The sequence below is a fragment of the Thunnus maccoyii genome, chromosome 2, assembly GCF_910596095.1.
Source record: "Thunnus maccoyii chromosome 2, fThuMac1.1, whole genome shotgun sequence".
NCBI classification, from domain to species: Eukaryota; Metazoa; Chordata; class Actinopteri; order Scombriformes; family Scombridae; genus Thunnus; species Thunnus maccoyii.
Genome location: NC_056534.1, coordinates 13,829,761 through 14,388,827, shown reverse-complemented (window position 1 = coordinate 14,388,827; position 559,067 = coordinate 13,829,761). Strand labels below are relative to the sequence as shown.

Sequence of the window (559,067 nt, the reverse complement as noted above, 5' to 3'; positions counted from 1 at the left end):
TGAAAAATAATATAATATACTACACACTGCCAAATCTTGTATTTACACTTGCACTGCATTGCATTACTGATTAATTTAACATTAATATATTTACATTATTTATCAGGCATTTAGAATGCCATTGATAATATCTTAAAAAAAAATCTTATAAGTATACCATATGGGCGGCTGTGGCACAGGAAGTAGAGCAGGTCGTTCACTAATCGGAAGATCAGCGGTTCGATCCTCAGCTCCTCCAGTCCGCATGTTGAAGTGTCACTGGGCAAGATACTGAACCCCAAATTGTTCCTGATGGCTGCGCCAGCAATGTGTGTGTGTGTGTGCATTAGATTAGATCCTGATGAGCAGGTTGGCACCTTGAATGGCAGCCTCTCCAATCAGTGTATGACTGTGTGTGTGATTGTTGACATGTATTGTAAAGTGCTTTGAGTGGTCGGAAGACTAGAAATCGCTATATAAGTGCAGTCCATTTACCATATTGTAATCATGTACCAAAAATACGAACATTTAGTTTATAAATCCAGTAAATCTTTTACACAATACACGCTAAGTCTGTTCAGTAAAATCAGTAAAAAGCTGAGCTCAGCTGACGTTTAACTTCAAAAAGCTGCTGTTTTACAAGGAATTTGTTGAAGAAGGAAGGAGGCGAACTAAATTTCTCACACAGCATGAACAGAAGTATCTTCTTCTTCCACTGCGGTCACTTGAGTTTATGAGTCTTTCTTCGATCTGAAAAAGAAAGAACGGCACAGAACAATGAAAACAAAGCATCCTGTCCCACAGTCACGTGTCCTGCAATCACCTGCTTTTTCCACTTGTAACTTCTGCTTTGGTCAAGTTTATGTGGCCTTTGCCATGACCTTTGACCTCAATGGAGAAACATCTGTTTGAGGAAAAGGATAGCTGACATAATCCCACTCCATGTCTATTGATGTGATTTATGCTTGACCAGTAAGTTCCTGCAAACCAGTGCAGTCCCCGAGGATGATGCAACAGCAGCACTGGGAGGGTTCATCTTTGGATTTATCCAAATATTTGTCTAAATAAAGACGTGATTAACTATTTCTGTTATTTCTCTCTGCTAATGCTTTCAACAGGTTTTATTCCCTACTGATATATTTCACTTTAACAATCATTCAAACCCAATTGTATTGTTTCAAAGAGGTATTTTGTTCTCACAACCCCTGATCTCAAATTTGACCCGAGTTAATCCAAACTGCTTCCAATATAAAGGAGTTTGGTTTTAGACCAGTAATGTGACTACTGAGGTTCAGGTTGCAGGTAAGACTTCACATTGATCTCATAGTCTATATGGCTGTGCTGACTTGAACCACAGGTAGAGATAGGAATCTGTGGAGACCAGTTAGCCACTATAGTGAGACCTGGCTGCTGAAAGACTGAGCATTCCAAGGGGGATTTAGTTTTGTGTAAGAAAATGCTCAACTGAATCCTGCGCAAGGATGTTCATCCTTCTCAGTCACCCATAAAAAGCAAAAACTCACAAATGCCATTCAGGTAAAACAATGAGAGTTTTTTAAAACCATTTTAGGTTTGATGTTTCTTCTAAACTCTGAGTGTTCTTTTTTCTTCTCCCATTTTAATCTGAAGGAAACATTTTAATCAGAAAAACAATTTTCATAATTTAACTCGGAAATAACAAGACATTAGACACATAAACACATGATTACAATACACTACACAAACATTACATTATGTGTCACTGAAAGAAACTTGTATGTGTTTTGTGCAGTGATGGATGTCTTTATTGCGGCTATTGACTGGACAAGGGGCGTGTACAAAAACAGAAGGAGAAACAACTGGAGCGATAAAATGCATCAGACCTGACGGATTGATTACTCCAAGGTTAAGTTTCCTGTGCTAGAATGCAGACGTATGTTTGTTCACAGGGAGACAAGATTCAGATTTATGTGTCAGCAGCAAATAATCTGAATATTGGTTCAAGTAAATATCTAACATGTAAGAAACAACATCCTAGAAGTATTAAAGTAATGCTAATATAACAGAAATGTGTCGTAACCAGAATAGTTCAGCTACAAGTGATCATATTGTGTCTTTTAAAATGAGCTTAAGGTGGTTAACACAATAGTGTAAAAATATTTAGATATTCTGTGTCTAATTTAGCGTTCATTTCAGAAGTGTTACTGAAATGGGGTCAGGTCCAGGTTTGGATTAGATTTATGTTCAGGTTTAAGTTTTAGTTTGGGTCAATATCAGAGTTAAAACAGCAAAATTTTGCAGCGAAATGACTTCATTCAAGTGATATTGCCACAATCAGTGAATTCACTTGTGGGGGCACAATACATTTTCAAGTACTTTTTCATGTTGAGTTCAACTTAGCTCAACTTTGACATGCAAATTTGTGCTGTTGACCAGTAGCATACTGCATTGAAATTGCTGACCTTTGAGGGAACAGAGAGTTCAAATGCAGGAAGCTATTGTAGCTTATTGGCTGTGCTGTACTTTTATTTAATCCTCCTCTGTCGGACTATTAACGGCTCCATACATGAGGAATGATTTGCAGACAGTTACGAGACAGGAGCTGATGGTACAAAACGTGTTTTGACATTATTGTCCTGTTAGCAATCAAGCTAACCATACTGCCAGCTAAGAGAGCTTTCGTTTCGACAACACGTCATTGAATGAAATGTTGCACAAACCTGAGAACAAATTGCCAGGGGAGACTGAGCCCAGTACAGAGAAAAAAGATATAATTTGTAGGCAAGCTGATGAATTTAGCTGTGCCACTTTAAGGTTAGCAATGCAAAAAAACCACCAATAGCAACAAAAAAGCAGCAAATGACCTTGCGGCAAATAAAATTTAGAGACCCCATCAAATTTAGAGCATTGGATTGTTTTCAGGCATTGCCACCTGTTACCTTGTACTCATTAAAGCCTGGTGGTGTAATGTAGTGTGGAATATACTGATCAGACTTTAGATAGATTTTATGACCATTCTTAGATTTTATGACCGTTCTTGGATTTTATGACCATTCTTAGATTTTATGACCGTTCTTCTTCGTTGTTTTCTCATAAATGTTTCAGCACCAAATAAGTCCACACAGCAAGCCTCATCACATGAAAGGGAACATTTTTTAGGAACATTTTTAGTTTATGATTTTTAGGAACTTTCATTCAACATCATCTGAGATTCCACCTGAACTTGCTTTAAACTGTGTGTGAATGATGAGAGACAGAGATGTAATAAAGCCACGGTGTAACTCTGACAGTTTGACGCTGCCGGAGGAATGTGGAGCCGATGCCGGAGGCGATACCAGCAGGTGAATGAACGTCCGTCTGTCAGCGGGCCTCTTGATCAGAGCAGCTCGGCCAACTGCACAAAGCCAGGCCAGGAATGTCTAAACCAGCCTAGAGAGGACAGCAGGAGAGGAAACTGTCCCTGCAACTATAGACCTCATTGGGTTTTACATTCTAGGGGAGTCGCAGGTCATCGAAAGACGTTTTGGGATCTGGGCACATGGTCATGAAAGCAGTTGCATCTGTATGCTGTGCTCATCTTTTTAGTGAAAACTTTAACTTTTTTAGCCATGCTTGTGTCATGGCTCTAGGGGTGGCAACGTTAGTCTATCGATCAGTCAGCTGGTCCATCACTTTGGTCCAGTTTGAAATATCTCGACAACTATTGGATGGATTGCCATTTTGGTGCAGATTCAAGGTCCATAGAGTTAAGGAGCTCCCAAGAGCTAATGATAATGCAAACTAAAGGCTAACATGCTTGTCAGCTAGGAACATGCTAGTGACTGTGGTGATCCCCTGATTTTTCTTTCGTGGCCACCAGCAGGTCAAATTTTCACCTTTTAAATGAAATAGCTTGACATCCACTTGATGGACTGGAACAAAATTTTGCACAGACATTTGTGATTCCCAGAGGATGTATCCTAATTACTTCGGTGATCCCCTGACTTTTATCTATCCCTACCAGCAGGTTGATATTTTTGGTTCAGACGAAAAATTGGATGGACTTCCTCTAGTGCTATCATCAAGTCAAAATTTCAGTTTGTCCAATACTTTAATTTATAACCAAATAACTGGAAAACTAATGACATTCCCATCAGCCTCAACGAAACTTTGTGTTTAGTCCTATTTAACGGATGTTAGCATGCCAACAGGCTAAACCAAGATAGTGAACCTGGTAAACATTATCTTCTAAAAATCAGCATGTTAACACTGTCACTGCGAGCATGCTAACATGCTGAGGTTAGTGTTTAGCTGAAAGCACAACTTCTGATGCATGAAGTACAACCTTACAGAGCTGCTAGCATGGCTGCAGACTCTCAGTCTGGTTCATTACAGTGGTTTATGTAATTTATGAATTTTTAAATTCTAGTCATGAAAAATATCTAGATAAGTCAGGGATTGTTAATGCACATCCGAGCTTATATCCTGATTTATTTTACAATGAACATATAAATAACTGATGTGTTATGCAGCTTACATACCTGTACACTCACACATTTTTGGAGATAATTGATTTCTTAGTTCTCAAATCCAAAAAATGTAAACATTTATCTGATCCTGTCTCCACGGAATAACCAACATAAACAAAGTTTAAGAGGCTTGTGCACCGGATGATGATGACAAATTTCAGTACAACAGTAACTTGTCATTAGTTTTAGAAGAACCATACAGCTGTTTCCTCAAAGAGACAACAAATGTCAAACCTAACCCATCATTCACAGTTAATCCATTTTGACTCCATGTAGTCCGACTGGTGATATGTTTGCTGAGTGCTGACTCTATTTCTGTATTCTCTACAAATTGTTTTCACTATGTACCCCCCTCCCACCCTTTTCCTTTGTGGGGAGACGTGCAGCATGGTGTAAAGAAGCGAAACATGCACTACTAAATGAAACCCTGTAAATGTTTTGCGGGCCACCTGCCAAAGCATGGACTGAAGTACAAAGAAAGAATCCAGAAAATTTGACACTCTTGTTGTAAAATGTCTATGGTGTAAATAGGTCAAGGCCTGGCATACTTTGACATCTCTTAAAATAAAATGATATAGGTTGTTGCAAAAGGGAAAGTAGTCTTTTAGAAGATCTCTTTCTTTTATCTTGCTTCAGGACCATTTTCTAATAAGTCACCCTCTATAAAGAGTTCACGAGTCACAACTCATGGCTTTATTAATTAATCATCTACTTATGCTTTATAGGCCACTTATAAGCTATTAATCAGAGCAAATGTTGGGTTGCCAGGTTGTCATTCCTGCTCTGGAATGACACTTTGTCTTTTTATCTTCTTATTGCATCAGGAAGTCTCATCAAATATAGCCTTTTTGCAGATATATAGCTTATTATTATCATCATTACTATAAATTATAAACTCATGGTAGACTTGCAGACCAGCCAAAGGTACTTTTCACAACCTGGCAACCCAAAAGTTGCTTATACCTGACCTATTAAACACAGAAGCAATACAGCTATTAGTTACAACTTGTAAGTTCTACTTTACAGCCAGTAAATAGTTTTTCATGTCTTCTTGTATGTTTCTAGCAGATATTGTTTCCTTTTTTTAGGTTCTGTCATGTGCAGTGGACTTCCTTGATGAAATATATGCTGGTTTAGGCTACACACCACAGCAACCACAGCACATCCTGCAGATTCTGCAGAGACTTGCTCAATGACAGGCGAAGAATGTGAGCGAGTTGACTCTGACATTGAAGCTACATTATTCTCCTAGCAGTCACTGTGTACCCTTTAATTAGGACTGCATGACCTACAACCTTTGGAAAGGACTTCAACCAGAAGCCTCAGCAGGTCAAGGAACCGAAGGAGGAAGAGGACACGCCTCATGGTTTTGATAAGGAGCCATGAGATGGGAAGCTGACATAAGGTGAACATATAGTGTGCATACAGACACAGAGGAAGATGTCAAATCAACAACACACCCATCTCTCTGCTGTATGTTTGCAATGACACAACGCTGAAAAGTTCTGTGTTGGTTTCAGTTTAAAGTTGATCATGTTGACCTTGTTTGTCAACGTCTGAGGCTTTTTAAAAAAAGCATACTGTGACCTCATAAGGGGCTCAGTTTCAAAACAAACTCACTGAAATTGTTTGGAAAACAATCAACTCATCTCCTTGTCCATTTTGTTTGGTGCACACTTTGTAATATGTTTAAAAAGAGTGGAATCCTCAGGCCAAGTCAAAGGCCAAAACCCAACTGACAGATTTATTCTCTCTATATTTTGTCCCGTAACTGATTGGAATGACTCTTAAATATTTTTTACAAATACTTTAACAAGTGAAATTGAACCTTGTGTTCAACATGACCTCCGCCACAGGATGTTGCACGTCTAACAGCTCCGTTCCTGCAAAGGAATTCCTGACAAGTGATTTAGTTTTGTTTTGATAAAATATAGATAGGAACATAAAATATGGGTTTGCTGGCCAATTGTTTAAAATAACAAATTGATTCCAAGAAACTTGTACCTGTTTATTGCTTTAGAGGATGGAAATGTAAAGCTTCATTAATCAATATTTTTTATTTAAAACAAGCACTTAAAGGAGACTGAGTATTGGACTCAGAAACACAAATCCGATAAATGCCAATGTAGCTTCATGTCTGCTGAACGTGTAAAAAGGCAACTATTTGCTAATTCTTCAACCATTACAACTTAAGGAGGTGATCATATTTTGTTTTCAGCAACAACAAAAAAAATCAATAAATGAAGCTTTAAATGGAATTAATTAAGCCCCTGAGTGACCTGGACATAAATTAAACCTCATGTCCACATTTATGCATCCCGAATAAAATGTTTAGTCATTAAAAAACGTCCGTCGTAATACACATACCTCCCCTTTCTGAGATGAATACTCTGTGTCTACACCTGTATACAGTATCTTACCAACCACATGTGTATGTTTGTTTGAATGAATGCCTACTGGTGTGTGTTTGCCTGAATGAGGGTGTGTCTAAGTATCGCTGTATATCCCAAAACACTGACAAGAATGAATCAAACTTCTCAGAGGTGACGACTTTATTTCTAATTTACCTCTTTAAAAAGTGGCAGTGATGTTAAGGCTGTGAATATAGGTCGTCATTAGCTTATATTTGCGCAAGAATATTGCATAACAAAACAATGTCAACTGTTCTGTGACCAATACTAATGCTGAGTGACACTGTCTTATTGTTGAGTCATTTTAATCCAGTCCTGACATGATGCCATCCAAGCGCTATCAACACTTAAACACCGGAACATGGAGAATCAAATAACCTCTTCCTCTACACTTAAAGTTGCAATGTAAACACTTTTCACTAACCACACCTACATGTCATCACTGTTGGGTGAAAATCTTTTGGTTTGTGTTAGAACACGCAAAGATAAGATATTCACATGAAAAAAAACCCCAAAGTAACGATGACACACCAGCTTCAAAACTGCATGTTCAGCCCATACTACAGATGCAAGCCTGTAATGATGCAAGTGTAATAGCTATCTTCACAACATCGCAATTGCAAGCTTAAGTTCTCAATTTCTTGACCAAAACTTGATGGCTTGCGGTAGGAAGTGTAAGGAGGAAGGGGCAGAACCAGCCTCCACCAGCTGTTCTCTTCTAGTAGGAGTGTCAGTCTGCACTTTCCGACAGTCCCTCCCTCCTGTAAAGCTACCCAGGTGTAATGGCCGACCTACCCGTCTGAACCACATCAAACCTCGCAAGCAGGAAGTTTTCTCTCACTGTTATTACTGAGATAAAGATCCTGCATTTACCACATGCGCCATTGTCATCCTGTCGGCCATAAATTTGTATTTACATTGGCAATATTGCTCAAGGAAATGACTTGTGCTGTTTGCGCTGGAAAAAGAGACAAACACCTAAAAAATAAAGTGAATCTATTAATATTTTACACACTTCAATAACATTTATGTTTCTAAAGCTCATGATAGACAAACTATAACCTTCAGCTTCAGATCTGTGACCCTCCTCGTCTCAATGACCTGTCTCTGAACCAGCACCCGTAGCCCCTTCCAATAAGAGACTGTGCAAATAAAGCAAGCTGCTTCCAGCTAACTACTAGCCTCGTTTGTCTCAAACAGTTAATTCTCAGTCCGTCACTCTCTTTCACTTGCCTCCTCCTCACTGTGAAATATTCATCCCAGGCGGTAAAGACAGTTTCCTCCAACATTAGCCATCAAACATGAAAGCTAAGCTCTGACTGGAAAATAACACAGTGAAGTTCCAGGTCTAATTATGCTGCTTTAGTTTATGACCTGTCGGCTCATATCTATTATCCTGCGTCGCAGAATGACGAGCAGCCTTTCAACTTCAGCTTCCAGCTTGCTCATCACTACCTAAACCAGGTGGGAATAAGTGAAGAGTTCACTTTTTCTTTTTCTCTGCTCTTTTTAAAATTGCGTTATTCACTGTTTTACAACGTGTGCTCATTGTGTTATTTTAGAGGATGCTTTCTGTTATATGGAGTTTAAAAATCTCTTACAGACTACAGATGATAAATGTCTGAAATTGATCTAAATCATTGGCTTTGCAAGTGAACTTTTTGGTCACCAGATATGTGCTTTAGATGGTTCCAATGAATTTTCTATAAAACTATTTGTGCATATTCACAGGAGAATCACTCAGACGATGGTGCAAAGTGAAATATGTATACATTTTGCTCGGAAAAGTAATCTTAATCTTAATCACTCCTGGTGGTTTTCTATCAGGAACAAGGAATTCAAATCCATATCAATAGCATGTTTGACAGCTTACTTGCAGGTTTTGCTCAACTATTACATTACGTGGTGTCAGTGGTTATCAGAGACTACAAATCACTGACCAAAGAGACTGAAACTACAAAATATTGCTTTGCATAACCACCCACATTTTGTGGGCTTGTTTTGTGATAATTAACTTAACCTCATAAAATACACTCAGAGTTATTTTAACTTTATCTTCCAAGACAACTTTAGTAAATTGAAGAAAGGGCTTGCCACAGCTCTAGTTTAAAGTTCCTTGTACTTATTCAAACATTTTCTGCATGTAGAAGGGCCTGGGCCACCATCCATCTCAATTATACTGCTACTATACTACACTTAACACCATTAGATACAAATACAGCAAGATACACTTCATCTAAAAAAGATGCAACAGTCACTTGAGACACAGCCTTCCTCTCACTATGTGAACAGCCATTAAGTTTTATAGAAAGAAAACAGACTGCCTCTGCTGAAATTGAGATGCTTGGGATTTCTGAAGCTGGTGTTTTTGTGAGAAGGGAGATGATCCGTGACTGCTAACACTGAACATCTGAGCGGTTAGCTTCTCAGATGTGAGCTTATCATCAGCTGTTAAGAGCAGTGTGAATTCCTTGGGCCTTGGGCTCCGTCCCTGAGTGTTTCTAAGCAGAGAGGCAGGGAGGGAGTGCAGGTGCAAATGTGGGCCTTACATCCTGAAGCACATGATGATTAGACTGAGAGGGCCCGTGTTACTACTCGTGTGAGAAGAATCTCATTCACCAAGGGAAGATAGAGCAACCAGAAGGCAACATAAGGATGAAGGTATGAAGCTAAGCATTGCTGCAGAAATGGGTCATTTGGATAGAAAAGATATGATTTCAGTTTCCATGCTCACCAGGGCATAATTGTGCTTCTTACAATAAAATAAAAGAGCAAAGGCTTTTTTTTCTGACTCACAGAGAAAATGGACCTGTAGTTGCTAAACTCTCACAGGTGCAATTAAAATAACTCGGTCAGAAAAGCGTTAAAAAAGTAAAAACAAACAGATCAGAAGAAGGATATACTGCATGTTGTGATACTATCTCTCGCAGTCAGCCTCACTTTTGGATTCAGCTTCTATAGTGCATATTTATAAACCACTGGACGTCAGAGTGATTTACAAAAGGCAAAGTGACATTTTATAACTTTAGATTTATTGTTTATGACTCCTCTATTTTTAATATGTTAATTCAGGATACGGAGCTGTAACACAGCACTCCCAGTGGTCGTATGTGGACTGGGATTTGTGGTGGGGGTTTTCCCTTTACTAACACCTGAGCTGGCTGAGCGGTGAAGCAGCTGCAGCAGAGCAGTCTGTCCAGTGTGATCTTACCACGTGTCTGAAGACCAGAGCAGAAAGGCAAAGATGTCTCACACCGGGTTGTCCAGGGAAACTTCCCAAAAGACATTTGTAAACTTCCAATCTGTTCAAAAGACAAAACAAGCAAGAGGTTAACAGTCAGTGGCTCGAGAATCAGAATGTAAAACTCAAAGAGACACTTGGTCCCACTGACAAATTCAGGTTGGTTAGTGATGGAGGTTCAAAAGAAGGCATAAAAATGTACATTGTTGTTATGGGACATGATACACAGTTGCTCGTATAGTAAACACACGTGTTATTGAATCAGTGTATTCATAATCACTGGTAGAATTAACTCAATTTTCATGGGTAACACAGTTTCAGTTATCATGATATCAATAAGGATAGTTTCCAATATTGAATACAATATCAAATGTAAAACAAATAAATGAATGGTTAAAACAAGTAATTTGATTCCACTGCTAAGCATTACTTGAAAACTCTTTATATACTGTATGTGTAACAGTAACTTTGATCACTAATTTTTAATTACAGCTTGCTCAGAACATATTAATTTAGTGAAAAAAAAAGATAATGCAAAAACAGCTTTCTGTTTGCAAAAAAAAATGAAGTTGCACAGCCAGCTGTCCTCTGTAGACATTTTGATTTATCATAGTAGGAAAAACACAGGTGTTACTAATAACGTTAACGGTGGCTCTGGTCTATTCAAGTGTCCCAGTGAGCCATGACAGAGTGACAGTGAGCCACCATGCAGAATACCAAGTCCCTGAAACTAAGCTTAAGGAATTCGGCCATCATTAATTTTATTATTTACACCTGTGTTTTTCCTACCATGTCAAAATGTCTTCGGCGAAAAAGGCCTATTTTACTTGGAAACAAGGATTACAAACATAAAGCTGAACAGGAAAGAAGATTAGACTCTTTAGGTGTGGCTCACATGCACAACTAGATCTGGACTGGATTTTGTCAAAAGTACAGTTTGGTTTGGAAAATATTAGAATAATAGAATGACTGCATAGATGTAAGTTCTCTTTTTTGTCACCCTAGTGGAAAAAGTGTTGAAATTAGATATGTTGCAGTAAGGTGGAACTACGATATGAACAAAGCAAGTCACAGCAGTAGCACAGGATACTGCTCAACCTTCAGCCCCGAGTGGATGAAGACATACAGTATAATCAGTGGATGAGTGTATGCTGTAAACTCTGTGTGACTGTGGAAGGTTGTAAAAATCTAAGAGGACCATTTGGACAATTGGAGAGGAAAGAGTAATTAAAGATCCCCCCCAGACATGTTTTAAGACTTAAGTACTCTGCTTGTAATAAAAGTTTGTGTCTTATATGTTCTTTCCATGTTAAAAAGTTCTGTTAACAAGTTAAAAATTCTTAAAATTCCATTTACTCCTTCTTCCTCATTGAAAAATCCCAAATCTATGAATATGCAAATATTTCTGTGTTCAAAAGTTTCACTAATGGACACTTTATGTCTCCTAAAGTCCATTCTCAGTGTATGTGGCCCACTGCACCACGATTGGCTCCAAACTAGCTGTAATGTCACATATCACACTTACATGCTTAAACTCAGATTTAAGGTGAGCACAGCAGACACACATGCATCATTCTGCACAATGAAACTCAAACATTCAAGTGAAATAACATTAAGCAAAACACATTTTTGAGTATTAGGGGACTTTAAATACCAACCTTTCTTCTGAGTCACGTCAGCATTGTTGCTGTTGTTCTCATTTGTCTCCTTCAGTGACTCCACTGAGGTCTTGTTGGAGACGATGCCTTCATCATCAGTTTTCTCTTCCGGGTTCGGCCCCACAGGTGCGGGAGGACTCTGCTCAGCGACATCCTCTTTGGGTTTGTCCCCAGAGCTGTCTGCAGACTCAGCGCTTGGATCAACAACAGATTTATCAGCCTCAGCTGTGAAGGACAACAAAAGCAGATTGCTCTTTCAGAGGTTCCCAAGAACATTAATGATTTTAATATATTATTATATATATATAAAATCCAGTTATAGTATTACTAATGTCAATGAGAGCATTATGTGGAGGCTTAGTTATATTGGAATATATCGGAAAAACCCAAAACTCACGCCATGTGATCTCAATAGGAAGTTAAACTGTTGCAATCAATTAATTGTGTAATGTTGCTGAGACATTTCTCCATCATCTAAACCTCTATGACAGTGCAGATTTATGGTTTGGGTCCCTGTGTTCTGTATTTGGCATTTGACAAAAGCATTTTCACTCATACAGCCTGAAGTAGTTTTGCCCTCTCTGACAGTCGGGGGGAGGGGGGGGATGATTTCTCCTGGGCAAAGGCATTTGAGGGGGCCACCATGTTGGTAATGAGGCGGCTGATTACTGACCAGTTCCTAATGAGCCACAGCCATGCAGCTGTTGGAGGCTGTGGGAAAGTAGGGCAGCCCCATCATTATCTGACCCAGGGTTAGGTTAAGGGAAAGCGGAGACGAAGGGGAGAGGAAGGTAACCATTGTTCTAGACATAATTCTGCCATGACTAAGATGGCTCCTCAGGCGACTGTCACTCCAACCTTCAGAAAATCATCACGTGTGTCTGGTTTATGGAGGATGACTAGACTCTTTGTCACAGGTAGACCCTTGACCTGACTGTCAGCTGAGCATTATCATTCAGTACTTGAAATTTTTTACTGTACTGGGCAAAATTCTCCAAACTATACACCCACCTGATCAGCCTAGATCACAAAATGGGTCGACAGTAGAGAAAGGCATATACAGTATATCATATATTTACCTTGTTTACTCTCATAATGTTTTATTTATCTGGATGGTGTTATATGTGCACCTTAAATGATATGCTCTATGATCCTGTGTGTAAAATAAAATAGTTTTTTTGGTCTGTTTATGTTGGTTTTATTGTTGTAAAAAAGTGTATTTTTGGCCCATTTAATGCCTTTATCATTTAGTGACAATAGAGGGATAACAGGAAACTAGGAGAGGGATAGGGAACGACATGCAACAAAGGTACGCTGCCAGAACCGAACAGCAGATGTTGCAATTATGTGGTATGTGTCTTAACCAGAAAACTACACACATAGAAAAAGAGATTTTAATCTCAGTGAGACATTTACCTGGTTAAATAGAAGGAAATAAAGAGGAAGAAACGTATGAGCACTCAACTCACTGGAAGCACTCACAGATAATAGAACAGGAGGTCATCCACTAATCAAAGGGTTGGAGGTTTAATCCCTGGCTCCTCCTGTTCACATGTTGAAGTGTTCTTGGGCAAGACACTAAACCCCACCTTCCCAATGGTCAGGCAGCACCTTACATGGCAGCTTTGGATAAAAGCACTATATAAATGGAGCCCATTTACAAAATAGTGGCAGTGAAATACTTTTCACCTGCAAATGAGCACTCCACCGAGATAAAACTTAACTATTGATATGTTTGCCTCTTTTGTTACTTTCGTATTTTTTGGTAAAAATCATATCAGACCAGCTTTGTGCAGTTTGCCAATCCCCTAACAGAGTTTCTGGGTACTAACAGTCAAATTTTCCAGTTACATTTCAATAGTTGTCAGTGTTGCTTAAGTCTAGTCATTGTTTTGCATAGTGATGTAGATTTTCCATTAAGACCTCTTTTCATGCTTATCTCATTCTGTGGTTTCAAGATGCCACACGTCACTGGAGAAAACAGCTTCCACTTTTGATGCAAAAACAAGTTCTCAATGTGATACAGAAGTCAACTCAAATTATAGTTGCTCATTGCATTACAGTCACATAAACATTTTACTACCCAAATGATTCTAAAAAAAGAGGTGACTACCATTCTTCTGTTACCAAAAGGCCAATGAAGATGAGAAGAGACTGTGAGTGTTTCCATGAGGTGAGTTGGCTGAGGCTGTGGTTATTGTGTAAAGCTCAGCTGTGGTTATTTTTGGTGTTATCTTGCATGCTCAACTCTCTAGTAGGTGCAGCAGAAGACCGGGTTCAGGGAAATTTCTTGACACACAGGTTTTGTAATCATGGAATCCAATTTGCAAAGTTTTTGGGTGGTTTCTTCAGTGTTCATTTCATTTAAATTGAACCACTTGAGATAAAACAAATGAGTCTGAATGCTGGGAAAGAAACAGTCGTCATAAGCCAAATCAGATGTGTCTTCATGCCATCAAGTTAAATCAAAACAGCAGGCGCGCAATTACAAATCTGTCTCTCTTCTCTGATTACTGTGAATTCTCCTGAAGACAAAGTTTCATCATAACTTTCCCATGAGAGGAAGCGAACCATTTGAAAGGTAGCTGTTTTTCAAAGCGGCCATCAACACTGTCCATTTAAACAAAGCGTGGCCCAAGGCAGAGAGGCAGGCCCAGACATGAAATGTACCTTTTGCCTTTCTAATTCAGCCTGGGAAGACCTCTGACTCAAACAGGAACAAATCATTCACTCTCAGACAAAAGAAAATGCCAAAACAATAAGACAAGAATATGCAATCAAGCCTTTTTTTGACTGCAGGTATGGTAATGCATGCCAACATATGCCTGGTTAAAATTTTAGCATAATTTAGGGAGTAATCATATGGCATTTACAAATATTGTGGCTTAGCTAAACCTAAACTTTTAAACTGGCAAATAATAAAAACCAAAATGAAAATACTGACCTGCATCATATAGAGACAAAGTCTTTGGCATGTTGTGATCACTTGTTAACTGTATAGAATAATGCCTGATAATACTGTATAGCAAAATTACTGCAGGCTTAACAACCACTGCAAAAGATGTTAGGTGTAAGCTTGCAGTTGTGGCAAACTGAGTAGGCAAGTCATTTGTTAACTAGGCTTCCATTTCCATCCAGTGGTGGACTTGAGTACTGCAGGCCACATTTCAGCTTGTCTCAGGGTAAAGAACTTGCCAGTTGTGAATACACTTTCCGTCACAGACATTTCAAAATTTTCAGTGGAAGTCCTTAACTGATCTGAATTTATTTGTGAGGGTTGTTGTTTTTTTTGCCCTGTGTGAGTCATTCAGCTGTGCATAATTTTAGATTTCCTTCCTGTAAAATTCACACTGACTGTGCTTACAATCAATTCCTAAAAGTGTTATGATTTCTTATTTGACAAAGTTGTTTGGCATACAGTAAACATCTAACTATTTATTTTGTATTTGTATTAAATCAATGCATGTAGAAAAACACATTTTCTCCTCAGGATTAAATACTCTATATGCCTGCAAGAATCTCTTGTGTACAATCTCTGTGTTAATTTATGGTGCAGCAAGCTGTCACGAACTGTACTTCCTTTTATTCAGTTTAACTGATCTTAAGAAAGAGGAAAAGGAAAATATCACACAGTTAACCCACAAACCCTTTCAGATTCAACACTTTGTTTGCAACTGCTTGGTCATGTTTCTCTAAACTGCATTCATACAACACACACACACACACAAAATAACACGAGATCTCACCTTTTTGCTCCTCCTGTACTAAAGGTTTTGCCTCTGGTTCTTGAGACTCTTTCGCGTTAGTTTCTATACTTTGAAAGGTTTGCAGACCTGGAAAGTTTATATGGAGAAATCAGAATCTGTTTAGATTCATGAGGTTTTTGGTTTTTGTTAATGTGTCTGGTGATGTAAGTGGGTGTGTTGGACTGACCGTTCTGAGGTGCGTTATCAGGAGGCATTTCAGACGGTATGGTGCTGAGAGGGATGTTGGCTTCATCTGGTCTGGAGTTGAAGTCAACAGAGTAGCGCTGTAGGAAGAGAGGATTCAGAACATACACAGACATTTGTGTCACAACATTAAATGAATAGTTTTTTCAGGAAATACCATTATTAGCTTTCTTGTCGAGAGTTAGGTGACAAGATTGTCACACACTCTGCACTCGCTCATGTCTAAGCTAAATATAAAGCTACAGCCAGCTGTCAGTACTGTATCTTAGCTTAGCATAAAGACTAGAAGTGGAGGGAAACAACTAGCCTGGTTCTGTCCAAAAGTGAAAACATCTGCCTACCAGCACCTTTAAAGTTAACAAATGAAAACATTTTACCTTGTTTTTTAATGTATAAAAAAACTAAAGTGTAAAAATGATGAAATTGTGGTTTTACAGGATTAGGCCTTGCGCAGGCGCAGTGAAGCCAAAAAAGTCTGTCACATAGCTAATTGAAGTCACTGTGCCAAGCCAAAAAAGTAGTTCAGTATGTAACTCCCTGTTAAAACAACACTTGTCAATTTTATACATTTTTTGACAGATTAAACAAACAAATTATAAATGTGCTAATTAGTGAGCTTTCCAGGTGCTTGTAAGTGGATTTTTTCACCTTTGGACAGAGCCGGGCTAGCTGTTTCCCTCTGATTCCAGTTAGCTAAGCTAACCATATCCTGGCTGTAGCTTCATATTTAGCATACAGACAAGAGAGTGGTATCAGTCTTCTCTAACTCTTGTAATGAAAGTGAATAAGCGTATTTCCCTAAATATCAAACTATTCCTTGTTTAGTAGTGAAAGTGAATTGCTACTCTACTTACCCTTCCTCTCTTCCTCGCAAAATAGCAGGCAATTCCAAATCCAAGAGCTACGATGATGATCACGACAAGGATGATAATGCCTTAAAGTGGTAATAGTTATTGTTTAGTTAATGTTTCACACTATGCAATGATGCCACAGAAAAGGCATCAATATGTTGCTTATGATATAATTTGAGATAAAGGTAACTCACCAGTGCGGTCAGTTGTTGCAGTGTTCTGCCCGTGTTCGGTAGCTTTTAGAAATACAAAAGAAAGTTTTTTTTTTAAAGAGGAAAACACCAAACAGTGCCACCAGTGTATGAAGTTTTGATGAACACAAGAGTGACACATAAATCACCTAACAAAGCTGATATGGCAAACTGGTTGGCAAACAATTGCATATACATCCAGCAGACATGGAGCAACATCTGCATTAATCTTTTATCTCTGCTTCTGTTTCTGTTAAAGGTGCAGTGTGTAGGATTTCGTGGCATCTAGCAGTGAGGTTGCAGATTGCAACAAAGTGAATATCTCCCTCCTCCCTCTCCCTTTATGGTGGCCGCTAAACTCACACAAAACGCCAAAGGCTCTCTCTAGAGCCAGTGTTTAGTTTGTCTGTTCTGGGCTACTGTAGAAACACGGCTTTGCAATATGGCAGGCTACATGGAAGAGGACCCGCTCCCTATGTAGATATAAAGGGCTCATTTTAAGGTAACGAAAACATACCAATTCTTAGTTGGAGGTGATTATACACTAATTAAAACATACCTATGGATATTATATTCCATTTCTGATGCCACTAGATGCTGCTAGATGCTCCGCTATATTCACAAACTGTCACCAACTGTATCTGTATCTGTAACTGTATATCTGTAGTTTACTGTCATGTAGCTTACAGGTTTATCAGCGCTTTTGGACTAACAGCAGCTTTCTAATGAGGTTGGAAGTTGATAAGAGCTGTGAAAGTGAATCAAAACAGCAAAGTTGCAGATTATAAAGCCAAAACAAGGAGATGGAAGATGCTAAAATGCTTCAAATGAAAAGAACTGTGGAGTTTGGTGATTTTTCTCTGTGGGTTTTGTCACTACAAGTGACACCCCTCACATTACACATAGTTTTTTGATCCATTGTTAGTTCAAAATATTATTATATTGCAGTATATCTAACATTTATATTTGACAAGAGAGAATGTACAGCAGATTTCTATAATTAACTAACTCACATTATAGGGCACAAAGCTATGAGTATGGTTCCTAGTCACAATAAATGGCATATGTTTGTCAGAGATTTAGTGGCCACTTCATTGCAATTGTGGTAACGTGAAAAAGTCAATTCCTCAAGCCAATCAGGGAACACCAAATTGTAGAATATGGTTTATTCATCAGCAGTTTTAACTCACTTTTGCCTTTTGTTGTGAGGGTGCTTTGAGAAGCAGAGAGGGGTGTAGATGTGGTCATCGGGCTTTGGGTAGATTTGGAGGATTCAGGGCCTTCATTCCCTGAATCAAACAGGTAAAGCATGTTATTCCCCAAGAAAACAGTGATACAAGCAAGCACAATCATAAAACAAAGAGGACATGGTGGTAAATGGATTGGTTTTGAGGTCACAATCAGAATTAGCTTTTAAAGGAGGAATCCAACATTTCTGGGTTCACGCATGAGGCTATGAATATTTCAGATTACAACTCTCACCTTTCATTGTCAAAGTTGTGATGGTACTGGTGAAGTTGATGCTTGTGGTACGGTTACCAGGCTCACTGGTGACGTTGGCAGTATTGTTGATGGCGATGGTGGTGTAGGAGGTTTTTTCAGAGATCAAAGTACTCACAGAGGCTGTGTTGGTCATGCTGCTGTTTTGGTCATTTGATTCTGTTGTTGTGACGGTTATATCTGGTGATGATGATGTCTGTGCTGCTATGACAGTAACCATAACGACACCTGCGGAAAAGGAGACAAAATTTTCAAAAATATCCAATAGGCAGACACCAAAAAAAACCAAAGGATAGATTCACAATTTTTCAAATGTGTCTTAAAACAATAGTCAGGTGCCCACTGAAAAAGGTTTTGCTCGCTGTCATCATTCCTCCTGTTCATACTGACCATTTCAAGATCCCCTCTAAATGTGTTTACACATTTGGAAGGGATCTTGATGGGGGCCAAAATACACAGCCCTCATTTTGTGCAGAAATGTATTTAAAAGTTTATCTGAAGCTAAAATGAAATGAGGCTTCAGCAGTCTGAGTTAGACAAATAAAGTGGTTATATTCCAAAGTTATTGTTTTGTCATTTAAAATTTGTCCATTTGCCTTTTTGTATTTTGCCGTACAGTATTTCCCTGTTGAGCTATGGTGGAAGGACCGTAACAAAAAGAGGGAATATGGCACTAAAAGTATTTTAACTTTGAAAGATATCCACTTGATTTGACTAATTTGGACGACTGAAGCTTCATATTAGTTTAGATAAACATTTGAATACCTTTTGTCCTCCATCACTTTAGGAAGCGCATTAGGAAGCAATTTCTTAAAGGTAAGTGTGAACAGGAGGAATGATTACAGCAAGAAAAATCTTTTTCAATGTTCATTTGGGCACCTGGATATTATTTTAAGACAGAGGGAATTTTCACTTCTTTGTCACCGTCAACTTCAGATTCAACCAACATTAACTGTGGATTAATTATTTTGTTTATCCGTGAATCAACCATTCACTGCAACATCAAACTACAGTAGAAAACTTGTAGGGAACCAGCTATGTATGTCTGGGTGTGGCCCTATTTGCCTGAAGAACAATATATAATACTCTGACTTCACACTGTTATTCATCAGTTATAATTTTTTATTAAATTAAGCATTTATATAGATTTAAAAAAAAAATTTATTATTGAAAACTACAATCAATTACCAAAACCAGCATTTGAGTAAAGGTTTACCAGAGCAAAATTTAACACTTTTACATTGAAAACACAACCTAATGCTTTGTTAGTTCTAAAATAACTTTTTAGGTTAGTATTAGCAGGTGCATTTCAGTCACACACATAAACATATAAAGAGCCTTACCCAGAATAAAGAAGGAAGGACCAATCGATGCCATTGTAAGTTTGTTTGATGGCAACAGCAGTAGGTAAAAGCTACAAAGTTGAGATATATATATTATCAAAACTCTCTGCCTGAAGGTGGTGCTTTCACACGGTGCTTTTCTTCATTAATGCCCAAGAGTGTTGCATGCCTTGAGAGGAACCAAAAAAGAGGATCAACGCCTCTGACCACAGCAGGATGCATCAGAGAACAGTGTTGCTCAAACAGTATAAGTGAGAGGAAATGCTCACACGTTGACTCTCCTCTCACTACCTAACAATGTGAAGTAACACACCTTTGGTGAAAATATTAAACACATGCTTATTGTTAACTTTTCTTTATCGCCTCACTGAGAATCTAGTGTTAATTCCTTTGGTGAAAATATTAAATATTAAATATTTGTGCCAGCTTTTAAAACCTTTGAGAGGAAACATTTTATCTAATATGTATCCCCAGGGGATTCATTTATCATTTCATATTTTCAATTTATTTCCTCTAAGCAACACATGGTAAAGGTATACTTACCTATTGTGTGACTTTTTCTTTTTTTGCAAAACAGATAGTGTTTCAAAATAGGTTTGTTGGTCCACTGTTAGTACTATTTTCTGCTCACTAGATGTCGCTGTGACTAAGGGGAAAGACACCACATGGGGATGAGACAGTTGCCCTCTTTTCTTTCTAAAGGTAAGACTAACTGAAATTTACTTCCCCTCTATTAAATTGTAAAAAAAACAAAAAAAAAAACAGAGGGTTCACAAATTCACAAAACAAGTCATATATTTAAGTTTCATTGCACCTAGTTAAAGATAAAAAAAAAATAACATGGTTGAGGGCAGAGAGGACAAAACCTTATGGCATTTTTGTGCTGAAGAAGATATTGTGATGATAGCAAGAAAGCAATACAAATCTGTAATCCTGTGATTTTTTGAATGCATATGTGGGTGACTTTTTGCAAGTGTGTCAGCAGTACTTGTCTTACGTGGGTGGAGTTGTTGTAAGGGTGTGCTCAGCCTTGTAGGTTCATTTATTACTGTTTATTTCCCCATGCCAGTGGTAATCAGCAGCAGGATTAGTGTTAACTGCCACCCAGTCACTGGCAGGCTCCACGTGGGCCACTGCAAGCCCCTCCTGCCGACTGGCCTGACCGAGTCTGGCCGGGACCCACTCGCAGTGACGAGGAACTGGGAGTCCGCTAATCCTGAAGAAAGACCCCCGTCTGGCTTCCCCTGGCCGGGCCACCTATCACCACATCACAGAGCCTAGGCACCAGCACCAGGCCTGGCCCAGAGGATGAGCTAATCATTGAGAGGAGAGAAGAGGAGAGGAGAGGAGAGGAGAGGAGAGGAGAGGAGAGGAGAGGAGAGGAGAGGAGAGTGTTTCTATGTGTATGTGTGTGAGAGAGACAGAGAGAGGCAAGAGAGCTGGACCACCCACCCGGTGGATTCAGAGGCACAGGATTCACAGCCCATTCTGTTGACCTGCCACACCGCCCCAGCTCTGGGCAAGGCCCTCCCCAATTGTTCCGCCTGCTAACATGAGGAGGGGGGTTAGACAAGGGGGGATGGGGGGTGGACGAGCAGTAAACAGTGGGCTGAGCTTCTCTCCTTCAGCGCACAAAGGGGCTGAATTGTGTCGAGACTGGAGCACTTTTTAGAGTGGCCCTGCCATGGGGCCTGAATGAAACATCTGTGGAGGCTGAGCCCGAGGGAGAAAATGCTATTTTGCTGTTCAACCACACTGACAACCTGTTTTCTCTTTCTTCACCCCCTGACACACACACACACACACCACCACCCTCCCCTTCACTGTTATTTCTCCCTTGGCCTTGTAAAACTATTCATACTGTATACTCACATTTGCCAAGCAAGTAACAGAGAAGCAACAGTAAATGAGAGAGAGAGACAGAGAGAGATGACTTAAAGGTTTGGTTGAGAATACAGTCAAATGGCAACTGGAATTTTACATATTTTTTTCTATGTGCTTATGAATCTGCATGTCAATTTTTTTTCCAATACTGCTTTTCAAGGAGTCCCAGCTTCATATATTAAAAACAAACAATAAAACAATTAAAACACATCAAACAATAGTAGCCTGTAGTTCAAATGCTGGTATCCAGATTTATGTTTACATTTGGAAGCTTGTAGACTAGTTTTTTCCTTTGTAGACCTGTCCAGCTGATTCCATCTATATGGTATAAAACACTGACATTGATTGTAATGAAAATAATGAGAATGCAGTAGCAGTAGTGGAAACCTGATCAGCTATATTAAAAAACGTAGTATCAGTTAGCAAGTGTGTGGGTACCATGTTGCATAAAGAGACTGAAACGTATGTAGGAAAAAGTGATAAATATACTAAAAATAATTTAATATTTTTGTCATATTTTTATTTTTGTCAGTTTATCATTGTCATTGCATGAGACCTGGAAACATCACTACAACAAAGCTTAATGACCAAAAAACAAGTCAAATAGCTTAGCCAGATTTTCTCACTACTTTTTCATTTTTATAAGTACAACAGAAAGTGAGTGCACTCAAAAGGTAGCTAATATTCCCCCATTGCACAGAAAAACGGTGTGAGCACAACTATGGCAACTATGGTGGGTCAAAGTTGGACCGAGGGCTGTAAGCTGTGATGGATATTTACAACAAATAGTTACTATCATAGTTTTACATTTTTCCTTTGTTTTTCCTCCAAATACATTTGGATAACATGGGGATTTGTTTACAACCTGTTAAATAATGCTTTTGTTGCTCTGTCATCTTTTTATCGATGTTGCTACATTTCCATGTCTCAGCAATTAATATGGTGAGTACAGTGTTATTATTACCGATACCCAAACTTATGAAATAAAGACCAAAGTTGTCCTTCAATTCTTCACAGGCTGCAGACACCTGATGTCCTTTCATTAGAAGGATACGGTGACTACAGTATGGAGGCTATCATGAGTGTCAGCCTCCACAGAAAGTGCTGCGAGTCCATCCATCTATCAACATCACCTCTGTAAACCCCGCCTCTCCCAGAGAGAACCCCCACATTCTCAAGCCCTCTTTCCCGAAAGTCCCGCTCCACCATATGCAGCTCAAAGAGAGACCACTGAGACATTTCAGTTTAATTGAAGGGGAAACAAAGATCCCTGCTTACTTCCTGGTCACCCATTTTCTTTAATCAATTTCCTCCCTTTGGTCCTATATCATCTGTAATTACTTTCCCTTTCCCACCCCTTGTGGGTTCCTCCTGGAGCGAAGGTCCACACACACACAAACACACACACACACACACACACATAAGGACACACACGCACTTATTGCTTACCCCCTACCGTAAGCAGGCAATACCTTCGGCATCAATACTTGGTGCCCCCCTTTGGGTCCTCCAGACTGAACAATGGAGAAGGCCCACTGGCTCCAGAACCCCACGAAGCAACCCCTGACCCTGCCCACCTACCCTTCTAAACCCCCGCACACACACACAGGTTCATGTGGTATGTAGCCTACTCTTATATTCAAGTCGTAGACATTGTCACATATGCACACGTAGCTCACATGGGCCTGCAGTGAATGGGGGGAGGGAGAAGAGGAGGGGAGTTGGGGGGGGGGGCACTTTAAATACCAGCTCAGCTTGTAATCACTGGAGTTTGAACTTAGAAGACTTCTTATGCTAAGAGGTCAAGAAGCCAGAACACTCATTCGCTCCTTTCTTTCTTCCCTGCTGCCCTCTGTCACTCATTCCTCTCAATGGGTCTCTCTGATCCATAAGCTGACTACATACAGTGACACCGGCCAAACTAAACCAGTATTGATTTCCTGAGGAAATCTTCCAGCAAAACAATGAACATGTTGTCTTCCCAGAGATTTAAACAAGAGTACATAAGTAAGACAAATTCATTGTGGCACAAGCTTTACTTCCTCCTGCGTTCAAGCAACACAAAGGGAATCTCTTGCCAAATGGAAATTTTCTGGAAGAACGGTGCTTTATTTGCATGTAGTTCCCAAAGAGATTTGTTAAATTTAAGACTTACCTGCCAAAAGGGAATATGAAGACAAAGCCTGTAAATATAACATCTAGTGTAGCACCCACTGCTTACCTCAGGACATTTGTGTACATCTTTTATAGGCTGCATGGAAATGCCCTTCAAATTATACACCTTTATTGGACTTCAAATTTCCCAAATATGACCACCCAGAGAACCAAGCCCATACCACCCACACACTATTGAGTGGATTTATCACTCAGCTGATGCCGGTGAGCTTGATGAATGAAAGCGGCTTACAGTATTGGCATCGTTACCATGTTTGATGGGGAAGTGAAAACATCAGAAACTCCTATATAAATAGGTATTAGCCATGGGGAAAGGAGAGGAAAGGTGTTGCCTGCAGGCAACAACCGCAATGTAAAAGCCAAGGAAAGTGCTGTTGCAATATTGTAAAAAAAAATGAAAATAAAGAACTGAGGAGGAAATGTTATTGTGTGGTAGAAGGCTTAAAATTGACTTCTAGTTATTCAGTAGTGTGGTGATACAGTTAGGAGGTAAACAGTGTTTTCATCCAGAGGATACAGATAGCGCTGCAACTACTGTAATGGTTATTTTCATTATCACTTAATCGTTTCATTATTTTTCAATTCATCTGTTTATTACTTTGTACAAAAATGTCAAAAATAATGAAAAATGCTCAGCAGAATTTCCCATAGCCCAAGGTGACATCTAATTGTTTTGTCCAACCAACAGTCCAAATCGTATTCAATTTGCATCAATACAAAACTTCACTAACAAAGACTATGCCATTTGTATGGCATAAAAAAATAGTTTATTTGGATTGGCGAGATGATTTGGGAAGAATTGGATGAGGGTAATAAACGGTGGGATGATTGGGGTCGAGAGTAGGGATGAAGGGGATTGATTGCATGGGGATGAACAGGGGCCAAATGGAGTCATGATGTGCCTGGAGTGTCTAGGAACCTGGAGTCCGAGGCTCAGGGTGGGGGCAGGTCTTGCTGAGCTTTCTGCTTCATCATCCCTCCTGTGGTTCCACAGAAGGGACCTGAGATGGCTGGAATTCAAACCCAGGACCTTCTTGCAGTGAGGCAACAGTGCTAACCACTCAGCCACTGTGCCACCCACTGAAATGGGAAAGGAGGAAAAGAAAGGGGTTTATGGGGGAGGGTTATGAGAACTGAGACAACTGGGAAAGAAATGGGTTAGACACAGCTATATAGGTATGCACAGGTGATTGAATTAGTGAGGCACAGGTGACTGAATTAGCGAAGCACAGGTGATTGAATTAGTAAGAGAGTGTGAGGGGTGGTCTTGTTCCTGAACCTTAGTTATAATAACTTCACTAACAAAGACCACGCCATTTGAGATGAAGAGGGTCTATCGCCATGGGGATGAATGGGAGCTGAAGGTTGGTCAAGGTCTTGTACCATGGGATGATTAGTTGTCGAGGGGAGAGATGAAGGGGTCGATTGCTTGGGGATGAACGGGGGCCGAATGGAGTTATGATGTGGCTGGAGTGTCTAGGAACCTGGGGGTCGAGATTCACGGTGGGGGCATGTCTTGATGAGCTTTCTGCTTCATCATCCCCCAAAATTAACTTCACTGCACTACTTGAGAATGGGCTCTTTAGATGTTGCTATGGATGTAGCTATGGTAAGCTTGGGAAGACCAACGGCCGAGAATTTTGATTGTGTGGTCTGGGATTCCTTGACTTGAAGCAGTTGAAGCGGCTCCGATGCAGACTATAGCTCAGAAAAAATCCCTAACTTCGACAGAACTTGGTGGAGTTGATGGCGGAACCAGAAGTGCATAGCGACTGCCTGATTTGGTAGTGAAGAGTGGGTCTTCAAGGAGAAGCATGACGGACAGATTTGAATGGTGTCAAAAGGGCTCAGATATGAGAACGGAAGAAATGGAAACGGAAGAGAAAAATGGGGCGAGAGAGGCCAAGCTGGTTAGTTTTGCTTTGTTTGAGGTTAAATCTGAGGATGTCTGGAGAGTGGATAGAAATGTCGGAGAGGCTAATGTGCTGTGATGGGTCGTAGGTGGATGAGGTGGTGGTGAATTCTGAGCACTGTAAAAAATTGAAGAATGCTAGGAGGAACATGGACTCAAGGGTTGAGTCGATGGATGGGGACAAGTATCCTGCACAAAGGGTTTAGATCCACTGGATGAGGATGTATGCTGTAAGGGGTAAAAGTTTTGGGGTGTGCTGAGGTTTGGCCTTTTATAGGCCTGAGGAAGTAGTTAGAAATGTACAAGGAGATATGGTGGCATTTCTCAGGTGGGAGGGATGCCTGAAAGGTGAGTGAATCTAAGGTGATGCGAAGGAGTTCAAGGGAAGCACTTGATCCTGTTGTTTTCCCTGGGGAAAGGGGAACACCAAGCTGAAAGAAGGTGGACATGAGGATGGAGAGCCCATATGATGGAGGTGAGGATGACAGTGTGAGAGTTAGGAAATCGTCCAGAAGGTGGATGACATATGGAAGTTTTTGGTTGAGTAAGATCCATCAGAGTGCTTCGGAAAGGGAATCAAATATCTTGGGACTGCTCTTGCATGTGAAAGTGAGAGAGATGGCAAAATAGAGGGAACCTTTCCAAGAAAAGTTGAAGAACGTCCAGAAGAAGAGAGAGCTGAATCCAGGGGCTGCAAGTTGGTTGCTGTGCGGCTGTGGGTTGAAGGTTGGGAGGCTGGCCAGTCAGACGTATGGTGTCTGGAAGAGTGGCTATCTCCTGAAGGACGGCAATGGCATCACGGCCTCTGTGTGGTTGTGGTGGTGGAAGTGGTGTCTGACAGGAGCTACTGGACGCTTTACTGAGGAGCATGGTTAATGGATGGAGCGTGGACGTGATGGCTAGGTGGCTTGCTGCATTGGGGTGGAGGTGACTATGAACATGACTATGGACTATGGAGGTTCAGAGACCACGGATTGGTCATTGAACAGATCACTGTTGATGAGATAACTTGAATAATGTGTGTGAGTCACAGTGCAAATGAGCGATTGTGAGAACTGAGACAAATGGGAGAGAAAGGGGTTAGACATGCCTATATTAGTATGCACAGGTGGTTGAATTAGTGAGAGAGTGCAAGGCGTGGCCTTGTTCCTGAACCTTAGTTAAAATAACTTGATAAATCCTCAAATTTGAGAAGCTGAAGCACAGGTTTGCCATTTTTGCCTCATATTTGCACAACTAATTGATTATGAAAATTGTTTTAGATTACTTTTCTGTAGAAAGACTGTTAGATACAGTTACAATTCTTTCGGACAGTTAGAGCTCAAGCAGTGTGTTGCTTTGCTGATTTGTTTTAATTAAAATAATAATCATCAGAATCACAGACAGTTTGAACATCTATAATTCCATGACAGCTGAGCAAACTCGAAAGCTGCAGAATGGGCCAGAAAGTGGACCTTGAGGGTAGATTGTGTTTGTCAACTGCTGTTTTTAGGGGTAAAAATGAATTGTAAAGCTCAACTGATTAGATGATCAACAGAAAATTAATTGTCAGCTATTTTTATTATCAATTATTCATTGTAAATAATTCATCAGATAAAAATGCCAAACATTTGCTGGTTCAGACTCCAGTTTTTTCAGCTTTATGTCAAAGTAAATTGGTTTTCTTTGGTTATTCTGAAGACATCACCATGAGCTCTTGTACATTTTGATGGATGTTTTTCACTATTTAACATTTTGTAGATCAATTAAATGTAAAAATAAACAGATTACTCAGTTTTGAAAATAATCTTCATCTAATCACAGCAGTAAACATAAAAAATGTGAAACACTTGAACGAGTGTCACAAAGATGTAACATTTTTCAGCTTTGAAGAAGAAGGAAAAGAGCAGTTAAATCCCAAGCAGTACACAAGTAGGCTACTAAAGGAAGCACTTGGACTCCATACAAAACCACTATTGGACAACTAATCCTTAGTTGCAACCCTGCAGTCAGTGATGAGATACTTGTGTGCTGGACATGTGGATACAAGACGGAGGCTACACTCTCTGTGTCTGTCAGTGTACATTTACCAACCAGCTGTATTTAAATTCAGGCACACTGGAAGAAATCCAGCGCTTTCAGCATCCCGTCATCTGTACTGTGCCACCTAGGCAGCAGATAATACCAACTGGTATCTATCTTCTCACACACACACTTGACAGACCATTGATGTGGGCCTTCTTGTGTGGGATTAAAGAAAGAAGACAGCAGGAAGGAGAAGAAGGACAAGACGGATTTTGGCCCCAGAATTTCTGGAGTATTTTCAAGAGTCTAATGTGCAAATGATAACGGTTCATCAAAACAGTGTGTGTGGTCAGGTGGTGACACACACGCGAGTATGTTCATGCACAGCCGTGCCCACACACATACTGTGCAGCATGCGCACACACACATCGACTCAGTGATTGGAGCCTTTGGTCTTCATCAGGTCAATCAGTGGAACCGTGAGACCTGGAGGCTGTGAGGCTGGATGTCCTTCTGCTTCCAGACTTCATTGTGGCCTTTTCCAGTAATTCCTGAGCAAATACAGACCTTCAGAGAGCAAGTGTGTGTGTGTGTGTGTGTGTGTGTGTGTGTGTGTGTGTGTGTGTGTGTGTGTGAGAGAGAGAGAGAGAGAGAGAGAGAGAGAGAGAGAGAGTAGTTGAAGTAGTAGTATTTAGGAGCTGGGAACAAGCTCTGTGGTGGGTACAAAATGAAAATTAGAGGGTATGACCTCATTGTCATTTACTGTAACACACATTACACAGAATCCATCGAGGTCATTAGCCCAGCCATCAGCTCTGAGGCACCCACGATGCTCAGGGTCTGCTTGGACATCACATACAGGATGTGTGTGGTACATGTGATCAGTGGCTGCATGGGAATATGCTCTGACACGGTATGGAGTTTGTTCATTAAAGACTAAGAGACGTTTGTTGTTGCTATCACATTGGGGCCCACCTGCAACTGTCTGTGAGCATGTGTGCGTGTGTGTGTGTGTTTCATGTGCATCTGCTCGCTTGTATTCACACACACTCACACACACACACACACACACACACACACACACACCAGCAAAGCCCACCACAGGCAGAACCCACCACAGAAGGTGCACAGATGTGCCGCTGGCTACAAGCAGAGGTAGGTCTTGCATTCAGAAGTGATAGTTCTCATACGGCATGTGGCAGTAATAGTGGAATCTGACATCATTTCCATTCTGAAATATACGGCCAGCGAAGGAAAACAGATTGTATTGTAACACTATTTAGTGTAGAAGGAATATTCATGACCTTTAAAAAAAAAAAAAAAAAAAAAAAAAGAGGTTACTTATGGACACTGATAAGGAAAGAGTGTAATCATAGGGTTCCACTTCACTGGTGGTTTGTGTGACAGCTGGTGATTGATTTTGTTTGTGTTGGGAATTTCTGAAAAATATATGTTTAGCCTGAATTCAAAACCACATCATCAAAAGACGACCAGCTCCATCCTTTACATGAAGCTTAACACATTTCTGTGCTCCACACGCACATATCCAAAGCTTCGTGTCTGTATGTATGCAAAAATACACATGCAAATGAGAATATCCATTCAAGTATAATAACTGTTTTCATAATTGCACATTAAAGGGCTAGTTCACCCAAATTACAAAAAATATTTTCTCACTTATCTCTAGTGGCTCTGCATCTATTCATACAGATAGCTTTGGTTTAATTTGTCTTGCTTTTGCTTGCTCATTACGCACTACATGAAAAGTCAGAGGACCACCAAAGTAATTAGGATTCATCTTTTGGGGACAATGCATGTCTGTACAAAGTTTCCTGGCAATCCAATCTAGCATGGTTAAAAATTCAAGAGCAACTGTGTCCCTGTTACCCCAGACAATTCACAAAAACACCGTTAACAGTTTTCTTTGAAACTTTTTCCATCAAAAAATAAAAAACTGATGTTTCATGTTGTGAGCACCACAAACAAATTACAGATGGTGGTATAAATCTCAAACACTGTTATCTCAAAACCTGGCCAATTAAAACCAAAACGTAACCAAAACAAAATCTGCATGGCAAGATAATTAGAGAAGGTAATTTAGAGAATGTTTTTTATAATTTTGTGGAGTGAACCAACTCTTTACTGCATTTCTGTCCTGCTGTGCTTTTGTATGTCTGTAAAATTACAAATGCAGATGAGTGCATCCAGTTAAGTACAGTAACTGCGTTTGTGATTGCACAGCCTTCCCTGGATTTCACCAACAAACACCTCTGAGTGAATTCAAACCAAATGGCTTTCAAGCATGATGAATGTAGGAAAAATATCACTGCTCAATGCCAGAGCAGGGAATCGCCCCTTTTCTCAGAGAAAACCACAAATGTAGCAGATAAAAGCTATAGCACACCAGGCCTGCCAATACCAACTAGCTTCATCCACAATTTAAAGCCCTCTAATCCATCATTAACAGGAAGTTAGGTCTGCCGCTGTCACAAGCTTTTCTTTGCGCTGGAGTACTACCATGAAATCTGCTCTGACTTGTTGCCACCAGGTTTGATACTTTCACTGAAACGCGCACTCACACAATGGAAATTGTCTCACTTCCCGACAACAGCATGCCCCTCTCTCCACCTCGTAAAACTTGTTTATCTCATTTTAAGTTCCTTCAATAAAAATCATTTTTATAGAAAGTCTCCCTGCTTGTTTATTCCCAGCAATCTCTTTATGATCTGGTCCTGCAACAAGTGTCACGCTGAGGGCACAATGTCAGTCTTACTGTGAGTCAGGGACCGAGCTTTCCTAGTGTCATGACACACGACAAAACCAGTAACGACCATGGGGTAGGCAGCGGTAGAAATGGGGGTGAAGTGGGAGCAGAGAAGGGGTGTCCAGCAATGCGTCACCGATCCCCCAAGTGCTTTCATCTCCTCTGATAAGTGCCATACCTAATCAGGTTAAAGCAGCGCATGCCACGGGAAGGAGAGGAAATTCCGGCCAAAACGGTAACGTATCTGTTCCGCTCTCATGCGTCGCATTCCTCCAGCTAATTAGGAGTAAATATCTGACCCCGGAGAGAAAATGTCCACATTAGTCGGTGTGGTCCATCTGCACTCTCTCTCTACTCGCTCTCCTCACCCTACCCCCCCTTCTCTCCCCTCTCACCCTAATTTGGCACACAGATGACAAAAAACATAGGGGAGTTCTCAGTAGGTTTCTTTCTTTCTTCTACAATTCCCCTCCTTTTTCTTCTCCAGCATTAGGCCCCATCATTACTGACAGGCTATCAGTTGTTCTCATACCAGATTATCTACTGCCAATGACCTCCAGGTCATGGCACCGTGCTCTCCGCCACTTTCTCTCTTTGCTTTCCCTTTGTCTTGCCACAGATACACTTCAATGAGTTTTTAAGCTTTGCTGACTCCAAATCAAAGATGCTATTAATCGTAATAGCAATTGGAGGTGTGGCAGTTGTGGTTAAAAGATTAGCTTTTAACCAAAGCCTGTTATTTTCTAAAACCATCTCTAAGTTAAATGATAAAAAAGATATTCATCACTGACTAGAATAATTCAAGGTTATTATTTTTATTTTTATTTTTATTGTTATTCTTTCACCAAAATATCACAAAATTATCATCAGACATTGAAAATGAAGCAGAAGGAGATGTCTAGCTAGGTAATTTTTTATCCGAAAGAAAAAACAACAAAAAATGGGACAACAATAAAACTAAAAAACAAGACTAAGAATTGCCACGCTTGCTCTGTGAGGCTGTATTTGTATTTGTATAGCAGTGCTTTGAGCTAAAAGCTAACATCAGCATGCTAATATGCTCACAATGACAATGCTAACATTCTGATGTTCCACAGGCCATAAACACAAAGTACAGTTAAGGCTGATGGGCATGTCAGTAGTTTTGCGGATATTTGATCATAAACAAAATTATCTGACAAAGTGAAATTTTGACCTGATGATGGCGCAAGAAGAAAAGGGATCACCAAAGTTGGTTCAGTTCATCCTGAGGGGGACACAGATGTCTATACCAAATTTCATGGCAATCCATGAAATTGTCATGGATTGTTGTCATGACATTTCAGCCAAAAATGTCAACCTGCTGGTGGTGCTAGAGATAAAGCCAGGGAACCAACAAAGTAACTAGGATGCATCCTCTGGGGACTATGAATGTACATACAAAATTGGCAATCTGTCTTATAGTTGTTGAGATATTTCAGTCTGGACCAAAGTGGTGGACAGACTGACATTGCTATCCATAAAACCACACTGCTTGCATGATGAGAGACACACATAGTGGATTAAAAAGGTAAATATGGTAAAAATGGTAAATACATAAAGAATATGGAGATGGATGACAAACAGAGACAGAGATGTGGAAAAAAATGTTGTGGTCCGAGGCATCCTTCACCATGTTCTGAACAAGTGATGTTGACTCTTTTATGCTGTGGGGGGCATTTTCCTGTCATGGTTTGGGCCCACTTGTCTCCTTAGAGGGAAACGTCCCTATAAAACTACAACATTATGCTGAGTGGTCACTTCTATCCTCATGGGAGTGGTACCTTCCAACCCTGCCTCCTAAAAATGATGCTGATATTACTATTAAAAGGTTTTGTTTAATGTGTTTTTGAGGAAACATCATTGCTGTGTGGATTTTGTTCACTGGTAAAATTTCTTTCTAGTCCATACAAAACACTAAAACCACTTTAGTTGAGGTCAAGTTATAGAAAAATTGTGGTTTTGGTTAAATATTGAAAAAGTAAATGAATGCTGTTCAGTGTTGCCACTAACTTTTTAATTATCAAACCAACACAACAATCTTGCCCCTTACAAAGTACTTAGTTTTGCCTAAACATAACCATAAAAAATTTAATTAAACTTAAGTTGCTACGACCAGTGCAAATAAATTGTCACTGAACAATTTTCTGATATGTCTATTATGAACATTTTGTGACTGAAAATGTAAACCAGAAAACATTAGATTTCTCTCAAAATGTATTTGCTGTTGCAAATTAATAGTATATAAATGCAAATATCAGAAGACAGGGATGCTTCAAGAATGGCAATAGCCTCCTACACACTACACAGGGTATAAGGAGTCACTAAAAGGTCTGATAAGCATGAAAATAATTTCCATCATATGCTATGTTCTTCACTGCCACATCACAATCCATTTGCTCACCTACAGTGTGGGAGATTTAGATTTTTGTTAGACAGCACTAACATCATCATCATCAAAACAACAACTGGGGGAATATCTCTTGGAGAATTAATCTCCATCCCTCTCGCACTAGAGACTTGCAGAATCTATGCAGAGGAGGACTGAAGCTGTTCTGGTGGCTTGTGGTAGAACAACACCTTATTAAAAATGGGATACTTAATCATTTATCATCAGCAAAACATCTAACAGTCTTCTATTGTTTGTTTAATAGTTAACTGTAATTGTCAATGATAAAGAGGCACACTACAGATAATGTTTCTCATTGAGTGTATTTCCATGGCTGACTTTGGTATGTGGCGTGTGACAGAGTGTGCCAAACATCACCGTTATTAGTTGACTTTCATGCTTTAGATAAAAAGAGGAAACAAGCATGGATGAAATCAAATGAAACCTGAAATCCATTTGTGTCTGTGACAAACACCAGCTTTTTCCTGTCAGATCTTTTGTGCTTTGTTGATTTCATCAATCTGCAGGCAAAACTGTTCAATCCTGGCGTCCACGCTCAAAGAAACAATAACTTATCCAAAAATGATTTTCATGTCATTGTCAACTTCATGTCATAATCAATTTCTGTAAGATTTTCCACACCACACTCCGACAGTTAAATCAAAACAGTCGTTGGTAATTTGGCTGCTTCCATCCACAGTCCATGTATTTATAACTGCGCAAACAGACTCACTTTATGTCTCATCAGCTGACGTACGCAGCATGCCACACACATTGCAGCAGGAAGCCGCCCTGTGTAATACACTTGAAGTTGTTTACATTACATTACAGAGAGAGGAAGGTGCTCGAGAGGCACATCATCATCCTGACCCATGATCCTGACCTGTGTGCAAGTGGATGTCAAGCCGCAGTCCACATGTTCCAAACTGGACTGCAGTCAAGAGCAACATTAGCAGGGGTTTGGCAGGAAACTCCAAGATTGTGATTGAACTGCAGTGGGAAGACAGAGAAGTCCAGACAGAGTGTGTGTGTGTGTGTGTGTGTAGCACCAAGGGTCTGTCATCCACCAAAAAAAAAAAAAAAACCTGTCATACTCTCACCACCTCCTTTATGTAACGCTGCATTTGCATGTCATGAAGCATAAAGTTAAGCTCGAGCAAGATGTTAAAGTCATCTGGAAACATAAGATTCAAAACCGTGTAGGAGTGACAAATGTTGCGGAGGCCAGTGACGGATATTTACGCATACAGAAGCTGTCATGATCCTTGATTGTAGATACAGTGTAAAGCACCAAAAAAAGGCTGCATCAACTGCTGTGTGTTCAACAAAACATTAGTCAACAAGTAGGGGAGGACAAAGTGGTGATGATATAATATGGCTGGAATATGTAGCTGTGGCAGCATTATGAACACTGGAGTTAGCAGCCCACATAAAGTGCTCATGCATTTAGATTATAAAGCATCTGAAGACCACATTTGTGTGTAACAGCTAGCATTTACACCAGGGTGGCTCACAATGTTTTTCTACTCTTTTTTTAAAACTCATATTTACTCTGGAAGGTAATTAGTGAGCTGATCAGAAACCATATTTATTCCCCTGTGGTCAACCACAGCACTCTTTCCACTTTGAAGTGTTTGCTGAGCAAAAACAACAACATCTAAATGTTTCCAGATATTAAGACCTATTCTCAGCTCGCTGTGTCTTTTTTTTTTTTTTTTTTTTTTTAAACCTGCTTGTTCTTTTAAATGGGTGAAAATTATGGCTGACTGAAATAAAGTAATTCATATGTACACATGTGCTATATATAGTCTACAATATGGACAGATACCATCTCTGTGGTGTTCCACTCCATTCATTTTTCTATACTGCTCGCAATTACAACCAATCATGGCCATAGCTGCTCATTATGTGGAACATTACTCAGCGTAGAAACACTTCAAATATTATGATTAAGCTGAGCAGAAATTATGCACGTCCACACCTAATAAATAATTACAAATTAAGCACATATAAAACACTGCTTTGGAGGACAACCAAGCAGCCCTCTTTTAAGTAAATGGCTACATTCATTAACTAAAAGTGTCTCTTGTGCAATAATGGTTATTAAAAGAAGAGCAAAGCATGTAATACTACTTGGGAATACCTTATGAAAAAAATCTGATGAAAAACAATCTTCTAAGGATTGCTATGTTACAGTGCATGTTTACAAGATATGGATTTAGCTAAAATATGAATTTGTATCCCGTGAGACACTTCCTCAGGATGTACGTCTGGCTGTTTTGTGTTATAGCAAATATTTGTATGGTATGGAGTCAGCCAAATAATAAATTTTCTCTTTTCTTTTTTTTTCTACATATGTTACTGTCAAAACAAGCTCACCCTAAAGCCTCTTCAAACTTGCTTTTAATACAATCAAAGTTAATGGTTAGAAAAAAACATAATTACACCAGAAACACCAGAAAACCATCACATAAATGTCACCACATTCTGAATTAAATGTTGCTAAAACGTGATTGATGCACACAAATATGTGTCACCACCATTTCAAAGCACTGTGAAGAACACAGGCATTTACAGAAATACAGAAATCTCACATGTGAAGTGACCAAAACTGTTCTAACTTTGGCAGAAGATGATGGACCCCATCAACCATGGTAAGCTGGCGTTACGACCAGTTTATAATATTCATAGACAGGATTTTACAGCTCTCACAGCAGCAATTATTTTATTGTTTGTCATGACAAACATGAGGTTAACCATAGAAGTATGGCATTCACGTTACAAAGTAATCCGCCATTATTGTGCGCTGGCATGTCTGTAATTGGCCATCATCATTGCCAAATGATGTCGGGTTGTGGCAAAAGTTGAGCAAGGTTCAACTTTTTTGATGGATGACCCTGCATTGTTTTCTCAGAGCCCTCTGCTTTGGCATCCCGCTGCGCTGTTGGACTGCCCCCATTGAAATGAATGAGAGGGCTGCATTTTTTTTTTTTTTTTTTAATGGGGCCTTAAAAACTGGTTTAGAAAATTGTTTTGCCTTTAAAGTATATTTGGTAGCTGTTCTGGAGCTTTTGATCATATCATATGATCATCATCAGTATCAGTTGCCATGGAATTATAGATGATCAAATTTCCATTTTTCTCTGAGCACTTTAAGGACCCTTTAAGTTTGTTTTTGAGCTTGGAAACAGCAATTGACAAAACAATCTCACTTCAAGGTCCTTTTAATAGCTGTTCTGGAGCATTCAGTCACATCACATGATCTTCATCAGCAGACGGAGTAAGGTGAGATCTCAGTTTTAGTTATCGTTAGCTAACATTAGTCATCCACTACATCAATTAAGCAACTCAAAGCACATCAATGTCAAACTATAAGCAAAAGTTTACTGATTTATGTTCAAATTCAAAGCTTACATATAATCCACATACAAGTGCTGCTTTTTTGATACACACTTGTCAGCGGTGTGTGTTCAGAGCCTTGTTGTAGTCAGACAGCATGATGAAGTGTGTAGAGACCAGAAGAGAAAGGAAAGTGCTTCCTGTGCAGTGATGTGTGACAGAAGATATCAGGGAACTGGTGCAGGGTCAACCGTCACTGACAGCCACCACACCTCTTGACATCCACTCTCGACTCCGGGAGTTGTGCTCAGCAGATATGGGTCAGTGGAGGCTGGAGATGTGTGGGTTCATCACCTCAGTGTGCGTGCGTGTGTGATCATCATTTAGTTTTTGTGTGCAAGCTCTTGTGTGTCTCTTCGCTTGTTTCCAAACTATCTGATTCCTCGAGTAGCAGCAGTGCTGGCTACCCAGGTGGTCCCAAGCCGCGGGGAGAAGAGTCCATGTGTTCAAGCAGCAAACAGGTAACCTAAACCTTTACACCCCCTGCCTGCAGCTGCCTGTTCTCCTCCCTCAGGAACCCGGGCTTCTTTTACATGCTCTGCGCTTTGTTCCCCACCCTGCAGAACATTAGCACTACAATGACCTCCACAGAGAAACCCGAGTCCATAAAAACCTAATGGAGTAGGATGAAGGAGGGTAGCTGAACAAAAAAAAATCTTGTCAGATTTATATTCTTCCAAATTCTTGAAACATGGGTCTTCTTAGTGCTCAGCTGGACTCTGTGGAGGGTTTCGTTTTTAAGTAGCAACTGCGGTTTTCAATGTGGGTTTGAACAATTTTCAAAAGTATCCCCCCCCTAACAATGTTGCAGTTGGGGGGTGAGGAGGGGACAGCCATAGCATGTAATAATGGCCTGTCATTCCCGACAATGCATGACCCAGACTGGAGCCAGAACACACACTTAGGGAGCTGACACACAGCACAGAAATACATCACTTGGGTCAGAGGGTCGACCAGCGTCATGATTACTGGGACCAGGAGAGCCTGTGTATGTGTGTGTGTGTGTGTGTGTGTGTGTGTAGGGTGGGGGGTATAGTCCTCAACATCATGGCTTGGAGTTTTAGACAGGGGGTTCTGTTATAGTTTGTAGGGAAAAGAAAGCAGAAAAGGGATATTGGACTTCTCTAATTCATCTCTGTTCCTGCATGTTGCTCTTGTACTTGCATTCGTAACATCAGGATGTATTTCTTGAGAGAAAGTCAAGCACACAAGCCCTTGAGCTGAGGGCCCTCTGGGAGAGGATGGCTGCGCCACACAGACCCCCACACCCCGAAAACCCACTCTTAGCCCCCTTCTCAAATTAGATCCCAGGTCTAATCAGAGACAGCTTGGCGTTGTGGGTGGAAACTAGCCACAAACCTCATCTTCAAATGACTGTTGGTTGCTGTGAGAGGCCCCCCTGTTCTGTTGACTGGGCAGGATGGAGCACTGTACGAGGCACTCTCAATTCTCTTGACCACACAATGGAAAATAGGAGAGAGACCACACAACAATGAATGATTTCCAACATAGTGGCTGACCTAAACCCAGTTTCAAAGTGAAAACCCTACTGGAATAATACCCGAAAAAGAACAATATTCAATGCTGTGTAGTGTAATATCTTTCTTTCTCTTGGATGGCAGCTCAGGACATCAAAGACAAAGGTGGGAGAAAAAGTTGACTCAGCTTTTACAGATGGAGGAAAATAGAGAATGGATGGATGGATGGAAGATAGATAGATAGACAGATAGATGGACAGATAGATAGATAGATAGAAAACAGACATCCTGAATCCTGTTATGCTCATTAAAATACAAATATAGTAGCAGCTATTTGACCCTGGAGGACTCAGCAGTTGTCGATGTCAGCACTAAATTAGACAGCAATAAGCCCTCCTAACCCGCTGGGATAAAACAGAAAAAAAAGCAGTAGTGGATTTCTGGCAACCTCTCCTTTGGCAAGCCCTTGTGATTATCACTTTGTGTGGAAGCATTCATTTTGCTCTCAATTGTAAGACAGAAAAAAAGTCAGTTCCCCTTATTACTCTGGTAATGATAGATTGCTCTGGCTGAAAGCACATGTCCGGCCAGCCGGCCTGCTGCTTCGCTACCTACACCACTGATTCCAGAGCAAATGGGTCCTTATTTAAATCTTGTCAAGGGTAAAATTGGGGCCGTAGCTAGTCATTACAAAGTGGCATATAAAGTCTAATTTGGGTCACGCTGTGGTGGCCTAAAAGCAATGTGAGTGCAGTTTTTTTTTTTACTATTCCCTGTGTGTCTTTGTGAAAATGAAACAAATGTGCTTATTTCAACCAGTGACAAATGGAAATTTGTAATGGCAAGCATTCTCTCTCCCTAAGGATGTTTTTCTAGTCTCTAACCAATAAACATTAAGAATTGGAGAACTCCCACCAGTCAGATGACTCCTGGTGGATGTAGATATTTTCATAACAATGAATGAATTATGTGAACAATAGCTTCAAGTAGACATGACACTATGACATTCAGCAGGGTATCCAGTAGATCGGCTGTGAATAAATTGGTGTGTAAAACGTCATCCAAACCACAAAGTATAAGATATAGTATCGACTGAGCTGATATTACCGTCTCAATTCTTTTTCCATTAATAAAGACTCCATCTAGCCAATCTCTCTCTCTCCATAGTGAAGTTATTAATGTTGAGTGCTCATTACAGCTGTTCAAACAGTGGATGGCCAAATGACCCATGCTCTAGGAAAACACAGAGATCTACTCTGGCAGCATGTGCTAAAATAATGTGAAAGGAGCATAATAACGTTTGTCATAACTCATAGGACACGGAGGACCTGCCGAGAGGCCTTCAAACCCAAACACTGTGTGTATGAATGTTTGTATGTATGACAGAAACCAAAACAGGCAGCTGTTCACGCCAGTCCAGCAAATAGAGGAGTGGGTCCAGTGACTGAGGCCCTCCTCAAAGTGCCTGTTTCATCTGTTGAGGAGGTCCAGAGATCAGAGGGACAGAGAGGGGTAGGCACGGAGGGGAAAGTCTCTTATGGGGCCGATGTCAGGGGCCAAAAATAGCGGAGAACGCCTCTCTCTCGGTCTCTCTCCCTCTGTGACTCATCTGGAGTGCGGTAATTAGCAAGAGACGGTTCACCACCATCGTGGCTGGAACCACATAGTGCATGGTGGTGACAAGGCCCAAAACAAACGCTCCTTAAAGAGGGACAGGGTGGCAGGAGAGGGGAGGCGAGGGGGGTTGAGGGGAGGGTCAGAGAGCAGGAGGATAAGTCACACTTGGAACCGATTGGTATTACCAAATCCTTCCAAGGACCAGGAAGGAGCATGGCAGGAGGAAACCAGAACGGCAAGAGGTGAGACACAGAAAGAGAGGAGACGGACAAGAGCTGTCTCGTTGCCTGGATGTTCCCTTCCACATTTTTTTCTCAGAATTTTCCAATTATAACGGAAGTCAGTTGAAAAGTGGAACTCCCTACTTTTCTCCCTACCTTTGTTGCATTTTCTCTCCGTGGCACGCAGTAATGAAGGTCTGTTCAGCAGCTAACTCAGGAGCTATACCATGAGAAATCCCCAGTCGACTATAATGGGCTCAACAGGCCTCTGGACATTAAATTACACTGCCTGCACATCAATTAATTCACCTCCATTTTCTCCGCAAACAAAATGGTCCATTCACATATCATCGCAGACCTGCTGAGCAAATAAATGCCTTCATCATCTCTGTATGTTTTGGGTCAATGTTTTCTTTGCATTTTGAGTCATATTGATTTATGTCTGGACCTGGTAGCGTGTGTGTGTGTGTGTGTGTGTGTGTGTGTGTGTGTGTGTGTGATAGAAAAATAGAGAGATACAGCAAGAAGACAGAGACAGAGCATGTGTGTGTGTCTATGTGTACATTTGTGTGTTTACTGCAGACCTATGAGATGCTACTGGAAATAAGCCATTAAACCGTACATAGCTCGCCATATAAAAACCACATAATATGTTTTGTGGGAGGGATTGTTGGGGATCAAAGATAGAGCAGCAGATATGAGTTTCTGTTCCTGGCTAGTCGAGGAGGGGGGTTGTCATACCAGACATGGTGAGCACATACATTTCCTTGGGCCCTGGGCGTGTGCTGAGGTTCTGCTGGGTGGACTCATTACTCACTGTGAGCCCTGAGCCTGGGGTTGACGGAGAAGCCTGTGTCACACCCACTATGCACTGACCGTTGTGTAATCCCTCCTGGGGTTGTGGAATGAGCTTGTAATGATGACTGGTTTGATACGGCTTCACCCTCTGACACACATGGAGAGACACTCAAGAGGCATTCATGCAAACACAGACACTGAAACCTGCTGCGATGTAACTGATACTACCCTGCAAGAGCTTCTGTCCATATCAGGAGGCACTCGATAGAGATGCACAGTACATCGATGAGCCACCCAGTATTTATAATATTAACAGTGGCTCAAATGACATGTGGGCGTGTAATGTGACAGGTTTTACTCATAGCGGTGAACCCACAGAGAATTATCGTCTGCAGTGTCACTCAGCTGACAAGCTTTTGAGCCTCTTTTAGCTAATTGTTTTGGTTTTACAGCCCCATATTTAGCAGCAGATGGCAACTGTTTTAAAGGAATAGTTCAACATTTGGGGGAATATGCTTTCTTCTTGCCGAGAGTTAGATGAGAAGGTCGGTACCAGTCTCTTTTCTGCACGTTAAGTTTGAAGTTACATCTAGCAGTTTAGCGCAAAGACTTGAAATAGGGTGAAACAGCTAACCTTGGTCTGTCTGAAGGTATCAAAAATCCAAAAATTATCAAAAATGAGGTAACTAGTGGTGACTACAGGAAGTTACTGCACTCTGCTAATAACCTCACTCCAGCACATAACGCCCTGTAAAACCAAAATGGGCCATGTTTACACTTTGTTTTTTGTTTGATAAAACAAATGTGATCTAACATGTTAATTTGTGAGCTTTAGAGGTGCTGGTAGGTAGATTTTGTTACATTTGAAGAGAGCCCGGCTAGCTGTTTTCCTGTGTTTCCAATCGTTATGGCAAGCTAAGCTAACCTGCTGCTGGTTGTAACTTCATATTTACTTTACATACATGAGAGTGGTATCTATCTTCTCACCTAAATTGCATTGAGAAGATGAATAACTGTGTTTCCCATGATAAGTCTTTTAACGGCAGACAAAGTGATCGACTGCTTGAAGGAGAAAGTTGAACATCTAGCAGCTAAACCCCAGATATTTTTCTCAGGAGTTGGTGGAGACCAAAACAGAGCGACTCCAGTTGAATATTAATGTTTCTCCATGTTTGTTTGATGTGTAAATAGCCACCTTCACCACAACAACTTTATATGGTTCCTCTGCCCCCAAGTGGCCAAACAAAGAAAACTGCAGCTTTAACACAGAATCCTCCAGATGGACAGAGTGTACTGAATCATCAGTGTCACTGACGAAATCATGATGTGATGACTGTGTTGCAGATAGATGGTGGCTGAGCTATCAACCTTATAAACAGTCTTTATCTTGGCTCAGATTTGTACAGAACTGGACAAAACATTTGAAATCAGCAACAGATTGAACTAACTGATAATCCATGACTGAACTACAGACAGTCAGGAGCAGCATGCCACAGTGATAGGAACAGTGACATGGTTGCTTATCTTAAAAAAAACAACAAAATCTACATATTCAGTGACTACGCATCTTTGAATTGAACTGAGCAAAATGTTTTTAATATGCCTTCTTCACAGCAAACATTTAGACATGTCATATATAATAGGAAAAGCATAGGTGTTACTAATGACATTAATATGGCTCTGTTCTTTTCAGGTGTCCCAGTAAGACATCGTGCCAGTGTGCACAATACCAAGTCTCTGAAATTGAAGCAGCTAAATGGAATTCAGCCAACATTTACCTGGCTGTGTTTTTCCTACTGTAACGTGTCAAAATGTCTTCTGTGAAAAGAACCTATCAGCAGTCATTTGTTTTAATTTCAATTGTTCAACAGCTTCTATAAAATGTTCTCAGATTCACATGTTCCTGATCTTTAATATATACAGGAAATATTTCATTTTTCAAAAAGCAAGGTGATCCAGGCCTTTCCGAATCAAAACAAGGAGTGGTATAGCTTTCTGACCTGTTCACACTCGGGCAGCATAATTAGACTCAGCCCCCTGATTTTGTCTCTTTATCAAGAATGTTCACAAATCCCTGTGAATGACATCATCTTGTTCTGGGGTGTTGTAGCCAAACAGACAGAGAGAGAAGCAGCACCAAGCATAGCATCCAGATCCAAGCCCTCAGCAGTCACTCTCTTGAGCCAGCAGACCTGGACACCAGCAGAGAAAAATATGCCAAATCCCCCCTGAACCACCACCCCACCCCAACCTTGCACCCCCCCTTTCCCGCCCCCCCACCTATTATTTCTGCCCCTCTCCCTGTTCTTGAAAGCTTGGTTACATCATCCTCAGTGTCCACATTTCAATAATGCCTCTGAAATCTCCCACTGGCTACAAGACATGGGGGGGCGGGGGGAGGGGGGGGGGGGGGGGGGGGGGGTTTGGTTGGAGACAGAAAAATAGCAGAATGCGTGATAAAGAATAACAACACGCACACGGGAATCGCTGAACATTTGTTGAAAGACAGGAGTTTAAAACATTTGGAACATGCCAATCGGATGTAGCTTTCTGTCTGTCCTCTTCTTCCCTCGTAATCCTTCCAAGTAGATGTGTAGTGGTAAGCGTTTGTATTGACTCAGGCCGGTCAGCCGAGCTCTCTTTTCAAACCCCCCCCCACCCTCCCCACCATTCAGCCAGTGGGGGGGCTCTGAGTTCCATGCAGGCCCAGCCATAGCAGACATTTTTGTGGTGAAATCATTAAACCCACGTGCAGCTCTCTCTCTGTGGTCACTGGGGGTCGTGCTCCTCTGCCTTTAGCTGAATAAATCATAAAGTTTGCCGGGGGACCACACAAGAAGCCAGCCCAGTGCAGCCAGCCCATCCAGCCTATGCAGCCAGCGCAGAACACATGCACACGCACAGCCCCAGACCTTGTTATTTTTCAGAAAAACACCAGCAGTGAGACAGAGACGGAGGGAGCGAGACAGAGAGAAGCGAGGAGGCAAAACTGCAGAGGCACAAAAAAAACAAGAGAGAGAACATTGCGTAGGAAATGATATCAAAGAGATTATAAAATGTTTAAAATTAACAGGAAAAAGACTAAATCTTCTAAAATAGAAAAGACAGAGGGGAAGGTGGAAATAAAGACAAGAGAGGGAAAGATTCAAACAGGTCACAGTGAAGGAAAAACTGAAGCTGAAGCACAAAAAGCACAGACAGAATCTGAAAAAGATGTCAACAACATTTGCTAGTAACATCAGTTTGGACGGAACTGAAAAAACACAACATTTTTCTGGCCGGGCTCAGGAGCATCATAAAGGAAAGAGATCCTCTCTCTGTCTGGATGACCTCGCCAGACTGATCCTTCAGACAAGACCTCACTACTAGAGGAGGAAGCACTGTCCTGTCTGAGGATCACATACTGTCTGGGGAACACTTAAACGGGACCGGCTGAGAATGTGTATGTGTGTGTGTGTGTGTGTGTGTGTGTGTGTGTCTGTTGCTGTGTGCGTGTCTGTGTCCGTATTTGTGGGATACACCAATTAATACAATAAATTACTAGAACAGATTACTACTTAAACTTCCACTGGGATTTTCAAGGAAAGAAGCTTGTGTTTGTGGACACTTCAGAGTCACTTTTCCATGTTAATTTGTGCACCAAATGAACAGTCTTTGCTCCAGTGGTTGAAGAAGTATTGAGATAATTTCCTTAAAGCTGCTCGAATAAATGTTTTTACATTAAAATGGATCAAATGAATACCTGTAATGTGAAAGAAGTCGTTTCTTTTGATGAACCCACAGAGAAATATCACCCGACTCAGTTCCCCTCAGCTCTGTAAGCTTTACAAGAACTTTCGGCTCATTGTTTTGGTTTTACGGGCAACAACTTTTCTGTTTTGGTTCACTCTCACCGTTCTCATAGCATCATTTCCAGACGCAGCAGGCAGCTGTTTTCAGAAAAAGAAAAGCTCTGATTAACTCACTGTACACTACCTTCCCAGCACCAAATGTCATCTAGCAGCTGAAGAGCCAGATCTTTCCCTCAGGAGTTGGTGAAGACCAAAACAGAGCTAAAAAGAGAGTGCATATTGGAATTAAATTCACCAGGTGGACTGAAACACTGTGTCTGCTGGATTTGTAAATACTGTAGGCAACTGTCTGTTAAAATATTCACCATATTAACTGTATTAGGTGATACATGTTTGTGTTGTGTTTACAGCTTGCTACACTTTCCCTATGTCAATAAATAATCAATCATCGTAGGTTTCAGTGAGAGTAATACTAAAATGTGTAACTACTCCTTTACAAGTAAACGTCCCAAACTAAAAACCTTGTTTTAGTGAAAGTATTATCAGCAAAATGTACTTAAAATATCAAAAATACTCATAATGCAGCAGAATGCCCTGACAGTATTATACAATACATAATTTATGGTGCATTAACACATTGTGCATTGTAAAAGTGAAGCTGGTCACAGCTGAAGCTTTGTTTGGATTGCAGAAAAACAATGACAATGCATATTTTATAAAAATTGTTTTGTTTGTAATTTCTTAATCTACAAAGTAACTAGTAAGTAAATAAAAAGTACTACAATATTCCCCTCTGAAATAATGTGAAGGAGAAGTTTAAAGTAGCATAAAATGGAAATACAAAGTTTAAGTACCTCATAATTGTACATATAAAATTACAGTATTTAAGTCATTGTTCTTACATTTCACCACTGTTTTGCTCTAAATGTAGAGACTAGTCATTATATATGTGCACCATGCATTTACACCATTACACCATCAACACACCCCTCCCACATAAAAGTCACTCGCAAACCTTTCCAACAATCTTTTTATGATGTTTTGTACTTTCTCCAACTTAAATTCAACACATCAACAACTGCAAACCCCTAAAACCACTGCCATCTAATTCTGTTTTTTAACACCCCGCTGTCCTACTTTTGTGGTCTGTTCTTTCTTCACCTCCATCAAACCTCTGTCACCTGACTAAAAGGTGGGGGTCGTCACGCGTGTCATGGTGAGAAATGTAAGTGGCAGAGCAGTCTGGAGAAAGAGGAGAGGGCGAGGGTGGAGGTTGAAACTTAACCCTCACCGTTAACGGAGGCCATAGCACCTCTCGACCCCAGGCCACACATTTCTGAGTGAACTTTGGCCCTGTGACCACACCAGTGGTGCTGGGTACCTCCTTGAGTCAAACACACACACACACACACACACACATACACACAAACAGAATATCCTCAGACACCCTCTGGCTTGCAGGCAGGCAGCCATTACCTGGAGATTGTATCAGTGTCAGTTGGTGGGGGATTCTTGCTCCCTGGGGTAAAGCACAGAGGGCAGGCGCCTGATCTCTCTGTGAAATGTTAATGTGGAACAAAACTGGCTGAACGGAGTGTAGCAATACGTGGTGCCCTGCTCATTGGTTAAGAAACTCTATCCCCTCTAGCATCAATTGGCATGTGACCAAACCCAAAACAAATCAGGCAGCTTTGAGTGCTTTGCAAAGCTTTTTAAGCACACATTGATGGTTCCACAGTTGGATCAGTGAAGCATGCTTTACAGTATATCTAGAGTGCTCTGCCCTCATTAGACTGCGACAAAAATCTCCCATTCAAGCTACAGTAAGAGTGTTCATTAGCACTGGTATTTCAATTTTGAAGACAGTAAATTGGCCAAGGAATGCAGCTTGTTCCTTATCAAAGTCTAGAAGCCAGGGATCTGGAAATGCCTTGCTTTGTTGAGCGTTTAGTTTATCTGTCCCGTAATTGCACATTGTAAAACTGTCTCTCCGGGCTTCTTGCTATCCCCAGTGGCCAATGTAACCATCTGGCCCTCGCAAAGATCTGAGCAGGAAGTTATGTGAGACGTCAGAAGATAGGAACTCTGATAATGGATATTTAGCCTCACATGAAGTTGGCAAGTTCCTTGACATTCCCGTCATTGTCTGAAGTACCTGTCACTGCGTGTTTGGCAATGTTGCCGAAGTCATCAATCCAAACTGTGCTTTTCTGCTATAAGATGCTATGAAAACAAAAAGTTAACAAGCTGTTCATGTTTTCTCTCCAATGCACTCTGCATTTTGGTGTACAGCTGGAAAGCTTGCAGACCTATATGTTACTCGACCTTGTATAAATGGTTCATTGAATCAGAAATTCTGGCATCTCTTTACCTTAGTGCAGGTGGATGGAGCACACAGCCAAGTCTTTGTGCAGAGTAGCATTGCAATTTCGCTCCAGAGAGCACCTGCTGTATTCCTGCACAAATATGCCTCTATTATGAGTTTATGTGTCAACTGCATGACATGGTAAGAAATCTTTTTTTTTCATTATTTTACCTTTATATTGCTGATATCCTGTCATTTTGGGGCTTGTAAGGTTATCAGGACATATGTTCTTTGTCTATCTTCATCACTCCAGTCCAGACCTTTAACAATAAATCACTCTGTTAACACATATGAGCAGGTGGCTGGCAGCCTCTTACCAGCCAAGTCACACAGTCCGATTGTGTAGGATGAGAGTGCGTGTGATTACATCCAGCATCTCTACCTACCCAGAGGCTGGAGACAGACCCACTGATATTAAGACAAGGAGGTCTGAGGAGAGTCACCCCTCGCAGGGCACCCCCTTTACACAGATCCCTCTTTATGCTCCTGTTTATTATGCTCCCAAGTAATCCATGCCTGGTGCACTACACCAGAGCTGCCATATGTCAACATCTTACTGGTGGTTTGCAGGGTTCCAAACAACAGATAGGGTGCACTGAACCTACCATGTAAACTTTATAAAACACGTTCAGCAGAACTATAATTATTTACAAAACCAGAGCATGGGAATATTTTTAGTAGGGGAGGGGGATTTTCTTTCTTTTTTTTTTTTTTGACATAACACAAGTTTGTTGCACATGGTCTTTGTGGTAAAAACTTTTATTAGGAATTACATTTTACAAGCACTGTATCATTATGGCACATTCAAAACCATTGAATAAGTTGAAATTAAATGGTTTCTCATTTGCTGAGGGGGGACAGAGAATGCTGTATTGTATAGAGTGTTTAATTTGTTCAGCTTTTTCCAGCATGGCCAACTCACAGGTTTGTGTATGTCAACATTTCACCTTCAGTGTTTAGTGCCGTAACGGTCTAATGGAGGGTTCTGCAAAATTTAGTCCACCTTTCCGTGGAGCAGGCGTGGCAAAAACGGGTGGGGAGAGGGGTTGTTGGTGAGAAGTGAGGGGGGTTATTTTTGTGAGCACCCCTACAATGCTCCACCTGTGCCTCAGCCATACCCCAGAGGACCACCCACTTAGGGAGAGAGAGGGCAGTCGAGAATCCCTATAACCTCTTTGGGTGGGCAATAAGGCCTTGCGCTGAAGTAGAGTGTTTCAGACAACTGAAAGACTCAGGAGGAACGACTCTCAGCGAATACTATCACACCACCAGCGAAGAATAGCAAGTGCTGGTGTGAATTAAAGAGGTGCTACATCAGGGCAGCCTCTGTGTGTGTGTGTGTGTGTGTGTGTGTGTGTGTGTGAGTGAGTGTGTGGTATTACATGCATATTCATATGTGTGTGTGTCTGAAGTCGATTAAGACTTTGTATGTATTGGCCGCTGCGATTATCATGAATTAAGAAAAACTATTTTAATTTCATCATAAAACTCAAATTAATCATTAATCATGATGCAAGACACCATGCTGTAAATATTGTATAACTTTCACAAATTCTTTATCACCTCCAGACACCCCTCTCATCACCACTTTCAGGGTAAATTTCATGCAGATAATCATAAACATTCATAACTGTCAGTTGTGATAGCAGCATGAAACAGCTAACAGCAGATGAGTAGCAGGCCTCCACAGAAGACACATTGAGGTTTGAAAGGTCAAAGAGACACTTTGCCATTACTGACATAATGCTGAGCAGGTTTTGCGCAGAGGGAATCCTTCTGGAAAGATGAAACACCAGGGACAATGATGAAATAAGTCCAGGACTTTCTTGTACTCGCCCTGCGGTCTGCTATGTTGTATTTCGTAAATGTGTTAGATCATTTTCATAAACCAGAAAAAACAACCAACCAGCCATTCTGACCAAAATGATACGTATTTACTCTCATAAACTGTCTGCTCTGATCAGCATGTGATGAACTTAAGCACATAGACAAGCATATGGATAATTTTAGAAATGGATTGATCCTTTTGGTCACTTTCTTTTCAAACTGAATGTGCATTTGATACTCATTTGTCTGTGTTAGGTAACATTGTTTGTTCATAGAATCTTCTTTGCCCATGAAAACTGTTTTCATAATGCTACCCAAGATTTAGTTTTGCCACGTTCCTTAGTAGAGTAGATATGGCTCCTTATCTGTGAGTGTAAAGCTGAAGGTCAGTCATTATTAAGGCCTTGTTTGACTTTCAGTGTTTAAGGCATCAGTATGCCTCAACTGAAGTGCTTGTCAGATGTTGCTTCTGAGACTGACATCCGACAATTTTTGCAACTTTCTGAAACAATCTGACAATCTTCTTAAAGTGATAGACCAGGTGTGCAGAAGTCCAAAAGTTTTTCATTCCTCACACAATTACTTCTATCTATTTTCATGTGAAGAAATGAGTGCAACTCCATGAATGCCTTTGAGCAGAAACTGTCTGAAACTGTGAGTTGTTATCCCTATTTTAATGATTATTCCATCTCACCCTCTCTGCGATGGCAGGCTTTTCAACCTGGCTGTTCAGAACAACACTTTTGCCTTCAGATGTGGTCTGACGACACGTTGTACAAACCAGTTCTTTTTAAAACATACCCTGGACTTTAGGGTTCATTCCGGGAAAAATCTTGAGTGACTGAGCCACTAAGACTCTTAAACAAAATAGAGAGAACATTTTACTAAAATACACATTGGTCATTTAATAATAACACATGCTGCATCAATCAATGCTTGGGAACAGAAAACCTGGCATGAATAATATACAACATACTGTAAATTACAACATCTTTTCATTGTAGGTAATTCTGGCTGAAAGTAAGTGTAAATTATACATACAGTATAGTAATGGCGAGGTGCAGGGATGAGCGTCTGGTTGTGTTTGCTTGTATCTATCTTTGCTTATGTGTATGTGAGTGATTGATGGCTGAGGAAAGAGGTGAAGGCCTCCTCCCCGGTGGTCTGGCTGGGCTCTTAGCCACTGTGCAATGACCGCTGCTGCTGCTATCCCTGACCCACATCACCACATCATTGACACTAAACCGACCGCCAATCTTCCGTTGGCCCATTGCCTTTGGCACCGTCTACACTGGAGCTGTTTGGATTATCACCCTGCCTCATAATGAAGACTGAACAATAATGAAGAGGAACACTGTGTCCACAAACTACAAGATAAAGTTTGTTTGTCTATCATTATTGTCAGGATGACTGATATTTTCCTCTTTTCTGGTGCACACTGCTGCACAGGCCAATCCTGCGGTGCACGTGTTAAGTGGCAAACACAGGGAGGATAAAACAGCTCAGGAACACTATCCCATGTTCAAATAAACAGAGGTGTGTGGGGTCTGAAGAACAAACACACATTCATTAGGTGTCTCGGTGCCTCTAGACCCGTAGTGTTTGAGCAGTGATGCACACACACACACACAGACACAGACACACACACACACTCACACACACACATACGTACGTACACACAAACACATGCACAGTCTGCCGTACTCTCTCTTTTTATCTCTCATTCTCTCTTTTTCTCAGACACACACACTCAACACAGAGTCCAACCCCCAATTAGACAATCAAACAGCTCCACTGACCCTTAGCTTCTCTGGGATTTGGAGTTTACACCCCGACATGGGCCGCCCATTCCTGTTTACCCAAGAAACCTGACTGATGGATTGTATTGTTTGGCCTTTCGCAGCTATAATTGGCTCTGTTGTATAGGTTAAAGCTTGGGATATATTCTGCAGACCCCAAACATGCCACGCATGGCCTCTGGGTCAATAACACTCATATCAGTCCAGGGCCCCCTAAATGGTAAAAGGGTCAGGAGTGAACGTCACTGGCTCGCTAACGACATCAGTCGGTGGCGATGACTTCACCATCCTACCCCCCTCCGTCTCCTTGCTCCCGAACCAGAGACACAAGCTCGGCCAAGTATGCCTTCTAACCCCCCCAACATCACCACCCAGTAAATATTTAGCCAGGACTCCACACTGTGACACACAGCCAGTCCAAACAACCTGCTAAACAATTATCATTGGCATAATCTGTGTACTGCACTGCCTCCTTTATGTATCCATGTGTCAATATAGTATTTGGCTTTAAGGCACTGTGAGATATTTTGTTAACGTGGAATGTCAATTTGTACCGACTGTGTTCAGACTATCATCCTGACACCACAGTACAAGAAAATATTACAGTATATTTAAAGCTGTAAAGTCAATGCTATAAGTAACATCTAAAGGCTGCGTTCAGTCTGTTTCTGCTCTCACCAGCCGCAGGTACTGCAAATGCAAAATATTCTACAATTTGACATTAAATATGTTGTATGCACAAAATACTTCCAGGATAATCAACTCAGAAATGCAAAGTAAATCCAGAACATCAATGCAGTATTGAATTTTGCAACTAAACTGGGCAAAATGGTCAGAAGAAAGGAATCACATCTATGAAATTATTTATAATTTCACAAACATCACAGCTGCAGCACATCTATCTCTGTTTAAACATAACTTTGCAAAAATCACAGCATAAAAGCAGAGATAGATTTGATATTTTGCTGACAGTGATGTTACGAACAAGCTTACAACTGATTTAAATATCTAAGATGTTTTGCAATGCATTACCAGTTTAAAGCTTAAGGGAGATCCATTAGACTGGATGTTGTGATGGAAAATAATTTAGTCATGAGGCTCTACAACAGTCATAAATGACTAAACTGCTGGTTGCAAAGCATTCAACAAAGACAGGTACAAACACATGACACCCCTCTGTTTGGCCAGCGGTGAAGTTGTCACACTTTGGTATGCAAGCATTTGCTAAAATATGGCTTCCTCTCTTCTGCTGGTTGCTAATGAGGCTGCAGGCACTGTGATTTAAGGATGCCCAGCACTTCCCTGTTGATCTTGGAGACTACACCACTTCCAATAAATGCAGTGATTTCCTTTCCCCATTTTTTAAATGTTCAAGTTTGTGTTGCACTCTCAAGTTACATTTCTGTCTACACCGGAGGTCTACAGCAGTGATGAATCAACACTGAGCTTTCAGTAACTGAGCTCTATTAGAACAATGAGATTTGTATACTGTGACTGTGGATGCCCAAACTGTCAAATACTATTTTGGTCACCAGAGATAATGCTGTACTGTTTGTGGTAGAACACAAGATTTGAAGTGAGACCAAATAAAATGTTTTGGGGCTTTTGGGGCTTTGTGACAGACTGTGATCTGGTAAGGAAAAACAACAAACATCTGCTACATCTGATGCAAATCTGATGCAAAAGAAAGGGAAAAGCTGTTTGATATGGCACATTTGCAAACTGGGGGGTGGATTTCAATTAAATAAGGGATTACCTGATTGATGATCCCTTACAAATGGTTCCTTATTGCCTTTTTAACCACTACTAGCAGTGTAGAGCAATGTTATGATGTGCAGGTCCCCAAATTGTTTGTGTCTGAGGTTTTACCACAATGTTCATGAAGATGCATATGACACAAGTACACAGGTAACGAGGTAATACCAATTTCTAAAAAATACAAAGGGCAGTAAAAGAGAGAAGAGGAGAAAAAGAAGACAGCAAGCCAACATAAACAATTTCAAAACATATAAAAATGTGATGTATATTACATACAATACGTTTGTTAGGCCTTAAGGACACACAACAAAACCTCCAAAGGGTTGTGGTGCTGTTGCCAAGTACTTGCTCATGGGAGAATTGTTGGGTCTCTGTAAATTAAAGAGTATCGTCTTGATGAAAAGTGCCCTGAGATAACTCTTGTTATAATTTGGTGCCATATAAATAAATTGAATTGAATTTAAAGCTGCACTAATAACTCTTATTATTATAACAATGAGACAATTCAATATGTGCTCATTTTATGAACCTTCAGAGAATTATCACCCAAATTTTCAGTCCTCCTTGGATCTATGGAGTTTTTAAGCATCTTTCATATCATCATTTTATCCCTCAACTTTACTGTTTTGATTCAATATCAGTGTTTCCTGTCACTTCCCACAATGTTTTTGAAGCAGATTTTGCCAGCAAAAAATGCATTAAAAATCAATTGTACACTACCTGCACAGCACCAGATGGCAGAGGGAACATTTAGCAGCTAAAGATCCCTCAAGAGTTGGTGGAGACCAAAACAGAGGTAATAATAAAATATGAATATTGGACATACATTCATGAGATGGTCAAACAAAAAGTGGTGTGTTTAGCTTTTCCACTGCCAAAAAAAGTAGTCAACAAAAGTGGATTGATGCTGCTTTATCATAATCCTAATAATATGGTGTATTTATATAATCCTAATCACTACAGATCTTACCTGCTTCTTTCTGCATTGGGATATGGTCTGGATTCTGAGGCAAAAAACCCCCCAAAAACTTTAAAGTCTGTGAAGTAATAAATGTCTTCTACTAATGGCTATTAGAGAGGCTGGAAATAAAGTGTTCAATTATTTCAAGGGACACAGGAGATGGGGTCTTTAGATTTATTAAAAACCTATGTACTCCATTTTTAATTTCAGCCCTTTAAACTTGAGACACTGACCTTTATTCACCTCTATCAGACACCAATATTGCAAACGCATCCATAGAAAAAAATCCCTTCCGCCATAAACCTGTAGGGTAGCCCTATTCTCTCTTTTAGTCATGGAGACCTTTGATTGACACAAGTACTAAAGTCCAAATTTCACAACAGGGATAAATAAGATGACAATAGAGAAAAGATTATGTAGATAAGTAAATGATGCAATCGAGAAAGAAAGGACTCATTTGTCAATGAGGTTGATGGATGATTGATGCGTCCTGAAATGTATGCTGAAACTTATTTTTTCCAATACAGGCTACTAACTTAAAAGTGACTTCTAACAATTTAAAATCTCAGTATGAATCAAAGTAATTGCTAAGTCATTTAGATTGATTACAGCCTGATCAGACCTTATAGATGTACAGTATTATTGGCATTTCTATCTATGAAGCAATGACACTTGCCCGTTCGAGTGTTAAGCAAAGCAGTGTTGCAAATGTTCCTGCTGCTCAGTGCTCAGTTAGGACAGGACTACAGAATGACATCTCCTCCTTTCAATAACTGCCAAATTTTATTCATTGTCTAACAAAACAAATGCGGAACACTTGAACAGCACAGTGTAAAACCTGAAGCGAGTTCAAGAGTGTTTTAACATCACTGATGGGATCCAACCGCAACAGCACTGTCCAGTTGACCACACAAATATTTGGAGTACGCAGTGATACTTGGCAGTTTCCTTCTCCTTGAAACTGTATGCAAGCCACAGGTTGTGAAAGACTGGTAGGAAAAAATTCACTTTCCCATGGAAAGACAAGTGTTGAAATGCATCTGAATGTTGCACTGTGGTGTACAAATGATTTATTATCAATCTCTCCTCCTCTTGGTTTTTAAATCTCTATTGAGATTATTATTTGAGCGCTGGTTTATCTCACTAGCATTGTCTAGTTCGGTCAACTCTCCCCTGGATATCAGAATTCACTGAGCTCTTCTGGTGGGCCGAATATACCACAAGAACATAAAGGTTCAGTTCATTTAGCATCTTAATAAAAAACATGCCATATGGCTTCTATGTCTTGGCCTGTAAAATCATAACAACCTTACTAATCAAAGACATTGTGTCAAAGGAATACTGATTCCAGTTGCGGCCTAGTGTTGGCAAACCACCCCATTTCCTTCTTTATATTCCTCTGCCAAAGGCTGAATAAAACCTCAGCATTTTACAATGTATTACCAGACTGTACATCTATGAGCATCAACGTCAAACACCTGCTCATACAGGCCACTATTCAGCTAACAACCTTGCTGTTCGCAATTATGTCAGCATTTGTACTAAAAACAGGCCCCTATATGAAAGGGTAGGTTTACCCATATTACAAAAAACATATTTTCTTCTTTACCACTAGTGGTATCAAGCCTTGCAGATAGTTTTGGTTCTATTTGTCGAGGTTTTGAGATATAATTAGCTGAGATTTTTACATCCACCCCAGTTCAGTGAAGGTGAATGGAATTTTGTCCGTGATGCTCATGAATGTTTTTATTTTAAAAAATTAAATATTTGCAGAAAGCAATCTATCACATTCAGTCTGGTTCTGTCACACACTGGCAGGATACTGGTGGGACATTTTTGCCTGGTACACCAATAAGACTTATAGGAAAGACATTAAGCCTAAACCTCCTACATTGCATCTGCCTGCAGCCATACAAGAATCTCTGATGCTCCAATTGATCACAGCCAAGAGACTCATTTTAATGGACTGGAAAATGCTCCACACACCCATGTTTTCAAAGGTGGATGCCTGAAATAGTTTTGATCATACAAAAGTTTATGAATACTAAATCTACCCAATTATTTGCCCATCTGGTCACAGGGAGTATAAACTGAAAGTTTGACACAGTATACATGTTGTTTGCCATTTTGTCGTGTGTGAATGTGTGTTTATACATGTTGCGAATATTAATTTTATCACGCTTTTTTACTTCTGTTTTCAAAATAGAATATATATAAAACATTCAACAGTAGTGTATCTTTCCAGAAATTCATTGCAGCTACTTTCTACTGAAGAAATCCCTATAAAACTACTAACTACTAGCAGTGTGCTCTGTGGATTATTCAGAGTAACAGGGACACTCATACATTAAGTTTTGTTTTTGTTTTTTGTTTTTAATTTTGGTTATAGTCTGTAGTCTTTCAGGCCAGGGACACGCACAGAATCTAAACTTCTGCTTATAGACTTGCTAAATAAAAGACGCCACTTTGCAGACAAAACAGTGCTTCTCTGACATGGAGAGGATGGATACGCAGCAGAGGGAAACATTTTATCAGAGCCTTTGTACATCTCAAGTCATGTAAGTATACTTAAAGTCCTTGGTGGTCCAATACTGCTATCAGCATCTGGAATGTAGCACAGTGGGGATTGCACCCAAAAAAGTTCTGTTCTGTGTCTTTGCAATTAGGCGAAGATAAACTTGGGTTTTGCGCTGTTCTGATTTATCCTTTGTTTCTTAAATTATTTACAAAATGATCTTTCCCACAAGAAAGTACAAACATGTAGCCTGTGTTTATGGTCACTGACTCTCCTTAAGTTGTTGTCTGCTTTAAATGGCTGCGAGGGGAGTATGAAGATAATGAAGCAGTGTTTATGTTCTCGAGTGTGTAGTGGTAATAGGCCTGCAACTGTTTGCATGTTGTGTGTTATTGTGCGAATGGGTCTACGAACATGTATGGAGGACATCTGCAGGTTTATGTGATGTAGCCTGTCCGTCCAAGTGTCAATATGACGGAGTGTTTGAGGAATGGGAGGGGGACATACAGTGGCAGACAGGGCAGTGACCCCATCGTCTGAGATGAACCCTGCTGAGAGAGGTCTGAGGCCTGGGACGCAACTGCTCAATCACACTCAGTGCATTTACATGCACTTTGGCAACTGGATTATGGTGACATATCTGCATTAACTTGATTTTTTTAAGTTATTAAGATTTTTTTATTACTTATTATTACTTTATTAGGTTTAGAGAAAACTTAGAGAAACAAAAGAGAAAAAATTAAGAGAAAAAAATACCTAGATTTCACTTGAGAAACCAGACTTTTTTTTTTTTTTTTTTTTTGGTCACTTAATTGGGTTTCTAATATGTATTTTATGTGAGTGCATGTGTATGATGAAGATTTCAAGGATAATATTGCTGTGGCAGCAATGTGGCCGTCGTTATTTGTTGTGGTGCATCCTTGCATCCAAAATAATTAAATCCAAAATCCAACTAAAACTAAAATGGATATTTAATTAGTCTGAACAAGTCTGTTTCCACAGCTGACCTGTAAACTATTTGTAAAACTTAGACACACTTGCACAAAAAAGCAGAGCTATAGATCAGGTGTAGATTGATCACTGAACCCCAAATGGCTCCCAATGTGTGCACTTAAGAAAAGAAAAAAAGTTGTCAAACTGATACAATAGCTGATGAATGTATGCCACGTTTGGGTACAGAATGGTAAGGAAGGTACTTAGGAGAGAAATCGGATTACTGATTAGTTGCATATAAACACAGACTATATGTTATTTCAGTGTATTGAAACTCATTCTCTGACTTCTTTCTTCACCCTTAATTCTCTCAGTAACCTGTTTGCATGTAAATTTTGTGACTGACTCAAACCTGCAGTCAGTGGAGCCAACATGGAGACCACCTTCTGACACAACACTCACTCCGCTGCTAATGAGAACCTTAAGGCTGCGAGGAGCCAAAACACATCTGACTAACACCCAGTTGTGCATGACCAATTCTGAGACTTTGTAGCTATTAAAATGTTAGGTGATACATAAAGAATAATAATAGAGGCAAGGTGGAAATGCACCTGGACATAAATAATGAAACATGTTGATGTCACACTGAGTTTAGAGCAAGTGAGACCAACCAAAGCAGTAGCAAATCTGGTTTATTATAATTTTTAGGCTGTTGCATCAAAGCTACCACCAAATACCTTCCACGGCTAGTATGAACCAAAAGCACAAAGGGAACCACAGTTTGAATTACATTTAGGGAGGCAATATGAAAATGTATACTGTAATAACTGGGCAGTGTTTTCTAGCAGACGTACCTTGGACTAACTGAAAGGGATTAGAACAAAAACATCCTGACAGGAGAGGCTGGCACATTATAAAAATGACTCATGGTTGGTAATCAGATCCCAGACAAAGGGGAAGTTTTCACTTCGGCTTTTTGATATAAAAGAACAAGGGCCAGACGGGGAAATATTACTCTGAAATGAGACCTCAAAACAATTCCTTGGGACAATAAAACACAGTGGGTTCCCAAAAAGTGACCTTTGTACAGGAGGATGAAAGGGAAAAATCTCAAACTGATTCCACACCACACCTAAGTACCTTCACGGGAGCATCTGTTCCATTCGCCTCTTTCCTTTTCTGTTGTAAAACGATCTCAACGCAAAGAGACTGTGTAAACTGGGATTGCACAATTGACCACAAGCCCTGGGAAAACCATATAATGTCCATTTTTGAGAGAAGTTGTACAGCGCTGCACTATCACCCCTACATACTCATGCTGAGGACCACCAGCACTACTTTTCCAAATAATGGAAGTAAAATACTTTCCATTTGCTTAATATAAATAAGGGTGGAATTGACTAATCTGTCCGGCGTGTGTGCTAGCCTTTTTGTTTGAATGATAAAAGTTCAATATACAGTATTTGGCAGTAAAGCAACACTGCAGGCAAGTCTCCTCAAATGGTATGTTCAAATTAAGAGTGAGAATTGATGCCTTCCATATTCACCAAGCCGACAAGAATTTGGAGCATAAACTTGCTGGTGTGGCCCTTAATAAAGGCACAAATTGTTTAGAAAGGGAGTGACACTGCTTAGATTATAAACATTTACAAAATAATGTTGTAACAAGCAAATCTAAAAAAGGGAAAACTGCATTAAAATGGCATGTTTTTGAAATCACATGATCTTCTTACCTTTCTGTATTTGAAAGAATAACATGGGTACAGCACACACTTTTAACGCTAAATATTTTTCAACTTGACTTCATCTGATCTGCCCAAAGGCAAGTGGATCAAGACAATGTAAACACAAAAAAGTAAAACTGATACCCAGCTAATGACACTGTGTGGCCCTCATTTATCATACGTTTTAGACAGTGCATTTAAAAAAAACAACATAGTCTTGCAGGTGCACATGTGCGTGCGCGCACACACACACACACACACACACTCCTCTGCCTGGCTTATTCAGATGCCATGAGACGCGAGGAGCACTCAATAGCTTGGGCCTACCTGATGGAGAGCCTGAGAGGCCAAGCAGGAACAGATGGGATGAGGACGGCGGGGTACTGGGAATGAGGGAGTAAAGGGAGGGAAAGAAGGGAGAGCATCGAGAGTCAGGGACCACCATCATTGCTGCCCACACCAGACTACACTTACCACCACCCGCCCGCTGCCCCCATCCCATCCCACCAAATTCATTTGCAGCTCAGTGATTCTCGACTGTAATGAATCTGCAATTTGCACACATATGTATGGTGCCTAACATGGTACTACTTTGGGATCTGTTTAACCCTGATGGAAACATTTACAAACAACTGACCACAAAGAGTCATCAATCTGCACATTAACCTCTTACTTGCCTTTGGGGGATTGTGCTATTCTCTATTATAGGGTTCAGAGAGGACCAAAGAAACTGAAACAGGGAGGACATGGAAATAGTCCCTTTCAAAGCAGACTACAGATGCAATTAGCCAAGTACTAACAGGACCTAACTATGGTCACTTCAATCCTTGTCGTCTCTCTGCTTCAAGATTAGAAAAAAAAAAGCATGATCAAAGTGAAGTGAGAGATTTGAGACCCCTTGAAAGGTAGAATGACCACCTCTATGCTCGCTGAGTCCGAAACATCTGGGCAGGCATCTCTGTGAAGCAAATGACTGATCAGTTTCCTACATTTCCTGTAAGGAGCAGTGCAAGTCTGTGCTGCTGTATTTATCTCCCTGGAGCTATGTAATTGTAGTGGTGTGTATTTGTATGCATCAGGCATTGAGTATCATGTAAACAGTTACAGAAAACTTCGTCTTCTCAACTTGTGCAACCCGGTATGTGTCTCGTGCCACCGCGCCAGGGAGCCCTGGGTGGCTTCGGTTACTCATGCCATGTGTATCCAAACAAGGCCTAAGGACACTCCAGGGTGGTACAGAGGAAGGAGGGGCGAGGAAGCTAAAGGTGAGGTAGTGTGGTCCGATGGTTGAAGCCAGTGATTTAGAGGCTGTTGATACCGGGCAGACAGCCCAGGCTCTGTCACTGACTCACTGTAGATGACGCTGCGTAAGTCACTACACTTAAAATGTCCTCATGTGTTTAGATCTGTTCAAGTGGAAATCAGGCGCGCTCACACAGCTGGAAATCGCTACTGGATCTGATTTTCTTGTTTCTCTCTTGCTTTTCCCTGCAGATTTCATAAACAGATGGCAGAGGCTCATTAAGCTGTTGTCAGGACTATTAATGACATTGTGAACACTTTCCGAGCTCTGTATGCCTTGGGGCGTATGATTGCCAAAGCTGAGCCATTAAAGAAGGTGTGAGAGTAACACAATGCTGCTGTGTGCTTCAAGGTGAGGGATGGATGCCATGAAAGAAAAGTACACTCATGGTTGAATGGCTGTTAGCAGTGGGCTGACGTTAATGATTTCATGTTAGTGGTGGAGTTGAGAAAAATGGTATAATGTAATGTGAGTTTAGCACTGCAGAAGTGGAGTGTTAGAAGAATTTGGACTTGATCTGGCTTTGATCCAGCAATGCTACATTGCATGCATACATAGTGTATGCATTGTATCTGTTACAATTGTATAGTAGAGTGGAATATACTGCAGTCATACTGTAGTACTATCAGATAACACCTTTTTGATCCTTTCCTATGCAGGTTTACAAAATGTTAGTGTCAAACTCTTAACAAGACTAAGAGTCTACAGCCACGCTAACGGGTCTGGGAGGCTATATGAGGCAGCATGCTAACAGTGTGCACAATGACAATGCTAACATGCTGTTATTAAGCAGGTATAATATTTACCATATTCAACATATTTGTTTAGAGGGATATCATGCTAACACTTGCTAATTAGCACAAATCCCTTAGTACACCTGAGTCTGATAGAAACGTAATTAGTTTTCAGGTATTTGCTCCAGACGCGCCAGATGTTTTGTTACACAGAGCCATCTAAGAAGTTGTCCTTGGAAACTGAAAAGGGCAGGCAACTTCAAAAGATACTTGGCAGGTGATTGGTTGAACCATCTGTCTACCACCGTCTTACCTTGCGAGGCAGCTGGATTCGCGGGATAACGAGATCACACGAGAATCCTCATAGGACACTGATTGGTCCGAACCACCGGTGCTTTGGACAAAAACGCATAAACTGAAGCCTGACAAGATGGATTGTCACATGATCTCATAATGTTTTGATCTCGTGAATCCAGCTGCCTCCCAAGGTAACCAAAGTATTGGACATATTGAAATTCTGACCTAATGATAGAGCAAGATGAAAAGTCAGGGGACCACCAAAGTGATTACAGTTAACTCTGAGGGAGGCATGAATGTATGTACGAAGTTTCATTGCAATCCATCCAATAGTTGTTGAGGAATTTCACTCAATGCTACAAATGTGAACCTCATGGTGGCGCTAGTAGAAAAGTCAGGGAAGTCATTAGTACTAAATTTCTTTGCAATCCATCCAGTAATTGTTGAGATATTTCAATCTGGACCAAAGTGGTTCAACAGACCAACATTGCGATGCATAGAGTCATGCCGCTAGCATGGCTGAACAGCCCTTCACTTGAACAAAATCAAAGATCGAATTTCTAATTCAAACATATTTAATAATCACAGCAAAATCACAATAGTAGAAAACAGACTGATTCTAATGTTTACAGCTATTTGGAAAAAGACATTCTGTTCTTTTCATTGATTATTACTGAGTTATATAAAAGTTATACTTTTCTTGCAGCTCTACAGATGAACCCTGCTGGACCCACAGCTAAGTGTTGGCCACCTCTAACAACAGTCGGAGACAACTTTAGGTGGACTTATGAACTGTGAGGTGTGAGGTAGTGGTTTCGCCTGCTTGGAATGGAAAAACTGAAAAGCACAAATGGAGTTCTGTCATCAGTCCTGTTGTGTATGCTCATGATTACGATACTGAGTTATGAGGCAAACAATGCAAAAAAACAGAATGGACAGAAAGAACAGAGTAAACTTTCAACATCTCCTCAGTCTGGGAAACAGCGGAGGCGGCAATGAGAGCTCGCAGAGCTCCAGACTCATGTTGTTGATCCTTATGTGGTCACACGCAAACCTAACCATCATCCTCTGGGATATCCTCTCAGAGGGTCAGACGCAGAGTGCATGAGAATTTCCCCACTGACCCTGCAGAAATAAAAGGGCAAAGCAGGTGATATCTATGCAGGGAATTATTATGCCTGTTATTACGTCTTAATATTTCATTTATATCAGCATTAGTTGCAAGCAGGATCCTTACAAGCCAAATTAAAGGAAAGGAAGCTTCAGCATTCACTTCTACACATAAAATATAATTCAGTAATAGTAATAAAACTATGAAATCAAGAGACTAAATTTGTTTTTAATGATGTAGAGAGCAAGTTTTGCAAGAGAAGACACTTTAAATGGCTGTTCACTTATTTCTTCATGTGTATGTATGTGTGTGTGTGTGTGTCTGCTCTGAGCCTGTGCCTCAGTAGGACTGTGTCAGCTTAGAACTGCGGTCTGTCGAACTGTGATTCTCTCTAATGGTCTATCTCTCTCAGCAGATGTACTCTTCTCTGCTCCACAGCTGCATCCCACATGTTTTCACGCTGTTCGACAATGCAGTTATATTCCTTCTCTCTGCTTGCAGCTCTTGTGTTGGTGGTGGCAGATTCCTTCTCTGCATATGGTCCTGTTCCTACCCTCCTTTACATCCAGAATACTGCAGTAGCACTTTGGCTATACTTGGTCCTGAAATGTCTCCAGTTGGGTAACGTAAAGAATGTAGAGGGTGGGGGGTCAGATCTGGCAGGGTCTGCCACGGCTTCATAGCACACACAGTCATTTCCATAATTGCCCACAATCAAACCAACCCCTCCTGGATTCCACCCGCTCCAGATTCCTGTAGATAAGCTGAGCTGGGGCTCTGGTGAGTGCTAGAGACCCCCAAGTAAGAACAGGTGCCGCTAATGTGACTGATTTCAGATTCTCTGAGTATCTAAAAAGGTGGTGGTGGTGGTGGTGGGGGGGGTGGTGTTTGTCCAGTAATTACCATGGATGGACATTCCCTTTCGGATCGCTATCGAGTGATTTTTCTGAAGAAGGGAATGAAAGGAGGATTTGTCCCACATTTGGTTCGGTATTATCAGGAGACTTTAGCCAAATTAAGATGCCTTACAGTGTGTACTGTAGGGCAACAAGCTGCCGGGCATCGGGTAATTGTGATTGATTCACGTTGTAGCAGATTTTCCACATCTAATTCTTCATTCTGCGGCTACCAGAATAAACCTTTTAGACAATATTTAGAAACAAAGTCAAACAGCCATGACACAGTTTTGTGATGTAACATAATATTACCCATTTTCATAATTTTGGTGTCTCGAGGAAATCTCTGTTGCCTCTCTTAAAAGCTCAGCTATTTAAGAATAGAGAAAAACATATAGGAATGTAAATGTAGTGAGTAGGAAGTATTTAGATTCCTTACTTATATTACCACAGTGTAATAGCCTTACATTTAAATATTACCTAAAAGTACAGAAGTATTATCAAAAAAATGTACTTAAAACATACTCAATATGCAACACCTTTATTACATAATGGTATTATTGTTATTAATGCATGGTTGCGTAAGAAGCATTTTGATTTTGTGTATAGTTATTCTAACTATTTTATATACTGTAAATCTATAAAAGGCATCATATCGTATAAGATTAGCCTACAACATGATTTGTATGTGAAATGTTAATCTGCATTGTAACTATAGTTGTCAAAATATGTAGGGGAGTAAAAAGTGATGTAATGGAAGTGGAATAGATATGGAAGACAACCACAACTAAATCTTATATTTATTGAATTCAGGTGAAGGTTACTGTATCATGTTTCCCTTATCCATTGTCAGCTCCCATTAAAAAATATGTTATATTTTGTTTACATCATAAATTTAAGAATGAAGTAGACTTGAGTAATAACTTTCTCAACTTTTTTTCAGTCGTTTGAGCCCCACAAGGAGACTCCCACTTGTCTGCGCTCTCGGGTGCTGCGCTCTTCCAGGTAAACGTCTACCTCGACGTGGACGCGACTGCTGGCCACATGCGCGCACCCGCGAAGTCATACGTCACCGTGCTCGCTCCTCTTCTCGCGCGCTGGTTAAAAAGAAGGAGGAAAGAGCACGAGAAAACATGTGAGCGCTCTGAGGACTTTAGTGAGAGAGAACTTTTATTTCTTATAGGCCTGTGTGTGAGTGTGTGTGTGCGTCTGTGTGTGTGTGTGTGTGAGAGTGTGTGTGTGTGTATTTTTTTTTTTTTTTTTTTTTTTTTTGACTCCGTGCATGCACAAACCGCCTTGCTGCGCTCAAAAGGAATTACATCTGAAAGGAACGTCACGGCTCTTTTGCAGTTCATGGTGTTTTGGGGGTTTGACTTTTGGTGTTCATCAGGATAAATTGTGTTATTATTTTTGCTTTTATTTTATTTTTTTCTATTTCCGAGTTTTATTGTATGATCAGAAGCAACAATAATTTATTTTTAAAACATATTTCTCAACAAAAGTGAATCAAATTTAAGACACCTGCTTTTGCAAACAGCATATTTGTAATTTTCTTGAAGTAATTGGCTTCTGGGTGGAAAAATATAGCCCCCAAATCAAAAATAGATATATTACATTGGAGGTTTACCCCACTTTTTTGAAATAGAGGGAGCAAATCCTGTGTCTTTTTTTTTTTTTTTTTTTTAGATTGTATTTTCATATATTTTGGTTAATTTTTTTAAGATTTTTTTTTTTTTTTAACAATGAAGCATTTGCAATTTGTGCTCGTCCTGGCCATCGCGGTCAACGTGTGGGAATGTGGAGACGCAAAATTCGGCGAGAGGGGAGAAATTAGCCCCAGGAGGAGAAGATGTTACGACGGAAGCTTGCCCAAGCGGCTGAAGAAAAGGGAGAGAAAAGTGTTGCTTGACGGCAGCAGCAGCGGAGAAGTTTGCCACAGGTTGTATCCTCGTGTGTCCTGCTGTCCCACCAGGAGAGCCGCCTATCAGATCCTGCACCGCAGGGACGCCAGGGTAGGTTAATGTCCATCCACCACGTTGCCTTTTCTTTTTTTTATACTTTAAATTAAAGGACTGGGTTTTTTACTGCCAAAACGCCTCGGGGGACGCATTTACAACCCGCGTGTATTGTCATTCTGCCTCTTAATGCCGACAGCTGAATTTGGGGATGGTCAGGAGAAATTGCCCTGGGCTACATTTAATTCTGCTTAAGAGAAAATGTGCTATTTTAATACTTCTAGAGGGTTCTCGTAACGTGTCCATGTAGTGGTATGAGATTTACCATAGCCTAGCCTATATGTTTTTTTTTAATTATCACCTATATCCCCCCTTTGTAAAAGAAACTGTCTGTTTATGTCTTTAATCTGTTAAAATGCCGCTAATCTTCTAATTACAGTTTATTTTGCCGGTAGCTATAAGGTCTGTCTTTCTTTTCCGTCAGGATCTACCTGTTTCTTTTCTTTTTTGTGCTTACCTGGTCTGAAATGAATTAAATTTTCAGTTTTCTCAGTTAAATTATGATTTTTCTTGGTGTCTTGCTTCACACAATCGGGTGCAACTGTAAATTCAGCGTGTCCAATGCGCTCCGGCGTTACCATGGTAATCACTCGCCGATTTACGTTACTTCTCGCAACAGCCAGCTACGCTGTCAGCGAAGAGGGTGCTAGCTAAACCGTTGTACCGTTTTACCCGAAAAGGTAGGAGCTCGGTTGCACCTTATTTTGTTTTATCAACCATCGACCTTTTAACCACAGCTGGGAGCTGATAGTGAACTGTTTACACTCTTCTGTTTAACAGCCATTCACTCTCCGCAGTTTTGGGGAGTTAACGTACAGCAATTTGTCTGCCGAACGTATTTTAACGTTGAGGGGAAGAGTTCCACGAAATCGCGCTTTTACGTAACTTACCGTTAAGTGTTAAAATGTCAGTGTAGTTAGGGTTTTAAACCGCTATTGAGTTTCTGTGGGGAAGGGGGGCAAATAAAGGCAAAGAAGAAAGAAGGCAAAGAAAAAAGCGACTGTATGCACCAAACTTGTAGCGGATTCCGTTGGATCCTCACCGGGCCATTCTCATGTAAACCACTCCTCGAATCATTCAGTGGCTGGGTGGTATCTCACTTTGTGTTGCGACAAAAAAGCCATATTGCATCATTTAATTTGCTCAAGTCATGCAAATAAGAGGGGGGAAACTGAATAGGACGAACTCGACTTCTCCTCCTCCCCACTACACTGCCCACACACGGAGCCCTTTCTGATTATGGCAAAAGAATAACAACAACACCATTGTGTTTGTTGGTTTCACTAATGGGAGAAGCTGGAGAACATCACTCTCCCCCAGTCATCAGCCCTGTCCAAGTGTTAATGCCTTTGAGAGGGTGTGTGTCCTTCACTATATCCCCCTGCCAACCAACTTACACCTATTCCCTGAGGACAAGTGTTTTGTTAAAGCTTAGTGTTGCCTACATCAGTGCTCTCCCCCTCTCTCTCTATCTCTGACCATATGAGGTTTGCAGATAGTCACAGATTTCTTGCAATTGAATGACAAGTATTCTTTTCAAAGTGTAGGCATTGTGTATTAATATGTTTGTTCCGGCAATTTCGCTGGCAAAAGCCATTATGCAGATGCTATCATAGAAAGAAGTAATCCTGTAACAGCTGTTCTCCCCCACATGAAGTTATACATTGAATTGACAGGCTTGGTGTGAAGCCAGCTTTGGAAAATGCAATGTAAACATCCGAAATAGCCTGGGAATACGTTTAATGACAATTTTATTTTCTTACGCTTTTATAGCTCCATGTTTCTGATTATGACTCAGTTCTTGACCTGCTTTAAGCGTCTCCTCAGCAAGAGTGCCACAGCTGAGCCTCATTGCCGTTTTCTCCCTGCTTTTGAGGAACGTACTCACTGAGATTCAGCAAAAGACAACAAACAAAGGTCCACTTGTTCTGGTTTGGATGATGGCAACATTGGAGCCCATCCCAGCAACATATGGACACAGGGCATGGCTGAGAGCACACAAATGCTACTCTCTGTGGACCTTGTGCCAGCCCATGGCACACAGAATCAATGGGCAATTTAGAGCAGGAGGGCAGGCATGCCCACAACACTACATGGCATGAGTGTAGAGGGCACAGGGACAGAGGAACACACCATACATGCAGGGTCATAGCCAGCCTGGAGCTCCCTTTTTGAGGAAAACGTCAACAATTAGATAAAATATAGAACATGAATGTGATTCAGATCAGAGTTTAATTATAGAATCTCCAATGGGCTGGAATTTGTTTTCCCTTTTCATTTCACCTTTTATAATGCCTTTTGTGATGAGAGATTTATTATATATGTTAGTATACTTTTCAGGTCGACCCTCAAGGTTTTGCCAGAGGTTCTGCCACCTGTTGGGTAAATAAAACTCTGTATAACTTTTAAACAGAAAATCTTTTCCTCAGTTGCAGTTTGTTCTGCAGTCAGGGGGAAGTGTAAGGCATCCTTATGTTGGCCTTGGGTCCTCTGGTCTAATTGACTTCGACAGACTGCTAATTTGTTGATACCAGAGTGGGAATGATGTGCCTGTCTATCTCTAAATTGGTGTTTACACATGGACCTCACACAGAGCAAAGCACTACCAGCCTGCCTGCCTGCCTGGCTGCCCAAGCAGCACCACTCTTGACCTAAAACAGATTACATTGTGTTTTATTACAGCTAATTTGTTATGTAAATAATCCTGCTAATTTCTTTTGGATTAACTCTTTGTGTACTTTTGTGTAATGACCCCAAGTCAGGCTTTGAGGCTCTTATTTGGGTTCATTCATTTCATGCCCTGAGATCTGTCAGACATTGGGATTGTAATTTGACTTTAACAGTTTGTGAACTTGGGTAAGCAGACAGTGACTGACAGGATTTCGTTGTTTATTTCTCCGAACACACACGGTGATCCGATTGTAATGTTAAATGAGTACTTTAAAGGATATAGAATTAAATGTGATTGAAACTGTATTTAGAGTAGGATAGAAAATGTTGTAGGAGCTGTGTTTTTTTTCTCCGATTGTGTACACAAGATTGTAAAAACTCTAAAGAAATATTTTAGTGAGGAAATGAGTAAATAGTGAGAATTTGGAGTGCCTTTGCAGTGTGAATGGTGGCGCGCTCATGCAGATTGTGGCAGAGATGCTGTAGAATTTCACACTGTGCAAGTGACTGTTTGGCTCCCTCCTCTTCTTCAGACGCAATGAAAAAAACAAAATCACTTTGTGAACTATTCAGAAGGAGACCAAATTCTAACATTAACATTACAAAACTTTAACACATATCAACTCTTCAAATTCTGACTTCATGATAATGTTGACGTTTAACACAAGATGTGGCATGTAAGGTAATGTCCTGGGCAGTCAGAACTAGGTTTATGACATCCAGTCCTGCTTCACACCCTGTTGCCAAAAGAGTATCTTTATCTGCATGTGTCATATGGGAGAAAGGTGTTGTTAACATACAGTTGTTATCTGAATGTGTTGCCGTATCTAGATCACTGACTTTCTGTGTGATACCTGGGGTGGGATTGGCTAATTTAAGGCTGTTAAATGGGAGAGTCTGGTGAGAGTTGGAAAGTGCAATCTGGCAAATGTGTTTTTTATTATAGGAACAATCCAAACATTTAATTAAAACCACCCTTTTTACAAATCACACATGCATATCCAACATTTAAAAAGTTAGGTAAAAACCTTTAAGAGCTTTTATTTGTCTTAAAACGTAATTTGGACTCATTTGGAAAACATCTACTCATTTTGTATAGTTCTAGCTGTTGAAAATCTCAAACATGGACCCTAGAATCTAAACTCTCCCTACTCTACAGTGTAATGTTTATGATGTTGATATCACCAAATGTCCAGCTAATCCTAAACTACGTGTTGGCTTGCCTGTGCAATGTGAAGTAAAGGGCAAAAGTTAACAGCCCACCATTTTAATCAGGCATTGGCCCTTTTTGCGTGTGGTCTCCAGATTTTCTCCACCAATAACACCGAATGTGGACGTCTCCTGGAGGAGATCAAGTGTGCTCGCTGCTCCCCCAATGCCCAGGTGTTGTTCCACTCCTTGGACATGGATAAGATGCCACACAGGGAGCCAGACCTGCCCCGGCTCTGCCAGGACTTCTGCCGCGAGTTCTACTACACCTGCAGGGGGCACATACCAGGTAATTACACAGATAATAATGAACATGAAGGTGATGTGAATTATAGCCCCTGTGTGGTTACTTGGTGATACGCAAGCAAACACACACGCACTAGACTAGAGGAAGTGAAAGTAAGCATATATTACACTTGCTCATTTCAGCCTCTCCTGCATTTGAAATGAATCTGACACGTCTGATTGTGATGAATTAAAATTCACCGCAGGCCTCATTTCTCATTGAGACACACGTAGAAGCTTTTTTTTCTGGCAGATTTTTGGACTTATGCAAGAACTGGTGCGTCAGTAGTCTGGTCTGAGAATATTTATTTATCCAACTCTTACCTCATCTGACCTCACCTCCATTTGTTGCTGAGCATGTCTTACCCGTTCGCTCGCATGCTGCCTCACTCCTTGCTTTACTGTTGCACTTTAATGCATCAGTAAAATTCCTCACCACACACCGCCTATATAGACACAACACCATTTTGCTGATTAGACTCCATACTGGGTCTAACACACTGGTTCTAGCGATATTTGTGCTTTTTTGCGACGCAGTCTTCAAGTCTAGCTGTGTTTATGGCACCAGGTGCGGAAAGTTTTGTTCTCCTGTCTTTGTTTTGTTTGTTCGGATCATGTAAGTTTATTTTAATCAGCACAAATTTGCAAAACAACGGACTTTGTTGGAGGCCTTGAATGTAGTAACAATACACAGATTTGAGGCATACTGTATCCTGACATGTGAATGGAAAATATTAGATTTGCAATGGTGGGTAAGAAAACAAATTTCTCACAAGTATTAACAAAAGCAGGCCCAGTCTGACCAGTGTACCAAAGAACTGGAGCAAAATGAACTATTTTATGACCTGTTCCTGGATACTGCTCACCAGACTCAACTCCTGGGGTTGATTCTGTATTCGAGATGCATATGCACTCTAGCTGTGGTCTAGACATGACTACTCGGCACCTTGCCTTCCTCAGACATAAACTGTCACTCAAAAACCTGCCTCTAATTCTCTGCCACCAGTATGTTTTCATTGGGGTAGTAAGTTCACATGAATCTAAACATAGTTGAAGTGTTGCTTTACTGGACCCTGTCATCTATGAGTTCTAGTATGAGATGGCAGAATCGACTCCACAAGGGGGAAAAGAACTAATTGATGCAACAGTTTTCCTTGTGGATACGGTACTGTTAAATGATAGGAACCCTTCTGCCCCCTGAAAGCATTTGGTCCTCAGAAGAATTTCCTTTGAAGGGATGCAAGATCACAGGTACCTGTGCCTTCAGAGTGCATACCAAACATGATCAAACACTTTTTTGACTGTCTTTTCTCCTCCAGCCAAGTCTTCTTCCAATCTCTGTCGCCACAAACTGATTAGATCTGCTGAGATTCGCAAACAGAGAACAGTTTCAAACACACTTGTCTGCAACCCACCCACATGGTATGCTGCAGCTCAAGTCAAATATCAAACACATACATTCCATCTGAGTCCATCCTCGTCTGCATCTAATGGCCTGCTGGCATATCGTGTACAACACTTGAACTACAGTTGAAGTTGGCGAGAGCACAGACCACAGAGCATAGTAACAGGGAAGAAGAAGACTTGTCTGGAGTTACATTACTTGCTCATGAGCAGACACACATATGGGCTTAGGGAGTCAAACCAAAAAAGCTCAAGAGAGGAATCCAGAGAAGAATCCCCCCCCCCCCCCCCTCCCGTTCGCTGTCGTGCTCCCTCTCTTCACCCCCCCCCCTCACCCCCCCCCACCACCCTCAGCCCTCCACAGATCAGCATATGTGGTGACGAATGACACATTTATTTTTCTACAAAGGTTGTGTGTATGTAAAACTGCTGAAGTGCATCAAGATGTCAAGTACTTTGGGTGGGCCACCCAGGTTGCCTTGGAAGATAACCAGATGGAAGTATAACTTTAGCGCTGGGGAGCCGGGAATATGGACAGAGTTCTGTCTCTCGCTCTCTCTCTCTCTCTCTCTCTCTCTATCTCTCTCTCTTCCCCTCCCTCTCCCTTTATCCCCCTCTCCTCCCTCTCTCTTTCTCTCTCGTCTTTTGTACGATTCTCTCTTCTCTTTTACTTTGTTCATGCTCTTTTAAAATTTCTTTTAGTGGGCGCAGTACAATAAAGACGGAACATATTTTCAATACCTCGCAAAACACATCTCTTATTAAATACAAACAGGTTAATTCAATTGAATTTTGTCGCATGGAGAACTTCTTCCGTAAGAGTTGTATGCATTTTTTGTATGAACAGTAGCAATCGTGTCTGCAGGTTAATCTTATGATGCGATGCAGTAACAGCAAACATTTCTAAAAAGTCCTAATTCTAAAGGACTGACCACAGGTATTAAAATGAAACAGTAGCCTTTACGGTATCCATAAATTTCGTCCTGCTCCCGTGAAACTTCCCACCAGCCCTTGATTAGGCCGTGTACTTAGCCCCCATTTCTCCATAAAGACATTTACTGGCTGGACTCTCACTTCTGCCTCCAGGCCTCCCACCTTCCCTGTACTCCTCTTCTTTCATATCTTCTTCCCCTGTTCACTCATCCCCCCACCCTGCACCCGAGGTCCCCAACCAGCATGGTTAAGATAACTGCAGACACAAGTGGGTGGGTGGTATAGCCAGAGCTGTGTGTGTGTGTGTGTGTGTGTGTGTGTATGTGTGTGTTTCTATGTGTGTTTGATCTTCATGTTGTGTTTAGATGTTTGAGGGGATATCCTATCACCTCCAGTATTTGGTGCGGTCAGGTCTTGTGGTCGGTGTGTGGCAGGAGAGGGAGATGAAAGGAGGGACAGGGAGAGTCCTGTTTGTGTTTTTATCACTGGTGTATTTGCTATCCTCTGTCCTCTGAGGGTTTTACTAAAGGAAACAATATTGGCAAGATTGTTTTTAGGTCACAAAGGGCCCCTGAGATCCACTGCACACTTTGCTTTTTGCTGGGAATAATGTTGTGACTGTGCTGGCAGGAGGGCTGGCTGTGTGTGACTGCCGTGTTTATGCAGATCACTTTTTACTCTGGCATTGAAACACTTTAGGTAAAACCAGCAGGTCAAAAGGAAACAAGGAATGATGCGACGGCATTTTTAACTTGAGTTCACATGCTAAATCAGTCAGCATTTGGGAACATCATGTCTTCGCTTGGCAATGCAAGCAAATAATATCTCCCACCCTGAAAACATTTTGTTTATTTGTAATTACATGCCATATTTAACAGGTTGATTATTTCATTTCACATGCTGTGCCCATGTGCTGCTCAGTAATACAAAACAGTCCGACCTGTTTGAAGGATAGAACAAGTGCTTGGGTCTTATTTATTACAGATCAGTTAGAGCTCCTTATGAGCAAAGAATAATGAAATGTTTTAGCTACAGTGAGTTAAAACAGGGAAAAATGGTGTATCTCTCATTTTGTGTGCACATGGAGAATAAAATGAATACTCTTTGTCAATTTAAAACATTGTTGTACAAATTGCCTGCTAAAGTGACACCCCACTGGCTGTTTTGAGGTTATGAGATGTCATGAGATGAGATGTTAAATTTTGCTACCATTGCCACCATTATTTCATGTTTTGTGATCTTTTCAAGCAAATATGGTAGTTTGTGTTTGCTTTTTTGTCACATTCAGGATGTAATTTCATTACATGTAGAAAATATTTATCCCTCAGAGCTTGTATGTTAAACTGAGAGGCTTGCCTCTTTTCACATATAGGTCTAGATATCATTATTAGAAACATCAGTCAATATCAATTTTGTTTTTGGTGATAGTTTGACTGAGTTTGCGTTGGGGTGTGTTAAGGTTGTGTGAGCAAAACATCTGGACCAGCTGGATGATGGGAATATGATTTTATTCCTTGAAATAACAGTAAAAGAAATTAAACAAAAACAGTTTACAATGGATGTCCATAAACCACTCCGGTTGGCTTTTTTTGTACATTCAGTGTTTAGTTGCAGATCATAGGTCAAGGCTTTATGGTTCTTTTGTTTCAATCAATACATGTTTGTTACAATTCAGCGTAAATTTCACCCCAAAATTCACTGCCTTGGAGAATTACTGGTTGTACAGTAGCACAACACAGAATAAATACTTTTGGACAGTTAAAATGGGATGTCCATTTAAAAGGCTCTCATTGCTTTGTTTCTCAGATCTTGCCTGTTGAACTTATAATTGTGCCAAGGTATGTGTAGTTTATTCTAGCTGAAGTGTCTTTCTCAAGAACACTACATCGGGAATGTTTGCTGGCACATGGGCTCGCTAAACAACAAGACACCGAGCAAACTCACAAATGACCCATGAGCAAGTTGATATATGATGTTTTTAGTGTCAAGAGGAGATTACAGCTCTGATTTATAACCGATGACACAATACTACCTCATCTACTGACTGTTAAGCTGCTGAACAGACTTCAATGAAAGCTAGGCTCTGTGTCTTTTCTATAGGTATTAATTAAGGCTAGCGCACAAGCATCATTTCACAAACCAAAATAATGTCAGTGTAAATTAAAATTGAGAATGCAATGTTTTTTTTTCTCTCTGGAGGAGGCACAGTTCACTGCAGAGCCCTGTCTAATCTGTGATCCATTTGGTTTGGCCCACTTTCTCTTCACTTGTTCATTTCAGACCAGTCTAGCCAGGATTTGGTTTGGCTCATCAAGCATAACTCCAACCCTCCCCAACACAGAAGTACATCACATCCTTTCTCTCTTCCTCTGTCTCTCACTTACTTTTTCTTCCTCTCCTGCACACACACACGCATGCACGCACAAACAGTACAGCCACATGCACTGCCGAAATGTGCACACACAGAACTAGAACAGAAGTACCATAAAAAACTTTGAGAGAATGTTAAGTGGATATTCTTGCTGGCTACATGTGTCCAGTGTATGAAGTCTTTTTTTAAGTATGCTTTATCTACAGTAAGTATAAGACCCTCTGTCTATATCTTTATCTGTTTTGTTCGTTAGAACTGTTCCAAGCCGATGTGGATGAGTTCTGCCAATACTACGGGAGGAGAGATGCCAGTCTATGCTTTCCAGATTTTCAACGAAAGCAACCACAAGGGCAAGATTCCAACTACTTGGGAGATGAGAAAATAGAAGATATCAGGTTTGTAGCCGACTCTTACCATGTTTTATTCCATTTCGGTTTTGAGTTACACTATGGAATATGTGCATATTATTATTTTGAATAAGCTTTGGCTGGTTGTTAAATGTGTTTCTGCCAACTGAGGCAGAAACACACTTTTCAGGCTTCATTAGTACTCACAAGTTCAGATTTATGACATTCAATCGTGATTTTTATGTTTTTGTAGCAACAGGTGTAGCCTCAGTCACATGTGCCCTGTTCACTGGTCCATTTTGACATGGTCCATACTTTCAGACAGAAATGCCATGCCATCTCTCCTCTAATCCTAAAGTTTGTCCAGAGTGCTTTTGCTCAGCTTTGCTCAGATAATGAAAATGCTTATCCTGCGTCATTCTGGTTGCCTCCCTCACTGCAAAGGTCTTTACATCACAGAGGGCTTTGCCCTTTTGTCCATGGGGGGATGCCTTTCATCTGTTTTCCCTGAGGCAAGAAGACTAGGCAGCATGTGCACCTGAATAGCAGCAACCAACATTTAGTTAAATAACTTCCAAAAGTAGAGAGTCAGGGGCTGATTTGTCGCTTTTGCACCTTATTGTCTGAGAGGTTTACTTTGGTAAATCACAGTGAGCAGGACTTTCTTCCATTAGGAAAAGGAGAAAGTGCCAAAATTAAGTCACAGTTATTGGCTAACATTATGGACTTTGTTTTTAGGAATCAAGGCGCAGCCATGTGTTCTTTGCACAATGCACAGAGGGAACGGTCGTAAACTTTTTGGTATTTTCATGGCTGGTGGTGCATAGCTCACCCTGGGAGCACATAGAAAACAGGATAATAGGAAAAGTAAAAGTAAGAATCCATCATCATACATCACCAGTGGGTGTGTTACTTGGATAGTAGTTGTGGCCAGTCACATCAGCTTGTATCATCCTGCTTAATATCAATGCCCCTTGCTCCATGATCCACTGATTATATACTAGGTAATGGAGTTGAGAGTCCAGTACAGCTTCTCCCGAAAAGAAAATGAGATTGTTGTTGGGAGATGGAAAGTTGCAAATGTGAATTTAGAGCAGTCAAATGATATGAGAAATGAAATGAGATGATGAGAGATGAGTTTGCTCTTGCTAATTACCAAAAAACCACAGTGACCGGAGGGTTGTTTCCCGGTAGTGGTTCCCTTGAGGTTGCTCATGCGATCAAATGGCCCCAATTGGCCGTGTTCGAATGTGGGAGAACTGGCAGGGGGTCTGGATTGAGTCTCTACAGGTTTGTCTGGGCACCTCCAGAGTGAGCTGTGTGCATTGGTTTGTGTGGACCTCCTGCACTACTTTTGTCAGACACTTCAGAAAAGTCAGAGATTATGCACACAACGGGTGTCCTGACAATCTGGTATTTTTGGGTGAAGATGAGAAGATTGGTGGGAACCCTTTTTTAAAAATATTTTTCATTTTTTCTGGCACTGAATAAAATATGTACGTGTCCAGTGGATCCTGAGGATGTTATAATTAGCAAAACCTCTGGCCGCACAGGAGTAAAGTGTAGAGTAGGAATATATGTGGAATTCTGAGTCATAACCAGCCAGATTGGTGTACAGAGAGGGCAGAGGTTTGTATGGTTAGTTTGCAACAGTATGGTGCTGTTGTACAAGATTTAATCAAGGGGATTTAATCTGGGGTAGAGATTTTGTCAATACAAGACTATCAGATTAGAGACTAAACAGTGAAAACACTGTTTACCTGGTGCCTTCCGATGGCTGTAGAGGGACATAATCAACAGAAAGCCTTCATACAGCACACAAGCTGTTGCGTTTGAAAGATGCATTGTGGTCTAAGCTAGATAGTAGATGGTGCAAAAAAATGTGTATCTTGATACTCAAATGGCAATGTGTTTGGATTGCCAGTGACATTCTTCCCTCTGTGCTTTTCCTCCCACCTTGGTGAACGACAAGTCACCAAATTAGTTCAAAAGCAAAGTTGAGAAAAAAGCTCATTGAGCCTTAGTAAAATGCATCACTTGACTGTAAAAAGGTAATGCAATGAAAGACTGAAAAAAAGAATGAAAGAGGAGCACCTGCTAGTTTTGTCAGTTGAGACAAATCTCAAGTACTTGATAACCTAGACAGGAGTAATATTTAATTAAATTAATTCAGATTTTTTTCAGATGGCTATCAATTAAGAAAGTGTCTGCCAATCATTGTCAGTTTCATAAAAAAGTAATTTTAGGTTAATCTTATTGCTGATTATTTTATGCTTCCTTCTTCATACTACTTCAAATTCTCCCATGCCCTTCTACCTTATAACTGGATTATTCACCACCACAATCAGTGTCTGACCTTTTGTATCTCCCATGTTACCCAGGAAACACAAACACAACTGCTACTGTGCCCAGGAGGTGTTGAGTGGTCTGAGGCAGCCGGTGGCTGTGGTGCACTGTGGGGATGGATCCCAGCGGCTCTTTGTCCTGGAGAGGGAGGGAATTGTCAGGATACTCACTCATGAGCTCCAGCTGCTCAAGGAGCCCTTCCTGGACATCCACAAGATAGTACAAAGCGGCCTGAAGGTAGGAATGAGAATGCCTTCATGTTGTTAACACTGGCAGGATTAACAGTGTTGGAGGGGATAATATGGATAGAATTGGAGCACAGATGTAAATAGGAAAGAGAAAAAGAAAGAAACTTGGCTGACTGTATGACTGGTGCTGTACATTTCTAGAATAAGGACTTAATGCAATAGAGCCTTAACACCAATCTCTACAACAGGATTGTTTTCACCTATGTGTTAAAGCTCTACCACATTAATACCTTATTCTAGAAAATGTACAATACCAGTGACCTATTTTGTTTGACTGAGAGGAACATCTCCAGCCAAGACAAATCCCTTAAAAGTGGTGCCTGCGCACTATTAGTATTGAATTGTATAATTACACCAAACAAGCAGTCATTCATCAAATGTGATCGCAGCTAATCATTACGCTATTATCTGCTAATTAACTGTACATACAGCACACATTGTGCTCACTGCTAATTTTCTGCTAATTCTCACAAGATGGGTTAATGGCTTTCTTAATCTCTCCCACATTGTTCCACACAGGATTCTAATATTCCACATGGTGACTTACCCAATACCGCACATGTTGACTGACTTTATACCTCACATGATGATTAGAATGACTCAGCCATGATTACATGTAGTAGCACCTCTTCAAGTGCCTCTCAGGTTTAAATTGTTACCTTGTCCACACTTTTTATTCACTTCACAAAGACAATGTTTTTTTTATCCAATGTCTACAATGTCTCTTTTGCTCCCTCAGTGTAAAGTAATGAGGGTTTAGTAACATATGTTGAGAGAGCGGCTGAAAATACTGATGTGTTTGTACTTCTGATAGGAATCAGTGCTGTCTACCTGACCCCCTGCCATCATGAAAGTCTGCCTGCTAAAAGAGGGGACATGGGAGGATATTGGGGTGTCATTTAGAAATTGTTTATAATTGCTTAAAGGAATCTATCTGGGTATCTGACCTTGTTATTTTCCGGGTAATGTCTTGATGTTTATTTTTTATCCATAACCCTTACTGCATCTCAGATTTTGAATTTTATAATTGATCGGAAATTGTTCAGATGGCCCAAGGAGATGATGAAGCTGGGATGTTTGGGGGGCACACTCCCAGACAGGAAGTTTATCTATCACGCATGCCTCCTGCTCCTCCACTGACAAGACCCTTTGCTTACAAGGAGTCAAACGGAGCACAGCATTTGAATATGCAACTGCCCCCTGCGGGATGCTCTCCCCGCTCTGCTTTGCTCTCTTATCATCATTCAATCCCAACTGGTTGTGGATAAAGTGATCATTATGACAATTAGACGAGGCTCGATCCCCGGCAGGCCCCAGGAGTCCTATTCTGTGATGTTGGCTGCCAGAACGGGCTCCAAGCCACACGGGGTGGACAGGACCAGGGGAGGGCTAAGGTGTTTACTGGCAGCATCAACAGGATGGAGCTGCCTTTATACAGAGAGAGGAACCCAGGCCCTCAGGAGACAGGGTAGATAACGGGTTTATCATCAGCCCCATGCACATGCTTTGATTGTAATGTTCTGTGTTTCCTCCTGCTCTTCTATCCCCCTCCTTCCATGGATCCCCCCGGTGCCAATTAAGCTGAACTGCACAGAAACAATGCTGTGCTGTGGTGGTGTGGGCTCCTAGCTGCGCTGTGGGTGTTCGTCTCCTGAAATTCAATCTCTATACTCCAGTCCCCCCCACCCACCACGCACACACACACACACACACACACACACACACACACACACACTACCCATGTCATCATCACAGTGGTTTCTCCAACTGGTTCACATTCACACACCTCTAACACGATTGGTAAATTGTGGACAAACCTCCTGATTGGACAGAGGCTTGCTGCAGGATGCAGTTCAGAATTTTTGCATGTAACAGATTTTGACTGTTCTTATGAGAGCTTGACTAATAGTTTTGGGGTTTTTTTGAGTCAAATACCAATATGGATATTCTTTGTACATTTTTTTCACCAATTTTCAGGCACATAAAAAGAAAAAGAAAACGTTCTTGTCTGTGCCTCAAAATAGCAAATTATGGTCGTTTTGATTATGCTCAGATTTTATGGAAATCTCATGAGTTTGAGTACAAAATAGTACGTCTTTCATTCTACATGCCAAACAAACAAGCTTGTGGTTTAGGTAGTGTTCGACTCTCATATCCTTAGTTTCCATGTTTTATTGGAGAGCAGTGCCTCCAGCATACAAGAGTTACTGTATGTAAAGCTTTATAGAGTTGTAAGTGGCAAAGTTTTGAACATAATTAAACATGACAACAACTAGAATTATGCATGAACTTGTCTGGATTTGTTCTCAACGCAACCAGTTTTAAGATGCTATAGTTTGAAGCCAACAGTGATGCTTTTTGATTTAAAACCTCCTTATAGTCTGTGGTGTCTGGTGCTATTTGCAGACTCTGATGCCGAGCTGTAGCCTCTGTTCAAATAATGACGACATCTTGCACTGCACAGCTTTAGAAAAGACACCCTGGAGTAGCGTGTGTGAAAGTGACAGTGAGTTTTATAAATGAAGACATCTGCGAGCAGTAATGCAAAGCTGACAGTCCACTGACATGTATTAGCCTTTGTAACAGGGCCCTGCAATAAAATATTTCACAGTTAAAACAAATAAGTCACAGCATGTTACTCTTTTTGTCCCTGCTCCGCTGACAGCTGCTCTGCATTCTCAGCGGCCATCAGAGGCTCAGGGCTGAAAATAAGTGGCCTTACTCATCTTTACTATTTACTCCGACTAGAGGCAACTCATGCTGATCTCACTATTATTCTCAAACAGTGGGATGTCTACTACTGAAAGCTGAAATCATCTTTCTATTAACTTTATGGCCAGATAATGGATTACGTTTGGATAGGAAAGAGTCTACTCTTGGGGTGGAAGGATTAATGTATTATGAGATTGTTGTGTGCTTTTCGCTGGATTTATATATCAACAGGTGGAGAGGCTGCACTGGAGATTTAACAGTACAATTTTCATTGCACAAGAGAAAAGTGAAACAAGAATACTACACAGGAGGCGTGTGTGAGGGAAGTGTGAGTGTAGATGCTTCAGGTAGTCTTTGAGTGAAGGGCGTAGACATTGTTTTGCTCCAATCAACTCATGTGGAATGTCTTTCGGTAGAGGAATGCCCACGAGCCAGAGAGGATCAAAAGGTTCAGGGCTAACAATGCATGAGCCAACACATGCGTCACTGGACTCAAAAGACAGCTGCCCCTGCAGAATTGGAAATCGTAGCGTTGTGTGTCACTGCCTCCACCACTCAGACAGGGTCAGCATTCCATGTAATGCACCGTGAGATGTGAGATAACAACCGCTCCTCATCCCTGCACCTCACTTTCCCAGCTTTCTGTGGAACGACGCCAAACCTTTGACAGTGCCAAAGCTGGAGCCCCAGAGAACAGAATTGGAGGGAAAAGAGGAATGCAGAGGCAGGTGTTTGTGAAAAATGAAGAGATAATACCTCATGAGAGATTCAATCAGAACCCCCTGCCCGGCTGTGGAAGAATGATGAATGATCATAATGATCATAAAAAAGACAAAGATGTTCAAGGGAAAATGGAGGGAATGTGTTTTAAGTTGACACAGCAGTCTGTACAGTTGGATAGATAGATAGAAACTTGGAGATGGCAGGCCCCTAAATCTAACTAAACCCACATCAAAAAGTAGCTTTGCCGCTGACAGTATGTGAAACCTGCAGTTTGTCCATTCTCTAAATTAGCTTGTTTGTACAGTACATTAGTTTTTGAGGCGTGCCAAGAATATCTTACCTACTGCAGCTTTGGCAGCAGTTTTACAATAATCAATGCTCAGGAGCCACAGGTTGGCACTTTGTCTTCTTTTAATCAACCATGGACTGGCTCTGCAGTGAAAGGCTTTCTGATGCAGTGTTTGTTTCTTATGGCTCTGGTGCCAGCTCTGCTGTTCGCCTGCTGCTGAAGGAGTTAGTCATTAGCAAGAGGGCTAATATTTCAGCTCATTTAAACACTGTGTATCTTGGTGGTCCCCTTTTGACTCCGGATCTAGGCCTTTTTGGAATTTGTTTTTTTTTTTCTTTTTTGGGCATTTTTGCCTTTTATTGGACAGTCACAGTGACGTGGCAGACAGGAAACAAGAGAAGAGACATGGGTATGACATGCAACAAAGATCCCCAGCTAGAATCGAACTTAAGGGATGTGGATCACTGTATCCTCAAATCCAACATATGAATCCAGCATTTTAAGGTGAGGGCGAGAATTTCTCTTCCCAAGATGAAACCTTGTGACTTTCTTTGGCAAAGTGCAGTCACCTCTGCTCCGACTCACATCCAGCTGCACAGTGTGCTGCATCCTCTCCCACATAACTCCTGTTTTATTTGACTTCAATAATCTGACATTTAGTAGTATTCATAAATCTTTGCAGAGAAGCTCTGCCTTTTTGGGTGGAGATTTATTTGTCAACTTTCACAACATTTCACTTCATATTCAGATTGATTGAACCCGTGTGGCTTATCATGTGGGTTTCTGTTGTTGCTCATTGGTACTTCAAGTACATTCCTTTGCAAGGAGTCATGTCTTTTGCATTCGCATGTGGCCTGTGTCACTGCTGTTTTGACTGGGCCGGACCTGGCCCAGTCCAAACAGAACTGGGAGATCCAGTACACCAATTTATGATGTGTGTTACTTGGCCTGTCACATGGACTACACCTATCCAGAGCCCAAACCAAGACCTATTTTATTCTGAATTCCTTTGTAACTATTTTGAGAGGGAATTAGGAGCGCACTGATTGATCAGCCACCGATCGAAACTGGACGATTTTCCGCCTGATCGATTCCGCCAGTACGTTAACATGCAGACAAGAAACCTGATTATTGAGAGTAACCAGGTTATGTTACCTTACACGGATTATACTCAAAATCTCCGTATATATGCACTTCTCCATAGTCAGGTTTCTCCCCCACCACGACCTCCCTCAGACGGTCACCATGCTGCAGCTGGCGCACCCATCTGCCAAAGAGAACAGGTCAGTCGGCCTCTTCACATAATCTCGGATAAAAATGGGAATTTCCCCGAGAGCTTTGCCAAACCCTGGGAAATCCCCAATTTCATTGTAGATAATTTTAACATAAAATTAAGCGTTCTTCAAGGAGCATGTAGAACATAAAGTTTTTACTCTCTTCAGCATTTCACAGTATGTTTTTATTGTATTTATCAGGTCAGTTTCCTTATTCGCTCTGTTCTTTTGCACATACGCACTTAAAAAAAAGCCGGTCAGAGATAGATTGTCTTCTGTGTGGGAATTCTACATAGTTGTAAACTGTAAACTTCTGCATTTTAATTTCATTTGAAAAAGTAGAAAAAATGTCTTAAGGTTATGGAACTTGGTACACTTTATTTTATTTTCATTTGGAGAAGTTGTTAAAGCTGTTTAGTGTTTTATATGCAGATCATTAAGTTTATTAAAAAACAGGTACATTTTTTAAATTAATTAATTAATTTGTTTTTGTAAACTGTTAAAATATATCAAACTAAAGAAAATCAGTATCAGCTGGAATCGGTATTGGCAGTTCAGGCTTTTTTAAAAATTGGCAATCAGAATTGGCCAAGAAAAATGCAATTGGTCCATCCCCAGAGGAAATACCTGACGGATGATGCAGCTGTGTTAATTGTGGACATGATGCTTGTTTGTTTGCCATGAGTAAGACATCATCTTCCCATGATGTTCTGTTTTCCTTTTTTAAACTTTCTTAGTGAAAAAAAAAGGAATCAAGGAAGAACATCAAGCTGTTTTGGAGGGATACAATCACATGGGGACCACGTTATAAACAGTCTTCACACCTAAGCCTAGCATTCTGTTCATTCTTTTGTCAAGAAAAAATAGTGAGGGAGAGTACAACATAAAAAAAAAAAGGGCCGACCTGGCTTGCTTTGCCTAGGGAATGAAATGCTATAGCTGATTATTACAGCTAACTATGATGGGAGGACCACCAGGGTAGTGACAACTGATGTAGCTGCCTCCGGGGTGAGACAAAGGTTTACATATTACACAAGCAATTTAGATGTTTTCTAAACATGTTGCCAAGACAGTGGGAGTTGGCAGCTCCTTCCTTGTTTAGGTTTTCATTTTTCCTTTTTTACGCTGTTTCCCCTCCCCCCTTCCAAGCCTCAAATTTTGCATGGATTTTGTGTAAACCAGGAAGGAACGAGGGGACAGGGAGCAAAAAGCACGGACTGAAGCACTCTGCACTTTTGTGCTCTCTATGAACTGTGAGTGAGCTAATAAATTCTTTCAGCCACTCAGCGTAGCATTCACGGATATCCCCCAAAGATTACACACACAAATCACTGCACAATGGAGGCCACCGGGAGGGCCTGGGCGTCACAGGGGCCCCCGACCCTGAGGACAAGCGCACATAACCAGGCTGCAGAGAAGACTGGGTAAAGGCGGGGGGTTGTAGAGGAGGTGCAGCTCTACCCAGAGTCAAATGCTTTATAATGGTTGGTAATGGTATATTCAAGGAGGTTGGTGAAGGTGTGAAGTGAAACAGGCGAGGGTAGAAAAAGAAAGAATGAGAGAATAGCAGGGGTGTGAAAGGGAATGTGATGGATAAATAAAAAAGGGGATTAGGGAGGTTGAAGAATTAAAGGAGGTAGGGGGTGATGGGTGTGTTGGGGTCTCATGTAGTGGTCTTGGTGATGATGAAGATGGCCGAGGGGGGTGATTCCAACCCCACACAGCCAAGCAGAAGCTGAGGAGGGACATAATTAACTCCTGGATCTTTTGTGTTTCTCATCTGACTGCAGGGTGGAGATGAAAGAGGCCTGCTAAGCCTGGCATTCCACCCCAATTACAAGAAGAATGGCAAGCTCTACGTCTCCTACACCACCAACCAAGAGCGCTGGGCCATAGGACCACACGACCACATTCTCCGTGTGGTTGAATACACCGTTTCAAGGTAATGGGAGAAGTGTGTGCCAAATCTACCTTAAATATAGGTTGCTTACTGCCTGAAAGGACACCAAAACCTCAGCTGCCTCACAGTCTACATAGCAACTTATTTATTTACCACTGTGGATTATCATAGCCTGGCCATGCATGTCTTCATACAAAGCCTACTTGTTTAAACAAGATTATTTTAAGGTATCTTTATTTAAAAAAAATACAAGGCAGTTTATAATGTCATCAGTTGTGATTAGAAGTGTTGTATGAAAATTGGTGAACATCGCCACATTTTCAAAAGAAGCTTTAATTTGTATATTTATTGCTGAATACTTAAAATGATGTATGTTGTAAAAATTGTAAGCTTTTTTTTAATGTAATAAGATAAAATGTATAAAAATAGGACAAAACAGAAACTTCCTGATCATGAAATGCTGAAGGGATTGATTCTATCATTGACTATTAAAAGCCAACAACACTGATTTGACATATTTTTGTCAGTAGACACAGATACAGATACAGTATACACAATAAAAAGCTTGAAGGGCACACAAAGGATTTAGAAAGTAGGTCACACGTCTCACCAAACTAACTTTCTGTGTGTAGTGTTTTGCTGAATATGGTATGGTCATTCATTATGATGAAACCCTGTGATGAAAGCAGTGTTTTGCCTTTTGCTGTGTAGATACTTCACACTACTTTCACAATGACCTGTGATTAAGAGAACAATCTTTTCTCACGAACGTGTTTAAATGACACATTTTATTTTGCATAATCACAGGTGTATGTTTGATTTAATGATCTAATCTCAATTATAGTCTTGGCATGCAGTCTTGGTGACTGCAGCATATAGTCTGTAATTTGAGGGTCCAATAGAGAAATGACAGTATTTGAGTAGAGTATTTTTTTGTCTTTGGCAAGCTCCTTTTTTAAAAAATTGCAGGACTTTAAACACCCTACCCAAAACAACACATCATGAAATATTTGTTGCTGATACTGTGAAGCCAAATCCTCACTTTGCACTAGAAAATTGTGCAACATTTGGAAGTCTGTGTTACATCTCCCACCCACTGTATTTGCTTTAGATTTAGACTCAACGTCTTCAGACAACAAACTTTTAAAATTATTGGATTTGATTTGGTATGTCATGTCAGCGTTTATTGCCGTTACCATGGTATCATCCCACTAACAGAATTATTCTTTAAAGCAATTAAAGACAATCATTGTGTCCTCATTTATAAAATCATGTCTACACTGCATATTTCAAAACATTACACCACATTTTTTTAGTGGCGCTTAACCTAATCAACATACTTTTGAGCCAACTCTGGGCCACACAAAAGCCACTTACTAAGACCATACTACAATGTATATCTTTGAATATTTATATGAGACTGTATGGAAGCATATACTGTAGGTGTAGAAATGTTCTAGATATTTTTGATAAATATAAGTCTTTTTGTAGTGTAGCCACTATAATTTTTGCGCCCCAGTAACAGAAAGTCAGTGACAATGATGTGTTTCTTCAGGAAAAACCCAAACCAAGTGGACACCAGGACGGTCCGGGTGCTAATGGAAGTGGCAGAGCTGCACAGGAAACATCTAGGCGGTCAACTTCTGTTCAGCCCTGATGGCCTGTTGCACATCGTCCTGGGAGATGGCATGATCACTCTGGATGATATGGAGGAGATGGATGGACTCAGGTGAGATAAGAGGTCAAAGAATTGTGGTTTAGATGACCAAGCAGGGTTTCCGCCAGAAAAGTTGTTACCGGTGATACACGGTGTTCAGGCTGATAAACCAATTACATTTCTTTCTTTTTTTATAGAAATAAAACCCATTTAGTTCATTTTTGCGTATCAGTGCCCACGTTCATCAAAAAAAACCTAACTAACTACTACATACGCTACACTGAGAGTGTCTGCTCCGTGACTGTCCACAGCAGCAGCACAGTCGCAGCACAGAGTAGCAGAGAGAGACTTCTGTCCTCCCGCCTGCTCTCTGCTGTAAACACACGTAGCTGCTAGTGAGCAGCTGCTCTCATGCCTCCCCGGGTCTCTGTGCTTGTTTTCGGCAGAAACTCTCCTGCTCTCTGCCTACTCAGTCTGCTCTCAGCGTGTCTCTCTCCGGATGGCAGGCAGGTTATGCCGGTTCTGGTTCTAAGCAGCAGTCGTCCTCTGGCTCGTCCCCACGTCTGTGTATGCTGCAGACCAGTGTCGCCGCAGCCCTACCGTCACACACACACAAGCTCTCTCTCTCGACCTCACACTCGCTATGCACTGAGCTATTCCATAAAGGAGCTACACTACTTTTATAACACATTTTAGTTTAGAAAACATCTTAAAATACATTAAAAAAAAAAAATCCCCAATGCTTAACCCCAACAGGAGGTCAACTCAGACACTGTCGGAAACCCTGCCAAGTGCTGTTGTGTGCCCCAAGATTGAATCCTTTCCTAGCTCCTACCATTGTGAAGGTGTATTTTGTTTGTGTGTTTGAATGCAGTGATTTCACAGGGTCCGTCCTAAGGGTCGATGTGGACACGGACTGCTGCACATCACCCTATTCCATACCACGGAACAATCCATACTTCAACAGCACCAACCAGCCACCTGAAATCTTTGCCCATGGATTACATGACCCAGGCAGGTGAGTCGAACACTTGATGGGACACTTCAACGGCATCACACTGAAGAGATAAACACAGTATTTACTATTTCTGAAAAAAAGGCTACTACACCTGATTGAAAATTACTTCTAGTTCCCCTATATTAATTCCTGGCATTATGTATTCTGTAGGTGTGCAGTGGATCGGCTTCAGACAGACAATGGGAGTCTCCTGATCCTCTGTACAGATGCCAGTGGCAAGAACTCATCAGCAGGAAGAATATTGGAGATTACAAAGGGAAAAGATTACGGTGAGTTATTCTGTTTTTCCTTAAGTTTTTTCCAAAAATGCTGATGACTTTTTTATATTTGAGTTCATTATTTTGTGCTGTTAATACAGCTCATGATATAAATAAATGAGTGTATCCTTTGCCTGAGACTTTTTTTTGATGGAATTACGTCTCAAGAAAAAAATGAAAATACATCAACCTCTTGTCTAACCTTTCATATTGATTCTGCTGAAAATGACATCTGTTTTTACAAATGCCTTTCATTTTGTAAGAACATGGTGTTTTGGCAACAAGTTTAGAAACACACTGGGTTGAATGCAGAGACAGTGAAGGTTAAATGTAAAAATGATGTGATCTAGAACGATTCCCCCTTGTAGAGTGTGGATTTGCCAGGGGAATGTGAGATTGTGTCCACAAGTAAGATTTAAAGCTGTCAACAACAATAACTGTCTAGATGATGGTTTAGCATTGTTGAAAACACAGCTGAGAGGGGTTCTTGTTCGTCTCACATTGAGAATATAATCGATACCAGCAACGCCTTGACGATGCTTACCCTGCTTCTCTTCACAAAGAAAAAATTACAGCTATTTGTTTCAAATTACTTAATTTCAAGTTATCTTTGCCACATTGAGTGTTGCTTTAGTAACCCCAATTTATCCTTCAACCTTGATCTCTCACTCCAATTTAATCAATGCGCCTCTTCCTGTCAGAGATTCATGCTCCTCCTGGCCTGATGCCTGATTTAGCCAGTTACCCAAACTCTAAAGTGATAACAGTTGGGAAATGAGCACACCAAGTCTTGGATCATAAATTTTTAAAGGCCTCAAACCTCCATTCATGTTTCCCTTTGCCAAGGCAACTGTAATCCAGAAAACATGCCGTATTGCCTCAACATCACACTTACGAATAAAAGAAAAATACATTCTAGTTTTGATAGAGACATTTGAAGGTCCAAGTTGGCTGCCATGAAAGAAGTCTTCAATTATATTGCTGCCCCATTTAAGTCAAGATTCACTCTGTTCTCCTTTTTACTTATTGAAGTGAGTCTAGCTAATAGGAACCACACAACCATTACGTGGAATGGACTCATGACAAAATGAAGTAAACATTAATAGTTTTTTTTTTATTCCAGTGCAAACAAAACAACACTTATTACTGTTGGAATAAAATATAATACACCCTTAAGTAAAGATGGTAGCAACCTTTGTAGGATGCAGATTGATGCATATACTGATTATTACATTATCTCATCTCAGTGAGATGGAATAGATTGCTTCTATGAAAACACATTTTCTGCTAGTGATGCATGCATGCAGAATATGGTAGCACCACTGTATGACTGGCAGGCAGCAGGACTGAAAGCAATATAAATCAGACCTTTGTCTCCTTGTCCCTCTGTAGAAAATGAGCCTTCTGTCTATGACCTGCAGTCCAGTGGAGGAGCACCACCTGTGGGGGGCTTTATCTACAGGGGCTGCCAGTCTAGAAGACTGTATGGCAGTTATGTATTTGGAGATAAAAACGGGTAAGTACAACCAATGTACTCCACACAGTGCTGATTAACGATGTAACAAAAAAATTAAGTTACTACATGTTGTGAAATCTAGACTCCCTACATAGTTGGATGTCAGAAAGCTGTACACATTGCAGTGGCTTCATTCTTTTGACGTTCAAGTACAGTCGATTTATGAGTTATTAGAACCATCCTCAGTCTTATCGAGATCAACATGACTCTTCCTTCTCTTCTCACACTGAAAAATCTGTCCCTAGCGTGGGCTTATGCCAAAGTAAACACAAAGTTCCATCCACGTGGGGGAAAACAAGTTTTATGTTACTGTCACCACTACGGCTCAGCCCAAACTGTGTAAATGGAGATTAGACATCCTGCCCTGTGCTGTTCACACTTTTCTTTGGTTTGTAATTCATCCTACTTTGCTGATGTCAAACACTGACGCTTGAGTAAACAAAGGAAGTAAATAGTTGGGGGGGGAGTACAATATCAGGAGTTGGCACTGCGTTTAAAACAATGTGTGGTCGGTTAATTCTGTGCCTCATTACAATTTGGGGGCATATTGTTGTGGCTAAGTGAAGGCTCCGGGATGATGTTTGTTTTGAAACTAAAAGCCGAGGTCTTAAATAACACCATGTGGGACATGGGGTGGAAAAGGAAGATGGGTCAGTGAACCATGTAACAGGAAGTAAAAGTTGTCCTTGTTTCCAGATCTCAACTTTGACTTAGCCAATTAAGCTGCAAATAAACGGCATTGTATGTCTCATTTGTACAATGAATTATAAATGTAAGAAATGTGCATATAATGTATTGTAGATAACATACAGTATTATATAATAGTCTACATTAGATATACAGACAAAGCAATGGTCGCAGTAATTGAACATTAAGTTTATCCTGTGTGTTTTGTTTGTCTCAGTAACCTGCGGATCCTGCAAAAGTCTTCATTATCAACATCAGCAGCTGGTGAACAGTGGCTGGAGAAAGCTCTATGTCTGGGCTCAGCTGGTTCCTGTGGCTCTATGCTTGTGGGACACATCTTGGGATTTGGAGAAGATGAACTGGGTTAGTAGGGTGATGATAGATAAATCTCGGATTTTCAATCTGGCCTTCTCTGTCTTTTCTCTCTTCCTTTGTTGTTCTAATTTCACTATATCCACATGAGTGACATCTGTGTGTTAATATATTATCTGAAGGCACATTGAGGTTTTTCAAAATGAACCTTTGAAAGCTTGTTGACTCCAAATGACAGATGTCAAAACTATGGAAAAATCATGGCTTACGGTCATTGTGTTGTATATTTAACAGTGCTACATTATTTACATCAAACCTCCATGTGAGGAATTTCCCAGTTGGTTATTTAACAAGATGTTTGTAATGTTTTACACGAACAGTAGGTGATGCATAGAAACAAGATAGAAAATCTTGGAAATTGCCACTCTGAGCCAACAGGAAGTTCCACTCAAACTACAGGGAAACTAATAACTCTGCGACTCTACGTCAATGGCACATTCCCAACAGGATATTAAATAGTGTGTACTTCCTTTTGGATTAATTGTCATTTCCATAAGATAGCACTGATACTCCAAAGACCCACCCCTGCGTATTGGGCCACCTACAAGGCAGTGTTTTGCATGGGTAGTGAGATGTGTTACTGTTTACCTGTGGGACTGCAGCATTAAGATAAGGTGGGGTGAGCTGAGGTGAGCACACTAATAAGATACAGAACATTTTTACCAGTTGGACCCCCACCAGACACTCACAGAATTATTAACTGTCAGCTCTGATGTTTCTGATTTAAAATGAACATGTGATGTGGATCACTCACACAGCCATCAGAAATGTTTGATCACGCTTCTTGCCAGGTCTTGGAGTTATTATTTGAAGAGGTATTTAAAGATTGCTGCATTTGATCATGATTTGCAAGTGGTGCAAGAATCGTGGAGGGGTGGGCGTGTGTCCCAAAGTATGGGCCCCACAGACACATGTTTACAATTTGTCCCCTTATGGAATTTTCTTGCGGGCTTGTTCCTCATTAAATTATCCGCCTGGTTCCCAGTCATGAGTATCCAATTGTCCCATTAAACTCTTTCTTAAGGTTCTTTGGCAAGTGCAGCATTGCAGAAGCTTTAGCTACACTCACTCTCCTCTCATCTTCATGTCCTCTTAACGCTCCTCTCCTCTCCTGCTGTGTCTTCTTGTCTCCTTTTTTCCTCTCTTGTCTTCGCCCCTCTTGTCTCTACTCCTTTCCTCTCCTCAGTCCAACTGCACATGCATTGCATGGACTTGTGGTGTAATTGCACTCATTTGTGTCCTCAAGCACAAAGGTTAATCACTGGGACATATGCAACATATTAAAAAGTATAATGCAAATCATGCAGATGGATCACTTCCATGTGACTATTCCTCTTTTTCAGGTGAAGTTTACATACTAGCGAGCAGTAAAAGCATGGCGCAGTCACACAGTGGGAAGCTCTACAAGCTGGTGGACCCCAAAAGGTACAAGAAGTTCAATAAGTACAATTCTTTTTTTTTTCTTGGGGGGTGGTTTGTTTCACATTTTGAAAGGGGCTTTGAGTAAGCCATGTTCTGTCAGCCATCATATTTTTGTTGACGGCTTTGGTACATAGTTGGGTCTCAGTTCAGTAAGTAAATGATCCATCAGTACTTGTACATGCCATCTAATGAGACTCAAGCAAACTAGAGCCCGCCATCCCTAATTCCATGTTGGTTTTGTTTTATGGTTCATGTAACCATGGATCTATGGTTACAGTCACAGCAGTGATGTCTTTTCTGTTTTCATTCTTTCAAATGTCCCTTCACTCACATTTAAAATATCACTCTGACCAGAACCTTTGTGCTCGTAAACAAGATGTCATATGACCACCTGCCTCCGCCAAAACAAATGCTGAGCAATAACTGGAGAATAAGCATGACATTTCAAAATCTTAGTGTAAAGTTATGTTAACAGCAACACTGACTAGCTGGCCGTGTTCACTCTGGTAACGTTTGCCTGCTGGTTATTTTCGGAACATTTGACAGCAGGGTTTATTCTGCTGAGAGTAAGAAAAACACATTGGCACCTGTTATCAAGTACAGCAACTTCCACTTACTTTATTTAAGCACATGTAGAAACACAAGCACATGTACATATGTATGTGTGTGTGTGTATATATATATATATATATATATATATATATATATATATATATGCACATTTATTTGTCATTATATGGAACAGAGTTCAACAACTCTGCAGCACACACATATCACTCTGAGTGGTGCAATCCAGTTTATTTCTTAATTAATTGATGCTGAAAAACTGGAATGTGTGGGGAACATGCGCGTGCGTGCAACTTCATAATTCAAATGTGTGTGTGTATGTCTGTGTCTTTGTGTCATAATCCTTACCATATGCATCACAGTATTAGAAATCATTAGGATAGTGATCAATCTATAATCTGTTTGTGCAAGACCACCACATAAAAACATTCGTCATTTAAGAGGAGAAAATATGCACATAGGGCATGAATTCATCCCACATGATACAGGAGGGATGTATAAGCATTTGTATCTGATATATTACCCCTGCAAACATAAGCAGACTGTAATTCAAATCAATTAATTCAAAAGGTTCAAACTGAACCCCCTAGGATCTGCCTTTTTTTCTTATTAGCACTGTTAAAGTTGATCCTGCAGGGTTAAGCCCCTCTGCTCAGGTCAATAAGTGAGTCGTTCCAAACTTTGAACCACCAAATGCACAAAAGAAGAGTCCCAAATGAATAATATTTCTTTAGGCTAGGTCAGATTTCATTAAGAAAGGCAGATAAAGTGGGAGAAGCAGACTCAGAGAGAGAGCGAGAGAGAGACTTGCATGTCTCAGAGTCAATAGAAATATATCCGCAGCTGATTATTCCTGGGTGACGACAGTGCCACCCAAGCAATAGCACAATTAATTACACCACAGATGTTTCAAGGGGGCCCTGGTGGCTCACTCCATATTTATGTTTTCTGGCATGGCCGCTGGACGCATTTCTCCCAAAGAACAATTCTTTCCACCATCAACTGGACTTGTTTAGTCTGTGCGGACCCTGTGGTGTTGGAGTCTTGACTCCTAATACACTCTGGCTTCGTTATTAGGATCTTGTTACAGGGAGGATGGAGAGGGGGTGACAGGGGGAGTAAATGGGGTAGCTAACGTGTCTGACCTCAGCACGTTATCAAGTCTGGTGGTCCTTCCCTTCTTTTCCCTTCCATACTGTGGGGACATCTGGACCCTAAAGCTCTCTCAGACAGAGATTTGTTTGAGAGTATGGTGGTTTATGTGGTCCAGTATAGCATCTAGCACTGTGTTTTGATCAACCGTGTGTTTAGGAACATAGAGGGGAAAGGAGGAACTGTTAGGGAGAGCGGGTAAAGGCTTACAGGGAAACATCAGCCATAAAATCCCTCAGCAGTGTTTGTGTAAACATGTCCTGGCCAGATGACTTCATTTCTAGGTATTTGTTTGTCAGTTGGAGTACCCCTCCAATAATAAATAGGCCACCATGCAATTTGAAACATGCTGAATGTGTGTGATGTGTGTGTGTGAGGATGTGAGGAAAACAAAAAGAGAGACGGAATGCAAGAAGGGACTTGTTTGTGGTTTAACAATGTGATAGAAATGTTTCCAGTCATATTTCAATCAATCAATCAAGTTTATTTGTCACATGTAATCATATAAGGCACAATCACAGGGAAATGTAATCCCGCCATTTCCTTCAATTTGTGCATTAAAGAGTTTAAATAGATATGGAATAGTAATAAATATATAGTATGTGTATGATTGTGGGGGGGCAGTCTTAGGCAGTGACCTCATTTAGGATCTTAGTGCCCGTAGGGTAGAAGCTCTTCCTGAGCCTCTCAGTGCTGGCCTGGTTTATCTGGTACCTTCTTCCTGTAGCAACGAGAAAAGGCCATTATCCAGGTGGTTGGGATCCTTAATGATTGTCCTAGCCTGATTCTCATAGTGCCTGTTATAAATATCCTTTAGGCTGGTTAGAGCACCAAATATTGTACGTTCAGCCTAACAAACCACTCTTTGCAGGGCCTCGCAGTCCTGTTCGGTGCTGTTTCTGTACCAGTTCTCTATATAGTGACCATGAGATGCAGCTGAAAGCTCTGAATTATTTGTAAGTGGACCTTTGAGTGATCAAATATGCACATATATTGTATCCAATCTAAATATTTTCATGTCTAATTGAGATCAAATATAATATTGAAGATTTTATATCTTAGTTGCTTATCTTCTCTTGTTCTACAATGATCTTACCTCCTATATAAGCCTTACAACATAATTTAAAAAAAAACAACAATTTAGCAATACAGTAGCTCTTAAAGTACTTGAAACTTTATTGTGATTGTGGTTTGCTCTGGTCATATACTGTCGGCAGATATTCAACCTTTAAATCCCACTGAGTCTGCATTTAAGAGCATAATTATTTAGACAGTGTGAGCATTGTATTTACATAAGAAACCCCTTACTTTTTTGGAAACAAAACACACTAACAAAGATATTGTGATACAGCACAACACAGGGATTCATTTTAGCCCCTCTGTGTATATACAGTATCTCAAGGGAGCCATATTGTAAAGTTACATGTTTATCATGTCATAATTCAAAGGGCACATGTTGCCCTCCATCAGCCATGCTCTTACAGTTGGTCCTTGGCAACAGCTTAGTTGTAACATATAGAGCCAGACCTCCTGCTGATTTCTGGTGTAAAATGTGATTTGCCTTTCTGTTTGTTACAGCCCCTTTCCACACAGAAGAAGCGAAAGCTGTATTATGAAGGGCTTTTCACACGTTTGGGTTTTGTCAGCTGCAGGCTGGACTGATTGAATTACAGTGAGCAGAGACCTTAAAAAGACACAGTGAACTTCAAATAGGGTCCTGGGACCTCCTTTATGAACTGCATTAGCAATGGAAGTCACAAATCACTGGATGTGCAGGGGAAGCAGGCTGCGGGTGCTCATTTGCGGATATATTTATCTGTATGTGTGCCTCTCTGTGTTTTGTGTGTACAGATATAAACTGTGTGGGTGGTGGGTAAACGCAAACATGCACATCTGTGAGCCTGTGTGAGCGTGTGGTACGCTAGCTCCCAGCACGCTGCAGAAAAAAAAAAAGCCTTTTCTTTATTTTCCTATCCCTCCTAAATCTTCCTACATCTCTGCTGTGGTCCTCCCCTTGACAAAGCTGCTTGCCAGTCCCACTGAATAGCCCTGGCTCCTACAATACACAGTAAATTTCTTGCACAATTAAAACAAGGAATGAAGCTACAAAAGAAGCCCCCAAACAATGGAGTCGGATGACAAAACAGCAAAAGAGACCACACTGGGCCGTTTGATTAAGCCATTGTTAGGGTGCACAATGTACACCACTCCACAACCCTTTTCTCACATATACCTCATGTCAATCAAACAGGCCCTGCGAGCCAACAAGCTAAACACACACACACACACACACAAGCTAACAAACATAATAATCAAACAGATCAGGAACAAATTTGAGGCAATGCGTCCTCACTGCTCTTATGGCGCAGACTTGAATGGACGTCAGTGTAATTGTTAATCTGATGTGAGGACAGAAATGGAAGGCAGTTTTTAACCTGCATTTATATTCCTAGTTCTCACTTTTAGCTCACTTTCTACTCATTTTCATCTCAGTCAGGACAGTCTGTAGTTTATTCAAGTATCTGATTATCATTATCATCATCATCATCATCATCTCGCCCTCTGTCCATGTAACAACCTCATGTGTGAGCGCTGTTGCCCTTCTCCCACTCCCTCGCTCTCACACATACACCACCCCTCCCAAAGTTGATAAATTCCCACAGTGGCTGTTGACCCAGCTGCCTTTGTCAAGTGGCGCTACCAGCAGGTGCTGTTTTCACAGCCACCCTGGCAGTCGTACAGACTGTTTAGTAGCGCTGCTGACCCCTGCCTGCTATTAACAGTGTTAGCTACAGACCCCCCAATCCTCCAGGGACTCTTACTCTTTCTCTCTCTCCCTCTCTTTCTGTTTGCTTCCCTCCTTCGCTTCTTTTTTAACTACATGCAGCCTGCAACAACAAAAGCCAGCAAGGATGGAGTCTGGAGTTGGGTGCTGATGGGAGCATGGGAATCAACCCCCCCACCCACCCACCACCCTCCATCCTCCAAATTTAGAGCAACTTTAAAGCACACACACACACACACACACACACACACAGTCACAGTATTGTCACATTGCACTGCCATCAGTCAATGTGTCTGTCAGAACTTATGCAACACATTTTCAAATTAGGAAGTTTCAAATAAATACAATTAATGTTCAAAATCATAGCTGCAGTTATTTATCAACTGACAGGCTGAAATCCGTATATTTTTTGACACTCACACCTGTACAGTAGGTAAAATAAATATAATATTTACTGAAATAATAAAGCCAGATGACAATGACGGCAACAAGAACAGGTGAGACTCTACAAACCCAATAAACATTCCTCCATAGCAGAATACTAATTGAGTGTCCACAACCAAGAGTAAATGCACAGTCAACTTAGTTACCCAGATGGATTTAATATGGTATATAAATTTAAAAAAACATGTTTGATTTCAGTTTTAATATAAAAAAAATATCCCCTGGTTGTGGATCTTAAACTAAAATCTAGTTTTGGTCTCCACTCCAGATTGACCATTTGCTCTCCAGCCATGATTGATGACGCCTGTTCTCATGGACTAAGCATTACGTGTATTCATACTCACACACACTGACCTCACTACTCATGACTCTCAGTCCTAATACCAGCATCAGTCCGCGGGAGTCCAGTTACCATGCCTGTGTGTAAAAGTGTATGCACATGCTCTCAATGTCCTTCAATGTCCAGCAAATAGTGTTGCCTCATTAGCTTTCTACTTCACTACACAACAGAAATGTTTACGAATCCGTATATCTCTCTTTCTCCGTCTCTCTTTTTCACACACACATACACACACACACACACACACAGAGAGACACCAGTGTGTGTGGGCCAGTGGGCAATAGGCGCTAACAGACGCTTCACATTTGAACTTGATTACGCACTCCCTGTATTATTTCCAGATTTGTAGAGCGTGATATGAAATAATTCTGTTTCAGCCCATTTGCTGATGTGCGTGTCTGGATGTTTGTCTTAATATGGAATAATCACAATATGTCTGTGTGGTGTTCAGACATTACACATATGGTGTGGAGATGTTTGTGTGTGTCTGCATTTTCCAAATCATGTTTATATCTGAAGGAGCCTTGTTTTAACCCAACGTGTTTTTTGTTCTTCAAGAATTTAAGGAAAATACCACACTTGACACGGGAACTGTCCTGGCTGTACAGTATAAATCCATTTTAACAATTGAGAATTGATTCTATGAATTGACAATACACAGAAAATCTGCCAATACGTTAATGACAAATTATTCGAGAATCTAAATATTGGAAAGTCTAAAATTATAGAGATAAACACACATTTCTAACTATTTACATAGATTAAAAAAATGTATATACATTACTGCGTACAACAGAAGATTTCTTGGTCTTCTTGTTGTACCATTCAAGAATAGCTTTACATGACATTAACCACGTGATGTTAGACGTAGTTTAGATAGAACATATTTCCTACAGTACTGCCATGAATCATAATATTGTATTACTGTGTGCCTCAGCCAACAAGAGTTGGATGAAGGTTTTGTTTTTGCCCAGGTCCAGCTTTTTGTTTGCCTGTTAGAGGAATATTTTTTAAAAAGTTTTGAATGGATTTGCACGAAACTTTTTGGAAACTGCGGCAATTTGGCAAATAAAAACTGATGTGTTTGTTGGTGGGTGTGACTTCTCACTGAAAGGCTCAAACTTTTTAACAGACATACGAAGAAAGAAACCATCCATTAATAGCCCAATCAAACAACCTGGATACACTGGAGAACTCATTTCTGTTTTGGACATAACCAGCCTGCCAATTTCTCCATTTGGCACAGCAGCTGACCGCAGAACAAATACAGTGCTGATTAGCCATGTAGTGCAAGTGGCCAAAATTCTGAAAAGTAGGAAGAATTTGAACAGGCACATCTCAAACCACATGACACGCAGACTTCCAAACATTAAGTTCTCTATAACTACACACCTTTACACCACACTCTGCTGGCCTTTGATTAAAAAGAGAGGAAAAAAAACAACCCTGTTTACATCGGTAATTATTTCCAGTAAAGTCATTATTATTGGACGTAAACTCAACATTTAACCTAATTTAAAATAATGAGGCCATGACTTAACCCTGCGACCTTAGAGCCAAAGACTTTCATTTTTTTGTATTTGCTCCTCATTAGCTACTGGAGTTGAAAACAAGTCATCTAAGGGATGTATTTTAATATTTTCAGAATTATTACCATGATGTGTTTTGTGTTATGTTTGATATATGAGAGCTAATATTCAAAATCATGTCAATACATTTTAAAACAGAGATCTTCAAATGATAGTCCCTAAATAGATTCATTTGTAAGATTGTTATAGTGTCATGATTACTCAGTATCATTACTGTAATGGGGTGTGATTGTGTTGAAAGCCAGTAAGCAATAATATTAAATTAATTCCTCGCCCTGCTTTCTGTAATTCGTTAGCATGTCATGTGATGCTTGTGTCCCCCCCACATACTGACTTTCCCTCCTTCTAACAACTGTTAGAACCAACCCTAAGGAGTGCCAGCGTCAGGTGGAGCCTCCAGAGCTGCTGATGACCGCTTGTTCCAGACACTGTAAGAACGGACACTGCACTCCTACTGGCAAGTGCTGCTGTAGCCCCGGCTGGGAGGGACCCTTCTGCAGAGTTGGTGAGTACTTGTTGGCAGATTTGCATCTGCTGCTTTCAGAATAATATCATCTGGACAAACATTAGTGTGTTGTTCCTTTCCAGATGTTAAATGAGGTTTAGTAATACACAATATGCACAGTAGGCATGCCGAAATTTTCCTTATAAATCATCAAAAACTCATTTGATCTTTTGTGGCTTTAATTCAGAATGAAACAGCTTCCACTCATCTTTCTCTTACTTTGTTTTTGACCACCTCTGTTTTCCTCTCTTGTCTCTTTGTAGCCAAATGTGAACCAGGCTGCCGCAACGGAGGAGTGTGTATGGAGCCCAACAAGTGCCTGTGTAAGAGCGGCTACTCCGGCGCCCAGTGTGAGAAGAGTGAGCGGGGTATGCCCAACGACCAGGAGAAAGACGGCATACTGGACCACATCATTGACATGACCTCGTACCTCCTAGACCTGACCAGCTATATCGTATAGGGGTGCGCAGAGGGGGGCTGCTCCCTGCCGTCATCCTCAAGTTGACACAAATCTACCTACCACCACCAGCAGACTCTAACGAGGTGTCCTTAATCTCCCTCACGCCCACACAGGCATGTACACACACACACACACACACACACACACACACACACACATACATACATATAAACACACAACTACACACAGGATCTGCTTTTCATCCACATCACCATACCGAACTCTTCCTCTTTCGCCTATAAGCTACTTGCTCCTGAGCACCAGGCCTGGCATCCAAGCCGTGTTCACATTTCAGAGAGACCTGCAGGCGGCAGCGAGGTGACTGACAAGCACGGCCAAGTTATGGAAGTTCCACTAAGACATTTCCTTTCTCGTTCAGAAAACGCCCGCATGCGGCTGACTCCACATTTAGACCTCCCCCACCACCCCCCCACTCCTGGTGAGCCACCAGAGGACACTCCACAGGAACAGACCCATTTTAACCCAAGACTTTCAGGGGCTATCTGTTGCCTTACTTTAAGACCCTCCCACCCCCCAATAAATGGAGTTTGAGGCATTTCAGCTGAGACAGTTGATTGTTCAGGGGTGATCTAAAGGATTCAAAATTGTAAGGAGTGGTTGACGAGCTCAAGATCCAATTTGTGCCCATGGTCTTTTCCATTTTAAAACCTACATACACAGACTTTGAAGGAACCTCAGGCTCAGTTATAAAATGCTGAGAGGTCACTCTGAGAAATCGTGGGTTACATAGAGCCCGCAGTGCTTTCTGCTATACTATCCGTAAGACGCAAATACAAGAGATAAACCATGTTGATGTTGTATTTAGTTTGTGGGCACATTGTCATAAAAAGCTGTAACAGTATACAAGTATGTATACTTTGTTTTGCAACACTCACTTGCTATCAATGTACAGAAACAACAGCAGACTGTTATCGACACAGAAATAGGAATAACTGAGTGAGAAAGTTTTACTGTCAAAGCCAGTTTCATACAATCTGAATGGAGTTGTTGACTCCAATGCACTGTATTCCTTTGTTTTTCTTTCATTCACTTTATTATTCAAAATGAATTTAAACATTTATTGAAACACAGTGAGAGTAGTTTCATATTCACACACACACACACACACACATACACACACACATACACCACACTAGCACAGGTATGGTTTAACAAACTCCTGTCATTGCGTCACACACTGAAACTGAAGCCGAACTCAAAACTACAAAGGGAAGAGAAAGTGCGGTGATGTATATTTCCAATAGAGCTTACCTAAGTACTACTTAGCATTGCAAAAAAAACTATAGCATTACTATTGTTATCATAGAGGAGGGTTTATTTTTTTAAGCGTAATAATATATGGGAGAGAATGGTGTTTATAGAAAGCAGTTTTACACTAAGCTTGTCAGTTCATGTCATTTCATGTTCTTGTACTTATACATATGCAGCTTTTGCCTCTGTTAAGAAAAACACGTGAGGAAGTTTTTTTTTTTTTTAAATCTACTTTTTTTTCCCAGTGTCAAAGTAATGCATGTCTGTGCCTGCATAAAGTAATTCAAAGCAGTTGGCTGAGTCCATCTAATTCTTTTCTCTGACGTGATTTCATTACCATTGTCAGAATTGTGTCTCTGTTTTGAGATGATCAAAGATCCTGTCAGGCCACCAAGTTACTGTGGAAGCAGTTCACAGTCAAAAGGCAGATCTTATCTGTTGAGAGCAGATTTAAGGTTAACCCGAGGACCTGTCTAATGGAGATAAGTTTGAAAAAAAAAAAAAAATTCAATATTTGAAGGTTAAACTCTAATGAGCATCTGACTCTTGAAATGTAGTCAGAAAAAAGGTTAAACAGAGACAGGGATCGTCTGGAGCCACATTAATGTGTTGTGTCTTTTCAGATGCCAGACTGAAGTTCATAGAGACGCAGCACATAAACACACATGCCCATACTCACTTCAACTAATTACTCATCTTATTAAGAACTCTACATTTGTTCAAATTCCAAAAAAATGAGTCTTGACAGAACCATCAATTGTTGTGTTTAACAGTTTTGAAGGCAAACAGTTGCGGTTTTGCTTTCTCTCGACACTTGGTTTGAAAAAAAAACAAAAAAAAAAACAGGTTTTCATGTGTCATGGTTAATTGAAGTTCAGTGTCCGTCAAGATGTATTTGTTGTTCATCTCCGGCCTCGCTCATGTTTGCTGAAATAAATCAACTCTACCTGGTCTAAATGAGTCAAAATGGAATTCATGCTGTAAAATGGAAAATTATAATTTTTTTTTAGCACTTAATGTGAAAGTTGCATTGTAGCTGCTGAGACGGCGTGGTGTGAATAGAATAACCATTTTCATTATTTAAGTAGTTACACAAATAAAATAATTATTTAAGTTCTCTATGTTGTTTTTACCATTGTACTGTATGTGACATTTTTTTTATTCCTGTATTGTAAATAAAACTAGGGATAACTTTGTTTCTCTTCAGAAATATCAATATGTCTATTAAAATTTATAGCATGTCTGAAATACTTGTGTCTCTTTTGTTGTGGTGTTTACAGTCTGTTGAGCAAGAACATTTTATTATAGGAGCAGATGCTGTGTGCAAAATAATGACCTCAAAATATAATTTTGGGGAGGAAAGTTGCAAAAATTAAAGAATATTTAGTTTTTATTTACATACTCTGCATGTAAATCATGTTGAAAATAAAGTAATAAAAAGTATATCCCAGCAATGGGAAGCGCTGCCACGTATTAGCAGCTATTTCTGTTAGCATGGATGAACTGGAGTTACCTCCGCAGCCAGGCCGGGCCAAGCCAAAGAGCTGTTCTGATGGAGGAGGAGGCTGCAGCAGGAGAGCTTAAATGTGCCCATATAGAGACCTGCCAGACGGCTGGACTTGAAAGCAAATGAATGAAGGATGTGCAACGCCTGGCTTGATGTTAAGAGAGGAAAGCTATGATGTTTTCTGGCAAAAGAGCTGAAAGTTTGCTACTTTTCTGAAAAGAAACCAGAGGAACATTTTGTGGAAGACTAACCAACAGGGCTCTTTGCCAACGCTAGAAGCCTAGAAAAAAAAAATAGTGTTACGCACACAAAAAAACTATTAAAAGACAACTAGCAATTAGTGTCGACTTAGAACATAAAACGTCTTATCAAAGAAAAAAACTCAAATATGTGCAAAGTATAAATATATGTTTAGTTTGGCTGCTGCAGCCCTGTTCCCCACTGCCTTAGTCCAATAAATTAAACACTTTCTGTTATCGTACCTGTTTTGTGGCAAGTGGAAGCAGCTTGACGTCCTCCCAACAATATCATATACATGTTATGAATTTATTAATAATTTTGTCATCCTCTTTTTTTCTGTACTGTAATTTTGATATCTGGTCTATTCTGTACACACAACATCTACTGTATGTCTGCCCGTCCTGGAATAAGGATCCCTCTGTTGCTCATGATTTTTCTTCCATTTTTCCCCCATTAAAGGACTAGTTCAAAATTTTTCAAGTCAGTCTTAAAATAATATTCAGGAGCCCAAATGAACACCTGAATATCGCTGTAATCATTCCTCCTGTTCATACTGGCCCTTAAGAGATCCCCTCCCAATGCACCGACAGTGATGGGGGAGAAAACAGACAGCCCTCCCTCCATGCAAAAATGTATTTAAGTTTCTCTTAAGCTTTGAAAGTTTGAAGGTTTGAAAGAGGAGTGAAGGAGGTCATCTACGTCAAAGTAGAAAAACTATCTCTCAACAGCGGAGGAGGTTTACGACACCGCGTATCGCCCACCTACAATACTGTCCTTTCATCCCTTCCCAGGAGACTTAACAACCATATACACTTGGCCTCACATGACTCCATTGACTCTTAACGACTGTCGTTACACCAGCCAGGAGCACTAACGATCAAGTGGTATCAATGACCTTGATAACGACCACAGAGATGAAAGACCTAGGACTCCCCGCTAGTCAGTTAGAACTGAAGAAGCCCCTTGGATGAGGGGTGAAACATCCTCACGTATCTTCAACCAAGTCCAGGGGCCCTCAATTCAACCCTCTTTGGACAACCATGACCTGGATGACTGAGAATTCTCACAAATATCTGAAGCTAATAGGAAGCTCCAGCCGTCCAAATTAAGTCTTATCAAGTGGATATCTTTCAACGTTAACAAGACCAACGTTTTTAATGAGAAACACTGTCCAGGGAAACACAAAGAGGGAATTTTAATCTAAAAAGACTGAAACTCTGGAAGATATACACTTTATTTGATTAACTCGGACGGCTGAAGCCTCATATAAGCTTCAAAAAACTTTTAAATACATTTGACTTGACTTTAAGTCGGCAGATAATTTCAGAAAAATTTGGTCTTGGCAGGTATGTGTATGTAGGTCTCCACTCAGGATCCACATACTTACAAGTTTTTAGCTAATGAAGACTGTGGGATATGAGGGTCAAAAGATGAACTGTGAAACTCATTGTTTTAAAATGTTTACAACAACACGGCATACAGGGAGTTACATTTGTTGTGTGTTGTTTTATAGCTACTTGCATCAATTAGCTAATCACAATGTTGGCCGAGTCAGTTTTTGGAAGCACAGCATGGTATTGTAGACTATTTTACAGACTGCATAGATGGATGGTAATTAAATCTATAGACACCCTCTAGTCGTGGCCCCATACTGGGAATTTTCTCATTTCTGGTAAGTCAGCTGCAACATTTCCACTGATGGTTTTTCCTCCAGCCAGGTAAAAAGAGTAAAGAGAAGGATGTTGAGAAAATGTTTGAGTTAAACTTGCGCCAACGTGGCCATGAGCCCAGGGTTTTCCCTTTACTGTTGCTTGAATGGAAAAGCTGCCTGCAGAGTTGACAGTGAGGAGAGAGCCGAGTGATGGCTGTTATGTCGTCATGCAGCGTCATGGCATCGCTCAAAGTTCAAGCCGAACATTCCTCATTTGAAGTGGAAATTCTCTCCTCTGTGCCTTTTTTTTTCGGAAGTACACAAACACATTCATGCGTGGAGGCACACACGCAAGAGCCACTGCTGATGGCAATATTAATTTCCTTCTCAAAATACCAATGAGGCTTTGTGTTGTATAATGATAGTGAGCGGAGACCACCCACCTCACTCTGGTCTCCCTCACACACACACACACACGCACACACACACACACACACACAAGTGCACACGCTGCCATATTTAGAGTAATGCAATACTAAGTTGTCTATGCTCTGTTCAGATCCAATCAAAATTGCATGAAGTGGAACTGTCCAATAGTGCTGCGAGGTCCAGCGTATATTTGAGTTTATACACTATCTGTGGCATGAATCATTACTTTTCATTTGGAATAGTTTTCTTTTTCCTTCCCAAAGGGCCCTTGTCTGGCTATCTTTCCCAAACAGTGTAACCCAGTACTTTGAATAAACATGAGGAGCCTGTATACCAAATATTTGTAGGACTGAGATGGCTGGAAGTGCATGCTATAATATTGTATACATGACTGAAAGAGTCAGCACAAGCAATACTTATAGGGTAACAGGAGGAGGCCGACGGAGCAGGAAAAAACAATAGTCCTGTGATTAAAAAGAGGCACGTCATTCTTTTTCTCCTCATCCGGACGAAAGTGAACAATTCATTATTCTGTGTTTACTTGTGTTTCTATTCTGTAGTAACTTATTACTGCAGGTCCTCCAATAACTGCTCTGTCTTGGGACTATCACCGTCTAGTGCCATAGAAATAAAACAATGAAAAGATGAATTAATGCACATAATGAGTCATCTGGGATAGGTGCAAAAAATATTAACAGGTGAAACTGTTGTTCCAGAGGTGGCCAATCAATACCATGAAAACCATCATACAGATTTTCTTTATTCAGGATTTATTTACATTATTCAAGTTTAATGGATGCTTGAAAAATTATTTCTTAAATTTTAATCCATTATGCTTTGGTTTGACAAAGACATGTTGATATTTAATTTTATAATTGTGCTTTTGGATTTTTCTAACTTAAAGTATTACAACTTGGATCTTAGTTTTGTAGATTTGGCCATTATTTCTATCTGTTGTGATAACATCGTACTCATAGTGACGCATCACATCAACAAAGTCCCACAGCGGAAACTCACAAACTCTCCAAATTAAGCTTGATCATCTTAACTTGATCGAGCATCATCTTGGAGTTAAACACGAAAGAGAGTGGCTGAAATGTCCATATTTATCTCTCATTGCACAGAAAAACGGAGGCACAATTAGGGCTTTACGATAGGTCAAAGTTGAAAGAGGAAGTAACTGTGATGAATGTTTACAACCAACAGTTTCAGTAAAATGTTCTCATTCACTTTCTCTTCCAAATAAATTTGGTAAACCCGGAGGTTTGTTTACAACCTATATAATAGTCTGACTGCTCGTGTTTCTTGCCCTGTTGGACTCCTTTTTGCAATGACGCAGTGTTCCCACATCTCAGCAATTATACAGTTATTAATGCAGACTGGAGGGATGGGAAAAACTATAAAAATGAGACCCAAGTTGTAAAAACAAAAACAAAAAAAAAACAAGAAAAGGAAACAGAATTATCATTTAATAACTGAATTGTTCATGCTGCTGTGTCCTTAATAAAGTCTCAATTGAATTGAACTGAATGATACGTTTTGAACACCTTCGCTAGTTTTCATTCAAGCTCGATGTGACGAACTTGAGATGTTTTCAGACTAACTTCACCAGAATCCTCAAAATGTCTTTTAATATGAGACCTTTTGCAAGATGCTGACTTAACGTTTGGTGAATCTTTAAGAATTTTCTATTTGTACTTCATACTTTGCTGAGTTCATGCTTGCTTCACGCAGATGTAGCTCTATCTGTGTTAAGAGAGAACGGTAAAGTCACCAGAATTCTTCGACAGTAAGAAATGAGTCAGTGTTTAGGTGCCTTTAGACTGCAGACTACAGTAAGCACATGAAGGTAAAACATAACATACTGTACCAGTGCAGGTACAATATGGTGACTTACGCAGTGGAAAAAACATATATAATTCTATCCAGCCATACATGGAAACTTGAAATACCCGGAGTTGGCAAGAAAATGTGTTTTAATTGCCTAATTGCTTAATAGCCTTAACAAGGTTTTATAAATGTAATATGACGTAAATAAATTTGATTTGGGGTAGACCCTCGAATAAAGCAAGAACAGCTAAATTATTTTAAATGTGAGCCACCATGTTCCCATAGATTTTCTTTTACTACCACTAAAAAAAGACGTCTTTTTCCACTGTTTTCCTGTTGTCTGGCAGTCCTCCTTTATCAAACCCATATTACAATCCATTATTCTAACTGCTGACTCTACTGACTAACTACTTGATTTTCCCAATACCACCCATGTCCTCCAGCGACAGCTTTTTGGGAACGTCTCCTGATGCTCACTGTGATTGTGACATCCCCCTCAAGTCTCGTTTGAGTCTCCCTGCACCATGAATAACTGTTTCCACTGTGATCTAACTGTCCATTACCACCTCACCACAATACCACAAAACTGTGGAAATCACTGTTAAATGTATGTTGTACTTTGATGTCACGTGTTAACAGATGAGGTCATGATGTCTTGTCAGTAAAGGATCCTAACTGGGGAGCAACTTTGATTAATCTTGTGCATTAACATCTGTGTTTGTCCATATTGGCACCGGTCTCTTGAGATTTTGGACATAAATTGTGGCCCCCTCCAGGTTTCAACATATTGATTTATGTGAGAATATTGGATCTGGACTGTGTAAACATTTGTGGTGGTTGTTTCAGTGAGTCTGTTAACTGCATTTTTATATGTGTACATCTGTGTGCAAGTCAATCCCCCCGGTTGTATATCTGGTTTTGTCACACCCCTAATTGCGTAGTGTATTCTGTGACCTCATGTGTTTACTCTGGGCTGCCTCAGTGAGTACTACTGCTGAAACGCACGACCGAGGCAGCTGAAATCTCATATTCCCTGGCCGATCACTTACTAATGAAGACACACTTTCCAGCCAGCTTGCTGCTGCTGCCTTTTCCTCCTACCTCACTGAACTCTCAGCTTATCACATAACAAAACAAACCGCACTCGCCGACCACCTTGGAGGAGGTTTGGCTGGGTTTATGCAAGGATGTTGAATTTTGTCAGCTTTTGTTATTAGCTTAGACATTTTTTGTCATCACACTTGGCCTTTTTCACACCTACATGATCTCATATTTCACAATTCATCTCAAAACCTTCGTTTTTAACACTAATCGCCCATCCTAAAGCCTTTCTTTACACCAGCTTTAGTATTCGTCCTCATGCTCCTCTCTTTTCATCTCTCTGTCCACTCTTCATTCCATCACTCCCTCTCCCCTTTCCTCTCTCTCTCTGCTCCTGGATTCAGAGCTTGTTTACTCTCCCGGACCACAGCACTGACTCGCATCCATGAAATGATGCAATTAAGGTTCCCACTGGGGCTCAATCTGTCATGTGAACACATGCAAAACCCCCACAGAGTGCTGAGAGCAGGACTCTGAGTGTCGGTCGACAGGTAAGACTGACGGCGGTGAGCGGTGGTGGTTAAAAAATGAGAGGGGGGGGGGGGGGGGGGGTTGGTCTGATGTCTTGTAGTGCAGAAGCAGCAAAATGTAACACAGAAAATTTGGAAATGTGTGCATCCACACAGCACAGATAAGAAGATCAAGACAGAAAATGTCAGGTGTGTGTGAGTCTGGGTTTCTGAGTGCACTCACGTCATACCAAAACTCCTATTTTTTACTTGTATTTGTATATTTGGTTATTTTTTATTGTGTATATTTCAACCAGGCAAGGCTAAATGAAGTAGTTATTAGGAAATGAATGTATTTGATATAGTGCACACAATAGGAAAAGAGATACAGTATGTGAGGAGTCAGATCAAACCCCATTGTGACGCGTGCCACAAGTCATAAAGGAATATCTCCCCGATGAAATCTAGACATTGGTGGTGGTGAAAGAGTGGACGTGATGTGTGAGCTCACTGTAAGGATTCACTGAACAGTTAGTTGTGATGGAGGTGAATGGGGTGGAGGTGGAGGTGCATCGAGCTGACACTGAAATTACAGCTGACAGCAGCAGAAAAAGGAACAGACTTTAAAGTTTGACAGCAAAGAGATGACTGGCTCACAGAGGTCACGATCTGATTGAAGTGAAAAGTGTGAACGCCCTCAGTCAGCTGAAGGAGTTGGAAACGGGAAAGGAAAAAAAAATCAAGTCAAGTCAATAGAGTAAGCATAAAAGAGAGTAAAACTTTCTCTGAGCTTCTTATGTATGAAATTGCTGTCATCCCATTGACAATTTCATTCAAATTTTGCCATCATACTGGTTCTTATCCTTTGATTTCACTGGAAGCTGTTTGTGGGATACTTAAATAATAATCAGCAGATTAATCGATACTAAAAAAAACAACTGTTAGTTGCAGGCCTAATCTCACATGAGTAGTGCCATTAAAACGAGAAATGAAAACTAAAACATAATGGCCTGATTTATTTTAGAGGCAACAATTATTAAAGAACCCCGGGCACTTCTAAAAATTCTAGTTAACAGCTACACCCATAAAGCTGAACGACAACACTTACTACTCACCCTTAATTGCCCTTACTACCGGCACTGTGTGTTTATGGAAAAAGTAACCATATAATTCCATTAGCAGCACAATTACTTTCAGAGTCTCAAAAAGTGCCTTAACAACAACAAATACAAGCAAAAAAAATCAATAAATAAAAAATAAGGAAATAAAAAAAAAGTTTAAGGAGTCAAAAGTACATAAAAATCCCCAATCATAATGTGATTGTTTAAAGTAAACAATCACAAACAGTGCAAATTGTTAGGTGAGGTAGATGAGGCAATGGAACAATGTAAAAAAGAACGCTCAGCAAAAACCTATGTTTCGCATAAACCCACTGTAAGCCTGTAGGAAACATACTGAGCATATGGATGGACAAAGCAAAAGTGGATCACGCTTTTCGAAGTTTATATGGAAATTGGCATCCATTGTAACAGAAAAATCCATCATGTATAGGAACAAAGCTTACAAGGTCTTTGATGCCAATAGATTTTCACAAGAGGCCTTTAAATTATTGTAATTTCTCTCTGTCAAAAAAGAACTTAATTAATAACAGACCTACAGAGGCAGATCCATATGTTTACCGTTATAGCTCATATGTGCCTTCAAACGTGTTGCTTGGTTCACTCTTTCAACAGGTAATTTTCAGTAGGAACTGTTTCAGTGGTTCACGATCATCAAGACACATTAGTATTTTCTGGATAGAGGTGAACATGTGAATGAGTTTCATAGGAAAGTCCAAATGCAATGCGTACATTAAGCCAAACAATAGTACTAATGCATCAGCCAACCTGGGGAGAACACTCACAACAATTTCATCCTCGACTACAACAGAGACGCTCTCAGGGCTGAAGTGTACCGCACCAGTAGTGTTGTCAGTGACCACAGTGAGGAGAGCAACAGGGCTGTCAGCCATATCTGGCTTGCCTTCCCACTGCAAAATGCAAACAATACAATTAGGATAGTTACAGAAGCAAGGCTGCAAGTCATACACTGTCTGCTTATCTGTGCTCACCACACACTTAACGGATAAACTTGTGTTTCTTCATGTCTGTCTTGAAACACTCGCATGTCAATATGTATATTGAGTTACTGGTGGCCGTAATCATTCTTCCTGTCCATACTGGCTGTGTAACCTGCAAAAATCCACAGCATCAGGCTGCCGGAGGTGATCCGCTGCCACTCTAGCCAGTGTGTTTGTGTCCACCGGGTACGTAAAACGCTTTGCTATCTTTATGTGCAGAGTCTCCCTGGATTGGAGGACCAACTCCACAGTCCTTGTTCTGTGTAAAACATACATTCTTAAATTGAGGAGAAGCGCTAAATAGTTACTTTAGTGGAGCTCTCTGCTTAGCAACACAAGACTAAAGAGCAGGAATGCAACCATCTGTTATTTTTCACACAATTTTACCATTCTGTTTCCATCCCTTCCGTATATTTTCCTGACTTTTAATGGCTCAGCAGCTCCAGTCCAGCGCAATATGACTGAAGCAGCCAGATATTAGCTATTACGGCTACAGAAACAATCTTGTGAAAAAAAGTTTAAAAGCTTCATCAAAAATCTTCCACTGATTTTTTATCACACACTCAATCACTGATCTTTTTGTTGAGCTGACAACATCAGGATATTTTGCATTTCCTCACATATGCATTCCTCTTTCATTCAATATTGCATGTACAATAGCAGAAAACTGTTTTGTTTGTGCTCCAGTCCTTTATAGACATGAGTAACGCACATCAAAACAGCCTTACTAAAGGTCAGTTCAGATCAATGATTCGCAACGAGAAGAAAAGGCTTTCAAATGTTGCAGAGAAAATTGCAGTGGGGTGAACTGGTTAGTTGCAGAGAGTCTAAAGCCGTTGCCTGAGGTCACAAAAGACCTACCTTGTCAAATTGCCAAGTGCAGTTTAAGAACGTAAGAACGTAACCATCTCTCTTCAGCTAATCAGGAAACAGCACAGGCCAATGCAAAAACATGATGGATTTTTTTTGGAGGAGATGGAGGACCAGCTCATCCAACTTTTTGAAGAACAGCATTCAAATTACAAATTGTAGCTCAAAAACGTAATCCAGTGAAATAAACAAAAACAACACCCTTCGCTCGATTGCAAGTGTCCTGGGTGGGCAAGTTACATCTTGTTCTTTTTCATTTACGTTAAGCTAATGTTGTGAGTTAAGTTAGCTAACGTTAACAAACAAAACACTGTCACTGTCATCCATTTCTTTCCGTTTGTAGAATGTTTACAATCAGACGTCAGGGATTCTTTTGCCAGTTGCATCCAGTCTCGCTCTGATTCATTGATCTGAACTGGCCTTTAGCGGCACTTTAGCGCAGATGAACCACGGCTGGGCTCATTTACATGTCAAGTCTTAGTAAATACCCCACTAAATTAAAAAAAATTGCAGTGACACAAAGGTTTGCGACAGGCTTCATAAATAGGCAGTGTTTCCTTGCTGAGCTGTGGTAGAGGAATACGTCACTGTAATCACATGTAGGTTTGTTGCCAAGACAAAACACCAACAATAAATCTATACAGGACTGCCAGAACAGACCTATTTTTTTGACATTTTATAAACCATACCATTTTGTCTCCATTACACTTTGTATTTCTTTCCATACTTGTCATTTGTTTGTTTAGCCAGCTTAATATCTAGCATTGTTGTCACATACTATGCTTGGTTTTGTTTGTGTTTAGCATTGTTTTGTTACATTTACATCTGAATTTATGGTTTAATGGAGACAGACAAGTTCATTTATTGTTTATTGATTTAAGATTTGAGTTTCTTGAATTATAGATTAACTTGGGTTGTAACTTACCATATACCCACCATGCTTTCAGGAGACAAAAGGAGGAGGCACTGAAGCACTTCCTGCTTTTAAGCTCTCGCTGACATCACCAGTGATGTCATAGGTTAGACCAAGTATGGGGGGATTTTTTTATTTAGTTAAATGTTTGGTTTTGTATTTATGTTATTTGTACTTCTTTTGGTTTATGGTAATCACTATGCTGTGGTTGATGTGTGTGTGTAAACACTATTAACTGACACAAGTGACATTATCATATACCAGTTGTTGGTATAAGGGAAAGGACATCCCTGCTAGAAATATGATTATGTCTAGACAGATTGGAGGTCATGTTTAAAGGAAAAGTTGTTGGTTTGAGAAATAGCTGAACAGAAAGAGGATGTCAGTGTAGCTGTGTTAAGGTAAGTTTGAATTTTATTTTTTTTATTTTTTCATTTAATTTTTTGGAGAAACTTGTTTTTGGTTACAGTGGTCAGAATAAATCACCTTTTTTTAGTCATTCAACAAGTCTCTAAGTCTGTCTCTCATCACCTTTCTTGACACTCTGGCAAAACTTCACAGGTAAAACTTTATTTCACAATAAAGCAGCAAATAAGTGTAGAAAGTCAGAAAGTGTTGCAGAAGTTTCATTTAGAAACTTTGTTTGAAAGCCAAAACATGTGTCTTCTTAGGAGATGTATGTTATTACTTTTCTTTTTTCTATAATATTCCAGTGACTTTATCTTTTTTTTTTTAAATTAATATTTATAATGTGGGAAGAATGATCCAATGATGTTTGAAAGTTGGAAACTCAACAACTACAAGTTCTAAAGTATTCATACTTTATGGACAGGTGTTCCATGTGGAAATGCTTAAACCTGCAGTACGGAACTTTTACATACAAATGAACATCCGTTATATTCAAGCCCTTGCCAAATAAGTTCACACAACGCTGATTAAGCCTATCACCGCCAGATAAATCTCTCTGTATTTCCCAGTATACCGGTGTTTTTAATCTGGTGTGGGGTTTGACATTCCCGCGCTGGCTGGATGAATGCATACTGCACATGCTCTATGAACAGAGCACGGGCACAAGAGACTTCCGGCTAACTTCTGGTTATCTCTCTGCTAACTTGAATGGGGATAGAATAATTTAATGGTGCAGCTCTTCAAGAGTTTCCAAATGTTATTGGACCAAATGGATCAAATTCTGATAGTGAGTGAGTCATTTTGCACAGGTTGTGTGATGCTCAAAACAATTTATCCACCATTTTCCAGCCTCAACAGTAGAGACAGAGCAGGCAGCGGTGCCTATGATGTAAGCACGTGTCAACAGTGTTATTGTAATTACTCTCACCGCCAGAAGGGGTAGACAAAAGTAGCTTTAACATATCAAAACATGGTACCAATAGTGCTAGCATGTGGGCAGTTATTACGTGTTGTACGTTTTGACTAATAACTCATGAACTGTGAGACTTAGCAAAACAATATTTGCACCATGTGTTCCTTGGATGATACTGATTTGACTGATATAGGCCACGCCCATTTGCACCCATGAAATGTTTCCACCATTTTGGATTTTTGGTAAATACATTTATTGCTTCTTTTGGCACACATTTCATCTAATCTTCACCAAACGTAGTACATACCATATTTAGATGATCCCAAATAAAACTAATGAGTTTGTTATTGGGTATCACTTACTGTTTGTCTGTAATTGGTTACCAAAACTTCAAAGGCGTGGCCTGATGTACTTAACAGGCCATAACTCTTCAATACAAAATTTGATTGCAACCAAATTTTGACATGTTGTATATACAGCCACATTGCACAAGTGTGTGACATTTCATACAATTCTGCACACAGGGGGTGCTACAGTAACAATATAACATGATATTCTACAATTATGTAGAATGAAACTTAATGAAACTTGGTACACAAGGCATATTGAAGCATGGTACCGATAGCCCCACCTTGTGGCCATTAATAAAACACCACCATACTATTTATTAACTGCCATATCTCTTAAATGTAATACTCCATGGCAACCAAATTCAGCAAAGTTGTACAGATGATCTACATAGATAATCAATGATGAGCACAGTAGATAGGCCCATCACTAAGGTCTATCTCCTCCAAGAAGCTGAATGAGGAAGTGGGGCAGTGGTTAACACCGTCCTTCTCCGGGGGCCATGTGCTAGTAACCTCTGGCCCCCAAGGTAAATGGTACATCAAGTAGGAAATGAGAAGATGGCTTGCTTTTGTTGTTTTCTCTCCAATCATTCACATATATTTATTTAGTACAGTTTGTATTCTATTTAAACTCTTTTTAATGCACAGATTGAAGGAACTGACGGATTGATTGATTGATTGATAAAAGAATATTTTTACTACTTCATCTTAACTCTATATTGTGCTGTTTTTTTTTAAATCATTATCTACCTGTCTTTTCAGCCACATTTGCCAGTTTCCTTATTTGATTTAAAAAAAAAAAAAAAACCTTGGTTTTGCATCACATCTCTGTCCCCTCAGTGAACGAGTTGGTGTGCCTTGTTTAAGTGTGAAGTATTTGGTAATATCTATTTCCTAGTCGTGCATATTTCCTGGGGTGCATTTCCCCAGGTGGCGTAGTTGATCTTTTCATTCACCCTCTTGCCGCCACAAATTGATAGTTTGTGGTCTAGAAGATCGCAGGATAAGGTAATGTCTGAATCTTTTTTTTTTTTTAAATCTTAACAAAACAAAGGATTAATGAACATGTTATGTCATTATTGTCAGTAAAACAAAACATGATAAATAATTACTGGCCTTGTGGAATTTTGCAGATTCTGATTAACAAAATCATGAGAAGTTGTTTTTTTCTCTTTTTTTTACATCAACACTGCAGTCTTCCTGTGTGGTGGGTATCACCTCAGACAATATACTGTAGTATTTGTATTTACAATAGTTACGAAATACTGAAACTGCTGAAAAGTAAAAAAATAAGCAGGCTGAAATTTAACTCCAAAATTGAAGTATCTCAAACTAAATAAATCAGAGACAATGGTGACTGAGTTTAGACTTTCAGCTTAAATATCTGTTGAAGATTCATTCGCTCATTACTCAAGGTAGCCTCCTCACTGCCCAACTTCTTCCTCAGTCCAGTCAATAAGGAAAGCCGTTTAGTTTTCTACTCTAGTTCCATCTCATCAATCATTGGGTTGGTGTCTTTTTCTGTGACCGTGTTCTACACGGATGTAGCACCATCTGTGTGTTTTGGGGAGTAGCAGCTGTTTTGCAGGTAGTTAGCCATCGCAGTTTTCTGTGCTGTCTCTTTCTGTGCTTGTTGAAATACACCATGTCGTATTATCACACTATGCCTGGGGTCAGTTGTAGCAGAGCAGTCACATATCCGCATTATGTGTTGGGGGGGAGAGAAAAGAAAAAAAGGAGAAAAGTTGCTAAAAGGCATAGCTAAAGTCTCCCCTTCAGTCTCTATAGTCATCAGCCGATTACACTCCCCACTCTTCACAGAATGCTTCTTATTCTCCGCCATGGCTTTTTACTACCTACGTAGATACGCTTCTTGACTGCGCATTTTTGTTGGCCATTATGGGTTTCTTCTAATTCATTCAGTCCTGAAATCAATGTTTCATTTTCTGACTTAACCTTTCATCCTAAATTCTACTATGTATTTAAACAAAATGTGCTTGTTTCATTATTATTGCTCACACTGAGGCCCCTTTCTGTTCTTTTAGTTTAGTTTAGTTTTTATTTTTATTTCATGCCAAACATTTGCCCCATCCCACTTGGGATTACAAGACACCACTATTTTACAAAACATACATCTTCTGATATTGCATATACAAAGCATGTGGGAAAAGGACAAGAAAGGAAACACAAACAAAATAAAAACAAAACAAAACAAAACTCCCTAATGAACTGTACACATGAATCTACAGATTATCTTGATAAAGAGCTTTTTTCCTTTTCTTCTCCCAGGCTTTCTCCAGATAACTAATTAATTTATATTTATATGTTTCATATGTAAAGACTGAGCCAACTCAGTTATTGTGCATACAAAATGAGTATCTATTTTTATCTTACTAAACAAAGCATCACACAGTTCACAATAAAAAGGACAGTAGAAGACAAAATGGAAGTCATTTTCTGTATCAACTAGACAGCACATAGGACAAAACCACTCCTCTTCTTCTAGACTAACCCTGCTGTCCAGTTTCAACAGTCAGAGGAAAAACACCAGATCTCAGCTGGGCACATAGAGATCTTTGCTTTATAGACAAATTATATGCAACATGATTTCCATTAAGCATTCCAAGCATACCATTTTCAGTTTTTATCATTGTAAAAATATGCAGTTTTTGTTTATTCCATATATCATCAGCTCACTGCCCTTTGTCCTTGGCAAACACAGATTCTCTAAACAAACCAATGTTGAGCTTTTCGTCATTAAAAAAAAAGCCTCACCAAACACAGAGTTGCAGAACATCGTGCATGCATCTCTCGACCAAGAACCAATAATTAGTTTATCCCAGATAAATATTTGTCTTGTCTACCTACTTTCTTCCATATCAAGTAACCGATTCCATAACTGAACTATACATACAGTATCTTCCATCAAGCCTCACGATTCCCACTATAGCCAACTTTGGTGCATACTTGTGCACACCCAGAAAATATCTCATAGCACTGTTTTGAACTGATTCACACATAGAGATATTTCTAAGGCCTCTGAACCTGGCAGTATAATCAAGCACAGGACAAACACAAGCTTGAAACAGTTTAGAAGATGTTTGGAAACTCGTATCCTTCAAATTTTTACTTTTACCAATGGTTCCTGCTTTCAGCAAGAACCTTAACACCTTTTATGAAATTCATATGCTCATCAATATAGAAACCGAAATATTTATGTGTCTGCATAATTCAGATTATGTGATCCAACTTTAAACTGGTAAGTACTGCAGGTAAATGAGAGTTTTCTAAAGTGAATTATTAGGGCCTGAATAAGAAAGTGCTAGGGGCCCAACGGTCCCTGGCACAGAAAGTGTGAGGAACCTATTCTTTTTATAGATATTATTATTATTCTTGAACACCATTGCATTTTTGAGGGGCTTGGGATGTGCGAGGTGTGAGGGCCCATTCATCACTGCCTGCAGCTTTGATAACAGTTTCCTTTTTGTTACAGTTTTTCACGATTGCCAAGAACCAGTTCTTGAAATTACATTTCATTTCCCAGAACTCTAAACACAAATGCGTAACCGCACACTCATCTTCACAAACTTCAAACTTCCATGTCAAAACCAAACACTCCACTCAAGACCATTTAATCTTACATCTAAACCAAACTTTGCCTTCACACATTACACAAAAACCATCATGCAAAATAGCCATTACACACTGGTGAGATCAATTCAAAACACTACCATAAAAACCTGTTACTACAATGAATGAAGGCATTTATGGTTTTCACCTAGAACAACCTCTTTACATGATGAACACAATATAAAGACACAACACTTGTATAGAGTTTCAAAATTTGTAATTCCTCAATGTACTGTGGTAAATTAATCTGAAACTGAGTGAAAAAGTAAATGTACTGTAAAAATATGCAACTGATAAAGAATGTGGAATACAGTAAAATAATTTCCATGCATTTACAAATATTGACCAATGAAAAAAAAAAAACAGTTTGTACATAAAGAAAGTCTCAGGTCCATTGTTCCAAAACAAGTGAACTGACCCGTGGCCCTGTTATCTATCTATCTTGAGGTTCTGATTGGTGTGTGAACAGTTTTGATTTTTAGTGTTTCCACCTGGAGAGTTGTGTGTTAATTGGGTTCCAGCTGTGATGACTTGAGTTAATGATATTGAATGCCAGCGCTTTCAAAATGAGCACATGAGTGAAAACAGGGGAATAGTGTTTATAGTTTTGGGAAATGGGTCTGTCTTTTGCTAGATGGCGTCATGGTTTGGGATGTTTACTTAATAGGTCCAGTATAGTGTGAAAGCAATTGAGAAAAACTGTAATAAATAGTCTCCATTTTTTTTACCACTTGTTCGTGTAAAAGAGCATCTGCTGCATTTTGTCTTTGGATGGCGATAGTAAAACTATGTCATCTGCATACAGAAGAATACTTATCATTTCCCTTCCACACCTTAGCCCACAATTTAAAGTTTTAATTTGGCCAAATCATTTATATAACTTGCAATTCAATCTTACACATGCTATGGGCTCGCTGTAGAGAGTTTTTAGAGCCCTGTAGAATTTTCCATTCACCCCATGCTCAACAAGTCTATAAGTTAAAAGATCCATATTGATCATATCAAAAGCCTTCTTGGAGTCAATAAAACATGCATATGTTGACTTGTTTTCAGTAATTCTATTTGTTATAATTATAGAGATGATCAAGACATGACCTTGACTTACGAAACCCTGCTCTTCCACGAGAAGCCGTTCTTTCTCTAAAAACAACATGAGCCTCTCATTAAGTATAGTGGAATACAGCTTGTAAACTGTGCTCATTAGGCTGATCCCTCTTTAATTTAATGGCACCCTCGGGTCCTCACTTTGGGATTTTAGTATTGGATTTATAATAGATTTAAGCCACATAGGTGGTATTTGCCAGATTCAAAACATGTTTTAAATAATTCGCACAAAAATATCAAATAATTTGGGTGATTTTAGTATCTCATTAGGTATCATTTCAACTCCAGTTGCTTTTCCCAATTTTGCTTTGTTGATAGCCATTTGAACTTCATTACGAGTAAAACCCTTATTAAGGTCCCTTTACACAATATTCCTCTTCTAATATTTGGTTCTCTATTATATTTTTCCTCAAACAAAGTCTCCCTGGAGAAGAGATCTTTAAAGTCTCTCTCCCACCTATTTATTACCTCAGACAACCCCAGCATCTCCATGGGTATTTTCCAAACCCACCTTGGACCCAATTTATTAATTTCAGACCAAAATCTCTTGGGATTTGATGTTCGAATTTTCTTCAAGTTTAATACCTGTCCTCAACCAGCTTTATGCATAGACTGCCATAATGCTTTTGACTCCTTATTCCAATATGTTTTCTTATTAAATAACTTCCTTTCAGGATAATGGCTGTCTCTAGCTTTATTGCCAACGTCTATTTCTTCTTTAATCAATTTGCAAAAGCTACTATACCAGTTATCTAGATTTTCTTGTTCTCTAAAACAGAATTGTAAATCATTCTTCATTTTCAAGAATGTTGATTGTTGTAAACCAAAAGATAAGAAGTTAGCTAGTTAAGTCCTGCTGACTATCTTTTTTGTGGGAGAAATGAACATCTCCTCTCCTTATATTTCCATGTTAACATTTTTAAAGCTCAAAGAATTCTGACCCATCACCTCCTCTCTTTTTAACGCCTGATAGTTATCCCATGACTAAATCCTGGTTTATTCATAACCTAAGGCAAGTGCTTCTTAAATGAGGTCTAAGCCTCTCTCTCTTGTCTTCTCTCCCTCTCTCCGTACTTTCTCCTCCTTGTTCTCTCTTTTCTCTCAGGCGTCTCTTTATTGGACCATCACCCATCCTGGAACCGCTCTGCTTCCCTGGCTGTCGGTGCCATTTCCAGAGGTTTTGGATCTGGTTCCTCATCCTGTAGGTGTTTCAGCCTCACCTCATGTTTCTCTCTCTCTCTGTCCTGTGTGAATGATGTCTTGTGTGTCTCTCCCTTCCATGTGAATGATGTTTTCGATTCTGTACACACAACATATATTGTATGTCTGTCCGTCCTGGGAGATGGGTCCCTCCTCTGTTGCTCTCCCTGAGGTTTCTTCCATTTTTTTCCTGTTAAAAGGGGTTTTTTAGGGAGTTTTTCCTTATTCGAATTGAGGGTCTAAGGACAGAGGATGTTGTATTGCTGTACAGATTGTAAAACCCCTTGAGGCAAATTTGTGATATCAGGCTATACAAATAAAATTGATTTGAATTGACTTCTGCAGTACTCAGGCCACTCCCTCGGGATAGGAGCTGCTACTTCTGCAGCTTTGCAGGGAATTTCATCCTCTTCTCTCCGACAAATGGGCCACTGGTCATCTTCAGCATACTCCACATACATTCTACCTGACTCTGATTTCATCCTCTCCGCTAAGAAAATCCCTCAAGCCCTAAGACTCATGGGATCTTGCATGTAGCTGGTGGTGGTTTCTCATTTATGATTTCATGACATTAATCAATTTCTCATCCATGTTTGGCCTCCGACAGCCTTTATTGCTATCTCTACCCTTTTTTACATATCTTAATTCCTAACAACTGTTCATGTAGGTGAATCACTTCTATTGCTAATTACATTTAGTGTGTATGTGTCTGGTACATTGTTTCATGATATTCTCATCTCCTCTCAGAGATGAATCATCCTTGGCATGGTGAGAATGCTTTCATTTATTTTGGGGGATCCTGTCCAATCTTCATAAGGACCTACACTTACGAAGATGCGTCATATCAACAAAATCTAATCGCCAAAATTTCTGCGTTACTTATAACAAACATTGTTATTCATTTTAAATTGTGTTTTTTCCTTATTGAAATGAAGCTTTGGTGTAAGTTCAATAAGGGAGATCTCTATCATCACACTCTGTTTGTTGCTTTTTCCTTCTGTTCTATTTCTCCATCACTTCCACTTTCCCACATTGTCAAAATCCCTTCATTCACAATTCTGACATTGCCACACCTGACCAATTATCTTTCTTGCCGTATTCCTCTTGCCAATCAGACTCTTAGTGCTGCTCTTTAAATATCATTGCAATTCTGCACTCTGTCTTTCAGACTTACTATTGTGCAACCCACCTCCTCCCCATCACCACCATGACATCCATGTTGTCCATCTTGGAGCAGCAGTTTCCTCCATCAGTAGAGCCTGAGAGCAGCACCAGCATGCTCCACTGGGCCCTGTGAAAGGATGCCAGGTTAGTGTGAAATGCAGCCTGAGGGACTGTGTGTGTTTTTTCCTTTGTTTTTTGTCCTTTTCCTTTTTTGCGCCTGTGTTCCATCAAAGTCGCACGGTTTTCATGCCCTCAAGTCAATGCTGAATGAACCTGAGAACAAAAACAAGCATTACTTTTGTATGAATCTTTTTTTTAAAACATGGACTTACTTTAAAAACTCTAGAAAAATGTTTGAATGTTCAGGTCAAAGGTCAAATTGTCTCTTTAAACCACTGTGGTGACATCAACGCTGCTTGCTGTGAATTTTCAAAACTGTTCCAAACCACAGTGATGAAATTGTGCAAAAAACCTTTTGTCTGGTTAATTTACATGATGGAGGCTATTGTGTGTCTTTTTAAACATGTGATGTATGTCAGAGGAGTCAGATGGTTTTCTCTCTGATCAACATTAAAACAATTCAAACCATGATAGTTATGTACGTTACTCACTTACTGCCCATTGTTACACTTATGACTTTTATATAACCTCACCCGTAGGTGGCGCTACAATATTAAAAGAAATTGCTGCTGGAGCAGCAGCTAGTAGCAGCAGCTGCAGCTGGCAGTCTCACCAGCTAGCAGCAATCACATGCATTTTCTTCAAGAAATGCACATTATAGTTGCACCTGTATTCTTCTTTCCAGATTGAACTCCTTTACAGAGAGAAACGAGTCTAACAGTCACGCCAGCAGATACGTGAAGCTGTTAGTATATGGCTATAAACCAAATTATTGGACAAATTAAAATTTTTGACCTGATGATGGCGCTGCATGAAAAGTCAGGGCATTACAAAGTTATTAAAATTTCTCCTGAGGGGGACATGAAAGTCTGTAGCAAATTTCATGGCAATCCGTCCAATGGTTGTGGAAAAATCTCACTCTGAACCAAAACTGTCAACATACTGGTGACGCCAGAGGAAAAGTCAGAGGATCACCAAAGTCAGTAGGATTCATCGTCTGGAAAACTCAATTGTCTGCACACAATTTCATGGCACTCCATCCAATAATTGCTGAAATATTTCAGCCTGGACCGACCAAACATTGCCATTCATAGATTCATAGGGACCCACAACTTTCTACAAAAGCAATAAAAGTGTGAGTGAAATCTGTGTTTGTATTTATGCTTGGGTGGTGGCGTACAAGATAAAGCATGAAAGTCCAGCAATTGTATATAATTTTGAATGTATCACATATTTCTCTGTGTTTGTGTGTGTGTGTGTGTGTGTGTGTGTGTGTGTGTGTGTGTGTGTGTGTGTGTGCGTGTGTGTGTGTGTGTCTGATATGAATGTGCATGTGGCTGTCAAAAACAACACATCAGTCTTTGTCTGCCTCCCCTCTCTATGATCCTCAGCCGGGCTAGGTAAACAACTGATGTCGGCTGGAATGGACCACCTAGGTATAAGTTTCCATGTGGGAGTATCTCCTCAAAGCAAAGCAAGAAAATTTTCCGAAACACATTAAAAAGAGTTATGCAAATGGTTTACGGCAGCGCTCGTGTGGCTGTATTGTTGTATTAATCTGTATACACTGTGGCTCATCTTGGCAGGGCCCTTTGTTTGCCTTCACTCTTAATCTGCAGGGCTCATCTCAAGCTTACATCACTCAGAGTCAACAGAGAGACATCCGCCGCAGCCTTACTGCTAACACTAGAGCTAACACTGGGGTCAAATACTGTGTGTGTTTGTGTGTCCGTGCCGGAGTGTGTGTCGACCAGAGAGACCAAGAAAAGCCAAAAAAGGTCAGCAAGTTGACAACAAGTGTTCAATGATGTCACAGGCACCTGATCATAATGTGCTTATATTCTGTATCTCGCCTTTGCAAAAGATATGACCCTCAAATTTTCACTTTGTAAGCTTTCATGCATTTTCTGATGACCATGTTCCGATACATATTTGCTCTTCAAACACTGACTGGCAGGGGCCCAACCAGAAAGTGAGAAATGAAGAGTGAAAGAAAAAGAAAGTAAGGCACAGTTGGTTTTCTCTGCTTGCAAAGATGTGGTTTATCCTGACTGGAACAGGGCCATAGCTTGCATCAGCCTTCTGTCCATGTGTCCGTGTGTCTGTGTGTCCCGGCCAGTGAACTCTGCCAGATGCCTGCCGCCTTGTTATCAGTACAGGCACGGCCCGTTCTGCTGCGCCGTGTGGGCCAAACAGTTTATCACACACCACTAACAAGAGGTTGGGGTCTTGCACAAGGGATAGCGCACACACACATAGATACACCAACCAGAGAGAGAAAATCCTACATGAACACACATGCATGGAGACAAACGCACACCTTTGCATGAACTGTAGATCTTCCAGTAACTGTTTTCCCACCGCAGCGTGCATCTTAAATATTGTCCAAAATTGACTCTTTGTCTGCTGATTTGTTAATTCCCTAAATTCCTATAACAAGAATCACAACTTACTTAAAGTGGCTAAAATCAGTATTTTCATATTAACAATATATCACATTCCTACTTGGATTTTAAATGGGTCACTCGTAGTAATGAGCCTACAAAAAATTATCACCTGACTCCTGCCGTTTACCTCAGCTGTAAGAACCTTTATAGCACCTTTCAGCTCATTGTTTTGGTTTTATGGCCCCCAAGTTTACTGTTTTCGGTCGCCCTCAGTGCTCTCAGTGTTGTTTTCGGAGAGTAGGCAGCTGTTGTCAAGGAAAAAGCTCAGATAAACCCAATTAACCAATGTATGCTACCTGCCCAACACCAAACCAGACAAAGTTAGCAACTAGCTAGTGAACATAGTGTAGCGTTTAGCAGCTAGAGAGCCAGACATTACCCGCAGCATTTAGTGAGGAGCAAAAGAGAGCTAAAAGGAAAGTGAATATTGGACTTACAGACTAAATAGATGCAAGTGTTGCTCCTCATTGACTATATGTGGAAATAGGCAATTATTAGCTCATAAGTTCACCAGATAAACTTGAAAGGTGATAATAAGACAGTGACCCCAAGTCAGTGATCCCCCAAAAAACCCTGTTAATGCAAGTTTAAGTCAATTTAAAGGAATAGTTTGACATTTTGGGAAATATTAATATCAGTATCACTCTCATGTCTTTGTGCTAAAGCCAGGAGGTGATGAGCTTTATTTAGCATATAAGACTGGATATTTAGACTGGAAAAAGGAGGAAATAGCTAGCCTGGTTCAAAATATGCCTCTAGAGCTTTCCAAACAACACGTTTGATCTATTTTTTAGACAGTACATGAATATAAATGTAAATACAACAATTTGAGATTTTAGGGTTAGCAATGTGCTGTAATTATTTCGTGACGGACAACAATTTATCCATCTGCGCAACACTTGTGCGGTGTCTCTGCTGGTTGCCTCAATCTCACTGTGATTACAAGATTGTGCATGTTGTCTGCCAAGAGATAGTTAAAGCAACTTCGCCTGAAACCACATTGACATTTTTATTTTTCTGTGTATGGATTAAACAAATGAGATGCATTGCGTTAATTACTGAGCTTTAAAAGGGTTGGTAGGCGTATTTTTGAGCTCCGTCTTTATGCTAAGCTAAGCTAATCAACTCCTGATTCGCTTAACACTTACTTCACAGGCTCACATCAAAAACTTGCTGAGAAACAAACTCCGCAAGAAAGCATATAATTGTATTTCCCATAATGTTAAACTATTCCTTTAAGGTTTTATGTTTAATTAAGGAAAGCTTTTTAATGACTCAACAATTAAAATAAGAAGAAAATCTTCTCTTAACTTGTCTAATGAATCAACATTTATTGTAGAACAAAAAGGCAAAGCAAGGCTTGGTAAACAAAAAAATCTGATTGTTTATGGCTGTGCTAAAACAACAAATTGCAACAGTGTGTGGCCTCTCAGTCAAACCCTCACACAATCACACAAATGCACCCCGATAAGTCCAACTCCAGCGTCAGAGCGCACTCTACAAAATGAATCATAAATAAATCAAGTCAGTGTTATTCCAGAAATGGAGGATTACAGAGTAAACATGCCCGTCTCCTCAGTGAAATATTGGTCTGAATAAGAAACATTGCCCATTTGCTCCTCAGAAAATATTGCCCATTCATTCTCATCACTGCCACATAAGGCAAAAACACATATGGTGTATAATTTTCTGTGGTGATGCCCTGGTGTCTTTTGCATGGTGTTCTGTGGTGCTGCCTTGCCATTGCCAAAGCCCTAATCCTCATTTTGGTACAGAGACTGCCTGTGGTGGTGGTGTACTGTGTGCATCCTAATCTCTCCAAAGCTCTGTGTCTAATGGATGCACTGCCTCTCTGTACACTGTGTACTTCCAGTTTAGCTATAGCCTAACAGGCATGGCAAAGTGGTGACAGGAAGAGGTTGTTACACAAACAGACTGGGAAGGATGAAGGAAGGAAGGAAGGAAGGAAGGAAGGAAGGAAGGAAGGAAATGCTCAGTCTGCAACTTGCAACCATGTAAACTATAAGTACATTCACAACAAAATGCAGTTTGACTAAAAAATCAGCCTGATCATAAAAAACAACAAGCTTTTTTTTATTTTATTCATGTGTTGACAAACATTACTGATGTAAACAAACATGTCATAGGTTTAGAGAATATTAATTACTGAGATTTTGTTTATTGTCTGTCGTCAAGACATCTTACACGAATCATGTAAGACCTGTCAATCAATTTGGCAGCGATAGCAGGCTCCAGTTTTGTGTTTTGAATTGTGATGTTGCTGCAACTGACAATTACTTTATTGTCAGTTAATCTCTCTGTTTCTCTTTCTATTTTACAAATCAATCAATTAATATTTAGCCTTAATATTTTTTAAAAGGCAGTGAAAAATGCCTATTGCAGTTTCTAACATTCCTAAGTGACATCTTCAAATTGTCTGACCAACAGTCCAAAACTCAATTGTATTAAATTTACAATCATATAAAACAGAGAAATCACATATTTCAGAGACTGGAACCAACAAATGTTTGGCATTTTTGGTTGATACTTGATGTTGTGTTCCTTTTGCGGGCCTGTAAAGGAAGACGTAGGTGCATTCATGGCACAAACAACCTCCTTAAATATTTTGGATACTGCTTCAACTGCAATTTCTAGGTCTGTGTATCCTGTGCTGCTCCTCAGGCTCACTCTTCAGCTCCATCACACAGATGCCACTGCAACCTGAATGCTTTTAGGCACGGCTCCAGGGATGGAAGTGTAGGTCTGTTGGTTAGTCCACCACTGAAATATCTCCACAACTATTGGATGGATTGCCATTAAATTTTGCACAGACATTTACAGCCCCCAGAGGATGAATCCTATCATCTTTGGTGATCCTGTGACGTGTCCTTTATAGCCACCATGAGGTTGACATTTTTTAGTTTTGAGCAAAATGTCCCAACATCCATTGTATGGATTGCCATGACATTTGGTACAAACATTCATGCCCCTATCAGGATGAACTGTAATAACTTTGGTGATCCCCTGACCTTTCATTTAGCATCATCAGTAGAGCAAAACTATAATTATTGGTTTGTAACCGAATACCTGCTAAACTAATGACATTCCCATTAGTCACAGTTGTACTTTGTGTTTAGTGGTAACTAGCAAATCTTAGCATGCTAATGCGCTAAACAATGGTGAACATGGTAAACAGTATACTTGCTTAACATCAGTAAGTAAACATTATCGTTGTGAGCATGTTATCATGCTGACGTTAGCATTTAGCTCAAAGCACCACTGTGCCAAACTACACATGACTGTAGACTTGTTGTCTTATCCTGTTTAAAATCATTTCAGCTGTTCCACAGTGATTTTATGTGTTTACAGAATTTTCTCGGTTCCAGTGAGACAAATCACATGTCATAAAACTAAGTCACTTGATCCTGTTTGAAATGTTTGAATTGTTTTTTCAAACAGATAGCATTATGACGGAAACATTGAAATTATTTCACCACACTGTCATAAACTTGACTTGCAAATAGAAAAACAAGATGACTCAAACAAGAAGACTCAATACTAAATATTGACACTAAACAGCTTGAGATCCATCCTTGCCTTTAGTAAGCCAGTTTATATGTGTAAATGTACATATGTTCCTGCACATGAAGGGTCAGAATGATGTTGCTGCAGTGAAGAGAAGTTGCTGCACCTGCATGCAGGTGATCATCATCATGTTGATAGATGGAGTAAGACTTCCTCCCTATTTTTCCTCTCAGATCTGTTACATTGTCCTCCTGCCACAGCTGTCCCTGCTGTCCTCATCAGGCCCTCGCAGGTGTCCCGTCTGGTGACCTCATACCCGACCTTTAGCCTTTAACCCCTCACACCTGGGCGACTCCTTTGCATACCCTTTCTGAACTCTGACCCCAGACTGTCCATCATCTTGAGGTCACCTGGTAAGAACATTAACCAAAAAACTATAGTCGCTCAGTGGTGATGAAACTCTCAGCTAGGCCACCCATAAATCAGAGAAACACCCTCAAAACAATCATGACACATAACTTTTTAGTAAAGTTTGATTATCTCATACTTCTTACAGGAATCCTGAAATACACATGCAAGTAGTTGTTTTTTTACATACATACAACAACACGAACATGATCATATATCTCTTGATCACTATTTTGCTCTTTTGTCTTTAAGAGCAGGTTTAAAAGTGTTGCATAATGTCGTTTTCTTGCCTAGAACTGGAGAAAAACATGCATATGTGAATACCATCTTACATAAATACTCTTACATACATTCATACTGTATACTTGCATGTATATTAGAACCAGATGTACTTTTACACTTTTCCATGTGCACTTAAACATATGCATATGAATATATGAATGCAGAAAAGGAAGTAGTATTTATACAATATCTTTATCTTACATACCATACTACACACAGTATACTGTACATTTCCCGTTATGAAAAGTCAAAAAGCAGAAAACTTTTTCCTCACTTGTTTACTTTTGCACTCTAGAGAGTAGGAAAAAAGTGTCACACACTCTGGCTCCATATGCCTTTTCTTTTTTATTTATTTATTTACTTTTGCACTCTACCATTTCATGTTGGGCAGCTCCTGTGCTTTGAGCAGCTGCCTGCAGTTTTATATGAAGTGGCATTGTTTTGGTTTTGTCAATTCAGATAACTGAAAGTTATCCCACTCTGCATCGTGTTGCTCAGTGTTGCTTCTCAGTATGACCTGTAAAATACAATAACAGGGAGTTATTTGTTTCAGTGTTAATATGAAATTACAGCTTATCTTTAAAAAGTCTCTATTGTACCTCTAACCACAACTGTGTTTTGTTGCACCTGTTACTTCACCTTAAAGTGATGTCGAGGTGTACTGACACACCCAGGAGTACACCTCTACATCACAGCAGTAAGGTGAGATGTTAAACCACAGCAAAAACATGATTTTCAGGGGTTGTTCATTTGTTCTTCAAATAAAACAGTTTACATCAGCTTAATTTAATCTTTTAGTAATTTCCTAGCCCGACTAAATAAATTATTTTTTGCTCTGGAAACTGGTCTTCTGACCTTTTTAGTAACAGACAGAATCAACAGACAGAAATTTGATTTGGAGTTGATTTCCCTGATTTAGTCTTCTTTCATTTTTCATTCTCTTTTTGGGCATCTACATACATATCCAATAGCTTTTGTATATATCAGAGGGGTCATGATTACTGTTTAAACCCAGTGATGACCAAACTATGTGGTATTAAAGACTTGTCAAATAGAATTTTTTGGCTCTCACGTCACAAGTGCCAATGATAGTTTTTAAATGTTTCTGCTTGTATTTCTTTTGTGTTGTTTTCATTTTCTTGTACCTATAGCAGGATGATGAAATCCAGGAAACATAAACTCGTTCAGCGGTTTTGGGGGGGTTCAAACAATGTACATTTTTATTGTAATTTGAAAACTTGTTGTCCCTGTAAGAGAACAATTCATTCTTAAAATTTACTGATTTGTGTTCACAGTAAGATGTAGGTACAGTATCTTCCCATTTTTCCCAACTAGATATAAAAACAAACTACACTCAAAATCTAAAAACATGTCTATTTCACTGTAGTTGTCTGTATGAATTAAATTCTTACCTATAGGTGGTTTAAATCTTTATATTTTACTCTTTTTTTCACAGATTATTGTGGAATAAATTTCCATAAATCTTTATATTTTGGGGCAAATAGACCCTCTAAAGCATTACAGAAATTTTTGTGACTCCAGCAGAAGTTTGTTTCATCACCAAACTGTATGAATACGACACCAACAGGCGCTAGATCACACTACACTACACTATACACTAAAACCTCCAGTGTTGATTTTGGACGCACACTTTTGACAGTTTGGTCCAGTGAAACCGTTAGTGGCAGTCTTAAACTCCAAAATGATGATCAGCAATTATAAAATTAAGTTTAATTTGATTTTCTATCGCAGTGGTGGTCTTTTCATCCCGAGGGGGGGATCTGAAAACCATTTCTTGAATGTCCATGAAGAAAATCTAAAAATGTATCTGAATTGTCACATAGCGCACCCACATGTCACTACTACATAAGAAAAAGTACAATTTAATGCGAGTAGAAGTGCTGCCTGTACATTCTGTATGATTGACCACCAACACTGTTCCAGGAATCTTGTTTTCACATGGGAGGATTCACTCCAACCTCATCATTTATGACGGATATGTTATATTTTTTGAGCAGGTGGGGGTGGGGAACGGGCTTTAAATGACATCTGATCTCTTTGTGGGGCTTCCCTTTTCAAGTCGAGGAATCAAAGACCACCAATGTGTTACACCTATAATGTGGTCAGGAGAGGAGGAGGAGGACAAGGAGGATCTGCAGATTTGGCACAGACACACACTTGAAATCTTGATCCGCTCCCACCGAGTCCATGTTGGCAGATGGAAAAGAGCACAGCACAACTCTCTGATCAACCCCTGCACTTGCCACACACTGTGCTAGCACTGACAACGTTTATCATTCTGCTTTACTGTTGATGGCCACTTTCCTTTTTTTTTCTCCATTTTCTCCTCACTCCCTTCCCCTTTGGCAGGATTAAGTTTAATTGTATCGTATATGACAGATACGGAGTGAGGTTTGGCACTAATTCAAGGCAGACCGTGCACAGGCATTTTATGGTTTCTTTCCACCTCACTTACTGATGTGTGGTGGTGACACATTTGACAAAAACCATCCAAGGCTGAGGGCTGGGTGGGGAGCTGTGTGTGTGTGTGTGTGTGTGTGTGTGTGTGTGTGTGTGTGTGTGTGTGTGTGTGTGTGTGTGTGCGTGTGTGTGTGTGTAGAGAGAGAGAGAGAAAGACAGAGTTGAAAATGAACTGAGACATGACTTTTACACACACCAATTTTCAATTTTCAGTCAGCCTCAACCACACCTTCCCTTCTGCCGTCCAGCACCTCATACGGTCACATTTTTCTAAAAGTACAATTGTTTGAATCTGAAAACTGTGTGGTTTGTGCAGTTTGAATGCATCTACGCTATGGTCTACTCTGCAGTGGTGGCACCCTGGGGCCACCTACCCGCAGTAATCTCATAATTAGCCAAATGGGTTTTGTAGAACCTGCCAAATATGTGCCATTTGTTGTTCTGGGGTCAGACAAATTGAGGTGTCAATTGAGAGCAGAAAAGTCTGGTTTGTTGTAAACTGACAAAACATGCAGAATAATGTTGGGCCTCGGTGGGAAAAGGTATAATCAGTTTGATCTGGGCCTGAACTTTTTTTTAACAGCTGATGTTCATTCATCAGAAAGATTTGTGTGTTAAAGCAGGGTGTGTACGTGTGTGTGTGTGTGGGTGTGTGGGTGTGTGTGTGATTCCTGGTGAGTGGACCACCAGGCGCCCAGACATGGACTCCGCCTTTGAGCTTAATACAACTGATTGCACTCTGATCAGTGCTGGTAATAGTTAAGGCTTCAAAGGCACTACCTCTGAGGCTGCCAGCACTTATTTCCGACCCTGAGATTGCAGTCTCAGCCTTTGAAAAACACTTAGTCTCAAAATAGTCGTTGTGTGTATTTCTTAACGCTTTTTGTGATTAATATTTGTTTATATAATATATATATATTTCACCTTTAATACTGTAAGTTTTAGTAATGTAAATAACATGCTAACAATGGCAAAGAAAACATAAGTTCATTTAATAGTTAAAGCTGCAGTAATAAATGTTTTTATATTAACAATTTATATAAAAATAATTACTGGTAGCGGGATAGGTGTCTGTCATAGTGATGAACCCACAGAGAATTATCAGCTCACTCTGCATTTTAGCATCTTTCAGCTCATTGTTTTGGTTTTAGGCCCTGAAAGTGTACCGTTTTGGTTCACTCTCATCTCTTTCATCAGTGTTTTCCAATAGGCAGCTGTTTGCACCAAAAAAGCTCTGATGAACCCATTATAAGCTACCTGCACAGCACCAAACAGCAGACAGACAAAGTCAGCATATAACTAGGGGAACATGGTGGAGCATTTAGTAACCAAAGACACAGATATTTCCCTCAGGTGTTGGTAACAGAGTAAGCTCTGTTTTGGTCTATTGGTCAAGTTCAGTATTAACAAGAAATGATTGCGGGCCCCACCTGAAACCCAGCAGACTGATCTAGCTTTCTGCAGTCACTCTATTCATCATCATCCATCCACTCATTGCTCATGAAACTGGGTGGTCGTAGCTGGACCTGGCATCCACCTCGTACACTATAAGCTCAGTGTTGGTTTCAGTTCATTTAAGTTAACAAATAGATGCAGACAGAAACTAAACCAAAGTACTTCAGGGATGAGGGTTATCATTCATTGTTCATCACAAGCTCAACAAAAAGATGCTTTCTGTCTACCGCATGTTACTCTCATGCATCGATATCTCATACCAGACAAGACACAACCAACCAAACAAAAATATCAAATGACAACCTGTGACCGTCAGAAAAACTAACAGAAGGTTAAATTTGGTTTTATTCCAGAAGCCATAAAACTTGTGCACAGCAAGAAATTGTCAGTTTATGTTGTTTATAGATTGATAAATGCACTTCTTGCACTTTTTGACACAATGTGTCTTTGCAGTGTTGCCACTTGGGTCTTTTAACTTTTTTTTGCATTTTTCTTTTAATCGTTACAAATCATATTTTGTATTTTTAAATTGTTTTCATATGTGTGAATGAATTGTTTTGTGTTTGCAAACCTGAGTGCCTAGAATTGTCTCTTGAGGGACAAATACAATACTCTGAATTTAAAGGTGCAGTTTGTAGAATTTAGTGGCGTCTAGTGGAACGGACTTGGCAGAAATGGAATATAATATTCATAATTCTAATTCATATTAATTAGTGTTTAATCACCTGAAAAAATGGTCAAAGCAGATGGCCGCCCACCAAGAGCCAGGTTCTGCTTGAGGTTTCTTCCCGTTAAAGGGGAGTTTTTCCGTACCGCTGCTGCCAAGCTTTCTCATGGGGGAATTGTTGGGTCTCTGTAAATTAAAGAGTACAGTCTAGACCTGCTCTATGTTAAAAGTGCCCTGAGATGACTTTTGTTGTGATTTGGTGCTATATAAATAAAATTGAAAATTGAATTGAATTGAAAAATAAGAATTGTTGTGTTTTCATTGTCTTAGAATGAGCCCTTTATATCTACAAAGGGAGTGGGTCCTCTTCCACGGAGGCAGTCATGTTGCATCACCATGTTTCTACAGTAACCCAGAATGGACAAACCAAACACTGGACCTCTCATGTTTCTCACGGGTTTCGCGGCCACCGAAGGTTCTCCTACACACGGAAGGGGAGGGTGAGGGTAGATGTATTCATTTGGTTGCAATCTGCAACCTCACCACTAGATGCCACTAAATCTTACACACTGGTCCTTTAATTGTTTAGTTAACTGCCGTGTCCAAGGCCAAACTGTCAAGCTCAACTTTTAATCCAACTTGCATGACAAGTCCGAAAAGTGTTTAGAATAATGGAGGTTTTGAACATTTTCCAATCACATGGCAACTGAGCAAACTCCATCTATGGATCACTCTACAGAACAAGCAAGAAAGATTTGTTTTGTCAACCAATATTATAATTCACTTTTTTGTTGTTGTTGTTTGTTTTTTGCATGCTCATACTTCCACTCTTCTTCTGTCTTTCTCTTCTTGTTTTCCTCTCTGCCTCTCTATTGTCTGTCCCTCTCTCTGCTTTGAATGCAGGTAAGCTCACACCTCTTACGCTCAGCACCCTACAATTACAGCATGGGAGCCCCCCACACAGCTCCACTCCTCAAACAAACACACTCATACACACTTGAATGCCCTTTGGCACTGAAGACGCCTCGAGAATAGCTTTTTTAAAAACACATACAGTACACATCTCAAAACAATTGTTCTCGTCTGACGGAGAAAAAGGTTTCGGAGGATAGTGGCAGCTAATATGTGTTTAAAGGGCAATAATAAAAACTGTGGTGGAAGAAAATGATTGAAATGAGACGACGGGTCTTTGTGGTGACGGTGCATTTTATTACGCTTTCCCTGGCTCATCATCAAGAAAGGTAAGAGTCCAAATTATTGAGATTTGTAGAAGTGAATCTGATTTTTGTGATAAAAAATCTGAATTATTGATATTTATGAAGTAATCTATCTTTTTAAAGCAATATAGGATACTTTTTTTCCTAAGAGCAATTAAGTGCTGACTTTAGTCAACTTCTTAAAGATAGTAAGGGTTGTGTATCTCTTGCTCACACACTGTTGGTGACCTCTGTCAGTACAGTGTGAGTGCATGAAACAAACTTAACTGGCCTGTGTCTAATCATTTAATATCCTCTTATTGCAGTGTGGGTGTGAGGAAATTTAACAGCAGCTATGAGTGAAGCTTGCTCAGTGGTTCTGTAGAACATGTAGTTTATTACACTTTTGTTTATGACAGCAGATTTTAATGAGGGAGAAATGATTGCTGCTTAGAATATAATACGCTCTTTAAGACTTTTCCTGTGAATGCATGGAAATAAGGAAGGTGTTTCATAAGTAGTTACAGTATATAGCGGCATTAAATGGGCTCCAGTGTGCTCTAAAGATCCAGGAATAAACTGTTGTATGGACTTGGTTATGATATTTTGTAATCAAAGATGTTGAAGAGGGTAAATCCACCAGAAGGAAATTTAGGATGGCAAAAATTAATCACCCTTGTTAAACCTGAAACATTTTCTAAGGAAACTCTACACGTGCTTGCTGCTTAAAATATGCAGTTGGAACAATTGGATGAAATGCTGAAATAGTTGAAGTTGTAATTGAAGTGGCAGTCAAAATGCAAACACCAAAAGTAGTTGCAGTTGACATAGAAGTGCTGAAAGAAGTTGAAGTTTAAATGTAAGAACTGACAACAGTTAAAATGTCTGTACAAGTGTAAAATTTATTTTTATTTTAAATGTCCTGCTTGAGCTGAACCTCCTCAAGGAAAAGGAAGGACGTTTCTAAGGAAAAGTGTAAATAAACAACAAGTGTCCAGAAGGAGAAGCAGAAGAATAATAAAAATATCAATGAGTGTGTATTGCTGAATGCAAGCACACTAATAAAAAGAAACCTTTTCTTGTGGCTCTGTTACATTGACAGACCGAGTCAAATTTCATTTTTGTGCCAGCAGCAGTTGGTTTCACTTAAACATGCTGTTGCTAGTAGCAGCCGCTACTAAGCAACAGTTCGGTGGCAGTTTAACTGACACCGTTACATTGAGTCAGATCTGTGACTTAGCAAAAATTGACAATTATCCTTTATTCACTCCCTAAAAGCCCTTGTTGGAGCATTATCTGTATCTGTTACCTTTTTTTATTTTAGCTGTTTAGTGATTGTTGATTTGGTCATCTAGTTTTCCTGAGTTTACTGCTAACCAAGCTAGCTGTCTGAGGCTAATGTATCAGCTAATGTAACATTCTAGGTTACTGTTGGACTTACTGTTATGTATTTTACTGTTTTACAGTGTTTCACTCTTGTGGAACTCAGTGAGTATGTTTACTAGATTAATTACTGTGTTATTCTTCCTTTGGGGATTTAATGTTATTCTTTTACTGGTGAGACTTTATTTTTTCCAGGCATAACAAATCACTCCCTTGCTCACTCATTTACTACTCCCTGTTTAATAGACACTCAATAGTTTACTCAATGGAGAGCAGTAAATTGAGATTTCAGACACTTACTATTCATCATCATTTCGTGTCATTACAAACAGCCATAGATTCACACAATAGTAATTTTTGCATCTATAAAACTTGTCATGTTACATTGTGGGATTATTAGGAGGACATAGCCTATAACTTATTTAACAGCTCTTTTGTGAATCCTTATTACTGTTCTAACTCATTTTTACAGCACCTTTGTTCTAATTCTTGTTAAAGGTTATCTCATCTTTTGCTGGTTTGCAATCACTAGCACTCAATTTGTTGCTCAAACTTCAAAGGCCAACTGTTGATGTTAACCTTTATTGTAAGTGTGTTTAGCTTGCTGCATAGCTACAGGCATAGCGAGGGCAAAAGAATACCTCTAAGCTTTTCTAATACTAAAGAGTACAACCTTCTTCCAGGACATCAGACTTTGGATTCTGTGCTGAAATTGAAGCCCTGAAGGCTTGATGGTGCTTAATGATCTGATAACCTTTTGTCCCAGCTTCCACAGGTCAGTGGAGGATGCGTTGGAGCACACTGGCGGTCGTGCACAGCTGGGGCTCTGCAGCTATGGTCAGATGACTTCCTGTTGTTTGGGATGGAGGAATGTTAATGGCATTTGTCAGCGTAAGTCACTCTGCGATTCAGTGACAGCACAACTACAATGACACATTAGCCAGAGTTCACAGGTTATCAGTCCGGCATCTTGGAGAAACAACAAACAGTAGGAAATAAGTGTGAAAAAGTTTGACTCTTGTATCTCTGGTTTGTCTGTTCTTTGCATTATTTTCATTTTTTATTTATCTTTTAATGAAATGAACAACAACTACATACATTTTGTAAAGTGCTGTACTTCCATAAGTGCAGAGTACCTCCATTTTATTTATTATTTTACTTTTATTGTACTTTTCACTGTGCTACATTTAGTTACTTTAGTAACATTTTTAGGTATTCATATGTTCCATTATGATTCTTCCTCAACTCCTATAGGAAAATATTGTACTTTTAATTTTATAAATTATGTGATAATTAACACATGAGTTTTTGAAATATGTCATATTATAGATTGAACTATCCAATATTATATAAAGTAAAAGTAAAATTAGCTCTAACTCAGCTAAAACATGAAAACACTGCTTACATGTTAATGCATCAGAACAACTGATTCAATAGCTTAATATATAATAATATAACACTCTGAAAGGGTTCCTTCTGCATAATGAGTGCGTTTACTTAAGGTAAAATTTTAAATGCAGGAGCTTTTCTTACAATGAAGTGTTGTTACAATGAACATTTTCTTCCACCACTGATCATCATACACCAGTGCACAGTTGTTATTGATGTTAGTAGGTTATATCATGTCCGTTGTCCCCCACAGCGGTGTGCAAGAAGTCATGCGTATATGGACAATGTGTGGGACCTGACAAATGTTTATGCTCCAGAGGGTACAAAGGACGGCAGTGTGATGAAGGTACACTACAATACACAAAGCGTTGTCAGTCTTATGTTTCTAATTTTTTAACCATTACCTGTGTTCCCCTGCATCATTTGCCACAAGGATTCCTTTCTGCGGCTTGAATAATGTTTCATATTGACTCCAGATGTGAATGAGTGCGGTTTCCTGGAGAGACCGTGTTCCCAGCGCTGCATGAATACACACGGTAGCTATCGCTGTTACTGTGAACCTGGATACACGCTCAGTGCAGACGGATACACCTGCAGCGGTGAGTAATTTCCTCTTTAAACAGAACATTTTAAAACTTACAGTTTGGTATCTAAGAACCCAAATGAAGAAAATCTGTAGACTGACAGATGATATTTGTGATGTTGGAGTAGTTTTCCACAAAGTCTATCTGCCATCTTCATACCATAATAGGAGGTTAAAGTATCTGAGGGCTTGGTACTCAGTTTACCCACCTTTTTAGGCTAACATAAATGTTTATGACAGCAATTCACAGTTTATATTAGAGTAAGTGATATCATAACAAAGTGTATAGAGGGTATTTCAAGGGCAAATTAATCAGGGATTTATCTAAGATACTGGTTATTGTGGTGTAGTGTTAGGTCAAAGAGAATGATCACCGTTATAGCTTCATCACTTGTCCCAGTGTTACAGAGAACAAGGCTGGACTCATATGTTATGTGTGTGGTGGCATGAGGTGTGTGTATTCTCTCTCAGTGGTGATCCAGTGGCCCATTTCTCAGCCAGTGTTTCCCTGTCTGTCTTCCAGGAGAGGCCGCATGTTTCTCCCTGCGCTGCCAGTTTGGTTGCCAGATGGAAAGAGGGGGAGCAGCATTGCGCTGTCTGTGTCCCCCCGGCCTCCACCTGGCCGCTGACAACAAGACCTGTGAAGGTAGTTCTTCAGAAACACCCCTCAGCTTATCATTATGAACCACTGTAAAAAGAGATGCCTCACGTGTTTAGATTTAGCACATTTCCATTGTTGTTCTTAGCCTGATAGTCAGAGTGAACTGCCATTTATATTCACTTTATTATTTTGTCTCACACTGTGTTCATGTTTGAAGGAGGTGGTCATTTCACCTAAATACAAAAGGAAGCAAGCATCCATCCCCCTGACATCATTTTCAGTCATCACGGAAGCTGTGGTAGTGGTTATCTTAAAGCTGGTCCAATCAATATTCTTATATTAACAATAGATCAAATAACAAAAACAAAAACAGAGCTAAACATTGAGTGAATATTAGACTTACATCCTTCTGGTGGCCAGAAACACGACTATATGAATGATAATGTTGCTACATGTCTGCTGGAGGTGTGTCTGCTAACAAGTTTGCCATATCAACTTAGAAGGTATAATACGTCTATGTTGTGTTTAAAGCTTGTTTACACTGCCCCCAGTGGCCAAAAATATCATTTAAACCTATTATTTAAAAATATCATTTAAACCTAATATCAGTTAAACCTGCAGGTTTAACAAAGACTGAACTTCACTGTCTAATCATAAAATCATCATAGAATCTCTTCTGTGGCTTAATTTGTATTCGTATTCCTTAATTTCGAACATATTAGAGCAAAGAGCTGTGAAGCAGGACATTGCGCTCGCTGCTGCAGGTTTTTTAAAATGGTTGTTGTTAAATACTATGAAAAAGGCGAGTGTTCTCGACCAGCCAGCGTCATTCAGTGCTGCAAACCCAACCCAGATACTTCCTGCGCTAACCACCAGAGCACAAAGTTTCTCTTTTTGCTTTTCACCTCTTTTTTAAATTGTGTGTTGCTCCAACCATTATGCTTTGCCAAATCTTTTCTTTATGACTTTATTTGTAAAGAAGGTGAAGCTTCACCATTCATCTACCTACAGCTTACTTACCACCAATGGCACCTCTCCGCTGGGTCTGTCCACCCAATGGTGAAAAGCCTTTAATTACCTAATGAAGAGAAAAACATACTCAGCTCTAATAAAGCACTGGCCGCAGACACCTCCTGTCCTGTAATGAAGCGAGCCTTCCCCCGGTCTCACGGCCGTTCAGGAGACATTCTCACACTGTGGGAGAGCTTTTGGTGGGAACAATTTAGCTTTCAAGCATGTGCATTCACCGATGCACAACTGTATTTTAAATAGTTCTGAGTTTGAGTGCATCTGTACATTTACCAGAGATAGACCAAGTTGCCAGTTTATTAGGGACGAATGAGAACAACAAATGCAGTTCAATACAGCAGTCTATTGCCACTGATATATATGAGGATGGGGAAAAAAAGATAACAGCATTTATTGCAGGGCTATTTTGTGCTTGTTTTTATGTACGTCCACATTTTAGTTTTGTACTGTTTTGAACTTCATTTTACTGTATTATTATCTGTAATGTGTGCTGCTGTTTGAGCCAGGACCCCTCAAAAAAAGAGACTCCCTGACCTTAAGAGGCTATGCTGATAAAATAAAGGTTAAACTAAATCTTAATAATAATACTAATATACTAATAATAATAATATACTAATAAAATAGATGTACCTGGGTGTGTCTGGCAATTCTGTCTGACTTGAGAAAGTTCTTGAAAGAGAAGAGAATCATTTATGCCTGTGTTGTTATAAAAAAAAAGGTAGTTCAAAAGAGGAACATGAGGGACCTAACACCTGAGGTGAAACATTTGTGTGTTTGGGTCATCCTTGTTTTTGAACAGCAGTGCACCTTTCAAAGCTTCAGTACAAAGAGGTGGCTGCAAGGTCAAGGTACTCATTTGTGCCTCTCGTGTCTTTTTGAAGGTAATTATTGTTTTGAGCAAGAAACATTAAAGCACCATGTCATCCGGGTTAGGTGTGTGTGTGTGTGTGTGTGTGTGTGTGTGGGCAGATAGATTTGTACTGACTGCTTCTGCAGGTGACCTGTGCAATGAAATGTGATGCTGATGTTACACATGTATGTGTCGTGTTGCAGATGTAGATGAGTGTCAGCGGGATGCTGATGTGTGTCCACCACGCCGGACCTGCAGGAACACTTTCGGCAGCTTTTTCTGTGCGTGTCAAGATGGCTTTGTGATGGGGACACTCCAGGGCTCAGTGCAATGTCGAGGTAAAAAAAACAAAAGAAAAAACACTCCTAATCATTTCTAATTACATTAATATGACTTCAATATGCAGTCGACCACTTTTTGCGAAGCAGATGGTCACGTTTCTCATAAAATCCATCATAAAATCCTGTGGTATATGTGACAATGTGTTTTGTGTTTATGAATGTACAGGTATGCATGAGGTTTTTTTTTCTCAACACTTGCCTTTATTTAACAGTAGAGATAGACAGGAGACACAAGAAAGAGCAGAGGGACTCAAAGCAGGGACATGGCGACTACATGGTTTACGTCAACAAGGCCACAGGGTCGCCCATGTTGGAGATTGTTTTGCGGCATCCAGATCTGCTCCATGTCAGCACTGAAAAATGACTAAATGGATCACAGCACAGCCACACATGTTCTCCTCATCTGTGTTAATTGGCAGAGAGAGGGATCATGTGAAGATGTGCTTTGGCAGCGGAGATCTAGAGACCATGTTTATTTGATGAGCACTCATAGCTCACCCACTCAGCTGTGGGCTCACCCACATGCTGTTTTTGTTTTCATCCATGTGATGAGCATTGCAAAATTATCTCTCGAGCAGGTTTGAAACAGACACTCTCCACGCTGATCTCATATGACTTAGCTGTGGAGCAGCCTCAGCATACCTTCTTGCTGTAATGTAACCAATCCCCTACTTGCTCTGACATAAAAAAGACTCTGACATGTATTCGTCATTACGAAACATTTCAAACCTCCTTCTCCTCTTCTCCACAGATAAGGATGAATGTTTAACCGGGTCTCACCAGTGCAGCCGCCATGCTCAGTGTGTCAACACAGATGGTTCCTACACCTGTCAGTGTTTGGAGGACTACTTCGGCAACGGACGCACCTGCTGGCCCAGGAGAGCCCCACAGTCCAAGGCTGTCATGTATTTCAATTACAAACTCTCCAAAAGGACCAAGCCCATACGACCTTCATCTTAGTGCAACTTCTCACAACCTTCATGGTTCAAACCATGAGTGACACATGCAACATTAGAGGGTAATTTAAGAGGTATTCGGTTAAAAAAAAAAAAAAACCTTTTCAGGACAAAACATGTTGTAATGTCAAGTATTTTGTTAAGTAATGTAAAGAATTTTCAACACAACTGGAAAGCTTGTGTCCATCTACAGTTATAGCTGTTATTTCTCCAGTCAACAGTCAGCGAGGCAAAACCTGGAACGATCCCAGCATCACTGGCTGCTTGTGTGATGTCTGTTGAAGAAACCCTTCATTTAACAAATGTACTGTAACAGGACCACACTCTGTACTTTGCTTGAGTGCTACAGCCCAAACGGACGGTGATGACAAGGGGTTTTCCTTGCGCTGGCAACAACAGTGTCACAAAGACACCACCCGTGTTATTCCTACTTCGCCAAAGAAAACACTAAACAAAATTTGCTTGTGCATCATCAGTAATTTATTAAATATTCTCTTAACTGCAAGTCTTTCATGAAAAATGAAGTTTTGTGTGACCACATCAGAATTTGTTAATAAAAGGCTGACCTCTGCTGGATAGATAAGATACTGAATCTCTCTGCTACCTTCAAACTGAACACTGACATTCGGTGAAACAAAATGCTGTAAAACAATATTTACTACTTTCTACAACAATATGATATGTCAGTAAATGGTCGATATGATGTTAGTTTCCTGAATTTCTTGTTTAAATCAATTAAAAAAGAAGACAAACTTTAAATAGTCACTTCGGGGGCATTTTCAGGCAAAAACAGATGGATGTTTTCATACCTCACTGTTTATCTTCTGCCCTCTTCTTCTGTTTTGCCACAGGGAATGTTTTCAGACCTAGGAAGTCACACGCAGGGCAGACTACCACACAGCAAGAGAGCATAGACAGGTCAGACCAACCAAATACCAAGAATCTTTGTCTGTCAGCAGCTGTCTGGAAACCTCTTCCTGCGTTCAGAGAGCGCAAGAATGGAAATTGAAGTTCGTTTTTGATGTTTTTCTCAGGTCAATTTCACGTTTCCTTCCGAACGATCTTAATCGTTCGGAAGGAAAGAGAGAGGGAATTGCAATACTTGAAGATAATAACTGTAATGATAGGAGATGATGGTAGGGGGCACTATGTGTTGTGTCAGGGTCTCAGTTGTAGTCCTGGAGGCTTTGGAGCGCTGAGAGAGTCGGGCTTGCAGTGAGAACAAGCAGCTGCTGCCTGCTGAAGGGCCCTGCCACTGACCCTATTCATCCCAACAGCAGGTGTCACATCAAGTCCCCGCCTCACCCTCACGCACACACATTCACACATGGGCTCCACACACACACATATACACCCATGCGCAAAATCACAGAGCCTCGTGCACGTAGATGCACACACTTACACACAGATGAGTGTGTGTGAGTGAGTGAGGGGGGACCTGGAACTACTTACAGAGAACAAAGAGGGAAATCAGGAAAAAATGCAGCCTCTTCGAATAAATCTCACCACAATGCTGAGAAAAATCCCCAACCTCACCCCCAGAAACGCAAGAAAAACCTGGTTTCTCTCTTTCAAAGCAGTCAAAAGTGTCTTACAAAAGCAGAAATAGAAAACATTTTAGATAAAAGGAACCAGGCCCCCTTTCTGAAATGGACCTCACACCAAGTTGTGTGTAATTCCTACCAGAAACTGGTTTATTTACCAAAAAATAATAAGACTTAATGCCAAAGCACTTAGGCTACAAATAAAGGACAACAAGTGGTGGGTACACTGAAGGGGGCGAGGGAGAAAAAGAAGCACGACGCCGGGGTGGAAATTTTCCCTTTTCTTGTGCTTGTTATTTTCTGTTCCTCTGTTTACATGACACACCAGATTTCGCATGGAGGAGTAGCTACGGGAACAGTGGCGCTAGAGCAGTGCAGAATGGCCTCCGCAAAATAAAAGAAAACAATAAACATGTCAGAGGAATTTGGACATCTGCAGTGACACAAGCTCTCACACCGAGGCCATGGCAATTTCACATATCAAAGCGCTGCTCCTCGGCTTTCTTTATATAAAGCAAAATCAACATTTATCCTGAGAAAGTGAGCAATGATGCTGACAAGTGCATAGAGCCAATGACAATACAATAGCAAAGATGCTAGGAACAACCATGCCACCCACGTTGCTGAAAGACCGTGCTTTCAAACACCACCACTGAACTGTAAAACCACTAAAACCCCTGTCTTGCCCGTACTGTCCTTTTCACTTTAGCTTGAAATAAGCCAGTCTTTTCTCCCTGCGCTCCATCAGAGGAGGCTTTTCCACGGCTAATTCTGGTATTATGTTCCTATTGGAGCCACATCTCCTCTGACACACAGTCACTATGAAGAGGAACACAGTGCAGTGTTTCCATGAATGGATTAAAATTATAAATGCTGACCAATCCCACTCGAGGGGAATGAGCCAAAGCTTGAACTCATGGCGTAAAATTATAAATCTTGTTAGAGAGCCATTTTCTCTTGCTTGCTTCTGCCTACAAAATGTGCAGCAGAGTAGAGAGTGTGACAGCTCACTGCCTACAGCAATCTTCCAAGATTTCTTTTATACACTGTTGAACTGAACTAAAATGAGCTGAACTAAATAAAGCTGATCTTATTGGTTCTGTTGCTGTATCATTCCCGGTATTCATGAATCTGCACCAAAAAAGGACAGAAAGAAACGAACTAGGCTCATTTGTTTCAGTTTAGAAATGAAAATAGAATCACATCGCAGCAGCTTAACTAACCCACTATACTCAATTTTGCCACGGGGATAATTAAAGCTTCCTGTTATCTTAAACCCAGCAGTGTCCTCTCAGTCACTTTTAAATCACATTATGTGGGGTAAATACATGTGAGTCACTCTCTTGTGTGACCCCGGGAAAAAAGCCCATGTGCACCCGCGCTTTGTTGTAATTTCCATTCATACTAATACAGTCCTGATGAATGTTCTGCTATGTGGTGGGTAGTATGTGTGTGTGTGTGTGTGTGTGTGTGTGTGTGTGTGTGTTGTGAGGCTAAAGGAAAACCTGATGTGGAAATATCCATAAGACCTCAAACGTCTTAAAAAGTTAACTCCCAGACACCCTTGTTCAAGCATGCGCACACCCACACACACACACACACACACTTTCATTCAAATGGATTGAGCTGCAGTGTATCAGTGACCTTAATTCATGTTTCAAATCCACATGACGACTTTGAACTCTGTTTGAACAGTAATAAGTTGCCCTCTTTTCCTCTCCTTTCTTCTGCCTGCATCTATCCTCTCTGCAAGGTATGTAAAACAACTGGAACAGCCACATCATAACATGAAAGCGGAGATTTGACCTGACCGGAATTCACTGTGCCTAAATCATTCTTAATATGAGAGCTGAGCAGCCTTGTTCAGGGGATTATCTCCGATGAAACAGGAAAGATTTCCCGCTAATCTATATAGGAATGCCCACTCCGGAGAAGGTGAAGGGAAGTGGCCCTGACCAAAGGTTTCTCTTGAAAGCCAACACACTTCATTATTTTTTTGCGCCACAATTAGATCACAACTGTTGAGAAAATCAAGATATTTCTTCAAGATATTTCATTTACAATATGTGTTTCTTCCAAGGTATGGAAAGAAGAGTTTGCTAGGGATGAAATGATTAGTCAATTAATCAATTTGAGTTATCGATTACCAAACATTTCCTGGTTCCAGCATCTTAAAAGTGAGCATTTATTTCTTATCATAAACAGAATGTTTGAATTCTGTTTTGGGCTGTTGGTTAGACAAAACAAACAATAACATAATAATATAACAAGATTTTATAGTGGGATCTGGGAAAATTGAAATCAATATGTGGACTTATATGATATCTTGGTCCAGTGCACAAAACCTGGGCACAACATGAGGACTATTTGACACTTTTTGGAGCAATTCCACCATCTTGGCTGGGGGGTTTTTGGAGGTATGTTCACTTTTTCGTTCATTACACCAGGCACCACTACCCACTTTGACGAATTTCCGAACTGTTAACTTTCATTAGCACAAGGAGAAACGTGAAGGAGAAAAAGAGTTAAGAGGCGAGAAGGAATCAATCACACAAATATTAATATCAATATTTTTATATTAACAATGGATGAATTACTACGTGTAATGTGGAACAGTGTCACTTGTAGTGACAAACTCAAAAAGAATTATCACCTGTCTCAGCTCTACAGATGGCTTCAGCATCTTTCAGCTCATTGTTTTAGTTTTACGACCTGTAACTCTCCTATTTTAGTTCACTCTAACCGCTCTAATCATGTTTCCAGCTACAGCTGTTTCCAGCAAAATAAACCAACAGTAACCTACCTACCCAGCACCAAACACCACAGTTACAAAATTAGTGACTAACAGGTGAACGTAATGGAGCATTTAACCGCTAAGGAGCCAGCATTCAGGAGTTGATGGAGACCAAACCAGAGCTAAAAGGAGAGTGAATATTGGACTTACATTCATCAGGTGACCAGAGACACAACTCTAAATGAATGCTTATATTGCTTTGTGTCCGCTGGATGTGTAAATAAACATGTTACCCATAACTTTTATAGGTCAATGTTGTATTTACAGCTTGTTCTGCTACCCCTAAGTGGCAAGAAAGTCAATTAAGACTCCTTTAAGTCAGCATAGGAAAAGGACAAAAGTGATGCATTTTGAAATGGTGTTCAGTAACTTAAATCAAATGTTTTGAAGAGGGCAACTTTTAGAGTTACAGGCAAGGGTTGGAGGGCTGGGATGTATATGAGTTTGAAAGTGAGCATGTGCCTGAATGCATGTGTGCATATAAAGTTCTGGCAAGAAGAGGGATGGGCACAGTTTTAATTAGTGCCGTACTAGAAGCTGGAACAGTGGAATCGTTGTGGGAAAGGCCACAACAGCTGCAGTGGCTGTTTCCTGGCTATTTAACAGAGTTCTCACTCCCACCATGCACCCTCCCACCTATCCCTGTTTCTCGCTCTTTCTCTTCCACTCCTGTGCTAGTTCAGGTGTCTGGGGCAGCTAAGGAAGCACTGGGTGGCACCCACCCAGACTCGCCATGCTGGCAGCGGCCACTATGTTGAGGAATGTATGAGAGGGTTGCTGGCAAGCTCACTGCTTGGCAGGTTGTCCGGCAGGGGAATCACTCAGTGGGAGCAGACTGAAGCCAATTCCCTGTCAGTGGCCGGTGATCTCACAAGGGCAGTAGTCGGGGAACATAGACATAGACACAGAGACGGACTGTAGTCATGCTGTGTAATACCTTCCCATTCACTCTGCCTAGCCGCCGCCCCACCCTGCCCATGGGGACACACTCTAAATTTTCAGAGTGGAACCGAGAAATGAAAACAGTGTGTTCCGCTAAAAACTTCAATGGGTGGAAATTGTTTCATTACTGTAGTGCTCAAATTGCATGTTCATGTACTTGATTTGATGTCCAACTTAACTGTTCTGACAGCGCAGAACCCAATCATGGTACAAGATGATTCGATGTTTACACTATCTAGACACAAACCTATTTTGCAATTTAGTTAATTGCTGGCCCATCTTTCATCTGACACTGCAAAGGAACAGTGTGTTGCTCAAGAAGCTTCCCCATTTCCCGCTCCATTTCTATACCCACACAAGCCAGGCCAAACCGAACCTCAATTTCCACTTAAGCTAAACTTGAGGAGGAACCGACAACCCCAAAACCTCACCTCAACCTGACCGCACTGCAGCCGCTGCTGGCAGTCTCTTCCATTGCTGAGATGTTATGAACCATTGGTTGAGTTATTGTTTTACTTTAGGCTTTACTCCGTCTATTTTGGCACCATAGAAATCAACACTGACCTCCATGTTAGCTTCATGAATTACTGGCAAACCATTTCAGTTTTAAACATGTTCTCAAAAAAATTTAGTCTATTTTGACGGAAAAGTTTAAATAATTTGACATGAAATGTTTCTTGAAGCCGGAGTGAGAGTCTGATTTTCCATCCAAATGCACCAGTGTTTAGTTGTGAGTCAGGTGCTGCCAAGGGACTCTCAAAGGCTCCTTTGACTTACCTTTTTGGAGGATGGTGACTTTTCGTAGTGCAACACTGACATCTTATGGACAACTAGAAGACACGCACACAAAAAGGAATGGTCTAAAAAGTGGAAAAGATTCAATTTTTCAAAGTGAACATTTTGAGTGGGCAATAATACCTGTGGGTAAAGGATGATAAAGGATCAAAAAGGTAAAGGAGATTAAATGCAGGACAGTTTGTGTCAATGGTTTGTAACCAGACCTCAGTGAAATTGGTCTATATTCATTCACAAATACATTAAAGAAAATGCTCATCACTGCAAATACTTTTACTCTAAACATTTTACTTTTACTCTCCAGTGAAATATCTAGAAAAATGAAAACTCCCATATATCAACAACACACCAACAAGGCAAACATTCAACTGAGAAATGTGCATATTTACACAGTAACAAGTACATTATGCCAAAAACAAGGACATTAAAACTGTTTCTTTTGTGCTATGGATACAAAAAGGGATCAGAGGTCGTTGAGTAGTTGAGGTATTAGTGGTAGTAGATATGTATAAAACAAGGTTCCTTTTTATTCTGTCAAGAGTAACTGAGAGTAAGACATGTTGGTTGACTTTATGATTCTCTTTGGATGAAGGAGCTGGAAAAAATAATTCCTTCCCTAGAATTTAAAATAGTCTTTTCTGGACCAAGACTTTCTAATTACAAATGACTGTTTGACACAGATTCTAAGTTGCTGTTGACCAGCAAAACAAGGTGAAGCACCATCAATTTCATATTTAGTCTACATACGGTACTGTGCAAAAGTTTTAAGCACACATGTTTTGATTCTTATCCATCATGCAGTACCATCTGAGAGCCATCTGATCAGTCCCAAATTCATTCTGCAGCATGACAACCACCCCAAACATACAGTCAGAGACGTAAAGAACTATCTTCACCTACAAGAAGAACAAGGAGTCCTGCAACAGATGGTTTGGCCCCCGCAGAGCCCCGATCTCAACATCATTAAGTCAGTCTGGGATTACATGACAAGACAGAAGCAACTGAGACGCCTAAATCCACAGAAGAACTGTGGCAATTTCTCCAACATGCTTCAAACATTCTTTAACAAGTATCTTGAGAAACTGAACCATGCTGTTATAAGGGCCAAGCATGGTCGCACCAAATATTGATTTGATTATTTTTTCTGTTTACTGCACTTTGTATGAAAGTGCCCACAACTTTTGCACAGTACTGTATATGACTCATTCACTGTTATTATCTTCTCATCTTTTTTCTTCAAAACTGGCAGTTTTCAACAAATATTGTTGGTGCTTGCAGCAGTGTGGTCCACCAGTCATGCTTTCATCACATAAACCCCTGTCATCCTTCAAACATGTGATATTAATCACTGCATTTATAAGCCATGGAAATTCTTTAGGCAACTGATGCAGGGGTTTCTTGTCAGTAAGCAAATCATTGCACATATGGCCTTTCTTCTGACTGTCATCAAACTTTTTCACAGGCTGAAAACACTCACTCGCTTTAGATGAAAAGAAAACACATAATGTTTGTTTGATTTGACCATATGTACATCACAGGATTCCTCAGGGGAAAAACAACATTCCTATTTGAATCAATACAGTTTATAAATTTGAATTTGAGTGTACATCAGCTTACAAGTAGTACATTAGCTGCTTTTTGTGTTACAAGGGGAGTGTGTCTGCCATCCCTGGTAACAAAACAGTCTGTAAACAGCTAGGTATGTAGTGTCTCAACACTGTTGTCAAGCCATTTCTTTTTTTTCCCCTGACTCTTTTGTATCTTACTGTTCCTTAACTTATGTTACACACATTAAATCCTGATAATTGGCATTGAAAGCATCTCTTTACATTATCTTGCCATGTAGCATAGGTGTTGCCACAATTTCATTAAGAAAACTTATAAACACATTTGATATTTTGTTGCACATGGAGTCGGTTATTTTTTAGTCATTTGCAGAGACCCATTCATGCAGAAGTCATTATTTTGACAGTGGTTGGAACTTCCAGATTTTTCCTTCTGTTTCTCATTATATTTGTTTATAACACGTAGCAGCGCTTTATTTGTGCTGTTAGCTCTGTTAACTCTCTCTTACAGAGATGCTGGTGTGGCTGTCGACTTGACTGGTTTAGATATATCCATATAGATTGTCGCATTGTTCTTGATATACACCTGTTGTGTTTATTACTTCAATCTCAAGCTGCTTTTTTAAGATCGTTTTATTCGTTTTAATTAGTTTTTAACTAATTGATTGATTTGACAATCAGGCATCTGAATTAGCTTTGTTCTTATCACTGAGTTGGTGTCTTCTGAGGTTGTCAGTGGTGTATAACTTCAGACTTTCCTTTTTATTCCTCAGCTTCATGTTTGTTGAGCAGTTCAGTTACCTCGATATGAAACAGTGGTTAAAAGCTGCCGTCAACACTTGGTCCCTTAGATCACCTCAGATAGGCCAGTGGTACAACCATGGAAACAACTCTTACTCATTGTCTGGTTGTTAGTGGGATGTTAACTGTAATGACGGAAAGGAGGAAGAATTTAAAATATTTCCTGGTGTGAAATATTCTTCCCTTACAGATATATCATAGAGGTGCAGGATGACCTAAGTGTCCTGGACTACCTGTCCGACTTCATCTGCTTCCTCTACGGATTGCCCAGCACATATGGAATGGTCACCATGCCTTTCAGCATCAGGAATAGTCCTGTACTGTAACATCCATCTGTTGACTGTTTTTGTGTGTAAGTGCTATGGCCAATGACCCTTTGAAATTAGATGCTTTGTATTCTAAAAGATAGAAAACCTCACCGACCTCATCAAAACTGTCATTGACCTGCATGTGTTTCCCAAATAAAGCTTGACCAATACTAGATTTTTTTAAGACAAATATGCATGATTCATGATAAGATAATCCTTTAAATTTGGTTATGAAAAGATTATGAATGAAATATGTTCTAGGCTGCACTTTTTACAGTCTGAAAAATAAACTTGTTAGTTTTCCCTAGTGGACACTGTTTCTAAATTACTGCCAACATGTCTTTAGCATTTCTGTACTTTTTCTTGAGCCCACATACTCTGATATATCTGTGATATGGTCAAATCTGCCAATAATATTGGCCATGCTGATATATATATGGGTCAGGCCCTAGTCCCAAATTTATAGTTATTTGTGATACTTAAATTTATAGCTGGCCCAGTGATAAGTGTCATTAATTGTGTTGTGTATAAAACAGAAACTAGGTAGATCAGCTTTTATTTAATCTAGAATATATAACTTGGTTTTTAAAAAAGAAAATTTTACTCTTTTTTTAATGTTAAACCTAAACATGGTTGTGATAAAGTCTAAGAGGTTGAAGGCATACAGTGTGTGTGTCATAAAGTTCCTGTAGGGAAAAAATGCGACCACAACTCCAATTTCTCCAGACTATCTCAATGTGGGGTCACCAGTTCATGAGCATGTGATAAAAAGTGTGGTTAATATGTACAATATGCCATTATTAACACACAAACAGTGGTGTGTCCATAGCAGTACAAATAGAATAGAATAGTTCTGTTTTTCCTTCACTTCTAAGGCATCAACATCTTCCTGTACGGCTATATTCCTGCAGAGACTTTGACTTTCAGAGAGACCTTGCTTGTGCTCAAAGCAACTGAAACGACCAGTGATGAGGTGATGTCAAAAAGTTGTGACTTCTCCCTGGTGATCAGTGAGGAGAGATCTCAGATTCTGAAATCATGGTCATGCTTGGAGGGAACGGTAATGTTTGTGTGTGCACATACTGTGGTATTCTGGTGTTGAAGTTTGTCATTTATGCCGTAAAGCTCTCATTGGATTCTGGCAGGACGTCTGACACCAGATGAAGGAGGTATGATTGCCTGGAGTTTTCCTTTTTAACTCTGCCTTTTGTGCTGAGTGATGCCTTTGGCAGTTTAACTGTGACTATTTGAAAAGAAATACAATTTAATCATTTTTATATGAAAACCCAGGAGAGGCGCAGTTTCATAACGTCACCTACAAACCCCAGAGAATTAGACTCAAATTCAAAGTAGGTTCTCAGCCTGGCAGTCGAAATTTAAACCACTTTTCTCAACACATGACAACAAATATTTTACCATTAATTCAATTTCCCATCCTTCACCTTTACCCAGAGTCTACTTTTCTGCATTCCTGTGTGTGTGTGATGGCTGTAGGTCCAAAACCTCTCAGGTGGTGAACTGCAGAGGGCAGCCTTTGCTTAGTTAAACCTGCTGGTACCTGATAGATGAGCCCACTGCCTGTTTGTTAGGTTTCCAGGTTCATCAAATGTAGAGCGTTGCTCTAAATTGGTTTCCCCTGAGTGAATAAAGGTAAATAAATAAATAAATAAAATCAAACATTAGACAGATGGGACAACCTCTGTGAGTGGATAGTGATGATGATGATGATGAAAAAAAAACCCTAAGCACATTATTATTTTTTTCATAGATTCATCTTCTGTGCCAAGAAAACTGCCTTTGTAGAGGAACACAGCTTCATTATGGCCACCTATAAGGGAGACCTTGTCATTGTGTTTGATGGTATTGAGTTACAAATAACCAGCAGGAAAACACTTATGGGCCATTTGGCACATTTAAATTCATATTTTACTGCACAACATTACCATTAACATTCCCTTTCAGACTTTGACTTTGACAGTATTTCAGTCTTTTTGCCCCCACTTGTGACAAATAACTGCATTTTAATAGAACAGATGAAGAACTAAGATTTGGAGACTTAATAAAAGTGATGAAAATGTGAATGTGTTTACATGAACTTTGATATAATTTGCCTTTTGTAAACTCCTACAGGGATATTTGAGCCAAAAATTGCTCACTCTAAAATATACATATTGCTCTAACCTGCTACAAACTGTAATAAATATAATGAGAGAAGAAATGTACAATATCATTAAAGTAGGATAATTAACATGTAGTTTAAATTGTTTTTAGACACAGATCCTAATTTCAGGGATGAACAAGTTCTTATTTGAGCTTGAGGCCACATTCAACCCAAATTGTTGACCAAATATCAACAAGATTAATTGGTATGGAAAGCTTGCCTAAGTTAATTTCAATTTACAAACCAACAATCACATTTTTCTCTCTCATTTAAACACAATCTGTACCTTCTTTCATAGGATGTAGAGAAGAAGGAGAGTGGAGGGAGTCCTGGCTTTGACATCCAGTAACAAGCTTTCCATATTAGAGTAGTTCCTGTTTCTCACTCAGCTTCTCAAGTGTCTCAGATGAATGAACATACAGTTGGTGCAACTGTGGAAATCTATCATATCTAATAATCGTCACCCTTGTTTGACGTAATCAAGTGAGCTAGTGCTGAAACAACATGATAAATCTTGAGCATCACTGAGAATCACGCTAGGAAACCCTGCCTGAAGACCTTGTTTGTGCAATGGACCAGCATGCACACACTTATGCACACATACACTACTTTATGATCCGAAGAACTGTTCAGTCTGTCAGTTTAAAGAGAATATCATCAACAAAGAAAAACTCTTTATCGTGGTTTGTTCATTTGAGAGTTGAGTATAGATGTTATCAAAAAAAGAGGGAGCTTACAATTTATAAATGAGTTATGCACTGAATTTGTCTCATTATGCTTGTTACAGTGATTTTTACAGTTGCATGGATATTTACTTAAATTTTATCTTTTACGATAATGTCACACAGTTTATCAAAGTGACATTTTCAAGCTGACATTCTCAGCAGTGGAAAAATTAATGTTTTGAATTAGTATCTTCAATCAGAGGCTCCTTCAGCTCCGCTGCAATAAGGACTGTTACAGGAGGTCGTTCCTGCCCCCCGCAACAGCCGTCTACAATGACTCCCCTCTGTGCTGAGAGGGGAGACTCCTCCACTGGGTGGCAATACACAATTTTACATTTAATTTGCACATCAATAGCAATATCTTGCCTTAAAGTTTACAATTCTATTTTTATTCTACTTTTTTATTCTACTTATTTTTATTGTGTAGAACTTGACTTGACTTTTTGTCAAAAAGTACTACTACTCTCTCTCTCTCTTTCTCTCTCTCTCTCTCTCTAGGGAGAAAGTACTCTATTTATCCATCCATCCATCCATTCATCTATCTATCTATCTATCTATCTATCTATCTATCTATCTATCTATCTATCTATCTATCTATCTATCTATCTATCTATCTATCTATCTATCTATTTTTAGCTTTTTGACCAAATCTTTTACTGACCACTTTCTACCACTAGGTGGTGCTCAGAATCTACTTTTAGATCAGCTTCTCTTCTTTATCAGTGGAAGATTGTGTCTGTTAACTTGATATTTTTTCATTTCTGTGGAAAAATGGTAACAAATAAGAATTGTTAAAGCCTACACCAAATAAAAGCTTATTCATAAAAAGTTTGTAATTGATTTATGTTGAATTATTGATGAAAGACTTGCATGCTTGAAGAGAGTGAAAAATTAACCACGTTGCGCTCATAAAAAGATGATTAATATGCACGTCTGCTACATTGTACTCAAACAGTTGGCATCTCTCATTTTCTAGAGATGTGACATGATGTGATTTTTGTTTTTTTACTCACATGTTTTTTTTACTCCTTGTATTAACTCATGTTATGTGCATTTAACCATCCTTGGGATTTGATATGTCAAATATAAAAAAACAACAAATAATAATACACATTAAATTCCTATTCTTACTAAGGTGTGTTTTTTTTTTTTTTGTTTGCACATTTTTTTATTTTAGAAAAATAGGGTTTGATTTGTACACATGGAAATATAACACATGTAAAATATCACTTGTACCTACAAATACTGAAAAGTAAACAAACACTTGTGCGGGAGAGGCAGGAAGCTAAAAGCTTATACAGAGACCCCTCCTAAAAACTCAAGACATGATAAACAGGATAACAGTTAATATAAATAGAGAGAAAGGCTACTGCAAAATGGAGAAAAAATATATAAATATAAAAAAATATATTTGCACAGTTATTTCTCATTCCAGTTGATGAACAGTCAACACTTTGTACTTTGGAAGTTATGTCATGTTGCATAATGAGTTTAAATGTGGCTTTGTGCTCTCATCAAATCACAATGCTGATGCACCTTTTATAGTAACTCATTTTTGTTTATAATGATACTAGGTTCTAGTAACTAGGTTCTACCAGGTAGCTTCTTTTAATACCGTAAGACAAACTATCAATATTTATTTTTGTTTTGAAAAGATTTTAATGACATTTAGCATCCTACATTCCTCACAAAGTGTGAAAAAAAAATCTAGGCCTGAGAACTCTTGTGGATTCATGAGGAGCAGGTTTTGGAAAGGTGTATCAGCCGGCAGCAAACTGAGCAGCCGACTGTTGCTCTGATGTCCTGAAAGGCAGGACTGTTGTAAATGCCCGTGATCGATGGGTCTCCCCCCAAGGGCAGAGTCTTTAAACTGAGGATGGAGGAGTGGGGGTGGGGAGAGAAGAAGGGTGGTGCACTTAGCCGGCTGAAAGCAACACATGACACCACGCTCACACATGAGCAAAGCCTCAGTTCGTTTACTCAGGAATGAACTGAATGAGAGTTGAGAGCAGAGATTATCTAATAAGGTTGGGCAGTTAAGTGAGCTTGTTCTGTCAATGTCTGATCCTGTTCAAGTCCTTATAAAATTTATCAATCCCTCTGTCCCCGTTAAACACACACACACACACACACACACACACACACACACACACACACACACACACACACACACACATATATGTCCTGATCACATGACAACAGCAACCAGGGATCAATTAAAGATTGGTGACATCATGACAGTGTCTGGGCACAGTTTCTGTCCCCAATTCCCCAAATGAGGAGGGAATTCCCATGTTGGCCATATGTAGCCTTTGCTTCACTTCATTTACTGCTTATTCACCTGCAGTAGTTTGAGTTTTAAATAATCGTCAGCTCAGAAAATTGCAGCAACATTTATGTCATATTGTTTCATGATACTGGAGAAGACCAAAGGCCTGTTCACCATCCTTAGTTAGAGTTAGAGAAGCTAAATGTTGTTATGTATTTATGTGTACTAAAACATTTCACCCATCTCTTTTCTGTTAATAAAGATATAGAATAGCAGCTCTTCTCCTTTTAATTTAACAAAAATGTTCTACATTTTCCCAAATATTTCAACAAATACACACTCAAACATACCAACAATCAAAAATGCAAAAAGACAAGGCATTCATAATTCATACAAGAAAGAGCCTGTATAGGCACAGTGATGCTTTGAGCTAAATGCTAAAATCAACATGCTAACATGCTCACAATGACAATGCTAACACGCTGATGCGTAACAGGTATGTTTACTGTATGTTCACCGTCTTAGTTTAATGTGTTAGCATGCTAACATTTGCTAATTAGCACCAAACACAAAGTACAGTTGAGGCTGCTGGGAATGTCATTAGCTTTACAGGTATTTGCTAATAAACCAAAGAATATGACTATGCGAGGGGGTCACCAAGGTGATTATAATTCATCCTGAGGGGAACATGGATATCTGAACCAAATTGCACAGCATCCAATTGACATGACATGTCACTAGAAACTACAAATGTCAACCTCATGATGGTGCTAGAGGAAAAGTCATTAGGATTTATCATTCATTAATGTCTGTTCAAAATTTCATAGCAATCCATCAAATAGATATTTCAGTCAAACAGACCAGCACTGCCATAGAACCATGCCAGCAGTGTGAAGAAAAAGTTTTTAAAAAATAGATATATAAGCTAACAAGTACAAGAAAAAAAACCCATTTTGATTTCCAAAATTTCACTATCAGAGAATTTTCTTTTTTGTGTTGTTTAGGGTTACATTCTGCTCGAAAGAATTAACCTTACACATGTAAGATTAGGCAGCCAAAACCTTTGTCCAGTGACCTTTAACAATCATAGACAATGAAATAAAATTGCTCCTCCGTGAACAAAGATGTTGAATATTGGCATTAAATCAATTTAACAGAGTTGGAGTTATATACAATCACATTATCAATTTACAACTCCTCTCCTTTCTATATGACATTTGCCCTCAAATGTCCTTGCGGTTTACCCACAAGCGTAATCATTTTTGTTGCAAACAATCAGTCATCAGCTTTGTTTGAGGAGCGGTCTATTTTTGCCCTGCAGATCTGTCTTTAGAGGCCAAACCAGGAAGAGGTGATGTCATGATGGCTATCGCTTACAATGCTCCAGCCAGCTGCAGATGTACAGACCCCCCTCTCTCCTGAGGTATGACCTCAGCCATGGGTGTACAGAGGGAACATCTGCTTGATGATCTGGTCAGCAGGATGCAGATTTGATCTGACGCAAGACATTACACCAGAGAGACGTTTCTTATATGATTTAGAGGAGCATATTTGTGATTAGACCTCATCTAGCTATGATTGCTGTCTTGAAATAGGTCAGAAACAAGGAGAGCAGTTAAAGGATGTGCATTTGTGTCATCAATCAGATCCCCTCTCTCTCTCTGTCTCTCTGTCTCTCTCTCTCTCGAGTACTGGGGCCCCAAAAACCTGTGTAACTCTAACAACTGTGTCTGGGAAGATCAGGACTATTTGCCTTTGAAATCTGTATTAAACCAGCCAAAGACATGACCTTTACAGATATCATGGCTGGCATTTGGCAAGACCATGAAGGTTTTATTGTTACACAGAGAAACGGACAACATGGAAATGCCTTTGGCAAGAAGATCCAGAAAAATATTTTATATACTGCTTGAAAATCTGACCCTGACATTTTTCAACAGTGTTAGATGACTCAGTATCTGCTCACTCCAAGGATGACCCAGTCTACTGTGCAGAGGTGCTACAGCATATTCTTCAGACATTTTCAAAGTAGTTCATTGATGCTTAACTGACATCAAAGCAAGTCTCTGTTATAGACCCAAATCTAAAGAAACAAATCAAATGTTTGAAATATCTGAGTGAACATTGTTTATCTCAACTGTCCATGCATTGATTTAACCTCATCCATGTAGTATCTTTCCACCATTGTAAGTCACCAACAATATGGTGCTTAATATGTTCAGAAATTGAGATGTGGATTGTCTTGATTCCAAAGAATCATCACCACCAGTCTGGAAATCAATGGCTTGGCTTTAAACTAAGTATTTAAAGTTGCTGCATATCTTTTCTCACTGTGTTTGTTTGCTCATTGTTTTTAACACTACATAAACATATGATTTCTACTGACATTTAGAATATATAATAGTAAGAGTTTTTCCAAAAATCTTTGTTTCAAGCCTTTGGTATTGCTTTAAACCATTATCAGGGGCTGGTAGATCGAGTAAACAACTTTAATTCCTTAGAAGCGTCTTTACTTGTTTACATGATGTTGAGAGCTTCGCATTTTGATATTTGTCAGTGTTCAATCATAAAAACAGTAAAGGCCTGTGTTTTCATCAGTCTAACTGATGCAACGGAGCAATCATCTGGCACATCAGGTATTTATTAGCTGTTTTTTCTGACACTACACATGCTCCTAATGATGGTTTTAAAGTCATGCCAAAAACTTGAGACTGTAAATATGCTGTCTCTGTCCTTTTGGAGTAACTCTGCTTATATTAATGGCTCTGTGGTGGCTCTGGCTCTACTCTGAGACCTTTGAATTTGCTTTATTAGCATGACCATCATAAAGTATAGTATTACCAAAGCGTATTGTGCATGGCTTACAATGTAAATATCATAATTCAGAAGTCTTTCCTATGTCTTTTACTGTTTGATGAAGGCAAAACTGACAAAAGGTTGTTTTTAAAAACTGTAATAAAATTGCTTTAGCAGGTAACAACAAGCCTTTGCTGAGCAGCTGAGCTCAGAAGGATCTTCAAAGGTATAACATGTCAAGCACAGATTCATTTATCAAAGAGAAACACCCAGGACTGGTCACCAATCCTTCACAGGACTAAGGAAGAATACCTGTGGGCAAGATAGGGGTGTCATAATTCTTTTGACTTGCATGTCTTTGCAAGAGGAGAGGACATTCACACAAACACAGATAATACCAGATATTTCTTCTCAGCTTTTGAGAGTGCACCTGTATAGTGAAGGACAGCTGACCAAGATACAGGTGCATTGCCATGTGTCTACCCTGAACAAGCGTCAGCAGTTGGTTGAAGTTCAACATGTCACCACCCCCCTTGCGCAAAATGTGCCACGACTGCTTTGACTGACAGCTGTGCTATCTAGGGTTAACTGTCCCATCTAACAAGTGACTGTGACAGCTGCTGTTAGACACCCCCCAACACACACACACACACACTCAAACACTTCTTCGCAATAAACCAAGCAAGGGTAGCTGGGCAGACCACCCTCCATAGCAAGACCAGGGAATCTCTTTGCTGGGGATGAGGAGACTGTGTGTGTGTGTGTGTGTGTGTGTGTGTGAGGATGTAGGGGTGTAATAAGGGGGGTTGTAGATGTAGTCCTCAAGGGAATCTCATTTTACACAGTGGCTTTAGATTAGAAACACAGCATTGTCTGTTGAGAAGGCCAGTGATCAAACCTCCAAAAGACCTGTGAGAACAATCAATCAAGTCAGATAAAATGAGAGAAAGTGTCTGATAAGGTGAATATCTGACTTATCAATGAACCTCACTGCATGTAAATGATCATACCTTGACCTTAAAATGGCAAAGCTGTGCGCAAGTAGGACTTAATGCTGTGTCACCCTCTGATTGGTGCATCCTCTGTCTCTGTGCAATGAAGGTAGAGGAGGTAAATCGAGAGCCCCTGGAGACAGCATTCAAATATTACCACCCCAGACATTATTTCTAGAAGGACTTGCAAAAAGCCGCGCCAAACGAACCACCCGTTTGAAATGTGAGCCAGTCTGATGCACTGCTGCCATACCTCGCATTGCTGCAAAAAATTCGATGGGCCTGCCAAGAGCCCTCGGATGGCGAAATGAATTGCATGTGTGAAGGAGTGTCATCTAAACACGTGTGTCAGTCATCGTTAAGCATTTCAACCCCCGTGCTAATTCATGGAGGTCTATGGAGTTAATGTTGTAATCAATCCTAACCCATGAGTCCACTCTTCCTGCGTCTGGCTAGAGACAGGCAGCGCTCCAAGGTTTCTAAATGGCTCCCGCTCCTCATGAACCCTGACCTAATAAAGCCTACTACTATGTGGCTCAAATGTTAATGTCCTGTCTACACATTTTGCAGGCAACATATTGGCCTTGTAGTTCTTGCCCTGTTTTGGGTTGAGGGAGCAGAGAAGTATTTGACTATTTCAAGAGTTGGAGCTCTTCTTTTAGATGAGGCAATTCGCCCTCCATGCCCTCCAGTATAATATCTGCATTAGACAGTAAAACAGGACTTACTGTGAAAGAAATATTGAGGCAACGGGATACAAAATGAAATTTGAGGATGAAGGGTCATTTTTGACCTTTGGAAACAGAACATGTAACAAAATAATCTAAGCTTTTCAGAGCTTTCAACCAAAATGAAAAATAAATGAAATGTTTTAGCCACAGTATGACCCCTTGCTGCTATTGAATATGTGATTGAAACTGGTACCAGTCTTCATTCTTTAAAGTAAGCTAACCAGCTCCAAGCCAACCATATTTATACATGAGAGTGGTATCGATCTTCTAACCTCTAACCCTCTGCAAGAAAGTAAATAAGTATGTTTCCCAAAATGTCAAACTATTCCTTTAATATACTGTATGTTTGCACTTTATTTAAGATTTAGTTTATTGTCATTTTCTTGTGTATTTGCATACACCAAAAACCAAAATGCTGTTCCTCCCAGCCCATAGCAGTGCAACAACAGAGAGGATAAAGATATACTGTATATCTAAAAATTCAACAAAACAAAACAAAAAAACCTAAAAAAAGAACGAGCAATTAGCAGCACAGTGCATAAGAGTGCATTTAGAGAGAAAAGTACATGTCTCAGTTGGATGTAGACAGCTCTTGCATGTCAACAAGTGACCAGCACTGACGGGGGAGTTATATAATCCATTTTGCTGTCCAGAGAACATTAGGCAACATGATTGTTGGAACTGTTGGTTTGTATGAGGTAACAGTTAGCCTAGCTTGCACTCCTCCGCGATTTCACTGCTTCCACATCCTGTCGCACCGCTTTCGATGTTTCCTCTCTGGTGCAGCTCCAGGCAAGGCCGTGGTCTCCTTTGGGCCCACTGGGCATAGCAGACCAAGCGCACTCAGCTGATTTAGATCCCAGCCAGTATTTCTTGTAGCAAAAGTGTTACAAATGTACAAAACAAACTGATGATCATAGAAATATTTCCCTTGCACTCCACATGATGACACAGACATAGACGTGGACATGGACAAAAACACTGCTTTGGCAGAACTAGGAGAGGCTGCTGCAAACGTTGTTGCGCCGCCATCACACCAGTTCATGGAAAGAAAGAAGGTTGAAGGTTATTTTGCAAAATGTCCCACTTTTCAGGTCCAAGTTTGAGATTGTATTCAGCAGCCCATCTCCGGTGCAGCCACTCTCTCTTATTCCAGAAATTGAAGGGAATATTATCATTGTTTTTCTCCAGATTGTAATTTCACTACGCTGTTTAATCAGTACTATATCTTGTCCATCCTGAAGAAGGAAAAAAGGATCCGTCCTCTGTTGCTGAGTTTTCTTCCTTTTTCTCCCCATTGTGTGTTTTATTGTTTTATTTAGGGTTTTACAAGAGTCTAATGATAGAGGGGTTTCAGATATTGTACAGATTGTAAAGCCCTCTAAGGCAAATGTGTCATTTGTGATTTTTGTTCTTTTTATGTAAATAAGAAGAAAAGAAATCAGTTGCTGATTTGGGATTATGATTAAAAGGAAAATGGTGGCACATTAGAAGCTGATTAATGGTGCATTGCTCTGTTGTTATGAACCATGCTGATGATAATTCAATCATGGCAAATGCTGACTAGACTCAATTAGAGTAGATTAATGGTTTACACACTCGGGTCCAATGAGGTTTGAATATAACCTTTCTTTCTTCACAATCTTTTTCCTACAAAATGTGTTGCATTTTTTATAGTTACCACAGTGCAGTGACCATTTATGATCTCTTGCAGGTTGGAATCCAGGGTGCAAAATTAACTTTTTTGTCTACTAAATGGCTGGGGAATGTTCAAATTTTAGCAGCCACTCAATAGATTACCATTGTTTTTTTGGCTGGTGAGTGAAGCAAATTTACCCGCCACGACTTGCATATTTTACCAGCATTTGGCTGGTGGTTGGTGCTAATTTTGTACCCTGTTTGAATCCCATGAAAACTTTCAGTAGTGTCCAGCTAAGGCAGATGCAATGCATATATGCATGGCGTGGGAAAAGGTTCATGTTGCCAAGCTGCAGCTGGGACATACACTGCACCTTGAAGCCCCAGAGTTCAGATAAATGGATGAAAAGCTAAAGTCTGCCACATTCTTGTAATATGTTTACACTCAGTTGCAGTTTATTTAGTACACTAAGTTAAACCTAATATAGTCTAATACAACAGACCTACAATAAATCCTGTTTATTTACCTATATGACGTTTATAATGTTCTATTCTAGTATAGGTCACTTATTGTTTAGTTTAAGAAAGGTGTTAATTCAACTTTACGGTAATTTTGGAGGCTGTAGTTCGTGGTGCTGTTGAACTGACATTTTATCAGTTTGATACATTGATATATTATTTATATAAATGAAGGTAGACTAAATATTAGAAACACATCTCAGTACTGGCAACTGGGTGCAGTGTGTATCATCTTATGCAATGAAACAGGAAATCCTATATTTGTGATGAACTTTTTTTAGATCCTGAGAGTCATGATAACTCCCTCTGCTATACTATTAGTTACTGCTATGCTTCAGACACTCATGAAGTGACATGTTCATCCACTAGTGAGTGTGTTAGACAGCAGAGAGATGGGAGGGATCTGACCCCTCTGTTGGCCTTTTTTCTTCTCCATCAGTGGTTGATGTCCCACTGTGTGATGGCTCAACAATGGGGATTGTCATCTGATAGCATCCACATTGACTTCTTACCACTACAGAGCAAGACCAATGTAAGGATAGGAAATAACAGCAACTTCTCTGTGTCTGTTCAATGTATGTATGAGCACATTATTTGTGTTTGCCAGTTATATTTCACTTTACCAGGAAAGCAATATTAATTTTAGCATGAATCATCAAAATGGGATATAGCCATTGCAAATACATCAAATAATTTGTGTAAAATTTAATTTGCTTCCTGTTAGACATTTCAGAAATCCATGTATTTGCTTTGTGCCTGTTTTATGCGGCACATAGAGAAGATGGCTGACACTCTTCATCTGTGTAATCAAATTTACAAGCAAATGTTTGAGCATCTGTGTGGCCTTGACGCTACCTCTTCCAGTTGCTCCCAAATCAGGGTCTATGAGACGGTGGGGGTTTGCGGGATCCACAGCAAAATGGGAAAAAATTTAATGAGGCTTTTATTACACTTTATACAGCAAAATGCAAGAAGGTAAGGATGACTGTTTGTGGTCTTCACGGTTCAGTATTTTGCACAAGATCTCAGTTTAAGTTCTTTTAAGCAAAATATCCCTTACAAAAAACAGTGGTGGAGGACATATTCAGATCCTTTAATTAAGTAAAAAATAGCAATACAGCTGTGTAAAGACACCCCATTACAAATACAAGTCTTTCATTCACAATTTTACTTGAGTATGAAAGTATTAACAGCAAAATATAGTTAAGTATCAGAAGTAAGAGTAATCTAACTAGATGGCTTCTTTCAGTGTTATATGTATTATTGTATAACTGGATTATCATCACTGATGCATTAACACAAAGGCAGCATTTTACTGTTGCAGCTGGTCAAAGAAGAATAAATAAATCACTCTACAACAGTGCATCATATTTTATAAGCTGAGCATATATTTTGTATGTAAAATCTTGATGTGCAAAGTTACTAGAGTAGCTGTAAAATAAATATAGTTGAGTAAAAGGTACAATATTTCCCTCTGAAGTGGTGTATAATGTACTAAAGCTGGGCCTTAGCTACCATTGAGGACACAGATGTCATGTCTTTGGTCATATTTTTGGGACTTTGGGGGTTTTAATGAATTTAGGGGTTTACATTCTGCAGTTGTGAATCGGGTTTTTGGGGAGTTATTTAGTTTTTAGGCAAAAGAACTAAATAAATTAAATCAAATTCAAAGGACTTTAGTATAAATTACATAGCCTACCTGGCAGTGTAGATAAGGTTTAAACAACATTTAATTGTAATGTATGGAAATACAATTCACAGTAGTGAGGTACAGTAGCTTTAATTACCGCAAAAAATGTACAAAGTTGGTGCAGATGAAAATTTCTTCTGTGTGTAGGGTAGTCTTTGGGGAACTAAAACTCATGACCTCAGCATTACTTAAATTCTGGCTACAGCACTGGTATAAATAAACTCAAGTTAAGTACTTTAAATTGTACTGAAGTACTTGAGTACTTCAGTAAATCCTTTTTACTTTTCATCAATAATGGAAAATAGCCTACTGTTACAGTTCCCCAATGTACAGTACAGTTTACCAATGTTGAAACCAGTGGATGCTGCAGATATCAGTAAAACTATCTTTATTAGTAATTAAGATAATATTACAGCTTTAATACACTGTTATTATGAGATAAAACTGTCATTAAGCCTGATAAGACTCTGTATAAACTCAGTAGGTCTACAAATGTCTGTGGTCTAATGAATGTGTATTGAATCCTTATTATGAAAAAGTTTAGAGGCGCTTTCCTTCTATTCCTACTCATCAGCATCATCACCACCATCATCATCATCATCACCGCCCCTCCCTCCTCCTCCTCCTCGCACTGTTTTTTTTTTTTTTTATTCACGTGCAGCTCGCTCCCGCCTCACTCAGACATTCTGTCGCCAGCGCCGTGACGTCACCTGCGCCGGGAGCCTCCTCCGCTCTGAACGGTTTCCCTCCGCGTGTCCTCGGGATAATCTAGTCCCCCTCACCGCGGCAACCCTGAACTTGACTAATGAACTCGCAAAATGCTGCAAAACGGTTTATTGTGTTTTGTATCTCACCAGTAGAGATTTTTTTTTTTTTTAAAAGAGTTCTTTGAATTGATCCGACGTGTCTTTGTCTATGCAATTACAGTTTGACTGAGCTAATTTCTGTAATATTCACCATGAGGATTTAATGCCTGTCCTGCTCAATCAATATGAGTATTTTATTGTACTTAGAGGCCCTATGGTATTTTAACTTGCATAATGTTTTGAGTGGAAATCTATTTTCACCTTAAAAACTGACATTAGTTTCCCAATTTTAGTTATCAATCTTGTGATTTCCTTTTTGCAACAGATAATTCACTTCTTCATCTCTGTTTTGATCAGATAAAATATAACTTCCTCATCACAAAGTAGCCATTCTTGAATTTCTCTTAAGTGTGCCTCACAATATTTCTCATGTACATGGGTGGTCTGATTTAGCTCACTTCTGAGGAAATGACACTTTGTGTCCTCTGCTGCTGCCCTGCCTGAGGGCTATTTTCATGCATTAGCATGCAATATTAATGAGATGGTTTGAAGAACTGTCAAAGTTTCACTCTTGACATTGCACAATTACGCCCTTATACCCACCAGAGGAAAAGTGTACATCAGGTCTGAGCTGGTTGTGTGTGTGTCTGTGTATATTGTCTTGAGGTGAGATGTTGGGATGATGGCATGTATAAGCATGCTCTCCTGCTTATCCTGCTCTTTGACACTTTTGTTCCCCTGACAACATAAATAGTGCTTATCACATAACAATCAAAGCAAGAGTGGAACTGAGAGGCAGGCTTAACACAGTGCAGTTCAGAAGTTCACAATCAGATAAAACCACAGACTTGCCTGTCAAAACTTTTGCAAGAACTGCTTTGAGAGCAAGTGAATGTTTCTACAGCGGCCATGTACAGTAGAATTGAGTAGCTTTATAGCTTGTAAGTATTTTGAAAGGAAAGTCCAGTAATCAAGGTCTCCTCTTAGCAGCCCCCATTTAAGATTTTTTTTGATGATACTGAGAGATTACCAGGGTGAAACATTTGATCAAAAAAGTTCTTGAGATTACTTCATTGTGCAATAATACAGAAAAACGCAACCTCTAAAACCTGTCCCACATTTTGCTGGTATGTTCTGGGAGCCTCATGTTGAGAAAGATTCCCCTCTCTGCATTCTTTCTCTCTAAAATGCATCAACCAGACAACATTTCACCCCCTTCAACAGGCAACAAACTCTGACATCTGAAAAGAAACTCTCAGCTGGTGAGGACCTCTTCTATTTTAGCGAGAAAACCGCATTGTTTTACAGTTACATAATCAATTTCCACACAGTGACTGAAGATGTTAGATGTGTAAAAAGTAGGTCTTGTTATTGTCGGGGGCTGCATCCCGCGGCGTGATACTGGCGCTCAGCGGAGGGTGAGACGGCCCCGCGACTCACTGACGCCAGGCCGAGCAGACCCAAGACAGGCAGGGAGAGCACACGCAGGAGGAGACACAGAAAGAGAGAGCTGCAGTGAAAGAAAAAAAGGTACTGTAAACTTTTCAGGTTTTCAACCCTTTCAAAACGCTAAATGGAAAGTTTATTTATCTGTAAATTCACTCTTTGTAGTGTGCACGAGCTCCGTTTGCAGAGAAGTAGACCCCAACGGTTCTCAACTCAACAGTGTCAGTTGGCAGTTTCAAACTTTTTTTTTTCCTCTTTTACTCACAGTATCAGACTGAAATTGCAAATTCAGCCACATTTTAGACACAAGTTCTCTTTTAAATTGAATATTTGGGGTGTTTTTAAAAAATAACTATAGTAATGTGCAATAATGTAGGCTATCTTACTGTGTATTACAGAAAAACTGCCAGTTTCCATAGTAACATTGTTTAAGTGCTGCATTTACGCGTTAAAAAACACCACTAATTTGGGTTAAATCACTCAATAGCAGCTATCAGTATAAGCACTTGTAAGTATAAACTTTATAGTGACTTTTCAGCAGGAAATAAAGGTTATCCTGCTGTAATTCAACACATGGTATAGGCCTTTTTGGCTTATTAGGCTACAAGATGTAGATTAATAAGTGGTATTTTGGGGTAATACCCCTTTTCTTCATAACTGATCCATTGTTTTGTCTTTAAAATGTCAGGAAATTGTGAAAAAGATGTCCAGTTTACTATCACATGTGAGCTGCAAATCTTCATATTTAAGAAGCTGGGATAAGGTAATGCTAGGACTTCATGCTCAAAAATGACTTAAATGATTAATCATTACCAAAATTTGCAGATTAGTTTCCCGTGCATCCACTAATTGATGAACTGACTAGTTATTTCAGCTCTTCAGCTCTTTCAGATCATATTTTTATGTCACTAGATCAGTGGATAATGTATGCAGTGTAGTACAGCACGCTGGTTACAAATCCTCACATGCCATCCTTTTACCAAAATGACATTTTTAGCTTTTCATTATCTTATAGTCTTCTGGCTGATGCAGACTTAAATGCAGCTATTTCAGCTACACCGGTGTGCTCCACATGTGTGCTGTGTGTGGTTTTAGTTATATCAATGTGTTTATGAATTTGTGTGTGTTTGAGTATGTGAGACAGGGAGAAAGAAAGAGAAAGAGAGAGGGAGAGAGTGAGACCTACAGCAGCTAAGGCTAGATCTCCTGACATTATTGAAGATGACATATCAGATTACCCAAAGGACAGGAATTTGTCCTTGTCCATGATTTACCTCAATTGTTTTATCATCTTGCTTTCTCGGGGTGTGCAGCTTTAAATTCTGTTTGGAAATTAAACAAATGGTTTTTGCAGGATTGAAATGGCTGGGTTAGTTTTGCTTCAGGGTGAAGCCTCTTTAATAAATTGTAATGCAGATATGCCAGATGCTTTTATCAGGTTCATACCCTTCTTTATACTTACAAAACACTGCATTTACATGTATTTGCCTCCACATACCTAACATATCAAACATTACAGTGTTATTACTATCTATCTATCTATCTATCTATGATCATGGCAAAGGCAAAAAACTGCTAAACTACAAGGTGTAAATATAGGTTAGCTGCATTCCTGTATCCAGAGAGTCAGTCACAACAGTAGTGAGCAACGTCAAAACCCTCCCGTGTGTCTGTACGGCCTGGACAACATACCCTGCCATGTGTCGGGGTGAAGTGTCCACCCTAACACAACACTAACCCAACACTGAGTGCCAAGCATGGTTGAGATAGCTGCTTGAACCCCCATGTGTTTGCTAGTTATGTCTGCAGTCATGTGTGGACTGGTGTGTCTGGGACACAAAGAATCTGATCCCAGTTCAGCCCTTTAAAGTCATCGCTTGTGCCCTAAAGTGTAGGACAATGCTCACCACAATTTGGTGGCAGGAGGTTTTTCTGGTGTTTTCTGTGTCGTGCTCGGGAGTAGTGTGATGGCTGGATTACACTCACTTGTATGCAAGTGTCATCTTTTCCAGGTCAGAGCTGTGAGTGTGCGTGTGTGTTTGTGAGGAAAACTGACCCTGATGAGTTTAAGGAGCCTCTCAGGTCAATGCCATGTCTAGTCACTAAGGGCAGCCCCTCATGTCTGAGAGTGTAGTTATTTCAAGCATTGCTCTTAGACTGTTGTATATTGACATTTGCTTGCCACTAGGGCTGGGTATTTAGCTAAGCACTTTTCTGGCTTTACTGCCTGAAACGTGTCCTAAGTAGAGTCCAGTGGATACATATTCCTGGCTGATATTATTGGTCAATATAAGCTTATTGTATATATACTATCACTGTTAACAAGAAATGCAGTACAGAAAATCCAAACATATGTATGTTTGAGATAGTTTAGAACCAGTGTCGCTAATACAAGTTTGTCCACCAGAGAGCACTGACAACTTCATTTTTTAAACTGTAAAACGCCTCATTTAGAACATAAAGTACATTGGTCAAAATGCTGTTAATTAATTAATACAAATTTAAGGGATTCTCATCAAAATTTGGCTCTTCTCTTGTATGTAGGACAGAGTACAAAAAACTGTCAGTTACTGAAAGCTGGTGTTGGCTGTCTGGTGTGATTTATTGTCATGTTTACGTGTTCTATATATCGTATAGTTCTTGACTAATTGACTAATTTTAGCCTTTTTAATTCAGGCAAAGTGCTTGTGATTAGACAACATTTGAGGCCTATTTTGTTTAATTAAAAAAAAATTCAAACAATGACCAGTCCTAACGCCCACTTGTTTGTACACCTGCCAAGAGATTTCAGCACATTGCAACATGAGAAATTATAAACAAATAGGCAAAACATAAGCAAATGAAGAAATATCTTCACTACTCATGCATACTTTAGAAAAAAGAACCAAAACGTAGCAAATAAATAAGACACAAGTAAATTAAGAAACTCATTCACCAGGTTGACAAAATATCGTATCCTAAAAAAACACACTGCAAATACAGAAAACACAATCAAATACTGAAATGCTACAAGTTGTACAGAGGGGGACATTGAAAATCATTTTAAAAAGTTGACCATTTGCCAATAATGTTCGAAAATGAGCTAACAAAATGTGTTCTTCATTTGCCTCTGTTTTCTGATTTTTGCAGTGATTTGACCTCTCTGAGCCTCCGTAGGTTTGGATGAAACAAGCATCAATCGTTTGCCTCAAATCATATTGCTACAGATGCCACTCTGAGGGTGCTTTGAGACAACAAGTCTCAAAGCTGCAGTGCTATGATTTGTATTTGTGTAAAAGCATATATTGCATACTCATAGTGCCACTATTTACTCAGTTAAGACCCTTGAAGGCACTTAATTCGAGAAGTGCTCTGTGAAGAGACAAGATACACAGCATGAGCGTTCTCCGTTTCTTTCTCAAAAACACCCACTCTGTCTTAGATCTCTGGCTTTGCCGTCACTCTCACTTTCCTCCTCTCTTTTTCTCTCGGCATCATTTCCCTCTCTCCATCCCTTTTCCTCTTTATCTATCACTCTCTCTCTTCCTGCACTCCTCTGTTTATAGCCAGTGACTCCATTGAGCGGGGGCTAATGGAGGCCCCATCCAGGACCCTGCTGATAAATAATGTAGCTTCTTTATAATGCCCTGTCCCCAGGGAGGGTCCAGAGAGCATCATTACTGCCTCCTCATCCTACACAGCCCAGGCCTAAATTGATTAACAGACACTGGAGCGGTGCAAAATGATCCATGGGGCTAGTGTAGTGGCTAACAGCTCGCACCAGGTGGTTCAAACCCTCCGCCTGTCAGTGTCGCATGATCCCACTCTGTGCTCCCATTAGCCTCAGTCTCTGTCCGGTGGGCTAACTGATGGGCATAACAAGCTACCGCTAACACAATAGCGAGAGAGCATTGCTCGGACTCGGCTGTAGGGAATGTCAGAGTGGTTTTTATGGGGCTGTTGTGTAAATGATGGTGTGTGTTTCAGTTTTTATAGGGAGGAGAGCAGCGGCCGAGGCCACTGCAGGCATCTATGTGACTCTTCATTGACTGTGTGAGACATGGGTGATGAGGCTCAGCGGTTGATGTCTACATATAGATAATTGAACTCACAGTGTCTTCTAATCAGTGAAGAAATTGTCAGTAGGAATCAATTAGTGACCAGTGGAGACACAATCCTTTTGTCTAATGGAAAAGTGCTACAAGCTTGTTGGGAGTGTTTTCCAATATCTTTCAAACGAACAATGATGGGCCAGAATTTTGAATAAATGGTTTTCATTTTGTGGTTTTAATTAGTCCGTAATGGATTCATTGTTTATCAAGCAAAAATGCCCAATATTCTGTGTTTTTAGCCTCTCAATTGTGATTATTCCGACATTTTATAGACAAAAACAATGAAGTGATTAATCAAGAAAATAATCTGCAGATTAATCGAATGAAAATGATCCTCAGTTGTAGCCCTATAACATTTTAAAAGTGTGTCTTCTTATCTTAAATGACAAACAGGTTTTGTTGAAAAACTTGTTTATGTTTGTTAAACAACAAAAGATGTGATAATCCATTGATTGTTGAAGTCATTTAAAGTCTGTTTTATATCACTGTAAATGGAACATCTTTAGGTTTTGGACTACTGCTTCAACAAAACAAGTAATTTGAAGACATCGTTTTGGGCCTCAGGAAATTGTGATTGACATTTTTCAGTACTTTCTGGCATTTTGTGGATGCGAAAATAGTTGATAGATGAATCATTAATTAAATAGAGTTCAGTTTCTGCCCTAATTTGATCAGATCTGAGATAAATATATTGTTTTCAGAATAGGTTTTGATGTGATAGCTCTAAAATATTTCAGATAATCTTTTGGAAAGTTGTAGCAGAAAACATTATGGCAAACGTCCTGGTCTATACATAGGTATAGGAAGAGGGAGGCACAATGGTGTCTTTATATTTTGACTGCGTCCCAGACAACACTAAACTAGCATTGTCCAAAGAACCAACACAAAGCCATATCAGGCCCTTTAAGCATGCAGTCAGGCCAGCAGACAGATATTACTAACTGTAAGACTTGGAAATGTCTGAGAGATATGGTCTCCAACTGCAGCAGAATGACAGCAGAGGATTGTGAAGCTTGCTCCAGATGTTACAGCGCAGTACTTTCTGGAATCTTCCATCTGAAATGGATTAAAGGTTGTCTTTCTGCAGCTAGTCCTGAACTTGTGCTGATAGTGCTGGCTGTCACTGAGAGGCCATCAAAGCAGCTCTGTGGCTGGATGTGGATCAAAAAGACTCCCCTGCATGTCTGGGTGGTGACCCTGCTACCAAGATGTTATTGCTGTTTTTGCCTTTTGAACTTTATGCTGTATTGTTATTTTCCGTGCTCAGCTCTTAAGCACATATTATGCTCTCTGTGAAGATGTGCTGAGTCCGTTTTACATCAGACACAGACAAGGTCATAATGTAGAGCGATACATCAGCTTTTGCAGATGTCCAAATAACAACAATAAAAAGAATACTTTGTATATGAAGTTTGAGTCAACAATCCAATGATCCAGCAATTGTCTTGGCACAGACTGAAATGTTTGCGTAGCTGTCACATTTCAAAAGCTGACATTTAATTTCAGGTCAGATATGTAATGTTGTTTAAAGCTGAAGTTATTATTATATCAAATAGCCAATCTACACAAAATTAATCTGCATCTGTTGATCATTTTTATACATTTGTACCTCAACTCTTTCTGAGTTACTGTTCTCTAACACTCGATTCTCTTGCCTCGCTTGTAAGTCGTTTTGGATGAAAGTGTCTGCCAAATCACAAAATGTAAATGTAAAATAATTGATAAACTGTCATTTTTCAAGCAAAAATGACAAAAATGTCCATGTCCCAGCTTCTCAAATGTGAGGATTTGCTGCTTTTTCTCGTTTTAGTAAACAAAATATATTTGGACTGTTGGTTGGACAATTCAAGCAATTTGAATATGTCCCTTTGGGCTCTTGATGGCCATTTTTCATTATTGTGTGATGTTGTTTCTTTGTATCTTTGTTGTATAGATCAAACTATGAGTGAATGAATTGAGAAAATAATCACCAGATTAATTGAAAATGAAAAAAAATCGTTAGTTGAAGCCATAATCTGGTTTACTTTTACTCTGTGATGATATAGTTCCTGGTTTGAATAAAACTTTGCAAATGTATGCTATTGAATTTAGGTCTTGTATGACTGGTTTCTAAGGTTTTTAATGATATTTAACAGTGAAAACATTTGGAGGCTTCTTGGTATCTGTACCAAAACTCAGCTACCATATCTGCACTAATATTGAACATTTTTAAATAAAACCCAGCCCTGATACTTTGTACATGAATTTAGAGGCAACATCACAGAAATATGGCTAAACAGGGTAGAACAGATTCTTCATCCATGACATTTTTGACCCATGCTCCTTCACTCTTAACAGTTTCGCTGCAAAGAAAGGAGTGTTCATGGTGTAGAGAGAACAAGAAAGGAAGATAAAAGTCAGGGGTGGGAAGTTTAGGAAACTCCCTTTTTTCCTTTCCCACCCTGCACCTGTGGAAAAACCTGCAGGTCTCAGCAAAAGGAAGTGATGTTGCTGCTGTGCTAGTGATGACAGATATGAAGACATAACTACACAGCGTGTTTCCTGTCTCTCTGATGGCGGAGAATAGGACTCTTAATGTGCTAGCAGGGTGTGATATCGTAGTGAGGTCTTGAGACATGTTTGCCTTTGATCTTACACACACAAACACACTCACATAGACACACCCTAGTTTGCCCGTATGTCCCCTCTCTCTTGTGTTAGAAGTTCAACGTCACTTTTTAGATGAGCCAATGTGATTCAGGGGCCAAGCTAAGTATAGGTGCAAGTTGCCGCTTTCCTGTCAGTGTTGTTGGCAATAGTAAGTGACCAGGGCCTCCACAACACACGCACACACACACACGTTGTAAACAGCACCTGTTCTCATCAAACTTCCCTGCCTGTTTGTCAGTATGATGTAGCCTACACATGCAGTAGCCGACAAAGATAGAAATCGCTATTCATCCCTTAATCTGAAGGGCCAAGAATAACTCCTGAGCAGTCTTAATGATGTATTTGTTCTTGCTCGTAGGAAATCCAATATACTGCAGGCTTTACTGTCAGAGAGTGATGCATCCTCATCTGTGAGTCAGTAGGGATGAAAAGGTGGTGGATTTCTGACATGCCGTTTATTTGATTCTGGCCTTGCATCTGCACATTTATGCGCTGCCAAAGCTCAACCATAACTACGTTTTTATCTCCCTAATTGCATTCAGGAAAACTTGAAAAGAAGATAGAACTAGGAGAGCTCAATGCCCTGTTGTTTTCCCTTTTAAAAGCTAGAATGTGTGCACCTCCTGGCTATGAATTGCTCCTGTGGGACCCGAGTGAATGGGCACATTTATCCTGGGGTCCACACACGCACTTCCTTTTTATTGTCCCGAATGTTGCCAGATTCCTGCCCCAAACCAGTGTTTGTTGGTTAGTAGTGTTGAAGCTTTGTAGAACATTTGCCTCAGCAGGCCACTCATTAAAAGTCTCCTTCTTCTGAAAACTGAAAGACGGGCTTTTCAAATCTCACGTGTATTCAGAGCTGTCAGAAAAACTCTTTTTCTGCTTTAACTGCTTCCAACACATGTAAGAGAACAACGAGGAGAATTTTAAAATCTCTTCCTCTTTTCGTTCTGTAGTTGACTCGGTTAAAATAAGGAGTTGGTGATATGGATAAAATATCATGGTATATGTAACTCAATATTGCAATATCAATTGTTGTGGCTTAGATAGTGGAGCGGGTGTCCATTGATTGCAGGGCTGGTGGTTTGATCCCCAGCTCCCCCCTGTCCATTTGTCAAAGTGTCCTTGGGCAAGATGCTGAACCCCAAATTGCTCACAATGGTCAGGCCAGCGCCTTACATGACAACTCTGCTGCCATTGGTGTGTGAGTATGTGTGTCAGTGGATAAATGAGAGGCAAATAGTGAAGTGCTTTGTCTCTTAAGGTATATAAGCAATTGTCACATTAATCAATGATAAATATAATATTAAGAAGTAGCTGATGGATTGATAGAGCTGCAATAGAGCTGTTAAAATGTCTGCAAAGTGAATCAGGTGTTTAACATGTACGCCAAATTCCTCAACAGTTTTCCCTATAGACTGTGTAGGCTGCATGCTGTATATGAAGTCCTTTGCTGTAAATGACATTAGTAAGTGGTGGTAATTTGACAAGCCATACGGACAGGAAGCTATCTGGAGAATGTGTGGTTTGGGCTGACATTCACAGGTGGGCGTCCGTTATGACTCCTCTGCCAGTTTCTTAGAAGCCATAGCAGACATAGCCATGACAGTTATGACGGTGACATCATTAGCCCCCCGAATCGTCACACCGGGTGAGACATCGCTGCTCATAAAGCAAAGGAGGTTAGGAATAAGTTAATGTACTCAGCAGCGAGCCAGACTGATGTGCAGAAGTTTGTTTGAAATCTCTGATGGAAGACATTTTTACTGTTAGAAGCTAATCTACTTCTTCTTTTCTTCTAGCAAAAGACCTGATCTGACGTGCTGGAAGCTGAGGAATAACTGAAACTCCTAAAAAGACAAACAAACATTCAAATAATATTTCACCCTTTGTCCTCTTAAAACTGGACTGTCCTCCACCTGCTGCTCTAACTTCTTTTGAACTGAAAGGAGAGGGGAGGAGGGCGGCTTGTCCATCATGAACGTCACCTCACTCTTCTCCTTCACCAGCCCAGCGGTGAAACGGCTGCTGGGCTGGAAGCAGGGAGACGAGGAAGAGAAATGGGCGGAAAAGGCAGTGGATGCTCTGGTTAAGAAACTGAAAAAGAAGAAGGGAGCCATGGAGGAACTGGAGAGGGCTCTCAGCTGCCCAGGTCAGCCCAGTAACTGTGTGACAATCCCCCGCTCTCTGGACGGACGGCTGCAGGTGTCCCACAGGAAAGGTCTGCCGCATGTCATTTATTGTCGGGTGTGGCGCTGGCCTGACCTGCAGTCCCACCATGAGCTGAAGGCCCTGGAGTGCTGCGAGTACCCGTTTGGCTCCAAACAGAAGGATGTGTGTATCAACCCCTACCACTACAAACGTGTGGACAGTCCAGGTGAGTGATATGTTCCTGATATAATTAACGGTGCACCAATCCGACGCGCCGGATCGTATTCTCTAATAATAGTAACTGTTGATACCCCAAGTTGAGGTATCAGAATCAGTATCGGAAAAGAAAAAGTTGGATTGGTGCAGCCCTAGGAATTATGACACAGATGCTGAAACGGTGTAAAATTAAATTCTGCAGACGGAATCTCTGAATTGGTGGCTTAGTGGTTAAGAAACATACCATGTACGGTGATCGTACCTAGTTCGATTCCAGCAGGCATATTTTCCCTTTTAAAACATGCCAAAAAAAACTGAACTGAAACTTATATTTCAATGACTTTCTGCTAAAAAAAGACTATTAGTCCTTCCCTGAAATCCCTGTCTTTTCCTTTCTGGTAATTTCTTCTGCACACGGTCAGTTACTCTACTCCTCCATCTCTTATCTTGCTGTTGTCTGTCTGTTTAAAACGAAAAGCAACACCACCACATACATTTCATTCACGAGATTTATTTGAGAAATTTGACCTTACCAGGAGAGGATGTTAAATCCAGGGTCAAGAGATTTTAGCGTACTGCTTCCCGTAGTGTAGATGCAAGACAAATCAAACACTATTTGGCCTCTTACTAAACAGAAAATGAGGGTCAGCTGACAAGATAGAAACAGCTGTGTGCCGGGTGCTAGAGTAAAGGGCTAAGTGTGTGTGTGTGTGTGAGCAGGAAATTCCATCCGGGGAGAATGAGGGCTTTGTTTTGGGCATGCTCTGTACTGCTGGATTTTTTTTTAACATTTATGCACACATTTACCACACTCAGACACACACACACTCTCACATTTGCACGCACGTTACGAAAACGAGGATACACACACACAGACACACAAACCCATGACCACACGCACAGTTTCTCTGGAACAGGAAGCCAGTCACCCACACACAATGGGAGGAAAGAGTTGTTGCCTGCCTTGCACACTTTTTGTTTTAGCAGCGGGTGGAAGACTGAAGGCTGAGGTGATTCAACCCCAGAGCACCTGTCTATCCATGCTACCCCCCTGCACTTCTCCTCTAACCCCACACACACACACACACACAAACCACACATCCTGTCAATCTCCCTTGACTATTCTACCAAACACCACAGCTGTCCGCCTGCTCTACATATAACCTTTGAAATAAACTGCTACATTGATGCATTGGCCTGCTGCAGCACACATGGGCTACCTGCAGGAACACTGACAGCGGCGCGGGCCCCATCTAAAATTTCAGCACAAGCTTTATTTATCTGGGCAGGTATTTATAGACACAAGTGGAGCGTATCTCTGTGGTTTGTATGTACTGCACCTGAATAGCCCTCACATCAGCCAGGATATTTACCCCAAGTGATGAATTCCTCAAGATTGGCTCGCCTCAAAATCTGAGAGTCTGGGCCAAATACTGCTGGCTAAGACCAACAGGCTGGAAGCTGACATTTGGAAAATGCAGGGACATCTGCGCCCTGAACGTAGAATGATGGAGAGTGCCAGAAAGAGATTTCTGTATTATACTACAATTAAAGAACTCAGTACTTATTGAGTTTGTGTCTTTATGTTTGCATGCGTGTGTGTAATTGTGATTGTCTAGTGGTGAAAAGATTTGTTTTATAAACAAAGATGAATATGTAAATTTCTTCATTAAAACCCAATTGGAAAATTGTGGTGTTACATCAGCTAAGTTACATAACCCCTGAAATAATGAGAAAAAGACAGTCAAGGAAATATGTAAGAAACAAAATACAATAAAACCCATCAGTAATTAACTTAAATACTGCACATTTAAACATGTTTTTTGAGCTGTACACTTGTCTGTGCTTTGATGAAACACATTAATGCTGGTGTTAATATTGACATTGACACCAAATTTATAAAAATCGGCGTTTCATTGGTTGAAAATGGTTCAACCTGTCATCTACTATTTAAAATCAGCCTTGAAAAGGCGGGGCCAATGCTGACATAGAATGGACCATTTGGGAGTTCATGAAACTTATTCTCTACATCATGAAAATTATATGAACAGTAGAAAGTTAACAGTCACCTCCCCCAGCCCCCACCCAGTGTGAGTCTGTGAAACAGTGCAGCCCGTCCACGCCCGTTTTCAAATATATGCTGATTGAGACAGTTTTAGTTTCAGCAGCCAACAGCAGCACTGCCCTGCTGGAGGAAATCTCTCCGTCTTCTAAAACTGTCTTCATGTGAAAATAAACCAAGTTAAACACAGACAGCACTGTTTGTCTTTCTCTCACTATCATTATTATTATTGTTATTATTATTATTATTATTATTATTATCATCATCATTCTTCTCTGGCCAGTGGATGTCACTGAGCAACTCCTGCCCTCTTGCCTCACACATCCACGCCCCACTCCCCCCCTCTCACGGGGGAGACACAATATACAGTGATAACGGCACATATTTTAATAATAATGGTGACAGCGACACTACATGAGCGTGGGTAACCAGGGTAACTTGGCTAAGTTGGCGGGCATAAATCCATGTGCATGCTACCCGCAAGCTACAGCGAAGTGGTGCACTGCCAAAACGTTCCGGGTGGAACTCAAGCACTAGAATTTATATTGTTGCGCATGTCAGAGTGAGTGGATTATTAAACTATTTTGACTGTAATTGTTTGAATCAAGGAGCATACCGAAGCGAGGAAAGTCGCGTACCAAACCAAACATCCTGTACCGAACGGTTCGGGATGAACCGTTACACCCCTAACAATGATAGTGCTGCATTAATACACGGCACATTAGTGCAAGTCATGAAACAAAAAATCAAATCGAATATCTGTCAATTTTGTATTGTTGGATAGACCAAAGAAAAGCAATCAGAGGTTGTCACCTTGGACCCTGGCAAATTATGATGGGCATTCTTCATTATTTTCTGACATTATATAGACTAAAGGGTTATTTGATTAGTTAAAACATAAATACAGATCAATCAATAATGAAAATAATTGTATAATTGTGTTTTCAGAATTTTGGAGTTAGCAGTATTACCTGCATTCAGGCTGACCTCTAGAGATTCAAAGATAAAGTCAACACAGTCAATATCATCTATGGGGTCAAACAATATGATATGATTTTTAAAAGCCTGATACTTTTTCCTTTACTAACTGTTACAAGAATATGAAACTGAAAAAAGCATGAAATTATTCGTGAAGTACAGTTTTATTTGACTAAAAGGATTGGTTGGAGAGTTTCTGAGGCATTGAAGCGCTTTCTGTTTTAACCATTTTTGTCTGTCTTTGTCCTCAGTGCTGCCCCCTGTGTTGGTACCAAGGAACAGTGAGTTTAATGCCAAGCATACGATGTTGCCTCGCTTCCGCAATCCTCTACAACAGAATGAGCCGCACATGCCACAGAATGCCACCTTCCCAGAATCCTTTCCTCAGGCCAACACAATGCCTTTCCCCAATTCGCCGGGAAACAGCTACCCAAACTCGCCGGGAAGCGGCAGCAACGTCACCTTCCCTCATTCACCATCCAGCTCCGAGCCCAGCAGTCCATTCCAGATGCCAGGTAAGATCTGTAGTTATTATCTTCCACTTCCCTCCTCTCCCTCCATACTGAACTACAACAATTAATTTCTCTGCTCTTTGTTCTGCCTCCTCCCTGATGCAGAGACTCCCCCTCCTGCCTACATGCCCCCAGAGGAGCAGATGACTCAAGATTGCCCCCAGCCAATGGACACCAACCTCATGGCACCACCCTTGCCCTTAGAGAGTAACAACCGGGCAGGTAACCATGGCAGTAACTATCTCAAATACACAAATGTCCTTGTGTTCACAGTGATATCATCCACATAAAGCTGTCTGCACCTGCTCTCCTTGATCTGCAGGTGCAAATTTCTGGGAAACCTTGTTGTTTTTAAAGTTTTATTCTCTCCTGTGGTCAAACTCCAAACTCATGAAAATAAAAACCTCAGTTGCGTTTGTATACCATGTCCTGACAGATAAAACCTGAACAGTGTGCTAGTTTACAGTGAGGCTCTGTGGGTGTGAGCGCAGGGGAAGCTCAAAGCCTCAGCAAATTAAGCCAGGCCTCAGAACAGTTTTATGAGGCCTATAAAAGCCAGGGCTTATGTCATCTCTGCTGGTGGTAATGACTTGAAACTCGTTAACGATAAGATTCACTAATTACCTCCAACTTTCAGATCTGAAATGTGGTGCAATAATTGCTGCTATCTCGACTCTGTGGTTTTGCTTTTATTGTACTAGACAGACACATCTGAACCCTGCATTCATGAATTCGTAATAGACCCTAAAATGGACATGTACTGGATTCAAGGGCCATCCGATTTAAAGGGAAATTCCGTAATTCTTGTAGTGTTAGCCATATATTCTATCAGTAATAATAAGAATGCAGTCACCAAGTTATTTTCTGAGAACTTGGAACAGCATCACTAAAAGTCTGGTTGAGTAAGGTTTCAAACAAAAGCCCAAATTAGCCAAACATATTTCCAAGAGAAAAGAAACACAAATGGTAAATTTAACTGTCCTTTGTAAGCATCCATCACAGTTTACAGACCTATGCACAGTTTTCATGTGCAGTGAGGGATTGTTTCAAGTGTGCTCACTTTAAAGTTTTATCTCTAGATAAAGTAATTTAGATAAGTGGTTCTAAGCATTGTTGCTTGTGACCTCTTAATAACAAAGCAATGTTTACTTTGGACTCTTCATCACAATGTGCATGTCTGTGAGTTGCGAGCAGTGCAGTCAAAGAGTGATTTTCCCTCCTCAGAATTTTAGAGGCCTTAAAATGTAAACTATTAGTATTATAGTATTTCATAAGAAAATACTGTGAAAACCAACAACTTTGTGTAGAAAAATTGTGTTTTTCCTCAATTTATACTCTGGTACATCATCTTGTGACCCTTTGTTGGGGTCGAGATCCACTGAGTGGGAACGTCTGATTCAGATATTCTGGTTAAACTGTTGGCTTGTTTACAACCTGTCCCATTGCTTGCTTGTATTTTTTTCACTTTAGGTTAGGGTTATATATCATTGTAGCAGTTATTTTGGTGAGCATGAAGTTATAACAGATAGAAACAATGACCTAAACAACAGAAATAAGACCCAAGTTGTAATAAACCAAAATGTTCCTTCAATGGTTAAATTTTCAGGAAAAATAGTAAGAGGCTGCTGTAGGGTACACACCATGCAGATGTTTGCAGTGTAATTATTCTCACTTCACATTGGAATAACAGCTGCCAGAAAGTTTGTTTTCCACCCCTTACACACAAAATATTTGTACTTCTGTATCATCATACACTCAAGGACCAAAAATTGTGCCCACACATGGTGACAGCATTTGCGGGAAGAGCTGTTGAAATGTTTGCTGGAAGTGGGAGTTTGGGGAGTTTTTAATTTCTTTTCCACAAGCTGCATCCTGTACAGAGGAGCTGGTTTCTATTGTAGGCCAGCTCTGGGAAGGGGACAGACAAAACACACCTGCTAGCCAGTGCCACGCTACAGAGGAAGTTCAGGAGAAGTATGCGCTTAGATAAACACGATTTATTCCTCTCTCAGAGAGGGTGAGGCCAGCTGGCACTGCCTCATCCGAGATACCAGGCACACAGGGCATGGCCAGGCACCTTCTATTGACTGTTTGACTGCTCAATAAAGGTTGGCACACAGACCACAGACAGTCTGCATGCTTTGGGATGCATCTGCACCGATTTTGGTCAGCATAAATCTACACAAATTTTGCCAGTGGGTCTTATATGTTTATTCAGATCTCTATTATGGGCTACATGGGACAATTTGGAAGAAATAACTGTCCGGATGAGTAAGATTTATAGCTGTGCCTCTACTGGCATCATTGGCTCCTGGCAGCTTGTCTGCACAGGAGTCAGCACAGAGGAGTCTTAAATGTGCATTAAATGTGTCTGTGTCTGTCTGTGCATGTACATTGTGCTCAGCTCACTCCTGTGACCTGTTAATGTGTTTCCTGTGCAGATGTGCAGCCTGTGGCCTATGAGGAACCCAAGCACTGGTGCTCTATTGTTTACTACGAGCTCAACAATCGTGTCGGAGAGGCGTTCCAGGCTTCCTCCACCAGCGTGCTCGTTGACGGTTTCACAGATCCCTCCAATAACCGCAACCGATTCTGCCTCGGCCTGCTCTCCAACGTGAACCGCAACTCCACCATTGAGAACACCCGGCGGCACATCGGCAAAGGTGCAGTATGCAAAGCCTGTCAATGACTGCAGTGCACTGACTGTCAACAGACAAGACTAAATCAATTAATGTTGTCAATAGATGTTGGGATTGGGATCTAGAGTAGAACAAAACAATAACAACAAATTGAGTAAACATTTTAGTGTATTGATTTTAGATTGACCACACTAATTTTTTGGGGGCCTTTGCTTTTGTCATTGAAAGTAACCAACGCTTTATCCTCTGCTGCTTCTTCTTAGGTGTCCATTTGTATTACGTTGGTGGTGAGGTGTACGCAGAATGTCTGAGTGATAGCAGTATCTTCGTCCAGAGTCGTAACTGTAACTACCACCACGGCTTCCATCCCACAACTGTGTGTAAGATTCCCAGCGGCTGCAGCCTGAAGATTTTCAACAACCAGGAGTTTGCTGAACTGCTGGCCCAGTCTGTTAACCACGGCTTTGAGGCTGTTTATGAGCTCACCAAGATGTGTACCATCCGTATGAGCTTTGTTAAGGTAGGTTTTCAGATTTAAATGAGAGGAAAGAACAGTATTGATTTTTTTGGACTGCCTAATATTGATATATAACTTAGTACACTTGGCATCAACTGACTATGAGTTGAGTTCTACAGTTGAGTCATTTTTAATTCTTAAAATCAACTTCTTTGTTGTTCGGGCTCTCAGCTTGTAGAAATTCAATTATTTTGATTATTAAACACTAGTGAACATTGGATTTCAAAGATCAGTAACACAAAATCTCAATTTTAATCAACATCTGCAGACTGACTATCATGATGCATACAATGAACAGCTCATTTGAGTTTCCTCAAACGTTCCTCTTTTCCCTTTACTACTGGATGCATTTTCTATTTACTATTCTAATCACAAGATTATGTGTTACGATGTAAAGTGCAGCAAACAGTATTTTCTGAGATTAAAATTTACAACTTTTGGATGCTTGAGGATGTAAAATCAGGTTGAAAATACTGTAAGTTTAAACCAATCTGCTCCATTTGAAATGGTATGTTTCCTTAAAATCTCTAAAAACCACACTTCAACACTTGAGTCCCTCAACCTTTAGCACTTTGTTGATTGTTGCACCACTTTGTTGTTTCTTATGCACTTGTCTACTTATAGTCGTTTCTTACTCTAATAATTGGTCAGCTACTTTGTACCGCGGCTGTTTTTGAGTCACTGTCCTTTAATGCTTGATTGTCTTGCCTTGCTTGTATGTCGCTTTGGATAAAAGCGTTTGCCAAATGACAAAATGTAAAAACAGTGAGTCTTGTCTGTTGTTAGTACCCAACATCAGCTACCACTACTTTGCTGTCTGTAAAAATGTCTTTCTTTTAAAACCCGTTTGACATTCTGAGTTGTTTATATCAGCCTAAACATGGAACATCTTGATACAGAGTCAAGTATTTACATGGACTAAAGTAAAACTTGGTATTAATATTTGTCAGTCCAAATAATAAAAGAATCAACAAACAACAAATCAGGTGAAAGAAAAACATTTGTGTCCCGATTCTTATACTAAGCCATGTTTTTCCATTTGTTCCAGGGCTGGGGAGCAGAGTACCACCGCCAAGATGTGACCAGCACACCCTGCTGGATTGAGATTCACCTGCATGGTCCCCTGCAGTGGTTGGATAAGGTGCTAACCCAGATGGGTTCCCCCCACAACCCTATATCCTCTGTGTCCTAGGCTTCACTGTCCTCAGCCCTGTGGCTGTCCATACCCCAGCATTTTGGTCTAAGTAGCAAGAATAGGGGCTAGCTGGTCCCAGACTGGCTTGTGTTTCAGCCAATCTGCTTTTTCTGGTAACTGATGAGGTTTTGACTGAAACACAAGCTGATCTTGGACCCGTAAGGCTGGGCGGGTTGTTAAATGGATTGGTTTGTTCTCTACTTGAAGGACGTCTGAATTGGGCACATTTACAGACTGGGAGAGGAGTAAGCAAAGTGAGCGTGATGCAACTGGAAGATACTTGATCTTTGTGACCAACTGTAATAATTAGACCATCACACTCATCATGATGCAAGTATCTTGCTCCCACAATTTCTCTTTTTCATTGTTCTATTATTCTGACTCATGGTGACTAGTTTGCATCTAAATATTCCCTCGGAAATCCAGATATACATGTGTAGTTACAATAATTATGGGACATTCCAGGTCACCAAAATTGCAGTCGGCTGCTCTCTACTGTCTGACTGCAATGAAGTTGACATGAAATGTACTTATGATATGTACAAAGTTAGCAGGGACTTGGAGGATGACCAGTATGACTGAAAAATTTTAATCATCTCCAGATACTTAAATAAGTATGCTGTTTCCTCAAAGTGTTCTTTTTTAAGGTAGAGCTAAATGAATTAAAGCAGTGCAAAGTTACTATAACATCAAAATGAAATCCCATATCACAAATCATGAGAAAATAATACGAGGGAAAAAATTAGGGGGAGTATGAGAGTTTAGGGTGGGGTTTAGTGTGGGGCATGGCACTAAAAGGGCATTTCAGACAAAAAAAGACTAATGTTTAAATGTTGCTCATCTTGTTTTACACTTGTGTTTCAAATGAATTTTAAAGAAAAAAAGACTAGTGTTTAGATATATTCACTACTAGAATATGTGCTGTGCAGTCTGGTTTTGCAAAGCATAGTTTGGTTAGTGTAGTGCTACACATTTAAGACTGGTAGCTGAACACCAAGCAGAGGCAAGTACAAGTGCAGCTTAATTAGTCCCTTACTGTATACACTACAGCGAAATCAAATGTGTCAAGTACGGAGTCACATTGAGGACATAAATATTTCAGTGACTGTGCTTCATTCTCTTACTACATTGACTGAGCAAAACTTGTTAAATGACTGTTATGGGAAGATGTTGAGCATTCAAATTTTAATTGTTGACTGAGAAATCAGTTACTGATGTCCCAATATGATTTTTTTTAATAAAATGCAGATATTGCCATTCAGTTCTTTTATGCTTTGAGCAATCTTACTTGCTATTAAACTGTTATACTCTTTACATTCTTTTTGTATTTTTGAACTTGTTTTCTGTTTTGTTTGTCTGCACTTTCACCTCTTTGTTTTGTTTTGTTTTTCTCCTTTTTTTTTCCTGTTTTTGCTCAGTAAAACTCCCAGAAAAGCAGTTTTATTCCATGAATATCAAGTCTCTACTGGAAGATTCAAATAAATTTGTTTCATTACTTGCAACATGTCTGTCTCTTTTATGAACAGTCAGGGCATGTTTGTGTGTGTGCGTGTTAGTGTGTCATTGTGTGTGTGTGTTTAATTATAGGCCACCCATGCTAAGAAAATATGCTTCATGGCATTGTCAGGGATTTTCAAAAACATCAACCAAACTCTTAGTGTCTGTGTGTGTGTGTGTCTAGAGGAAGACCTTCAATTAGGGAGGCACAACAATTACAAGTGCATCTGAAAGCCAACTGCACTAATGTTAAGCGTAATTGCATTTTCCAGTAAATGGCATGAAAATACATGAAATAATGTGTTTTCCCTTGTTTTATGGGACACATTGTGACAGGCCTGGCACAGTTACAACCAGCTTCCAGGAAGCTCCCTTGGAAATCACTGACTGAAATGTGTGTTTATGCGTGCAGGAGTTTCATTTGACTGTACATGACTTGGGTGGCATGGTTGCACGGAGGTTAGTACTGCGGCCTCCCAAGAGTTTGCATGTTTCTCCCAAATTCCACAGACAGGCACGTCAGGTGGACTGGAAATTCAGGATGTCTATGACTTAAGATGTCAGTGAGTGTTCGTCTACCCCGAGTGTTACAGGCCTGCGATGTACTGGCAGTCTATCCAAGCTGTCTCATTGCCCAATGTTCTGTGTATCATAGAAGTGGTTCTAGTATCTATCTGTTCTGTTTCTCTATTTAACTAAACAGCAATAGGTGGATGGAGAAAGTGTATGATATACTTAAGATAAACACTGCCAGTACAAGCAGTATAGAACCAAAGGATCTCTTTCCTTAAAGGGCGGGTTCACAATTTTTCAATTCTGTCTTAAAACAATAGTCTGGTGCCCAAATGAACACTGGTATAAGGTTTTTCCTGCTGTATATCCTTCTTCCTGTTCACACTGGCCATTAACAGCTCTCCTCTTAATGTGTTTCCAATGTAAGTGATGGGGGACAAAATCCACAGTCCTACTTCTGTGCAAAAATGTATTTAAAAGTTCGTTTGAAACAAATATGAAGCTTCAGCTGTCCAAATTAGTCAAATCAAGTGGATATCTTTCAAAGTTACAGTCGTTAGTATCAAATTCCCTCTTTCTGTTACCATCCTTCCTCTGCAGCTCAACAGGGAAAGAAAGGGAAGGAATTTTATACTAAAAAGACTAACTTTTGAGGACATCTGCTTGATTAAACCAACTCAGAGTGCTGAAGCCTCATATAGACTTCAGAAAAACTTTTAAATAAATATTTGCAAAAAACATGGACTGTGGATTCTGTCCCACATCACTTACAGTGTAAGCACAGGATGGGATCTTTTAATGACCAGTATTAGCAGGAGGAATGATTACAGCGAGAAAAACCTCTTGTCATGTACATATGGGCATCTCACTATTGTTTTAAGACACATAAAGATGTCTGTGTGTATACAGTTTTTGTGTATTCTTGTTGGCTGTACGTATTCTTATTTTATTTGGGGTTTTTTTGTTGTTGTTGTTGGCTTCTTTCTGTCTCACAAGACAATGGAATATGCGCCAAGGATTAGTCTGTGGTTGAGTTGCAGCACCTGCTGTGGCTGAACAGCCCAATTCTCCAGTGGCGGTCTCTGTTGCAGTTTCTCCAGGTGTAGTCTGTGTCTGACTCTGCGGGTGCTGATTCTTCAGATTTGTTTTTACTGTAATATTTAAACTCTAACTTCTAGTGTTTTACTAAATATATGCTAATGTAGGCCTACGAATTTCTTATTGTTTTATTGTCTATAATATCCAAGAGCCTAACAACAAAGTTCTTAACAATTACACCGTTTGAGTGTAATTGTTTAAGTAGCTTTGACTATGAAAGGCCTCTCTAAAAAAAAAAAAGCTTCATGTGTTTAAAGAATATAACCAATGAAACAATGAGGATAAACAAGTGTTGACAATTAGAAATTCAAAAAGCATGATAAAGTCAAACTGTACACCAAACATTCATTAACGTTACAAGAACCAATTCTGGATTACCTACTGGGCAAAGCATACCAGACACCCCCGAAGGCCCCAGAAGGCAGGTTTACTGTGTGGCAGTTGTGTTGTGGTAATTTGATTAACTGCAATGTTGTTTGGAAATACAGAAATATGCACCACTAAAGCACAATGTCAACTGACACAATAATGACCTTGACAACTGGGTCCTACTTTATTACCCCATCTTGAAGCCCTTTGTTGATATATAGCTTTAAGACCTGAATTATTTAAAATTGTTTTGCATGGTGCATATTCCTAAATTAATTTGTGTTAAACTTCCACACAGCCAACCCAAGGCTATGTAATATTACTATATAGGAATGTGAGAGTTAACAGGGGCCCAACTGCTCATTTTTGGACAAAAAGTCAGTGGAAATGTTCAGTGAGGGAAAGCACACATTGGCTACCCGCAAATAGGCTACAATTTAGCAATTTGAGAAACACAACAAAATATCATCAAGCATTCAAAGGAGCCAGCTTGTTTTTTTTTCAGATGTGATGCAAAAATTGACCTCTGCTGCCATCTGCTGGCTGAAGTTGTCCACTGTCATCAATTTGTTTTTATTTGCGGCGTTAATTTTATCCACATCTTGTAATATTGAGTTTATTTTACATGTTTGATATATGCCGTTACGTTTTGTTCATATCTTTATTTTTAGAGTTTAGAAGATATTTTTTTATTGTGTAAATGTATGACGGAAGTATTTGTGGGGGGCGGTGCCATACGTCAGCGGAAACAGGAAGAGAATGAATGAAACAACCGTGGACCATGTAACCTGTAACACCTCCGTTCAGCTGGTACGAGGTCAGCGTGAATTGTCGTTTCAAACTTCATTAACATTTTTGTCTAAATTGTTTATTAGGTTTATCTTTGACAACTGTATACACTGACAGTACGGGCTAACATTGCATTGACGTAAGTTAACGGCGGCGGTAACGTTCAGTGGAACGTAGTAACCGTTAAAACGGTCAACGGCAAGTTTTGTAACTTTGCTGTTAGTGTTTAGTTTTGTCGCCGCTAACAATGAATGTTTTAGCTTGAAAGACGGTCAAATCCAAGGCCCAGAAGAGGCTGTAATAGGCTGTCTTCCTTTTTGTTCGTTACCTAAATCCTAAAACATTGTAGCTAGCGTTAATGAGTTTAAACAATCACAATTGCCTCACTGTTTTTCTCCTGTTTATCCTCCTAGATGCCCCTTATGTACCACAAGATGGGGCGGTTTAGCTTCTCTCTCCTCCGCCACATCACCTCCCTTCCCTCTTCACTCACTGTCCCTTCAGCCACCAGGACATGCTGCCTCCATCAACGGGTCTTCACTGGTTCCCACCCCTGTCACCAGAATGCAGTCCCGGGTCACAGCTGCCAGCACAGGAGAGGTGTGAGCACAGCCCTCAGCCAGCACATACAGGACTTGAGTGGGCCTGAGCAGAGGCTGCTGAATAAACTGTATGAGGGGCTGATAGGAGGACAGCGGGCATCTCTGGCCGAGTCCATCACCCTGGTGGAAACCCAGCATCCCAGGAAGAAAGAACTGGCCCAGGTGCTGCTGCAGAGGGTGCTGGCCTACAGGAGGGAGCAGGAGAGTCGTAACGGGGGGAAGCCGGTGGCCTTTAGAGTAGGTGTGTGGTCTGGGTTTCTGTATTCATCTGGGGATGAGAGAGAAGACAAGGCCAAGGGAACGATATTTCATTATGTGTGAACTGGGGATGTTTTTCTTCCCTTAAATATCCCTCCCAGACATATATTAAGACATGTAGAAATACTCTGCTTGGAGCAATAATATTGTCTGATATTGAAATCCTTAAAAAGGCATTCACTCCTTCTCCCTCATTAAAAATTCCAGAATCTACGAATGTGCAAATATATTTCATTTCAAAAGTTGAACTGCTGGACACAAGATGTCTCCTACTTCACTGAAAAGTCAGTTCTCAGTGTGTGTGCACTGGAGGCTTCAAGTTTCCACATCACACTTGTATAAGTTGAATACTGGACCGGAATTGGCTTTAAAGGACCAGTGTGTAAGATTTAGCGGCAACTAGCGGTGAGGTTGCAGATTGCAACCAACAGAATCCCTCCTTCACTCCCCCTCCTTTTCCAAGCGTGCAGCAGAATCATTGACTATATATCAATATAGATGTCATGACAGCTCCCCAAAAGTGAAACCAAAATATCTTGATTGCCTCCTGGTGGCTGGCTGCAGTATAGGTCCTGCCCCCTCCACGTTAGCAGACATGGGCCAATCTAAAAAGTCAGAGTACACGTCAAGTAAATGTTTCCCAAAGAAGTTTTCTTTTCATTTTATGTCATTGTTATCAAACTGATGCTTGTTAAAGTGCTTGTTTTTCTGATATGTTTGTTTTTAATTTGTTATTTAATGATATAAAAAGGGAGAGTGACATCGTGATTGACAGCTGTGACATCTGCACTCAAACCTCTGTCAGATGGGGGGACAGCTGATGGGTTGTGTCCCACAGGCCGTAATCCTGCTGCTTGACTCTACTGCTAGACTCTGGCTCCAAATAATGTTACACAAGCAAGATGGCATCTCCTGGAAGGGAGATATTTTGGCTTCACTTTTGCATAGTGGTAGAAAGTGGAGACGCGTCATCCATACTTGTATACAGTCAATGAGGAGAACCTACAGTGGCCACGAAAAATGCGAAAGTCTCTCTCTAGAGCCAGTGTTTGGGTTGTCCATTCTGGGCTACTGTTTAAACGTGAAATATGTGTTTATCAGACTGCATTGGTTATGATGATGTTGGTACACATGGTATTTGATTTATTTACCGCACAGGGCCGTCAGTTCAAGTCGGCATAAGCAGCATGTTTGTGTTCTGATTTTAAATGGAGTAGAAATCCCCAAATATGGGCAACAGAAATTTGTTGAACTATAACATTACAAACCATACTGTATGATTGTGATTTTGCTGAAAGTAAATATATGATAATGTTGAATTATTGCCCAGCCCTATGTAAAAAAAACAAACAAACAAAACAGTTTTTTGTGCCATTTGTTGCTGATTTGATCTCTTTGCTTATTTCTCAGGTCTGTCCGGTCCTCCAGGAGCAGGGAAGTCGTCCTTCATCGAGGTTGTGGGGAAGATGTTAACAGGACGTGGACATAAAGTATCGGTGCTGGCTGTTGACCCGTCCTCCTGCACTACAGGAGGTAGCATCTGCGACACAGATCGTCAACATACGATACTGATGAACATTTGTTATTGGGATAATGGTGCTTTACAAAGCACAATGGGAAATTGTAATTTGTTTTGTAAAAAAATATTTTATAGTTCTAGTGATTACTTAGCTGTCTATGTTCTGCTTAGGCTGAAATCATTGTACAATCAACAACAGCACTATAACTGCTAACAAATGTCATTTAATTTATGCTGCAAACTGGAACATCGCTCTTGTTGCAGGCTCTCTGTTGGGTGACAAGACTCGTATGACTGAACTCTCCAGGGACATGAATGCTTTCATCAGGCCATCGCCAGCCTCTGGAACACTTGGTGGAGTCACCAGAACAACCAACGAGGCCATTGTTCTCTGTGAAGGGGCAGGATATGACATTGTCCTTGTAGAGACTGTTGGTAAGACATGCTGGACTGATTTACATGTGTATCTCAAAATTAACTTTCACTACTGCTATATTTACTCAGCAGGCTCAAATTTTATTTTTAACCTCTTCCACTCCCCGAGGATGTTGATATTACAGTCTTTCAGAGGCTGTTGCGGGCTTAGTTTTAAAGTGATACTGGTATCATATGAAACTAGGCGACCTAAGGCATCCATTGGTACCAACTATGTCATGCTAGTGGGAAGGGGGCTTAATAACGCTCCAAAGTTAGGCTAAATTTTGGCAAGGGAAAAACTGGCATGGCCATTTTCAAAGGGTTCCCTTGACCTCTCACCTCAAGACATCAAATGAAAATATGTTCTATGGGTACCCACGAGTCTCTCAATTACAGACATGCCCACTTTATGCTAATCCCATGAGGTTTTTGGCAAATGCAATGCAGTTTTTTGCCTGCAGTATAAATGTGTTATTTTTGCCTATTCTAAAAATGATGTATTTGAATATTTCTGCATACTGGAGTCCCTAAACAGACTTGGAATTGCATAAATTTGGTATGACTGGAAAGCTAAGACTCTTGTGGATTCAATGAGCCCAATCGTATTAATGTGTGATGATGTTAGTCCCCATAGGAGCCATTTCATTGTAGTGTGACCATTTTTTGAAACTTGACCTCACTGTATAAAATGAGCTATTGTGACCTTTAGGATAATCACAGCCTCATGAAACTTTACAACCACAAACTAGAGACCTAAGTATAAATGTAAAAAAAATGTTTTTCTACAACCCTCCAACTTTTTTTGCATTCATCAAAATAAGCCAAAACTAGTTTTAGCACTTCCTTAAGAATAAAGAAAAAGTAAAACACTTACAAAATTTTGTTTTAAATTAGGAAGTATCTGATCAAATAATTAAGACATTAAGAGTAAGAATCTCAGCAAGTATGCATAGTAACTAATTCATTCATCTAATTCTAATTCACCAAAAACTTTGACCCAGAGGCTAAATTCGCCTTCACTGTGTTTGTGGAAGCTCATGATTATTCAAAAGCATTTATAAACATTTTTTACTTTTCTCCTGTCATACTGATAAATCAGATTTGCCCTACACAGGCGAACCTGCACTGTAACTCTCTAAGATACATTAAAAGACGAAACAGTTAATTGTGGATTTATCACAGTTGTTTTTCTTAAGGTTTTTTGGTGGCCATTGATTTAGTATAATTTGTTGGAAAAGTCATCATCACATCTTGTCATATTGCTGGTCAGAAGTGACGGTTAAATCTGTCTTTCTTTTCCAGGTGTGGGCCAGTCAGAGTTTGCAGTGGCTGACATGGTTGACATGTTTGTGTTGCTGATTCCACCAGCAGGGGGCGATGAACTGCAGGTCAGTGAAAAACATCAGCAGCAACAAGCCCATCAGCTCCAGGGGTCTCATTTATAAAACAGTGCATAGGATCCATACTAAAAGTGTACATGTGCAGAAAAGGTGAAAATAGCGTGCACCAAAAAAAATTAGATTCATAAAACTACCCGTACGCACGAATGCACATATTTTTCCCTTTATAAATCACAATCCACCTGGAAATGTGCGCACGTGGATCAGCCTCATCTCCAGCCCTCTACACGCCCACATGCAACCATGAATGGTCGACACAAAAGTATTCATGAATATTGATGTACATGTGTTTCTTTCACTGGACCAATAAGTCTCTCTGTCTTGAGAGGCCTGACCAATCAGTGTCGAGAGTCAATGTATCGACCCTCTCGCTTGTCACTTGTGCTCTGGCAGCTGCAGAGGAACAGCCATGAACTTCTACTGTTTTATTTCCCCCTTTTTGGACTTCTTGAAGTTATATGTTTAAACCAAAACAACCATATACAACTTCAATAAACATGTGGATTGTAAAGTCAGACAGTTCTGGTTAAGTTCTTACCACACCCTGCAGCGGGCCAGTTCCTAGTTTACCAGTTTTAAGTAGTTTTAACACCACACATTCAATATCTACAATACAATAAACACTGGATTCATTTATATTTACTCCAAAATCCAGCATACAGGTGATTCTCTAATTTACACAATCCATATATGAGTGCAGGTGGTGAAGATGTGCCAATGAGGTGACTGGAGGAGGCAGAGTGTGTGTGGCAGCGGCTGTGGTGTCTCCAGTGCGTTCTGTGCGTCTGACAGCACATTCATGTGTTCACTGCGGTGATTTTACACACAAAAACTAAATGACAACTAAAATTATATGATACTTAGGTGATATATGCACAGTATTAGAAGATATTATTAGAAATTTAATAGCGCTCTGTTCTGCAATTATTTTTAAGTTACGTTTGTTTAAGTTAAGTTATTTGATGTCATCTTGGATTTCTACAACTATATATATTCACATTTTCGGGGAATGACAAGCCAGACTTTCCAGAATCCTGCCACCTGCCACATCCTGACATCATTCATTTCAGCAGCAGCTGCTCCACAGCTGACCCTCTCCCCCGTTCTTTGGGGGTGAAAGGGATGTGATGGTGAGACAGTGCTGATGAAATGTTGAGCGGACTTTGATTTAAGATTTGAGTTGGCTTATATCTTTTCAAATTGAAAGGTGCTTATGGAGTAGTTATGGCTCACTACAAGTGCAAGTACAGATAACACTGCTGGTTTGAATGTTTATGATAACGTGGATCTATAGTTAACGTTTGCTACGAAGTGAAATTAAATGTGTGTGAGGATCATTATACAGCTTGACTTCAATTCACCACCTCACCATCTGTGTCCAATTTCTCCTGTCTCTAAAATGTTTTTACGCATGGGTCAGAGTATATGTTCAGGTGCGCACCCATCAAGTTTTTTATAGATTACAACTTTTGTGTGGGGAGTGACGTATACCTCTTTCAAGCCCTGTTATGTGCGTACGCAACTGTTAAAAATGAGGCCGCAGATCTTGTTGCATCTATTTGGAACTGGAAGGAGGAGATTATTAAATGTGCTTTGTTTAATAATGCTCAAGTCTTATCTGGCAGGTTAGGTTGTTTGTTCTAACAGTGGTTAGAACAAAACTACATTTAATGCAGTTTACTGTAAATTATTCCTTGTTACTTTGCTCCTGTTGTCCTTAGTATATCCTGTAATTAGGTCTGGGCATATAGGAGCAGTACATTATGCAAACTTCAGATTTGTTTATTTCTGCACAATCTAGTTGTTAGTTTGAGATTACGAAGTTAAAACTAATTTTGAGTTCACCTTCTACTTTCTTACATTACAGATTCACTCAGAGTAAACTGATGTCCTAATCTTCATTTTTTAACTACATAAATTTATATTCACAAAGAAGGAACTGATATCTAGAAATACAAGTATATACAAGTATTCATGCATGTAAACATACGTATGTTGGCAAAATGTGTTAATTAATTAATTAGTTAAATGAATCCCCTAATTAGCCTAACTCATTATGATTAATATTATGGTGATTTATAGTGGTGCATTAGACAGTACAAGTGGTATTTGTTTTAATTATTTTGATTAAATCTTAAATGAAACATATTGCTATAGAAACATTAAAATGAATCATACTAATACACAAACAATAAACCTTTTTTTTTATTCAGATTGCAAGTACAGTATCCTCAACAACACAGACAATTACAGTAGTTTAAATTATATCCTGCAGGTCACAACACCATGTGACATATAGATGTTCAATTGCACTGAGATTCGACATACTGCGTGACTCAAGTGTGCAAAAAACCCCATCTTAATAGAAAGCAGCACAAGCATTGACAGCTGTAGTTATAGTTGAAGTAGCTACTTTACTGGATACAAAAACCTGAACTGAAACTGCATTTCAACAGGTGAAAGGCACTTTTTAGGATTACTTTTTTATATGAGCTCAATTACTTTCTTTGTTTGCATCAGACAGAAGCTGACGTCAGTGAGGGATGGGTACAAAGTAACAATAACAGATTGTATTGCTTCCTGCTTTATAGTAAACTGGCAGCAGCAGCCAACCATCACTCCATCCATCCATCTCTCTGCAGGCAGATCCCTCAGCAGATTAGACGTCTAGACATCAGATTTATTTACAGTGTTTTGAGAAGTTAATTAGCCCCCCACCCTAATGCCAAAATCTTTCTCCAGGGTATCAAGAGGGGCATCATCGAGAGGGCCGATTTGGTGGTGGTGACGAAATCGGATGGAGACCTGGTGGTACCGGCCAGAAGGATCCAGACTGAATACACCAGCGCACTCAAGCTGCTCAGGAGAAGCTCCAAGTCCTGGAACCCAAAGGTGTGTGTGTATGTGTGTAAGATAATGACTGTGTGTGTGTGTGTGTGTGTGTGTGTGTGTGTATAGATAGCGTGATGAGAGAGAAAGCCAGAAATAGAATGATTAGGACTTCAAAAAATAAAAAAGATAATTGACAAATGTTCAACATTTGACCCATTGGGCAGCCACAGAGCAAGTATTACTACTCCGTGGACCCAACAAGACATCCCACAGAGAGGTCAGCTAACCCAGGAGTAGGGAGGGGGAGGAGGATGATAATGATGATGATGGTGATGATGTCATAGCATTATGGTTCCAGTACTGCAGTGTCTCACCCCTCCCCGCACATCCCAGCTCACCCGCCTGCCTGCCTGCCTGCCTGCCTGCCTGCCTAGCCTTGTCCCTTTGTTTTCCCAGCCCAATGCAGCATCTGCCCACTGGGCAAGCTGCCAGGCAACACCCCCATCCCCACCTTCCCATCCCCACCTCCCCCCACCGCTGCTCTGAATACTCGGCTGCTGCGTCATGCATTTTGCTTATTAGAAGCCCCAACACTCACATTAAAGCTGATAGGCTGCTCTCATAGTCTCCCTCTCTGTATTACCTTTGCTATCCTGCCCTTTTTTGCGTCTGTTTGGCCTAAAGTACCGTAATCTGTGATTTATGCTCGCATTGTCTCTCGTCTTCAACAGTCTGCCTTTTGTCTTCCTCGCTCTGCATGAAAACATAAATGACACTTTTACTAACAATCTGCAGATCATTTTCTCAATTAACAGATTAATCATTCGGCTGATAAAATGTCAGAAATGTCTATCAAAATATCTATCAAGAATTCCTCTTCAAATACCTCGTTTTATTCGACCAAAAGTGCAAAATCCAAAGAGATGGATTTTACAATGACTTAAAACATAGAAAAGTCTCACATCATCACATTTGAAGCACAGATTGTTTGGGGTTTTTTCTTAAAAAAAAACATCTCCTCCTCTTCTGTGGCTTGAAATGTAACTCAAGTGTAAGTCACTTTTGATAAAAACCACTGCCAATGAATAAATATACATGTTTAAAAAAACCCTAAAAGGGATTAATTTGTTACCAAAATAGTTTGCTGATTTTTTTTTGTCAGTCGACTAATTGTTTCAGCTTTACCAACAATATGGATCCTCAGTTATCAATGTCATTTACCCGTCACCAATCATCAAAGTTAACCTTGAGTATGAGTAGTTCTTTATTCATGTCTTGGTCTTAAAGTGGCACTTTACAATTTTACATGTCAAAGTGTATTTAGGGTAATACTACTCAGCTTGTGAAAACAGTTGAGTAGTGTCCGTGACACTGAAGGTACTGAGAAAATTACTCAATAGATATCACTTTTACTCAGTTAAAATCTCACATCAAGACTTATTTATTCTCAAAGGGATTTTTAAGATGTTTCATCTCCCAGAAGGTTCAGGTAAGGCAATATGTATTTTGTTTTTTTTTTACTTACCCTTTAAAAGAAGATAATTAGCGAACATGCAGTTCAGTTAGTCTCTCAAAGTTTGATTTCCTGTTTTTGCATCAGATTTGAATCCAGTCCTTGTAAAGTGATTATCTTCATGATGTAATTAGATGATTCATAATTGGCTGTTGATCACAGGCCTCCAATATTTACCCGGCTGTCATATTCAACTTTGCCAATTGCCAGTTGATGCAAATTATCTCCCAATGATACGTGTAATTTCATTACACTGCCTGGAGATTGTGAAGGATCTGTGAGATTTATTTTACATCAACACTGTAGTCCTATCTCTAGCACTTCCTCTAAACTCCCCTTGCTCCTCTTTATTCACAGCGTGTAATGAAGTGATAAATAACAGAAGGTTAACTGTTATATAAGCAATTTCATGAGTCCTAAATGCACATCTGACTGCCCTAACTTTTTTTTTATTCCTTTTAATCTGAGGCACTTTCACTTTTGTGTCTGCTTTGAGTTTGAACATTACCCTGAATTTCATCATGTGCTCTTGAATCTGCAGCAAGCTCAGAAAAGAGACATGAAGTCACTTATTGAAGTACTAAACACATAAAGTGACATTTATCCCCAGGATGCTTGTGTGAACAAGGTGTTATACCCACACTGTTTGTGAAGTGACATGACAGCTTCTTTCAGGACTGAGGTGCACTGCAGATAATTCTTAAATATATTAAAGTCCCATAGAAAGGAAAAGGAAAAGCAACTCTAGAATTAAGTGCTACAGATTACATTAAAACAAATATTTTATTTATTTTTAAAAATGGTTTAATGCACGGAGACATGGTGTATGTCAAAGGTTTTTTTAGAGAAGAAACCCACACAGTTTGTCATGTGATGTTTGATGTATTTATTTCAATAGTTGTGTTCAACTTATGATCATTATCATTATTGATTCATTAAGGATCTATCAATTATGTTCTCAATTAATCATTGAATCATTTGGTCTGTAGAATGCCACCAAAAAATTTGCATCATGAGTCCGAGGTGACGTTGTCAAATGTCAAAAGATATTTAATTTACCATCATAGAAGATGAAGAAAATCAAAACTATTCACTTTGCCAGTTGTCCAGGAATGATAGGAACATACATTTTTGAGTGGAGGGGGCTTAAAAGGATAATTAAACCATTAATCATTATCAAAATAGCCGGCTTTAATTTACTAGCAATTAGTCATTTCAGGTCTAGTTTATTTTTTTATTTATTGAAGACGATGTGCATCAATTAACACTGACATTAAAAACATGAATGTGAGTGTGAACAAACCCTAGTTTGTACCCGTATTCACTACTCAACTAAAGCATTTTACATAGTGAAGTTGGAATGAAAATAAGAAAAAAATGTAATGCAGCACTTTGTTCTCTCTTGAACAAGTATAAAACACCAGATCACTCATGAGTAAGTCTTTATTTTAAGATTTTCGTGGCATTTTTGCCTTCATTGGACAACTGACAGTACAGACGGGAAAAAGGGGAGAAAGAGGGGGGGTTATGACATGGAACAGAGGTCCGCGGCTGGAATTGTACCAGGGAGGCTGTGGTTATGTGTCATGTGTCACCAGGACAATTTTAACCACATTTTAAATTTTTTTGTATTTCAAAAATGCTCTTTGCAGTTCACTTCATTATTTACAAGGGTTTGTTTTTGCTGCTCATGTAGAGGTTTGCTGCTCTCACAGAAAAGTCCAATTTTTCCTGGATGTGAATAGGACAATACTGTCACCTCTCCTCTGGCAGCTGCTGTTGTTTTCCTTAAGGGTAAAGGGTCCATGAGTTAAATGAAGTGGCTCAAAGGAGGATTCCCATTCCACACTGATCTTAAATATGAGACAGAAGTACATATACCATTTAAAACTTTTCATAATGATATAAGTATAGCAGACGGAACATCTTTCGGTGCCTTTGGTGACACCTTCGGGCTAAAAAGTTGCCCAGAGAGCAGCCTGGTTGGTGGAAAAAAAGACGTTTTGAATTCACACATGCATCCCGCACCCCTCCCCCCTAACTCCCTCCTCAGGTGGTGCGCGCCTCCTCTCACACCGGTGAGGGCATCCCAGAGCTCTGGGCCAAGATGGAGTCATACCGGGAAGCCATGTTGGCCAGTGGTGACCTACAGGGCCGGCGGAGGGCCCAGCAGAAGGTTTGGATGTGGAGTTTGATCCAGGAGAACGTCCTCTCCCATTTCCAGAATCACCCCAGTGTCAGAGAGGCTCTACCACACCTCGAGGAGAGGGTGACTAGAGGAGCCATCTCCCCTGGCCTGGCTTCTGATCTGCTTCTCAAAGCCTTCGTATCATCATCGTCATCATAGTTATCACTGGGACTGCTCTTTTGGAGGAGGATGGATGGACGCCTTGTTGCTGATCAGGGCCACTTGGTGCCAAATAAAGCAGGACAGAGTGAGAATCTGTGACCTTGATTCTGTGGTTTGTGCAAAAGGAAGCAGTCTTGCTCTTTTTACACTGAATCTGAAATTCAAATTACCTAAGATAGAAGTCACCCCTCCACAGAAGCTCCAGCCTGCTTTTATCCAAATCAGGACAGGGCAATTGTCACTTCTCTCCTACAGCTTCAGGACACATTCACATTTGGACTGTAGAGATCGAAATTAAACTTTTCAATTGTGAGGAAGTCGTCAAACATTGCTGTGAGATTTGAAATGTTTTGCTGTCAGCAGTTTGTTATTCTAAAGCAGACATTGGGACTGTCCTCTTGGACAAGAACACCGCAGACAATCATGAACAGTTTTAGAGTGATAAGCTCAAAACATCGGAAGGATTGTAAAGTCCACGTTGTTACACTTTGAAAATGGTTTGCACAATACCCATCACTTTTACTTCAAGGGTCATTAGAGGGTGAAGCTGTGACATGTTCATACCATAAATATTGACAAATTACTGTAGTTGGAGTATGATCTGTGGTGAGCAGTTTTCACTGGCACTTCTGCCCACCACTCACACTCATGGATTATTAATACACACTACTTTTAACTCAAAAGGAAAAGTGGTAATGGGAGGAACAGGTTAAGAGAAGTAGGGTTTATATGGTCTCTTATTCTTGTTTCTCTTGTTAAACTGCTATGGACATTGCTCTAATAACAAATAAAATTTTTCCTTGGAAAAGCAAATGGACTTTGAAAGTTTGTTTTATCTTCTCTTTTTGTTTCTGAGTGGAATAATTAAAATATAAAATATAAAAAGAATGATATGATTCAGAAATGTAAGTGGATAAGTGAATAACATTAAATCTGTCAGTACAGTTGGCTGGGATTTTCTCTCGCCTTGTGTTTGCCTATGATATGAAAAAGAGGGAGTGATTAATGTAACCTCTATGAATATTGGTCCAGAGATTTGTCAAAGATGTGATAAAAATTTTTTCTCATTCTGGAGCCAGAAATGTCGGTGCTACGTATCCTCAGACTGAGTCAGCCGCACGGTTGCTTCTAATCCAGGCAAAATATTAAAAAAATATTTTCAGGATTTATTTCATAATGCACTGCACTCCTGGACACCACCAGAGATCAAAAGGCAAAGCCACACACTCATAACTGCTGTGCAGCTACTTTATTAATTTAAACAGAGAGACTGCTGTCTTAAGGGTAAAGTAGAGTCCACTATCATTGACTGTGCTTGTATAATCTACAGGAGGGGGATTTCCCAAATCACAGAAATCACATATATTATGAGAATATCCTGCTTAAAATATCGGCAATCATGAATTAATCTGTCAAATCTTTTTTCAATTAATCAGTTTATCATTCAGTCTATAAAATGTCAGGAAATGTCTATAATATATATTGTACAATATAAAATAATCATATATAATATAATGCAATCCAACACAACAGGCATGAAATCCTACCTTTGTAAGGCCTTTGTCTGACACATTCTATTGTTAACAATAAATAATAAAAGTTTATAAAGCACTCTTTTTAAGAGTTGTAAAATGATTTACAAATTTAAAAAATGCACAAAAACATTGAAACAATACAAAGCAGATACAGAACAAGAGCAAAAAGACAATACTTGTTAAAACAAGCACTTTAAAGCAGTATATGAACATTAGAGTTATAATAGTGTGATTAAAAAGCCTTTTTATAAGAATACATTTTTTTAAAAGAGCAAACTTATCTAAGCTCTTATGGCAGACTGATCCAGAGCTTTGGAGCTCTGATGACAAACATCCAATCTCCTGGATCAGGAGTTCAGCAATCTAATCAGGTGCTAGTCCTTGGAGAGCCTTAAAAAAGAGAGTGAACAACCAGTAACTGAATCATTAAAATAAGGTTGAGTCAAACAAACCCAGATGGGTTTTTTTTAGCCGGGTGCCTTGTGAGAGTATAATGCATATACATTTAAAAAGTACAGTTTATCCTGTAGTATTCATGGTGTCCACCTCCTGTAGGTGTGTTGGTGTACTTACTTTAGCCACTAGAGGTCTCCCTAATTCCACTGAGCTCTGGTTTCATTATCCTAATGACTGGGCCCTCAGTGCCAACCACCCTCCTCTTCATAACGCCCCCGCCTCCTGCCCTCCATCCATTCTTCATTGAGGTTGCCTAGGGTGCCAGGTCACTCAGAGGTGAGGACATCAGCAGCTGCCACTCTCCTGGAGCACAGGCTGTACTGTAGTCCTCACCCTCGGTGACAAACCCTCCTTTGCTATTCTCAGTCCTTGCTGAAAAACAGAAAGGAGCAATGCTTCTCAGTACAGGACAGGAGGGTTGAGTGTGCGACTGTACGTCTTTCGGCCTCAACCCTCTTTGAAAATTTTATGGGGGGAAAAAAAATCCTGGTGAATTCTGTACTAATCCACGCTTGTCCTTGCTGGTTTGCTTTTGGAAATACCGATTCAATCTGAGCCCCCCAACCGCTGGACGGGTTCCCAGGTCGCTGCTCGTTTGCTCCCGCCTGCGTACGAGAGGAAGAATGCCCCTTGAATGCAGATGGATTCATTAGGTCTGAATAACACCCTTCTCCTCCATCATGCTGACACAAACACATACACACTGTAACTGCTCTGGCTTTTGCAAAAAGGAACAGTGAGTCCTGCAGCTCTGGACACTCCACACACACACACATGCACACACAGTTGTCTCCAGTGTAAACAACACCATGCGGTTTCACTAAGGAAGATTAACTCAAATGCTGCCGGATCGTGTTCAGCCATTTTAGCCTAAACACAGGGCCCATCCACATGTGTTTAGCATTTCGCTGGATCTCTTGAATGTAAGCAGAGGACAGAGACTGGCTCTTTGATGAGGTTTTTTCATGTTTAATGGAGGGGCTCACATTGACAGCCTTTCTTTGTGTCAGCAGTCTGAAGTCAAAATGCTTTCCTGGCTCAGGACAAAACAAAACGATGCCCTCATACTGTTGTAATTGCAGTCCAAAAACTCAGCTTTTCCCCTTCAAAACCTCAAAAGTCTGGAATGAGCACTGAACAATGGCCTGCTACAAATGTCAGTAAACAAGTCAAGCATATTGTAGCACGGACAGACGTTTGTTTTTTTTTCTTGTTGTTGGTAGTGTCAGTGTTATATTTTGGTTGTTTTCTGGTCAGATCAGAGCGTGAGGATAAGCCTGACACTGAGGGAAATGTCAGACTGGCCCTCCTACCAGGCTGATTTGGGAGCTTGTGTGTGTGTAGTGTGACAACCGGTCATGGGCTGCTGATCCACAAAGCCTCAACCCGTCACTGCTATGTTTGCTCTGCTCCTCACCCATAAGCACATACCAACACATTCACCCACCTTCCCCTCTTTTTTTTTTTTTTTTTTTTACACACACATGAACACCGTCCTGCTCACCTCCTACACATCTTGTACATACATACAAGCCATCCATCCCTTGTCACGCACACACTGCCTGCCTTGTTGCCCACCCGCTCCGACTCGGCTGGCTGCACTGCTGTCTCTCTGTAGTGACAGATGAGTGTGTGAGAAGCATTTCCTCCAGGCTCAGGGCTCACTCTCATGACGGCTGCAAAACGATACAAGGAGCCACACACTAATGGGGTTGGAGAGCTACAGCAAAGCCCTGAGTGTGTATGTGTGCTTGTAGATGTAACACCCCACTCATTATGCTGCTCTGATGGGTCACTGTGCAGCCTCTTTATAAGAAGACCCTTATGGCAACATGTCTTATTATATCAACTGCTGAGATAGATGTTAATACCAGGCTGCGCTGTGTATGCTGTGTGCTCTCTAGCCTGTAGAGTGATGAGATGTGGTTGGTATTCGAAGAGCGTCTCATTGCATGGGCTAATTCTACTTAACCTGGTGAAGCCTGCTAGATGGTACGGTCAGAATGCCCCAGGGAGACCGGTATGTACCTCTGCTTTATTACCCACCTGAGGAGGCTCGCTCTCCCACACATGCACACTCCACTGTTTGCTATGTGTAATTTACTGGGCAGCCTGTGGGCCAGGCCTTCATCTGCAGGAAGGCGCGAATAGAGCCTTGGCGCCAGTAATTGGACTTTAGAACTGATTGGGGAACTTGATTGACCCCCGGTAATGGATTTGAGTGAATAATTATTTGTAGTTATGGTTGGAAGATGATATCAGGGAGAGAGAGACCAATCCCACCAGTGTGACTCACCCCTGCCGCCAGAGCAGAACGCTGCCAGCACTCAATTAATGAAATCCAGCTGCTCAGACTCCCCACGTGTAGTGGCTGATCAAAAAAACACACAGGGGTCTGGTCAGAAAAAGGGTTATCTTCATCCAACCTTTCCCTTTCGCACAACTGGCAGCCTGTGGCCCATCACAATAGTGATTATAAAATCTTCTCCGCTCCAGGTACAAGACATTAAGGTTGATAATGTCTCCATTATTTTTTAACTGCCTGTGGCAGTGTTCAGCACAGCCCACGGCAGCCATGTTAATGAGACCTCTCAAGATGGCAGGCAGCGCCTCCTCAGGACACAAAATGCAATCACTCTTAATCCAGCACTTTAATTGCTGGCCAAGCCTGCCTAAGTGAATTCAGCTGTTCCATCTCTGCAGGCTCTGCAGTGGTTACACCTCAAGAACGCTCCAACATCATACTTGCAAAGATAAACTGGGCTTCAAAACAAACAAAGTGATGCGAGGTGGTCTGTTTTGTTAAAAATTAAGCTTATTTTTCTGGTTTGAGCATGTCAGACAGAGAGAACACAGACAGCACGAGTCAGATTTTCTCTTTTCTTCCCTCACTGCCTTTAGCATAATTTCTAGCTCTCTTCAGAGGCTCAAGGAGGTAATATGCAGGGAGAACAGCAGCCACCTTCCTTACCTTCCTTCTCTTTTATCTTCTCTCTTTGCTCCTTGATTGAGCCACTTGCTCCCACATCATTATCCTCACTGCTCTCCTCTCTACAGTAAATTTCTATTCCCTCTCTTCTTCTCCCTCTCACTCTCTTGCCTTCATCCTTCCACCAGTCCTCCTGTCATATGTCCCTGTCCCCTCCTCCTCCTCCTCCTCTCTCCCTCCGTGTGACCCCTCATTGCCCTCTTGCCAGTCTCTATTATTTCTGGCTGCCCAGTGGCCTGGTCAGGCTGGTGCTCCGGGGCTCCAGACAGCCCGTGTTATGACAGGTAACACTGGGCCGCACACTCTCTCTGGTAACATGTGGAGGTCAGCCTGTCATACCTGTCCACAGCTCCACTGTGTGTACACCCGCACATTTGCGCACACACTCAAATGCCATGATTCGCTGTGTATGGATAACTGCCAGACAGCCCTGGCCGTAACCTTAGATTCAGCAGAAGTAAGCGATGAGGCGCAGTGGAGTAGAAATATACCTTTCCCCATTCTGTTCCTTTGTGCTTGCAAAACAATGTCTTTTTTTTCCTAAAGGTCTTACATGATGTGTTGCTTTTACAGCCTTGGCAACCAGCAGGAATGCCGTAGTTGTTCCTGTTTACCACAGAGGAGGAGGATTTAACTGGATAGTGGCTGTTAACTACCGCTAGACTCCTCTCTCTCCTGGCATGGCCTGCTCCCTGTGTTAATGACCACTCACAGTTGCTGCCCTGAGAGGGCTGCAGGACAGAGTCAGCCAACATCAGACCCTTACAGCACCTCCTAGAAAATCCACTCAAACAGCAGAAAATATGTTCCGCATGTTGTTTGTCTTCTGCATCCATTGTCTTTGGCTTGTAAGAACAGAAGCCAAGTTACAATTTGTTTCATTCATAACAATTTTTAATGGGATGGGACCGCCTCTGTGGAGGGTCTAAGCCTGTTCCCCTAATGCATTTCCTGCTGGTGATGTCTCATTTCTATCCAGCTGCCCTCTATCAACTAGTGAATAGCCAAGTTTTGTAAGGTTCAGGGCCAGTAATGAGAACAGTCATCCTCTACCCCACCGAACAAGCTCTGTCCGCCCAGGACAAGATGGTAGCGCCACGGTAGTCGATCAGTGATTGTTGTTACCGTGGCATGTTCCTGGCTCCCCGTCTGATCCAGGGCAGCTCCCCACACTACCAGGCCTGCGAGGGCCAAGGGGCCGGCATGGGTTTGTCACGCCAGGTTGACATTTCGGGGAGCTTTGCCAGGACACCATAGCACATTTCGTCCTCCTGGACAAGTGGTGTGGGAGCAAACGTGTCAACTCGGGCAGATGGGCAGGCGTCAGTGCCAACCGCACTGGACCGTACCGGACCGCTGGCCTGGCAACTGTCGGCCAACCAGCCAGACATAGCACTTCCTGGCACATAGTAGAGGGGCAGGTGTCGCCCTCTAGCAGCAAGCTCTCTGTGTATGCATACAGTTTACTGTATGTACTTCTGTATGTGTGTTTTTGTATCTCTGTATGTGAAACAGACAAATAGTTATTGACACACAAAATAACTATGTAGAACAAAATGTAACTAATTTTGATGGTATGGAAGTCTCGGGCTGCCAATACTAAAATAGAATCAGGTGAAAAAAATGAAAATCTCAACAGTAAAAATATCTCTGCTATCGCCTGAATGTGCATAGCACAACCCTTACAGTTTCATCATAATCAAAAATAGAGCACTACAACAAAATCAATATAACAACCCCAGACTGTCTTTTCTTGCCCCGTTTACTGCGGGTACATATTGTTTACATTTCGGTCGACTTGGCCTTCATATAGAAGCAAAGCTTCCTTATATACACATAGATCCCGGGTAAAGAGGACCACAAAAATGGGTGTGACGTTTTATATATCTATACAACACTACACTTTCAAAAGGTGAGAAAAGAACAAAAGGTGCATAAATGCATAAGTGCCATCCTAAATCGGGATACTACAGTTTAATCATACATAAATGAAGCACTACAAGAATATCCATATGACAACCCAGACTAAAATTAATACACCAGCAGTAAGCCAGGCAGTGCAACAACCCCAAATTTGATTATGTCAGGCAAAGCAACTGTGGCCAGAAACCAGAACAGTGGAATGGTGTCCTCTGATTGGTGCATTCTGAATGTTGTGGATATTCTTCCCAGTGGTTTTGATAATTGTCTTTTGCCACATTTCACAAAAGAGATCATTGAATAATAAAATAAAATTTGATTTTCAAATTGGCAGAAATTATTGCATTTTCAAACGTGAAAAAATAAAAATTTGAAAGTTTTGAGTTTAATGTTATTTTGTACATTTTGTGCACACAAATGGAAAATAAACTTCAATTTGATTAGATGCTTTTATTTTAATCATGGCAGGACTGGACCTCCAAAGATGGTGTCCCTATTTAGTAAATGTCCACTGTAATCTTCCTTAAAGATAATGTATGACTGGGGTAACTGGAAAGAAAACAAACAGAAAAAAGGCTGAAGCTTTTGTTAGATCAAATACGGTCAAATATGATTTGTGAGTATATGTATATATGTTTGGATGCGTGCATACATCTCATTCAATTTCATTATCTGTGTTAGCATACACCTGAGCTTCTGTAGGAGTAAGTCTGTGATGTGGTGCACATCTCAGCCAGGCCTGCTAGGAGGCAGGGCCATTAATCTTAGCTAAATCAAATAAATCAAGTGCACTTTAGAAAAGAACTGTCAGTGTAATTGTTGTGATAGCCATTCCCCGGCTACTCCAGGGGGAGCTCTATTGAAAATTGTGCCAGGGAATGCACACTCACCGCCTTCCAAAAATGCAAGGGCTCTGAGAAAAGATATAGCCGAGGCTGCCCTCAGAATGAAGACATCTGAAGCCACCCAGTAACATGATGAACACTGCTGAGTGATGAGATTGAAGTTTGCAGCCATGTGTTAACCACAGAGTCCATCATTGTGGGATGCTCGGACAAGGCCGCTGCAGTCCAGTAGGCCTGTCTTTGTGTTTGATCTTCCCCAATGTTAAATGTGACCAAAACACCCCTAATGCTCCGCGCTGCAGTTGGCACTGCCGTTAAACGATTTTGCTCAAGAGAAAGCCACTGCAGTGATAAAAACATCAAACCTAATCTTCAGCACCATCCTGTGCGTCTGCGCAGAAAGAGCACAGTCTGGTATTTACATTTAAAAGAATGCTAAACCCTTTCAAGGAAACCATACTGGTGGTTGCGGGGATGAGACAGAGGAGATAATGGGGATGGAAAGAGCAGCATGTGAAAAGGCTGCGCTGCCCTCAGCTTCCCTCTCAACCAATGAGGGTTAAATGACTATCTGGGCACCTTGGCAACCATTTCTGTGCTTCTTCTTCCTCTAATTTGGCTGTGAACCGGCTGAACAGGCTGCATTCATCAGTCAAACACGCTTTTGCTCCTCTGTCAAAAATAACAAATCTGCTATTAAGGCGAATATATTTGTGTTCATTTGATCTTACTGGAACAATTTGTGGATTTTGTTTCAGACTTTTCAGTGGTCATTTTATTGTTTACTTTATTACAAATATCCTCTCACGCTTAATATTTCTCCTACATGTTTCTCAAGGTTCCAGCAGATGGTGCCAAACTATGTGTGTGTGTGTGTGTGTATGTGTGTGTGTTGATGTTTAAAAGCATGTGCCTCTGTGCAAGAGCATTCTTGAGAGATGAAGAGAGCCGCTGTCACTCACCCTCACATTAGATATCACAATAACCAGCAGAGAGGAGCAGGACAAAAGGGATTTTAGATAAAAGTCTATACTGTATTTATTCAAGGTTTCAGCTGAATATATTTTAATGACAAGCACAGCAGTCGTTGGTGCAGATGAAAGGTCAGGGTCAGGCCCGCGCTTTGTAGGAGACCCATATTGTTCCTTTTCCTATTGTTTCCTGTATCTGATAAATAATAATAATAATTAAGTATTTGACTTCAACTTCAATCTTCTCAGAAGAAAACAGTCTGCACAAAACCTGTTTCGCTGAGGACACATGAGCCGATGATTCCGGCCTCTACTCCAAATCCTCACGACACTCAAGAGTCACAAAGTAAAACTAACAGGAAAGGTTAGAAAATGTGAAAAAAGATGAAAAGACATGGATGGATGCGATCTCTGTTAATTTGTTTGACCCACTCTCTTCTCAAATGAGAATGGATGGAGGGATTCCCGATGTCTTGATTGGAAGATGGATGAGTATGCAGCTATGGCTTTAATTGATTGAAGACAGGAATTCAGTTAGGCATAATTGAATCATGGAAATCATTAAAAGCTCAAGTGCACGAGATAATTAGGAGAGCTAACCAGGTTGTAATCAACCCTCAGTCAAATCATCTTTAGGATACAGACAAAAAGAAGCTTATTATCTCCAAAGATTTAAGGTTTTATGACAGTTGGTGTACATATCAAACTATTCTTTCCACAGAAAGTCACATTTAGGTGCTTAGAAGCTGCTTTTTTGGGTGACTCAGATCATATTTATTAATAAATGACTGCTCTGTTTTACTATTTCCGTTTACTTTTGTCTAATTGGTCTCCAAGCCAGTTTTCCCTGCTACAGATTCCCAGGGTCAGCCGGGGGTCAGCGTTCTACTTCATTACACCATCCAGGGAAATGAGGAGCCTGATTAGTTTGGGCTTGACCTTGAGCTATTCTGTTAAGCTCTCTCTAACTAAATCTCCTCACTTCAGATCTCAGCAGACCCGAATCATTGAAATCACTGCGTCTCACAAGGAAAAACGGTTAAAAAGAAAAAAAAACAAAACATCAAGGAGCGTGTATAGATATTTCAAATCGAGCACCTCGTTGTGTTTGAGCAGGGAATTTTTTACTTATTAGCTGCTGAGAATTGGTGGGCAATTTCTTTAGGTTTGGTGTCACAGGAGATGTGAATGAAGTGGAGCGCCGACTGTTACCCATAGAAACCAAGTAACCTATGGCTGGTGACTGTCATAGAATGCCATGGTAACGGCAGAGCGTAACAACAGGGGAGTTGGCTGGTTTGTGCCCTATCTATTTCAAAGACATGATCATTGTTAAGTCCCGCTGCTCTCCCTCTGCCCATTACCATCCTCCTCCTCCTCCTCCCCTCCTCTATGCTATAATGTGTTTGTCATCCAGTTGGAGTGGCCAAGCAGTAGCTTTATATTTGAGGCAGCAGCCAGCAGGGGGGTATGATCTGTCCCTCCCGCTGATTCAGGCTGCCCTAACTTTGGATATGCCAGGCCCAGAGCCTTGTGGGTAATCCCTCCACCACCCCCCTCCAACACCCCCTGCAGTGCTTCCTAAATCAGATTGCCGCTGACCCCCGCCGAGTGATGTCTCACCCCAGAGAACGGGGAACAGGCGCAGCAGGGGGTTTGGGCAGGGAGTGATGCTATGCCCCTGGGCTGGGCACCAAACATGCATGTAAATACATGTCCCACCATGCGTGTCCAACCCAACTCAGACTGCCGAGTGAGTGACACGCCGCTCAAGCCCGCAGATCATCTCTCACCGCTGCTCTCCCAGGTGTAGCTCAGGTGTGGATTGTCTATTTTTGCACACACTCGAACGTGACATCTTTGTTTTTGGCTCGCGCTTTGCATAAAACATGTATTTTATCTGGCAGCTGGCATAGACGTTCACGACTTCCACACACTGAATAAATATGGAATTTTATATTTACCATTTCATTTCTGTGCCTAATTTTTTAAAGATGAATGGATTTGCGAATCAACGAGCAGCCTCAGCGGAGCCTTATTCTGCACAGTTTTAGCTCTGGCTTCAACCCATGCCAAATCGATTCCAGAGGTCATTTTCTTCCTTCATTTTCTCTTTCTCGTGCACCAGTGGTCCTGCACTGAAGGCTGTCTATGGCAGGGCCTCTGTGTTAGGACTTTGTGTGTTTATTTTCTCTGTTGGAGCACAAAAAAAAAAAGGAGATCTGTCTCCACTTAGAAAGCCTCTGCTCCTTCACAGGCTAAAAACCTGATGGTGGATGAAGGGCGGTGAGGAGAAGTCTTGGAGGTATTGATGCCGAATGAAGCATGCATGGAGTTTACTATGAAAGAGAGAGGGGAAAAATGAAAAGAGAAGAAGAATGGGAAGGTAAACAGGGGAGGAGAGAAAGAGAGTATTGAGGGAGGGACAAAAGGAAAGATTCCATGGGATAGAAAGATACATGGAGCTACAAAAAGGAAAAATATGAGTGAGGTACATGTAGTGAGCAAAATAGAGAGAAAAAGAGAGACAGAGAGAGAGGCCAGGCAGCTGGGAGCTCCCACAGACACGCACTTCTGTCTAAGCAGCTTTCCTCTCAGGGCAGGGTCACGGCGGGTCACAGCGGGATTACACTTTTGGCAAACAAGAGGGAGCTCCTCTCTCACAAAGCCGTGCACGACTCCCCCATGACTCTCAGCAGCTGTAATAAAGCCAAGGCAGCCTGAACCTACAAACAAAAAGCTAACACGCTATCGATCGACAGCGGCCAACTTTCGCGAGGTGGTGTCAAAAGGTCGACATTGTGCAGACAGCTCGGGCCGGGGTGAAGGGCTATTATTGGGATGAGGGAAAACTCCAGCGTTTCGTCTTATCACAGAAATTCCTCACTTAGTTGACAATTTCACCAAACTGTCAGCGTAGGAACGGAGTTATTGTTATTCGCCAAATGAAGAAAAACAGCCTCCGTACAGCGTGATATTCCAATCACAAAATCCAAATGAGGTTTTCTATCCTTTTAATCAATAGCCATCCCCTGCAGTGCCTGCATGTCTCTTCACTTCCTAATCAACACTTCCACTCATAGGGAGGTCAGCTGAGCAGGCGCACAGTGCCCCGAGCACTGCTTTGAACTTAATTAAGCAGCTTTAAATACAGCCGAAAAGATTCATTAATACACAGGCAAGATGAGCAGCTAGATGAGAACATGGCCCCTCAACAGAAGAGATTCGGCTTCGGATGGCTGTTGAACTCACATGGGTCAACATCGAGGGCGCAGCGATGGAGGTCCCGCAAGGACTTCCAAATCCTTTAGATTTGATAAAGGTTCCACTAAAACTAAAAGAATTTTTTTTTTTTCCCAGCGAAAACTTCACTCTAACTAGCATGAACCTTGCGAGTGAGACAAAGTGTATGTAGAGATGTAAACAGCAGTGTTATCTGTGAACACAATGCAAAAAATGAAAGAGAGAGAGAGAAAGAGAGGGGTAAAGATGGAGGTGTTCATGTTCCTGGAAGGCTGCAGCGTGCCACCAGGGTGCTGTGAGGCAGGGCCTGTTAAAGAAGCGCTCCAGACCAAGGTGTTCTATAGCTCGGGGGCTAACGGTGATAAATGAGTCCCTTAATGTCGGCAAACACTTTATCTCTGCTTCATCTGTTTTCATTAGGCAGGGCCAACCTTTGGCTGGGCGAGAACGTGCTGTAACTTTCATTACTACAACACAGAAAGGAGAGGGAGAGAGACCTCCCATCGGTCTAATAAAAACACCAGCTAGACACCATGACAGATCCTATTCCTTATTATTATGATGGCACGCCACCGTTATAAATTAGAGAATGCTGTGTCCCTCAAAGATGATCGGTGCTTTTCCTAACTCGCACTCATTGTCTCCACTGAATGATGATCCGCTCTTTTCTGCTTTTCGTGTCGGTCTAAAATATGCTTTTGATCTCTTATTTGCGCTTATTTTTATTTGTTTCTGAACACTGAATGGGCACCAAGGCCTTTGCATTCCTTACTAGGTCATGATTTAGGAATTAACTTATTATTTATTTATTGTTGTTGAGAGAAAATAATCTCACCAGGAGGCCTATTCAGTAGCTGTTCTGGAGCTTTCGATCATATCATGGTCCTCATCAGCCGATAAAGTTTACCCAGTTGTCATGAAATTGTAGATGTTTAAATTTCCATTTTTCTTTTCTTGTTTATAACACATTAGGGCAATGAGCAGTTAATTGTAATTGAACATCAATTTGATAATTTCATGTTATTTTGTATGTATTTGCCATATCATGAAAACAAACATAAATGTGAACTCTGTGATTTTAAGATTTTGGCAAACTACCGTTCCCAAAGTCAAAATGAATTTTCCTGCTAAATTTTTTTTAAAAACCTTGTGATACTGTTTAGCAAAGGTTTTGGAATGTTTATATAAATTAGAGTGAAATGCAACTGTTCCTTTGATTTACGGCCATTATTCAGTATTACATAGTTAATGATGTACTGCTGTCTATGAAATGTGAAAAGAAATATGGTTAAAAGCCCATCGCATGTTCTAAGAAACCATGATGACATCCTCTGATATCTTTTGTCAGGCCAATAGTCCAAAGCAGCCATATAAAAACAGCAGAAAAGCAACAATTATTTGTGATTTTTGCTCAATTAAACAACTTTTGATATTAATCGATTATTAACTACTTTATTCACCTTTACTCTGAATTCATTTACAGTATATGTGGCTGATGCGATGAGAATCTCAGTCAGTTAAATATTCACTACGGAAATAGAAGGCTGAGAAGACGAACTGTTACACGGTATATTTAGCGAAGTGGAAGAGTGATTAGTGTTTGAAGTTGTGCAAAATCAAAAAGAGATTGACAGAGAAAAGACAAACGACTGACATAATATCTGATGTAAGCTTTACTTTCAAATCCTGTTACATTTAGATCTGGCAAGTTGAACATAAAATAATGCCAAACAAAGAAAACAAATACAAAACCAAAAAAGTACAAATGATCTATTTACCAGTTATCGTCACAACCCTGTACAGCCTTAACAATGGTGTAATAAAAAAAAGCTTTGTACAGCACATACCAATCTTTACTGAGTGCCAAAAGATAAGATAGTTGAGCCTTTTCTAATCATAAAATACAGCCAAACTTAAAGCTAACTGATTGTAGACAGTGCAGTGTGATGCTAACTAAATGCAACCAAGGGAGTTAGTTTTAAACACAGTTAAGTGCTAAGAACTAGAGAGGGCAATGTCATGCATACTCTGAAGTGCTGAAAAGGTAGTCAAGCTTTTTTTTTTTTTAAAAAAAAAAGAAGGTCACTGTGCTGCTTACAATTGGGCAAAAAAACAAAACAAACAGAATAAGTGCTTAACAATACTGGGTTTCAAAAGAATAGAGCCCTGTTGCCTTTTTAAACATTACACTCATACTAGGGGGACATAAAGAAGTGCAGCCATTCATGATTACGCTGTATTAAAAGGCAGACAAAAAGGTGTGGACACATTCTTTTTATTTCTTTATCTTTTTTTTTTTCCTTTTGGACCCTGACAATTAGTTTGACTCATTCTCAGAAGTCTCAGGTGGTTTCCTTCCACCAAGTGGCACTAGAGTATAAAAGATAACGTAGATAGTACAGGGAGAGTGTGTGTGTGTGTGTGTGTGTGTGTGTGTCTGTGCGTGTCTGTGTGTGTGTTGGAGGGATGCTCCTTTCACTCCAGAGACAGCATGCCAGATATTGACAGAACAAAAAGGAACAAACAAACAGCAGTGTAAAAGGGGGAGACAATCGAGGCGTCACTCCAGAACAGGACATGACGGATTCAATCCTAACATCACATCCTGCGGCGAGTTACATTTTGGTCTTGACAATTTATGTTTTCTGTCCAATCAACATTTTCTGACATGATTTAAGTAGAAAAATAAAAAAAAAAACAACAATGATTCATTATAAGAAAATGCATGAGTATAATAGACAAAAGGAAAATAAAAACAATCCCTTTACAAATAAGGGATTTTGGCTTGAAGACCACAAGCGCTAACAATAATGGGTAAAGCTTTTTCCAAAAAAAAAAAAAAAAAAAAAATGCTTGTACTATGCTGCCCTATCTCGCAAACATACTTCTTTTTGAGCATTTACGGATAAATACATATTCTCATAATCAAAAAGTGCAGCACTGTGCAAAATTGGCTATCACAATTTAGCCTGGGACCTTTAGTTCCCAGGGAGAGCTTGACCTCTACTGTCTAATTCATGCAATTTGTATTAATTTACTTTCTCCGATTTCACAGAGGCAGACCCTTTGCACTGCCAGAAATGCCTACATGTGAAACTAAGGGGTGTTGATTGAGTCATTTCCAGCAAGCACTTTCAAGCTACTGTCTACTTCACATTATAGTAACTCGATGGATCCAAGTTTGCACTTTAAAAAAAAAAAAAAAAAAAAAGGAAATAAAGGTTTTAAGTGCTTTTGGCTTGAAGTGTAACTACATTAAGTGCAATTAAAACTCAAAAGGTTGATATGAGGGGGGGGGGTGAGGAGAGGAGGAGGAGTAAGGGGGGTTGGGTACCATGTCTGCCGGCCTAACAGAAGCCAGTGCCATTGAACACAATGCTGTACAAGTGAATGGCTTTGCTTCATCATTGCACCTACAGGAGCTTTTTCTCACAATGGGTTCTCTATGAATGTTAGTAGAAAAAGTTTTATTATGATGTAAAAGGCTCAGTAAAAAAAGTAAAAAAAAAAAAAATAAAAAAAGAAAGACAAAAAAAAAAACCCCAAACAAAACAAAAAGACACAGAAGGCCACCAAACACACTAACTTTCCCGTCTTTACCAGCACAGGAGACGCCCCTGTTCACACTTCTGTATCACTTCTTTTTCATGTACATAAACAAAAATACATTCATTCAAGTCATTTTGGAACAGTTTTTTTCTTTTTTTTTGTACACAAAAATTACAAAAAGCTCCAAAAAGCACCATTGAATCGGCCTGTGGTGACCCTGGCTGTGGGTAGCTCGCTAACCCAGAGCTGGTCACCTCCACAAAACAGTTATCTCATATATCTCTTCTAAGTATAGGTGCGTGATACATAATTCTGCATACGATGCTGCGCTGATATCCACCTGGTCTCAGAAATAACGAATGAATGTTAACGTCTTGTTATTTGTAGGATTTCGCTGCTTATTCACCTGGGAGTGCAAAAACATTATGCAACATTTTACATTTATATTCAAATCAAATAATTCATATTAATAAATGTTTGTTGTCATGATAGATCAGATTGAATACTTTCCATATTTACATGATGACAGCTTATTTTCTGTTTAAAACTATTAAAATTAGCTAGTAACCCTTTAAAATAACATTTACAGTATTCTGAGACAGAAGTGATATCAGGCAGCGGCTATGCATAATATGGTTTCACCATTATACAAAAAAAACAACATAAATCAAAAAAAAAGATGGGAAGGGGAAGGGCTACAAAACTATGTACAAGATTGATAAATAAGTAAGTGCGTGGTTTGAGGCGTTGCTTTGGAAACGAGCCTTTATCAATGAAAAGCATTCCGTTTCATTGGTTCTGTCCACGTTGCACCGCTAACACTTCAGGATATTTCGAATTTAGCTTCCTAATGACGTCAAAGCTAGTTGAAACACAGAAACAGGCATGCTATTTTGATGCATAATAGCAATAGACAAAAATGCACTAAAATATAGCACTTGCAAGTTTTGTTTCGTCTTTTTCAACTTTTTATCTTGTCAAACGACTAAAGAAAAATATCTATAAAACTGAGATACGTTAGTTTCCTCAGATAATGCAACTGGGTCCAAGTCATTCAGACGTTTAAAAACAGAAAACAAAAAGGTAATAGAGAGTAGTAGTTGAAGTAGTAATAATTCAATTGATAGAACTGATAAGAAAAGCAGCTTTTTGATATAAATGCATTTTTAGCATGTACAGCCTTTTTCTCTTATAAATGTTTTTTTTTTCTTTTCTGCAATATGTTTGTCTGGTCCAGCTTATTCTGCTGGTCTGATTGGAAAAGATGTTGCTCCCACTGCAGTGGTCAAGTGTCATTCACACCACCGTCCGAGGAGTGAGGGGAGGAGAGGAGAGGAGGTGGGCGAGGTCAAACAGTCTTGGCCCTCTCCATCAGTCCCAGGTAGGCCAGGAAGGAGTGTTTGTGGGAGGCGGGTGAGGGAGGAGAGAGGGAGGGGGACACCGGGTTGGAGGAGAAGAGGAGAGGAGATGTGGCGGGCCGCCATCTGGAGTGGAGGTGCGAGTGGAATGTGAAGCGGCTGTTGTGGGTGAACAGGGTGGTGAGGGGAATCAGGTGCGCCCGGTCGCAGTTCCTGTACTGCTCGAAGACGTGGCGGGAGGAGGGGAGGAAGAGGGAGGGGCTGCCGCTGCTCACACCGCCGGGGTTTCTGGTGATGTCGTTGCCGTTGGCGCTAACCAAGCGGTGCAGAGGGCTGGTGGCGTCCAGCTGCTGGGACTTGCCCAGTTTGAGTGACAGAGCGACGGACTGCAGCGCCTGCGATGCTGTTAGACTCATGAGGGGGCTGTTGCTCCCGCTCCCTCCGCTGCTCCCTCCTCCTCCTCCGCTGAAGAGGAAGTTCTCTTGGCTCCTCCGTGCTGACGAGCCCCCCGGTGATGTTCCCTCAAGTTGCAGCTCCTCCTCTCCTGCCTCCTCATCTTCCTCCTCCTCTTCTCCTCCTCCACCTCCGTCCAGTCCCCCCGCTCCTCCACTCTGGTGTTTCTTGAGGTGGCGGCTGAAGACAAAGGGGTGTGTGGTGGTGAAAGGGCACTCTTGGCAGCCGAAAGTCTGGCGCGGCGCATGCTTCAGCTTCTTGTGCAGGTTGAGGTTGTCCTTGCGCTTGCAGCTATAAGAGCAGCGGTCGCAATGGAAGGGCCGCTCGCCCGTGTGCACACGCACATGCTCGATCAGCTTATTGGCCGTCTTGGACAAGTAGCCACACTGCTCACACTTGTAGTGGTTGCCCAGGCGGTGCCCGCGCATGTGGGCCTCCAATGAGGCCTGGTCGGGCCACAGTCCCTGGCAGATGCGGCAGCGGTACTCCATCTTACAGTGCGTCTTAAGGTGGCACTCCATGGCCGCTGGACGATTGGTGGAGTAGATGCAGAAAGGGCACCTGGGTAGTGCAACAGAAGGGAAGTAGGGAGGGAGAACACACAGAAGCAAAAGACAGTTGAAGGGGAAGTGAACATAAGGAACCAAGTAACACACCTTGAAATTTAATAACACAAAAGTGATGAGGAGGAGAAGGACAGGTAAAGGAAAAGTGTGTGTCATGTATAATTCTGTGTGCTCATGGTGGTATGTGTGGCAGTTTAATGGTGGGAGAATTGAGGTGATCAGGTATATGTGTGTGTGTGTGTGTTTGTGTGTGTGTGTGTGGGAGGGAGGGGGTGTGACAGGCTGGAGAAAAGTTTGGAGCAGTAGGACATGAAGGGAAATGAAGGAATGGAGTGGCACTTACATTTAAATAGCACCTTTCATCTGCTCTGGGCCCCAAAGCGCTTCACAAACCCTGCAGAACAGAATCACCTCAGAAAAACCTCGAAATTGTCAAGGCCCTCTCTCCCTTTCTACACACTCCTACACATATAGAAAGACATTGCTCGAGTGTATACACGTGTACGCACTGGTCTGGAGAAACAAAAAAACCTTGATCTGGACTTAGAGGGCAGAAATTATAAGCCATCTGAGTTTATTGAAAAACTGTGGTTTACAGAAATTAAGCGACTGTGTAAACCGGGCAGAATGAAAAAATATAACCCACATGTGCAGATAGAAACAGTACAGCAAATATTTAAAAGTTCTGATAAATTTAAAATATCAGTTTAAGTTCAACTGCTTCCATCTCTTTTTTCCTCCCTTGAATAAAAACTAATATATCCACCACCTGTTTCTTTCCCTTTTGAATGCTAGCTTGAAGAAATCAATCTGGCTTCAAAAACATTTACACCAGACAGAAGATAACATTTAAAACCGTTATAAAAAAAACCTCCTTGTATTCATGTATTCACTCAGCTAACAAGTCCTCACGTTATAAAAAGATACTGTGTGAAGATTTTTTTGAGCTATGAAGGGGCTTCTTGTGTGTTTGTGTTCCCTTATCTACATGGTTTGTATATTATTCAAGTCAATGTAACTGTGTTGGCAGCTTCCTAGTTTACATTCAGTGAAATGCTATCATTTCCAGACATTTAGCAGCGTTGAGCACATCCTAACTCCACTGATGGCTGCACAGAAAGAAGTATGTAGAACACAGATCTTCGTTTATGACAAGATGAGGCGATAATCATAATGATATTCGATGATTCTGCGCATGCACAGACTGGAGTTATGAGAACTCAAAAACAAAAACAAAAAAATGGCTTGTGTTACTGGAAATGAATCTTCAAGAAATGTTTGCAAGTAGTTTACTAAGTTTACAAACTTTGCAATCTTTGCTAAATATTTAGTCAAATATTGTAATGTGTAGAAACTTTTTTTTTTTCTTTATCTCAAATGCTAACCTGGAGTTGAATATGTGAGATGTTTGTCTGAGTTTAGTACGTTATTGTGACTAGCCCGAAAATCTAAATACTAACATCATCATCGGTGTGTGTGGTGTACATGTTTAAGTCAACAGATGGGCTTCATGTTAACTTGACAGGCCTGAAATGGGACATAAATATGTCACAGTACAACAAAGGCTCCTGTGGGACTGGAGTATGGAGATGGAGAGGGAAGCGTGTGAAGAGACTAGAGCTACATAAACAGTCAATATTAGAAAAATAAGGCTGCCTTATCAAGAGGGATAACTATGTTAGGTGTATTTGTTCATATATTTGTACATGTGTGAGTGTGAAGTGTTCGGGATGCAAACTAGCCTGTGAATTAGTTTTCATTAGAATTAGTGTTTCTACAGAATGCATGCATCAGATCTGTGAGCATGTCAGCTTGAAAGCATGCGTTAGTTTTTGGTCGAGAGACATTTAGATTGTGTCCAGTGAACGGTGTTACGGAAGTAAAAAGATCTGACGTTTGCGCCTATCCTACGGTGCTTGTTAGTGATCATCTTCTAGGGGTGTGCCAAGAAATATTATATACTGTATACATACAGTATTATGACTGTAGCAGCCTGTAGCTTTCTGGATTGCAGGTTTCATCTGGTCGTTTTTCTTTGGCATGGCTGTTAGCTGTGGGCAGTGGAACAACAGACCCTGAGGGGACGCCCATTTCCACTCTCCCTTCTGTTCATAGCAGCCACTGCAGACCCAGAGACCACTGTCTAATAACTTATACTTGCCAAGAGAGTCTGTCAGGCAAAACTACAGCTTGTATGATTTTATTTACTGGCTACAGATATTGAGAGTTAATAAGGGGGGTTAACTGATTAAGGACACGTGGCTAGAATCACCTTCAAATAAGCCAAATTATTTATGTGTTTTTCATATCTGTCTCATTGGCAGAAGCTTACAGGTGTTGCCGTTACACAACAACCAAACATGTCTTATTAAATAGCCTCACGATTTGTGTCAGGCCAGCTTCATGTATTTAATAATGCATATTTTTGTATATATGCATTGTTAAAAAAAAAAAAAGTTAAAAGTATCCACCTAAACAGTACAAATTCTCCTCCTTCATCGACATGAAGCCAAATCTAAATATTCCCTAATTGGCACATCTCTATCGTTGATCTATGAATATGTGTGAATGTGTGTGTTTTTGTGTGTGCAGTAGGGTGAGGGGTGGGTGAGGGAGGGGGGGGGGGGGGGGGGGAGGACGGGCGGAGTTAGGAACCTCTGTCTGTACTTGCTTTCCTTACTTGAGCCCTCCGGAGGGGACGGTGTGGCACTTCTTGTGCTCCAGCAGCTGCTCGGGCGTCTTGAGGAACTTGTGGCAGACGTCGCACTCAAACATCCGTGTGATGAGGTGGATCTGGAGGTGCCGCTCATACATGCTACGCGTCTTGCACACGAAATTGCAGAAGACACACTCAAAGCCTGGAGAGAGCGGAAAGAGGAGGAGGAGGAGGTGGGGGGAGAGAGGGGGAGTTAGGACTAGATGATTTTAAATTTGAACCTAAGCCTTACTCCAAACTGGGTAATCTTCAAATACTGTACTCCATTCTGTTAGGTCAAGTCTGGTCATGCTCCTGTGGTCTGACTGCGCTGCTGTGGGCACGTAAACAAGAAAATGACAAACTAAATCTTGAATCTTGAAGAAGAGCAAGACTTCACACAACCGAGGATAGATTACCAGTGGGGAAAAGCGGGCAGCTGCCCCCCAGCATTTAACACCCCAAGGGACCCAAAAAGAGTTCACTTTTTGGCAATTGATTTGTGATTGATTAACGGTAAATTTGTTTGGGAATATAGAAATGTGCACTACTAATACACCAGTATCATTACAATGTGGGTAGTATATACCCAAACACTCCCGTCTACCATGTAACACCAGTGATAGGGAACAGCAGACACTAAAAAATACTTCTTAATACTTTAAAATATAAGTCTATTTGGAAGAAAACTAGTTTCATGATTAAAGATTGCATATCGAGCTGTTGAATCAGACACAGCAGAAGAGGACCGGGGTGACATTACAGCCGCAGCCTGACTTCAGCTGCTGAGTTTCTCCGTGATTCTAACACTAACACAAACAAACAAGCAGCTTTATAATATAATGTCAGAGCAGTTATGTGGCGCTACTATTACAACTCATGAGGTCGAATATAGTGCTGTGTTATCAGACAAAACAGTATGGAAGAGGAAGCGACTACAGGACCTGTAACAGTGTCAGCTGAGAGAGAGGAGCTGCAGCATGACCAGTGCCCGCCTGGTTAGGATTGAGACAGACTGAAAACTCCGCGCTGCAACAAACTTTGCGGTGCTTTGGTAAACCATGACTGACTGTTTTCTGACAGAATATTATATCAGACTGTGCCACCTCTGAATACAGAATAGCACATCAGCGTCTGTGTTACCTGTAACGTGCAGCTGCTGTAAAAGAAACAGCAGTTAGGGTTAGAAACACCGGTACGATATATCCAGACTCGATGAGGAAAAACTTTTGTAAAGAAGCCTCAGTAAAGATATATAACGCTGCTCATTTTGTCTTTGCTAACCAGCTGGAGGCTCACTGGACGAGACGCGTGCAATGCATTCTGGTTGTTGTAGGATTCCCCTTTAAAGACCCATATTGGGAATCTACAGCAAAGTGAACAGTTTCCTAACCAAAAGGCAGGAGCTGCAAAAGATGAGGGTAATTATAGTGTTGACAAGCTAGATGGTTTTTAAATGATAAAGTGTGCAACATCGACTGTGACGTGTCAAATCTCTTATCACAGGTAGTGTATCTGGTTGCAATGGCTCCCACAATTCCTTGCCTTTATCAGACTTGTCCTCAGTTCCTGATCCCGAGTGGCTTCCGGAGCTGGACTGGCTGCCTGCAGAGGAGGGCGGGGCTAGCAGGCTCTTGAGTTCTTCGTTACCGTGGGTGAGGTCTCCGCCCTCAGAGCTGTTGAGTGAATCGCTGAGGGCCGAGAGCGACGAGGAGGTGCTCTTGGTCTCGCTGAGGGGACTCCTTGAGTTCAGACCTAAGTATAAGAGCAGAGCGAAAGAAAGTAAGATTAAGTATCATAAAGACACACATTTCTAAAGATAAATCAGAGACAAAGATATTAACTAACTGAAAACCTGTAGGAATTATGGGGTATGTTTGATGCAGAAAAATCTGTTTCAAGAACCCCACGTTTACGTGCATGAATACACGTGCACGCGCGCGCACACACAGTGTACAAACAGGCTTCCTCGCCTGCAGAGTGCTGTCTTCCGACTGAGGCCATGCTGCCAGTCCAATCAAGATGCAGCATGCTTTTATTGATCCCCCTTCTCTAAGTCTGCAATTCACTGGGAAGAGAGAGGGAATTAGAAGGGGAGGGAGCGAGAGGGAGGGGTGAGGAGCGCAGGTCATGGCCGAAGGAGCTAAGATGGCTGGAGCAACTCGGGGCACAACTCAACAAAGGGCATTCACTCAGGAGGGAGTGAAAAGAGGGAGAAAAGGCTGCACCGATCCTGAAATGGTTGACCTATCTTTTAATACAGGCGCGCACAAAACTGAGTCTAAAACATACGAGAACGCACGCATGCAGTGCATACACAAGGAATCTCACTATCTGAAGAAAGTGATTGATTGCTTTCAATCAAATCTAAATATACCAGGGTCATTTACAGCAGTCTTAGCCGCATTTTCAATGCAGTATTGAACCGGCTTGAGGAAGCTTTTTACTTCCTCTGCTGCAGTATTTAACATCTACTTGCCTTCTTTTACAATATCCAAAAGGCTAATGCCACAGAATGTAAAAAAAAAAAAAAGAAAAGGTGCTGCTCTGAGCCAATGGGCCTCAACCTTGAAACACATCTTGCTTGAAAAACATTTCATTTTCTCTTTTATGGAATAGTATCGTCTGGGATTGCCCAGCAATGTTTGTGATATGTGAACTAAAATAAAGAAGTAGAGTCTGTCTGCCAAAGTATTCCAGTGCAGATATCAAGGAATACTGACAGATAATTCACCACCTTCCCCCTTACTGAGAAGGGCACCCAACCAACCCTTTTCCCGTGCAGAGTCCAGGCTTCACGGGGGGTTCAGCTTGAACTACGACACCTGCTGAGCTCAGCCAACACTTGCCTAGGTGTGTCCACACAGTTGACCAGATAACTACCTTTCACAGTCTGTCAGGATTCCCCTCTAAGTGGTGCTCTATCAACCTTCGCCTCTTAAATGCAGACATTTTACCAAACAGGGCTGGGCTTCGACAAATTATTAAAATCTCCACAAATAGAAGATCGGATGTGTGTGTTTTTGTACAGTGTGTGAGGTGACTTAAGGCCTTAAAGCCACTCTCTTGTACATTTGTGTGTTTGGTGGTGGTGGTGTCCATCTTGAATGAGACTGAGATAAATGCCAAGCCGGGCTGAGAGACTTAAAAGACGGCCACAGTGGCATCGTAAACCCAGCTCGTCTCCAAAGGACCCAAAGGCCTATTGATTTTTCCCCCCTCAGGCACGATAAGGGCCAACCTTCTCAGATAAACAAGGCCACTGTGGCCTCTGAAAGACCCCTCAGCTGTCTAGGCCGGACAATCCCACCCACCCACACATACACACACACACACACACTTTCAGGAACAGTGGAAGAGCAAAACATCAGCAATAAACTGGACAAAGCTGTTTTAGACAAAAACACTAGTATCGACCACCAGGGGTTCTGACGAGCAGCATTAAAAGTCCAAAGAAGGTCGACTGGAGGAGGCTGTCTGACTCTTGTTTGTGAAACCAGATTCTACTGCTGGTCTGTCCGTGTGTCCTCTGAACTGATGCTGAAATGTGTGTGTATCAGGTTTAAATTACTTTTATGTTACAATGTACTGTGTTGAAATGGTCTTTGCTGAGTCTTTTACCTCTGCCCAACTGCGGCTACGATTCTCAAGACCTTTACAAGAGTACTCCACCGATTTAGCGTTACACTCCTATATAGGGCTGCAACTGACTGTATTTTCTTGATTAATCAATCAGTTGTTTGGTCTATAAAATGTCAGAAAACGGTGAAACATTTGATCATTGTTTCCCAAAGCCCAAGATGCAACCTAAAACCTCTTGTTTTGTCCTGACCAACTGTCCACAACCCGAAGATATTCAGTTTACTGTCATAGAGGATGAAATGAACCAGAAAATATTCACATTTAAAGAAGGTGGAACCAAAAAATGTTGGCATTTTTTTGTCAAAAATGATTGATTATCAAAATAGTTGATGATTCATTGATGATTCATTTTCTGTCGATCGGTTAATCAATTAATTGTTGCAGCTCTACCCCTATAATATGGACAATTTAAAAAACCCAGCAGAATGAGAGATATCACCTTTTTTATTCCTTGCATTCTTTTTTGTTGTCAAAACCTGACAAACCCTACGCTACCCACAATGCAACTCGATCGGCGACAGTTCTACTGGAAATTCACAGTATTCAGTTATGCTAGTGGTGGCTGATTGCAGTCTCCTGTTCCTAACCAGTGTTATCAGATTTTGCAGGGCTCCATCTGGAACCACTAAATGATTTATACAACTTTTTTTTTTCACATATGCAGTAGCGCTCCTCAAGACCTGTAAACTTTGATGTGTAAAAATCAATGGAGTTTCCCCATTTACAGCTGTAAGTCAGCTCTTTAACTGCAGTTATTGTTTAAAATGAAACCCAATGTGCTGCATAGAGTGCAGAGCCAAAACAATAGAAAATGTGTCACTGTCCAAATACTGCATGTATTTCTATTCTGAGCTGTGAACAAGAGCCACAATGTGTAAGCTACCACCCACTCCAACATGTGAGAGTAATTTTGAAAATAACTCCATAAATCATTTTTTCTAGGGGACGAGTCCTGTATTTTGCTACAGTTCAGTAGATGTTTGAAAGGGCCATAAGAACAACAGACACAGGGATGTTACACCACAGCTGAATCGATACCCAAATTAATTGATTAGTTGATCTATTTTTAATCAATCTTAAGTGTTTTGAGTGTTCATTGTTTAAGTGTCAGGGAAAAAAACCCCAAACATTCCCTAGTTCCAGCTCAATTGTGAATTTGCTGCTCTTTCTGTGTTATTTAATAGTAAACTACATATCTTTAGGTTTTGGACTGTTGGGCGCACAAATAACCACAAATTACAGTCTCCATTTTATTAAAGCCATTCTGGGGTTTACATTTACTGTCACTCAGAACCAGCGTATCGCCCTGCATCATCATCATCATCAGAGACTCTGTACCTGCGTGTCCAGTACTAATGTGGTTCTTCATGTCGTTTTCCTCCATGCAGACGTAGTCACAGACGCTGCAGCAGAGTGAGAACATCCACTGCTCCTTGTCCACATGGAGCGACATGTGGCCGACAAACTGGGCGTTCAGCTCCGTCTGGAAACCACACACATGGCAGCTGGACAGAGAACAGAGCGGGAAAAGGAAGGAAGACGGCGAGAACGAGAGGAGACAGTCAGCTTTAGTCTTATATTATGCTCGCATAAATTGGTGAGTGGTACAGTGTTGCTACACTTCTTGCAATTTGATGAAGTATTTACACTCTTTCGGACTTAGTGAGATTTAACTCTGCAAATCATTGGCCACATAATAAAAGTATAGTTTGAAATTTTGAGAAATATGCTTTTTCAGTTTCTTGGCTGGAGTTACATGACAGATCAATACCACTCTTGTATCTCTCCATTAAATATGAAGCTTCAGCCAGCAGCTGGTTAGCATAAAGACTGGAAACCAGTAAAGAACTAGCCTGGCTCTGTTCAAAGGTAACAAAATTTGCCAAGACGACTAAGAAGTCTTATCACCAGTGAAGAATCCAGGAAGTCACTACGCCTGACTAAAAAACTAAAAAGTACATTTTTACACTTCATTTTTTTTGTGAGGATTAAACTAACAAGATATAACATGTTAAATAGTGAGCTTTAGAGGTGCTAGTGGGTGGATTTTTTTTTTTTAACTTTTGAACTGAGCCAGAGGAAGCTAATGTCTCCTGGCTGTAGCTTCCCGTGTAGCGTATCAGGATTTAATTGGGCATCAGGCAGCAGATAAGGATCAATGAAAAAAAAAAAAAATGCCTCAGTCGGGTCAAAATTATAATTTCTGTTATTGGCTCGAGGCATGCTAAAGACAAGTGGATGTTATGTTGTGGTCTGTTATTACTACCTGTAGTAGTAGGGGCAGTTCTTGCGCTCGGCTGAGTCGGCTATAACAGCGCTGACGATCTGGTCGGCGTCTGTGTTGACCAGCTTGACAGAGTGGATGGTCAGGTGCTGATTGAGGTTAGCCCTGCACTTGGCTGCGTAAGGACACAGGTGACACTTGTACTTCCTCTCTTCTGCAACAAGAAATACACACAGACATAAGACCTCGGGTTACTGTAAACATTACCTCAGATAATATTTCATTAAGTTGCGCTCAGCCTCTGAGCCTTTAAAGCAAGCTTAAACCTAATTACTTAATGCCTAACCCTGTCTCACCTTCGCCTGACCCCAACTGTAACTCTGATCCTGGAAAGAGTAGGGAAAAAAAAAACAAAAAAAAACCTTGTGATGTCTGACAAAATCAACTTTTCTGTGAAGCACCCAGATATGCCTCAAGATAATAATTTGAAAAAAAACATACAAACATAATTGAACCTTATTTGTGAGCGCTATAAAATCGATGCAAATAACACATCCTTCCCTTTTATCCCAAAACAAATCGACATAACAACACATCTTCTCCCTCTAGCTCCCCCTCAAACACACACGCACACACACACACACACACACTCTCACACACACTCCATTTGCCCCAAGGACATGAAGCCAGGCAACCTTTATGTCGCCGGGGAAACCAAAAAGACCATCACACTGACATATGCCCCTGCTTCTGCTCTCTGTGGTGTGGCCAAGCTGTTCACAGCCAGCACTCTCAGATGGTGTGTGCGTGTGTGTGTCGTGTGTGCACGCAAAATGTGAGAGCATGTCCAATTGTGTGGGGGCATTTTGTACACGAGTCTCCATTTGTGCGCTCCGTGATTTAGCCTGCCATCCCGAGTAGGTTGCATTAATTTCTAATCCAGTGTTAATTTGTTTTAAATAAAAGTGTACAAGTAGAATATTCATTAATTTTTTTTTTTTTTTCCTAATAATGAGCGAGAGAGGGACTGCGGAAGACGTTGATGGAGTAGAATGGATCAATTGGTAGCAAAGTAGGGGCCAAGTTTGAAAACACAGTGTAATCAGGACACAAGGGAGTGAACGGCTTCATCCTGAGGAAGTCTCCCGTGTCTGTGAGTGTGGGAGAGAAAGTGAACAAATCGTAGCAGCATCAGAATCACTAGTGTGTGTGTCCATCTGTGTGTGTGTGTGTGTGTGTGTGTGTGTGAGCCATCTTTCTAGCTGGGTAATTAGACGGGCACTTTTCCCAGTGAGACTAATCATGGTAGTAATCTCTTTAAAGGAAGGGTAATCTAGTCTAGTCAACCTTATTTACTTACTGTGGGCAGCACAAACACAAGCACATAATGCACAAACACAACAGCTAACATCTACAGTATACATTAACAAAGAGATGCAAATGTACAAGCTGCTGTGTGCCAACGATGTCCCTGTGTGTGTGTGCGTGCGCGTGCATGCGTTTACCTGTGTGTAGAGACAGATGTCTAGAAAGTGTCTGCTGTCTACCAAACACTTTGCCACAGACGGGACAGGGGAAAAGCTGTTCATTTAGTCTCCACTGGGCAATCCCGTTCCCCGGCTCCCCGTCATCTTTTTCTGAGTCTGAAACACACACACATACACGCAGAAAACCAAACCCCATCATTCACCGCTGACACGATCAGCCACAAAAGCATCTGCAGGTGGATGAATGGCAGTGGAGTCATGATGCTATAGACCAAACGAAGTAGCCTGAATTGAATATGTATTGATGTTGAAACCATAACTAGAAAACCATAACACAATGATGTGGTATGTGCTCATGTACTAACCTGCTCAAGTGATGTTAATTTAAAGTATTTTGGGGTATTTTGCTTATGTTTGATAGTGGACAGTTGAGACGCAACAGGAAACGAGAGAAGGGAGAGGAGGGACGACAGTACTGCAATCACAGTATACGGTGTACATGTTAACCAGTAGACCACCAGGACGCCCCAATTTTATCCATCTTTACTGAGACTTCACAAAAACACTACAGGACAAATCTGGCTTCTTCCACTCATATTTACTTCTCCGAATAAGGAAATTCATATCTAAACAAAAAAGGACAGGCAACAGGACAAATGACACAAATGAGAATAAAAGAGATGAAACAGAATATAGATTAATAGGAGACTAATAGGAGATTAATAAGAGGAAAACCAGCCAACTGTACACTTTAAAAGAGTTGGCTAAGAAAATAATTATTTAAGGTTAGTTTATAGTTACTCTTATAAGACTCCGGTTTGACACAAAAGCATAGTCTTGCATAGAATTGCAACAATTACCCAATAAATCAATTAGTCAATCAACAGAAAATGAATCGATTCATTGTTTTGAGACTTTTTTTTTTTTAAGAAAAAGAAATTCAAATTCTGATTCTAGCTTCTCAAATGTGAATATTCTCTGGTTTATTTAGTCCTCTATGATACTAAAATGAATATCTTTTGGTTGTAGACTGGTGGTCGGGACAAAAGAAGACATTTGAGGATGTCACCTTGGGCTTTGGGAAATAGTGAAAGACATTTTTCACCATTTCTGAACAAACGACGAACTGATTCATCGATATAATAAGCGACATATCGTCATTATCGTTATTTTGAGCACTAGTCTTTCATTCACTCATGCGGCTTTGTAAGTATAACATGGGTAAAAACTGAAAAGTACAATCTTATCTGTGAAAATGTGCCAAAAATCGAATTCTTTCAAGTTCCCTGACATATGCAATTAGAAAAAGTCTCATTCACTTCGGTTTCAGTGCAACAGCTGGACATTTGATACACTGAGGGCTAATTTGCAAACCCACAAGAATGAAACCTGTCTGCTACCATTTGACAGATGCTCCTTGTTTAGCCTGCGGGTGGGATGCAGTGCGAATGCATTCCTAATGTCAACAGCGAGCACCAGTCCTTTGCTCTCCAGCCTGCAGCAGACCACTGTACTGTAGCTCAACACCCAACCCTCCCTGTCAACACCCTCCCTTCATCCACCCTTTAATCAAAGGAATAAAAAGAAGTGAGTGAGAGTATTTTCAGAGGCTTTGGTCAAATCTTAAGAACTGAAGTTGTTGCTTTGAATTTAACAACGGCACATGAATAGAAAACAGTGATTCAGGAGGGTAAAACATGTACCGCTTTTCTCGTTGTGCAATAAAACTTCTGAAGATGGCTAAAGGATTTTTACTTTTTGTCTATACTGTTCAGGGAACACGCTACACAGACTGACCTTGGCCAAAACTTTGGTATTTGCAGGGCGCTTAAAAAGGAAAAAAAAAAAAAAAAAAAGATTATTTAAGTTACTCTAAGAACTTTTTTTTTTTCAGTGTTTATAAAGGGATGGAAAAACTCTGCTGCCCAGTTGCTCCAGCTCACCCACAACTTTGGATTCTTAGCAAATGTAAAACAGTGTATATAAACTTCACAGTTCTGCATAAAGAGGAAAAAAGATAATCCGTAAGGCACATAATGTACAGTATATGTTCAAACCCAAATTGCATTTATGTAGAAGTTGTCCTAAAAAACACTATTGATGATATATTTATGTGTTAAAATACCACAATGACGGACAGCAAAGACGTTTCCTGGCATTTGGGGGCAGGTTTTATGTTAACCAAATGTTAAAGAACAGATGCACTGGCTTTGGATGGTGGTGTGAAAGGACATTTTATTGGTGTTGCACTGACTCACACACACACCGCAGAGCATTTTTTTCAGTATCTCTCACATATCTAATCCTCTCTTTGCCCCTCTACATGCAAACAAGTGACTTTATGTTGTGTTTTTATGTTTACTTGCTTCTATTCGTCACATCAGATAAATTTGGAGTTGTTCTAAACAAAGTACAGAACATTGTGTTTGATCCAAGCTCAGTAAAAACAATGTCTCATCTATTCATCTTCTAATTTTCCAAAGGAGAGTGGCTAGTTTACATACGCAGGCGACTGGAAGGTAAAGAGTGAGACACTGGAAGGGCAGGATGCACAAATGACTGTACGGTGGACTACCTATAGGCATCTTATTTTGTCATTTAGGTAATATATGCGCCACAAAAAGATGCTTCTAAGTGATGAAAGATAATCTAATTTCAATGCACTGAGTTTCTTATCTTGATTTTTGATTATATAAATCAAGCCTATGTATATGAGATAGTTGCATTCTAAGAAATGCTAAATATGTTCTGACGGGGAAAATGCTGCTCTCACAACTTGGAGAACTGAAATAATATATTTTTATGAACTCAGCTTTGAGTAGAAACACCAACTTCAAACTGTATTTAAATTAAGTCATGATTACATATCATTTTCAATGTCTGACGTCTTTCTAAGAAATGTAGTTTCCCAAAATATAAGCAAAAATCACACACTGTGCTTATTGTTACTTCAGTTGGATGTTTGAGCTTCACTATGCAGAATGATGTATGTGCAGAGTTTGACACTTGAAGGCTGTTTTCACATTCATCTGCTGAAAGTTTCTGTGCTCACCTTATCTGTTCAGTGAAACGGGAGACATCTTGTGTCGAGTAGTTCATCTTTACAAACTAAAAACATTTATATATTCATAAATTCAGGATTTTTCAATGAGGAAGAATTTGTAACCTGGTAATTGAACTTTTTTGTTCAATCAAAAACACATCAGTCACAAATTAATACTCCAAGAAGAGTAGTTTTACATATCATAAAACATGTCTGGAGGGGGATCTTGAAATATGATGAGCCTGCTGACATGTAGATTAATTTTAACCATTCTTTTGCCTTTGAGTCAACAATCATGTGAGTCTTTTTCTGCTGCAGGTCTGTGACTCACCACTGTAACAAGGGTGAGTGAGCTCATATGTGTGATGATAAATACATGTAAATAGGCCGGTGTAAAGCAACACTTGCCTGTAAACTAAGTAGGTAATCAGCAAAGGTGGCGTGTATGTTTGTGGCTCCTCACACACAGCCACACAGGTGACAAAGTTGTCACAACACATACACAACAGACAACTCAAGAAACTTGAATTACTGCAGGTCGTGGACCTCCTGATCTCCTGCATTAGCTGGAATCTGCCTCTCACCATGACGGTGATCCTGATATCTGACTATGACCAGCTATTCACACCGCTTTTCTCCAAATTCATGGTCTGTATATGGCTTATTCTGAGAACCCTAGACCTTCTTATGGGACTCGCGGCTAAGCACATAACAGCATTAACTTGTCCTGACTCACACAAGTGAGACTAGGGGATGGCCTGTTCACACAAGGTGACGAGGAGCCGACCGGCAGGGGCTTGAGGCCATGGCCTGGCAAACACACTGATGATTAAGCCAATTAGGGTGTGGTGTGGGCCTTGAAGTGGGTAATGGTTTAATTAGTGCTATTAGAGCTGGAGAGAGAGGGACATAAACAAGAAATGAAAGATTGTGCTAAAACCCCCGACTGAAGGGAGAAGACAGCAAACTCCTGAAGTCACGCTGCCATCACACAAACACCTACTCATGTATTCTTCCTCGCCTGTTTAAAGGGAAAGACTCGTACTTTTCAGCTTTATCTCTACATAATAGTTGTTGCACTCACACTCCATTAGCAGCCATAACAATGAGCAGTTTTCTGTATCTCGGAAACACTGCTGATGATGTTACAGTACATCTCCAGTTATGCCGCTGGCAGGGGAATAGCATTATAGAGTAGTTGTTGTCTGTGAGTAGAAAATTGCAGTTCTTACTTCCTGGTTTTTGGCAGAACTTGGAATATTTTTCTTCTACAAAAAAAAAACAAAACAGGTACCTTGCCATAAATAGCAAGTTTCAAAACAATCATGATACAGCAATCACTTACAAATAAATTTACACCCAGTAAATCTTAGCTAAAATTATGACTCTCTTGATGCTGGATCCAGAAATGTAGGTGGCTAGTGTAGCAAATGTGTGATGAACTGACAGGAAAGCATCCTGCAAGTTCATGGACCACTTAACAGAAAATCCGTTTGATTGAAGGTTTGCCTCCCTACAGCTGCAGGTAGAAATGAGTACCAATATTAAGAATGTGGGGGTGATAAAAAAAAAAAAAGGGGAGAAAAATAGAACAGACTAAAGAAGAACAGGTGTAGATACACACATATGAAGGAGAGAAAAAGAGTAAAACAGAACTACAGTAAAAAAGAGAGAGCAGCAGAGGCTGGATCTGAAGCTTAAACACACAAGGGAAAAGGGGAGGTGGGCTGGGCGAATTAACTTTCAGGACACTCTTGACACCCAGAAGCCAATCAGATTTTCATTAACTGGCAGAGGGACAGGCAAAGCTGGCACAAGCTAATTAACCTCTGGATCTCTCACTGCCAAAGGAACGTGAAGGGAAGTTGTGGGATGCCAGAGGAGAGGAAAAGAGAGGAGAGGAGAGGAGAAAAGAGAAGAGGGAGACGGAGGGATGCCCTGGGCAGAGGCCTTCAGGTTGGGGAAATGCGAGAGAGTGCGCATAAAGGCCTGTCGGAGCTCTAAGTATGACACGGGGAGGGGAGGTACACCAGAAAGCTAGGCGAGATCCATGTGAAGTTTGGAGGTGGTTAATTGTGACGCCTCCTCACATGTGGAGGCGTCGTCATGTGGAGTTAGATGTTGATTAGCTTGCCAGGCTACAAAGCTTCTGTGCGAGAGTATGTGTGTTGTATATGTAAAAGTAAGAACACGTATGTGCAGTATATGCGTGTGTTTAATACACATCTCTACATTATCAATCGTCTCTCCCAGAATCCAAGTCTTGTTAGTCAGAATGACAAGATATTGAATTATGAATTTGCAATGCGGACTGTTGGCAATTAATGACGTCCCTCTTTTGGCCAGCTGCAGATTACTTTCCTGCCTTTTTTTTTTTTTCGGAGAATATCTTGGAAAACGATTAAACAACAAATATGCACAAGCACAAAAACGCAATATGAGCAAAGATGCAACATCCAGCTATCCATTACTCGCCTGCAACTGCTAATAATACGCCTATGTTCCTCTACTACTCCTCTAGTAATGTTCCTCTACTGTGTATGTGCTTTACATGTGTCTTACCATGGAATGCTGCCCTGGTAGAGGAGCTGGCCTCTGCGGGGGAAGAGCTCTTGGAGCGCGAGTTAAAGGGTGATTGTCTGAAGCACTCGTCCAGGAACGGACTGAAACACAGAGAGACATGATGCATGATACCGACACTCACACTGCTGCTGAATTATACAAATATTTAAGCTATATTCAGAAAATACAGTTTATTACTAAACATGAAAATGAAAAAAAAAAAAGATCGTATGTAACACTGGGAAGAAAGTTTAGACAATTTAGACATTTCACTGCTAAAAAGCAAATAAAGTACATGGAGTATTATTGACTCACCTGTTTATTCCCACCATGTTACTGTCTTTGTGGTTGTTGGCTTTGCTGACTTTTTCTAAAAAAAAAACAAAAAAGACATCAACCCAGTTAATACAGTATAATTTCTATATTTGTATTTTACCTTTTTTGTTCCACTTAACTGTTTAAAAAAGGTGTTATATAAATAAAGTTTATTATTATTATTATTATTTATATTTCTTTATTATATTATCAATTAAAATCCAACCCCGCATATACGACTACCTATTATCAAGTGACAGAAGTTCCAGGCTTAAATCACATGACAATGACTGAAACATTTTCATAACAACTGAGTAACCTCAATCCGTTAATGGAAAGCTGTGAAATGCTGATGGAGGCTCCAGAGAAAGCTACTAAGTAGATTTTGAGTTGAGATTTATTTTATTTTTATTTATTTTTGTCTAACTACCATTTCCAAATACAAGAATGAACTTTTACACTCAATTTATATTTATAATTTTAAGTCCTGGTCAGAAGGGATATTTAGATGTGACCGGCTGTCAATATGTCAAAAAAAAAAAAAAATGTACTGAAACTTCCCTGCATATAGGGCATTGTGGAAGACAGATATAAAAACTATATGAGCCAGATTGGTGCATTACTTTAAGTTTAGCTTGGCTGGTAAAGCACAGGTTTGCCATGCCAGCAGGGGTGCATTGGCCATCTGGAGTAGTGGGAGTCTCTCTGGTGGGCCCGCTGACCTGTGGGCTGAAAGTTGGCCCAGCAACACAAATATGAGAAGTTTTTAAAGAATAATAATGGCTAGCCAGATCCGCATTAGACTGCCTGGATGGCATAAGTGTTTGTCTGTGTACGGTCACGCTCTTGTATGCTAATGAAGACTTCCGATATTAATCGAGTCACATATAACACCAACACTTACTACAGCCTCAGAGACAGCCGTAGAGTTGAATCGACACCTCTGACATGATGTCAGGAAAAATATTTTAAGCTTGAAAAAGTTAGGATTTAATGCAAGGCTAATGTAATAAGAATTTACATTACATTGTGCCAGTGCTCGGTGTACAACACTGTTTAAAGTCTTTGCTAGAAAAGTTTGTTGAAATCTATTTATCAGGGTAAAAATATATATAAAAGAGTCAAATTTATAGTACAGAGTGGGCTGGAACAGTTGTGTTTTCCCGAAAATGATTTCTTGATGCCTTTGAGTCCGCCTCAACTTTAGATTTCTGACAATACTCGCAACCGCCCTCCTGGCGCCTCAGATAACACCAGTTAAAGGATCACGATCACACATTACGCTAATTCTGTGTAATCTGTTCAAAAAGCAAGTGTGAAAATGGCGTTGCATGCGTCTGTAGTGACACATATGCAAATGTGGAGTGAAGGCCCTGTAGGCCACCTCTGTATGCCAGAGATCCTAGGCTCTAATCCCCAGTCAGTTATTTTAGCTCTAATATGGTTGAAGCTCATCTAGAACTGAATAGTCTCATCTGGTTTCTCACAGAGTGGTTCAATCTTAAACACTTTAAGAGGTTTCTAAGTGTTAAGTACGATGAGAATTGTAAAATAAGATAATATAACTACTTGGCCGACCGATGTGAATACAGACTACCTGTTTTCAGTGTTTAGCGGTAAAGAGCACTATAAAGAATGCCACAGAATGGAGCCACATGTGTGAGTTTCGAGGCGATGCACTGAAGTGAATTTTCAAAGCTGCAACCATCTCAGTGTTCAGAGCGACCTTGCTACTGATGTGTCTCTGAGGTCTTACTGCTCTGGGTAATTCATATTGATTGCTCATTGTGTGACAGCAGCCCGCTCTGTTCCAGTCCCCCTCACATTCAAACCCAGTTCTGAGGGGGCGGTTGTCGCCGTTGCCAGGCTAGCGATGCCCTGGCCTCCCTGGGTGGGCATACTGCATACCCCCGCTGCCCTCTCTACCCTCCTTATCCTCTGCCCCCTCTCCTCCCCTCTCCTGCTACAACCCACCCATCCAACCCCCCCCTACCCTAAACACCCCACTCCGTCACACTGCTCGCCAAGGACAGAGGTCTCTTTCCACGTTGCCATGGAGATGCCGCACGGGAGAAATGTAAAGGGAGGAGGAGGGAGGGGAAGTGCAGGGGGGGGGGGGGGGGGGGGGGAGAGCGTGTGCAGCCAAGTGTGCTTGAGCCGGCATGTCTGAAAACGAGTCAAGGGAGAGAGAGAGAGGGAGAGAGAGAGAGAGAATGAGAGAAAGGAGGAGAGGGAGGAGGGAAAGAGGGGGCATTTGTGCAGACACCACTCCCCATGGGGCCTTGTGTGAGGAGTGTGTAAAGGTGTGCATGCAAGACTCTGTGGGAAAGAAAGACTGTCAATGTGTGAATTTGTGAATATGTGTTGAGAGCGAGAGAAGAAAAGAGATTTTACACGAGCTTGTTTCTCTATATGGCATTTAAGCGAAGCAATCAGAGGCTGGATAGAGCTGAGGTCACAACCCGGGACTACAAGCCTGAGCACACACGCGCATCTGCACCTTTTCTCTGGAGGGGGGCGGGGGGGTGCACGGATACACCTCAAAGCTCGGTCTTAATCTAGCAATACAAACAACTGTCTCCTACTTCAATGTCACGTTCATGGCCATACAGGTAAAAAGCAGGATGTCATTACATGGCATATATCCTTGACTTTACTACAGAGCCACTAGAGGATGGAAATGGAAACATGTAGGTTTTATAGTCAAGTATCACACTGTCAACTGTCCAAGGTTTACAGGAGGGGGGGGGGGGGGGGTCATGTTGCTGTGCATGTGTGTTGTGGATCCACTGTTGCTCACAGAGCAGTATGTGTCTGACAGTTTCTTGAAAGAACTTACCTGACAGTTTGAACAGTAGTTCGGAGGCCATTTTGACCGATATGTCCTGGGAGAAGAGGTCTTTCTGGGGGCGGGTCAACGTCTCGGGGAGGTTCGTCATTGGCTCGCTCTTCTCACTCGCCCCTAAAGTGCTGAAAGCCAGCAGGTGAGAGGCAGGTGGGGTGAGTTCTGCGGGCGGTGGGTCCACCTCCATGGGCTCCACCTTTACTTTCACCTTCTGGTACTGGGCATCTTTGTTGCTCTCTGCAGAAGATGATTGAACCAGAGGATAATTACAGGTTAGACTCTCATCGAAGAGCTTCAGCCATTTAAACAGTATCAGGGATAGAGATTTAGTTGGCTTTTTTTATTCCCAGAATACATGCTAGGAGTACTATATACAGATAGTACTACATACATCGACTAACCAGGTAAACAAAAACACAATTTAATACAATGCAACAGCCTGTGCAAAAAATACCTTACAAAAAATATATATACTTTCTATTGTTCAATTTATGAATTAATTACATATATGGAGGAGCACAATTATTAGGGTAGTTGATGCTTAACAAAGGTAATATTTATTACAGGACTGTTGTATTGAATTACATTACAGTGCTAAAAACTACTCAAAAAACAACCAGCTGTCAAAAAAGCATGATCCAAAAACATCAATTCAAATCAATTTATCTGGACATAAAGTGCAGCAAAATGTGTAAGCTTGCATACTGTATGTCATATTTTAAAATAAGCTTCTGACAGTAAACCATATGCATTCCACATAACTCTAACTGCATCATTTTATTATGATAAATATGAGGCTTAATTTGATGTTTTTTTAGGACAAATTACCTGTCAGCTAATCCTGTAAAAGTCAAGCCAATTTTATTTATATAACTTAAATTCACAAATAACATATTTGTCTCAAAGAGCTCTACAATCTGTAAAACACACATCCTCTATCTAACACCCTCTATCCTTGGACTCTTGATTTGGATAAAGAAAAAAAATGAACCCTCAGGAACACAACAGAGGAGGAATCTTTCTTCCGGGACAACCACACATTAAAAAGATATTATAAACACTGAGTAGACAGAAAACAAATCATTTGATTCCTAAAAGCTCAGGGCAGATGAGAAAAACATTTTCTACTGGGTGTATTCAGATGATTAATCTACTCTGTTTGTCTGAATAATCTAAGCAAAAACACTAAAATATAAATTAAGCACACTGCATACATGTTTGGAGATGTTGTATGAATGGAATTAAAGCTAAAATGAGGAAATCCAAATAACAGCCAAAACATGAGCAATGCCTCTAAAGCTGAGCTGAGCCGGTTAGCATCTAGCTGTGTGATTATTAGGGCAAGAGGGCACCGCGAGGTCGCACAGTCGCTTGGGGAGGGCTCCAGCAGCTCATGCGAGTTCACTGAAGCAAACAGGAAAGACTCTCAAACACTTGAAATGTTAACTAAGCAGCCATGAATCTTTGTTTATGATGAACTAGAGGTGTGGGATGTAAGAGTCATAGATTGAAGGCCGTTTTTTTTTTTTTTTTTTTTTTTGTTTGTTTCCAAGCATCAACAATGGCTTCAATGGGTGAAACCGCTGTTGACTCACTTCTCATACAAGTTCAAAAGGTGAGACGACGAGAGCGGTCTAAAAATAGTCAAGAGGGAGATGGCATCTGTTAGGAATGTCCCGAGCTGAGCTGCGGAATCAAACACAGTCTCTCCTCTCTCAAGGGATATTCTACAAAAGACTATAGGCCATTAAATCATTAAAAAGGAAACTCTGATGCAGGTGATATTTTCTTAATACAGAGCTACTCCGCTGTCAGAAATTGGCTCTCTAATAGCTATATTTACCAAATTAAATATGAGCCTACTTCAGGCTTCAGTAACTGTGCAGCTGTATTATGTGGAGAAAAAAAATAAATTGGATTGACTGGGACATCCCTTAGAGTCCGTATTTCCAAGGTAGCTGATCTTTGACTGGAGTGATGGCAGGAGGCTGTGTCTCAGTGTGGTGACAAGCAGGAGCAAGACAAAGCAGTGGGGGTGATACAGTGCTGCTGACATGGCGACTCAGCACGATTATGGGATATATGAATTTGGCAGGGCATCGGGAGCAGTGGGAGGGGCGGGGGGGGAGGTTAGAAGAGCTGGAGAAAAGAGGAGGGAGGGAGGGAGATACAAGACAGTAACCCTGCGCTAACCCTGCCAACCCCCTCCCCTCACATTCTCCACTTCTAGGCTGAACGAGGCCAGTGTTAGACACCAAGACTGGACCTACAGTGCACTGCGTACACGTGTGAATATCTACTGTGAGCTGAATCAGTGTGTGTGTGTGTGTGTGTACTATACTGTTTATGTGGTAGAATTAAAGTGTAAGGTCCCCCCCGGCCTCCTCCCCTAGGTCCAGGTGTCTGGATTATTGGTAGAAGCCAGCATGAGGGGGACACTGACAACCATCAGCCCCACTAATCCCTTAATCAGGTGGCCAGAGTTGGCCAAGAGTAACCTAGGAGAGGCTGATGGAGGGGCAGAGCAGAGGAGGAGAACGGGGAGGGCGGAGGGGTAGGGGGCACCGCGTTGTAAGGGTCAACCAAGGGACACGCAAGCCTCCATCACTGGATCACCACCCTTAACGACAGAGGCTGAGTGGACTGCTGTGCTACCAAAAAAAAAAAAAAAAAAAACAAAACGCACTAAATGTTACTTTACTGTAAGCACTCAAGCTCCCAGTTCTGAGACAAACATGCTTATAACCCAAAAAGGGACCCTGCAGAGAGAGAGAGATCACATGACACAGAGAGAAAATATTTCATTGTAAACACACTGGAAGCATCACATCACAGCAGGCCAGATCAAAAGTCTACCTGTCACAAAATAAAAAATGAAAATATGGCCTCACTCCCACACTGATAATAGCTGTGGCTTATTGGTTGGGGTCATGACCTAATGTTCCGCAGCCATAAAAAGCAGCCCTCAGTCCGTCTGAATCAAGCGTGTGTGTGTATGTGTGTGTGTGTGTGTGTGTGTGTGTGTGTGTGCCTGCTCTGTGATACACCAGCTGCCATAAGGACACAGAATCAGGTCTGGAAGAATGTGTGATGTGTTTGTGTGTGCAAAAGTGCTTTTACCCCATTTCAATAAATATTACGGCTTTGTTGTGTCTAGGAAACCTACTTATAAAAGTATTATTTCAGTACAAAATGTTTAATTTGTTGTTTTTTTTCCACACAATTTGTCCTACATTTATCTAAACATTAATCTTGTGTTAATGTACACAAGTCCTCAGCAGAGTTTAGCTCGGTCTGCTCCTGCCTGAACTCGAGGTTTTAATGGGCAGGATAAACCTGACATGATCCATTTTAAATAACATTAATATTATTTAATTTAACAACAACATCTAGAGAGGAGAGCACGCATACACAGAAATACTTGAGATTAATTTGTCATATCTTGGGTATTCTACTTAAATCCACTTTCGCAGAACCTTAACAACAACGTTCCTGCGAGCATTCTTGCTTTTCCCGAAGGTTTCAACTTTTGAGTTAGTTAAACCTTTTGCTAATTTGAGAGCAGGTGTGGCAATTAAATGCAATGTATTTTTTGCAGACACTAACACCTTTAATTAAAATTGAATCAATTTGCATCTTTGTTGTATTGGTTGTTGCTGTTGGTTACTAAGAGTTTGGATTTAGTTTCAGTGCTCAAGCTTTATATCTTTGCTTAGATAAATTGATACAAAGGTCCTATTCGTGAAGCACTGCAGGGGCTTCAGCAATAATGACAAACTCTTAGATGGTAAGTCTGTGTGGATTGTCAAAATGTCACCCTCGACGAAGTAAAAGGATGCAAATGAAAGCTCGTATTAGCTCCGTTAGGTATGTCACCGCAACCATGTTGCATACTTTCACGATGTGTGTATGCCAAGTTACTATAAATGCACTATACATACCTTGTTCCCTCTGACACAGCACTACTCTGGTTTTGAGTCAGAATGGAAGTGACTGGGGTTTGTGCGATGTTCTGTTTTTAGTGATCAACTTTGACCTCAAGTGTCTACTTGAATCTGTGTGGACGTGACAGCCTAAACAAATTCACTTAGGAGTATACTGTACAGTAAGCACAGACCCAGGACAGATTTGTAACTGCACTTAGATAAAAACTGTCACAAACCATTAATGATTTAATACATGCAAAGTCAATTTACTGCAGCGCTTTGATGCGTCAACAGTATAGGAACAAAAACCTGGACAGACGGTGAAGTGTGGGAGACAGACAGAGGGAAGGGTAAAGAGAGGGAAAACATTGTCAAACAGTGCCAGAAAAAGAACACCTGAGGGTAAGAGAGGAAAGAAGAAAGTGGAATGAGAGAGAGAAGAGCTGGGGGTGGACAGAGGGATGAGGAATGGCTAGAGCATAAATGACAACCTCTCCACCTCTCCCCCTCCCGTTATCCTAGTCTACCCTTCTCCCCTGCTCTGTTATTCCACATCTCTCCATCCCTGCCCCCATCCCTCTCTCTCTCAATCTCTCTATTCTCCTGCTCTCTAGCTGACCTGCTCAGACAGGGGTGAAGAGTTCAGGCGCTTCAAAGGCTGCAGTGTGGAGACTGCATGTCATGTGGGAGCCACAGCAGCCTTGCCTGCAGCCTTCACAGACAGCTGCTGCTACAATTGATCCTCGACCAGCTAGCTCTCAGTAGTTCAGCCTTCCAACGATCACAAACTGCAGCAATATCTGACTCTGGAACAGCGTGCTTGATAAACTGCCCATAAAGAGCCAGATATGGCCCTTATAAAGTGGTCCTAAACAAAAACATTTGGCACAAATAGCAGCTCATACAAGGCTAGTAAGGCTTTATCAAATAAGGTCAAGACAAAAGAAGACAGTTGGTTGCCTCAGTGATTCTGTCAATCACTTAAATATATATATATATATATATGACTAGCTATCCAGGAGACAAGCACATACAGTATATCAAGGAGCAAAAGGATGCATTTCTGTGAAGAGCTCTATAGGCAGTGATGAGGAGCGAGTAAGACAGAAAGACAAATATGGAGGTAGGGAGGGTGGGAGTGAGAGAGGTCAGTGAGCGGCCACACTGAGGGGGCATGGTGAGGACACCAGGAGCAGATTACAGAAAGTAATACTTTACAGTAATGCCAGTGTTGTGAATTAAAATGGTCAGTTGCTTACACAGTATGCTGTGATAAGCTTTATTGCATAAATGGTGAATTCCTTTCATGTGAGGGGAAAGATAAATTATGAGCATTACACTGATTCGCTAACTAAAGAGGGGTGAACGCGATGTAGGTGAAAGCAAGGCTTCCCATATTATTCAAACCGTTACAGTCATTATAATAAAAGATTCAATCATTTTCTTTGTCACAAAACAGTTAGTGACTAGCGCTACCGATGCTAAGACAAGCTGGTGTTTTCCCTAACCTTCACCTGTGTTTTATTGTCCATCATGCGAAGGCTGGAGGAGTAGTATGAACTCATGTAAGCTCCAAATAAATGAAGCAGTGTGAGGGAAGGTGATGGCAGGTTTAGTGAAAATTGGCTCTTAAAAATTATACTGAGAATCGGTGTCAGAGGACCAGGTCCGTTGGTGCTGGTGATTCAATCATCAAGCGCGATGAAAGTGTGTGGAAATATGTAGCAATTACATAATAATGCTGAATAATGTAAATAAAAACATTCTACACCCGATAGACACATGCTGTAGATAAAACACACATTTAAAAATCGATAAGCCAGTCCTGCAGTGAGCTATGGATTAACGATAGGTGAGGTGATACTGACTTGTATGTCCATCCACAAGAGCTTTTATCTTCAATTGACTAAATTCCTACAAATACCTAAGTGGCAGTAGGACAGATACAGTATGCACTCTGCAACTTTATCTGTTGCATTTTAATGAATGCATTTTAATAGCAGTATGGAGTGGTGCAGCAGAGTTACAACTGTAAGAGTTTAAGTTACATTTTAAAGTGGTAAGAAGGAGTCATCTTTGTTGGAATCCCTCTGAATCATAAACACTGAACTGTCAGTTTATCCAGTCGGCAGTGACAACATTCAATATCCACGCTGCAGGCCTACAACATGTGGTTGGTCAGTCAGTTTGGCTCCTACAGGAGATGAAATTATGTCATGTATATTTATGGGAGGTCAGCTGATGTTGGCATCCTTTGATTTAAAAAAAAAAAAAAAAAAAAAGGAGATTTCAGATGTGTCCATTGCTGCTCTAACTACCAGTGTCTCTGGTAATAAACACCCATTGTCCAGCTAATTGCTTTGCCACAGTGACAAAACCAAAACAATACAGTTTCATATTAAACAATAGGCATCCACTATCACAAGAGTTGTCTGACCTAATCAGAGATAACCATCAATGAATACTGAGCCTTCATTTGAATGGTAGCCAGAAAACACTTCAATGGGACGCTCGTGTTTCTCTGTTTCTTCTAGATGTGCAAGCAGGTTATTGTTTGCTTTATTATTAACAAAAAGAACCTGATAAGCTACAAAATTGTTGCTGTTACTTTGGTTTGGAGTTTTTCTGCCCCTTAAGTCAAAATAGCTTAATGCAACTTTTATTAGCAAGGTAACAAGCGCTGTAGAAGGGCCTGTAAAATGTCCTCAGAGATGGAGGGCCTGTTCCTAAGGAATGAGGAATGAGTTAAGCGAGTACAAAGTGTGATTTCACACCTATAGTGGTGGTGGCTGGATGGTGAGTGGGTGGCACGGCTGTTACCCACACGATGCCAGTCTGCCAGGGCACCACCTAGGACCCTGTACCCCCCCTTCCCCCTCCCTTCCTGTGACGCCATGTTCCCCTTGCCCTGCAACACCAGCGCCCATCTGCTAGTACACGTTAGCCGCTGGCGCCAGGGACTATTTAGCCCGGCGTAATTAGCCCCCAGACACCAGCAGCCTGGTTTTAAGCAGATGTGGGGGAGGTAGCGCTAGCAAGGCGACTCAACGTGACCAACCAATGTTTGATAAGAAAGAGAGGAGCGAGGGGGGGGGTGGGGGAGGAGGGAGAAGTGAAGGAGTGACCTAGTTAAAGGAATGATGCAACTCATGTTACAGCACAATGGACAGTAATGATGACAACCCCACTTGCTCCAACTGTCCAAAGCCATGGTCGAGGAAGGATGAGTACAAGAAATTTAATTAGGCTGTGTCCATTTGCGGTAGTGACACTACAGTAAGAATGAGGAAATAAGCATGTAATAACAGACAAATAGTGATGTTCTGAACAAAGAGCACGCTTAGCCTAAACTCCCCAATGTGATTTCCCTATTTAAGCATCCTTATTGGGTTATTGTGTTCTGGGGCCGACCTTTATCAGGGGACAGAGAAAGGTTACAGTGTAAATGCCCTTGAACCTCATGACTGTAATCACACGTGACTGTAACGGCAATGACCTTTCCCCAGCTCTCTCCTTTCCTCCTCGCCATCTTTTCTCCCCCCCCCACCCCCCGGGTCATTTGAGGGTCCAGACTCTTGTCAAGGCTGTCACTCTAGACAGCCCTCTCCATCTACCGCCCCCGCTGTTGCCATGGCAATGGACGGCACTGCGCTCTGAGGACTGTGTGAGGGGGCAGAGGGAGCCAGTGGACGGATGAACGCTGCAGCATCTCTCCCTAACCTAGGTCAACCTTGCAGAGCTAGTGTAAGTGATGGGAGGGGATAAACACTGGCCATGCTGCTTGTGATCCAAATAAACTGGCAGGATAACATCAGTGCAGGGATTGGAAACAGCAGAAATGACAGGAGAGAAAGACGTAGAACTGATAAAACAAAGAACATAGGTGGAGGCAGTACAGTAGAGGAATTATATACTGCCCACATCATTCTCTGTTTCTCTCTCTGATTTACAAAGGCTAATTATCTTAAATTAGGTTTTTTTTTTCCCCTGTTGTTTTAGAGTAGTAATCATGTCATCTTTGTCTTCCTCAAACCTGCGCACAAAAGCACATGCACACACACAGGGAAACGTGACCTGGGGGCAGGCAGTGGAGCAGCACACGTGTAGTACCACAGAGCTCCCAGCCAGCATGAGTCACTCTGAACACCAGTCGACCCAGAGAGAACAATGGCAACCGGTGTGTGAGGTGTCTGTCAAGCACGCACACACTGGCACAGGATGAAGAGCTGTGGATAGAGCAACGCCCCACTGCGCCACCATCAGACTGCCATTTGCTTTGTGTTTCTTTTTCTTTTTTTTTTTTTTTTTTTAACAGTATGTGTCACATTGTAAATTTTATGGCTGATCAATTCCAGCATACTAAAAATTCCAATGTTGAAACCAGGCTGTTATTTCGTTTTTCTTGAACAGATAAGGCAGTTCAGAGGATCTGCTAGGTGAAGCCATTCTGGTGCTACACAAAGTATCTAATATAATAACTATCATCTGAAAAATATTTGTTAATTCGTGTATTGATTTTCGGTATTTAATCGGGAAATAAACAGTTTTCTGAATATGAAGTAACTGTGGAAACTAGCTCTGTTGGTACATACTGATACATACTCCAGCAAATTGCATTCTTGATTGCCTGTGAGACGCTCTCCAGCAGCCCACAGCGGACAAACACCTGTCCAAAACACACTCGAACTAGACCTGACATTCAATAGTCATTTTGGATGGAGTCAAAAATAAGCAGCAGCTTGAAACTCGATTTAGCAGCGACGCAAAGTGTGTAATAATTGAAAAACAAAAATTAACATTTACATAATGCTAAGTACAGTAGCACACGCAATGTGTGGCAAAACAATGAACAAAGCTGGAGTCCCTGCCTAAGGTCTTGTTACCGACTTCTTTTGAGAGCTCAAACTAAAAGATGTGCAGTAAAGGCTAATTCATCACCGCATCTCTTCACTGAATTATTCCAGAGTTGTACACACAGGTTGAGACGTGGGTGCGTGTCAAAAATCTTACTGTTTTACCGTCTATCACAGAACAAAAGGCAAGTCATAGTTGAGTTTTAGGTTCAATAAAGCAAGCGGATCCAGCATATCATCTGCTAATTGTTTGGCAGGGAGAGGGACTTCAGAAGCGAAAACAATCAACTGCCCAAAATAAATCTACCCTTCGTTGCCCAAAAGTCGGAAACACCCGATACGGAGAAGGGTAGAAAGAAAATAAAGGATCAAGACAAGTGACCTGAATATCATCTCAGTGGATACAAAGGCTTTGCAGCCACAATCTAGAGCAGAGGCCACAAAGAAACAAAGACCATTTCACCACATATGCTTCTCCCCCACCTTTGAGAAGCCCCCAATTTTAGCTCGGTTAGGTATACTATGGTGGAAAACAACAGAACTCTTTTATAGCGGTCAGTGGCATAACTTTTGGCCTGCAGCTAACCTTCTGAGCTGCTACCGGCTGATCTGAAACTGAAACTACCAACCAGCACAACAATTATTAATAACACAGAACATGTCCACTGTCTCCAACAAATACTTTTTATAAAAATAACTTTTATATATTCATGTATGAATTTGCATGAACTGTTTTCCACATATTTAAGAAATAGCAGTATCGGCATCCGATACATACACATTTTCAAGATCACAGATGAACTGTTCTTCTTAGATTTAGAGGAGTTACAGAATTGCAGTGGACTGTTTTTACGGGTCATTCTGAGAACTATAAAGCTCATTAGCATTTCCCCCTTATTGCAAGCATGCAAAGATCTATAGATGTGTACACATCCTACCTGAAAGCTTCATCAGCAGCTCAGAGGCCACCTTAACATTGATATCCTGGCTCAGCAAGCTGTTCTTAGCCGTGGGGCTTCCTTCCCTTGGTTTCAGTGGCCCTGGGCGCTCTGCGGCTGCTGTAGCCCCCGTTGGCCCGTCCTGGCAGAATGTCACAGGGAAGCTGGGCTGGGCCTGGCTCTGAGACTGGGAGGCTGGTCTGGGGCTCAATGCTTCCTCCACTTTGGGCTCTTCCTTTAAGTGGAATGGAGATTTCAACGTCTCCCTCTGGTTGGCCGCTGTAGCAAGAAAGACAGAAAAAGATCGAAGGAGTGAGAAGAAATTGAGAAAGAATTTGAGACCAAATACTGGTTGTGACCAAACAAGTGTGGTTTGTTGAGTATTTTGAAATTTTAAAAAGTTAAAAGGTGTATGATAATTTAATCCAGCAATAACAAGAGCAAAAGGGGTAAGGTCTCTAAAACCTGTATGCACCCAAGGGTCACACATCTATCAAAAATTCAGTGTGGTGCAAAGTGATTTACAAAGACAATTTACAGTGTAGTGTAATATCCAACAAAGACATTATTTCACATTTCTCTCAAGCAAACGTCAAAAGATACAACGTATAATACAAGAAAGAAAACTGAACATAACACCAAGTGGCCAGTTGTGGATTTTTCACAGTCCTATCACTCCGACAGACACCACAGTTGGGGAGCTGTGGGACAAAACAGAGGGTGCAACCTCATGACTGTCCTTCTCTCTCAGTCTTCAGAGCATCCACAATAAATTCCCAACTCTTCTCCTCCGTCTTTTCTCTTTCACACTTGATTTTTTTTGTAGACTTTATTCTCAGCCGCTTTCCACTTAAAGTCAGGCTTCTTTATCCTTTCCTTTGCCTTTGACATCGTTTGAATTCTCCTCAGACGTGAGGACATGAAATAATTCCTGTACTTCTGTAGATTGTGATAACAATCAGCTGAAGCCTTATCTGCCATCTCTGCAGAATGTAGCCTAGGTTAGGGAATGAACTGTCACATGGATCCCTCTGCTCTAAAGTCATCTTCAAGAGAAACTGGGCCACATCTAATCCGCCTTAGATGAATAATTAATAATTAGACATGGAGCAACTTCCGATAGCCGCCAAGAAAAGAACAGCGGGGCAAGCGGCTCTCTGTGTCCCTCGTCACGTTCCTCTACACTCTGTACCAAAACGAAGGTTTACCTAGGCTACAGCTTACAACATTGTTGAAATTTAAAAATGGCCATAATCACTCAGAAAAGCTGTTTTTAGAAATATACAGTATGTCTGTGCATAGTCACTTGATACCCTAGTTTCATTCAGTGCACTACAGGAACTGTGAGGAATGTTTAAGTACAGAATTCACTATTGTAACCTGATATACTACAGGTGCACCACAGTGTTTTTAAGGTAGTGGATGTTGATGGGTGTTGGCAGTACTGATCCAAATATTTGAAACTTGAAACCATTACATGAATGTGTGTCCATTACTTTTAACTTGTTGAAAGAATATAAACATTTTCTTTCGTTGTATAAGTAAATCATTTTGTTTTTTGGACTAGATAGTTAATTAGATGACGATTATGGTCACCAGCTGAGGAAGGAAGTGGAGAAGCTGCGATTATTTGTAACAAACATGAAGCTTGTAGGGAGTGTGGGTAGGACGGTGAAACGCAAGTCTGTGACCTAAAGTTATTCTCTGCAATGTTGCTGTGTTTCAGTTTTGTTTAAAGTGATGGATTGATGCGACAGTATGTCACTGTGGCGTTGTGTTTTTCATGCGAGAGTCAGGATGCAGAACCCCGTTGCTGTGACAAAGTTTATGGGGGCAGACCACCACATATGTTTATTGGTCATCTCTGACACACTGGATGTGGAGAACGTTGCTTTCTACATTTTTATTGTCTTTGTTCCATTTTGGAAATATCCCCCATCTGAGAGATATTTTTCCTCACAGCAAAATGTCTGTAATATGATGTCACTGTAATGCAGTGTTGGTAAAGTGTTCTGAAGCAGGCAAATTCATTTGTGGATGCTGCAACAGACACCAAAGTTTGGGAGCTCCTACAAAGCTACAAAGTACTGATGCACCTCTGTAATCAACCTATTACTTTTAATTCAGAAATTAATATTTTTACTTTTTAAAATGTATTCAATTTTTTTTTTTTAACTCAAACAGTGGTGCAGCACCAACAAACACATCCACACATCTATCAACACAACCCTTAACCTGTACAGATTTCAAATAATCTGTACACCCTAACATGTACAGTCAATCTGTCTCTCTCTCTCTCACACACGCACACACACACACACACACACACACACACACACACACAGGGCATGAATATAAGAGAGGCTATCACTCTTGGGCAGACTGCTGTCCAGTCTCCTCTGGCCCCAGCAGAGATCTGCTCCTCTTCTCACCCTACCGTCTCACCTAACATCTCTAACCGCCACAGGCCCGCCGCCCCCTGCCCGCATCATCAATCTGTGCCGGCTCCGGCCCCTCTGATTAATGATGATCTATGCCGGAGGGATAGAGGGCTCGGGGACAGGGGATACAGGGCAGGGAAAGGGGACAGGTGCTGGTGTTTTGACCACCCATGTGGTGCCATGATGCCACAGTGCCACACCATGGCGGACCAGGGCTGTAGTTCAAGAAGGGGAGAAGGAGGAGGTTGAGTGGTAGGGGGGAGGAGGGGGGGAGGAGGGGGTGGATGGTGACCTTCAAGTTCAGGGGCAGTGGCGCAGGGTCACACGCGGCACCAGCTGGAAATGTCACACCGTCAGATGTCAGCGGGCAGGCTAAGTATAACCTGGTCAGCACCTGGAAGGACGTCCTCTAATTAGAAGCGTGTTGGGCCATGTCGGATCAGACAGGGACAGCACACTTGGTCACCACTTTACAAACACACATAAAAAATACACTATCACATTTACCCGCGCAGACACATACCTAACTATATCTTCAGAAGAGGCTTTACTTTGTGTTGTCGCAACAATACGCGTGCTGTGTCATGCTGCATGCCAACCGTATGCAAAAGCTGTGCTGCACATTAGCCGCAGACAAACACAGACTCAACACAAACTTCAAATTCTCCTCTGTGGCCTCATGAGAACAAAAACAACCCCAGGACTTTCACTCACACACAAAGTCACACCACTCCAGTGACCTTTTGGATTGTCGCTATAAATAGAGTGTATTTCCACTCAGAATCTATGTTACAGAACCCAATGAATTATTTAGTAGCCTAATCCAATGGGCAAGTTTTTTATTCCTTCAAGCTGATGCGTCAATAACAAAAAGCCAGAGCACAGTACCAAAAGGAACAATTCAGCCTACAATGCCAAGCTTACACTTTAGCCTTTTGTCCGTCAGAATTTCACAATCACAATAGCATGATGAGCGTCCAGACTCTGGCACATCATCTTGTGAAGTGAACACAGATCTGAGGAGGAGATGGGCATCTCTGGGTGACTGGGCATCTCTTCTGTGCACTTCCTGCCTGTGTGCGTACGTACCCAGGCTGATTTCAGCTCCCTGTGCATGATACTGTAAGGCTGGTTCTAGCTCAGGGTTGACGATGCTATCAGTTTGTCTCCATGTTATCACACCCTTCTGACACCTGCCACCAACGCTACTTACATCGCCGTTCTTTTCCCTGTCCCCCCCCCCCCCCCCCCCCCTCGCCACGCTTCTCTCTCGCGCCTCATCCGTCTCGCTGCCAGGCGCTTGTCCACTCCGCCTCACCTCTCGCTCCGTGGCCAGGGCTTCCGTCAAATAACTTCATTAGCTTTCCACCTCTGTCACGCCGGCCTGCTCCCCCTCTGACAATTGGCTGCTGTTTTCTCCCAGAGAAAAAAAGCAGCACAGAGCTACATGGGGCAGGTTGAGAACCCAACAAAAGCTGACAGTGTGCTAGACACTGCACAGTGATACTGATGGCTGCAGCGGGGATGTATGGACCAGAGGTCACACACAAAAGGCCTTCCTGTATCTGCTCATGCAGAGCTGGAAAGCAAGGGACATGCAGATTTAATCTAGATGTTCACAAAGAAAGTAAAGACGAGACCACTCCGAATTCTGAATATTCTTTGACAACTTAGAATGACTAAAAGATGGTACAACAAAGCCCAAGAATATCTATAATTGAACATACAAATGATGCATTAATGGTGATTTCAAATGCAATGAGGCTAAACTAATGTCTGTGTGGAGAGAAAAAAAAAAAAAAAAAATCAGTGTTCACCAAAATCCTTCAAGGTTTTCAATGTATAACGTTAAAATTCTGCCTGTGGATCATCTCACTGTAGCAAAGCAGTGCATGCAAGATACTCTCCTAGGAAAAAGATAAATAAGACAACTGCAGAAGCATCATGACAGATGCAACACCTCCCACAACCCCCTGCATGCCAATTATTCACACCCAGCCAGGGTCAAGCTCGTTGTGCCTGTGTCACCGCAGCGGGGGATGGGGGGGTTGGTGTTTGGAGGGTGTGTAGTGCCCACTGTCATTATTAACTCAGGGTCCACTGGGCACAGGGTAGGGGCTGTGCATTTCAAAGTGCCTCGGTGGCTTTCATCTCTGAATCAAAATGTGGATCACACTGGATAGCTAACGGTTGTGTCAGCGTGCAAGGATAAAAATCAAAGGGTATCAGTATAACACTCAATGGAAAGCAGGACAGCCCAAAAATGATATGCTTATTATGTCAGAGGTCAGGAAGAGTTCACTGGCTTTTTATGCCTGGGGAACTCAATGCAACTCCCTCTTTGCCTAGTTCTCCCTCTCCCTCACTTGCTGTCACTTCATATGTCTCTTTTTTTTTCATCTTTCCCTCTCCAGCTTTTTATATGTCCACCCCCCCCCCCTTCGCAGGCCTTGTGGGATTGAGGCACTGAGACAGCAGTGTAAAAGCAGGAGGGATGAGCTGCTCGTGTACACACTCAATCTGGGTTGTCAGGGAGGTCAAAAGAAATAGAGTCTAAAGGTCCCAGGAGGAACTTCCTCACCTCTCCCTCCCTGGCTGCTCCGTGGCATGGGTAAGTCTCACAAAGATCTGAGCCCACTTCCTCTCAGTTTCATAACCTTCTATCTTTAACTCCACCCCCAACAAAGGGAGAACTTTGTGATCAAAGGACCAGTATTCATTAAAACCCATCATCATGCATTCGAGTTCAACATCCTCTTGTCCTGTCTTTTTATATCCTCCCTAATTCTCCTTGAATGATGCCCTGACTAAGATGTCCGCCACTTGACACTGGACTGACATTGCGAGGAGCCATCTTGGCTCCTCCGGGAGTTGCCTGAGCTTGATTGTGCAGTCTGGAAGTGAAGTGCAACTGGCACCCAGGGGGCATCCATGTGGAGCCAGGGCGTGCGAGATCGAGGGGGAGTTAACTAAGCCGGCCCAGTCCCCGTGCATCCTGGCGGGGTCACAGGATGGCGCTGAGGGTGCTAATCATTTCAAATTATGAATTCCTTTTTAATTATGAATTATGCATAAATTTTTAATTAATCTAATGTTCCCAGGGTTTTTTCCTCCCATCCTCGCTCAAGATCTCAATCTAATTACACAGCATTAAGTGGAAGAGTGGCAGCCGTAGCCTCGACCCCGGTGCTGAACCTCGGTCAACCTTTTTCCATCAATCTTGCCATTGTCGCCAAAGCTCATCCTTTGATATTTTGCAACATGGTGAAATGCATCTAAACATGGTCCGGACCTAGTATACCTTAGAGCAGCATGTTCTGTTAAGCTTGTTTAAACAATGCTGTATCATTATGTTATAAAACTTCACATCACATTGCAACTTTACCAAAAGGTAGGAAATATTACATGATAAAGTTTGAGTCTTAAACTGCTGCATGATTAGAAAATATCACCATCATTGCTGCTACTATTTGTCATAGGTCTTGGGGTGCAGACAACCAGGTACACAGTAGGTTTAGTTTACAATATAACAAAAAAAAACAAAAAAAACTGACTGCTCCATTTTCAGACAAGGCTTTCCAACAAAGTAAGGTAGCTCCCTGTAAACAATCATGTCTCTTACCATTTTTAGTTGATCTCAACACCTTTAGAATTAAATTTCTCACCATTGTCAGTCTTTATAATACCTGCACACACCCACACACACACACACACACACACACACACACACACACATATAGAATTGTTAGCAGGAGGGAAGATGCCTAGAGGTTACAGATCTTGGAATCACCTAACAACTTCAATATGTGGGTGAGGAAAATTAATCCCTGAACAACTATTGTCGAGGTGCCCTTGAGCAAATCATTTAGTCCCCCACTGCTTCAGAGGAGCTAATCTGTGGCCAACAGCAGAGGACTGAGGGTGTGCTATTGGGCAATACTCAAGTGTAATTTTAGAGCTGTGTATAAAAGAAGCGAGAAAAAAAAGGAGCAGCCTGGATAAATAACTCTGATATATAATTTGAGTATTGTAATGAATATCAGTTAGCAAACAAAATATAGCTCAAAACAGACTATTTATTCATTAGATTAGATTTGAGCATACTGTCTGATTTAGGTCATGACTTCAGTGCTGGGCAGTGGTACTTCAGTTGATTTTCATGTGCGTGGTTTACTTGGTTGCTACTAATCATGAAGGTGCACAAAAACTGCATGAGGTGCACTTTAACTGATGAAAATCAAAACAAAACAAAAAAAAATCATGTCTGGCAAAGCAATGTTTAGAGCCTCAGAAACCTTAGTTTTTAAAAAAAAAAAAAAAAAAAAAAGAAGAAGAAAAAAGCTTGGAATCTGTGTTTAAGCAAAGAATATCTCCTCTCTTTTGCTTAGCAGAGGTAGCATGACACAAGAAGGCTGCCAGTAAATCAGTGTGATGTGCTGAGTGCAACAGATGCCTTGTGTATCCCCAATTTGTACGTGGATTGGGCCTAGATCACTAAGACATCTTTTAGAAACTAGATTTGTAAAAATCAGATCTCATAGGTGACGTCTTTCCTGTGTTTTTCCCCAATTCTGCATCAGCTGGGCGGGGTTTTTTTTATCCAGGGTTTATGGGAATATTTCAAGCCTTAGTATCTGTTTTCAAGAGAAATGAGCTGTTGTCCCAAATAATATATACAGTATGTGTACCAGCAAATACAAAGTAAGTAGGTGCTATTTGTGACTGTACACACCAGAGTGCTGATTGCACATGATAAAACTTTTATACATACAAAAAGGCAACATTCCTGTGTCTGTGTGAGTTTTGAATTCTTTGGATGTTGTCCTGACCAGTTTAAAGAAATATGGTGCTTAAATGCACAGACACGGCCTACATTTCTACCATACGCATGGGAAAGACACAGAAACCGAGGTTGAGAATAAACATATGTACAAGTGAAGACATGCCTGACATCCTCGACATGCACAATAATAGTTAAAGTCTGAAACACAACAGCTAAAACATGTGTGTCTGAATCGACCCATATTGTGTAAACTATTCCTATTCAATTCACTTTTTTAAGGATTTCAAGGGAATTTACTTTTTGCCCCCCCCCCTATGTTAATGCACATAAAAAGTCTAAACATATTAATGTATTTACCATCGTCAAAAGCCAATACTGTTTATTCACCGTATGTTTGCACTAAATCCCAGACATTTCAGGCTCTCGTTGTTTTAAAATATATCAAAAACAGCTCACAGACACATACTGCAGCCTTGACCTGAAACTATTAACATGAAACTGTTTATACTTCTTACGAATGTTATTTCTGGTGACAGTGAAGATTCAAAACAAGACTTAAGGCAAAGGGGAGACAACATCGAGCTGGAGATTAGCACGGATGTCTTCGCGTTCGACTTTGGAGGAACTGAACTACTTTTGATAAAAGCAGAACTGCCATGACTGCAATTACAAAGTCAAGTTGGGAAAACAGTACAATAGATAAAAACGTTTTGTATTATCTGGAGCCAAGCCAGCAGTGTGTCTATGCGAGCCATGTAACTTCAGGAAGGTAGGACAGTGGTAACTTTTAACTGCAGCACATACTATACATTGGTGGATTTTCACATTTCATTGTTTGTGCTAACCTGATAGCTTCATAAGCAGGTCAGTGGCCGTCTTGGTAGTGATGTCAGGGCTGAAGAGGGAGGCTGTGGTTGGACCACTAGGACTGGACCGGACCCCGACTCCTACGCCAACTCCAGGCAGGTCCAGAGAGTTGGCGCTGCTGCTGGGACGTTCCCTGCAGATGCTAAAGGGGGAGAGCACAGACAGGTCTCTCTCCTGTGGCTCCTCCTTGATGTGGACATGATTGGAGGAAGCCTCGACTGGAGGGGACGTCTGCTGCTGAGTGTCTGAGTGCAGCGGGGACACCTCCGTCCCTCTCAGGTCTGCGGAGCCGCTGTCACCCATCACGGAGCCCTCGCCCTCCGTGTCGGTAGTGAGCTCCTCTTTCACCTTGACGTCTGTGCGGGGGAAGTGCTGGTGGCAGCGCATGTGAAGCTTCAGGCTGAAGTGACGGGAGGAGGTGAAGGGGCAAAGTTCGCACTGAAATGTCTCACCCCGGTCCTGGTGCTGATGTACCTGGAAAAGGAGGCCAGGTTTAAGTGTCAAATCACTACTTCTCTCTGGCACTACAGGACACCAAGAGAAAAGACAGGATACTTTTGCTTCATTTCAGTAATATTTACCAGTGAGGTGCTACAACAAACATGCAGTAGTGTTTAATTATGCCACGGAGACGATATATTACAAGTTTAACTAAAGCATGCATATCCTTTAATGTTGACAATTATATTCCTAGAGCCATAATAACCACTGATTAAAGATGATGCGGGTAGGGGTGACAAATAGAACAGGGTCACAAGTTGAAGAATATCCATCATCTCACCTTCATGTGGGACTTAAGATTGTCTTTGCGAGCACAGCGGAAGGGACACAGGGGACACTGGTGGCTTTTCAAGCCTGTGTGGATGACCATGTGTCTCTTCCAGTAGCTCTTGCGTTTGATGACCAGTCCACACACAGGACACTGGAATGGTTTGCCACCATCCTCAGGAGAGCCTTGAGGGGACAGCAGGTCATTGTTACCATTTAACAAAGGAGATTCAAGGAGTTTCAAAAGCGAGACTTCAGTCTTTTATGTAGAGTGTTGCTGAAATTCACCTTTATTACTGCGAAGAAATAAAAGTGAAGCCTATCCAAATGCAGACTACAGTTCGCACAGATCTGCGAGAGGCAACTACTGCACACCTAATGGTGAAAACTATCAAGGGAAATGCCAGCTGGAAGCATTGGAACAATGGAAGTAAAAACTCAGGCATGTTTTAGTATCTCGATTATTGTTGTTGGCTTCATATCCGGCATCCATTACTGTTTAATTGGTCTTATTAGAAAGAGGCATGATTGCATTACAAATTCTACAAGGGCCTGTCAGGATGGCTTCATAAGTATTCCAGTGCCGTTCCTTGAAAAACATCTGGTAATCAGTGTTTGGTGAAATTACTGTGCTCAGCCATTCATTGACCTGAGGTGTAAAACCTCGAGACTGCCTATTTGCAACAATAAACCGCCATCTGCGGCCCAACCTCTCAAAGCACAGCAGAGATCACAATGCAAAAATGACTTCTGCTTACTAAGTTGAGGTGAGTGAAGCAGAAATAAAACAGGGGAGTGGAAATGTGTGTGAGTTTAGTATCTTCATCTCGGTACTTAACATGTCTGTTTCCTGTGTAATCACAATCATGTTTTAGAAAAGAGGACTAAGCTTTCCGTATAAATATGCAGAGTGTAGAACATACCAGTGCAATACAGTTTTATGGTGGAACTGGCAAGGGACGGCAATAAAACAAGACATGACAGTCAATAATCAAGGTCACATTTTTCAGTCTGGCGACCAAACAACTACCTGCATTTTTACAGCGCTGCTCGACCTTGACGGCTTGCAGGTTAGAGCAGACCCCCTTTTTAGCATGCAGATCACAGAATATTACATCGACTGCCTCATCTGTCTGAAGTCAATTTGATCCAGCCATTTTAGATTTGGCGGGGTTGCGACACCATCCCTCAAAAGTGCCCATCCATCTCTCTGAAAACATTCTGTTCTCCCTAAAGGCTACTTAGTTAGAGCCTGCACTTTGAAGCTTTCTCTCTCCCTGTAAAGAGTGAGATCTTTGTGTGTGCACCCTTGTTTGGGTTACACGTCTACATCTGAGTACACACTTACAGAATATACTGCATGGCCATTTGTGAGTAACTGAGAGAGTGAGTATGAGAGGGGGAGAGAGAGAGAGAGAGAGTGTGCACGCATCTGTATCCAGTCAGTGGAAAGTATGATGTGTTTGGCCTTAAGTCTGCTGTGCTGATCAGTGCAGAGGGCTCTGGTTAGTGGGGGTTGAAGCCAGGAGGAGGCTGCCGAGATGGATATGGACTCCAGGGCTCCCCACTGTGCCGAGCACACACTGACGGCCCCCTTTTGGCAGCACGCACATCCGAGCACAAACGAGCTGGTCTGGGAAGGCAGTGAGGTCTCAGTCGGAACCCCCTGTTGAGCCCACAGACCATTTCCCAGACTAGAAGGCCAGCCAGGGCTGTTTTCTCTCGGCTATGCTCTCTGCTCGGCTGACAGTTAAACTGAGGCTACACTACTTGCTACTTCAGCGCCAGTGAGGTGAGAACAGAACCATTACGAAACTAGAGAAAACATGTCATGGAAGTTCATAATTGTGTTTTATCGGATGACAAGTAAACCTGCAGCTCCACACTATGACAGCAAAGACACATTATCTATTTAGAATTGCACTTCCATTGCAATATTGGTTTTAATTTGCACAGTTTCAAATCATGTTTCATGACAAAAGTGGTGTTATTTATTTGGTAAATGCTGAATGGAAAGAAGTATAATGATAGGGGAAATATATCCTTGAATATATCTTGAACTTAACTTAATTTTATTATTTTTTCAAAAGAAAAGGGCACAATGAAGGAAGATTAAAACATTTCCATAAATTAAGTGCAGCTGAAATGATCTTGAACCGTCATACTACCTTTCTCTCCTATAAGAATATAAGGTCAATTCATTTCATTGTAACATCAAAATAGTCTGATTCTGTGTTTAAAACAAAATCAGGCTGAGTGTGTTTTTTTGTCTCCATGAAGAAAAATATCTTTCAACTGGCAATATATCCAAAAATGCACCTAATAAGCTGAGTGTTATTCTACCCTAGTGTATTATTTTTATTAATGCAGTATTACCACTATTATACATTTTATTTTTCATTTAGATTACCTGCTTGGCTGTTGGGTTTGCCTCTGCTTTTTGGAGTAGAGGGCAACAACAACTCTAGGCTCTGGGTGGGTGTAGATGGCGTGGGTGCCTTCTGGTTCTTGTCCAGCAGGGGTTTCACATCCTCTTGGAGGACCCCAGCAGTCACCAATGGGGACCCCTCTTTCTTCTCTGCGAGCATGTTTCCTGCTGCTCTGGCTGCCACCTCTTTGAGCAAGGCAGCAGAGGAGGTCATTGACACAAGTGAGAGAAAGGAACTTGCTGAGGCTTGGTGGTCAGTGGCAGCACTGGCCGTTGACGAGGCTTGGCTCCGCTCACTGACTTTCTTGGAAAGTGCAGCTAGGGTGGAGCTGGCTGACTGCGGGCTAAACGGAGAGTTGAAGGCATCAAAGCGCACCACATCATCTCCTCGACCACCCCCTCCAAGGGTGGGCACTGCAGATGAAGCAGAGGTGGAGGAGGAGGAAGAAGAAGTTGTTGAGGAGGAGGCCACGGCATTCTTGTCTTGAAGTACAGCATTCGCTGCTGCTTTTAACTTCTGGATTGCAGAGTCCGGGGACAGGCTGGAGCCGCAGGGCGTGGAGCAGCTGGCTGGCGGCCACTTATCTGCAACACCTGCCCATACAAAGCCACTTCCATTGCTAGGGGTGACAGAGTTAAAGGGGTCAAGGGGCTCTTGCTTAATGTTAGTGACTGAGGGGGCCAAGGAGGCTGGTGAGGCTGAGCCGCTGTTGTTGTTGTTATTGGCCAGTTTACGGGCAAGAGCACTTAACTGCTGGGCATGGTGGGAAGACGGGGACAGGGTCAAGGGTGGGGCTAGACCTATTGGAGGGGATTCCCCACCTGCACCTCCCCTGGATGACCGACCCAGGAGCTCCCCTGTGTCAAGTTTCAGCGACCCAGCCTCTAGGAGGCGCCGTAGGTTGCTGCTGAGGGGTTTTCCAAGGGCACGAGATGCTGCCTCGCCATATAGTGATGATACCACAGAGGAGAGTGTGTCCTGGGCCGAGAATGCACCTCCATCCAGTCCAAGAAGTTCCAAAGAGGCACGACGGACGGGTGTGGGGCAACCCAGTGAGCTCTCACCTCCGCAGGTATCGTGGTCCCCGGACCCAGCGCTGACTCCAGGCCGTTCATCGGGAGAGGAGCCCCTTGGCAGGAGGAGCTCATCCTGGGTGTCTCCGTAGGACGACGACTCTGAGCGTGTGTCAGAAGCATTCCCAAACCAGCCTTCCTCCTCCACAGGACCGCCGTCAGGCCCTCCTTCCTCGTTGCTGTCCAAATCTGGAAGAGGAGAGAGGACATACAATTTACCCCGGGGAAACAAAAACAAAAGCTGTGCAAGTATTAGTAGTAACAAAGACAGACTAGGCATTATTGTTCAGCTAAACACTGAGTATCCTGAGTGAGAATTGTGAAAACCAGACACTTATTACTAAGAGTTAAGTAGAGGGCATAGTCATAGCCTCTGTCTGACTGAAGACAGCTTTTAACATCGGAAATTACTATTTACCATTCTCTTTTATTATTTCCTATCCTTGCTCGTCTGATGCTGCAGAGCAATTAGTGATCTGTACTAGGTGAAATCCTGACCAGAACAAATTTTTTTTTTAAAAACAATTACCTGCCCAAACCCAAATCAAATGGCCATCTTATGCTGCATAAATACACTCCAGTGCTCTGCAAGGAGGGCACAAAAATGACTTGCTATACAAATTCACTTTTTCTTATATAATGGCAGCTTTCCACAAGGCGCATCCCAGAAGATGTTTGAGTAATTTAGATTTTTCTTTCCTTTTTTAACCATATTTTTCCCACCCTTGGTCTGGAAGAGTCTAGTAAAGGGGTTACCATGACAACGGGTCCTTCTGGGAGGCTAGACAGCAAAGATTAGGGTAATGGAGGTTACAGAACTAGATTAATATTCATGAGCCTGCAGATACCACCGGGGAGCCAATAAGGATAGGGTTAAGGTCACCAAGGGTCATTAATATACACTTCATGTATCAATATTCATAAGCAAAACATTACAGCTTGCCAGACAAGGACGAACAAAGAAAAGTGAATATTCCTGATACATATTAACAAACCTCCATAAGAATATGTCAAAAGCACCAAGCCTGGGCAAAACAAAATGTCAAAACTGACTTTTTTTTCCCCTCCTCTTTGGGTTTCTGTACACAACCTCATGAAACATCTGATAAAAAAGGAACTGGTTGAGATTCCTGAGAAAAATTGGGTGCTTGTACAGTTGCAAAAACATTAGGGAATGAAAGAATTACTTTAATTGTCTCACACACCAACATACATACGTCCACACACACCAAAGCTGTCTTCACCCTTGCAACCCTGACAGAGGCCTGGTGGGTCTGCTCTCTGTTTACAGGCAGAGGCAAAATGGTTGCCAAGCAACCCAGCCCGGCAACCTGTTAGGATCATTAGAGTTGGCTGACATCTGGCCAGCGTGACTCACCGTGGTCCACAAAGGTGACCACAATCACAACCCACTATGACCGCTACTCTCCTGCTGCAACAGATATCAAACAGGGCTTACACACTTCGCAACATCTTCTCATCTCTGCCTCGCACAAACACTGACAGAAAATGTCAGATGGCAAAAACAAAAGCAATGGATTAAGTTATAATACTGGCCTTAGGGCATTCCCAAAACTGTCTAAAACCCCTTGTCTAATTGAAATCGCCTGGACAAACAATGCAAGATATAACAGACTGATGAGCAAACTAATCATCCATGAATCTCCTCATTGCTTAAGTCTGTTACAAAAGGTGAAAGAAAACACCATAATGTGCCAATTGTGAACCCAATTTCCCATGCTCCTTGATTTTGCCACCTGAGTAGGGTTAACAGGAATGAAAGAAAGGGAGAGAGAGAAAGAGCCAGTGAGTCATGCAGGGCAGGGCTTGACCCATTTCCATGTGACATGTGAAAAGCAGCAAGAGCCACTAATGGCTGTAATGTGGTTAGAGGGAAATCGCTAGATTGCTGACCCAAGGTCTCAGCTTTGAGGATGAACTCTCTTGCTTCCTTGGTTCACTCTCAAACCTCAGGGTTAGGTGCAGCTGAACACAACACTACACCACTAGGCTTTTGCCACAATGCTACAGTGCACTGATGCACTCCACTACCATGTCTTTGTGTGTCACAGGCGAGCCACCCTGTGGGCGGAATGACATTTCCCAAGGTCATGGTCTCCAGCCCAAGCTCTAAGGGGGCTTCATCTGAACTCTGTACTCGCGACTGCTGCTGTATGCCCACCACACACATAGGGACAATCATATGCATGTGCATACACATTTAAACTACAAATGCGCAGCCAAGAATGTGATTTAATGCACAAGTCCTTCCCCCACTGCATTATTTCTGACACACATTCAACTGCTTAGCCTCCGGTACGGTGGCTGGCTCGGCGACAGTAACTGCAAACCCCCTCCAGTGATGGAGGCATGGAGATACAGGCCGAGGCGGCAAGCGTCTGCCACTGAAAGGGAACCATTTAGCGGTGTAATGGCGGGGATGACTTGCATGTTGAGACAAACAGCTGCGGGGTGCTCAGCAGTCTGGATCTGTTATCACACACACACTGGTGATTCAGTGGTGCAGCGGCCGGGGATTTTCTCTCTGGGCCACATAGATGTATAGCGCCACCACTTTATAGACAAAGAGGGAGCCATAACAAGTCGAAGTGGTGGCTGAAGCTTCATAAAGCGAAAAACCTTGCAGATGGGCCTTGAGCTTAACCAGAGAGAAACACTAAAGACCTAGATATATTTTGTTGTAACTTACAATGTTTGGAAACCTGCATGTTGTGTTAAACTGTTACAAAAAAAAGAGACAGGGAGTCCACAGCTTGTAACTACAACTAAAAACAGTTGGACATTACAGGTAGTGTACTTGTTCATTGTTTCACCACGCAGTGCTGTCAACAATCTCCATTTGTGAACTTGGCAGGATTATTTTGGCCATGGCTTTTCTAGGTCAGAGAGGGGGGCATGTATGTGTGTGTGTGCATGCACATACGTACAAGTTCAGTACAGGAGTCAGCCGGATTTCGGCTAACCTTGTCACTTGTTAGAGAAGGGAGAGAAGAGCAAGGGACTGGAGTAAAGGTAGGTCAGGAGGTCACGCACCACATGACTTGTGTGAGGCTGTTGCTGACTAACATATTCCTTCTCTTTTTCTCTAGTACACACACACACACACACACACACACACACACACACACACAAACACGCACACAAAGCTATTCTGTGACTTAGCCAGGCATGAAAATTGGCCTCACTGACCCCAGGCCTGAACAGTGGAGGGAGAGGAGACGGGAAGGCGAAGGAAGGAAGGGACAGATAGAAGGATGGTGAAGGGAGGGGTTGATTTGGCTGGGCAGGAAAGAAGAGGAGGCCATTAGCCGATTAAGGCTGGACGGGGGTGCATCAATACTGTGGCGATGTCAAAAGGAGAGCCATGCCCATGAGCTAATATAGCAACGAGAGAGAGGCAGAGAGAGAGGGAGCAAGCGATAGAGAGAGAGGTGGTGCAGGTCAGGGAATCACTAAAAATCGCAAAGAGTGCTGACCGCTAAGCCATAAAAAGTGAGACAGAATAAAGGACTGCTACAACATACCAAGACTAAAGCCATCACATTCACATCGCCAAAATGATTAGCCTCATATCTTCCCTGTATGACTGGAAGGGAGATAGTGGTGTGTGTGTGCATTTGTTTTTCTTTTGGGGGTGGGTTAAGGAGGTAGGGCAGGGGGGGTGAGGACATAGGAAGGAAGGCAGTGAGCATGGATGTAGTGAAGAAGGAGCCACGGCATTAAGTGTCCGGCTGGGCCCTGGCGGGGGTTGCCACTGCCGCCGGCTATGCTAATGAGCAAGCCCGGCGGTCAGGACTGCCTTATTAGCGCTCACTGGACAATATGGTGGGAGAGACGCTTTTCTGGCGGGCTCACGTCTCTGCAAATGACTAACAGTCCTCCCAAGGAGGAAGGTAATTCCATTAATTGGGACACACTGGATCAGGATCGCTTCCCTTCCCTTTTCCATAATCTCTCACTTGCTTGATCTCTTTCACACCCACATGCTCCCTTTTTCCTTCTTGTAAATTTCTCCCTTCATCCCTCTTCCTCTTTCACCCGTCTCCAGGAACTGGGAATACAAATATTAAAAATAAATTAAATACAGATGCTCTAAATCCAGCCGGATGAGTGGGAGCTAGCAGACATATATTTATCCCCCCCCCTCCTTTACATGAACTTATGTGCCATCAATCTGTTAAATGCTGTTGTTCTTTTGCAGGAGCAACCTGATAACCGCTCCGAAGTTTATCCATCATGTTATTTCCATTAGAAAGTTGATGAAACATGACAACCACCAAGGGGAATGGGCAAGATGTCTGACTGCTGAGGGAAAATGTCATACAACCTTTCTTGAACTTGGTATCGGTGTGATTCCCTGTGCCCTGAGTTAGTAAGTAACACAACTCTTATTTACCCACTTAAATAAAGTGTACCTTAGATAAACTGTTCTTTTATTATGCAGTATGTAGTCAAGGCCGTCACTTTCAGTAACCTGAAAAAAACCTATTTTTCTTCACTGCAAGAGTTAGACTTTTAAACATCATTCTAGCGATTAATTATGTTGACACGACATCTTGATCCAGGGAAAAATATCCTCCTGTGTATTAATCAAAGTTCCTGTTATAAATTTTAACATTTATGAAAACTCTGAATCAACTACTCCCTTTTAACTCCAACTAACTGTTATCCTATCCAACTGGTAGTCTGTGACAAAGACATAAAGAGGCCATCTTTTAGTTGTAATCTGAGGTGAGAGGATACTCTCAGTAAGGATCAGGGTTCAGGCAGCAGGGCTATATATAATGGCGGTCGAGTCGTATTGAAATGTAGTGCAAATTACCATCTGTGTATTTTCGGCCTTGGCCTCCGTGGTTTGTGGGTACTTTAGGCGGCATGCCAGAGGTGAAACAGGAAGGAGAAGTGTTCTTGGAAGAGAATGAGACGACTGAGAGCCCCAGACCTCTGAAATTCCTCATTGCAGATGAAGTGCACTTTACCCCCTGGTTTATTTTTCCCTTCCATTTTTAGCATCTCATGTTAAAAAAAAAAAAAAAGAAAAAAACTTGCTCATAACCTCAGATGTGTCATCAAAGCTATGGACCTAAACTGCTGAAGGAGAGGAGTGGTATGTCTATCACATCTCTGCAGCATAAACTGACACAGGAGATAACAACAAAAATGTAATCAGACGTTTTATTGTCCTGCCCTGAAAAGATTCAGCTAGGACTTTAAATTTCCGAGCATGGTCTGGACAAACCATGTCATCATTAGAGTTGTACATGCAGTCGTTTTATGGTATTATGATAATACTTATATCACTAAAATATCATTTACTGTATGCTTGTATGATCTGATAGTCTGTTATAGCTCAGCGTGGGTGTTACATATATTACCCTGCAATTAAAAAGTGTGTAAAAGTTAGGATTAATACACATATTAGCTATGCAGTTCATGTTGCTCATGCATTAAGGACTATATTGAAATTCTGCCACATTCCTGAATAGATTGTCATTTTCCATTGCACATGCAACATCATCCTGATGTAAATGTGTGAATACGGTGTGTGAGACCATTAGAGTACAGCTAAACCTGCCTGATCGACCTAATCTAATTGACCAGATATATATATAGGCATACCGCAATTTAAAAACGTTTTTTATCTCACTTAAGAACACCCTCTGTGGTTAAACACACACAGAGTATCTCGCTAAGTGATCAGGATTATTATACTGGCAATAATTTCCAACCCAAGCTTGAAAGCAAACTGCATTACCCAGCAAATGACACTAATTGGTGAGTTAAAAACAAGCCGACGTTCAATGTCACCGTCCCGAAAACAGCTTCAGAATGTGTTGAAACATCTTTTTACACATGAGACTGTCAAATCCAATCTCTGTTTACCAATCAACATGTCAACCGAGTGGCCTGAGTGGACTCTGAACTATGAAAGACTTTTGAGGTTATGTTTGTGTATACAGTATTCTTCTTCTTCTTTCATACTCTTCAATGTAATGAACTGAAAAAAGCAGAATGATGCATCGTATGACTGGAAAAGTGACTTCCCTAATTCGCTTGTCTATGCATTGCAGTTTCAAGGTGAGTATTGGATGTTAGTCTCAAACAACCTATAGGATGGTACGCATTGAAATAGCCTAAGTAGCAAAAACAAACACATATAGCTGATATGATTGTGGAGAACTGCAATACCCAAGAAAAACAAGGTAATATCTTGACAAACTAAAGGCCGTCAGCATCAGCAATGACCTGTACACTCAGTGGTCTGTAAATGTAGTCCAATATTGAAAGCCTGAAGACATATAGACACCTGGCAGGATTTGTCAGCTTGATCAAATCAAAAAAAAAAAAACTTCAAAAGATATGGTTTTCTGGACAAATTTGTAAAAAAAAAAAAAAAAAAAAAATATTGTGATTTTGTTTCATTCAGAAAATCATGTTCTTAAGTAATTTTTATACAGCCCTTGCAAAGGTATCTTATCGCTTCACCTTGCCTCTCCTTGGTTTAGCTTTCAACAGTCTCTAACAGCGTGAAGAGCCTGAATTCTTTCTCAACCCGTTTGATCACTTGACTTCAGTTGAGAATGTAAAATATCAAGTGCTGAATGTCACACAAGGAGCGACGTCAAGTACATCCCCTTTATAACCACATCCCGTTTGCCAACAGTACAACATAATCAATGACGATAAAGATCGTCAATGGCAGCCAAACATTATGGAAATTATTTTCTCGCTCATTATCTCGCAAGATGATGACTTTTATCAAATCAAGAGTGGAAAGTGTACAAATATTAAGAGCTTGCTTCAGTTAACTATTTTGCCACCATACAGGCTTGGTGCTGCTTGCTCTTGATCATGGGTACTGTAAGCATGTGTGTTAAGTGAAAGTGAAGGTGTTGAAGTGATACCTGCAAAGTTAGCGCTTCAGCACCTTTCATCTCTTCGGTTTGGCCTTTAGTAGTCTGTAATAATGTTCCTGATTTCTTTCTCAACCTGTCAGTGAGGTTGGCTTCAGTTGTAAAGGCAACATGCAAATTCTAACTGCCACTCCGAGGGACCATGTAACAATTCAATACTGCCATTAAACAGTCCTGCTCATTGATTTACAAACACAACAACCTAACACACCCAGACATGTTAACCATGGTATAAACTGTATGCCAAAATCTCAATGATTTCTGGCATCCCGAACAGCTGGCTTTCATCAAAACAACATATAAAAGTGCACAAATACGCAGATTAGATTTATTAGTAGTAGTACTGTACTCTAGTGGTAGTAAAGTAGTGGTATCTATAACCATGGATGAATTTCTCCTGCAACCCTCTGAGACCAGGGAAAGAGTTGTCAGTTAGCCAGTTTGCATGCATATAAAGTGGTTGCTGCTAGTTCTGATTGTGTGTAACGTGTGTATTTGTGGTAAGAGGTGGTGCTGTTTAAAATTAGCCAGATTAAACTTACTAATTATCACTGACAAAAGGTGTGATATATATATATATACATACATACATATACACACACACACACATATCGTAAGTGCACTGACTCAACAAGCTACTGGATCCCTGACCAACTCTGAGGTGGCATTGATTCTTACTGGGAACAAATAAGCACAACATGAAGGAGTGGCCAGTGCTGCAGCGAGGGCGAGGGAAGGATTAACTGGCTAATTACAAGGTGAGAAATACTAAAACCAGCATACTGGTATTCCCAAGGCACTGGTTTGGCCAATCATCTGGCCCTGGTCAGCATTTTACTGGCCGCGGGCAACTGGATGATTTTTACTGTCAAGATGACTGACAGAATTTATCATTTTTTATGAATGACTTATTCACTGCTTGGAGTGTTTTTGGGTAATGATGAGTCATGCTTTTTTTTTTTACTGAATCACTTTTACAAGCACTGGGAAATAATCTCAGCAGCCATTTGAAAAGTATATCTCATGTCCAACGAGGTTGTACACACACCCTCCTATCTTTGAAAGCAATTCTATGTGCAGCTCTCTACCTAATGAATAAGAAAAACTCAAAAAATATTTTGACTGACAGTAACTTGTCTGCGGATCAGGATAACTCAAACTACCGAACTGACGGAAATACCATTAGTACTAATTAAGTAGTAATTAGTACAATAAATTTAAAAAGTATTAAAGGTCAAACATACTATGCGGTACCTTCAAAAGGTTAGTCCCCTGCTCATTAGACAACCTTTACCTGTTTGTTGGTGGAAGTGTGGTGCATTTCCTGGTAATTTTTTACTAATTAACAACTGTTAACAGGGTGCAACAGGTTTCTATTCAAGGAGGAGAGCGAGGAAATGATCCCAAAACACATGAGCGTGTGTTGGTTTCTTAAACAGCAAGGTGCCAGTGATGGGTATTATTCTAGTATCACAAATCTAATCCCAGCATTTAAAACTGCTGACCAGACATTCTGCTCAAAAGAGCTGTCTCTTGGTCACATGGGTATGGCAAGAGCCAAATTTATTCAAATATGTATCTATCATAATCTTCATGACTTGAGTCTACTTTAAGTACTTCTTTGGGTTAATATTTAGGTCTATAAGCTCTTTCTTTGCTTTACTGCACCAATTCTTGTAGGCTAAAGACAAAATACAATATTGCTTTAATTTAAATAAAAATATAGTCTATCCTCAACTGGTTACCATTTGCGTTGCTATCATGAGTCATGATATAACACTCCATTTATTGTGAATAAAAGCCAGACGCCAAACGTGTCACTGGCCCGAACACAAAAAAGGTTCCACTTAAAAGTGCAACTGAGATACATAATTGTTTTTTTGTAAATGTCCAGTAAATGTCCTTACAAGATAAGGGGAAAAATTCATTCACAAGTTCCTTGATAAATGGGGCTCACTGCCAGTACGGTGTCTAAATGCTATACATCACAGTCCAATCTCTTGATTCTGCGTGAAAGAGCTGTTCATATTCATAAAGACTTCAGCCGTGCTGCCTCATAGAAATAGGCATATGTGGGTGGCATCCTTCTTTGTGAAACTGAATAGAAACACATGCAGCACACTTGAAAAGACCACATATGGTAGAACAAAAAAAAAAAACTTAGAGGTTGTTACATGCACATGTGTGAAAAATGCAAGAAATTGTGTGTCGGACATATTAGGGATAACAACAGCTTGCATTTTCTATTGTACTTCCCATCATTACTCTGTGCTGGCTTGCTCACTTAACGTGTACTTGGTAGCATCACCTTTGATTGACATAACCAGATCAATTTGCTGTGCTGCAGTGGTTGTTTTACAGCGTATAATGTACACAGTGTATCCAACAGACTGGCATAGTAACAAATCCAGACAGCAGCACGATGATAACCAGTTTATTACAGCTGCCATGGAGATATAACAGTAATTTTTTTGTTCTTTCTTACTTTTCGCATTTTCCTGTTCTCAAACAGAGTAATTAGCATATGCCACCGACCGTACAACATAACTCCCTCACGTATTTGCTTTATTTGAAGCAAAATTGTCATGAATAAAGCTCAGGTTATTATTTCATCTGGTTTTGAAAACTACTAATTATAAGCCACTGACATACTAGTGAGATCCCATCAATTTTTCTTGACAAAGTAACCTCGTTCAACCAAGACATGGATGTCGCGCTAGCATTCTCGAGAAGACAGGGTACATTCTTTGGAACAAGTGCGAAAAGAACAGGCCATCACCCTGCTGTGTAGTTTTCTGGCATACTGAAGCTCCTCACAGAGGTGATTGTGTGTCTGTGGAAGAGAAGTGAGAGAGAGAGTAGGAGGGTGGAAGGTGGGAGTGTGTACAGCGTCCATGTATTGTTTGTAAATCACCCTACTGGCAAAAGGGACAGTCGGCTCTATAGCAGCCGGTCCACCCAGGGAGACAAAGCAAGGTCCGGTGGGAGGTGGGGGTAGAGTGAGAGGTAATTCTATATGTGCATGCATGTATGTAAGGGGACAGTGTGTTAGAGCGATGGAGGCAGTGTCTATTAGAGACACTCAGAAAGGACGGCAGGGGAGAATGAGCAGGGAAGCGAGGAAGACGAAAGAAGGAGGGAATCTTGAGAATTAAGGGGGAGGAGGGGGGGAGGGAAAAAAGATGCCTTTTTTTATGGTGGTATTGGTTTGACGGCTGTTTGGCAGAGGCGCCCAAGGCAGTGCCTGCTTGGATTTTAGCCTGTCACTTAGGACAGGGACACTAATCAGGATTGGTCCCGGTCCCTACTCGAGGAAGGGGGGAGCACTTTCAGGCCATTATCAAAAAAAAAAAAAAAAAAGAAAAAAAAAGAAAAAGAGGGAGCAAGAGAGGGAGAAGAATTGCTGTGGCACAGCAGGAAATGCTAACCGCTAACCTCATTTACATGCAGGTCCAGGGAGAATGGGGGGAGAGCTTATTCCGTTTCCAATCTCCATGTTAAATGCTGGCCAGGGCAGCTGATGGGAATGAGAGGCATTGTTCGCCCCATGCTGCTCTTTCCCTCTCTGTTATACCAATACCTGCCTCGCTTTCTTCAAGGTATAAAAAGAGACATTGCCTCAGTAATTTCAATCTCGACTGAAATCTATATGAACCTGACATGAGATGTATGCGGCTGTTTACTTTGTGCAGACTGTGTACAGCAACCAACCCTCACAGGTCTATCTTTTCTGTCATAACCAGGTTGTGACCTGAGGCTGCCGCATTCAAAGCCATCCTTCACCCACTGAGTCTGTTCTGTGGCATAATGATTGCTATGACAACCATCACTTAAAGCCACGGGTAGGTGGAGGAGAGATGTCAGCTTCTCGTCTACTCTTCTGATGATCTCATTTCTGGCTGGCAGGTACAACAAGGTCAAACCACTGAAACTGGAAAAGTGGCTGCTTGCAACATGCAAATGACAGAACCGAGTTTCCAAACAATTACACTGCTCTGTCCAAATCGACATGGGGCTAAGCTCTGAGAACCACAAGGTGGAGGGGGGGACAAAAAAAAAAAATCACGAGCGTCAGAGAGAATGAGATGTAGAGGGAGGGATGGCTCTCTTTGGCCAGTTATGAGCACAAAGTCTGGTTGTGCGTGCCAAATGAGGTTTTTAAACGGTTTTTCTGGGAGGATTTGTGCTAATCTAGAAAACCTTCTGGAGGAAGTGCAAATACATCTGCTGCTGACCACTCCCCTGTAGAGTACGAGGGATTAATGACATGGCAATCTGAACCAACATGGCCCCCATTCAAAACACTCGTGGGGAGTGGGAATATACAGGCAATCGTGAGCTGAGCCATCTGATTCAGATGAATAACTCGCTACCTACATTCATTCATTCGTTCATTCATTATGCGACTTAGCTAATTTATCCAGCTTACTTTGTTTTTATTTATGGTTGTTGTTCTTACAGGTACCATGAGCTAAAAGGGCTCCTCATTGGGTTGGGTACCGAAACCCGGTGCCAATATGGCACTAGTTCCTGTACAACCGGTACCTACCGGACCAAATCGCAACGCAGATTTTGGTGCTTCATTTCAATGCCAGATTGTGTGTGGTCGAGGGAGAGAACGTGTGTGTGTGTGATGGTGATGCTGGCGACTGGAGCAAAGCTGTGAATGTAGCAGTGCAGTGTGTGTACAGTTTAGGATATTTGTCAGTGAATAAATGCTACAACTCGTCAAGATCCAAGCCAGGTTCCCGTGTCTTGCTTGCCACCTGCTGATTTAAGTGAAGGGGGTCAGCGACAATGGGTTAGACTAACCTGACCAGGCTCACCTAAGGTGGACTGAAATTTAAGGTGGACCAGCTATTTTCATTTTAGTAACAATCTCAGCCACTCGAGAACGGAGAAACGTCTGACTGCAGAGTCTCTCCCGAGTTTTGCTCAGCACCACGGTGGCCCAGGCGTTAGGGAGACAATTACTGATTCCGACTCAACATTTATTTTGCTGTTGTTATTAGTACTGTAACTGTTATTTAGTGCTAAATTATTGTAGTTGGGTTAGTTTTATTTAACATGTGAATTTGTTATGTAAATGTGTTAATAGTGTTTTGTATTTATTTATATACATACTTAACTGTTGAGAGTTAATATGTTCAATTTCAAGTTCAAATTGGCAGCGATTAGCTAATCTCATTAGCATCACAAGGGCAAAATCAAGCGACCAAATGCCCTTAGTAAACAATCAAAGGATGCGACCTGCGTTACGTCGTTCTTTTAATGCGCTAGGAGATGCACGGCTACATTATGCAAATGAGGAGGCCTTCTTTACAGCACACAATGAGTCAAGACAGTCACCTGCATTTCCAGCATCATAAATAACCTCATACTGCACTGACAATGGCTTTCTCAAAAATGACATCACATCGCTGATTTTAACTTCTCTGGATTTTTTGTCCCGCAGCCAAACACTTCCACTCTCCTTTTAGAGGTGATATATTGTTTCCCTAGAGAGCTGTCACTGCCTTATGGTTCTACTATCCTGTGTCTGCAACAGCCCCCCCCACCCCCCACCCCCCTCCTCCTCCTCTGTACTTTTAATCTCCCTATTAAACTGATCCTATGTCCCAAAAAGCTGCAGACACACAGCTGTTAGCCTGGCTAGTTAAAGACATTAGTCTGTGCCTTGCTCTTGACTGCCTAAATGTGCAATGTGGAAACACTTCCACACCAAGAGGAGAGAGGGGTTAGCCTGGCTAGTGCACTAAAGGCTAACTAGAGCCAGGCCGCGCTTGAAAGAGAGAATGTCTGTGTACATGTGTGTGTAAGAGGCCTCCTGCCCTCTTCTACCCACACAGGAAGTGAGGTCATCTCATAGCACTGCGCCGTGCAGAGTGCATTCAGCGAGGGCGACAAAGATCAACGTGTTGGCCAGAAGCCATTTTAAGCCCCCTAGCCAAATATACATACACTGATGGCTTACACAGAATTACATTTTAAAAAAGCAGCTTTATGGACAGTTGATGTAAAATATGCTAGAGCAGTAAGTTTGCAGGAACAGTCAAAATGCAATGATCAAAGCAGAATCCATAGCCAAAAAAATAAAATCCAATGCCATCATAAGCCAAAAACTTTCCTATTTCATGCGCTAGTTAAACATGCTCCACATGCTCCAAATTTCTTCACAGCCCACAGGCGATGGGTCTTTCTTCTAAGATGATTGAGGAAGTTCTTTATTTCTCTACAATGTAATTTTAGTGTCTTTCTAGGAGTGAAACGTGATACAGAGTCCAACAATAAATCACATCCCTGTTTAGAGCGGGCGTCTGGCACGACTGGCCGGCTTCAGCTCCCTAGACCACCACCTCCTCCTCCACCACCGCCGCCGCCTCCTCCTCCTCCTCCTCCTCCTCCTCTTCTCTCATGCTCTCCATCCCTCATGCCTGTTAAAGGCTTGTCCTGCAGGGCCTGGATGCACTTGTGTGGTACAACAACAGAGAAACCGCCCAAAGCTCTTAACAGCTCTTCCTCTCCACTTCCTCCCTCCCTCCATCTCCGTTGCTACCACCACCAGCTCCTCTCTCCCTCTCCACTCTGCTCTGTCTTTCCCAGCTGCACCGGCGAGCTGTTCCGTATGAACTGCTGCCAGCTGAAAGCCTGCTACTCCTGTGAGATTGCTATTACTCAGTGCAAGCAGGGCTCTGCGTAGCCAAAGGGCTGCTCTCCGAGCTGTAGATCTCCATGTTGTGACTTGTCAACACGGGAAAAATCGTTACCAAGGCTGAGGCACTTCCATTCCACACAGAGGGGGTTCTGATTGAGACCAGGCAGACAGGCAGGTACTGTACTGGAGGTATTAGGACAACTACTGTGCTGCAAAGGATTCTCTGGTGAAGAGAAGGCACTATGAAATTATTAGGTAACAGACATCTGAGGAAAACGTTATATTTCCACTGTGAATTTCAACTTACATGCAATTATGCTGAACAAGATGAACAAGAACAAGATGCTGAACAAGTTGACTCGGTATTCATAGATGTTTTCATGTGGGATTCACCATTTTAAAAAGTGACAGTTTGGGCGCCCTGGTGGCCTAATGGTTAAAGAAGCATACCATATAACCGCAATGTCCACAGTTTGATTCCTGGCCAGGGGACCCTTGCAGCATGTCACACCCCTCTGTCTTCCCTTGTTTCCTGTCTCACTATACTAACTCTCAAATAAAGGCAAAATGCCAAAAAAAAGTAATCTTTATAAAAAAATAAAAATAAAAAAATAAAAAAAGCTGATGGTTTCAGTTTAAGTTTTTTATATTATGATTAGAACTAAATTGTGGTGTAAAGTGCAATAGTTTGTTTTATCAATCTTCCACAGAGTAGTAAAACCACAAAAACCACAAACATAAAGGAAAGAAAGAAGTATTTTAAAAGTTTAATAAGTGTACCAAATTACTTTCTTGAAACCATCCTTTGCTGAGTATAAATATATTTATCTCTTGATTATTCCTAAAAAAATAACAAAAACATACAAGCATCACTGTTATATGCCCACATGACAGTGTTGTGTTTTAAATCAGGCAATAGATTAAAGAACAAGTAAACTACACCAAGAATCTGATCGAGCATTCAGAGGCAACTTTTGGTCAAAAGTCTGAAAAGTCTGAGTAAATGAAACCTTCTAAATGTCAAATTGACACAGTACTTATACAGTATTATGGTACAAAATGATAGAATCAAATAAATATATTAAAAATTGTCAAAGCTTAAAGCAGCACATTATTTTTCTTTGTCACTTTTTTGTCGTTTTGCAGTTAAGTAAGTAGCTTACAAACTTTAGGCAGCTACTTTAGACTTCTGGGATCGACACAACTAGGCTCTTAAGTGCGCATATGAGCACTTTATCAGCTCTTCTGCTGAAAAGGTGTTTGTGTTACTAAATTATTAACTACTAAGAGATCCTTCAAGTGACCTTAAACATTTCTTAATGAAGAAAATATATAGTTTATAAGACAAAATAAGGGCCACAACTTAGTCAATATCAGCCTTTATTTTGAATATATAAAATTAGGAGAAAAATTGGTAAAACTTTATATAATAATAATAATAATAATAATAATAATAATAATAATAATAACAACAACAACAACAAATGATTTAGATTACAGTCATCAACCAACACACTTCTCTTGTGGAATTTTCACTTCAGAATTTGTGTTTTGTGCTAAAAACGTACCGCAGCTCTTCACTGGTGTACTGAGCCTAAAGTTCTGTATGAAACAATCTGGTATGAAGACACGTCCCATAAACACTCCGACAAAAACTACCAACTGCAACAGTCACAGCTGAACATCTTCATCCTCATTGTCCCGTATTGTGCATTAATCTCACTTTGCCGACGCAACGACTTGTGGAAATAATCAATCACTAATACTCTCTAGAGGGGGTATTAAAATACAAAGTGGATATGACTACTATGAGTTATACAGTTTGTCAGTGAAGGGGATTTCCTACATTAATGCTATATTACCTGTGCTAGTTTATGGTGGCCTCTGTAAGTAGCCTTATGACTAGAAATTCCACAGTTAGATTTTCTGGATAGGCAGCAGAAATCTGGATAGAGTGAGTCATCTCCTTCAACAACTACCGGCAATGTTGTATTGAACAAGGTACTTGACCCCCTGTTTTAAAATATAAGTTTGTTTCTTTTGGTTGAGCTGTGCTCAGTAGGTCCCAAATGATAAACTTTGCCTGGATGAATACAAAGGTGCAGGATGGGGAGAGAGGAAATTGTAGGAATGATATTTTTCACTTACTACCACAAAAATCTGCATCAGTATTCAGTCAATCAATTAATGATTTCAGGCATTAGCCTAGTTCTATAGCGATATTATAATGTACTGCGTGAAATAAAAAAAGGCACATTACATCAAAAGAATTATTAAACGGAAACGTGAAGGAAGTTATTTTGAGCAAACTCTTATTTCACATTATTCTTAGATAAGACAGTCTCATTGAGAGCTTTGATTCTTGAGAAACATTTATTTTTAAGTTGAATGAACTCTGAAACTTATTACTGAAATGATGATAAACCACTCAGCTGAATATGTGTCTTCTCAGTTCTTCAAAGAGGTAAATGAGGCTAACAATTATGTTAAAGTACTGATTCAAAGCTTGAAGCTTCAATTCTTTTTCAAACCAGGCCCATTAAACCTTACAGAACCAGCTCTTAATTCACATCAGCCTCAGTGTTTTCAGATACTATCACGTAAAAACACAAAAGGCCAGGTCCGGTTCGGCCAATGAATACGAATGTTCACTGAAAGCAGGTTTCTAAGCTCTCTACGACAGTATATGGTGAGTGAGGCATCCACCACCTTTCCCCTGCCCTTAAATTCATTTCTAAGTTAAAGCCTGTGTATCATTATTCGCTTGAGCTCCACTTGGCCGACACCGGCTGAGCACCCAAGCCCCATCAACTTGAGGGGGGGGACGTGGCTGTGGTGGTGAGGTGGGGGATTCTTGGCAGAAATTCCCCACAAATTTTATGCCAAGAGCGAAATGGAAACCTCCTCTCATTTTCCTTTCCCCTTAATCCAATGTTTTCAAGCCCCAGCCCCACCAAGGTCATTATAATCATAGCAAGTGGACGGGAGCCAGTGACCCGCCATTACGGTAAGGTAGAGAGCCACCCAGTCAGTCAGCTATTGGCTGACGAAGGGGAGCTGAATTCTGTGTAGAAATGTTCAACATCTCTCCATTTCAAATGTAGATAACCAGCGGAGGAGGACGCAGCATACAAGTGTTCCTCCCAATGCACTTAAGGTTGTGCCTTTTATAATATGGACTCTCACTCAGTCTACATTTTTAGCATACTCACCCACTTCCATTATAAGACTTTCAGGACAGGGAACGACGACGGGTTGTGAGATGTTAAGGGCACTTGTTTGATCTAATGACAACATAGCCTGTAATATGTAAATTTTGACATACAGTATGCCAGAAACAGTACTGAGTAGTGAAGTCCATATTGATTTTTGTAAAAATCAGAAATTCAAAAGACACAAAACATTAGATCTTATGAGCCTAACTAACCATAACTTTTAATAGCCAGTAATGAGGAAACAAAATTACATAAACAATAACACACTGCAAGGTCATAAAGAATGTCAGTTTTCATTGTGGCACCAAAGGTCATGTTTACTTGTCAGAGTGAAGGCGCCATACTGTACTGTGACCTCCATAGCCAGCTTATGTACCCCCCTCCCCTCCCTACCACCACCACCACCACTACCACACACACACACACACACACACACAAGGGCTGTGTGTTCACTTTCGCATGCGCATGCCGTGCACACACACTTAAAGAATAGTCTCCTCTCACAAGCTGTGCCACAGACAATAGAATAGTGCACACTGGGCTACACAACCCATATATCTGGGTCTGTGCAAAGATAAAGCACCTCCAGCATTAAAGCCAGTGTATTAGCTTGCCCTTTTTCACCACAGATGAAGAGATTTGAAGCTCGATATTGTGCTTGTTGGCTGGTACACCACCAGGGTGTTGTTGGCTGAATAATGAAAACACACAGACTGACAGCGAATGGCATGAGGTGACACTTCCATTCTAGAGTGGGAAGATCCAAAACAAAGCGCAAAAAGCTTCTGACAAATTCATACTTTTTCGGTGACAGTTTGTTGACTGAAGAGGGAAACAACTCCTAAATCAGAAAAGGCTTTCATTTAAACCCAGGAACACAGGCACAGCAGTGCTTCAGTACAGTGCCTACACAGGACTACATGATTTCAGAAACGTGGGTGAAGAGTATTTTTGCTACAGGCCAATTACGAAGCAGCTTAATTGAAAGGTTGACACGGGCTTACTTTGGTCTTTGTGCCCAAAAGATGAGAAAAAGAAAATATTGGACTTCATGTTTGACTGATCCAAACTGCATAATGATGACGCTCTGCCAAATACATCTTTCACCCTAAAACTGGGCAGCTTTTGAAACACAAGTTGTCCAAAATCAGGAACCTCATGCATTTTCATTGTCGGATCTTACATTTATTCAGTCCGCTTCTTTTCTGATGATAAAGAAAATTCATAATCAAACTGATGTAGCCTAATCACTCTTTAACATTTGAAACTAACTTGTTTTTTTTTTAAAAATCCCAGTAGTGAAAATTCAACTTCAGGCTACATTTTGCTGTTTTAAATGGACAACAGCTATCACTCTTGGTGGGTAACTAAGTGCTAAAACATGTTTTTACATCCGCTCCACAAAAACATTATTTCATTTTTTGTTACATTTGGAGAATACTGACTCATATCACCAAAATAAAAAACTATTAATACACATGTGTCCCTGTTAACAGGGACGCATGTCATAAAATCCTACACAATGAGTCACTTCATTTGACCAAGACTAGACACTTTTTTTTTTTTTTAACTTGGAAGAAAAATGCACAGCTTATCAAAGTATCAGTGTGCGATACTGTTTACAGAGGTCATTTAAAATTAAGTGGATGAAAACCACTAACCGAGAAGAGAAATGTAGGGAAAAAACACCTTGTTTTATGTACTCAAATAACCTACAACTGCCAACATTTCATGATTTCACAGAACACTCAACACACTTCTTAAGTCACAGATTTTGCTAAATGATGAGGAAAAAACATTGAGCGGACAAGCGCCCTAAAAGAAGCCTATCCTGACCCCGCTCTGTGCAGTCTAAACATGTGGTTTATATACTCCTTATGTAGCATATCAGTGAGGACTGTCCAAATATCTCTCTATCACTCAGTCACACACACACACACAGATACACTCACAGTCAGCCACTGCACCCACCGTCACCCAGTCTCCACCTCTATGCCTCCCAGCCAACCGCTGCAATTTCCCAAGTTCAACCCTAGGTCAAACACCTGAGAGGTAGATCGGTGAATATTAACAGTGAAAAACAAAATATTGTGTGAAGCTACTGTACAAAGAATTACTCATGTGCATGTGCATTTGTGTCAGACATGTTAAACTGTGACAGGTACAGGAGCTCACACTTTCCTCCTCACCAACACTTTAAAAAGAAAAAAATACATGTCAGTAAACTGAGCAAAAGAAGCAACTTTAAGTGTCTTTTCATCATGGCTGGTTATGCTGAACAGCTGGCATGGTCTGACATTTAAGAAATAAAGAAGGTAGTGTCATAAGATAAATGTATCAAGCCGCCAGTTGACTTAAAGATGAATCACTCAATTATTCATTGCATTTGCATACCAATATGACTAATTGAGCTGTTTGCTTACGCATGTATTGAGCAGAAATGTCCAAGAGAGAAAGAGAGAGAGAGAGAGGAAAAAAATGTCACTCTCGGACAACTCCTTTAATAATCGTTTTCATTGCCCACTACCATCTGCAATCCTCTAGTGGTCAGAGTGTGTTACTGCAGCTTTTCATTATCTGGACTGATAAAGGCACAATACGAACATCCAAGATACGGTGGGTCAAATGTACGAAAGTAAACCAACCTCCAACCAAAATCAACTACAGGGGAATTATAATAGATGACTGCTGCGGCACGACGTTAACCTTAGTTGGAGCATTAGTGTCGTTTCCCTTCTCTAACCGCGTTATTGATCGTAGTCTGTCTGCAATGAATGGCTGCAAAGGGAAGGGGGGAAAAACCCTGAACTTCAGGTGACCGACCATGGCTCTGACATAGCCTGCATGCAGACTGGGAGGGGTAGAAAAAATACATTGGCTTAAAGCGGGGGGGGGTGGTGGTGGTGGTGTGGTGGGGGGGAGAAAATCTCTCCATACTTTTTTAAAGTCGACGACAAACAAGCGCGAACAAATTCGGATAGGCGATTTGGACCAGCAAAAACTATGAGGCGAAAGTTACACGTTTATCGCCGAGGAAATGAAGTTTACCGAGCGTTGCTAGATAGCGCTATTGCTAACTAGGAACACCAGGGTATGGGTAGCCAGAGTCTGGCTTGTCTGATCCGACTGACCCTTCATTTTATTGCGGCCAGACTCCCAGATCCTCCCCTTTCTACCCGAAAAGCGACCAAGCAGAGGCGGACACATTACCGAAAACCGCTCGGCCGTTATTCCTCACACACACACACAACCGACACATATGCCAACTGACCGCAACCTTTAGCGGAACCGGACCTTTATCGATTATACTCTTAATAAAAAGCCACGTATCATTTATCCACTCACTGCCTGGCTAACGTTACCCATCGCCAACAACATGGCTGCCTCGCTCGGACCTAAAAAGGGAGAAATAACCTACGCCGAGTCTTTTGTCTGTTTCACCTCTTTAACCCTAAACTACTGCGCAAAACACACGGAGAGCCGTTAAAATTGCACAAATCGAGTGAACGACTTACGTGAAGGCAGGCGCTTGGGTTGCTCCTGCTTCCTCCTTGGCATTTTCCCCCGTTTTTAATCACATTCTCGTCCTTGTTTAGGGATAAGAAGAAAAAAGGTTTTTCCCATTGAGACTGGAGGCGCCAGTGATGGCAGGGACTTGGTCGTGCACCTGGCTTTGCTCGGTTTAAAGTGTATTGTTGGGGAATGGGAACACAGGCGGAGGAGGTGCCGCTGTTGTTGTTGCCGTGTCTTGACTATGGCTGCTCTCGGTGCAAGTGTGTCTCCGAGCCCCTAACTAACACTAATGCAGGGATCAAAGGGCAGCAACAGCAGAGCAGACACACGCGCGCACACACGCACGCACGCACACTCACACTCACACACACACAACACACACACACACGCAGTCACTCACACACATTCACACGCTCTCACACACTCAAACACGCTCTTTTGCGCGCACGCACACACTCGAGGAGCTCGCCCCCGAGAGCAGCGTACGGACAAGGTGCCCCCAAGCTTTCAGGGTGTATTGCTTGAAAAGAAAATGTATTAGAAAAAAAAAAAAAAAAAGCGAAGAGGCATAATTCAGCAGAGACACCATATTGATGGAGTCAAATTACATTCACGGAATCTGTTTAATTTTTTTCTCATGATAATAATATTAAAGGTAACGATAATAACAAATGCAAATGTAAAATGTATGAATGTACATCTTAATAATGACCGCCGTCAAAATACATAAAACAGTGACATGTTTTTAACATGAATTTAGCGTTAATTAGCGACCAGTAATACCACTAATCTTTATGATAATTAGAAATTAGCACCCCTACAGCAGCATGGTAAAATTTTGATGCTTAAAATGAATATTATTAGGCTATTACTGACTGGAGGAGTGGAAGTATTTATACAATAAACCTATGCTGCTATGTACTGAGATTAAATGTAATACTACAGAAGAAGTACTTTGGACTATTTAGTATATTATTACTATTTAAGTGCACCCAAGGTGTTCTTATACAAAGATGTAGACATTTTTTGGCTTATTATACACATATGCACACTTTTTAACAAGCAAAGCCTTTACTAGGCTACACACTTATAATGATTTTTAAACTATATAAAAGTTGCATTTTACTAAAACTAAAATCTGCAACTTTGACTTATAGATTAACTACTTCTTTAAAAAAAATAACCCTAATTATCATCATCACATAATTTGGTTTATTTTTGTAATCACCTCCTCCTACCCCCTTTTCTCACATGCAGGCTTCATACATGTCAGGCTGCTAATTTAAAAACTGCCTGCTGAGTTATACCTAGAATTTGTCTATTAAAAGAACAGTTACAAGGTACATCGTGTGGGAAGTGGGAACCAGTATTAAATCAGATGGGGGCAATAACTGGTGTCAGTGTCAGAAAAATGTCCAATAATTATCCAACCCAATGTAGTCATCTCCTCATCAAAGTTTAGAGTCCAAAACTGGCCAGAGCTGAATCCTCCTCCCTCTCAGCTGGGTGTTGGGGCTTTTTCACAGCGCAGGCTGTCCCCCACTCCCTGCTGTTGGACTCCTCCAGGCTGCGTTCTGTTGGCCTGCCGCGTTCTTTCACACCTCGGCCGTGTGTGAGGAGAGCTGTGTCTTCATCCCTCCATCCTTCCATCCTCCAGTCCTCCTCCTGCCATGCCTTCCACCCACCCCCAGCGGAGGCGCAGGAGGCTCGTTACCGTGGCAATTAGTGAAAAGCCCAAATTAGCCCTCTTGGCTGTCCACAGGTGACAAAGACACTTTGCATTTCTGCTAATTAGGAAACAGAACAACATGATTAAATGGGGCCTATCAGGAGGAGAGTGGACAAACATGCTCCACAAATAGAAAAGAGTTATATATTATTGCATCTCCTGCACGAAGTGATTAAGACATCCTATTAGGTTTTTCATTTGTGGAGAGGATAATGTTGGGTTGTGATACTGAATAATACAATGGTTTACATTACAATTTTAATAGGCTTGTGTGAGTGTGTCTCTGTGTGTAGACAGCTGTGTGTCTCACCTGCACCTGCAGGTGGACAGTCTACGCGCAGGTGCTCTGACCAGAGAGTGGTGAGCAGCTACAAGAAAAAGGTCAGATTATTTTTGGTTTATTTGTATCTTGCACATTGTATTTTTGTGGACAGTACAAAATATGCATATGGCAAGACCTCTACATGATTTCTTTAACTACCTCAGGGAAAAAGTACTCAATTTCAAGATATCCACTTACAGTACATATACCCCGGGATATGCTATACTTCTGTTTGTATAACATTCAACTCTGACAAAGAGTTATTAGAGAGTTTGTTGTACATATATATAAATATATATGCTTGTGAGGTTAAACCAGAGTACAGACAAACTGAGAATGAGTTGTAAAAGATGGAAAAGGGGACTTAAAGATCATACAAGTGATTTTGTGTGTGTAAGTGCATTTTCTGGTTCGCATCAGCTACCATGTCTAAATGTAGTACGATGTATATGTATTAACAATTATTTCCATGATTCCACTGAGTCAGTCTAATGCATCAGCTCTGACATCTTGATGAAATCACAGATAAGTGTCTCTGTTCTGTGGGTTTCTAGATTTGCGAGAGTGATGTTTGTGATTACAAATTTTGAGTGAACAATCCTTTGGCAGATGAAATTGTTTTTTAAGCTTCCTCATGCTGCATGACTTAATCAGTGCTCAGCGTTATTGTGTGTGTCTCCATCCTTAGCTTATTACACCACATTACTGGCAATTAATGATAGCAAACTCTTTGTGATATCAAACTCAATTTACCAGGGCTAACTTATTCAAGTCATAAATCAACATAGAAATCATAACTTCTGCATCATCAGTGCCATAAACATGCTCATTAATAGCAAATAAGCTAGACTAGTTGTGTTTGTCTTGGTGGTGTTTTTGTTCCCAGTTGAGTTTGGTCACCATGGGGAGGTCACAGCCTGTTCTCTGACCCCGACAATGCCAGGCAGCTGAGGTAATGCTGGCAACGGTACAGTCTGCTAGATAGTAGCCATGGCAACACTGACATGACCTCACTCAGGGTTGAACCTAAAGGTCATTCCTCATTGCTCCGGGGATGTGTGCGCCAGCTATATTACCGGTGACAGCTCTCAGATTTCCCTGCTGTAACACACATACACTAATGGGAAAAGGCTTTTACTGAATGGCCCTTAAATAACACCACAATAAGCGTTGTGCATTTGTGAATACTTTTCTAATGTAGAATATACACAAGGTCAATTAGGATTGTTTTGTTTCACTTCCCAATAACTGGCACAGATTCTCCGCTTTGACAGTAGCTCTTATTGTGAGTCGGCATTATTACTACTTATTAAAATGGTTCCCTATAGTGGCACAACAGTTAGCAGGGGCTAAATGAGTTTCAGGTGCTTCAGTGGAGGATGGAGCAAACCAGAGAGAAATGAGCTAACTTGCTTATGTGGCTTGGGGGCAAACTGAACATCCTCCAGTTCCTTCTCCTTTCCTCTGTCTCTTTTTCTCCCTCTCTCTCTCTCTCTCACTCTCTCGCTCTCTCTCTCTCTCTCTCTCTATCCTCCCAGGCTCTGTCCTGTGCGGGCTAGACTGGTTGGGCTAACGTTAGGCTCGGCCAGTCAGATGTTGCCCTGGGGTAAACAGAAACATCTGTCCCCTGCCCAGCCGTGACTGTCGCTGAGTGATAAATCCTGGGGAGGCTTGTGCCAGTGCTGTCCGGCGTACCACCTGTCCCCCTCCTACACAATATCCCCAACCCAACCCCTACACATACACACACACACTTCACCCTATTTGCACTCATCCGCCTTCATCCTGACAGTGTGACAGAAGCAGGTGGTTCACTCCCTTTTTGCCCTCTGGCCTTCTATGCTCTCGTCCTCGGTTGGCACATTTATGCAGGGAGCGAGAAGGCTTGTCGCCTCTAGCAAATACCAATGGAGAGATCCCTGTACCAGGTTATTCAGCGTTGGTCCTGGAGAGCACAAAAGCCTATATCAGTTGCTTCCTTTAATGAAGCATAAACTCTGCATAACAGATAAACTAAGTTTAACAAAGGTCAACAAAATACAAACTGAGAAAAAACCATCAGAAAGTGTGAGAGATATAAGAGGATGTGACTTTTTTAAGGATTTCTGTGACCCTCTTGTAAATCTAACTGTCAAAGAAAAGCACGCACACATACTGCGTTTACTCATACTTTCTCTCTTTCCTGCTACCGCTTCCTCTCTCTGCTCTTCTACTTTTACTAGTGTGACAGAGGCAGGTGGCCAACTTCCTGCCCTTTGACCTTCAACAGTTTCCCCACAGTAAGGAGACAGTACAAACACACACATGCACACATTTGCGTATACACAGAGGAGGAGCCTAGGTTGCCCTGGGTGAACTGGGGCAGAGGTCTTGCAAAAGGCCCTGGAGGAAAGTGAAGGTCTTTCGACTCAGGCACAAGAGTTATTTTAGCTTGCAGTGCCAAACCTGACAGGCTGAATAATCATCCCTGCAGTGCCACAAGCTTGGTGAATATGCCCATCAGAAAGGGAGAGATGTAAAACTCTGCCCTGTGTAATGCAAAACTGAGTGAGCTGATCAACAACCCCCCCCCACCCCTCCCAGCAAATACAGTTCTTAAAACAATGTGCTCTTTTATCAATTCAAGCAGTTTACAGTACATTTCTTCCCCCAGAAAGTCACAAAGCACTAGGACAGTAACACCGTCTGCCACCTGCCTCTAAATCACTTTTTTATTCCAGAAGCTGGGTGAGCAAAAACAATTACAAAAGTGTTATGAACAGCTATTCATTTATCCACCTCTCTGCCCTGGGCTACTTGACTATCTTTTTTTTTCTCTTTACAATATGTCTGAATTTATTTTGCAAAAGGCCAGTGATAAATTCTTTTTTACAGCTTAAAATAATATCAACTGAAAAGAGCACTTCAGCACCCAAATGCATGTTCTTTTGTGCATGTCTGTGTGTATGATTTGCATGTTTGTTTTATGCCTCTATGTGTGTGTAAGAGGACCCCGACTGATTAATGTCACTTCATATTGTAATGGAGCGTGCTGCACATGTTCTGATATCTGTAATGTGTTACCAGTCTCAGCTTGATTTTATTGCCATGGTCTAATAGGATATTGCCACTATCATAATTTGGATTAACTTCCATATCACTGTGTGTGCATACAAATAAATGATAGAGAAGGAAGTGGGGATGTCTATCAGGGTGGGCTGCTCTGGTCGATTAATTTCACATTCAGCACCTCTTTCATAATGTGTCTCTTCTATTTGTCACCACAATAGTTTTCATTATGAACAGTTAGAGCTGCTGTTTTTCCTCTCATTGATGCTGGGTTGTGGGGGGGAAAAACATTTTTGACCCTGTGTAAGATAAGGCACTGCTGTCTGAATTGGCTAAGGGGGATATTGTATGAGCAAATGCTTTCGTATTTTTTTTGACCAGTCTTTTATGATTGGCTTGCCTCTGACACACACACACACACTCGCACACACACACACACACACACACAGGTATAACGAACCCTAGCAAAGAGGTCTGGCAACAACATTTTTTTGTCAGCAGGGAGCAGGGAACTGTATGCAGAGGAGGCTGCCCTTGCTCTGTGAGTCCTTTGTCTCCCTACATCCCCAAGCTCCACCTCTCTCTCAGCCAGCCCTCCAATGGGAGAGCCTTCAGGTGTTGACCTTATCGGGTGGAGGTCAAAGCCAGGTCAGGGATCTGTTGCTAGGCTACCATCAGATAAGTGGCTAGGGTAGGCAGCAGTGGGTAGCTCTGTCATTCAGGGCTTGTCATGTAATCTTGTTCATTTGCAGACAATTGTCTGGACGTCAGAAAGGCTATCTGGCCCATACTGTTGTAATGAAACACATTAAAATATTAAAACCAGCCATGCTGAGCATTGGCAGCTCCACTTGGCACATGCCTTTTTTTTACAGTCATGCCAACTGTCATGCAGTAACATGAACCCCTTAAATACGCTTGTGTGCTTGGCTGTGTTGAATTTTCAGACTTGTAGCGGATGGGGTGGTATTGATTTTGTTTTTCTATATTGTTCTGCATCATTCTGTAGTTTGTGTTTTGTGTAATTTGTTTTTTTTTTTTACATATTATGTGTTTTACAGAAAGATCTTATAGTGTGCTCAGATTACCATATTGTGATTCAACAGATATGCTTGGTCATTATCTAATTGTACTGCAATGTAACTAGAAGATATTATCTGTGTCTCTATGCATTTTGTAAGTCATTACTGAATTATATATAACATAAACTTAATCCCATTCTAAAATGTGCTACTGGCCTGTAAGAAAATAAGGCAACCTTAATAATAGTATGAATAAAACCTTAATTTAAGCTAAATAACATGATAAGTGATTAAAACTTGATATCTTGATCGGGAAAGAACACCTCTATACTCTTATCTTTCCGTGTATGTATGTATGTATTTTTCCTGCAAATACTGTACATAAATAAATGGATGAATTCATTCATGGCTCATGACTCATTTAGGGGTACAGGTGGGATGGCATCTTGTTGTTTGCTAACCTACAACCTTTAAATAGAGTACAAAGAGTGCTACAGCAGTCTGTTTGAGGAGGGGGGGTGGGAGGGGGGGGAGGGAATGAGAGAGAAAGAAAGAAAAAAAAGAGAGAGAGAGATAGTTGTTGCATCTTCACACAAACATTGTCTGTTCTCCCACTCTGCCATTCCACCACCTGGACCGAGCTATGTGGGAGACTGCGCCGCACAGTGATGAACGACACCAAACAGGACGATTTCTGTTCACACTGTGGGTCATATGGAGTAAGACGGGTTGACACAGCATCTGTGTGATATCACAGGTTCCTCTTTGGTGACATCTGCATTTTGTCAATGTCACCTACTCAGCCGTTCAGGTTAACCGCCAGGTCTGGGAGGAAGTGGCCTTCGGAGGCCGCATGAGGAGCAAGACCTCAGACAGTTAGACATAAAGAGACCTAGATAAGGCACGTGGCAATTTATCCATGCCAGTCCTTGTGCTGTAGCTCCAACATGGGATCTCGTCTGTTAGATTGGCGCATTGTGAAAAGAGGTTCTCAGTGTCTGGGCGCTTGCCAGCTGACATTCCACGGAGACAAATTGAGAGAGAGGCTCCGGCAGATTTATCGGGCCATTGGCTCGCCTCAGGAATTCTCTTGTAACATGGCACTCCTGTGAAAGGGATAAAGAAATTAGTGTAAAACAGCCCCCCTCTCCCACAGCACCCGTTTAAAATTTTGCTAGTACTAGCTTGTATCCCCCCCTCCCCTTAACACACACATACACTTCATTTTTTATATAAATGCGGATGGATACAAGATGGATGGGTCTGAGCTTCATTCCTCTTATTTCTATGAATATTCAAGAGGGTGGGCAAGAGAACGTTGTATTCTGGCTGTTGAGTCACAGGTCCTCAGTGGCAGGAAGCACTGCTGGTCAAATGACAGAGAGAGAGACATGGAGGAGAGAGAGATATGCGTGTGTGTGGGATTTGAAAGGAACTGCTCCTGGCTGTCTTGGATATTTATTCCTTTCTAAAGCAATGAGGTGTTTGGAGAAAGAGGCCAGCTATGTTCTTAATGCTACAGTGAGAACAGGGAGCATTCTTCTGCACTCGCCTTAACAGACTAAAGTCTGTGAATGTGAGAGCATGCCTTCACCTCTGACCTCTTGTTAATCAATAGAGAAATTTGATTGACTTTTTCCAAGCTGTCTGGAGAACAGGATCCCACAAATTCAGTGTAACCTTCTTGTTAAATATTCATATAACCATACATCATATACATCACAAAATAACAAGGATGAATTATTAATTACTTGTATAAGCAGAATCACTGTTGGAAATTCACTTCCTGGTTTTGCATACAATAGAGTCCTAATGCCATCCTCCATATCATCTGTCAGCATCTAGAGGTTATCTGCCAAGTTGATGAACAGAGAGATTGGCTATGAAACACAAGGTGTGACAGTATGGCAATATGTTATAGCATGCAGGCAGAGCTCATCAGGAAAGAGAGGACGAGTGGCTTTGTTCCAAATGTCACGATGCATATTTATGGGCGCACTGGAGTGGCTCCTTGTATAAGCACCATTCACCATCTATCAAGCAAAACCACTACAGTGTCTCTTTGACAACTTGGTAGGATAGTGTCGAATGACAAACTGGTCAAACTGGGCGATTTGCTCATGGCTTGAGCCAAATTTTCTTGTGAAATTGGCTGTCATTTGGACAGTCTAGACAATATAGTATGCTGAGGTTAACAAAATGTGATAATTAGTTTGTATGCACATAATTATTTTTATGACAGGATGCTTCAAAGAAAACGTATCCACACATGCTTGTCATCTTGCTGACAAGAGTTTATTTTAAGTGTTTTATAATGCTCTTTTTTCTTCCCTAATGTGACAAAAAGGAACCTTGGATGCAAAGCTTTAAAATCCATTCCCTCCTCGGCTCAGATTGAGATATTAAAGTGAAGTGGGAGAGGATAAGATGACATGGGAGGTTGTCAGACAGAAAGACAGACAGGCAGATACAAGCAGAGCCCTCAGCATAAGCTCCACTGAGCTCTCTTTCCACTGAGGAGAATCTCAGGAGAGTTGTATGCTGGCTGGCTGCGCCTGGGCCATACAGCACAGGATGGGCAGTCTGACTGTCTGCCTGCGGTACCACTCCTTAGGGAAAGAACTCCAGGGCTGTAGCTGATTTGAGATAGTCCCAGGACTAACCCCTGGGGGACACCAACCAGGCAGAATCGGTTCTCTGAACCTCTCTTTTCAGACTTTTGCAAGCAGTGGAGCTCAGTGGTAGTGGAGAGACGGAACAAGAGGAGGGCTTTCATCTTGACTGTGAGCAGCTCAGTGGATTTTCTCCAAATTACAGGGAGTGATTACATCCCACCTCGTTTGCCTCGCGCCACCCCCTTCCCTCAGCATGAGGCCCCCCAGGCCAGCCAACCACTGTCAACTGTCACTGCTCACAGCTGAGTCATTAAATGGAAGTTGGGCGATGTGTCATTGGCACAGAAATAATAAGGAGCAAAACTCAAAGCACAGGGACACATGTTGCACCTTGTGGGTAAATCACCACAGCTTCTGAGTTTTCATTCCTTACTCTACAGTTAGCAGCTACGGCAAAAGAGAATCAGAACTCTTATAGTGGATGCATAGTGGAGGAGAGGGTCTCATCACCTGTTTTGATGCACCTTTGCTGTTTTGTATAGTTACATGAATAGAAGGCAAGCTTGGAAAGAGTCACAAGAGCTTTGAACAATTCAGCCATCTAAAACAACCTGCTACAAAGGCAACAAATGCAAGCATCAAGCCATGCAGCTGAGGTTTCCTGGCCCCTTGTTGATGGAAGAAAGGTTTCCCACTTCACTTCCAAGCTATTACCTCCATACAGTTAAGGATTACATAGAATCAAGAACAGGGACACTCTGTCTACACATCTGTTTTTTTATTTGAAAACTCCCCCAAGCTTTTCCATTATCTTCTCCATATCAAGCTTGACCTGAAGAGAAAACCCGGCTTCAGAAGGGTCAATGCAGTCTAGACTTTCTCCTCATCCCGCGCCGCCAACCCCCACCTCTGCCCCCATCCTGCATATTGCTTTAGGATACAAGGGGGATGTATCCAACCCCCCCACCCCTTCTGATTCCCACTAACCTCAAGCTCCTGTCCCCTTTGGTCCAGTCCCCCATTTCCCCCCTACAATAGCATCTCTTGTCACCATAATCTTTCTATTTCACTACCCCGCCCCTTGGGGTTAAGGGGTCTGGAGATGGAGCTGGGATTTGTCAATCAATTGACAGCACTGCTTTTGTGCTCTCTGGCTGACCACTCTTATACTAGATGGTCGGAGCATTTTTGAAGAAAAGTCAATTAATGTTTGTCTATATATTGATGATTTAGATGTTTTTTAAATTAAAATTCAAGCTGAGCTGTTGAGTAGAAGAGCCAGACAGAAGATAAAATGTTACCAATAACTATACTGACACAATACTGATTATTATAATTACTATCATATATTAAAATGTCATATGTAGAATACATATTTATTTTAATTACAGCTGCAAAGATTAGTAGTAATCAAATAGTTGATCAACAGAAAATTAATTAGTATTAAATAAAGAGCAATCATTTTGATAATTGATCAATCGTGTCAGTCAATCAAAAAGTGTTGTAGTCCACAGAATTTAAACTGAAATTAAGAAACAATGAAACCAAAACCAGACACCAGAATAAAACTGCATTACAAACAATAAAATGTGCTGATGCTAATTTCTGCTACAAAATTATGATAAAAAAAAATGAAAGCAGTTGCACACAACACAGGAAAATCATGTATAAAAACATCTGCAAAAAAAAAAAAAAAAGTGTTTTAAGTGACTGAAAGGAAGGCAATCATTATGACAGATGCATCTATACAGACAACACAACCGGCTTCAGTAGCAGCATCATGATATTTAAGTGAGTCTGAGGAAAACAGTGATGTTGCAAACTAATCTTCACTGGAAATCAATTTGTATAAAAATAAATCCGCCTAATTACCAGAGATAAAAATATGAAGAGTCTACAGCTTCTATAGGTTATTGTTAAATAGTAAATTTCAAATGCTGACTGGCAACCATTAGACTGGTGAGAAACTAGAAGCAAAAGCAATACCTACTAATGTCTATGTATTTAACTGCTATTTCAGGGAATGTAAAAAGGGCTTGGCATTTTATAGCTGTACTCCTACGCACTTTAATTCTAAGTAATGTATAGGCTGCAGAATGTGTGCCCATCATTGACATGTAATCTGTGGAAAAATGGGATGTGATGATTTTAGACCACAGTGTCATTGTTTACAATTAACCCCCATTTCAGCTGAATTATTATCTACCGTTCATGGATTTTCTGTAGGTTACGAGCAAAACACACTTATCTCAGGACCCTTGGATACCACGATCTGCCTGTGAGAGATCAGTTCGAGCATGTTTTCTCATCACCTGCCCAGTTACCGAGCTGCATACTAAAACATTTACATCAAAAGTGAAAATTTTATTTTAACCACAAACTTGATGACATAGAAAAAAATGTCACATAATTATTATTACTGGTTTCATTGTACTAATCATTCAAATGATGGGTAGTTACTACATTTGGTGCATTCAGGGACAGAACTGCATAATGAGTGTGCCACATTTTAAATAGCAAAAAGCCACTTTATATTACAACTAAGGCCGTGTATTGAAATGAATGAAAGTGCATAGAGGTCATTTGTGAAGGCCACAGAGATAAACTGTTGTTTTTGGGGTTTTTTATTTTTTTTATTTTTTTTTATTGGTTTGTTTCCAAAATTTCCTTCAAAGCAAGCATGGACGAAGGGAACAGGGGACAAGGAGAAAAAAAATCTTCACTGAATATTCATTAACCGGTGCCTAGGTGTATACATGGCTCTTAACCACTCTTGTTTATGACTTAAGGACTTGTAGTACTGACCTTAGTTTAACACAGCAGCAGATACCAAATTAACCTCTAGCCTCCACAGGGCTAGCCATGCCCTGCTAACAAGCAACCTGTCTAGACACACAAGAAGTACTTTATGATTCCACCTCTCACAACCCCCCCCACTCTCTCTCTCTCTCTCTCTCTCTATCTTTCTCTCTCTATTTCTCTCAACCTCTCTGTCTCTGTTAACACGTACTGGCACATCCTCCCTCCCTCTATCCTCTTCTATCTTTCACCTCACCATTTCTTCCCTATTTCCCCCCTACACCATTTTTCATGTAACTCCCAAGCTGTGCAGTGCTTGGGTCATGCACCCAGCAACCACAGTTTTATCAGATGTTAGATTTTTTTTTCTTATCCTTTACAACACAGCACAGACATAGCATAATAAAATAATGAAACGATATTAAAAACCACAATGGTGCTTAAATTTAACTACCAATACATAAAGTTATTATAGTAAACCTATAAATTATTTAAAAATTACACATCAGTACAGAGGTCCTGCAATATAACCATATCACACTACCATAGAACACTATTATTAGAGTAATAATTATACAAAATAAAAAATATTGTGCAATAAGGTCACTAAACTCGCTTTTGAGTGTCACAGAGTATAAATCCAATCAAGGTTAGTGTGTATAAGGAATATTATAATAATTTCTGTCACAGGAACTAGATTAAGCAAAAAATCCTACAAATGAGAAATAATGGGTGTTTGTCAATTAATCTTAGGCTTATTAGTTGATATGCATATCAGGAAAAGAAAATATGAGGTCCTCTTCATGTCAGGACAAACAGACTGATACCACGAAGAAAAAGTTACTGTACTTACAGTCTGAACTACGATCCAGATATTGCTCTCCTTCCTTGTTGACAGATTGGACCACAACCCACAACTGTAAATCTGGTAACCAGCTACAAGTTCAGCACCAGCTGACAGCTTGCTCTTTGAAAACTCTGCATTGCACAGAACCACGAGGACAAAGCCTTCACTCAGATTCTGTTAGATATATTGTACGTCAGTCTGTGAGATTCATTGCATTCCAGGAGTTACACTTGCTGAGGGTACAGCAATTGTCCCCATAAAAAAATATAGAATTTTAGTAAAATACTACAAAAAAAAAAAAAAGCATTTGAATGAATAGGATGAATATAAGGTTCAAAGTTTGATTTTGAATACTTAAATATGTAACACATGAGGATCAAGATAATACTATTTATCTACAGGAATGTTAATAGAAATATTATAACCGCACTTCTGAATAGGAAGTACATTTATTATAGGGCCCAAAAATGCCAGGTACCTTTTTTCTTTTAAATAGGAGTTAAAGTCTCCCTCTACTCTGAAATATGTTTTCTTATTACTACATCGCTTGGATGTTTGACCTTAACTGTGCAGAGACGAAGGCTGTTTTCACATTCATCTGCTGAAGGGAGAAAGTTTCTCTGTGCTCATCTTAAATGTGAGCTTTAAGCAGGTACCTATGAGCATGATTTGTGACATCACAACTAATTTGGTCCAGTCTGCAACTTATTAAGGCGTGATGAGGTTTTTCAATGAGGAAGAGTGTAATGTGTAATTTTAAGATGTTTTAACATGTTTGTTGAACTTTTTGTGGAAAAAAACACATCAGACACAAATCGTCAGTCAACACAGAGTATTTTATAGCGTATGTCTTAAAACACGTCTGGAGGGGATTTTAAAAATCTATTATGTTTTTTTTTTTTTTTAAATATGTCCCACTACAGCTAGTGCTATTACTTGCACAGGCTTAGGATCCAAATACTGTACTTCAAAATGTTTCATAATCCAGTAATTGACTTGATATTATCTTTTCTTATCTAATTTTAGGTAATAATTCCTTTCTAGCTGCTTGTTTAGTGAAAAGATCTGCACAGGTGCAATGCAACTGTTTTGCAAATTAACAATATGTCGACTGAACATGTATCTTAAATCATCCATCACAGTCAAATATATATTCAAGCAGACAGTATATGCTGTACACAGATGTGTACACATGCATATACTGTACATAACCCCTTACTACATGTGTATATAGTAACTTATTATATTACCCATTCAGTATTTATTTCAGTACTCTTTGCACTCTTACACACCTTTGCACAACTTGTATCCTTGATTACAATCTACAGAAACTGTTTGGCCTGTATATAGACATTGTTATTGTTCATTTGTTGTTTCTATATGTAGGCTACATGTCTTTTTTTCACCTATTTGCTTGTACATAATAGTCATATGTGAAATTAAATGAAATTGTAACATATGTTTATGTTTACGTATCTCTGTTCAGCTTTGTTGTCCTTGTTTTGGCTGAATATTCATGTGTATCATCCTGATCGTTGAACTAGAAACTAGAAATCGGAGTCAAATTCCTTGCATGCATAAACATACTTGGCCAATAAAGCTGATTCTGATTCAGATTTTTTTCCACTAAAATATGTCCCTCTAGAGCTCGTTAGAGCTGGGATATTAGTGCGATTACTTGCATAGCCTTAAGATCTGCATACTGTACTTCAAAGTACCTCAGAATCAAGTAATTTACTTAATAACATATTTTCTAGTTGCTTGTTTAGTGCACAAAGATAAAGTAATCTGTAGGCCTATAGGTGCAGTTCAACTGCATTGAAAATTAACAATGTGTTGACTGAAAATGTGTCTTCAATCATCCATCACTGTCAAATATATTATCAAGCAGGCTGTATAGACTGTACACAGATGTGTACACATGCATATACTGTACATAACCCCTTATTAGATGTATATAAAAACTTATATTATCCATTCAATATTTATTTCGGTACTCTTTGGACTCTTACACACCTTTACAATACTTGTATTCTTGTTTACAATTGGCAGAAACCGTTTGACCTCTATATAGACTTTGTATGTTGTTGTCCATTTGTTGTTTCTACTTGTACAGTACCAGTCAAAAGTTTGGACACACTTTCTCATTGGGAAAGTGTGTCCAAACCTTTGACTGGTACTGTACATATCTATTTTTTTCACCTACTTGCTTGTATATAATGGCTATATGTTTATGTTTTCGTATCTCTGTTCAGCTTTGTCGTCCTTGTTTTGGCTGTATATTCACGTGTATCTTCCTGAACGTTGTTGTGTGTAAGCACATTGAGAGCCACTAGAAACCCAAGTCAAATTCCTTGCATGCATAAACATACTTGGCCAATAAAGCTGATTCTGAATCAGATGTTTTTTCACTAAAATATGTCCCACTAGAGCTCACTAGAGCTGGGATATTGGTGCTATTACTTGCACAGCCTCAAGATCTGCATACTGCATTACTTGAAAATACTTCAGAATCAAGTGGTTTACTTTATATGATTTTTTCTGATCTAATTTGGGGTAAAAACTTAATATCTATTTGCTTGTTTAGTGCACAAAGATTACGTAATCTGTAGGCTTATAGGTGCAATGCAACTGTGTTGAGAATGAACAATCTGTTGCCTGAAAATGTATCTTAAACACAATGAACACACTGAAACACGTCATACTCTCAAGCAACAATATACCTTTGTATTTTCATCTCCGCATTAAGGTTACCCTCTTTGCTGTCGGCTCTGTTTGGTGTTTGACGGATGTCACCCCAAAGGTGCCGAACCACTGCGTTGTTGTGAGTTTTGTCCCCACTCGGATTCCGTATAATACGAGCTTCTGATTGGTCGATCCACGGTCCATGCTGAAAACAATCGTTTTGATAACTACGAGCAGGTACGTGAGCTACTACTCAACATATAGCTACTTCTAATAATTATAAATAAGCAAATGTTCATATGGGCAGTGCAGTTTGTTTCGAGCCCAGTGAAAGTATTAAATGTACTTAAGAATAACGACTTCCTCAAATCATTTAGGGCAAGAATATTTAATGAAGAGTTGACGTAAGCGGGCTAGCTACACTAGCAGCTAACGCTACCTATCCGCGCAGTTTTATCACTTACGACGTTAACCTTTGGTCAAATCATAAACAGCAGTCACAACATACTGCTATACGGAGTACTCGTAAATAAAATCCAGCTGTTGCATTGAACGAGGGGCCGACACACATCACGAGCTAGTTAGTTAGCTCGTGGGAAGCTAATGTAGCTAATTGAAATAACCTGCGACCGTAACAATCACTGTTTGTCTGCAACTCTTCCAGATCACAGTCAAGATGAGTCTCAGAAAGCAGACCCCGAGTGACTTTTTGAAGCAGATAATTGGGAGACCTGTGGTGGTCAAACTGAACTCCGGTGTCGATTACAGAGGTAACGTATTAAAGGACGAGTTCACAATTTTTCAAGTCTGTCGCAAAATAACAGTCAGGTGCCCAAAAGAACATTAAAATAGGTTTGTCTTGCCATAATCATTCCCCCTGTTCATACTTACCATTAGAGGATCCCTTCATAATGCACTCATAATATAAATTATAGCGGGCACAAGCCTCCTTCTGTGCAAACATGTATTTAAAAGTTTGTCTGACGCTAATATGACGCTTCAGTCCAAATTAGTCAAATCAAGTAGATATCTGTCAACATTACCATCTTTGTAGCGCCAAAGTCCTTTTTTTGTTACTATACTTCCACCGCAGCTCAACAGGGAAACATAAAGAGGGAATTTGATGTAAATGTGGCAGATATCCACTTGATATGACTAACTCAGACTACTGAAGCCTCATTTAAGCTTCAGATAAACTTTTAAATGCATGTTTGCACAAAATGACCGTTTGGACACACTGTGGATTTCGGCCCCCATCTCTCACATTGAAAGTGCATTCAAAGGGGATCTTTTAATCGCCACGATGAAGAGTAAGAATCATTACAGCGAGGAAAACCTCTTTCAGTGTTCATATGGGCACCTGACCATTGTTTTAAGACACACTTGAAAAAAATTGTGAACCTATCCTTCTAGTGTAGCTGGCAAATTGCTTCCATCATGTCTTTTAATTGTGACGAAGTGCATACAATAACCAAAACACTACACATGCATCTGTTTCTTCAGGTGTCCTGGCCTGTCTGGATGGTTACATGAACATTGCCATAGAGCAGACTGAGGAGTATGTCAATGGGCAGCTCAAGAACAAATATGGTGATGCTTTTCTAAGAGGAAACAATGGTAAGATTCTTCAATTTATACACAATTAAGAGTTATCTGGAACAGAAACACTTAGTTATATACACACACTTTATCTACTGCTAATGCTGACGACAACAAAACCTTAAAATCAAATACTGCCAGAGTGTTTAGGCCCCAGTGTGACACGCCTAAATGAGGGACAGGGGTTGTAATAGTGTTGTCAATAAATTTTGTCAGACAATGATAACTTTAAACTTTTTGTGGGTAATGGCAAAATGTTGAATAGTTATTTTATCAATATACAAACAATCTAATGCCAAAGTAAGAGCAGTTTTTAAGCAGTTTTCTGCCACTATGAACACTCTGAGTATGTCCTAGTTTACACATCAACTTTCCAACATCCCCTTGTTGATAGTAATATCATTCCACTGTAGTAAACAGCAGGTCAGATGGTCATTATATAATCATGGCAATTGGTAAAATAAAATTCAAACAAATATTAGAAAACAGCTAATGAAATCTAAATTTAAATTATGTCCTCTTTTTGGGGTCTATTAACATGTAAAGGGAATCTTTTTTTATTCACTTCTGAATATTTCATAAAGTCTGAACTGTCCCTTTAAACCCCATGACTCAGGCTTTGCCCTGTTGATGATGTGTGAAGCTTAAAACAACAGACATTGGGAGCTCTCCTACTATCCATCCTTGACGAGTAATGGATTGTAATAGCACTAAAACCTGTCAAAAAGTCATCGTCAGTTCATGATACTTAAAAATGTTTCATAAGTTCTGCATCCACCACAACAGTCAGAACTTTTGTTTGAAGAGTCTGCTTTTTGAACTTTTGTCCGTATCCTCGTCCCATCGTCTAAATTTTCCTGACATCAGCCATGTATCATATCTACTGTTTGATTACCTCTTGAATGTGAGTCATGCTGGCCAGTGGAGTGCTCAGTGAGATAAAAGAGCCAACAACCATAGATGGGGCTATTTTAGTCAAAAGTGACCAGGTTGATAAAAGCAGATTTGAGTAAATGTAACAATTGCAATTGTATTAACTAACATAACCATGAGAAGTGGAGGGTGGGGTGACTGCAAACAGGAGAAGGCATTAAGAGTCAAGTCAACTTCCACTTGCACAAAAATTCACAATTTCAGCAAATTTTTCAGTATATCTGCACTTTCAAATGTGTTTATGTGAAAAAACAAACAACTAATCAAAGGGTTTATTTTCTGACTTTATACCGTGCTTTTCCACTTTCTGCTTTTCCACACACCAAAATTTGCTCAGTGTTTTGTACCTTTATCTGAACATGTTTTGAAAATTTAATTTGATGCATGAACACCACAAAATGACCACAAAATAAGAAATTAAATATCAAAAAATGTCAGATTGGTCTCAGAAATATCTTTGTGTTGCTCAGTTGTAGTAATCATGTTTTCATCTCTCCACAGTTCTGTACATCAGCACCCAGAAGAGGAAAGTCTAGTGAAGATCATTCTGTGTTTTTGTTTTTATTTTTCAGAGGAGTGTTTTTGGTTCTGTAAAGGCTGAATACTGAAGAATGTTTGTTTTTTTTGTAAAAGTGGAATAAGTTAATAAATCCAAAGTTTTGATTTATGTCTGATTCGGTGAATATTATTTGCATATTTTGTTGCATATTTTGGTGTTAAGATCACAAGGGAAATGACTGAAACTGTATGTTGATTAGAAAATATATAATTCAGGTTAGTAAGAATTTGGTGTAAATTAATCCCTTTTGTACTTTGTAAAAATGTAAATTCTGGGTTTGAAGTAATGTAATTTCAACAAGAAGATTTGAGGATAAAAAAAGATGTAATTCTTGTCAGAAGTTATAGTTTATATTGTAATATCTTTGGCTTTAATTCTTGAATAATGTCTATCAGGCTTCTTCACTGCCAGTGGGACTCTGGCTGTGAAATAAAGATGGGCACTTTTTTTTTTTTTTTTTTTTTTTGCTAAATCATTCACTCAGTTTATCCCTGGAGCAAACAATGAAGTCCAAATCTACCACTGTTTTACCACAAGGCTTCAAAAGGATTAGAACATAACATTGTAATTTGTCAGTACTAATGTGCTAATTTTGTAATTGATCTTGATAGGACTGGCTTGCAGAAACCCATTACTGGATGGCCTGTGTACAAATGTACACATCATCCTTCATTTACTTTATTTCATCAGGTAATTTGATGATCGGCTGTTTGTATAATTCTAAGTAGAACTATTCAAGTAATGTATCTCCAAAAAAAAAAAAAAAAAAAAAAAAGATCATTTCTAATTGAAAGCTCAACTTCTTTTTATCCCCATTTTAGCTTTTATCTCTGGCTAATTTAGTTTTCAAACTGAACATGAGTAATGTTACTGATAGCATCTACACAGCGATGACTCCACTTCATAGCTTTCTACTGATGGAGTGTTCGCTTCAATCCAGTAATGTAGCTGCATCTGAACTTAGGCAGTGTCTGGTGAAGTAAATCACATGGCTGTGTGATGGAGTGACCGTGCATACAAAAGTAACATGTTGCTTGTTTGAATGCAGCATTGTGAACAGACTCAATATCTACCTGTGTAAGAAAAATCTTCACTTACTGGCCATTCAAAGATCCATTACTGAATAACACAATAAGAGTGCGACTGCAGGACTAATCTATAAATGGTGCCACCTGCAGGCTATGTCATGCTGCATTAACATGTAAACGGATCTGTCAGATCAACTCCCACTGCCCTCTGCTGCAGTCTTCCATGTTTTAGTGCTTTTGAATGTCTGAGAGCGCACAGCTTACCTTTTGTCATCTCTGACTGTACATAGATGCTCTTTGTTCATAAGTCGGGTTTGGATTGGCTCTGTCGTCCCCGTCCATGTTGCCCTTTGAAAATGAATGCAGGAGCATATGCAAGGAATTGGAAGTTTATTCCATTTCAGTGTGGCCTGTGGTAATTTAGCAAATGAGTTCAAAAGTGGCATCACCTCATTACGCTAAGATAAGAATGCTATAAATATATGATTCATTAGGCTCTTAATGAGAATGCTGTGGTGTGGAGGCAGTGAGGGGAATTCTTTTCCTTCCAAGGGTGGATTTTTGAGAGCCTTGTTTTCCAACCTGTACATGCGCACTCTGGCCCCTGGAAGGAGACAAAAGGCTGCCAAGGTCAGGCCCGACTTGAGAATGAAGGACGCGTTATTGATCAAACTCTGCCGAGCTGCAGCTGTAGAGAGGGAATGTTGAGGTGGGGGGTTGGAGGGAGGTGGGGGGGGATTGAGCTGCAACACAGACACACACACGGGCAGACATAGGCACCGAGTGATGTGTACACAGAAACGCATTGTACACAGTGCAACACACAAAGAATCATTATGGCACCTAGTGAGGGTTAGTACAGGCAAATATTTACCCACTGGAATCATAACTGAGCCGCTGGCTGTGTGGCCTCACAGGGAACCCAATTAATACCATTCATACAAATGACCTGGTGGTAGACATCATGCTATTGAACCATGCTCTTTAAAAAAAAAAAACACCGAACGGATGCAGTGACTTTTTCATTTTGCATGTCCATGTGCGTGTCAACATCTGAGTAGTGGTTTTAGCCTCACAGTCCCTTTCCAAACCCACATTTTTTTCTTTTGAGTCACGGAAATGAGGTGCGTGATGAATGTGAAAAATAACCAACCCTTTTTTATTTCACATAGTTTTATTCTAAGATGCCTTTTTTCCCCTCTGACTGGTATAGTTGGTGTATGGCACTGGTCCCCCATTCACCCCCAGCAAAGCAGAATGGCTCAGGGGGCTTGGTGGAGGATGCTGCAGAGGCTCAGCGTTGACGTATGGAGGTGAGTGATGGAGGGGAAGAGGACAAAGGAGGATAGAATAGGTGACAGCCTTGTTATGTAGGAGAAAAGCGAGGGGAGACTCAAGTCTTACAGCACCACCAGCTGCCAGAGCTACAAAACTACAGTGGAGACACAGGAGGGAGGAGGGAGGGAAAGTGGAGTATGACTTTGACCCTGACTGATCACTGCAGCATGACTGTCTAGCCTTTTCACAAGGGATCAAAGGATGACAAGGACAACCTGAAATCAGTGTTTTTTTTTTTTCACGTTTGGCTGTACCATATTCTCATTTGGACAAGGACCCATTTCTGTTTTTCTCTATGCAAATGTATTCAGTCTTTTCATATGAATGGGTTTTGCCAGGGTTGACGGAGAGTCTGCTACACATCGGGAACATTCAAGATACCTTTTCTCCCTCTTTTTTTTCTTGTTGCACATATTCATTGGTATCAAGGTGAATAACTACATTGTAAATGAATGAATTATGTGCGCATACATTCAATGATGTGGTGAGTGTAAAGAGGTGGACAAAATAAAAGAAATACCATACTATAAAATGTAACACAAAACCACCACAAATTACAGCCTTGAAAATGGTTTGATCAACACCTCTGACACGAGTTAAAAATAAAGATAAACACACAGTAAGTTAAACAAAGGTCATGCTTATTGCATTGTATTATATAATTGTTTTTTCATATGTAAAGAGTCCTCTCTCCTCACAGTGTATTAGGATCTGTGCTGTCCTGTGTGAACTTGACCAGCTTTAACCTCTGCCTGACAGCCTGTCATGTGTTTAGGATGTAAATGATGACGGTGACCTCCCACACCGTGTCTCTCCTCTCACATTCCACCATCTGGGTCAGAGGTCCTGTTAGGTTAGCACAGAATAAACAAACACCTTAGAAACCGCATAACAATGGCAGACTAATGTTGAAAACAGCTGCTGCTGATTAATAAACTGAAACCCTTCATGTTTGTCTATTAATCAGTTATGGCCATTCCTCTCCAAATATATCAAGGTTGAGTGTGTGTTACTGTGAATTACTGATGTTTTCATCCAAAAGGTTTCCTGCTCCACTTAGTTGTCTTTCAGTAACTGAAATCCAAGTTCAAGTTTGATGGTTGTTTTGATCTTAATTGAGTGTGAGAGCCTGCGCTGGCCTGCGCTGCTCTGCAACCCCTAGGCTCTTTATTTAGCCCCGAGGACAGTCAACCTTGGCCAGAAATGTGACCCTTGACCTTCTTATCTGGAAGAAGCTATTCCCAGCGTGGACAGGGGCTTCTGTGATTTATCTTGGCTCCAAAATGGCAGCGTGATGCAGATGGTAAGGTTAGTGGAGCATAACTAGGTACCCTTCAGGAGGCCAGAGAGCAGTACTGTTGCGCTCACAGAGAATTCACAAGTTATGTGTTGCACAGATACCAATGCCATCATAACAGAAAGTTTAAGGCAGGAAAAGTCTTGTACGATACAGTCAATCGCTCCACATGAATCCTTAAACCATGTTCCCAAAGGCTCTCCAGCGGTCCCATAGCAGTAGGGTCGATTTTGAAAACATGCTTGCTCCAAACCTTATACTTAATACATGTTAACCATTTTTCATTATTGACCATGACCTAACCTGCTTACACCACAATAAGCTGTAAGGACATGAACACAAAGCACATCATGGCTGTTCTTCTCAACAGGGCAAAAGTTGTTTTGTTGGTTGCATCATCCATGTCATTAGTCTGTCTTAAACAGCATATCATACCTGTGACAACAAGAAGAGGTGAGATTAGGGGTTGGGGTGAAACGAGACATACTTGATCAACTTGTATACTAAAATATAAAAAACTGAGCTTTTGCTGAATGACTATTGAGGATTATACATTTGATTATTTGAGTGATGATTATGGGCCGTCTTACAGAGCTGAGACTTTAACTAGAGTCCGACTTAAGTCACAAAAGTGAGGATTTGACACATAACCTGCACTGGGCTGAGATTTTACCTGCTTGAGACTTGAAGGCAGAAACATTCAATTTTATAATCATAAATAAATAATCATATTTCGACCTTGTACAAAACAAGAACAATCAAAAATAGACTAATAAAACAGCTAGAGACATGCCTTGTATATAGGCATACAATTCCAATATTTAGATTAGATTAGATTGTTAAAAGGTCCTTGTCAACTTTGTAAAAAATTCACCATTCAGAGATTTGAAAGTTAACTTGCAGTTTGCTCAGGAGGACTTTTGAATTGACAAAACTGATCTGAAAGACAAAATAATCCCATTTAAAAAAAATGTCTGTTAACATGTACTGCTTTATTTTTCTCCTTTGATACATAGTTTATGTATTTTTTTTATTTTTATTTTTTTACTTATTCCATATTAAATCCAAAACCAAATGATCTACCATTGGGGCAAAAAAAAGTAAAAAAGTAAAAATACTCTGTTGGATGAATCCTTGGAAGCATGAAAATTAATAGGAAGTCACTGAATCGCACATTGCACAAAATAGTAAATTTAAAAATGAGGTCATCAGCGCTCGTGAGCAACAATTAGTGACTATGAGGTAAACAGTCTGTGTCAAAGAGCCATTTTCAATTGCCTTTTTGCTTCAGAATGGCTATTGCCTGTCCTGTTTGTCAGCCAAGTCTCACTACTATACACATGAGATTTGCATGAAATACAAACTAACCCTGCACTCAGGCAATTAGCCTCCATTACACTGGCGTTCCGATTGCCAATTTGTCTGCCATGCAAGGTAATCCGGAGTGTTGCTGGCAAGCACCCAAAATGGTAATAACGGTACTGCAAGAGTCTTTTGTTGTTGTTTCCTCTCAGACTGACGGCCACAGGCGGCTGTTGTGTCACTGGATGAAATGTTGAGGAAGTGGAAATGTCTGCACGGCAGTCAGGAGTCAAGACATGAACCTTTGCCCTTAAATACTACAGTGCAATGGCTTTAAGGCTGCTGTTGTTCTGGTTTTGGTCTCATGACTCCATCTTAATTTGTTATTCAGGTTTTGGTGTTATTCTGGCTACAGCACAATTAAGCAGTGGAGGTCTGCATTATTATTCAGAAACCACAGAAATTGTATTCCCTTTCATTGGTTTTGAATAAACTAAAAAAAAATATTGGTTTATTACAACTTGGATCCTTTTTTCATAGTTGCAAGCTTCGTTTCTCTTGGTTATGATAACATAATAATCACCAACTTAATTGCGAAAATATGACAACGAGGGCGGTTTGAAAATGCAAGAAACAAGCAGTCAGATTCAGTCACAAATTTGGAAGAGAAAAAAAAAAAGATGAACAGTAAAATTATAACCCAAACTGTCCATAAACATCTATCACACTTTACAGACTGGCTTTCTGGTCCAACTTTGACCAACCATAATTAGTGTAGTGTTTTCATGTGTTTTTTTCTGTGCAACGAGGTATTATTACTGACATTTTCGGTGAACTTGCTTTTTGTTTTACCTCCATATAAAATACTTAAGACAATTTAACTGTTGGGTTGTTTGCAACCTGTTTGATTGTCAGATGCTGCTGTGTTGTCAGATCTCAGCAATCACATTACCATAACCGATGGAAACAATGGCCAAAACTCTGGAAATAACACCCACGTTGTAATAAACTGGAATGATCCTTTAATGATAGTTTGACAGCTTCACATTGAGCTTAACTAATTTGACATCATACAGTCTTTCCATGTAGTAGCATTTGCTCTCAGTTGGACTGAAGATTGTTGGGATGTTCAACTGTGCCTGCCACACTTGAATGGCTGTGTGTGTGTGTGTGTGTATTTGTTTCAGTTTGTGTGTCCACAGTTATGGAGAGAGAAGCTCAGCGGTTTGACTCGCTGCACTCAGAGTGCCTGTGATATTGCTCAAGGGTAAAGCCAGACAGGAGAGTTATGACTTCAGCCCATCTCTGGCCATCAGGGAGGTCATAAGGAGGCTACAGTCACACAGGCTCAACCGCATACATACACACACACACACGCGCGCACACACACACACACACACAAACACTCATTTACCTAACACACAGGAACACACAGTAAGCCACCTTATCCATCACAAACACACGCATGCATACTGGACGAGGGCCAGTATTAGAGTCAGGGCACTGTCATAAACACAATTACAGCCTTTCAGTCTTGAGCCATAGCTAGGTCTTTCTCTGTCCTGTCTGTGTGTCTGTGTGTGTGTGTGTGTGTGTGTGTGTATGTGTGTGAGAGAGAGACAGATACAGAGAGAGAGAGAGGATGTATGTGAACATTTGCGTCACAACATATTATGAGGTAGACGAAGGAGAGCACCTTTCACATCAAGATATGATTTCCTGTACAGCAAACTGCAGGAACAAGAGGCCATTAAATTCAATGTGACACTCCCCAGGTTAGCCGCTGATGCTTTATACGTGGGCGTGTCACTTTGAGAGTTTTTAACGACCATCACAGAAAGTGGAGAGGGGATGCTCCCCAGCAGACACACACACACACACACACACCTACCTCTGGCAGAAGGTGCTAGGCAGGATTGGAGGAGCAGCTTTTATAGAGACAGATATAAAGGTAAGACCTGGGAGAGGAGACATCTGACAGAGTTTTACGAAGTGCCACAAGTGAAGGGCCAGTGCTTTTAACAGTGCATACAAATTGAAACATATTCTTACATCATATTTTTTTTGTTTATTGTGACAAAAGATGTAATATCCCACTTAAGAGAAGCTTGTATATCCTTCAGTTAAATGTGTGAGGTGATGTTATGGTTATCTGGGCCGTCACCAGTCCCTGTGCTGCTGCACTGTATTTTCTACATTTTGTTTTCTACATTTCTAAAACATATCTTAGCTCCTTATGCCCTCTTGTGGCAGATATCGGAGGTAATTTCACTCGCAGCCAGCCACTCACTCAGCCCCCTTGTTCCTTATTTTAATTGACCTGGATTTGTTCCTTTGCTTTGCTGTAATGAAAAAGCGAGAGGTGCCTCGAGACTGAAAATCCTGTCAGCTTCGCCCTGCAGCAATTCCCACACCCCAAAACTGGGTCCCCTTTACAAGATCTACTGTTTGAAGCTGAGCAGAAATAAAAAATTTAAAAGACCTGGGTGCTTCAATGCCTTGCAATGAATAATTAAGAAATATGCATTTCCAGATAATGGAGAAGGGAATTTTAATACATTTGGATGTAAATTCATTGAAGAAACACTTTGGCATATATTTGTGTGGGGCTTGTACATGAGTTTGTCTTGTATCCTTATTTCTCTGTGTCAAGAGACAGTAAAATATTCATCCAGCGTTTCACACCGAGTTTGCTGCTATATTAAACATAGAGGATGACTTTTTAAAAAACAGAAACCTGTACAAATGGGACACGTGCTCATTTGGGCCCCGCACTAAAAGAATATGAACGGAGATACTATCAAGTCTGATGCATATACATATTACAGTAATGCTGTCTGTGTCTGCTTGTCAATGTGCTGCTGAGAGACTCATATTATCAATACAAGGCGATCAATATTCTACATCATGAACAAGGTCATTCAATCAAAACTTGTTGGATTAAAGATTCAAAAGAGATTAAATTTGTTTTAGAATGGGATAGAAAATCAAACATTGTAACTAATAGATTATACAGTGATTTTTAGATACACAGCGCTTCTATGAATATAAAAATGCTACATAAATATACAAAACACTGCATATGTGTGATGAAACACAATCTCATCTTCGCTGTCAAAATATCTCCTCTTTGCTGACTAAAATCCAATTAAAGTAAAGTCACAGTTTCTCTCCAGTCACCATGTAAAAACTATTTAAAATGCATAAATCATAATAGTTAGTCGTACCTGTCAGCACCTCCATCCAACAGTGTTATACCTGGCCACATAAAACGACACACATTTGAGGATGAATTCTCCCTTGCTGCTCATTGGTGAGTTTTTTTCTCTTGTCATTACAGAGCATAGCTTACAACTCCCTGTATAGTTATAAATCATAGACCATGGGCCTGTTTGATTTTACACTTGATGACTCATCAGAGATTTAACTCTTCATATTAAAGCTCGGTGACAATTTTATGGCCTCCATACTGGAAGAAGACTGAATATGTTGTGTGCCGTGTTACAACAGAAAGCCCTCTGTCTTCATAACTCATCTCCTGCGAAGGCAGAGCTGGGTTTTTTGCTCGGGGCCGCGAGCGGAAAGCCTGGCAAGGCTGGGACTGAGGTGTGCGTATGTGCGCGTGTGCATGCATGGCGTTTGTTGTGTGTTTGCGTGTGCGCTCGAATGACTGTTCTTCCTAATTAAGCATCAGCAGCTTCTTGGACCAGGGGAAGGCAAGACTTCACAGCCATTAAATCAGGACAATGCTTTTTGTGTCACTGGTGCTGGCGTAAGTTGCCCTGCTTCCCCTCCTTCTCCTTGCATCTCTTCTCTCTCCTTACCCTCCCACCTCCTCACCCTCCGTCAGTCTCACAGCTGCCATGCAGCCTAGGGCTCCAAAAATAAATGATGGCTTCCCAAGTGCATGGTCAAGGCCAGGCAAGTTGGCAGGGCTGGATCTCCTTAGAGAGCTGCAGCAGTGACTTCACTAGTGTGCCCTCCGTTGGTGGATTGTGTTAACTGCAACTACATTTCGGTGGGCACATTAATGTACAGGAGGTGGATAAAATAACAGAAATACTGTTTAATATAATGAAGTCCATTACAGCAGCACAAACTGCTACTTCTAAAATTACCATAAAGATGAATTAAAGCTTCTCTGACACAGTTTCAACATTTAAATCTTCAATACAGTATTTATTTCAGGGCAGTTGTATTGGATTCAGTTTTACAGGTGTCCATGTTAATCCTCTACTGCTTTGTAAATAGATCCTCAGCCTTTCTCTAACATGCCGTTTGGACATAGATAATTGATCAGTGAACAATATACGGCTTTGATCTCCCGTTTACACATCGTATGCCAGGATCCCACCAAATAACAAACACTAAGTTCAGATTCTTACTGTTAGGCTTGAAGGCTGGTGTTTGCCACCCATATGACACTAATTCATAAATTAATGAAAGTACATTTTGTTGGACGAGTTGTAAAGAAGGCTCCCGTCTCCTCTCCTTGCGCTGGGTGACAGGGGAAGTGGAAGTAAGGGCACTGAAAAGTCAAAGTGGATCAGTGTAGACTATTCCTAGAATACAGGTGTGACCAGCTGCCTTAGGCTCTCTCAGAAAGAAATTAAGGTCAGCACAGGACCAGTCTGTGTGTATGTATCTGAGAGAGAGTATTTAAATAATATGCGCAACCAGAAACATCTTTAAAATAAGTAACTTCAACCAAAAGCTGAAATAATTTCTGATTAACGGATTACTCATTTCACCGAAAACTATTTTGATAACTAATTACTTGTTTTAGTAATTTTTCAAACAGAAATGCCCCCAAAAATGGCTGATTCCAGCTTCTATAATGTGGGTATTTGCTTTTGTTGTTGCTGTCTGTTATTGTTGTAGCACAAAACAAGACATTTAAAGACATCAACTTGGGCTCCGGGAAATTTTGATGGGCATTTTCTGACATTTAATAGACGAAATGATTAATAATTCGGAAAGCAATCATGAGAATAATCAACAGTAATCATAAAAATTGCTTGCAGTCTGACGGCAAACAGTCACAGAGTTGAATAAACTACTGTTTGTCACAGTTAGAGCAAAACAAATTTCAAGCTTTAAGGTCATTTTTATTGCATGGGTATTGTCTGGTATACATCATATAGTACAGGTGTTCATATTATTCTGCCCACACACTGCATGGTTATTCGCGTTCGTAGGCAGTATACCCATCAGATACACAGCTGACATTGTGCTTCGGCTTATGCAAGACGACACGCAGATGAATGCATGAGAATAAAATATACAAAAGAGAAATGTCATTCTTGTGTCAGAGCAAGAATCCACCTACAGGAACACATTATGCATGTGAGCAGGTACATGAACATACATAGAAACTCAGCCTCATCTGCCCTCCATCAAAACTCTGTGCACTGTAGCGGCTCAGTGCTGCAGAGTGGATGAAGTGGCTTAGAGGCAGGTCCTTTGGTCTGGTATTAATTTTACATACTCTAAGGAGGCCATATATATCTTTTATCCATTTAATTAGTTCTGCTGTCTCTAAGTTGGTCAGGTCCATTTTACCCTCGACGATATGAGCTAGTCCAGTCAGTCATGGAATTCATCAAATATATGCATTGCATCTCTGAAGACTATTCAGGCTTTAATACATATTCAATGGCTGAGTTATTGTTGTCAAAGGCAGACGCACTGAACTGCAGTTCAGAGAATTGAGAGCAATTTAACTCACATTTCTGTACAGGCCGTTATTGACTTTGGCATCAAACATTATGAATAATGGCTTAGTCTACTCAAATACAAATAAATGTTCATAGACACAGACCAGTGCTGAGGGCCTTAGGCGTTTTAGCTTGAATACTTTCTGCAAAACAACAATTTAGGACATGTGTTGCTTGTGAAATGCAATCAAAACATCTCAATAGATGATTTATTCATTTTAACAAAATTTATAGATGTTTTCCTTTTACTGTTTTTGTGTGATACAGTACTTACACAAATGGGAGAGTTATGCACCAGTGGGTGGACCGGGCGTCCACTAGGGGTCAGGCTGACACAAAACATTGAGTACCTGCTGTATGTGGTGAAATAACTGCACACATGTTTGAAATAATGCAAAGCAAGATCATCACAGAAAAATAAAATCCATATAAAATACATTGATGATCAGAAAATGGCTGATTTTGATTAAAAACATTAAAATACAAAGCAACTCATAAGCATGATGTAAGTTAATTTTTATGTAAAAACTATTAAAAACTATATAAATAAATATTTTGTAGCAGTAAATGTGACATAAAAATAAACTCTATAAGTCAAAACACAAGTGAAGATATGTTTATATTAAAATAAACATTTAATTCCTGCTGGCTATTGTACAGATTGATTTTTACACTATATTGATCTTTACTATGAACAGATCAGATTTTAAATGAAGTGCATTCACATTCAAACACTTTGCCATCAGCACTCACTAAAAACTACCTTTCATACGTTACATATACTTTCCTTATAACACTGCTAACGGCTTTGAGAACATTAATTAATGCAGCAAGATAACGATATCTAACAGTACAAATCTAAATCAAAATGTGTCAGCCAGGCTTTCTGTCACAAGATTAAGTTTTTCATTCTTGTTTTTTTTCCCTCCACTTTTCAATCAAACTTTTTTTTCCCTAAAATTAAATTCATTAATAAAATTTAAACGGGAGAACTGGCCCCGACAACATCATCGCTCATATATCTTTTTCATATTATATATCTAAAATATTTTCTATGAAGATACTTCTTTCCTCCAATCTGAAAAGTGTATGTTGAATAGACAATACACCGTTACTGCAACGTTCCTGCATCACATCTCAATGAAAACTTCACCTCCTGGCTCACGCTACTTTTCCTCATTGTGCCTTTTTTTTAAGTTAACCACTGCAGGCAAATGAGACAATTTAAAGTCACTGAAAAGTTCGACATGTCAACAAAGTTTATGTTTGCAGTTTTTTTTTAAATGTTTGTGCATTTCCACAACAGACAGTCTGATATTCCCCTCAACAAAACCAGTTACTTAAGCTTTCTGTTACTGGGCAGAAACGTACTAAATGTACTAGAGAAATTTTAAATAAAAGTGACACAATTCCAGTTTCTCATGGAGGTCCAGTATGTTTGCTGCTGCCGTGAGGTTAAATTACTGTCTGCAGCAGTGGGTACAGTGTATATAAAGCTATCCTGGCCATTATTTTTATTTATCTTCTTTCTTTGGTAGAAAAGAAATGTGTTCATCTTTTTAGTAATGACCCTTCATTAAGAGCCAGAATCATCCATACATCTCACAACAGGATATTAAACAAGTATACTAAATATCAAACATCAGTTTTGATAAGACAGAAAATATATACAGTATCAGGATGTATAAAGGGGGGAAAAAAAGCAGAATTTCATTAAAGGCTTTGTTGAAGAATTTATCTGGTGAGTGACAGTATCACATTTTTTATCATGAGGATGAGAAAGTTCACACAGTCCAAAAAAAAGTGCATGAATTTCTGCTGTGTTCCACTTACTACTTTACACTCTCACATGTTAACAAACAAGAATTGAGTGTTTTCTGTGAGTTTGAAGTGTTTACTGTATGTGTATGTGTGTGTGTGTGTGTTGAAATATGTGTAGTGTATTGCAGGGTGTTAATACACAACACAGTGGGAGCAGCGCCAACATAGTGGACTCTTTAACAAGCTGTCAGGGGCCATAACATTGTTCTCCTGCAACAGTTAACACAGCACACTGGGCAGCTCCAGGTAGTGACACCCTCAATGCACTACAGAGCACCTTTGTGGTCCACACAAACACACATATACACACAAAAACACACACAAAACTGGTGTCTGTACAGACTGCTGCTCGCATTCTCACTTCTGGCCCCATACACACCAAAGCAGCTAATAGGCGGCAGTGTTCTTGCTTAATGGAAGTGCAGAGAGAGTTCTGCTGTTGAGGTAGATAGGGCCCTCTGGGCAAAAACACATTAACCTATTTGGAGGGCGTGAATTCTAGATGGTGTTATTAGCAGAGAGTCTGAGCACCTTGAGCTGAGCTGCTCTAATACTCAGGGTGAGTTTGTGTTTGTGTGCCAGAGAGAGGAAATAGGTGAGAGGAAGAGGGAAAATTCTTGTTTTAGTTGACTGTCTCAGTGAAGGTCTTTGCACAATCTATCTCCTCGGTGTGAATCAGCAGGTCCAAGGTAAAGCCAGACTTCTTTCACTGAGGGTTTTATTAGCCTTTTGGCAGCAGCACAACAAGTTAATGCAGTTCTAGAGTTGTGTGCTGAAAATATGGTGTGAAACAAAACTGACCAAACAAACTGATCATTGAGTTTTACAGAAAAATGCACAAGTTCAGGGTCAGGTTATGTTGTCATGCACTTTAAAAAGGCAATAAAATGACTTCACTGTCATAGCCACAGCTACATACTCAATTTTGCACTAAATGCTTTGAAAAAAAAAGGGGGCAATTACGCTTATGCCATCCACCAATTCTATCCAATTAGCCAATTAAGGCTAATTACAGTTTTAGCTTTGGCACAAGGGTTTTCATAATTAACCATTTATCAAGTCTCCACCCTTTTTCTCTCCAGAAGACACCCAGGCAGCAGAGCAGAGGAGGCGTGCACTCCCGCCTCCTGCTCCGCCAAACTCCCATGTCCACCTTTCCCCATGAGAGTGAAGCTGGAACTGAGCTCCGGCTTGCATCATATTCCCCTTATTACGTCTTTAGGGATGTAAATACATTTTTATTCAGCCTTTTTTACTCTACGTTAATTAAAAAGAATCATTTAATCCTTATTTTATGCACACTGGCAGTCTGCTGTAGAACATACAGTCTAAATCTGACCATACATTGCCACCCGCACAGTATGAATTAATTGAGGTGACCACAAGGTCGCCAAGGCATCTAACCTGTCCTGTTCCTCTGTGCCACACACACACACACACACACACACACAACACTCTAACCCCTATTGTACTACTGCATTATCTACTTTGAGTTAGATTCTCCAGTTTCACAGTGTAAGTGAATTTCGTCGAGTTGTGCATTATTAAAGGGCAGAAATTATTTATCTAATATTCATTATTTATATTTATACAAGGAGCTTGTCCGCAGGGAGCAGGTCTCATTTTCAGCCTCATATTTTGTAAACAGGCAGTCACAGAAGCGACAGTTCCTCTGATTTAAAGAGACAGGCCTGCTTATGGGGAGTGATGCCTACCTTGAATTCAAATGGAAAGGTGATCAATTTTTTATATTTTTTCATGCAGCATTTGCATTGACTCACTCTCGGATTCTGCCGCTGCTTCCTCTTTCAAATGGACAATGGGGGCAGACAGGTGAGTCTGAAGTGGAAAAAGGAAAAAAGAAAACCGCCACCTGAAAACTGGACAACACAGACTCAGGCTAGAAATAAGATATATTCAGCCTTTTAATTCGGAAAATAAACGGAGATGCATCCATCACTCCGAGCTGACCTCTGTGCAACTTGATTAGAATTATTGATAAGTGATTACATTAATCCCTCTTGATGATAAACAGAATCAATTATTCAATTTGATTGTTTCTTTTCCTTGTTTTCAAAAATGAATAAAGTTTGTGGAGAGCCACAGACCACTTCCACAGCCTCAAAAACTGTCTACACATACCCAAAAACCAACACAGCTCCAACCACAAACTCAAACTGTGGTAAGAGTAAAGTTCTCTACACTGTGAACTCTACTGAGCACTGGAGGTCCGTGCACAAACACACACACAAAAAAAACAGTGTTCAGTTGGTGGGGATTGTAACATTCACTATGCATCTTTCCATGTTAACACCACAGAGTAGATAGACAGAAGGAACGGCAAGGCCAGACAACCGAGTATGTGTTTGTTAGCCCCGAAAATGTGCCCGCACCTCCACACCCGCTGCGCCTGAGTACCTTTAAGTACGAACAAAATCACTTTTCAAAGGGAATAATGTAGAACAACATCATGTCAACTTTAGGACATATTTATATATTTCTTTGGGCTGGCATTAATTTTAAAGCAGCATTTTGAAGTTGAGGAAAAGGGAATGCTGTGCTCAAACCAAGACGAAACAAGAGACACGGGGTGCAGTTATGCAAATGAATGAAATAAATGTCAAAATGGCAGTGAAGAATTGATGAGGACAGAGAGCGCTTGTCTTGGTTGCGAGGGAAGTGGATGACTGAGAGGACAAGTGACGTTCATTTTCAAAGGAAAGTTTCACGCCGCTATCATGGCAGCCATTGTGACTCGCGGATAAATTTTAATGCCCCACTCTGACGATTCTGTGTCACTCTCTCTTCCTTTTTCTTTCCTTCTTTTTTTCTCTCTTTTTTTTTTTTTTTTTTATGCAAGTACCCATCGCAAACTCCTCTCCCTATCTTGCTGCGATGACATCCGAACAGACACATGTGCATGTGGCGCGCCAGGACCCAGAAAGCCTGTGCACATGGAAAAGAAAGATGGGGGAAAAGTCTTTATAAAAGATTCATCACAAATGTCTCTAATCCACTACTGCATTGTCAAGGAGATGTTATAAAGCACACATTGTAAATGGATTCTTCCCTCACTGACTAAAGTCATTTCTGCAGAGGGATGGGGGAGTGGAGCCGGGGCGACAGGGGGCATCCTTGTGTGGCACCAGACAAGTACATAGTGTGAGCAGATGAGCAGCACTCTCTGGGACTGCATTACTACCTGTCCCCAGTGCTCTGCTGCCTGTGAGCCCGACTCTAATGTAGCCTACAAGTCGGCCACATTCCCCTTGTCAAGGCTTTGACGTGCACGTCAAAAATTACCCAACCTAAAGTGACAGCCCCCTTTCTTCCCGTCTCTCCCCTCTCTGCAGCCCGGCCTGCTCTCCAACCTAGCTAGAAGAGTGCTTTGAAAGCCAAGACTGCCAATGCCACTCTTCAGCGGCAGGCACTTTATTTATTCCTCACCGCAGGCAACGGGAGGTAAAACAATATGGATGGCACTGTGGAAGCTCATAATATTAGCTTTGGCTGTGGGCACTGGGCCATAAATATCGCACTGCCTCGTAGAGAATATGATTGGAGCCACTTGAAGTATCAAGATTTTGAGCAAAGGTCTGAAAAAAAAAAATGGGAGAGGGGGCGGGGTGTCACTACCTTTCTTTCATCTCTTATCAAATCACCCTTCAGCTCCTCCATCCTCCCAGCGCAAAGTGACATAAGTCTCTCATGCTTTTAGTGGCACTTTGAAAAATAAGACCTCAGTGAAGCAAAAATAATCACTCTTTTCAACACTTCACTTCATCTGGTGATGCTCTTCACTCCTCCATTCCAGAGCCCCTTCAATCACATACGATGATATTAAGTATTATTTATTTATTTTCTGTTTCAGAGGAGCAGAGGTTGTAAAAAGGAGGAAGCGACAGGAAGGTGGGAAAGGGAGCCCCGTCCCGCCACAAACACACACACAAACATGCACGCACACACACATACACACGCACACAAAATCAAACACATTTTGTACGGCTTTGATCTCTTCTACTGTTTGACTTTTACATTAGTACAAACGTGACATTTTATGATCCGACGCTCTTTTTAACCTCATCGTGGTAATTTGTGTGTGTGTGTGTGTGTGTGTGTGTGTGTGTGTGTGTGTCAGGATGAGAAAAAGAGTGGGTGAGAGAGAGAAATATTTCAGTATGTCTCGTGTCTTTCATTACATGTTTCTCTTGAGGAAAGATGACTTTTTGATTTATAATATAGTTAAAAAAGCAGATGCTGAGAAGTGTACTGACGTATTTTTACACACAAACACACACACACACACACAATACACTCAGAGTGCATCTCGCTAAACTTCCCCTTCCCTAAAGACATGTTCTTTAAGATAAGAAAACAGACTGGATCAAGGACAGGGGATATGGACACTTCAGACTGATCTGGAGTGAAGAGGATGTTTTACTGATCAATAATCTTTTGTTGCTTTGATCTCGCCTCCATTCTGCTCTACATGCTGCCCCAGACTGACACTATTCTTTATATTTACGTATATTAAAAGAGAGGACTGTTGTCTTAAACTGTTTTTTGCATTTTCCAACATTTTGATACAGAACAAAAACTTGACTACTACACAAACAGGCAATGTGTCTACTGATGAATATTACAAAAAATGATCATTACGTATGTATTTAATTGGACAGAGTTCGAAACCTAGAGCTTGAATAATTTACAAAATGCTGTCTTATTTACTTTAATTCTTTTCCCAGGGAATTACGAAGCATATACCTGAACTTATCTAAAATTTAAGATGCTCCATCATCTCCCTCAACCTGGGATTTTCCAATTCAGTCAAATGATTCTGTGTGCTAGTAGGTTGTAATCATGTATTTAGCCGCTGTCAATTATTTTCTCCTAAGATGCAGAATATTGCAATTAGTGGATCCAACTGCATTGGCTGTCCAAAAAAGTCAAAAGAAAACACCGAAATCTAGATAATTTTGTACAGTGCAGAGATAGAATATTTTAAATGGGTACTCCAGAGATTTAGTTCTGTACTTTGGAAACTCACAGGAGACAGATTTTTTTTTTTTTTGAAATGGTCAAAATTGAAGCAGTAGAGGCCAAGATATCCCAACTTTTGGCCCCTAGTCTGGGTTAAGCTCCAAAAAAGGCTGGATCCTACATTTCCCAGAATGCAAATCAATAGCAACCTCCAGTTTGTAATGGAGTCTTTGAAGTCACACGCTCAAGCCTAAGATACCCTGCAAGAATGCAATTCACCAAAAAAGGAGAATGAATTTTACAATAAGAATAAGTAAAACAAATGATTATTTACATTAGTTTCAATGGAAAGTAGTTAGTTTCAACCTCTTACAAGCTCAACTCTACTAACTAAACCTAAATAACTGTCAGAACTTTCTCTCTATAATCACTAACACATTACAGAGTTATTTTCAAGAAACTTTCAGGACCTTCAAAATAAAGCATTATCTTGCATCAGTGAATTTACACAACTGTATGTCTTTGTTGTATAAAATTAGTGAAGGAAAAATGACATCTCCTCTAGCACTGTACAAACAGTTATTTTGATAAAAAAATATCTGCATAATCATGACTTTCTTTCACACAAGTTTATTTTGTGAGAACTTCCAAAAAGTACATGCACCATATTCATAAGCGGTGGTAGTTCGAGTTGAATTTCACGTGCTATAGAAGCGAGCCAGAGAACGAGTATCAAGCCTCTCTGTCTTCCTGTTCTCTTGTATCTACATCAGTGCACAGACAACACTCACATCTGAGCCGGGTCACTTAGGACCTCTGCCTCATCACTTTAACTAAGTTACACAATCCTTTGCTCTGCTGTCGTTTCATCCCCACTTACCCTCCTCTCATCTCACCCTCCTGCACATGCATCTGTGTGCATCTGCGTCCCCAACTGCTGCGCAATTAAAGAGAGATGAGCAGTGCTGTTAGTTTATAAAAAAAGGAGTGAAAAAACATAATGTAGTTTGTGTGTCACCATCAATTTACTGCATGTTGAAACTTTAAAAGAGCCGATGAATAATTCCAGAGGAGAGCAAAGGGGAAGAAGGGTGGGGTGGTAAAAGAAATAGATGGAACATAGAAAAGAAGACAACAGGAGGGGGTGGGTGGAGTGGGGGGGTAGTAGAGAAAATGACATTGTTATTCATCTGACTCTTTGTCACAAGTTGAGAGTGAAAGATGCAAAACTTCAAGCACACAATCTCCCGTGGGTGAAATACTGCAGTTCAAACAAAGTAAACAACTGTTTTACTGTGATGCACACTTTAGTCTTGCTGGAGGCTAAGTTGCCTTCCTGCTGCAGCTGGTATTGTGGCACACTTCGCCGGCAGGGGAGAGCACGAAAATTGTTGCAAAGATCTCACAGTATTCTCACCAAGAGTGGCACGCAGGAGACTCGGAGCCTTGTTGTTATTTACATAAAACGAGCAGGTTGCCTTTCATGAATGGAGGCTGCTTGAATAGAAAAGGAACATGAGCACTGTATGACATAGTACACATAATCTGTTCTCATATAAAGAGAGATTAAAAATGTACATTTGGGAAGTATAATTTTAAGGCAATTACATAAGCGACCACAGAGCTAAATGTCAGGCTTTTTTGATACTAGTGTGGATTTCTATAAACCCTTTTTTAATTGAAAAAAAGAAGCTGATGTTCTCGAGCAGCTTTAGGACAGGACAACTTAAGGGAAATGTCATGTTGCAATTTTGCTGTCTGAAAGGCTGCAACTGTTGACATTTTTTCTTAAAAAAATGACTCAAAATGATTAATCTATTATCAAAATAGTTGCTGATCCATTTTCCCATTCTCATTTCTCATTTTCGAGTAATTAATTAATCGTAGCAGCTCTAGTTGTCTGCATTGTATTAAACTTAAATGGACAATATTTCAATGATTAATTGTTCAGCCTTAAACTTTGACAAAGTCTCAAATTGGCAAACTTTTGATTTAAATCGGGAACTATCTGATCAAAGATTAAGAAAACTTCTTTTGATATTTTGCACTATAGACACATTTCAGTTGGTGCCAAAAGTGTATTGAGATCTCATACCGAGCCCCCCCCCCCACTAAAAATCTATTTTTCAAAGCTGATTACCAAGCTTCCAGCCAGGGTATGTGTCTCACCATTTTAGAGAAAACAAAACAAAACAATATTGTCAAAAACAAACAAAAATGGAAAATATTGGATAAAACGGGTGCAGGAAAAAAAAAAAAAGGAAAAAGGCCCTTGGTGAGCTTCAGCTGTTTAGTTAAAAGATAAGACTTTAATGTTTTACCTGGTCCAGGAGAGAGAATCCCCCACAAGAACACGAATCAAAGCTCCTATTACAACAAGAAGATTACACAGAAAACATGTGAGAGTTTGTGCAGCATGCAGGTTGTTTGTCTGAATCATATCATAAATTCTAAAGTCTGGAGGCGTAGCCACCATTTATCCCTCTCTCAAATGTGGGATTTGAGCTTCACCTAAAAAAAAAAAAAAAAAAAAAAAAAAAAGAAAGAAAGAAAAGAAAAAGAAAGCATGCCATCGGCCTTTTTACTGTAGCAATTTAACTTCTAACAAAAAGACTCATAGGTTGTGTGTGTGATCCATGTAGAACAACAAGATTAAAACAACAAGGATTAAAGCTAGTTTATTTTAAAGATGTACAGTACTGTAGCTACTATAGTGGATATATAGTGTCTTGCTATAATAGATAAGAGTTGAGGTGGATGTTACAGAATAGAAAGAGAGAGAAATGATAAAAATTACAACATGCAAATAGCTGCATGTTATTGTAGCTTCAAGCCTTTTACAGCTGTGGTACAAAAATGAACTCCTCTAAGATAGACTGAATGATGACAACCAATCAGTTCATCTCACATATCTCACTTGGGAAAGGTGTCACACATGAAGCAGATGAAAATGTATTATAGATCTCTTATACGAAGGTTACTGAAACTACATTATGACCACATAAGCTGTATAACATAACTAAAACTACAACAATTGACATTAGAGCTGCAGCTATTAGTCAATTAATTGATCGTTACCAACTATTAAATTAATTGCCAACTATTTTGATAATCGGTTTAATTGTTCTTTAGTCGTTTTTTAAGAAAAAAATTCAAATTCTCTGATTCCAGCAATGTGAATATTTTCTGGCTTCTTTAGTCTTCTATGAAAATAAACTGAATATCTTTGTAATGTGGACTGTTGGTTGAGTCAAAAGAAGACATTGGAGGATGTCACCTTTGGAAATAGTGGTCGATATTTTTCACCATTTTCTGACATTTTATGGAACAAATAACTAACCAACTGATTGTGAAAATAATCAACAGACTAATTGATAATGAAAATAATTGTTAGTTACAGCCCTAATCGACATACAATAATTTGGTAAAGGGTGATGGAAAACAAAAACCAGTGTAACCTGTTTTTCCTTTTTACCTGTGAGTATAACAAGATATTACAATTGATTTGACAATGTTAAATTTCTGTTTGAAAAGCTCCATGTAGCATCAAAGCATGACGTTCATTTTTGAAAGAACAGTTTATACAACAAAATAATCTATATTCAGTGGTACACTTTTTAGCTTTAGGAGCTTTCCACTGCATCTTCATAAGCATGGAGCTGTCTCAGGTGTCATCACATGACTTTCGGGTGATGTAGCATTCATGTAGCATGTTCAGCATGAAATCTAACCAGCATCATGTGTAATACTGAATTATATAAAAGTGTTATTGTGACTCAATATGTATGCTTTCATTGAAATAGCAGATCAGTAATGTTAACCATACATATAGTCAGAGGGACAGTCATGTAAAAAAAGAGCTTACGGATGCAATTTTATTAATAATTTTTAGATTCATTCAAGTGAATTGATGGATGCAATATGCTTAAAATATTTGTGCTCAAACGACATGCACAGCACAGATGCGTTTACACATTACACACACACACACACACATACACACACACACACACACACACACACACACACACACACACACATATAGAGCACATGCATCAGCTGAATTTCTTCAGACATGTAATAACAGCATGTGTACAATACCCAATTAAAATAAAACTCCTCACAAACAGACAAATGTTACCACACACAACAAACCCGCGCATTGCTTTCTGTTGAAATGTACATACTAAATAAGATATGGGTGAAAATGAACCCATTTCCCCTCTTGTTACTTTTAAATGCAAATTGGGTTCTTCATTAAAATGTGTGGCTAAACTTCATTAGCAGCAGATATTGATTTTCAGGCTGCGACGATCTGATAGGCCCTATAGGCAAGTGAAGGTACAAAGGTTTGTCTAAATGCTAACTGGTAGTATGTGGCTCCGGGCTAGTTGGAGTTCTGGCTCTGAGAGCTATAGAACATCTGGAGAGGTAACATTTACATAAGCTTCTCTTTGTACATGGGAACCTTCATTAACATCACGCTGCTTTGAACTCAGGATGAGATGGTAATACAGATGAAACTGAAGTAAAGGAGACCGGCGCTGTGTTGGATTGTTGCAGCAATGTGCTGTTTTCTCTGATGGTGTTTCCTGTTTTTGCACAATATTTCAGGAAAGTGGTGGAGCTTCTGGGTAGTCCCACAGGAACAAGCACGCAAGAACATTTCTAGAAATTTGGTTTCAATTCCAGGATTTTATACATCAAACTTATGAGGCTTTCCTAAATCTCAATGTTTAACTTTGGGGAGGACATACAGACATGTTATTATGACCCACTGACTGGTGGCTACAAGTGGCTGCTCGTCCAGTCATTTTGCTGAATGATGGTGTGTGAGAGAGTTTTGAAAGGACTAAAAGTAATGTTGCAGAGGACTACAGTGCATGTTAGTTTCTACACTGTAAAATAACTGGTCATAATCGGCTTAAAGAAATAAACTGATCTTTTATTATAAACTCAATAAATAAATAAGTTTGTCAGTTTATGTCAAGTCAACTTCAAATTTGAGGTTCCTACACTGCAAAACATTTCAGGACTTTTAATCACGAGTTCAAATTATGTGACTGAAAATGATGTGTTTAATGAATATCCTACTGAGCATACACTGAACTCATCACATTAAATCCTTAAGAAACATCATTAGCTTATTAGCTTGCTTCCTCCCATGCACTGCAATGTATTACACTCTCCAGAATCCTGGTATTCTTCAGGTGTGTAGAAAATTACATTATGAATACATAATTTATAGGTGCTAATCATTAAGACAGATTATTAACAATATTCTCTTTCTTTTTTGCTGTTTTGGTCTCTACCAACTTCTGAGGGAAAAACTGGCTCTTTAGCTAAATACTCCACTATATTCACTAGTGAGTCACTAGCTTTCTCTGTCTGCTGTTTAGTGGTGGGCGGATAGTATACAGTAGTTGTATCAGAGCTGTTTTGATAAAAAACAGCTGGTTGCTGTGTCAGGAAATGAGATTGATGAGACATGTGAGACTGAACCAAAACAGTAAAGTTGTAGGCTGTAAAACCAAAACAATGAACTGAAAGACACTAAAACTTCCCATTGAGCTGAGGGGAACTGCACAGTTGGGTGATAATTCTCTGTGGGTTCATCACTATGAGTATTATTGTTCACATAACATGTAGTAATTCAATCCATGGTTATTATATTGAATAGAGAAGCTTTAAGTTCTGTTAAGTTAACTCAGCGCCCTAATAACTTTTTTGAGGTCCATCCACCTCAAGACAGTGGTGGATGGACATATTCATATTATCTAAAGTCATCTAAAGAGTGATTTTGAAGTAGCATCTTCACTTAATTATTTAAGTTAAAATAAGAATGTTTTTACAATTTATCATACCACTGATTTGAATCGTCAACTTTAGCTGTAATAAATAATATATTTCAGTGAGCATGATAGGAGGTTCACATGATCACAAATTCACCTTTCCTGCTCTCACACAGCTGCTCGGACCAATCTTCTCACTCTCCTCCTTCTGCCGCCTACACTCTCTTTCTACTTTTACCACCACCCCTCCTCTCTCTGATACCTGGGTATCTACCATAGACTCTCTGTTAATTCAATCTCATTATTTTTCCAAACATGGTCATACTGTGCGGTTACCCCTCAATCACTGGCCGGCCTAACCCCCTGATCTCTGGCAAATGGGGGCCCAGTCGTCTGCCACTCCTCTCACCGTACGGAGCACACAAAAGGCCATGACCCAAATTGCGGGGGATTTAGGCCCTAATCTGTCTTTACTCTGCAGAAAAATGGGTGGCTTGGATAGAGACCAGAGGAAAAGAAGAAAGAGGAGGAGGAGGAAGAGGAGAGGAAGGGGGGAGGGTTTTATAGAATGGTAGGTATAGAAGCATTAGGAGCATACTCCCAATTGGAAAAACATCTGCTCTTTATCATCAGGGCGCTCGTCTGGTCCAAAGCCATGTTATGTTTGTGTGTGTGTGTGTGTGTGTGTGTGTGTGTATGTGTGTGTGCTTGGAGGTTGTGGTCGGTGGGCAGGGACTAACATGGCCTGCTTTACATTTTTAAAAAGCAACACACATGAGGCGTCTCCTACAATCACATAGAGTGTAAATTATTGAAATTATCCTGTGTGTCAGTGGTCTAAGACAGCGCAACACGATACACAGAGACATGATGTGGCTCTACCTGCCAGGCCCCCCAACACACTTGTAAACAACTGTAATTCTCTGCGAAGCAAGCACAAGCACAGTATGTCTGTGTGTAATTTATTTATCATTTATTTATCCGCCTCCCAACAGGCGGTTAGAGGTGAGAGATACTGTCTGTTTACCCCTCTGCAAACATACACACTCAGGCAACATGCGCGCATAGACACAAGATACACTCTCTCAAACACAACTGTTATAACTGCTTTCTGTCACAGATCACTCCAAATCTTTCTTAATTCATACCCTGTTTCTAAAAAGTTAAATATGAATGGAGGTAATAGTCATGTAAAGGTTAGAGAGGCAGGGTGATAAAGGAGCTGTTTATACACCAGTTTGTTACAGGATAATTCTGGTTTATTAGCTTTAGTAGCTTAGCTTTGGCCATCACTTATATGGGTTATGATGACATTGTTTTCACCATAGTCTTTGTTGAGATCTGGGAACACACAGACATCACTACAACAGAGTCCATTAGAGAAAGACTAATGAGCAATCAGACAATCTAGAGGTAGAATTGAAAGTGAGCACACCCAAAATGTCAGTGAAAATCCCTCATTGTACAAGAAAACTGTGTGTGTTTGTGTGTGTGTGCACAGCTATGGCAAGTAGGTCAGTCGATCCAGAGACTCAGTCTGGAAACTGTGATGGATGTTTAAAATGGACAGTTTGGCCCATTATTTTACCATTTCTCTTCCAAATAAGTTTGCCTAAAGGCTCAGTCACACTGGCATTTAAAACAGCAAAATTTCACAGCAAATTCAACTAATTTCAATAGAACTGCTGTGATCAGTAGATTTACTCAGTGGGGCAAAGTAAGTCCATACAAATCTTAGGCATTAAGTTTAACCTTGGAGAACATCAACATGTAAATTCACACCTTTGACCAATAGGAAACCATCTTGGCAAAGCTGAACTTTGAGGTTAAAGAGAACTGGAGGGTCAAAAATGAAGAAATCTATTGTAGCTTATGTTTTGTAGCTTTTGTGAATGAAATCATGCACAATCATGAGGAAAAAAATACAAGGAGTAGGAGAATGGCCCAGTACAGCAAAAACAGACAAAAGCGTTGAGAGCTATTGGGACTGGGTTCACCAAATAGCCCTGCGAGTAGTCTCTACATCACCACCACCTATTGTGCGAGGATACATGGATGACCTCCGTTGTACCATTTTCTGGTGTGACTGAGCCTTAATCTGGGGTTTGTTTTACACCTGTACAGTCTTCTGATATCTTGTGTTTCTTTCCCCCATTGAATTTACTTTCAGTAATGTCACCGTGCTCCCAGATCTTAGCAATTCAGTTTTGATTACAAAGTTATTATCATCGGAGTGATAGCCAAAACTATGAAAATAAGTCAGAAGTTGTAAAAAAATGTATTATCTTTTAATAGGAGATGTTCTCTTCATCCTGATCAACAATTACAGAGATATTCTCCAGTCCACTTGACCTCAATCTGTTCATATGAGCGTACTCTTTTTCTGTAAAGACGATACAATGGATGCTACACCGTCCTGCCTGAGCAGGAGCGCCTCGCTTAACCAGCCCCAGGGAGCGGGATTATGAAGAACAACCATCTGATTTCTTCCTCCTCCTCCGACCCCCTGCCTTTCCCCAAAACCTCCCATCTCATCACCGCCCCTCGCTCACCCCAGCCTCCTCTCCGCTCGTGATTAAGGGTCAAGCGTGCCACCTCGTCTCCAGGCCATCATTAAAAGGGCGTCAGAAAAGAGAAAGAGAGAGAGAGAGGGAGAAAGACACCCTGGCACACGGGGCTAATGAAAGCCATGAATCACAGTGTGGTCTTTAAAGAACATATTAGTGGCATCATTAACTCTGCACAAAGGCCAGAGCCGGGGTGAACAGACAGGTCGCTCCACCAGCAAGCCTGCTGCCCCACCCCCTGCCACCCGCCTCATACCGCTCTGCCTTTCATATCCCCTAGAGCCGCCTCTCATTAGGGAGGCACCCATACCGCCACATACGGTACGGCTCTAAGTCCTTGACTATTTCCCCAGACGGATTTGAGGGAGATCTAAGGTGTAACAGGAATTAACTGGTATAACTAAGCAGCAACGCCAGACTCAATATGTTTAATTATTGCAAAACTTAACCTTCACAAAAGATTGATACTTAAATCAAAGACAAACTGTGCTTTCCGAGTATCCTAGAACAAACTCCAAAAAACTAAAGCTTCTATTTCTGTACTAGCAAACAGCAGACATATTTTTGATGGACACGCTCCTCTTAACCTGCCACTTCCTGTTTGAACAAAAACAACTCTCCCTCCAGACGCCCTACAGCGGGGGCCTGTGGGTACTCCTCACGGGCAGTGACCTTTTCACACAGCCTCGGGACAAAGTGGGTCTCCTAGCTCACCCTGGAGCAACACCCACCACCACCACCACCACCACCAGCACTTTCCTTCCACATGCCCGCGCCCCCCTCCTCGCCCCTTCAGATACCCAGGACCTGGTATTGCTGGTGGAGGCTGTAGCCCCTCAGTTCCCTCCATCAGAGGTGTGTCTGGAGCCCCTGTGCTCAGGGAGTTGGCCCAGGCCTCATTAGGAGCTCCATGATGAAATGAGCTGAAAGGCCCCAGCCTCAGCCAGCACCAGCCAGCAATCACAGCAGCCTGAACTGGCAAGGCTCATCTCACGGCCCCATAGGCGTTAAATCATGGATAACCTTCTCGTTTCTCTCGCTATCTAACTATCCCGCACCCCCTAACTTGCTCTCTGTCTCACTCAGACTATGTATAGCTCACTTCTTCTTCTTTCTCTTACTTCTACAACGCCCCCTATCCCCCACCACCACCACCCCACCCCAACCCCCCCATCTCTTTCACTCTGTCTGCCTGGATAGGTCATCAGTCTATTACTGCTACTCACGGATCACACTGTACTTCACCACTTCACTCACTGGGGGCATCAAAGTTTAACACCTACAACTTACAGTTCTCAGTCACATCTCATCTCTCACTTTCTAGATTTCCATGTTTTTCCTCTCAGATTGTTTCTCCAACATTTTCATCATGCGTTGTAATCGTAAATCTATTCTTTTTTTACTCATTACTCCACTACTGTCCTTCTTTGACCTCTGTCTTTGACTCACCTGAAATCTCTTTCCTTTCTTTCAACTATTTTTATTTTCTTTCTATGCAGTGGAAGGGTTAGTAGAATGAAAGAAAAAGAAAGAAAAACCACCAACTTATCAACAAATTAAGTATAAAAAGTAAAGGTACTCATCATGCCGGCAGACTGGTTCCCATCATTATTATCTTCTAAATTATTTTACTGGCCCGTTACTACAGATGCATTAACATGTAAGCAGCATTTTTAATGTTATAGGTGGTCGATGTGTGGCTAATTTATACACTGCTGAGTAGTTCAATCAATGCATCATAATTTATATAACTTTATAAGTTATGCACATAAAAATCTTAATCCTCAAGGTAACTTGTAACTTGAAATGTAGTGAAGTAAAAGTGTAAAGTAACAGACTATCTATCTATCTATCTATCTATCTATCTATCTATCTGCCCTCAACACGGATGATTAGATTCGGTTCCTGCTTTGAAATTAGAGTCATAATTCCCTGAGCTGAGCCGCACTGGTGACATGCAGGTGTAAGTGCCTGCAGGTACGCAGGTATGAAGCACAGTCTGCTCTGCATGCACTGCCAAAAGAATCAAAGCACGGGCTCTCTGGGAACCACAGCGTTTGAGTTCCTATCAGAGCGAAAGGGGAATGATTTTAGAGGACTAGAGAGGACACCGAAGACACCAGTGACAGAGATATTAGTGCCCCATTCTCCACAGTGCTGTTAGTAAAAATCTAAACATTTCAGTGTGCTTTGACTCAGTTGTGAGCAGTGAGGCATCACTTGCAATCTAAAACAGCGTATCTCCAGAGAAGTGGAGTGCCAGAAGCAGGTGATAGCGAGCATTATACAGCCTTTTCTTGAATATATGTTTGAATAATTGAAAGCCACTTAGTCCCATTTGAATGGTTGAGTGTTGTGGATCAACTACACCTATGGAGGGATGGGGTCAGTATGGCTAGCAGGGACAGGCATTGACGATACAGCTTCTAATATATTCATGAAATGCGAGCGTATGATTTTTTCTAAAGTCCTCACGTATGTCACAACACACAGAGCTATGGATAATTAAGGATTGTCGCAATGCTTTATTTCTGCAGGCAAAACATCTCTCCCCCGCCTTCCATTGCACACCTTGTATTAAAAGCATAATTCTATGATAAAGCTAGTTTAGGGAAACCTAATGTTATATTAAAGCGGAGTTAATCAATGCAAGGGGAGCCTTCTTACCATACATTATTATGCACTACAGAATGCCTTAATGTGCAAAAAAAGACCTTTTTTGTTGGCCAAGAGTAGACATTATATTACTACAGGTTAATAAAACTTTGGGTTTCTTAATTTTTCATAGTGGTTAGTGCATATGTAAATATTTAATGAGGTCTTTATGCTCCAGATATTCCAACAAAAAGGTTAATAAGCTCTAAGATGGAGGATAGGGTATATAATCGCTGGCCTGTCCTACAAAGAGGGGAAGAAAAGAATGGTAGAGCAGTAATAAAGGACCCCAAAGAGGGAGCCAAGAAGAAAGTAGAAAGACACTTAAAATGCATTATGAAGAAAGAAATATAAATAAATATATATAAATGATTGTTAGCCTTATTCTTACTATCTTTTATAAAGGTGTTTGTTGATATTTCAACAATTGTTTGTTCATTTGAATCAATTTTTACCAAATTGAATCAAAAAAAATGAATGAAAATAATGATTATTTTAATTATTAATTTACCTGTTTATTTTTTAATTAATTTTATTCAGTTTATAATGATATGAAACAGAGCAGATCAGCAGATCCTTAGATTTGAGATGAATGGAACCAGCAAATGTTTGTCATCTGTTTTTCATAAATAACTTAAGCAATTAATCGATTATCATAATTGTTGGTAATTTATTTTCTATTGATAAACTTATCAAATCATTTCAGCCCTTCAAAGATGAGACCTGTGTATCGAACATCAGTGGTAGCTTCTTTCTATAGTGCTCCGTTAACACTCAAATCAGTTGTAAACCAAATAACAAACTATGATGCTACTAAACAGATTATAATAAAATAATAATAAACAGCAGCATAATAAAATAAAGTCATCAATTGGTGTTCTCCTTGTAAGTGCGACATTTAGTTTCTACTTCACTTTACTAACATCCACGCACCTTATAAAATAAAATCTACATATTGACATCAGCCTGCAGCCGGGAAACTCAAATGTCACTTTCATTTAACTCATCTTCCGCCATTATGGCACGTTGAAAGCCCTGTCCCATCTAAAGCATATAGCTCTTTCTTTAATTAACACACACGCTGTGGTGTGTTGCAATATGAAATTAATATTTCAGTGCCTACTTCGTTTTATGGCCGCTACCATTTGAATAGGCCTTAATAGAGTGACAAGACATTCCCACCGACCACTGTCCCATGAAAAATGCACAAGCCACTTAAAACCAATGGCCAGTCACAAGAAGACACTTGGCCCCTCAAGACAAACCATGACTTCTTTCCTGATGAGGGGAAAGCAGGCATATTTTCAGCGCCTGCTGTGGAAACTAATGCCCTCCCCTGCACACACATCTGTTATGAAGATTGGATGAAATGGTTTGATAGTGAAACATTAGCTTCTTTTAAATCTCACGCCTGGTGAGCATTCTTCAAATGTAACGCAGAGTTAATAATTAAAGTGCCCCATTCGCCATAATATTAATCGTCGGGGCCATCTGATAGTCCTCCTGCCAAAAGATTCAGAGGTTGCTTTAACATATTTGAACTGAATCTTTGGCTGAAGATGAGCTCATTATGAATGGAAATAGGCTGACAATGTCTGTAGTGAGAGTACTGAGAGATGCTGAAGGAATCAATAGATCGGAAAGAATGCTGAGGGGTCAAAAGACTTCATCTTAGTTTGCTGAAGGTCAGTTTATTCACTTACTAATGTATGCTGAGTGTTACTGATCCCCACAACATTCACAGTATGCATTCAGCATTTAGAAAACATTTTTTTTACTTTACCTCTCTTTGACCTTTTCTCTCTCAGTCAGTATGAGTATCTACATTAAACAAAGCATCACTTTTTACTGACCCTTTTCATCTCTATTTGATTAAGCAGCATCATCCCAGTGTGATAATGAGATGTTAATAAATACAATGGTGTTTACAGGGATGTAATATTATTAAGGCATGCAGCGAATCCTGCCCTTCTAACTGTGCAAACTGCTGAAATATTAAAGCCATTAAGAGTCAAAAAACATCTGTGGAGAGAGAAAGACAGAGACAGAGAGAGGTTATTCACTGTACTGGTCAAACCATCTGTCTGTATTCAAATGTGCATGTGTTTGTGTGAAAATAATACATTAGAAAAAATTCTTGGTACCATAGTTTTTACACAATTTTCATCAACACCATGGTAAAGAATCGACAAAGTGACACGGCAAGCTAATTATATGCATCGCACATGAGTTTTGACACAAACTATCCACATACTTATACATACAGCATGTCTAAAAGATAATATAGTACCAAGTGAAATGCAGACTAGTTACAGACTGGCCTTTTCCTTGACAATCTTTTATTAACTTTCATATGAAATTGTTAAATCACAACCAACAATATGCTTTGCATTACAGATGACATTTCTTTGTGGCTTCCCACTTCTTAAAGACACATCCAACAGGTTTGCCTGTTGTGTTTCACGTAAAGAAACAACAGACACATTTAGTGGCGATTGGAATTACAATATGTGTGAAATAGGAAATTATTTACATGTGCTTGAGCAAGAAAGGGTGCTTAAAGGAGGATCGCAGTTCACACATATAAACACAGAATACACAGTACTACCTAGATGACTTTATGAATCTAAACAACTTTTGTAAATGTATATTAGTAATTAATTAATCCATACAATTAATGCCTGATACACAGATATGTCTCAAACTACTTGAATTAAACTATTTATTTGGAGTTGTTTAACATGTAACATATTGCATATTACAGAAAAAAAAACAAAGAAACAGCACTTGAAAGCAACATTTGTCATATAAGTCCTCTAAGATTTCACTTTTTGTCCAAACTAGTGCATCAGTAAAGATTTAACTCTAAAATATGCCAGCGTGCTAAATTTTATAGTCTTTTATAACCATTCACTGTAGAATTGTGCAGCAGATCCTTGATAAAAGGACATTTAGTGAGAAATATTTCCCCGAGAATAAATGATGATGATTGAGGGATTGCAGGAGGAACAGAGGAAGAGATGAAAGGAATCTGGAATGACAGGACGAGACAGGAGAGGAACAGGACCCCACACGGTAGGGGGCCTGAGAGGCCGTCTGCAGCTCTGCCTGATTGACACACAATTGCAGCGCTACTGCCAGCGCCCCTCCCAGAGTTAGGAGAAACAGAGCACATTATGCACCCACTGTGAGCAGACAAATACACCTGTTCAGATGCACAAAATGACAGGTAGAAAGACGCAGAAAGACATAAACACACACACAGGTATAAGGGAGAAAAAATCGTACAGTATTCTATGGCATGGTATTGAACTATATCTGAGTCACAGACAGGTGAAGGATCTGTCTGTCTGTCTGTCTATGAGCTGCAGCAGGAACAAGGAGCTAAAGCTAACAGATAGCTTTAATGCATAAAAGAATAAATAACCGTCTAGAGAAGATTAAAGTAAATGCTGGTTTATAATTAGCTGGCTGGCCCACAGCTAGGAATCACTAGTACATCTTTGCCACTGGTGATAGAGTGTGTGTGTCACAGGGTTGACCGCGGGAAGGATTGAACAACCTGTCACCCATAATTCACACATAAACTGGACAGCGCTGCCGTGCATACGCTGCACACGTGTGCACGGCCTCTACAGTGTGTTGTAGAAATACACATTTAAGTATCTCCTTCTCTCTTGCACATAGAGACAAGAAGAGAGAGTGTTGTGACATTTTTTGACTTATACATGGCATGCACACACACACTAAAGTACAGAGAGCCAAAGTCGTGATGTCACTTTCAGGCTGGCTGCTATTCTAGCTTCTGTAACTCAATGCAATGTCTCCCAGGGTTTAGAATACAAATTCTAAGATAAGTGAGTATCTCTCACATCAGTTGCTATTAGAAGTTGAACCCTTTAATGATTTAAAAAATAAAATAATGAGTGATATTCGATATTTTTTGTTATTGACAACAAATCCCATGAAAAGACTGAAACCAAAGCCTGAATTGCTCTGTGCTGTAGACCTCCACTGCTGTCCAAAATCTATTAAATGCACATATGAGCCATGTCGCATGTCATTTCGTCGTAATGAACACTGACACCATAATTTATTTTGAGTAAATACTCACAAGAGCACCAAATGAGTATTAATGCATGGCTGAAAATAATCCCAAATAAATACACTATTCATACTGTGCCCAGATATTTTAGAAAATTATTTAGCCCATTTATTTATAAAATAAACATACAGTATATGAATAAATCTCTATATTTTTTAATGTTTTTAAAGATTCATAGGACTTGTTGAATATCAGCCGCCATAACCTTTAAACAACAAATAATTTGTTATGAAAAAATGACGTGTCTTTGCATCCATTTTTTTCTCTCAGTCATGATATTAACCCTTGGTTTTTTTTTTTGATGTCATCTTTCTTAACTGTTGTTTTCTGAAAATGTGCATCCCATCCTGCTATTGCTACAGGCATGTCTGTGCAGGGAGATCGACTTATCCATTAAACCTTGAACTAAGACACTTGACTGGGCTCAATCTGTCAAGATGGTGACATTTAACCTGTGATGGTCTTGGGCTTGTGGGAGATGGCATTCACAAAGTATATGTGCACTATATGTAATTCACTATGTCACTTTGCTTAGGAACATGAATTAACAATGCACTATTGTTTAAAATATTTTTTTTCACACATACTACTTGAGTGCACATACTGTACCTGGAGCACATTTATGCACACTGGTCTAAGGTTTTGCATTGTATATATCTTCTAATTTAAGTTGATTATATAGTGGATTTCTCTACTCTGATCTACACAAGACTTTCCTCCCCAGAAAAACCAGAGCATTAGTTGTTTCAGTAAAAAAAGACAACATGAGACCTGAACCACATTGTTTCCCCAACCGTAACCAAGTAGTTATTTTAACCGAAACAATGATCTTTCAGGAACTGTGATGCCGTCCTGCTGATAGTGGTGTCAGATGAAGAAAACACGTTTATGTGTTGTTGTAAGGGGCATGGACCAATGGCATATTTTGTTGTTAAAAATCGGAGGACTTGTTTGCTTCTATGAGGACTTGTTTGCTTTTATGATGTAGTTCTAGTTAGTTTTTCATTTGCTCAATCCTTTTAGTGCCTCTCAGGAGATCAACTAAGTATTATCTTAAATTCTCTTATTTAATCTGATAAAAACAGAATTAATAAATAAACAAAAAAAAACTGGCATATCTGTCTTGACAAGACAGGAGTGAACTATATTGTGCAAGGTTATGTTGTGGAGATGAATTTTTAGTCATTTGTATTCATCATATCAGAACACGGATGTTCCAGAGTCACTGTGGCTGTCTATGTAAACACTGATGAATTCATACAAACATGAACTAAACACAAACACACAAAGCACCACAAGTCAACAGGTTGCATCCTTTGCATTCGGAGGACAAAAGAAGCAGGACGATAGGCCTCGATATGGCGAGAGGATGCCCCCCCCATCCTTTGTTTTACTACTGTCAGGAGAGAAGCCTAATGTAATCATCTTTCAATCCAGACCTCATAATGAGGATTGCCTCTCTCTTTTAATTCATATCAGGTCAGCTCTGTGTTCACAAACTCACGCATTAAGGTTCCCAAAGGTCCATGACGACTCCTTTGTCTCTAATGGAAGAGTCGACAAACAATCTCTGAGCGCGGGAGTTCAGAAAAACACTGATGGAAATGCAAGAAAGTGGCGAGAGTGAGAAGAGACAGAGAGAGAGGGAGAGAGAGAGAGAGAGAGAGAGAAAGAGAGAGAGAGAGAGAGAGACAACAACTGACATCTCAGGGAATTTCACAAGGATGGCTAATCCAATGTGATCAGCGGAAGATTTTAATATTTAAATAGCCAGCAACGCACCAGAAGTTTCTAATTAAATTATAACTCATGCTTGAAAAGCAAAAGTGCATGTGTTGTGGGAGCTTAAATAATTCAGCCCGCCCTATATCTCGTCTTTCTGTTAACCCGGAGACAAATGGCACTTGCTAGGGCTTTTAGACAGGGGGCTGGCACTGTCAGAAACATGAACAACATCAGCTTGTAAAGGGCCTCACCCATCAGGGCCCAAATCCAAACTGACTGGCCTCACTACTGAACAACGTTCCTAACCTAGGAATTAATTTGGTTAATTAATTCATTATTAATTACCTTAAAGGCCACACAACACTGGCACATTGTAAAAAGATGACAGGAAAAAAGCCTCTTCCTAATGAACTGAGGATGTTAATGAGGCACCAGACAACTCTGTTCTGGCTCCTCTCACTATATCATCCTACCTGCTTGCTCTTATTACAAGTTTCCAGCAAAAAAAAAGTATCAGAAAAGAGTTTATTAATTAATACACTCTTGAAGGATATATGAGACGCTCACAATATCCATGAGAAGCGTAAAATATTTAGGGTAGTAACATTCATATTAATGGCAAAATTACACATACATCTCAGAAATTAAATTAGAATTCGACCCAACATTGATGGCAGAGTCATGTCAAGCATATAAATGTACTTATGGCTCGAGGTTAGAATATCTTTTTTCATTCATTATTTTTTTTTCCACCAGGTATCTTCGCTTTTGGCTACTCGGCCCTTGCGGCGTAATTCCAGAAAAGAATTACATTTTTGATGGGAACTAATTAGGCGGGCCTTTACCTGAAATTCTTCCAGACTGTTGCGTGTTCCTGAGTTGGGATGATGGCGGTATAACTTATTGAGGGGCACCAACTGTTCTAACTTATGCTCAGGACCAGAGGGAGAGATGTGAGCGCAGAGGTCTGTTTCACAGTGCTTGTACTTTGTGTGCCGCGAAACAGAACAGAAGACATTCTTAAGAATAAACTCAACAAAGAGACTGAAAGTCAATCCCTCCTCAAAGGCCTTTCACTCTTTTGACAAAACTAAACCCTGGTGTCATAGTCTCTTGCTCTGCCCTGCGAGGGAGAGTCAGCGTTCACATACTATGCATATGAGACTGCCTGAGAATTATAATACATATACTGGAGCAAACTTCTAAGAGAATAACAGTTCCTGCTGTGATTACTGCATTTGATGGCGAGTACACCTCAGACATTTCGCTGAGTACCCTCTATTTTTCCCTCTACCTGTTTCCCTTTATTCCTTTATTCCCATGTCAGTGCACAAACAGACACAACTGGCAGAGGGTGGTAAAGTGGTAAGAGAGTGTGGGTGAGGTAGGCAGTATCATGATCTGAGATGATGAAATAAAACAGTCTGGCTGCTCGCTTCTCTTGCTGGCAGTCGTAGAAAAGCCGCAGAGGATTTCAGGTAGGAGGCAGACGCAGACATGAGAGATGTGTCAGCTCCGATACAGTTCAACACAAAGGAGACCAAACACCACAAACTACCAACACAAATTTGTGTCTTGTCCTCAACAACAAGAACAGAAATGAAGGGCTGATTCCAGACTTGGCTGTAGGAGGAGGAAAGGGTGGGGGTAGGGGAGGGAAGGAGGGAGGGGTGGGGGGTGGGGGGGGGGTGAGCTAAACTTGGGGATGTTTATTTTACAACTTGGCGAGCACTTTGAGAACATGGAACAAAGACATGTGGTTCTGTTCTTTTGTGCTTGCAGTTCACACAGCCTTTGGCCTTAGTCTTCTAAAGTCCCCAGTCACGACTGATGTGAGCCAGTCAAGACATATAATTCAGATACAAACTACAAGAAAGCAGCAGGGTCCACCCCAAGGGGTCTGTGACACACACACACACAGACACACACACACAAACACACACGTATGCACGGCTTTGTGCGCAGCCCTTTATGATTGCTGCTAAGTTTCTAATTGTTCTGATCATAAAGAAATACCTTTCAAGAAGCTTCTGTTTCAGACCCGCAGCCTGATTAAAGAATGCATGATACTTCAGTGACAAGACTGTATTATTAATTCATTGCAAACAGTGGAATTTGGGTGTGTTACTTTGAAAAATGTTCAAAACTGGCGGCCTGTAATAAAAGCACTGAGAGAAATTCCAACTCATTAACATTTAATCACAAAATTCTCTTTCATATGAAATACCCAATATAGGCTGTCAGAATCAATCAGGTGTCCAGAAAAAGGGAGATGGCATGCCAAAAGGATGGGGAATATGTCAATTGTGGCACTCACTGTTTCTTCTGGCTGTCATATTGCCAGTGCTGCCTTTAAACCGACACTGTTAGGAAATGTGGCTCCGTAGTGCTGCTTTAACACACTCGGGGAGATATGGATGAAGAAGAAGAAGAAAAAGAAGAAGAAGAAGAAGAAGAAGAAGAAGAAAGGCTTCTGTTGCAGAACCTTTGCCTGACAGGAGCCAGCACCGGAGGTTGTGTCATCTTTTGGTGTGGGGGACGTGTTCAAAGCCAAGGTTTCTGGGTAATGGGGTTCGATAGGGGATCTAGAGGAACTCTTTACTCATAATTTTATAATTGGCTTGCTGTCCCGGGGATCCATGCCAGTACTCTTGCCTAAACCTTCAACGCAACTCCCCCTGAAAGCCGGAGGTTGGCCCTCATGTAAAGACTGGTTGTAGGGACGCACAACTAGGATCAGGATGATGCAGATTTCCCAGCTTGAGGGGCAGTGTAGAGGCAGGGTGCTACTAAGGCAGGAGGAAGCAGAGCTCAGAGAACGGAGTTTAAAGTTTAGGGCGTAGTGTTTTTAATTTATCACAGTCTTGAAATCTGAATGAAAAGAACGTAACATGAAGGATGGACATGCTACTGTACTTAAAGACCAAAAAAAAGTTCATTAAATGTATTTTTAGCTATTCAGTAGTAAAATTTTACAGTATGTCCATGACACACCAAATATTTGGCCTGTCCAACATGGGATTATAAGACACTGTTGTATGTCAAACATTAAAAATACAGCAAATTGTCTTCCAGTAATACATAGACGATGCCAAAAGAAAGATCCACACTATTGCAAAGAAAAATAGGTTCAAGTCCACAAAATGATTGATATATTAGGAATCCTCACGTTCTCTGTATTGAAATCTCATTAATTACAAATGACTAAAAAGGGCTACTGTACCACAAGAGTGACATTTGTTTGACAGACTGGAAAAGGAATATTATGGGACATACAGTAAAATGGCTGATAACAGACTAAAATGTGTTTTTGTTTTGCAGAAAACACAAAGCATTATTTAATATTATATATTTTTTTCATTTTCAAATTTTGCTCCATTCATTGCAAAAATAAAGCTGAAATGTTTGGTTTTTTTTTTTCCCCGGCAGACCCCTGGAATACAAGTTACAGTAATTAAACCGGACTCACTAGCTTCAACATTACAAGTACAGTGTGTAGGCTCAGCAGCATTTGTGCTTGTGTCATTACTTTCTCACTTTTTCAAAGCATCTTGGAAATGTTGTGGCATGTTGGCCCAGATAATATCCTGTGCGACAGTTTAGGTTTTATTTTTATGTTCGTCTATACGGAGAAGCGAAAAACAACACAGTATTTGGCTGTGAATTACACCTGTGTACACAGCATGTTAAAGGAGAAATACAGTAAATCAGATTCTTACTACCCTACTGAACAAAATGACAAAATCATACTGATATCTTGATAGGTTTATAGATCAATAACACCTACTTAATTCAGGCTTTCAAAACTCCCTTTACTGTCATTTCAGATGGTTTCTAAGACTGACCTATATGAGCAAGCGACCAGCGAGACGTTTTATTCTCAAGCAAAAAAGCAGTTCAGCTCTTATTACTGTAGCAGCCCTGATTGTGTCTGTTATGAAACGGAGATTTTACTTTTTTTGTCAGGTAGCCTACAAGGCGACATACTTCAGAGGAACGAGTGAGGAGGGAACCAGAGACTTTTTGATGTTGCAATTTTATCTGGTTACCGATAGAGGTTGACAGAGGTCAAACATGATTTAATGATTTGCATCAGAGTGAGGTTTTATATAAAATAAGCTGGGAAGAATCTGTAGCCTCATTTTGGCAAGTGATTCAAACTTACACTAAATATGAAATACAGTATGTGCTGCCTTCTCTATCCGTCTCAAAGAATGACACCACGTTATGTGAGTTTACAAATGTTTTCACTTCATTGCCTTTGTGTCATTTGTGACAGACGTGCCACTGCCTCGGGAGGACAGGGTAAGCATTGTGTTTGTGATGCTATCAAAATGGAAAAGTGACACTCAAACTGGAGGGTCTACAGGGACAGTTGAGGAAAATGTCCCTCCTGCCTTATGTGGCGGCACTTCTATCTCTTCCCGTCCTATTGCAGATGTGTTTTAAATAACAATTTCATCCTGTCTCATTCCTGTCATTTTAAATCCCAATTTTGTGTCAATACAGAGCAAAGAGCTGAAAGAATCAGCACAGGTCATACAAAGGGAAACAATTAAGTATTAAAGTGACATTGGACTTCCCTCACCACCTCTACAGATTTGAGTTTTTAAAACATTTTCCGAATTTATGTTGCAAAAATATCATATATCCCTCTGCTGAAATTACCCAGTTATAAGCTGAATCAGATGATAATATACAGCTAAAACCTTTAAAGCTCCACAGAGTGAGTTTCACCATGAGAGACTCCAAAACAAACTCACAGCAGAGAGCCTACAGGCTTAATGAATACCAAACCTATGAACCTCATGGTAAAAAAAACCAAAAAAACAACATCACTGACTATAAGCTTGAGACAAGATGCGTACAGCACTCTCCCATGTTTGCACACCCAATCACATACTGCTATTTCCTCTGTAACAGGTGCTATAGCAAAATTATCACTGATTTGCTCATGGCATGGCCACAAGATGTCCTTGGCAGAAAAACATACACAGAGGTCAAGTGTTTGAATAAACTACTAATGCTGTAGTTTTTCTGATGTGGACATTTTCCACTATAAAAAAATATATTATGTGCATAGTTTGGCTCTGCGGAGTCACTGCAGTACAGCTTGCAATCAACCTGTGTCAACTTGTGACCTGGAAGCTGCAGCTTGTAGCTTCCCAATAGTGAGTCGATGAGAACCAGAAAGACTCAATCGTATGAACCGCTGAACCAAAACTGTGAGCCGAGAAACAGCTGAAAACTGTGTAAAACTGCAGTCTGGTTTGTTGATTCTCAGTGGGATCATCAGTGCTAGCAACCACTCGACTCACTGTTAATATTACTTAATGTCGCTAGAAATTCCACCGACTCCTGTCATCTTTTGAGACATGTTTTTTTTTTCATCCCAAAGACACAATGTCATCAAGTAATTAAAAAGTAAAAAATAAATCCTCAACAGCCATCTCTTGAGAAATTACATGTTGTATTAAATTGATTTTGATCAGAACAAATGTTTTTACTGCAAATCCAGCAGTGAAAAGGATGAACTAAAATACAAAGATGTCAACAGGCACCCGACCCGCTGAAGCGCCACTGAGCAGGAAATAACTGCAGCACTGGGTACATTCCTGTTTAGCTGACTGTGCACTGTGAACTCCCTTTGGAAGAATAAATGATTTCCCCATGAGGATCGATAAAGCATCACATTATCATTATTATTTAACTAGAGCTTGGACAGATTGTGAACATGGATGTAACACAGGCTGTACTCCTGTAGCCCAACCTCAATACTAACCTACTTGACCTTAGTGAGAACTTCAGCAGCAGGATCATACAGCACAGAGAGAGGCTATAGGTTAGTAGACCCTAGAGCTATGTGAGGGTGCTATTACAACTGTATGGGCTGTTGATCTCTAATGGCTGTGTGCTGGGCTGTAATAGTGCTTGGACAGAGTGGAAAAGAGAAAATAAGAAGAGGTAATCTTGGAAAATGCTGACCTCTGAGCCACAAAAAGTAGGTGAGAAGTGTTAACGGCTTCTTGGCGCTACTCCAAGGTTTTCTTTATAACCTTTGGCCTTTTTTCTCTATAGACTCTAGAGAGCAGACCTGCTCTATCCAGCCCCTGTTCTTACTATAGCCTTTTCACTGCCCTTATTTCAGGGTCAAATAAAACCAAACACGATTTTTACTGTAGGCAGGTTCTCTGTTGTGTTGTGTTTGCATGTGTCTGTGTACCACTAAGAGCTGAGGAAAGTCATGAGATGTTTGTAGAAGATACTTTAACTTGGGTTAATTTCAAATGCTCTCAAGTTAGTTGGCTCAGCGTGACCGTCTGCTCTGCCTTTGATAGAACCCTGATGTTACTGTCGTATGCAAAGATTTGATTGGCTGTATGGAAACAAGGTCCCCATCTACATAGATGGATAATTAATGGTGTTCTGTCAAATTAATTTAAAATTAAGGGGCACCATCATGAATCAAAAAATATAAAATATAAATTTCTCCCTTTTGGTTTCTGATTTTTTTTCTCAAACGAGAACACAGGACAAGTGATTGAAAGAGCAAATATGTATTCTGTAGCAGACAAAAAAGAGAGAAAAAAATAGAAAAAGAAATTTAAATTCAATTGGACTTTAAACACAATAAATCTTCACATGTAAGAAAACAATTCAAATCCTTTACATGAACAAAAATAGTAATATAATAAAGTAAAACATATTCAATTTAAAGCCTGTAATACTTTAAGTATTAAAAAGAGAACCTATTCAAGGATAGGTAAACTGGAGTTCAAGTACAGTGTTGTAGTCCAGGTAGTCTTGCACGGCCAGGTAATTTAAACTGTTAATACTTTTCATGATTTATTTTTAAACGGTTTTACCTGCAAAATCTTAATCTTCAATAGAAAGTGACTAAAGCTGCCAAATAAAGTGGATTAAAAAGCACAATATTTAGTAATGTACTTAAGTAAGAGTCCCACAACCTCAAACCAAACCTCTGGTCTGGAAATGAAATCTAAGTAAAAGGGATAGATGTAAAATGTTATGAATAGAAATAAATCATTATGTGGCTCACTAAGAATAGGAAAAAGTACATATACAGTGATGCACAAATGGTTGTCTTGGCAGAAAAGACAAAATATTATCAGTAGGCTGGTTGGCTGAAGAAGACAAATGACAGATGTCAGCTTCAAAGTTGTTACCTTGTCACTAATATGTCGTGACCTACTCCCTCCCCTCTATGCCTCCATCACACCCCTCCAGCCATTAACGCAGTTAGGGCCCGGCCAGGGGAATAAGCCTGCATTAGTACAAACAAGTCTGCTGGTGTGATATTGATGGTTGTCACTGCCATCGGTTGTTTGGACCATGAACATTTTCAGAGCAGTGTTTTCTAAGACTCCAACGAGTGTGTATTAACCCTATCTAATTGATCATACGCGATTTGATTAACTATTGGCTTTCTTTAACAACATTAAACCAAAGACAAAATGAAGATATCCACATGCAGCGTATAAAATCAATCAAGACCACACACACACATAAGCACACACACACACACACATGCTCTCACAGATCTCCTGATTAAGACTGACTCAGTGCTTGCACACCTCATCAACCCTGCGCGACAACTCCCCGGAGAAAACAGGCCTCATTATGCCAGAACAAAAACAATGACACCCAGTGCTAGCTGTGACTCTTTTGCTAATGGACGAGCCGAGCAGGGAAGGAGGCAGATGTGGATCTATGGGTTAAGGCCCGTACCGGGAGCGCGCAAGCACGAAACCTGATGTGATAGCGTGCCTCGTGGGCAAGTATTATTCCAACTGTATATCATTAGCAGGGTGCGTTTTCTAATTAGCAATAGGGCAGAATAATGAATACAGCTCCATTAATCAAAAGGTAATATATGTAAAAGTACTGTTTTATGGCCTTAGGGAAGAGCGTGAAAGGTAAGAGAGAAAACACAAAAATGAGATGGAATGTGAAAACAGCTATCATTGCCTTGCTGAAAAGAACATTGCTTTTCATATTCATTTACACACATTCTTTTATGCAATTTATGGTGCTTGCTCTTTGGAGCCCAAATAGAGCGGATTTGAAGTGGGGAGAGTGAAACAAGAAGGGAAAATTTGAGTCAGCACAAGCCCTCCTCCTCTGTTCAAATTATAGCACAAATTGTTGTCTTACATGATAATTAAGGAGGTATAGCGAGTGTCATATTCAGCGGTAGTCTTCTCCTGTGTAGTCAACTACAAGTAAAAATGATTTCACCTGGCCTGGAAAGTCATTAGCTCAGTGTGGTCAGCCTACATATGAAATATATAAACGATTTAAGGTCCCTTTAAACAATAAACAAGTGAAATGAGGTCAGAGGTTCAACCTTAAACCTGTCTGTATGCATTAAGTTGGAGGGTTTTTATATCATATTTTAAAATTTCTCTTTTAACTTCAGTCAAATAACAAAAATTCTTATCCAAATCAATGAATGTGACACAGAACAGCAGTAAAACCTCACATTTGAGAAGCTGAAATGTGAACGTTTGGCGTTTTTGCTTGAAAAATGAACCGGAACGATTAACTGATCGGAAAAATAGTTGCGGATTAACTGTCGATTAATCTAAATTTTGAAGGTCAAAGTTACATTGTACTGATAAATATCACCCTTGATTGATCATGTGAGAGAGAAGAAATATAAAGAAATAAAAGCTAAGGAGAGAGGGAGAACAATGGTCTAATTAATCTGGTCACAGTGGTATTATCTATCATCTGATCTCTCAGGCGAGTGCCGGGGGGAAATGTGCTCAACTTTACAGATGCACTGCAGGTGAGATGCCGTAATGTTAGGGATGGGGGAGACAAGAGAGAGAAAGAGAGAGAGAGAGAGAGAGAGAGAAGAAATTGGGAGACAGAGGAAAAAAGAGGTGAAAGGATGGAGAGAAAAATAGAGGGATAATAGATGATCTTGGTGCCTCTTCAAGAAATGTTTGAGAAAGCATTTAAGTGATCTGATATTTCTGCTGCCACAACACTCCTGGCTACTTTACGCTGAATCTCCAGCTCGAGCCTTTTTTCATACATTTGCACCTCGCATCCAAAGTGAGCAAAGCCATCTCCTTGTGACAGCAGCCCGGGCTTTTAAATGCATCCTAAGATATAAATAAAGTTTGCTGAGCGGAAGCTGCAAATGCATTTATCCACCCCTAGAAAAACATAAAGATGAATCCTGAAGTCTTTGTGAGAGGGAAAAAATAGAAATGTCATTAAATTCCTCTGAAATATAGATCACTTTTCACAGGAAAAGACACTTGGCACGCTGGAAGTCAAGTTTATTCATCTCAACTTGGTGCTGAAATAATTTGGTGAAGGTCTATGTACAGTATCATTTTGGATTTAAATGCAGAATAATTTATTTCTGAGATTTAAGTATATTTAAAAGTTTGAGTCATTTGAATATAAAAACGCATTTGCTTAATTTTTTGACACCTTTCCATCAGTGAAAATAAAACACAAGCAATCACTTGTGCAAATATTCAATTTTACATTCAATATTTACGTTAAAATTGCTGTCTTCTAGCTGATTTTACTGGCAAAAACAGGCCTAAAAAATGAAAACAAATCATAAATACAAAGTCAAAGAGCAATAAGTGGTGCAAAAGATTGTAAAATAATCAAACTTTGTCCATGTTTGTTGGCTTCAATGAACAGAGAGGGAGCTCAAATTTTAGAGAAGAAAAAAAAAAAAAACGGGAGATCGTCTCTGACGTGCATATGATTCTCTGTGATTTGACATGTTGTCTCAACCATGATTTGTTGCCACTCCCCAGAGAGCAGAGTTAAAAGACTTGGAGTGACTTGAGGAAGACATACACTTTAATCACGTTAGCGAAGTTTCATGAAAATTTCAGATCAAGATGCCAACATCTGCTTTCCATTATTAATCACTGTTGTCACCACAAAGAAGATCCTGGCAACATGATACACTTGACTTCTGAAGTTACTTACTTTCGACTGTAACACAGGTATTACTGTCGCGCACGCAAGCGCACACACAAATTGTACATGCACACGTCTTCCTGCACGCACACACAAAACATATAGAAACATTGTTGGTAAAGAACAGATTACATGTAATTTATGGAAATGTACATACACACACACACAATTAAAGATATATGAAAAAAAAATGGTTCAAATAATAAAAACTGAAAGAAAAATCAAAACAAACTACGTTAAATGAGTAAATGGGACTGAGAGCTTGACAAGTTAGTGAGGAAGACAGAATAAAAGAGAATCAGAATCAGCTGGCTTTTTTTTTGCATTCTTCTTTTCACTTAAACATCACGCTCCTCCCTGTACTTAAAAGCAGGCCTTCGATGTCTATTTTCCCATTCTATCTTATCAGTGGCATTTATCTCCTAACGAGGGTAATGATATCAGCAATATCAAAGTAGCACTTTTGTCATGTTGCATTAGGGTCCCTCCCCCTCTACCTGCTTACACACCTCTGATCAGCGATTGTTTGCCGAGATAGCGAGTGAAAGACAACTATTTATGTATAAAAGAGAGCAGAGCCTGTCGTCTGCTTGGCAGTTGATCATCCTTAAGCAGCTCACCACCTCCTAACAACCTACATCTCTTTTCATTCTGCCTTCTTTTTTTTTTTTACTTTGCTCAGGCTGTCTTTCACTCCTCTCTTCATGTGGACTGGGTTATCCGATCAGACTGTGAAACAAGCCAGCGAAGGGACGCCTGACAGCGCCAATTAGAGAGGACAGAACAGCGAGCCCTTTCTACATGCATTACGCTAAATAAGGCTTTTGTGTACAAAGAACTGCGGTGAAGAAGTGTGGACAAGCTTCACTGGCTAGTTTGCAAACAAATGAGCTTCAGTGCTTGTTGTGATGCCAAAACATGACAGATTTGCTTCACAGTTTGCACAAGAAATTCACTCTAATGATAATTCAAATTTAAACAGAAGTACAGACTCATATGTGTACGGTGTTGGTACAAAGATATGAATTAGTGTTAGACAGATATGAATATACAGAAAAGTGGCCTGACGTCTTTTGTCAGTATCATGCAGCTAAACTTATAGTGTTTTTTTTCTTTTTCAGACTCAGCTGTAAGTGATTCCAAATTGTACTTAATCTAAAGTAGGAGTAGTAGTAGCCACTGCACTAAAACAGTATGAAATGTGTATGAAAATGTTAGTAATAAAATAATAATGCAAAAATAATGTCCGTCTTTGACCTAAAATCACCCTTAAGGAGAGTTTTTCTCAGGGTCAAACGTGACTTCAGCTTCCCTTTAAGGAGCAATTAACTGAACAAATGTGTGTGTAAAAAAACCTTCGGTATGTAACTTTAAGTTTCAGGAGTTTTCAGAGTGATTTTCAGAGTTTCAGGGTGAAGTTTTACACCAGCACTTACACTGCAGTTATATTTTATCTGGTGATGAAGGATCATCAGTGTGCAGATGTATCAGTGTAAAGAACCACATGACATCACCACCAGATGGCGCTTTAGCCCTTTAGATCTGTCTTCTCTTCCCATGCAAAGAGCACACACACACACATACACACACACGCACACACAGCCTGTATGAATGAACTGATTAGGCCCCATGTAAACAGGCTGCATCTAGTATAGCATTAGATTCATATGAGAAGCTCTGGCATGATGCTACTGGACCTCGCATTCATTTATTTATAAGGATATCTGTAGTTGCTAATGAATGCATATTGCAATTATTAGTATTCTGTCAAATATTTAACATTATAGTTTATTTATTGCATTTGGCCTAGCCTTCACTGCACAGTTATGTTTTGTGTAAAATTATGTATGCTTCTGTTTTAATGCAGTCTTTGCAATGACATTAACAAATTCCCTTCTTAGTCAAAATCAAAATTTAAACAAGTTCCATTTTAATACAGCTTATTTTTTAAATAATATGATACAGATAAAATGAATAAATGGTTTAAACCTGTTTATGGAAAATTGAAAGAGTATTCATCTTTGTGTTGCTTTGTACAGATACATTTTAAACAAGCCACAAGTATAAATGTGAGAACACACGTGCACAGCAACACCTCACTTGCCGTTTTTCATGACAGCACATTAGACTACAACGAGCTGAGATGCAATGCAGCCGGAGCACAAAGCACGCTGAGGCAGTGGGGTTCAAGGAAACAATATGAGATCGATATGCACGCGCCTTTCTGCTTCTCCGAGGTGTGCGGGGCCTGAATGCCCGGCGGTGCTGCTCTTCTAACACAAGCTTCATTACCACACTGCAACATGGGGTCTCTTATAAAATACAATAAGAGAGGGAATGAAGTGAGACAACAAGGAGAAACACTGGGGAAAGGCCACTGAAGGCGAGGCTGATGCTTCTCAGCGTCCACACAAACACAAACACAAACACATACACACACACAGCACAATGTTTTATCTTAATCGAAATGATGTCAGAGCTGTTGTGCTCATATAAAGACAGACTGACAAAAAACAAAAACCTCACCAGACCCACCACACATGCACATAAAGAAAAATAAACAATATTAATTTCAAAAGATGAATGAAAAAAAGATGAAAAAAAAAAAATCAAAAAGGGTGGTATTCATGTATGAGAAGCTGTCTGATTATGGTTTGTGCTTCAGCGCTGCAACACTGACTGACTAAAGGACTGATGGTCTGTGGGAAAGACCTGCCTCAGCCCTTCACGCTCCCATGCTCATCGCTCAGCCACCCAGGGAACTGTGTCCTTCATGGGACCTCCACCTCACACTGCCCTGATAGCGCCTTGCTACCTTTCTGCCTCTCCACGCTTCTACTTCTGCATCCGCGCAAAGAAAGGGACGGGGCATTGCTAATTGGTGATCAGGGATGGGTGTCGCACCAGGGGGCGGCCCCTTGATGATGGGGGCCAAAGTGTTGGAGTAAATGTGAGGGGCGCAGGCAGTTGTTGAAAGGTTGAAGCTGAATATGAATGATAAGCCAGAAACACTCACAGTACAACAAATGCTTTCACCTGGGTGCACACACCTTTAGATGGCTGCAGACTTGAAATAATAATAGGTAATTCAAATGTTTACTTGATGTTTTTACTGGCTTGAACACTGGCTAATTGCTGTAGTCTGATCAAAAACATATACACTATATCTGACCCCCACACTTCCTTGGGCATTTAATTTGCCTTTGCCTATACTGCAGGTAGAAAAAACATTTGCATAGCATAGGACAGCGGAGAAATGAAAAGCCTCCTGTGTCCACGCTTCAAATGAACAAACAGCTGTGTTGCTGCTGGAGCTGAACAGAGGCATCGAGCCGTGTGGCCAGCCCCCTGCCCTCTCCCTGTTGCCTTGGCTGGCTGTAAACAGACTGAGAGGCAGGGAGGTCGAGGCACGCTGCCTGGGAGCCCAGGCACCACCAAGGCACGCTAATTACAACAATAATGGAGCCTGATCGCAGGTCCTTGCAGGCCATGTCTCCCAGTAAACTACCTCTATGTATACTAGCTATCAATGTTGCTTTTTCCTGGTGTTTGAGATTAGCACGTAGCTGTTCTCTGTACCCCACCAGGGGGATGCCTAGGCTGGTTAGAGCATGTTAAAAAGGCCCCCAGCTCCAGCTCAGGCAGCAGGCCCTGGCCTAGCATAGTTAGGCCTAATGAGCAGGCGTTAGCGTAAACATGCGTTAATGCTGTGGGGAAACAGGCAGGGTCGGGTCAGGGAAGTGATGTTACCGGTAGGGTGGCTAGCACACCAGAGCTGGGGTCCTGATTAGTGCTCATAAATAATGCAACAGGCGAGGCTGGTTGGAGAACGGGATTGGCTGTAGCGAGGTGAGGCTGCATAACGATGACAGGGGACCTGTGTGAGGTCGCAGTGAGTCAGGCTCTGCTGGTAAAGCTTATGATTCAACTAAAACTATGACATCCATGTAAGGAATGCTCATTTACTTTGTGTCATCATCGAGATTGTGCTCCTGTTTTTATAGCTGTGATGGTATTAACCTCACGTGTGAGCCTGCTCACTTTTAGATGACATATGCTACCGCAGAGCTGATCATTAACCCTTGTGTGGCAGAGATGTGGAGTGTAATGTGGTGGACACGGCTGCAGGCTACAGCCAGTAGGGCTTCACACTTGGCTATGTGTCAGTTTGAGATGCAGTGAGGGACAGAGTTCAAAGGTCAAATCCATTACGGAGGATTGAGAGGGAGTTTCTGTTTGAGGGCAACATGTCATATGTTGCTATGGGAACGTGGGGTATGAACTCTGCCCTCTGTGAACTTCAGCTGAGACCAGAGGAGAGAGTGAGACTCAGGGGCTACCACACAACTCCATTAAACCACTGAATCAATTGGCACAAAAGGAGAAGGACAGTCTGATGCAGATGGAGGAAGTGCCTCATTACTCAACTACTGGACAAATATTAAGTGATTCCATTAATCAAAAATGTATTATAAAATACTCCTTAAATCTCCCTGATCCAGAAATCTTCAGTCAGCACACAGTTCAAGGTTGAGAATAAAAACATCAACAACAAATTTTTCACACTATCACAAAATCACCTTTTCTGTGGCAGGATTATGTGACATTTCTAGTGTGACTTTGCTGCATCTCAACAGACACTAAATGGTAATAAATAAAGTTGAAAATGCCAATTCACACAGAAAAATAAGAACAAAAGAACTAATTAAACTGTTAAAATTACAGTATGTTTCATTAGTGTTGTTATGCACATGACTGTAATGCACTTTTCTGAAATCACAAATGCACTGCCCTGCTGTGATGTGTTGTACAATGTGTCACCTGAGTATAAATTTAGACCTGAACATTGTAGATTTTATGGTAATATGAATTTCAATCCTTCAATATACCATTGTTTCAGTGCTTATAAGCTAAGCTTATAAGTATCTATTGGTAAAAAAAGTTTTGAGTTTTAGGATTGTCATATACATAAAAAGCTTAAAGATATGGACATACAGTAGTTTCTGTGAAGGCAGTCAAAGGTTTTTGAGGAGACGCATACTGGTGAGAAGACTTATAGCTCTCTATTCCTGTAATGTAGCACAATGACTTAACAGCCGTCGATGCTACTGAGTGGTAACACAGGGTCGTCCGGCAAAAAAGTTGAACGAGGCTCAACTTTTGCTGCAACGCAATGTGACATCATCCGGCCATGTGCTGTGTTGATCAATCACATACATGCAAGTGCACGTTCCTGGTGGATTACTTTTAAATGTGAACATTGTATTTCTACCATTTACCTCATGATCATCGCAATAAAAAAAATAGTTGCCATCGTGATAACTTTCCAGAGCTGTAAAATCCTGTCTGTGACTATTACAAACCACTTTGTGGACCATCCCCATAAACTGTGCATAAATATTTTAGTCCAACTGGCCTTCCTAGATTACATTTCATTGTCTCACCGGTACTTTTAACAACATGCCTCCACCAATGCAGTTTTAACGCAGGGCTGTTTAGAGTCTACAGCCATGCTAGTGGACCTGTGAGGCTGTACTTAGGCACAGCAGTGCATTGAGCTAAATACTAACATTAGCATACTAACATTTGCTAATAAGCACAACACACAAAGTACAGCTGAGGCTGCTGGAGGTCCTAGAGAAAAAGTCAAGGGATCACCAAAGTCAGTGGGATCCATCCTCTGGGGATAATGAATGTCTGTACAAAATTTCATGGAAATCCATCAAATAGTTGTCCAGATATTTAAGTCTGGACCAAATTGGTGGACTGACTGACTGTCAGACTGACATTGTCATTCCCGGGGCTGCTAGCATGCCTAAAAATGAACAGGCTACACAAAGGTGCAACAACGTTACACTGTACTAACATTAATCCTCTTCTGTGTTTTACCCACCTGTGAAGCAAAACCCACAAGAAACATTAACGTGCAGGTAAATCAAGGGTTTTTCAGACCAAATTACACATTAGTCTTTTTTTCCCAGACTTTAGCAGATATTTTAATGATTTTGATATCAAATCCAGCTACTTCCATTCATTCACAATTTGACCCTGTCTGTCATCATAGTTCAACAACTGAGATCATTTGATCTATAGTATAACAGTAAAACTCTCCTATCCAAACATTTATCCTCAACTCCCTTATGGATTTAGCACCATAGAAGTACAACATACAGTAAGACACAGATTAGTACTCATGCCGGTAGTTTATACTGCAAGGCCAAACAAATCACCAGGGATTTGAAAAAACAAGATGTTCTCAAATTAACCCTAACAGAAATCAGGGAAAGCAGTAAGGTGAGACCAAACAAGAGCCCCAGGACTTGGATACCTGATCAATTAGTCCCCAGGAATCCACAAAGGCAGCAGCTAACCCAGTGTGCTTCTGTTTATTGCGAAGGTCTTTAGGTGCACGGGAACCAAAAACTGTAGTACAAAAAAACAACTGGTGAGAAATCGAACTATAACATTTTAAAAAGCATAAAATTGGAGAACCAAATCAGGAATTAGCAGTCAAAACATAAGCCAAACTGGAGCTGGAAAACACAAGGTCGCTCCATTACATTTTTGGCTGCAACAACCATATCACACACACAGACACATGCTCTCACTTGCACATACAGACACACACACACACTCGCGTACACATACACCATTCCCTCTCCGTTCCCTCTCCACACACAATGATGGCTCAGAGTCAAGTCCAGACGAGGGCATGCATCTGAAACCAAGAGTGAATCCATATTACATGTGTAGTGCGCTGTCTGTCTGGGTCCGGGTCATCAATTATGAATAGAAATATACAGCCTCCACAGCCTAGGCCCTGGTGTCTCACCACTTGTAAAGGATTTCTTAAAAGGGGGACAGACACACAGGTTTGTCATTTAGATGCATGCCCAGGACTTAAGAGACAGACAACGAGGAGGTTTCCTGTTCTCTTACACTTCCTGCCTGGGGAACTTTCTTCTGCTTTCATTTAGACCAATCCCTGTTGTGCTTAACTTAAGTGAGGCATCAGAAACTTATACTTAAAATACTAACAGCTACAATTATTGAGAGTTAAGTCAGATACACATAACGATGTGATGATACATACCTGCATGGCGTATAGGCCTAAATCCTTTCTATTATGAAAAGCATCACAATGGCAGCAAAGTTGTGACCATCTCCTACGTAGAGTATCTAATATCAGTCCAAAGTCAAATATAAAAACCCAACACGTGTGTTCTTGTTGCTCTGTAGCTGTTCAGAGGAAAAAACAATAACAGCAACAACAAAACAACACAACGGTACATCACAGCTACTGTCTGCATAATGTTTCTCCTGTGGAGAAGTCATTAATCATAACTAAACATCCCAAATCTTCTAAGAATTAAACAAAACATCCCACCTTTGTGTGTGTTTATGTATAAATCTAACACACTCGGCTACAATGCAGCAGGCATGGAATTACAGAGCACATGTAGCTGGCAAAACAAATTTGCAATTCTCCTTGTCTATTCCCAAACCCCCAGTGTACTGCACATGCCCTCTAGAGACAGAACAAACAGCGGTTAAGATGTTTAAAAGGCTTTGCTTTCTTAGATACCTGTGCAGCTGAATACCAATAGACTGCTCTTACATTAAGGGGGGGTGGTGACAAGGTACTACATTTAGAGCTAGCAGGGAAATGCTAACTCCTCTGGTTTCCTCAAGGGCAAAAATGTGCTTAATGCCTTTGCGTGATGTTATGTGAAGGTGTGTCTTGTGATTGTGTGGCTTATTCTGTTGCTATTCAGTCTATGAGCTGAGGTAAACACTGTGGCCCCACAAGTGTGCTGTAGTCCTTTCGACTAGTGGGACATATCCCACTGGTTTCTAAAAGGTCATTGTCATTATTGTTGCTTAGCAACCTTGTATGGGGTGCCATAGGTGTTCAGTAATTGTAGATGTGTATGCTTAGATGCGGAAGATCATGGGAAAACTAAATGTATGATGAACCTAACAGATAACACTGATCTATTTTGTTATTTTGTGTTTAAGTATGTTTCCATCTGCCTGTTTTTGTAAGCATCCTGAATTTCTGTTTAAAAAAAAATTGTCAAGGAAACTTCCATCAAAATAACAAAATATATATACTACATCTAAAACACTTTACTTGATTGAAGTGGAAAACACAAAAAGGAAAAAAAAAGAAGAGACTTTTCAAATAAACAATGATGTTGCAGAACCACATATTTCTGCTTCCTGTGCTTGTGATTTCTGGCACTAGTGTGTAGATGCAGCATCCTTTATACTTTATGTCTCTGTTCCACCAAAAAGCCCAGAAAAAAATTGAATGGGAGCAGAGAAAACACCACATGGTTTGTGTGGACAGGGGAAACAAATTAGGAAAGGAAATAGCCATATTCCTGCATGTGGGCAGCAGCAGTGAAACTCCAGAAGTTACATAATTACAGAAAAAAATGCTTTTGAAAGTTATATCCTCTATGATTGTCATTATCTAAAACCACATTTTTGATACTATTCATGGCCAGACTTTTTTCAGCAATATCAAGTCAATGTATTGGCATTCTGTAATTACCTTTCTAAATAGTAGTTTGTCTGAGTCTGCCTGTCCCACGATGAATTCAAATTCCTGTAATGTGGAAGACAACATTTGATCAAGTTCAGTATTACTGTGTAAAACAACATGGCTGACTGTCTTCTTTAGTCTTTTTCAGCCCACACTTTTTGGATTAAGCTATAAACAGGTACAAAATTGTCTCTTCTTCTTTCTGCTCAGTTGTGACAGAGTCACAGCTTAAGGCATGTTTGCTGCCCTAAGTGGTCGATAGTCATTTCAAGTGGAACTCTGGGATCTCTATTATTAAAACACACTTGCTGTCACCACCTGTAACCACAGGTGTCAAAAAATTAGATGAAAGCTTGAAGGAGATCTATTCTGCATGTTACCGGGTCTATATTTTTATTCTGGGCTCTACTGGAATATCTTTTCAGTTCAAACAACTCCTTATCTATCTTAAACTGACTCTTTATGCAACCCCTCAGTTCAGCCTCTGTCTGAAACAGGCCGTTTTAGCTCTCTCTGTTCTGATTGATTAGGTGCATCTCGGCAGTAGTAGTAGGACCTCACTTCTTTTTCTTTTTCTTTACTTGAAATGGAAACCTCTCAAGTACATCTGTATATGTTTGAGTCTGAATCCTTTCTGAAATATGCGGGTGGACAATGTGAACAAACCATGGAACAACCTTAGTAACAGAGACTACCAAAGGATGGCCGTTTGTGGGCGTGCGCAAACAATCTGACGTCATCACAACTTTGCAAACAGAGCATTCAGAGCAGGCTGAAGCCCTGGCTTGACTTTCAGGGAGCATCTTTACATACATTCACCTCAAATTTCAGACCTTTGACAATGTTTAAGATTTGACATCATAACAGTATAAAAATAACAGAAAATCACAAAAATGTCCCCTTTAAGGATAATAACTTTTGATATTTTTTCCCATTGCACCCTTTTGAGAACATTCATATAAACATACTTGATGGATACACACATGGATTCACATTTTCATTAGCAGACTTTCTGGAGATAAATTTTCAAAATGTGAGAGGAAACATCCAACAAGCACGCTAGAATGTACGATGTAAATTCAAGGTTTTATCCTACGTGCTGCACTCTCAGACTTGACTATACTTTATTGAGGAAGATGTGGAATTTTCACTGGATGTTTTTTGCATCTTGTGTGATGATGTCAACCCACGGCTGGATGGAAGTTGGTCTCAGTTATATAGTAATACAATGTTAAAGCCAGTGAAAGGTATGTACAGAGCCCAGTATAGAGGCGGAGTGATCTCTGAGTCATGTCCCATTTGTGGAGGTTGATGGATTTCCCTCTTGCTCTGCTCCCTCAGCTCAGTGGGGAGAAGGCAGGGCTGATAAGGTGATTTATCTGCACCTTTCCACCTCCTGTAATGGATGGCACATCCACCTTTCCCCGAAACTTCATCATCTCACAGCTGCACCCCCTCTCTCACGAAGAGGTGTGTGAGAGAAATGAAACAGACAAGCTACACCGAAAAAAAAGAAGAAAAAAGAAAAAAAATGAAAACAGACTAACCAGATAGTGACTTCTTTTCCACACTTTCTCATTAAGGCTAGGAGAGTGTGGGGACATGACACTTAGCACTCTGAAGCCACTAAATCTCTCTCCCACAACAAGCAGAACCAAAATATTGGATAGATCTTGACTTCAGCACATTGCTTCAGCTTTGATTGATTCCTCAATTCCTTCATCTGGCCTCAGTCCTTTGGGTTCTTGCTCTGTGTTTCCATTGCATAGCTACAAGGGCTGGACAAAACGATGGGAACGCCCAACATACAAACAAGGAGTAGGGTGCTGCTATGAATTCTGTATTATTCTTTTATGCCTGAAGTTTTACAGTGCTTTGTAACTATTCTATTGTCCATGTTGACCCAGCAGTGAGTTTTGAATTGTAACACCTGAACAACAAAAAAGGTTGTTTGTCGGAGATCTAAGATCTAAAACGGGATCTAAAAGATCCAAAGATCTAAAATTATCCAACATCAAAACCAGCCAGATTTTGTGTTAATTATTTTGCAGCCCTGATTTATCTGGGTACCACTGTTGGAGAGAAACTGCAGTTGTATGGAACACACTGAACGTACGGATCAATGGTCGAGGAGGAGGTAATGCTACAGAAGTGGTTTGAGAAGTTTCAGTGGATGTTTTCATATGTTTTGACCCCTTTTTTACACACTTCTGGGTTGCCATTGTAACTACTGTGAACCCAAGCTGACCACAGCTGGAGCTCTACATGAAGGAGCAAACTACAAGCCCTTCAGAGCAACCTGACAAGCCTGGAGTTGGTGAGTATTTGATACTGAAGATATATTGGGCAAAGTTGGCTGAGTATGCCTTTAAGGCAGCTAAAACTATTTGGTTATTATAAGTTTAATGAAACTAGACCATGGTTAGGGAAAGGTCTTGAAGGTCATGTGCTTTGAATATCCATCCATGTATGTTGTATGTTGTTTTAACAAAAGACCACTGCTGCCAATTTTCTTGAGAGCAGTGATTACTCTGAAGATTGGAAGAGTTTGCTTGTTGGGGAAATGTGTCATTTGAAGTGTTTAACCAAACAATTGATGCTGTCATTTTTCAGATGAGTCTCCCCCTTCTCTTGCCCACATGCTTTATCTCCAGTAGGTTTAGTGTATGTTCTCACATTTGCAAATAACAAAAATGCTAACAGTACATAGGATTCTTTTTAAATTATTAAAATATTATGAAACAATTTATTATACTATTATTATTGTTTTGACTTTGCCTGTTGAATAATTCTGCACCTACACTCTATTTACTTTGAAAACAGATATAAAAGTGGTGATAACAACATTTCTTCTAAAAGCTCACACATTCTGCTAATTGGCTCTTGACTAACATGACTCACCAGCTTTGATGCCCAAGTTTTCATACAGTGTTTCATGTTTAATAAATACAATCCAATGGCACTAATTTTACAGGTCTTCTGTATCTGAATCCATATCTGTATTCTCCTCTGTAAACAGCTCCTCAGCTTTCCTTAAACATATTTATGATTTTTGCACCACAGAGAGGATATCAATTAACCTCAGTGGTCAGCATTAGAAACACAGCAGCATGCTGCTGGTTTCTGCTTCAGTGCCTCAGGCCGCTGGCTGACTCACCTATGTTTTAACAGCAGCGAGGAAAGAGGGCGGAGGGATGAGGAGGAGGAGGGAGACAATCAATAGCAGATCAAAGTGTTTTAGCTTACCTTGGGATGCAGAGAGAGAGAGGCGTTGTAATCAGCAAAGACACTGTTTACTCGCCAAGCCTTCCCAAGGCGGAGGGGAGGACTCCAGGCGCTGGGTAGGCTAGCTGCGGTACTTTCAACAACCTCTCAATCTGAAACTAGAGAGGGAAACAGAAGAGAATGATGTGAAACAATAAGCTAGTTTATGTCATTTCACTTTACTGTGCAGATTTGGTAACATGTTTACTTATGATTATAATGTAATTTATAACATGTAGAGTTAATTTGAAAATGCTATATTCTGCTGATACCTGAAATTGAACTGTTAATATATATATTTTTGGCTGGCAGGGGCAGGCATTTTAAACGCGAAAGTCTGTGACTGACTGAGTCACTGACCGATTGAGTGATGAAGTTACACCATTGGTCAACTGAATGATAAAGTTAACTTCATTAGTCGCCTTGGCCGAATGTCGCCTCTTCCTGTATCTGTTGTTTTAAATTAAAAGCCCTCTAGTGTTTCATACACAGTCCAGCTGTATACTAGGTTTTGACCTAGTCTTGTTTAAACTAGAGGATTCTGTTTTTGGAAATGTAAAAACTGACTTGAGGCATAAAAATATGCTTTATGTCGCAGCTGCGCATGTAAAATGCACTTAAAACTGAAGCATATCTGTTCATCAGATGCCTGTGAGGTGACAGAAAAACACGGCTGAAATGCATAAAGTGTAGACAGCCAGTTAACATTTGAGTTCTCCCGTCTAAATACAGAGGTCAGGGTGGATGGATGGGTCAACAAAACATTTTCAACCTTCAGTCAAAATAGGTTTTGTTAAAAAAACATTAACTACGTGGTTGTAACCATGACAACGCAGGTTCCCCAACCTTAACAAAGCACTAATTACAACCCAAATCATGATCTTTTCCTAAACCTAACCAGGTTGTTTTTGTACCTAAACCATAGTGTTGTCACATCATAAAATGTATTTATTTTTCCACAGTGATTTGTAAAGGTCCTACTGATAACTGCAGATCAGAAAACGCTTCTACGTGTAGTTCTGGAGTGCATGGAACAATGACGTATTTTGTTGTTGTTATTGCTCTTATTATTTCGCAAGTTGACAAAGACCTCATTCCTCAGCGAGAAAGATGTGACTCACAGAGGTGTGTCCTTCAGAGGAACTAGCCCAGTACCCTAGGCCTTAAGCACCGAATAAACCTTTACAGAATTTAATTAACATCACCTGTATGTTAAGTTAAAATGTGTGAGTGCTTCCTGTGTTTTATGAGGGATGGGACTGTAGTTTGTAAAATCAAATGTACCTGGGGCAGAATTTTCTCTGGACAGTAAAACTGAGTGTTTGCAGATTAACTCTCAAACCAGTGACAATAATGTACCAGTTCTCATGCGAAGTATGTAAAATGTTTCCAGTGTTTATCAAGTCACCTGCCTAACACACACAATTCAACTTTGTGTCAGTTTATCATCATTAGCATGTTAGTTTAGTCGTTTTTTTATCTTTGAAAATAGTAAAGGAGTGACCGGAAGGAAAAGTGGAAGGAAACACAAGTCAGCCACTGGGAGGTTTCATCTCAGCGATCCACATCCGTTGAGTAGACGGCTGGTTGAGTGACATTGACCCATGACACCAACCTCCCTCCACTGCCACATCCTCCAAGCTGTAAAAAGCATGTCTGAAACAAGGGGGGGTGGGGGCAGAGAGGGAGTGAAATGGGAGAGAGGAAGAGGAGGAGAAGGAGGAGGAGGAGGGGTGTTATGCTGAGTGTCCATGGAGGAAAAACCAAAGTGCTAAGATTTGTGAATGAATTAGGGATTGATTCCTCTTTTGGGGAGTCTCATGATAAGGGAAGTGAAGCCTGTTTTCTCCCTCCTTTATTTTTTCTCTGTTTTATTGTCATTTTGACTCACGTCCTCTTTTGGTCACCAGGGTGGCACCTGACCTGCTGCTTTCTGTCTCTTTCTCTCTCTCTGAGCTGAAGTGACCACACACCACACGTGTCACAGGCCTACCAGACAGGGGAAACCAGCAGTGATTTAGCAAACAAGCGCTCAATCAATGGTGCAGTGAAGCATGTAACACATGCCAGTCAAAACCTATTACGTTCAAACAGCCCTCTTCAACTTCCACTCCACTTGTCCGACCCTTGGGCTGGTAGCCAAAGAGACTGGCCAGAGGACAGCCACAGCGGTATAAGTCATACACTTAAAAGAAAATGTACTTGTTTGCAGCTGAATAGGCTCACTAATCTCACTAATTGTTTAATTTAAAAAGAAAATCATGTATAGTAATTTATTGGGAATATTCTGGTTATCAAAAATCTTGGTGAAAATGGGATTATAAAAACACCAGGACAAATACTGTTTAATCATTTTCCCACTTAGATGCTCCCCCTCTTGTCTTCACTCACTATTGTCAGAACATTTTCTGAGCCAAGCTCATCACAAGGGTTTACTGTAAACTATGGTGATCAAAATCTTGAAACAGAAAACATGACAACGTTTGAAATGTGAAGGTTTATGAAATCTCAATGAAAATCCAACCATGTCTACTAATATTTGCAACATTAAATACGTTTTGAAAGAAATGTGATACCTCTTGGATTTTTATCAACATAATGAGGAAACACTATGCAAAGTTCAATCTGCAAAGTTGTAAACTGAACATTTCACTTCAGTATGAACGTTATATGGTTCACTTACAACACATTTCATCTGTTTTCCCTACAATTTGTAGTTACGTTTTGGAAACTCAAGCACTTGGTTGAGATTTAGGGAAGATCATGATTTTGGTCAAAAAATTGAAAAAGTACCTGACGTAAAGCACTAACTGGGACGTGTTTACTCTTTCAATATTCAAACCAAACCTAACCTTAACTTTAAGAGTTCCAAACCTGACCACATGCAGGGTCTCTGGAGTCAAAGTCCTGGGTTTTGTTAACCCATCATCCACCTCAACCACCTCTGAGTTTGCAAAATTAATTAAAACTGATCTGCTTCTTGCAGGTATTTTTCAGTGAAAATCAGTAAACCACAAATCACAACCCCCGTCTAGTTTTGCAATACCAGACAATTAGAGGTCTGGGGATTTCTAAATGCACAGTAGTTGCTTGAACGGTGGCGAGAACGGTCGCTAACAAACCTAAGCCCCTTACATTTTGTCAAGGACATGCCTTACCAGGAATTATGCTCTCATCCCATTCTTCTCCATAGTGAAGTGCATGCCAACGCCCCAATATGAAGGGATGCCCTAAAAACAATTTCTTTTTAAACTCTCTAATTGTTTCCACCCAGTTTTAACAATGAAACTTGGGAGACTGTTCTCAGTCTCAGACTGACCTGTGAGTCTAACACCCAGTCACAGCTTGCATATGTCTATGAGTTGTGAGCAGTTCAACCAAAGAGTGGTATTCTTTTCTAAGATTGTTTAATCAGAATAGTTTTTAGAGGAATGAAGAGGTAAAACTCTCCAGTAAAAAAAGAAAGATTTAAAAAGTGCTAAAAAACAAAGATAATTTAGTTAGCAGGTGGGAACCTCTGCTCTACACAGGTGAGTGGACACATTATCAAGATACAAATTTCAATTCACTTTCCTTACTGCGATATTATTATGACTCTATTCAGCGATTACCAGCTGACTGTGTTTCTTCAGTTAAAAGGCCTGAGCAAACCCAATACCAATAGCACTAGAAAATGTGTGATGATGGACTCAGTCCTCTTTCCCTGCTACTGTCACTGTTGCTTTTTGGCCATCAGTGCAATAGTGAGGATCCTGGCATCACCTTGTGATTTACACACATGCATGTACACGTGCACTTGTGAAAAACCATACACACACACCACCCACACACATGCACACAAACACAAGATGAATTTAAAACACGCACACATACAAACATACATACACACACACACACAGACACAAGAATTCCCACACACACACACACACACACACACACACACACACACACACACACACACAAGAGGCAGGCTGCGAGCAAGCCGGGTTTTTGTGTAGCACCACATGCGAATGAGGCTAAAAGAAGTGAAATGAACCCTTTGAGTCAAAGAGGAGCTCGGGGCGTGCTGCAGGCAGAGAGCTCAGTCAGAGAGGGAGCTTGGCAGGCAAATGCGCCTTCTGTTGACAGCTTCCACTGAACATCTAATGGCAAGAGATGGGGGCCCACAACCGCTTTCTTCCATGCCATTGGTTTCCCATTTCATCGCATTTAGTAGGGCGCCTCTCAGCGCATTTGTAAATATGTCAAGTCACCATTCATATTTTACAGTTATTAGCATTGTCTCTCAATTTTTTTTATTCTTGAGCGATGTTGTTTTTCTTCTTTTTCTTTCTAAGGAAAGTTCTTTGTTTCAGCTCTTTTTCTGTTCAGAGTTAGAGAACAGGGCTAGGCACTGATGCCTTGGAGACTGGGTAGTTTTCTTTTTTTTTGGAGAAGGGGTTTATGTATTCTTTATGATGTGATATACAGCCCGGGAGAGGGAACATTGGGTAAGAACATACCAGTGCCAGGCTACTTTCTCAGCATGATATGAGGATGAAAATGATATGAGAATATGTGAGCTCTTGCTCTCTTTCTGTCAATACCTGAGGCTGCTATTGTAACACGTTGGGCTATCAAGATGTTCAAGGTAGTCTCGCACAATTTCTGATTTGCTTATTTAGTAAAAAAAACAAAAAATTAACAGCTGCAACAGAAAATAGAGCAGCATAGTATAAGATCCTCTGTGTCAAAAATATGGAAAAAGACAAATATAGATTGTATAATGTATGTCCACTATAAAAATTACAAATGGAAAAAAAAGAAAAACAAATGCACAAATCAATATTTCCCCTAGGCTCTACAGAACGTTTTAGCATCTTTCAGCTTATTGTTTTGGTTTTAAGGCCCATAACTTGCAGGAAAGCTCTGATAAACCCATCGTATGCTACTTGCCCCACAAAACATGACAAAGTTAGCGATTAGCTGGTGAACACAGTGGTACATTTACCAGCTGAAGAGCCAGATATTTCCCTGGGAATTTGGTGGAGACCAAAGGGGAGAGAAAAGGAGAGTGCATATTGGACTTACATTCACCAGATTGCCAGAAGCATAACTTCAAATGAATGCTAATTTTGCTCTGTATCTGCTGGGTATGTAAAGAGGCAACTGTTTACGAACATGTTGGCCAAAACAACTTTATAAGGTGATAATATATCACTATTATGTTTACAGTTTGTTCTACTGCATATTTCTGTGGTTGGATTTTATGTCTGTGCTGCTAATTACTCTTACTGCTCTGGAGCTACCTTTCTTGCTGACTATGAATACTAATAAAACATGTTCAAACCAAAGCCATCACACAGCAATGATGCTTTTTTTTGTATTTTCAATCATTTAAATTCATAGCAAATGCAAACTGTGGATCAACTTTTGCAATGGCTGATTCAAATAAAAGGCAGGCTGTGAGACAATCTTCTCCAGCAAACGTTAAAAAATGAAGTAGCCCCCTTTTTGAGACATCAAAGAAGCCAAAAGAGAGTCATGAATCACTTGATTACAATGAATATTGGTTCTGAAGCCTTAGCACAGTGAAACAATTAGCCAAAGAAGATGTTGGACTTGGTGTTAGTCAGGTCTGATGAGCACTTGTTGTCATGTGAGATCATTTAACATAACTTGCACTAGGCAAACCTAGTTTTCACATGGTAACATTGCTGCACAGTTGTAATGGCCATGTGAATACAGCAATAATACAAGTTTTCTAAACTGTAGCCAACAGGACAACACCACAAACACGACCCTGGATATTCAGACATTTTTGTTGCGGTTTAAACGTCATTTAAATTGCCTCTTGCCGTTGAAGAGGGGGACAATGTTGAGAAAATAACACATTTCTGCTTTAAAGGACTTTTTTTTATGAAAACCTTGATCTTAGAGTTAAACTGGGCCTTTTGCATTTAAACTCAGTTTCACTATGTGTGTACAATAAAGAATGACATCATTACTTGGAGGTACCTTACCCTCAGCACTCGTCCTCTGTCTCACAACCTTTAGAAGAAAGGCCACATCTCTGGCTATATTCCAATTAATATTTTCCTCTCCATGCTGTACGTACATACATCACCTTGATGTGCCCACTGCTCTGAATGCACTGAAGGAAATGAAGCGAGAAAGTACTTTTCTTAATGCTTGAAAATGATAAACATGTTGTTCCTTGGGTATCTAATTTGCTGTGATGGCATTAATCAGTGTTGCACGGCGGGCGATGGCAAAGCGGAAAGGACAAAATGAACCAGGACATTAGTCAATGAGAAGAATGATACATTACCTGCTCACTCATAAAGTCATTGAGTGGGGAAATTAGAGAAAGGACTTATTGTTCTTATGACTTAGATTCCCTGTGTAAGTATTGAACTATAGGGGGAAAAGAGGCGGGAAGACAGTTTTTGGATTTGTTTGACACAAATGTTCTTGTATACCAGTGGTAAAATTTGCATGAAATAAGACCATAAGCACTGTTCTTCCTTACTATTGCAGTTAAACTGTGTAGGAGATTTTGTCTCATTTTCCATGGTGTTATGGAAATGTTATGGAGTTATGGTTATTTCTTCATGTTGGACAAAGCACTGAATTACTAACATCAAATATCAGCTATCAATATTAATTAGTGGATTTAAATTTGTTACAAAATCCAAGATATTGCCTAAAATGTCACCACCATTTTCCAGAATTTCAAAATTAACATGGATTAAAGAAAGTGTTACTGAACATATTCTTACCAAAACACAGAATTCCTGATGGTTTTACCATCCTTTGCACACAGAAGCCCTCCACAGAGTTAACAGTCCCGTCACCTGGTGGGTTGGACTTTATATGGCCACCTGGCACCTGATATCCCGATTGATTTGCGCCACTAAGGTAAGTAGGATCCCTCATCCCAGGCCATGGTCTACTCCCTCTGTCAATATATAGACATTATAACTGTCAGGACAGTGAGTCTGTGTTTTCTTGGCTTAAGAAAACATAAGTAACAGGCCACACTATAACCCTACATTTTGGATTACTTCAAATAGATGTAGGATTAATGTAAGTTTAAAAAACTGAAATAAAAGCAAATAAAAGGAGGAAAAATGTAATGGAAAACTGAATAAAATTAAAAAACTACAGAAGAATAACATGCAAAAAAGCAAATATTTTATGACAACAGAACCGTAGTTAAACTTTTTAGATGGTTATTTATCTACATAATTGATGAGGAAATATTAAAAATTCCTTTCAACAACATTTCACACATATTATTAAATATTAGATAGTTTGTGTCTCAAAAGCAAAAATTCTCAGAAAGTTGCCATAAAACTGTTACTTTTCAGCCAAAGGTGAAATTCTAGTGTAATTTGACTCTTAATTCTAGTATAAACTCTACTTTTAACATAAAACTGTCACAAAAGTGATCATTAGGCGCTGTGGCAACATAATGTGCTTTTGAGCAACTGCATTTTAAACTGCTCTTTTATACCCATCTGTGAGATTTGATCTGTGACTGATGCACATGATTCTCCTGACACTTCAAATAAATCTGCAGTTTTTGTGATAAATTGGAAATTTGACCTCTTTCTAACTCTGTGCTTCATATTCCTTTTAAAACCCGGAAACAATAGTGTTGACTGTCACACATATTTTAAAAGCTGACACATTCAATTTAATACAGCTCACCAGTAGTCTTTGATTCAGCTCATCACTCCTTCATTTAAGTTCAATTATGTCTTTCCCCATACAGATAATGCTTTCTTTCAGTAATATAACACAAATATCTTCAACCATTACTGTTTCAAATTAGATTACCAAGCCTTAATTTTTCCTATTAAATATAAACTCATATTCCCAAACTGTATTGAGAGACAGAGGAGAGAGTTACTGTACAGTTGATGAGGGAGAAAGTTGCAGACAGAGGGAGAAGTGGGATTTAAAGACAGAGGAGGAAGAGCGGCAGACACAGAGGAGGAAGTCATGGGGTAAACAGAGAGAGAGAGAGAGATACTGTACAGATTTGGTGGATGGACAGAACAGTCAGAGGAGGAGTAAGGAGGTTCCTGAGAGAAGAGGAGAGAGATAGAGAGAGAGAGAGAGAGAGAGAGAGAGGGGGGGGGGGGGGACGGAGCCAGACCTCTAACAAGTGATTATACTGAAACCCCCCCCCTCCTCTCCCTCTTTCTCTACCCCTCAGGGCATGGGGACAAGAGAGCAGCAGGCTGGCAGTGTCTGCATGTGTGTGTGTGTGTGTGTGTATGTGTGTGTGTGTTAATGTGTATATATGTGTGTGTGTGTGTGTGTGAGTGCACCCTGCCTGTTTCAGCATATTGTGCCCTCAAACACAAAAAGATGATTAGTGGGATTTTCTGTGGGCTGAACAGCATGCCTTTAAGACTGAGACAGCTGGTAAAGGATGTTCAAGATGAAATGGTCCTGGGGTCTCCTCACAGCCATCCCACTTGAAGAAAAGACAGAAAATAAAAACTGGTTTCTGGTCAGTGTAGAGTAGCTCTATTCATGCACAGCGCTACATATTCCAATGAAGTCAGCTCACCCAGGTAGCTGAGTGAATCCTTGTGATGGACAGGTTGGGATAAATATAAACATCTCTCAATTTCCTTCACTCTCTCCATCACAAAACATACACACCATTACATACTCACACACACACACACACACACACACACTAAGGTGTCCCTTTGGCCCGGAGGTTAAACAAACATATTGACTTTAATCAAACTAAACACTTAAAGTCAGACTTATATTAAAACAAGGGGCGAATCTCTGCATTCCCTCAAAGCTCATATAAATCCAACCAACAATATCTATTTATTCCTTTATGCAATATGCCTTTAATAAACATAGTGTCAGAGGGAAACCAAATCATCCGCGGCTGAGAGCATGTAAGAAAATCAATTAAAATGAAGTCACGGGGCTGGCTGCCCAATTGTCTGTGGCAGTTATTTGATATAATATGGTTAATACTACTGGCTGGGTAAATTAACACAATTTTCGTATCGTACACTGTGTGTGTGTTACTGTGTGTGTGTGTGTGAGAGAGAGAGAGAGAGGGTGGGGGAGGTTTAAGGGAGGGCACTGGGCTCCTGGGAGACCTCTGGGAGTCAGATTAATACAACACTTGAAGTAAACAATAGCAGTGGCTGACCAGAAAGGACCTCAGACGCACACTGAATCCACCAGGATATAATTAAAGCTTGGACAAATCTGCAGTTGTTCTACACCTTTGCTAGGGCCGACTGATTAATCGTTGTTAAAACAGGATTCGCAAGAGTACAATTTTCAAATCACAAGAGCCATGATTTTAAGTATAACTTACATAATCAACAGTGTTTTAACAAGCTATAAGAGTTGAACGGTTTAGTCGACAACTACTGATTTTGCTAGCTATATTGACAACTGTTGCTGCCAAATGTCCGGTAATGTGTCTGGTAATGTCTGGTTAATAATAAGTTGCTTTCCATATGTCGTTGCCTATTGTCCAAAAATTGTATACTCACTATTTTGATGAACGAATAGACATTGGGCTACAGCCATGCTAGCAGCTCTGTCAGACTGTACTCAGGCAAAGTGGTGCTTTGAGCTAAATGCTAAGGTCAGCATGCTAACAAATGACGATGCTAACCTGCTGACGTTAAGCAGAAATAATGTTTAATGTTCACCATCTTAGTTTAACATGTCAGCATGCTAGCACTAAACACAAAGTACAGCTAAGGCTAATGGGGATGTCATTAGTTTTGTGTTTTTTATAGGGATGATTCTTTTTGTATTTTTGCCCTCATTTGACAGGTCTGTTGCCGAAAGCGAAGTGTGGACAATATGGGGACATGCATCTTAGGTTGTAACCAGTAGGCTACCAGGGCATCCTGTTTTACAGATTTTTGATGATAAATAAAAGTATTGGACAAAAAGAAAATTTGACCTGATGATGGTGCCAGATGAAAAGTCAGGGGATCACAAAAAACATTACAATTCATCATAAGGGGAACATGAATGTATGTCCTAAATTTCACAACAGTTAATTCAATAGTTGTTGGGACATTTCACACAAAGCAATAAATATTAATGTCATGGTGACTGTAGAGGAAAATTCAGGGGATCACCAAAGTCAGTGGGAGTCATCCTCTGGGAACCATGAATGTCATGGCAATCTGGACCACTCTGGTCCGACAGACCAGCATTGCCCTCCCTAGAGCTTAGCTACTAGCATGGCTAAGAGCACCAACAAACTTGTTCATGCTCTAGATAAATGATCTAGGTGATTGCCACATATCAATTACAGACAAGCAGTGAGCAGGTAGCTCAGTAGTTGTCCAGTATAAATGACAGACAGACAGTGGACAGAGTTATTGAAATCTCCTGCTTATAATTCAACTACATGATATTGTTGTTTATCATCTTAAAAGCTAAATAATCTGGACTTTCAGAATCCAGGTCGGTGAAACAGTCTGTGAAGCTAACGTTGACGTTAGCTTACGCAGCTACAGTGCGGAGCTGTCAACAATATCATTCATCAGTCAGATATTGTCAGACATGTTAAGTTTTATAAATAACACACCTGTCCAAAATCAGCAGTTTATACCCATATTATATGATATTCTACAATGCAAAATATCTTTTGAATTAAATTATTTTGAAGATTTTGTAGATAATAATTTACAGAAAATCCTTTTAAATTGCAATATTGTTCAAAAAATTCGCAATTACATATTTTCCACATATCAGTCAGGCCTAACATGCACACCATCTTTGTATTTCTGCTTTCATTCTTCTGCTTTTTCTGCTTCCCTGTCTCTCTATTTTCACTTTCCTCTTGTGTTTCAATTTTATATTTACCCATAATAACTCTCCATCTTATTCTCGCTCCCTCTCTCTCAGTCCTGAACCACATGGCTGGTCATTGTTGGTGGTGCACTGTACTGTGATGCATGGACTTCAGTGGATCGTTTGTATGGTGTCGCAGAGCGATTGATTCTGGTGGTGGTGGTGGTGTGAGGCGGGGAGGTGGGAGGCGGGAGGCGGGCAGAGGGGCGGCGGCCAGGCCCCCCACGGCCTGCTGGGAGAAGGAGTTGGAGCCAGGCGCTGAGCTGGAGGGCGGTACTGAGGGTCACAACACATTGTTCTCCCCTCTCAACCCGTCTGGAACCTGTCACACACTTGTAATGGATGGTGAAAGGAAGACTGTGAAGAAAAGAAAGGGGGAGGAAGTGAAAAAAAAAGAACAGTTAGAGGTACTTTTGGATTTTTCTCTCTGTGACTGTGACAAATGAAGGATCAATCAGGCCTTGAGATATTAGAGGCAAGATGATAGCAGTGCATCTGTTTTCAAAAGCCACATTAAATCAGGTGTATACTAGAAATATTATTTTTACTTTGCCTAACTAGTTTTTATTTGCTTTGTTTGATGGAATTGGACTTTATTATTGATACTCATACATTACATTACATTTGTACTGTACTCATGTGTACTCCACTACTGTTTAAATACATCATTTTACACAGTTTACATTTAAATTTGATACGAAAATCCTCATATATTTTCCTCCACATTATATTATTGCCACATTTAACATAAGTCACCAAATTTATATTCACACAAATATTATCTGCAACTCTATTTTTCTTTGATAGTGACAGTAAATACACTTAAAATTAGATATTTGCCTAGACACAAGTATTTCAGTATTCCAGAGTGACTTCAACATGATCTGTTCATCTTTTATCACATTAAAAACACATCCTGTTGATCATTTTCCAAAACTACTAAGTTTTTTCACAAGCTGTTGGTTTCCATCTGCCATCAATATTTGCTTATTATTTGTCTTCTTGGTTTGATTTTGAAATAGTTTGGGCAGCCAACTCTCAAACGTTATATGTCTGCACTTTCTAGGATACACAGTTTTCAAACCAGTTCCTGCTTGCAATCTGTAAAAATTACAATTACAACCCTTTTGCCAGATAAGAATGTTGATATTGAAAAGCTTTAATGGTATTCAAGATATCATTTTTTAAAACATCTATTGCCAACATTTAAAAAATATCTGCTATTTACAATATTAAAGATCATGGTAATGGTATATAAACTACGGTTATGGTTTTAAGGGTTAGGCAACTAAAACATTTGGTGAAGGTTAGGGAAACAACATCATCGTTGCTGTTACAGTAATAACAAGGCATTACTCACAACATATTATAAAATTAATTACACATCTGTGACAGGATGCAAATTCCGGTCTGTGGGAAAGTCAGACACCCTTCACGCCAATCCACCACCCTGACCTCTAGACCCTGATTTTCCGCCTCACTACATACAGGGCACACTTCTTCCTGCATTGGCAGTGAAGTTTGGCACTGGATGTAAATTGTGTGGTGTGGAATCATCTAATATGGACGTTATTCTTTGGCCTACTGGGCTGAAAAATCATGATCATTATCCCAAAATACACTAGACATAACTACTATGAATAAATAAATAGAATAATGGTGACTTAACATTCAAAAGCAGATTGCATATTTGCTTAAGAATGTTAGTAATGTGAGTTGATTTTTATATGTGACATGAACTGAAACCAATGGCAGTCTGAAATGAAATCATCAATCATCAATCAATTGCAATTAAATCACTTTTAAAAAGCAGGTTTTTGCATTTGTGTATAGCTGAGTTTGCTAAGAACAAGTGTTGTAGTAAAGCAACAGCAGCTCAGTCTTTTTCCTGCAGATCAAAAGGTGAAGCAGGCTGAACAACTTGCTGACAGATCGAAAGTCCTGAGAGTATCCCTAAAACAACTCGTCTCATCGGCAGCCCCAAAATGAAGACATGGAACAGGACACTGGATGACAGAGGATCCCTTGGTATGCATACATGCATGTATGTGTGTGTGTGAATATGTCTGTGTGTGTCTGTGTGTGTGGGGTAACTTTGGCACTCTGGACCTTGCAGCTGTGGCACATTGCAGAGCCAGTGTTCCACGTCAACATCAAGGAGTCATGGGTGTGTTCAACATGCAAATGATAGCAGATCAGTGGGGCCAGTCGCTGCCTGCACTCTCCTGTGAGGCACAAAAACAAAATCCCTACAGCACAGCCATTTCATGGAATGACAATATCTGTCAGACAGTGTGACATGACTCACTGAGATATATCACATGGCTCAGTGTGTAAATATTAAGTCCAGCTCTCACCTCCTTGCCTCTATTTCCCTCACACGATGTTTCTATTATTCTCTGTGTGTTTTCTGGGGTCCATTTGAAAGAGGGGCGTATAACACAAAGGCAATGAGGCTTAATTAAGACACTTTAGCGAGCGATCACAGTGGGCAGATGGCTTTCTGTAGTGGATCCAAGCTCAACCACAGGACACTGTGAAGTTGAAAAGAACTGCCAAAGGGGGCACTGCAAGTGGGCTTCCCTCCTAATCAGCCAAACTGGTGGAGGGTCAGGGTAAGTCTGGAAATAGAAGATGTGCGGGTGAAAGGGTGAAGAATGAAAGGGAGACCACCCTGCTTACTTTTATTAGAAAAATTATCCTTAAGGAGAGATGTGTAAGGACTGATGATAGTTATTTAAGGGACTGTTAAAAAACAAAAAACAAAAACCCCGGACATGGAGAAGGACAAGTTTGAAGCTGTTATCTCTAAATCTCTGGCCAGGGAGCTCATGATGCTGTGGGATTTCTGTTCAGAATAGGCATCCATGTAGACAGTGTTACCACTCACAATGGCTGTCGTCACTGCTCTCTCTCAGCCCTGTAAGACAGCATGGCGTGTCTCATTTCTTGCTCAGTGTGTTTGTCAATCCTCAGCTGGCCCTGCTCCAGCAGCAGACAGATCAGAGGATTATGTAAGCTGGAGGGGCCTTGAGCTAAGACTTACTCAGAGGTGTGATTTGACAATCTACGTGCCAAACCATCGCCCAGCCCTCAATACATGCAATAGATGTTAGTGATCACATATCCAGAGGGGTAGAGAGAGCAGAAAGAAAGCAAACCAATATTTTTGTTCTGTTTACTCTCAGCGCTCCTCTTCTTCTTCTTCTTCTTCTTACTCTGCTGTGTTGCTTTTTCATTTATGCGAGTTGAAGGGAGGTGGGATGAATGGAGGATGGATAGAAACAGGTAAAAAGCTGTGATTCATCTTCAAGAAAACAGAGCTGGGACTGTAGACATGTTTTTTCTTTTAGTGGTATTGTGGCACAGATGAAATTGTGAAGATTGCCAGTGGCTATTCTTTATTCACTTTACTGTTCACACGAGACTAAATTGTCATTGAAACAATCAGGTGAATGACACAATCAAAAACTGTTAAGACTGAAAATTAAGTGTAATTAAAAGTACTTTACATATATTATTATTTGAACCATATTCTTACAGCATTGATTTAGTTTGCATTGTGACTTTTACAATATTGGTAGCCCAAACCATCATTTCAGTCAGGACCCTTGAATCAAGGTTTAAACAATTAATTGCTAGTAGAATATACATTTTAGTGTGGTGGTGTGGCTCTGCTCATGTGATGCTCTGGAACAATTCGACACCCAACTGAACCTGAGATACACAACATCTGATAAACATGAACATATATTTAAAGAAACACTAAAATCCACTTAACTAAATGCTATAGATGAGGAAGCTGGGGAGGAGGAGGGAGTTAAATTGCTCAAAGCAAGCAGTGGTGTAGCGGCGTGGTTGCAGAGTTCAGCACCGCCTAGTTTTAGAACAGGACCAGGGCAGCAAGAATTTTAGAAATACTGAGGTCCTGAGTCCAAATTGCCCCAACACACCCCCACTTAAAAGAATTTAAACTAGCCAGCAAAAGTCTCTGGAAGATTTTCTACTTTAAAAAAATCCAACATTTTATTTATGAATTCAACTTTTGTATAACCTCTACAGTACAGGTCTAAATATCTCGGAATCAGAATCAGATTTATTGCCATTGGTGTTGTGGTGCATAACAATCAAAAAATAGAAGGTAAGAGAAAAAACAAGTGTCTATACAAAGTGAGAAAAACACAACTACCACAAAAGACAGGTGGTATAAATATTTAATAAAATTTTACAATAAAAAATAAGTAGAAATATTTTCTATGTGAAGAGACTCGTTGAGTTTAAAAAATAATGTACAGGATATTGACTGGGAATGTGTAAATATTCACAGTATAAACAGTATATGTAATGTGCAAGTGTAATAATACAAAGAATACAAATAGTTGAGTTAATGTAACTAACCATGTTAGATGTGATGAGTTCACAGATGTACAATATAAGATTATAGATTTCACATTAATATAATGTGTAGTGTCTATAAGTGGGGTAGAGTCTGTGTCAGTGGGGGTCCTGGGCCTTGTTGATGAGGCCAGCTGCAGTCAGGAAGAAACTGTTCTTGTGGCGTGAGGTTTTGGTCAACATAGACTGCAGCCTCTTGCCGGAGGGGAATGGTCGAAAAAGTTTATGTCCGGGGTGGGAGGGGTTGAACATGATCTTTCCTGCTTGCCTCAGTGTCCTGGAGGCCTGCAGGTCCTGGAGGGACAGCAGGTTGCAACCAATCACCCTCTCAGCAGAATGAATGATACGCTGCAGTCTGCCCTTGTCCTTGGCAGTGGCAGCAGTGTAGCAGATGGTGATGGAGGAGGTGAGGATGGACTCAATGATGGCAGTGTAGGGGTGAACCATCATTGGCTCTCCCACCTGTAGGCGGTCTCATTCCCACCAGAGATGAGCCCAATGAGGTTGGTGTCATCTGCAAACTTCAGGAGCTTGACTGACTAATGACTGGATGTGCAGCTGTTCGTATATAAGGAGAACAGTAGAGGGGAAACGACGCAGCCTTGAGGGGAACTGGTGCTGATAGTCCAGGAAGTAGAGACGTGTTTCCCCAGCTTCACGTGCTGCTTCCTGTCAGACAGGAAGTCGGTGATTCACCTGCAGGTGGAGTCAGGCATGTGCAACTGGGAGAGCTTGTCCTGCAGCAGAGCCAGGATAATGGTGCTAAAGGAGGAGCTGAAATCCACAAACAGGATCCTGGCGTAGGTTCCTGCAGAGTCCAGGTGCTGGAGGATGAAGTGGAGGGCTAAGTTTACTGCATTGTCCACAGACTTGTTGGCTCTTTAGGCAAACTGCAGGGGGACCAGGAATGGGTCAGTGATGGTTTTGAGGTGGGACAGTACAAGGCACTCAATGGGTTGGGTCTGCAATCACTGAGTCCTGTGGTCCTTGTTTTTTGGGATGGGGATGATGGTGGAGGTCTTGAAGCAGGCTGGTATGTGGCATGTCTCCAGTGAGGTGTTGACAATGTCTGTGAACACCAGAGACAGCTGATTGACACAGTGCTTCAGGGTGGAGGGAGAGACAGAGTCTGGTCCAGCTGCTTTGTGGGAGTTCTGTCTCTTGAACAGCTTGTTAACGTCCTTCTCCAGGATGGAGAGAGACATCATTGTGGAAGGGGGGGAGAGGGCCTCTGTGGTGGGCAGGAAGAGCTGGTGGTCTGAAACTGGTGGATGGTGTCACTGGTCCACTTCTTAGATGTCCTCACAACAGCTTTAGAGTGTTTTAATTTCTGCCTGTATGCAGGAATCAGGTGGACTATGACCTGCATGGTAGGCACTGTTGATTGTAGTGTAACAGTGATCTAAAGTGTTCTCCTCTTTGGTCAGCCATTTAATCAGCTGACCATATTTAAAGAATTCGTGACTGAGTTTCCTTTGTGAAAGTTGCTGAGGACAATAACGAAAGAGTCCAAACACAGTATCTGGTCGGTGAGCATGCACTGTGCATCCTGCACGTGGGCCTGTGGTGGAATGTAAACACCGACCAGAGTGAATGAAGTGAACTCAAGGGGGGAACAGAGGGGTTTACAGTTGAGGAAAAAAGTGTCCAGAACAGGAGAACAGTGCTGCAATCACTGTCACATCTTTACACCAGCCACTGTTAGTATAAAAACAAATACCTCCACCTTTCGTTTTGTCGGAGAGTTCTGTGTCGCGATCTGCTCTGAACAGCTGGAAGCCTGCAGCTCAGAGTCCAGTATCGATCCATGCAGCCAAGGTTCCATGAAGCACAAGATGGAAGATGAAGAAAAGTCTCTGTTCTTCCCTGCCAGTAGCTGAACTTCATCTAGTTTGTTGCACAGTGGTCGCATGTTAGAGAGAAATAACGGAGTGCGTAATCCATGTCTGCAGAGATGCACGATCGCACCAACATGTTTCCCTTTCCTCCAGTGTTTCACTGCGTGAACAATGGTCAGCGCACCTTTGACCAAAATGTCCAGTAATTCCATAGACAGGAAGAGAAAGCTGGGAAATAAATCTGCAGAAGTTGTTCCCTGATGTTCATGAACTCTTCCCTGGTGAAAGAGCTCCAGGTAGCAAAACACTGAGTTCAAATGTTGTTCAAATGATGAATCTAACTGTTGATTCCCCTGCCCTGCCTGTTAACCTTGTAACCTGTCTTAAAACAATCCAATTTTAAGACATTTAGACTAACAAATATCAGAATTAACCAAAACAACATGTGTAATATGCATGAAGTAATAGTAGAATATAAACTACTTTTGATGTCTTATCACTGCCCTGATTCCCAGAAATATTATTGAGGACATGACCTTGATGTCCTCAGTGGTAGCTATGGCCCTGGGTAGGTCTTGGAGATATGACTGGATGATATATGGAACATGTGACAATGAAACAACTTCAGTGCCAGCCTGAACTACCACGAGGCTCCATTTTTAACCATATAACTTACAGGTATATTCACATATACAGTATATTACATATATGAATAAAGAGTTTGACTCATACTGTAGGTGGAAAACCTGCATGTAGCAGAGTTTCTCTACTGATAATAATTTAAATATAGAGGTAAATCAATTATTTGATAAACTGATTATTCAACAGGCAAAAGATTATCAGAAATGACTGATTATTAAACATTTAAGATATTTTCCAAGCAAAAATGGTCAACTTTGATGGTTCCATCTTCTCAAATGTGAGAATTTGGTGGTTTTCCTTGTCTACATTATAGTTAATTGAGTATATTTGAGTTTTTAACTGTTAGTCTGCTAAAACAAAACTATTTGAGGACATCATCTTAGGATCTTGGAAACGGTGAAATCAACATTTTTCACTTTTCTAAGGTTTTATTGACATTTTTTGATAATCAAGAAAATAATGAGCAATAATCGATAATAAAAATAATCTTTAGTTTCAACCCTAGAAAATATAGACATGTGTTTACAAGCACTACAGATGTAAACAAACCTTTTATCAGAAAACATGAATAATTTAATACCATGATGAATAACCAGTGTTAACCCCTGTAGTAAATATATGTTGTTGATTAATTTGGTGGTAAAATCACTGGTCTGGTATTTTGATGGTATAATAATCTTTTGTTTACATTTAGATTTAATGCCAGAGTTTATCTGTGTAACATTATGCACAACCATTATGTTCTCTACTTGTGAATGTTGTTTCATTTTGTCAATTGTGCATCACTTTTTCTTTTGAGCTTCCAAATGATCAATACCTGCCCACTGTCCAAAATAAAACCATACATACTGTATATATACATAAATGTATGTTGCTACATTGTTTGTTGATGCAGAATGACTGTTGTGACTCAAAACTCTCCTTTGAAGTTTCCGCGGTGACAAGCCCCTGAGCTGTGGATGAATGGATGAACATGGGCATCGGCAGCCCTGCCAGCGTGGTGCCCATTCCTTTGAAACAGCCAAGGTAAACGTATGCAGCATGCTATTTTCATCCCTCCGTAGCTGTCAACCTAAATCTGCCTCTCCAACTGGTCATTTTTATCACTTGCCAAAACTGCCAACTGGTGATAAACTTTTAAGTTAGTTTTTAAATTTCATTTCCCTAGAGTCAACCGAGCAGGAGTCAGCCAGAATTTGCAATGAATTGCCCAGGGGCAAACATGTTTTGTTTTTTCCCCCGCACCCACTCGCACAGAAAAGAAACAAATAAACTGAAAAAAATAATAGGGGGAAGAATTGTACACAGACAGCAAGCCTACAGATATCCACACACATATGCATAATATACACAAAGACATACACAGTGCATGCTACAGTAATTTTAGACAAAATACAGACTGACTATCTATCTATCTGTCTATCTATCTATCTATCTATCTATCTGTGCAGGAGGAGCCAGGCAGTCGTAATAGCAGGGCAGCACTTGTTAGAGAGGTAATATCAGGGTATAAATAAATCCTCTGTATCACAGATGGGGGAAAGAAAGAGAGTGAGCATAAAGAGAGCCATCCATCAGTCTCCCGGGGGAGCGGGACAAATTAAAGCCCATAAAAGGGCCTCATTACTGGGGGCAGCTCTCCTGTCTCAGCCTCCCTCATCCTTCCACATCACCTCTCTCACTCTCTCATTCTCTCCCTCTTTCTCCTTCTATTTCTCTCTTTCACAGACAGACAGACAGGCAGACAGACACACACATGCACACGCACGCACACACACGCATACACATACACACACACACACACACACAAAACAGCATAACCACGACCACCATCAGAGGGAAATTATACACATAAAACACTAAGGAATCCAGTGCTGCTGCTAATATGTCCGTACGACAATGTCCACAGGCACTCACTGATTCATTCCACATCATCCTGGTGAGCACACACACACACGTTCTTTGCATATTGTATTTTAATTGATTGTTATAGCAGGTGATGAAACCACTTTATGACTGTTTTCGTGCTTGGTTAGAGCACCTTTTGATCATTTGGACTTATGAGTGCTTATACATTTGCATTTTAATTATTCTTACACAGTGTTGTGAAAAACACAGAATACTTGAACCTTGGTACCTACAGGAAGACTTAATAAGAGGGTAATTTTTACATATACTGCACTTGTGTGCTATCTCATTCAGGACTGAGCACAGTTGATGAGGATAAAATGGTGCTGTTGGCATATGAAAACCTCCAAACTCCGTGGTTTTCAGGAGATTACATTGTCCTCAATCGAATTTTGAAAATTTCTCCCAAATAGAAATCTGTTTTCATTCTTCCTTAAAGGCTGTGATGTTAGACGCAACGTGTCATCTGAGTACAATTAGATGATTCAAGCAGGACGGCTAATTAGTTACTACATTCACCAAAAAATCTTATGTATGTTGAATGTTTGCACAAAAAGGAACCTGAAAAAACTGCATTCATATACAACAAATTTGCAGTAGGAAGAGTAATGCTGCCTGTATTATGTTTTTTATCGACATAGTGAGGAAACATAAAATTGTTAACTGCAAACGTTTTATTTTCTTGATGATATCTGCTCCTGGCAACTAATGCATGATTAATGTTTTTATGGTTATATTTAGGCAACTAAAAGTGGTTGGTTACAAGATTTAAAAAATATCTTTTATTGAATATCACAAAATTCAGAAGCACAACAAAGCCAAAATCTCTCCTTAATTCGAAAGTGGATTTTTTTTGTTAGTGAAGTTATAATTACTGTAAGTTCAGTGTTTTCACCAAAATGAACTCTGTGAATTGCTGAGGCCAAACAAACACATTGATTGCCTTTCCTTCCTCACAAAACAATTGCAAATGCATATAATTGCAGATATTTTGAAGCCTCCATTGTTGATATTAACTAGCAGTCTTCTTCCCCACTTTTGCTTTCACATTGCAAGTGCTTAGAAACAAAAAATACAAACAAAATGGGTACCGGCTAATGAAAACATTGCTCTATAGCACTGCTAGGTACATTTGTGTTTTAGTAGCCTAAACCTACCAACACATGCGATGCAGGGCGCGTGCTTTGTGCGCCAAATCATCAACTCCGACCTCCTCCGTACGATTTCTCAGCAATATAGGAACGCCATACTTCCTGAAATGTAAAAAAAACCCAATGTAAATTAACATAATCCAAACAGAAATAACATCTCACAGAGAAAATTATTACTATATATGCAAATTTTTAGGAGACAATTTTGCTAAAATATATCTGGATGTAGAAAGAGCAAAAGTAGATACGTTTTTTTTCCTCAGCATGGATGACAACAATACTGCAGAATTACAAGTGCCTGCCAATAGTGAAGAACAGGACAAGGGTGAAGAAGAAAAGAGCGACCTGTAATGAGAGCGATAAGCAGAGCGGCTGTGGAAAGCAGCTCTGGGACCCTTAGTACAACCAAAGCCCCACCGGCTCTCCTCCCCTCCACAACACCACCACCAAGCCCTTGTTTTCTCTCAGAAATTAGCCTACAGACTAAGTACAGAGTTATGTGAGGCTTCTTATTTCATTACAAGCCCCGTGTAAATAAAAGAAATTCGCCATCAATACGGGCGAAAGTATCTGCTTGAATCCCATGAAATCCCTGACATGAATTATTGACAGTCTAATGGGACTGAGGGAATGGTGCTGGAGTTGAAGCCTGAGAGCAACCATGCTGAGGAGAAGCTTTAATATAATATCTATTTCTGTGTCTGTGTGACGTGTAACAACACCCTCCCAAACCCCCCCCTACCCATCTACCCCTAACCAACCTCAACACACCCTCTAACAAACTAGCATCACAACTGTCACCTCTCCATATACAATCATGAGCACGTACACACCAGCAACAGCAAATCCAGTCGGCAACCTTGCCGTAAATATAAATCACCTAAGGTTGAGTTAACAGCTGGCCAGGGGACTTTGAGGGCACAATTAAAACGTTGAGTGAAACTCAGTGCCTGTTTACTCTGAGAAACCTTGTCAAATTACACTTTGACACCTCGTATTACAGTAGTGTGAAATGAGAAGGGTTGATAGGATCTAAATCAGAGAAAGCTAGATGAGATGGTACAGCTCTTGAGGGGATTCATTCCAGCATTCGCCCGCGGAGACGCTAGAAAGAAGCCTGTGTAACATCTCACTTTATTTTCCTCAACGCAATGTGAGGCCCCACTTTCTACTTTTGTCTTTCAGCTCAAATTCACACACAAACTGCATACTCAATGATTATTTGCATTAAATTATTAATATGCCAATGGTAACTGTGCTGGGCTTTGGAGTCGGTGCAACCAGCGCACATTCTTTCAAGATGAACATGGCAAGAAGGAACTTCAGAGCTGGTAGCCCTCATTTAAATCAAGTAAGAAAAAGAAGACACTATTGATTCCATGCTCTCTCTCGCACATTGGTTTGGCTTGCCTTCCACAACATTATTTTTTTGCAAGGGGTGTCCCCATAGAGCTCAAAACAAAGAGGACAGACTTGTTTTGAGGGTAATACTCTTGTGCACAGCGTGAGGCATGCACTAACAAGAAGGAGCAGACTGGAAAAAAAAAAAAAAAGATGTTGCAAACTTCATCCATAGTTGTGAAGCTTCTACCTATGTGGCCGCACAATCAGGGACAAAAATATAAACAAATCAAACAATGACTTATCTTAAAATATACCATACAGAGATGTCTCACCAAGAACTGCAACAATATGGGTACAAACTTCAGGTAATAATGAAAAAAAAACAAAACAAAACAAAAAATCTGGCACAAATTCCACCCATCAGCATGGCAGCATTTGTGATTTAACCCCTTCCGAATTCAACGCTTTTCAAAAACAACCTGGAATCATTTGTCCATCATCTTCAGAATAATGTAAACAACTGAGTTTGAAGGTATGGTACAAGACAAAGCTGAGTCTGACTCGCTCAGCTCACGATCAATAGAAAAGAAAAAGACACAAACTCTGGAGTCTAATTGATGGTGCTGTTGTGACTGCTGCCCTTCAGAGAACAAGAGCTTATTATTCGCCCGTTGATGATTTGACACAGTTTGATCTGCACATACCCAATTGCAGGGCTTCTGCATCAGGGTTTGTTTATGGATTGATTGATCAAAGGGCCCCCGCATGTCTCTTTGTTTGTTTCATGTATGCGTACAGAGGGACAGTTTGGCTTTTATTACCGTAGTGTGAAAATTGTAATTTTGAGTCCATTTGATAAACACTGAATAGATTTATAAAACATCTAGCTTTGTGAGAGGATTTACCTTGACTTATCTGCACTGTACAATTTTTCAAGTGAGAAAAACAAGGTTACACTATGGATGGGTGAATTTTAGAAGGTTTACCCTATGTGTGCGTTTGTGTTATGGATAAAGAAAATTCAAGTTAAGAGTGATTTTTTTGGGGAAAAAAAGACAAAGAAATCAAACTCCAGTACTGCTGGAGCTAATGAGATCATAAATGTGATGATAATAGCATGAACAACACTACTTATGAGGATTAAAGAAACACACACACACACAAACTCCCTTTAACGGATAATTCTGATTAAATAACTTATTTTTGTAGGTTTGGCCATAATTCTGATCAGTTATAATAACACTGAATTCACAAAGTTAATTGCTGAGATCTGGGAAAGCGGTCACATCACTAGAAAGAAGAAGAAAAAACAGTTAGACAAACTTGGAAGAGAAAACAAATGCAAAAAGTATATTATTTTAAATTTTTTAATGGATTTTAAACTAGTTATTTAACACTATTAATAACATTAACATAAAAGTGGATAGTTTTATAGTAATTTTTTATAGTAATTTTTTATACATAAAGGTGATTCTGACATTATTGACGGTTCAGTTTAATCTCTTTTTCTCTTAAGTTTACTTATATACTACCACCACTTGAAGTAGCACAAACTCCGACACATCCTCATAATTAAACGACAGCATAGGTCTAAAATTCAGCCGGCAAAAAAACAACCTATAGTTATGTTTACGCCATCTAGTGGCCATAGTAATTATGACCCGTGGAAGTGACGCAGTTCAGATGACGTCTATATAAGGTGACTTGGTAAGATGATTTTGCCGGCTTGAATTTTAGACCTGTACTGCTGGTTTTCTTGTGAGGACGGGCTGGATTTATCCTTTACGTTTGGTTATTGTTTTTGATTCACTTGCTAACTAGTTTTGTTACACACTCTCAGTCACAGCAGGCGATGCTCGGGTGTTACAGTTGACTCAGGTTGGTGGGAGATGTGTGCAGTCGGTTGTAGCCCGTAGTTTATTGGTTATTGTGACAACAATTATACTGAAGATCAGCATCATGCCAATTTGTAATCATATCTGTGTGTTTATTTTCCTACTAAACCCAAATATGTGGATATATTTTTATCAAATAACAATTTCAAATTACCTGATCTACTGAGTACTTCCTGGGCTACAAGAATCCCTTGTTGGGAATCACTGGTTTAGATAATCTGGTTGACCTGTTGTTTGTCTGATTGTCTGACCACTCATGTTTCTGGCCTTGTTGGACCCAGAACTCATCAGTTACTTTTGAGTGACAAAAACTACAAAAATAAGACCCAATGTTGAAGAAAACCAAAGCTCACAAGGTCAACAAGGGGAAATAATCTTTAGTGTATGAGCGTTATCACATTTATACGCTAAAATAAACAAGCATGCTTGAACACAGAAGCAGACAAACTCAATGTCTGTCAGTGTCTGACACACACACACACACACACATACTATACATACTGTACACAGTCTTTAAGCAGACAGTGGCACTGGTATGCCATTAATACTGCATGTGCAGTATGCTTAAAACCCATACGGTTTACAGAGGATCACAACCTACAGATGCTTCCTGCTGGCAGAGCTTTGAGAAACTACAGTGGCATTCACTGGCACTTCATAAAGCATTTACCAGTCAACATTTGGTTGAACCGTATATTTACAGAGAGAGTACTTGAGGGAGAGGGGTTAGACGATGATGAAGGAGCAGAGGGCAAAAGATCCTGGATCAGCCGCTGACAGCTGGCACAACTGTTCATAGGTAGTTTATGTGTTTGCATTTATTCGGACATATATATTTTGTAGACTGCAGTTGTGTATGTGTATGTGTGTGTGTTTGTGTCCCCTGGTCCAGGTCATTAGAGGCAGCTTGCTGTGCCCTGATTTGTGCATTCACAGTATGTGAACACAGCAAGGGATCGATTAGTACTTTGTGTGGCATTTCACACAGGTCTCATCTCTCTACCTTCATTTCCTACTGCCACTGGATCAAATCTACAATATACTGTATATTGTATTGTGTGTGTGTGTGTGTGTGTGTGTTGCACAGAGAGAGAGAGAGGCAGTGACCTTTTTGTGTTAGAGCAGTGTTACAAACCAGTTGAGAAGCAACCAGCCAGTGCGAGTTGCTAAATGGATCTTGTGTATTTTCTGTCAAACATGTTTGTTTTGTAAACGGTGTTGTAACAATGGCGTCCTGTGTTGTTGGAGAGGCAAAAAGAAGAGACCAGTCAGATGATGATAGGGACGGGCAAGTTTTCATATGAATTATTCATTGAAACATTTAATATGTCTAACTGATAGAAGTGAATGGAGGAGTCTAATCGTTTCACCAATAAAATAGAACTGTAACATTTAATATCAGCCAGTATCTGTCATTCAATCCTGCTACATACAGTTCTAAACCAAAGCTGCACTTTGCTTACACAATACATAATTTCTAAATAAATATAGGTATGCAGTGATATAAAAAACACCAGTATCGCAATTAACCTGCCCAAAGTTATGTTGATATATGATGTTAACTTGAATATTACAAAAACAAGATGAGAATCTTTCTTTGAACATTACATCTTTCTACAAATGTATTCGCTATCGCAAAGCACTAAAATATACTTTAACAACAAAACAAAAACAAAAAAAAAGAAAAGAAAAAGAAAGCTTCTCAGGAAAGTGCAATGATGAAGATAAAGATGAGCCATTAAGTCTGTTGTTTTGCTGCCTTTGGCTGCCACACTTTTAGACCAATTTACAAAACATTCAAAGTATTTTCTGCCGGCTACTTTTCCAAAACAGATTTAACCAAAGAATCTCTGTACCTCACACTAAATCCTCCTTGATGGGAGAAGTCAATAGAAATAAATGCTCTTGTTTTTGCCACAATGTGGCAATTTACATAAATTACATAAAATTTGAAGTTCACATTTTCATTCATCTTAAATCAATAACCCTCATCTGATCTGGAAATGACAAAATGATAAAAACATAAAGTCCCAGTAAGTTTTGTTGGCTCTGATAACATTAAATTGTAAACCAAGTAGCCTATGACTATGTTTCTGCAGAATAGACTGGTGACCAGTGAGGAGGTTACCAGCGAGTGGCTGAAATTAAGTAAAGACAAGCTGATACTTAGATCTACACAACCTTTCATCACCACAAACACCAACAAGTTCTCATACCGACACAACACAATATTTTCTGTGTGTGTTTCAAAATGGCTCATATAAGTGATTTTTGATCTGTCACATCTGTAGTTAAGGTCTGATTTAGTTTACAGAAGTTGGTAAAGGTAAGGAACACATCATCGTCGAGGTTAAATGAAACCAATGTTGACCAGTTAAGGAGACGGCACATGCACACCAGTCGCTGGTGTCAGGTTAGGTCAAAGGCTTTGCCACATGCCAACATCTAAAAGAGTAATCTGCATAATGTCCGATGATGTGTAACAAATGACAATAGCTTGTAGACACAAATGATTTCGAGTACTGCACAGTAAAGTGGATATACTTCAGGAGGTACGAGTGGAGAGGAAATCAAGTGCGTCTGCTCAATTATCATTCACTGGTCTATTTACATACACAAATCCAAAGTGAGTGGCCCTTAACACAGCAAGGTGCTCAGGAGGCTGCTGGAAGCATCGAGGGTGGAAAGCTGAAATCAGCACCACATGCACAAAAAGAAAATCTGGCTGAAACTACACAAGAAACAGAACATGTCTTTTAATGAAGCAACCGTGGTCCTCGGTCATAATTTTCAAAGAAGCAGCCAAGATTAAAGTCAAAGGAGTCTCCCAATGGCTTCAAGTCTGCACTGCTTTGAAAAATACCCCCAGTGTACAAAGCACACCCCCACCACCACCAGCGCCGCCTCCTCCCCCTTTCTTCGCCCACCCCATCTTTCTCTCTTTCACACTCTTCTTGCTCTCTGTTTCTCTTTCTTTTCTCCTTTTTTTTTCAAATAACTGGAGCTGCACTTTAGCCACCAATTCCCGCCCCTGATCCCATCATTAAAAGGCTCAGGCAGAACAAGGGCTTTTTACGTGTGTGTGTCTCTGTGTGTGCATGAGTATGTGTGTGTGTGTGTGTGTGTGTGTGTGTGTGTGTGTGCAAGACAGAGGCAGAGAGAGACAGACAGAGACAGGCTGACAGACCTGGGCCTGCCAAGCGACGTGGCGCTCACTCTTTAACTGCAACAGACACCTCCTCTCCGACTACAGAACTAACACTATGCCACGCGCACGCACAATAGGATGAATAATTGATCGGCCTGGGGCTTCACGTGTTAAGAACAGAGGAGGCGTGCCAGTAGCGTTTTCACTTCAAATTTGTATTGTCTTTAGTCTCCGCCAGCCATCTACATTTCTAACACCTGCCTCAGTCAGATGTGCGCTGGTGCACTAGCCCCGGAACTATCTTTCATCTCACACACACTGTTACTGGAAGAAGAGGAAAAAACACACACTTTCAAGAGATCATTATCTAGTAGGGAAACCAGGACACAAGTTCGATAGCTTCCCTCTTTCCTCCCGCCTCCACCGGCAGTAACCTTTGTTAGATCATTTCAACACCTGCACCATTTTTCAAAACAAAAAAAAAAGAGACTATTCACTTGTAAAGGTTTTGCTTCTTAACTGTAAAACAATGCAGAAAGGCAGACTATATTTTAAGTCTCGGCATCAGGTGTTACATATACTATTGCTGATAAAAATAAACCCTTACACAAAATAAACACACAACAGTGAGATCCACAAAGCCAAGGAGTTATAGCATGTGCAGAAAACTGTAAGTTATGCATACTGCTAGTTAAAAACAAAAAGTTTGCATCATACATCTGATGCTGTTATTGAATTGGAGTTTATCTTACTAACAAGTATTGTCTGTGTAGCCAAAACCTGATATAACTTATGCCTCTGTGCCAGAGACAACCATTGAAAGTAATAAAACACATCAGTGAGCCATACCGTTGCCCTAAACACTCACTAGAGCACCAAATGTACAGTAATCCGCAGCTGAAAATAGTCCCTAACAAATGCAGTATTTCCTCCTGGTTTTTTAGCGAAAACAGTGCCCAGCTGTTTTAGTAAATTATTCCGCCTTTTTCTAAAAGTGAAACAATATAGCAAAAGAATGGGCTTGGGATTGAGCGCCTCAGACAGTGTAAGAAGGTCGGAACTTATTGAGTAGCGGACTAACACAGTTTTTGGTCTTTTTATTGGATTTGTTGAGAAAAATATAGACTAATGCCACTCTTGTCATTTAAAACAAAACAGGGTAATCACATAATGTAGAGGAGGGTGTATCACAATAGAGTTCACGAGAAGGGAGGTAATTTGATTTTACTTACATTGGTGGGACCAATTTGTGGGCTGAAATTAGTTAAATTACATTGTCACTGTTTGTTGAAAGCTGTACGGGCCTCCTGTGCTCAGTAGCTAGAAAAGTGTGGGGCATTTCAGTGTATTTGATTGTGTCAATAAAGGGAGTCATCAGCATATTTGTGTGCATTTACTCTTATTTACACATATACTGACATACAGCAGTATTTGTTTTCCTATTATCAGAAAAGTCCAATGCTTTACAGCAGAATTTGCCTGATGAAAGTTTCTAGCTTGACTTTAAATCATGATACACTAAGACTGTAGCTTGTCTATGTTCTCTAGAGGTTAAATAATAATAGATGAATAATATTTGGTTTTGTGAAGCAAGGAAATAAAAGAATCTATAAACATATCCTGAATAAAGACATGTACATAGTTAAAAAGAGCTACAGCAAATGAGCATCCTCATGTCTTTAACATTTGTACACATTGACATGTTTACTGCCTTTGTTCAGAACCGAGGGAGATGTATCAGATTTCAAAAAGTTGTGTGAAAAAGAGAACTGACAACACGAGCTAATGCTTTTGACTTTAACGCTTCCCCTCCATGTTTTTACCCTTGCCGAAAAGAATAAATCCCCGGATGAGCAATAAGTCATCTTCAGTCAATGAGTATTATACATTAAGCAATTAAAAACTCTAAATCTTTACTGTTACACACCAACCAGACTATGTGCGTTTCACAGGTGACCTTTTTGATCCCTTTAGATGTCTCTTTTTTTCTTTCAACTTCTTAATCTTGGTTTTTGCTGTCTCTTGGCACACTCAAGGTAACAATTCGAGCTTTTTTATAAGTTGTGAACTTCTGAAATTCTAACATTCAATCTGAGATCTTCAACAGTGAAGATTTGATGTTTATCTGACAAAACTGTACTATATATACCGATAAAATAACACTCTACACCATGAGTAACATTCATGGATCATAAATATACAAAGGTCAGACAAAGTTATAGTCAAAAACTGTTAAAAGCATCTTGTGTTATTACGTTATCTAATGTTTAAGCAGTATTTCGTCAATTATGGAAATAAAGTTTGGTTTCTTGCAAAGGTAACATGAGAAGATCTCACATCTGTAGGCGTAGAAACTTCCTGTTGTCTTGTTAGCACCATGAGGTTGCCAGACAACCAGTTGAGACTTCCAGCCAATAAAGAGTCCAGCACATTACCCCCCATAAAACCACAACTTGTAAATTTTACATTTTGGTTTTTATACGGATTAAACAAATGTGACATAACCTGTTAATTAGAGGTACTGGTAGGCCCATTTTGTAGATGTTTCCCTCTACAAACACTCTTCTACTGCAGGCTGTGGCTTCATATTTAGCGTACAGATACGAGAAAGGTATGGATCTAAATCGTTGAACTGCTCCTTAAAACTTAAGGTACGTTGCGGAGAACGAAGTTCTTTCTGAAAGTGCCTAACAAGTTCCATCACTGTCTTGACTTGCCTGCCAAGCTGTTCATAACTATGTAATGTCCTCATGCATTATAAAGACCTGGCCACGATTGAAAACGGCACAGTCAAAAACAACAAGTGATCAAAGATCCTGAAGTTGACTGAAGAGGAACTGAGATGGCTTGACCTTAAACATACTTGAGCTCCCTGGTGGACAAGAGAACCAACTCCCTGCTCTGTAAACAGTCCTGTAATATTAAACACAGAGGACGTCAAAGGGCTCTAATGTTTGCTCCACTCTGCTGTGTATTGGGATGTTTTGCCCAGGGTCGGCGTCCCACCATTATGACATCACCCAGGAGTCGAGCAGGAGACTATCAAAGGCGCAGCGGCAGCGTATCGTATTCATCAATGGAAAATATTCATGCATATACACCCTTGCCACCCTAGAAGGGAAGCATCTCCTTTCTAAAGGCAGCAATCCACTGGCAACACATGAAAAGTTACAAAACATCAAATAAGGCGCTGGGAAAAGAAAATTAAAAATACAAAACACTGGGGTTAAAAGTAAGATGTGTTACGAGTAGAGGAAATTCTTTAAAAGAGTAATGATTGAGCAGTGCCTGATTAATCAGCGATGGCTTTCTCGGGTAACTGTCCGACATTACTTTTGATTTAACGTGCTGGGCGATCAATAGAAAGAGCTCCGGGTGGTGTTTCTAATTAAGGTAATTCATGGTCTGGCTGATATGGGTAAATTACAAATTGCTTTGCACATGTAGATACACATCATGTGCAACTCTCATCAATTAAGTTGAGTTAGCAGATTTTTATATTTCCTTTATTAGGAAACTTCAGTTGCAGGCCAGAATTTTGATATAATTATTGTCTAGTTAGTGAATTTACTCAGTATGTCTAAAAACTATAAATCACAAGTGAATGACTATGAGTCTCTTAACAGATTACACCAAGACTAGAAAAGACTGTGTGAAAACTGTCATTTATGTACATATCAAAGTCTATTTATTCTACGCTTCAATTTCTGCAATTTCTTTCCTTCTTTCTTTCTTCTATCAACTCTACACCTGCTCATCAGTCTTTTCTCAAACCTAGAAGTTTAAAGCTTACCCTCTAAGTCAATGGTTCACATTTTTCTGTTGATCTTAATACAATACTCACTTTACTAAACTTTTCATTTAAGGAGTTATTGGACACTGTAATTATTCCTTTTGTCCATACTGGTCGTAAAGAGATTCCTTTCTAATATGATTCCAATGTAAGTGATGGGGGACAAAATCCAGTCTTTGTTCTGTGAAAAATACAGTCTTAAGTTCAGCTAAAGTTTATGAAGCTTCAGCAGTTAGTCAAATCAAGTGGGTTGCCTCCAAAATTACAGTCACTTTAGTGCAAAATTCTTTCCTCAGACAGTGTTTCTTTGCTGAGCTGAGCAGAGGGATAGTAACAAAAAGAGTGAATCTCGCACTTAAAAGACTATAACTTCAGAAGATACCTCCTTGATTTGACTAACTGTGACTGTTGAAGACTTATATTAGCTTCAGTGAATTACTTTCACAATCTCTTGCATTGGGAGGAGCATTAGGAGGAGATCTCTGGACAGCAAAACTGATTACAGCTACTATTACTATGGGAGTTTTGTTTTAAGACAGACTTAAAAATGTGAATCTGTCCTTTAAATTGTAACACACCAATGCAAATCTTATTCTAAGGACAAAGACACATTGTGTGTGTGTGTGTGTGTGTGTGTGTGTGTGTGTGTGTGTGTATGTCAGGGTGTTAAGGTCCCAGTCCTGCAGGTCTGGGACATCACCCCTCAAAAGCCCGTCTTTTTATTGGCAGCTCTTCCAAAGACAAGATTTGATGGAAACGGCCAACGTTGAACCGACTGAGGATCAAAGAGGCTTGACAGCAGGTGGATAATTCTTCACCAAAGAAACAAAATCTCATGACTCTATTGGTGAAGAGGGGGGGAAAAGACGGAGGGGGTTTTCTGTTGTTTGTCTCTTATATGGGAAAACACATGGAGTTTTGATTATTTCACTTTGGAAAATGTCCCCTCTAATAGCCTCCTTAAGAAAATGTTTCAAGTTTATGGAAAAAAGTGCCTGACTTATTATCACATCATGCAGGACCGTCGTGGCAATCCAGCAAACAGATTTACTCTTTGAATCAAATAAGAAAGTTACATATATACATAAATACATGTTACAGTAACTAATCCATAGGCAGATACTATATTAGGCTATATAAGTAGCTAATTCATAGCAAATGCTTTTCACCAAACTAAAGAAATGTCTCATGTCCTGATTTTCTGTTTTTTAGTGAAGGAGAAGAATTTCAACAATTTCATGATGCAAGCATTTGAATTAATGTGGTGTTGGCTAAAATAAAGGTGCAGGGGAAAATGGAGACGTGATGAAATATAAATGTATGAGTTCAGGGTGAGCGGGCTGGTTTGTGTGTGAAGCATGCTCTTTATTGTTCGAGAGTGATGCATTCAATATCTGTAGGATAAGGCAGTAAACAGCAGCTCACCAGTGCAGCAGCGCACTAATTCAAAGCAGTTCTATTTGTCCACTGCCACTCCACAACTAACTGATGTCAATTGAATAACTGCAAATCTTGCTGTTTAGTGTATAATCGGGAAGCGTCTTGTGTTAACACAGGCCTCCGAGCCACTATTAAACCTGAAGACTTTACCGAGGGGCCGTGATGCAGTGCAAGGCATCAAAAAAACAAGGTGCCACGTTCTCAAACAAAAAGGTAGGTTAAGTGGCAAAGAATGGCAGAAAACGGCAGTCATTTCAGAACGCCGCTGCTGCGCTGCATGCTTATGCCAGCAGAAATGGCTTAAATACACCCCCATGAATATGCAATTTCTGTATGAAGAGTCTGACAACAAAGGACCCACCACATTGTTTTTGATGAGGCTAGATTGTGTGTGTGTGTGTGTGTGTGTGTGTGTGTGTGTGTGTGTGTGTGTACAGATCGGCAGGTTTCTACCATTCTGTCCTACTTACATCTCTGATTATGTCCAATTAGGGAAGTGGAGTAAAATGAGTGGTGTTTAGAACAGCTGATTTGTTTTTTTATGTGACACTGTGGTCTTGAATTACCAAAGTCAAACATTTTGTCACTGTATGATTGAATAAGAAATAAATGAACACCTGTCAAAGAGTCATGTCTTTTCTATTTGTTAGAAACAATGGCCCTTCAAACCTGAAAACAGTAACCTATATACAGTGAGTTGCTCTTTTTTCTGCTTTGTCATTGTCCTGCAACTGAAGAATAATCTGATAAAAGTCCAAAAGAATCCAACCTCATAACTCCAAAACATTGGAGCTGAAGGACTCTGTGTATACAGTTCAGTCCTTGGTTTTTAGTGGGGTAAGTTACATAGAAATTGTATCAATGAGGACAGAGAAGCGTGGTGCTGACATTTTTATTTTCGAATGTCAAGTTGTATCCACTCTGGATTCACACGGCTGACTTCTGATGGAAGTCTTGAGTTGGTTTTTTGATAAAGAAAACGAGCTTTGTTATGAAGGAAGACTTAAGTATGCTCACATTTTATCCATCTATATAAAGTCACCAAACGAACACTTTTTATTTTATTATAAACATACCGTACATGCAATTAATATAAAGCACATATAAAGCTAGCATTGTACAACTTCAAAATTTACAGATTAGACTACAAACTGTAACTTCAGGCTACATTTGAGTGCAGAATTAAGAATTCTAGCCAACAGGGATTCATATATGGTTTTGAACTTATTGAACACAGATACACTTAAAGGATAAGTCTGGTGATATTCTAAATTTTTCATATTGTCAACAAAATAAATTAAAAAGACCAAAACCAACAATTAATTGATCCTACTAACAAGTAATGTCTGTGTAACTAAAGCCTGATACAGCTTATTCCTCTGGGCCATAGGCCTCCATTGTTGTCCATTGACTATTTGAAACTCCTCATGTCCTCCTGTATGAGTTCACATTTGCTAAAATCTACGTGCTCACAGGCAAAAATATATAAATATTTATATGAAAGTATATATTTATGACCCTTTCTTAAAGATTTAAATTTTCAGTAGGAACAAAGGAGCTTGAGGTTGTCATGTGAGTGAAAATATATAGAATAATATAGAATATTGCTAGCATTACTTTTTAAATTGTAGCTTCAACTTTACTCTTGCTACCTTCTGAGTTTTGCAAACGTTCTGACCTACCACTTGAGCCTTTGATTACATTTTTAATTTAACAAATGGCGTGCCATTTAAGTTAGCAAAATTGCTTTTGTGCTGGCCATTTGTGTGAAACAATTGAAACCACCAGTGAATGATGATGTGTTGGGTCACCGTGACTGATGTGGTTAATGTGACTACAGCTGTGACATGATGAGGGATGAGGGTGACCCATGAGAATTAGAGAGAAACCGATGTCATGATTCTCCTGCTTCAACCCAAGGTAGACCTACAGGAATCTGACTGAAACCTGCTTGATATTGTAAAAGTGAAATGTTTTAAGATTATTGCATTTCAGACCATTATGTAGACAATGGGTATGTACTGAAAAAAATCATAACATTCATCTGAACGCTGACGATTTTAAAGAGCCAGGTCGTGCCACAGTTCATAAAGTTGATTGATAATATCTTTCTTTTTGCAATTTTATTTCCAAAAAACCGAAATTCTTTTTTTTTTCACATTATCTAAAATAAATGATTCCACAAAGTCTCCCTGTGAACTTTATTTCCACATTTATACCCTTCTTTTACTTTTTTTTTACTTTAATTTTACAGTTCACTTCCTCTGCAAAGCACTGGTAAAATAGCTCTCCTTATGACTTAAGCAGAATTGACAATTAGCCTGCTAGCTGGAGCAGAGGTCTCTGCTGTGGGTCCCTGATGGTACTGTACGGCAGATGAAGAGATTGAACCACCACCATCAATGGTTGCCTGTTTGAGATTGGCTGCTGTAATTGGTACCCACTCTGTAACACTCACATTCCATCACACTTTATTAACGCCCGTCATCCAGTCAAAAGCTAATCTTTTATTCTGTTTTCCAATTATTGTAAAGTGGCGGGCTTTAAATGAGGAGGAGGAGATAATGAAATTAACTTCCTAACTTAGAGCAATTCTCCATGGCACAATGATCAGATATTCTCTTGGTCTGGGAAATGTATGCTAATTTTATGCATCTATCATTAGTTATTACCATTGCAGCAACATAAAACACAGTTTTCTTGAACAATTAGACTTAAAATGGTGCATTTTAATCAGTCAAGGGAGGCTTGCATGCATATTAAAACTGCTGTAATTGAAAACTCTGAACTTTTGACACTTCTTGAAGCGAGTGTTTGACAGCAGTGACAGTTTGTTTACATCCTGCTGCGTCTGTATTCAGTTTCAAAGATTGTTTCATAATACCTGAGAGCAACCGTAGGGAATACTCCTGGGCTTTTTTCTCCGCTTGTCTATTGTTAGTATTTCAACATTATTTTTTCTTGTCATGAGTAAAATATCACACATTTTAAGTGTTTTGTTTGTTGTTTTTTTTCCTTGGTTTTGGGCATACAGGAAAAAGATTGTCTGGCCTTCATTTATGTAACAATATGTTGAATATTAAGCATACTGAATCAGTAACACTGTTACAAAATACAAGACAAAGCTCAGAGAAAGGCATTCAAGTACCAGGATCAGGCCAGATTAATGAATGGGGCTGTTAAATGATGCAATGTGGGACTCATGCAAAAGCAAATCTGTATACATTTCTGGTATTTTTTGCTGCCAAATTACTTGTTAATGGACAATAAACTCAGTACTTGTGTACCTCCCCTTGTACCAGAAATTTTAAATCGCCCCAGTTGCACTGAAGCAGGAATTAAACAGAGGAGGACCAATTGTTCAGTCATTCTCTGATTTTTCTGACAGAAGATTATTATGTTTAAAGTATTAAATCATTTTGGGCAAACAAAATTTTTATTTTGGGTAGCAACAGCTCTGTTGCGCAGCAAATTAATTTGGATTTGCTTAGCTAATGAATCTAACACTCAATAAGCACACCCTCCCCTCTCTTCTTTGCTACAGGCCCAGAGCTTCCGAGGCCCCCAGATGAGCTACCATCCCCATCCGGCTCATCAGTCACCCTGGGCAGTCTCTCCCCAAACGGGACCCCCTGATGCCCAGTAATGGCTGTTTGATGACCCTCATAAAAGGAGTCAATGTATTGATGGATCCCTTTGAGGACAGACCTAATTTGTATGAGGATCAATTCAGCCAATTCATAAGAAAAGAACCAGCGGACGGAGAGGGGGGCGTGTGTGGGAGGGATCAAGACTTCAAAACATAACATTACACCTGTGACCTCGCAGCTCCGGCTGTGTGCTCACGTTGACACACACAATTAGTTTTAATGATAGTCTGTCGTGTTGTTATTAAATAATTGAATCCCTCTCAGATCAGATTACCATGTAAAGGACTCCACATTATACTGTATTATGTGTGTCACTGCTGACTGTCATGCGCAGTGCTTTGTGTCATCAATTTTTATGAGTGGGCTACATGCATATGGGTGATCTATTTGGGGTATTATGAAGTTCCAAAATCACAGTAAAGTCATTCTTTCCGCTGTAAACTGAATTCAAATATATGTGGCGCTGACAGATAATTACGGTATCTATCAAACTGGCAGAACAATCATTTAGAGCATTCGTCTACAGATAAATGAAACAGGAAGGCCTCACCAGAAAACAGCAGCTGTGATACAAGAGGAGGAGTGACTATGAAAAGAAAGAAGAAGAAAGTTAAATGCTCTCACGCTTTAGAAAAAGAATGTAGACCTTACTTAAATGAGCCAAAATTCTTTAAATGTAATACATTTCAGACCTCACACACAGTCCACACAACAGACAAGATTAATTCATTTCCATGAGTCAAAGAGGGCTCTGAACTATAAGAGAAAGAAGCTCTAATCAGGTGTATAGCTGAAGTGATCCTCCAGATATTGCTCTCAGAATAATCAGTGTCTGGGTGAAGCCCTGCTGCCCTGGCCTCTGCTTACCTAATGAGACCCCATGCCCGTGATTTCTCAGCGTGCTTCGGCTCGCCAGCCCACTCCTGCTCCACCCAGGGAAAAGAAGAAGAAGAAGACGAGGAGCAGGAGGAGGAGGGGGCAATGAATCCAAACGCAGTGGCCCCCCCTTCACATATCATTTGCATGTGCAGAATCAGGAATCAGGAATGATATCCTCAGAGAGCCAGTCAGGAGGGAGAGGTGGAGAACAAAAAAAGAAAAGAAAAGGAAAAGAGTAGGCAGGGAAAGAGGTGTGCTCTCTGACCACGAAGGTTTCCAAGATCGAGTCGGGTTTTTCTGTCTTCATCTTCAACAAAAGTAAAAGAAATGATAAATGATATTAGCCACCAAAGAGTTCCCCTTCTTCTGAAAGCGATGAGGGTGGGGGAGGCAGGTGAAGTAATGGGAAAGACAAAAAAAAAAAAAAAAAAAAAAAAATCAAAAGAGAAAAGCAGAGAGGTAGGGGCGGTGGAAATGAGGGAAGATGGGAGGTTTTTTTTGAATGGAATCCAATGGCAGGTCCTGATAGTGAGGAGAGGAGAGAGTGGAGAGCCCCAGTGTCTGCAGCTCCAAAAGAGGATGTGATGAGACTGCATGGCTAATGAAGCAGCGCTCCTCTCTGGCTCCAAAGAGAGCCCAGCCTTTTCTTATTCCCATTCATCATTAATTCAACAACGTTGATAATTTCATTAGTTTTTTTTTTCCTGCGCATTTTCCAAGGGCCTTTATCAATAAATGATGGGCAATGGACCAGGGGCTGCCCCTGCTTAGCTAAACACACACTTTTCTCTCTCCATTTCTTTTTTCTTCTCTTTCATACTAGCAAATGTGAATTTGTATAGTAAAAAAAAAAAAAAAAATCTCAAAAATTGGAGGACCTTGCCCTCAATTCAGAACAAGCTCCAAGCTCCTGACATGAGTATACAGAATCTCAGCGTTTAAGTCCAGAGTTAAAGATTAGGCCTTTTCCAGTAAACATGGAAGTTGTGGGTGACAGTTTTTCTATAGGCCTTTTTAACAGAGGACATATGACATGTCACAGTAAGAAACTTACAGGTGTAAATAACAAAATGAATGATGGCTAAATCCCCTTTAGCTGCTTATGTTTTAGGGTCTTGGTATTGTGCTTCCCTGTTGCATTGTCATGGGACACTTGAATAGAACAGCACCATCATTAATGTTATTAGTTTAGTTAGTCAGTTTCATTTTTCTAATGCCTCCTATCGTTGGGCTCTTCTTAAACGAGCATCATATTAAAAAATGTATTTGAATTTACATTTCAGTGCATAAAACTTGTGCATAATCATGTTTTTGACATTGCCAACTTTGAACAGAGAGAACCCACCAACTCAGAAGCTGAATTTTAAGGTGTATGTACCTTTGCTATAGATGAAAATTACATAAAATGTATAGTTTTTTTGAGTAGTAGATGTAGTTACTGTAGCACTTGACTACTTTCCAAAATGCAAATTCAATCAAGGTTTTCTGTATATTTTATTAATTATTTTGACCCTCCTCACCATCCTGAACAGCTCAGGATCAAATTAACACAGGGCATTAAACTTAATAGTCCAAGTCTAGTCATTTGTGCCTTTTGTTTCCCATTAGCACCGTTATAAAACTAACTTTTAAAACCTAACCTTTATATTAAATATAGACCCTTGAATTAATCATTTACCTAATAAACACACAGTGTTTGACTAAATTTGAAAAAAAAAAAAAAAAAATGGAGAAGGTGCATTCTGGGACCAATCATCCTGGGATCTAACATATGGCACTTGCAGTGACACAGGGGGCACCTCAGGTAAATAAACCAGTATCTGGCACACTACAGTAGGTTCTGCCTTGGCACAGTTGTAGTGACATAGGGAGCTTGGCCATGTATACACACATACACACACACACACACACACACACACACACACACACACACACACACACAGCTACATTGGGAGCTCTGAGGGGCTGGATCCAGGGATTACTCTAACCACATTTATTTATTAACTCTCAATTAAGTATGGGTGTCCCAGGGCTTAGAGTGGCTTAGTGAGCAAGTGGGACCTCAAGCGCGTTTTGATGACAGTCAAGGCCCCTGATCTCAGTTCACTCCATTTTGCTGATTAAATATAAGCTTTTCATCTGTGGATACAATGCTATTAATTAAATCATTAGATGAGTGATTCACTTATGAGCAAAGGGAGCAGCGAAAGGAGAGACTCACACGAGAAGCTCGCTGCAATAACTACTGAAATATTCATTAATAAAAAAAAAAAAAAAAAAGATTGCCTAAATTCATTGACAAGGATTACATGTGTAGAGACCCTCTCCCTTCCTTATTGGGCCAGCCCCCTTCAGCATGGGCACAAAGTCCCTTTTTGATCACTACACAAAGGGATCGAACAAACGCAGGAATCCCACACATTAGTATAATGGGCGTGCACTGCTGCAAACACCTACACACACACACACACACACACACACACACACACACACACACACACACACACACATACACACAAAGTTACAATGAGCCTATTAAGAATGTTGCATTTTAAACAGTTCTTTAATGAAATATGACCATGGAGTTGTAATAGCTTGCTCGGGGGAAGAAGGATCACTGTAAATGAAGAGGGTAAAAACAGAGCTGTAATTTTTGTTTCCCTGCTGAATTACAAACCAAACATGATGCAAAGTGTCCGTATTTGTAGTGCATCCCTCAGCTGATTAAGGGCCTATTCACACTCAAACGCATTGCATAGGAGAAACGCTTCTGAAGTTCATATATTTCAATGGAGGAATGTGACTTGTAGCATTCAGGCTGGGGCATTTTAACTTTTGAGGAGACCCAGGATAAATCATTTGTCAGAACAACACAAGGCAACCAATGAGTAACAAGCTGTACACTTTTTTCACTGTGGTCGATAGCAACTCATGTTCTTTCTTTCTCCCCATCTTGCAATCAACTCAACGTTTCAGGGCAGGATTTTAAAAAAAAGACATTAATATAGCAACTGCAACATTTTGAAGCTTGGATCCTGTTGAACTGCAACATTTTGAAGCTTGGATTCTGTTGAAGGATCACTGCCTTCATTATCAGTTAGTGCATCCAGAAATATCTCAAATTTGACAACATGGTGGAGTCTGGGTGCAGCTGAGGCTGGACAAGAATGTGGAAATGACCCGCCAGCCATACTCTAGATTTTTGTTATTGTCAGCAAATCCCATGAAAACACTAAAACCAACAATAAATTGATCCTACAGTACTAAAAAGTACTTTCTGAGTAGCCAAAGCCTCATATTATATCATAGACCTTCATACACTGTCCTGCTGCCAAAAAATCCTCACTAGAGCACCAAATGTGTATTAATCCATGGCTGAAAATAGTCCCAGACAAACAACACCTGTTTGGGTAATATTTGGTACAAACTACCCAGCAGTTTTTTAACACATGGGATTTGTTGAAAATCAGAATCATTATCAAAACTGCCACCAAGACAGTATAAGTGAAATTATGTGTGGAGATCATAACTTGATGTTGAAAAGAAATATTGACTGTGTATTTTGAGAGAGATATTGGGGTTTTATGTTTTTAAATAACAACAATTTGAATTTCTGGGTGAGCCAGCACCTAGTGGCCATAAGAGGAAGTGCAGCTTGAGACACTTAAATATTGGCTTCATCATTCAGCTGGGTTTTTTCCGCTTGGTTTCAACCTTCTAAGCTTATTCACACAATACCCCTGAAAATATTATTCCCTCTTCCTTTATCACTGCTTTTATTTACTTTGGAGAGCCTTGTGCGGATATAGCGTTCATTAATACGAGGCAAAATATTTGCCTTACAATGCTGTTTTTATGAATCCCTTGTCTGACATAATTGTACACTATACTATTCTAATTTTGTGTGGTTGGAAGCTATATTTCTATTACATTTTGACATCACTGAATGAAATCGGAGTATACCAATGAGAAAAAGAAAGATACTTGTGGTAGAGAAATCTTTTCTGGGAGGCAGCAGTAGAAGCTGATAGCCACAGACAGCTACAGCACTCTGTGGGGTGTAATATGAAACAAAGCAGCAGGTTCTTCTTTACTGTAAGACACCTCTTTCACCTCTCGCTAACATGAGAGCGCAGGAGTTGGGAGAGGAGTTGGCTGTGATAGATGGACAGGCGGAGTGAAAGAGATACAGAAAGGCATAAGAAAAATTGGGAGAAGGGAAGAGATTAAGAATTAAAGAGAGAGAGGGAGAGAGGCTTGTCTTTCAGGAACCGACATTCTGGGAGGCCTGTCGGAGGAGGTGAGTACTGTCGAGTAGATAGAGGCAGACTGAACGAGCAGGTGGAGTAGAGCAAGACAGGGCAGGACAAAGCTTCAACGCTGCCACCTAGGAAGCTAAAGGCCAGACAATCAGCATGGCAGGGACCACAGCTGTGTGATACTATGATGGCTGAGCTACTGAAAAGATACTGACAATACAGTGTGCCTCTCTGAGTTGGCAGCAAATAGTATTGCATTTTATGTTATAGATGGGAAAAAAGCCAGAATGACTCGCAGGTATCGAGAGAAGAAACCTCATCCAAGTCATGTGTTTTTGCGATAGATGTTCTCCAAGAAAAACACTGCTGTCATTTGTTAAAGGGCCAATTCATACAAATTATAAAAAGAAAAGTATGCTATTAGAGCTGCAATCAATTAGTCAATTGAAAGAAAATTGACTGCCAACTATTTTGATAATTAAAGGTATAATATGTAATTATTCCACATAAAAAATGTCTAAAAACAACTAGACCTATGTTATATATTTTGTTGAGTTGTGTACTTACATTATCCCAAATGTTTCCAACAATTTTCAAACCGAGAGAAATCTGTAATTTAATCAAAGTAAGATCATTTGGTTGCATGTCAATGGCGTCATACCTCCTCTACCCAAGAGTAAACACACACAAGATGCATATGGCGGCGCTGTGTTTGTCCGCTACAATGGCGTCTACCAAAGAGTAACTTACACACATACAAGATAATACATGGGCGTTGTGATTGTTCCACAGAAACTGTTATAAATGTACTTTTATTCAGTTTTAAGCCACATTTTTGTGATAAATTTTGGTTGTTTATGACTATATCTTTTCGCCAGAAGAATTTTAGTCATTGGATGTCTGGATCTTAAGTTATAAGAGAAATAAACTGGGCAAACGTTAGCAGCAGCTCGGCTAACAGCCCCTCCAGGAAGTCCGGTGGTCACCAAACATCGTCGGAGAAATATTGATTTTTTTAGGCATCCAATAGTATGCATTGTATTAGTAATAGAGTAAGTAATTGATATTTTAACTCAAAATTGCAAATACTAACATCATGGTGGCACAAGATGTCAGTTGAATTCATCCTCTGGGGACGATGAATGTCTCTACAAAATTTCATGCCAACTTTCTACCAAAGAAATAGGCTCTACAAAAATTGTTCACAGTGCATCAGAGTAACAGGGACATTGGTGTTTCTATAGAATTGATTTTATTAAATGCTACCTCAGTCGCATATGTTCTAGCGGTTAGGATTCCTAGTTTTCACCAGGGTGGTCTGGGTTCCCTTCCCGGTATGGGAACTACAGTTTGAGGACCCTGTCAAAATGAGATGGTGCATAAAGAGGATATTATAAGATTTTAAAATAAATATGGTTGTTGTATTGGGGTGGCAGAAGAAATCTCATAGATTGATATCTCAAAACCAACATTATCAGTATTTCTGGATACCACTATAGGTAAGAGAAAAAAAGTGTCTTCTTTTCATTGGGTAAATCTCTTTTAAAGGTGAATTTTTCAAACTACAAACCTAGAGAGAAGATTGACCCCAAGCCCGGAGGATGAGTTGTAAACGCAAGAGTTAGTGGTATCCATCGATTGCTCAACTTTATGTGCTAGAATACAAATCTACAAACGACAATACAGTTAATGTCTGGTTCATGGCTGCAAGGAAAACCAATGGCAGGGGTACAAAAGCAGATGAGAAGGATGCTCCTCCCGCCTAGATAGAGTTGTGTGGTTTGAGCATCTGCCAGTTCACCACCCATAGGGGAGTGTCGGTGGGCTCTTCAAACACCCTGCATGGGTCCTCCTCCTTTTGATGCTCCTGGAGAGGGAGAGGACAGGGGGAACAAGAGACACTCCTCCACACACGCTGCTGAGCTCTTCTGGACCAGATGGGAAAAAAAGTAGGAAATAAAGAGGGAGAGGAAAACTGAAAAATAAAAAAACCCAGCAGATATAGAAATGCACAGAATCAGCTTGTAATGTCTTAGTGTATACTTGAAGCAGAGAGAGGAAATGGGGAGATAACTGTAAACTGATGAAAACAGACTGGGTAAAATTCTTCATCAGCACACAAGTAAGGAATGAAAACTAGTGAGTTCACTAGTTTAGTTCCCGGACTGCTATTTCTTCCCATTGCAAAATGCAAAATTAAGCACTGTAAATGGCTCGTGAGAATCTGAGCATTATCATGATTAATAGTATTGTCATGTCTATGGGGTAAACCACAATTGACCTCAAGATTGATCGTCATTGTCCTGTGAAAACCATGTATCTCCAAAATGTCAACTTTTCAGGAGTGAAGAAAAACAGCCCAGTTTCAGCTTTGTGACAATGCATTTTCAGATAATCCAATGGGTTTGTTAATGGTTCTTTTTTTTCACAAATTGTCTTGTGATTGTGTTAAAAATTTAAATCAAAACCAAATTGAAGATATGTGGTTTACACAGCAAAAAATTGTTTGCTGCTAGTTATAGTTATAATTGGTGATGCACCAATCCGATCTGCCGGATTGGTACTGGTGCTGATACTGACCTTCTTAAGTGGTATTGTCAGACGTCACTGATCCACATTAAATATAGTTTTAAAGAGAGACATATCATGCTTTTTGTGATTTTCTGTTATCTATATACAGTTAAGATGTCAAATGTCTATGTTAAATATGGTCAAAATATGGTCAAATTGTTCGCGCATGCCCACAAATGGTCCATTTTGTAGCCTTTGTTGCTAAGGTTGTTCCACGGGTTGTTTGTGTTGTTCACTCAAATATTTCGGAACGGATTCAGGCTTGAACATGTACGGATGTATGTGAGAAGTTTCCATTTCAAGTAAAGAACAAGAACAAAAGTGAAAACCTACTACTACTGTTTGTTTACAATGGATTTTGGGCCTTACTGTGTCATCCTTGACATCTTTGTAGTTGTATGTGATTTAATGTCAACATAACTACATTTAACTTCAACTATAACTTACTACTGTCATTAAAGTGTGGATTATTTTCTCAATATTATTTTTGTCTACAAAAAGTTGGAAAATTCTGAAAAATGGCGATTATAATTCCCCAATGCCCAACATACTTATTAAAATGTTTTGTTTTTTTGTCCAACCAACGCCCAAAGATATAGAATAGAAAAGTAGCACATCTTCACAATGGAGGCCCTGAAACCATAGAGTAGTTGCCAATTCATTTTCCATTGATCAACTAATCGATTAGTATTCTAATCAACAAATCATTTTAGTTCTCAACTAAAAACTAAAAAATTATTTCAGTATCTGCAACATACAACAGTCTTTCGGTAAAGCTGCCAATACTACCAATATGGGCAAAGGAGTCAAACACATACACACACATGCATACACACACACAAGCAGGATCAGAGGGAAAGCATCACAGGAAGGGAGTAGTAAGGGAGAGTGAATATCTTCTATAACTTTGAGTTTTTCTCTGTGTTTTATTGGCTGCTGTGAACAGACCCGTAGTCAGCATTTTTATATCTTGGAGGTGTCTTCTGGGCAGGTTTAAGGCAAAACTTGCACTCTGAATGTATGTGTGCATGTGTGTGTTTGTGTGGAAGTGAGGGTGGAGGGTGTTAATCTCCGGCTTTATTCAGAATTCAGAGCATCCAATACCAACAGCAAACAATGCAAACAGACACATACAATCCTATTTGGACTTTTGGGAGATCAAAAATGACTCCTCAAAGGATAACTTTTTGGGTAATTGACAGGACGCTTGTAAAAAAACAGAGAGAACCATAAATAAATGAATAGATGAGGCTTTTGTGTGGTTTTGGGTGAGCATCTGGTATCAAACATACTCACACCTCGCGGATAAAAGCTATGACAGAAAAATTACAACAACAATCAGTTAAACCTTGTACAAGAGGAAAAGCAGTTTCTCACCGGTCTCCAATGGCTACTGTTTGACTGACAGGTTGAGGTGAAAGGTAAGCTATGGAGACCAGCAGTCAAATGGACAGTGGAAGTCTCACCTGCGCTGACGTACAGATAAAAACATCTTACACTGTCTGATCTTCAAAGACAGAGGACTGAGGAGCAGTCATGTTGAAAATGTTCAAAAGTGTTTCTGAATAATTGAAGAGCTCCGGGTCTTCTAATGACGTGATAACAAACCAATGAGCTTAATGACCTGGTGAGGAAAATGTTGGTCCTTTTTTAAAAGGCCTGTGTATTCAAAACACTAAAATTAACGGTTTGATGTGAGAAGGTATTGATCAGTGTTATAAAAAAACAGAGAGCTTCAACTTGATCTATGACAGTTTGTGAGAAAAACAGCTGCCCAGAAGGATCTATCAGAAGAGCTATCTGAACATATAAAATAAAAGACAACACTGATGATCTACAAACTGCTGGCGTAGAAGCAGGCAGCCCAGCTGACTGGAGCTACACCACCATTTGAGCTAAGGGCATTGTGAGGGATGGATACTGGGAGGGAGACATGAATCATATGTCTGGGAATTATGTCCACAACATTTAATATAGTGGGAACGTATTTCTGTTCAGAGCCATGTGGTCCCAGCAAGGCTTAGACGGGGAAAACAAATCTGTAATGGGAGCACAATTGAATCAGGTGTCTGGTCCTCTTAAGGAAATTAAGTTGTCGCTGGAGCGGGGCCACTTAATGAGAGGCAGGCTTGTGGACAGTGACGAATGGAGGGTGACACTGGAAAGAGTGTGAGGCCGCCACAATATCTGCATTTGGACTGGTGATGATTTTTCATCCATGAACCCCCCACCATTCTGTTTCTTTCTCTCTCACCCTCAAACACACACACACACACACACTCATATTCACTTTGTCTCACCTCCCTCCACCCTCCCATTTCCAAGTCTTCATTGGGGACACATTTGATCCCTGTGTGATACTAGCCATTTATTTGCACATATATTCATGGGAATGATGGCAGCTAATAAAGAGGGAGATCTTCTTTCTATGTGTTTTTACATCACGGTGCCTCTTGATGGTGGCCATTATGCGATTTTGATAGATGTCTCTCCACAGTCACAGTCACTCGCAGCAGCAGAATGTACACAGCATGCCCTCCAGTATGAACAGAGAGATATACAATACTATTAAGTAGCAAGGGTACCCCATTCTAATAGAGAGGTACTATAATGTTTATTTTTATTAGATGATTTGATTCGAGTGCATAATCCTCTGATTATGCATTCAATAGGATCATATCTACTCAACCTTATTGCATAAAATATGCATGAGCAATTATGACTCAGTAATACTGTAATTTTAAACAGATGTTATATAAAAACTGCCATTATATGTCCATTTAAAGTTGAAATCAAACAAAATCTATTTTTTGAGTATTTAATATGTCTCTGAAAGGTCTGTGGTTAAGGTCAGCTTGAATTCATGTCACATACAAAGGATTCCAATAATGATAAGTTACCAGTAGTGGAAAACGCATTCAGGTAATTTAGTAAAAGTAACAATACCACAATGCAAAATACCTCTATTACAAGTAGAAGTCTGGCGTTCAAAATGTTACTTAAGTCAATGTAAAGAAGTATTTTGAGTAGAATGTATCTCAAGTATAACAAGTTGAAGTACTTATTGTGTAGAAAAGCCCCGATCAGAATGTGCATTAGTACATATACTATATTATTGTATTATTATTAATAATGCAATAACATGGAAGCAGCATTTTAAAGTTGTTCTTTATATAATGTTGGATAGTTTAATCTATAATATTACACATATTCATTTAAAAGCTGAACATAAAGTACATTTTAATGTAAAAGTAACTAAAGCCATCATGATTTAGTAAAAAGTACAATATTGGGGAGTAACATAGTATAAAATAAAAATATTAAAGTACAAATACCTCAAAACTACAGTATTTGAGTAAATGTTCTTACTTTCCACCACTGCAGGTAATACAACAAAGTGTCAATAGACTCTCAGATTACTGATGTAGTTTAAACACTTGTCTGTTTGCAGAAATATGGCTTAATACACAACTCTGTGCCAAGCACCTTACGGCTACAACCGAAGCAAAAGATTTTATGTGGATCGTCACTGCATACACCATCATCATTTGTGTAGATATACCATGTAACAGCTAGATTTCTTCTTCCCATTGTGCTTGTGAACTATTAAAATGCAGACTGATATGCAACTTGTGAAAACCTCAGCAATCTGTCACCTAAATGGATTATCCTGACGTCAGAGATATTGCCACTAAACATGGAGACATGGAAATTTATACCACAGCAAAATGGCCTTGTGAGGAGGAGTCATTCTCATTCCCATGAGTTGCTCCATCAATGTCTCCAGTCCTGTCTTAAATGGATGTGAAGGGGAGCATCTCTATAGGTTTGATCGTTCTCTGCTGCATTGTCAGTGTTCAAGTGCTAATTTGTTCCTTACAAAATCGAGAAAACTGTCATCACGATTCCCTGTGATGCTTTTGCTCTTGAGAGGGATCTTGAGTATTATGAAGCATTTCCTTTAGTGTTTGACCTCCTCCATTCTTTTCAGTTAAGACTACACCTTGAGAAGCATTTACAATGCTAATTCAGTAATATAATCCATGTGTAGCACAAACAGACAGGAGCAATACTTGACACTGAGGCTCCCCACGTTAAGTAATTCTCTTTGATAACTGACCCGGCATGGTCTACTGTATGCATAATGACAGTACATGGAAACAGCTGTAGTGTGTTGACGATCAATGTCTGTCCTTTCAACACAGTAATTGTGAGGCCAGAGAATGACTGAGTAGCCAAGGCTACTGCTGCAGGATGGCCACTGGAGTGAGTGGCAATTCATATACTATGCCTTTTAAAGTTACACTCCATCCAGACAAGACTTGGGCCTAGATTTAGTTGTGTGGATGGAGTAAGAACAAAAAATCACTGTAGAGTGTGGTAGAATTGTAGGATTCGATGAGGCTTCAACCCCTCCTCCCCCCCCCCCCCCCCCCCCCCCCCCCCCCCCCCCCCCCCCCCCCCCATCTCTCCCAGCTGACTGGGTATGAATAATTGACCCTATAGTCTGGGCCCCTGCTCATTACTGGGGGAAGTGTCGGCCTGGTTTGTGATGCTATGAGGGAGCAGTGTGAGTGCCCACTGTCTGCATGCTTGGCTTGGTTTTCCCCTCCACCTCTGACCACACACCAGTCCTTCATCTTTAATGGCCTGTGCCGTGATCGGACATCCAGCCTCTCCAACCTTCCAGCCTTGCCCACTTCATCAAGCAGGTGAATGGGTGTGCACAGTATCTACTGCCAGACAGGAGTTTTTCAAGAATTCTTAAGAATTCTCTTGTGAATTTAAGGAGTTTTGGGCAGGATTATCAAAGGGTGCAGGGGTGGGCGGGGGAGTGAACACTGACATACAGGAAAGTTCTGTGGGAAAGTTTTCAGGTACACACTCAAACTAGAAGAAACTATTCATGGTCTTAAGGTGAGTACTCTACTTGCATGGAGTCATGACTATTTCGATATAGAAGTTGGGAAAGTCATCTTAAGAAAAGTTGCACGGGCCGCAGTTGTGGATGTGTACTGTATTTATATATCTATGTGTTCATGTGAGGCTCTGTACAGACTGTGGCAACAAATTTCCTTGAAGGACAATAAAGAACCTATCTATCTATCTAAAGTAGTGCAGCGGCTAAAATATGAATACCCAAAAAATTCACAGCGCACCACCATAAAATTTAACTCAAAAAATCATGTCAGCAAAAAGAAAAATGAACTTAAACTACAGTGAATCTGACACATCTGTATCCACATAGGAGGGACAGATATGGCTGGTGAGTGAAGCCACTGAACGCTGGTGAGGAAAACAATGGCTGACGATACACCCCCCCAATACATCAATCAGACAGGTCTGTCAGCTCAGCTCCCTGCAGAGAGATCCATGGGAAGCAAAAGAGGGACCACACAAAACACGGAGCCTGCAAATGAGAAGCCACAGTATGGATTGCTGCATGATGAGCAGCCAAACTAGACAGAGAGAGGGGATGGATGAGGAACATGTGTCGGTCACGTTTACAAGAACGGTAAAATAGGGATTGGGTAAGTATGTGCCTGGTGCTTTTGCGGTGTTTAAGAATGAAAGAGAAAGACATAAACCAAAAACTCAACAATCTGTTTTAATTTAATTACGCTTACTGAATGTACTTTTTGTTTTTAATTGGTTTACTGCACTTAGTAGTATCAGCCAGTCAAATAAGCATCTCACAAGCAGTAGCTGAAGTTATTCCCCAGCAACCAGTACACATTGTCCTCACCAGAGTAACAATATTGGTTGGTTGAACACAGCCTATGTTGATATCATTTTTATTGTCCAAGAACGACCTATAGGTTACTCTTTAGGACCCTTCGCAATTGTGAGAGTAATTTTCTACATAGCAAAGGTGGAAGTAATGTGACAAAACTGCAAAACTCTTAAGGGGGAGGTCAGGGTGGATGATTGGGTCAATGGAAGACTACAGTCAACATTGGTTTCTCTCGAATCTTTGCATTTGATTTCCCAATCGTAACCATGACCACCATCATCTCCTGACTTTGACCAAGTAAGTTGCCAAGTAAGTTAACCAAACTTTAAGCATAGAAGTGGCAGATTAAAAACGCTCAATGGAACAGTCATACAGTCATATGGATTTTTTTTTTGAGACACCAACATGTTACTTATTATGACTGCAGCAAGCTACAGGTAGCAAACCATTGGAAAAACGCAATGACACTGCATTTTTAGAGACAGTGTATTTGTGTGTTACAGGGAGGAGGTCTGCTGTTGCAACAAATCTGTCAATGGCAAACAGTAGATTTCCCTTTTTGGGGTATTCTATTGTTTTCCTTAAACTTCCGATTAGAGCTTCATAGTCAAAATTCATGTAAACTTATTCAATGACCATTTTTTCATGTGGGTAGAGATTGGCAGATCCTGGAAATGGCCAGTCCCACAGGGATAGATACAGTTTGTTTCCCGGCAGGATGACAGTGATGAAGGGCTTTACATTATCACCATTTACTTTTACTTTTGAGGCTTTAAAAGGGAGCTTAACTATGACCACAGAATGACATTAACAACATAAAACAGCTACTAAATGTTAGGTCTGAGGAAATTTAATAATCACAATTCTTCCAGAAAAAATAGTTTTAAGACATTAGAGACATTTTTAAAGAGGTTTACAGTGACAGTAAGTACTATATAGGCCAACTATATGTTCATATTAACATTTGATTTGTCCTTTAAGTAAACAGTGAGTATCTAATACCATATGTAGAAAAACATACAACCGTGCAAACGAACAGCTCAAAAATCACTGAATTCATTTCCAAGTATCACACCCAAATTCAGAGTACGTTCAGGAGAAAACGTGTGAGCGGCACAAGTTTCAGTCCACAGAAACAAAGAGAAATGAGAGGTGTCTTACCCACAATATGGATGAAGGAGATTATCAGAGCTGTTCCTGGTTGTTTCATTGGTCGCAGGCAGCCAAGGATTCTGGAGAATATCGCAGAGCTGTCATTGTGTTTTCAGGGAGGGGGGGGAGGAGGGAGAGAGATTGTTTGAACTGGGAGTAAACGCTGTGAAAATGGTGGAGCTGGCATATTTACACCCAGGGTCTACACAGGGGGATTACATGCAACGTTTTTATGTCACCCATTTGACAGCATCATCTCATGGAGGTTTTGAAGGCTCCCCCTCATTAGCTGGGCTGGGGCTGCATTTAACACAGCTTTGAGTTTATAAAGACAATGGCTGCCAAACCTCAAGGCCTTTAACAAACAACAAAGGAGAGGGTAACAATCAAAGTGCCCCTGTTTCGTTTTGCCAAACTTGAGTGAAAAGTCGCCAGCTCGTAAAAAATGACATTTACATGACAAGTGGAGAGCCCCGAGTGGATCTAAATGGATATAAGTGAAAAATGAAGTCAACCTAATTGTGCCTCAGCGGGCTTGTTAAGTATCCAGGGTGAAGGCATGCCATTGATTGAATGTAACTTTAAGACACAGTTTAACTTGTTATTCATTCTTCAGCCCTCTATTATATTTATACGCTTTGGTCAAGAAATTGTATCACTAGCAGACAACGGCAAAAACAATGACAATAATAAAAATGGCAAATGCCATTAAAACTTGAGAAAGATGAAATGTTGGGTGGTTTCAGAACAAACTGCACAGCCTCAAGCAAACAACACCCACTTCCAGTGGTGACAGATGCATTCAGGTTCATTCATGACAAACTTGTTAGCAAATAGTTTCTTATTTACACATCCAGCAGTTACAGAGCAACATTATCATTTATCTAGAGTCGTGTTTCCGGCAACCTGCTGAATGTAAGTCCAATATTCACTCTCTTTTAGCTCTGTTTTTGGTCTCTACCAACTCCTGAGGTCCAACTCTTGCTCTTTAGTGGCTAAATTCTCATTTATGTTCACAAGCTAACCGCTAACTGTGTCTGTTTGCCATTTGGTGCTGAGCAGATAGTGTACACACTCTTAACATTATGAGAGCAGTGAGAATCAACCAAAACAGTAGAGGTGTCTGCTGGAAAGCTAAACAATAAGCTGAAACTCACTGTAAAGCTCTGTTACGCATTGTTGTAACAGATCATAGCTGCTTTAATAAATAAGAAGTAGTAATACCACAATGTAAAAATACTCATTACAAGTAAAAGTCTTGAATTCAAAGTATTTGTTATGCAATATGAGTTATTATATATTTTATATTATTGGATTATTATTAACAATGCATAACATGTAAGCAGCATTTTAATGCTGTAGCCTGTCATGGTGGAGCTAATTTTCTCCACTTTATATACTTTTGGGTAGTTTAATATATAATACTATGTCACATTTCATAAACTGGTCATAGGTTCTGTATGAAAAATCTGAATCAATATAACTGTTGAATAAATGCAGTAGAGTAAAAAGACAATATTTCCCCCTGAAAAGAAATGGAGCATAAAATGAAAATACTCAAAAACCTCAAAACTGTACTTGGGTAGAGTACTTAAATAAATGTACTTAGTTGCTTTCTACCGCTGCTTATTTCTGCATGTTGTCTCTGCTATTGTTTAGCAAGACTACATCATCTATGACTTTATGTTGAGATCAAAGTATTGTTTAGGATATCAGAGAATCAGAATATTTTGTTCACCGTAGACAAGACAGCATACGAAAACAAAGGTAAACAAAATAGAAAAAGTGGATGTCACATGTGCAAATGGTAATCATGGTGTTATCAAATATGAAAATAATTTCACACAGTTAGATCTTGATATGAGAGAAGCCAGAAAAACAAAGATTTAAGATATTTTGTCTAAAGATCTGGAAGAAAATCAGGTAAAAACAGCTTAAAGGGCCTCTCCATTTACTCTTTGTCTTTCTTTGCCTTCTCCTCAAAAGCAGCACAACAACCTGCTTGTGTTACAACCTCTCTTGCTGTGACGTTTAGTCACAGCAAAGTATTTACCCACCAATTACCCGCAGATACCCTTCCTCTCGTTATAGCTGGGGCCCCATGAAAGGGAACAAACAATAACAACAGTGAAGGCTCCTCAGCAAAGAGACACATTATAATCTGGGCAGACATGAGAGAAGAAGGGTGTGGAAAGAGCTTGCATTGATGGAGACGAAATCGAACTTGATTAAAGAGCAAACAAAACAAACCCCTACAAAACACAAACACTCCATGCACTTTGTGAATGGGCCCGCACAAAGCTAATATGTAGCTACCCGGGCGCTCCTGAGGAGGCAAGATGAAAAAGACAAGTGTTTAAAAGGAGAGATCTTCCTCTGTTTGGCTGACATATTTACACAATTATGTGCAGAATCCAAAGCAGTTCAACCGGCGTTTCTCCCTCTTGACAAGTCACAAGAAGTTTAGTTTTTTTTTTTTCCTCACCTCCCTTTATACTTTTGTGTCAAGTTGATTAAATGAGAGTGTATGACATAGATCTGCAGGGTAATGCCATCTGCCAGTGTCATCATTTTTCCTGATGGAGTTACACTGACTTAACCAACTCTCTCTCAATTAATATTAAGGCTGTTACACATTTACAATGAAGCCCTTCTGCTACACTTCTGATACCTTAAAATACGGGTTTGATTGAAGCTCATCTAATTGCTTTATTTACATTATGAACAGCATTAAACAAAATCTTCTCTTAGTCTCATATCAATTCCTACAGGATGATTAAAAGCATCGCACCTTGGTTTGTTAAGCCATCACATTTACAAGTACAGTAGATGTACAGGCACATAATGAAAGAGTCTGTGCAATAAAAGTACAATAAAATACATGGCATGAGATATAATGCTATGGGCAATTAAATTCAGCTGCACAAAAGGACCACACAGCCCTTATACATATTCACTCTCCCGCTGAAATCCATAGGAATTGCTAAGTCATCTTCCATGTCTCTGAGGCATTTGCGTACAATGGCACTTTTATCATATGCTTATCAGTGGTGGCCCCTCTCTTATAGAGCTCGATCTTTTGGCCCCTCAATCACGGAGCATATTACTCCTCTGTCAGAGCAAAGCACTTCCTAACGACAGGGAGGCCAGCTGGGACTGAGGAGAGGGCAGGAGGCACATGCATTAACATAATAATCCAACCACACTCCCACAGGCCCCGGGGCCAGACAGCATATTAGGTAGGCCCCCCTCATGAAGGTCCTTGCAGAGAAATAAAGCTGCTTTACGGTGAGCCTGTCAACCTGTGGCGAAGGCTTGGCCCTACCTGGGCTAATTGTTGACTGACCAAAAAAATACATGTCACTGCTAGTCCCACATGTGTAAACGGTGATCTTGTTACATGCTCAAAAATGCTAAGCGTTGGGTAAAATGAGGTATAACTTAACCTAGTTCTGAATATCTCATGATGGATTAAAGAGAATAAGTAAGGCTGTTTCTTTCTCTCCCTCTCTGTGCGCACTTGCTTTGTTGCCTTCTACATCACATTGCAACACAACATAACCCAGTAGCCTGACACATATTCCTGAGTATAGGAAGCATCTCCTCGCCTCCTCATATTTACTGAAGTGAAATGCGGAGAGACATAGGCTTTGAGGACAAGAGAGACCGAGAGGGGAGAGAATAAGGGGGCTGGGTGTTGGTTCCGCAGCCTTCCCTGTGGCATAAACCGGGGAACGTTAGCAGCGTGCACTGAGGCCTGTGATCCTTTGCACTGGGGTCCCATGGCACCTTGTGTGGCCTGCACATTTCTAACCACATGAGACAGTTGCTATCATTGCGTCAAAGCCATCATAAAGCAATGCAGCTGCTGTGTAACACACTGCTTTTGCCTGAAGACAAAAGGCAAACAAAAAAGCCAATGCACCAGCAACTAGAGAAAGTATTTAAAAAAAGACTCAAGTTCAGCTATTTTGAGAAACTTCAGCCTCTGCCAAACCCAATTCAGCGTCACATCCACTGGTAGAAAGTTCATATAGAGAAGAGAGGCAGTAAGTAATGCATTAGGAAACCAGCAGCAAAGAGCTGTGTGGAGCATTTTCTTTAGGAGGCCTGTCTAGCAAAGTCTGACTGTCAGAGCACCTCTAATGTGAATGTCCCACTGACTGGTACTGTAAGGCTGTCAGTCGCTGGTTGGGGTCCTTGACTGAAGACTCTCACTAGCAGTTCACACACAGTAGTACCTCAGTGGCGAGAGAGAGGCAGGCAAGGAAGAAGAGAGGAGTGAAAAGAAAAAGGATCTCCACAAATCATTTTGATCAAGAGACAAGGTAGCGGTAAGGTAGACCTCCCCCAGCCTCCGCCCCGTGAGGAGACAACTCTCTAATTGGTGGAAAGGGCAGCCTGTCCGTGGCCGCATGTGCTCTCAGATCTCTCCCAGGACAGCCGAGGCAACGTGCCAATTACTGCCAATTGTTGGCCTGTGGTTGAGATGTGGACAGTTGTCCACATGGAATAAGAGTGAAGGCCTGGCAAACGCTCCTGCTGATGCTGATATCGTATAACAGCGATATAATATGGTGCTGTTAGCCCACAAACTTTCATAAAACAAGGTATTCCTATTCCATTTAAGAAAATCCTTTCGATTTAGTGAAAAACTAAGAAAAATTATCAAATACAATCCACCTTTCAACACCTGCAGCCATGTGGGGTGTGAGCAGCTATTCAAAGTCAGGCTTCTTTAACACCACCTGACTGAGCCTGTACTTTTAAAACAGCCCCAATATAGCCCAGTTTAGTAGGGCCAGCAGACCATTATGGGGGTCCTCTCAGCGGAAGTTGAACATATACTACTTCATCCATTATCCATTAGCTGCTCATCATGGTATAGGTCAGAGCTGGAGCACATCCACCTCTAGCAGTCAGACAGAAGCAGAGAATAGCGGGCCTTTACAACTCCGCTCACCCACAGCTCATAACAAGGAAGCCAGAGAAGTGTAGCAGAGAGGAGGGAAAACAGTCATAATTCTTGTTCAACTAAAAATCACTATAATGCTCTTTAATTGTGTAGGCAAAAATCTTTTCAAAAGAGCATGGTAATTTTACCCTGTTAAATTATTCAGCGCACATTAATAACGGTCGGGGCCGGGGTGGACGAGAGCGGCTGTTTTAGGAGTGATGAGCTGCCGGAGCTGGGAGACAGGATCTCACTGAGGCAGTTTTGCCTCCTTTTAAAGTTACATTTTCGAGTAAACGACATTAAAAAAAATGACCTGGAGTAACCCTAAAAGGTACTGAGACTGGATGTTGGTGCAGGGCTTTAAATACACTCAGGAAAGATATCTTTCTCTGGAACAATCTTTTCTTGAGAAGTTTAATATGAACTGAAATGGGTAATATAATAACAACCGATGAATATTTCTGGTTAATTTGTTAAGTGTCAGCGCATCTTGAAAACTATATGGCTCAACTTACACAAGACATTAGAGAAGGGGCTTATGTGTAGAAGTTTAGCATCCCTTGTCGCAAAAAAAATGTGAATATAGAGTGAACAAAAAGATATAAAACATGAACACTACAGGAATGTAAAAAGGTTGTCTCCAATATAAGCCAAAAACAATGAACCCTCAATATGTCTCTATTGAAAATTCTCTTCTTTGTTGGTTGTTCATCTGTGTACTTCAAACAGTGAGAGCTGTAGTAGAATAACAGATAAAAAGAGAAAAGGTCAAAATCAAGATCTGATGAAGGGCAACATTCACTATAGGCTTTGAGGGATTCCAGCCAACTGATGGCACATTCAAGAGTGCAATGCAAATGAGAATCTGCATGAACCATGCACCAGCAAAGGTAATATACATAATTGGGGGAAGGGGTAGTGGGGCATGGTGGGGGGATTCTCCATCAAATGCGGACATGAAGCAACACTTTCTATACTTAATAATTAATATAATACAGTGCGCACACACACATTGCATGGGATGCATATCATCCATCCGTTGAACAATGACTTTTAAGTGCACTAGAACATAGTGAGCCTGACAAAATATGCACAAATGTGTGTGAGATGAAATACGCCTCTTCCCCCCATAAAGATGAAAAAAAAGCAACAAACTCCTTCCCTAGGCAGAGAGAGCTTAACTATTCTTCTCAGTTCAAAGTCAGGGGTCTACTCTAAATATTTGTGTATTAAACATAACACATAAGATGCAATAAATGGAGGACTCTAAAAGAAGTGCAGGGCCTGCAGGAGAAAACAACATGGAACTGCAATGCTTCTTAATGTCAGTCTGACTAACACAAACAACCATGGTGAAAAACAAGCCAAGGCTTCAAATCTTGTAGAAAGTATAAATCAGTGCGACTCAGATGCATGGTGGCTACAGTTGCTAAATGAACTGGATATGCTGGCCTTTACAGATTTCACCTCCTCGTCTGTGTTAGTTTGAGGACAATAAAAGTACGAGCAAAGCACTTATGATTAAACTGTTAATGACATTTACACTCCAACACAGTTGAATCAGTTCAGTGTCAACACTTATAGCTTTCGAGGTATGCATCAAGGGCCAGTCAAAGGAGGCACCATACAGCATGATTAAATCTAAATTCGCTGACTCTTACACTGTTTGTTTGTTTATTGAGGCAAGTCAGGGGGTGTTCTGAGCCTCAGAACTGCATTTAAAGCTGATCTGGCTCCTTCAGACAGTGCTGCATCCGACTTCCTGTTGTCGACTCGCAGTAGCTACAGAAAAACTGCTGCTGCAGCCTTAGACAACCTACAGCACTTTGTATGCCGAAAGAAAAGAGTTAATTAGAAATACAAATTCTCCCAGATTGTTATTAATGGGAACTGTAGAGTAAGCAACACATATTTTGTGCCCATAAGTAATTCTCAGGTATCTTTGATCTGTAGCCCACAGCGGATGCTGCTGCGTGCCGCTGTCTGGCTTCTGGGACTCTGCCAGCGCCAGACATCTGGCTACTTTGTTATCATTGGCTGATCTGCTCCCGGGAGGCCACTCTTGTGACACCAGGCAGAGAGTGTCCTGGCAAGGAAAATTATCAGCACATTTTGAGTGGATTAGAGTTCCAAAGTGGTCTTCAAATCTCTACAGGGGTCTGGTGAGCCATGCTCTACTGGGGGTTCCTCAGGGCTCTGTTTTGACACCACTGTTGATTTGAAAGGCAGCGAGGGTATGACTCCCACTGTTGCATCACAGGTTTCAGGCAACATCTTAGGAAGTGAAAAAAAGGCCCCCAATTATGATCTGTCAGATGTAGAAGGGAAAAATGCACCAAAGACTTCCCTTGATTAGTCTGGAGATTCTGAGTAGCAGCAAATGTTTGTACGAGAGTGCTGTATGTCGTTTATACTCCAGTGTCATATCTAGCAAAAATGTATTAAGCATGCATTCGTTTTTACTGACTAATGCAGTTTTGTTGTTCTTGAGATTCTGCAGCTATGAAATTTTTCAGTCACGTTCATAATACTCTTGCCTTGAGCTTTTTTAACTCTAAAGGAGTTAAATATGACTCCATCTCAAAGGTTGCGTCTAACAATCCGTCACACAAAACACTTGTTTAGAGGTCAAAGAAAAGAATGCTGCCTAAGCACTGGCTTAGTGGAGGGAAAAAAAAAGCCATGATGTGACAATCTGAACCTTATTCACCGGATTGATTGAGGTATCGTGTCTTCTCTCTTTTTTCTCTTGGCGTTTCCATTTGTGAATACAAAGCTGCGGTGACCCATAAATATTACATGGTGTGGAGATGCAAAGCAGGAATTAATGACTGGGGTGTGTGTGTGATAGAGCGTGTGTATGGCAGGTCCCTATGGGATTCTGCTTAGACAGGCGGGCATGGTGAGGGTGTGGTCTCTCTCTCTCTCTCTCTCTCTCTCTCTCTATCTATCTATCTCTTCTACACAATGTAGGCTGTATTTTTTCTCCACATCTCCACTGGGCTGTAGGATTTTTGACCATTGTGCTGCCCTGCCTGTCAGTGGCTCTGTGGTCGCCCACAGTTCATCACTGCTCTATTTGTTCACTCAGTTATTCACCAACCTCTTGTGGGTTATTTTGCACAGAAAGATGACTGCAGTTTGGCTTAGTATTAATTAGTGCTGAAACAATGAATCAATTAACAGATAAGTTGATAAACAAAAAAATGTTGATAATTAATTAAACATTTAACAAGCAAAAAATGTCATGTTTTAGCTTCTCGTGTGAGGACTTGCTGCTTTTCTGTTTTATATTATAGTAAATTGAATATCTTTGGGCTTTAAGCTGTTGATCAGACAAAATAAGCTATTTAGAGATGTCAACTTGGTGTCTGGAAACTTGTGATGGACAGTTCCCCTGTTTTCTAACATTTATTAGACTAAATGATTAATCGGTTGATCGGAAAAATAACCAAGAATTCTCTTTTTTCTTACATTCTCGATTCCAGATCCTCAATTATGAAATTTTACCGCTTTTCTTTGTCTCTTATCATAGAAAACGGAATATTTTAGAGTTCTGGACTGTTGCACAGAAAAAAAACAGGCAATCTGATGACATCTTGGCATTTAGGAGATTTTGATGGGTAGTTTTCACTATTTTTATTGCCAGTTGAATCTTTAGTTGCAGCCCTACACTCTGTTACACACAAACATACACACACCATACATTCATTTATGCTAAATAAGCATGAGATACAACATGACCAGTTTGTTATTTGACAGCATGAACCAACTTGCTGACCGAGATCCGATTACATTCTAATTTCCCAACATTGTCATAAAACATTGCTAACATGTGATTGGGTCACACTGAGGTTATGACAAAATAGTTGTATGTGTTTACAAGAAAGAGACAGACATGCAGAAAAATATAAAGATGGAGAGAGAAAGAGAGAGAGAGAGAGAGAGAGAGAGATCGGCTTTTCCTCTCTGCTTAGCATGATGAATCGGTTGAGGAGGGGCCACTTGACACCTGTCACCTAACCAGCCAGGCACAATTACCTCCAGGGGGAGGACGGGGGACTTGCTAGAGAGTTGCGCATAGCTCCCAGTGAAATAGACGAGCGTTTGAAGATCATTAGTGTTACAGGCCTTGTCTTCGTGGCCCTGTCCAACCTCCTGAATGGCTCGCTTTGATCACTGCGCTGCGTTTTTGTCAATAGTATGGGTACACTGCATAAATTATAAAGTTATACACACAAAGTCAGCAGGTAAAATGACACACTCAATTTCTGTTTCGGCCACAGATGGGGCAGCTGATTGCAGGTAATGAGCGTCATCATCACGCTGCAGCCAATAATGTGCGGTGGCCGAGCTCTCATGTTGCTATCATGTTCGGGCCAATGGCTTCCCAGAATGGCACTCGTGTTTTCAAGTGCAACAAAAAGAAAAACAATGTAAAGCTGTTCAGTGAAGATCTTGCTGTTTAACTGTGAATTCCCACATCTATGTCATTATAATATACTGTATGTCTGTCTTTTTAATAAACATAATTCAAGACTTTTTTTGGGTTGACTAAGGTTTCAGGGTCTGACAGTGTGAGACAGGTAAATATGACAAATTATAAATAATCTGAGGCTGTTACAGATTAGGTTACACTGGTAATATTTTCAATTATTTAAATAAAATAGAATCAAAATTTTAAGTGGTGATAAATAATATATGTAGCATATTTTCCTTATATAGATAGAACTCTTCAAAAATGTATGCAATGCACTTGGTCGAATTAATTCAGTGTTTTGAAAGACAGAAAACTGGGTTCCAATCTAAGCATGAACTGAAATTTCATCCTTAATAGAAAAGAATATACCCATGTATAGGTTGAAGGACAGTTCAAGATTAACAGTACTGAAGATTTCACAGATGGCAGACATTCAGATATGTCACACACACACACTGCACAACTGCAGCGGTGTGCCCCTTAAGTATTGTGTTTGGCAGTGCACTGCTGTGGTTCCACTGAAGAAAAATGATCATTATAGCTGATGAGGCAAGGGCTCCGAATGATGACAGTGTGACAGCAGAGAGCTTTTTAATTTGTCGGATCAGATTGTGACATGCTCCATCACAGGACGCAGGAAATCTTTTCATTTGTGCAGAAGAAAGGGGGAAAGGAGGTCAATTAGCATCAACCATTAGACAACCCAGTGACAAGCAATATATTACTGCGTGGGACAGTCAAACTAATGAGAGAGGCAGCAGCAATGTTCATCCAGGTTGGATAGAATTCTGCAATCATCCTGCTACATTAATCACTTGTATAGCACTTGACATACGCATTCTTTATAGTCACATGCTCCGAGGTGTTATTCCTCGTATACGCCGCCTTCCTCACCATCGCGTTCGTTGTCATATGAGGTCAGGTTTACTCAAAGGAACGTCTGTCATGTCAGACGTTTTCCTACAGAATCACGTGCATCCACACGACATCAAATGCAAGCAGTTTACAGTAATTCATGCTTTGCTGCATGGTTAAATTTTAAACTTTCTGGTTTTTTTTCTGTCCTGTCATTGAAGGCTGATCAGTCAAATCTGGTCAAAAACAGCAGGATATTTTTTCAGATGTATGAATGACCATACTGTTTCAAATATCACAAAGGCTTCCACCAATATGATCCTTGCCAAAAGCATCGAGAGAGATAGAGGGAGAGGGAGAGGGAGAGAGAGAGAGAGGGAGAGAGAGAGAGAGAGAGAGAGAGAGAGGATCTCATTTTATCAGAAGAGACAATCTCAAAGCGTTTTTTCCCTTTGCCAGGCAGGGTTTATTTGACTGGCTGTCAGGTATAACGTGCCTCTCTTGATATTGATCTGAAGTACCTAAAGGTATGTGACATCATTATGAGGCTTGACCTTATCATCTGCTGCCCTGCAGCCTATAGGCAGGGCTGGACCAGAATCTAATGTCTTCCCCTCAAAGGTTGGTACCTGGTGCGTAGTAGGGAAACTGGTGGTGATGTTATTTGTTTTCCTGACCTCGTGGCACACCTCACTCTCACGGCCTCTAATCAGTTAAGGCCTGAGGTTGGTTTCACTACTTGACCAGGTTAGCTGGCTTTGCTGCTGGTTACTGTAATAGTCCACATTAGTGATGATATTGACCATGATGATATCTGGAATTTATTAAGTTATTATTATCATTATTATTATTAAGTCAAGCTCAACCAACCTGAGAGACTCAACCCTATTGACAGACTGAACTTAAGTACCGGATGATTTCTACAAAACTCAGAATTACAAGACTACATTTTTTTTAATCGTTCAATGTAAACGTTTTAAAAATTCTTTCTTTTTACAGTTTCTATGCATGGCAATAGTGGTATGATTAAGGTAAGGGAAAGACAGCGGTTATGGCAAATAAACTATGGTTATGGTCAGGCAACTAAAGGACTTGATTAAAGCTACACTAATCAATATTTTCATATTAGCAATGGATTAAGTGACTACGTGTGATGTGAAAGGGGTCGCTTGTAGTGACAAACCCACAGTTTTATTATCACTCAAATCTGCAGTTCCCCTCAACTCCACAGAACATTTTAACTTCTTTCAGCTCATTGTTTTGGTATTACAGCCCGCAAGGTTACTGTTTTTATTCACTCTCACTGTTCTCATCAACCTCATTTCCAACAGCAGGAGGCGGCTTTTTCAACAGAAAAGCTCTGATAAACCCACTGTACCCTACCTACCTAGCACCAAATAGCAGGCAGACAGTCGGATGCAGCATCATAGTGGAGCATTTAGCAGCTACACAGCCAGATATTTCCATTATGAGTTGGTGGAGACCAAAACAGAGCTATAAGGAGAGTGAATAGAGGACTTAAGTGATCAGTGACTCCAAATGAATGCTAATGTTGCACAGTGTCTGTTAGATGTGTAAATAGGCAACTGTTTGCTAGCACGTTTGGAATATAACTTTATAAGGGGATTATATGTCAGTTTTGGATAAAAAAAACCTTGTTCCACTGCCCCAAGTGGCCAAAAAAATGCTGCTTCAAGGTTTTTTTTAAAAAAAAGAGTGACCATTAATTGTTTGACAAGTTGGATGCACTACATGCCATCCACCACCCTGGTCTTCACACCTATACTTTCCACTTTGCTTCATAAACAACAAGTTAATTTCTTTATCGGTGCTGAACGTTGGTATTGGACGCAAATTGTGTGCTGCGGAATCGTCCGATATGAGCATTATATTTCTAACACTGGGCTGAGATCATTTCATATAAAAAGACTAAGATTGAACTTTCATGAATGCTGTGATTCCTGTTGCGAAAGTGATGTTATGCCTGAAAATTGTGACAAAAGTGGGAGCGACTTGTGTTGTTTGAATTTTGCACGTTTCCAGTTATGAACTTGACCTAGTTATGAACTGCAACATAGAATATCGCAGATATAATTAATTAAAATTACTTGTTCTTTTATCAGAAACAAGGCCTGATTGGCTTTATGTCATCATTAAGTGTTCATTATAATCTGCCTTAAGCCAAGATGCACAAACATTTCAGGTCTTATGAACTATTTCAGGAAAAGTGGCTCTAATAAAATGTCACACACAAATTAGCAGTTTTGTATCAACGCATAAAAAGTCATTAGAATATCCTGAGAACTGTTGATGCTTTTATTTAGCGTAGAGATCAAATAGAAAACCATCAGAGAGTTTGTATACCGCTTGAGCTGCAATTCAAGTGCAGTTTTTGAAACCCCTTTCATTATCTCAAGTGGTGAGCTACTTGTTCCCTCTGAGAGCTACAGTACAGTGTGTGACATTTAGTAAATCCTGAAGGCTTGTTGTATGCATTTAAACAACACATTAAAGCCAGAATGTTCCTTGTGGAACCTGTCACATTTCCCAGGTAAAGCAGATGAATAAATAAAGCACCGCTGTTAGTGGCTGAAACACCCCCTTTTCTTTGTGTGATTTGCTGTTGCCTTGAGTTAGATCCTGATCTCTTTGTAGACCGTCTCCCAACAAACATTGACCTTCTGCTCCGACATGTAAAGAGCTCCACGAGATCAGAAAGGGGAGGGGGGGAAAAGCTGTGAATAAAGGCATCACCACTGCGAGCAGCCAAGAGACTTCATCCACTTCACTCCACTCTTCTCTCTCCCTCTCCTCTGCCTCTCAGTGTAGCTTTATCTCTGTGTTCAGTCTAGGAGCGGAGATACCTTGTTGGCGGCACAAAGGAGCGGTTCTGTAATAAAAACAGCTGTCTCTGGTGGTCTCGGTGTAATTGGGATTGTTAACGTGGAGAGCTCCTGAGGGAGACTGAGAAGAGTATGTCTTTGTGTAAAGCACACAGACACCTCTGCAGCACTCCTTGATTTGGATGTAAGTAAGAGAGTGAGGAGGAAAAAAAGCAAACAAGTCACCTGAGTTATATCAAGCCTTGCTGCATGTGCTCCCTCTATTTTACTTTGGCTTTACTTTTATTTTTAGACAGTGCAGATTTATTTATATGTAGTAAAGCGCCTTGAAGTGAAAGACTTTTTTTTTTTTTTTGCGGAATTCCACCGAGGGTTTATGTTTTTAAAAGCAAGGTATGACTGCACCTTGCAGCGTTGAGACAAGTCTTTTAATGATAGCAACATTCCCTCCAATTACTGTACTGCGTAATGACACCAATTGAGGCATAACACGCTTAAAACTGGAAGGGCATTTAGCAAATTATACAGTAAATTTTTAAAAAATGACACAACAAATGCAGACCGATCTCAAGGGTGTAAGATGTTTCTCATTTCGAGACCTTCTCATATGTTTAATTATTTAAAATATATGTTATATAGTAATATTATGCTGAAATACCATCGTCATCAGTGTATTTGGCTTTTCTCAATAGAGTCTTATGAGTTACATTAATGACTTTTTTCTAATAAATTATTTAAGATAAAATGATACATTTGCATATAAGGTGCTATTGTAGCCTGTATAAGCCCAAAGAAAACACATTCAAAAATTATATTATTTTGCCTACTATTCAAAACCATTACTATATAAGCCACAGAGTGGTTTCTGATACCTACTGAAAATATCTGGAGTGCCCCTTAATTGTGTTTCTGTTTGCCATGGCAGGTCCTTCAAAGGTAATTCTGTTAAACAGTCTGACATACTGTCCTCCCTCAAACGCGAGGAAGCTGTTGGCATAGGAAGTAAAAGCCTTAAGTAAGTGAACACACTCACGAAGTGTTGAAAATGTACTTCAAAGTAAATTGCTTGGGAGCAGCCCGGGCTGATTTATTTGACTTAAGATATACTTTTTTGTGTGTTTCATTGTGGATGAAAATTTCATACACCGATTTAGAGGTGGTGAAATATAAATGATTTCTTTAAAGTTTCATCATAAATCAGTCTGTCGGTATATGTGAGCAGACACTGATTGCTCCTTGATGTCTCCTGAGCCTGATCTCTGTCTCCTGGCGTCTGGAGGTGGCTCCAGCAGCGCCTGTTGTCCCGCTAGGGGGGCAACATATTTTTTGCAGCTGGATGGCTCTCTTGCAATGTAAAAACTGCTGTGCAGCAACACCAACAAGCTTTTTGTCGCAGCCGTGGGGACGTATTAAAAGTCTAGGTGCATCAAAATAACAGAACAAAAAAAAAAAAAAAAAAAAAAAAAAAGGGGGGGTGGGGGGGGGGCTTGTCGCTCACAAAGACCCGCCGTATTGTAGGGAGCGCGTCTATCGCAGGTTCACGCTGGAACATCTGTAGCCTCGGTAAAAAAAAAAAAAATGCTTACAGACTTTTATTGGAGCGGTGCACAGGATGTGGCCACGTACCAGGGCGGCGATGTGTAGCCTATAATTAGGATAAGACTTAATAATTTCCAGTCAAACGTGGGAATTTAAAGTAGAGTCCCCAACATTACATATTAACACATTTAAGGAGATTGGGGGATAATTCCACTCTGTTAAACACACTCATCATTGCTTCATACCTGCTACAAGATGTGTCACATTTCCGTGTGTGTGTGTGTGTGTGTGTGTGTGTGTGTGTGTGTGTGTGTGTGTGTGTGTGTGTGTGTGTAGAGAGAGAAAGAGGAGGAAATGCAGGAAAAGGCATTGTTTTCTATAAGAATAGAAACAAACCTCCGACTGTTACTTCCATCATAACAGTTATCTGATCTCATTGTCGTCTCCATATTAAACAAATGAGATACTTGTTAATTACAATGTGATTAAACCTTTTAATGATGTTACCGATGATGTGGCTTAATTAGAAGAGATATAAGATAATAGCCTGCTATGACAAGCATATAGATTTGCAATTAAATACTGCTAATTATCTTAAAAATCCACTTTTTTTTAAAATCGTCTTTCGTAAAGTAACTGATGACATTTTTGCGCCCAAAACACAATTCATAAAACAATACAAAATATTACAAAATAGGTTATAATTTTCTCACATATTTTAATAATTTGTCTCTGGCATTTTCCACAAGTTTTTTTCAATATTAAGAAAATTGTCATAGCAACAGAGTAGAAAAAATAGCAAGTGACAACATGAAAAAAATCCTAAATTTTGATATAAATATAATCTGATCAGCTGCCAGTCCTATTAGCTAACATATCTGTTTTTTAAAAAATAATAATTTTCTCTTGACTTGCAAGAAAATCTAACTTTACGATAATAACTTTGATTTCTTTTGTCAAAGCGGTTGGAGTGGAGCTGTCCATGGTTTTAGTATCTCTGCTCCTTCTGGGACGCACTTTGTCTGTCTAGCATCACTTCAATTCTGTTTACAATACTCAGCAATAAAAATAATTTTTCAGGTGCAATAAATCGGAATTCAAAAAAGCCTCTGAACTTCGGAAGACCTAGTAGTGGTAACGAGGTTGGTGTTGGTGGTGAGGAGTAGAGTCATTTGAAATAAATGCCTTGTCGCAGACTGCCCATGCGCAGAGTCCCCAGCGGCGGCGGCGGCGGCGGCAGCGGTGGTGGTGGTGGTGGTGTGGCTAATGAAGAATAATAAATCATGAAAGGGTTTTTCAGGTACAGCTGAAAAGAGTGTGTGTATGTGAGAGGGTGAGAGACTGAGAGAGCTGTAGAGAGAGAGAGAGAGAGAGGGTGTGTGTGTGTGTGTAAGAGAGAGAGAGAGAGAGAGAAGGAGAGAGAGAGAGAGAGAGAGAGGCGGAGAGAGACTCAGTCTGCCCTTCGCCTCAGAGCAGAGGCAGTTCGGGTCCCCGCAGCATTCAACGTAGTCGAAGAGGTACAGTACAGAGACTGTCACCACCATCACTTCTCACGTACGGTCATTTCAAGACGGAAACTTTTGACAAAAAACCAAAGCAGGTCAACGAAAGCGACAACACTTTTAAACTTGAAGTATTTTGGAAATCCTAAGAGACGGGAAGAAACTTTTTTTTATATTTTTTTCTGGCGTCGTCTATGAGGAGTTCTGCCAAAAAAACAAAAAAAAAAAATTCCAAGGCAAAAAAATTATATTTAAATAACACAAGTTGGGCAGAGTTGAAGGAGCAAAACAGAATTTTTTTTTTTGAACAATCGCGCCACAGGTCCACAAAGGAAACGGTATCGGCTGCGCTCAGTTGCATGGCGTGTTGGTGCCTGCGATATCTCATTTGCAAAAGAGACGAGACACCTCCATACCTCCGCTAGTAATAATAAATAGATGTGATAACTTCAGTGTTGGACGACCGTCTTCTGCCTACACTTTATTCGACACTGACTTGAGGTTCCTGCGAAGCAATTGGGCTTCAACTCCCGACCGAGGAGGCGGAGTCTTAACTTATTAAAAGGAACTTGCTGAGGCTTGGACGCCCGCAAATATGATGATGATGTCTCTGAACAGCAAGCAGCATTTTGCTATGGCCCACACCAGCTTGCCCGAACCCAAGTATTCGTTGCATTCCTCCTCATCCTCCACTTTGACTTCCAATGCACCTTCATCCTCCTGCTCGTCCTCCCGACACAGCAGCACCATCATCAGCAGCAGCAGCAGCAGCGGCAGCAGCTCGGAGGCGATGCGCCGAGCCTGTCTCCCAACCCCACCGGTACGTATTCTGCATAATCACTGCTTAAAGGCACATTTTGACAGCCCACTTTTTTTTTGCTTGATGTTTTTTTCATGTCTGCACAGCAAATCACCCAACACCTCCATATTTTTTTCCTCTGCTCAACTTATGTATTCAGTCGGCTTTGCCTTTCGTATTAATTTTTATGACCTGGGATGTTGCATGTGTCTTGTTTTGTGTGCTCCTTTTTTATGATTTCTTTTTTTCACATTCTGGAAATGTTTTAAACCGAGGAGTGGAGGGAGAATTCCCTGCTGACAGTTATGTGTGCATTCTATTTGCAATTGCAGAGCAATATATTCGGAGGCTTGGATGAGAGTTTGTTGGCCCGGGCTGAAGCTCTAGCGGCGGTGGATATAGTCTCGCAGACCAAGAGCCACCACCACCCTCCACATCACAGTCCCTTCAAGCCGGACGCAACCTACCACACCATGAACACTCTCCCCTGCACCTCGTCTTCCTCCTCCTCCTCCTCGGTGCCTATTTCTCATCCGTCCGCCTTGGCTGGCCACCACCATCACCACCACCATCACCACCACCACCAGCCTCACCAGGCACTGGAGGGGGACCTGCTGGACCACATCACGCCGGGACTGGCACTAGGAGCCATGGCAGGACCGGATGGCTCGGTGGTTTCCACGCCTGCGCACCCTGCCCACATGGCGGGCATGAACCACATGCACCAGGCAGCCATCAACATGGCTCATGCCCACGGGCTACCACCGCACATGGGCATGAACGACGTGGACGCCGATCCAAGGGACTTGGAAGCCTTCGCAGAGAGGTTTAAGCAGAGACGGATCAAACTCGGGGTTACCCAGGCGGATGTAGGGTCAGCTTTAGCCAGCCTGAAGATTCCTGGGGTGGGCTCCCTCAGCCAAAGCACCATCTGCCGATTCGAGTCCCTCACGCTCTCTCACAACAACATGATTGCTTTGAAGCCCATTCTGCAAGCGTGGCTAGAAGAAGCCGAGAAATCACACAGGGAGAAACTTAATAAACCCGAGTTGTTCAACGGCGCGGAGAAAAAGAGGAAGCGCACGTCGATAGCCGCGCCGGAGAAGAGATCACTGGAGGCCTATTTTGCCATTCAGCCGCGTCCCTCCTCGGAGAAAATCGCAGCAATCGCAGAAAAGCTGGACCTCAAAAAGAACGTGGTGCGGGTCTGGTTTTGCAACCAGCGACAGAAACAGAAACGAATGAAATACTCTGCATGCGTCTAAAAAAAAAAAAAAAACAAACAAAAAAAACACCACCCACGAAAAAGACTTGGAACTGCTTAAGAGACGATTTGTATCATATTTCCTATCTCACAGCTTTTTTTCAATCATCGATGACTTTGTGCTTTGAACTTCGAAAAATTCCTAAAATTGAAAAATGACTGAAAAAGTCGAAAAATCTCCCCCCCTCCTCCCTTCCTCTCTTTCCTCCCACCCCCCCAACACTGTCACGTCTTGTACTCGCTGAGAGGGAGATGTGGAGTCAAGTAAAGCGTCGTTTGACAGAGCAAGTAAGACCACTGTTTCCACACTACTTACTATGCTTCACCTTTTTAATGTCAACGCAGTATGACTTACAGGACTCTATGCTTTCATTTTTATTTATGATTAATTTCACATGAGGACTATAGTTGGCGTTAGACCTCGAGCAGAAATACCCCGTTGAAAAATAGCTTTGTTATTTCCAAACAAACGGGGGGCTAGTTGAACTCAAAGCACTTGGTTGGTGACTATTAGTGTATTTGGCTTATAGGATAAGCTAAAAAAATTTTCCCTCCGAGTTCATGACGATGCAGTCTGACATTTATTCAGGGTCCATGAGGGGATTAAGAGGACAGCACACTACTTGGTCTTGAAAGCTATATTAGATTACTGCCAAATAACCCTCCTTGTATATTAATAATTTACTTGTCACACACTTCATTTTGTGTCTAAATGTGTAATTAATTCCACTTATTTTGTTACCATGTGTGATCAAAGTCGAAGATATCAGGGATCTATTTTAAAGATACCCGGGGTTTGGACAAAAGGTAGGGTTGTTTATTATTAGGCCTCAGTGTGTGGGAAATATCCAAATAGTGACTCACTTGTAAGGATTTCACTCAATTTCGCAATTTAAAAAAATTAATAACATGTTTTGTTTTGTATTTACCAGCTGCAATAAGTTTACAATCCAGCGTGGGCCGGTATCTTATGAACTATTTATTGAGTGAGGTCATGTTTACTTCATTATATATTTATTGGGATTCCCCCCCTCCTCGTTTTGCCTGAGAAAATCAAATTCTGACAGCAAGTTAAGCGTGTTGTTCTGGTTAAAGGGAAACGACTGTGAAATATACAGTCACCAATTTTTTTATTAATTTACGACTTCTAACGTTTGAGATGGTACAATCGAGATATATATGAGATAGTATTCTCTTTTTAAATTATTTTATGTATGTTTTCTGCTATTTATTTGTATAAATATACGCGCATCATTATGAAGTCGTTGCTTGTTAAAAAAATCACCTTGTTTAAGTAATGTTTTTTCTTGAAGAGAAAAGAAACAGCTTCATAGAAGTATACGTGTACAATGTAAATATTTCATTGGAACCAGTCGATGCACATAAATATATCCGTACAGGTTTTTGCTGTATTGCTGTTTTAGCTGAGGTAACTTATTTCTGTAATGTATGTTGCTTTTGGTTCCCTGGTTAAATAATTCTATTAATTTATTACATCCATGTAATTTTAATTTATTTAATTATTGAACTGCAATATGTGTTTCATTAAAGAACAAACTTTAACATTTAATCGGACGTTTTCCATGACTACACTGTGTAATGTGGCTCATCCAGACATATTAATATTCTTTTATTTATTCATCTATTTATTTATTGATGAGGAGGAGGGAAACGGTTTAGCTGTGGGCTGCACAGCTTCTAAATAGATATTTTCTGGCTTCTTTAGGCTCATTTGACTACCAATATCGAATATTGCCATGTTGTTGTTGTTGTTTTTTTATAAAGGTAACTTGACTTTGCCATTACCAAGAGGTGTCAGGTTTGATTTTTAGAAAAAGCCAGTGCCTATGAGCAAGACACCACCAACAACCCACTCCCCAACCCCCCCATACCCAATCTGTTCTCTCACTGTCTGGGTGATACTAGAGACGAATATCGAGAATGAAAATGTGGAATATAATTAGAAAATGCTTTTGTGCCTTTAACTTCTTATTACACCATCCTCCTCCAGGCCTCATCATAAAGCAGGCCTTACAGGAGCCACTTTTCTCTCTCTCTCTCTCTCTCTTTCTCTATTCCATCAATGTTAAAGACACACGTGGCTTCTCAACTGACTTGCTGCCAGCTTATGCAGCTCACTGTTGCCTTACCTGAGAGCAAATGCTAATATTCTATTAGAGTCTAATCAGGGGGTCTATGGAGAGCTGGATGGGTCCCTGGAGCGCAGACTTGCCAGATGTCAGCCCGCCAGAAAAACAGCTCGCCTGCCAACGTGCCCGTCTCTATTTAAATACACACTCAAACATGCTTCGTTCGTGCATGCGGGCTTTGAAGCAAAAGCTTTGGTTCGAAGTTATGGTTAGATATGTGAAGGAGGAGGATTAAAAAAAAAAAAAAAAAAAGGGAGGGAGCAATTTTGAATGTCATGTCCATAGCAGAGATGCTGTTTTGGGGCTTCAGGGCTGACTGGCTGGCTGGCTGCTTGAGCGCTGAGCAAGCGTTTCAGCACCATGGACAGATACCTGAGAGGCTGCACGAGCCGAACATTAGCATTTCTGAAACCTGTCCTCCACGTTTACACTCATTATTTACAGCACCTGGAATACATTTGCATGGGATTAGTTTCTGATAATTGCAATCTGATTTCAACGGTAAATTTTACCACAAGAAGAGGAAGGAAGGTGATTTCCCATACAAATAACTACTGATTAAAAGCATATATTTAGTCCAGCTTCCACTTTTCAAAAAAATGCTGTGTCAGGTCTTGTCATTTTTAATAAACATAAAAAGAAAAATTCTTATGCATCTCCAGGTTTTCATAAAAGTGTCACAGGGCGAGAAAATCAGTTAAGTTTCTCCCAAAGATTGTAAAATATATTTTGTTTTATTTTAATTTATAAATACCTTAATTGATTCAAATGTGCCACACATACTGTAGCTTTCCTCAATATTTATCCAACTAAACCCTTTAATAAAACGGCTCTTCCGCCTTCATAAAGCTGATCCATAAACCAAACATGTTCGCCCGCCATCCTCGTGACAAATTAAGAGTATCAAAACGACCCTTATTAATGAGACAGCGATGATGGTTCATCAATTAAAAGATGCTCCTGGTGAGTGCTTCTAATTTCCCCTAAATGAGCCATTCACTTAATACGTTAATAAGAGCGAATTATTAAATTACACATCGAATTATGAAAACCAGATAATTATGAAGAGCGAGTTAAGTAGTCATTAGCTATCCCTGTTAATTACCGCTGGTCAGGGAGGGCTGTCGAGTGAGTGTCTCATCGGGAATTGAAATTAACTTTATGCAGTGAGCCTCGCTGCTGCTTGACAAGCTCTGCACAGACAGACAGACAGACAAACAGGCAGGCAGCTACTCATCCAGACTGCTGCCTGTTTTCACTTTCACATATTGGGAGAAAATCGATCTAGATTCTTTGATAGCGAATCAATCCCCAGCACTGAAAACACACACACACACACACACACACACACACACACACACGAAGCGAAAAGGCCTCAGCACAATGAAGAAAATCGAAGGTCTTTTTTTTTCTTTTTTTTTTTGTTTAAAAAATATAATAAATCTGTGAACCAAACAGTTTACCTTAAAGCCACAGACACATCTGCTCAGATCATTCTGCATGTGTAGCTCCATACATTGAAACGTATACACAGAGAGACACACACTGTGGGAGCTTTCTACAAAACGAAAAGGGCAGCGCTGTTTCCTTTTGTTATAATTACGCCCTCTGTTTTATTTTTCTCTTTCCCCTGAACATTTCCCCCCTTTCACAGGGATACTGATGAAAATTTAATGAAGCCAGGGACTGTCGGAGCTCCGCCTGGGGACCTGAGAGTAGAATATTTTAACTGTACATTTACGCCAAGTGTCTGCCTTCAAAGACGCGACTGCTCTCGAACTGCAAGCCATAAATTGAACGCGCTATCCGCTGTATAGCCCTTTATTTATCATCTGTTGGCTCCTTTTTGCACCGCCAAAAAAAATATTGTGCAACACCACGTCAGATGGCTGCTTGAATGTGAAGCGGCAATCGCCATTTGATACTGTCGCCAATCAGTTGTTGTTGATGCAATATTAATCAGCCATCAATAGTCATTAGTTTGTTAAGTGTTTTCCAGAAACTAATCGATGGGGCTGCATTGGATGGCTAGAAGGAGCTTGGTGGGATACTATTTGATCTAGGATGGCATGCAAAGGAGGGAAAGCCACTGTATCTGCCAATGAAACAGCTCCATCTCTCTCTCTCTCTCTCCCTCTCTCTCTCTCCTCTCGCGCTCTCTAATATAATCGCACGCGCGCACACTTACGAGCCACGCGCACAGTCATAAACAGGCGAGTTGATGCCAGGGGTAGGCATACTTTTTTTTTTTTTTTTTCCAAATACTGTATCTTTCATTTGACCAATGGAAACCATTTTAAATTCCTCACTTTTTTATACTGATCGAAGACATGCATCATAAATTAAATCACGTGACCGGTGACTGTGCTGTTTGTCACATGGGTTTATAATGGAGTAAAAAAAAAAAAAAAAGTTGCAGCCTGAAAGGGAAATAAAAGTTTTAAGACGTGACAAGCCTCGAATTATAAGAATAGCTACTGCATATTGAATTGACAAGGCAAAGCTTTCTTTTTTTTATCTGCAGGTCTATGTGACAATAGCAAGAAAAAAAAGACACCAATCTGTGGAATAAGATGCCCAAAAAGTTATTTTGTATTTAACTCTAGAAATAGCCAACAATTTTAGGAAAAGGCCGGACACTAACAAAACCTTTCATTTAAAATCTAAAGAAAGAAATGTATTCCAAACATTGGATGCTGTCCAGACATGCGCAGAAACGAGTTCGTTCTTTATTAAACATTTATGAGATCGATGTATTTAAACAGACTGCATTTATTTAAAGTCAGGTCATTTTTTTCCTACGTAAGAAATAAAATGCAAGCTTTTTATTTATACTTAGCTTGCGTCAAATAAAAAAGAAGACATTATGAGATACTCAATTTTCAACATTTCATTACAAATCAGAAATGGGATTTGACCAAAAAAAAAAAAAGTCCCTCTTAATTTAATGCCATGGAAACCTTCACAGCCTTCATAACTAAAATAGCTCAGGGGCGTGATTAAAGGGGGGCCATGCACACTCACCCCTGACATGTGGCTGCCACCAAAATAATGATTTGGATGCAAAACCATGTTTCTACCTTTGCCCCTATGCGCCTTTGCATCTCTTTGATACATTTTGTTATTCATTGAAACATAAACGATTGTTTAATTTCTTTAAAATTCAACATTCTAATTATTGGTTTTGTAAATTGTTCTTTATTGTCCAAACAGTTGGTACCATTGTGTGATTTTTAGTTTTCGACATGAATCTAAATGAACATTCAAATGTTTTTGCTTGAGGGGAAATACGGTCTATAGCTGAGCTATATTGTTTTGCGATATAAGTCAAATGTGAGCATGTTTTAGATTTTATCTCAGATTGTGTGTGTTCAGTAAATTTTGCAATTTGGATGCCGATGAGGTTTATCAATATCGATAGATAATAGTAACTCATTCAATAAGCCTCATTTTTAAAGAAGTAATCTAGTTATGGGCTGGGATCCATTACACTGCAAACAGGTTTATTTTCATTACAAATATTTCTGTACACTGTAAAAAATAAAACTGACCTCCCTCCCCCGCCCCCCCAAATTATGAACCATCTGCAGTACTTTTTCTCACAGCTAGAGGCGTGTGAGGAGTAATAGTTAAAAACCCTCACTGTACTTCAATGCCCATGCAGACAAGAAATATTGGTGACATAATTTTGTTTTGAGCCACATGTCTCACATTTAGTCAATTTTGTAACGCACTGGCAAAAAAAGACAGAAATAACTCCGGTGAGATCTCCAAACTTCTCAGATGAATGAACAAGGAGGTTCAAAAAGGGACAAACTCTTCTTCGCATGAGCGATTTTCAATCTTTACATGTATTATTTGCTCTTTCAACTTTCATTGTCAAAAAAAAAAAAGTCAGTACATGCAGGTTATTATCAAGACTCCAAAACCTATATGTGAATATGAACAAAAATAAAATAAAACTACATAACGTAGGTGCTTTAATCATGTGGCATTCATTTCTTTTGACCATGAAACATTCCTCAAAATAGTCTTTCAAGCTTTCTGAAGACCACATGAATTAATAAACAGTATTCATCTTCACAAATTTAACAACTACAAAGTGTTTCAAACATTCTCAGAATCATCTGAGCAATGTACGTAAAGTTGTTGTTTTTTTTTTTTCATCTTCATCTTCCTTTAATGTCCAAAATAATGTTGTTTAACAACTTTACATACAGTTTGTGAATACAGCAGTGCTAAGGTCACAATTTATGGAAACGCATTCAGTTGAAGCTTGGTTGAGATTTTTCAGCAAAAAGTAGTTAATGCAAGATAAGTTTGTAAAAAAAACCAAAACAAAACAAACCTTGTGCTCATGAAATCTTGGGTTAACATGCTATATTTAAAAAAACAGTAGGATTGTGTTCTCCCTCGTGATGTGATTTGTAACTTGGGTCAATCCTGTTTATTGTGGAAACAAAACACAGACACGGACCGGGACCTTTGACATGAGAATGGCAGATCTGAATATATGAATGAATATATAAGCGATTAACTAAATGTGTTCATAATTTAATTCAGTCACACCATGTGTACTCAGTTGCGTATTATGACCTAATGTGCAAATTGATGGCATCAAAGTGCCTTCAGCTATCAAATATTTAACAACACTGGATGGGTATACACGTTTATGAACAGCTAGGTCTCCTCCTCGCCTCCCTTTTCACCTGATCTTCTTTTTGCAACCATCTCAACCGACGAGTGTTAGACTCGCTCGTTCTCAGAGGCTGTTTTGGTGTTCCGAATGAGTAAGTTGTAGACCTCGTAGAGATTGGACCTTAATGAGAAGGTGGTAGAGCTGTCTAGTGGATGTGTGTTCATTGGGCTTTGACAGCCGCGCTCTGTTGCAGATCTATTAATCATACCCACAAGGAGTGCTAGTCTCTCTCTCTCTCTTTCTCTCTCTCTCACTCACTCACCCTCTCTCAGTTTTCAGTTTATACAGAACAGAATCATTTACATAAAGTCCTTAAGGCAAATAACTGTTGGGGGCTCTAATTTATATCTGATCGAAAATTAGCCGTCATTATGCGCACCATTAGCTGCGTCTTTAATGTGCTTCTAAGCACCATTTGTCAAGCAGCTTGTTAATATCCTTCAAGTCTTTAAAGTTGAGAGCTCATTAAAGACTGCTGTGCCTGTTCTTGCTATTTCATAAAATTCTGTGGGAAGGGACAGAACATTTAAAAGGGTTTTTTTTTTTTTTTTTGCATTTACATTGTCCAAAAAAATGGATTAAGTGTAGACAACTTACTATGTATGTGTATCCTTCTGATATGATTGGAAACTGAAAGACAAATTTCATAGTTTCAGTGCAGGAAATTTATCTCAAAGTGTAAACACTAAATACATTTAGTCTATCAACTGACAAAGTCCAATTAAATATTTATTTACAATATGATCACAACACCAGAGACATATAAAACTGAGTATTATCAGAAAAAACAATTCTCTTTTGACTGCGGAAGCCTTTGGAGTGAAAGCAAATTGTTTTGAAATTCACACATCAGTAAAGCAAATGGACCACTGCATATACAAGCTCGACTGAGAAGTCTTTCTTGCCCACAGCCCATAACAGGAGACCCTCACAGGCCCAATCTTTGCCTATGGGTAATGGGAGTTATGCTGCTTTATTATTGGTTAAAACTCCAGTGTCCTTAGTCCTTTTTTTTTTTCTTCCAGTATAACAGATTCCTCCAGGCTAAAGCAATAAAGAGAGTAATTAGAATGCTAAAGACAGATGTAAATAAAGGGAATGAGACAGTGGTGAGGGATGAGGCGTCTAGGTCACACACTCTCATCAAAAACCCAGTTGGTAGCAAATGACACAACGTTCAGTGCCAGAGGCCCGAGGCTATGACTGCAAACCAGAGGACATAATGGACTAAATTATGGCCTCAATGGCTATGCATCTCAAAGCACCAATAAGAACACACACACACACACGCACAGACACACACACACACACACACACACACACACACACACACTCTCAAACCCCAAACACAACTATGGTGTGTTCAGATTATCTAAAGCATTACGTAATGCGTGCACATTATACAGTGTACCATATCAAAACAATATGCTTTTATTAAACAGTATGATTCAGTAAACACACCCCTACAGATACACTGTTAATTCACCGCCTTCTTGATGGCCTCCGTTGATAATCTATTTATGTTTTGGACTGTCATTTTTTTAAAGTTTCTGTCAAACAATAAGGGAATACTTTTTGAGGAAGAATTTATTTACTTATTTGTTTGTTTAAAGGAAAATATAGTGAAAATAAGATGAATCTAAGACAGATATTTGATGAAAAAGAGAGTGTGGAGGCAGCAAACATCAACACTAAACATTATACACTTGAGATTACATGCATGGAGAGGGGGTTGGGCTAATTAAAATATTTGCATTATTAAAAATACATTAACTACTAGAACGCCATCATATTTAACAACAGGAGACATTAATAAATTAGCCAACTTTTGGGAATGAAATGAATCCGTCTTTATTCTGGGTTTCCAGGGGAATTCCAGTAAGTCACAGGCATGAGGATCAGTATGGCAAATCAGCATGAACACTGACTTTTCAAATAAAATGGTATTCATTCTGAAATATAAATCTCGAAGTTGATATGACACTTTGTTGTATTTTATTTTCGTTTTCATGCCCGTCAATTCAAGAGAAAAGGTATTTTTAAAGTTTATCATCATAAATGAATATGTCACGTTGTCTACTTTGTTTTTGTGCTCTTGGTATGGTTGCTTTCATTCAAAACACTGTTTTCAAAAAAAAAAAAACAGTGAAATGATGTCTGGTATCATGTGCGATAACGATCATATCTCAGCGATGATGATTCTAGGAAAGCTTCCCGTTATTCAGAGTGACCACGACTCATTGAGGTATTCGAAAAATAGTCAACATGGTTGGTGTGAACTCCACGGAAGCAAAAAAAATCACACACACTCAGTATCCCATTAGACTGTTTTACACACTTTGGATCTCACCTGGTTAATGAGACCCTCTATAAGTTTCCCGAGCCTCCCACACATGGTGCTTTATGTCTGTTCATCTCTCTTTTATGTTCCTCAGTTTGTGTCAGCCACAAATCACTACACTACACTCAGCACTTTATACACATACTACATGAATAGTGTAGAAGTGGGACATTAATGTTACAGATGTATGATACACTTAATTAATGTCAGATGGTTGTAATTGCTATCAACTTTGCCATCTTGACAGTTTTTTTCCCCCCGACATGTGTACGTTATCGGTCCTGTCTGTGTTCATTACAACTCTGTCTAAAGCTGCCTTTAAGCGACTCTTTACAAGTTCCTACTTCCAAAATCTTAAGTTGTAAATACACCTGACAGTTGTTAAAATGGTATAGTATGGGTGGGCAATATGGATAAAAAATTCTATCACAGCACAGGTAATTTGTATCACTACACTGATCATTAATAATATGTTTTTGGAAATTCAATTTAAGAACCTTTTATAGATAAAATAATCAGACGGTTTAGGAGTATCTATTTTTGGCTCATCCAGTAAATTAAATACCTGACAAATCAAGGTACGTCATTAAATTGATGCGATAATGCTCACTGATTTGTAGTGGTATTAAAGGGATAGATACCTCTGTAGGAACTGTATAGAAATATCTCTTAATGTCAAATCACCCAACTATTAGTTTAAAAATGCAAAGCAAAATGGACACAATGGTAAGTTTTTAAGCAACTGTTTTCATTTAAGCAGAAGAATACAGAGGAGAAAATTAACGTCATGCATGTAAATAATGACGTAATCCACTTTTTCAAAGAAAAAAAAAGATATTTAAAGTAAGGCTTAAACAAGAAGTGAAAATAGTAGCAAAAGCAGAGAGCGCAAAATAGCATCATAGGAATTACATCTCCTTAAAATTATACTTCAGCCTCTCAGGTCTTGCAGAAAATTTCCAGTATTTTTCAGTCTCACACACATGATTTGTTATTTTGTTTGTGTGTACTAAAATCATTGCCATATTTCTGACAGCACTTGAAGGCAGCCGTTAATGGTCTTATCCTGGGTTAGCTGCCAATCTTGCTGGAAATGAACCATCAGAAGATTTTCAGACAGATATTCGCATCTAAGGACTGCTACCAAAAAGCCACAGACTTCATACAAGTATGCAGTATGTATAGATAGAAAGGCATTTCCTTCAATATTTCTTTGAGTTCATTTTATTGAAATTATTACAGAGTACATATTATGTAAAAAATGACAACCAACCAAAATATCTTTCAAAAAAGCTCAACATAATTTTGCTTGACCAGTAAGTCCACGTTTCAGGCACTGTGTCAATTACTGTGATGGAAAGGAGAGGGATAGAGCATTTCTATTGCCTTTGACTAAAGTTACATGATCTTGCCATGCAAATACTCTGCTGGAAGTAATATCTCAGCATAGCAAGTTGATGCCACCCACTATATTAGATTACACACCACTGTTGAAATGTGTGCTTCTGAGGTGCCTTTGCAAAAGGTTGATTACTTTGGATATATTTCACCTGCCGCTCTGGGCTATTATTGCTTGAGATACAGACTATAGTCAGAACCCTGATGGAGCAATCCTGAATGGGCAACGTCCCTGGTAAAACCATATAAAGTGATTCAATGCGAACATAAAGAAATGTTAACGATCGTCAAAGACCTTTGTGTTGGATGGCTTTCCTCCCAGTTACTCTCTCCTTCTCACTCTCTGCTGTCCTTTTTATTCCCTCCTCACTGAAAGTCTGAGCAAGTGCATGTTTCTGTGAGAACATTTGGAGGAAAATAAATCTGATATCGGCGGAAAGAATCAAAATCATCCCCAAAAATAAGCCTGTTTCTGAAAAACCCAAACTATATTCCATCAACGTGTTTCTTTAAAATTGCTAATATTGACAGTGAGCTGTGCCTGGGAGATGCCTGTGTATCTCAGTGGCTGTGCTGTGAAATGTGGCAGACAGACATAGTTTCTGACCTCTATATAGCAGTGTGGAAGGACCTCAACAGCTGTAAACAACACTGCAATCAGTGTCCCATCTGCTCCCATGTCCCACTTGTGTGGATGCCTTTTTGCCATTTCTTTCACCCTCTGCCAAGCGGCTGCCTCAGGACATCTAACCCAGAGAAAAGAGCTCATTTACCCAAGGAGGAAAGAAGCAAACTAGATTTCTGAGTGTGTCTGCTGACAGAGAAACTTGGTTGTGGCAGGATTTTTCTGAGTTAGATGGGTAATTATATGTAATATTAATTTGCAAAAAATACACTTCATCAAACTGCACTAAAACATAATGTCTTACATTAACTATACACATATTAACAAGCATCATCATATCTTGATGCTAACCACCTATTCAAGTAGCTATTACGTGTTGATTTAACCTCTTTTAACCCCGACTGAGGCTAATGATGCTTCACAGGGATTATATGAAGTGGGTGCTTGAGCTACACCCACTGCAAAGGTAAGTGGTGTGACTATTGTTGTTGTTTTATATAGGTAATAAAAGTCTACACAGTGAATCTACAAATCTACTACTATAGTAATTGTCATTTTTAAGAAAATACTAATAAGAGTATTTACATTTTTATGTACTTTTATACTCAGATATAGTCCCCATTTCTAAACTTAAAGGTACCCTGTGGAGTTTTTGACCAGTAGGAGCGCCAATGAGCAAGGTTTTTATGAGTGGGTCAGTGTTTTGTTTATATTATGCACACACATGAGGATGCATATGGACAAGTTTGTGAACGATACGATATACATTCCTGCCAATTGTTTCACACTATTCTACTGATTGACAGTTGGAGGCAGCAAAGCACAAAAAAGCATAGCAATGAGCTAGCAAAGTCAGTGAAGAAGAAGACGACTGCTAGCAAGCAAACGTGGAGTTAAACAATGTACCATTTTTAATTATTAAAAAATTTTAAAAAATCGGCTTTGCAAATGTTTTATGAGGAAGGAAATGCGTTCGTCACATTAGTTATGTAGGCTTCACAGTTTGTGTTTTGGTGAGAAATACTGAAAGTAAACATAAATGTATTTTTTTACAAGAAAACTCCACAGAGCACCTTAAAGTCATTTTTTTCTTCCATCCATTTACAATGCTGGTCTCATTTAGCAATTCATATGAAACTGAAAAGCATGCTTGTCATGTTTTCTTATTCACCTTGTTTTAGTTCTTTAGTTGAAGTCTTAAATGCATGTGCTATGAAGCCTAAATACATGCATATAAAAAGGTTGTAAATACAACTGTAAAAGAGTAAAAACATTTGATGACGATTTCATCTGCATTATTGTGCTCATAATGTCAAAACTGTTGATATATTATGCTAATTATCATGTTGTATGCTTGATACTTAAAGAGTGAGTACACATTAATTAATCATTTCTACATATTTGGGTTTTTCCCCATACGTATGATTATGAAGATGATCAAGAATACATGCTGCCCTTGTCAGCCCGATGCAGAGAGGTCATCATGCCTCAATCAATCCACATTTCTCACTTCTACAAATAATTGCCTTATGTTTCTATAATCAAAGTGTAACATCTTTACAAGCTCTTTATTCAGGGGTGGGCTAAGGCAAACTTTGCATTCTGCATACATAATCCATGTATAAATATGCCTCACACCAGAGCCAGAGTGTTATGTGATTTGAGTGGGGGTCAGAGCCACTTGTATTCCTGTGGGTGGGGTTGTGGAATTGCAGGAGATTTGATTGGAGCATTATACCTACATGAGGGCCCTCCAGAACTCCTATCTGTTGTTCCCCCTACTCATTTACTTTATCAGTGCACTGCTGTAATATACATAATTCAGACAACCAGGGAATGTCTTTGGGCTCCGAACCACCTGCTGGCTTTTATTAGCTAATTAATGGTGATTTATCAGAGCTGCTAATTTGAGTGGGGCCGCTTGCCTTCAGGAGTCTCAGAACACCGTATGAATTCTGATGGTAATTATGCTTATTTGATGGGCAGTTTGCTAAAACAAAAAGTTCTGTCTTTTCTGCCCCACAGGGATGGAATTTCTGTTCTTACGGAAGACGACCTTGTGTGATTTTTTTTTCTGTCTCATTAAGGTCTCACGCACAGTTCATTTTAATACTTAAATTCAAAACAGCTTTTTTTTTTTTTACCTTTTTACCTGTAGATACAGTATGTGTCCTTGGAAAGGTCTTTTTTGATGTCCTTATGTTTCAAGTACATTTACTGTTCAAGGACCAAGAATTCACCTACGTCCATCAAGATTCTAGTCTGGATAGTTTGGGCAGCCTTAAAGGAGACCACCAATATCAATATACTCAATTCACTTCTAGCTATGTGTTTAACTTTTTTTTAAACATTTTGAGATGCAGCCCAAATTTTATGTGTTTCGATAGACATTACAGTGTACCAATGAACAAAGATATGCAAAGAAGATATACATGTATATGGTTATTAAGATTTGTGGTGCCATGTGGTTTTAAGGGATTATTTCCTGAAATACATAACATTGATTTCTTCCTGTAGGGTGACAAGTGATTGACATAAAACAAAGAATAACTTGCATGCAGTGATATGGAAACACTTTGCTTGGGCACAATGACACACCAACAGAACAGAGACACCAACAAAACCAAACCAAGATGCTGTCACACAGGTAATTGTCATGTCTGTTGCCCGGTATCCTAAGAATTACATTTATATTGTAAGATTCTGCAGCAAACGGTTTACGTCCAGTGCCAACATTCACTGCCATACATAAAGTAAATAGTGCATATTTTATTTAGAGAAGGGTCTTGGAGCAAACCTGATTTTCATGCAGAGGATTGCAGTTCATTTCTTGTTACAATTCAACAATTTGTGTTCACTTATATTAATGTAATCTTCTCCTCACTTTAACCAAACCATATTTTGTGCAGACAGTGAGATACAAATCTAAAAACGTTGGCACTGAACATTAAAAAAACATTGTCACTGAACGTAATCTGTGGTTATGCAGAATCGTCCAAAATCTATTTTTTGTCACTGATGGGGTGTCATTTGGAAAATAATGTACTACATTTTTATGAATAATTTGGCTGAGCAAGAAATATGATTTTTTTTTTCACCTGAGTTTATTGCCAGCTTTTAAATTGTAATCAGTATGTGGCTCTTACTCTTGGGCTTGCATCATCCCAATATTTCCTGCTTTACAATAGTATTAGTGCTGTACTGTCACTGAATATACACTACCAGTATATTTAAGTTTGGATAGACTTTCTCATTCAAGTGGATGGGAAGGTGTGTCCAATTATTATGCACATTATTTCTAATATGCAGCACAAAAATTGCTTGTTGCCAACATTTCAGATGTTCAATTTCAATTTCAGTGAATTTAATTGCAATTTGTAGATCATTATAAACTATTATAATTCATGAATTAAAAATAGTTTTGGGCTGCTGGGTTCAGAGCCCACATTTAGACACAGACTGTCCAAAAAATAAACGACCCAACAATGGGAGGAGCCAGGCTTGAGCTGAGGTAAAATTTACAATGGCTTTGTTAACACTCCCCCCAAAACCATCTACAGTATTTATGGTCTGTGCCTCCCTAATCACTGTCTGACTGCAGATCACAAGTAATTAACTAGCTGCACAACTGTTTTTATTGTTATACAAGAAGTTTTACTTGCAAAACGTTTACCATGCCAGCAATGCTTTAAATTGAATAGGATCTTTTTGGAACCCTGCACAAAGTAATGACACCATTAAACTGAAACTGCTCTATTTTTTTTTATATCAGACCCTCAGAACACACTGCTGCAAAATGTTAATCTACCATACAACTTTATTCTGTTTAAACAAGATGATTCCCTCTGGCCCCATGAGTCACATTGTTGTCTCTGGGAGCTGACACATAATCTGTACAGATCTGTTTACAAAGATTATACCACCACTAGTTTACAAGCTCAACTCTTTTCATTATAGGGGAAGCAGGTCTCATTGTGGGAGAGGGCCTAAAGGGCTTCAGGGGCCCTGCCTTTTCCCATGCAGGGCAATTAAGGCATCTCGTTCCGACTATATTGAACTGTAAATCACAAAAAGCTGTTTTATTTGTTTGGATTTTTGCTCATCAACCAACAGGAGAGTACGATATAACAGTGTGAGTCCTTGTTTATCCTGAAAAACTATAATCTGAGGCAATTCTGCTCAACAGAGCAACACTATGTTTCACCAAAGTTACAGTACTTTGTAACATAACAAGACTAAGGGCATCTAAAGTTCATTTGCTGTGGTCCGAATCAGTGGATGAGTTGGCAAATTTGTTGCGTTTTACCCTTGCTTCCATTTCTTTTTACACGGAATTTTTTTTTTTTTAAATAAAAGCGAATCAAAATCCATCACAAAACGCCGCATGAGAACAGTCACTCTGCTCATTGTTTAAATGTGTCTGGGTCAGGAGCGAGAAAGTAAAAATAGGAGGAAAGTCCTGAGGAAGGTTCTGTCTGCCCTAATTTGAAGAAAGTAATGTACTTTGCTGCTTGTCCAAGTCAGACCTCAATTCATTCTCTGGCTAGCAACCATTAATTCCACTGATCTACATCCCAGTATGCAAAGCACATCCAAGAATACACCTTGTAGTTGGGTCAGATCAAGGTCGGATCACGTTCCCACCACATACCACTCCAGACCACTTCCTCTAAAAGAGTCTTGGTGCGGTTGTCTTGGTCCATACCCAAGCACGATTGCTATGTTCAGATCTTCCCAAACAAATCAATTATAAATCAAGGGAGAAACCGAACCAGAGTCTGATTCAACTGAACTAAACAACACAGGTTTGAAAATGCTAACATGCTGACGTTTAGCAGGTATAATATTAACCTGTTTACCATCTTAGTTTTGTGTGTTGGCATGATAACAATTGCTAATTAGATAAGTCTCAAGCAAAGTGGTGGACCAGTTGTCCAACCAACAGACCGACATTGCCATTCCTAGAGCCGTGCTGCTAACATGGCTAAAAATTAAGGTTTAGAGCACCTGTTTACAACTGCTGTAATTGTAATGATACAGACTGCACATTAAATACAGATGTTTATGTAGGTAAGTATGAACTTAGATAATTTTTAAGTGAAATTTCTCTCATCCTTCATAGAGTATATGCATCTTTAAACACTGACAACATATTTGATCCAAATCGAGCTATTTTTTAGGAGGATGCTTCATTTAGTTCAATTCACCTCCAACGATTCAAAACATTTGACAAGACCTTGTCATATCAACAAAGATAATGCCTTGCAATGTGTAAGGCGTCAGATGGTCGATTGATGTTTTCTGCCCTCTGCATGCATATCCTTGGGGAAATACTGTAGACTCTCTCCCAAAGCAGGTTAAATCCCAAAAGGTAAGTGTAAGTACAGAAGTATAAAACATTATGTCAAGTCATTTGGCATGTCTGAAATTAGAATGTGGAAGGAGAAAAAAAACTGGGGTTAAGATGTGTCTGCCAGCGTACACCTCTTCCTTATCTTTTCATCCCAATTCAAATAAAATTCAAAACAGTGGGTAAATGGTAATATCACACAAGCAAGCAACGGTGCCTCCAGCAACATGCTCCATTAAAAGAGTTTGCTGTGCAAGGTGCAGCAGCTCTCTCTACAAAAACTGAAGTGTTTGCTCAGTGGGAATTGAATAGAAATTCTGAAAATGCACTTTAATGTAGAAAATTTCAAAACACCCCTTCAACAGCCAGTTTTAAAGACAATACACATGTAAAAGTAACCCTATTATGTGTCTATCACTGGGTTACAAGTATCAGTTGTAGCTATATGTGTTGTATCATATAGAAGCACAATTACACACCAACAGCCAAGCTCAATTCGTAACCAGAGGTGGATCTTTAGTGTAAAGACCAAATAATTCCTGTTGATCGTATTCATTTGACACAAGCTCGGAGAGTCAATTAAGATGCCAGTCAAGATCTCCACATCAAAAGGTGGTTTATGTCTATGTAATTCCAGCAATGACCCAGAGAGGTCACAGTGTGCATGTTTGTGTGTCTGTTTCTGTTTGTGTGTACACACAATAGACCTCTAGTAGAGACGGGCCACCTCAGCCTCTCTGGGGAGGGAACCTTCGGTATAAAAGCACACTATTGACAGGGACTTCAGCAATTGTACCACAATTAGAAAGGGACCAATCCTTCCCCTTCTACCACAACACACAGACATACACACACTCAAACCTCAGACTAGGTTTGATGGGGAAAATGGAAATAAGCGCCTCTGTGCCCATGAATGCTATCATTTCATTCCTCTACCCTGAATGCTCCAGGGATCTCTGAGAAGGAGTAGGAGCAATAAGTTCACTTTGCTGAATTAATGCTGTAATTCTTTATCAGGAGAGCCTTGGCATTACCTTGAACCGGGCTGGTTTTATGCAAAATGGTTTCAAGCCTAGTTTTTTTAATGATGGTCCTAATTTGTTGGCTCACTTTAAATTATTAATCTCTTTTATATTCAAGTAGTTATTACGTGTCATAACTGTGTATCTATTGGGTGAGATTTAATAGTATCTGCTGGACCTTAGGAAAGGAGCCAGCGCAGAAATGCTATTAAATATTAATAATTAGCTAAATATTTGCCTTGGCACCTGCTTTAAGCCACCATGCTAATTGGCATGGGAACAGCTGAAGTGGTCACTGAAGACAAACAATGAGATATTCACATAGAAACTCACTGGCAGATGCAGACAAATCAATTAGAAAAGGGAGATGAATGTGACATCTGGAGAGTTTGACTTGTGACCAAATATTATCTAATTTTGCAAGTTATCATAAAGTGTCATAAAATTTGAGCATGCTTCTCTCAGGAGGCTTACAAAATGAGTCTTACATACAGTAGCCCACAATACTGGAATTGAAGGCTTGCTCTCCTTTAATCATTCTATGCTGAGATTCTGATTTACATCAATAATTTGGCAAATTTTAGATTGTATTTTACTAAGTTAATGTTCCTGTACAGCTGCTTGTGTTTAGACAACATTTATCATTTGGCATGTTGGGCTTCTTTTGTTAAATGAAGGGTTTTGTAGATTTATATTTCTTAAAGCAAGGCATTGAATGAGGTGTTGTTTTTTTACAGCCATACTGAAGCTCCAGCACACTACTGGCAATAGTATTTAACATTTCAAATAATACCAAGCTAGTCATGTCTGGATTAGGGCTGTCACTTTTTGAAAAAATCATGTTGGAACTAATTTGAACCAATATGTTAATCGTCTCCTCCCTACACAGACTCTAGAATAACATCATAATTACTACAGCCGCTAGAGGGATTCTGTCTCAACATGTTGTTTAGGGCACTCGCTGAATCAACTGCTACTGATGGGTTTTTTTGTTTTTTTGGGGAGGAGGACAGTCTAACCCCTAAACTATGTTGTACAACTCATGTCGTTCCATTAATTCTGGGTGCCTCTGCTGCCTCTCTTGAGTAACAAGCTAACAGGTGACATTAGATTTGATGTTGTGGTAACATCACTGTAAGCGGTTGCATTTTTACAAAGACAGTAAACAACCTCACCTTTATCCAAGATTTTTCCATGTATGATGTCCGAGGCAAAATGCTTCCACGCATTTCATTCTCAGGAGGTTTGGTGTCATAATTATCTATTTCGCATGGTGCGCTAGTTTACTACATTTTGCATCATGAAGAGAACAACAATAGCCTAGTTTACAAGGAGTACAGGGCACGTTCTGTTATGCTTATACAGTGAGAATTTTTCATGTTTGAATGGTAATGAATTTAAATTAAAAAGTGGGAGTCCTAGTCTGAATAAGATCCTGTGAAATGTTACCTTCATGTTTATTGTTGCATCATGGAGCTAAGGATAAGAAAATGAAAGAGATGGCAGTCCATGTAAATGTCATACAGAGAGACTTCTGTAGAGATGGTGACCATACACAGAAACACAGAATAACGACAAAGTCAGCGCTATCCATCCATCCATCCATCAAGCAGTCCATCAGACATACCACTGAACCATCTGCCAGCCTCCCCCATCCCTAGCTGAACCCCCACAGCCACCAGCCAGGAGGAGACTCTCTCCCGGGGCCTGATGTGCTAATGTGAACCTTTGTGGTGCTGAGCTAAGTGGATAGCTAGGTGGTTGAGCTGTGTGTGTAGCTCAGCTTTGGTGTGCTGCATAGATATTGCAAGTAAGACTGTATAGAAAAACAGAATACAGCAAAAGTCATCTTTTAATGGTGTGTAATCAGGTGACGTACATGATTTTGATGTCTAATAAACTATAAAGATGTAATTTCTATGTGGATAATTATGGTCATGTATCTGCTTTTCATTTTATTTGCAGAAGGAATTCAGCTAGTATCACTTCACTTAATGTATTTTTAAATCATATTTATTTGATTTGACCTTTTGTTTTAATATTAACAGAAATCCGCAACCCTGCAACACTGCTATGCATGGTGTCCTCTGCAAAATTCAATTAGACATAATGTTGCACTGCAATCTATTCATTTGAGGCGCCCAGTGAGGCAGCCAGTGGGAGTGTATTGATTGGAGTGTGTCATGTGTGGAAGCGAGAGAGGGGTGGCCACACTTTTTTGCTTAATGGACTGAAATAAAGGAGGCGGGAATGGGCTTTAATTAGGGAACAGTGGCAGGGGCATCTAGTTTCTCTTCCCAGTAGTTACCCCACATCTCCTCTGCAGAACACACTCATCCACCCATGCAATTTCACATGCAGTTGCTCACAAACACACACACACAATTCCTACTACCAGTGCATTCACACATGCACAAACAAACGTACACACTCTACTGCCAATGCAAGCACACACACAAACACACACACACACACACACACACACTGAGACACACAGGAGGAGGGCAGAGGAGAATGGAGGGGGTGATGGAGGAAAGGATGAAAAAAAAAAGAGAGAGGGAGTGCTGGGCTCCCGGGGTCTCAGCTGCTGCTAGGGTGCTGCCTGCTTCTCGCAATGAGTTGCAACTGTCAGTTTATTTTATCTCAGGCTTTTCATCATCGCACAGAGCCTGGTTGGAGGAAGCCACCTGAGAGTCTTAGGAATTTGTTGGCTACAAGTCATTAGCAAAGACTGCTGAGATGCGCCGGGGCCAGAGATGTGCGCGGGGTACTGCTGCAGACAAGTATGTCCCTTTAACCCTTGATAGGCTGATTGGCACAGGAGCTTCGCTTTGATGGCTGGATAATTACATACAGTCTAGATGACACAGGGCAGGTCATGGAAGCTTAGCCGTGCAGGTAAAGAAACAAGATAGAAGGATACGATGTGAATGAAGGCATGTGGAGAACATTAAAAGTGAAAGCTAGTCTTTTTTTTTTTCCTTCCCCAGCTTGAACCTATTATAACTTAAGACTTGCTGTATACACAGAGACTGCCGATCAATCTATAACAGCTAGTGAACACCTTGGAAGGGTAGTGGATCTGTTTCTCTTGACTGCACACTCACAGTGAGATGGACACGACTTAAAACAGATAAGTACGTAAGTAAGTAGGTTATTAGGCAGGTCGCTGGGTGACTGGTTTGTGACATAAGGAATAATTGTTGTTTTATACGACTTGGTCATTATTTTTGTAGCCATCATTTCTGTCGGTCATCATAATGTTCTATTCATCAAAATAGTTGCTGAGATCTGAGAATACAACATTGCAACCACAAAATCCAACAGGGCAAGAAACACAAACAGTCACGGGATCACACAGGTTTTAAACAAGCCACCAGTTTATCTTAAACACTTAATTTGGAGGTAAGCCAAAAGTGAGTGCACCTGAAATGTCTGTAATAATCCCTAATTGCACAGTAACACTGTGTGAGAGCACAAGCACTTTTACTATCATATTATTACAATAGTAAAGTTGAACTGGGAATTTAACAATCTGTAAATTTTAATGGATGTTTACAACGGAGAAGTTCGGTAATAATTTTATCATTTGTCTCTTGTTTTTCTCTTCCAAAATTTAAAACCCATCAACTGCTTATGCCCATCGTTCAAGCGATGTTGCTCAACAATTAACTCGGTGAGTAAAATGTTAAGTGCGAAATGGTGGCTGGTGGCACTGAGGCCTCACAGCTAGAAGGTCTTAGTTTTGAATACAAAACCAGCTGGCTTGGGGTTTCTGGGTGGAGTTTGCATGTGGAGTTTCTATTCGTGCCTTTATAGGTTTCCTCCAGGTGTTCTGGTGTTAGGTTAATTGGCAACTCTCTGACATTTTGACGTGTCAAAGCAGGAAAAGCACATGTACAATTAATAACACTAACGATGGCTGAATCCCGTTTAGTTTTTCCATGATTTATTCAACTCATGACCCTGGTAAAGTGCATGATGATTCACCAGTATGGCTTCCTTGGACATTTAAATGGAACTAAGCATATTTAACATTAACAGTTCCACCTGTGCTTTTCCTGCTATGACAAACGTCTTTTATCTGGTAGCTTTGTGATAGGCTGATGATCTGTCAAGGGTATATCTCATTTCCCGCCCAATGCCCCACGTGATATTATTATAAGCTATTGTATGGAAAGCCCAAACTAGTTGTAGTAAACCAGAATTATCCTCTTTTATACACAATATCAAAGCAAATGCAGCTATACTGTAAGTAGTAAAGAACAGCACCAATGCTCTCTGTGACCGCAGACTTCCTGGATGAGTTTGGATCACTGAACATGTCATTTCCACTTCACTTACATGTCAGCTGGCTGCAGGTGTAATGAAATGTTCAGACATGTTTGTGTGACAGCAACATGTGCCGAGCTATCAGTAGCCTACTGTGCTTTGCATAATCTGTGAGATTCAACCGCAGATTTACATTTACTTATAAAGGATACAAGCTCATCTATGATGCCAAATGCCATGGTCGAAGAAAGAAAAGTCTCTGTAGCTTCTTTTATGCTGACTTGAAAGACTACATGTCCAAGTGGGAACACAGTATTAAATATGGATTCTGTTTGGGTCCCACTTCAGATGCCTCCCCGCTCTTGCCAAACTCCCAACCACTGTCAATGTCTCCTTGTATGAATCCATGTAAGTGGATGTTTTTGTAATGTGAAGGCTCCAGAGTGGAGGGCGGCTTACCTTGAAAATGCTGTATGATTACTCAACAAACACAAACAGTGGTTGTAACCTTGACCACACAGAATTATTCTTTGGAATGGATGAAGGGTGAAGAGGAGTAAAAGTGAAATTCCAGTGGGTGTCTCTGTGTGTATCTAACCTTGTGGAAACACAAGAGACGTGAGTTTGATAGAGTTATTACACGTCTGTGGTTCTACCATTTGTGCAGCTGAATCTATTATCATGAGAGAGACAGGGCTAAGCTGAGATTCTGTCCGCACATTTCATCACCTCAGTGTCACGGGTCAGGTAATTGCAGCAGCCACTGTTTGCTTTTCATTACTAAAATACAAACTCTTTTTGTTTTTCTGAATGGAATAGTGTTTACTCTAGCAATGATTAGAGTGTTATTATTTCCACTGTGCCTCTGAAAATGTAATTTTAGAAGCTGAGAGAGAATATTTTGGCTTGGCGAGCTTCGCTTTTGTTCCAACAATGTGCAGCCAGTTTATTGTGCTTACAAGCATTCAGGAAAATAATTAGCCAAGTATATGTTGTGTATATTAAGTACAAGGCGCTTCTGTCTACTCACTGGAGTCTTTTTTTTTCTCTCTCTCTTAATGTACGGTAGTTCAAAGAAACAGGGCTTCGCTGTAAATTGTATGATGGTGATTGTATCATCATTATTATTATCATCATCACTCCCACATCAGTCAAAAAACTGGCATGTTTCATCATCAAAGCAAGTGGTAAACACATCTCATATTGAGATCAACATCAGGCTATCAGCACCAAGCTGTTATCATTGTTAGCTCAGCGTGTATGTTGCTTTACATTGTTAAAGCAGTTTAGCTGACATATTTATCTTTTGGCTACATAAGGCGTAAGTGATCATTTTCAAGGTGTGTCCTACATCCATCAGGGAGGGGAAATCAGACGCTGGTTATCACAGCTCGGCCTCCCCTGACAACTGTCCAATTATGTATATCACACTCTGCCTACTGTTTGCACTAGAAGTAATCAATAAAGGATGTGGCTGAGTGCACATACATTTTGGTGGAACCAAATGCATGAAAACGTAATCATTCGCTCAGGCTGGCGGGGAATCAAATATCGGTAGGGAACAAGTAGGCAGTGGTTCTTCGCGAGAGGAGGGACTGATTAGTGATTGTAGCTCCAAGTTTGATGGGGTGTGGTGGGGGAGGGGGGCGCGGGTGGGTAGGTGGGGAGGGGTTCTCTCCTGACGCGGCAAATGGAATGGGTGACAGGTGGAAATGGGGATGAAAAGGCGGTCCTCCGTTTCATGAATAAATGTAAACACAGCGCCATGCAATTACTGTGGCTGGTCATCTCTTTTAGGTTGGGGTGGGGGGTAAACGTACGGCTACATCCCTGCAGGTCCAAACTAATGAAAACGCGCAGGTTACTGGGGCGTTTAATTGTATATACGGTAAAGCTAAGAGTGAGGACTGTAGCGGCTTGTTGCGGATGAAAGCCTAACCCCACAACTGGAAAATTTGATTCAGTTTAAACATAGCGTTTCGTTTATTGATCTGCTGTGGAAGGTGAGATCATCACAAGAACACGACCTGAGCAGATGGATTCATTTGAACATGTCATGAGAACACATGGGTCTTGTTGCTCCGGAGAATAACTTGTTACACAGGGATGGCGGCCCAAATGAAATTTTAAATGGCAGCGATCAGATAAATACTTTGGCTTCATATTTTTCTAAGAAGTTCACTATCTGTGATTCTGTATTTTGTCGAAACAGTTATGTTCAATAGATAATGACTGATTCAGTTATATAAAAAATATATAAAAGTTACATAAAATCTCAAATAGTCCGTACTGACACTTGACTCAAGTATGGTTCAAACCAAACGTATCTTTTTAACAAATAGAGGTGAAAGTTGTTAAATAAATTAATGCATTCTCTGTTCAAACAGCGCTAATCTTTTTCCATTTTAAATAAATCTTATGTAACCATCTGCATGCATATGCATATCTATATCATATTAACACTTATCCACCACAGAAGAGGCAGGTCAAAGCATACCACAGTTATATCTTTTCTATTACCAAAGTTAATCAATAATTCATGTGTCACAATAGCAGGCGGTGCGAGTCGGGGGGAGGTGGGGGACACCCTGAGATCCTCTCCCTAAGCAGGATCCCCTCAAAAACAGGAAGAGGAAATCAAAGCCTGAAACCTCTCTGTGCAAAAAAAAAAAAAAAAAAAAAAAAAAAAAAAAAATCATAATGCTTCCCTGATACTCACCCACTGCTCTGGCAAAAGGTAGACCGGATTCACGATCATCATCACTGACACTATAACGCCTGTTCAGGCATTCCTTAGTGAGACAATAACCTTTTCTTTCCCTTCTTTCCCTGCACTGGTCTCTGAGTAGTACTCACGCCATCACTTAGAGCATTAATCAAAAAGCATGTGCCTAATGGCTCCTGACAGGCAGCGCCCATAATGGGCTGCCGTCCAAGCCTGCCTCTTACTCACGCATCTGGTAACACTAACAGCAGCAGTCCACGTACAGCTGCCTGCCTGGCCACCACTAGATTGTTAATGACAGTGGGTGATACGGTCTCACTCACCATAAAACACTTAGGGCCCTGAGATGTTACCACATCATGCATGAAGAAAGCTTTTTGATAGTATGCTAATCTCAGCCATTACTGTGGGATGATTTACAATCACTTAAACAGCACATGAGCCGGCTTTAGAGACACAGGCTGTGCTGGCTGGGATAATAAAGACACTGGCGCATGTTGATCATTAGAGAGCTCTCCCTTTTCCTCTCTCTCTCTCCTTCCCTTCTTGTGTGTGTGTGTGAGTGTGTGTGGAAGCATGCAGGCTGGATGCAGTGGCATTTGGCTTAATTAGTAAGCGATTTTAACATGAAAGAGACAAAAGACAAAGGGGAGAAAGCGAGTTGTGCTTCATAGTGGTGCAGTGTTGTTTACCTCTACTACCTGAATGTGTGATGACGGTACTGCGTTAACGCAGAGCTATATGAAGTGTGACAAAAATCTTAAATTAAAATCCCAATACATTGTGTTTGACTTGAAGGTCAAACAGAAACATTTCTTTTGATTTCTTTTCACAGTTTCTCCAAATAATGCTTTTTCACAAACTTCTTACCTAGACTTTGTAGTCAAGTTTATTTAAATGGATTAACCACGTATCAATTCAAAAGAAAATGACCTTTAAGAATGAATGAAGCCTTTAGAAATGAATATATTGCTCATACTGGAACTGGAATGACAAAATGCCAAAATCAAAATAACTGTTTGAGCACAATACTATAGCAAGCAACATTTACACATAATAATAATTAAACACCTTTCAGACATGCATCCCTTTACATTAATATGAAGGCAATTTTACATTCCCAAATCACTTCTATGTAAAAGTCACGACAGCAATCTTGCCAGGTTTTCTAAGATCACTATAATAAATTTATTATCTCAGTCTTCATCGCTGATGCACAAAGAAAATAGAGTCATTTCAATTAACTATGAAACACTCTGAAAGAGACAATTTTAAGTTGGCGAGGAGATTCTTGTCATACCAAATTAATTTCTCCAAGCGGTGTGATGGAGTGAAAAGAGTTGAAAAAAAACATGCAACCACAGTCAAAATCCGACCAGCACTCTCTTCCTATATTTTCTGTTTGAATGAATAAACCCAGTAAATACATGTGAGCAAATAGGAATTAAACAACAGTCTCAACCTAACATCCTGTCAGTCAATGCTTGTGCACTATGCATTGTGTAACTGATATTGCGGTATTACACATTACTGTCACTGTGTCTGTGAGGAGTGGTAGCAAGTGTCCCTCATAATGGTTATTAATTAAAGTTTCAATGCCAAAATGAGTTTTAAAATCCAAGTCCTGCTCCTCTTTATCATTACAATTTTAACTCACTGCTGTTCTTTCTCGTGCACACGCACCCTGCGCCAAATATCACACTATATTTTGACTGTTTCTGTAAATGTCCTGTTAGGCCTGAATGAAGCTGTATGGCATTACCATAAGGGATATCTGTGTCTAAATAACAAAAAGCCATTACTTGAATAGACAGATAAACACAGCAATATACAGATGTAGACTCATTGCTGCCAGAGAGATATACGAGTTCTTGAACAACTTTTTTCTCTCTATTTTTTTATCATTCTGAAATAACAGAGCATGTCAAGGGAGCAATGTACACTTATAATCAAATTAAAGGCACAGATTACTTGCACTGCTGTCTCAGCATGTGAACATATACACAAATCACAGACAAAACAAATTAAATCAAAACAAACAAAAAAAAAAACACACACACATTCATAGGGAGAAATTCAGAAATTCACAGTAAAAGAGTATGCTTGCTACTCCAGAACAGATAATGGCAGATCATTCCCAACCAAAATACATGCTGAGGGGTGACCATTCTTTTAGAAAGTCAACTAAGGTTCCTTGCCATACATTGGATAACCTCTCATGTGGAACAATCGATAGTAATTTATCATACCACATTGACAAAGCATGTGAATGTGCATCAAGCCAAACATGAAGGACTGGGAGGTGTGCGGCATACAAGATAATACTTAGTAAGTTTGCCTTTTGACTGGGCAAGGAGCGAACACCAAAAACACATAGTTTTGGATCCATTGCTATTTTAATGCCAAGAAATTTCCCAATCTCCGTTTGAACAGAAGACCAGAATGCTGTGATTAATGGGCATGACCACATTAAATGAAAATGAGCGCCAACATGTTTTTGGCACTTTCGACATTCTGCATAACACGACTCATCATATTTACTTCGTATTTCAGGAGTCACATGCAGTTTTTTAAAAATCTTATATTGTGTTTCATGTGATTTGTCTGACCTTGTCATTTTTTTTGGCATTGCACAAAACCTTGTGCCATGTCTGGTCAGATGATGCCCTAAATCTTGTTCCCAGTTGTGTATAATAGTCATTGCATTGTTTTCATTTATGAGTAGTTGACTGTACATGTAGGTCATCACTTTGTTATTAAGTGTTGTTGCTTAAGTGTTGTTGCTTTCATAAAAAGATTATCAAGAATATTAAATTTACTGCCATTTTTATAACACAGAATTGAGTTCAGATAACTCTGCGTTTGAGGAATATGAAACTCTTCCTGTATTTGCTGAAAAGATTTTAATGCATCGTCCAGATATATATCATGGATTTTTGTTATGCCAGCAGCTTTTCATTCTCTAAATCCCACATCTGTACAAGTATATTCATAGTCAGGATTGTTGGCAACAGGTGCTAAGAATGAATATTGACTACTTCCAAAATATTTTCCTAAGCGATTCATTGACTTGTAAACATTTTTAACTATAAAATTATCTTTCAACTCAGCTTGCAACTTTTTGGTATATACAAAAGGGCACTTATTTTTCCAGATAAATTTACAAATATCATTATGTATTGATTTAAACAGCTTTGGGGAATACATGTAGCTAGCATCTGTACTGGATACAATAAGTGAGGAATTAATTTTGTTAATGGCAATACAGCCTAGTAAAGATACTGGTAGATTCAACCATCTCTGAAGGTCTGATTTAATTTGGGTCACAATAGGGAATTTTTTTCTTAGTTAAATCAGAAATGAAAATGCCAAGATAATTAGAACCATTATAAGCCACCTTAAAAGGAAAATAATCAGAAAAACAATTACTGCTACCCTTTCCAAATGGTAAGGCAAGAGATTTGTCATAACTTATCTTGTATCCAGAAAAGACACTATATTCTTCAATGATCTGGATTAGTGCTGGTATAGATTTGGATGGATTATGCGTAAATAAAAGTATGTCATCTACATATAATGAAATTTTACGAGTTCTGGTATTTGTTTGAATTCCCCTTACCCAATCACTTCTTCTTATAGTTTAAGCAAAAGGCTCTATGACTAAAGCAGAAAGTAAAGTAGACAGGGAACAGCCCTGTTTTGTGCCTCTCTCTATTGAAAATATCTGAGATGTCACACCATTTACAGATACAGCAGCTTGTGCATAAAGCCATTTGACCCAATAAATAAAATTTAAATGAAGAAAAATTCATTAAGTGTTCTAAATATATATTTCCATTCTACTTGGTCAAATATCTTTTCTGCATCTTAAGTAACAATTAACAAGTTATCCTTATTGTGCTCAACATACTGCATGACACCCAACAATCGCTGAATATTTGAGTAAGAATGGCAGTTTGGAACAAATCCAGTTTGATCAATGGCCACTAGCTCAGGAAACACTGAGATGAGACGTGTTGCCAGTGTACTGCCTAATATTTTACATCCGCATTTTGAATTGGTAAAGGTCTATATGACGAAGGAATCTCTGGATCTTTCTGGTCTTTAGGTATTACCTTAAGAGCAGCCAACTGCATTGATTTAAGTAGTTTCATTTTTGTTAGTACAGGTGCAAAAATTGATATAATTCATATAGAAAACCATCTGGGCCACAAGCCTTGCCACTTTTTAAGGAAATAACAGTTCTCTCAACTTCTTCAGTTGTAATTTCAGTATTGAGCAAGTTCCTATCCACATCACTAACCTTAGGTAGATGTAACTTTTGAAAGAAAATATTCATCCTGCCCTCTATTCTTGAATTCTCTGATTTATATAGTGAACAAAAAAAATTGAAAACATTTGAGATCTCTGGGGATGTATATACCAATTTTGAGATTGCATTGCTAGGTTTTTTATTATTGATTAAATCAGCTAGATAGTGCTTATGCTTCTGTTGAAAGAGAGTCTTTATTGTGCTGCTTTATTATATTATTATATGAACAACTTTTTAATAAACTAAATAAAAAGATGAAGGTTTCCAAAAAAAGTACTACAACAGAAATACCCAAGATAATTATGTATGTCTACAGCCACACCACACCACTACAAACTACAAACAACAAACATGGGCAGGGATATACACTGGGTGACTTTTTAGCCAGTCACCAAGAAGGATGAGGTTTTTTTTTGTATTGCTCCAGCTTAGTATATGATAATTGTAATTATAACAGTATTTATTTTATTTATAATGTAACGAAAAAAAAGGTATTTTGCTTTTTAAAATAAGTTAATATCCACTGATTTTTTTTCTAATTTACAGAGTGGACACGTTTTGAAATTATAATATGCCCTTCAATAAACATGACAGCATACCCACCTGACCGACAGCGTGCAGTGTGATGTCTTGTTTTACCAGCGTTTCACCAGTGTTTTGCTGTGTTTGACAATTTATGTTACCAGGCGACATGCCATTCTGCAACCTGCTGCCAGTGTGTAACATCTAGCTTTTTGATTGCTTTTTCTACATGTAAAGCTAGGAAATTGCATCAATGTTTTATGGGAGGCAGCATTTTCTTGTGCACAGATTCAATGGGCAAGGAGATAAACAGTGGGGTATTAATAATGCAGTGCGGTGACACTGACCTTATTTTGTGCCTTTCAACCTGCACTGATATTTTGATGCACAGTGCCCCGCTACTCTCTAGCACACAGGAGGTTTTCATGCTCTTTGTTCAAAGCCTCGAAAAAAAAAAGAAACTTCCTGTTTGACAGAGGTTACATCACTGCCTAAACCACCTAAAGACATTAATGAAAATGCTAGGGCTACATGCTGGTGTTTTGGATATACTGTGGAAATACACATCTTCATTTTCACAGAAACAATGCGATTGCTAAGTGTTGGTTTGACAACTGGTGTTGACAGCTGAGCAGATGCCTTGAAGGTGAACTGTGAGAGGCTTTGACAGGGGACTAAAAAGGCAGCACAGCAACCTGTTCTTCACCGCTGAATGGGGAAAATACTCAGCAGCCAAGACAAAAACGTATCAGTCCAAGTTCAGGTCACCTATACAAACAAACAACATCTAGGAATAAATTTCATTTTTGAAAGAAAAAAATGAGTATGGATGTGGTACACAAGGAATTTTAACCTTTGTATATGTATATAACATCATATTTTGAACGATTAACATTTAACTGCTGACAATTTACCAAGTGTCAGAAAGACCTGAAGCACAATCACCAAACAAGAAAAGTTTTTTGTAGGATTTGTAAAATTATAAAATTAATTCTTATTTCATGTCATAATTATGATTTCAAGTTCTGGGCAATAATGCAATACTGTTGTTTATCAACTTTCAGTGGAATCATATTGTGATGATATGATCATATTGACTGTGTTGTCATTTCACAAAATTCTGCCCATCAAATGAATGATTCCAATAGTCATAAAAAACTTAAGAAATTAGTTATTGGGTCATCCTGGTAGCTCACTGGTTTAGATGCCTACCACACAACTGCAGCAACAGCAATAATATTCTGGCCAAGGACATTTATTGCATGTCATATCCGTCTTGCTACCCATGTTTCCTGTCTCTGTGCCCTTCTGACTATCAAATAAAGAAAAAAAAGCCAAAAAAACATCTTTAAAAAGAAATTAGATAAAAAAAGGATTCAAAGTTTTGTCAGATGTAAAGCCTGAACTAATCCTTCAATGTTTAATGTAAATAATTATACATAAGTCTGAAGCCTCAACTACAATTCAACTATAAATAATAAGAACAGATGATCCTGTTAGAAGACATCAGAATGAGAGGCAGTAAACAGCAGCATGTGAAATTAAGAATGACATGGTGAAACAGAAATTCTTCCCTGACAGTACTGGAAAATGTTGTAAACTAACTTGAACTACAGGTCATGCATCACACTAATCCTTATTTAGCACCAGTGCTGCCTATTTCCTCCGATTTCCATCTATTACTTAAATACGATTCTAGTGTTACATATTCAGCCAGAAGATATCCATTTGAAATCTATTATTCATGTGTTAAACATTTTATTTGGCATGTTTTAAAAATAAATAACCTAAAAGTGTTTTTAAATATCTCCCTGACCCCTGAGACTGTGATGCAAGTTTTTGTGTGTGTGTGTGTGTACTCTAAATGTGTGTGTGGCCTCCCCATAAGCTTGTCCTATCAATCATTAGTAGTTTAGCAGCGGCCATTTCTCTATGCAGAACAGAAAGACTTGTCCCAGAAGAAAGTTGGTCTAGAGGCAAACATCTGTGTGTTTGTGTGTTTGGCCTCTGGTTCACACATTTACAAAGGTGGCAAACAATGACTAAGCCCCATCTGCCAGTAGCTTTTACCATGAGTGTTATAACAACCAGTAATAAGTGTAAATAATAAATGGCCCATATCTTACCATGAGGGGGCCTCGGCAGCACTGCTAAACTATTTAAGGTGCCTTGTTGACGGGAGTTATTTTTTGCTGTGGGGTTGTAGAAATTCTCTGGCTTCCCAGTAGAGTTTTGGCCTGACAATAAACAACAGTTTAATACTTTATCTAATCCCTGCCAGGAGGTGAGTCCAACAGCAAGCTCTTGCAGATGTTCACATCCAATAATCTATCCATAATTGATGAAACAGGGAGGTCAGATGTAATGGCTGCTGCCATTCCAGCAACAAATAAATGGTTATTGACAAAACAAGCCAGTGTGGCACTGAGTGGGCTGTGAGATGACAGGCACAGAGCAGAGCGGAGAGGAGAGGCGTGGAGACGAGGCAGGAGGCAGGAGGCAGGAGAGGGAGGCTGAACTCTGGACCACTGCTCCTCATATTGGCCAGCCGGGGCCAGACAGAGCCCAGAGAGCAGAGATGATCCCCTGGTGGAAAGAGGCGGACACACTGCTGAGGAGTCGTCAAGAGAGCATAAACAGGAGGAGAATGAGAGAGAAAAGGGGGTGAGGGGGGGACAGGGGTGGGGGGCCAACCGGCATGGCGAGGTGAGTGCAACTGCATGGAGTGTGATGAGTGCAGTGGGCCAGCTGTCCGCTCTTCTTTCATCTCTGGGCTTTATGTCAGATACAATCTACCTGGCTGTCAAGCCTCGGCAACCATCTCACAGCTCTCTCTCTCTCTCTCTCTCTCTCTCTCCCTCCTTCTCACCTTCTATAACTAACTGCCCCTTTCTCTCTCTACCACTCTCTCTCTATCCATCTCTCTGGTGGCTATACAGAGGCGTCCACCTCTGTGTCCTCTGATTCTGCTGGCTAAATCTCTGAATGGTTTGCAGCATGTTTTATTCTCTGACTTCAAAGTCTGTCTTTTCAAACCATAGAGTAAGAGCACTTCCCATGTATAGAATAAAAATATAAAAGTTTGCAAAACAGAGTTGCAAGGATGACTAAAATGCAATGCAATTTAACTAACTAAATGCATGTGTTCTTAGGCTAAGGCTCAATATCATATTGGCACTATTTTGAAATACTTCTATTTCCACAAAACAACAATTTTGGAAATAACAGTTTTGCAATTTACAGTGTACTATCTTTTCTATCAGTGTATTTTTAAGCGTTCAAAAGATGCATATCATGAATGTTTAAATGAGCTCAAGGTGACTCAGGACACCTTTTAAAAATAAATTAAAAATGAACAAATAATGTTATGTTCAAAAATATATGAATACGTATTGATTAAATTGATGTGAATAAGATATTGTGAAGGGTTAATAGTGTAAATTGTGGGAAACTGCTCATAAGAAAAAACATCACTTCACTTTTATTTCTGTGGACTAGTATGAAAGATCAAAGTTATACGTGATTTAAGTCTCAGCTAAATCCTAAAATATTATAATCTAAACATCACAGGTTGCTACCACCACTTACAAGATTTAAAACGTGTGAGGCGGGAGATTCTTTAATTCTGTTTCAGTAATACCATTTAAGAATTTCACAAAATTCAACACAAGAAAGTGAAAAAATAGTAAAGGAGTAGTTAAAGGGGAATTATGATGCTCATTTCCAGCTCTATATTTCTATTCTAGGGCTCCACTAGAGTAGCTTTGCATGATTCACAGTTCAAAAAATCTTTATTTATTTTATACTGGCCCTCTTTGCAACTCCTCAGTTCAGCCTCTGTCTCTAACAGGCAGTTTTAGCTCTTGTCTCTTTAAGGCGCTCCTCCCAATGAGCTCACTCTGTTCTGATTGGCGAGCTTTCCAGAAGCCTACCAAGGGGCAGCTGTATCAGAGTTATGTTAAGTTACTGCTGATGAAAACTCAACATTTTCTGCTTTTCCCACTTCATATTAAAAGCTTTAAAAGACTAAATAACGGGATACTTTTATTGTGAAGAATTTATAGGAAATGAAATGTGTTCATCACCAATTTAGCAGAGCTTCGTTAGCAGTTCGTTAGCGGTTATCGTTATCAGCCACAGTGATGATGATGTTTGATGTAGAGCTACAGATGACCAGCGCACCTCCAACAGGTAAACAACTTATTTTACTTTGCCGTGCTGTGTAATGGAAAACACTCACAACGTGCCAGCTTGACTTGAGTCATGGCTCGCCGTGACTACCCCCAAAACAGAAACAGAAAAACTCCATAAAGTTAGCAGGGCAGAGCAGTGAACTCCAGCCTTAACAACAGCTGACCATCACACACTGCAGCACTTGTGGGTGCGCTGTGTGTGGTGCAGATTACCATATAAAGAAATCAATCACGAGTTGACGTCACCTCGTCGCGAAAGTAAAAAAAAAAAACGTTGGAAATCTGGTATTCAGAGTACTCTGAAGCTTCTGAAGCCAACTTTTACATACGTTTACCTCGTTATTTGACACTTTGGCCACGTTTAATATGAACATCTAACATTGTAACATTATATATATGACTGAAAATAAGGAGAAGCATAATAGGTCCCCTTTAATGATGGAAGTGGCGCAGAGAAAAATTTAGAAAAACAGTCCTGATGTCACACTGCGGGTTCTCTCTGGCACTTAACTGGAGTTAACTCACTAAACAAAACTGCACTTCTTTTAAGCCTCATTAACTCTTACATGGTAAATGGCTCTGTGTTGCACAACAGCACACACGATGAGGGAAATGTTTCGAAGAATTACTGAGAAAGCAGAGGACAACACGCTTTTTAGTGCTGGAGAAAAAAAAAGGCAGTTTTTAACTCCAGCAGAGGGGTAGTGACTCCCTCATAGAGTTCCCTTCTCCATCGCTTAATTACTGCGTGCGATCATGAATATTTCAGGCATATGCTTTCCCACTTTGTCATTGGAGTTCAGAACTAAGAGAAACAAGTTCATATGCATATTAATAGGGGGTTTGCGGGTGGAGGGAGACAGGAGGACTAAGGGTTGCCAGTGTGCTGGTGACAGCAGGAGGAAATGGCACTCATTCCCCAGCAGCTGCTCTTTTTAGATCCCCCTCAGAGGGAACTGCCCGAGGAGGGCCTCTGCCACAAAGGGGATAAAGGAGATGAGGGCTCTTGATGGAAAACAGGCAAACAACCACTGGGACCCCATCCTACCCCCCTTCAAACACTAATGCGAGTGCGCACACGCACACACAGAAACCCTTGGCCCACACTTAGCCGACCCCCAGGAGTTGTCAGGACCTCTTTAGCATTTTCCGTGGTGGCTGCTAAACTGTGCATTAGCACCAGGCTAACGGGACCGCTCTAATGACAGACTGAGACCGAGGAGAGATTTTTTTCCTAGCTATGTATAATGACAAATGGGATGCGGTCCTGAGGGAGGGAGAAGGAGCTGGGGCCCTGGAAGCATCTGAGGCCCCTATCGGTTGAAGAGGGGCGTACTATTAAAATGACAATATAAATGTAAATCCTAAGTCATAATTCTTAAAAATGGCTGACGCGACCCTCTCCTGGATCACGTGCGTCACTGCACTAACATGGTCTAGGGGCAGCATTAAACATTGTCTAATTGAATTTATGGACCTTTAAAATACCACTTAGCACCTAGTAGAGCATAATGATATGCTTTATTTAACATATCTAAACAAAGACGATTACGGCATTGTGCAGGTTTAATGGTGCGCAAAGTGTTCTCTTTCCACTTGATAAAGAGGCCTATTTGCACATGTGGATGTCTTGTTACCAAGCCCTCTGCAAATAAAAGCCTCCTCTTCAGAACTATTTGTGCAGAGTGCACCTTCCCACAAAACAATAATGAGAATACAACATTTAAAGCGACATAAAAACACATTTTTTTTAATTACAACTTTTACATATATATATTTTTGCTTCATACAGGACAACCCTTGATTAATTTGAACTCTGTCAAGTCTGCATGGAGATATCAGGAACTTTCGATGGCAAGTTCAAAGGGAGCGCTAATTAGTTTGACCTTTCCTGTCATAATTAGCATGCCCATTCAACCGCCCACAATTTACCAGCTAGAACAAAAGAGGCAACACTCAAGCTGTGTTTCTGGAGAGAAAACATTCTCTTAATTGATGTTTTCAAACAATACATGACACTATGTTTTGTTCAACATGCCCCTCATTTGCACAATTCTTAAGACGGACGCAGATCTAAAATACACACGCACAGAAGTACTCAACTTGGGCAAGTGTCTTAAAATGTAAGACAGGAGCACAAAGACGAAGCATGCAGGGTAAGGCAATTAGAGCACTGGCAGCTAGATCACTTCTTCTAACATGTCAGGGGTACTAAATGTGATTTATAGTGGGAGTTCCTGCTGGGCACTCTTAAAGGGGAAAGAATTGAGAGGCATTCAAGTAATGGAGAGGGCTTAATATTACTATCTAAACAAATGTGGGATTTTGTGCTTTTTTTTTTTTTGCTTTTGTTGAAAGGCAGAAAAATTAATTCACCACAGCAAAGACAAGACAAACATTATGAAAGCACAGATAAGACAACCATTACTAATACATTCTTCTTGGACATAAATGTGCATTAAATAATCTTACAAATGTAAAGCCCATTGCTTAGGGTACTCAAAATATTATTAACCATTTATCTGCAGCCAGTGACAGCCTATGGACAGGATTAGAGTACATGTCTATTGCTTATATCTGCAAATACATCAGAATGACTACAACAGCTACAATAAACCCTTGTGATCTGTTTCAGATCTTGTTCCACTTTGCCATCAGTCGTCATCACAGTCCCTATAATTCCCTTTCTTAGTGCCAAGACTTTTGTCTTTTTTCCCTTTAGAAAGAAGGCACAAAGAGAATAGGACGGAGAGGGGTGGCTTTTGTTTTGGTACCTCTGTGTCTTCCCCCACTCTTTCTCTTTCTCTTTCCTTCCCTCTGTGGGGCTCTGGTGTGATTATTACACTTTCAGTGGAGGATTTAACCACGGGCCAGTTGGGCCATCGCCTCGGGGAGGCCCCCATTTCAATGCGTGTGTGCTACTTTTTCCCCCAGTTTATTGCCTTGCCTTTTATTCTGCCAGGCAGTCCCACTGACATCAGGGGGCTCTTAGAATAACTTGCCCGAGGCAATCAGATCCCTGAACCTTAAATCAGCCACCGTATACTGGTATAGGTTCCAGATCTGAAAATGAGCAAGTGCTAATAGATAAAGATAACTCATATGACGTTAAGGATAAAAGGATCTTTTTTTTATCGTTTTAATATTTGCCTAGTCTGTCAACCAAGAAGTGTTCATGTGTTCACCTTTAACAACCTTTACCTAAGATGATAAAAAACAAATTTGGATTAAAAAACATAATTGTGACACTTTTATATCTGACTGTGCACTGAAATGCTATGTTATGTGCAGCGCTTTCAGCACCCAGTGTGCTCTGGACACTACATACTATCATATTTATTACAACTCCTATATCTGATACACATCATTCCAACCTGTATCAGTGTTTAGTTTAGTGTTTTTCCATAGCTGCACTCTGAAGCTTCGGTAACAACTCGTCTTCCTTTTCTGAGTCACAGAATTTAAATGAGAAGCCAAATTATTTGAATACTCAATCTCATACTAACTAATCATTACTAGGGTTTATACATTATCCTGGAAAAAACAACCTTGAATATCTAAAAATCTCACAGAAAGAAGTACATATTGTGAAAAATACTCTATACTGTGTATTTTTCAATGAACTGTAATATCTTTTTCTTTACTATTTTTCTGTTAGTTCTCCAGAAGTCTCACCTCTCCCATAGCAAAACCTATCATGGTTTGGATCTGATGTGGTCTGAATCGATTGGTGACAGTTTTTTAGTCTGCTAATGAGTCTATATGAGAGTTTAGGCATAATTAGCTGTTGGCAAAGTCAACAGGGACACTCTTTTGTATTGATGATCTTGGCCCCTCTCTCCCCTGGTCAGTATAGACCGTGTGTGGATCAATGTGATAAGTCAAGTACAGGTCAAGCTTATGTGGAAAATTCAGACCAACTATGATGAAATGAAAGGAGATCAATATTCTTTTGTGCTGTGTGAATAAACAGTACTTATATCCAGCATTGTCAAGCTGATGAGAAATGGATAATAATAATGCAGCATTTGTATAAAACCATACTGCTGAATAATGCAGTCCCCGACTATATGTTTCCCACGCAGTAACAAAAACCTTTATTCACGTAGAGGAGTCTAAAAAATGAAACTTTTTATTGTAACATATTCAAAATTTTATGGCCATTTTTAAAATTTAGTGCCAAGAAGTGACATTTTCTTTCATATTATACAGTAGTTCCCAACCCTTGTGGCTTGTGACCACTCAAAATAAAGAAATGTCTATTTGCCAGCTTTCATCACAGGTTGCATGTGTTCATGAGGTGTGAGAAGTTGAACTGAAGAGTGATTTTCCCTTCCAAGGCTACTCCTTGTGAATACTTTTATAGGACTACAACAAAAAGATGCTTTTGTATGGCAGAAATATGGTTTGTTTGTTTTTGTCTTATCCTGTTAATGATCTGGTTTTCTTGTCACCCCTTCAAGAGTCTCGACCCTAAAGTTGGGAACAGATTTGGGAGTGTTGCTTACAGAATAACATACCAGTCTTCCACGGAGATGACAGCCAAATTACAGAAGGTAAGGCGGCCACATTTTCATCCTTCTTTATCCAAAAATCACCCAACTGCACTTGAAATACACTGACACAGTCTTTGAGTTTACCTTGGATTAAACACTTCTAACTTCAAAAAAACACACCCTTTATGAGAAAAGGTAAACCCATAATCAGTCAAGTAAAAAAACAAAAAATGATTAATTCACACCACTGTGTAAACGCAACATTATAATTTGTTAATGTAGGACTGTCCAAAGATTTGATTTGTTGCAGGCTGACATGTACATAATTAAGATATACAACGATTCCTGTTTTGTGTGTGTGCACGTGTGTGTGTGTGTGTGTGTGCTTTGTTGTATGAATGACAGTTTGAAGAGCTCATGTAGTGGGTAAATATTGCAGAAGGCCAGAGTCTCTGGAGTGAGCACTGTAGATCTGTGATCTCTGATCTGTGCAGGAACTCAGCAGGACACTGTCACTGACTCCACTATCATATCAGCTGTAAACTCACATTTGCTAGGCTCCCCCGTCTCCTGCTACAAGAGGTTTAGCATGTCTAAAATTGATGGCATGCCCCTCCTAGAAGAGATGTATCAGGTGTCACAGCTTTAATAAGAAGTAATTGTGCCCTTGATTTACCTTGACACCCTACAAGGGATACAGGTTAACAGAACAGCAGGAACTTAGAGAAGGTTAAAAACAAACATGGTTGCTTGGGGTTTATTTGGAGATGGGCTTCAACATTAAATAGAAAAACATTACTGAGTTCTTGCAAGGCTGCAAGAGGGGTCTTCACAGGAAAAGTCCCGGCTTTAAACATCTAACTGCAGATGGAGCCATGCAGCTAAAGCTATGCGTGAAAAGGAATGCATAGTTATAGCTAAAAAACAAGAAAAGCGCTTTAAACTCAAAAGAGCAAACATTGAATCATTGTTAAAACGATGTTAAGTTAAATTCATTAATATTGAAGCCTCAGCTTTGTTGAGATGGTTTTAAGTCAGATCGTATCAGCCTTTAAGATCTGAGTTTAAGATTTTATATGCAGTTTATGCAAGCAAAATGGGCCACCGCCACATTGAGCTCTCGCCTCTCTCTTTATTGAAAGCTTTCTTAAAAACGACTGATAAAAGCCAAGGGCATCTTTAAGAATTGACACACTCTTTAAAACATACATCTCATGAAAAAGACTTAAAGAGGACCAGTTGCAAATTTAATATAACTTGGGGGATGCAGCAGTGAAATACCATCAGTGTGCAGGCAGCGGCTGTTCACAAAGTAACTGAGAGAATACTACGCTCACATCACATATAAAAGCCAAACACACTGGCAGACAGAGGCGAGGCAGGCAAGGCTGATGAAGAGTGAGGAGAAGAGGCAGGCTCAATTGAGCTGGAGAGATATACCCCTATTTCACCTTTTTGCATCACTTGCTTTTGTACTATATGTCCATTCAGACAAGAGCCTTTTATGGCATGAAAGTACGGGTTTGATGAGTTCATCTAAGTAAATAAGCAAAAAAGAGAATGAAAAAAAGTTTCATGACATGTCTGATTCCTCCAACACCCACTACAACCGAAAAAACAAAGAAACCTGGACAAAAGAACTCTCAGTATTCAGAACAATACAAGTCAAGGGCTCCCAACTCATGAGAAACTTAAGTGTAATTCTGTTCACTCCTATTTTGACGCACTTTTTTTTTTTTTTAACCGCATAAATATTTGATGAAATGGGTCCAAACCAAAGCTATATAACACTCCTGCATAACTGATGCTCACACCCGTGAGCCATTAACATTAGGGGCATGATTGAGTGCATTCAAATGAATTCAAACTGCACATTGATTACTTGATGGAATAAATGGGTCCTTCCCACCACATTCCCCCCGTCATTCTTCAGCTCTGCTTTACATGCAATAGATTCCAGAGAAAGCAGCATTTGCCAGACAGAGAGCAGAGACAAGGACAGACAAGACCTTGGCAAATGCTGGTTTTGATTTCCCATATATTTCAAAATGATGTGTAGATTTGATCTCTGTGGGAAGTTAATTAGGTTCATAGATTGCTCCAGGTATTCTTCAGGTAATTCAGAGTGTCATGATCCCTAGGAAAAAAAAAGAAAACCTGCGACCTCACTCTGCTCCAAACACACTGCCGCATTATTGGGAGTAGCTAATTATTTTTACTGTGTCAGGGGTGTGCATTTTTGCCCGGTAGTAACACAGTGAAAAGGAATAATAATTGGAAAATCTAATGAGATGAGACTAGCAGACACAAAGAACCTAGCCTACATTGTAAAAAGTTAATGCAATTTACAGAAGTTGCTGTGATCCTTTGAGGCTGTCGTTCAGACTTCAACCTCACAAGAACCTTTTCTCTCTCTCTCTTTTTTTTTTTTTTTTTTTTTTTTTAAATCAACATTATTAGCTGCCATTGGCCAATAAAAAGCAGCTGATCATTTTTTAGTAGTGCCCTCTCCATGTTAACATTGATACTGTCAATCAGGACTACAAAGGCATGCAGTATCAGGACAAACAGAGTCCCTGACATTGCACTGCAATTAACGGAAGACTGCAAAAATTCGAGCCTTTTCCCATCAACTCTGTCCCCAAAAATGGAGGTAGCAGCTTCAGGATGAGCCTTAGGTGTCTCTTAGCTGTCAAAGTTGGGATGATACACAATAAGGCCACTCATTTTCCACTGAACAAGTTGTTCAGCTCAGAGCAGGTACAGGACCTGCAGGGTGGTTTGCATATTGGCACTGTGAAGGTTGAGAGAAGCAGAGCCTCTCATTAAAACCCTCAGTTATCATTAGTTCTTCTATCAACACTTTACACCAGCTAGTTCCTCTCCATCTCCTATGCAGCTTTTTCTCTGTGGAGCAGCTGTCTTAAGAATAGCGAAACCTAACATAAACATGAATAAATAAATTTCCCATCTAATCACTCGGCTGAAAAGATTCATTCACACTCCCACCATTCAGCCATATTTTATTTAAACAAAGGACATCAATCTTTGAATCATAAATAAAGGGGCCGCTCCATGCCAATTGTTTTAAAATGTTAAGCTATAACTAAAACCTCATAATGAAGCTGATCCGCAGAGACCAAGGTCAAAAGTAAAAATCATTTTGGTAATCAGATGTACAACAGTTCTCTCACACGGTGGCATAATTAACTTGAATATATTAATTCTTTAGTACATTGCTTATTGAATTATACATCCTCAATTTGCCTTCGACAATACAGTATATTGAGCAATGATGGTGAATAAGGAGTAGTAGATAAGACCTGTTGGCATATCTGGAGCCCCTGAGCATGAATTATTATCTCCTTCTCACTGAAGGACATTGTGTTGGGTTCAGAGAAATCATGAACCCCTCCTGAATAGGCCTATTTGTCTGAGTAAGCTGTAATTGCTTTCTCAGGACATGCTGAAAAGTTTCAGTAATATTGTCAAACCAGAGTACACTAAGGCTGCAGGAACTGGACTGACTGCTGTTGTTGTTGTTCGCAGTTTGCAGTTGTTCACAATGCATTCTCTATGATAATAAATGTCTGATCTACATTAATGTGAGAAATGTACAATCTAAAGCGGCTGGTCATGATTGCCAAACCCACCCTATATTTACATGACTTTTCAGAAAGGTTATGATTAAATTATAGCCAAACCAATATTGAGTTTTTGAGGCCAATGCCAATATCAATATTTGAGACAAAAAATCTCTTCTTTTTTTTTTACAAAAACACATAACAATTTTTTTTTTTTTCAATTAGGATCTCTAATTTTGGTTATTAAAGAATTGAGACCAAAATATGTACTGTGTGGTACATTTTACATTTGAAAAACAAACTTGTGTCAGTGCTCTCTGGAGAACAAACTATGTAATGGAGACACCATTTCTAAACTACCTCAAACATATCTGTGGCCATTTCTTGTTACTTATTGGCTGACGTATATACATAGGTACCTATATGCCTGAACAATAAATCACCTGGCTGCTTTATTAGTCAGGCTGTAAATTTAATGAGAATGATTAACATTTTTTCATTTATATTACTTTATATCAAAAGTACTATAATTTTCCGTCAAAACATATACACACACAGTAGCTTTTCATTTGGCTGCTGTTGACATGCTTTAGGACATTTGGTTTTCTGAAGGCCAGTTTGTTCCATTGTAACTGCTGGCTTTTCAGGCTTTTTTGTAGATGGATACTTTGTAGCGTCTTAAAACATAAGTCAGGATAGTCATAGTGAGTTACTTGCTACAGTTGAAGTTCTAGTATTGTGAAAACGAGAGGGTCGAGAATTCGGATTGCAAATTACAAATGGACTTGGACTTGCAAATTTTAAATTTTACAAATTTTAACGCTTGTGTTATACAGACATGGCTTTTCTTCAAACAAGATGATGATCTCCTCTTTCCTCAGTCCAAAATTCTGCCATTTCAACCAGCTGACAGTTTGTAGTTGACCAGCTAACTACGCTACAAGCTGATTGGCTGTTGAACAAGATGACATGCCTTACGCTCTAAAACCAGCTACTGGCGAAATGACAAACTGAGTCGCAGGCGACGCCTTCAGCTGGCTTGAGCTGAGTTGAGACGGGCCAGTTTAGATCGCTGCAACAGTTTCATTTCATCATAAATCTTCTAATCTTCTGGTCTAAACTGGCCTTTAGTTCAGATCAATGATTCACAACGAGACAAAACGGTTTTACAAAGTTGCAGAGAAAATTGCAGCAGTGTGAACTGGTTAGTTGCAAATTGTCAGAATCTGTTGCCTGGGGTCTCAAAAGACCTACCTCGTCAACTCACCAAGTGCAGTTTTAGAACACGAAGATGTAGCTATTTCTCTTCAGCTGATCAGGGAACAGCACAGGTCAGTACGAAAGCATGGCGGATTTCTGGACAGAGGAAAGGGAGGACCAGCAAATCCAACTTTTTGAAGAACACTTTACGATTGTAGCTCAAAAACGTACTCCAATGAAATAAACAAAAACAATGCCCTTTGCTTTATTGCAAGTTACGTCTTGGTCTTCTTCATTTACGTTAAGCTAATGTTGTGAATTTACTGTTTATTGATAAGCTTTACTGCAAACACTGTGAGCAAGTCACTGTCACTGTCATCCATTTCTTTCTTTTTTCTTGCCACTTAAAGATAAACAGAAATCCAGCTAATCCACTTAATACAATGTATCAATGCAGAAGAGGTCAGGTATGCCGGTGCGTCGTTGCTATGGAAACGGTCATCTGTGTCTGTGCGCATTGCTTTGATGTGAGCGGCCCAGTTTTAGAACATTTATGATCAGACGTCTGGGGATTCTTATGCAAGTTGCATCCAGTCTTGTTGCGAATCATTGATCTGAACTAGTAAGACTAGGGCTACTGTAGATTTAGATCATGGTCTGCATAATAGAAGCAATGTTTTTTACATGTGTGACGGAACAAATTACACCATAGAGGGTCCCATAAAAAGCCACCATTAAGTTATCAGTGATATCACATTTGGACAAAGTTTGGCAACACAATTTGCAGCCAATCATGTGCATTGACTGTTTTAACAATATTTCGTGCCTATTGCTACAGTGACATTGGCTCTGTGACATCAGCAGATTTCTGCCAAAAGGCAACAGCGACATAATTTGCCTGCTAGTTATTTGTGTGTGTGTGTGTAGTAATTATCAATGTATTGTGCTTATTCTTTAACACTAAAACAAGATACATATATTTTTCATTTTTCATGAAGTGCCCTGTATTTGACCCATGATCCCTCTGTTGAAGTGCTAGCTGAATATCGGTTTGACAAAGGCGGCAACATTGTACAACTTTTCCATTGTCTTGTCAGTCATGCCTGAAGAACTCACATTCACATCTCTTATTCTCACTTTTTGATCCACAAAAAAATGGCAAAGATTCTTTTATATTCAAATGAGAACATTAACATTAGACATCCGGCATCACAAAGTCCCTCTCTGTTAGCATCTCATTTGAATATCTCATATCTTCAAGACACAGCTCAGTTAGAGTCATCGGGGCTTTTGTCCCCAGCACGGGACACCACAGGCAAGTCAGAGAGGTGTCACACATCCAGCCTAGTAATTTGTCATGAAAGAACCCTTTCCAGGGATGAAGGTAACGAGCTGTCAAGGTTATAATGGCTAGCATAAACATAGCTAATTAATTAGAAACCAGGTGAGGCAGGGTAAAGCCACACTGCTGAGAGAATCCATAATTAGCTAATATGTTACATATACTCCTCAGAATATATTGTTAGCGAGGCAAAACAATTATGTTGGTGTGAATATCAACAAGGAGACACTGATAAGGAGTCTCTCAGTGGCACCTGTAACAACCTCAAAGAGAGCATGCATTATAAATACAAAAGGCAAGCCATTCTCTATTAGAGATGAGGAGCAAAAGGCACTCAGACAATAACATGTCATCATCTCTTAAAGTGCAAACCAACCCTCTCAGACGTCTCAAAAATGCCAAACAAAATGAAAATGACATGCTCCGGCTCAGAAACTTGGCGCTGAGTGAAAACTTTCAACAATGCTTGTCTCAGAGGACCAAGTTGTCTCTTTTTAAGACTTTGACAGTAAATTACTGTTAATCTATCTATACTGGGAGGAGAATAAGCTTTTATTCTGTCAGGCTCATGACATCATTTTGATATTGTAATTAGTGAATGAAAATTGAGATCAAGCATTGCTGTAGTTGTGAATTTTTATTGCTCAAGCCAAACATAAGCTGGGCAGGAGTTAACATTCAGGTTAAATTTGAAAACTGTATATTAAGGCAGACAGGTAAGAGCAGACACTCTGACCGGCTACCTATACCTATAGGTAGCTTCACAGTGTGGAATTTAGAGTTTATAGAATCCTATCGGTGTTATTACCACTAAATCTCATTTATATTGGGGTGGCTGAAGACATGCAGCATACCAATTCCTCAGCCCCAGGCTATATTGCTAAAAATTTACTTTATTTAATTAACGGTGAGCAAAGTTGGAATCCCCTTCAGATGGCAACGAATACTATTAAGTACTATATCTCAAGACAAGAATTTGTAGATGTTTGGGAATAGGCTCATGTGCAGTTCAGGCTGTTTTTTATAATCTCCTCGACCAAATATGTTAGGTTGAGAAAGCCTCAATTTCTGAGTCTTGACCAATTTTTATTGTGATAATCCAATAATTCCATAAATAAATTGGTATTTATAATATATTGCAACACGGACATATCTAAATCTAGGGTCAAAAGATAGAAGGTTGTTCGCTGGGTGTCTATGGTGTACAGATTGTAAAGCCCTCTGAGGAAAATGTGTAAATAAAATTGACGATATTGTTGTCCTACCTTTGCAGCAATGCTGTATAGAAGCCACTTAATCTAGTAAACTGAGAAGCATCACAGTTTTTAACTCCAGCTCTGCCAGTTCATGTCTCTGGTATCAAAAACATGAGCGGTTAAGATGCTTCATGCATGTTCTGTGGTGTATCTTAGCTGACACTGCTGGTTAAAATTCAAAATCACACAAGTGCAAGTGAGCAGCAGCAGCAGCAGCAGAGAGGAAGGCCTTGCAGTCAGGAATGTTGAAGGGAAAGCACATTTGGAGGGAGATGTGGCTGCTCAGCAAGATATTTTGAAGCCATAGAAATGCCACAATGCAAAATACTTTGTCCTATAGATTACTGTATGTACAAATCACTTCACATTTAGTTTATATGGAACCTTTAGGAAAAAGTGCTAGTGTTACCTAAAAATAAAACAAAAATCCACTTTACAGATCTGTCTACTAAATACAGACAAACAATGAATAAATATTGAGAACAATGTTAAGGCCTGAAAAATGGTGTTATCTCCTCCATCATTTCCAAATGTTTCATATTGGATAGAGTGCAAAAAAGGAACTCAGTTTTCAGCCTCATGTCATTTGCCACCATAAACTAAGTCACTCATTTTCTTAATATCTCTGAGGAGGTGTTACACCTTATTCACCACTAGTCTTTCTATCACAAGAGTGAAAACCCTCTGGTTGAGTCTAGAGAATGGTACAGTCCACTCTGACAGTGGAGAATGCCAGCAGACAAGTGGACTGTCTGTTTCTCACCATGCACAGGTCCTGAGGGCTTACAGGCACAGTGGACACATAAACCAATTGCTAGATAAAACCACTCAGGTTTCAATAGTATGTTGGCCTTTTTACTGACAATATATCTACTGGGCCAGTAATGCTTGTTATTACTCTATCTCAGAAATAACAGAAAAGTTCATTTTTCTTATTACTCAACATTCAAACGTGCTTAGTGATTATTATTTTTTAAAATAATATGCATAATATTTGTGCTTTTGCTGAAGTCTGCAGTGAAAAAAGGACAGTTCACATGGATATGTTTGTGTGAAAAATACTCATTGGACATTGTATCCTGGCATTATAAATGTTTTTCTGTTTTGTTTTGTTTTTTTTCCACATTTCATATTTGATGAATCTCTTTCTACAAGTCTGAAACAGTAACTACTAAAAAGGTAATATAATCCCAATGCTAATTATCTCTTTTAAAAAAAACCCAAACTGTAGATATTAGATAATTAACAAAAACTGAATTTAAAATAATGAAAATAAAAATCAGCCACAGTATTCAACAAGTTATCACTTGCAGTATTTTATCACAGAGGCTCAGCAGATTTAGTACAAGTTTTAGCAGCCCTGACTTTAATTTTCCCTTAGCATTGCAGATGCCATGGATGAAACCATTTCCATTTCTCTGCCCTCAGGCTCCTAATGGTGCTGCTGTGGTTTCTGCTGCTAAGGGGTAGCTGCCACCACCCCCCTCATTTACCTGCTCGGTGGTGCGGCCCGAGCCTCGGTCAGGAAGTGCTGAAGCTGATCCAGCTTATCGGGCTGGCTCCTCCAGGGGCTTCTGCCACCATATGGCTGACCCAGGCCCTGCAGCCTCCCCAGGGGTGACTCGCGCCTGGATCAGAGTAACGATTCTAAGTATACAGCTCTCCACGTTACCCCTCTACCCCCAGCATGACTACACAGATGTTGTTTCAGCAAATTCCTAAAAATGTGAACTGTAGTCAGGATATAAAAAGAAGCGGGGGTACTGGAGCCATGCAAAGAGGTTAATTTGGATGCACCAACCCTTAAAAACATAGATTATCCCAGCTGATTTAAGATATCAGTTGTTTCTGAGATTTTCTTTTCTAGTTCTTGTGCACAAAACATAACAATTGCACAGTTTGGCAGATGGACAGAATGCTCTACCTGTGGCAGTATTTGCCACAATATTCACGGCACCACATGGGAGATGCACTTTCCAGCTGTTTCACTTTTCCATGCAGTGCCCTGACATTTTAAATATGCTTTCACCACTGGTTTCAATGGTCCTGTGCCAATATTTGCATGTCTTTTGTCCCCAAAGGCAACAAAAGAGGATAAAGAAGAGATTGAAGGGAAAAAAGTCAACAGTTTTTACACCAGCCAAAGCTGTATCTAAATGTGTCTTACATCTCTGCACCCTGCTAGGCCCCCCATCTCTCTCATCCCTCGTTCCTCTCGCCTCCTGGAGGGCAGAATGATTGAGGGGCGCTACCCCTGCCTTTTATCCTGCAAGCGTAGGTCTGCCTCTCTCCATAGTCAAAAACATCAACTGTAGAGGTGTAGTAAAGACGAGGAAAGCGAAGGGGAGGGACGTGAAGTGTCACATATTCCCCTAAAGCACAACGAGCCATGCACAGGTTAGATGCAAGGATATGGAAAGTCATTATTTGCAGGCCTAAAGGGATATAGTTGTTACATGGGCCAGATGGTATATCAACAACAGGCAAAAAAGGCCGACCTATTAGAATCCTCTGTAGTATAGTGGTTTGCTATCAAAGACCTACAAAGGCCTTGTTGTGGCTACCTTGTTATCTAATTTGTGTATGTTTATTTATGTGCCATGTGCATTGGTTGCCCGTGGGAGTATGAAGATGTCATTTACATGTTTGAGTACACCAGGGCTGCTTATTAAGCGCAGGCAGTATATGTTTGAACATGTGAACAAATAGTGCTGCATAAAAAATGATTCCCTAACTTAAAGAGAGGATCCAATCTTTGGATGGTTATGTGTAAAAAATAAAAATAAAAATAAAAAAAGAACTATAATGATACTTAACTAATTCATTCAACTAATCCATAAACTCACCAATTTTGGGTATTTGACTTTGCGTAGTGTCACTGTAGATCCTCATGTTTTGTGTTTAACTTTAAATAGATTGGTCAAAATGAAAAATAGTGTAACAAAGTATCCAAAATGAAGGGATTTGAATCAAACTATGCAAATGTATAATCCTTTGTATGTAAAATTAAATACATGACAACAGTACAAATAACAACAGTCAAATGACAGCGGGGAGCAAATTCGAGGACAGCAACTAGCCACCAACTAATATTTCAACAAGGGAGAACCACTATACAGTCAGTATATCAGACAATAAGACATCATGAATACAATTACAGTCCAAATGTACCGGTGCAGAGAAAAAAAACAAAGCAGACTCAAGACAGTTAAAAGCTATCAAAGAACAAAGGAGACAGCAAATAGAGGAACACCAGGTTTCAGTTATTGCTGGGTTATTGCCGGCTTTGGAGGCAAAAGCAATTATCAGTGAGAACATCAGTAAAAGCATGGAGCTGTTGACATAAAAATGTCCACTTCAGTATTGCTTTGCAGCTCATTCCAGTTGCTGGGAACAGTAAATTGTAATGAGGAGAGCCTGATGGAGGCGTTCGCTCTGGGGACTGTTAACTGACGGGCAAATCGGGTATTATAACTGACAGATGAGATTTGTAGCATGCTTAGGTTTGTAATCTAATCTCTGCTGTCATCAAATTACACTATCAGGAGCTGTTTTATCGACAATGTATAGGAAAATAACTTTGTATACTCACGATGTACTGGCTTGAACATTTATACTCAAAAGAGTTTTATGTCATGAGTGTGTCAACTTGCCAAATGTCTGTAAAGTTAGTCTGTAATAACCAGAGGAGGATACCTAAATATAAACACTACCTTTAGTGAACACTTTTACTTAACTTTCCGAGCTCAGTAGTGTCAATTATTAAGTGCATCCAGTTTTGTTTGCTGCACCTATTTATTATTCACCATTAATTTGTCAAGATGTGATTGATTCATCCAGATAATTCATGATCTATATATGTATTTGGTAATTGAATCTACTAAGATCTACTAAGAAATCACAATAAGAGCCTAAGATTGTGTTATTTGGTTTAATAACTTCAACAAAAAGTCAAGGAATGTATATGAGAAGACACATTACTTGCTAATTACCGGTATTTTTGGCCTCTGGTTCTGTCATAGCGCTAGACATGGTGACGATTGTTATGTTTGCAGTTACAACAGTGCCATGCTGCAGGCTGGACCCACACACTGCAGCGTTTATATGGTTTGTAAGGACACCTATTGGCTAAATGTGATTACTACACTCTATGTTGCAGATGCACATGAGATGAAAATGTCCCACCAATAAAGAGTGCATTGCTTTTAATTTGTGTAGTTCATTAACGTTGAATAACAAACAAGATTTGTCATACATAATAGATAACAATTAAAGTGCAAGGCATACTCCATCTCCTTTCCCTTAAAAAAAATGAGGAAAAAAAAAAACAAAAAACAGGCTAGGGTTTTGCAACTTTTAAAACACAGTGCAGTCACATACTGAGCAGTCAAGTCAGCCTGTTAGGAATAAAAAAAAAGCAGCTCTTCCTTAGGACATACTAATGAATCATGTATAAAAGATAATCATTATTGGTTTATAAACGAGACGTCTCACAAGCCACAAGCACACAGCTCAGTCCCAGGATGTGCAACAACTAGTAATATTGTAATTAAAACTAGAAACGTGGCTGAAATTCTCAGACTTCAGACAACAGAAAATCACAACAACATCTCCAAACTACATGAAAAGCATGAGTGTTGGAAACCTCTGCAGATCATATCTTCAAAATGTCCAAGAACGCATGAAAGGATTTCTGTGTTTTAAAATGGAACCCTGGTGATATCTTTTCTTTTTTTTTTTTGATTCCTCACAGATACACCTTCCTATTTTTAAGGATACAATTATAAAATATTAAAAATTAACAGAGTCCAAATTTTTATTTGCAAATTGGTGAGTAGTGATTAAATAATTGCTTCTTACTGGGGGAGTGTGGGACCAGCGGTTAATTTGTTTTGTTTTTGTCATTTTACTTTGTCCTGATCTTTGGGGACTTGTGAATATAATATGGTGGAGAAATGAGTGGGAAAACAAAAGAAAAAAGAAAGAGTTCATACTTAAAAAGATAACCCTTTAATGTTGCACTCATTTAGCTTCTGCTCATTTCCACGGCGCTCAACAGGTGTCGTTTGCTACTGTAAGTCCTACTTAACAGCAAAAAGACTTTCCTCCCGATTCAGTTTCACCTTTCATGGACCAGCTACCTTTGAAAGAGTGAGTGTATACAATAAATAGAATAATTCATGATTTTGTCATTAAAAATGAAAAGTTTCTTTTCCTCATACTTGGGATGTGTTTTGAAATTATACATAATGGACCGTAGATGTTCAGAAGTTTTCCAAACCTCCTCTGGCTACGTTGGGAGACGTACACGAGTCCCCCCTTGCGTTTCACAGGAGAGGGGTACCAGGGCTTTAATTATGTGCAGAGCTCGGATCATTAGCATGGATGGGGGTGCAGTATGGAGCGTCCTCGTCTCCAGTCAAGGCACTGTGCTCTAAGTCGACCACCCCCTCCTTTCTCCTCCTTCTCCTCTCATGTAACAAACGAGTCCTGGCCTTGTTACCGAGGCACAGGTTAACAAGCACAGGCACCGCAAGTTCATGCTGGCAAGCTGTAAATACATGTATGAGAATATCAGCTAGAACATGTTATAGGCAATTCATTTAAATAATACTGGGAACTAAATGAATTTGAAATGTAATTTATTGGATTAATTTTGATTGAAATACACCCTCAAGTTGACATTTGTGAGGAGTCACTAAATTTGAAGCTGAAAAAGCAAATCAGCATCTGCATTCTTGAGGAAAGTAGTAAAATATTCCCAATACATGTCTTGTCGTGACCCTATATGATCAATCCACTTAATCCCACAAAAGAAACCCAGCTCTATACCGCTGCGCAGCTGGAAACAATCCGAGTATTACCATGACACAGATACATGTAACACTCACGCACATTTATCTCAACCCAGTTCTAAACTTTCTCAATTATTCATTAATATGAAATTGTGTTTGTCTCAAGTGGAACAGTGAGATTTCCTCCTGCGACATACAGGCATTGTTTGGCCCCTCTCCAGGGCCACTGTCACTCCTTTGCCAATTTCTCCGTTGACACATATTGTTCAGGAATCCATTTCCCTCCTGATAGTTTGGAGAGCCCTGATTTGTCCTAATCCTGAGACCATTTGTAATACAGAAGACTGGGATAAATAATAAATTGTGTATGACAGAGTCAAAGGAACAGAAAATGGAGCTCACGAACAAATGGTTTGCTTTATGGTTGGAAAAGAAAATCTTTCTTTATGGTCGCATTATCAAATCATGATATGTATATTCACTGTTGAAATGAATAATAAGCAGAATGTGGGAGAAATATGTAGAACAAAAATAACTGGTGTGAGGCTGCTATCTGCTGTGACGGCTTTATAATTGTGCTGCTCTGAGGCTGCTCACTGTGAAAATGTGGAATTTTGTATATTGTTGAAAATCGTGTGGCTCATGTGGATACATGCAAATTGTACGCTGTGGACATCATGTGCAATTTTAATGTGTCAGCTATAAAGATATAAGCAAGACCCTTAAAATCAAGGTTAAATATACCAACAAAATATTAATCAGGAATATCACCAATATTTTATAACACATGATTTAGCTTTTTTATCTTCTTTTAATTCTGGCTGCTACGGTAACATACAAAACATTGAAGATCAAGGATAGAAAAAAGTTGATGAAAGAGCCAATAAATAAAAAATAAAAAATGCGAATGGACTAAAGTGGCAGTTACTTTAAATATTCAATTAAAATTTGTTGTTTGTCATGAGTCATATAAGTTATTATATTAGTTTTCTGTGGTGTGAATTCAATTAGTCTGTTTCAATACAATAAGATGTAAAATGTGTGTGAAACTGCAGACTCTGAATAAAGCTTTGTCTCAGAATGACACTTGTGGTGTTTATTATTGTATAGCAATACATAAACTAATAATGTTCTGATTTGACAGAAATACTGTCAAGAATAATCCACCAGTACAGATTAAATTCTCTTTCTTTGGACCAGAAATCAAAAATTTAGTTTGGGGAATTATTAAAAATTATACATTATTTAAACAAAATAATTCAGACAGTAATCACAGTCTTTCTTAGACTCTTCCATGACAGATGGTCCACTGTGCTGTTAATCTGGTAGGCAAATAAATCAATTATAATCATGCAGCTAATTTCGTGTGCTGTTATGCTTGCACATGGTCAACCTGAGAATTAAAAGAAATATAGTGACCTCTTCCAGTTTTCCCAGTGGCATTGTTTGTCCATGAATGCTGCATGCAGGGAATGAATTCATACATAATTTGGAAACACTCTGTCGTGTGATCTTTGGTAAGCACTGTTCATTCAAATCCTGCAAAAGGCTACTGAATAACTTTAATAAAAGATCAGTGATGCTAAAGACTCTCTCATAAAACAACACTCATCCATTTTAATGCTCAGAAATTTCCATTTCAGTTTCCTTTGTAATTGAGATTCATTTTGCAGAACCTAAATTAGTTTGAATAGTATAATTTGTAAATATATGTTAATTAACCCCTTTTCTTCATCTCGTTTGTTAAGAGAGACCAGAGCCAAATGAAATTCAAACTTACCTGTAAGGCAGACTCAGGACCTGTCTATGAATTAAGGCAAATAAAAACACTCATGCACAGTTTACTTTTTTGCATACTCAGTTGTTTTTAGTTAGGCGAAGGTCTTAATTGCATTGTCGTTAGTGTGTCTAATAATCGCCAGGGGACATTTGGGTTTATGAACCTATGCTGGCTTCTACTGTGTGTAAAACCCGCAAAAGGAAAACCACAGGAAAAGGATGCCCACCACTGCTCCTTAATTTAAGGAGAGATTAATAAAGTAGTTGCTAGACTTGCAGTTTGTTCTCCCTAAGGGTTGTATTAATAATCTTGGAGATACAGGGTTCATCTGTGGAGATCTGCCCTTGTGAAAGACCGACAAAACTTAAAAGGCTTGTCTTAAAAGATCACTGATGTGCTGCTGTTACTTGTCGTCCATAATTTACTGTTAGTTTCATGCAGATTAAATGTTAGAAGAGAGTCTATCTTTACAGTATTAAATACTGTACTCTATGTCTGGTGGACTGAGCTGCTAACAAAATGGCCTGTAGATGAGAGACTAGGAAGGAAGTGATGTTAAGGCAATCTGGTTCTATATTAAGATGTATAGTAGTGGGTGGTGAATGAGGAAGGATAGGAAAGAGGAGAAGAGGCAAGCAATACAGCCTTAAATACTGAGACACCCCGCGGCTTTCACCACAAGCCAGGCAACATTTGGAATGTAAAACAACACAGTGTGGGATAAGGTTTACATACTTTAACTTCAATTTACAAGAAAATGATTGATAACGAGATCCAAAAAGCACACAACGATCAAAATGTGGAAGTCATTATTTCTCATGCTAATTGTGTTATTTCAGTTCAGTGCACTTCTTCTGTCACACAAAGCATCCTAAATGGAGACCACAGTGTTTTCCCATATTCAGCCAGAGTCTGTACAACATACTGTATGCTATTAAACTTTTATGGTCATTCCAAACATGCATTTATCAAGTATATTGACATTTTGTATGTGACAAAATTCTTGGATTTGTGCAAACATCTGTATGATTGATACACAGGAGGACAAACCTGGAGTTGACATCAAGTGAAACCCTAATACAAAAACCCTAATTTGGCCATTTTACAATGTGTCAAAAATAATGTCAAGGTTTCAAATCCTCAAAAAATGTTTTATAGATCTGCAAACATTTATCCAAAAATACCTAGACTGGGCTTATTTTACCAAATTAAAGAGACTGATGAGCATTTTTATATTTAATCAAAGAGTTGATTAGAGGTTGAAAAGGAAATTAAAAGCTGACAATTTCGAATTTTGTATGAATTATTTAAGTCACTCATGAAGTGAAAAGGTTGTATGCCTTAGAACCTCTCAAATGTGAGGATTTCTCTCAAACATCATTATAAATTAAATACCTTTTTTGACTGTTCGTTAGAGAAAATAAGTAATTCTAACTTTGGTTGCTGGGAACTTGGGATTGGAGTTTGTTAATATTTTGACAATTTTACTAAATGATTCATCTAAAATAATGACCATAACATTACTTCACAATGAAAACATCTATTAGATGTATGGCTTATGAAGGGTGTTGGATTGTTAAAATTGTGTAAACTCACTGCACTAACAGACAGACACCACTTTCAAACAGACAGTGTTAAGACATCTATTAAGAGGGATTGCATTTTCAGTGGTGCAGTATTCAACCAGTGTTTGTTTCTGAAGAGCCACTGGATTTCAGAATGTTTAAGTCTGATCTACAGTTCAAATAAAAACACTTATATACTATGGGGAGCGTGTACTGTCACAGTGAAAATGCTTTCTAATAGATGCCTTAAGTCAATACAAACATCACTGAAAACAGCAAATATTTTATGTGGTATTAAAAAAAAACAGAGCCACATCTTGTTTCCACATCCTCAACACAAACTGTTTATGAATTCTTGATGGAACATGACTTTAGACCGTTAACGTCCTGGCTTTGGCCCCCAATGATTTTATGGGTATTTGTTGGGTGACACACAGATAGCTTTGTTATTTCTTTGTATTGTAGTGAATAATAATGTTTAGAATATGATTCTTTACAGCAAAACACGTAAAAAACTTACATCATACGACTCAGATTTGTAGAATGTTAATGCCATACTCGTGAGAAGTGGCGACAACAAAAAGACGCGCTCATTTGAAGTCCTCAATTTATGCAAAATTTAAAGTCACTTTTTCCTCTCGCAACCAGCTCCAATCAGCAGATTTCTTACAATGCTTTAATAACACTGATTTGGTTTCTGCCTTGAATCCTTACAGCTTAACTGTAATTTAATTACATGTAGGAACAATCTAATTTTCTGCTGCATTTTTTATCATCGTGTATGAATTGCTTTTCTTTTTCAATTAGGAGAAAACAAATTACTAAATTTCATAAGTACAAGCATCATCCATTATTCATGGTAATGAAACCATAGCCTTGCATTGCACTCTTGACCACCTGTTGGGACTTCGTACTAAATATTTCACAGCTTTTCTCCCTTTTTACCCCTTCTTCTATGGCCCTTTGATGTTTTTGTTCCACATTCTTTCCTCCTTTTTCATCCTCCCTGGAATAGCTGTGGAATAATCCTACAGTTTTCGCCTTTCATGCCTGAAACTTTGCATTGCATTTTAACATTTGTCTGCAGAACATCTTTTTCCTTCTGTGTGAAAGATCATCTTTAATAAAGGTGGAGGGCTGAGAAGAGCTGTAAATCTGTACTAACCACACAGCGCTGAGGTCTCTGGGAGACTGATTAGCATCTGGGAGCCGGTGCATGGCTTCTTAGTAATGAGAAGAAGTGCTGGTTGGCTGCCATGTGACTTGCCTCAGCCTTGATATCATTCCCCTGGCCGGTCAAGAATTATTACAGCCTACATTTTTTCTGTGTCCATCATGGCAGGCAGCCATTCAAAGAACTTTTCACTTGAAAGGTTTGTTAATTTCTAACAATCTCAGCATGAGAGTGGAGATGTGACTGTGTCTCCCTTCAGATTCAAGGATGCTCCTGTGTGGCCGCAGCTCGGGTAAAACATTGCAATCACATATCCAAAGTATACATTAAGAAAGGCTCCCTGCTTTCCATCTCACCCCCTATTGAAATAATATTTCCTGGATCCTGAAGCACACTCTGCTCTGTGTATTTGATGTTTTACATATTTCAAGTACAGTTTGGATGCAACAATATTTCAGGTTGAGAAATGGCTTCGGTTATCGTTTTCCTGTCAGCCAAATAGTCTTTAAGTTATATTTACTCAAGCTACACTTTCTTATTTTACACTTTCTAGTGCCTTATAAAGTGCTTTAGTAGTATGAAAGCACTGTTGATTGACATGATTTACTCAAATTTTAATCAAGCAGAAATCTGAAAATGTTCATTAAGCTTTATGGAAATGTATGACATAAAAAATGTACATAAGGTCATAACCAAAGGTATTGATCATAGTTTCTGCCCCCAGATACTCTTTTCTCTGACAGCCTTCATTTACACAAATTTAGAGCACTAAATTAACTCATTAGCAAAAAATATATAATCAGGAGAATCAGTCAAGATCATTATTTTACATCTTGGCATTTTGTCAATTGGACTTATATTTATGTATTTAATTAACAGATTTTATGTTTAGAAATCAAAAGCATTACTACTCATATCTGCAAAGTAAAAACAAAAAAACACTGTCTTACATGCAGTCAGTGTGAATGTGACAGCAAACAAAGTCAGGATTAAGCCCAACTTTGTACTGTTTAGTGTGTTTGTTAGAGCCAAAAATGTAAATTTGACAGATAAATAAGGTGGTTAAATATATGTACCAGGCGAGTCCTCATGCTGCCTTCCTGTTCTAACACCATCCAGTAGAAAAACACTGAAACATCAATTTAGACATGCAGTGGAGCTGCCACCGTAGAAATGTTACATACTTTTATGACAACTGTACTGTAGTCACTACTGAAGCCAGCTTTGTCCATTTTGTGATATTCATTTGTAGAGATAATGGTTTACTTTAAAACAAACCATAGTGTTTTGTTCACCACATTACAAATTACAAGATATTAAGATTACCGTTGTTGCAGCGGGATCCATAGCTTTTGGACTTAACATTCAAAAAAAAAAGGAACAGTCACATCATCTTACCATCTTACCAATAAACACATACTGTTTGTACTGTAAATGTTTCAATACTGTCCAGGTGTATGGTTAAAAAAAAAAATCAGCACCAATGTTGCTCTTATATTCATACTACAGTTACACAAAACATTATAGCAATGACGGTTTATAATAAAATAACTTAAGTATCTTTATGATTATTGTCATCACTATTAGAATTGCAATGATAAGTCAATTAATTGATGAGTCAAACGACAAAACGACAAAAAATTAATCATTTAGTTAAAGCAAAAATGCTTATATTACCTGGTTTCAGCTTCTCAAATGTGAAGATTTTTTGCTTTTCTTTTTGGGCTGTTGGTCAACAAAACAAGTATTTTTTCACCTTCAGCTATGGACAATTGTGATAGACAGTTTTCAGTATTCTCTGACATTTTACTGACAAAAACAATTAATTGATAAAATTGAGGAAAATAACTGGCAGAGTAACAGATAATAAAAATAATTGTTGCAGCCAGAATAGCTATATACAGTATTACAGTATTATTTTTGCAACAGAATCAAAAATTTAAAATGCTATGTAGATACAGTACAGTTTCTACTGTGATGATGCCAGTGACTGTAAAGTACTGTAACATATTCTTAATGAAATTCTTAAGTCTTCTGCCCTGGTGTCAGGTTTGACTCGATGATGTGGTATATCCATGATTTTTCTTTTTTGTCTTTTCCCTGGACAAAAAAGGAGAAGATCTAAACCTTTTCTTTTTGACTGAATTTACATCTTCTCCTCATTTCTCCTGCTTTCTTACCAAGAGAATTCTAATGAAGGGCAGAGTCAGATATCTACAGGGATACAAGAGGACCTGGAGACAGGAGAGAATGCAGCCACTGATGGCAAGAAATTTCCATAAAAGTACAATCAGGTTGGAATTTTAAAAGTGAATGTTTAAGTAGTCTAAGAGATGGGCTTTGATTCGCACTCTGATCAAACCCAAGACATCTCATTCAGAGAATAATGATTTTTCCCCCTTAATTTTTCTCTGTTTCTGTCTCATCTGTGAGCTTACAGGTAGAGCAAAGCCCAATGGTATTGTTTTCCCTCCAGTACTTGAGCACAGGAGCCTTTCTTCTGCCGGATTAGACATGGCCAAAAAGAATGGCAAATGTAGATACGCCACGTTATTAGAGGCTGGCTACATAGTGAGGATTCAGGCCCAAATCACTGACTGCATTTCATGTCCCCTCCAACACTGTTCAGCAAGTAAATAAATATGTATTTTTTATATATTTTCATTTCGAATGTAGAAGAAAACAGCCTTTCTTTTGTGCATAAGTTCCGATGCATATGAAGATGTGACTGAATATCAAATATCTATTGTTGTTTTTCGCAGGCGTAAGGAAGGAATCTAAAATAATTCCTGTTCCAAAAGACAGAAAAAGACAGAAAGGGAAGTTCTGAAGGGCCGAGCAGCCCATCACCATCAGCCCAAAATCATGACATCAAAATCATGGAGAGAATATTTTATGATATTTATTTTGTAAATAGGAACTGGAACACTTGGCTCTCAAGACCTGCTTACTCTACTACCACTGCTCTAGTCCAGATTACTGACCTCTAGCCTCTGACCTACATCAAAGTAAATTATTGGGGGCTGTATTCCTAGATTTTAATTCAGCTTTTGATTTAATTGATCATGGAATGTTAAGTTAGAATGTTTCTCCACATCTGCACTCTCTTGGATAAAAAGCTATTTATCAAATAAGACTTAAAGACTTTATTAAAATGACTGATTTCCTGATCAGGGAGGTCCGATGTAGTTGCATTGGACCTCTTCTTTAATCTGTTTTTACAAACGACCTTCCATTTATCTTGTATCACGGATCAAGTAGTGGTACTGTTCATGATAACAGTTCATGAGGCTTCAAAGGTCAAGCCAGCAGTGGAAAGGAGGAATAGAGAGCTACAGTAGCTCAACTGAACCGCCACCTATTTTAACAAAACCCTCACAATTTTGGAAAGATTATAATGGGAAGCTATTTTTACTTTACATTGTTATGAATATTCCATTGTTAAAAACTGTAATTTTATTAAATATTTCTACTTTCACTTTAAAGTGAATGAGTTCTTTAATTATTGTTGACTGAATTTATTTAAATCATCGCAGTAAACTGCACATTGCAGACACTGTCCTAAATTGTCCTTTAAGTAGCCTCACTGCAAAGCTTAGTGTGCTCAGTTATACTGACCAAACATTTCTCTCCTCAGTATTGTTGATAAAGTAAAGGAAACTTTGTTTCAACTAGGTACAGCATTTGTAGTGCACATAGTGTGGGTCTATACATTTTCAGTTTCAAATGTGATCTGTCAGACATGTGTGTTTTTGCTGCAAGCTATTACTCTTTCATGGCTCCTTTTTGGAGAGAAGGTTCCTGACCAATTATTTTCAGACAGATGCAGGGATGCAGAATGACTTGAAGCATCAGTTTTTTTTCCAGATGATGCCTAAGGTAACGGGAGAATGGCCAGAGGCTACGGCAGCCCTCTAGGGACACGGAGGGCTTATAAACTGTGAAACTGACATCTCTAATCTATTACTTTTGCTAAGTAAACCTTTAAAAACCTTGACAGTCCTCTACATGCTTTTCCCAACCTGTATATATTTAGCATTTTATGAATTTGAAGTCATTTTTGAAGTATCGACTGTGTATAATCTTGTGAATAATCACTGATCCAAGGATGAATAAAAGCACTCAAACTTAGTGTATCTCCTCATCTGCAAGTTTTCATATTTTTTTAACACACCTTATGTTACTTTTATGTAGTACAACTTTACAAAAATCAATACACTGTTCACTTTTAGGATGAATATGTTTTATCATATCAATATACACTTCCTTCACAAACCAGTATTCACCCGATGCCCATCAAAGACTGGCCAGAAAAAGCTGGTTGTGTGGTTGAATTGAGTTTGTTGATGCGGCATGTAAAAAATAAATAAGCCACTCTTATTGCCACCATGCAGGTTCCCTTGATGGTAGGCCCTCACAAACCAAAAAGCCTTGCAGGGTGCCTCCAGAAATGTTCCTTCAGTCACAGGGAAGCTCATCATTGGTCCCCTTTGCAAGGTCACCATGTTTGAATGCTGTCACCTCCACTTAGAGCTAAGCACAGAAACACAAATATCCCTGTAGCTCTCACCTAACCTACCACACACACTAATATGTATGATATATATTCATAGCAGAGCTGTTATTCAAATATCAGCATCAATGTCAAACTGCATTTACTTAAAATTTGCCTGCATAAAATAAAAGATTGCTACAGGTCTGGTAATTGTGACTTGTGCTATTGTCCTCGGATACTTGTGTTTTTAACAATTAGTTGTATAATTATTTTATATTCTCGTTTCTTCTAACAATATTTTCTAGCATTTTTTGCCCATATTTGATAGATGAGAGTGCAAAGAGACAGGAAACATGGGTAGAGAGAGGGTATGACATGCAACAAAGGTCCACAGCGTTTTAACATAGCTTGAAACATTACACTGAAACATTTTCTACTGCATCAGCAGAATTCTTACATAAATACTGTATATGCTAACTTTGCCACTGTATACCAACGACTGATATTACACAACAGTGACAGAAACAAGCTAAGCTGTCAAAAAGATGTAATTTACTATATGATGTACTGTTTTCTTAAAAAGGGGCACACTGAAAATAAACTTAGCGTTGCTAGCTAGCCAAATTAAGTAGCTACAATGGCCATACATAAACATATCAGTTGATGTTCCCTTCTTCTCTTGCAAGTTATCCACACTTTACAATAATGAATCCTCTGCCTCACTATGCATGTCACAGCTTTGACAAAACTGTGGATGTAACAAGGTAACGCAATTGCTATGAAAACTATGCCAGAAGGGGTTGCTACTAGCAATTTAACAGAAAGGTCAACTGAAAACAAACTGCTGGAGGCACAACAATAGATGTTTGTATCACCATAAAAAATTGATTCAATATTATCATCCCATTGGAGTCCTGTTTCTTCGCTGGCCTTTTACCTCTGTTTAGGTCTCCACCAACTTCAGTGGTGAACCCTGATGGTTGGAATGAGGGACCTCTATCTATTCTTCTGCTACTGCATCACCCTGCTGACTAAATCCACACGTAACATAATCTTCAAAAGTATCCAAATGTCTTCTGTTCTTCACCAGTATAAATGTTTAAGTTCAATCATGAAAATAGTGTCACCAACCAGCCAGCAACAATATCCCCACTTTCCTCAGTTTTAGCAGCAGCTTCTAGCCATAAAGTTTTCACCACAGTACACAAAATTCACGGTTCGATATGTACCTTGGTTTTGGGGTCACGATTCAGTAGGTTTTCAGTACAAATGAAACAGTTTAGTTTTGTTGCAGTGGAAAAGGAAAACAAACTTTCTGTTTGTTGCACGGAGTCAGGACACCTGCGAACAGCTGTTTTATGCTGATTGGTCTAACTGTATATAATGTAGTTCAAACTAGCTCCACCTCCAGCTGCTGGAGGTGGTCTCTCAGAACTGGTTCTTACAACATGCTGTCTGACCACATAAGAAATTAAATGTGTTCTTAGTTGTTCCAAACGACTTCACTCAAAGGTGGAGAGAAATGCCGACCGTCACAGAAATGGGAGGGGGACGCAGTATTGTTTCACTAGGGAGATAATGGAGTATATTTTAATAATAGTGTTGTACTCAGTCAGTGTTATGGGTCTCTCATTTGTCATTCTGATGGCAGCAACACTACAGGGTAACCATGGTAACCAGGCTACTTTGGCTAAGCCGGCTAGTATACATCCATGAGCGTACTACAGATAAGTGGTGCGCTGCCAAAATGTTCTGGATGGAACTATTGTTCCACACATTGGAGTAAGTGGATTATTAAACTATTCTCACTGTAATTGTTTGCGTCATGCAGTCGTATTCTTTGTACGATTGCATACACCGAACCGTAACGTCCATACCGTGACAGTCCGGGACAAATACACGTACCATTACACCTCTACTCCAGAATGTAGCCTATTTTAGTTAAACTGGCAAGGCCATCTAAAAAATTATAGAGGGATCACTAATCACAGGGCTTCTGGTCATGTTTTTAAACTAGTGATAAGTTCGAGGTAAAATCCTGATCTTTTCTTTTTCTGTGCTTGAGTTTTACAATTTAGACAAACTATACTGGTGTTGGGGAGGGAATTTTTCACTTCAAGGGGACCTATTATGCTCTTCCTTATTTTCAGTCACATATATAATATTACAATGTCAGATGCTCATATTAAATATGGCCAAAGTGTCAAATAATGATGTCAACGTATATAGAAGTAATGTGAGCAAAAAACACTGGCTTCAGACTGCTCTAAATGCTCGGTTTCCAATGATTTTTTCTGATTTCAGCTCATGACAGATATCTTTATATGGTCATCTGCTCCATGCACAGCACGCAAGTTCACTGCTCCACTTCGCTAATGTCATGGCGTTTTTCTATTGTTCTGGAGGTTGTCACGCTGAGCCATGACTCGAGTCGAGCTGACATGCTGTTGATGTTTTTCCATTACACAGCCCGGCAAAGTAAAATAAGTTGTTTACCTGTTGGAGGTGTGCCGGTCGTCTGCAGCTCTTCATCAAACATCTCACTGTGGCTGTTTCTGCTTGCTTGAACTGTGAATCATGCAAAGCTACTCTAGTAGTAGAATAAAATATATAGAGCTGGAAATGAGCATAATGGGTCCCCTTTAAAAACATTTAGATTTTATGGTAAATGATTTTTGAGAATAGAAACAAATATAAAATGAGAGTTAATACTTTTTTCTGTCTGAGCCTGAGGGCACGAACAGTTCGCCACTAACCAACTTGAAAAAAAAAACATCAGGCTCTTTAGCTGCTAAATGGTCACTTTTCATGACCACTTGGTTGATAATTTTGTCTGATGCTTGGTGCAGAGTAGGTAGTGTACAGTGGGTTTATCAGCAACAAAACTACAACTGCCAACTGGTGGAAACTGGAGAACTGTAAGACTGAACCACAGAGTGACTATGCAGGCTGTAAAAACAAAACAATGAGCTACAAGAGGGTAAAAAGGGATAGAAACCTCTTTCACATTACATGTAGTAATTGTGTTTTTAAAAAAAAATGTGATTATTAGAGCAATAAATAACAAAGGATAAATAGACATGTGTCACCAGTTTGGATTTTCAGCTCAGATGCTGGCTCTAGATCAGTCATCCAGGGTTAAATGTAAATAGATCTAAAGTTCAAAGTATGCAATGCAACATCAAAAAAGATCAATGCTTTTAAGGTCATTCATATATCTAGGACTACAGTTGTCATTAGGGCACCATTAATAATTCAGCATACCCCAAGGTAAATATAGAATGTCTTGAGCAAAAAGTAAAGCAAAAAACAGGACAATATCATTCCCAGTATGAAGGACTGGATTTCACTTGCCAGTTGTTCTCATTTGGACAACCATCAATCATTGTTAAGAGGACACAACAGTTCCCAGTTTGTCCAGTTACATCTGCTGTCCTTTTTTCTGTTGGTCTTTTCAGTTGAAGGCAGTAATATTCCAAATAGAGGTAACTAGACTTCAGCAATTCATATTGACCTCTTGTACTCATGAGATGAGCTCTAATCAATATTGCTGCTGTGGGTGCCTTTAGAAATGCCCTGAGGACCTAATAGGCATTATGATTAGCATCCATGAGAATACTGCAGCACAATGAGAAAGGACATACAGTACATTACAATGTGCAATGTTCATAAAGCATATCAGGCCTCTGCATGATGTAGCTGCTGTGCAACATCCAAGCTTCATTTACACTCAAACTCCTTCAAACTTTGGGTAAAAATAAAGTGAAACATCTGAGCCAAGTTAACTGTGGATCAGTTAGTTGTCACTCAATGAAACATCTAAGGAAAGATATTTCACCAAGATAACTGTAGTGAGAGTACTAATTTAAAAAATACAACAGTTTACTTATAAAAACAGCATCTACATAGTTCGGACAGGGATTTTACATACTGAAGGTTTTTATCACAGCTTTGGGACACATTGCTCAAACAATCCAGCAGAGGAGAGCAAGAACAGGAACACAGAGGTCTACAGCGGAGGAGTGTGCAGACGGGCAGGCGTTACTAGTGGCTTCTAAGAGCCTAATATAACTTTTATTGTTCTGGTAAATTCTTTTCCTGTTAACAAATATTCTACTTTTTAAAAAATGACTTTAATCTGTTCAAATTTGGACAACCCAAACAAATCAGAATATGTATGAAAACATGAGCAGATGCATTCCAACAAAATTGTATGATTTGGTTAACTAATCATTGTTTCCTTAGGCTTGAAAAAATCCAAGGCAAACATGGTGTGAAGTGATTTTTACTAGTTTTCAGTGTTAATAGTATTTCAGGGAAGTTTGATGTAATATCATAATAATACCATTTACCGATATATTTTTGGCCACAGTAATCGTAGTGTGAAAATGTGATGTCGTCAACAGCTGAAAACATGTTTTTGCTTCCAGTGACGCAAGTTCTCACCTTGTTGCGCTAATGCAGGCTAAGGTCAGTAGCCCCTGACATCACTGTTAGGTGCAATGAAGTGCAAAAAAGCACACTTATGACTACGCCCCTCATCCTTTTCAGCCTGGCTCAGTAAGTAATAAATAATGATTAAATCTAAATCTTTACTCTGAGTACTCTACTGCAAAAAGCTTATATATAGTAACAAGTGTCTTGGGGGTGGATTATTTGGACAGATAATTTTACATCCCGAGTCATTTTTTCTTATCAGTACATCCTGTGAAAAAACAATTTAATTAGTATGCAACTGAACTCTTTTGGGGAATCACAATGGGGACATTCCAGAGGTGGTGAGTTGAACACACAAGGGACGTCTGTGACAATCCCTGGTGTAAACCTCGGCAGACACAGCATAATATTCTTAATTTAAAATGAGGATAAAAAGTCACAGCTTGAGAATTAATTAGCTCATGCAAAAACGCCTACAGAAGAGCAGAAATGGATTGCCATCTTAGTAGACGGCTTATCCTGACTTTCTGTCAAATTCCTTCAACTACATAACATCTTAACTTCAGCAGCAGCCAAGGTCGGACAGCCATCAATTACCCCATGATGCAGCACCACACTCTTTGTTTCTGTTTTCTCTTTCTAGTTGTCTTTCATTATTTCTGAGAGAGGAGGTAAAAGTGCAGTTTGGACAACAGCCAGACTGATGCGGGATTTTTGAGGCTGATACTGATATCAATATTTGAGAGTTTGAAAAATAAATGTGTCACTGGTGGACAAACTATAGAATGGTGACACTGTTTCAAAACATGCAATTGCTCGTCATCTATCGGCTGACATGTACGCCAACACCAATTCTATTTATTGGTCAGGCTCTACTCTGGATTAATGCTCATAACCAACTATTAATGCTCATAACTACCTATTTCTATGTAAACTCTTTGTGTCAACAATAGAAGATAAATAAATCCATAAGGCGCAGTGATGTGCAGTATGACTTCCTGTCTGTCAGCAGAATAAACTTTGAAATTCTTCTGAGGGTCCATGAAGACATCAAGATGAATACATCCAAGTGCAAACTGTCCAGCGAATGATTTACCATTCAACTCATGAGACTATGTGTTTACAACTCTTGGTCTATTTGTAACAACTCTGTGTGAACTTTAACTGAAATGCAGCAATACTTTTTTTTTTTTTCCCTCCTTTCATTTGTACCAAGGGAACCAAGCTAAATCTAAAATCTATCTTGTTTGGTACAGTGAAAGTAAATTAGATGGTGACAATGTAATTATAGAATAGGCATGTATTACCAAGAGACGGAAAAAGAAATCAAAATGAGTGTATACAAGAAGTGGGTCCAGCATTGAAATACAGCCCTTAACAAATCTGGACAGTGTGTTTGAGTTTCGCTGAGTATGGACTGCTCCATTAATATTTAGCATCTCCACCACCTCACTTCTTCTACAGATAAAAGCAGGTGGATGCCAGAGTACAAGGAGACGCCACCTCTCCCAGTGATGCTAATTATCCCTTTTTGCTATCTGAGTAGCTCCTAGGCATTCTGATTGGATTTACTTGACAAAATAAATAAATGATTATCATAAAAGTATAATGTCACCCCTCTGACCTTTCTCCATACTCAGGCCATGTTAGCGAAGGTATGGTGGAGCAAACATTGTTGGAATCTTTTGTTCTTATGTTAGATACTTTCTCACTCTTAAACTATTCTTGATACCTGCCAGGGAAAACCTTGTGTGTGTTCCTCCCTGAGGTTATGTCCGATGCTTCTTAGTACCACTTCTGTCTGTGATGACAATCTACAGTGGTACAAATCGCAATATGGTAATATTTTTTAAAGGCCAAATGTGTCAAAATTTTAAATTAAATACTGTCGTGTTGCATAGATGTCCTGGCCTACACATCATATTCTACTGATTTACAATAAGAAAACATCTTTTTTTGGTACAGATCCCTGCAAAAATCACACCATAATCATTTCAATATGTTTCTCAAAAATGAGAATAATGATGTAAAAATTGTCATTCCCTCTAATATCGCAAATCATATGGTAACGGCAAAATCAGTCAAAAGAGTGCGTGGCAGTATCCACACACCACAACACTGTGTGTAGAATAGAGATCATCCAGTTGGTATTATTTTAAGTGATAGGCCACCCAAAATCAGTCAGCTCCTGCAGGCTTAAAGGTGTCTGTAAAAAGCCAGTCCTCAATAACTAAGAACAGCAGCTGTGGTCAACTTGAAATCAGTCATTTACTATACATTCAAATGGTCAAATACTTTCAAAATGACAAAAAAAAATGCTTTTAAGTTTTTAGAATTCACGAGAATTAACAAAGTATTCTACATTCACAAACTCCTATTGTCCATCTTTGTGCTCAGTTTGTTCGATTTGGTTACAACTGTACACACAGAACATGTAGATTAGACAATTTTAAAAGGTGTAGAACTACAATAGATGGGTTTTGGGTAAGTTTTAATCTTGGTTTTATCATTTCAACTATAAAACACACTGTTAAAGGCCTGAGTTGTGGCTTAGAAACGTGAAGTTGTAAAACATTACTAAAACGCCCTGGACGGCTACAAAGGTGTTTCCACTTATCCTGGTTGATTAGATCTATGCCCAGGGTGACGGTGGGCAGAGCTATGCTGAGCATTACGTAAGGTCATTGCACTCCAATAAGAATGATAGTTGTAATTTTTCCCACCCAGGCAGGCACCACAAAGCTAATATAAAAGTGAGGCAGATGTCAGTCAAACACAGGGTGTGTTCGAAGACACCCTTTATTTACTACACAGTTCCAACACGGCCACAGTCGTAACATTCCCACACACTCCTGAGAGGAGCTCTAATCATCCCTAACCAATGAAATCACCAGTGTGGGTGCACCATAGGTGTGCAGGGCAAAACAATACTTAAGCAAGTTACCAAATAAAACTTTATGTACAACATGTTGTAGTACTCACCGGTTGATTGAGGGTCACCCTAGACAGGGGTATGCAGCTTGAGTAACGGAGAGATGGACTGCAGATTCGGAATGACAGTAAGCAGAGTCCAGGCAAAAGGCTCCAACAGTCTACCAGTACCATTTCATCGGCCAAGGCAGAGAAATTCTCCCAGGATTCGGGGAAAGCTTCTTGCTTCTTGGTCCTCTGTCAAATGAAAACAAATGTCTGTCTGCTTGGTTAGTTAAATTAGTTAATGCAGGAAGTCCTTGAGGTCCTGCAGTGGCATTGCCATCCAGTGCCATATGCCGTATTGAAAGGAACCCATGAACAACAATGGGTAATTTGTTGTTTTTGCCTGGATGAATTATTAAATGGGGCCAGTTTTTCACACAGACTACCTGACTCACCTTAACTCTAACAAGCTACAGAGAAACACTGGCAAGATAAGGAAATGACATGTATGTAACACCTGAACTTTCCTACTTAATGGTTTACATGCCTATAAATAATGTTTGCACACATCTCCATGCAAACTGTTCAAGTTTAGCAACATCTGAACGACCTGGTGTACAGGCTAAATGCCCTGAGGTAAATTTTAAAAAATTAGGAACATATTAACTAGCTTCTGATGTGTCCGCATCCCTCATCAACTGTATACTGATATACTTTCCTTTGAGTTCAGTTCAGTGCAACCAGTCTGATTTCTTATTTAGCTAAGCTACTATAGCAAACATCCATGTCTAGGCTTAAATTTTCTGTCACTGCGAAGTGCACTAATTTTTGAGTGTGTAACTACCACAGCCACAGGCATTAATACATTCTTATGCTTTTTTTTTTAGGGTTTTTTGTTGTTGTTGTTGTTGTTTTTTTTATTGACAACACTAAATTGACAACAAGGGTACAGAGAAAACAGGATAAAAGCTATCCAATTCAGATATGAGAGACAGTTTTTTCACATATAGATATAGTTCTTATGGCCGTACAGTTCTAAGTTTTAGGGTGAACATAATACTTCTCAAATATCAAGAGTAAGTTTACAATGTATACAACATTACAGTCTTTAAAATATCCCTATTCCAAACAGCACAAGTCTTTCCTCAAAAAATCAACAGCTGTGCTTCTTCAAACTACATTGTTTTTTCCCTCAACTTTATTGACAACGGTCAAACTAAAAAGCAGTAACATATAAACAAGTATGAAGAATAAAAAGTGCCAGGGAATTCAATCATGACATTTAAAAATCATAATAATGAAACATTCGGTAAAGTGGTTGTGCAAGAAGCTTTTCACAATCAATGAAAGCAAAATAATACACAGGAGGAGGAAAATAAATAAATGTAAGTAACATTAGTCAATAATTTTATATATGTCAAATATTGTCAGTCTGAGTCTGTTGCTTTTTTATTTTGCCGCTTGTCTGTAGTTTGTCTTTATTGGGTTTGGGAATTAGTGTGATAACTCCTTGTTTAAGTGATGCAGATAGTTATTTTTATTAATTAAGAACGACATTCTTTCTAGCAGGGCTGACTATGGTGGCTGTGACGACAATATGCTACGTTGTTCTGTTTAATTTATCTCTTGCCAACAACCTTGCTAGCTAATACTCCCATCTGACACAAGAACATATCATAGGTGTGCGGCTAACAACTTCAGCTAACGATGCAAACTGCTAACTGCAACTGGCTTTTTTTCCCGCACTGCATTAATTTTACAGGCGGGACTCACCTTTTATCCATCATCATAAATCCTCAATTCGTCATCAGAAGTAATGATAATGTCCCCTTTCTGCAGACACAACTTCACGTCACTGCAGGTAACTTGCTACGGAGTCACCTGTAGCTTGACCTTCTTCTTCTACTACTACTACTTCTTCTTCTTCTTCTTCTTCTTCTTCTTCTTCTTCTTCTTCTTCCTCGTCCTCTTTTTCTTCTTCTTTTTCTTCTTCTTACTGTAACATTTTAAGCTTTAAGCCTTTTTTTCCGACTGGTATGGAGGGTTGACGGGATGTTCTATAAGATAAGACTGTACTGTTACCCACAGGGGAAATTCACAAATAAATGTAATTTTTACTGTATATTACAGTATACAATATGAATATTACAATATAAAATCTCCACGCCAAAGCACCCGCTCAGACAATCAGAGCCCCCTCACCTCCACCCCAACCACCACCAAGGTTTCTAACCCTTTTTCACAGAGTTTAAATTTAATGTTTAAATTAATTGAGTTTATTAATACACTTATCCAAAACCATACCACAATAATAATCTTTCCTCCACAATTCCTACTTTGCTCGAGAGGATAATTAACAGAAACATTTAATAGAAATGCTTACTATTGTCTTGATTGTATTACAATGTAATTGGTGTAAGGAGGGGAGGAAAAGTCTTTTTTCATAGAATAAAATATAGATTTTCAGCCTCCACTTAAATTGCTTGGGTTTACTATACTTACTGTTCTTCAAAATTTAATGCAGCTACTATACATTTCAAAACAGTGCAAGTGAGGTTATATATATATATATATGTGTATATATATATATATATATATATATATATACATAGATATAAGATGAATACCAATAACAATGTTTGTTTAGCACAACACCTTTTGATATTTAAGTGTTTTGAAATCAAATAAAGTCAAGATTATGAACCAGTTATGTACTGGTCAACAAACAAAACACTTGGGCAGGGACAGGGGGAACCTGCCTCAATGGGACTGTGCAGTTTGCCTAAAGGCCACAGGACAACCCGTAGAAGCCGGCTTTTCGCCTTGCCTGCCTGTCTGTCACTCTCCTTCTCAAAGACTCACTTTATTGTCTCTGTCAGTTGTGAGCCGGTAGTTTGCCTCCACTCGCTGTCACCCCTCTGTCAGGCCCTGACCGATAAAGCTAGCACCAGCGCCAATCTCCCTTCTTCGGCTCTGTTGGCTGTTCCTGGACTCCATTCCACCACTAATTAGCTCTTCAGAGATTTCTCTTCATGGAAGCAGGGGGTTGGTGGTGGGGTGTTGGGGGCTTGAGGGGCAGAGTGGGGTAAGAAGAGAAGAGGCAGAGTGATGTATGCGGAGGATCGGGTCTTATTGGATATCATGGCTCCAATGACAGTGCACTGATTCTTGTACTGACAGACATATGACGTCCAAAGCAAAGAGAGATAGATAGATAGATAGATAGATAGATAGATAGATAGATAGATAGGTCATTTGCTCTATAGTATAACCTGCAAAATGTCTTAAGACTTTGGTCAAATAGGGGCGATGTACAGAGATGTCTCACTAATGTCCTGCCTCTGTCAGACCACTGCAGGTCCTCAGGTGATTAACATGTTGGCAGGGGTTCCTACATGAAAAGACCCCTGTTTCTTTGTCTTCTGGTGTGTAAATATTGTGCTAGCGGAATATGAAAGTAGTGCAACTATAAGGTACAAAAACATAGGGAAAAAAGATCAAGAGTGGGTCTCACATCAAGGAGGACCCTGAGGATGTCTTTGTTGTCAACTTCAGAAGGGGGAAGAGAGGAGCAGAGGAGGAAACTGGCAGAAGGGGGAAAGATGCCAGAAAGAGCTCAAAGGATTCGGTCTGGGCAAGGTGATCGGTATTCCTCGGCAGTCTGCCTTCTGGCTCAGATCAGTGGGAGTAAGCTGGCAGCCAAGCCAGAGGGCATAACAGCACAAACACCTTCAGCACTACACTGCTAGAGGCTCAGCTTCACAATCTGGAGGGGCGGGAGTTGGAGGGCGAGACAGGGGGAAGAGCAGGAGAAAATAAATACCCTGTAATTATCTTCAAATCATCAACCACTGACATCCATTGTAAATATGTGCATGTGTGTGTGTGTGCATATATTTCATTAAAAGCCATAATATATCACCCACTGTTGTGTCAGAACAATAGTTTATTAAACAGGATTTAGTTGTGGTTATGTGTGGTGAAGGTACTGAGGTCACCAGTCAGGCAGACTCATCCTCAGGCTAGCGATGTCGTATCTACTCACATCATCAACTCTCTCTTGGATGAAGTCCAAATACCCTTAATGTGTAACGAGTAGAGAGACTCTACCCCTCTTCAAGGACTTCCTGCCACCATGCTGGGACACAAGGCTGACACACTCCTTGCATTAGACACCTACATGGCCCTCGCTGATGTTCTGTTACAGCTCTGACAAAAGGTCTAAACAGGCACCTGATGGGTGGGCAGAACTGGGCAGGGCACACCAATGAAGTTCTCTCACACACACTAAGTGTTGTGACAGGTACCAGATGTCCTGGCAAAGGCCAGCTGTCTCCACGGACAACCTCTTCCCATACACACATGCATACACATTGCGTCTGCCCTGATGTGCATCTCATACAGTGCATGTCCCAAAGCACCTGTGGTCTGACACACAGTAAGTGGATTGTCCATTCTGCTGTCGCACTAATGCCTTGCTACACACATTTAGCTTCATACCAAAGCAAAACAAATGTCTCCATATATTTTGAAATGAAATAAAATAAAAACAATTATCTCCCACAACAGAGCATTCTCTCAGCAGTTCAGAACTGAGACAATCACTTTTACATAGAGGTCAGTTCTGATAATCCTTAAAACTCCTGCGGACACCTTTACCTCCTCAGGTAAAGGGAACTCAGTCGGACGCCTGTAATTTGTTAAACTGACATTTTCATACACTGTATTTATCCACAACATTGCCAAGTTTTCCTTTTGTTTTATTTTTGTTCCTCCAATCACAATTTCTTTCACATCTCATGTGCTCATGGCACAGCTCACCTAATAGATGCCTCAGTAAATGTTAACAGTAGACCAAGATCCTTAATGGACTCCACACAGATATGTTGTAAATAAAATAATTAGCAGTTATTAAAAGAAACAGCCTTGGACATTAAAACAATTTCTGATTTTTTTCTTTAAAGTGCCCATTTCTCAGATTAAATAAGTTTCACACAATTTACTAAAATATAATATTCTGATTTAATGTAGGACATCTGTATGGACATTTATGGCAGCCTAAAAAGGTCAATAAAAGGTCAATACATGGTTGTATTCTCTACAACATTGAGATAATGAGGCTCATAATGCAGAAGAGTGTTAATCCAACATTATATGGATTGTTATTCTTGTATGCAGGTCTTTGTACTTCAACCTGAAATAGCTTGTCTGTCAATTCAGCATCCAGTTAGTATATGATCCCTGATAAACATTGACCAGTCTGACTAACAAATGGCACAATATCAGTGAGAATACTATCAGTACAAAAAAAGAGGCCTTTCTGTATAAACTATGAACTTATGTTTTGGATTTTGACCACAAACTTGAAAGAAACTTGGTTTAAATTAAATTCTAAAAACAATTTCTAAATCTCTTCTTTCACTATTTACCCCAAATATAATCACATATTCATGCAGCTAGACCTTGAGTTTATGTTAGGACCAATGTGTAGAGAAACTAATTTAAGAGATCTGAATACATTTTTAATGTGCTGAATCCAATACGCATTTAATGATGAATAATCTTCATTATTATTCTATATCTTACATAATGTAGTGTTGTAATTGATCAATACAATGACATCTTGAACCTTCAGTAATGTCTGCGGAGACTTTCAAGAACATCACTCTTCAAGGCTGCAGTGAAGTAAAAAACTAAAGTATCATCCAATGCTGTCTGAAATCAAATTGCCATTCTGCTTGTGCTTTTCAGCCTCATGAACAGATCATAACCAAGTTCTCTCCTTTGGACGGGAAAAAGAAAAGTCCGTGCTGTTTTAAGGTTTTAAGTGGAATCTTAATGTGTGTTTTTCCTCTACTGAACAACCCTTATATTTCCTGCTGCACAAGGTCAACACATTCACATGGCCAGAGATGGAATTAAATAAATAACTGCAAGAAACAATTAGCAATGCATCAATAGTCAGATCAATAGTGATGTTGGTAATTATCACTTTTGGGATAGGGGAGATGGTCTTTCCTTATTGATGCTCCCTAATTCACGGGTATAACCTCAGGGCGTGCAGAATAAATCAAAACACATCAAGGTAAACCACATTCCCAATTCCTTTATGACAGAAGTGAATAAATATTGCCCGGTAACTTAAAATATTAAAACCTGAACTTAGCTTGCATGAACATGGTGTTATGGTCATCATCAACTGTTTCATATTTTGACTCCAGCTTTGATTAGGTCTTTATGCTTCAAACAGTGAGTGCTGATTGATTTATACTCTTGTGGTGAAAACATATCAAATGGATTCAACAAATTAAATTAATCCATTAAGGAATCCTGTTTGAAATAATCAGATTTTTTTGGGGGGGGACATCAATGGGGTTTTATATAACTGCCAAACAGAAATTGTATTTATTAATTTTTTTGCAATTAATATCTCTTTTAAAATGGCCAATATTCAAAGTCCTTTTTGTGCTTGAACGGTCCTTATGTTTTTTTTTTGCGTTGTCTTTTTTCCCCATATCAAATGACAACAAAATATTTGTTTGCAATTCAGTCTATATTTATTTAATGTCCCCTCGTTTTATGTTTTTCCACTCCGAGTCCGGCATAATGTCTAATGAAATGTGACGGTTTTGCCGATTTATTTAAGGCTCAATGAAAAAGCGGATGCTAAACTGACACTGACCGATCTGGTTCTTTGAGTCAATTAAAGTCTATCACATTAACCCCAATCACAGTCACTGAAAATACACTGCACTACCAGAACAAAAAGCCATGCTCCCAGAGCATTTAACCAATCACTTAGACTACATCTAATTGGTAGTGTGTTTCACTGAACTCAGCTTCAATTAAAATGTAACCCTGGAAGGCTGGGAGGCCCGGGAAAGACTTTAAAATTTATATCTTATCCGTTTACTTTGTTAGTCAATACTGATGATATTGTGACTGTGGTAGTCCTGCAACTACAGATTATTTTAATTATTGATTAATCTGGTAATTATTTTCTCAATTAATAGATTAATCTTTTGGTCTATAAAATGTCAGAAAATAGTGAAAAAATACAAGGTGACATCTATTTGTACGTGAAAAGCAGTATACCCTTTTTGAGAGGCTATAACTAGAGAGTGTTTGGCATTTTTGGCTTGAAAAATGACTTATTATAATGGTCACGGATTCATTTTCTGTCAATCTGTATAACATTTATCTGCTCATTGATTAAGTTTTTCCCAACTCATGTCTAATTTGTTTTTAATTAGGAGCAAATGTCCACTCCATTGTATCATTAGGGTATAAAAGCTAGTGCTCAAACTATATGATGAGATTTGTAGTACATGTTTATGTTATACTATACATTAATGACAAAATGGGCTTAAAAGATGCTGCAAATTTTTAAGGTCTTCATCAAAATATCTTGTCTCTTCACTCCATCACCTTTCGTCTTTAGCTTTCACTTCATTCCCCATTACCTCTGTTGATGCTTCTTGTTCTCCACACAACAAGCTCTCCCTCTTCATCCTTCTCTTGTGTTAGCTCTATAAGAGGCCGGTTCAATCCCTGACCATCAAATCCCCCAAGAGAGGCCTTGCTACCATTTATTTCCAGTTAAACCAGAACAAGTTGGCTCAGGTTTTCAGCTTAAGGCCTAATTTTAGTTTTGTCCTAGCTTACCTCTGAGCTCTCCCAAGAACCAGACTCTCTCCAGACACACAGGAGAACATTGTGAGCGTGTGCACCATCTGAGCCTGGGCCCCTCAGGCCCTTGCTGTATCAATAATGCAGACATGACCACACTGATTGGAGGAGACAACTGGTGTTTAGAAGGAGCAAACCCAAAAGAGTACTCTGTCTCTACACAAGTTAGCACTGCTCTCGGTTTGCCGCTGATTTAGATGAACAACTGCTGGTATGATTGCTTGGCTTGATCCAATAGCTTTGGCGCCATGGATGTGCTATGGCATGTATAGACATCGCAGGCATGTATGTGCACATACATACGCACACACCTATACACGTGCACACACTCAGTCACCCAGGTGAGGGAAGGCACACACAACACCCAGTCTTGTTGATGGGTCCATTGATTTTTGAAGGCCTCGCTCCTTTTTCCCTTTTTCTTTGATTATTAATTCACAGAAGCAAAAGAGAACTGCCCAGTGCTTTTAAATCTTAACTACTCACTGACCTACCATCTAAGGGGAAGATGTACCCTACAGTGCATGTACATACATGTTGGATATGGGCAATTAATAACAAAGAGGTCACTTAAATAAATTTAATTTTTTATATCATTTAACAGGTAATGCTTCCCCGGGTTTGATTTATCATATTGCTCAGTATTGCCATATTACATACCATACATGTATAAATTCAAACTAAATCAGACGATATACATGTGGTGTAAATCTATGTCTATTGGATGTATCATGGTAAAAATCACTTCCTCAACACTTTGAAATTACTCAGTTACATAAGGCCAGTATGATGATGAAATCAAAGCGTAAGTGCTGGGTGCTGGGTAATGGCCAAAGGATAAGAAGTGCTGGGTGTGGGAAATAGCCAAGCTGACCGACTGTACTCAGAGGAATTAACATTTTTCTCTGACTAAAGGGTTTCTGAAACTTATAAATGCCTTTTCATGTCAAAAGAATACAGTATAATATTTTTAATCTAGCTTTCTATTTTGTTAAGGTATGGAAGTTAAAACATGACAAATGTTGTGTACATGCATGTAAAGATTTGATTTTTTTTTTTTCTGCAGAAACAATTCCTGTTCTCCTTTTTATGATGAAGTGTCCAGTTTTGTCATTTCCAAAATAATTCACTAGAGGGAGCAAACACAAAGCTCTTCAGTCTTTCCACACACAGAAGATAAAAGTGGATAAAAACACACTACACATACTTTGTACACATTAATTTAGTATCAATTTCTGTTCTTCTATACTGAATACACATTACAGCACGTTGGGTATAAAAAACATTCCAAAGCCTGTATGTTATAAAAAGACATTTAACATACTTCACACTACCTTCTTCAGCATTCCTGTGCTACACTTTCTTTTAGACAAATTGTGCTGCGAGACTGCGACACTTTGAAAACTTTTCATTTTGGATGAAGAACATTCACAAATGGCAGGGGGGTAACAAGGTTTTCTTCTTTGAATGTTTGTGCCTCCAAAAGATGATTTCGCAAAGGGATTCCAGTTCAATACTGCATGCTCTGCTCTTTTTGATCAGTTGACTTAGCGGTGTTTGTTTGTCCAATGTTGTGATGCTTCTGATTAGTGAAGATAGATTAATGAATCATAAAAGACACGTTAGAAGTGTCTTCTCTCAGGGACACATCCATTCATCTGCAGAGAAACTCATAATACATTTTTTACTTTTCACTGCATAATTAGACATATTGATGAATATTAACAATTAAGTCTTTCAAATGTCTTATTTTATCTGACGCCAGATGAAGACTGCTGCTCTTAGTGAATTCATTCCTGAGATGCTCCTTGCCGAAACATCTAAGATTCACCCAGAAGGCTGTGCTCTGCTTGCTCCATGCTAGTTGCTCTGGGCATACGCCCCCCCATGCCTGCATCCCTCATCTAGCACCCACCCTTCCACTCTCCCTTTTTTCCTTTTTCCCCTCCACAATTTTTTTTTCTTTTTGCTGTTTTGATATATTTCTTTCCACCCCACCACCATATTCAAAGACTTATACAATATACATGTTCCATCTGGTCAAACTTGGTGAACTTAAATATACCTGTCAAGTGCAACTTTAAAGTTTCCCTCGCAACCTCTACTGGGTCTCGCCCAATCCACCAAGGCTTTAATTAAAAAGCAGCCCCAGTTCCAGGATGTGCTTCTAAATGAGGGAGTTTGCGCTGGCAGACGAGGAGCTGGGGTCTTGCAGTGGGACCCGGCTTGTGGCTTTCATCACTTCCACTCCACAGCTCTGAAGTTCCGGAGAGGCATCTGTCTGACTTGAATTGGAAAGATGGAGAGATGCACAGTGAGAGAAATTTAGAGGAGAAATTGAAGAACCAAGACAGGAGTGGGGGGAGGAGGGGGTGGGTGGGGGTGGGTGGGTAGGTGGGGCTGGGGATGTGGGGGCTGATACCCTCCTTTTGTTCTGACTGTGCAGAGGGAAAGTGAAATGTTAAAGGTAGACTTTTTTTCTGCATTAATGCAGGACTTTTGCACATAAGTTTAAGTGACTGCATGATCATATGAAATTTTATTTATAAGAATTCTATTTCTTTATGTTCATTCATTAATTATCCCATTTCCTCTCATTTCTGATGCAATAAATATTAACAATTTTGATAGAAAAGACTTAAAAGTACAATTCATGTAGTTTATGTTTTTTCAACACTAATTAATTCATCAGAAAACTTAATGTTGAATTAGTTTAAGAACATTTATAATACCTGTTTCTCCATTTGTATATTTTTGTAAATGTCTAATCAACTATAAATAAAGCTATTGAGCTTGTATGATGTTTGTGTAATAATATGAAAAGTTCAATTGTATTACTTGCCCATAAAAAAATGAAAAAAAAAAAAAAAAATTACAAGGCCATAGAAACAGCATTCTGTCTTGATCAGTGTTTATCTCAGCATAGCAGAGAGTCTGTAAAGATTTATAACCTCACTGGTGGACATTCCTGAAAACCAAGCAATTATGACATCTAGTGGTTCTTTCCTCAAAACACAGTATTGCAGAGAAATGTTCCTGTGCACCCACAAACCACTTATCAAATTTGAGAACTTGGAATTCTGAAGTTGTAAGATTGTAAAAATATGTTTTTCCATCCCTCCAGGCAGAACATGCAACCCCAAAGTGGTTCTATAACAAATTCAAGCATAGTAACATTTCAAAAATCATGAACATGTAAGTAAAAGTCAGTCCAGGCTTGCAACTATTTGCTCTTTTGTACCAGGAGAATTAAAACAAAACCAGAATTAAATTTCAAACTGTCTCCATTTGTTTAAACAAAATCAAAATGTTTGCAGAAAGTGACTTTTTTTTCTTTTTGATGTGATCTGGCCACATGTGTTTAATGTTTGGATCTGTGGTTCCCAACCTGGGGTTGGAAACACCTCTGAGAGGTCGCAAGATAGATCTAAACAGGTCACAACATGATTGATAAGACAGGAAAAATAAGAAGATTTCAGACATTTCTTTTATCTTTGTTATTTCCCTGTGAACTACTGGATAGTTTTATCTCTTTGTGCCTATAAAATGTATTCAAACTAACAATCTAAGAAGCTAAAAAACGCTTTTTGCTTCAAGTACTCATAGCTCATGAAAATATATCATCTTTCATATATATTTTAAGGGGTCACAAGTTGACTTTGCTTAATTTTAAAGGGTCATAAGCTACAAAGGTGGGGAACCACTGGTTTACATTGTATACAATTCTGATTTATAAGTAGTGTTAAATGTTAAAAGCCTTTCTATAATTCAATAACTTATTTTATTACTGTTTATAGAAACCATCCTTTTATTTTCAAAAATCAAAAGGCCCAGAATTCATCCAGAGCTTGACGATTCTAGGCAGAGAGCCAAAGCCCACTGAACCCTGTGAAAGGTTAGAAATTTCTCACGCATGTCTGTAGCTAGTCTCTAAACATGCTTTTTGCTTAGAGTCCTTGCTTTGGTCATTTATTGCCAACAACAGTATGCAACACAAGGGGGATTTCCAAAACCTAACAGTAAATCAACTATAAGTTCAAGGCACTAAAGGACAGTGTACACTGTTCTGACAGTATTACGCACAGTATAGTTACATAACACTTTAATAAACATGATGATAGACATGATTATAAATATACTTTTCTTTTAACGCACAGACAACTGGTAGATCTGCCCAGCTGAATGATTATGTATCTGTCTCCCCTATAGTGTCATTACAAATCAGCTGTTGGTCTCTCATGAGGGGGCATCAAACGAAGGGATCAAATATCAAATACCATAAACACTCATATCTATGCATGGACATATGGAGGTAGTCAGTGACATTACATAATCAGTCCTGGTGTTATGTCACTCAGATTTTTAAAAAAATAAGATAGAAAACTGGAGAAATGGAGGCATTTTGTTTGCTTCTATGTAGCTTTAGGAGGAACATAAACATGTGTTGTCCGGTTGCTATACAACATGCACTAGGATTTGACCCTGTGTATTCCTACCTCTTGGGATTAGTGGGAAAAAAAAAAACAGATGCCAAGAAAACTGAGGTAAAGTACCAGGTTTTTTGCAACAAATCTGAGAAATCATCAATTTTGAATAAAAAACATTGTATTTATTTAATGTCTTTTGAAAAAGTTCCTCAGAACAACACAAAATAAACTCATTACAACCTATTTACATATTTGCAATGCCTGAGAAGGTCAACAAAGAAAATCCTCCCCAAACTGTTATTTTCATTAAATGTTTATGTGACATCTATTAGATTATTATTTGAAAACTCTGTTTAGAGAGCAGAATGTTGTGTATTTGTATTTGCTTGCATCAAGTCAGGGCAGTGTTTAGCTTTCTCTTGGCATTTGATCTTTTATCTGTAATGCATTTTTCCGTGTCAGCTGCGAAGCCTTCTACCAATTAAATGCTACCATATGTAGGGTAAGGGCACTATTGAAGCACGGAGGTTTTGGTTTTATTTTTATTTTCTTAAAAAGATAGTAAAAAAAAAAAAGTTTAATGCTAAGAAAACTGCTACAAAAATGCCTTGCGTGCTCAATATATTAACAATAAATATGTTCTCCACAGATTAACACAGATTTGAGAGTAAAATAGTGAGACCTTTGAATGCTCAGATGTGATTAGTGATACATCTGTTGGCTGACATTTCTTGGACGAAATGCTTATCAGCGACTGGTCTCTTCAAGCTATGTCAGTTATACTGTAGCAGTCTGTTTTCAATTGTATACGCTCTGGGACTCACCCTATATATAATAAATCATAATAATCACTACAATCACTCTGTTTCTTGTCCAACTGCTCAGTGTACAGTCTTTCAGCCATGTCTGTGCCGCTATGTTTGTTTGCTTTCATGACTAAGTTTTGTTTTGTTTTCATCACCCCCCCCCCCCCCCCCCCCCCCCCCCCACCCCCCCACCCCTTTTTTTTTATAGTAACCCCCATGTTCCTTGTTTGCAGTTTTAATGTTTTTAGTTTTGTGTAGGGAGGTTTTGTTGATAAACAGGATAATTTGAACCAAGTTGTAATTTGGGGACTACTTAGAAGGCAAAAGTGTCCCAGTTGCTTTTTAAAATCTTACTATGAATAGTTGGTGGTTTCATTAATACTGCATAATATGTGGGTGATGCAACATCATTTTTAATAGGTGTGTTTCTGGGAAATTATGGATAGCTGATGTGCTGTTGATTTCAGGACTTGTTTGGATGAAAAATATCTCTTATGCAGCAATGGAAAGGCAATAAAGCAGATTTTCCATTGCCGTAATCACTATCATATAATTTGCAGTACAGTACTTTAGTAGTTTGACAGGTGGTTATGTACTGCGCATATCATTTGCATGAGGCCAGTGTGTGTATCTGTGTGTAAATTGCATGATCCAGACTTAAAAATAGCTTCTTCCCTTTCACTTTATTAATATAAAACATAAACAATTTTCTTGGATAACACACTGATTTGACTTACATACTTTCACAGTTTCTTTGCAGAGCAGACGCCATAAACAGAGGAAACAGAGGGAGCACAAGACTCTTAAAGAGATGACATTTTAACCAGATCAAAACCAGCTCTGCTATCATCTGGGTTCCCTGAAAAACATTTCTATGTCCTCTAACACGCACCAGTGGCACGCCACAGACACCAAAACACACACACACATGTGCATACTCACACACGATCTGTCTTTCGTTTCCCCTCAAAGATTCACTTCAAACTTCCTTCCGTTCCCATTCAAATATTTCGGTGGACTAAAAATTACGAGAGACATGAAACAAAGAAATAACGTGGCTCAAACAGTCCCTCATGCCGTAGTCTATGCAGACAGTTAAACCAAGCAAGGGAAGCAAAACATAGCTAAACATACACACACATACACACACACACGCACACACAATGTTTTCCTTGTGTAATTAAATCATCCCATACTCGGTCCATGGGATCTCCCTCGAGGATTTAGAGGCCCACACTGACAGTCCCCCAGGTCACAGGGGTGGCTGTTTTCCTTGGGCATGTTTCATGAGACTGCATGTGTTCTCTCTGGGAATTGGGTCCTTTAGAAAAAAGGTGGAGATCTGGATTCCGGACATCAGAACAATTGTTGAGCACAGACTCATCTCAGCCCTGCACCCTAACACCACGAGCAACATGGGTCTTTGATTGAAGAGCATCCCAGTAGGTGGCTTCGCATTCACAATATGCTAGAGGTCATCTCAGGTTGTCTTGTGTTTGCTCTGTTTATATATTATTAAGGACTCGCAATGGCAAAAATCACAAGACACCATGAGTTTTAGATATGAGGACTCTGTGAATTTGTCCATGTCTTGCTCCTTGTATCACAAGGGGGGTGGGGCAAGGAGGGTATTCCTGTTTATGATAGTCTGAGATTAAGTTCAAAAATTAAGACAAGGCAAGGCAAGTTAATTTGCATAGCACATTTCAACAACATGGCAATTCAAAGTGCTTTACATAGAGCATAAAAGGCATCAAGACAGAATATGAAAGCAACACAAGGCGATGTAAAGAGACATTTAAATACAATTAAAAAGTGTTAAATTTGGAAATAAAAAAGAAGCTAAAATAGAATAAGACAGATAAAAGAGGAGAATAAAAGTTACAGTGCGGTGTAATATATTAACCCTTAAATTCGGCTTAATTAAAAGCGGTGGCAAACAGAAAAGTCTTCAGCCGTGATTTAAAAGAACCGAGGGTTGCAGCAGACCTGCAGTTTTATGGGAGTTTGTTCCAGATATGTGGAGCATAAAAACTGAACGCTGCCTCTCCATGTTTAGATTTTACTCTGGGGACAGGAAGCAGACCCGTCCCAGATGACCTGAGAGGTCTGGATGGTTCATAACGTAGCAGCAGATCATAAATGTATTTCGGCCTTAAACCATTCAGTGCTTTATAAACCAACAGTAGAATTTTGAAATCAATTCTTTGACAGACAGGAAGCCAGTGTAAAGATATGAGAACTGGAGTGATATGATCCACTTTCTTGGTCTTAGTGAGGACTCGAGCAGAGATGGGAAGTATGACTCAATATTTTGACAAATCACAGAACAGCCAGAGAATAAACACTTCTTATTTTTATTTCTCTTACGTTTTCTAACATGTCTTACACTATATGAGTTTTGTAACACAGTTTCCAGTCACCAGTGGCAGCAAAGCTTCTGAGCAGCACTCAGTCTGCATTGTTACTGTAGGTCACTGAGAAGTGACTTAACAGTGAGTTTTTATTTCTTTAAGTCTTTCATTTGCAAATGTCGTGAGCACTGATGGCTTGATACTTGTCAGTTCAATTAGAGAGCCCCTTAGGGAAGTAAAAGTAAATTTAAATGATCAATAAAATCTTAAAATCAATCCTAAACCTTACATATAATGCTGAATAAAGACAAGAAAAGGTTTAATACAGACATGACGTTTAGACAGTCTGGCAGCAACTCTTTGCGTCAGCTGGTTTTTCCTTGATTTCACAATACCGGTAGTTAGTCATGATGAGATAAAACGCCTATGTTTGTCCAGGAGTGAAGTGGAATAGGTGCTCTCTATTGGTACAGAGATTCAAATCAAACAATCATCAGTCAGCAGCAAAGTATAACGAATATGTATCCTAGATAAGGGCAGTTTCAGTGATGTGTATGATTTGGACACCAATCTAGGAATTCCTAGAAATATGTATTACTTTGCTAATAGAAATTGATTGAGCAACATTATCGAAAGCGTTTAAAAAGGAAAGCTAATAAATATGTCTAAAACTGTGCAAAATACAGAGTGGATTTCTTTGTAGCCTGTCTCTGAGGTGGATATATGGGTGCATATATTGATTTAATATATTGGAATAAATTGGTTTAGAAAGAAATTCACATTAAAAAAAATAGTGTGAATTTTGCACAGGGATCATATTGCAACAGTTAAATGGAGGTACTTCTGTGTCTTTATCATGCAATCAAACAGAATAGGTTTGCAATCAAAAAATAGATTTGAGATCAAAACTATCAGCATTACAATCAAAAGTTTTTTATTGCAAATAAAAATAAATTTGTGATTAAAATGCCAATCAAAAACTTTTGTTTGCAAATCCAAAAGTTCTGTTTGCTGTTGCACTGAATCTCATGGGCGGGACCTACGCTGAAAGATGTAAGATACATCTCTATTGGCCAGGTTCGATTGGAGTGACAGCATTTTAACCCATTTTATTTTGTCATCAACCCATCAGATTCTGTGACCTGCAGTGTTGGAAGAAGTACTCAGAACCTTAAGTAAAAGTATCAATTCCACAATGTAAAAATACTAATTTAAAATCCTAGTTAAAGTAAGTAAATTTAGCTGGTAATACTTCTGTACTTTTACTTAAGTAGAATTTTAAGTGCAGGATTTTATTTGTAATGGAGTACTTCTTCCAACACTGCAGATCACAGAATCTGATGGGTCACCAAATACGGTGTAACACGTAGACTGGCCAATAGAGACGTGTCAGCGCAGGTCCCACCCACAAGATTCAGCTCAACAGCAAGCAAAACTTTGGATTCACAAACAAAACTGTTTGATTTGCATTTTAATCACAAATAAATATTAATAAATAAATAAATAAAATATTTTTTGATTGCAGTGTCGATAGTTTTGCTCTCAAATCTATTTTTTGATTGTAAACCTATTCTGTTTGATTATAATACAGACACAGAAGTACCTCCATACAGTTACAGCATCCTTTCACAAAACTTACAAAATAACTAATTCATCAATGCATCCCTGAATTCCGTCTGACAATATTGTTGAAATAAAATGGAAATCGACATTTCCATTATTCTCCATTATCCTTTTTAATAAGTGCTGGGAAAAAAATCAGATGACCATTCAATAAGTTTCCTCTGGTGGCAGGATTTTGAACTACAGTATGTTTCTTTTGTTACAGCAGCAGAGTCAGAACTTAATGTTAACTTAAGAACTGCTAACGTTTATTGAATGTTGTAAATACTGTATGTTATTTCCATGAAACAATACCAAATTCTATTGGTATCTATTGTGAAAAATGATGCTCTAGACATCAACTTGAGGAACAGTAGACCTCCTGCTGATGTACAGCTTCAAGTCCATCCTCAGGTTAGACGTATTGATGGCTGGACCATTTGAGCAGAGAGCCAGCAGGCTGGGGTCATTAGATGGAGGTGGAGGTATGGCTGTAGGCTGTACTGTGATCCAAGACTTCTAACCATGTAATCCACTCTGCTCAGAGGGTCCCTAACCGCAGGAAGCCTCTCATGCTGCTCCACTGATCTCTACTTCATGGCCTCAGTGCACCATAACATGCTTCACCCGGTTTCACCAATAAATAAATAAATGACGTATATATCATGTTTTATATGGTAATGAAGGTGCGCTATGGTGGAATGACTTCCACGGTATTGATGCAGCTTGGCTTCTTGATGTTTATGTCTGTGTTGTGTGTTCAATATGAAAGGCTAGAGTCAGTGTATAGATTTTTTGATGTTGTTAGTTCAACAAGAATAGATATAATCAAATTGTCTTCAATGGGACTATGTAACATGAGAGATTTATGAGGTTAAGAGTAGCTTTGAGAAGTACGATCTCAATTGTAAACCAGACTTACAGAGAACAATTAGCTCAGGAGGGCACTTATTATGTGACTCATTTGGTCAGGTACCTTTGATTTTATAATTAGTTTGCTGTTACAGGATTGTTTCAATATTATTTATATTGTTGTGATGTTTTCAAAAATCCAGTGAGAATACAATGATCACAAGTTACTGCATACTTCTCACAATGTTTGAAACCCTCAGGAAAAGGCTAAAAGGCTCAAATTTAATTATGATACAGCAATAGATGGCACAACTATAAAGATAAACAAACAAACAAAAAACTTTACTGATTTGTCCACTTATTAAACATGCATGATTTCAGGAATGGAGGGACATAGTTAAGTTATTTGGAAATAAAAAAGCAACCTAAAATGCTATTTCCTGTCATTTATGACAACCCAAAAACACATTATGGTAAAAGTGGTCATTATGCTTTGCTAAATTATCTTTCTTTCACAATAGTAAATTATTATGACTACCCTGAGTGAAAAATGTATTTATCACTGTTGATGGTAAACTGATGATGAGTTTTCCATATAACATTTGGTGGGGGGTGATGGTGATGATGTTTTACTCTTTGATGATTGAGTTGGATAATGATGACTGGATGTACTGTAGTCCAGTATTTGTATTATGTGGTCACTTTATGTGCATGGCAATTTTTGTGAGCTTATGTGTTGTGTTTAAGCATATGTTTCACATTTTATTTGTTTCATGTATTTTGTTATGTTTTAAGTATCCTTAGTTCTATTTTGTGTGCACTATGTTTGACCTGGCTAAAAGACAAATTTCCCTTTTGAGACAATAAATTCAAAGTTAAGGTTGAAATGGTACAAGAATTAGAAATGCTGTACTAATTTGTGTATAATGTTAATATTATTGAACCCGGAGAGAAAAAGAGATGTTTGTAACTGCAATAAGAAATATCTTCAGAGATTTAAGACAAAGATTAGGACATAACAGTTTTAACATTCACCATGCTTTTTTCCCTGTTTCTACTGGTGTCCTCTAAGGATTATATTATTATTACATTTTTTAAAATATATATATGTTGTTTTTTCAGATATACACAATAGATGCAGATACACCAGAACAATATTTTCAATATTGTTGCAGGAATCTGATACTGGAGTTTTTTGTTTTGTTTTGTTTTTCGATACAACAATATTAAGTCTTTGGGTTGTATGTATACAGTTGATTAACCATAGCTTGAGTGATTATTGAAATGTCCTAATTCACTACAGGGTAGTGTGAGCAGAACAGATAAGAGTTTAGCCATTAACTGACATTTCTAATAATCACAGTTTCACATACAGCAGCCCTGTCTTCTGGAAGAACATTCCATGTAAACAAGCACAGGAAATGATGATGATGATGATGTCTGCCTGTGGTTTTCGGGAAGACTGTTATTCTGGCACTCAACTAGTTTGACTTTGTGAAAATGAATGTCCTTTGCGAGTCACATGAGTGTTGACACATTGGCTGCCTGACTGTACTTTCTTGAAAAGAAATTTCTCAAGCTTGCTACAGTCCAACTGTTGGGAAACTAGACTGAAACTTTAACATCTATCGTCATAGCATGCTGTTTTATGATATTTTAGTGGAGGTGTGAATGAGATAAACAAACCATTACCAAAATTCCCCCAAATGCTATTAAGACAATGGAGCAATGATACCTAGCAGCGGTCTAGTTCTGACATGCTAAACGATCATCTCCTGAAACCTGATTTTCAGATTTTTTGATTGTTTGGGGGGTTTGTTTTGTCACATTTTCTCTCAAAATATTGTATGTTTTCATATATAAGAAAGGGTTTAAGTTGTGTCTATCATCAGTCTTTATCGACCCAGTGACTTCAACATCTCAGAGAAGCACACTCAACCGAGAGACCTTGGCATTATGAAAGCATGACGCCTGAAGTCAATAACCCGTATCTCCGAACATACAGTAAGTTGCTTTGTAGCCCTGCCCTGGCATGCCTGGCAGTGCCCATTTCCTCAGCTTTGATGATCAAGCAAAGGAAACACCAGTCAATGTGAGAGGCTTGGTCAGTATTAGTCTTTCTACACTGAGACTGATTGCATGAACGATAAGGAGAAGACGAAGCAAACCAACTCTATCAGCTTGAGTCAAAAGTGAGTCAGACAGAGCAGTGAATATTGAACTTTCATTCTTTGGGTGGACAGGAAAATACGCCTCTAAATGAATGATAATGTTGCTCCATGTCTGCTAGATGAGTGTTCCAGCCATTGTTTGCTAACATGTTCTCCATAACAACTTTATCGGGTAATAATACATCAATGTTGTGTTTACAGCTTGCTCTGCTAAATCCAAGTGGCTAAAAATGTATTAATCCTCCTTTAAGCTAATCAGGAAGTTCTTCCATTATTTTAATGACTTATTAGAATTTACATATACAGTCTTGATGGTTTATTGTAAGGAAGAAAACATACAGTACAAATCATTATTAATCATGTCCTAACACCTTAAACTGCAGACTTGATGAGTTATTATAAATTGTAAAAAGCCACTTTTTAAAAGTGAAGGATTTTCACTTAATTTTGGTGACTTACTGATGTTAATACATTTTAATGTTAATAAATGTCGATGCAAAGGAAGTTTTCATTCAAATGTGAGCTCACAACCCTGGCAATGTATAAGCTTTTATTTATGCACTATAACCACTTACTGCATAGTTATTATTTAGTTAGTTAGTTAACAAACCAACCAACCAACCAACTTCATGAACCTGGTGGATAGCTCTGGACTTGTGCCCTTTGCTGTCCATAAACATGAGGAGGAGCCAGGTGGCAGCATGGGACCAAGGCTTAGTGAAGGTTGTTTTTTTTTGTATAAGAAATAAATTAAAATGAAATAAAATAGAATAGAATAAAGTAAAATAAACAGAACTGGAATAAAAGCCAACAGAGCTCAGCAAGGTGTGTGTGCTTGTGTGTCTATGTATGTTTGTGTGGGAGGGGAAGCAGCTGGTAGTCGAAAGTAAAGCATAAATATAAAGAGAAAGAGAACAGTGAACAGTAGAGATGATGCATTAGATATATGAGGTGTGTGGAATGAAGTAAAATAGGTTAAACTTAAATTCAATCATGGGGGTACTGTCAGTGGCAGAATTTTGATAATTATTGCGGTTTGCTTTGCAGGATTATGGAGAGGGATGATCCAGTGGCTCAACCAGTCAAGGCACACAGCCACCCACCTTGAGCTTGGTTCTGCTTGAGGTTTCTTCCTGTTGAGGGGGAGTTTTTACTTGCCGCCGTCGCCAAGTGCTTGCTCTTTGGGGAATTGTTGGGTCTCTCTAAATTAAAGAGTACAGTCTAGACCTGCTCTTGTGAAAACTGCCCTGAAATAACGTTTGTTAAGATCTGGGACTATATAAATAAAATTGAATTGAATTGAAAAACTGTGCCTCTTGGATTAACAGCGACAGTGCTGGGTTGCGGATTGCTCCATGTATATATTTCTGTGTACGTATTACTGCATACGTATCTATATAGCATTATAAATGATTCAGTATAACTGTTTACTTGGTCAAGAGAGAGATAATTAAACCCTTTCAAAGTATGCCATATTGTAAAGTATTACCACTTATTCAAATAAAGATATAAACAAATATCTCAATTTTGCCCATCAGCTGAAAATGACCTTTTCAGTGTTGTATTTCAGTTTGAAAAGCTTCCTGGATTTAATTGTCTACACAGGTGGGCCTCTAAGTATCCTTTGACCCTCAAGGCTGAATAAGGGTCCCATTATAGAAGTCAAAGGTCAGTTTAGTGCTTGAGGCTAATTGATCTGAGTGGTGCTTAGATATGCATATCCCATGAATCACAGCGATCACAGCTAATAAGTGTGATTATCCAGATATTTTGGCACATCAGGCCATCAAAGGCAGTATCTTTTCTTTATAGATTTGTGTTAACTGTTTTTTAGCCTTGTGTCTGATCTTTAAACTGTGGGGTATTAAGGAAATTGACATTTTCACATAGTGTTCTCCAATGTTTCTTAACACAGGCCTTCATTAATCATGAGAATATAAATCTACTTAACATGTTCAGAATACACAGACTACAAACAGACAAATAGACATTCAAGACGTGTCACATATGATATCTCAGCCTCTAATCAGAGACGTAATCACTGCCAGATGGTGTCAGTCTTCTCTCCTGTAACCTTTGACACCCCCCCTCTTTGTCTCTTACTCATACACACAAGGGAGAACGATAAGGTCCAGGGAGTTACGGCCCAGTCTGCTGGAGGAGTGAAACTCAGAAGGAGGTCATACAGTATGAAGGGCTAGATGAGGCCAGGAAATCCCTGCAGTCTGTTAATCAACATGGAGGATAAACAAAATAAAACCAGGAAAGGTAATGCATCATGCATGACGGTATTATGAGATAACCACAGTATGCAAGACTGCAGCTGTTTGACAATGTGATGACATGAGATGTCAATAAACATTCAGAACACTGATTATCTGTCTGTGTGTTTGTTTCGGGTGTTTTCATCAAGAAAACTGGTGAATATGGTTTATCTGTGCTACAGTTCAACAGCCTTAAAGGGATAAGCCTGATATTATTCTATTTTTGTGAACAAATTCCATGAAAAGACCACAACAAACAATGTTTTAGTCACTCTATTAATATTTTTGGATTTCTTTACCCTGTTTGTGGCACTCAGCCCCAAGCCCACTGATTCCAGCTAAAGACATTAACTCTTAAAGTTTAGTTTTAGTTTAATTCTTAAAAAAGCAAACAGTAATGTCCTAAAACAGCTGGGCACTGTAATTTTTGGCAAAAGTTACCCAAAAGTTATTCAGGAGTAGATAATGCATTTGTTGGGGACTACTTTCAGCAATGGATTAATACACATGAGGTGTTCTAGTGAGTATTTACAGCAGCAGGATGGCATATGTTGGATTGACACAAAACAACTGTGCCCATGAAATATTGTCCTTCCAAGATAAACAACAGGAGCAGTCGTTTATGCAAGTGCCCCAAAACAACATACCGGTATTTACGTTTTAAGCGATTGAAGCCCTCCAGTGGCAATAGTAATTATGACTGGAGCAAAGGAAGACATCAGGTCATGTCATTATTTTCAAAGTCCACATAGGGAGAAGGTTGGGATGCATGAATGGGTCAACAAAACTTCAGACTTTAACACGAGAGAGATCACCGTTTGTTTCTCATTTCCAACTGCAAGTCAAAGCTGCTTGAGTCAGTGACTTCAATCATCCCCTAACCTTACCCACATGTTCAATACTGTAGCTATGACAACAAAGGTCCCCTAACCTTAAGAACATAGTACTCTTAATCCAAACCATGATATTTCTCTAAACCTAACAAAGGGGCTTTTGTGCCTAAACCTAACCAGACCTTATCCACATACTTGTCACATCATAAACGTATTTTGGAGGCACAGACAAATAATGTTGTCCTGCCAATTACTGCTGATATGGGCGTCAGATCAGAAAACGTTTCTTTGTGTCATTCTGGAGTGCATGGGCCAACATATGGAACAACCTATCTTGTTGTTTAATTTGGAGGACTTCTTGGCCCATAATCATGGTAATGAAGGAACATGTCACCCAATGCAAGAGCTCATTAATGTGTTTTAATAGGTTTTGGACAACAATTGAGATGTCACAGTGAAATAAGCTGCATCAGACTTTCATACCCAGACAATACTTGTTAGTAGGATTAATGCATTATTAATTTTGGTCTTTTCATGGCATGTGTTGACAATAACAACAGTTTTTAACTTAGAAATATTGAAATCTGCAAAATGCAATTCAATGGGGTTCTTTGCCATAAATTAAGCTTACAAATATACAGTATGACTTCCACAGTGTGCATGCATGGTCTGATTACTCTGACAGGTGCAGCACATACAATGAGCATGTGCGCATGTGTTAAAAATAGACTTTGCTTGAACAACCCTAATTGTTATTAACCCATCATAACACAAAAATAGAAGGTTGATTACCCTTGTGTATGAATTGACCACAGTGGTCCTATTTTTGGCAGTTATTTTTTGCTCTTCATTATATTTCACTAGCTAAAGCATCCATGTATGGCAGATCTTTGGTCCAAAGCGTTTTTGCTGGAGTATCATAGTGAGTTTCATAAGTTCAGTAACCTGGTACTGAATTTTATAATTCAGGGTCCTTCTTTAAAGCAGTATCCCTTATTGCCATGTAGTCATGGAGCAAACATAATAGCACAAAATGGCTCTGGATTCCTTTTTACGCTATTATTTAAAACCAACATTTAAAATGGTTTGCACCAGATAATGACCTTGAGATTTACACTGATATGCCAGTTCATTTGTTTGTTTGTTTTTATAAATGTTAGGTTTTCAAATAAAAAGTCCTTTTATTCAGTAGTTTCATAAGGCAGTCTGTCTAACAGAGGGACACAAATTGGCCAAAAGCCCTACATCAAAGCACAAAACAACACTGCCTGCAATCAAGGGAAATAAATTGAGGGATTAAGTGTTCTGGAGGGAGGAGGGGGGCCAAGGCAGGAGGTTGGTCCAATTGAAATAACAACTGGATGTGATGGACAGTTGGGAACAGATTTGGGGGAAAGCATGCAGAGGGTCAGGGGATAGGAGGCCACCTCTTGACAGACTGCCATCACATGCTATACATATGTCAACTTTGCAGCCAGGCCAGCCACACAGTCACCTGTAGTTCAAAACAGAGATGTTTCATCTGACACTTTATCAGCTAAGTTGCCTTTTGTTTTTACAATGCTTTTCTTTACTATCAGAATCGCTTCTTAGAAAGTCTGCCCTTACCAAACAGATGGATGTAGCTACAAGGTGAAATACATTAAAACTGTTGTCTGATATCAGATCTTTATCACCTAATGAGACTGAACGTAATTACATCTGGAGTTCCACCAAGGAAACCCCATCAGTCTCTCTTGACTGAGGATTGTTATCATCAGTTTTGGCCACTTGGTCTTCACAGCTGTGTTTACAAGTAGCATGCCACATTCAAATTGTACACAGATGTTTTTCAAATCCAACCTGCTTGAAGTAAGAAGTGAGAAAGGTTGATCACAGCTTCAGCAGCAGTTTATATTTTAGTGAAACTTATAAGAGTGACTTACGACAATATCATCATAACAAATTCACACTAATTACAAGGTCACATGAAATAAGTAAGTAAGTAGTAAGTAAAGTTTATTTGTATAGCACCTTTCACAGATACAAAATCACAAAGTGCTTTACATTGATGAAAAATACACTATTACAGACAATATTAAAAATAGCAATGACAACAAACAGCGCAGGGCTGACAAGTTAAAATCATAGCAACAACAAACAAATGAGGACAGAGGCACATAAACAAGTACAAAAGTTCCAAAACACAGACAAGGAAATAAGCCAAAAAAAAGCAATAAATAAAGTGGAGCCACTATTCAGACAAGTTGACCAAAAGCCTGTCTGAATAAAAACGGTTTTCAGCTGCTTCATAAAGATGTCCCAGGGAGCTGGGGATCATAGTGATAAAGGGAAAGCATTCCATAACTTGAGTGCAACAGCTTGAAAAACACAGTCACCTCGGGTTTTATAACCGGTTTGAGGGACAGCCAGTAATTTTTGTTCAGCAGACCTTGGAGCCCAGTTGGGCATATAAAGGAGGAGGAGGTCTGCAATATACTGGGATGTTTGACCATGCAAGGCTCTGTAGGTTAGCACCAGTATTTTAAATGGATGCAAAGTTTTAATTGGGAGCCAGTGCAGAGAGGATCAAATTTATCAAATTGATATGTGATCTCTTGTTATTTCAATTAAAAGCTGAGCAGCTGCATTTTGGACAGTTTGGAGACAGTTCAGAGAAGTTTGGTAAAAAGACCATTACAATAATCTAAACAAGAAGAAATAAAAGCATGAATAATCATCTCTTTCTCAACCTTGGTCACCACAAATCTTAATTTAGCAAAATATGAGTGCATAAGCTTGCGGACATGATTATCAAAGGACAAGGATTGGTCAAGTTTAGTTTAAGTTTAAGTTTATTTTTATTTATATAGCACTTTAAAAGCAAACAGGTTTTGCACCAAAGTGCTTCACAAATACAAGCGTATGTATACACATACAAGCATAAAGACATATGCGTACATAACAGATAGTTGTAAAGAGAGCAAGAGTAAAATAGAAACACTTTCAGGCACAAATTAAAACCCAAAAATCAGACAGAAATAAAACAGATTAACCAAAGTTATAAGTCAGAGAATAAAAGTGAGTCTTCAGGTGCATCTTAAAAGCATCCACAGACTCAGACTGTCTAATTGTCTCTAGCAGGCCATTCCAGAGCAGAGGAGCCACTACAGAAAAAGCCCTGTCCCCAGGTGTCAAAGGTGACACCTAAATTTTGAAGGTTATGCTGAACACGTTATAAGAGCTATAAGAGTTATAAGAGAGTTATAAGAGCTTCTGTCAGTTGTCAGCCATCCAAATCTTGATGGCATCCAAACATTTAGATGTTTAAGATGGACAATTGGTTACTCTCATCAGGTTAAAAGAGCAATACAACTGAATATCATCAGCATAAAAATTATAAGAGATACCACTACTGTCCAAGAGGCAGCATATATAAAGAGATCAACATAGGGCCCAGGACAGAACCCTGTGGGACACCACAAGACAGAGGCGCTGTACTTGAACTGACCCACAGGCACCAAAAAACTCCTATCAGGGTGAAAGCCAATCCAAAAAAAACAAAGAAACAACTAATACACTGCAGGGCTCCAATGTCCACTTAGAATTTATTGTACCAAAGTGATGTTTCGAACACTACTGGTCTTCATCAGACTAAAGTGACACAACGCCATCTTAAATATATACATGAATGCAAGTCACATGATCTAGTCATGTGACCCAAAACTCCAAACATCTTTTTGGTTCAATAAATTCTAAGTGGACATTGGAGCCCTGCAGTGTGCAAGCTGTTTCTTTTGACATTTGCTTACTTTCAGCCCAGCACTTGACCTCTTCAGTTTGGATGTGCAATCATACTCTTATCTTAAGAGCCAATCCAAGGCAGACCTGTAGATACCCACTAACTGATTTAGCCTATTTAATAGAATATCATGATTGATGGTATCAAAAGCAGAGCTGAAGTCAAATAACACCAATAATGAGCATTTCCCATCATCTGCAGCCATCATAATGTCATTACTAACTTTAAGAAGAGGTGTTTTTGTTGAATGCGCTTTACAAAAACCTGATTGAAATTAGTTATACAGTCTATGTGTTTGTAATATATACAGATATCTCAATGTTTAAAAAATACAACATCACAAAATGTCTAATAGCTGATTTTTACCCTTCAAAACAGTCCTGTTTGCTGGTTTGACAGACATGAAGTTATAAATATGTCCCAGATATTTTGAGCATACATTCATGGGCTTTCTGATATGTGAAAGCAAAGTGAGATGGGCTTACTCTCTCACGTTTATCAGTGCTTTTAGGGTACGCCCAACAAGAGCCAGATTGTAAGCAGGAATGTGTCTAGGCAGTAACTGCCATGTCAGAGACCCCACTATCAGTTACCCTGTCATCTGAGAGCTCTGTGTTTAGCCTGTGAACACTTCCAGGATTGGGTCTGTATATTGCAGCAGTAATTTCGAAATTAAATAGAAAGAGGTAGGGTTGAAAGTTCTTACAGTCTGGGTCACGAGAAATGGCTTTACAATTATTAACCTCCGGTTGCAAAAGCTGCTCCTAAGTTCAAACTTCAAACCAGTTGCAACACACAAACTAGTTCTTAGTTGTACCTAAATATTTACACCAACTAATTGCCAAGTAGAACTGTTGCATAAGCTGACAAAGCTAACGTCAGCTAATGATTAATCCAAGGGGTTCCTTGTCCAGTTCCAGACATTCCTGGATACATATGAATATATACATATATTATCAGATTCTTTTACCAATGTGACCTGTTGATTGTGTCCATTTACATATGTGTGCATTGATGCTGTATAATTTTTTTGAGGCCTTGATGTCTATTGTGGTTAGTATTGTGAAGGGTTCTAAGTAAACTTTTTCCATATGGTATGTTAGGTTCATCCACAAATGTAACCTGCTAAATATGTGCATTTTTTGACTGCAATTATCTCTTGAGGCCTGTATGATCTATTTATAGGGACCTACTCAGTTTAATGTATGCAGTCTTGATAGAGTAGAGGTAAATTTGATTATTGTTACTTAACATATATATACATACAGTTTGCCCATTGGAATGTTGTCAGGCCGTGTTGTATTTATTATGAATGGTTCTATTTATTTATTGATGCTGTTTTTTCACATGCCATGTAAATGTATCCCTACAGGTTCATCTACAAATGTAACCTGCAATATTTGGGAATGTATCTTTTTGAGAATGCAGTTTAGTCTTTGGGGCCTTAAGCATTTATTTTATAGTAATCTACCCATTTATTTAAGCATTTTTGAGGTACATTTATTATTGTTACTATATAGAGGGTTTTACTTTTCTAGCTCTATGTATGATAATGGAGAATGTCATATAGTAAATTGATGTTTTGTATTCATGCCTTCCTATTGCACGTGGGGAATGTGATTGGTTGCAGGCTTACATGCACTCCCTATTTAAGATGGCTTCTCATTGTCACAAACCATTTGCCTGATGAAGGTTTAGCACCAAAATGTTGCAAATAAATGTATCATTGCAAGTTAGACAGTGTGCGAGAGTTTGTTTGCAACTTTTGATCCACTCATCTCTCTCCTACGCACCTGTCTCATGAAATAGATGTGGGAAGTGTTCTTCTGTTCTGAAACCTGATTTGGTAAATTACTTGAAACTAGCTAATAGTTACTAAGAACGGCTAGTGTACTCAGTCCTGGACAACAGCTTTTCACTTTACAGTAATTAGTCGACACCATTGTGTAGTTGTTGTATAGTATAACACAATATCATTACTTTAATTTATTGAACAGTTTTCTTCCCACAGTGTAACTTAATTGTTTGGTCACAATAACAACATTTAAAGAATACTATGAACATTTTGGGAATATATGTTTGCTCTCGTTAGATGAAAAGATCACAAATCACTTTCATCTCTGTGCGGTCAGCAGGGAGATTGGTCCAGGTCACCATACTTACTGCAAAGAGGGGGGAACAGCTAGCCTCCGCCAAAACAGGAAAAACATGCCTTTCAATGTGTCATTAGGTTTAAAGCTAACCACTAATACATCCAAGAGTCAGCTGGGTTCTGTTTATCTAAAAGCCCGTGTGCAATCACTGGCCCTGCTGTTATCGGTCAATAAATAGCTCAAATGTGTAAACTACCTGCAAATTAAACAATGTCTTGAATCTTATTTCCACATGTTGAATATACAAGATAAAATATGTAATGTGACAACTTAGACAGAGATGGCAATTGCATTCCCCATGCTTCCAGTGTCATGCTAACATTGAACGCACAGAGATAATATGGATATTGACCTTGTCATCTACTTCCCAGTGAGAAAGTGAATAAGGTAATTTCCTAAGATGTCACAGGAATCCTTTAACAAGAATACTAGGCTCGTCTACCGCCCACTTCCACCCAAAAGTTAAAATTACCGGCTCCCACGAGATTTGCGCTGGGTCTGGCAGGATCCACAGGATTCCAATCCCAATGCAGTCCTCTATCTCATAACATCACCATTAAAGTTCCAAAGAAGTCTTAGGATTCATTCTTTAAACCCTTGGCATTTAGTAAAAAGTTAACAAACACCACACTACAGCAATTTTTTTTAATCTCCTACAAATGTTTCCCGTATTCAACACAAAGATTTCCAAATTGGCAGTCACTCTCTGCCATTTACGCAACCTTACCTCCTCTCTAATTTCAGTTGGAAGCGCTGATACATGAGTCATCCTTTGGAGGTGGTTGAGTTTGGGAATTGTAAGGTGCTGTCTGGTTGGAGTGCAGTTTTAAGATATGAAATTCAGAAGATATGACATCCGCAAGTAAAAACACACTGCTATGTATGTTAAAATGTAAAGCCCGTTACTGTGGCTCCTCAGGTGGGGGATGAAGTGAAATAACTGACAAAAGACTTGTTAATAGTAGCAATCCAAATTCACTTTATAGGCTATATATTGTGCTGTGTGGTCCTATATGCTCTGCTGTACCACTTCCAGTTTGTGCGATGGATAATCTCTGTGTTGTCAATTAAAAACTTGATGTATTTTCTTTCATTTCAGCCAGAATAGTTTATCTTTTCAATACTGAGATGTTAGTCTTATGGAGTGATGGCATGTACTGTGTGTATTGCCAGAATTTGAACTTATGTTGTAATTAAAGCAAAACTTAAATCTCTAATGAGATGAGTAAAAGCAGGAAAAAATATTAATGCAAGCAGTTGTGATTGTTGTCATGCTTTGTGTTTTATGACTTCTTTAGGAAGACACATAATCAGCTGATAACAGCCGACTTTACTGTTTCTGCAGACTTATCATACTAAAGTTGTACAATAGATAACCTTCTGTCAGTTGCAATTAACCATACACCTTCAGATACCTTGAGGTCGTCATGCCATGAAGAAAGTTGCAGGAACTTTACAACAGCTAAATTCTTTCTCAGTCTTCTCCACAGGCTGTTTTCATCAGATATCATCATCAGTGCTTTGACAAAGCTTCCCTCCTTCCAATTAAAATAGTCTGTTAATATTATAGTGATTAATCTCAGATGAAGTCAAGTGTTGGCACTAGTCAGGCTATCGTGAAAATTCCTCCATCACAGTATACATTTTCTGTTTCTCTTGTGCTGTAACTTTTGGTATGCATGAAACATATGTCCCAAATTAATAAAGCCAGGCAGTATAATGAAACCTTTTCACTCTGTCACTGCTTGTCACAGTAGAATTGGCCTCAAACCTATTCTCTCTCCCCTTCTCTCTCTCCTCCTCTTTTTCCTCTCTCTCCCTCCTCTCTCTCTCTGTTCTTTCTGTTTTTGCGCAAGTGTCCCAGTTAAGAAATTGCTTACATCCCACTCAGTCTGGGGCTGGATTGAAATTTCCCATAGGGTATGTACCAATATGCAGAGAGCACACTTCGACAGATGCCATCAGAGAACAAGCATATGAATTACCAGGCAGCCTGCCATCTTTGAGTTCAGACAGAATGGCATTAATACCTGATTAAGATCCAAACAACAACACAACAACAACATGAAAGCCAAAGCAACTGGGAGCAGGTAAAGGTTTCATCATTTATATATTAATGGATTTACTAACAAAGACTCTACTACCCCCTCAAAAGTTAAAATGTCATAGAAGCTGCCAACAATCAAGGGACTTTGGAAAAAAATAAGGGGGGGTGGTAAGAAATCAGATGCCGTCAGCAAATCAAATCCCAATAAATTAAATATTCACCACTGCTGACCATAACTAATTCAGAAGCTATGATATATTCATGACTACAATTAAAGAAAACACGATCCCTTTAATTTTAAATAGCAGTAAATATTGGCATTACCCAATTAAGTCACATTTGACTACCTGCAAATGAACCATAAACACTGAACCTATATTTTTGGGAAGGAACCATAAAAGTTCTATTCAGTCTATAGAAAAAGTATTAGGCACTGTTTTATGGGAAAAGGCTTTATATAATTTTATATGTATTCAGTGCTTGATATATAGAATCTAGAAATGATTGGTATTGTATAAAATGTTTATTTAAATTTCCAAAATCAACTTGAAGTATCACAGCAAAATAAAAGAATTACGTTTACTGGTTCATGTAATTTTGTTTATGTCCTTCAAATTCTACATCAAGATGTTTTTCTGCAAGCCGCATAATGAAATATACAGTATAATTGCATGATCCAAAAAGCTTTTTATATTTTACTGTCCTCACCAGATAGGAACAGCTGCAAAAGGCGTTTATTTAAATACCTGATCTTTCCTTAACCAAGTGGTTTTTGTGCCTAACCCAGACCAAATCTTGACAGCGGTTGTATGAATCATTTTTATGATGGTCATATACATTTTTGAAATGTACTGACGAACAATGTCATCCTTATGATACGGCCAGCAGATATGAAAACACTCATATTTGTTGTTTTGGAAGAGTTGCCAAAGCACATATTTTGTAATTTAGTTTGGAGCACTTATTGGAAAGGAAAGAAGCCTGTAACTAAAGATAGAGCGTGCAGTTCAAGGGAACTAATGTCTCTGTGGTTGAAAAAAATAAAGGATTAGAAACACAAAACCAAGCCATCTCAGAGGATATTCAGTCAGTGCCCTTTGACACTGAAGGTCTCAGGGCCACAGCCAATCAGAGTGTGTCTTTGCATGTTTCTAACTTCCCAAATGTCTCTTTCTTTCACCGTATAGTGTTTAAGCTGAACACTATATTCTACTATTATACTATTATATTCTCATGTGTAAAAAAATAACACAAGTTCTGTTCATAACTGATTACTTTCTACAGCCAACACTTACAAATACAGTCAGACATAAAAGATAAACTTGTTCTGACCCCAAAATCCACAGTCACAGTGTGCACCATCACGAAAAAACTAACTGTTGACTGTTTAAGGTGCCTTTAAGGTACCTGAAAAAGTGCCCAGGGACAACTGTGAATTTTGAAATGTATTCTATTGTCAATGGGCCAAATCTAGGTTTATCTATTGTTTGTTCAATTAATTCAGGGGAGTATTGTCCATTACGAACAGCGTACGGATTTCTGCATGGCAAGAGTAGTTGCATATACATTTCTTAATTGAGTGGTTTACCCCTTTAAGCAGCTGCTGTTTCAGCTCTTTGGCACTGGGAAAGACAGACCATGGTGACTTTGATAGCTCTCTTCCTGCTCTTAGCACGCATCATGATAAATGGTCCATTTTGGAATCCATAATGGACATTGATGTAGAAGCACTCTTCTCTCTTGGCATTGAACTGTCTCCTTCCGTCATGCAGCAATTTAGTCATCATGCAGGGCACTGTCTGTTTGGGTTGTGTTGTTTTTGTTTTTTTTGTTTGTCTGCTTTGTGTTTTGCACGAAAAGAAAACCGATTTATCAGATTTTCCAGGTTTTAATCTCAACATTCCTAAATCTGGCAACTTAATTGATTTAACCACCTTTTCTTCACCTTATCATTAACCAAACAGTGATTATCCACCTTTATTATTATTTACACTGGGCGCTACAACAATAAGGCTTGGAGAATCATTAAGGATACCAACCACCTGGATAATGGCCTTTTCTCCCTGCTGTGGTTAGGAAGAAAGTACCGGATACACCAGGCCAGCACTGAGAAGCTCAGGAAGAGCTTCTACCCTCAGGCCACTAAGGTCCTAAATGAGGTCACTGCCTAAGACTGCCCACCCCCCCCCCACCCTCCCATAATCATACACATATATTTATTACTATTTCTTCTATTTAAACTCTTCTTAATGCACAAATTGTAGGAACTGATGGGATTATATTTCACTGTGATTGTACCTAATATGATTGCATGTGACAAATAAACTTGATTGATTGATTGATTGATTTTCTAGCTAAAATAAAAGCTTAATTGCTTTATGTAACAAGAGTAAGAAAGCGTGATGTAGTTTGCCAACCCACATGGTCTGAAAGAGGTAACGGCAGGCTGAGTCCCCCCCCCCCACCACCTTTCAAATGAAAGAAACATAACATCTCAACATGGACACTGACTTCCTCGTACCTTCCTCCCTTCAATCTAATCTATGTTGCCTTTTCGTGTGAGGAAACAGTTGCATGTAATGTATATGAGACATAATGTGACTCCGAGAGGGATTGAGAGAAGGTAGGAGGGATTTAAGGAAAGGGGCAGATTGGAGGGGCGTCGGGCTCCCAGATGCCCCTGCCCCTGTGTGTATGCGTGTGTGTGTGTGTGTGTGTGTGCTGCTGTGCCTTGGAGATGGCTGTCAGCAGGCGGTGCTTCTGAGAGAGAGGAGAGAGGGGGGTGATGTTTCCAAAGGGGGCCCAGTCTGTTACCAAAGGGAGGTGGAGATTTACTATCCCACCCAGTCAAAGTGTCTCACTGGTGCTCTGACACACACACACACACACACACACACACACACACTCACATACACATGCAGAGATACACAAAACCTCACACACACACACACACACTCACTCAGACATACTGCAAACTCTCCACAGGAAACTCTGAGCCATAATGCGAAGGCACCTCAGAGCAGACGGGTGCATTGCTCAAACCAAGTGGGATACGCTGCGGCTTTGATAGTGCGTTAATTACTCATGTGATGTGATACAGATGTCTGGGGGCTTCAGCCGAAAGTTTGCCTGACGGTTTCCAAGGGGGCCAGGCAGACATTTTAGAAGCGGTAGGTGAAAACCAAACGTATTTATTATTTATGGATAGATCAGTTTGCGTGCTGTCACAGATCCCAGCAGTGTCATGCTGATGCTAAACTGTGATGCTACTTGAAGGGCTGGCTGCTAAATAGTTCTTTGTGTACTTGGTGACAGCTGGGACTTTGAACAGGAAGAACTCTGGGCTATAAGAGTTGCCTGTACTGTGACATGATGAAAAGGGCTTCACTATCGATCTGACAGTTTGAAACTTTATCTGCTCTTTACCAGGAGTTTTGTGAAGTGGATTACTCTGATTTTGGCCAGAAAGTTTGTTGTTTTTCTTATTAGGAGGTGAAAATATCTATAAATTCATTACAAGAAACTGAGCATATTCATACACTAAGAGGCAAAGGCATCAGTGCGTATTTGTTTAGTGGATTAGGTTCTTCATCTGATTTTCATTTTAACCTTCATTCTTGCATTGCACAGTTGACTGGAAACCAGTCCTGCAGCAATTCTTTCATGTTAAAAAAAAGAAGCTTTTTGTTTCGTAACCACATGTTTAAACCTTTCTAAATTAGAAACAGAGGAAGAATGCAAAACTAGGGAAATCATTCACTTGCAAACCCACGCAAGTGGCTCATTGTCAAAACAGCACATCAAGCCTCACAGTGCAGCGGCAGCATTATTGACACGAAGACATAGCCGACTGCACCATCTTCCAAAAACGAGCCAAAGAGATGCCCAACGCGCTCTGCTGATGCCTCGTCCTTATTGTCTGACTGTAACTAATCTTGGCATCTCCCATCTGTGCCCCATTGGCAAAGCCTTTTTGAAGTCTTAAAGAAGTTGTAAAAACTTCCTCACAGCTTTTGAACAGTGGGACAGTAATGCTGTCAAACTTTCTTGTATCTGACGGAAAATATTCCACTTTGTTTACATTTTAAGTGGAGGCAAAATGCAGACACAGTGGGTGAAGTTACAGATTTTTTTTTCCAAAGTGCGTTGTCTGAAAAAAAATAACCAAATTTTCCTCTCCCTATTTGTTTTCTTTTCTCACCAGCAATATACCGGGACTGTCTTTCAATCAGTGAAATCAAAGCACTGAATGTGTTCTATAATGGGCACCCCAGCTGTGCATATGTTGGTGCTAATGGTCTGTATGGCGTCCAGAGGAATGTGCCAGATAAACAGAGCTGAAGCAGAAGAGGACTCTCTCCCGGGCTTTCTCGTCCACTCCACCCTCCAGTCTCCAGGATTCTACAGCACCATCAGTCCCAGCACGGGGCCCAGCCTCCACCTGGGGGCCCCAGGGGCTGCCGCACAAGCCGTGGGATCTGGCTCTTCAAATGAATCTGTCATAAAGACGCCAGTAAAACATCCAATGTGCCTTGTAACTACCTCTATTAGTGCCTATTTCAAATACATCAACACCATAATATCCATTACTGTGTTTGTGGTGGGCCTGGTCGGCAACGCCACCCTGCTGAGGATTATATACCAGCACAAGTGCATGAGGAACGGGCCCAATGCTCTCATTGCCAGTCTGGCACTCGGGGACCTTATCTACATAACCATTGATATACCCATCAATGTATACAAGGTACAGTTTTCCTGATGTTGCACTGATCTGACTGCGTTGATGCATGTTTAAACAAAGTCTTAACTTTATTTTACACAGCCAAGCTGCTCAGTAACAGGTCTGATATGATGAAACACAGCAACAATGGAGGTGATACGCAGAGATAAAGTGGGATATTACAGACGGGAAATGGGGGGGAAGTGGGAAGGGGTGTAAGAGAGTGTGCAAATAGACTGGAAAGTGCAATCAGCTGGACGCCGTTATCTTCCTGGTGCGGGCAGATTAGTGATGAGAGGAGTAGGGATATAGCTTGCTTAAATAAACACAAGAATTATGCTGTAGTCACACATGCCAGTGGCCTTGTGCTGACCTGGGACATTAGTCACTGACCCTTATCTAGAGGCTTTATTTTCAAAAAAATACTCAGTGCTACTCAAGTGAGATAAATCACTTGAGTAGCACTGAGAATTTTCAACTAAATTCTTCATCAATGTCCCATCCACAAATTTTAAACCAAATAAGTGAGAGGAATTCTTCTCAGCTGATCAGAATTAAAAAATATCACTTATACTTTTAATTCAGTGTTTGCAAACATTACTGATGTAAAAAAACCTCCAACAACATCAGGAAACATTAATAATATACTGTATAGTAGTTGTCTAATGATAATCACTGTACTCATCAATCAATCTGAATTACTTGTTTCAGTTTTGTGTTTTGGTGACCCTTTTGTTTACTGTAGGACTACAGAATATGCCTTTAATTATAAAGCATTTAATGATGATAAATTATGATTAAAAGGCTCCTGTCTTGGGATGATTCACACTGGTAAAACGTGTCATGCTTAGTACAATAATCAAAAATAATGGAAAAATGAAGTGATCAGTCAACCTGATCTTTTGAGAACATCGTGCAAGAGAAAAATGAGAAAGCCACCTGGTTAGAATTAACTTTGAGACTTTGAGGGCATGGTGACTTTTCAGTCCTAGCAACACATGTGCAGAAAGGAAACAATAATCTTACTGGGGGAACAGTTTATGCGCAAAGAGAGAGCCACGTTCTTGATGTTGGAACCACGTGAAGGCCCCTGTTCACTTCCTCGAAGCTATGACAGTGTTTCCAAAAATAATCAGCTACTTATACACTAAAAACAGTGACGTGGACTCCTTTTCCTCTCTCCTGCTCTTCTGAGCTCCTGGGAAACTTAAACTACACAAGTAAACAATAGAGGGCCAGGAAGCAGCATGAAGTTCTTCCTTTGGTTACAGCTTTGAGAAACTTGTTCAACACAGGTTATATCCTACTGAAAGAAGAGTGCCAAGACCACTGTGGTGGAAAAACAAAAGGTCTCCACTCACGTGATCTTGACTAATTTTCTAAAAGGAAGTAATATCTGAAGAAGTAGTGGAAGTGGCTGTTAGTGGGTTGTTTTTAAATTTTAGCTGTAAGTTCTGAGATGCAGGAGATGTGAAAGTTTAGCAAGCATTGTGTAAACTTTTATCAGCTGATGAGCTCCATATGCTTCATGTCGGACTAAACCCACGCTGACGTTAAGATGACGTTGAGAGGTCTTTGATGTGCCTCGATCTGCAGCGAAATTGCCTTAAATAGGTCTAAACGATGGTCAGCGTGCATTCGGTAACAAAAATGAGATTAATAGTCAGCTCCCTAAAGACTCGTAAAGACTAATTACCTCATTAAAATCATTTACTCTGCGCTGATGCCTCGGCTAAGCCAGACAGTGATTTCATGATAAAGTTTTATTAAAATAGATGTGATGAATGTTTAACAATGAATCTTGTTACAAATGTGATTTAATTCCTTTGAGATATACGTGTTGATGTGACAATTATGTGTTTTTTTCCACCAGCTCCTGGTGTCACGCTGGCCATGTGACGACAGTACTTTTGGCCTGTGTCTGTGTAAGCTGGTTCCCTTCCTGCAGAAAGCCTCTGTGGGCATCACAGTCCTCAACCTGTGTGCCCTTAGTGTAGACAGGTCAGTGCCGTCACACTCCAAACTGCTTTAATGTGTTTGAGCAAAGAAATCTTGCTTTGTGTATTCTAAAAAAAAAAAATACATGCGTAACCTCCTACACATCATAAGTGTTTCTCATTCTCACGTATCATGTTTTTGTTTTTACCATTCCACAGAGACATAAACTAAACAAAACAACAGCTATCCACTAAAGTTACATGGTCTTGTAAAGCCAGCACCTTGTTTGTGCAGGAGCACAATGTTCAGATATTTTGTTTTCCATTGTTGGGAAAGCAGATACTATTACATAAAACTTTAAAGAGGCAGTCAAACTGTTGGAAAGCAAATCAGAAAATGTGATTGTTATGCCTTAGAGCCTTGTGAGTTCATCCATCCAGAGCATTGTTTTTAGACTTCGACTCATTTGATACAAATTCTTCTCATCTAATTTAAGTCATTATGAGATGTTGAGATTAATTTACACACAAAGATATGAATGTTTTGATTTAATTTCCATGTAATGACAGAAAAACTGAAATGATCACTTTCAGGAATCAGTACTAATTGTGTATTCCCGCTAGGAAAGTTATTTATTGTATGTTATTGCTTCAGTGTGCAGAACATGTGTGGTGAGATGTTTTCAAGATGCTCTTTACTTCTTTAATGAAATGATTTTATATAAAACATTAAGTATATAAAATACACACTGTAAATTATATATATGATTTTAGTATTAAAAACTCTACCTTGATAGTGGTATAGAGTACACTGACAGGTTCATTTCCTGTAATAGAAATTCCCTGATGAGTAAATAATGATCATGAAGTGCTTCTGAAGCTCAGTGCCACCTCACTCTGTGCACAAAGACACAACTTTGGAGATAAGAAGCTCGCCTGCCTTCTCTGAATGGGCTTCAAGGTTCGACTAGGTTCGACTAGACATATTTAAGGACCTTTATTATGAGAAAAAGACAGGCTGCAGTGCTGTACAGTTTTGCTCAAGAGCAGATGCTCTCCATTTGTTTTCAGGAAATGTGTAGCATATCTTTGTGTGTGTTTTGCATTATGAAAGTACTCAAGTCTCTTTTGTATCTTTTCAATGTTGGAGGAAGAGAAAAAGGTGGATACATTACCACTTACTAAAATATAAATGTCGCCATGTTGTTCAACAGAGAAATTCAAATGTGTCATGAAAAATATATTGTTTTTGCCATAAAATCTTGATGCAGGATTTTACTAAAACATTTCGACAAGTGGTTTCCATTAATGAAACAAACAAGCAAACAAGTATTCAGTGCATAGGAAACACAAGCCAACAGACAGACCTCTCTGCCAACATGGGCCAGTCTGTTTGGAGCCTTCACAAAAATATAAATATTAGATATTTAAAATAAACAATTGATCATCTCTCTTCATTAATTCTTAACATTTTGATATTCTTTGCTGAGTGAGCAGTTTGTTGTATTTGGTGTGCTGCCATGCATAAAGAAAATGTTGTGAGCTTTGTCAGTCTGGAGAGAAAAAGAAAATGATGACTTTACCGATTTCTGTTGAAAGCAACTGAACTGCTGCAGCTCTATTTCAGTCATAAATAAATTGACATTACATGGTAATTGTGTTATATTCCTTCTATATTAATAGCTTCTAATTTCAGTTCTGTGTATCATTCAAGATCATTTATCATACATTTAATCGCTCCTGATTCAGCAACTCATGATCCTCCAATTACATTAATCAAATCTAATCAAGTTAATGTCTACTCTGTCTGTTATGACTTGACGTTGTGTCTGTCTATGCTACAGGTACAGAGCTGTTGCATCCTGGAGCAGAGTGCAGGGAGTTGGCATCCCTTTGTTTACAGTCGTTGAAATCGTGTCCATTTGGGTGCTGTCGCTCTTCCTGGCAGTACCAGAGGCTGTCGGCTTCGACATTGTCACCTTCAACTACAGAAACAAATCCATGCGCACATGCATGCTTAACCCCAAGTCTGACTTCATGCGGGTACGCTTTCATCCTTCTCTTATCATTTTTTGGATAAGAAAATTGCAGATAAGTGCTTCTGTGTCACATAGTTTTCAGGCCAAAATGTGCTGTGTAGTACATTGTGTCAAGGCACTGGGACGGAAAAGTGGTTGAAATTTGCAATAAAGAGACAAAACATTACTGGACTCATGAGATAAAAACCGCATCTGCATGAGAACTACTTAAAGTGAAAGTGCAAGTTCAGCTTATTATTTCCATCATCTTAAAAGCAAAAGCATCGTTTGTTTGGAGAAAGGGAGTAGTTTTAATGGCCAGTTGGCACGCTGATGTGCTATTTTGGTTATAGGGGCATGTATTTTTAGAGCAGCAATACAACAGTAAAGTCAATCACCTACAACAGTTCCTGCTTGGGCAATAAATAATACATTAATATAAGAAAAAGAGAGTGAAACCCAGTGATACTTAAGGTTGTGCCACTCCAACAAATTTACCTTTCGTGCCAGGAGATGAGTATTTGATACGAAAAAGATTTGGAGTGGAGTATCACTTCAAAAAAAATAAATCCAGTCTACTTACTCGCCAAGACACAGTCTTAACTGGTGATTGTTGGCTTTTTTCACATCCTTGGAGCACATAATTGATTGCAGGCCAAGTGCAATTACTGAGGCCTGAAATGTGGCGCCTCAAGCTGAGCCACATGTGCGTATCTATTCCATATGCACAAAACTGGAGTAATCTCTCTCAAATATAAGCAACACCATGCTTAAGTCAGCCTTTCCAGCAGCTTTATTAGGTCTATATAATGGCAATGAAACACCATAGCACATTTTCTCACCCAAACTACTTTTTCTGTCTTTTTTCTGCACATATGGACAAACTTTTGAGTGGATCTGTAAACTTCAAATGCTTGTTTTTGATTTTCACGGACATTGTGTAATAAGAGTCAGACAGGTTTGCGTGATTTCGAAATTGTGGATGTGTTTAAAGAGCATACTTGCAATGTTCTTTATAACCACAGACAGCCAGATGTCCTTATTACACGCAACATAATTAGAGGTGGTTTGTTTTCAGACTTGCTACAATAGAGCACACATGTAGCACTCACATGGACTTCATTGGCATCGGAGTACAGGGGTAGTCTGGTGGAGATTTTAGAGGCTGGGTCAGGTTCAGTTACATAAGCATAGATTCTTATTACTAGGATCATACCAAATCAAATGAAATCTACTTCTGTAATCCAATATCACATTTAGAACTTTAAAGCCTAAATTAATTTGCCAAATTTTAAGATGAGAGATTCTCCCTCCTGAGATAGCTGGGGGGGGGGGGGGGGGGGGGGGGGGGGGGCAGTGCTTCACATTGTTCTGAATCAAAGCAGGGCCAGGAAGGTGGGAGCGTAATTGGAGGATGTGTGTGGGGAACATCATCAGAGCAGCCAGATTGGTGGAGTAGGGGGCAGGGTTACTTGAAAAAACTCTTCAGACTCTTAACTACTAAGCCACATTTTAATTAATGCATTCGTTAAGTTTAAAAGTAACTGGCTGTACATGTGTGCATGTTTTTTTCTATAGTTCTACAGGGAAGCAAAGGACTGGTGGCTGTTTGGCTTCTACTTTTGTGTACCACTGATCTGCACCGCTGTCTTCTACACTCTGATGACCTGCGAAATGCTCAACCACAGGAACGGCAGCCTGCGGATAGCCCTCAGTGAGCACCTCAAACAGGTTGGACAATACTTCTAAACAATAACACAATAATAAGCCCTTAACACTTATGAAACTACATTATGTTAGATGTTTATTTCACTAAAAGAACATGAACATTTGTGATGCGAATTTATTATTACACAATGTTTTGATGGTGTAAAAATGAATTCATACTGTCTTTCAAAAGTGTGTCTTCCATGGTTTTAACCTCTAACCTTCCATTAAACAAACTCTAATTAAATTAAACTCTCCTCTAATGGTGGTATGAAATCTGTTGTTTCTCTCTGCAGAGGAGGGAGGTGGCCAAAGCGGTCTTCTGTCTGGTCCTCATCTTTGCCCTCTGCTGGTTCCCTCTGCACCTCAGCAGGATCCTTAAGAAGACGGTTTACCAGTCGAATGATGAGACGCGCTGTGAGCTGTTCAAGTGAGTTACTGGTGGTCACAAATGTTACTCAAAGAGGCTAGATTAGGATCTCACCTGTTTCTCTGTGGGTTGAGAAAGTATCAGTTCCAATGCCACACTCAAAAAACATTCCTAAAATGCATACAGGTCAATATGACAAATGTGTTTCTTTAATTTTGAAAAAAAGCATTTTCACCTGGCAGAAACCAGGCTGATGTTGCCATAATTAAGTGTTTACTTTTACTGCACATGCTGCTGAAACTGCATCCAAAGTTTAAATTACCACTGGTCTATTTAAAATTATTACAATAAGTTTTTCTTCTATTTTCAGTTTCCTTTTGGTCCTGGACTACCTTAGTATCAACCTTGCAACAATCAACTCCTGCATAAACCCCATTATCCTCTACTTTGTCAGCAAGAAGTTCAAGAACTGCTTCAAGGTATAGTTCTTCCCTACAACAGATGGCTATAAATCAATGTAACATACTCGCACGCTCACTTTTTTATGTCTCACATACACACACAAACACACACTCTTCTGATTTAGTCTGGCCAGTAAAGCAAATAGTGAACTTAGGCTTTTGTTCATGACTCACAGGCTGTGATGGCAATGACATTCCATGAGCAACATGTAAAAGCAGCCTGGTGATTTATGTATTCATTTTGTTGGCTGAGGTCACACACACTGCAAATGTCTGTCAAAGGAACCTGGGCTGGAGACAAACCATGTCTCGAGTTTGCACGTTAAAGAAGTTCTGGGAGGGGTGGGGGAGGAACAAACGAGAAGATAGCTGCACGTACGGGAAAACCTTTTGGTGAACTGCTGTGTTAAAATGTTCTCTTTCCTCTCTTCACATGTTCTTCAAGTCGTGTTTGTGTTGTTGGTGCTACTCCGACAACCAGCTGAGCAGCATCGGACCCATGAATGGTACCAGTATCCAGTGTAAAAGCCCCGAGCCCAACAACCACCACACTGACCGCAGCATCAGAAAAGACAGCGACTGATCACTCACCTGAGGAGGATTTTTAAGCTCTTTAAATATAACCAGCAAGCTTCTAAAATGCAACCACTGATCACCACTAAATATTTACATAAAAAGCAGACAATAAATACACATCCTTAGGACCACTGAAGCCACACCGTGAGCCTGGCAGGAATGGCATAGGAACTGGACTTAAAAGGAACAGACAATGGATTTGGTACTCTGAAGTTGCCCGCGCCTCCCAGTGGGCCAAACTTCCTGAAACAAACTCCTTGTGTTCCCACACCCACGGACAGTGACGCTGTAGCATGAGAGAAAAAAGGGGCAGAGCGGAATAAAGAGGAGGAGGACCCTTTGACAGGATGCAGCTGAACGGTGACTATAAATTACTTTCAATTAGTATCCAAGCCAGCTATTCCTGTAAAGGGCAGCACTTCTGGGAAGGATGCACAAAGTTACAGGAAGGAAAAAGCAGACTGCTCGCTGTCAGAGGGAATGATGTGAGATGAGTATACGCCGTCCCCTGGAGTTTGCTACTCTGTGACGGTGGAAAACAGGAAAGCATGTTACTGACTCGAGCATCAATTAATTTTCCATTAAACATGCGAGTGTCTGTACAGTGTATTTTACTCACACTCATTATTCATCGAGCTACTTTGTGGCATAATTAGAAGAATGTTTTGAAGTTAAGTTGCTTGATGTTTGGCTCTTCTGCCCAACAAAAACTTTTTCTGGTATATGTGTGTAAAACAGGTAAAATGCCTTTTAACAAAAAGATTCATCCTTAGGTTTGATATAATAACCTTTTCTGCTTGATGTTAACATGAACCACTAAACTTCCCGTTAGTATTCCTAAAATGAAAGATTTCACAACATGTCCACGGTCAGAATATGCCAAAATAAACTGGCACGTTATCAAGTACAGGGTTGTAGTTTTTAGACAGGATAAGGTACAACTCTGTGTTTTCATAGCACATGTCAAGCAAATGATAAATATGAAGTAATGCATTATGACAGGTCTGATATCACCACTGATCCAAAAGTGGACAGGAATGAGCTTTTTTTTCTTCAACACTGTGAATTTTGCCAACATAATCAACAATTATTGTGACATTTATGCTTGTATAACCCATGGAATATATATGTGTAGTGTCCACTTTTATAAAGTGTTTTATTTTGCAGTAATAATAAGTATTTTACTCAGACTACATTACCTGTGTAATGACAGAGGTAGAAGGGTTTTTGAGTGATAGCAGACACTCCACATGGATATAGATGTAGTAGTATGGATAAAGTAAAGAAGGAATAGTTAGACATTTTGAGAAATATACTTATTTGCTTTCTTGCCACAAGTGAGATGAGAGGATCGATGCCACTCTCATATCTGTCCCTACCTACCTCTAAAGCTCACAAAATCAAAGTGTAAAAATTACAAGTTGTAGTTTTTTCCAGTTTGCTTCTGGCTGTAGCTAACTAGCTAAAATCACAAATGAGAGTGAGTGAGCTTTAGAGGTGCTGACAGACGGATTTTATTACCTTCGGACCAAGCGGCAACTACCACAGCTTTAGGCTGAAGCCAGTGTGGAAGTACCTTAAAGTGCTATACCACTGACAGATGCTAGATGCTGGTTCCAACTGACTCCCATTCAAAAAGCGTCAACTTCTCTAGAAATATTAACTCAATCGTTTTTTCAATGACTCATGATGGTCGCAATCACTAAATTCAGACGCTTTAATAAGTGTGCTGGTGGTCATTTTGGAAATGATTGCTCCATTAATAAGATTTCAAGACTTATAGTAGGCTATAATGACTGCCGTGTGAGCGTTGATTGACAGATGTGGTTGACAGTTGGTTCACCTGCTGCTCTCCCCGGCTCTGGGACTCACACTGAATTGAACTATTGTCACAATATTTCTGTAAGTTTAATGTTACTTAACCTGCCCCTTTTAGCACAATTTAGCTAAAGTAGTGTTCGCGGCCACAGTAAGCTATAGCGTTCGCTTCAGTCCGAGGTAGCGGGGCGTCATTCCATAGTGTAAAAGGCATATTATTCTTATTTGGAAGGTCCTGGCTCCAAATGGAAAAGCTTGGGCTTCAAACCAGCTCCAATGCAAACCAGTGGGTGACGTCACACCTTGCTACGTCCATCTTTATATGCAGTCTATGCTTCCGACAGAGTCAGGCTAGCTTTTTCCTACTATTTCCAGTCTTGATGCTAAGCTAAGATAAGCGGCTGATGGCTGTAGCTTCATATCTAACGGACATGAAAGTCGCATTAATCTTTTTATTTGTCTCTCGGCACGACAGCGACTAAGCATATTTCTCAAAATGTCGAACTCTTCCTTTAATGTGGAAATCATACTCAGCTATCAAAGAACTATAATGCCTTATAGTATTTGATATGTGAATACATGTAAACCTGTGTGTGTTTGAATGTGTTAGCATGTGTGTGTGTGTGAGTGATGTGTGTATACTTAGTTGCACTTCTTTAGTTGGAGTGTTTTGCACACTGTGTACAGAAAAATAGGCTATATCTGTACAGTATTATTTTACCACTATCCATCGAAGCCATTCATAATAATCTGTAGAAAAATGGAATTTATATATGTTCTCATTGATTCGACACGTTAACCTCATGTTAGTTCTGCTGCTTATACCAATAAATTCATTTCCATCTCCAGTATAAGGAACAAAGTGGTTTATTTCACCATCATACTAATATTGGTTTCTCCGGACGCTAAGGGGGCCCCTTCTGTTTTTCATCTGCGTCTGTGAGAAAGAGGCGTCTGGGAGTGATTTGAAGCACACTGTGACCTGCTTGGCAACTGAGCCCTAAGGGTTGCTAATGTCAGTGGAGAGGATGTGAACAGCTTGGACGGTGGGAATTTGATACATATAACTCACTTGTCATGTTTGTTGCCAAAAGAGGATCAAGGACAGCAAAGACTGAGTCATATTTTTGCTTACATGGGGCAGGATTGCGTGTATTTTCTTCATAAACAATGCCATAATGTCAGTGAAAGAGTCACAAGAAGTTGCTGAAAACTGAAAAGCATTAATGCAAGTGATAGCGATGCATTTCAACAAATGTTTCTTTGTTACAATAACAAGCTGTTTGTCTGAAAGGATTGAATAAATTAGTTGCATCAAGACTGAGTCCGTGGTAACCAAAAGTCTCATTAACCCAGGATTATACTCTCTATCCCTCTCAAAAGGAGACAGTTACCAGAACCATGCAATCCCATACACAAAGTTGAAAGGCACCCAAGACCAACAGAACACTGTAGCAGCCTCGGCTTTATCGGACGTTGGCCTGCTATTTGTTTCAGCGGGTTAGTGATAAGTCAGAGCTAGGTCATAAACTTTATGAAACTGGTTCATATTCCTAATATGAAATCATGTCACTATCAGTTTCCAGCAACTCCAAAGAAACACTGAATTCCTGAAAACTTTGGTTTCACTAACATGTTGTAGTTCCACGAAGCAGAGAGTAAAAAAGCCAACCAAAAAATAATAATATTACAATGTAACATATTTGTGCATTTCTGGGAAGTGAAAGTGAGAAATAAAGAAGGGAGAAAAAAATGTGTGTGTGTATGTTTGTGTGTATGTTTGTGTGTGTGTGTGTACGCGTGTCTATGTGTGTGAGAAAGAGGGAGGAAAAGTGAAACAGAGCAGTTTTAGGCTTGTGGAATTTGGTGGGAACCTTGGTTCTTGCCAGCAGTGATTTGAATAAAGCTCAAAAACAAATAATAGAAGATCTCAAAGGTCCAAAGTGCTTCTCCATGCAGAGCCTTTTCAGATTTGTTTGTTGATACAATAAATATGTTCAAGACCAATCAGTGTTCGTGGCAAAGACAATGGAGGGCACATTTACACGGCATTCAAAAAGAGAAAGAAAAAGTTAAATTGAAGCTTTCTGTTGTTATTAATTCTCAACGTGCATGTCCATTACTTTTTTTTTTTTTTAAAGGGAATAGCGACTGAGAAAGGAAAATGCAAGCACACAACATGCATGCCTTTTAAACTAAACACTTTTAAACTAAACATTAAAAATGTTTAATTTAAAAAGGTTATTTTACTTAATCTTTTAACGTTTTCATTTTTTAGTGTATTTCTAATGCACAGAGGATATTTTACAAGCTCCTTGTGGTGGTCTTTTGTATTTCAAAATAGAGAATTACATGAAAAATACAATGTAATACACAATTCACAAAATTACTGACATTGTCTTACCACAAAATCAAATAATCATCAATTATATAATCAGCTTTAATCACAACAGGAAAAATAAATGGATTAATCAAAAATAAAATAATTTGTTGCTACCTCAGGAATAAATATATTTCTTCAGACTATATGATTCTGATTCATAGCAAGTGTATATCAACTGACTTGATAGGCCTAGGCATTCCTAGGCCCAGCTGCTATTGTAGCGTAGAGAAACCGTACACAATGCACAATGAGTGTGAGAGGAAAAGGGGGATTGATAGGGGGCCCGACAGCTCCTTTTTACCCTGGGGCCTTCTAGCAGGTTAATCCATCCCTGAGTGTCACCCAGTGTGACTCTGTGAAGCTTTGACTTGTAATTTTGTCATGACTTGTACTTATAAAGACTCAAAGCAACACTACAACTGTTGTTCTCATATAACGACTCTTCATGCTATATGACTTAGGAAAGCTTCTTCTACTCCATCCTACTTTACTTATGTTGTTGTTCAGGAACAGAAGAACTGAAGTGAACACCCTCAGTCAGTCTGAACATTTCCTGACACAAAGGCCTATGGCAGACGTATTAAGATAAATAAGTAATTGTCAAACAATTGCAGACTTGTGTATTCCTCTGACAAAGGAGGTGCACTTTGGCTCATACATTTTATCTCAGGAATCAGACAGTATGTTTCCTCCTTTGTTGTGCATTGATTATTATTATTCCTCAAACCTATCCATTCTGTGTGTTTTCTGCAAAGCACATACTGTATGCGTCACCTCACCCTACAGTTATGGCTATGATACAGTGTGATGGACGCCACTTCCTTTATGCTAAACTATGTTTTGGGTCTGATGAAACAAAGCATATGTTTATCTACCCTGCCCTTACATGGCTGTACCCTGTATGCCACTTTGCATGGCAATCCCTCCAAGCGATCCACCATGGCACTCGCTTGCATGACTTGTGGCGAAGACTATTTCTAATTCATAAAAGCCAAAAGGATCAATTCAAAATTTATGAACAATCTGTCCTGCAACAACCAGTGATTTCTGTGGCTGTGGGGCAGTGGAGACATGGTGCAACAGAAAGGAAAGTTCTGCCTCCCCTCATTTACAGGAAGACACACATACACTAATATACTCATGCACGCGCACATACATGCACACAAGGGCCAAAAGGTAAGAAGGAGCTTGTGATTGGTGGTTTGAATTACTTTTGGTCATGCTGGATTTAGATTAAACAAAAATAACCTTGAAAAACATGGCAAATTGCTAATGGAGTTCTGCATTTCTGAGATAAATAGACTTCTGAAGGGAGTGAACGATGGATGATAGTTCTTTTGCTTTTGGCATTTTATGTAAAATATCATTACAACTTCTTGTCAAACTAAAACCAGGGACCAGAATATCAGAATATTTTGTGTAAAATTAACATCACTTACACCATTAACATCAATTTACTGACATATTGGAATGATATGGTCCTTCTTGATTTTGTATATCATGCAAACAGTGTCTTGCCTTCTGTTTGTGCCTTTTTTTGCACAAAGGCATTTTGACATGTCACAGTAGGAAAAGCCCACATGAAAATGTTATGTGTTATGTATTACTGGGACACCTGAATTCAATGGAGCCATCATTAATGTTATTTGTAACACGTGTGCTTTTCCTACTATGACAAGTCAAAATGTTTGCTGTGAAGCCTTTTATGGATGCACTTTTATTGACTTTACACTTTTAAATAATTGGTATGATTGGTAGTTTAATCCACAACTTCAACATATGACACACACATTGTTAGGTTTAGTTTTATTGAATTAATTGTAGGTTTAATTGGAAAAAGGTTTGACTGATTAAAATTAATATTAATTGTTAATATTCACACAACAGATGCTGCACAATATTAGTCCAGAAATGCTGATCTTAGCCTTGGCCTTAGAAAGCTCCATCTGGCCTAACAAAACTAAATGTACAATCGGAAAGAGAAGCAAAACCATCACATTTACTCATCTGATATCTTGTAGTTTAGTCCAAAATTGTCAATGTTTATATATAATTATTATCATATATACATTATTTTAAATACCAAAAGGAAAAATCTTTTTGTTGTAACTTTTTTTTCATCTTTATAGGGCGAAACTTTTTCTTTTAATACTGTTTATATTTCAAACAGCATTTTAGTGCCATTAGTGAGCGAACAATTGCACAAATAGACCAAACGAAATGCACTTTCACGAAGATTTGGACAGCCTAAATATGATCTATAAACACTTGAAGATGACACACATGAAGAGACCTGTGAATACAGGGACATGTCTGAATTGTGCTGTTTTAAAACACCTCCTCCAAAAACAAACAAGAGTTTTGGAACATATTCGCTGAAAAAAAGATACCACATCATTTTCACTTCTGGTTTTCAGGTAATTGTTAATTCACATTGCCATCTGGTGGCGAAAGCACAGATCACGTAGTTAAGAAGGATGCAGGGCAACCAGACTATCCACAAGTAACGTCAGATTACGGAAGCAAACTCTCTCCATTGATTGGCCAGTTGCTTCAATGCCACCAATCAGATTCTAGATTGTAGGCGGGACTAGCCAACAGCAGGAAATACACAGTTAACTGCAATTACTTCTTTGGAAAGTTTTGAGCTACCAACGAATGCAAACCATCTATAAAGACTTTTAAGTGTGCATTTATCTAGACTATCTATTTTATATCAGTATAGAGTTATACTTCATTGCGTTTAATCAGATAATTTCCGCAGCTGAGACAGCATGGATCATCTGTGTTGTTTACATGGTGAAAGAGCTGACAAGCTAACGTTAGCCTAGCAACTTAGCTTGCTAACATCGAGTCATATGAGCTGATAATTATCCCGCAGCTTTGCCCTCATGAATGAAACTCGACATTGGTGAAGGATATAACTGACATGTGGACCAGCGAGGGCTTGTCTTAGGTCGCAGTGAGCTGTAGGACGTGTAACAATGCGAAGCTAACGTTTAATGTGTCGAGCGTCAGAAACGTTTAGACGAGTTGAACTGTTTACTCACTGAATCTGCGTCCAGTTTGAGAGGCCTTTACAGCGGCTTCATGTCAAGATGCCTTGTTCCTGTGGGAACTGGAGAAGATGGATTCGTCCGCTGGTCGTTGTGTTATATATCTTGTTATTAATAGTCGTCCTGCCTTTGTGCATCTGGGAACTACAGAAGTCAGAGGTCAGTTCTCACAATCGACGGCTTTGATTGACATGTTGCTTAGTCAAGTTTCTGGGTGCTCTGTTGGTTTTACACTGTGAAGGAATGTAACTGAGAACATTTACCCAAGAACTGTAAATAAAGGGCAAGTATGTCGTAAAACAACAGTCAGCTGCACAAATTAACTATTAAATAGGTTTTTCTTTCCATAATCATTCCTCCTGTTCATAGATCCCTTCACAATGCACTCACAATGTAAGTGATGAGGGCCAAAATCCACAAGCCTTAAAATATATTTCAAAGTTTATCTAAAGCTCATCTGAAGCTTCAGTGTGCAAATTAGTCAAATCAAGTAGATATCTTTCAACGTTACAGTGTTTTTAGTGCCCAAGTCCCTCTTTTTGTTACTAAACTTCCACCGCAGCTCAACAGGGAAACACAAAGAGGGAATTTGATGCTAAAAAGACTGTAAATGTGACAGATATCCACTTGATATGATTAACTCAGACTGCTGAAGCCTCACATAAGCTTCAGATAAACTTTTAAATGCATTTTTGCACAAAATGACTGTGGACATGCTGTAGATTTGTCACTTACATTGAAAGGGGATCTCTTAATAGCCAGTAAGAACGGGAGGAATGATTACAGCGAGGAAAACATCTTTCACTGTTTATACGGGCACCTGATTGTTGTTTTAAGACAAACTTGAAAAATTGTGACCCATACTGGAGTACTTCCATGTTAAACTGACATTTCACTTCATTGCAGAGTCAACTCTTGTACTGTTTATGGATTTTATGACTGAAAAACAGAAACGTCCTTGACTGACTACAGCAGTAGAATGCTACTCACATATTAATGTAAAGTAATAATAATCCCACAAGGCAATATCTATAACACTTTTACTGTACTTTTGATACTTGAAGTACAATTTTCTGATAATACTTTTGTACCGCTTCCATCGCTGGTTTTGAAGAGTTAACAGACACTCTGGGTGTCCAGGTTGCTACTTTTCTCAGATTTGAATGCAAGTCAGATGTTTATGTGTTGACTGTTTTTTTTTTTTTTCATGTAATGACAGGTTGGCACTCATAACAAAGCATGGTTCATTGCTGGGATATTTGTCTTCATGACCATACCCATATCATTATGGGGCATCCTCCAGCATCTGGTTCACTACACTCAGCCGGAGCTTCAGAAACCTATCATCAGGTAAAGGCGTCAACAATCATGTCATCTGTGAGCAATATCCTTCAAGTGTTTTTTAATGATTTGTGTTTTTTATTGTGCTGTTTTTCTAGGATATTATGGATGGTCCCAATCTACAGCCTGGACAGCGTGAGTTGTGTATTATATTAGCAAAATCGTTGTGCAACACACATACTGTATATACCTAGGTCATATGTATGTATCACTGGAATAACAGACATTTTACTTAACTTTCTTTATTAGACAGTTTCTCAAGGAATAAGCTTGAGAGAATATTTTAACACACTTTGCTCTTTGACAATCATATCCTCGCTCTCTCTGTAATCCCTCTCTTTTTTAATCTTACAGTGGATTGCACTGAAATACCCCAATATAGCAATTTATGTGGACACGTGCAGAGAGTGCTATGAGGCCTTTGTCATCTACAACTTCATGACCTTCTTGCTGAACTACCTGGAAAATCAGTACCCCAGCCTGGTGATGATGCTGGAGGTCCAGGAGCAGCAGAAACATCTGCCTCCTCTCTGTTGCTGCCCGCCCTGGCCTATGGGAGAGTGAGTTCTCTTAATAATATTACCATTTTTACACTAAGGACTCATATACAATCAATGTGGGACCATTTTACAGTAAATTTGATGACCTGCATTATCCTGTTGTCGCTCTGTTTACTCAAACCATGGTCATTGGTCACATGTCAGGCGGTGAAGACAACTATTCACGACACTCTGCTGTATATACTATGTGGCAAACAACACATCACACACATCGCATTATAATTTTGGAGAGAAAATTAACTGAACATAAGTAAGTAATAAAAAGGCAACATGTCTGTTTCTTGTGTTTGCATTTTATTGAAGTTTCTCATAAACCACAAAGCAGACAACCCAATAACAGTCACCAGTTTCAAATTAGCTTCAGTCAGGCAACATCAGTAATTGGTTAACATGCCTATGTGTGGCTAATTTTGTCCAGAGGATCCGTTTGTTCTCCTTTTTAAACTATTCATTTGCCTGGTCAGCAGCAACTGCGCCATCTCTTTTTTTTAAATGCTGTCCTGTTGTTATTTTCAATCCCTGCTGTTTTGCTGCATTGTACGTGCTGATAATATGAATTTTGACTGAGAAGATGTTGAGGAAAAGTTTGGTATTTCAATGTTAAAATGATGTCATTATCCTTGTCTCGAGGATCTACTTACCAATGTGTCCTGTGATCATCAGTGGCTCAGTTTGATCTCAAACACAATAGATTTTTTACTGACAATCAGCCAAATTAGATGTAATTAAATGCATTTTCTTATTCAAATTAAAAACTTTCCTCTTCAGGGTTTTATTGTTGAGATGTAAGCTGGGAGTGTTGCAGTACACAGTCGTACGACCCGTCACTACTGTGATTGCCTTGTAAGTAAGCTCCACTCTTCATGTATTTCATTTTATTCTTAAATACCAATCACGGCTTTTTGTCAGCCATATGTATTGATATCTCTTGTGTTTGTTTTTTCTTCTTCATAGGATCTGTCAGCTTTGTGAAGTGTATGATGAAGGCAATTTTAGTTCAACAAATGCATGGACATACCTGGTCATTTTCAACAATATGTCACAGCTGGTAATGCTACTGCTTTTTTAATAGGTCCTAATGTAATTTGCCTTTAGTTAAACATTAAGATTAACTAATATTTTTTTCTCTCTCTCTCTACCTTCTCTTTATGTAGTTTGCCATGTACTGTCTGGTGCTGTTCTACAGGGCTCTGAGAGAGGAACTGAGTCCAATCAAACCAGTGGGCAAATTCCTCTGTGTCAAAATGGTGGTGTTTGTCTCATTCTGGTAAAACTCAGTTTGTTCAAACATAATGACATGGCTATTGCTTCATTAAACTGAATATTTTTATAGACTTTGTATGAGCTGTTGTTACACTACTGTGATGTAGCTAATATTATGCAAACTCTCTCAGGCAAGCTGTGTTCATTGCTTTACTGGTGAAAGTGGGCATTATCTCAGAGAAACGTACATGGGACTGGCAGAGTGTGGAGGCTGTTGCTACTGGTCTACAGGTAAGATAAAGCTCATTTATTTGAAAATGCAAGTGACAATAATTTTTGTGTAATGAGTTGATGCGACAGAATGATTTTATTTTTCAACCCTGAATTGTTCAACTTGTTGCAAGTATCTGATATTGGTTGTCTTACTACCTGTGTGAAACATAACCAAACATACATCAAACTGTCCTGTTTCAGGATTTCATCATATGTGTGGAGATGTTTCTGGCAGCCATTGCCCATCACTTCAGCTTCACCTACAAGCCGTACATCCAGGAGGCTGAGGAGGTCTCCTGCTTTGACTCTTTCATGGCAATGTGGGACATCTCCGATGTCAGAGCAGACATTTCTGAACAAGTTCGCAATGTTGGTAAGTGCCTCCTGGCTATTGGTGTACTGCCACAGTTGTGTTTAAAAAGCATGTATCTCTCATATTCTCCTGCATGGAGAAGACGACTCTTAAAAAGTCTCTGTTGGATTAATTTACAGGGAGAACAGTTATGGGTCGTCCAAGGAAACTCTACTTCGGCGAGGCACAGAGTGACGGTGAGCGATCTGGTCTTCTATCTTCCGGCTCTCAAGATGCCATCACAGAGGCAGCATCCAACCCGGTGTCACCAAAGGGTCAATACCAGGGCCTGGGGAGAACCCTCACCCCGCACTCTTTGTCAGCCCCTGCTGGGCTCAGCTCTGCACCTTGGGGTGAAGGATATGAAGCTAGATGCGAAGAAACGGAGGAGGAAGAAAGGACCGACCAAACCAAAGAACCGACAGAGGCAGATCTGATCGTAATCACCTAGCCTACTGTCAATGTTGATGTCACCAACAGACTCTTACCAGACATGCTTGGGCAGGACCCAATTACAGCCTTGCCATCTTTCCTCAGACATTACTTCACTCATGCAACATAAAACAGAACTTTTTTAAAAGGGCACATCACCCAAGTACTAGTAGACGTTCGCCAACAAATGCAAAACCAGATGGACCTCTCTGCCTGTGACAGCTCCAAGAATGTTCAGCAAATTTTATGACGTTTTTTTGTTGTACTTGGGAGTTATATGGCTCAATAGACTATGTCAGAATGGTTGTTCTCCATTGTAATCGGGAAAGGTCAATTCAAACATGCGTCAAAAATAGCACACTTTTATCCAGCGAACCCAGTCTTTGTGATGTCGTGTTACTTGAGATGTGAGGCTACGTTACTCCTCAAGTCTTGAGTGAAACATGCACATGTATTCTTTCCAAGTAGGAAATTATCACACTTTTTTTTTTTCAACTCAAGTCATATCATAATCTCAGATGTTACAGATTAGAAAAAGAAATATGCACTCTATGTATTGGTTTATAGTGATTTCAGGGGACATGAGTAATTATCAGTGGAAATCTACTATAGTAAAGCACATTTCTTTCATACCCTCCCTCTTGAATACACATCCTCTAGTTGCTAGGACAAAAATAATCTGATGATTTATGATGATCTAAAGCAGCATTAAGTATTTTGGGATGCTGAAATAAACTTGAGGTGAGAGTTGACAGTTTATGCCTTTTCAGGTGATCAGTACACTTGGGTTTAACTGACTATGTTACAACACTACAAAAAATATCAGTATTTGAGGAGATACTTCAGGTATAGTCCAAGTATTAAAACAACTTACACCATTCATTCTGTTACTGTACAATCAGCACATTGTACTAAATTCATGCTGTCATCGCTTTACTGCATACAGCTCACTCTGCAGTGTTAAATAGAAATTTATTTACTAGTCTTCTGAGATGCCTTGTTCTGTGTGCCGTGGAACTAGTCCATCCACTTCATCAGCTTTTATATTCCGGGATCCGTTTTATTTGAGATGTTCTCCATCCTTTATCTTCTACACTGCAATAACTTTGCTGCCACCACACCTAAGCCATTTATTCTTTCCTGTAGATTTTCCAAGCTTATTTTTCATTGTGACTTATATGGATTTGTGCAGGGATATCAACGTTACATGTACAGTGTGGGATATCAGTTTGATGTGTCCGTAAATACATAAATAGATCATACCTACAGCATAATCTGCATCATGTGCAGCCAAAGCATGTTGCATTGCCTTACATATTTTATTTTTTTAAATAAAAACTGACGGCATTACATCAGAACACATGTTCCACATTTTAATTCAACTCCATCGACAGTTTCTTCAATAAAACTTTCAATAAACCAGATTAACTATAGCAGATTTCTTTTTTTCTTGCATTTATTAAGAAAATGTCACATTTATTTAATTTTGTTTTTATGGTACCAACCAATTTTATATAATCAAGGAATGATAATAATATTTCTGATATACTTACAAACAATATATTCATAAGTACAAATTATAAATGTCCTATGATCTTATGGCACAATTTACAAATTTAAACATAACTTGGAGGTTCATTGTTTCAAATTCTTCATGATCGTGATAAATCAGCATCCCACTGGCACAAGCACGGGTTCAGGTCATGCAGGCTTCTAACTCAATCTCAAAACAGATTATGTGTGTCTGGAAAAACTTGCAAATTTGAAGATTGGCATTACATTTATGAGAAATGACAAAAAAAAGGGGCAAACTAAATGATATCAGAAAGGATGTAATGCATCCATCCTGTGTGCCAATAGGACTGAATTTGTTGAGGAATGACTTTTATAAAAATGCAACTTATAACTACATTGTAAGAAATTATTACTCCATTTGACCGGGGACATCCTCTATATGGGCCGTTATGGAGATGGTGCTCTTGTGAAGCTTCACTGCGAGGCGGACCCAATCTCCGGCTCGGACCTCCAGGGGCTGCTGCAGCACGGCAGCTGCCTGCTTCCAGTGAGAGTTCTGGCTGAGGGTGCTGACACTGATGTCTTGGTCCAGGTGGATTTGGTACCAAAAGGGAATAGCAGTTATTCTGCCTGCTGACGTAGCCTGGACCTGGGGAACATGGATTACTGCTTAACAAGATACTTCATAGTACATAAGAATGGTCAGCTACAGCTTGTTCCAATTACCTGTTAATCACTTGTCTTCTGTTAGTTTAAAAATAGTTTAAAAATAATTTATGACAAAATGGGGAGCTGATTCTTTTTGATTCTACCCTTACCAAAATATTTTTGCATTTTAATATTTCAGCACTTTGGGGAACAGCTGGTATGCCTGGGAATATTTCACATTGCACCTCATGTTAGATGAGACAAAAATATTTTAATGTTCCGAAACAAAACTATTTCAAACTGTTCCAGGACACAAAGTTTTATCTCAGTTTTATCTTCCTCAACTCAAGAAGTGGGTTTAATGCTGCTTTCATGCAGGACCAAAAATGCAAAGTTAGGAGGTGAAGTAAGCTTGTAAAGGAGACGCATACATTGTGTGTTTCATTGAAGTTTAATTATACTTATTCCAATCAAGCTCGTAGCACTCCAAGGCCAACATATGCCTTACCTTGATTTCTCTGTTGGTGTAGTTTGCGCTGGCATTCATAAGGTCAAGAACAAAGAGCTCCACAGACTCACTGAGATGCCTGCACTCCAGGGTGGAGAAGTCCAGAAACACATGGACCGGTACCTAAGGGAGACATAAGATTAGAGCTGCAAAGATTAATCGATTGGCAAGTATTTTGGTAATCCATTAATCATTTAGGTCCTTTTGTAAGCAAAATAACAAATATTTGATGGTTTCGAGTTCTCAAATTTGAGAATTTGCTGCTTTTCTTTGTCTTACATTACAAAGAATTATATATTTGGACTTCGGACTGTTGTTTGGATTCCAGTAAATTGTGATGGACATTTTTATGTTTTACAGAACAAAACAATTACTCAAAAGAAATAATCAGAAGATTAAATCGATTGTGTGAATAATCCTTACTTGCAGCCCTAATCATACAGTCAAGTGAGGGGTTAGCAGCAGTCAAAAGAAAGGACTATCTGCTAACATTATGAATAAGTGTTGAGAAAAACAGAAAGGAAAAAAAAAAAAATCTAAGTTGCATATTATTGCTCATGATACAGATTTGGATGAAAACTTCAGATAAAGGGCTCAGGTTTCAAAGAAAAGCCAAAGGAACACTGCAGTGTATTAAAAGTGATGCTGAGCCTGACTCACAGCTGATGATGGCACCGGTATTTAACTCATCCTCCATCTCAAACTCTCCAAAACTTGACAAATAGGCCTCGGCTGCAGGGCCACAGACTAAAAAGCCGGGGGAGAAATGAAAGTGGTGGCACAGAATGTGGCACCGTTTCCTTTACTGCAGAACAAAAGAATCTTTCCTCCTCCCTGTCACAGTTGTGTAGACCTCAGAGCCCCGCTGTTTGATGTGCTTGATGTAATGTGTACTGATGGATTCAGGTAGGAATGTCTTGGGCCAAGCTGTGTGTTGTGTCTTGTGTGACAGTTGTGCTAGAAAAGTGCCCTCCACTGAGGGCTTCAAAGACAACATCTGTTTAAACAAACGACCGTCCCGCGAGGGCCTGTAAAATTGGAGCACAAACATGATGTTGGAAGAAAAAAAAAAAAAGAAAGAAAAAAAATATAATTTCCAGACCAAATAAAGAAAAAGAATTCAAAGAGGTTTTGCACCTTCGTTCACGCAGCTGGAAAGCACACATCAAAGAGGAGTGCACAAAAGAAAACACAGTCCTGGACCTTAGTATTCCAAGTGAAATACCTTGTTCAACAAAAGACAAACCACATATGGTAGGAAACAAAACAACTGGATGAACAGTCTGACTGATTATCTGAGGCAAGTAAAAATTTGTTGTGAGATTTTTTTGTGCTTTTATAGTAATGCACTATATGTCAATCATATTTAACAATACCCCCAGGCAACACATTTGCACCTAATGGTCTAAACTTTGAATGTGAATGACGCAAGATCACAAACACAGAATACTATATGTGAAAACTGTCAATATTGACTGTTGCATCAGGACCATGAGATTGACTGTTGCATCAGTAACATGAGACAGAATACAAGATATGAGCAGCCAGAGATGTGTAAAAGGAAGATTTGGTAACTTGTGTTGTAAAGACTGAATAAGTTTCCGCTCGACAGTGAGCTTCAATGTGAGTTCCTGTCAATCAATTTGAGTGAAAAGTTGAAATCTTTTGAAAAATGTACATGTGTTTCAGAATATCTTAGTATTTGGTATGTCCCCCTTTTGCTTTAATGACAGCATGCACTCGAGCTGGCATGGACTCCACGAGTTTGTGCAAAGCCTGATGACCCATGTTATCCCAGCATGATTTGACAATGTTCCAAAGAGCTTCTTGTGATGTCAGAGAATGCTTGGCTTTCTCAGTCTTCAAATGCCTCCATAAATGTTCAATGGGCTTGAGGTCAGGTGACTGTGGAGGGAAGTCCATGACAGTCAGGACTCCTTGGTCTTCTTTGGTCTTCCAAGTAGTTCTTGCAAAGCTTTGGGGTGTGTTTGGGGTCATTATCCTGCTGCAATATGAATCCTCCAGGGAGATGCAAACCAGAAGGTAGAAGGTATAGCATGTCTCTGAAGAATGGAGTGGTTAGTCAGTTCGGTGCAGGTGTCCAACTCCGGAGTAGTAAAAACACACCCAGATTTGAATATTCCCACCACCATGTTTCACCGTCTGTTGATCGTTCTTGCTCCTGTTTGTCTCCTTACTTACACCCAATATAGTGGCTTCCAACAATTTCCAAATTCAGTAAGCCACTGTTTGAGCAGGGTTGATGACACACGATCCAATCCAATCCAACAATAAGCCACCGCAGATTCAACATTCATATTTAAACATATCGTTTTTAACATAGCATGTTTGTATACTGCTTTATATAAATAATTTTACTTTCATACATTTAACTCCCTTTTTTTCCCCAAGTTTTAACTATAACCATAGCTCATAGTTCATTATGGCTTCAACACCCTTCTGTTACTGCCATAAGTGTCATCAGTAAATAGGACTTTTATCCAGTCATCCACTATGCAATGCTGGTATTTCTTGGCCTTGTTTCCCCTCTTGAGAAGTGGTTTAGAAACTGCTACTCGTCCTCTGAGATACAGCCTTCTTTTGACTTTATTTCAGCTGATTGGAGTCTTGCATTCTTTATTTAGCAAATTCTGTATCTGTGATGAAGTTGCTTTTCTCTCTCTCTCTGGGAACTAAGCTTGATTTATTGATCTTCTGATGGTGTGGTCACTTTTGGTCTGCCTGGTTATGCTTTGTTTACAACTGATCCAGCTTCTGCAAAGCATTTTAGAGTTCCATGTACTGTCCCCTTAGAAACCATTAGTGTAGTCATGATTTGACCCTGAGAAAGTCCCTCTTTGCTTAGAATAACAATTTGACTTCTGACACTTTCACTTTGTTCTGATGCCATGTTTCCCACTATCACAATGCTACAGGTGAACACTGGCTGCAGGTTGAGTTACTTGAACGAGCCTCTGATGAGTAGATCAAATCTACCTGAGTGTCATCCGAACCCTTCAATGGAAGGGATACAACTCAAGACATCTGACCTTTTGTACAACGGAGTTAAGTTGGTCGATGCCACAAATGTATTTAAATTTGATTGCTGACCTAGAAATAGTGCAGAATCTTAAATATTTCTTCTTTATTTTACATCATAACTTCTTGTGTTTTAAAATGTGTCTGAAACCTCAAACTTTCTGGTTATTTCCAGGTTTGTGTGAAAATATTAGAGCTTTTTAATATGGTCTCAGACTTTCAGTCCTCATTGTATATAACTACACAATGGCCGATATTCCTCACATCTAAAAACTGTAAAACATATGTTTGATAGGGATCCCATAACTTAAGTTACTCTATGATTGCCACAAAATTACTATATGCACTAAATAGGACATTTTACAGTTGAAAAACAAGCCTAATGGTGTCACTGTTTTTAAACTGCCTCCAACATATTTCTTGCATTTCTTTACTGGAATGTATTATAATTTATCAGAATGAATATTTAAATCATCTGGCTCTGTCACTTTGGAACTTACTGTCAAAACGTGACACAGACTGGTAAGTCAGAATCTAATTGGTCACTTGCAGAAGTGACAGTGTAACACAGTGCAGTTTCATTGGATGAAGCCACTATGGATTCATTTGGATGCAGGGGTTAACAAAGTTCACAGTGAAAACTATGCTGTAAATTCCTTCAGCATGAGCAATGCTGTTTGATATTTAACAGATGCTGATTTGAGCCACTGACTGCATTGCAACAGGTGATTGTCTTTGTGTGCAGTACATGGCTTAAAAAAATCCCATTAAAGCTGACCAAACTGTAGCAATTTACATATAGTACATCACATTTTACGGCATATTTTCAGGGACTGTTGTGTAGATTTGTGCCTGCCTAGGAAAGTGTTTTAAAAGGTGTTTTAATTTAAATGTCATGTTTAACAAAGCCTTCAACTGACATTTTGCAATCTGCAGATCGGTACGCCATCAGCTTTTCACTCATTGCTTTGTTGCTCATGATGTAACCTTTACCCATTTTTCACAGAGAAAAGGAAGCAAGCAAAAGATGTGATGTGGCATCCTTTGTTGTTTACCTCAGTTAAGGTAGCGAATGTCTTTTTGCTTTTCAATGCCAAGATTTAAGACACACATACGCACACACACACACACACAAAAAAAAAAAAAACAGTGGTCACAGCGCAGCCCAAACACTGCAGTGACCTTAAAGGGAACTCCACTGCATGTGAAAATGTTTTACAAAGCCTTTTGTGTTTCCTGAGGGAAGTAATGTCACTTGAGTCAGCGGCAGTTGGTGCTGAAGACGACAGATTTGAAAAGTTTTAGGTGCACTCCGGTAGCCTACTGGTTAAGACACATGACACATAACCGCAACGTCAGCCGTTCGAATCCAACAGCAGACCTTTGTTGCACGTGGCCCCCCACCTCTCCCTCCCTTCATTTACTGTCATATCTACACTGTCCTTATAATATAATGCCCCAATAACATATATTTTTTTAAAAAGTTGTTAAGAAAAACTATTTAAATATTTATTAACAACAGCAAATTATACAAAGTAGAAGAAATCTCTGCAGTAAAGAACAAATTATTTTTGTCTAATTAATTCAGTTGTTTCCTGATTCAAAATGACAGAATCATAAACTCCTAATTTTTTGTCTTGCTAGCTATGTGTGTGTGTGTGTGTCTGTGTGTGTGTATGTGTGTGTGTGTAAGAGAGAGAGAGGTTAATATCCTTACAAGTGAAAGTGAACTGTGTGTAGATGCAGCAGTAAGGTTTGTGAGTGTGTGTGTGTGTGTGTAAGTGACCTGGCCATGCTCCTGTAGCTGAAGCAGGAGAGCGGGTAGGAGTGAGGGGAGGGGGGGCGGCATTCATCAGCCCTCTAAGTGGCTGTAGGAAAAGCAATGCTCGCTGGGAGTCAAGCTGACAGCAGTTTTCCTCGGATCGATCTGCAGCCCTGCTCCAGTTTATGACAAAAGAGTTCACAACACGGAGTGCCACCCACCAAAGTGGAATAATAAGAGTGAGTGTGTTACACGCCACTGCCGGAGTCTACCCGCATTTGGCGGTTGGGCGGGCGCTAATGTCAAGCCCTGATTGTGGGTAATGTAGGCGCCAAGTTTTGACAAGTAAGAAGAATGCATGGAATAAAAAACAACACAATATCTCTTGAGATTCAATTTTGATCCTTTCTTTTTAAAAAAAAAAAAAAAGCTATGATCTTTACATGCAAAGTAAATACGTATACCTCAACATGCAGTGGCTTATGTAGGTACACTTACAGTGAACTGGTTGATGAAGGGAGCAATATTGAATCCCAGTGTTGGCTCCTGACCCTGGACAGCACTTTCCAACAGCAACGTGTCTGACTCCACCAGCATACCATACACCACAATCTTTTCTGGGAAGACACGTCCTCCTTCTTCAAGCAGACACCTAATAAAGATTATAGATGGTTTTATTCCCTGAAAATATATTTTCCTCTCAGACATCTAAAAGCATTCAAATAAAGAAAAATAAACACACGAAACTCATAGAGCATGTCAGGCATGTGCTGAACTCCGTTTCCCAATGTGCTCTGCTTTGGCGACTTCATTTACCTGGCCAGTGAAGCTTTCTCCATCAGCTTTTGTCTGATTAGACCACACGTCTCCACGCAGTCCAGGATGATGGCGCTCCACAGCTTTTCCCTGGAGGGCCTCTGCAGCATCCCGTGCTCGTCCTCCATGTGGTTGAGCCAGAACTCTAGATGTTCTTCTGGGATATTACTGGAGCAAGCCAGTCTCTTCAGCACTTCCTGTTGCTTCTTCTTTTCCACAGAGCTGTAGGCTTTTACATGACCTTGGCTGGCAGCGATGAGGGAGAGCATAGAGAAGCCCTCTGACACATCCAGCACGTAGAAAAGGGGCCTACCAGCGAGGTCAGACTGAACACCTGATCCTGGCTCTTCGTTTTGGCATGCAACCTTCAGCTGGGAGATGAGTTTGGCTAGCGCGCTGCGAAAACTCTGATGGTAGTCGTGATTGTTCAGGAGCGCTATTTCTGAACATTCCAGCATGCAGAAATCTTTGGTTTGATTTTGGTCAGTCTGTAGACATGCTAATGCACTGCACAGCTCTGCCTCTGGGTTTGGGTTTGAAACGGGGCTCCCAGAGTGCTGCGAATCCAGACGCTTGTTTAGATGGATTTCATGCCCATCTCTCACCACAGCAACACTGCAGAGCCTCAGGAAGGCATCACGGCAGGAGACTTCAACAATCAGCTCATCTCCAGGTTTCAGGACAAAACCTGGGTAGAAACAACGAGGGAAACAATTGACTAGGTTGGATTTTACCAGATCAATGTACTGGTACAATACTGTGCAATACTGTTTTGGTACTGAGTGAAATGTTTCTGAATCACAGAGAATGTATACTGATTTAATGTCTGGTCAGATTTGTAGTTCTGTTAAGTTAATCTTCCCTGGTTCCCTGATTTAAATGAAAAATAGCCTTAAATGTGATAAAATGTTTATTTCTCAAAGCAAAGTATCAAAAAAATATAATTTTAGTATCAGTATCAAATATCAGGTATTGTACTGGAAAATTTCAAATGATACCCAGCCCTGGAGCAGTGTAGGTGAAACTAAAGGGTTCATCTACACCTGCTGTAAAAAAGAAAATTCACTAAAACACCTAAAAATTAAATAAAAAGGAACACTACATAGACACAAATACACAAAAATAACACTGTTATTCATAATGTCTTTATCATGATTTTGAAACGCTAAGCTGGCATGGAACGAGCATCTTTGACAACATTTTAAAAGGGTGAAGAATGAGGGGAAAGAGGAAGAGAGGGAAGGAAAGCAGGAGATGCAGAAAGAGGAAAAGAGGAGAGGTAGGGAGTGCGAGCGAGCGAGAGAGCGAGCGAGGCCAACAGAGAAATGAGATTCAGGGGACCAGGCACGGAGAGAGGGGGAGAGGCACAGAAAGGATTCCTACAGGAATAACATCTGTTCATGTCTTCATGTCAGTGCGTGGCTCATCAGAGGCATTTGGGAAAAATGCATATTTATTGCCTATAAGAATTTCATGAACACTAAAGAGTGTCACAGGCGATCACGGCGCACACGTCACAGCGGCCGGAAAACGGATGTTGGTGATCACCGGGAATGTTGGCGGTTCCCTTGATGCTGCTCTTGCCAATTAGCAGCGCGGTGAAATGCTGCTGAGCCCTGTCTGAGAGATGATGTGCTGCGATGCCAACTGGAACACGTCACCGAGTGTCTGTGGCTATTAAGTTCACGGTGGCATGATGTCATAGCAAAGAAAAGGATATACAGTGCCCTCAGGAAGTTTTGACACCCTTAATTTAATGCACAGAAAGCAATTAAAACTTTCTGCAGTTCTTATCAGTTTATGTGTGTTGCTTAGCAAGTATCCAGTGCCCTCATCTGATATAACATGGAAATGCATGATACATGGGAGTACAGAATACATGCTGGGCAGAAAATAAATACAAACGGGTGACAAATTAAAGGAAAAACCAACATAAGAGTCTTAGTGATGTGATGGGCCACCACGTGCTGCCAGGACAGCTTCATTGATTCTACAAGTCTCTGGAACTCTACTGGAGGGATGAACACCACTCTTCCAAAAGATGTTCCTCATTTTGGTGTTTTGATGATGGTGGTGAAGAACGCTGTCTAACACGTCAGTCCAAAATCTCCCATACGTGTTGACTGTGACGGTCACAGCATATGATCGTTTTCATACTCGTCAAACCATTCAGTGACCCCTTGTGCCCTGTGAACTGGGGTATTGTCATCCTAGAAGAGACCACTCCCATCAGGATAGAAATTTTTTATCATAGGATAAAGGTGATCATTCAGAACAACTTTGTATTGATTTGTAGTGACCCTTCCCTCTAATGGGACAAGTGGACTCAAGCCATACCTGCAAAATGCCCCCCACAGCATAACAGAGCCACCAGTAGGGGTCAAGCATTGAGGGCTGTATGGTTCTCTTGGTGTACGCCACACATGCACTCGCCCACTTGTTGAGAATATGGTGGTGATGACTCATCTGACCATATCATTTTTTCCCCACATCTCTGTAGTCCACTGCCTATGGTTTTTGCACCACTAAACTCTCAAATCTGCTTTCATCTTTGTAATGAGGGGTTTATGCACTGCAACCCTACTATAATATCTCTCTCTATGTAATTGTCGACGGACTGTTCTTGCTGACTCAGTGTGATCACGTCCTGCATTGATGTTCTCAGTTACCTGTGGAAGAGTTGCTCTTCTGTTTTTCCTTCATATGGCACTAATGCACGAGCATCGCGGTCATAAAATGTGTGCTGTCGGCCACAATCTCCGACTCTATTTACTGACGACTTTCCTATAGATCTAACTGCAGATGTCACTTTAGTCACTGTTCCTATGGAAACACCAGCCAGTTGAGCAGTCTTTGTGACTGAAGCTCCTGCCATCCGTGCCCCAAAAATGAACCCTTTTTCAAAGTCACTTAGATCTTTTCCTCCTGCCATCTTGATACAAAATCAGAATCAGCTGGGCCTCTTCATCATTTTTATGCATGCTGCAGAGCATGACTGAATGTTAATTGCTTAATTGTACCATGCAGTGCAGCTGTGTGGAAGAATCTTCCTCCATCATGTCTCCCTGTGTGTGTACTGCATCTTACCCTTGGTGCTGTGGTCAGGGTAGATGGCTTGCTCCCAGCAGGTGTCCTCCTGGGGTCCGGTGGACAGACTGCTCTCCTCGTCCAGGTGGAGCTGGAACCACACGGCCAGAGCATCCAGCTGTCCCTCCTGCGTGACAAGCAGGCGGATCTGCTGAACCTCCCTAGAGGTCAGCCCCTCCAATTCCTACAGGTGACAAATACAGAACAGTAAAAGCAAGGATGTCAGGTGTTAGATATATAAAAAAACTAAATCAAGTTTTACAGAAATTTAGAGAAAGCAGGTGTGTAAAAAGGTGCAATATACAGTACGTAAGTATAAAAATAAAATGAAGTTTCAGAGGGATTAGTATAGTGTGTGTATAGCAGTCTTACATGTATTTATACCTAATATTCTATAGATTTAATAAATTACAAATCCAATTCCAAACCTCATGGACTACATATTTTCAACTGGCCAAATAAGACCCATGTGTAATTATATTCTGGACATCCTGGCTACAGTAGTGGGTGAACTAATAGACATCTCTATCATACAACTTAATACTGCATGCTGTGTGTTACAGCAGACTAAAGCAACCGTCAGCCTCTCTAACACATTCAAAACTATGACTGTGGCCACTAGCTTTATGGTGATTTGCAGGTACATCAAAGACTATTTCAAAATAGTTCAAATTGGCAAAAAAATTGAAAATTGTTGAGATCCTATAGGGAAAACTGTTCAAATTCAGCTACCAAGCTTGATGATGAAATAATTCAAATAAACTATTCCATGCAACATGACACAAACATGCAGCAGTAGAAACATCCAAGTAGTCCATAGTCCTGCTCACTGTCATATTCCTGAGACATGCTCATGATTCCATTTTTTCATGGGTTTTTTCTCAGCTGATTGAGTGTGGTTCAGTCTGAATTACAATGCAAATGAATCCAAACATCACTCTGCTTACATGAGTCTGCTTCACTGATTCTGTACACAGATCCGTCACAGATCTGTCATCAGGCTACGTATGTACTGACTGGGCATGTCTGCAAGTCCCTGCTGCATGTGTGGATAAATACTCTTTGATGAATACCAACAAATTATCCAGCAGGTACTGTCTGGCAGACAAACACTGTCTCTCCAATCTGGCAGGTGTGGACTGGGAGATAATTAATCAGACAATCCCTGCAGGTCTAGCTAAATAAGTAGCCACCAATGCACAATATTTAGGCCTATGAGGCAGCCAATATGTTATTTCCATGAGACCAATAGAAATATGGTCAAGTTAATTATCTATTTGAAAATTAATTGGTTACATTATTCTGCTTGACTCAGGGCAACAGAGACAAAATGAAAGAATTATTCTGCTCACCTGCACGTTGTTGAAATCTATGTTGAGGGCTGTGAACGGCTCTGTGAGTGGTTTATATCCTCCTGGCACTCTGCTAAGTCTCTCTGTAGTGTAAGGCTCCATGGAGTCATCTGGCAGAGAGGTGCAGCTCACTGGACTACGGAGCTCCCCGGCTGCAGCCATGGACAGACCGCCCACCTCTGACACACGAAGCCTGTATGAGACAGAAACAGCAATCGAATGCTGGGTCCAGACACCTTGTGCTGCTGTCTCAAAAGGGTTGACTACAAGTACTGATCCGCTTCTCTCGGAACAAACGTGTGAATAAAGTACCTGTGATTGCGGCGGATCTCAGGGCACTCGACAGCCATTCCAAACACAGTAGCTCCAGCAGGGATGACCCGACCTGTCGCAGATGGTTCCCTGACTTCATTCTCCCCGCTCTTTGGAACAAGACACAAATGCTTTTTTTATGATGAAAGCACTCCACATGGAAGTAGATTGCATATACAGAGTTTACAATTAACCAGGCATACTATTTATCCATTATGTGTTTAAGTAAAATGTAAAACCTTACACAGTAAGAAGGGCTCAAGACTAACTTTTTTCACCAATGTCCAAGAACTGTCCTAAAGTTTGGGAAAATTTTTTGGGAAAAAACAGAATTTGGGGAAAAAATTCTGTGTCTCAGTCTCAGTTGTCTCAGTCTTTGTACTGAGGTCTTCATTCCCTGAAGCTACTACTTTATTCTGTGTGTTGTATTGATGTACAGGGGCGGACTTTACCATTAGGAAAGCTAAGTAACCGCCTGGGGCCTCCAACTAAAAGGGCCCCAAACATCTATAGATTTATTATGATGTTTAGGTACGAAAAATATTGAAGTATGTTACTATTCAAACTCATTATACACCGAAATAACTTACAAAAAGCACTTAAAAAATATTACTGTATACTTGTACTTCAGAGGAAAACATTGTACCACTACATTTACCCGACAGTTAAATGTTACTGGATACGTAATGTTGCGGATTCAAATTTTATTCACAAATTATGACAAATACAATATGATGCACTATTATTAATGAAACTGTCCAGAATAATATACAATGGTAAGGATTAAAAGCTCCACCTTGAACACAAGTTAAGTAAATTTAAGTACATTGTCCTGAGCTGTGCTCTCTTTACTTTTAAGTAAAACTTTGAATGCAAGACTTTTACTCTTACAGTATTTTTACTGCGATATAAATAGTTTTACTAAAGAAAAAAGATTTGAGACATTCCCAGTTAGAGAGAAGGTGAAAATAAAGCAAGACAACTATTTACTTTAATGAATTATTAATATTAATATTATCTCACCACCCGCCACGTATCTGCTATTAAGCAGAATGTTAATATTTATGACACCCGACCTGCCCGATCCGCAGATTAACCATGATGCCGGTATCATGGAACTTTTTCCAATTTATTACATGTTTTTACCATGGATGTATTATAAGAGCTGGATATCAATAACAATTGCTTGCCTGGTGCATTGTTGTTTAGGAGCAACTTCTTGGTAAAAATCTTGGATTTTTAAAAATTTTACAAGTCATTGAAAGGTTCCTGAATGCATCCTTCGTTTGGGTCTCTGTGAGGCTAGACCATCTCATTTGGGGAGGATACCTCTCTGGCCCTCGTGTCCACTTAGCCCACACCCTGAACTGAGATACAGCTTTCAATTTTACATCTTTTTCAAAGCTTAAAAAAGTTTTATTTTACAAATTTATGAAATTATTACCATCAATTTTCCTGAGCATGGAACCATGCTCGTCTTAATGTTTGACGTTAAGTTCTCTCTGGATCAACCCAAGGGACACCTGGTAATGGGTCATTTTGTTTCCATTTAGATCAATATCATATATCGTGTAACTGCTGACTTGTACATTCCTACCTCATCAGTGATTACCGGCTGTAGTGTGAGGCAGCATTATCCTGCAGACTGCATTAAACATTTACAATTCCTGTATAGAACCTGGTCTCTACAGCAGCTACTTCAATAGGACACCTAGGATAAAATTATATAATTCATGCATAAAAAATAAAACAAGTAATATGGCAGTAAATTTGGGGAAACATCTGACAACAAACTTGGATGCCAAGAACTATATAAATAAGACATTGATAGGAAGAGATGGCTCTATGTGAGGCAGCAGTGGAAAAATGCTGTGCACAATGGCTTGATGCTAATGAGTTACACAGATGAACCAGTAACTAAGCAACTGAAAAACAAAGTTAGGTTTTTTGACCTGTGCTTGTGTTGCCTGTGGAGGCAGCAGGAGGTGGTGCCAGGCATGAATGAGACTCTCTATGATGCCCTCTCCAAACAATCCCGCATCTACGGTCTCCGTCACCACCAACGATACCCTAACAGGGGAGCAAAAACATACACGATTGAAAAGAAAAAGATTTTTCAACATGAGCATGAATATTACATTTTTATTGTATTGTAGCTGTAGGATAAGTGTCAAAAATTTTAGGCGTACACTGCACCTTTGTGGGATGTCCTTTGGCACCTCCATGTCCAGAGATTTCATATGGACGATCTTGATCCTACCATCCATTCCGTTTGCAGTCAACACCTCACAGGCCAGTTCATACATTGTCTTCGACAGCTCGCAGGCGTACACCTCAGCAGCCCCTGCCTTCTTGGCACACATGCTTAACAGAGACAACCAGGAAATCAGAACAATACAACACATGCATTAAAACACAGGTCTTATTCTAGCTGTGGCCTGAAGAATATGCTACCGCTAAGTGTGGATTTGAGGTTGATAAGGATCGTGTTCAAACCCACAAAGCACGCATAAAAAATAAAAAAGTTTCCAAAGTCTCATGGAAAATATCTCACCCAAGGATCCCAGTGCCAGTACCTATGTCAAGTACAGTGTTACAGCCGCTCTCAACAGCCTTCTGGATGGCTTGCTGGTACTTCCGGTTCCTTCCATGGTCGTTGAGCATTAAGAAATGCCAGCGCTCCACCAGCCAGTTGGCCACACGATAGAAGTTCTCCCTGGCTTCTGGGTAGTCCGGTCTCAGTTTCAAGGCTTTGTGGAAATGACCTGCAGCTTCATCTCTAAATCCCATTCTGGATAATAAAAAGAGACTCATGGTGTAAAAACAGTTTAAGCAGAAATTTCATCTAAAAGTAATAACACTTTTGCATGTGTAATTAGAGGAGTGATAATGTATTCTGTAAACAGAGGAGGAGAGAATACTTGAACAGGTGTTCGCCCATGCTGTTCAGGATGACTTCATCGGCAGGGAAGAGTTCCAACGCTTGTTCGTAACAGTCAAAGAGGTCCTGAATGCGGCCGACAGAGTCCAACTCTTCTGCCCATTTGAAGAGAGTGAACCTGAAGGATTCCTGCAAGAGTGAGGTCACAAAATTGTGTTAAAAAATGATACATCTTTTTGTTCTCCAGCAGTGATTACTTTGTTTGAAGTGTATGACATGTATGATTCTGGCGGGCTATGTGTGCACAATGTTTGGCAGTAAATGTACACAGACTGTGGTGTAAACATGTCATTACCTTCGCAACCTCCTTAAAGACAGGTGCAAGGTTGAGGACCAGAAGGTAGTGCACAAATGCAGTTCCATAATCTTGGTTGAACAGGCACTGCTGGGCACTTTCTAGTGAACTAGACACCAGCTCATTCCTGGCAGGATCCTCTCTGCGTCGCCTTCGGGTCCTCCTGCCATGCTTCGGCCTTGCACTGGCATTAGGCATCCCAAGCAGAAATGAAAGGCACGGAGTTGAGAATCTGTTGAGAAATGACAAAGAAAATGCAATATATGGATTAAAGCCACTTTTAATAGGACAAGGTACCAAATAAAACAGAAATACTCATGTTTAGAGCTGCAACGATTAAGTTGATTAATCGATTGATAGAAAATTTATCTCCAACTATTTTGATAATAGATTAATCGTTCTGAGTAATGTTGTAAGAAAAACTAAAAAAAATTCTCTCATTCCTGGTTCTTAAATGTGAATATTTTCTGGTTCCTTTAGTCCTCTATGACAGTAAACTGAATATATTAGGGCTGTGGACTAAAAACTAGATTTCCGAGGATGTCATCTTGGGCTTTGGGAAATAGTGATCGACATTTTCCACAATTTTCTGATATTTTATAGACTGAACATCGTTAGTTGCAGCCCTACCAAGTCAAATTTGTTTTTTCTTTGTCAACATTTTTAGAGCATAGGTCAACTGATCAATCAAAATTATGAGATATGTAATTGTGATTATAAAACACGTCAGTTTTATTTACTTGCTATTATGTAATTTTGACCAAATCAAAATTTTGGCATATTATCTCAAACATGTTATCACATAATTTCAACTAAGACATACTGTAGTTAGTTATAATTATGAGATTGAATTTAAAGATATTAACTCAGTAACCTAGGTCTCATAGTTTTGACTAATGAATAGTTTTATATTTTTTGACATTCCTTATATTTGTCGATTTTTCTTTGCCTTGAAATGGGCTTCCATACATGCCAACACACTGCAAAGCAACACTTGTAAGGATATCAATATAAGTTACACAGTAAATACTACATAAGTTAGCCACTGTTTAACAATGACACTTTAAACAAAATGCTACTTTACAAGCATCGCTGATTGTTTATGTTGACTTACTGTGAGTGGTTTTAAATCACAGGCTGAGGTTCTGGATGCAGACACGCGGAGATCACTTTTTGAGGTGGCTTTTATAAGTTAATGCTACAAACACGCAAACGCTAACATTACGGTTATGTCCAATAAAGTCGTTAGCATCGCTCTGAGCAGCCTAACACGACCTTACATGGTAAAAGCTGTTCTGACAGTCGCTACAACAGGTTTACTGCATGTCTAGAAAAATACCCTATCTGTCTGTATTCACGTCAGTTGTGCTAACTGCTCACTATAACTCAAGCTAAACACATTTCTGCTTAATATCGCGCATCGACCGTTGAACGAGAGACGTGTCCGCTCGCAAAACAACTCGGAACGAAACATGTAACCACACAAGGTTCCACCTCACGGGCGCAATAGTAGTGAAGTTTAATGTATTTGAAGTAAAGAGCATGACATAATCTCTGTACGAACCATGGTGACAATAATTTCCATATCGATTCATAGTTACGATACAGTAATTGTACAGCCTCAAATTTGGCTCCGGAAGGATCAATGGCAACAAATCCTGAAGCCCAATCAAAGAGTACAAAAGATCAAGATAGTTCCCACACATGAAAAACCGTTACAGTGGAAGGATGACGGAAGCACTCTTGAAATAAATATGAATACAAGTTACCCACTCAGTCCTAATTAGTCTCCCTTTCTTTACTATCACCTGTTCTTATTCTTCATAGCCTATATATTATCAATTTATCTATATCTTGATCTATTCTGCACACACAACATGTACTGCATGTCTGTCTGTCCTGGAACAGGGATCCCTCCTGTGTTGCTGCTGAGGTTTCTTCCATTTTCATTCCCTGTTAAAGTTTGTTGTGTGTGTGTGTGTGTGTGTGTGTGTGTGTGTGTGTGTGTGTGTGTGTGTGTGTGTGTGTGTGTGTGTGTGTGTGTGTGTGTGTTCGTATTTGTGTTTGTATGTATGTGTGTAGGGATTTTCCTTATTTGAATCGAGGGTCTAAGGATAGAGGATGTTGTATGCTGTACAGATTGTAAAGCCTCCTGAGGCAAATTTGTGAATTGTGATACTGGGCTAGGCTATTTCAATAAAAATGGACTTGACTTGACTCACATTTCTCCACTCCAGCATGACTCCACTCCACTCTCTAAAGCATTGTCACTGCTTTAGATCTTAAGGTAGATCAACAAGCTAATGTTTCAATAATTTGTGGCATAAAGCTTTATCATCCATAAATAGGAGGTGGCTGATGTTTCACTGGACTACCTGTATATCCCATTTATTCATGATGATCTGGGAGCTGAAAACTATGCTGATGCACACAACTTTGGTGGGATTACATAAAACAATTTATAGTTACTTTGGTGACTAGTTTTGAGTTTGCTTCTTCTTGACAAAGAGTTGTTGACCTTGTAAATTACAAGGTGGCACAGAGACATAGTCTTTTCTGCACTCAGTTCAATATAGTCTTACAGTCTTAAATAACTTCTCTGTCTACTTTTTTGACTGAGCCTCTGATGTTGTGAATCCCCATCTGAGCTGTGCTAATTTACGCATTTGCCTGAGAGGAGTTACCATGATGTGGAGAGACAGATTATGGTCTTTCTTGGTCAGGAATTTCCTGTCTTTTGCAAGCCAGTCTAGTTGGACGCCTGCTGTTGGTTAACCTGTGCTGCTAAGCGTTTATTCGGTGCTTTTAGCCTCTCGGTGTGGATCATGTTGGGCCCAATTGCTGTATAATTTAATGAACTTATCTGCTGTTGTGATGATGGTGACTGGAGATTGGTTACTGTTCTGGGAGACTGTAGTGGTCTGCTTTCAAGTGTGTCAGCCACTGAGCTTTGGTGTAATGTGAGTTTTATCCCCATTATCCAGTTAGCCCCAATTTGTGCCTTTCATATATTATCAGAATGTAATGGCAATACACGAGAGGCACTCACTACATGCAGCAGACACTGACATTTGATTTTCAGATGTTTTTTAAGTCCCCTGCACACTCAAAAATATGTTTTGCTTATTGTTACTCCTCTTGGATGTTTGTGCTTCACTGTGCAGAATGATGTATATGCAGAGTTTGACACTAGAAGGCTGATTTAAAATTCATCTGCTGAAGGGGCAAAGTTTCTCTGTGCTCACTGAAAATCTAAGTTAAAGGGGTGGACCTATAAGCATGATTTGGGACATCACAACTAGTTTGGGGGCTAATTGTGGTCCAATATGCAACTTACACAAGTGTGACATGGAAACC

General features: G+C 39.9%; 12 protein-coding genes, 3 long non-coding RNA genes and 1 pseudogene across 44 annotated transcripts; 11 read left to right on the top strand and 5 right to left on the bottom strand.

The window, feature by feature from the left end:
* Positions 1–283: 283 nt before the first annotated feature.
* si:dkey-27h10.2 lies at positions 284–19,853 on the bottom strand. Its single transcript, XM_042397909.1, has 10 exons — positions 19,612–19,853; positions 18,251–18,496; positions 17,959–18,057; positions 16,772–16,813; positions 16,581–16,660; positions 15,710–15,806; positions 15,523–15,609; positions 11,777–12,001; positions 10,089–10,179; positions 284–729 (listed from the first exon to the last, which is right to left on the bottom strand). Exons 1-9 carry the CDS (start codon positions 19,643–19,645, stop codon positions 10,127–10,129), a joined length of 963 nt encoding a protein of 320 aa, XP_042253843.1. The 5' UTR covers positions 19,646–19,853; the 3' UTR covers positions 284–729; positions 10,089–10,126.
* Positions 17,040–20,919, top strand: LOC121887244. The gene is made up of 3 exons (XR_006092947.1): positions 17,040–17,270; positions 20,246–20,313; positions 20,681–20,919. It is a non-coding gene; the product is annotated as an uncharacterized LOC121887244 (long non-coding RNA).
* Positions 20,920–59,450: 38,531 nt separating this feature from the next.
* Positions 59,451–61,600, top strand: LOC121910657. Its single transcript, XR_006099700.1, has 2 exons — positions 59,451–59,597; positions 60,984–61,600. It is a non-coding gene; the product is annotated as an uncharacterized LOC121910657 (long non-coding RNA).
* A 2,411-nt stretch (positions 61,601–64,011) lies between these two features.
* On the top strand, positions 64,012–100,303 carry LOC121910610 (hedgehog interacting protein). Of its 3 annotated transcripts, none has more exons than XM_042431861.1 (13): positions 64,012–64,296; positions 68,275–68,467; positions 73,425–73,566; positions 75,900–76,101; positions 82,901–83,052; positions 84,566–84,739; positions 85,542–85,685; positions 85,836–85,954; positions 87,335–87,458; positions 88,363–88,508; positions 89,861–89,942; positions 97,176–97,321; positions 97,585–100,303. In XM_042431861.1, exons 1-13 carry the CDS (start codon positions 64,027–64,029, stop codon positions 97,779–97,781), a joined length of 2,091 nt encoding a protein of 696 aa, XP_042287795.1. In that variant the 5' UTR covers positions 64,012–64,026; the 3' UTR covers positions 97,782–100,303. The 3 variants fall into 3 exon arrangements, with proteins under 3 accessions (XP_042287795.1, XP_042287799.1, XP_042287808.1); XM_042431865.1 differs by lacking the exon at positions 64,012–64,296 and adding an exon at positions 64,891–64,979; XM_042431874.1 differs by lacking the exon at positions 64,012–64,296 and adding an exon at positions 66,609–66,681.
* LOC121910651 lies at positions 90,753–109,323 on the bottom strand. Its single transcript, XR_006099698.1, has 3 exons — positions 109,241–109,323; positions 108,164–108,289; positions 90,753–92,379 (listed from the first exon to the last, which is right to left on the bottom strand). It is a non-coding gene; the product is annotated as an uncharacterized LOC121910651 (long non-coding RNA).
* Positions 108,454–139,106, top strand: LOC121910628 (nephronectin). Of its 5 annotated transcripts, none has more exons than XM_042431902.1 (10): positions 108,454–108,565; positions 117,673–117,768; positions 118,936–119,075; positions 125,257–125,436; positions 133,662–133,786; positions 134,538–134,630; positions 134,761–134,883; positions 135,391–135,513; positions 137,551–137,685; positions 138,440–139,106. In XM_042431902.1, exons 5-10 carry the CDS (start codon positions 133,738–133,740, stop codon positions 138,646–138,648), a joined length of 732 nt encoding a protein of 243 aa, XP_042287836.1. In that variant the 5' UTR covers positions 108,454–108,565; positions 117,673–117,768; positions 118,936–119,075; positions 125,257–125,436; positions 133,662–133,737; the 3' UTR covers positions 138,649–139,106. The 5 variants fall into 5 exon arrangements, with proteins under 5 accessions (XP_042287836.1, XP_042287845.1, XP_042287820.1 ...); XM_042431911.1 differs by lacking the exon at positions 108,454–108,565 and adding an exon at positions 110,306–110,563; XM_042431886.1 differs by lacking the exons at positions 108,454–108,565; positions 117,673–117,768; positions 118,936–119,075; positions 125,257–125,436 and adding an exon at positions 131,206–131,557.
* Positions 139,107–142,105: 2,999 nt separating this feature from the next.
* LOC121884550 lies at positions 142,106–149,903 on the top strand (annotated as a pseudogene).
* A 13,239-nt stretch (positions 149,904–163,142) lies between these two features.
* Positions 163,143–181,678, top strand: smad1 (SMAD family member 1). The gene is made up of 7 exons (XM_042436036.1): positions 163,143–163,250; positions 171,709–172,283; positions 175,565–175,828; positions 175,931–176,047; positions 178,267–178,488; positions 178,728–178,984; positions 180,030–181,678. The coding sequence occupies exons 2-7, from the start codon at positions 171,884–171,886 to the stop codon at positions 180,171–180,173; spliced, it is 1,404 nt and encodes a 467-aa protein (XP_042291970.1). The 5' UTR covers positions 163,143–163,250; positions 171,709–171,883; the 3' UTR covers positions 180,174–181,678.
* A 2,690-nt stretch (positions 181,679–184,368) lies between these two features.
* On the top strand, positions 184,369–196,146 carry mmaa (metabolism of cobalamin associated A). Of its 3 annotated transcripts, none has more exons than XM_042399762.1 (7): positions 184,369–184,470; positions 184,856–185,285; positions 186,713–186,835; positions 187,086–187,256; positions 188,541–188,626; positions 191,381–191,530; positions 195,037–196,146. In XM_042399762.1, the coding sequence occupies exons 2-7, from the start codon at positions 184,856–184,858 to the stop codon at positions 195,328–195,330; spliced, it is 1,254 nt and encodes a 417-aa protein (XP_042255696.1). In that variant the 5' UTR covers positions 184,369–184,470; the 3' UTR covers positions 195,331–196,146. The 3 variants fall into 3 exon arrangements, with proteins under 3 accessions (XP_042255696.1, XP_042255695.1, XP_042255703.1); XM_042399761.1 differs by having other exon boundaries at positions 184,374–184,463; XM_042399769.1 differs by lacking the exon at positions 184,369–184,470 and adding an exon at positions 184,495–184,581.
* A 15,951-nt stretch (positions 196,147–212,097) lies between these two features.
* znf827 (zinc finger protein 827) lies at positions 212,098–280,907 on the bottom strand. 5 transcript variants are annotated; one of them, XM_042399728.1, is made up of 17 exons: positions 276,467–280,906; positions 274,430–276,214; positions 253,018–254,298; positions 250,621–250,793; positions 249,818–250,313; positions 241,749–242,027; positions 232,026–232,268; positions 229,187–229,241; positions 228,872–228,972; positions 223,285–223,422; positions 222,136–222,165; positions 221,822–221,993; positions 220,894–221,060; positions 217,459–217,668; positions 215,899–216,076; positions 213,562–213,612; positions 213,122–213,213 (listed from the first exon to the last, which is right to left on the bottom strand). In XM_042399728.1, the coding sequence occupies exons 2-16, from the start codon at positions 274,470–274,472 to the stop codon at positions 213,564–213,566; spliced, it is 3,615 nt and encodes a 1,204-aa protein (XP_042255662.1). In that variant the 5' UTR covers positions 274,473–276,214; positions 276,467–280,906; the 3' UTR covers positions 213,122–213,213; positions 213,562–213,563. The 5 variants fall into 5 exon arrangements, with proteins under 5 accessions (XP_042255684.1, XP_042255662.1, XP_042255671.1 ...); XM_042399737.1 differs by having other exon boundaries at positions 274,430–276,211; XM_042399721.1 differs by having other exon boundaries at positions 274,430–276,524; positions 278,238–280,906.
* Positions 280,908–289,625: 8,718 nt separating this feature from the next.
* On the top strand, positions 289,626–292,693 carry lsm6 (LSM6 homolog, U6 small nuclear RNA and mRNA degradation associated). Its single transcript, XM_042388806.1, has 4 exons — positions 289,626–289,731; positions 290,159–290,264; positions 290,998–291,111; positions 292,528–292,693. Exons 2-4 carry the CDS (start codon positions 290,171–290,173, stop codon positions 292,560–292,562), a joined length of 243 nt encoding a protein of 80 aa, XP_042244740.1. The 5' UTR covers positions 289,626–289,731; positions 290,159–290,170; the 3' UTR covers positions 292,563–292,693.
* Positions 292,694–294,746: 2,053 nt separating this feature from the next.
* On the bottom strand, positions 294,747–487,171 carry LOC121888517. 16 transcript variants are annotated; one of them, XR_006093254.1, is made up of 13 exons: positions 487,023–487,171; positions 485,316–485,501; positions 399,371–399,459; positions 391,171–391,829; positions 369,503–369,598; positions 359,575–359,919; positions 355,470–355,648; positions 350,600–350,697; positions 350,213–350,364; positions 348,691–348,821; positions 345,454–345,507; positions 343,222–343,316; positions 294,747–296,683 (listed from the first exon to the last, which is right to left on the bottom strand). XR_006093254.1 is itself a non-coding variant. In XM_042400094.1 (6 exons), the coding sequence occupies exons 2-6, from the start codon at positions 485,436–485,438 to the stop codon at positions 359,613–359,615; spliced, it is 648 nt and encodes a 215-aa protein (XP_042256028.1). In that variant the 5' UTR covers positions 485,439–485,501; positions 487,023–487,171; the 3' UTR covers positions 358,705–359,612. The 16 variants fall into 16 exon arrangements, 1 of the variants encoding a protein (XP_042256028.1); XR_006093253.1 differs by having other exon boundaries at positions 294,748–296,683; positions 391,171–391,832; XR_006093255.1 differs by lacking the exon at positions 391,171–391,829 and having other exon boundaries at positions 294,751–296,683; positions 485,316–485,522.
* Positions 416,053–417,601, top strand: pou4f2 (POU class 4 homeobox 2). Of its 3 annotated transcripts, none has more exons than XM_042400085.1 (3): positions 416,053–416,206; positions 416,306–416,361; positions 416,640–417,601. In XM_042400085.1, exons 1-3 carry the CDS (start codon positions 416,133–416,135, stop codon positions 417,599–417,601), a joined length of 1,092 nt encoding a protein of 363 aa, XP_042256019.1. In that variant the 5' UTR covers positions 416,053–416,132. The 3 variants fall into 3 exon arrangements, with proteins under 3 accessions (XP_042256019.1, XP_042256010.1, XP_042256002.1); XM_042400076.1 differs by having other exon boundaries at positions 416,303–416,361; XM_042400068.1 differs by having other exon boundaries at positions 416,053–416,357; positions 416,669–417,601.
* A 31,929-nt stretch (positions 487,172–519,100) lies between the features above and the next one.
* On the top strand, positions 519,101–531,700 carry ednraa (endothelin receptor type Aa). The gene is made up of 8 exons (XM_042399529.1): positions 519,101–519,398; positions 520,433–520,972; positions 522,822–522,949; positions 524,730–524,928; positions 526,482–526,634; positions 526,907–527,040; positions 527,351–527,459; positions 527,887–531,700. The coding sequence occupies exons 2-8, from the start codon at positions 520,478–520,480 to the stop codon at positions 528,022–528,024; spliced, it is 1,356 nt and encodes a 451-aa protein (XP_042255463.1). The 5' UTR covers positions 519,101–519,398; positions 520,433–520,477; the 3' UTR covers positions 528,025–531,700.
* Positions 531,701–534,797: 3,097 nt separating this feature from the next.
* On the top strand, positions 534,798–540,859 carry tmem184c (transmembrane protein 184C). The gene is made up of 10 exons (XM_042432280.1): positions 534,798–535,433; positions 536,494–536,624; positions 536,714–536,750; positions 536,970–537,175; positions 537,944–538,018; positions 538,130–538,223; positions 538,330–538,442; positions 538,570–538,669; positions 538,853–539,024; positions 539,144–540,859. Exons 1-10 carry the CDS (start codon positions 535,317–535,319, stop codon positions 539,452–539,454), a joined length of 1,356 nt encoding a protein of 451 aa, XP_042288214.1. The 5' UTR covers positions 534,798–535,316; the 3' UTR covers positions 539,455–540,859.
* prmt9 (protein arginine methyltransferase 9) lies at positions 540,788–557,186 on the bottom strand. The gene is made up of 13 exons (XM_042432272.1): positions 556,825–557,186; positions 555,711–555,942; positions 555,396–555,544; positions 555,029–555,265; positions 554,671–554,838; positions 554,427–554,544; positions 552,475–552,584; positions 552,163–552,355; positions 550,811–550,994; positions 547,724–548,411; positions 547,406–547,559; positions 542,107–542,229; positions 540,788–541,599 (listed from the first exon to the last, which is right to left on the bottom strand). The coding sequence occupies exons 2-13, from the start codon at positions 555,906–555,908 to the stop codon at positions 541,360–541,362; spliced, it is 2,562 nt and encodes an 853-aa protein (XP_042288206.1). The 5' UTR covers positions 555,909–555,942; positions 556,825–557,186; the 3' UTR covers positions 540,788–541,359.
* Between the last annotated feature and the right edge of the window lie 1,881 nt (positions 557,187–559,067).

Bases quoted from the DNA above. Each gene is read 5' to 3' on its own strand.
- si:dkey-27h10.2 (XM_042397909.1), bottom strand. From the start codon at position 19,645: ATGGCATCGATTGGTCCTTCCTTCTTTATTCTGG. The intron at 16,661-16,771 runs GTGAGTTACCTT...TACCACTTTAAG, and splicing joins TGCAACAACTGACCGCACTG to GCATTATCATCCTTGTCGTG. The intron at 12,002-15,522 runs GTGAGATCTCGT...TGTCCTTCACAG, and splicing joins AGTACAGGAGGAGCAAAAAG to CTGAGGCTGATAAATCTGTT.
- LOC121910610 (XM_042431861.1), top strand. From the start codon at position 64,027: ATGAAGCATTTGCAATTTGTGCTCGTCCTGGCCATCGCGGTCAACGTG. The intron at 83,053-84,565 runs GTAATGGGAGAA...GTGTTTCTTCAG, and splicing joins GTTGAATACACCGTTTCAAG to GAAAAACCCAAACCAAGTGG. The intron at 89,943-97,175 runs GTACAAGAAGTT...AACAACTGTTAG, and splicing joins AAGCTGGTGGACCCCAAAAG to AACCAACCCTAAGGAGTGCC.
- LOC121910628 (XM_042431886.1), top strand. From the start codon at position 131,481: ATGATTGAAATGAGACGACGGGTCTTTGTGGTGACGGTGCATTTTATT. The intron at 131,558-133,661 runs GTAAGAGTCCAA...CTTTTGTCCCAG, and splicing joins CTGGCTCATCATCAAGAAAG to CTTCCACAGGTCAGTGGAGG. The intron at 137,686-138,439 runs GTAAAAAAAACA...TCTTCTCCACAG, and splicing joins GGGCTCAGTGCAATGTCGAG to ATAAGGATGAATGTTTAACC.
- smad1 (XM_042436036.1), top strand. From the start codon at position 171,884: ATGAACGTCACCTCACTCTTCTCCTTCACCAGCCCAGCGGTGAAACGG. The intron at 176,048-178,266 runs GTAACCATGGCA...TTTCCTGTGCAG, and splicing joins AGAGAGTAACAACCGGGCAG to ATGTGCAGCCTGTGGCCTAT. The intron at 178,985-180,029 runs GTAGGTTTTCAG...CATTTGTTCCAG, and splicing joins TCCGTATGAGCTTTGTTAAG to GGCTGGGGAGCAGAGTACCA.
- mmaa (XM_042399761.1), top strand. From the start codon at position 184,413: ATGAATGAAACAACCGTGGACCATGTAACCTGTAACACCTCCGTTCAG. The intron at 184,464-184,855 runs GTACGAGGTCAG...TTATCCTCCTAG, and splicing joins GTAACACCTCCGTTCAGCTG to ATGCCCCTTATGTACCACAA. The intron at 187,257-188,540 runs GTAAGACATGCT...TTTCTTTTCCAG, and splicing joins TGTCCTTGTAGAGACTGTTG to GTGTGGGCCAGTCAGAGTTT.
- znf827 (XM_042399750.1), bottom strand. From the start codon at position 274,472: ATGCCAAGGAGGAAGCAGGAGCAACCCAAGCGCCTGCCTTCAC. The intron at 250,314-250,620 runs GTGAGATGATGG...CTCCTTTTCCAG, and splicing joins ATCTTAAGTCCCACATGAAG to GTACATCAGCACCAGGACCG. The intron at 232,269-241,748 runs GTAGGATGTGTA...CATCTTCTGCAG, and splicing joins GCTGCTGATGAAGCTTTCAG to AGAGCAACAAAGATGCCCAG.
- lsm6 (XM_042388806.1), top strand. From the start codon at position 290,171: ATGAGTCTCAGAAAGCAGACCCCGAGTGACTTTTTGAAGCAGATAATT. The intron at 290,265-290,997 runs GTAACGTATTAA...CTGTTTCTTCAG, and splicing joins CTCCGGTGTCGATTACAGAG to GTGTCCTGGCCTGTCTGGAT. The intron at 291,112-292,527 runs GTAAGATTCTTC...ATCTCTCCACAG, and splicing joins TTTTCTAAGAGGAAACAATG to TTCTGTACATCAGCACCCAG.
- pou4f2 (XM_042400068.1), top strand. From the start codon at position 416,133: ATGATGATGATGTCTCTGAACAGCAAGCAGCATTTTGCTATGGCCCAC. The intron at 416,358-416,668 runs GTACGTATTCTG...TTGCAATTGCAG, and splicing joins CCTGTCTCCCAACCCCACCG to AGCAATATATTCGGAGGCTT.
- LOC121888517 (XM_042400094.1), bottom strand. From the start codon at position 485,438: ATGGTACTGGTAGACTGTTGGAGCCTTTTGCCTGGACTCTGCTTACTG. The intron at 369,599-399,370 runs GTAAGACACCTC...TTTACATTTCAG, and splicing joins CTCCTTCATCCATATTGTGG to GAAGTATGGCGTTCCTATAT. The intron at 359,920-369,502 runs GTAGGTTTAGGC...TTTTCTTCACAG, and splicing joins GCCCTGCATCGCATGTGTTG to TCTTCCTTTCACCATCCATT.
- ednraa (XM_042399529.1), top strand. From the start codon at position 520,478: ATGTGTTCTATAATGGGCACCCCAGCTGTGCATATGTTGGTGCTAATG. The intron at 524,929-526,481 runs GTACGCTTTCAT...TTTTTTCTATAG, and splicing joins CCAAGTCTGACTTCATGCGG to TTCTACAGGGAAGCAAAGGA. The intron at 527,460-527,886 runs GTATAGTTCTTC...ATGTTCTTCAAG, and splicing joins AGTTCAAGAACTGCTTCAAG to TCGTGTTTGTGTTGTTGGTG.
- tmem184c (XM_042432280.1), top strand. From the start codon at position 535,317: ATGCCTTGTTCCTGTGGGAACTGGAGAAGATGGATTCGTCCGCTGGTC. The intron at 536,751-536,969 runs GTGAGTTGTGTA...TTAATCTTACAG, and splicing joins CAATCTACAGCCTGGACAGC to TGGATTGCACTGAAATACCC. The intron at 537,176-537,943 runs GTGAGTTCTCTT...TTTCCTCTTCAG, and splicing joins CCGCCCTGGCCTATGGGAGA to GGTTTTATTGTTGAGATGTA.
- prmt9 (XM_042432272.1), bottom strand. From the start codon at position 555,908: ATGCCTAATGCCAGTGCAAGGCCGAAGCATGGCAGGAGGACCCGAAGG. The intron at 554,545-554,670 runs GTGCAGTGTACG...CTCCCCTGTTAG, and splicing joins CCAAAGGACATCCCACAAAG to GGTATCGTTGGTGGTGACGG. The intron at 552,585-554,426 runs GTCAAAAAACCT...CTTGTTCCAAAG, and splicing joins CACAGGCAACACAAGCACAG to AGCGGGGAGAATGAAGTCAG.